This window comes from Ahaetulla prasina, chromosome 1, assembly GCF_028640845.1.
Source record: "Ahaetulla prasina isolate Xishuangbanna chromosome 1, ASM2864084v1, whole genome shotgun sequence".
NCBI classification, from domain to species: Eukaryota; Metazoa; Chordata; class Lepidosauria; order Squamata; family Colubridae; genus Ahaetulla; species Ahaetulla prasina.
This window is the reverse complement of record NC_080539.1, coordinates 13,606,426-14,044,359: the sequence shown is the minus strand read 5'-3', so window position 1 is coordinate 14,044,359 and position 437,934 is coordinate 13,606,426. Positions and strand designations below refer to the sequence as shown.

The following is a 437,934-nucleotide window of genomic DNA, read 5'->3' as shown; positions in this document are numbered from 1 at the left end:
AAAATCGCACAAACTGATTAAGCTATTTTTTTTAAAAAAACCACCATCCACTGAATATATATCACTTTTTCCTTCAAATAAAGGTCCTCCAGAGGTAATGTATGAATTTATATCTAAGCAGTACAGGTGGTCCCCCACTTAGACAGTGGGCACATAGACATAAACAACATCTACATACTGTTGAAAAGAGACAAGCAACAAGCCATAAAGGAAACAAAAGACCGGAATACCTCCTCGCCAGCAATTAACACCCAGATGAGCAGAGATTAACACCAAGATTAACATTAAACCAACAATCAAGCAGCAAACAATACAGGTAGTCATCGATTTTACGACCGCAATTGAGCCCAAAAATTTATGTTGCTAAGTGAAACATTTAAGTGAGTTTGTCCTGTTTTATGACTTTTCCTGCCACATTTGTTAAGTGAATCGCTGCAGTTGTTAAATTACTAACACAGTTGTTCAGTGAATCTTTTGCTTGCCAGAAGGTCACAAAAGGGGATCACATGACCCTGAGACACCGCGACCGTCGTAAATGTGAATCAGTTGTCAAGCATCCAAATGTAAATCACATGACCATGGGGATGCTGCATGGGTCATAGGTGTGAAAATCCCCTTTTTCAGTGCCATTGTAACATAACGCATCCCAGAGCAGAGGTCTCCAATCTTGGCTCCTTTAAGACTTGTGGACTTCAACTCCCAGAGTTCCTCAGCCAGCTTTGCTCTCTGAGGGACTCTGGGAGTTGAAGTCCACAAGTCTTAAAGGGACCAAGGTTGGAGACCCCTGCCCCAGAGGATCCCTTATTTCAACCCTGAGCTACAAATATTTGCCTCTAATGTAGCCTTACGTAAAGTTGAATTAGTTCGTCTAATCCTGTTTCCTGCTTGGTTTATCTGGGAGGGCTGGCATCAATCTTGCAAGTAGAAGCTTCCCGCTGACCACTTTTAACTGCCTGTTCCATTAGGGCAGGTCCTTTCTCAGTTTCTTTGTCACCATGAAGCGATTGCAGGTCTCCTTCTCTTTCCTCAAGACTCCTAATGCATTCCACAAATGCAGATGTTTGTGTATGCACTCGTGCTTATCCACCACTTTTTTTTTTAATTTGCATTTATATCCCGCCCTTCTTCGAAGACTCAGGGCGGCTTACACTATGTCAAGCAATAGTCTTCATTCTATTTGTATATTATATACAAAGTCAACTTATTGCCCCCAACAATCTGGGTCCTCATTTTACCTACCTTATAAAGGATGGAAGGCTGAGTCAACCTTGGGCCTGGTGGGACTTGAACCTGCCAACTTCCATGGCCTGATTCTGAATGGGCTGCGGCCCGGCACCAGGTCGCATACAGGGGTTGGGGAATCCCTGCCGCAAATTACCCACTCCCGTGCCATGTAGGCAGTGGTGAAATCCAAATTTTTTTACTACCGGTTCTGTGGCCGTGGCTTGTTGGCCGTGGCTTGGTGAGAGCGCAGCAAGGGAAGGATGCTGCAAAATCCCCATTCCCACCCACTCCAGGGGAAGGATGCTGCAAAATCCCCATTCCCACCCCACTCCAGGGGAAGGATTTATTTATTTATTTATTTATTTATTTGATTTTTATACCGCCCTTCTCCCGAAGGACTCAGGGCGGTGTACAGGCAGAATAAAACAAACAATACAAAATACAATTAAAATACAATTTAAAAAACTTATTTAAATTAGCCTGAAAATTTTAAAAAAGTTTTACACTAAAAAACCCATTTAAAATTAATAAAATTTGACATTTAAAATTCAATTCAAGCCAGCCCCGCGCGAATAAAAAGGTGTGTCTTCAGTTCGCGGCGGAAAGTCCGAAGGTCAGGTATTTGGCGTAAGCCTGGGGGAAGCTCGTTCCAGAGTGTGGGTGCTGCAAAATCCCCATTCCCACCCCACTCCAGGGGAAGGATGCTGCAAAATCCCCATTCCCACCCCACTCCAGAGGAAGGATACTACAAAATCCCCATTCCCGCCCCATTCCAGGGGAAGGATGCTGCAAATTCCCATTCCCGCCCCACTCCAGGAGAAGGATACTGCAAAATCCCCAATCCCACCTCACTCGGGGGCCAGCCAGAGGTGGTATTTGCCGGTTCGTCAAACTACTCAAAATTTCCGCTAACGCTTCTCCAGAACCTTCAAAACCTACTGGATTTCACCCCTGCATGTAGGGCTTTAAAGGTCAAGAATTGGACTTGGAAACAAATTGGTAACCAATGTAACTTACACAGCAGAGAAATAACCCGTACCGGAAGCACACACAACTGTTCGCACCGCTGCATTTTGTACCAACCGAAATTTCCAGATAGTCGGCAAGGGCAGCCCCATGTAGAACGTAATGCAATAGTCCAACGGGGAGGTAACCACAACGTGAGTGATCCTGATAGGATATTAATTTTAAAGAAAGAAAGGAGGGTTTTAAGAACCTGCCAAGTTTAAGGCTCCTATTTTCACCTCTTAAAATTCCCCTTCTCCCAAACTTTTAAAAACACTAAAACGGAAGGACATTTTCGACTCATAACAGTTCTGTGGTATTCATAGCCCACAGCTTATTATGATGTATCAGGGGTATCAAACTGGTGGCCCATGGGCTGAATGTGTCACACGCAGGCCACGCCAACCCCAGCTCCACGAAGGGGGGAAAAAAGTCACGAAATGTCACTTGAAAGCAGGTTTGACACCTGTGTGTTGTACGAACCAAACTCCCCTCGCTTTCCCTATCCTTAACATGACAGTCCTTTGTCACAATATACTTTTTACCGAATTAAACCATATCTACCCTTTTCCTCCACTTCTCCTCTTCTCAGCCCTCATCCTGGTCTCCCCAGTTTATCAATGTCATTCTTAAAATGGGGATATCTAGAAGCAGAGCCTTTTGAGATAATAGGACATTTTTGCCACCAGGCATCTGATGATCCGACTATGGAGAATACGGAAGGAAATGGCTCTATTTTCCCGGCTGAACCCCTGATTTATTGCCTGGCCTTTAACAAGCAGCCCCCATCTGCTCAGCTGTGGGATGAAGATAAGGATGTTTGAGTTGATACACCTACTGGCATTAGGGATGTTGGATAAAAAGTGCAGCCCGAAAGAGGGACTGTAACTCCAGGAAACGCAATTTTCTTCCCACTTCACACATCATTTCAGCTTATGCTGTGACAGCCTCTGTTTTAATATATCCCTCAGCTGAATGGACTGAAAACCAGGTTTGTGTAAGTGGTTAAGGCATCAGGCTAGGAACCAGGAGTCTGTGAGTTCTAGTCCCGCCTTAGGCATGAAGGCAGCTGACTGATTTTGGGCCAATCACCAGGAGATAGTCAGTTCTAGTCCCACTTTAGGCATGAAGGCAGGTGGGTGATTTTGAGCCAAACCAGGGGTGAAATCCAGCAGGTTCTGACAGGTTCTGGAAATTTTGAGCAGTTCGGAAAACCGGCAAATACCATCTCTGGCTGGCCCCAGAGTGGGGTGGGAATGGAGATTTTCCAATATCCTTTCCCCAGGAATGGGGAGGGAATGAAAATTTTCCAATATCCTTTCCCCAGGAGTGGGGTGGGAATGAGGATTTTGCAGTATCCTTCCCCTGCCATGCCCACCAAGCCACGCCCACCAAGCCACACCATGCCCATGAAGCCACACCCACAGAAATGATAGTAAAAAAAATTTGGATTTCACCACTGGGCCAATCACTAGGAGATTGTGGGTTCTAGTCCTGCCCTAGGCATGAAGGCAGCTGGGTGACTTTGGGCCAATCACCAGGAGATGGTGAGTTCTAGTCCCATTTTAGGCATCAAAGCTGGCTGGGCGATAGTTGTAAGTGTGAAGATGATCACAAATCACTTAGTGTTGTAACTTTGAATGGTCACTAAACGAATGGTTGTAAGTCAAGGGCCACCTCTACAAAGGAAACAAGGAGTCAGCAAAATGTTTATAATGTTCTTTGGCTATTTCAACTAATGAGTGCTGGCTATCATAGCGCAAAGGGAAATGATTGGAAAGGCGTGTCTAGCAATGGACTTCAGCTATTGGAAGACATGGCACTACTAGTCCCAGAAGCTAAATTATTACCTCCTTTCCTAATGCTGAAATCAATTCTACCCAAATAAATCTCAGCTTGTAAATGCCGTCTCCTTTTATGCTTTTAAAAATATGCATTATTACTCCCCATACAAATGCATAAGCAATCAATGATGGAAAAATAATAGCCGCGCAGAAGGAAAAGCGGAGAGAGAGAGAGAGAGAGCTGTGCAGATGCTGGAAGAATGCGAAACGGATCTGAAAGCAAATGATTTTGTTAAAGCAAATAACAGATGTGAGGTTGGGGAAGAGGTAGTTGGTAGCAGATGTGTTGCTTTTATTGCAGAAAAAAAAGATTTTAAAAAAAGCATGCGCCTTTGAAAACACTGACAAATTACTCTGCTTATCAGGTCTCCCTTACAATGATGCCACTGTATCATTTTGGTTTTATGCGTTTTCTTCATTCCATAATAATTTTTTGCGCAAAGAAAGAAATTAAAAAAAAAAAAAAGCAAAAAGGGAAGATTCGGGATCCCTCTCCCACAAAATACAGATCCTATTATATGAGGCATATTTCAGGCCTGATCCCTTCACACTTCAGAATAAAATGCTTCTCAACCTTCCACAGTTTTCCACTAGAAGGTGGAAATCTTGAGGACGGCGGGTGACAGGTGAGATGCAAGTAATGAACATTACAGGTAGTTCTCGACCTATCAGCTGCCACCTTATGCTTGCTTGTGCTTGACTGCTGTGTAGTGACAGATTGCCATGAACTGAGGAGAAGGGGAGTGAAAAGGGAATGCTTGGGGAGACGAAAGTAAATGCTGTGCTACCTCCAGATGCTGCCTTAAGGTCACCCAGCTGGAAGAAGGAAGGAGTTACATACCAACCTACGCTTGGACCGTCCTTTATGAAAGCATCTTGCCCGAACTTGATTGGTGATACTGAGTTGGGCAGAGAGAGACAATTAAGGAAAAATGTAAAGAGCAACTAAGATGATTAAAGGTATGGCTAGTCCAGAGAAAAGAAGGAATAGAGGGGCATGATAGCAGTATTCCAGTATTTGAGAGGTTGCCACAAAGAGGAGGGGGGGTCAATTTATTTTCCACCTGAGGGCAGGACAAGAAACAATGGATGGAAACTAATCAAGGAGAGAAGTAACCTGGAACTAAGGAGAAATTTCCTAACAGTGAGGACCATTAACCAGTGGAACAGCTTGCCTTCAGAAGTTGTGGGTGTTCCATCACTGGAAGTTTTTAAGAAGAGACCGGGTATAGGACAGGGGTGTCAAACTTGCATCGTCATGGTGCCGTCATGTGACATATTGGCACTTTCCCCCCCTTCGCTAAACCGGGCAGGGGCGGGGCACGCACATGACACATCCAATCCACGGACCATGAGTTTGACACCCCTGGTATAGCATCTCCTGCTTTTGCAGGGGGTTGGACTAGAAGACCTCCAAGGTCCCTTCCAGCTCTATTAGATAGATAGATAGATAGATAGATAGATAGATAGATAGATAGATAGATAGATAGATAGATAGATAGATAGATAGATAGAACAAACTTTTCCAGGCAGAGCACATTTAGGGACTGAAAGACAGCTGTGATAAAATGGCAGGAGCAGGAAATCTTTATTTTAGGGACTCTGAGTAGGGGTCAGTTTCCCCCTGAAGGAGGAAATCTGGTATATTTGGAGGCTCCTGTAGGACTTAAGGCTTCCGCTACCACAGCAGGAGGTCTGTAATGACAGTGATTCACACTCTAATCACCTCACAGATTATTAACATTCTTTATATGTGGCTGCCTTTGAAGAGAACTCAGGAGCTACAGTCCGGCCAGAATCTGATAGCTCATCTGTTTAGCCAGCAGGAGCAAATTTAGCAGTGTGACCTCAATGCTACAGTCTTTGTACTGGTTTGTTGTTGTTGTTAGCTGCAAAGTCGTGTCCAACCCATCACGACCCCATGGACAACTTCCTCCAGGTCTTCCTGTCCTCTACCATCCTCTGGAGTCCATTTAAGCTCACGCCAACTGCTTCAGTGACTCCATCCAGCCACCTCGTTCTCTGTCGTCTCCTTCTTCTTTTGCCCTCAGTCTTTCCCAGCATTAGGCTCTTCTCCAGGGAGTCCTTCCTTCTCATTAGGTGGCCAAAGTATTTGAGTTTCCTCTTCAGGATCTGGCCTTTTAAAGAGCAGTCAGGGTCGATCTCCTCTAGGACTAACCGGTTGGATCGCCTTGCAGTCCAAGGGACTCGCAGGAGTCTTCTCCAGCACCAGAGTTCAAAGGCTTCAATTCTTTGGCGCTCAGCCTTTCTTACGGTCTAACTTTCACAGCCATACATTGCAACTGGGGAAAACCATAGCCTTGACTATACGCACTTTTGTTGTCTCTGTTTTTTAGTAAGCTACCTAGATTTGCCATAGCTTTCCTCCAAAGGAGCAAGCGTCTTTTAATTTCTTGGCTGCAGGTCTTCTTTAGGGTTCAATTCCATAAATGGCTCAGCTCCCAATTTCTCACAGGGTTTCCTCCCCCACATTATAAGTTTCAATTTGCCCTGGGGTTCATCTAGTGTGGGTGGACAACTATGGCCCCCTTATGACCTGTTGACTTCAATATCACGGCTGGCTTAGGAATTCTGGGAGTTGAAGTCCACAGGTTGTAGGTGGGCTATGGTTCCAATCTTGTTCTGGGAAGAAGTTGTTCTGAGACCCAATAGCAGGGGTGAAATGCTCCCGGTTCAGACCGGATCACCCAATCTGGTAGTGATGGCGGTGGGTGGTTCAGAGAACCAGTAGCAAAAATCCCTGCCCCCACCTGCATGCCCAGCTGAGCCACGTGATCATCAGAGGTTTTTTTTTTTACTTTTAAAAGCATTTTTTCTTCGTCCGAAAAAATGCTTTTAAAAGTAAAAAAAAAAGCCTCTGATGATCGTGCAGCTCAGCTGGGATCGTCTGAACCTTTTAAAAGCATTTTTTCTCAACCTCTTCAGCTGAAGAGGTTGTAAAACATGCTTTTAAAGTGTTCCGCCGATCAGGCAACTCAGCTGGGATTGTCAGAACCCTTTAAAAGCATTTTTTCTACAACCTCTTTGGCTGAAGAGGCTGTAAAAATGCTTTTAAAAGGCTCCTCTGGCGATCCCAGCTGAGATGCCTGATCATCAGAGGCTTTTAAAAGCATTTTAAAAATGCTTTTAAAAGTAAAAAAGAAAAATTGGCCATGCCCACCAGTCATTACCCCCCCACCAAGCCACACCCACAGAACTGGTAGTAACAAATTTTACATTTCACCCCTGCCCAGTAGGTTAGACCAAACCAACTCAACAGGAAGGTTAAACCTACTTTTGTTGAGATTGGCTATAATGACAGAATCTTGCAACTCTGTGCTCGACCTCTTACATAGGTAGGCCTCAAGTTACAACTCTTTGTTTAATGGCTGCTCAAAGGTTACAGCGGCACTCAAAAAAGTGACTTAGGACCATATTTCATACTTACGACCATTGCAGCATCCCGTGATCGTGGGATCAAAATTCAGACACTTGGCAACTGGTTCATACTTACGACGGTCGCAGTGTTCCGGGGGTCGCATGTGATCCCCTTTTGTGATCTTCCGACGAGCGAAGTCAGATTCACTTAACAACCCTGTTACTAAATTAGCAACCGGAGTGATTCCCTTAAGAATTGTGGCAAGAAAGGTGTTCTGACCTAGGCTTCTTTAGAAAGTATACAGCACAAACTTAGTCCCGACAAACCTCTTTAATTCAAACGGTTGTGAATTATTGTCATTCCCAGTCTGAAAGGCTTGTCGAACAGTCTTATCAGGGGAGTGTTTACAAACACCCACCTTATCTCCCTTGGAATGCTGCCATCAAAGGAAGGTTAGAGCTTCAATCACCTCATCCTGACTGCCATATTGCCTTTTTTGACCTGACTCTGTAGCCACTCTCCCTAGGCCTCATATCAGAGACACTACTGTTCAAGAATTCACTTTTCTTATGTAGCCGTGGCACAGTGGTTAAAATGCAGTACTGCAGGCTATTTCTGCTGACTCCCGGCTGCCAGCAGTTCGGCAGTTCGATTCCTGACTGGCTCAAGGTTGACTCAGCCTTCCATCCTTCCGAGGTGGGTAAAATGAGGACCCAGATTGTTGGGGGCCGTAGGCTGAATCTGTAAACTGCTTAGAGAGGGCCGTAAAACACTGTGAAGCGGTATATAAATCTAAGTGCTATTGCTATTATGCGTAGGCAATCTGGCTATGACATCTGTCTCCTTATTTGCCTATTATATTTATACCCTAATTTTTCCCCAGGAGCTCAGAACAACAGATGTTTCTTTTTCACAGACATGAGAGACAGACTTGGTTCACACATTGCACTAAATCAGTGATCTCCAACCTTGGAAACTTGGAAACAAAGCTGGCTGAGGAATTCTGGGAGTTGAAGTCCACAAGTCTTAAAGTTACTAAGGTTGGAGACCCCTGCATTAAATCATGATTCATTTTGCCACTGAGTTACCCGCAAGACACGAAGCTGCAGTTTGCAAGTGAAGACTGTGGCAGGAGGAAACCAAAAAGCAAGAAATTTGCAGGACAATGTCACATTGACTCGTAGCCAGTCACTGTAATACATTTGGATTTCCCCCATTATTTATTTATTTATTTGTGTGAGTGAAGTGTGCAAAGCCACAAACCCATTGGCGCCTGCACGTTTATTCCGATGCTTTTATTTATTGCCCCAAAGAACTGTACTTCTTAGAAAAGTGGAACAGCCTTTGGTGATAACGGCAATCTAGCTGTCGCCACCCTTAGTATGTGGCAGATGGTTTTAGAGACAATCCTCAAGAGCCAGGATTATAAAGCAATTTCCAGCAACTTTAAAACAGGTCTCCATAATTGCCTTCTGAAGTTAACTCTTGTCCAGACAGGGAGGAGAAAGAACAAATGCTTCCATTGTTGGATGAACATGTAGGAAGCAAAGGAAGCAGCGGGAATGAGTACAAAGCTGGATTTGGAAGCCTTTTCCTTCTAGTGCTGCTGTGCTATCTTTCAATCGTTTAAATAAAGGGGAAAATTTCATCATTGTTTTGAAAAATTGTCCTGGAAGGAGGGAAACTGGGTCCTGTCGGTCCTGATAAATGGTTGACTGCAAAGAAGGAAAGAAGGAAGGAAGAAAAGGAAGGGAGGGAGGGAGGGAGGGAGGGAAGGAAGGAAGGAAGGAAGGAAGGAAGGAAGGAAGGAAGGAAGGAAGGAAGATAGACATAGGAAAAGGGTACAGTGAAAGGAAGGAAGGAAAGAAGGAAGGGAAGGAAAGGAAGGAAGGAAGGAAGAGGCATAGGAGAAGGATACAGAGAAAGGAAGGAAAGAATGAAGGAAGGAAGGGAAGAAAGGAAGGAAGGAAGATGGGCATTGGAGAAGGGTACAGTGAAAGGAAGGGAAGGAGGAAGAGAAGGAAGGAAAAGAAAGACGGAAGGAAGGAAGGCATAGGGCAGGGGTGTCAAACTCGTGACATCACAGCAGCGTCACGTGATGTATCGCAAGTTTACCCCCCCTTCGCTAAACCGGGCATGGATGTGGCCTGCGCGTGACGCATCCAGCCTGCAGGCCACACGTTTGACAGCCCTGGCATAGGGGAAGGGCACAGAGAAAGGAAGGGAAGGAGAAAGGGAGGAAGGCACAGAGGAAGGAAGGAAAGGGGGGAGGGAGGAAGAGAAGGAGAGAGGGAAGGAAAGGGGGGAAGGAAAGAAGGCGTAAGGGAAGGAAGGAAGTATATGGGGAAAAGGAAGGAAGAAAGGATGGCCAGGGAGGGAGGGACGGAGGGAGGAAGGAAAGGAAGGAAGGAAGGATATGGTGAAGAGGAAGGAAGAAATGATGGCCATAGAGAGAGAAAGGAAGGAAGGCACTCCATTTACATCAGGGGTGGGTTCTACTTACCTTCACTACCGGTTTGCATTGTGCCCGCGCACGTGTGCTCTCGCTCCGCAGAAGCTTCTGCGCATGCGCAGATCACTTTTGATGCCGTTCGGGTCAGTGGGCGGAGCCTCCCACCGGTTTTACTACCGGTTCTATAGAACCGGTCCGAACCGGGGGCAGCCCACCATCGATTTTACATGCCTTTTTCACCATTCTGAGGCATGGAGCCCATCCTTCAAGAAGAAGAATATCACATCAGTGCTATCAAGACAGATAACAAATCAAGGAAGACTTTTTGGCCATGATTATAGAGTCATAATTGGAAATACAGACTTTGAAAGTGCTGGTTTCCTTTCAATACATACTGTCAGCCTGGAATAACAACAAGGTACAGTATCTGGTGTTATTACAGGTACCGCTCAGTGCACCCCAGTCGGTTGAGGAAATCCGCGTGGCCTGGCTTTGCCAGTATGTGATAACGTCTGCCTTTTGATCTGATACAAAGCCTGCTTACCTGCTTACTCCGGAGAAAAATTGCAGGGCTATTGGCAGAGGTGGTGACACCGCTTCCAAATTCTTAGATTTCTATCAGTAACTTCATTTTCGTTAGGGCAAAGCCACTTCAGAAGTGAAGCGAATCAGGCATGTCAGAATATCTTCAACTGCAGGGAGACCTTGAACAAAAGCATGGGTTTGAGCCATACATTAAGGTTTCATTAATGCAATTCAATACTGGTTACTGATACCAACAGCAATATTGGTTACTGATACGAACCAATACTGGTTACTGATACCAACTTAGACTTACTGTACATACTGGTCCATCATGCTTTCCAGCACTCTCTGAGCTGTTTACAGTGTCAGCGTATTGCACACGCCCCCCCCCCAACAATCTGGCTCCTCATTTTATTCACCTCAGAAGGATGGAAGGCTGAGTCAACCTTGAGTCGTGTCAGGATCAAACTCCTAGCAGTGGGCAGAGTTAGACTGCAACAGCAATAGCACTTAGACTTATATACAGCTTCACAGTACTTTATAGCCCTCTCTAAGCAGTTTACAGAGTCAGCCTATTGACCCCAACAATCTGGGCCCTCATTTTACCCACCTCAAAAGGATGGAAGGTTGAGTCAACTTTGAGCCGGTCTGGATCGAACTCTTGGCTGTGGGCAGAGTTAGCCTGAAATAAATACTGCATTAGAACCACTGCGCCGCTAAAGCTCTTATAACGCAAGGACATATTTGTAACTCAGGTGAAACTGTAAGTTCCTTGGTATTCTTGCAGCTTGATAGTAATAATATAATAATAATAGCAGAGTTGGAAGGGACCTTGGAGGTCTTCTAGTCCAACTCCCTGCCCAGGCAGGAAACCCTACACCACTTCAGACAAATGGTTATCCAACATTTTCTTAAAAATTTCCAGTGTTGGAGCATTCACAACTTCTGCAGGCAAGAATTCTTGCAGACATTTTATTACTCAGCTAGTTGAGATCTTCAGTGTTAGAAGAGAGCTGGATTTGCTGTCCATTTATATAAAGTAGCTTGTCCTGGCAATGTTATTTTCTTCTTGGTTGTTATCTAGAGTCACTCTAAACCTTCCTAGAATCAAATGCTCAACTGATTAAACACCAACATCTTTTCAGACATTAATTGCCACCCACTTCTGCATTACTGCCAAGTAGAAAACATGGGTGTATCCTTGTAGACACCAGGAATTAAGCTCAATTCGAAGAAGATTCTCCTTTAAAAAAAAATAGATATTTTGCTTGAAAGAATGACTTAGGGATAGATAGATTGTCATAGAGAAGATCTATCTATGTGGTCAAAAATGATTTGATGGCACATCAATCAATCAATTTTGCTTGATACGGGGAAAAACTGCAGGACAGCATACGATGATAAACTGAAAATGAGTTTACAGTGTAATAGGGCTGCATGAATTGAAATACACTGCAGTTTGAAAATCATGGCACATTTAATAAAGAGTCAATTTTGTCTAGTGGTTAAGGCATCGGATTATAGAAACCAGATGATTGTGAGTTCTAGTTCCTCCTTAGTAATGAAAGCTGTTTGGATGACTTTGGGGCCAATCACCAGGAGACTGTGAGCTCTAGTCCTGGCTTGGTCATGAAAACCAGGTGTGTGGCTTTGAGTGAGTCACCAGGAGACTGTGAATTCTAGTCCCGTCTTAGACATGAAAGCCGGCTGGGTGACTGGGCCAGACAGCAGGAGACGGTGAGTTCTAGTCCCATTTTAGACATGAAAGACAGTTGGGTGCCTTTGGGCCAGTTACTTTCTCTCAGTCCAATGTGCCTCCCAAAGTTACTCTGAGAAAACTAGGAGGATGTCTTAGTTTATTATAAAAAATAATAATAAAGCTGGTATAAACAGTAAACAAAGTAATAGTTCAACTTTAGAATAGAATAGAATAGAATAGAATAGAATAGAATAGAATAGAATAGAATAGAATAGAATAGAATAGAATTTTTTATTGGCCAAGTGTGATTGGACACACAAGGAATTTGTCTTGGTGCATATGCTCTCAGTGTACATAAAAGAAAAGATACCTTCATCAAGGTACAACATTTACAATACAAATGATGGTCAATATATCAATATATTTATTCTGCTTTGGTTAGATTCCACCAAGAAGGATTCAACCAAACTGAAACAGATTGAGAGAAAGGTAATGAAGATGATCCAGGGATTAGAAATCAAGTCCTATGAAAAGTTAAAGGCAGTTTTGTTTTGTTTTTTTTCAAACTTGGCAACTTCAAAATCAGGGGACTTTAATTGCTAGAATTCTCCAGCCAGAAGAGTGAAAGGCCTGGAATTTGAAGAATTATTGGGAGGGGGTGTGGAGAATTGAGAATTGTTCTCTAACCCCCATCCCTCGCAATCTTAAAATCAAGTTATGGAAAGGCAGAACCAAGTTGGATCTTTGGTCCAAAGCTAGGAAAATGAATCTTTTTTCAGTGCTAGCTGGCAAAGGATGTGTTTTATAACACCTTCATCACACCTTTAAATCCCTCAAAAGCCAACTCATTCAAAAGAAGTTTGTGTTTTCCCAGGCAATCCGATGTGCAATTAACTGCTTCCTAAAATGTTCTATCGCTGCACTCCATAAACTTTGCAAACTGCAGAATTCCCATTGATCTTTCATTGCCTTCCAATTTCATTGCTCCCCTCCCCTCCCCTCCCCTCTCCCCTCCTCCCAATGGGATTTGCCACTGAGGTAAGAACTCCAGTTAATTGAATGGTACCACAATGTCAGGTTTTTATAGTATTTCCTTAAAATAGTTCCTCTCTCCCTTGAGAGCCATCAGTAGTTAGACCAAGAACCATCTTCTTCAATTTTCTGCAAAAAAAAACAAAACCCAAAATTTTATGATGTAGAAAGATGATAGATCCATCTATAAAAATAGAATAGAATTTTTTATTGGCCAAGTGTGATTGGACACACAAGGAATTTGTTTTGGTGCATATGCTCTCAATGTACATAAAAGAAAAGATACATTCATCAAGGTACAACATTTACAACACAAATGATGGTCAATATATCAATATATTTATTCTGCTTTGGTTAGATTCCATCAAGAAGGATTCAACCAAACTGAAACAGATTGAGAGAAAGGTAATGAAGATGATCCAGGGATTAGAAATCAAGTCCTATGAAAAGTTAAAGGCAGTTTTGTTTTGTTTTTTTTCAAACTTGGCAACTTCAAAATCAGGGGACTTTAATTGCTAGAATTCTCCAGCCAGAAGAGTGAAAGGCCTGGAATTTGAAGAATTATTGGGAGGGGGTGTGGAGAATTGAGAATTGTTCTCTAACCCCCATCCCTCGCAATCTTAAAATCAAGTTATGGAAAGGCAGAATCAAGTTGGATCTTTGGTCCAAAGCTAGGAAAATGAATCTTTTTTCAGTGCTAGCTGGCAAAGGATGTGTTTTATAACACCTTCATCACACCTTTAAATCCCTCAAAAGCCAACTCATTCAAAAGAAGGTTGTGTTTTCCCAGGCAATCCGATGTGCAATTAACCGCTTCCTAAAATGTTCTATCGCTGCACTCCATAAACTTTGCAAACTGCAGAATTCCCATTGATCTTTCATTGCCTTCCAATTTCATTGCTCCCCTCCCCTCCCCTCCCCTCTCCCCTCCTCCCAATGGGATTTGCCACTGAGGTAAGAACTCCAGTTAATTGAATGGTACCACAATGTCAGGTTTTTATAGTATTTCCTTAAAATAGTTCCTCTCTCCCTTGAGAGCCATCAGTAGTTAGACCAAGAACCATCTTCTTCAATTTTCTGCAAAAAAAAACAAAACCCAAAATTTTATGATGTAGAAAGATGATAGATCCATCTATAAAAATAGAATAGAATTTTTTATTGGGCAAGTGTGATTGGACACACAAGGAATTTGTCTTGGTGCATACGCTCTCAGTGTACATAAAAGAAAAGATATGTTCATCAAGAATTCTAAGATACAACACTTAATGATAGACATAGGGTACAAATAAGTAATTAGGAAACAATCAATTTCAATATAAACCATAAGGATACAAGCAACAAAGTTACAGTCATACAGTCATAAGTAGGAGGAGATGGGTGATGGGAACGATGAGAAGATTAATAGTAGTGCAAACTTAGTGAATAGTTTGACAGTGTTGAGGGAATTATTTGTTTAGCAGAGTGATGGTGTTTGGGAAGAAACTGTTCTTGTGTCTAGTTGTTCTGATGTGCAGTGCTCTATAGCATCGTTTTGAGGGTAGGAGTTGAAACAGTTTATGTCCAGGATGTGAGGGGTCTGTAAATATTTTCGCAGCCCTCTTTTTGACTCCTGCAGTATACAGGTCCTCAATGGAAGGCAGGTTGGTAGCAATTGTTTTTTCTGCAGTTCTAATTATCCTCTGAAGTCTGTGTCTGTCTTGTAGGGTTGCAGAACCAAACCAGACAGTTATAGAGGTGCAGATGACAGACTCAATAATTCCTCTGTAGAATGTTTGAATATCACTGTTTTCAGAGGCGAAAAATAATGTGTCTTGGCAAAAACTGAATTCATAGCAAGCAGAGTTCCTGATTTGAATCCTCTGAGTGAATGGAGTAATAACTTTGTCATTCTTATCAACTCAAAGTTAGGCATTGTATTTGCAGATCCATACGAGAAAGTAAAGTACTTTCTCTCCCTTTTCTAATCTCCGCAGCGGAATTTATGTTGACTCATTCAACCCAAACAAAACTCCATGGATTATTTCAACTCAAATAAAACGTTCACACATTATGCTAAGCCATGCTTTGAAAGGTTTGCAGAAGAAATCGTAGTTGAATTTCTTAAACAGCCTAACAGAGTTGGGAGAGGCTTCTAGTCCAACCCCCCACTCAGGCAGGAAACCCCATACCATTTCTGGCAAATTATTGTCCAATCTCTTCTTTAAAACTTCCAATGTTGGAGCATCCAGAACTTCTGGAGGCAAGCTGTTCCACTGGCTAATTATTATCACTGTCAGGAAATTTCTCCTTCGCTTTCGGTTGCTTCTCTCCTTGATTAGTTTCCTTCCATTGTTTCTTATCTTTTTTTTTTAATTTGCATTTATATCCCGCCCTTCTCCGACGACTCAGGGCGGCTTACACTGTGTTAACCAATAGTCTTCATCCATTTGTATATTATATACAAAGTCAACTTATTGCCCCCAACAATCTGGGTCCTCATTTTACCTACCTTATAAAGGATGGAAGGCTGAGTCAACCATGGGCCTGGTGGGACTTGAACTTGCAGTAACTGCAAGCAGCTGTGTTAATAACAGACAGACTTAGTCTGCTGAGCCACCAGAGGCCCCTTGTCTTGCCATCTTGTGCTTTGGAGAATGGATTGATCCCCTCTTCTTTGTGACAGCCCCTCAAATATTGGAACATTGCTATCATATCACCCCAGCAGCAGCGGGTTTCCAATATTCTTACCACCGGTTCGCCATGCGTGCGTGCCTTCCGTGCATGCACTTTGCTCGGCCGCGCACCTTCCGCGCATGGGCTCGGCCTCAAAAACGTGGCTAAATAGATGGCATTACGCCCGGGCGGGTAGGCGGGCGGGCCCACCAGTAGTTGCTGCTACCGTTTCGCTCGAACCGGTCCGAACCGGTGAAATACCACCTCTGCACCCCAGTCCTTTTTTTCATTAAACTACACTTACCCAATTCCAGCAACCATTTGTCATATGTTTTAGCCTTCAGTTTCCTCATCATCTTTGTTGCTCTTCTCTGCACTATTTCTAGAGCAGCGAAGGCTAACCTTTTTGCCGTCACGTGCCAAAAGCGTGGGGAGTGTGGGGGGGGCGCATGCGTGCGTGCCCACACCCCTAAGTCAATGCGCCCCACCCCCCATGTGTGAGCCCCCACACACACACTCCCACCGCTTTTGGCACACAATGGCACAGTGGGCCTGGTTGTTGTGGTCCGCCAGCAGCCTGCGGACCTGGCAAGCAGAGTCGGACAGTGAGGACGCTGGGGAGGACAATGGGCCAGTCCTGGAGTCAGGGGAAGGCCTGGACAAGGGCTCTGCATCGGAGGCAGAGATGGGGCCAGGGGCATCTAGGAGCGATGTGTGGACTCCAGAGCTTCCAGAGGTGGACAGCAGAGAGGCAGAGGAACAGGAGGAGCCTGTTCCTAGTGCACACATGCGCAGAGCTGCCAGAAGGCAAGAGCAGCTAAAGAAAAAAGGACGACTCGGGAGTAAGGCCAGAAGATGATGGGCCACTCCCATAAGGCTTAAAAGAGTAGCAACGAACCATTGGGTTCTTTGTAGGAAAGCAACCTTGATTTCTGTGCTTCTTGTCAGTGTCTCTTGAACTTTGTGAGGGGTTTTGCCAAGAAAAGCCTTTGGCAGGTTGCCAAAGACATCAAAGGTTGGCGATAAGGCCGACAGACTGGTTATTAAGAATTTTGTTTGAAGCTGAGAACGAATTACTTCTCAGCTGTTTTAATAAAATAAGTTTGCTGAGGACTGAATTGTGTTTAGCAATCACTACTTGGGCCTTGGTCACAACACTGGTAGGCCCATTTTTCGCCCTCCCCTGGCTTTAGAGGCTTTCTAGGAGCCTGGGGAGGGCTAAAATAGCCTTTCCCACCCCCCGGAGGCCTCCGGAGGCTGGAAACGGCTCGTTTCCTGACTTCTGGTGGGCCCGGAAGGTGCAAAAATCAGCTGGCCGGCGTGCACATGCATGCCAGAGCTGAGCTAGGGCAACGCTCGTGTGCCCACAGATACAGCTCCGGATGCCACCCATGGCATGCGTGTCATGGGTTCGCCATCATGGTTCTAGAGTCTCAACAACTTTTTTACCTCATGGCAAGAATAACAATGTTCTGCAGAGAAGCACTGATCCCCACAAAACCTGTTCCATGAACATCTTCCAAGAAGCAACAATCATTTTCGTGTGGTCATGGAAGCCATGGAGTTCCCTGTCCAAATAGGAATGCATAAATGAAAAACGGAAGTTTACCCATCACTCTGCAGACAATCACAATGGATTTCTTTTTTAAATCCTTTGACATTTTTTTTGGGGAAAAAAAAAAGTCCACACAAAAGGTCAGCTTTTACCTGAAAAGGCACTAAAAGGCTAGGACGACTCACACCCCGGGCAGCAATTCTTTATTCTCCTGCCGTCGGGAAGGAGGTATAGAGGCAGAGGCAGCCGCACAAATAGGCTGAAGAACAGTTTTTATCCATGGGCTGTCAGGCTCCTGAATGGAAAATAACTTTACAACAATCCAGTACAATTGAGTTGTGGGGCCGGCCCGATGTGCAATAAGTTCACATGGTGCAGTAGGATTGTGTGTTTGTTAGTAGGACTCACTGAATTAGGGTTTGTTTGTTTTTTTTGGTCTTTTACTGTCTTTCACTGTGAGTTGTATTGGGTTGGGGGATGCACGAAGGGAGGCTCAGCCGATCTCGTTGTACACATGTTGTACTCTGACAATGAAGGTTTGAATTGAATTGAGTCGTCTTTTCCTTCCATGCCTTTTTGTGAAACTACATTTTTTTTTGAAAAGTTTTTTATTTTTAAAACAAACATACATAAAAACATAACATCGTCTTCAATTAAAATTACAGACAGGGTGTCGGTTGTGTATTTTCACTACATTCATAGTTTACAGTTTATCTATTTTCACATTTTATCAATCTAGTACAGTGGTAGTCAACCTGGTCCCTACCGCCCACTAGTGGGCATTCCAGCTTTCATGGTGGGCGGTAGGGGTTTTGTCCAATACTGAAGCACTTTTCTTTTTTTTAATTTAATTGACTTTTTAAAAAAATTTCATAGCATTATTTAAAAACATTTTCATTAAGTTTTCATAAAATTCCCCGTGACAATTTAAATTTCTGAAAATATACTTGTTGTGTCCTCCCTCGCCGAGTGATGGCTTAATTAGCCAGCACTATCAGCTCTGGCAGCAGAATAGCCAGCGTCTGCCAAGAGCCCCCATTATCTTCCACGACGCTGGTGAGTCACTCAGAAACAAACTTCAGCTCTTAATCAGTGGATTTGCCTGTTACAAAGAGACAAGCAGCTCTCGCTGTCTTTTATATCCTGTGGGGTGTAGCTCCATGACTCAGCACTTCCTAGGTCTGCCCCACCCTTGCTTCTGTTGTTCCCGCCTCTCCTGCCTACGAAACCTAGGGTTCAACCAAGCCTGATTGCTATCAGCTGGATCTGCAGGCGTGGCTTGGGGGGAGAAAGAGTCAGGGGAAGGAGGCCTCGTTATCTCTTTCACCTGGCCTGCTTCTGGCTCCTGGAGCTGAGCCAGGGAAGCCGGTGCTCCCGAGGTAAGTCCTGATGGCCCTTCCTCCTCACTGTCCAAGTCACTTTCTGGCAGCAGGCCCAGCTCCAAGTCACTTTCTGGCAGAAGGCCCAGCTCGGGGAGCGCAGACACTATTTATTTATTTATTTATTTATTTATTTATTTATTTATTTATTTATTTATTTATTTATTTATTTATTTATTTATTTATTTATTTATTTATTTATTTATTTATTTATTTATTTATAGATACTATTTGTATCGCTCGCGCATAAGTTTAATTCACATTATGTAAGTGAAACTAAATGGCGCTATAGTGTGACTGCAAACAAAAGAGCCTCGTCCCAGAATAGCTCACACATCTCCCCCCATACCACCCAGCTGTAACAGACAAGCAGAGCTGGTAGCAGACAAGCAGAGCCAGCGCCCCCCCCCAACCCAATACACAATGCGTGAGAGGCATGTGCAGATGACGATACATGGCGCATTACTGTGGAACCGGTGGGCGGTTAGATAATTTTACTACTAACAGAGATACAAAAGTGGGCAGTAGATATAAAAAGGCTGACTACCCCTGATCTAGTATACATCCAAATATTTTTGTCCTCATTAATAATTTATTTAATTATGGGTATTTCTTCCCTCACTTCATCATCCTGAATAAAACCAATAATAATAATAATACATCTTTATATTATATTTTATATATTTCTACAATTCTTGTATTATAAAGATCTCTATCAAATTTCATTACCATATTTTTTTTATCTAACCATTGGTAAAATAAATCCCATAACTTGTAATATTGTTTATCTTCCTGTTCTCTAATTTCAAATGTCAATATGGGTGAAACTACATTTTCAGCGTTCACTTGAACCCGGGGCCAAATATCGAAAAAGATGAATATTGCATTGACTTCTTTTAACAAATCTCACCAAGGAAATGTGCCATGCAAGCTTATCTATCCCATTAATATTTCTAAGTGACGCATGAAATGTTTAGGTTATGATTAAAACATGTGGTATTTCAATATTTAGGGGCCGTGATAGCTCAGGCTGTTAAGAAGCCTGTTATTAGAACACAGCAGCCTGCAATTACTGCAGGTTCAAGCCCGGCCCAAGGTTGACTCAGCCTTCCATCCTTTATAAGGTAGGTAAAATGAGGACCCAGATTGTTGGGGGCAATAAGTTGACTTTGTATATAAATATACAAATAGAATGAGACTATTGCCTTATACACTGTAAGCCGCCCTGAGTCTTCGGAGAAGGGCGGGATATAAATGTAAACAAAATATATATATATATATTTGTCTTCTTTCTTTTAAAAACAGAGACACGGGTAATACACATTGAGCTCACTAAAAGCCAGAGACTGAATGACTGAAAAGTTGCGCTTGCTGAAAAAAGAGATCTGGAATGTATGAATAATGATTGTGCAAGAATATTGTATATCCAAACACAAGATGTTCTAAAATGTTCCAAACCAAGATGTGAATATATTTTGGAACATACCATTCTTATACTCCTAGTATTCATAGCACAGTCATAATCCAAGAAACATTGATAACTAACTACATTACAGGTAATAGCAATAGCAATAGTAATAGCCCTTGGACTTATTCCCAGTGCTTTAAAGCAGGGGTCCCCAACCTTTTGGACTTCAGGTTCCACTAAATTCATAATTTTAACTCCCAAGGACTACTAATATGAGCTGGCTAATGATGGGTGGGTGGGTGGGTGAGCTGGGTGGGTGTGGCTAGGTGGTCATGTGACTGGGTGGGCATGGCCAACTCGATGGCCAACTTGATGTCACTCATATCGAGGGGCACCTTGCCAATCTCTACTCACTCCTCTCCTCCTACCCACTCCTCGCCTCCCCATCCAGGCTCCTTAGGACCCCAACAGAAAGCAGTTGTTGGAGCTAAGCAGCCACCATGAGAAAGAGTTGGCAAAACAGCTGGCTCAGTTCAAATTGGATCTGACCAAGAAGGAAGCTAGCAGAAGCACCTCACTGAGGACAACGAACATAGGCTTCCAAGCAGAGGGAAGACCTGCAGGAGTGCAAGGCCAGGTACCGGCGCCTGGAGGCTCAGCGGTCTGAGATGGTCAGCCAGTTCCAGGCTATGATGCAGTCCCATTGGAACAAGGCCCTCCGGCTCTTCGCCACCAGTGGCACTTCCCTCCAGCCTTCGCCCAAAGCCCCACACCAGGAGGCTGAAGCAGACCCCAAGTCGGGATTTCTTCCCCCTTTCAACCTGCACAAAAAGACCCCAAAGGGGAAGACTCTCTGCAGCAACACAAATGTTCATTGCATGTGTCCGGCCCAGGGGCCGTAGTTTGAGGACCCCTGTAATATTTTAAAAATGCAAATATTTTTTCTGGGGACCACCAAAATTTTCTTGCGGACCACCAGTGGTCCACAGACCACCAGTTGGTGACCTCTGCTTTAAAGCCCTCTCTAAGCGGTTTACAGAGTCAGCCTATTGCCCCCAACAATCTAGGTTCTCATTTGACCTATCTCGGAAGGATGGAAGGCTGAATCAACCTTGAGCCTGCTGAGATTTGAACTCCCGAACTGCAGCTAGCAGTCAGCTGAAGTAGCCTCCAGTACTGCACTCTAACCACTGCGCCACCTCAACTCTTAATCCTGAACTTATGACCACAATTGAGCCTAAATTTTTGGTACTGAGACATTTATTAAGTGAATTATGTCCCACTTTCTGACCTTTCTTGCCACAGTTGTTAAGTGAATCACTGCAATTGTTAAGTTTAGTTATCTGGTTGTTCAGTGAATCCGGCCTGTCCCTTGACTTTGCTTGTCAGAAGATCTTCAAATATGATCACATGATCCAGGGGACACTGCAACCGTCATCAATATGAGTCGGTTAGCAATTATCTGAATTTTGATCACCTGACCATGGGGATGCTGCAACAGTCGTAAGTGTGAAAAATGGTCATAAGTCACATTTTTCAGTGCTGTTGTAACTTCAAATGGTCACTAAAAAAAACTATTGTAAGTTGAGGACTTACCTGTATCTGAGGAGGAGGGGAGGTTGGTTGTTCTTTGAACATAGAACATAGAATAGTAGGGTTGGATGGGACCTTGGAGGTCATCTAGTCCAACACTCAAGCAGAAGACCCTATACCATTCGTCTATCTGACCACAATTGAGCCCAAATTTTTGATACTTGTTGTGTCTCGCCCAATCTCACCACAGCCGGGGCCTGCTTATCTGCTTCCGAACACAGAAGAAGAAATACCTCCAGCCCCCAGCCCTGGCTCCATGCCCAGACAGGCCGAGGAAGAAGTGCCTCCAGCCCCCAGCTCTGGCTCCATGCCCAGGCAAACGGAGCAACTAGACCCCTCCCCCTCCTCCACAGCATGTGAGCCTGAGGAAGGTTTATTACCAACAGCTGCCGACTGGAGTGAACCTCGTGTCAGAAGACTTGATAGGCGGAGGCAACAGAAAGAAGGGAGGGGCAGGCCTGGATAAGTGCTGAGTCATGGAGCCACACCCCATGGCCTATATAAAGGATCTGCTTTCTGGCATTCTCTGAGTCAGGCAAAGTCGAACATATCTTGCTGAAGTCACTTTCTGGTCTCCTGCCTGCCTTGAGGACTTTGCTAGGATTTTGGCAGAGCTGCAGAGGCACGCCTGATTCAGATTTCCCTGACCCGGCCATCAATGGAGGAGTGGGACACGACAATACTAAGTGAGACATTTGTTAACTGAATTTTGTTCCACTTTATGACCTTTCTTGCCACAGTTGTTAAGTGAATCACTGCAGTTGTTAAGTTAGGAACACGGTTGTTAAGTGAATCTCGCTTCCCCATTGACGTTGCTTGTCAGAAGGTTGCAAAAGGTGGTCACATGACCCTAGGACACTGCAATCGTTATAAATGTGAGTCGGTTGCCTAGCATCTGAATTTTGATCATGTGACTGTGGGGAATGCTGCAGTGGTCGTCAGTGTGAAAAATGATAGCAAGTCCCTTTTTTCAGTGCTGTTGTAACTTCAAATGGTCACTAAATGAACTACCTGTAGGACTACCTGTAGTACCGGTAGATGAGCAACCACTTAAAAACTGATGAATGGTGTTAATAGAATAGAATAGAATTTTTATTGGCCAAGTGTGATTGGACACACAAGGAATTTGTCTTGGTGCATATGCTCTCAGTGTACATAAAAAAAAAGGGCACCAACATTGTGTCTGAGGTAATCCAGTACTGCTAAAAAGAAAAAGTACTGGAGAGAAGAGAAGTTTGAAGTTCCATCTTCCATTCCATCACAGATCATCTCAGATATCTCTCTAAGTCAGGGGTCTCCAACCTTGGGAACTTTAAGACTTGTGGACTTCAACTCCCAGAATTCTGGGAGTTGAAGTCCACAAGTCTTAAAGTTTCCAAGGTTGGATACCCCTAAATAACATCTACACACCCTTTTGCTGCTTTGCTACCAACAAGAAAAAAAAAATCAGACTAGAAGACCTCCAAGGTCCCTTCCAGCTCTATTCTATTCTAAATAAGAAGGTTTTGTTGACATGTATGGACCTAATAAGCGATCGAGTGAATGTGAGATGCTTCTATTGTTCTATTGTTCAAATAAAGCATTGAAACTCTGCTGATAGCTGGACATTCAGGCTTACAAGAGGAAAATTAAATAGTATGTAATCAGATAGGGATATGGTATCTCACTCAGATCTTTCCCAACAGAGCTCAGCACCCTGGCCAGCTCCCTGCCACTCAGACGGTATCTCAATGCAGAACTGAGGGTTTCTGAAGCTTTATATAAACAACCCAAAGCTACAATGTCATTTACTTCTTATCAATATATGGAAAAGGTAGAAAAACCATATAATCAGGTGTGAAATGTTACCGGTTCACTCCAGTTTGGGAGAACCGGTAGTGGTAAAAACTACCGGTTCGGGCGAACCGGTAGTAAAAAAAAAAAAGCTACCAGTTCAGGCGAACCGATAGTTATCTCCCAGTTCGGTTGAACAGGTAGTTTAAAAAGCTCCCGGTTTGGGCAAACCAATAGTTAGATACCGGTTCGGGCGAAAAAAGCTACCGGTTCCTCCAAACTGGCATTTCCAACGATCAGCTGTGCTGCGGGGTTTAGCTTAGTTAAGTTAAATCCTGCTTTCTAGCGAAACTAAATCTCGCGGCACAGCTGATTCTCCCTCCCTCGCTGTTCTACTTACCTTCCCAAGCCTCCTTTTGGCCCGTACTGCACATGCGCGTGTAAACAGTGCACAGTGCGCATGTGCAGCCAGCGAACCGGTAGCAAACCGATTCAGATTTCACCACTGCATATAATCAAGTTCAGAAGACCTGACCCTGGTTCATCTATAAGGCCGCTCAAGGAAGCGACTTGCAAGGAGCATAGAAAGAGAGGGGTTGCTTTAGCAGTGATTAGCTTCTATTTATACAAGTTTTCTTAATAAGTGGTTGCCATTGTCAATTTATAGTTTCTCTCCCAGAGTTTTTGCCGGGTTTCTAGTTCATTATTATATCCCCCCAAAAACAAAAAACCTTTGCCCATACTATCATTGTATCTTTCACCTGTTCATCTTCCAATTTTAGGCTTAATAAAAAGTTACATAATTTCTTAATTAGCAGTGATTAGCTTCTGAGCAACTTCACATATAGGAAAACTAGACCAATCAGGAACCAGAATAACAAAGAGCGGGAAGGGATCTTGGAGGTCTTCTAGTCTAATCGCCTGTGCAAGCTGGAAACCCTATACCCGTGATGGTGAACCTGTGGCACACACGCCACAGGTGACACGCGAAGCTATATCTGTGGGCACGCAAGTGTTGCCCTAGCTCAGCTCCAGCCGATTTTCGTGCCTTCTGGGCCCACCGGTAGTCGGGAAACAGGCCGTTTTGTCAGGTTCAGGCGAACCGGTAGTGGCGACTGCGGGAGGCTCTGCTCACCCACTCGGACATAATGTGCGAGCAACTGCGCATGCACGGAACGTACTCACATGTGTGAACCGGTAGGGAAGGTAAGTGAATCCCACCTCTGAGCAGTTAAAATGTAGATTTGCAGGCTGACTCTGCCCACTGTCAGGAGTTCGATCCTAACTGATTCAAGATTGACTCAGCCTTCCCTCCTTCCGAAGTCGATAAAACGAGGACCCAGATTGTTGGGAGCAATAGGCTGACTCTGTAAACTGCTTAGAGAGGGCTGTAAAGCCCAATGAAGTGGTATTTAAGTCTAAGGGCTATTGCTATTGCAGGCTAACTCTGCCAACTGCCAGGAGTTCGATCTTGACCAGCTCAAGGTTGACTCAGCCTTCTATCCTTCTAAGGTTGGTAAAATGAGGACCCAGATTGTTTGGGGCCAATATGCTGACTCTGCTAACCGCTTAGAGAGGGCCGTAAAGCGGTATATAAGTGCTCTTGCTCTCTAGAGCAACACGGTGAGACTAATTACAGAACTCTGGTTCATCCAATGTTGCCACCGTCTTGAAGGAGCTGTTCCTCAAAGGGTGGTGTCAGGCATGCTGACTGTGCTGTCTAATGTCATATGATCCCTCCCTCGGCACAGACACACACAAAAGACAGAATCTTGCAGACTCAGGATGGGTACGTCCCCTAGCAGGAAGCAGGGAGGTCAAGGCAACGACTGCACTTTATATGACATCGTTTCTTAGCAAGGATGCATATGTGTACAGAAAAAGAAAAGTAATTGATCGGGCTCCCAAAAGAAAGAAAGAAAGAGAAATCTAACTCAAGAGTCTCCTGTTACAGCTTCCTCGCTGGATGTAGTGGAAGCACTTTTCCCCAATGGAATAGCAGAGAGAGGGAAGGAGGGAGAGATAGAGAGGGAAGGAGGATGAAAGAGAGAGAAAGGGAGGGAGGGAGGGAGAGGGAGGGAGGGAGGGAGAGAAAGGGAGGGAGGGAGAGAGAGAGGGAGGAGAGAGAGAGAAAGAGGAGGGAGAGAGAGGGAGGGAGGAGAGAGAAGGAGAGGAGGAGAGAGAGGGAGGAGAGGAGAGAGAGAGAGGAGGGAGAGAGAGAGGAGGGAGGAGAGAGAGATAGGAGAGGGAGGGAGGAGAGAGAGAGGGAGGAAGAGAGGAAGAGAGAGAGAAAGAGGGAGGGAGGGAGGGAGAGAGAGAAAGAGGGAGGGAGGGAAGGAGAGAGAGAAGGAGAGGGAGGGAGGGATGGAAAGAGAGGGAGAGAGAGAAAGAGGGAGGGACGGAGAGAGAGAGAGAGAGAGAAAGAGAGAGAGGGAAGGAAGGACAGAGAGATATATCAATAGAATAGAATAGAATAGAATAGAATAGAATAGAATAGAATTTTTTATTGGCCAAGTGTGATTGGACACACAAGGAATTTGTCTTGGTGCATATGCTCTCAGTGTACATAAAAGAAAAGATACCTTCATCAAGGTACAACATTTACAACACAAATGATGGTCAATATATCAATATAAATCATAAGGATTACCAGCAACAAAGTTACAGTCGTACAGTCATAAGTGGAAAGAGATTGGTGATGGGAACGATGAGAAGATTAATAGTAGTGCAGATTTAGTAAATAGTTTGACAGTGTTGAGGGAATTAATTGTTTAGCAGAGTTATGGCCTTCGGGAAAAAACTGTTCTTGTGTCTAGTTGTTCTGGTGTGCAGTGCTCTATAGCGTCGTTTTGAGGGTAGGAATTGGAACAGTTTATGTCCTGGCTGTGAGGGATCTGTAAATATTTTCATGGCCCTCTTCTTGATTTGTGCAGCATACAGGTCCTCAATGGAAGGGAGGTTGGTAGCAATTATTTTTTCTGCAGTTCGAATTATCCTCTGAAGTCTGTGTCTTTCTTGTTGGGTTGCAGAACCGAACCAGATAGTTATAGAGGTGCAAATGACAGACTCAATAATTCCTCTGTAGAACTGAATCAGCAGCTTCTTGGGCAGTTTGAGCTTACTGAGTTGGCGCAGAAAGAAGATTCTTTGTTGTCCTTTTTTGATGATGTTTTTGATGTTAGCTGACCATTTTAGATCTTGCAATATGATAGAACCTAGAAATTTAAAGGTTTCTACTGTTGATACTGTGTTGTCTAGTATTGTGAGAGGTGGAAGTATGGAAGGATGGTGTCGTGTCCCCCTCCCCCTCCGACGACCGGGTTTGGGAAGTCTGTATCAAGCGTGGCCACGAAGCCTCTGCAGCTTTGCCAAATTCCTTTCAGATTTCTCAGGCAGGCAGGAATCCAAGGTGTGACTTCAGCGAACCAGATGAGACTTTGCTTGACTCAAGGAATGCCAAAAAGCAGATCCTTTATATAGGCCATGGGGTGTGGCTCCATGACTCAGCACTTATCCAGGCCTGCCCCTCCCTTCCTTCTGCTGACTTTGCCTCTCAATTCTCCAGAAGTGGGGATCCGTCCACTGTAAATTCCCTTCCTCCGGATCTGCTGCCGGCAATTCTAGCACGTGCCTGGCTTCGTGCTCATACGCTGTAGGAGTGAGGTTTGTTTGTTCATTCCTGACATTCTGTCCAGGCATGGTGCCAGGGCTGGGGGCTGGAGGCATGCCAGGCCGTTCCTCTTCATTATCCGACTCTGAATCTGATAGCAGGCCCGGCAGGAGGAGGGAGGGGCCCGGCTGAGGAGAGGAGGGCGGCGAGGCACAACAGGTGGAAGTATGGAAGTATGGCTTGCATTTGGAACAAAACTGGTTTTTCATAACGACATGTGCAATATGACGAGATCTGTAGAAAACCTTCAATATTCTTTCAGAATCGATTTTGTATTGCTTTGATTTTTCTACATCTGGCCCTCTCTCTGTCTTACAACGCGTTAGGAAAACATCCTTCATTGCAGACAATCAAGAAACTCCTGAACCTTCTTCTCCCTGGAGTATCTAGCAAGGTTCTGGCTAATATTTCTTCCCTCGAGAGTAAACAAAACCCACCCCGTACTTTAAAACCTCCCTGCCTCTCTTGAGAACATTATGAGAGATGCCTGCTTCAATAGCAAATGTTAGAAGAGATTAAAAAATAGGTAAAGTGGAGCCTTTCGTGGAAAAGCTTTGCGAATTTCCTGAAGGATTACCACAGGCTAAATAAACCTTGTCCTTCTGCTGGGGAGTCCATCCGAAAATGAGAAGCAAATTTAGTTCCGCCTTTCACATGGCAATTGGTCATCCTCTAAACCCGGGCTGCAAATGGACCATCTCCTCCCCAAACCAGAACACCGGAAATTCAAAGACAAGCTGGCTGGCGTGTGCATGCTTGTTTTTTGGCCATTTTTTGGGTCAAAAATGGCCAGAAAAACGGGCTGAAAATGGCCCCAAAAACGGCTGAAAATGGTCCAAGAAACTGCCTGAAAATGGCCTGAAAAGCAGCCTGAAACCCAAAGATCAGCTGGCTGGCATGCGCATGCCTGTTTATTGGCTGTTTTTGGGTCAAAAACAGCCTGAAAAACAGCCTGAAAATAGTTTGAAAATGGCCTGAAAAACAGCCTGAAATCAGCCTGGAAAATGGCCCCCAAAACAGCCTGAAAGCAGCCCAAAAAAGGCCTAAAACCATCCCCCAACACAGCCTGGTTCTGGGCCATTTTCAGGCCGTTTTCCAGTGCTCCAGCACCCACGAAGATCAGCTGGCTGGTGTGCTGGAAACCAGAAGAGCAGCTGGCGGCAGCACGCGTGCCCACAGAGTTGGCTTTGTGTGCCACCTCTGGCATGCGTGCCATAGGTTTGCCGTCACGGAGCTAGTGGATCTCTGGACAGCAAAAACATAGATGGCCATTAGATGGCAATAAAAAGTTAGCATCCTGTATCTCTTCCCTGTATCTCTAGTGGCCATCTGTGGGGGGGGGGCGGTTGCAGCAGAGAAGATAGGAAACAACTCACATTCCTTGCTTAAGTAATTGCGGGAGACCAGACCCCCGTCACCCATTCAAAAGAAGCCAACAAAGGCTGTTAAAGAACTCGTACTGTAGGAAAACGTTTTCTGAACGTTTCTCTGCCACCTTCGGCTTCCCTGCTGTTTGCATCCTGTAATTCTACAAGCCAGGAGGTTTGAAAGTGATTCAATTGCGCAGAATGGAAGAAAGGGGAGGGGGTGCCTGGGAGAAACTGGACTCACAAAAAAAAAAACCAGTACAGCTGCAAGAAACAAGAGCATCCTACCACAAGGGGTGTCACACCGTGATGTCCCTTACAGTATCAATTCAGCCTGGGACTGAATTAGCCGATTGACAGACTTGAGTGTCTGGATTAATTGGATAGGTCTGTCCTAAGCATCCCTGCCTGAATATCCTTATCAAGTTCCTGCTTGATTGTAGACAGCGGGGGACTCGGGTTGGGTTTTTTCCGACGCCTGCCTCTTTTCAAGGAAGAATCACAAGTTCTTTATCTATATGCTAATGCACTCCCAGCTTTCTGATGAGAGCATCATTATGCAGCCGTTGATTCCAAAAGTAGCACAATTAGCAGATTCCACTACCTCCCCCCTTCCTTCGCCTGCCCCCCCCCCACGCACGCACACCCCCTGCCCAATTTGTTCTCTATTGAGTTTTCCTTGGGAAGTTATTTGGCGCTCAGTGAAAAAACTGTTTAGGTCAGGGAGGAGGGAAGTCGTCTCCTTAGAAAATGACATGCCGACCGATTATTTTTGCATTTGGAATAGATGTCAGAATAACAAAGGGTTGGAAGGGAACTTGGAGGTCTTCTAGTCCAACCCCTTCCTCCGGCTGGAAACCCTTTATCCTTTCAGACCAGGGGTCTCCAACCTTGGCAACTTTAAGCCTAGAGGACTTCAACTCCCAGAATCCCCCAGCCAGCTTTGCTTCATCCTTTCAGACCAGGGGTCTCCAACTTTGGCAACTTTAAGCCTGGTAGACTTCAACTCCCAGAATTCCCCAGCCAGTTTTGCTGGCTGAGGAATTCTGGGAGTTGAAGTCCTCCAGGCTTAAAGTTGTCAAGGTTGAAGACCCCTGTTTCAGACAAATGGCTGTGCAGTCTCTTCAAACGTAGGATTCATCCAGTTTGTACCAGTGCTGGCGAACCGGTAGTGGCGATCGCGGGTGGGCCCGCCCCTGCCCTCCCACTCCGGCTCCAAGTTGTGCTATTTAGGCAAGTTTTCAAGGCCAGGTGCATACACAGAAGGTCCGCGAGCGAGCAAAGCACATCCACAGAAGACCGGGCGCAGGCGCGGACAGTGTGCTTGCGCGCAAAGCAAGCATGTGTGCGCATGGTGAATCAATGGTAAAGGTAAGTGAAACCCACCCCTGCATCTCTTCTTAAAAACCTCCAGTGATGGGGACACCCACAACTTCTGGAGGCAAGTTGCTCCACTGATGAATTGTTCTCACTATATAAGGAAATTTCTCCTTAGTTCTAGGTTGCTTCTCTCCTTGATTAGTTTCCATCCATTGTTTCTTGTCCTGCCTTTAGATGCTTTGGAGCAGGGGTCCTCAACCTTTCGGACCTCAGGGACCACTAAATTCATAATTTTAAATCCCGTGGACCACTAATATGATCTGCCTGATCACCGGCTGGGTGGGTGTGGCTAGGTGGTCATGTGACTGAGTGGGCCAACTCAATGTCACTCATGTCGAGTATTAGGGTAAGTCACTCGTATCAAGAGGCGCCTCACCAGCCTCTATTCGCCCCTCCCTCTCCTGCCCGCCCGGGCTCCTTAGGGCCCCAACAGGAAGCAGTTGTTGGAGCTAAGCAGCCGACCAGGAGAAAGAGTTGGCAAAACAGCTCAGTTCAAATTGGATCTGACCAAGAAGGAGGTTCAGCAGAAGGACCTCTCTGAGGACTACGAGCATAGGCTTTCCAAGCAGAGGAAAGACCTGCGGGAGTGCAAGGCCAGGTACCAGGGCCTGGAAGCTTAGAGGGCTGAGTTGGTCAGCCAGTTCCAGGCCATGATGCAGTCCCACTGGAACAAGACCCTCTGGCTCTTCGCCACCAGCAGCACTTCCCTCCAACCTTCGCCCAAAGCCCTGCACCAGGAGGCTGAAGCAGACCCCAAGTCGGAATTTCTGTCCCCCTCCGACCCGCACAAAAAGACCCAAAGGAGGAGACTCTCTGCAGCAACACAAATATTCATTGCACATATTCGGCCCAGGGACCGTAGTTTGAGGATCCCTGATTTAGTGCAAGATAGAAAATGCAAATAATTTTTCTGCAGACCACCAACATTTTGCTGCATTGGAGAATAGGTTGGGTCCCTCTTCTTTGTGGCAACCCCTTAAATACCGAAGCACTGCTATCATGTTACGCCTAATCCTTCTTTTCACTAGATTAGACAAACCTAATTCCTGCAACGGTTCTTCGGTAAGTTTTAGCCTCCAGCCCCCTAATCATCTCTGTTGCTCTTTTCAAGACTTTGTTGCCCATTTGTCAAGGCTGATGTTAGAAGTGACAGATTTAAGTAAAGATCCCTCCTCCCAATTATATTCCCCTTTACAACTGGGAGAAGGATATTGTAAAATCTTTATTCCCACCCCACTCCAACGGAAGGCTACTGCAAAATCCCCATTACCTCCCCACTCCAGGTGAAGGATACTGCAAAATCCCCTTTCCCTTCCCACTCTAGAGGAAGGATATTGCAAAATCTCCATTCCCACCCCAGTCTGGGGCCAGCTAGAGGTGCCGGTTCTCCGAACTACTCAAAATTTCCGCTACCGGTTCTCCATCATCACCTCTCAGAACCTGCGGGATTTCACCCCTGAATCCTTAGGTTTCCACTCCTAATTGGCCAGGCAAGCACAAGAACCCCAAAAGGGTTGTAGGAAGTTAGCCCCCACCCCTCTCCTAGCAAAATGAGAAATTTTAGGAAATATTAAAAGGGCAGAATATTTACCCTAAAAGGGAGGCAGAAACTCACCCCGCTCCCCACCTTTGTCCATGGGCCATTAAGGCCTTGGCCAGTCTATTCTATATAACAAAAATCTACCTCCTGTGGCAGAGCCATAGTAGGAATTGCCCTCACCCAAGATCCAACAACACGGTGGCTCAGGGGCTAGGACGTTGAGCTTGTCGATCAAAAGGTCGGCAGCTCAGCAGTTCGAATCCCTAGTGCCGCGTAACGGAGTGAGCTCCCATTACTTGTCCCAGCTTCTGCCAACCTAGCAGTTCGAAAGCACCTAAAAAATGCAAGTAGAAAAATAGGGACCACTTTTGGTGGGAAGGTAACAGTGTTGCGTGTGCCTTTGGCGTTGAGTCATGCCGGCCATATGACCATGGAGACGTCTTCGGACAGCACTGGCTCTTCGGCTTTGAAACGGAGATGAGCACTGCCCCCTAGAGTCGGGAACGACTAGCATGTATGTGCGAGGGGAACCTTTACCTTTACCTTTTAAGATCCAACAACGATAGGATTACCTCTCTCTACCCATCTAGCAACAGACCTTACCGCATGGCACCTGGGGAGACTGCATCACCCAGCAGGACTCAACCAAACATAGCACACAGGGCAGACTATGGAGTTTCCCCTTCCATGGCCCCATGGGAGTCTGACAACCAATCAGAACAGAAGCTCAAATTCAAAGCCCAACAGAGGGCATAAAACCCAGGCACTCTCAGCATCTCTACTCTTTTCTGCCCAGGATCTCAAGCCATGTGATCCTGTCCATCATTAAACCTTCTTTCCAAGCAACTTCCATGAATCCAGTGTCTTTTCCCCCCACTTGGAACTTGAACCCAGAAGGACATTTCTTCCAATAGGGTGTCTGGGATTTCCACTCGTTTTTTCTTACGCTTAAAAGGGACAATTACTTCTCTTTATTCACCAAAGCCAGCATGGTTCAGGTTTGTTGCTCATTAACCCACCAGGTTTGTATTAACTGCAGCAGCAGGTTCTCCATTAACTGCACAGCAGCGCTGGCTGTACCCGAATAGCTTTTGCTAGAGGATAAAAACTAGGTGCGGCAAGGCGCAAAAAAATTCCTGCCTAAACATATATGGAGAAAGGAGGAATGTTCAGCTACAAAGGACAAGCGTTCCTTTGGCATTCAGCTCCTGGCCTTCAGAAGCAAAAGGACAAGGGTGGGATTAAAAAATTTCAGCAACCGGTTCGCTGCCTGGTTGCTGGGTGGGTGTGGCCATGGGGCGTAGCCTACTCGACCTCCTACACCACCGGAGGGGCGGCATTTTCGCCCTCACCAGGCCCTGGAGGCTTTTCTCGAGCCTCCAGGAGGGCAAAAATAGCCTCTCCCGGGGGGGCTGGAGGCCGGAAATGGGCCTGTTTCCGGACTTCCAGTACTTCCGGTAGGCCTGTTTTTCACTGTCCCCAGACTCCAGAGGCTTTTCTGGAACCTCCAGGAGGGTGAAAATAGCCTCCCCGGGGCTCTGGAGGCCCTCTGGAGGCTGGAAATAAGCCCATTTCCAGACTTCTGGTACTTCCCGTAGGCCCATTTTTCATCCTCCCAGACCCTCCACACATGCCCTCCATTTACCTGGCATCCAAAACAGGCTGCATGGAGACTCCTGGGAAGGGCTGGGTGGGGTGGGTGAGGTCAGCCAGTCTTTGGAACAACCGGTTCGGCCAAACAGATTAATATTTACATCCGGTTCACTTTAACTGGCCCGAACTAGCTGAATCCCACTCCTGCAAAAGGATCACCAAGCAGCAGGGCACAGAAGGAGGCAACTAAAGGTGGTTTTCATATTTTTTCCCCCCTACAGGTAAGTCCTCGAGTTACAACTAGTCTGTTAGCGACTCTTTGAAGTTTCGCCAGATCCCAGATTTGAAGATAGTTATGACCCAGATTTGATGTTCCCATTGTAGGAAGCCTCCCCGCCTTCCCCAGATTAAAATATTCTTTATTCTTAATATTAAAAAGAGACAGGAGGGTAGAATATTTCCCCCAAAGGAGAAATGGAGAAAAATCTTAACAAAGGCAGGAAGCAGTACCAGTCTTCCTGCCATAGATGGAGGTTTTGTACCCATCCAGAAAGACTGGGCCAATTTCTTCATAAGCGAAGAGACTCCAAATTGGCAACACGCCAAAACTGGCAAGATTAGCTCAGACAAACACCTAGGATTTGCATTTCTCCTTTTGCCTATAGAGCCAGCCATGACCCCTGCATGACCCCGTAGGAATCTGGCAACAGCTATTAAAATATTAAAGGACACATTCTTTCACAGGACAGGCATGTCAATCACAAAGCTCCAAAGAATGTACAAAACAGGGGTCTCCAACCTTGGCAACTTTAAGACTTGTGGACTTCAACTCCCAGAATCTCTCAGCCAGCAAAGCTTCTAAACAAGTGCCACTGGCTTTTCTCTCATCAGTAAATCATCATGACTTGCCTTTAGTAGTGTAAATACAGGTAGTCCTTCACTTACAACAGTCCATTTAGTGACCATTTAAAGTTACATCAGTGAAAAAAGTGACTTATGACCATTTTTCATAGTTACAACTTTTTTAGCATCCTCATGGTCATGTAATCAAAATTCAGATGCTTGGCAACTGATTCATGTTTATGATGGTTGCAGTATCCCGGGGTCATGTGATCAGGGTTGGGCTGCTGGGGGTTGGCAGGGGTTCAGGAGAACCCCTAGCTAAGATTCTGTGCAGTTTGGAGAACTCCCAAATCCCACTCCTGGCTGGCCCTGCCCACCCCACCCCACCCCTCCCAGGAATCCCCACGCAGCCCATTTTGGATGCAGGTAAATGGAAGGTGTGCATGGAGACTCGGGGAGGGCGAAAAATGGGCCTACCGGAAGTTCGGGCTCATTTCTGGCCTCTAGAAGGCCTCCGGAACCTGGGGAGGCCTTTTTCGCCCTCCCAGAGGCTTGAGGAAAGCCTCCGGAGCCCAGGGAGGCCAAAAACGCCACCACCACCTCGCCATGGTGCAGGAAGCCAACTGGGTCATGCCCACCATGTCCACACCTACCCAGCAACCAGGCAGAGAATCTCTTGCTAAAATTTTTGAAGCTCACCCCTGCATATAATCATCTTTTGTGATCTTCCGACAAGCAAAGCCAATGGGGAAGGACAGATTCACTTAGCAATCGTATTACTAACTTAACAGCTGGAGTGATTGCTGTTGAGAGCTGAAGAAACCTCTTGGATGAGAAGTGAAATGTCTTCAAAGAAAAATAAAAAATCCAGTTACCTCTTGAAAAAGCACCTTTGGGACAACCATGACCTGGATGACTGAGGACCTCCAGAGAAAACTGCAGTGATTCACTTAACAACTGTGGCCAGAAAGGTCGTAAAATGGGGCAAAATTCATTTAACAAATGTCTCACTTAGCAACAGAAATGTTGGGCTCAATTGTGGTCGTAAGTCGAGGATTACCTGTATATAAACTAACACCCTCTTTACGAAAGTTTCATTCTCTAGGGATAATGAATTTCATTTTAATCCACTAGAGGGCGCACTGTCGCTGCCTTACGTCTCTTCGCTGGTTGCGGGCAATCTAGAGATAGAAAAAGATAACTTCCGGTTATAATAACTTCATTTGATTTTTTTTTTTAATTAAAAAGGTCCACAGCAACAAGTATAATATTGTTAACTATTCCTCTCCTCTTTTTCTTTCTGATTAATGTTTCCCAACCTCAGCCATTTCAAGATTTGCGGACTTCAATGGGGCATTCTGGGAATTGAAATTCACATAATGGCTAAAATTGGGAAACACTGTTTTAGACTCTGAGGATTGGTGGAAAAACCAGTGACTCTTCTTCCCCTTTTAAAATTATAATATGAACCTCTAGATATGAACTCTGCCCTTTGAAGATTGGTGGACTTCAACTCCCAGAATTCCCCAGCCAGCAACTTGCTCATATTTATAGCTCATGCTGGCTGGGGAATTCTGGGAGTTGAAGTCCACCACTCTTCAAGGGGCCAAGTTTGGACACCCTTGCTCTAGAGCAAGGGTCTCCAACCTTGGCAACTTTAAGACTTGTGGACTTCAACTTCCAGAATTCCTCAGCCAGCTTTGCTGCATAAAGAAATTATCCTGTAATTTACAACTTCTTCACTGCAAAAACATATGGACTACAAATCTTGATCAGGGCAAAGCAATAGATGCAATTTATATAGACTTCTGTAAAGCTTTTGACTCAGTGGCACATGACAAACTTCTAAAACTAAAATCCTACGGCATCTCCGGACCCCTCCATAATTGGATAACAGTGTTCCTGTCAAACAGACAACAGGTGGTCAAAATAGGCAATGCCCTATCAAATCCCGCTCCTGTCAATAGCGGTGTCCCCCAAGGCAGCGTTCTAGGACCAACACTCTTCATATTATACATTAACGACCTCTGTGACTGTATTATAAGTAATTGTGTTCTCTTCGCCGATGATGTTAAACTATTTAACACTACCAACAATGCGGTTACCCTCCAAAAAGACCTTGACTTTGTGTCGGAATGGTCAAAAATTTGGCAACTCCAAATTTCAACCAGCAAATGCTCTGTCTTACACATTGGAAAAAAGAATCAGAACACTAAATACAAGCTTGATGGACATTACCTTGTAGATGACCCTCATCCCGTTAAAGACCTTGGAGTTTTCATATCAAACGATCTAAGTGCCAAAGCCCACTGCAGCTACATCGCCAAAAAGGCTTTAAGAGTTGTAAACTTAATCTTGCGTAGCTTCTTCTCCAGAAAGATTACACTACTAACCAGAGCATACAAAACATTTGCTAGTCCAATTCTCAAATACAGCTCACCTGTCTGGAACCCACACCTCATTTCGGACATTAATACAATTGAGCGTGTCCAGAAATATTTTACAAGAAGAGTTCTCCACTCCTCTGATCACAATAAAGGAAATAAATAAAGGTTATTCTTTTATAAATTGTAACAAATGTAATACCAAAGTGTGAGACTATCTGTTTGCTGTTTTCTGACTATGCAAAGTGACTATAATTGGTAATGTAATCAATTGTGGAGACAATGTATTATGACTTGATAAGAGTTCCCCAGAGACAGAAACTTACACCTGAGCCAAAAATCCTATCAGGAGACAGGAACATCGGCCCAAGGTGAAAATTATAAGTAAATAAGAAAAGATATCAGAGAATGGACGGAAATTGCCAAGATGACCCTTAAAGGTGTAAAACAACTAAAAGGACAAAGTGGGTAAGGGGGGAATTTCTTAGGCGTGGCGTGCATTGTGTAGGAGTATAAAATGTGTAGCTTGAAAACTGCTTCTTGCGCTCTTTGAACTCAATCCAATTGGGAAGAGTCTAAGAGGCCGCGCTTGCAACCGCTTTTTTTATTTTATTTTATTTTCATATTTTTTTACAATAAATCTTTGATTTTGTTAATCAGACTTGTCTTGGAGTTGTGAATATCAAATTTGGGTTTTAAATCTCACAATCTTGGCGCCCAACGTGGGGCTCAAAGAATCTCTAGGGGATGCTGTTCTCAGTAAAATCCAGGAGCGCGCCAGTTGTTTTCAACTGCCTGGAGTTGCCTGAGATCTAGTTTCCCATTGCGGGTTCCGAGCCAAAATAAATTAACAACTCTGATTTACAAAATCAAAGAATAGGAAAGAGAAAGAAAGTCAACAACAGAGGTCCAGGACGACCAAGTAATCCTAGTGCACAGGTCCCAGGTAGGAAACTTTTGCCCCGAAGGAGGGAAACATGCAATTGTACCTGGGTGGTCAGGAGAGCGATTATGGGAGGTTTCTGCGATAATGGCTGTGTGTGTGTGTTGGACTGTGTTCTGGGAACACTGGTAAGTCCAGAGCGAGTGAGGACCTGAAAGGTTGCGTTTCCTTAACTCCCGCGAGGGGGAAGGCCAGCCTGAAGGGAAGCGAATTGGTGTTGTGGATTTTGAGTGGCCATAAGATCGAGAACCTCAGGGAACCATAGTCAGGAAAACTCTCAAGAGTCTAAGTAATTGTTGTTGTAAAAACAGTTGTTGTTGTTGTAAAGCAAATAATAAGAAAGTAACTGTAAAACTAACAAATAGGGAGGTAGAAATCCCTTCCAATAGTCTTTTAGGACAGCTGCTAAGGGAAATGTGCAAATTAGATAGAGAAGAGTCTGGATCTTTAAAGATAAGCCAGCGATTGCTGGGAGATCTAAGATAGATAGAGAATAGTCTGGATCTTTAAAAATAAGCCAGCGCTGGCTGGGAGATTCAAGCTAGAATCAGAAGGGACAGAACATCCTCAGGGCAAAAACAATTAGCAACAATCCAGTGCTTGAGGAGATAGAACAATGGATGTAACTTTGAGTAAAAGTGAGAAGTTCACTGAAACAATTAAGAAGAACCCCAAATTGTAAATAGTCCTTTAGGGAAAAATACTTAGAGGTTGGGGAAGCCCCTCCATACAGTAAGATGATTTAGAAGCTGGGGCTGACCAAAGAAGATATGGTTAGTTTATGTTTTATGTAATTTGACTTGAACAATTTGATGTGATTTCTGTTAAAAATTCTTAGATGTGCATGTAGAATTGAATGGGACTGAATTGATTGTGACATGTTTGGCTGGTCGGCAAATTAAGTAAACTAAGTAAATTAAGTAAGCTTGGGCTTGAAGTTGTGGGAAACTGGCAGTGGTTAGGGCCCAAAATCACATTTTTGATTAAAACCACTTCCTGAGTTTTCCCACTGCTTGAGGAACGAGCTACAGATTGACCTAGATGGAGGATGAAACCCTCTGATAATAGTACACAAAATTATTTAGCAAATGGAGCTCATTGGTTTGTGAAAAAGCTCCCTGAAATAATGGTAATGTTTGTTTTTCATGAAAGGGGATTTTTGCATGTGAAATTGGTTTACACAAGCAGTTTGATTGCAGTGCAAATGTGAGTATGTTGAGGGTAAAAGTTGGTGTGAATGTACTTTAATTCTCTTTAGTATAAAGAAACAGTAAGTTGCAAGGAAAAGAAATGAGAAAGATCCCATGGAAAATATGGGAAAAATGTGTGATTTACTAAAGCTAGAAAGAGAGGGAGAAACGGAGAAAATTATTTTGTTGAGAGACTGCTGAATGGAGGAAAGGGTGAGATTTCTGTGCAGTGTTTTAAAGATTTTTTCCTTTCGCTGGTTGTTACTTTTCTTTCTCTTACTCAAGGACCTTCTTGCCTTAGAGGTGAGAGAGAAGTAGGAAAGGGAGGGGGAGTGAGGGTTTTCTGGTCCTTTTAACCATTTTTTCTCTTACATCCCCCTCTGTTGAGCCTGTCTGCGAAAGGTGGGGCAAATGGGAGACCTGCTTGTGCAGCCTTGCCTCTCATTGTTTTGGTCTCTTTCATCTGCATATAAAAGCTATGCAGATATATTTTCTTTTTCTGCTCTGAATACAATTTTGATTTTATTTTCTTTTGGAAATTTTTGTTTAAAATGCTTAATTAAACCTATATATAAAAGAAATTATTTTGAAAGACTTTGCTTATATTTGCAAATGTTTTAACCTATTCAATGAGAATATGCTTTCATCTGAATGGAATCTGAATCTGACTCACATTTTACTTAAAACAGATAACAGATACTAAAGTTTGGCCCGAATATATTTCAGAGCATTGATCCAAAATACCTCGTTTAGATTTTGTGTTTTCTTTTTTAAAGCTGTTTTTTTTACTTCAAATGTCTGTGTGTGGGATACACTGATTTTGAATGCTTAGGTACTCCATTCTAAGGCATTATTTGTTAGCAGCATATAGTTGTTGCCCTTTTAGGAATTGTTTCAAACATGAGTTAGCAATTACAATATGTAGAAAGAAAGATAAAATACTTAGGATTTTACATTAATCAAAATACATTTGATTAATGTAAGAACTAAAATAACACCTGAAGGAGTTGAGGATTAGATCTTGAACATTATTTTGTTGGGGTAGTTGTATTATAGTCTAAGGTTAAATTTGGTTTAATGGATTTTCCCTTGGGAGAAAGAGCTAATTTGTTTATAGAGGGATCCTCCCGAGTGGGAGAAGGGGGACAAAAGTAATGGATATGCAATAGTAGAAGGGAGAGAGGATGTTTTGATGGAAGCCAGGAAGTTGGTCTGCATTGACATAGCTGACTTGGAAGCCAGGATGGCAGTGGTAGGAGGAATGTTATGAGAAGAAGGAGTTAGAGAAAGTAGGACTGGATGGAAGGCAGATGTTGAATAAGTCAATGTGATTTGTTTTTGGAAACTTATGGATGTTGTGGGTGGTACATGGTAGCAACGGTAAGGAAGTGGTAGAGGGAAATCTGAAACCCCAGCTAGCTATCACAGGGAACCTTCAGACAGGGAAGGAATAAAGGAATGCAAGGGTAGAATCAAGTGGATAATGGGAAGAAGACATGGTGGGGCAGGGAGAACAGAGTTTAAGACTGCCTGATCAGAAGAAGGGAGGCATAAGTGTACAATATGATGGTAGAAGATGAAAGTCAATAGTAGTGGTGTCAGGGGCGATTCCTTTTTGGATTCCACGGAGATCCCATAATAAATTTAGTAGTGGGACCTAAGGAAGAGGAAGTGGTGTTTTTAATTGATACCGGGGCAGTGTGCTTTGATATCAGTATTAACTGCAAAGATGAGATTAAGTGGACAAAGCATTAGAATACACAATTAGTGAAGGGAGTAGGAAAATCACTCCTGATAGAATAGAAGAGGTGGCATCTCAGCCTCTATCTAAAAACAAGCAAGAACTTAGGAAATTCTTAGGTTTGGTTGGATACTGCAGACTCTGGATTGATTGAGGGGTATGCTGATCTCACCAAATCCCGGTATGCAAAGTTAATGCAATCTGAACCTTGGAATTTGAAATGGGAGGGATACAAAAAAGAAAGCTTTGAAAATTTGAAACAAGCTTTAACCAAGGCTCTTGTATTAAGTTTACCAAATTTGGAAAAACCATTTCATATGTTTGTAAACACAGAGAATGGAATCGCACAAGGGGTGTTGGCTCAGGACTGGGCAGGACAAAAGAAGCCTGTGGCATTCTTGTCAAAAATAATGGATCCAATAATAAGGGGATGGCCAATATGTATTCAAGCAATTGCTGCTACCGCAATATTGGTCTAAGAAAGTAGGAAATTGACCTTTGGGAGAGCCCTCATTGTGAGCACCCCATCTAAAATATGATGCAGCAGACAGATTGGGTTTTAATTACAGATCACAATTTGAATCCAGCATAGTTCTTAGCCAACACCAGATCAATGGATCAGTATGGGTTAGAAAATTATTGTTCTGAAGTAATGAACTTACAAACTAAAATAAGGCCTGAATTGGAGGAAAAACCCCTGGAGAAAGGAGATAAACTGGCATACTAAAGAGATCCTGGAAGCAGGGGGTTTGCCTCAAAATTGGTCTGCTTAAACTTGTGAATTGTATGCACTAAATCAAACTCTTCTGTATTTTGGAGGAAAATTGGGACAATATACACAGATTCCAGATGTGCATTTGAGATAGTATATGCCTTTGGCCAAATATAATAATAATAATAATAAGGAAGTGGTTCCTCCCAGATGGGAGGCAAGTAATAAGTAAACCAATAGCACCAGAATAAATAGAAAAACTTCATGAAGGGACTCATTGAGAATTCAAGCTATTGGAGATGAACTTTTAAAATGCTATGGTTGTATTGGAATTTATCCTGTAGCAAAGTCAATTATAGACAAATATTTAATGTATTCAAGTGGATTTTACAGAATTACCAAAAGTGGGGAGAGTAAAATATTTATTGGTCATAGTGGACCACCTCACAGGATGGGTTGAAGATTTTCCCTGCAGTAATGCTACAGCAGCAGTGGTGTCAAGAGTTTTGTTACACTCAACCTAGAAAGAATATTGGATTATCACCATATGAATTGTTGTTTGGAGTAGCTTTCAATCCAGGAAGCATATGCATGGATTCCCTGAAAACCAGAGACAAAGTGTTGAAACAACATGTGCATAAACTGTCCAGATATTTTGATTTTCTTAGGAAAAAGGACTATTGGCTCGAACACCACCTTTGGAGTTTCCAGTCCACAAATTCCACCACAGTGATTGGGTGCTGATCTGGAGCTGGAAGGAGGAAAAGTTAACCCCGAAGTGGGAGGGACCATTCCAAGTACTACTCACTTCCGAAACTGCAGTCCAGACAGCCGAGAAGGGTTGGACTCACTACACTCGAGTGAAAGGACCCGTGCCAGCCCCAGAGAGGTGGGAGGTGGAGTCTCACCAAGGAGACCCACTCAAGACAAAGTTCAAAGGACTTAATGTACCAATAGTCAATCTTCTTGAAAGAAGGAGGGGTAATAGAGGCATAAGGATCAAAGCTTTGAAAATTTGAAGCAAGCTTTAACCAAGGCTCCTGTATTAAGTTTACCAAATTTGGAAAAACCATTTCATCTGTTTGTAAACACAGAGAATGGAATTGCACAAGGGTGTTGGCTCAGGACTGGGCAGGACAAAAGAAGCCTGTGGCATTCTTGTCAAAAATAATGGATCCAATAATAAGGGGATGGCCAATATGTATTCAAGCAATTGCTGCTACCGCAATATTGGTCTAAGAAAGTAGGAAATTGACCTTTGGGAGAGCCCTCATTGTGAGCACCCCATCTAAAATATGATGCAGCAGACAGATTGGGTTTTAATTACAGATCACAATTTGAATCCAGCATAGTTCTTAGCCAACACCAGATCAATGGATCAGTATGGGTTAGAAAATTATTGTTCTGAAGTAATGAACTTACAAACTAAAATAAGGCCTGAATTGGAGGAAAAACCCCTGGAGAAAGGAGATAAACTGGCATACTAAAGAGATCCTGGAAGCAGGGGGTTTGCCTCAAAATTGGTCTGCTTAAACTTGTGAATTGTATGCACTAAATCAAACTCTTATGTATTTTGGAGGAAAATTGGGACAATATACACAGATTCCAGATGTGCATTTGAGATAGTATATCTGGCCAAATATAATAATAATAATAATAATGGAAAGTGGTTCCTCCCAGATGGGAGGCAAGTAATAAGTAAACCAATAGCACCAGAATAAATAGAAAAACTTCATGAAGGGACTCATTGAGAATTCAAGCTATTGTAGATGAACTTTTAAAATGCTATGGTTGTATTGGAATTTATCCTGTAGCAAAGTCAATTATAGACAAATATTTAATGTATTCAAGTAGATTTTACAGAATTACCAAAAGTGGGGAGAGTAAAATATTTATTGGTCATAGTGGACCATCTCACAGGATGGGTTGAAGATTTTCCCTGCAGTAATGCTACAGCAGCAGTGGTGTCAAGAGTTTTGTTACACTCAACCTAGAAAGAATATTGTGTTATCACCATATGAATTGTTGTTTGAGTAGCTTTCAATCCAGGAAGCATATGCATGGATTCCCTGAAAACCAGAGACAAAGTGTTGAAACAACATGTGCATAAACTGTCCAGATATTTTGATTTTCTTAGGAAAAAGGACTATTGGCTCGAACACCACCTTTGGAGTTTCCAGTCCACAAATTCCACCACAGTGATTGGGTGCTGATCTGGAGCTGGAAGGAGGAAAAGTTAACCCCGAAGTGGGAGGGACCATTCCAAGTACTACTCACTTCCGAAACTGCAGTCCAGACAGCCGAGAAGGGTTGGACTCACTACACTCGAGTGAAAGGACCCGTGCCAGCCCCAGAGAGGTGGGAGGTGGAGTCTCACCAAGGAGACCCACTCAAGACAAAGTTCAAAGGACTTAATGTACCAATAGTCAATCTTCTTGAAAGAAGGAGGGGTAATAGAGGCATAAGGATCAAAACTTTGCAAATTTTTCTATCAAGAACTGTATTGTTGTTTATATTTCTGCCTCAACCAAAAGAAACAAAGAGTGAGAAAATCCACTATCTCCTGGATGTGCTGGTTTTGCAGGTGCCTTTGTGGGTGTTGTTGTTGTTCTCACTGTATTGATTGTGTTCTGTGTACAGGGTGTAAAATAGAGTGTGATATTAAGATCATAGTAGATGTATTGGCACATTACAAGGTGGTACGTGTGGGGAAGCCTTCTTATTATACTCTCAAAACCTGCCCAACCATTAGAGCCATGCGTAAAAATGACAAAGAGAGAGGGGAAGATTGAGAACACAATGATATACCACACTATGATTCCTGATTGTTTGCAAACTGACTTAACAGATTGCATACAAAATGAAATTTAATACAGAACAAGGAATCCAATATAAAGAATTTGGAATAGGAATAGACGGAACCGGAAAGGTTCCATGGGGGTGGCTAGTATTAAAAATAGAAACAACCAAGGTAAAATCAATACGCAAAAGTATCTTTTGGTCATATTACCAGGAATTTGAGAAATTAGAATTACCTGAATTTCCTAAGAAAGCAGTGAATATGTTTGTGCAACTGGCTGAAGAAATTGCTAAAACTTTAATCGTAAGTAATTGTTTTGTGTGTGGAGGAACAAATATGGGAGAACAATGGCCATGGGAAGCTCAAGAATTGAAACATGATATTGTGATAAATATGTGGAAAAATAAAACTCTCAATTTCACAAAAGGAAAAGAGGGGACCTGGGCATTAACTACGAATTTAGTAGGGAAAGTATGTTATGAAAGAAAAAGGAAAAATAGGAGAATAGCAGTAGGGGACATGATTTGCTTGACTGTATGGAGCAATAACAGTTGGTGGGGGGAAAGTGGAATATCAAAGGAGGAGATATTAAGTGAAATAACTGAGATGGCTTATTTAAAGGATCCTGAAAACGACACCCTGGACTGGGTAGTCCCGGAAGGTATGTATTGGATATGTGGAAAATATGCCTATGGGTATCTACCCAAGGGGTAGTACGAATCTTGCATCCTAGGAATAATAAAGCCAAGTTTTTTCTCCTCCCCATTGAACAGAAACAATTGCTGGGACTAACTGTGTATGATGATTTATCAGATAAAGTCCGAGCAAAAAGAGCCATACAACCAAGCGATATAAAAATCAGAAGTTGGAAGGGTGATGATTGGACTCCAGAGAGGATCATCCACTATTATGGACCTGCTAGATGGGTGGAAGATGGCACCTTAGGTACCAGAGAGCCCATTTAAACAGGGTAATTTGGCTGCAAGCAGTGCTCGAAGTAATTAATTTGAGTAATTGCTGCATTGAAATAGATGAGAGTGGAAAGGTAGTAAAGGAAATTACAGATAAGATTAGCTCATGTCCCAGTCCAAACCTGGAGAGGATTAACCTTAGATGGGGTAAATAACTGGTTCGGAGGATGGTTTGCAAATTGGAAAGAATTAGCAAAATTTGCAATATTAGGATTCTTGGCTATTATGTTTTTACCATGTTTGATTCCTCTCATACAAATGATGATAAAACTAATAATGAAAAGCATGACTTTAATAACAACTTCAATAGAAAGTGGAAGGAAAGAAACAATGTTAATAATGAAGGTAGGAAAACAGGGGTTGGGGAAAGAAGATTCAGAATATAAAAACTTGCTTCCACAGGAACCTAAAGAAAACATAGGGAGTTATGAATTATTAAAAGTATAAAAGAATAATTAAGGTAGAAGAGAAAAAGAATGGAATTAAAGGAAATAAATAAAGGTTATTCTTTTATAAATTGTAACAAATGTAATACCAAAGTATGAGACCATCTGTTTGCTGTTTTCTGACTATGCAAAGTGACTACAATTGGTAATGTAGTCAATTGTGGAGACAATGTATTATGACTTGATAAGAGTTCCCCAGAGACAGAAACTTACACCTGAGCCAAAAATCCTATCAGGAGACAGGAACATCGGCCCAAGGTGAAAATTATAAGTAAATAAGAAAAGATATCAGAGAATGGTCAAAATAGGCAATGCCCTATCAAATCCTGCTCCTCTCAATAGCGCTGTTCCCCAAGGCAGCGTTCTAGGACCGACGCTCTTCATATTATACATTAACGACCTCTGTGACCATATCATAAGTAATTGTGTTGGTAACACTACCAACAATGCGGCTCCCCTTCAAAAAGACCTTGACTTTGTGTCGGAAAAATTTGGCAACTCCAAATCTCAACCAGCAAATGCTCTGTCTTACACATTGGAAAAAAGAATCAGAACACTAAATACAAGCTTGATGGACATTACCTTGCAGATGACCCCCACCCCGTTAAAGACCTTGGAGTTTTCATATCAAATGATCTAAGTGCCAAAGCCCACTGCAACTACATCGCCAAAAAAGGTTTAAGAGTTGTAAACTTAATCTTGCGTAGCTTCTTCTCCAGAAAGATTACACTACTAACCAGAGGATACAAAACATTTGCTAGATCAATTCTCAAATACAGCTCGCCTGTCTGGAACCCACACTTCATTTCGGACATTAATACAATTAAGCGTGTCCAGAAATATTTTACAAGAAGAGTTCTCCACTCTTCTGATCACAACAAAATACCTTATGCCACCAGACTTGAAATCCTGGGTTTAGAAAATTTAGAATTCCGTCACCTTCGGCATGACCTGAGTATAACTCATAAAATCATCTGCTACAATGTCCTTCCTGTCGAAGACTACTTCAGCTTCAATTGCAACAATACATGAGCACACAATAGATTTAAACTTAATGTGAACCGTTCCAATCTTGATTGTAGAAAATACGACTTCAGTAACAGAGTTGTTAATGCCTGGAATGGACTACCTGACTCTGTGGTCTCTTCCCAAAATCCCCAAAGCTTTAACCAAAGACTATCTACTGTTGACCTCACCCCATTCCTAGGAGGTCTGTAAGGGGCGTGCATAAGAGCACCAACGTGCCTACCGTTCCTGTCCTAATGTTCCCTTTGAGTGTATCCAATTCATATAGTTATTACATACTTATACCTATATATACTGTTGTGTTTGACAAAGAAAGAAAGAAAGAAAGAAAGAAAGGAAGGAAGGAAGGAAGAAAGAAAGGAAGAAAGCTTTGCTGGCTGAGGAATTCTGGGAATTGAAGTCCACAAGTCTTAAAGTTGCCAAGGTTGGAGACCCCTGCTCTAGAGCAATCTTATTCAATCTTGACAACTTTAAGATGTGTGTGGACTTCAACTCCCAGAATTTCCCAGACAACATGGTGTGATGGAAAGGGGGGGTTTTCTCTACATTGTTTCTATCTCTATGTTATTCTTATCTCTATGTTGTCCAAAGACGACTTGCGGAGACCGGCTGGAAAGCCAGTATTGCGCATGCGTCCCAAGGAGGCTGGGTAAGAGAATTTGTAAAGGTTGCAACAAGGAGCTGTAATGCGCGGGGGTCGTTCGGGGAGCGGGCGTGGGGGCATAACTTGGGAAGGCTGCAGGAAGGTGCATGCTGGATGAAAGCAAAAAATTAAATTGTCATCCCAAATGCCCAGGAGACTGCCATGCAGTCCGGCCCTGCAGTCCTGCAAAAAGAGGCGCTTTTTATATAAGGGGGAATTCTGATTTAGTACATTTATATTGCTCAAGTTTTGCTGAGATTTTGTGGCTTCGCTCCTTCACATTACATGAAATTTTGCCAAGAGCTCGTGAAGATTAGGGGGAAAAAGAAATGCCAAAATCATAAGACTGGAGCAAAGAGGGTTTATATATTTAGATATAAATTTAACAGATTTATATATTTAACAGATATATCTATCTATCTTATCTATCTTTTCTTTTATGTACACTGAGAGCATATGCACCAAGACAAATTCCTTGTGTGTCCAATCACACTTGGCCAATAAAAAAAAATTCTATTCTATTCTATTCTATCTAAAGCAGGGGTCTCCAAACTTAGCAACTTTAAGCCTGGAGGACTTCAACTCCCAGGGGATTCTGGGAGTTGAAGTCCTCCAGGCTTAAAGTTGCCAAGGTTGGAGACACCCTGATCTAAAGGGTCTGCAAACTGGTATAGTACAGATAGTCCTTGACTTACAAGAGTTCGTTTACTGACCGTTCAAAGTTACAGCATCAGAGTTAGGACCATTTTTCACCCGGCCCTTGCAACATCCACATGGTCACCTGATTAAAATTCAGACTTTGGCAGTTGCCTCACAGTTATGACAGTGGCCGTGTCCCGGGGTCATGTGATCCCCTTTGGTGACCACCTGACAAGCAAAATCAACAGGGAAGCCAGATTCACTTAACAACCAGGGATTCACTTAGCAGCCGTGGCAAGAAAGGTCGTAAAATGGGGCAAAACTCACTTAACAAATGTCACGTAGCAACCGAAATTTTGGGGTCAATTGTAGTCATAAGTCAAAGACTACCTGTACTTTTCTCTACCTTAAAGAATAGATGTGGCACAGAGAAGGTTTCCACTTGTTTTTGAATTTTTTTTTTATAAACAAACAAACATACAGTACATAATCAGTCGTTCAGTGTATCATCTGAGTACGTCTTTTGTGTCTTCTTGTTCCTCCAATGTTAATCATTTCATAATATCATTTCATAGGGGACGTGGTGGCTCAGTGGATAAGACGGTGAGCTTGTTGATCGAAAGGTTTGGCAGTTCAGCGGTTCGAATCCCGAGTGCCATGTAACGGGGTGAGCTCCTGTTATTTGTCCCAGCTTCTGCCAACCTAGCAGTTCAAAAGCACATAAAAAATGCAAGTGGAAAAATAGGGACCACCTTTGGTGGGAAGGTAACAGCATTCCGTGTGCCTTTGGCATTTAGTCATGCCAGCCACATGACCACGGAGACCCCTTTGGACAGCACTGGTTCTTCGGCTTTGAAATGGAGATGAGCACCGTCCCCTAGAGTTGGGAATGACTAGCACATATGTGCAAGGGGAACCTTTACCTTTGCTAATATCATTTCATTTATTGTAATATTTCCCCCACATTTCTTGCTTTTACATTTATCAATCTTCTCTCTCCTCTTTCTTCTTCCCATGTTACATTACAACATTACCCTATATATATTTCTTCTCTAACCAATAGTAAAATTGTCCCCATATCTTAAAATATTCAGATACCTCTCTTTCTTTAAATCTCAAAGTCAATCTATTCATTTCTGCACAATCCAATATTTTCTTAATTAGTTCTCCCTCTGTAGGGATTTTCTCCGCTTTCCATCTTTGCTCAAATACCATCCTTGCTGCAGTTATTACATGTATAATCAAATATATATTTCTTCTCTAACCAATAGTAAAATTGTCCCCATATCTTAAAATATTCAGATACCTCTCTTTCTTCTTCCCATGTTACATTACAACATTACCCTATATATATTTCTTCTCTAACCAATGGTAAAATTGTCCCCATATCTTAAAATATTCAGATACCTCTCTTTCTTTAAATCTCAAAGTCAATCTATTCATTTCTGCACAATCCAATATTTTCTTAATTAGTTCTCCCTCTGTAGGGATTTTCTCCGCTTTCCATCTTTGCGCAAATACCATTCTTGCTGCAGTCATTACATGTATAATCAAATATATATTTTCTTTACTAAATTTCTCTGGCAGGATACCCAATAGGAACAGTGGAGAAGATTTCCAAGAGGTGGAAATGTTGCTACTTGTTTTAAAATCCAGAACTCCGTTTTAAGTAAAAATGTTCATCTCAGAAAAATAATTTGATATAAAACGTCCCACATTAGTATGAGAAGTCAAGTGTAGACAAGAAAGTACATATGTGGAACATATGCAAAGACAAATTCCTTGTGTGTCCAATCACACTTGGCCAATAAAATTCTATTCTATTCTATTCTAATGCCCGAAGTTACAATGGCACTAAAAATGGTGACTTGTGACCATTTTTCACATTTAACAGCAACTGCAGCATCCCCAAGGTCACGCAATCAAAATTCAGATGGTTGGTAACTGGCAGATATTTATGATGGTTGTATTGTCCTGGCATCAGGTGATCCAGGGGTGAAATCCAGCAGGTTCTGACAGGTTCTAGAGAACTGGTGGTAGAAATTTTGAGCAGTTCAGAGAACTGACAAACACCACCTCTGGCTGGCTCCAGAATGGGGTGGGAATGGAGATTTTACAATACCCTTCCTCCTGGAGTGAGGTGGGAAATGGGGATTTTGCAATATCATTCCTCCAGAGGTGGGAATGGGGATTTTGCAATATCCTTCCTCCAGGAGTGGGGTGGGAATGGGGATTTTGCAATATCCTTCCTCCAGGAGTGGGGTGGGAATGGGGATTTTGCAATATCCTTCCTCCAGGGGTGGGAATGGGGATTTTGCAATATCCTTCCTCCAGGAGTGGGGTGGGAATGGGGATTTTGCAATATCCTTCCCCTACCATGCCCACCAAGCCATGCCCACAGAACCGGAAGTAAAAAAAATTGGATTTCACCACTAATGTGATCCCCTTTTGCGACCTTCTGACAAGCAAAATCAGTAGGGAAGCCAGCTTCACTTAACAACTGTATTACTAACTTAACAACTGCAGTGATGCACTTAGCAACTGTGGCAAGAAAGGTCATAAAATGGGGCAAAACTCACTTAAGGGTTATCTTGTTTGGCAACAGAAATTTTGGGCTCAATCGTGGTCCTAAGTCTCAGTGGCTCAGACACGGAGCTTGTCGATCAGAAAGGTCGGCAGTTCGGCGGTTCGAATCCCTAGTACAGGTGTCCTGCGTGAGCAGGGGGTTGGACTAGATGACCTCCAAGGTCCCTTCCAACTCTGTTACTGTTACTGTTACTGTTACTGACTGCCTGTAAAGCTAATAGGAGCAAACAGGCTATTTTGGGAACTGCATTTCAGTCCTTGGTCTTCTCAAAATCTTTTTTTTTTAACGGTTCACTCTTCTTTAGCTAATTCCCCCAGGTACAGTAATTGTCTCCGTCTTTACATAAAGTTGCTTCCTACTCCTTTTTTTTAGCTCAGCCCAATGAGTCACATTCAAAAAAAGGGAGGCAGCCCACAGATCTGAGCTGTGGTTCCAAAGTGAGAAAAATGTGACATTTGCATGGCAAAATCGAGTTTTGTGCGTAGGATACATGAATTAGGTACTTAATCCTGCGGAATTGGGACTGGCAGCCAATCAGATGAAGAGCAGGGACCAAAAAAAACCCACAAACCATTCCAAGGTGGGTGTCGGTTCAGAGTTCCTTTAGAAAAATGGGTGGCTTTTATAGGTTTGCTTATTCAAGTGATAAGTAAGGGCGATATCGCCCACCCACAAAATACATCCATACGTCTGCTTTTGCACTCTAGATTAGGGGCGTGCATAAGAGCACAAACGTGCCTACCGATCCTGTCCTATTGTTTCCTTTCATTATATCCAATTAATATAGTTATTACGTAAGGTAAAGGTAAAGGTTTCCCTCACACATACGTGCTAGTTGTTCCTGACTCTAGGGGGCGGTGCTCATCTCCGTTTCAAAGCCGAAGAGCCAGCACTGTCCGAAGACGTCTCCGTGGTCATGTGGCCGGCATGACTCAATGCCAAAGGCGCATGGAACACTGCTACCTTCCCACCAAAGGTGGCCCCTATTTTTTCTACTTGCATTTTTACGTGCTTTCGAAACCGCTAGGTTGGCAGAAAGCTGGGGCAAGTAATGGGAGCTCACTCCGTTACACGGTAGCACTAGGGATTCGAACCACTGAACTGCCGACCTTTTGATCGACAAGCTCAACGTCCTAGCCTCTGAGCCCCTGAGCCACATACTTATGCTTATATATATGCTTATATATTATATAGTTACTTTCATGCTTATGCTTATATATACTGTTGTGACAAAATAAATAAAAAAATAAATAGATGTATTTGCTGCATGACTTTTAATACCGTTGGAAGAAATGTCCATCTGGGTTCAGTTCCAAGTGGGAAGAAAGATGCTGGAAACATGGAAGCTGTTTGGAAAGGTGATTTAATGGTGGGCAGGACCACGTGGTTTGAGGTCCTGGGCAATCGAGCACTTGGGAGAGAGAAGTGGGGGAGGGAGGGAGAGAGAAAGAAAGAGAGAGAGCCCCTCTCTTGGGCTTTGAACTTGCTTCCTGTTCCTGTGAAAGAAATGTATTCTGATTGGTTGTCAGATTCCCACGGGGCCATGCAGGCGTAACTTTGTAGGCTGTCTTGAGTCCCAGGCTTGGTTGAACCTTGCTGGGTGATGCAATCTTCCCAGGTGCCATGTGGTGAGTTCTGTTGCTTATACTTATATATATTATCTAATATGTACTCAAATAAATTAAATAAATAAAAATGAGCTCTTGATTTCAGCCACAACGTCAAGATATCCCTCGCCTGCCGATTCCATGATCTACACCAAGGGTTTCAAACCAGTGGTGAAATCCAAATTATTTTATTACCGGTTCTGTGGACGTGGCTTGGTGGGTGTGGTGTGACTTGGTGGGTGTGGCAAGGAAAGGATCCTGCAAAATCTCCATTTCCACCCCACTCCAGGGGAAGGATACTGCAAAATCTCCATTCCCACCCCACTTCAGGGGCAGGATACTGCAAAATCTCCATTCCCATCCCACTTCAGGGGAAGGATACTGCAAAATCTCCATTCACACCCCACTCCAGGGGAAGGATACTGCAAAATCTCCATTCCCACCCCACTCCAGGGGAAGGATCCTGCAAAATCTCCATTCCCACCCCACTCCAGGGGAAGGATCCTGCAAAATCTCCATTCCCACTCCAGGGGAAGGATACTGCAAAATCCCCATTCCCACCCCACTCCAGGGGAAGGATACTGCAAAATCTCCATTCCCACCCCACTCCAGGGGAAGGATACTGCAAAATCCCCATTGCCTCCCCACTCCAGGGGAAGGATACTGCAAAATCCCCATTCCCACCCCACTCCAGGGGAAGGATACTGCAAAATCCCCATTGCCTCCCCACTCCAGGGGAAGGATACTGCAAAATCCCCATTCCCACCCCACTCCAGGGGAAGGATACTGCAAAATCCCCATTTCCTCCCCACTCCTGGGGGGGAAGGATATTGCAAAATCTTCGTTCCCACCCCACTCTGGGGCCAGCCAGAGGTAGTATTTGCCGGTTCTCTGAACTACTCAAAATTTCCACTGCTGGTTCTCCAGAACCTGTCAGAATTTGCTGTATTTCACCCCTGGGTCAAACTCGATTTTATTGAGGACCACATCGCGGTTGTGTTCAACCTTGGAGGAGGGGGCAGGGGTGGGTGTGGCCACCTCGACGTCACTCGTGTGGGAGGTGCCTGTGGTGGCCCCAGTGCTCTACCATCGAAAATGGGCTCTCGAGCTACGTTTTCACTTGCAGAGGCACTGTTTTCCAGGGCAGCCTTGCGGATCAGATCTAAGCATCTCGCAGACTGGATCCGGCCCCCAGGCCTTGAGTTTGACAGCCCTGATCTACACCTTCTCTGTTGCAGGCATCAGGGTTACTTGAGCAATCTTAGAAGGTGATTGAGCTTCATCATGTTGTCTTCTTTCTTTCCATAGTTGATGGGTGGAGGATGGCTCCTCTCCCAGGGGCAGAATTGGTGAAGACCCCTCTATAGCTGTACCGATACCTGCTCCGTTGCTGCAGGGTCCTTCCTGAAAAAAACCTCCAGGATCATTACAAGCATACAATCCGACAGGTATGGAGAATGGCGTCCCCGTGGTTTTCCTTGGTGGCCTTTTCCTGAAGTTGATCTGGACCAGTCTTTCTCAATCTGAGTAACTTTAAGACCAGGGGTGAAATGCTCCCGGTTCGGACTGGATCGCTTGATCCAGTAGCGATGGCAGTGGGTGGTTCGGACAACCAGTAGCAAAAATCCCTGCCCCCACCTATGCCCAGCTGAGCTGCGCGATCATCAGAGGTGTTTTTTTTTACTTTTAAAAGCATTTTTTCTTCGGCCGAAAAAATGCTTTTAAAAGTAAAAAAAGAAAGCCTCTGATGATCGCGCGGCTCAACTGGGATTGTCAGAGCCTTTTAAAAGCATTTTTTCTACAACCTCTTTGGCCGAAGAGATTGTTTAAAAAAATGCTTTTAAAAGGCTCTGACGATCCCAGCTGAGTTGCCTGATTGTCGGAGGCTTTTTTTCTTTTAAAGGCAAAAAAAAAATGCTTTTAAAAGAAAACAAAAGCCTCTGACCATCAGGCAACTCAGCTGAGATCATCAGAGCCTTTTAAAAGTATTTTTAACAACCTCTTCGGCCGAAGAGGTTGTAGAAAAAATGCTTTTAAAAGTAAAAAAAAAAAAAAGAAGTTGGCCACGCCCACCCAGTCACATTAACCCCCCCATCAAGCCACGCCCACAGAACCGGTAGTAACAAATTTTACATTTCACCCCTGTTTAAGACCTTTGAACTTCAATTCCTAGAACCAGCATTCTGGGAGTTGAGGTCCACTGGTTTTAATGTTCCTGAGTAACACTATACCTTCTCATTGTAGAGAGATAGAAACTAGTTTAAATATAGTTTTAAATTGGGGTTTTAAATTGGGGCTTTTAAATGTGTTTTTTAATTGTATTTAAAATTTTAGGCCGTATATTGAATTAGTTTTTTATACTGTTTTTTAATTTATATTATATGTATTGTGGTTTTATTGGCTGTGAACCGCCCAAAGTCCTTCGGGAGAAGGGCGGTATACAAATTTAATAAATAAATAAATAAATAAATAAATAAATAAATAAATAAATAAATAATAAATAAATAAGATGGATCTTGGAAACATGCAGGGTGCTTTATGGCTACATAGAGCAGTGATGGTTAACCTTTTTGGTGCTGAGTGCCCAAAGTGCACATGCACGCACACATGCAAATGCACACCGTGTGCCCCAATCCCCAAAATGCAATGCAAGCGCTCCCTGTGCATGCGCCCTTCCCCCTGCACCCCATTTGGACTTCCAGGTTGGTGTAGGAGGCTTTCCAGGCCCAAAACGGGGCACCGGGGGGGGGACTCTCATGTGCCCCGTGCTGTTGTGTCCTCCTCGCCTCCATCTGAACAATGGCTTAATTAGCCGGCTCTTATCAGCTCTGGCAGCAAAAGAATCAGCGTCTGCCAAGAACCCTCGATAGCTGCCAAGACGCTGGTGAGTCACAACCTTCAGTTCTAGTCAATCCGTGGATTTGCCTGATACAAAGAGACACACCAGCTCTTGCTGCCTTTTATATCCTGTGGGGTGTGGCTCCATGACTCAGCACTTCCTAGGCCTGCCCCTCCCCTGTTTCTGTCGTTCCCTTCTCTCCTGCTTACGAAACCTGGGATTGAACCAAGCCTGATTGCTGTCAGCTGGGTCTGCAGGCGTGGCCTGGGGGGGGGAAGAGTCAGGAGAAGGAGGCCTCGTTAGCTCTTTCGCTTGGCCTGCTTCCGGCTCCTGGAGCTGATCCAGGGAGGCCGGTGCTTCTGAGGTAAGTCCTGACGGCCCTTCCCCCTCACTGTCCAAATCACTTTCTGGCAGCAGGCCTGGCTCTGAGTCACTTTCTGGCAGCAGGCCCGGCTCCAAGGCACTTTCGGGCATGGGGCCAGGTTCGGGGGCGGGAGCCACAACACATGCCCCGTTTTGGCTTCCAAGTTGGTGCGGGCAGAAAAAATGGAGGAAAGATCTAAGATGCGCTGGAGGGAACCTGCGGAGATTGGGGAAGGCCCCGTCCCCTGGACATGCACAGCAGAGACCTGAAGACCAGCTGGCCAGCGGGAGGTGTGCGTGCATGCGTGGTGGAGCTGGGCTGGGGTGACGGCTGGCATGCCCGCAGAGAAGGCTCTGCATGCCACCTGTGCATCACGGGCATAGAGGTTATCCAGGTTCCACTTTACTGTTGGTGGAGATCATGTGCCAGCAAAGAGCCCTCTGTCTCATTTGCAACCTGTTGCTGAGCAAGGCCAAAGTGAGGGCAAGCTGCTCTACCATGAAAGTGGGGTGTTCCTTCAAAAAACCGAGAAGAGGTAGAGTCGTTCCATTCTGATGCTATTTTGCATGGAGAAGTCATCTTTGGAGGGTCAACTTTCTCCAGTTGGATCTCACGCCTCATTCCAGCCCCTTCCACATCCCCTTATTGTTTACGTAAGGTTAGGCTTAGGGAAGGAAAACAAAAAACCCTCCCAGTTGCTATTTTGGTCATCAGAAATAATTTCTGTTGTCAAATGTCTTTCTTCCTTCCTCTTTGGGCCCTGATTACTCATAGTGTGGTTGTGTAGATTTTCACACGGCTGGATAAAAAGCACCAGCCGCTAATCTCTCTCACTCTCTCTCCCCTCCCTCTCCCTCCCTCCCGCTCCCTCCCTCCCTCCCCCTCCTCCCTCTTTCCCTCCCTCTCCCTACTCTTTCCTCTCCCTTTCCTCCCTCCTTCCCTCTCCTCCTCTCCCTCTTTCTGTCCCTCCTCCTCTCCCTCCCTCCTCCTCCTCTCCCTTTCTCCTCCTTCTCTCTCTCCCTCCCTCCTCTCCCTCCCTCCCTCTCCTCCTCTCCCTTTCCTCTCCCTTTCCCTCCTCTCCTCTCCCTCCCTCTCCCTCTTTCTGTCCCTCCCTCCTCTCCTCCCTCCTCTCCCTCTCTCCCTCCTTCTCCCTCTCTCTCCTCCTCTCCTCCTCCTCTCCTCTTCCCTCCCTCCTCTCCTTTCCCCTCTCCTCCCTCTTCCTCCCTCCCTCTCCCTCTCTCTGTCCCTCCTCTCTCTCCTCCCCTCATCCTCTCCCTTTCTCCCTCCTTCTCCCTCTCCTCCTCTCCTCCCTCCCTCCTCCCTCCCTCCTCTCCCTCTTTCCTTCCTCCTCTCCTCCTCTCCTCTCCCTTTCCCTCTCCTTCCCTCTCCTCCCTCCCTCTCCCCCTTTCTCTGTCCCTCCCTCCCTCTCTCTCCCTCTCCCTCCTTCTCCCTCTCTCTATCCCTCCCTCTCCCCTTCTCCCTCTCTCCCTCCTTCTCTCTCTCCCTCCCTCTCTCTCTCCCTCTCTAACTCTGTCTCCCTTCTGTGCCTCCCTCTCCCTCCCTTCCCCCCCTCTCTCACACACACACTTTCTCAGAAAGATCTGTGCATGGGCCTGTCCTATCAACTTCTTCGCTTCTCTAACAGCATCCAATAGCTCCCTATTGTTCCTCAGGATGATTCTTCTCGAGCTTGTTACTGATGCTCACAAGAGCAACGCAGTGGAACCAATGGTTTTTCAAAATTTATTCATGGTTTGGTGACATGAGTAGGCTCTGTGCAGCTTACAAAATCTAGGAAATATAATACGGATGGCTTAAAAAAAGACAAAAAGTCTAGAAAAAGCACCACACAGACCACTAGACCAAACATCTCTTAAGGGGGCCTTCACTGCTCTTGCCCAAGGCCTAGTGCAGGGGTATCCAACCTGGGCAGCTTTTAAGATTTGTGGGATGCAATTCCCTGAATTCTTCAGCCAGCTGTGGAATTCTGGGAATTGAAGTCCACAGGTCTAAAAGTTACCCCTGATCTAGAGGAAGAGCCAGACGTAGCTAGGGTGGGAGCTAAACAAATCTCATCTTGGTCCAGAGGACAGGTGCTACAATCAAGAAGGCTCCTTTTTGGAGAAACCTATCGATAACCACAGCAGCTTGCAGAGCAGAGCTGTTACTCAGGGGAGGGATTCAGAAATTTTAGCAAGTGGTTCTCTGCCCAGTTGCTGGGTGGGCATGGCCATGGTGGCCTACTCAGCCTCCTACACCACGGGGTGGGTGGGCTTTTCGCCCTCTCCAGACTCTGCAGGCTTTCCTTGAGCCTCTGGGAGGGCGGAAACAGCCTCCCACAAGTTCCAGAGGCCCTCCAGAGGCTGGAAATGGGCCTATTTCCGGACTTCTGGAACTTCCGTTAGGCCCGTTTTTCACCCTCCCAGAGACTCTGCACGGACCCTGCACTTACCTGGCATCCAAAACAGGCCATGTGGAGACTCCTGGGAGGGTGTGGGCGGGGTGAGCCAGTGCTTGCAACTACCAGTTCGGCGAACCAGATTAAAATTAACGTCTGGTTTTCCAGAACCGGCTGAATCCCACCCCTGGTGATACTTGTGTGTATTTTACCCTGTCCATTAATGCCCATGCTGCTGCCTTCTGGACCAAAAACAGCTTCCAAGCAGTCTCCAAAGTCAACTCTGTCTTGAATAGCATTTTTACCTCCCACCTTATGGACAGGAGGAAAGGAGAAAAAGAGGGATGTGTGCATAAGCTCTTAAGTTAGAGAATGGGGGCTTCCATGGGGGCTTCCTCCTCTTGCTGTTTTGCAACCTGCTGTCTATTCTCCAAGGGCCCTACCATCTTAAGGACTAAAAACTTTTTGCATCTCCCTTACGAGATAGTTGAAAATAAAATGAGGAGGACAACAAAGAATGTTCTTTCTGCGCCAACTCAGTAAGCTCAAACTGCCCAAGGAGCTGCTGATTCAGTTCTACAGAGGAATTATTGAGTCTGTCATTTGCACCTCTATAACTGTCTGGTTTGGTTCTGCAACCCAACAAGAAAAACACAGACTTCAGAGGATAATTAGAACTGCAGAAAAAATAATTGCTACCAACCTGCCTTCCATTGAGGACCTGTATACTGCACGAATCAAGAAGAGGGCCGTGAAAATATTTGCAGATCCCTCGCATCCTGGACATAAACTGTTTCAACTCCTACCCTCAAAACGACGCTATAGAGCACTGCACACCGGAACAACTAGACACAAGAACAGTTTTTTCCCGAAGGCCATCACTCTGCTAAACAAATAATTTCATCAACACTGTCAGACTATTTACTGAATCTGCACTACTATTAATCGTTTCATAGTTCCCATCACCAATCTCTTTCCATTTATGACTGTATGACTATAACTTGTTGCTGGCAATCCTTATGATTTATATTGATATATTGACCATCAATTGTGTTGTAAATGTTGTACCTTGATGAACGTATCTTTTCTTTTATGTACACTGAGAGCATATGCACCAAGACAAATTCCTTGTGTGTCCAATCACACTTGGCCAATAAAAATTCTATTCTATTCTAAATTGTTCTGGTTATTCCATCGTCTGTGGTGAAGTAGTGATCACTAGGACTCTGGCCCTTTAAAGAAAGGTTTTTAATTAATTAAATTTATATGCTGTCCATCTCACCAAGCTGTGTGGTGGCCAAGAGGTGGCGGTGTCGCCTCACAATCAGGAGGCTGTGAGTTTGATCCTAGGTAGCGGCAGATATTTCTCTCTCTGGGCCCAAAGAGAAACTATCTGCTGTGAACTTCACGTAGTTGCCAGGAAGGGCATCTACCCTGTAAACGCTCAGCTCCATTCAGTCACCCTGACTGCACCCCGATGCAAGGGATTAGAGGGTCATTAAAATATATATTTTAAAAAAAGAAATTTCCTGACAGTTAGAACAATTAATCAGTGGAACAATTTGCCTACAGAAGTTGCGAATGCTCCAACACTGGAAGTTTTTAAGAAGAGGTTGGATAACCATTTGTCTGAAGTGGGGTAGGGTTTCCTGCCTAAGCAGGGGGTTGGACTAGAAGACCTCCAAGGTCCCTTCCAACTTTGTTATTCTATATATGTTGTTCATGTCACCAATAAGCTTGCCCTCACTGTCTGAGGGGACGTGGTGGCTCAGGGGCTAGGACGTTGAGCTTGTCAATCGAAAGGTCGGCAGCTCAGCAGTTCGAATCCCTAGTGCTGCCGTGTAACGGGGTGAGCTCCCGTTACTTGTCCCAGCTTCTGCCAACCTAACAATTTCGAAAGCACGTAAAAATGCAAGTAGAAAAAATAGGGACCACCTTTGGTGGGAAGGTAACAGCGTTTCCGTGTGCCTTTGGCGTTGAGTCATGCCGGCCACATGACCACGGAGACGTCTTTGGACAGCGCTGGCTCTTTGGCTTTGAAACGGAGATGAGCACTGCCCCCTAGAGTCAGGAACGACTAGCACGCATGTGCGAGGGGAACCTTTACCTTTACCTTACACTGTCTGAATTGTCTGCGTATATATCCTTAACTGCTCCCATCACCAACTGTATGAGCCATTGCTGGCTGCTTTACTGACACGTGGCAAGGATAATTGATTTATATAATTGTCTATTTACAGAGTTTCAAAGTTCATGCCGATGAAGATAGTCCTGAGAGGATTAAGCAGATTATTGAAAGGGCAATCCAAGATGCTGACTGGGTGATGGACAAAGTAAGTGGTCTGCTCTGCATCCTATCATCTTTGCCAGATTAAATATTTGGCCTCGGTTCTGCATAAGGGAGGATTACCTGTATATACTCCACCCCATCTTTTCCCCTTCAAATCCAAATTGTTGCATTGTACCATTGAACAGTCTATATGAATATAACAGGTTTTACAACGAAGCTGTGGGATTGGTCTGGGTGGCTTTGTTTTAGTAAACATGCTGATATAATATGTCAGTTTGGCATTAACTAGGGCCTTTGTGGCTCAGACTGGTAAGACAGTCTGTTATTAACAGCAGCTGCTTGCAATTACTGCAGGTTCAAGCCCCACTAGGCCCAAGGTTGACTCAGCCTTCCATCCTTTATAAGGTAGGTAAAATGAGGACCCAGATTGTTGGGGGCAATAAGTTGACTTTGTATATAATATACAAATGGATGAAGACTATTGCTTGACATAGTGTAAGCTGCCCTGAGTCTTCGGAGAAGGGCGGGATATAAATGCAAATAAAAAAAAACCTTGGTTTTCGGGATCTTTTTGTGCCTAGCTTGTTGTGTAATGTAACCAAACTTGACTAATTGCAGTACTTGGTCTAAAGCAGGGGTCGCTAACCTTTCGGACCTCAAGGACCACTAAATTCATAATTTTAAATCCTGAGGACCACTAATATGAATTTTTTAAAAAGATAAAATAGTATTTAGTGCAATATAAAAATGCAAATAATTTTTCTGCGGACCACCAAAATTTTCTCGCGGACCAAATTTTCTTGGTGACCACTGGTCTAAAGACCACATGCTAGTTTGTCAGGTCTCATAGGAAACTGCTTTGTACCAGAATGATTTTTATATAAACTTAATAAAATATTACATAGAGAGAGGATAGATAAGATAGCAAGTTAGCTAGGTAAGATAAGCTAGTTAGATGTGTGTTTGTGTGTGAGAGAGGGGGAGAAAGCTTTGGGGTTGGTTTATTTATTAATATTTTATTTTTATTTTTTTTATTTGCATTTATATCCCGCCCTTCTCTGAAGACTCAGGGCGGCTTACACTATGTCAAGCAATAGTCTTCATCCATTTGTATATTATATTTTTTATTTTTATTTTATTTTTTTATTTACATTTATATCCCACCCTTCTCCGAAGACTCAGGGAGGCTTACAGTGTGTAAGGCAATAGTCTCATTCTATTTGTATATTTACAAAGTCAACTTATTGCCCCCCCAACAATCTGGGTCCTCATTTTACCTACCTTATAAAGGATGGAAGGCTGAGTCAACCTTGGGCCTGGTGGGACTTGAACCTGCAGTAATTGCAAGCAGCTGTGTTAATAACAGACTGTCTTAGCAGCCTGAGCCACCAGAGGCCCTATTGATTATGAACTCCAGAAGGTTGGGACAACTATGGCCTAGTAGTTGATTGAGAATCTCTGTAGACGTTGATTGTAAAGATTAACTATTAGTATTATTAATACACAGTACTAATTTTCTTTATCCATCTTTCGACTTTTCTTCCCTCTCTTCCTTCCACCCTTTCCCTTTTTAGTATAAGAAACCAAAGTAAAGGAGAAACAGTTGGTGGAGAAATGAAGATTGTTTCTTAAAGCGATTAGATTGAAGAAACCAGTTTGTGACAGTAGGCGGTTCATTGGAAGAGGAGAAATTCAATAAGGACTTCTTTGCTATTGAAGGTCGACTTTTAATAAATAAGGGATAAGCTGTCTAGAGCAACTGATGTTTAGTAACTGAATTTTCTGAGCTGAAATAACATGGTCTCTACAAGGCTTGGAGCAGGGGTCATCATGAAGTTGGGTTTCCACAAGAAGTATTCAGTGTTTCCACCGGATTTAGATCTATGGTCTGTTATTAATCATGGTTTATGTTGGTGGCATGTTGGCAGCATGCAGGAAAATGGATTAATTTTGGACCGAGGGCTGCTCTTACCCTGGAAGTGATATTAAAATCAAGTTTTGATTTGCCTCAACTGCTGCTGATTTCATTGCCTCGATACTCTGTGCCATACATTCATCCTTCCCATTCACTTCTGTAGAATAGCCAGTTTATTTTTCTTTTTTTTAAAAAATGTCAGAAATAAATTCTCGTTTTTCTTATTTTTGCGGGTGGAAAATGGTGTCTTGATGCTGAAAAGTGAAATGGATCCAAGAGGCTGTGTGTTCTAGTCCGCCTTAGACATGAAAGCCTACTGGGTGACTTTGGGCCAATCATTAGGACACTGTGAGAGTTCTAATCCCCCCTTAGGTGTGAAAGCTGATTGGGTGACTTTGGGCCAATCACCAGGATACCATGAGTTCTAATCCTGCCTTAGGCATTAAAGCCAGTTGGGTGAATTTGGGCTAATCACTTTCTCTCCCAGCCCAACTTCAACTCACAGGATTGTTGTTGTGGAGAAAATAAGAAGAGGAAGGAGTAATAAGTATGTTTGCCACTTTGAATTATTTATAAAAAATAATGAAGATGGGATAAAGAAAGGAAAGAAAAAAAAAGGAAAGGGAAAAGGGAAAAGAAAGAAAAGGAAAAGAAAAATTGAATGGAAAAGAAAAGAAGAAAAGCTGATATTCAGAAGTGGATGCTTCCTGGGTGACCTTCAGCTCCTTATTTCTTTCATTCCAGATGCCTCTGGGTAGGCATAGGTCAACCAAATTGGTTGCCACAAAGAAAACGGATTCAACCTATTTTCCAAAGCACCTGAAGTCAGGACAAGAAACAAGGCATGGGACAATTAACCAGTGGAACAGCTTGCCTTCAGAAATTGTGGGCACACTCAATCACTGGAGGTTTTTAAGAAGAGACTCGACAGTCACTTATCTGAAATAGTATAGATTCTCCTGCTTGAGCAGGGGGCTGGACTAGAAGACCTTCAAGGTTCTATTCTATTCTATTCTATTCTATTCTATTCTATTCTATTCTATTCCATTCCATTCCATTCCATTCCATTCCATTCCATATTCCATATTATTCTATTCTATTTCATATTCCATTCCATTCCATTCCATATTCCATATTCCATTCCATTCCATATTATTCTATTCTATTCTATTCTATTCTATTCTATGCTATGCTATGCTATGCCATGCCATGCCGTGCCATATGCCATATGCCATATTATTCTGTTCTATTCTATTCTATTCTATTCTATTCTATTCTATTCCATTCCATTCCATTCCATTCCATTCCATTCCATATTCCATATTATTCTATTCTATTTCATATTCCATTCCATTCCATATTCCATATTCCATTCCATTCCATATTATTCTATTCTATTCTATTCTATGCTATGCTATGCTATGCTATGCTATGCCATGCCATGCCATGCCATATGCCATATGCCATATTATTCTGTTCTATTCTATTCTATTCTATTCTATTCTATTCTATTCTATTCTATTCTATTCTATTCTATTCTATTCCATTCCATTCCATTCCATTCCATTCCATATTCCATATTATTCTATTCTATTTCATATTCCATTCCATTCCATTCCATATTCCATATTCCATTCCATTCCATATTATTCTATTCTATTCTATTCTATTCTATTCTATTCTATTCTATTCTATGCTATGCTATGCTATGCCATGCCATGCCATATGCCATATGCCATATTATTCTATTCTATTCTATTCTATTCTATTCTATTCTATTCTATTCTATTCTATTCCATTCCATTCCATTCCATTCCATATTCCATATTATTCTAGAGGGCCTCTGTGGCTCAGACTGCTAATGCAGTCTGTTATTAACAGCAGCTGCTTGCAATTACTGCAGGTTCAAGTCCCACCAGGCCCAAGGTTGACTCAGCCTTCCATCCTTTATAAGGTAGGTAAAATGAGGACCCAGATTGTTGGGGGCAATAAGTTGACTTTGTATATAAATATACAAATAGGATGAAGACTATTGCTTGACATAGTGTAAGCCGCCCTGAGTCTTCGGAGAAGGGCGGGATATAAATGCAAATAAAAAAAAATAAAAATTCTATTCTATTCTATTCTATTCCATTCCATTCCATTCCATTCCATTCCATTCCATTCCATTCCATTCCATTCCATTCCATATTATTCTATTCTATTCTAGCCTAGCCTAGCCTATTCTAATCAAGGAAAGGAGCAACCTAGAACTGAAGAGAAATTTCCTGACAGAACAACTTGCCTCCAGAAGTCCTGGGTACTGCAACACTGGAAGTTTTTAGGAAGACATTGGACAACCATTTTGAGATGGTATAGACTAGTTTGCTGCCTGAGCAGAGTGTTGGATTAGAAGACCTCCAAGGTCCCTTTTAACACTGTTATTCTGTTATCAGGGGGGATGCCTATCTCAGCCCCCTTGGCTTCCTGGAGAAAAGGTGGGATAAATAAAACAAATAATAATAAAACAAATCGCTGAAGGACCGAGTATGTTTTGCAGAAGTACCAGGAAACATTTTGCAACCAAGCTGCAGAGCAAAAGCAAGAATAAAGCAAGAAAAGGCAGCTTCATAGATGCACCATGTTGAATGTACGACTGGCGAGGTTGGGGCGCCCCTTTTCCTCAGCTCTGGCGAGGATGTGTTGTTTCCAGCAGATGTTGCCATTTAATTATATCTTGCAAGTCAACAGCACACAAGATTACAGGAAGCCGGAGAGGCCGAGCATATCTTGGATTTTCTGGAAGGGGAAAAAAGAGAATGTTGTTGATGAGTGAAGTCCAGGCAGATAAGGTTCCAAATTGGCTCATCTAGTGTGGCATTCTTTGTATGAGAAGCAGCTAAATTCTCTTTTTTCAGATGTCTGCTAACAGAACGGGGGCCAAGTTCTCCTCTTCTCCTCCCTTCATTTTCCATCCACATTCCTTTAGAACAGGGGTCTCCAACCTTGACAACTTTAAGACTTGTGGACTTCAACTCCCAGAATTCCTCAGCCAGTTTTCCTCACCAAATTTCTAAAAGAGCTATTGTGGCTGGGTGGGATTTTGACCACCAAACTCCACGCTCCAAGTCCAATTCATCGTGCATCGCGCTCACTCTCAGGAAGAGATAGGGGTGGTTTGAAGATGACGCCAAGTTTTCCCGTCCTCCAGAGATTGGGGGTGAGGAGAGGAGACACCTCATCCTGGGGCAAAGATGTGTGGATAAGCCCTGCCTGTGTAAACATATCTGACTCATGCGCTTCCCTCCTGACCTTACGCTGTTACGTCTGGCTTTAAATATAAATTATAAGGTTATCAGCAGAATGATGTAATTGTGGCCGGGCAGACATATGGTGGGGATGTTTGTTGCCTTTACGCTGGTAACTAAAAAATTACACTTGTGCCAGTTTTTTTAATACCAGACGACCAAATAAAGTATTGCCAACTTTGACAACTAGAACAGGGGTCTCCAACCTTGGCAACTTTAAGACTTGTGGACTTCAACTCCCAGAGTTCCTCAGCCAGCTTTGCTGAGTTGAAGTCCACATGTCTTAAAGTTGCCAAGGTTGGAGACCTCTGACCTAGAAAACCTTCATTGTCTTTCTTACCATAACTGGGTGAGAAATCATTACTATAGTGTCTTTTCCAACTGGATATTAACAGAGTTGGAAGGGACCTTGTAGGTTCATCTAGTCCAACCCCCCCCCGCCCAAGCAGGAGACCCTACACCATTTCTGACAAATGGCAGTCCAATCTAGTGAATGAATTTAGGAAGTAAGAATAGCAACAATAGCAAAAACAATAACCACTCCTGTTTTTCCTTATTTGCTTTTGGCAGGTGACCTTGTTCTGGGCTTAGAAGCTAAGCAGGAATAAATCTGTTTATTATTTGGATGGGAGGCTAGAAAGAAATCCCAGGGCTATAAAGGAAAGACAAAATAATGAAATGGTTAATTACTTCCATCTTGTGACTAAACTATAGGTTTTGATGCAACAACCACAATTGGGACCAGAACGTCATTGCTAACAACATTTTGTGGCTGTTAAGTGAGTCATGCCTGATGTTACAAACTTTTTGGCCATGATTGTTAAATTAAACATATTCGGCTTCCCCTATTGACTTTTCTTGTTGGAAAAACCCCTGGAGAGGGCACAAGTGGCGATCACATAATTTTGGGATGCTGCAACTGTCATAAATAAATTTTATTTATTTATTTATTTATTTATTTATCAAACTTCTATACCGCCCTTCTCCCGAAGGACTCAGGGCGGTGTACAGCCTTCATTTAAAACAATTAATATACATATTAAAATAACAATTAAAAAACTTATTCAATAAAAGGCCAAATTAAAACCGTCGATTGACCATAAAAATACCCAATAAAATTACCATTAAAAGTTTAAAATTTAAATTTAAAATTTAAAAATCAGGCCAGTCCCGCTTGTATAAATAAATAAGTTTTCAGTTCCCGGCGGAAGGTCCGAAGGTCAGGCAATTGGCGTAAACCGGGGGGAAGTTCGTTCCAGAGAGTAGGTGCTCCCACAGAGAAGGACCTTCCCCTGGGGGCCGCCAGCCGACACTGCTTGGCGGACGGCACCCTGAGAAGACCCTCTCTGTGAGAGCGTACGGGTCGGTGGGAGGCATGTGGAAACAGCAGGCGGTCCCGTAAGTACCCGGGCCCTAAGCCATGGAGCGCTTTGAAGGTGGTAACCAAAACCTTGAAGCGCACCCGGAAGACCACAGGTAGCCAGTGCAGACTGCGCAGGAGTGGTGTTACCCGGGAGCAACGCGGTGCTCCCTCAATCACCCGCGCAGCTGCATTCTGGACTAACTGCAGTCTCCGGGTACACTTCAGGGGTAGCCCCATGTAGAGAGCATTGCAATAATCCAGTCGAGAAGTGACGAGACCGTGAGTGACCGTGCATAAGGCATCCCGGTCAAGAAATGACGGCTGCCAAGTCCTGAATTTTGATCACGTAACTGTGGGAATGCTGCAACAGTCGTACGTGTGAGGACTGGTCATAAGTTTCTTCAGCACTGTCGTAACTTCAAAAGGTGGTTCAATGAATGGACCTGTATGCTGCCCTCCACTCTATGATGGCTTTCACTATTTTTATTGAGAAATGGAGATTTTTTAAATAGAGAATAATTTAATATAGACAATATTAATGCGGCACACGCACCCCCGGCCCATTTTTTGGGCCCAGGAGGCTGCAGGGAGGCCTATTAGGCCCAAAACAGGGGGCAAGGGATGAAGGGCGGTCGGATGCACATGCACACAGGGCAGGGGGAGCGGGGGAGTTGTGGGCTCATGCGCAGGGGAGCACATTGCATTATGGGTGCCGGCACACGTTTGCTTTCGGCACATAACGAGAAAAAGGTTAGCCATCACTAGAATAACAACAACAACAACAACAACAACAACAACAGAGTTGGAAGGGACCTTCTAGTCCAACCCCCTGCCCAGGCAGGAAAACCCTACACCATCTCAGACAGATGGTTATCCAACATCTTCTTAAAAATTTCCAGTGTTGGAGCATTCACAGCTTCTGCAGGCAAGTCGTTCCACTGATTAATTGTTCTAACTGTCAGGAAATTTCTCCATAGTTCTAGGTTGCTTCTCTCCTTGATCAGTTTTCACCCATTGCTTCTTGTTCTACCCTCAGGTACTTTGGAGAATAGCTTGACTCCGTCTTCTTTGTGGCAACCCCTGAGATATTGGAACACTGCTATCATGTCTCCCCTAGTCCTTCTTTTCATTAAACTAGGCATACCGAGTTCCTGCAACCCTTCTTCATATGTTTTAGCCTCCAGTCCCCTAATCATCTTTGTTGCTCTTCTCTGCACTCTTTCTAGAGTCTCAGCATCTTTTTTACATCACGGCAACCAAAACTGAATGCAGTATTCCAAGTGGAACACTTGGAATTAATCAGTGGAACAACTTGCCTGCAGAAGTTGTAAATGCTCCAACACTGGAAGTTTTTAAGAAAATGTTGGATAACCATTTGTCTGAAATGGTGTAGGATTTCCTGCCTGGGGAGGGGGTTGGACTAGAAGACCTCCAAGGTCCCTTCCAACTCTGTTATTATTATTATTTTTATTATTAATTATTATTATTATTTTTATTATTTTAATAATAAAAATTATTATTATTATTATATTAAGTGTGGCCTTACCAAGGCATTATAAAGTGGCACTAACACTTCACATGAGCTTGATTCTATCCCTCTGTTTATGCAGCCCAGAACTGTGTTGGCCTTTTTAGCAGCTGAATAGCTGAATAGGACAAGAACCCTTGAATTGAAGAAATGCACAGAAGGGGAGGAGCTCCACAAAAGTGGGGACCACTTAGGGTGGCATGATAGCTATCTTCCAGTACTTGAGGGCCTGCCACAAAGAAGAGGGGGGTCATCCTATTCTTCAAATCGCCTGAAGACAAGATGAGAAATAATGGATGGAAACTAATCAAGGAGAGAAGCAACTTAGTTCTAAGGAGAAATTTCCTGACAGTGAGAACCATTAATCAGTGGGATCAGAAGCTGTGGGTGCGCCATTGCTGGAGGTTTTTAAGAAGAGAACAGAGAACCTTTTGTCTGGAATATTGTAGGATCTCATGCTTGAACATGAAATAAGATAAGATGGGTGGGATGGGATAGGATAGGATAACAGATTAACAGAGTTGGAAGGGACCTTGTAGGCCATCCAGTCCAACCCGCTGCCCAAGCAGGAGACCCTACACTGTTTCTTACAAACGGCAGTCCAGTCTCTTCTTGAAAGCTTCCAGTGATGAAGCTCCCACAACTTCCAAAGACAAATTCTGTTCCGTTGGTTGATTGTTCTGTCAAAAAATTTCTACTTATTTCTAGGTTGAGTCTCTCCTTGACCAGTTTCCATCCATTATTCCTTGTCTGGCCTTTGGGTGCCTTAGAAAATAGCTTGACCCCTTTGTCTCTCTGGCAGCTCCTCAAATATTGGAACGCTGCTATCATGTCTCCCCTGGTCTTTCTTTTCACTAGACTAGCCAGGCCCAGTTCTGGTAACTGTTCTTCATATGTTTTAGCCTCCAGTCCCATAATCATCTTGGTTGCTCTTCTCTGCACTTTTTCTAGACTTTCAACATCTTTTTTATTGTGTGGTGACCAAAACTGGATGCAGTATTCTAGGTGTGGATAGGATTTGATAGAATAGAATAGAATATAATTTTTTATTGGCCCAGTGTGATTGGACGCACAAGGAATTTGTCTTCGTGCATACGCTCTCAGTGTACATAAAAGAAACAATCAATATAAATCGTAAGGATACAAGCAACAAAGTTATAATCATACAGTCACAAGTGGGAGGAGATGGGTGATAGGAACGATGAGAAGGTTAATAGTAACGCAGACTTAGTAACTAGTTTGACCGTGTTGAGGGAATTATTTGTTTAGCAGAGTGATGGCGTTTGGGAAAAAATTGTTCTTGTGTCTAGTTGTTCTGGTGTGCAGTGCTCTGTAGCATCGTTTTGAGGGTAGGAGTTGAAAAGTATATGTCCAGGATGTGAGGGATCTGTAAATATTTTCACAGCCCTCTTTTTGATTCATGCAGTATAGAGGTCCTCAATGGAAGGTAGGTAGGATAGGATGGGATGGGATGGGGTGGGATAAGATAGGATTATAGTCATTTTTCTACTGTGAGGACACTGGCACACATTAAAAATGCAATTCTGTGGCCTCAAAGAAAGCATATATCAACCTATACACATAAATAACACATATTAGACAAGGAGGCCTTCAAGGTCCCTTCCAATTCTGTTATTCTGAAGGAATTGGGAGTATTTCTGCTCTACAGCAAGGCATGGACTTTGTAGTTCAGGGAGTCTGTGTAGGCCCTATCCAGTTCTATCACTCCTATTCTTCTGGCCCTTAGAGACTTCAGAGAGGGTGTTTCTGAGATTAGGGATTAAAGAACCAATTTGAGAGTTAAACCTACACACATGTCTGCAGGGGTGGGGGGAGTGTGTTGTGAGGAAATGAATATTTCAAGAGAAAACTGAGGGTAACCTTGAGGCATTAATAAGACTGAAGCACAAATTAAAGAAAACAGAGCCGTATTGGCTTACAGGGCAAAGAAGAAGAATGAACGAATCAGTAGCAGATGGTGGAGGGAGATATTTTTGTTCTAGCGGCTCCTAACTCCTGGGAGCTTTTGATGGTGCAGGTGCATCATCTTTTCACAGCATCTCATTAAAAACCTGTGCGATACATAGATGAGGTGAACCTTTAACCCAATAAGAGGAAAGCTGGAAGACCGGCTGATAAAACCAAGCAGGCTGTGGGAGGGCCTTCGGGATTGCGGTATTTGTTAGAAATGTGACATTCAAGACTCCCCACTCCAGCCCTGCCCCGGGTGTAACTTCCTTTCCAAGGTCTGTGACTGAATGCCTTTTGTCTCCCATCAGCTTGCTGTGAAACCTCTTTGCAATGGTGCCCTTCTGCATTGCTTAAGCAATTTCAGTCAAAAGTAGATGAGCAGGTTGCTGGGTGAGGAGGGTTGGGGTGTGGAGACAGCTAATAAAGAGGCATCAAAACAATTCGACTTTTCATTACCATTGTGCTGCCCACACATGCCAGTTGGGTTCCCTCAATTGGGTTCCCTCAGAAACCCAACTGAGGGAACCCAACTGAGAAAACAAGCAAGACCATGTCCTGCTAATCCTTGGATGGGATTTATTTATTTTTATTTATTTTATTTGCATTTATATCCCGCCCTTCTCTGAAGACTCAGGGCGGCTTACACTATGTTAGCAATAGTCTTCATCCTATTTGTATATTTATATACAAAGTCAACTTATTGCCCCCAACAATCTGGCTCCTCATTTTACCTACCTTATAAAGGATGGAAGGCTGAGTTAACCATTAATAATAATAATAATACTGCATCCAGTTTTGGTCACCACACTATAAAAAAGATGTTGAGACTCTAGAAAGAATGCAGAGAAGAGCAACCAGGATGATTAAAGTTTAAATTTGTACCCTATGACTATCATTCAGTGTTGCAAGTGTTGTACCTTGATGAATGTATCTTTTCTTTTATGTACACTGAGAGCATATGCATCAAGACAAATTCCTTATGTGTCCAATCACACTTGGCCAATAAAATTCTATTCTGTTCTGTTCTGTTCTGTTCTGTTCTAATAGGGGACTGGAGACTTAAAACAATACAATGAATGTTCGCAGGAACTGGGCACGGCTAGTCTAGTGAAGAGAAGGACCAGGGGAGAAATGATAGCCGTCTTCCAATATTTGAGGGGCTTCCACAGAGAGGAAGGGGGTCAAGCTATTTTCCAAAGTACCTGAAGGACAGACAAGAATAATGGATGGAAACTGGCCAAGGAGAGATTCAACCTGGAAATAAGGAGAAATTTTCTGACAGTGATAACAATCAACCAATGGAACAGAAGTTGCTTTCGGAAGTTGTGGGAGCTTCGTCACTGGAGGCTTTCAAGAAGAGATTGGACTGCCATTTGTCAGAAATGGTGTAGGGTCTCCTGCTTGGGGTGGGGTGGGGTTGGACTAGATGACCTACAAAGTCCCTTCCAACTCTGTTAATCTAAAAAAAAATGATGATGATGTGTCATCAAGCTATTGCCGACTCTTGGCAGCCATGTAGATAGCAATAGCAGCAGCACTTATATACAGGTAATCCTCGACTTACGACCACAATTGAACCCAAAATTTCTGCTGTCAAGCGAGACATTTGTTAACTGAGTTTTGCCCCATTTTACGACCTTCCTTTTGCCACAACTGTTAAGTGAATCCCTGCAGTCGATAAGTTAGTAACCCGGTTGTTAAGGGAATCTGGCTTCCCCATTGACTTTGCTTGTGAGAAGTTCGCAAAAGGGAATCCCATGGCCTTGGGACACAGCAGCGGTCATAAGTATGAACCAGTTGCCAAGCATCTGAATTTTGATCACGTGATCATGGGGATGCTGCAAAGGTTGTAAGTGTGAAAAAGTCATTTATGTTGTTGTAATTTCAAACGGTAACTGAATAAACTATTGTAAGTCGAGGACTACCTGTATTAAAACTGTCTCCAGGGAGCTGGATCTTCGCACAATGTGTCCAAAATAGGATAAATTGAGCTGGAGCATCCGTATCTGGAGGGAGAACTCTAGGCTGATGAATTCAAAGCTCCATGGGTTTGTTTTCTTGTTGTCCATGGTATTCTCAGGAATCTTCTCCAACACCAAACTAGAAAAACATCAATACGCTTCCTATTGAGAGACCACCAAGAAATCTCAGGTCGGTAAGCTGGGCCTGGAAATTGAAAAAAACATCCAGTGAGAAAGTAAGATCATCCATATGTGCCTTGCAGGGAGGAGTTCTGAAAGCACCAGGAATCAAATGGGACAGTGACTTTACCTTACCCAAAACCATTACAAAGAGGAACCCATTATTATTGAGCCTCTACCTTCCAGGATGTATGTAGCAAAACCTCTGGCTCAATACAAGTAGTTCTCGATGTATGAAGCACAATTGAGCTCCAACTTCCTGTTCTTAAGGGAAAAATTAAGTGAATTTTGCCCCGTTTTGCGACCTTTCTTGCCACCGTTATTAAGTGAATCGCCGCCGTTGTTAAGTTAGTCACACGGTTGTTAAGTGAATCTGGCTTCCCCATTGACTATGCTTGTCTGAGGTCGTGAAAGGGAATCACATGACTCCAGGACACTCCAACTATATTAATAACAACAACAACAACAACAACAACAACAACAACAACAACAGAGTTGGAAGGGACCTTGGAGGCCTTCTAGTCCAACCCCCTACCCAGGCAGGAAACCCTACACCTCTTCAGACAAATGGTTATCCAACATTTTCTTAAACATTTCCAGTGTTGGAGCATTCACAACTTCTGGAGGCAAGCTGTTCCACTGATTCTAATTGTTCTAACTGTCAGGAAATTTCTCCTTAGTTCTAGATTGCTTCTCTCCTTGATTAGTTTCCACCCATTGCTTCTTGTTCTACCCTCAGGTACTTTGGAGAATAGCACCTGTTATAAATAGGAGCCAGTTGCCAAGTGTCCGAATTTTGATCGTATGACCATGGGGATACTGCAATGGTTGTAACCAAGGGTGGGCTGCTGGGGGTTCACAGGGATTCGGGAGAACATCTAGCTAAGATTCTGTGCAGTTCAGAGGACCCCCAAATCCCACTTCTGGCTGACTCCACCCAGTCCCTTCCACCCCCGTTTTGGATGCAGGTAAGTGCAGGGCACGCATGGAGGCTCAGGGAGGGTGAAAAATGGGCCTACTGGAAGTTTGGGAAGGTCCAGAGGGCCTCCGGAGCCTGGGGAGGCTGTTTTCACCCTCCCAGAGGCTCAAGGAAAGCCTCCGGAGCCTGGGGAGGGTAAAAAGCCCCGCCCTGCTGTGGTGCAGGAGGCCAAATGGCCACGCCCACCCAGCAACCGGGCAGAGAACCCCTTGCTAAAATTTTTGAAGCCCACCCCTGGTTGTAAGTGTGAAAAATGGTCATGTCACTTTTTTCAGTGCTATCCTAACTTTGAATGGTCACTAAATGAAGTGTTGTAGGCCCAGGACTATCTTTACATCTTCTCTGACCCCATCTGTCAGCTTCATTTCAATTTCAACTGCCTAGGAGGAAAACTTCTCCTTAAGTTACATTATTTTTTCTTTCTTTCTTTTTGAAAAAAAAAATAACATTCTGGAACCAGGAAGCAGCTGGTTAGGCATGTCGAGATACCCAGGTGCAAGTGTTATTATTATGTTGCAGTTGTCCATTGTGGATGTGTGTGTATTTGTATTTGTAAATACATGTGTGGTGGAAATTCTTTGCTATGATTAAGTGGCACTTATTCCCAAGTAGATAAACTGCTCTTAGTAATATATACATGCAGGAGACAGTGGTATAAAATGAAGTGTGAAACTATCTGGCTGTGACCTTGCACATTTGTGTGCGGTGTTGGCTGTGTTTCTGAGTTACAGGGAAAGTGGAGACGAACCTCCAGTGGGTTTTCCAAGCTGACTCAGAAGAGCAATCAGTATCCTTGCCAAAGAAACCGTTTTGACCATGAATTTTTGAAATCCATCTTGATGCCACCAAAGCTGTTACGAGAAGGTGTGTTCCTCTTTGTGGCTACCCTTTCATGCTGACGTGGAAGCGATCTGGGCAAATGAATGAATTCTTGGGAAACCCCGTTTTTAATCCTGAAAAGAAGCCCAGTTTTAGAAAATTTGAGGCAAATTGTCTGGAATTAGCAAACTGATGCAATGGTGGGTTTTTTGGTGTGTTTTTTTGGACAAATAATGTTATATGACAAATCTATGTGCAGTTGCTCTCTTGTTTCCATTCATTTAAAAAGAAGTATTATGATAGTGTGAGCCATCATTTACCTAGACCAATAAAGATTACCCAATAGATTTTTTTTTCTTAGTGACCAGGCGATAAACGCGTAACAAAATAGACAATGAAGATATTCAGAGATCTTTCCCCCCCATAATGTGGCTTTCTCATACATCTTCCCAGAAACATTGGCACAGAAAACTGAAATACATGATGGTGCTAACCTGGCATATTGTAAAAAAAAAAAAAAGGAACAACCATGATTGCATCCAAGTTTCTAGTCCTAAGGATGCAAATATATACCTGAAGCATAACTGGATGATCTTCTTTTCATGTAAATCCTTCCACCTCTGTTTACATAGGACCAGGGTGAAATCTACTTACCTTCCCTACCGGTTCAGAAGTGCGTGCATTGTGCGTGTGCGTCATGTGCAATTTTGGACCCTCTGTGCATGCGCAAAGCCTTCTGCGTATGAGCAGAGGGTAAAAAACAGATTACTCCCAGGTTTTAACCAATGACGTCCAGATGGGTGGGCGGAGCCTCGTGCTTCCGCTGCTACCAGTTCTCTGAACCACCTGCCGCCGCTACTAGTTCGCCCGAACCAGTGTTAATTGGTAGCATTTTATCCCTGCTCAGGACCATCAAAATAATTGATTATAACTATGTTTTTCTGCAACCAAAGTTCTCATAGCCCTTTACATTCAGCATGTAGTGCATCTGACATCCAGGAGGATCTCACGTATGTTCTCATGAAAAAAGAATTATGGAAGAAAAGGACACAGAACTTGGGTCACTTCGATATCCAAATACAGCTGCTGAAATTGATGCAATACCCTTGATTGTTCTTGATGTTCTGGTAGATTGCCCAAGTATAGGATGATTAAGAGCCATCTATGTTACAGCTACTTAAATCCTAAAATCTTTAGGTGCTTAGACATGTCTAGGAGCGACCTGATCCCAAGAGATCTTGTATTAGACATTGTAAGGAACTTCCTTTTTCCAGGTGTGATCCCAGGATCAATAGCTCTATATCACTTAATCCCCAATTCTTTTCACCTCGTTCTGTATAATTCTCTGCAATCTGTTCATCATTCCATCTTTTTGTATTATCTCACCCACAAACATACAAGATTTTCATCTTCATTCCCAGGATATCAATAAGCTGAATTTCTTCAGACTAAATTAATCATAAACAATCAACTTAGTTGGGATATAGGAAAACCAAGGAAAGATAGGAGATGTCTGAACACAGGTAATTCTCAACGTATGATAATTGATTTAACAAGTGTGCAAAGTTATGACAATATACTTCAAAAAATTATTTACGACTGGCCCGCAAATTTATGACTGTCATTGCATCCCCATGGTCATGTGATTTGGAATTGGATGGTGGGCAACCGGCATGTATTTAAATGATTGCAGCATCCCAATATCATGTGATTGCCATATGTCACTTTCCCTGGCGGCTTCTGAGAACCAACTATTTACTAAATCTGCACTACTATTAATCTTCTCATCGTTCCCATCACCCATCTCCTTCCACTTATGACTGTATGACTATAACTTTGTTGCTTGTATCCTTATGATTTATATTGATATTGGTTGTTTCCTGATTGCTTTATTGTACCCTATGACTATCATTAAGTGTTGTACCTTAGGATTCTTGATGAACGTATGCAAATACATAGCAAAAAAAGGCTCTAAGAGTTGTAAACCTAATCTTGCGTAGCTTCTTTTCCAAAAACACCACGCTACTAACCAGAGCATATAAAACATTTGCTAGACCAATTCTAGAATACAGCTCACCTGTTTGGAACCCTCACCATATCTCTGACATCAATACAATTGAACGTGTCCAGAAATATTTTACAAGAAGAGTTCTCCATTCCTCTGTAAACAACAAAATACCTTATTCCACTAGACTTGAAATCCTAGGCTTAGAAAACTTGGAACTCCGTCGCCTTCGACAAGACCTAAGTTTAACTCATAGAATCATCTATTGTAATGTCCTTCCTGTTAAAGACTACTTCAGCTTTAATTGCAATAATACAAGAGCAACCAATAGATTTAAACTTAATGTCAACCGCTTTAATCTAGATTGCAGAAAATATGACTTCTGTAACAGAATCATCAGTGTTTGGAATACTTTACCTGACTCTGTGGTCTCTTCCCATAATCCTAAAAGCTTTACCCTAAAACTTTCTACTATTGACCTCATCCCATTCCTAAGAGGACCATAAGGGGCGTGCATAAGCGCACAAACGTGCCTACTGTTCCTGTCCTATTGTTTTTCTTTTCTTCTTCATATATATATATATATATATATATATATATATTTGTTTTCTGAGGTTTTCACGGGTGTTTGTATGTAGAGATCTACATCTCTACATCTATATGTAACCAAAGATCTACATATATATATATATATATATATATATATATATATATATATATATATATATATATATATATATATATATCTTTAGTTATTGTTTTCTCCGTGTAAAATTGGAAGTGTCTTGGCGACGTTTGGCAAGTCTCATTCGTCATCTTCAGGCTTCAGCCGTGCTTCTGGGAGCAATGTGTGATCGCAGCTGTTTCTTCCTTTTAACTGCTGGTGGGGTTTGAACTGATTGGGTGGGAGCTTGGCTGTCCCCCATCCAATCAGAGCACAGCCAAGCTCCCACCCAATCAGTTCAAACCCCCACTAGCAGTTAAAAGGAAGAAACAGCTGCGATCACACATTGCTCCCAGAAGCACGAAGCTGAAGCCTGAAGATGACGAATGAGACTTCGTCGAAACGTCGCCAAGACACTTCCAATTTTACACGGGAGAAAACCCGAACAACCAAAGACCTATATACAAACACCCGTGAAAACCTCAGAAAACATATATATATATATGCTTATACTTCCTAATATTTACTCATATATATGTTTATATACCATATAACCTTTCTGTATGATACTTACATATATCGTTGTGACAAAATAAAATAAAAATAAATAAAACGTATCTTTTCTTTTATGTACACTGAGAGCGTATGCACCAAGACAAATTCCCTGTGTGTCCAATCATACTTGGTCAATAAAAAAAATTAAAATTCTATTCTATTCTATTCTATTCTATTCTATTCTATTCTATTCTATTCTATTCCAAAGTCAATGGGAGAAGTTAGATTTGCTTAATGACTGTGTGATTCATTTGCCAAAAAAGGTTGTAAAATTAGGCACAATTCAGTTTGTTGACCATATTGCTTAGGAATAAAACTTCTGGTCCCTATTGGAGTCATAAGGCGGGTAAGTCTAAGTGTTATTACTATTATTAAATCCTAAATTCTAGAAGCAACCTGATTGCAAGAGATCTCTCTTATTGTACATACCAAATTCCTGCAACCATTCTTCATATGCTTTAGCCTCCAGTCCCCTAATTATCTTTGTTGTTCTTCTCTGCATTCTTTCTAGAGTCTCAACATCTTTTTTATATCGTGGCGACGAAAACTGGATTCACTATTCCCAAGTGTGGCCTTATCAAGGCATGATAAAGTGGCACCAACACTTCACAAGATCCTGAAGTATTAGTTATTTGACACTTCCGACCTTCTTCCTCTGTCAGGAAAGCTAAAACTCTGACCCGGGATCACTGAAGGATGCTGAGAACCAAAGAGGCCTTCAAAAGAAATGGAAAAGGAAAAAAAAAAGTGTTATCTCACAACTTGAAGAAAACGCCAAAATATAACCAGTACAGAAATCAAGAGAAGGCAGAGCTATTCAACTCTTTTGCGGTTTAGCCTTCATGACAGAGTACACTGAGACCTTGATTCGGAGGGGACCTTGATGCAAGTGACTCTGCTGCAGATATTGAGCCAAATTTCAGTAGCGATTTCTCTCATTTGCGTCATGATTTGCATCATATGCATGTCATTATGCAAATAGCATCCTCTTGCCATCCGATTCATGATATGTGTCTAACGTTGCATAAATCACCTCCTTTGACGTGAATGCTGTCATTTGGGATGATGTCTTCCCTACAAAGGATGTGATTGCCAGAATAATGTACTTCATATTTCATGGACATTTGTGAATCAGGATCTACTTCCTCTGTCGATGAATCTGTTAAAACCAGGTTGCTCTCCACCAGGAAATTGTGAGGAAGCGGGATTGAACATGAAGACTGACAGAAATATCACCAGGAAATAACTATTTACTTTCCCTTATATGTTTATTGACAAATTAGTTACATTATGGTGTAGTCAGAAAGCTTCGTGGTATCTTTATCTTTGATAATATCGTAGAAAACCTGTAAAGTTTCCAATTATTGGAGAGCTATATAGCAGGGGTCTCCAACCTTAGTAACTTTAAGGTTTGTGGACTTCAACTCCCAGAGTTCCTCAGCCAGCTTTGCTCTGGGAGTTGAAGTCCACAACCCTTAAAGTTATTAAGGTTGGAGACCCCTGCTATAGAGCAGGTCATCCGTCTGGTATTGATATCCGGGTATATATTAAAAAGAGATGAATGTGCAAGCGACCATTCTGTGATCATCAGGCCTTCCATGGCAGCGAACTTGTGAGCAAGTCATCACCTACTCTCAACATTTACATTTTTGACAGGATAGTGAGGGTTTTTTATAAAAAAAAATATTTATTTATTAAACAAATTTATATCGCTGTCCAACTGATACATAGGTGACCTTGGATGGCTTACAATATTTTAAAATCACCACATTAAAAAAACCCCATACCCTCCTCCTCATAGTAGCAGCAACACAATTAAATCAATCACTATTCATGGACTCCAAGTCCATTGACAAAATCATTGTTTTAAGGCCTTTCAGAAAAGCAACAGTGTCAGGGCCAGCTATACCTTTTTATATTACAGGTCATTATTTTTAAATTTGTGACTAGACATAATGTCATGGAAATATTTATTTTTATGACAAAATGAGGCAGGCATGTTGGAGATGGGGTGGGGGTGGGAGTTGTGCCCACATTGGGAATTTTTTAAAGCAGGTTATGGGACTTTCCCAGGCAGCAAGTGGATTTGTATTTCCAGCTTCTTTTTCATGCAAACCCATGTCCCAATATTTTCCTGACTTATTCTCTTTATTTTTGGGTGAGGAATTTCCACGTTTTAGTGCTGTCCAGCATGTAGGCACCACCCTAACTAGACAGCAATTTTTTTAATCTGTTCAAATGTTTCATGGCTCATTAGTTTGCAGAATGAGGCAAGTGGCAAAAAAAAAAGAAGGATAAGAGTGAAATTATACCATTTCCAGCTTCTATTAAAAAATGAACACATGGCATTTTCAGGTCTTTTCCCGTGTAAGGTTGAGAGTATCTTGGTGACGTTTTGACGAGGTCTCACTCATCATCTTCAGGCTGGTGTCTTCAGCTTCGTGCTTCTCGAGCAAAGAGTGGTGGGAGCTGCCGTCTCTCCATAAATACTGGTGGGGTGGTGAGGAGTGTTGCTGTGAGCGGGTTGGTTGGCTCTGTGGTTGCATCCTGATTGGTAGATGGAGTCAGTGTTTGCAGATTGGTCGGCTGTTTCGTAGCATCCTGTATGGGTGTGGTCCTGGTCTTTTGTTCCTGAGCTTTGGTGTTGTGGCCTCTGGAATTCTGTGATGTGATGTCTTGAGCATCTGCTAACATTCGTTTAGTGACCATTTGAAGTTACAAAAGCACTGAAAAAGGTGACTTATGACTTACACTTACAGCAATTGCAGCATCAAAATTTGGGTACTTGGCAACTGGCATGTTTATATTTATATTTTATGTTTTATATCTAGGACAGTTGCTGCATCCCGAGGTTGTGTAATTACCTTTTGTAATCTTCCCAGCCAGTGTCTGACCAGCAAAGTCAATGGTGAAGTCAGATTTGCTTAAAGATGGCGTGATTCATTGAACAACTGCAGTCATTCACTTAACAACTGGCAAGAAAGGTTAGAAAAGGAGGCACAGCTCACTTAAGAACTGTCTTGCTTTGGGCTCCATTGTGGTTGTAAGTCGAGGACTACCTGTATCACTACTCACTACTCATAAAGGTAAAGGTAAAGGTTTTCCTTGCACATATGTGCTAGTCGTTCCTGACTCCAGGGGGCGATGCTCATCTCCATTTCAAAGCCGAAGAGCCAGCGCTGTCCGAAGACATCTCCGTGGTCATGTGGCCGGCATGATTAAATGCCAAAGTCGCACGGAGCGCTGCTACCTTCCCACCAAAGGTGGTCCCTATTTTTCTGTTTGCATTTTTTACGTGCTTTCGAACTGGTAGGTTGGCAGAAGCTGGGACAAGTAATGGGAGCTCACCCCATTACGCAGCACTCGGGATTCGAACCGCTGCACTGCCGACCTTTCGATTGAAGCTCAGCGTCTTAACCACTGAGTCACCATGTCCCCCTTCACTACTCATACATATAGATAAATTCTAAGTTGGATAAAAATAGAAGAAAAGGAAGTAGTGATGAGGGGGACAGGTCAAAAAAGCTGCTTGGCCCACGAACAGCTGAGACAGCCAGCCAGAAAGGCTCGGCCTGAGAGGAACGAATTGGAAAGCCTGAAGCACACTTAACTTTGACCCAGACTGAGTTTGAGACTGAGTCATGTGGAACAACCTTCCTCTTTATGTCAGGTTTTTTTTTAAAAAAAAGATAAAAATACGCGTTTAGCAAGAGCATGGAGGGGTTTTTTGGTTAGATAAAAGGATCTGAGGAAACAGAGACAAAGAGAAAGAGAAGTGAATCCATGGACAGCAATTGTATCCTGTTGAGAACTCTGCTCTAGAGGTGACAGCCTTGTCTGCAAGGAGAACTGAAGAAGCTTCTTGGATGAGGAGCGAAACTTCTTCAAGGAAAAACAAAGTCCAGTTGCCTTTTGAAAAAAGCACCTTCAGGACAACCATAACTTGGATGACTGAGAATATCTAGAGATCGGTCAATATTGAGTGACTGTTCGAAATTACAATGGCACTGAATAAAAGTAACTTATGACCGTTTTCCACACGACCATGGGTGGGCTTTAAAATTTTTAGCAAAGGGCTCTCTGCCCGGTTGGTGGGTGGGCATGGCCATGGTGGGTGTGGTTTAGTTGGCCTCCTGCACCACAGTGGAGTGGTGGGGGCATTTTTGCCCTCCCTGGGCTCTGGAGGTTTTCATTGAGCCTCTGGGAGGGCAAAAATGGCCTCCCCAGGCTCCGGAGGCCCGTTTCCGGCCTTCCTGAACTTCCAGTAGGCCTGTTTTGCAGCCTCCCCGAGCCTCCATGCGCGCCCTGCACTTACCTGCATCCAAAACGGGCCGCATGGGGACTCCTGGGAGGGGAGGGGTGGGTGAGGCCATCCAGGAGTGGGATTTGGGGGTTCTCCGAACTGCACAGAATCTTAGCTAGAGGGTCTCCCAGACCCCTGCGAACCCCCAGCTGCCCACCCCTGCTTACGACCGTTGCAGCATCTCTCTCATCACACTATGAAAATTCAGATGCTTGGCCATTGATTCATGTTTATGACGGTTGCAGTGTCCCAGGATCATGTGATCATCTTTTATGACCTCTTCCGATAAGCAAAGCCAATGGGGGAGCCAGATTGACTTAACAATCGTGTTACTAACGTCACAACTGCAGCACTGGCCGTTGAGAGCCGAAGAAGCTTCTTGGATGAGAAGCGAAAGGTCTTCAAAGAAAAAACAGAAAATCCAGTTGCCTCTTGGAGAAAAAAGCACTTTTGGGAAAGCCATGACCTGGATGACTGAGAATATCCAGAGGCAAGGAGACAAGAAGGGCAGAAGATCCTGGTTTCAATCCCAAGCAACTTCAAGACGTGTTAAAGAAGACCCTGTCGGAGGAAAAAAACCCACCATTCAGCTTGTCTCATGCCTGCTCTGGACAGATTTGGGGCTTACTCGTTTCTTTTTTCCCCACTCCATTTCAAGATTTATATGGTGTGGCAAGAGGCAAAACAGCACCCATGAGGAATGAAGTAACATTGAGAAATTGGCACTTTGCACACATAAATCTATTCCCAGTTTTGACTAGCAGCTTGCTTGGTTGTAGCAGCTTAAATCACAGCCTGACTCCGGCTATTAAACCAAAGTGGAAATTTTTATGGATTAGAGATTTGCCCCTCATTGTCCAAACGATCCTAGTTATTTCTTGTACTCTTGTCTGGTATGTGCAACATTATTCCAAGTAGAATAATAATTTATAGACCCCTTTTTAACTCACAACCACAACTGGGGCCAGAATTTCTGTTGCTAAGCAAGGCAGTTGTTCAGTGAACTGCACCTGGTTTAATAATAATAATAACAGAGTTGGAAGGGACCTTGGAGGCCTTCTAGTCCAACCCTCTGCCCAGGCAGGAAACCCTACACCACTTCATACAAATGGTTATCCAATATTTTCTTAAATTTTTCCAGTGTTGGAGCATTTACAACTTCTGCAGGCAAGTTGTTCCACTTATTAATTGTTCTGTCAGGAAATTTCTCCTTAGTTCTAAGTTGCTTCTCTCCTTGATTAGTTTCCACCCATTGCTTCTTGTTCTACCCTCAGGTGCTTTGGAGAATAGTTTAACTCCCTCTTCTTTGTGGCAACTCCTGAGATATTGGAACACAGCTATCATGTCCCCCCTAGTCCTTCTTTTTGTTAAACTAGACATACCGAATTCCTGCAACCGTTCTTCATACATTTTAGCCTCCAGTCCCCTAATCATCTTTATTGCTCTTCTCTGCACTCTTTCTAGAGTCTCAACATCTTTTTTACATCGTGGCGACCAAAACTGAATGTAACATTCCCAGTGTGGCCTCACCAAGGCATTATAAAGTAGTATTAACCCTTCACATGATCTTAATTCTATCCCTCTATGCAGCCCAGAACTGTGTTGGCATTTTTACGGTGGTTTTTTTTTGTGCTAAGTTGTTAAGCGAATCACTGCAGTTGTTAAGTGAATTATGTGGTTGTTAAATGAATCTGGCTTCCCCCCTCGACTTCGATTGTTGAAAGCTGGCTGGAAGGTCACAAACGACAACCCATGTGACCCTAGGACACTGCAGCTGTTGAAAACACTTGCTGGTTGCCAGGCACCCAAATTCTGATCACGTGTCCATGAGGCTGCTATGACACTTGTAAGTGTGAGAACCAGCTTACGCCACTTTTTTCAGTGCTGTTATAACTTTAAGCACTAGCACTAGCATAGTGATGGCTAACTTTTTCCAGACCGAGTACCCAAGGCGCATGCGCCCGCACCCAAACCACCAAAATACAATCAGTGTGCGGCCCCTGTACAGGCACCCTGCCTCCCCACACATGCACGTGTAGCCCCCTGCATGCGCCCGCCTCCGTGCATGTGCATGTGGCCTCCCCCGCCTTCATGGATGTGCGCATAGCCCCCACATGCACCCCACCCCCTGTGCATGCGCAGCAGAGACCCGAATACCAGCTGGCTGGCAGGAGGCGCATGGACATTGTTCTGTCCTCCCTTGCCTCCGTCCAAGCGATGGCTTAATTAGCCGGCACTATCAGCCCTGGCAGCAAAAGAGCAAGCGTATGCCAAGTGGCTCCGTTATCTCCCTCGATGCTGATAAGTCAAACAGTTAGTTCAGCAGTTAATTTGCCTGCTACGAAGAGACACAGCAGCTCTCGCTGCCTTTATATCCTGTGGGGTGTGGCTCCATGACTCAGCGCTTCCTAGGCCTGCCCCACCCCTGCTTCTGCCTACGAAACCTAGGGTCCAGCCAGGCCTGATTGCCATCAGCTGGTTCTGGAGGCGTGGCCTGGGGGGGGAAGAGTCAGGGGACGGAGGCCTCATTATCTCTTCCACCTGGCCTGCTTCTGGCTCCTGGAGCTGAGCCAGGGAAGCCGGTGCTCCCGAGGTAAGTCCTGACGGCCCTTCCCCCTCACTTTCCAAGTCACTTTCTGGCAAGAAGCCTGGCTCGGGGGGCACAGACACAACAGACATGTGCAGCAGACCTGAACTGGGGCGACAGCTTGCGTGCCATCACAGAGGGCTCTGCGTGCCACCTCTGGCACACGTGGCATAGGTTCGCCATCACGGCATTAGCACTTAGACTTATATACCGCTTCACAGTGCTTTACAGCCCTCTCTAAGCGGTTTACAGAGTCAGTATATCTCCCCCAACAACTTCTATTATTTATTTACCGGTATTTATTACATTTGTAACGTCCATCTTAAATCAAAGTCTAGGAGGCCTCTAAGTAACCAGTTTTACCAGTTTTGAATTTTTTTTATTTATTTTAAGCATAAAAAAAGAAAACTCATCAAATCAATTTCATTACAACGTGCTGCATGGGTGTTAACATATCTTCCTGTGCATTCACAGAATAAACATCTCTTTCATACATATATCTTATATTTATCATTACTGACATATCTTTCCATCTAACCAATTATAAAATAAATCCCATATTTTATAGTATTGCTCATCTTCTTGCTCTCTGATTTCAAATGTTAACTAACTCATCTCTGCACATTCCATCATTTTTCTAATTATTTCATCTTGCGAAGGTAATTTCTCATTTTTCCAATTTTTAGCAAACACAATCCTAGCTGCTGTAGTAATGTTCACAATCAAATATTTTATATCTCTGGTATATATCTTAGGTATAATTCCCAACAGAAAGACTTCTGGCTTAAAGTCAATATGCAGTTTTACCAGTTTTGTATACCAAGTAACCACTAAAACAGTTTAACCAAATAACCAGATAAACAGAATATCAAACAACCAGTAAGCCAATTTAACTTAGTTTATACCCTTGCATGGCGTTCAGCTCAGCCTAATTAGGCTTTGAATGGGAGACCACTAAGAAATCCCAGAGCTATGTCAAAGCATCACCTGGAAAGAAAAGAAAGAGCAATCACTTGCACACATTTGCCAAGCAATTGCATGTAAGGGTCCATGTAGTTAGAAATAGTTGCGCTTAGCCAGGTTATGTTTAATAAATTCACCAAAGAATGAAAAATGTTGATATCTGGAGAACTAGATGTGGTAGACCACTACATATATTTTGGCTAACAGATCTCAATGGAAGGTGATACAATAAAGGAAATGGAATGGTGTGTTAAATATGATTAGCAGGCATTCGGCAAGCTAAGCATAATTTTCAAGAACAGCCTCCCCCTATGCCTGAAGAGAAAAGTTTTCGATCAGTGTGTGCTACCTGCTCTAACATATGTTGGTGAAACATGGACACTAATCTCACAATCGATACATAAGCTAAGAGTGGCACAAAGAGCCATGGAAAGATACATGCTCGGCATTACAAGACAAGATAGAAAGGCCTGCAAATGGATTAGAGAACACACGAAAGTATACGATATCATCAAGAGAGTGAAAGAATGGAAATGGAAATGGGCTGGTCCCAAAGCAAGAAGAACTGATGGCAGGTGGACCAAGGCAGTCATAGAATGGATCCCACTTGATAAAAAGCATCCACGAAAGAGAACTAAAACAAGATGGATCGAAGATATCAGCAAGTTTGGTGGGCCCAATTAGCAAAGAAAAACTCAGGACTGTATTAGTTGGATTAATAGATTAACAGAGTTGTAAGGAACTGTCATGCCTTTGTCGGAGAAGGAGAAGAGAAACGGCTGACAGAGAGTGAGAGAGTGGATCCATTGGCTGTAGAAAAAACCGGGGAAGAGCAAAGTCAGGCTGGGCAGAGCAGGGGAGAGGTAGAACAAGGGAGATGGGGTTCAGATGAAGACCAAGGCCCACCCCCTCCTCATCCTAGGCAGCGCAGGGAGGAACAGAGAAGAGAGCAAAGTGGGTTGTGTGGCTTACAAGGGAGGAAAGGGACCTGATCCTCTTTACAAGGCACAGGTGTTGCTGAAGTTTAAAAGGAAAGGCAAATGGGAGGGGCATTTGTTGGGAACAAATGCTGAGTTTATCTGGTGTTTCTTTGAATCCAACTGGCTTGATTTATTGCCATGCTACTTTACTTGTGGAATTCCTTATTTTGCTTGCCCTACCGGATTAATTACCTTGTCTTGCCTTTGATTTTTTGTTAGAAGTTTTCTGCTTACAATGTTTGGGACTGAAGCATTGCTAGCCAAAGACTATTACAGGTTGGTGGAAGAGCTCTCTCCAGGCCGGAGAGTTGAAAGGGACATTGGGGGCACAGTTGGTGATAATAAAGAGACTCATATTGGTTCTCTGGCTGTGTTGCCTTTGTGTCATGCCCTGGGTCATCACAGGAACCTTGTAGGTCATTTAGTCCAACCCACCGCCCAAGCAGGAGACCCTACACCATTGAAAGAGGCCTTTATCCTGCAGTGGATAGACAGCTAAAATGATGATGATGATGATGATGAATTTGAAATCTCTGCCTTCATACAGCATCATAGAAATTAACAGAAATTAATCTAGATGTAAATGACAACACGGTGCAACCTTTAACGCACATGACTGTACTAAAGTCATCCAGGGTTTGATAATAAGCTAGCAATAGCTAGCAAATAGCTAGCAAAAGATCCTTTTTTGTTGGTCATTTTCAGATTAAGCAGATTTGCCTTTTGGAATGTATTTGCAGAATCTTAAATTTAAGATTAAGCTGCTGTTTAATTCATGCTTTAGTTTGGCTTTGGCCTGAACAAATGCACCCCTTTGAGACTGACGAAAAATTGAAAATTATCTGCTGCTGTGAGAGAGGGGTTGATTCCCCCCCCCCGATGCATTTTTAAAGTCGAATTCTGTCTTCACTCAGGGCAGTCCCATAAGGAAACAGTTGGAACAGCCGCTGGTTTGTCTCCTTTGGCTCCAAATGGCCTTTGGCTGAGTTGAAATTTAAAACTCTGGCTGGCTCTCATCTTAAATCTCATCTCTTCAGTTACTGTTAGATAGATTAGCTCAGTGTTTCTCAACCAGAGGGGGGTTTCAACAGGTTCTGACCAGTTCTGGAGAACCGGTAGCGGAAATTTTGAGTAGTTCGGAGAACCAGTAATAAAAATTCTGACTGGCCCCGCCCCCGTCTATTCTCTGCCTCCCAAGTCCCAGCTGATCGGGAGGAAATGGGAATTTGGCAGTATCTTTCCGCTGGATTGGGGAGGGAATGGAGATTTTACAGTATCCTTCCCCTGGATTGGGGAGGGAATGGGGATTTTACAAGTGGTCCACCAGCAGCCTGCAGACCTGGCAGCGGAGTCAGACAGTGAGGAGGCTGGGGAGGACAATGAGCCAGTCCTGGAGTCAGGGGAAGGCCCAGACAAGGGCTCTGCATCGGAGGCAGAGATGGGGCCAGGGCCATCTGGAAGTGATGCGCGGATTCTGGTGTTTCCAGAGGTAGACAGCAGAGAGGCAGAGGAACAGAAGGAGCCTGTTCCTAGTGCACGGATGCAAAGAGCTGCCAGAAGGCAAGAGCAGCTGAAGAAAAAAGGACAACTCGGGTGTAAGGCCAGAAGATGATGGGCCACTCCCATAAGGCTTAAAAGAGCAGCAACAAGCCGTTGGGTTCTTTGTAGGAAAGCAACCTTGATTTCCGTGCTTCTTGTCAGTGTCTCTTGAACTTTGTGGGGGTTTTGCCAAGAAAAGCCTTTGGCAGGTTGCCAAAGACATCAAAGGTTGGCAATAAGGCCGACGGACTGGTTATTAAGAATTTTGTTTTGGATGAAGCTGAGAATGAATTAATTCTCAGCTGTTTTAATAAAACAAGTTTGTTGAGGACTGAATTGTGTTTAGTAATCTCTACTTGGGCCTTGATCACAACAACAGTATCCTTCCCCTGCCATGCCCACCAAGGCATACCCACCAAGCCATTCCATGCCCACCAAGCCACGTCCACAGAACTGGTAGTAAAAATTTTTGAAACCCACCACTGTTTTCAACCTTGGCCACCTGAAGACATGTGGACTTCAGCCCCTTAAGGGCTGGATGGGAAGCAACGGGCTGAAACTGAACTCCAGCAAGACAGAATGGCTCTGGGTTTGGGGTTCTTTGGTCCATGGAGAATTGCCATCTTTGGTTTTGGATGGGGTAGCACTGGCCCAGACAGACCCAGTGAGTAATCTAGGGTTTTTCCTGGACTCATGACTCCTGCTCAAGGAGCAGGTGGCAATTGTGGCCAGGACAGCCTTTGCACAATTGCAGGTTGTACACCAGTTATGCCTTTTCCTGGACCAACAATCTCTGCTCACAGTCATTTGTGTCCTAGTTATCTCCCGTCTAGACTATTGCAACGCACTCTACACGGGGCTGCCCTTGAAAAGTATCTGGAAGCGCCAGTTGGTTCAAAACACAGCAGCCCACATGGTTTTGTGCAGGCACATGTGTCACCTCTCCAGCTGGAGCTGCATTGGCTGCCAATTTGCTTCCAGGTCCAGTTCAAGGTGCTGGTTGTCACTTTAAAGCCCTACATGGCTTGGGACCAGGTTATCTGAAGGACCGTCTCTCCCTGATTACATTTACTTGACCTACCAGAGCAAGGAGCCAGGGAATGTACTCATTCAATGTACTTACACTGAATGTACTCACTCAGGGAGTACTCATCTCAAATGATCTAAACCTCAAAGCTCACTGTAACAGCATTGCCAAAAAGGCATTAAGAATTGTTAACCTAATTTTGCAAAGCTTCTTCTCCGGTAACATTGTATTGCTAACTAGGGCATACAAAACCTTTGCCAGACCAATTCTCGAATACAGCTCGTCTGCCTGTATATCAGACATTGTTACGATTGAGGTATTTCACAAGAAGAGCACTTGGGCCCAGAGGTATTTCACAAGAAGAGCACTCCATTCTTTTACTCACAATAGAATCCCTTATGCCATCAGGCTTGAAATTTTGGGCTTGGACAATCGGGAACTCCGCGGCCTGCGGTCTGTTCTAAGTATAGTACACAAAATTGTCTGCTACAACATCTTACCTGTCAACAACTTCTTCAGCTTCAACCTCAATAATACACGGGCAAGCAATCGATACCAACTCAGGTAAACTGCTCCAAACTCGATTGCAGAAAATGCGACTTCAGCAACAGAGTGAGCAACGCCTGGAATGCTCTACCCGACTTTGTTGTGATCTCCTCCAATCCTCACAGCTTCAACCATAAACTCTCTACCGTGGACCTCACCCCATCCCTTAGAGGTCCATAAAGTGGGTGTGCATCAGCGCATCAGTGTGCCTACTGTCCCTGTCCTACTGTCCCCATTTATTTGTATTCATTTCCTTCGTTCATGTCCATGTTCATATTTATACCTGCTATCTTGTACATGTTTGACAAACTAATAAATAAATAAATAAATAAATAAATAAATAAATAAATAAATAAATATTGTGTGTCCCGTCTCCTACAGAGGTACAACTGGTAGAACCCGGAAGAAGGGCCTTCTCCATAGTAGCTCCCACCCTTTAGAATATCATCCCTTGCAGAAATTAGACTGGCCCCCACTTTGATCCCTTTTCACAAGATCCTGAAGATCTAGTTTTGCCAACAGGTCTGGGAAACCCAGAGTGGGATGGAGCTCATCAAGTGGCTCATTTGACTGATTGCTGTCACCAAGGGGATGGAGGGTTATTGCTTATATCAATGTATATTGGGTTTTTATTTTCATTTTTTGTAAGCTGCCCAGAGTCACTAAGTGTGAGTGGGTGGCCATATAAATTTTCTAAATAAATAAATAAACTCCCAGAATTCATGGCTTGCTGGGGAATTCTGGGAGTTGAAGTCCACATATTTCAAGTTATTAAGTTTGAAAAACACCGGAGAAGGTCTTATAGTGTGTTCCTCATTGCTCACTGTGTCTAATTGCAGAGTTATCTGGTGCTTATCAAGTGGCCCCTTCCTGCTTTTCAAAGAAAACAGGATATTTTTGTTCAGTCGCTAAGTCGTGCCTGACTTTCCCTGACCCCCTAAAACACAGTATGCCACCGTCCTCCATTGTGTCCCAGATTTCGCCCAAACCATGCCCACTGCATTGATGACACTTTCTATCCATCTCATCCTCTGCTGTCCTTTTGCCTTCCATCTTTCCCAACATCAGAATGGAATGGAATGGAATCGAATAGAATAGAATAGAATAGAATTTTTTATTGGCCAAGTGTGACTGGACACACAAGGAATTTGTCTTGGTGCATATGCTTTCAGTGTACATCAGGGTCTTTCCTAATGAGTCTTCTCTTCTCATTTGGTGGCCAAAGTATTTGAGTTTCAGCTTCAGGATCTGTCCTTCCAAAGAACAGTCAGAACTGATTTCCTTTAGGATTGAGTGATTGGATCTCCTTTCAGTGCAAGAGTCTTCTCCAGGACCACAATCAGGGGTGAAATGCTCCCGGTTCGGACCGGATCACTCAATCCGGTAGTGATGGCAGCGGGCGGTTCGGAGAACTGGTAGCAAAAATCCCTGCCCCCCCCCAATGCCTAGCTGAGCCGCGTGATCATCAGAGGTTGTTTTTTTTTACTTTTAAAAGCTTTTAAAAGTAAAAAAAAAGCCTCTGATGAACGAGCAGCTCAGCTGGGATCTTCATCTGAAGAGGTTGTAGAAAAAATGCTTTTAAAAAGTTCTGGCGATCAGGCAACTCAGTTGGGATCGTCAGAACCCTTTAAAAGCTATTTTTCCTCTGGCGATCCTAACTGAGTTGCCTGATCACCACAGGCTTTTAAAAGCATTTTTTTACAACCTCTTCGGCCAAAGAGGTTGTAGAAAAAATGCTTTTAAAAGTTTTTTTAAAAAAGTTGGCCACACCCGCCTAGTCACATTACCACCACCCCCACCAGCCACGCCCACAGAACCGGTAGTAACAAATTTTACATTTCATCCCTGACCACAATTCAAGAGCATCAGTTCTTCGATGCTCAGCCTTCCTTGTAGTCCAATTCTCACAGCCATATATCACTATTGGGAAAACCACCGCTTTGACTATATACAGACCAAACAGGAGATAAGAAGATTAAATAGACATTGAATGTCCAGGCACCTTGGCATGAAGGTGCAGCTCTGATGCAAAAGCAGTTCCATATTTCTCTGATTCTACGGTGCTACTACGTTACCTCTGCATGAGCCAAATTATTTCTGATTCAACTGTGGGAAATTTGAAAGCCCAGCTAAGTAAGCTTTTTCTGTTGCAATGTTTTGAAATGCTGAGTGTGTGGATAGTCTGGTTTCCCCTTTGTCAGGAACTCTTACCTCACCTCATCACCTTCCAGCTCCTGAACTCAAGACAACCATGACTCACTCATACAACCATCCTCACCTCAACTATACAGTCAACTTCAGTTTGAGAAAGCTTCTACATTAAGGTGCTCCCTCCAAAAATTTGAGCTGGCCAGTCCCTGCAGAGGGGAAGGGATAGAAATAGCTTCATAAATACAGGTAGTCCTTGACCTATGTTGCTTGGTGGAGGGGGGGTAATGTGACTGGGTGGGCATGGCCAACTTTTTTTTTTACTTTTAACAGCATTTTTTTCTACAACCTCTTCGGCCAAAGAGGTTGTAGAAAAAATGCTTTTAAAAGGCTCTGATGATCCCAGCTGAGCCGCGCGATCATCAGAGGTTTTTTTTTTTAACTTTTAAAAGCATTTTTTCAGCTGAAGAAAAAATGCTTTTAAAAGTAAAAAAAAAAACCTCTGATGATCATGCGACTCAGCTGGGCATGGGCAGGGGGAAGCCAGTGTTTTTTTGCTACTGGTTCTCCGAACCACCCGCCACCATCGCTACCGGATCGGGCGATCCGGTCTGAACCGACAGCATTTCACCCCTGATTTGTCCCCATTTTGTGATCTTTCTTGCCACATTTGTTAATCAGTGATTTGTTGAATCACTGCAGTTGTTGATTTGGTAACGTGGTTGTTAAGTGAAACTGGCTTCCCCATAGTCTTTGCTTATCAGAAGGTTGCAAGAGGAGATCATATAAAGAACGGTTGCTGGAACTGGGTATGTCTAGTTCAGTGGTGGGTTGCTACCGGTTCGCCCCAGATCGAGCGAACTGGTAGCTGAAGCAGGAGGCTCCGCCCACCCGCCCGGATGCTTCTGCACATGTGCAAGAGCTTCTGCGCATTAGTAGAAGCGGTGCACCCGTGCGCAAGTGTGTGCACGAGCAAACCAGTAGCAACCCACTACTGGTCTAATTTAATGAAAAGAAGGATTGCGGGGCTATGATAGCAGTGTTCCACTATCTCAGGAGCTGCCACAAAGAAGAGGGAGTCAAGCTATTCTCCACAGCAACTGAAAGCAGGACAAGAATCGGTGGAAACTAATCATGGGTGGAAACTAATCAAAGAGAGAAGCAACCTAGAACTAAGGAGAAATTTCCTGACAGTGAGAACAATTAATCAGTGGAAAATTAATCAGGGGCCGTGATAGCTCAGGCTGGTAAGAAGCCTGTTATTAGAACACAGCCTGCAATTACTGCAGGTTCAAGCCCGGCCCAAGGTTGACTCAGCCTTCCATCCTTTATAAGGTAGGTAAAATGAGGACCCAGATTGTTGGGGGGGCAATAAGTTGACTTTGTAAAAATATACAAATAGAATGAGACTATTGCCTTATACACTGTAAGCCGCCCTGAGTCTTCGGAGAAGGGTGGGATATAAATGTAAAAAAAAAAAAAAGTTGCTTCCAGAAGTTGTAAATGCTCCAATACTGGAAGTTTGAACCAATTGTCTGAAATGGTATAGGGTTCCCTGCCTGAGCAGGGGGTTGGACTAGAAGACCTCCAAGATCCCTTCCATCTTATTATGTTATTCATTCCATTCCATTCCATTATTTCCTATTCTATTCTATTCTATTCTATTCTATTCTATTCTATTCTATTCTATTCTATTCTATTCTAAATTTCTAATTCTCTTCTCTTCTAAATTTTGATCAGGTTACAATGGGAATGCTGCAATTGCAATTGCCTTGGTGTGATAAATGGCAATAAGTCATTGGTTTTCAGTGCCATTTTACCGACTTCAACGGTCACTAAATGAAAGGTTGTAACTCAAGGACTACCTGTACTTCCAGTCCTTGACTTATGATGGGTTGCTTAGTAACCATTTGAAGTTACAGCAGACCCCCCACCCCCACCCCACAGTAGAGGTCACGTTAGGGAAACAAAGCAAGCTGCTTAGTTGCTGGGTAATGCGCTGGAAACCCAGCGCCATTTCCCAAGTAGTCACAATTTAATGTGGCCCCTCGGAACATGGTGGCTGCTTCTAGGATTGTGCCGCATAGCCAAAAAACAAAGCAGCTGGCTTGGCTTTCCTAAGACAAACTCCGGAGGTCTTTGAAAAGTAAGTGTGTGATGGGTGAGGAGGCATGAGGAGGAAAAGGAGGGCCTCAAAGGATCGGAAGCAGAGCATAGGATGCCCCAGGGAGTAGCAAAGGCCTTGGGAGGCCCAGGACGAGGCCTGTGCTACACCTCTCAGGCAGTGGTGGGTTTCAAAAAAATTTATTACCGGTTCTGTGGGTGTGGCTTGGTGGGCGTGGCATGGCTTGATGGGTGTGGCATGGTGAGCGTGGCATGGGAAAGCTACTGTAAAATCTCCATTCCCACCCCACTCCAGGGGAAGGAGACTGTAAAATCTCATTTCCATCCCACTCCAGGGGAAGGCTACTGTAAAATCTCCATTCCCATCCCACTCCAGGGGAAGAAGACTCCCACTCCAGGGGAAGGAGACTGTAAAATCTCCATTCCCATCCCACTCCAGGGGAAGGAGACTGTAAAATCTCATTCCCATCCCACTCCAGGGGAAGGAGACTCCCACTCCAGGGGAAGGAGACTGTAAAATCTCCATTCCCATCCCACTCCAGGGGACGGCTACTGTGAAATCTCCATCCCCATCCCACTCCAGGGGAAGGAGACCATAAAATCTCCATTCCCATCCCACTCCAGGGGAAGGCTACTGTAAAATCTCCATTCCCATCCCACTCCAGGGGAAGGAGACTTCCACTCCAGGGGAAGGAGACTGTAAAATCTCCATTCCCATCCCACGGGAAGGCTACTGTAAAATCTCCATTCCCATCCCACTCCAGGGGAAGGCTACTGTAAAATCTCCATTCCCATCCCACTCCAGGGGAAGGTGATTGCAAAATCTCCATTCCCTCCTGATCAGCTGGGACTGGGGAGGCAGAGAATAGATGGGGACGGTGCAAGTCAGAGGTGGTATTTGCCGGTTATCCGAACTACTCAAAATTTTCACTACCGGTTCTCCAGAATTGATCAGAACCTGCTGAAACCCACCTCTGCTCTCAGGGCCTCCCATGGCAGCTCTGAGGTGCCCTGTGCTCCATTTAGTGGCTGGAGATCTTCAAAAGTTAAGTGCACGATGGGTAATGCAGGGTGAGGAAGAGGGTGTGGGACCTAGAGTGGTGGAAAGCAGCCCAAGGCCCGCAGGAAGCAGAGCACAGGGTGCTCCAGGGGCTGGGTGAAGCCCAGGGCATGACCTACACTAGGCCTCTCAGGTCTCCCCTGGGGTCCCTGAGTCACCCTGTTCTTCGTTTAATAGATCTTTGAAGGGTAAATGTGAAATGATGGACACTGAGTGAGTAGGAAAGTGTGGGGCCTGACTGGGTGGAAAGCAGACTCAAAGCCTGCAGGTCAGTGGTGGGTTTCACTAACCTTTGCTACTGGTTAACATGCGCCACGTCTGCACATGCGCAGTGAGTATTTGATGACGTCCGAGTGGGTGGGCGGAGCCTCCCACTGCTGCTGCTACCAGTTCGCTCAAACCGGGGCGAACCAGTAGTAACCCACCACTGCTGCAGGTACCTGGTGGGAAGTAATGCACAGGGTGCCTCAGGGTGGGGGAAGCCTTAGGTTGGAAGAAAAATCCAGTCCGGTTCCAATCCTGGAGAAAAACGCTGGAAATAAAATGGAGGCTGGCTACAAGGAAAGAAGGTCTCTGCTTTATTTGGTTCCCAGAAACTTCAGTGACAGCAGAAATGTTTCTGGGATGGCTGACAAAATGACTGGTTGAGTGGATGGATTTTTATAGGGTTCTGGGGTTTTGTGATTGAGATACTCCAGGGGGTTGTGCAATGTAGTGAGCCTTTTGTCTTTTGCTATTTCAATGATGATGGGTAAATCCTATTATGTCCTAAAGAGGGAATGTAAATTCTTAATCCCATCAGCTCCAACTTTCTGTGGGAACTGGGGCTGAAGGCATTTTGTTTATGAATAGGATAGCCCGGCTTTCTTAATAGGTGCAAAATATCCATCTTTAAAGACTTGAGGCTTCTGTTTGAGGCTACGGCAGAAAGACTAGGGCTGCGTTCTGCCTTTGTTAAAAATTTTCTCAATTTCTCCTTTGGGGAAATATAATGTTCTGCCTCTTTTGATTTTCCCCAAAATATTTCATTCTCTATGGGGAGGGGCTTCCCACATTTGGGAGGCCCATGGCAACACCTGTGCTAGGTCTCCTAGTTCCTCCCCTATCCTCTGCTTAATGACCTACAAGTTTGTTTAACAATTGCATCAAAAACAGCAAGGATAGAGGGTCACAAGTGAGGGATTTTTGTCACGTGGATGCTTCACTTAACAGCCAGCGCGACTTTTGACTATAACAGGGAGGTTCCATTACAGTCGTGAGTCCAGGACCACCTGTATTTGTTAGTTGCATCTTTGCTTACTTGATGTAGATTCTTTGCACTCTAGAAAAAAGGCAAGAATCTGCGAGAAGTCAAAATTGCCTAGACTGATCCCAGCTTCCCCCTGTTTTTGCCATTGCGGTCACCTATAGCTGGAGGTATGGAAAAAAAAGCTGGGCTGAGAAAATGTCAACATGTTATTTTTCAATGTTACAGCTCACAATGGCTTTTCGACAGCTTCTAATGCCGAGTTTGCAGCAGGATAGGTTCCTCTCGTACCATTAGATTTGTTGTGTCTTGCCCGCCCTCAGAGCAGCCGGGGCCTTCTTATCTGCTCCCGAACACGGAGGAATGTATGCCTCCCGGCCTCAGTCCTGGCTCCATGCCCAGACAAACTGCAGAAGAAGGAGCACCTCCCTGCCCCAGCCCTGACTCCATGCCCAGGCAAACGAAGCAGCTAGACCCCTCCCCCTCCTCCACAGCATGTGAGCCTGAGGAGGGTTTATTACCAACAGCTGATTGGAGTGACCCTCGCATCAGAAGATTGGATAGGCGGAGGCAACAGAAGGAAGGAAGGGGCAGGCCTTAATGAGTGCTGAGTCATGGAGCCACACCCCATGGCCTATATAAAGGATCTGCTTTCTGGCAGTCTCTGAGTCAGGCAAAAGTCGAACTTATCTTGCTGAAGTCACTTACTGGTCTCCTGCCTGCTCTGAGGACTTTGCTAGGACTTTGGGCAGAGTGCAGAGGCAAGCCTGATTCGGATTTCCCTGACCTGGCCGTCAGCGGAGGAGTGGGACACGACAAGATTGCTTTGCAAACATCCAACAAAGGCACACAGTATATCCTGAGAAAAACAGAAAGGAAGAGACTAAATTTCTGTTCCTTTTTTGTTTGGTTGTCATCACTGAGGTCAGCTAGGTCTGCAGCCTGCACGAAACTCCCAAACAGAAGTGACATGAGAGGGTGAGGATGGGAAACAATGAGGATACGGTACTAAACACTATAAAGTTCCAGAGTTTTTGCAAATCGATAGATTTTTAATTTGGGGTGGAATTGCATAATACAGAAACTTAATAACCAAAAGATTAGAAATAGATTTCAGAATAAATCAGTGCAATCAGTACAGGGAGTCCTCAACTTACGACCATTCCTTTAGCAACAGTTTGTCAGTTGACTGGGGAATTCAAGCAGTTGACTTGAGGTTGTCTGTTTCTTGTTTTGCAAATACTCAATTCCCATTTCCCCTTTTCTGGCATGTTTTCACTTTCTTATTTTTACTTATTTTTCCCACCCTGATGTTTGTGGGGCTAGGTTTTCATTCATTTGTTGTAGGAAGTTAGCACTCACTCCTCTCCTAGAAGAATGAAATATTTTAGAAAATATTAAAAAGGGCAGAAGATTATATTACCCTGGATAAGAAATGGAGAAACCTGTTTTAAAGAAAGCAGCTTCCTGCCTCCCCACCCCCCTTTGTCAATGGGTCAGAGACAGAAACTCACTCCCCCCCCACCTTTGTCAATGGGCAATTAAGGCTTCAGCCAAGCTCACTCAATCCCCCCCACCTTTGCAAATGGACCGTCATTTGCAACACAATAGGACTCATCTAGCAACAGAAACTCACCACATGGCAAGGCTCAAGCAAGCTTGAGAGACAACCTACAACCTTAGCTAAGACCCCTAGACCACCTGGGAGTTTGACAACAAATCAGGGTACATTTCTTATACAGGAACAGGAAACACCAAGGTGGGGCCCTACAGAGAGTATAAACTCAGGCGCTCAGCATCCCTTCTGCCCTTCGACCCTACTCCCCTCTTCTTCTCTTCTTCTCCTTTCCTCTCTGGTTCTTCACCCAACGCCTTGAACATGTGACCACCATTAAACCATCTTTCCAAGCAGTCTCCATGTTTCCAGTGTCTTTGTCCCCACTTGGAACTGAACCCAGATGGATATTTCTTCCAACATTGTTCATTCATTTTGGGATGGGCAGAAGATGGACTGATTCATTTCTCTCCTCAACCTGATTTCCCAGCAAATGACATAGGTCAGTTGAAAATTTCTGGGCAAGCGTCTTAATTCAGCTGAGAAACTGAAATTAATGGAAAACTTTCCTAGCGGGATCTGATTTGGGGCATCCCCTGATGTTTTGGATGTGCTTTCAGTAGCTCTTCTTCTCTAGGAATTATTAATTCCAAATTGTTTGTTGCAGTACAAATATTTTTTTTTTTTAAAAAAAAGTCATCAGCAGGCCTTTATCTCAAGGCTGTCTACTTAGCTGGGTGCTCCAATGCCATTTCTTTTTAAACATTTTAGAGCTGCCTTTGTTTTGCCATCTCAGAAAATGTGCAGATTCTTTGCAGGCAGCCTGTGGAAAACCACCTACATTTTAATTTGAAGAAACGAAAGAAAAATGCTGCTGAGTAAATTGGTGAAGTATGGAAAGCGATCAAACGATGAATCCATAAAAACAAGATTTTCCTTCCGAAGCTCTACAGATTTTCATGGAAGTAATTTCATAGAATTGGAGTTTTAGTCTGAAGCTTTTTTGGGGTGGGGAGGGGTGGGGAGGGGTAGCCCTTAAGCCATTTTGCTCCCTCAAATCCTCACTCAATTTCAGTTGCAGAATTGTGAAAATCAGAAGCATCTTTTCTAAGTTAGAAATGCAAACAGATGCAAGCCTCAAAATAAGTGTTAATTCAATTTCTTTTAAAAAAGCAAAAAGCGCTTGGTATCAGCTAGCAACTTTTCAGTTTTCTAATAAAATTCGTTAATCTGAAAAGGTGCTGGCAGATTCCTTCTAATTTTTTGGCTACCAAAAACGAACCTCATTCTCCTTAAGAATGTTAAATTTGATTTCAATCCAGATCTTGGGAGCAATTTACCGTGTTTCCCTGAAAATAAGACCCTGTCTTATATTTTTTTGAATCCTGAAATAAAGTGCTTGGCCTTATTGCTATGCACTCAAAAGCCCGATTGGGTTTATTATCAGGGGATGTCTTATTTTGGGGGAAACTGGGTGGTGGTGGTGGTAAGTAAGTAAGGGCCTCTGGTGGCGCAGACTGGTAAGACAGTCTGTTATCAACAGCAGCTGCTTGCAATTACTGCAGGTTCAAGTCCCACCAGGCCCAAGGTTGACTCAGCCTTCCATCCTTTATAAGGTAGGTAAAATGAGGACCCAGATTGTTGGGGGGCAATAAGTTGACTTTGTATATAATATACAAATGGATGAAGACTATTGCTTGACATAGTGTAAGCCTGAGTCTTCGGAGAAGGACGGGATATAAATGCAAATAAATAAAAATAAAAATAAATAAGTATGTAACTATGCAAGTGATTAAATTCAGGTTTAGCGGACCTTTGGATTGAATGGATAATCCTCATGAATGGTCCATTGAATTGAGATATTATTACATGATCATGAGATTTATTGGGGACCATTGTCAGGTGAGGGTGTAATGACACCAGTTTGTTAACACCCTCTGGTGTTCCTAAAGGTGCTTTCCAAAAGGCAACTGGACTTTTTTGGGTGTTTTTTTCCTTGAAAACGTTTTGCTCAGTGGGGGGATTCAAATTTTTTTACTACCGGTTCTGTGGGCCTAGGTTGGTGGGTGTGGCATGGCTTGGTGGGCGTGGCTTGGTGGGCATGGCAGGGGAAGGATACTGTAAAATCTCCATTCCCTCCCGATCAGCTGGGACTCGGGAGGCAGAGAATAGATGCCAGTCAGAGGTGGTATTTACCGGTTCTCCAAACTACTCAAAATTTCCACTACCGGTTCTCCAGAACTAGTTAGATCCTGCTGAATACCACCTCTGGTTTCGCTTCTCATCCAAGAGTCTTCTTCCAAACTCTGATGAGAAGCGAAACGTTTTCAAGGAAACGTTTCCTTGAAAGAAAGTCCAGTTGTCCTTTGGGACAATCGTGACCTGTTTGACTGAGAATCACCATAGAAACTCTCCGGTCTTATTCTCTGTTGAACTCTAGAAAGATGCCAATCTACACCAGCACTACCATCTGTTTTTCTTATTATTCTCCAGCTTTGCTTTATCTGAATAAACTCTTTGGATATTCATAAATTCATGTTCATAAAACCCTCTCAGAACGATCCACTTCCAGGTTTCTAGAACCAGGCAAATGCAAAAACAAATTAAAATTTCTCTTAAAACACCAAATGATCAGACAGAAAATCTGACAAAGCGCAGCCACTTTAAAAATCATCCCCTGACTGTTCTCTGGAAGTTTTTCCTCCATATCTGAGATGATCAGCGATATATAATTGTATGAAGATGCAACCCACTTGTCTAGCAGTCTCTGAAGTTGGACTTCCAAGCAGACGGTTGGAATTCTAACTTTAGTAACTTTTTTCTTGTTTTTTTTTAGCCTGCTAATTCATGACCTGCCTGAATTTGTATTGCGGCATCTTCATGAGACAGCTTGGATCCTTCCCCAAAAAGCCTCTGTGCCAATCAGTTTTGCTTCTCTTAGGATAAGGAATTGCAGCACAGGGTGGCCCCAAATCAAAAGGGAAAAGATCAGATATAATAATAATAATAATAACAACAACAACAACAACAACAGAGTTGGAAGGGACTGTTAGGTTCGGGAAGTAACGAGGCTGGAGACCAGGGTAGTGACAACAGCTCTTTAATATATGGTGAACCCAGCAACAGGCTGGGGGAAAAACCTCTCCTTTTATACAGTTCTGCTGGAGGCTTCGTCCAATCAGCAACGTGCTGATTCCCGCTCAAATATTTAAAGGCACAACTGTTAATACATAACAGGGACCTTGGAGGTCTTCTAGTCCAACCCCCTTCCCAGGCAGGAAACCCAACACCACTTCAGACAAATGGTTATCCAACATCTTCTTAAAAATTTCCAGTGTTGGAGCATTCACAACTTCTGGAGGCAAGTTGTTCCACTGATTAATTGTTCTAACTGTCAAGAAGTTTCTCCTTAGTTCTAAGCTGCTTCTCTCCTTGATTAGTTTCCACCCATTGCTTCTTGTCCTGCCCTCAGGTGCATTGGAGAATAGCTTGACCCCCTGTTCTTTGTGGCAACTCCTGAGATATTGGAACACTGCTATCATGTAGTCTTGTATCCAGTAGTCCTTCTTTTCATTAAAAGTTGTTCAACATGCTTAGGCAGGCAGGTTCAAAATCAGATTCTTTTATTTTGGTTTGGTCAGTTATTCGTTTCCTTAACTGATCTATGTGGCGCCGCCACATTCGGTTGTCTGGTAGCTCTACCACATACGATTTTGGCCCTGTTACTCTTGTTACTTGTCCTGCGAGCCAACTAGGGCCGTCCCCATAGTTTCGGCCCACACCCGTCGCCTATGCTCATTTCCTTGTTTTTCTAGCTCCCCTTGTAACCCTCGGGTGTGTAATGGGGTTCAAGCAGTCAAGTGGGCACCGGAGTTTTCGTCCCATTAGCAATTCGGCTGGGCTTTTCCCAGTGGCTGTGCTTGGGGTTCTATGCTGGACGGCTAGGAAAGTCTATTTTTGTTTGCCAGTCACCTGGCTTGAGCCTGGACAATGCCTCCTTAGCGCCCGGACGGAACGCCTGCAAGGCCATTCGGCGCAGGGTGGAAAGGTGCAGAGAGGGCATGTCGGATGCCTTCCTCTGCCAGGTACTCTTCAAACTGGGCTGCCGTGAATTGGGGCTCATTGTCGGACACCAGAGTGTCCGCAACCCGTGAGTTGCGAATAGGTGGCGCGGGGTTGCGATTACTGTTTCGCTGTGGTGGACTTCATAAGTATGATCTCTAACCATTTGGAAAATGCGCCCACCACCACTAGGAATGTTTGGCGTGAAAGGGCCAGCAAAGTCAATGTGGATTCTTGACCAAGGCCCTTGGGGCTTTTCCCATTCTCTGACTGGGGCTGTTGGGGTAGCGGTCTGGACTCTTGGCAAGCTTGGCATTTCCCTACCCTCTCAGCAATCTCTGCGTCCATGAGTGGCCACCATACATAGCTTCTAGCTAACCCTTCATCCTCACGATGCCTGGGTGACCTCGTGGAGGAGGTCCAATACCTGCCCCTTAACTTAACAGGAATTATTACACGATCACCCCATAACAGGCACCCCTTGAGCCGAGAGCTCATCACGCTTAACAAATTCTTTGAACCGTTCGCCGCGCAGCGGACCACCCTCTCTGTACCCAACCGAGTACAGTCCTTAACACAATGTCCCGGTATGATGCCCGAGCCACTTCCTTTGATGTGACTGGGCCAGAGTCCAACGAGTCAATAAGGAGGATGGGTGTCCCCGGAGTGGGGTCTTGATCGCCCTGGCAGTGGGCATCGGCTCAAAGCGCCTGCATGCCCCACTTCTTTTCCCGGTCGATGCTGCAGCTTGTATGAGTAAGCGGCTAAAAATATAGTCCATCGAGTCAAGCGTGGCGACAGTGCCACAGGCGTTGGCGATCGCCAGCCAGTATCCCAATAACGGTCTGTGGTCAGTCACGATTTCAAAATTCCGCCCAAAGACATACTCATGGAATTTTTGACCCTGATACAATGGCTAATGCTTCTTTGTCTAATTGGCTGTAGTTCCTCTCTGGGGAGGACATCGTTCTAGAGTAGAACGCTATAGGGGCTTCTGTGCCGTTTGGAAGTCTATGGCTGAGTACAGCCCCACCCCATAAGGGTGGCCATGAAACCAGCACTAGGGTAGTGAGTCGTGATATTGGATGAGCAGGCTATCACTTGAGAGCAGGTTCTTTACTGCTTCAAAAGCCCTATTTTCTGACTTTCCCAAGACCAAACAGTATTTTTCCCTAAGAGCCTATGCAGCGGTTCCATAGCAGTTGCTTTGTTCTTTAAAAGACCGCGTAAAATTAACCAATCCCAGGAATGCCTGCAGCTCTGCTTTGTTTTTGGGCGCTGGAGCCTTCCTAATTGCCTTAACCTTGCTCTCAGTAGGGTGAATTTTCTTGTCTATCCGTAGCCCAAGAAATCGACCGATTCGACCCCTATCTGACATTTATTTGTCTTGACTTTTAATCCGGCTGTCCGGAAAATGCTCAAGACCTTTCTTAACCGCTCCCCCAATTCCTCCATGTTTTCCCCTGAAATTAGGACATCATCGAAGTAGGGAACTACCCCTGGGAGGCCTTGCAGTAGTCGCTCCATCAGGTTTTGAACAGCCCTGGTGCCACACTAACCCCAAATTGCAATCGGTGCACTTGAATGCCCCTGTGCGTCACAATCGCTTGGGCTTCGCCAGCGGGCGCCTACTGGCAGTTGTTGGTAGGCTTGGGCCAAGTCTAACTTTGCAAAGACTTGCCCTTGCCCCAAGGAGTGCAATAAATGTTGCACTCTGGGAACCGGCGCTTTTCTGTAAGGCTTTGTTAAGCGCCGCCTTGTAGTCAGCGCAAATTCTAATTGACCCGTCCGATTTGATGGGGGTGACGATTGGCGTCTCCCACTTTGCGTGATCGACTGGCACCAAAACCCCCTGATTTATGAGCTTGTCCAGCTCCTTATCAATTTTTGGTTTTAGGGCAAAAGGGACTCTCCTCGCCTTAAGCCTAATGGGGGCTACCTGGGGGTCTAAGTTGAAGGAAATAGGGGTCCCCTTGTACTTGCCCAGGCAGTCCTTGAAGACATCTTCGAACTCGTTAAAGAGAATGTCTTTCAAATTGCAGTCACTTCTGTAGATGCCAGTCACTCCCATGCCCAGGGCACGAAACCAGTCTAGTCCCAACAGACTGGGCAGAGTTCCTTCGACGATCGTGATGGGCAGGGTCTTTTTGTGAGGGCCGTACTCGACTCGGACGGAGGTGGTCCCTCGAACAGGGATGCGATTCCCCTGGTAGTCGTGCACTCGTAGCCGCTGTGCTTGCAAATGGCGCTTCGCGACGGACGGCAGCGACTTCGCCAGGGTGTCCCAAGACATGATGGTGATCGCTGATCCCGTGTCTACTTCAAGCCTGCACCGTACTCCCTCGATCTTGGGCTTTGTAAAAATCTTCTTTTCCACTTTGGTTGAGGCGCGGCCTATAATGACAGTCGTTTGGTTAGACTGCGCCTTTCTTGTTTGAACCAATCGCGGGCCGCCTTTCCGGTTCCGCTTTGATTGGCCAAGGATAATTGGAAGCAGAGTCCAATAACCTCTGGAAAGTCACAGATTGTCTATTACTTCACATAGCATACAAGCATATCAGTGGTGAAATCCAATTTTTTTTACTACCGGTTCTGTGGGCATGGCTTGGTGGGTGTAGTGTGGCTTGGTGGGCGTGGCAGGGGAAGGATACTGCAAAATCTCCATTCCCACCCCACTCCAGGGAAGGAGATGTCTTATTTTGGGGGAAACAGGGTATAATATATATGAAGATATAACATTGAGAACTTGCAACATTCAATAATAAGTGAAAAGGGCTGTGTGGCTAAGCCAATAGTTTAAGCAGAGGTTGTTAAATTAGAGTTAAACCATTGCCCTCAGTGGTGGGTTTCAAAAATTTTTACTACCCGTTCTGTGGGTGTGGCTTGGTGGGTGTGGCATGACTTGGTGGATGTGGCTTGGTGTGCATGGCAGGGGAAGGATACTGCAAAATCCCAATTCCCTCGCCACTCTGGGGCCAGCCAGAGGTGGTATTTGCCGGTTCTCCGAACTGCTTAAAATTTCTGCTACCGGTTCTCCAGAACTGTCAGAACCTGCTGGATTTCACCCCTGAAGCATATGAACTATATGCTGTGTTTCCCCGAAAATAAGACCCTGTCTTATATTAGTTTTGAATCCTGAAATAAGCGCTTGGCCTTATTGCCATGCGCTCAAAAGCCCGTTTGGGGCAGGGGAAGGAGACTGTAAAATCTCCATTCCCATCCCACTCCAAGGAAGGATACTGTCAAATCTCCATTCCCATCCCACTCCAAGGAAGGATACTGTAAAATCTCCATTCCCATCCCACTCCAGGGAAGGAGACTGTAAAATCTCCATTCCGTCCCACTCTGGGGCCAGCCAGAGGTGGTATTTGCCGGTTCTCGAACTGCTTAAAATTTCTGCTACCGGTTCTGTGGGCATGGCTTGGTGGGTGTGGCATGACTTGGTGGATGTGGCTTGGTGGGTGTGGCATGACTTGGTGGATGTGGCTTGGTGGGTGTAGTGTGGCTTGGTGGGTGTGGCTTGGTGGGTGTGGCATGACTTGGTGGATGTGGCTTGGTGGGTGTGGCATGACTTGGTGGATGTGGCTTGGTGTGCATGGCAGGGGAAGGATACTGTCAAATCTCCATTCCCATCCCACTCCAAGGGAAGGATACTGTAAAATCTCCATTCCGTCCCCACTCTGGGGCCAGCCAGAGGTGGTATTTGCCGGTTCTCGAACTACTCAAAATTTCCGCTACCAGTTCTCCAGAACTGGTCAGAATTTGCTGAAACCCACCTCTGATTGCCCTTTTAAATATTAGATTCCATTACTCAACAGCTCTTGACCCGATTGGCCAAGGATAATTGGAAGCAGAGTCCAATAACCTCTGGAAAGTCACAGATTGTCTAGTCACATGTCAGAGTAACTGGTCACTATGGGATAACCAGACATACCATAGTTTGAGGGGAAGCAGTTTTGGGGACAGTGCGAGCTGCTCAGTCTTTCAGCAAAAGGACCACATTCTAAAAAGTGAATGAGGCCAGGAGACAAAGTAAGCAGAATTTTTTTTAAAAATGCTTTAAACTGAATTCAAAATGTCACTACAATTATACAAAATGTCAGTACAGTACTACAATTGTCACTACAAAATGTAGTACTACAGTACTACAATATGTCACTACAAAATGTCACTACAGTACTACAATTACAGTACTGCAATTATATTGAGAGATTTATTTTTCTTCTTTATGTTATTTGATGTTAAAAATTATTTTTTCATCATTACATCATTCTTCCTGTCTACAGGATTTGATTCGGAGGAAGAGAAAACTGAGCTAAGTCTTGGAAATTCCCTAGATAGTAAGTCCCACAAGATGCCGGTGAGTTTTAGAAAAAAAAATAAAAATAAACAAACAAACCTAAATATTCATGCTGGCTAGCGGGGCGACAACGCCAATAAAACTGTGTCGCTAAACATCCTGCACATTTGTGAGGAAAGCCAAAAATGACTCATCCATCCACTCTTAAAAGTAAGGGACTCCCCACCTATCTTTGCTTGCATTTAAAGAGAGTATAAAATGCAATTGTCTGTTTTATGGTCCAATGAGTGAATTCAGAGAGAGAGGAACCCTCTGGCTACAAAGATGGGTTAAAAAAAGAAAGAAAGAAAAAGCTCAAGGTAAGATCATTGTTGTTTTTTTCTCTTGCCAGCTGAAAAGGAATCTTTGCCTCTGAGGGGCAGCAGAGACTTCTCAAGTTGGGTCAGTATAGATATTTTGGCTGAGAGAAGAAATTGGCCAATATCGTCTCGGGCTAAAATGCAAGAGAAAGAAGTCTGATGCTTGCTTAAGAAACATGCAAATCCCTGGCAGAGTTTTTTGTCTGTTAGGTTTTGTATGGCACAGGTAACTCCAGCAAGATCTAGGAACTCAGCCAAGTAGATGGTTCGGCAGACTCCAAAGTAATTTTTAAAAAAAAAAAAAAATCTGATCCAGGGAGCAGCAGGAACTGATTCAAGAGCTCTGGATCTGAAATCTGCAACGGAGGAATTATGCTGAGGTGTGTGTCCCGCTGAGTTTCTCTGTCTGGTAAGTTCATGGGAAATCGCAACTTTCGTAGGACTTCCTTTGCTCTTGGCACCATCTTCAAATTGATTGGAATTTTGTACAAGTTGAGACTGTAGGTGATTTTAATGCATTGGGGTGGGGGAACGTCTTAGAAGTTGGTTTAAAAAGCAGCCCTTGGAGTAAGCTTTTTAAAGAAATGATTGCAACGCCTTTTACAAATTTAGAACGCCAGATTCTTTTGCACGAGTCCCTCAAAAAGTAATCTACTCCATTTCATCAAATGAAATAGAACAACGGCCATTATTTTGTGATTCATAAATATAGTGTGGCGTTTAATGTTATCTTTCAAGAAACACACGAATTTTAGATTCAGTCCTGCCCAAATCTATTTACTTCTGGACTAAAAACAACAACAACAACAACCAAAGGCTTGTAGATTGTATGTATTTATTTTATTTATAAAATTTATATAATGCCCATCTAATTATTTGGGATGAAGCTGGGAGGCTATAGGTTTGCATTATAATTCCACTGGATGCATTAACATATATAGATTAGTATGGGGTCCCTATGCTCATGGGGCCCATGGGCAAATGCTCATCAGGCCCGCGTGTTAAGACAGCCATGATTACTGGTGGTATTTAGGATGGGTATTTAATGCATTAAGACGGTGAGTCTCTGTTTAGATCTGTAGCCCTCTCTATTCAGGGAGGTTTATTCACTTATAAATATGAGACTTGGAATTGCAACTTAAATTTTGTCCATTAGTAGCAACATGGCTTAAATACGCTTCCTTGTGCTCTGATGGGTGTATGTACATATACATATAAACCACGGATCCTCTGTGATGTTTGGTTTAGAAAGATGGCTGAGTGATTTTGGAGTGTTGTTTCTCTCTTAGCCCAACCAACCTCACAGGGCTGTTGTGGGAAAAATAGGAGGAGGAAGGAATATTAGCTACGTTTGTTACCTTGAGTTATTGTGGGATAAAAATAAGATTAATATAGATACATAGATAAAAGACAGACAGATAACTTTGCCCATTTAATATTTGATTAAATATGACCTAATTATCATTAATGTCCATGCTGCGTCTTCCCCAGTTTTTATATGGCATAGCAAAATAATGGCGTTTCTACATTTTTCTACATGATTGGAAAGAAGCCAATCATGAAAATTTAACCCCATTTTGTAGAGAATGAGACCCAACTGTTTAAAGGCTAAAAGTACAGTCATGCCCCTTTGGGTTTATTTACCACACTTGTATGAGTTTCGTTAGTGCCCTAGATATGCCTGTGTGCTTTTTTTTGCACCTGTAGGGAATTGGTTTAGCATTATCTTCTTTAGGATTGGTTTTAGGTCAGCCTATTGCCTTGAGATTATTATTATTTTGTCTCCCAAACCAATTTAGCGTTTTGAGATCAACCAACATCACCTCTTTCGTCACCTCTCCCTATCTGTGTTGATCAGGAAGTAATAAGAAGGCTAGAATTAACAGAAGGATGCTTCTAATGAAAACAGGAAGGGACATTTTCTTAATGGGATCTGATTGTGAAAAACATAGGAAGAGCTTCTTGGCTAAGTTAAGCACAGTGCAGAATCTTTATTTAACCCTGTTTCCTTCCTGGAAATCAGCACCAAAGACTCTAGAGTCAAAATACCCTGTTTCCCCCAAAATAAGACATCCCCTGAAAATAAACCCAATCGGGTTTTTGAGCGCATGGCAATAAGGCCAAGCACTTATTTCAGGGTTCAAAAAAATATAAGACAGGGTCTTATTTTCAGGGAGACATGATAGTTCTGGAGAAGAGCAGGAGTGCTTTCTTGTGGGATATCTGTTTTCTACATACAGGTAGTCCTCGACTTATGACTGGTCGTTTAAGTGATCCAAGTTATGAGCTATCTGAAGAAAGGGAGTTACAGTTTGGTTCTGACGTTCCAATGATGGTGGGTCTTCCCTGAGGTCACGTGATCACACAACTGGGCACTTAGCAACATGGCTGCTGCAGCATTCTGCGATCATGTGACCACATATTATGATGGCTTTGCCAAATACTAGAAACCATGAATAGAGAACAATGGGTTTGCTTAATGACTGTGCCACTCATTTAATGACAGTAGCATTCATTTTATGATTGCGGAATTTGCTTAACGAGCAGGCTGCATTAGAATAGAATAGAATTCTTTATTGGTCAAGTGTGATTGGACACACAAGGAATTTGTCTTTAGTGCATATGCTCTAGTGTACATAAAAAGAGAAGATACATTCGTCAAGAATCATAAGGTACAACACTTAGTGATAGTCATAGGGAACAAATAAGCAATCAGGAAACAATCAATATCAATATAAATCGTAAGGATACAAGCAACAAAGTTACAGTCATGCAGTCATAAGTGGGAGGAAATGGGATAGGAACGGTGAGAAGATTAATAGTAATAGTAATGCAGACTTAGTGAATAGTTTGACAGTGTTGAGGGAATTATTTGTTTAGCAAAGTGATAGCATTCGGGAAAAACTTGTTCTTGTATCTAGTTGTTGTGGTGTGCAGTGCTCAAGAGCGTCATTTTGAGGGTAGGAGTTGAAACAGTTTATGTCCAGAATGCGAGGGATCTGTAAATATTTTCATAGCCCTCTTTTTGACTCGTGTAATATACAGATCCTCAATGGAAGGCAGGTTGGTAGTAATTATTTTTTCTGCAATTCTAATGATCCTCTGAAGTCTGTGTCTGTCTTGTTGGGTTGCAGAACCGAACCAGACAGTTATAGAGGTGCAGATGACAGTAATATGGTCATAAGTTGAGGACTACCTGTATTAATCTGAAAAACCTGGAAGCATTATATGGTTATTTTGAAGCAATTGAAGCAAGGGCCGCGTGTGACTCAGGCTGTAAGAAGCCTGTTATTAAACACAGCTGCCTGCAATTACTGCAGGTTCAAGCCCCACCAGGTCCAAGGTTGACTCAGCCTTCCATCCTTTATAAGGTAGGTAAAATGAGGACCCAGATTGTTGGGGGGCAATAAGTTGACTTTGTAAATATACAAATAGAATGAGACTATTGCCTTACACACTGTAAGCCGCCCTGAGTCTTCGGAGAAGGGCGGGATATAAATGTAAACAAACAAAAAAAAGGGACTTGTATACAGTTTGTGGCGGAACGTAACCACACAATTGAAGCCTTGCTTTCCTTTTGTGTGAAAGGTGGCCATCTTGATACCCGAACACCCCTGACCTTCCCTTGCTTTTAAAACAAAAATAATCTTAAACTCTCTTCATTTATTTATTTCCTTTGCAGAAACGGACTTTTTATCTTGCTTGGATTTGAACGGCACCCAAACCGCCTTGGTCTAGATTATGCAGAGAATGAGGTATCCTTGGGCGTTGCTTTGTGTGCCACCATCCAGTCACGCCGAGTTGTGGGAAGAGATGGATCTCAACAATAATATGGAAAAAGCAAACGAAAATGTCCACAGGTAAGGCTGCTTCATGTTTCTTCTTGGCTCAAAATCTGGAAATTACCTGAGAAATTACATTCTATCGGAAAACATTCTATCAAGAAAACTCTCTCTCTCTCCCTCCCTCCCTCCCTCTCTCTCTCTCTCTCTCTCTCTCTCTCTCTCACACACACACACACACACACACTACAATCTGTAACATCATGCAGCCATTTGGGAGGTGATATAGTAGTGAAGGCTGGGCTAGAAAATGGGAGACTGAGATGCCTAGTGCTCCTTTAGGCACAGAAACAAACTGCATGATGTTTGTGCCAGTCCGCATTTCTCAGCCCAACCTGCCTCATGGGGCTGTTGTAGTGTGGGGAAAGAGAAGAGGGCATTATGGATATTATAAATCTCATAAATGAAACCTGCCACCCTCATTTGTGCCATCACAAACCATAGTACAATAGTTGGATAACTCTAGAACAGCGGTGCTCAAACTTTCCGGCTCTGCAGACCGGCAGCAGAGATGGGGGGGGGGATGGTGTCGCACATGCGCCCACTGCTTACACAAATGGAATTTTGTGTGCTTGCTGGCTGCTTGTGCAGACTGGTTCCCAATGGACCACGGACTGGTATCAGTTCACAGACAGAGGATTGGGAACAGGGGTGGAATTCAATTTTTTTTACTACTGGTTCTGTGCGTGTGTCTTAGTGGGCGTAGCTTGGTGGGTGTGGCAGGGGAAGGATACTGCAAAATCTCCATTCCCACCCCACTCCAGGGGAAGGATATTGCAAGATCTGCGTTCCCATCCCACTCTGGGGCCAGCCAGAGGTGGTATTTGCCGGTTCTCTGAACTACTCAAAATTTCTGCTACCGGTTCTCCAGAACCTGTCAGAACCTGCTGAATGGCACCCCTGGTTGGGGAGCTCTTCTCTAGAAGATGCAGAAATCTATTTGTGTGGAGATGGCATCTTAAGTCTAGGAAAATCTCAGCCATGGTATTGAGGGGGAGCCTTGGGTCCATTCCTCTTTCTTAGTACAGCCTACTTCACAGGACCGTCATCCGAACAGAACAGCAAAAGGAAAGCTCAGCTGGGAACGCCTTAAAGGAAAGGTGGGAAAACATGATAAGTTTTTTTTTAAACCCTTTTCCCTTGCCCAGCATGGAAATGAAAAGGAAGGGAGACAAGTTCAAAAATCATCATTATTATTATATTCTACAGGAAAGCAATGAAATTCACAACTATTTTCTTAACAAGGGCGCATCTGGAATTCTTTGAAGTACCCACCCAGTTAATTCCCCAAAGCCATCCATTCTGTGAATTGCTTTCCCTGCCTTTGTTTTGTTCCTATAACCAACTTGCTCCCCATTGATCTATTGAGGCAGCTTGACGTGATTCTTTGTTTAGCTCAATGGGTGGTACCCTGGCTTGACACCCCCTCGACCCACCCCCAGCACCCCAGGAAGCCTCTCAGATTTATCAAAGCGATGGGACCATCACTAGTTCTTTCACACCTGCTTCTTCTCCCCTCTTTCTGTCTCCATCTCTCTGTCTCTGTCTCTCTCTCTCTCTCTGTGTGTGTGTGTGTGTGTGTCTGTCTCTCTCTGTTTCTGTCTTTGTCTCCGTCTCTCTGTCTCTGTTTCTGTCTCTGTCTCTCTCTGTCTCTCTGTGTGTGTCTGTCTCTCTCTGTCTCTCTCTCTCTCTCTGTCTCCATCTCTCTGTCTCTCTCTCTCTCTCTCTCTCTGTGTGTGTGTCTGTCTCTCTCTGTCTCTGTCTCTCTGTGTCTGTCTGTCTGTCTGTCTCTGTCTCTCTGTCTCTCTCTCTCTGTCTCTGTCACTCTGTGTCTATGTCTCTCTCTCTCTGCCTCCGTTTCTGCCTCCGTTTCTGCCTCTGTCTTTCTCTCTCTCTCTCTCTCTCTTTGTGTCTGTGTCTCTCTGTCTCTGTCTCTCTCTCTCCGGCTCTCTGTCTCTGTCTCTCTCTATGTGTCTGTCTCTCTCTGTCTCTGTCCCTCTGTGTCTGTCTGTCTGTCTGTCTCTGTCTCTGTCTCTCTGTCTCTCTCTCTCTCTGTGTCTCCGTCTCTCTCTCTCTCTGTGTCTCTGTCACTCTGTGTCTATCTCTCTCTCTCTGTCTCCGTCTCTGTATCTGTCTGTCTGTCTGTCTCTCTCTTTCTCTCTCTCTCTCTTCCTTGTCTCTCCCCCCCCCCCCCAGTGTTCAAGCAATTGTCCTGTTGGCTTAATTTTCTCAGGGGTTAGTTTTTCTTTCTGCTGGAAAGATATTAGAGAAAAAATACTTTCATCCTATCACCTTTATTTACAAGCAATTCTCGACTTATCACCATTTGTTTAGTAACCGTTTGAAGTTACAATGGCACTGAAAAAAAGTCATTTATGATGGGCCCTTGCACTTAAGGACTGTGGCAGCATCCCCATAGTCGTATAATTAAAATTTGGGCATTTAGCAACTGGCATGTAGTTATAATGGTTGCCCTGTCTTGGGATCACGTGCGACCTTTCCAGCCAACTTCCAATAAGAAAGGTCAGTAGGGGAAGTTGGATTCACTTTTACAATAGTGTGATTCACTTAACAACTTAACAACTATTGTGATTTGCTTAACAACCTTGGCAAAAAAAAGTCGTAAAATCAAGGACAATTCACTTAACAACCACCTTGCCTAGGAACAGAAATTCTAGTCCCAATTGTGGTCTTAAGACTATCTGTACTAATACACCAACATAGAAGTTCTCAGTTTTGCTTCATTATTTAAGGGCATCCATAGAAGGGAGTATGTCAAAAAAGTCAAGATGATGGCTACAACCATGCAGAGTGTCACCCTTTTTTGGCAAGCGTGGCATATGAACCACATAAAAAAAGAGGCAGGCTTTGAACCCACAGCCACAGCCACAGCGAGTTTTTAAATTATTCCCTGGATATTTAGAAATGATTCAGTTTTAATTGAAGTGTATTTTAATTAAGTGGCATCACCACATTGATACATTGCTAACCTTTTTTCTTACTCATATGTTGTATGTATGAGTGCGCACTGAAAGTACCTTTTTGGATTCCTAGGGTATCCTCCTATCTTATTCATACATGGACATTACAGTTGTTTATTTATTAATAGTTGCTCATCAGTGTTTTTTCCTGCTCTGGAAAATCTACTTTTTAATACATTAAACCAGGGGTCTTCAACCTTGGCAACTTTAAGACTTGTGGACTTCAACTTCAACTTCAATTCTGGGAGTTGAAGTCCACAAGTCTTAAAAGTTGCCAAGGTTGGAGACCCCTGCATTAAACAGTGATACCAAATATAATTTTTAATTTTTAAAAAAATCCTTAACAATGATGGTTGTTTTCAGGTGCAGTTTCCTCACACAATTTTTTTCCAACTTTACCTTTGCTTTTACAACTTTAAGAAAGCGTAAAAATAAATCTGGGGAGATATGACTTCAAATCTCCATCTTAGCCAGAAAATTATTTTGGTGTCCTTGGATCAGTCTCTTTCAGCCCTGCTTTATCTCTTTCTTTCTAGCAAGGATGGCAATGAAAAGGGTATAGCATAAAACTCAGCAATTGTTTTTTTATAGACCCCTCCCCCACACCTCTCTGGGACATTTATTACACATTATCTACATTTGTTTGGATATTTGGGATGCCACAGGAGCAGAGGTGGGTTCCACTTACCTTTACTACCGGTTTGCAACGGGAGCACGCATGCGCAGATTGTGAGTGATGACGTTGGGGCAAGTGGGCGGAGCCTCCCACCGCCATTACTACCGGTTTGCAAGAACCGGACTGAACCAGGAGCAATCCACCACTGTACAGGAGAATGGCTTCCAAAGAAGATAACATTACTAGTTGATATCCCTTTTTTTCTCAAAAAGAAAAAAAATGTTCCATCCAGGTCAGGGAAATCATATATGTCATCTTTGACTTACGACCACATCTGGGACTTGAACTTCTGTTTCTAAGTGAGATGGTTGTTAAGTGAGACATGTTCAATTTTATGATCTCTTTTTGCTGCAGTTGTTAAGCAAATCTGGCTTCATCTATTGACTTTGCTTGTCAGAAGATGACTTATGATGGGAAGGATACAAAAAGTGATCACATGGCAACTGTCCTAAATACACACCAGTTATCACTTGTCAGAATCTTGATCACATAAGTGTGGGGATGCTACAACAGTCATAAACTGTCATAACTATGAATGAAGTCAAGGATACCTGTCCAGCCATTCTTCTCTAATAGGGTCATCATAAAGGACAGGAGAAACAGACCAGTTTTTGGTTGCCTTAGAGCGCGATGACTCAATGGTCAAAGACATACCTTGTCAGTTGGAAAGTTGAGAGCCCAGGTTCGAGATCTGAATGTTGCGCAAAAACTCCTGTTCCTGCTCCAGCTCCTGCCCACACAGCAGTTCGAAAGTATGCAAATACAAGTAGATTAATAGGTACCACTTTGGTGGCAAGGTACAGCATTTGGTGCACTTTTAGTGTAAGAGCTGTGGTGGCACAGTAGTTAGAATGCAGTATTGCAGGCTAACTCTTCCCACAGCCAGATGTTCGATCCTGACTGTCTCAAGGTTGCCTCAGCCTTTCATCCTTCTGAGATCAGTGAAATGAGGACCCAGATTGTTGGGGGCAATAGGCTGACTTTGTAAACCTCTTAGACAGGGCTATATGGAGAAAATTCATAGCTGGCTGGAAAAGATAGCTAAACAGAATATAGATCCGAAACCAGAAATATATTTGTTGGGCATAATACTGGAGGGTTTTGATAACCCTATTTAGTTTTACATATAATAATTTTGATAACCATATTTAGTTTTATATATATTGACAGCAGCAAGGATTGTATTTGCTAAATACTGGAAAAATGAGAACACCCCATCAGATGAGGAAATAATTCAAAAATTTTTAGACTGTGCTGAAATATAATTGTATATTATAATTGTAATTGTATATAATATACAAATGGATGAAGACTATTGCTTAACACGGTGTAAGCCGCCCTGAGTCTTCGGAGAAGGGCGGGATATAAATTCAAATTTAAAAAAATTAAAAAATGGACAGACTTTAAAAACAAAAGATAAAGAAGACACAGAATATTATTTGATATTGAATAGATGTTATGAATAGTTAGAGACAAGAGGTATAAATTAGAGGAAGAAAGACTACGAATGTTTGTATTAACAATAGAGATAGTTTATAACTACAATCATCATAATTAATAAAAATGTAAAAAAGTCAACATAAAAAGAAACAGTTAAAATTATTTGGTTATATTATTACTCTTATTCTCAGTACATGTGTTATTATATTATTATTACTGTTCATGTGTTAATATTTACTACTATTTTCTATTTGGCCTTTTTTTAAATTTCTTGTAAATGGTATACCCTGACAACACACTGTATTCAAAAATGTTTCTGAATAAAATTATAAAAGAGAGAGAGAGAGAGAGAGAGAGAGGGTTATATGAAGCGTTATATAAGTCTATAGCCATGCTGGCCACATGACCATGGAAAATGTCTTAGGACCATGCTGGCTCCCTCAGCCAAGAAACTACGATGAGCACCACACCCAGCGGTGAAATCCATTTTTTTTAACTACCGGTTCTGTGGGCATGGTGTGGCAAGCGTGGCTTGGTGGGCGTGGCTTGGTGGGCGTGTCAGGGGAAGAATACTGCAAAATCTCCATTCCCACCCCACTCCTGGGGGAAGGATATGGCAAAAACTCCGTTCCCACCCCACTCTGGGGCCAGCCATAGGTGCTATTTGCCAGTTCTCCGAACAACTCAAAATTTCCGCTATCAGTTCTCCGAACTACTCAAAATTTCTGCTACCAGTTCTCCAGAACCTGTCGGAACCTGCTGGATTTCACCCCCCTGACCCACACCCTAAAGTCAGGCACAACAAAACAGAGAAACATTTACCTTTACCTTTTCTCTGGAAGTATGTGATCATATCCTCTTATTTAGCATAGACGGAATGGTTTACCGTCATGCACTTCCCTTACCTTCACAAAGGATTGTCATTTCTCTTTTCTTCTAGTGTGGCAAAGCAGGAAGGTGCTCTTGTTAAGAGTCTGAGCAGGAAACCCAATGGCATCACATTGCTCGAGAAGGCGAAAGAAGTGAGTCTGGTTTTTGGGGTCCCTCTATCCAAAGTTGAGACTGAAATACAGGGGATAAGCAAAGGTGGGGATTAGTTAACCCTCCAAGACGGGTCTCCAACCTTGGCAAGTTTAAGACTTGTGGACTTCAACTCCCAGAATTCCTCAGCCAGCAAAGCTTTGCTGGCTGAGGAATTCTGGGAGTTGAAGTCCACAAGTCTTAAACTTGCCAAGGTTGGAGACGCCTGCTCCAAGAGGCCGGGGATGGTTTTGCTTGTTTATTTATTCCTTTATTATTACATTTATTTGCCACTCATGTTGTGGTTCAAGGTAACTCTGAGCGACGTAAAATGGTCACCTTCATCTGGAGAGCAACATAATCCCAGCAGCCAGACTAAGATGTCGTTTGTTCCGTTTGGGCTTTAGTACATTTTATGAAACTAGCTTGAGTTGCAGTCATGTGACTGCAGGGAAGAAAGTGCTCCAGCTCTCCTTATGAACACATAAGCGCTGTCTCCGATGTATTTTTGGCCTCACCTGGCAAGACAAAGTTCCAAATAGCGCAGTCTTGGAACGTGCTGGAATTTCTAGCATGAATAAACTACGGAAACAGCAACATCTACGCTGGCTTGGGCATGTCGTGAGAATGGCTGATGGTCGGATTCCGAAAGATCTCCTGTATGGAGAATTAGTGCAGGGAAAGCACCTCAGAGGGAGACCACAGCTGCGATATAAGGATATCTGCAAGAGGGACCTAAAGGCTCTGCGAATGGACATTAACAACTGGGAAACCTTGACCTCCAATCGTTCAGCTTGGAGGCTAAAGACGCAGCATGGCCTTCTCCAATTCGAAGAGACATTTGTTCAGCAGGCTGAGGCAAAGAGGCAGTCCCGGAACCAGTGAATTCTGTGTGACAAAATAAATAAACAAAATAAAATAAATAAAATAAAATCTGGGGGCTGGGCAGGGGACAGAATGTATCTGCCCTCAGTGTAGAAGGGACTGGCATTCTCTAATTGGCCTTTTTAGTCACACTAGAAGCTGTTTTAGGATCTCTTTCCAGAGCACGATACCATAGTCTTTTGAGACTGAAGGATGCCAATGATGATGATGATGATGAGTTAAAATGGCAAGTTAAATGACAACTGTAAAATGACAATTGTGAGAGTGGGCCCAAACCTGTGTCCATAAAAACATGCATAATGAAGACGGTTACAAATCTAGTTGCTAAATCTGATTAGTTTTTTATTGTTTCCTATGTAGCATTAACTCCAGTTCACCTGGTAGTTTGCGTTCAGAATATTAAGCAAAAGCAGACAATGTATACACTAATCAGGTGACAGGTATTCGGGTTAAATGTTTTATGCTGAATTCAATGTCCTACTCAGCTCTGAAGTTTACTGGTGCCTCTGGCCCTTGAAGAAAGTACTTGTGAAAATAAAAATAAATAGTTCTATTGGATGGATGGATGGATGGATGGATGGATGGATGGATGGATGGATACATGGATGGATGGATACATGGATGGATGGAAGGATAGAGATAGATAGATAGATAGATAGATAGATGATAGATAGATAGATAGATAGATAGGTAGATAGACTGACAGACAGACAGACAGACCTGATTTTCAGAGGAAGACAGCAATCAAATCCAAATTAAATCTAATCAAATGCCTTGTTTCTGGTTTCTTTTCTACTCAGAAACTTCTCCAGAATAATACCATACAAACATCTAGATGCCCAAGGCATTTAAAAATTAAAAATTGGGAGACTGGAACAATCCTCCAAGATGCATTGCACCATGAGGCCAAAGAGGTAAGAGAAATGCTAAGATTTAGGTGTTTTTTCTAGCTCTCTAACAGATCACACACATGTTGAAGTGGCCATAGCAGATTTTCCTCTACTCAGAGAAAGCTGAAGAAGACTCTTTAAATAACTGAAGGATTGTTATCTGTCATTCCAAGTGGCGGCCATAACAGTTACTGTTAGAAGCTTAAAATTACCAGGAAGGTGTATCCTCATTAAAATTAGAAAAAAACTGTACTAATGAAAGAAATTGGCAGGGAAACAATTTGCCCAGGAATGTAGAGGCCTTCCTTTCACAATTCCTGCTTCAGCAGAGTTTGAGGAAGCATCTTTCAAGAATCAATTTGGATTCCTGTTCGGAACAAAAGTTGGATTGCTACCACTTCACTTTTGGGTTCTATCTGTAGGTTCTACCTAATAATTTTTTTAAAAATTATTAAATTCAAAAAGAAAATACAAAATAAATACATAAATACATACATAAAAAATAATTGCTACCAACCTGCCTTCCATTGAGGACCTGTATACTGCACGAATCAAGAAGAGGGCTGTGAAAATATTTACAGATCCCTCACATCCAGGACATAAACTGTTTCAACTCCTACCCTCAAAACGACGCTATAGAGCACTGCACACCAGAACAACTAGACACAAGAACAGTTTTTTCCTGAAGGCCATCACTCTGCTAAACAAATAATTCCCTCAACACTGTCAAACTATTTACTAAATCTGCGCTACTATTAATCTTCTCATTGTTCCCATCATCCATCTCCTCCCACTTATGACTGTATGACTGTAACTTTGTTGCTGGCAATCCTTATGATTTATATTGATATATTGACCATCAATTGTGTTGTAAATGTTGTACCTTGATGAACGTATCTTTTCTTTTATGTACACTGAGAGCATACGCACCAAGACAAATTCCTTGTGTGTCCAATTACACTTGGCCAATAAAAAAAAAATCTATTCTATAATACATACATACATACATACATACATACATACATACATACATACAAGAAAAAAACCCTAAAAACTAAACAGGGGCATGTATTCACATACATAGCTGTACAGTAAACATTTCAGTGAAAGGAAGCCATCATTTGTTACAGTCATCCATTAATTGAGAAATTGATTATGTGCCATCAAATTGTTTTCAGCTTCTAGCAACCACATAGGTAGATCTTCTCCAGGATGATCTATCTCCAACCTGGTCTTTCAGGTTTTCCAACAGTTCATCCATCTTGCTGCTGGTTGTCCTCTTCTTCTCATTCCTTCCCCCTTTCCCAGCAATACAGCCTTTTCCAGGAAGTTGGGTTTCTATATAATGTCTTTGAAATAGGATAATTTGAGCCTGGTCATTTGTACCTCAAGTGAAAACTCTGGATTGATTTGCTCAATGATCCATTGGTTGGTTTTCTTGGTTTGGGCATGTTTTTCTCAGGAGTACAATCATCCATAACTAATCCATATATTGATCTGAGATCCTGAGCAGATTTGTTTCCATACTGCACTTTCCATTGTAAGGGCAATGTTTCATTGAGGTGGGTATTAAACCAGTGGTGGGATTCAGCCAGTTCTGTCCGGTTTGGGCAAACCGGTAGTGGCGACTGAGGTAGGCCCCGCCCACCCATCCGGATGTAATTTCACCATGTTTTGGAGGCCATGTGGATTTGCAGAAGGCGTGCGCGTGAGCAGAGAGCATGCACGGAAGGATTAGCATGCATGCAAAGTGGTGTATGCACGTGAAGCAAGCGCGTGTGTACGCGCGTGTGTACTCACGGTTGCAAACTGGTAGGGACTCTAATCCCAACTCTGTTAATTAAACCACCCCAAAGGGTGAAACCTTGTACCTGTGCCTACCGCTGATTCTAGAAGTGTTTGCTAATCCATCTCTTTTACCTGTACATATTTTCCCCCCAGGTTCTTAACTGTCAGAACAAAGTTTGCCAGGGATCTCTCATGAATCCGAAAGGGTTAATCCGAGGTCCCCGAGAGGAACCCATCCCCAGAGACAAATTGCTACTCCAAGCAACTGAGTTTATCCACCTTTTCTACAACACGCTTCAAAAGTGAGTCAGGTTTTCCCCCACCCCCCCTTATTTTGAGCTTCTATCCTGTGATTCACTTCCTTTCTCGGCAATTTTGGAAGACGTTTTTAAAGACTCAGGCTGCGATTGGCATAATAGTGTTACTCTAATTGTAAGTGCCAACCGCGCAATAAACTGTCTTTGTGTTGTCTTAAGTCTGTAAGTGAAACAAAAAGGCAAGAGCAGGTAATCAAAGAAGGCATCTCTCTCAATGTCTAGTGTTGGAAGTAATGTCCATCTGGGTTCAGTTCCCTGTGGGGAGAAAGACAGTGGAAACATGGAGGCTATTTGGAAAGATGGTTTTTAATGGTGGACAGGAGGACTACATGGTTTTGAGGACCTGGGCAAAAAAGGTACGTGGGTGAGAGAGAGAGAGAGATTTATTCCCTCTGTTGGGCTTTGAATTTGAGCTTGTATTCTGATTGGTTGTCAGACTCCCAAGGGGCCATGCAGAGGTCTTAGCTAACTTTGTAGGCTGTCTGTGTCCCAGGCTTGGTTGAGCCTTGCTGGGTGATGTAATCTTCCCAGGTGCCATGCCAGGGGTGAAATGTAAAATTTGTTACTACTGGTTCTGTGGGCATGGCTTGGTGGTGGTGGGGTAATGTGATTGGGTGGACGAGGCCAATTTTTTTTTTGAACTTTTAAAAGCATTTTTTCTACAACCTCTTCGACCGAAGAGGTTGTAAAAAATGCTTTTAAAAGCCTCTGCTGATCAGGCAACTCAGCTGGGATCGCCAGAGGAAAAAGCAGTTTTTTTTACAGCCTCTTCAGCCAAAGAGGTTGTAGAGAAAATGTTTTTAAAGGCTTCTGATGATCCCAGCTGAGCTGCCTGATCGCCAGAACCCTTTAAAAGCATTTTTTTACAGACTCATCGGCCGAAGAGGTTGTAGAAAAAAATGCTTTGAAAAAGTTCTGACGATCCCAGCTGAGCTGCGCGATCATCAGAGGCTTTTTTTTTTTACTTTTAAAAGCATGTTTTCGGTCGAAGAAAAAATGCTTTTAAAAATAAAAAAAAAAACTCCGATGATTGTGCGGCTCAGCTGGGAAAGGGGGGGGGGCAGGGATTTTTGCTACCGATTCTCCGAACCACCCACCGCCATCACTACCGGATTGGGAAATCCGGTCCGAACCGGGAGCATTTCACCCCTGTGCCATTCGGTAAATTCTGTTGTTAGATGGGTAGAGAGATAATCCTATCTTTGTTGGAACTTGGGTGAGGGCAATTCCTACTATGGCTCTGCCTGCAGGGGGTTATTCTTGGTTATGTAGAATAGACTGGCCCAGGCCTTTCCATTGACAAAAGGGGAGAGGAGGGGGCTGAGTCTCTGCCTCCCTTTTAAGGGAAATATTCCACCCTTTTAATATTTCCTAAAATATCTCATTTTCCTAGGCGAGGGATGGGTGCTAACTTCCTACAGCAGAAAAGAACAAAGAAAAATTTAGAGAACATTTGCATTTGAACTCTGCTTTCAGACATCCAAGCTGCTTCACATACAATTTTTTTTATTTATTTGCATTTATATCCCGCCCTTCTCCGAAGACTCGGGGCGGCTTACACTATGTCAAGCAATAGTCTTCATCCATTTGTATATTATATACAAAGTCAATTTATTGCCTCCAACAATCTGGGTCCTCATTTTACCTACCTTATAAAGGATGGAAGGCTGAGTCAACCTTGGGCCTGGTGGGACTTGAACCTGCAGTAATTGCAAGCAGCTGCTGTTAATAACAGACTGTCTTAGCAGTCTGAGCCACCAGAGGCCTGCAACCAACATCAAAAACATTTTTTGTGGGGGGATCTGTGAGAGAGGAACTAATAACGGTGGTCTTTCTCTTCTGGCATTTTTGCCTAGATAATGCAAATTATATAACGATGCAACGATGCACACAATATTCCTGTATCAGGCATTTGTGGCAGGTGCAGGGACCCACACCTGCGTTCTCAGCTCTTGCATCCTTGGCGAGTCAGATAAAGGGACAACTTCACAGATAGGTAGCTCTGCCACCTGTTCCCCTTAGGCCATTCTTTCATGCATTCTGGAGCAGTCTCACACTCCTTTTGAAAGGGAGAAACCTGTCGTGTACAGAAAGTTTTGCCTCTCAGTGCTAGAGGCGAAGGGTGAAGAATGCACAGAAACGAATGCCTTGGGAGGCCTGACCTTTTTATCTCCAAACAGCTGCTGACAAGAGATTAGAAATATAATGGCTGAAAAACACAGTTTCTGAACTCCAAGGAGAAATCAAACGAGGGGGAGAGAGATGAAGAGAAGCTAATAGGATCTGGCAGGACAGATGGAGGCCTCAGTAGGCCATTTTTGGCCTACAGGACTGAAATTTGTTCAGGTAATTATTCATTTAGAACAGGGGTCTCCAACCTTAGCTCCTTTAAGACTTGTGGACTTCAAATCCCAGAGTTCCTCAGCCAGCTTTGCTGGCTGAGGAACTCTGGGAGTTGAAGTCCACAAGTCTTAAAGGGGCCAAGATTGGAGACCCTTGATTTAGAACATAACACTCTAAGCAGTGCCTTGCTGGACCAGACTCCTGGCCCATTTCATCCAGCAGTCTGTTGTCACAGTGGCCAACCAACTGGCCAAGGAAACCCATAGTCTCCCAGCCGATGGCCTGCAGAGATAGTGCCATGACCATCAAGGCTAAGATTGGTCCAATGGCTGCTTGCTTTACTATATATGCATTACGTGCAATGTAACAAAAGTCTATATTATTTAGCTTCTTGCAAAATCTAGGAAGAGACCGTAGATTGAGACCGTAGAGAGCAGAGGTGGGTTTCAGCAGGTTCTGACCAGTTCTGCAGAACCGGTAGTGGAAATTTTGAGTAGTTCGGAAAACCGGTAGTAAAAATTCTGACTGGCTCAGCGGCCCCACCTCCATCTATTCTCTGCCTTCCAAGTCCCAGCAGATGGGGAGGAAATGGGGATTTTGCAGTAACCTTCCCCTTGATTGGGGAGGGAATGGAGATTTTACAGTATCCTTCCCCTGGAGTGGGGTGGGAATGGAGATTTTACAGTATCCTTCCCCTGCCATGCCCACCAAGGCATGCCACGCCCAGCAAGCCACACCCATAGAACCAGTAGTAAAAAATTTTGAAACCCATCACTGGTAGAGAGCTAACAATTTTCATGCCAGCTGTGTTCATAGATCCAGTATGGCATAGCATAGTTTGCTTGGCTTTGGTTTGTGTGAACATAGCCATCAAGCGGGACTGGATTGAAATTTTATTGGGGTATTTATGTCTTAAGATTTTAAACTGTTTTAAAATTTCGGCCACATTATAATATTTCTTTTTAACTTCTTTTTAATGTTTATATATTGAATTTTTACTTGGCTGTACACCGCCCTGAGTCCTTCGGGAGAAGGGCGGTATAAAAATCGAAATAAATAAATAAATCTTGGTTCATTCTACACACCACAGTGAATGAAAGCAATGATTTACCGTATGATCCCAGGTTTTATATTTCTGCTAAGATGAGATTCGTCTTTCTTCAGTGTTTGTTGACTTCGGTCACTTTAAGTCATGTGGACTTCAACTCCCAGAATTCCCCAGCAAGGTAGCCTGGGTTGAAGTATATGCATGTTAAAATGGCTGAGGTTGGAAAACAACTGTCTTAAATCAAGGCATTTTTGTGCCTGTTTATGGCTGGCAAAAGAATATTTAACCATGTAACTGGAGAAGAAAAATGGAGCTGAAGTTTCCTAAATATGTGTGTGGTTTTTTTAGGTGCTGAGGGCAATGGTGGAACAATTATATAAATCAGGCAGGATTACTTGTCATTATGGTTCTCTCCTTGCACTGATTGTATGACATCCAAGTCGTTTTTGACTCCTAACAATTACAGAGATTCTGCTCCCACTCCTGGTTTGATTAGTTATGGCTTAGGCCAGGGGTCCCCAAACTTGGCAGCTTTAAGACTTGTGGACTTCAACTCCCAGAATTCTCCAGCCACCTATGCTTGAAGACCTCTGGCTTAGGCACAGAATATGAAGGCAGCTTCTTTGCTGTTTATTGTTTATTGGTTTATGGCTTTGCAGTTTGAGAAACTGTACTGTACTGATTATATCTGATTAAACAAACCTTGGAGTATTAAATGGTAGAAGCAAGTCATTAGGTGAAGGATCTCTACTATCTAGAAAGCTGTATTTTTAATGTTTGGAGCCAGAGTTTGCAGACAACTTCTAATCTTACAAGCAAACAATGATGTTATTGGCGCTGCAAGAAAAAAAACAAAGTCTTATTATTATGACTCCTGCAGCAATGTGTCAAGGTAATGAGGAATTTTAGAGGCTCTCTTCTCCTCCCAGGAGCACCATCAATTCAGGATCACTCGATAGCCATAGGAAAAAATGATGGTTTTCAACAGTCACCTGTTTCTTCTGTGCATCTCTTTGACTGGGAAATTCCTGAATCCTTTTGGAAATCTTTCTGAATTGTGTTGCTTACTGTCCTGTTCACCGCTGTTGCCATTTCCTTTATTTTCTCTGCAGGGCAGAAACGGAAGAGCACACAACACGGCTGGAAGCAGTGGCTCAGGAGATAGAAAGAACAGGAACGTATCAACTCACCAAAGAAGAGCTTATCTTTGCCACAAAGCAAGCCTGGAGAAATGCTCCGCGGTGCATCGGGAGAATCCAGTGGTCCAATTTACAGGTGATCCATTTGCTTTTGCTCTTCCAGACTTACCAGATTCTACTGAAAAAGCCAGGGTTCGGCTCATCCTATTCCATAGTGATAGGTAAAGGTTCCCCTCGCACATATGTGCGAGTTGTTCCTGACTCTAGGGGGCAGTGCTCATCTCAGTTTCAAAGCCGAAGAGCCAGCGCTGTCCGAAGACATCTCCGTGGTCATGTGGCCAGCATGGCTCAATGCCAAAGGCACACGAAACGCTGTTCCCTTCCCACCAAAGGTGGTCCCTATTTTTCTACTTGCCTTTTTTACGTGCTTTCAAACTGCTAGGTTGGCAGAAGCTGGGACAAGTAACGGGAGCTCACCCCTTTATAGATTTGAGCCCCTGAACTGCCGACCTTTCGATCGACAAGCTCAGCATTTTAGCCACTGAGCCACCGCAAAATACCCCCACAAAAATTATAAGACAAAGAATGGAACTCCGGCCCAGCATTCTAGGACTATGTAAAGATGCTCTGATGATGTCAGTGACTTCCCCTGGCAAGGTTAGAAATAGGAAAGAATTGGCACACATATTATTGGACTTTACAATCTTAGCAGAGATTTAAATTCTTGAATCTGCTTAACTGGATCCCCAATAAACTGCCTTTTGGAAGTTCAGAATGTGTAACCTGAAAAAACGCACGTTTCAGAGAACAATGAAAAAGATGAATGAGAATTGATATGTGAGATTGATACACTTCCTTTGATCTTCTAGGACAGGAGTGTCCAAACTTGGCAACTTTAAGACTTGTGGACTTGGCTGAGGAATTCTGGGAGTTGAAGTCCCCAAGTCTTAAAGTTGCCAAGTTTGGACACCCCTATTCTAGGATAATGCTTCTCAACAACTGTAAGGTGTGACTGGGGAATTCTGGGAGTAGACGTCCACATGGCTTAAAGTTGCTGAGGTTGAGAAATATTGTCCTAGAGCAGGGGTGTCAAACTCAAGGCCCGGGGCCTGGATCTGGCCCTCCCGAGCTCCATTTTTGCTGGCAGAGGGTTGCAGGAGACCATTGCCCGGAAGCTGGTTTTCGCTGGCAGAGTGCTCGGACCACCACAGGTGCCCCCGACATAAGTGATGTCGAGCTGGCCACGCCTCCCCCAAGGTCAAACACAACCCTGATGCCGTCCTCAATGAAATCAAGTTTGACACCCCTGTCCTAGAGAGAACTCTGATATAACTCACAGCAGTAGTGGGATTCAAGTAATTTAACAACCGGTTCTCTGTCCTAATGATTTCTTCCAACAACCAGTTTGACAAACTGCTGAGAAAGTTAACAACCGGTTCTCCGGAAGTGGTGCGAACTGGCTGAATCCCACCACTGACTTACAGGCCATGGGACATTGGAGGTCTCCAGGAAATCTATTTTAGTATGATGGATCTTCTCTTTATCAAAGTTGGAGCTACATGATCTATAAGTTCACAGTCCTTTCTGTGAGGTTATTATCTGCAAAACATGCTAAACTAACCAGTTTCTAAGATTCAAGTACGGATTAGGTTATCTAAGAGTTATTTAAGATTGCAAAAGTTATAGTTCTTGGATTGGGTTGGAAAGCGACCTTGGAAGCATATACTACTATTATTAAGTTTTCTCATTTGCCGATTAATGTCTTTTAGGTGTTTGATGCTCGCAGTTGCACTAACGCTAAAGAAATGTTTGAACATCTTTGTCGCCATTTGGAGTATGCTACAAATGGAGGGAACATAAGGTATGAGCCATTTTTTAAAGATATATATTCATCTGGATCTATAGAGTCACTGAGTAAGCTGTCATTCACTCCCACTCTCTTGAAACAGGTCCACCATCACTGTCTTCCCCCACAGGACTGATGGAAAGCACGACTTCCGAATATGGAACAATCAACTCATCCAGTATGCTGGCTACCAGATGCCAGATGGATCCATTGTGGGAGATCCAGCCAACGTGGAGTTTACACAAGTAGGTACAAAATAAATATCCAGAGTAGTGCATTTTTATTACTATTATTAATTTATTACGTTTATATTTTATTGATTTATGTATTTGTATCCCGCCTTTATTATTTTTATAAATAACTCAAGGTGGTGAACATACCCAACACAATTTCCTCCTCCTGTTCCTCTCCCACAGTAACAACCCTGAGGAATGGACTGGGCTGAGAGAAAGTGCCTGGCCCAAAATAACCCAGCTGGCTTTTCTGCTAAGATGGGAGTTGAAGGCATGGCCTCCTGCTTTCTACCCTGATGCTGTAACCACTAGACCAAACTGTCTCTATGCCGTCCATCTGCCTGGCAGCTTACACCACCTTAAAATCACAGTATAAAACAATGAGAACATTAAAACATAAAAAACATTCAGTGTTAGCCGGGGTGGATTCAACTTACCTTTATTACTGGTTTGCAACAGGACTGCATGCATGCGAGCAAACCGACCTTCTGCGCATGCGCAGATCACCCATGATGATGTTGGGGTGGGTGGGCAGAGCCTCCCGCCGGTTTTACTACTGGTTCTGTGGAACCGGACCGAACCGGGAGCAACCCACCAGCATTAAAACATTAAATGTTAACAAGAAATTAAATAAAAGGGATGAATAAATGACTGGGATGGAGGTAGGATCTATCTACTAGAATAGAATAGAATAGAATAGAATAGAATAGAATAGAATAGAATAGAATAGAATAGAATAGAATAGAATTTTATTGGCCAAGTGTGATTGGACACACAAGGAATTTGTCTTGGTGCATATGCTCTCAGTGTACATAAAAGAAAAGATACGTTCATCAAGGTACAACATTTACAACGCAATTGATGGTCAATATATCAATATAAATCATAAGGATTGCCAGCAACAAGTTATAGTCATACAGTCATAAATGGAAAGAGATTGGTGATGGGAACTATGAGAAGATTAATAGTAGTGCAGATTCAGTAAATAGTTTGACAGTGTTGAAGGAATTATTTGTTTAGCAGAGTGATGGCCTTCGGGGAAAAACTGTTCTTGTGTCTAGTTGTTCTGGTGTGCAGTGCTCTATAGCGCTATAGAGCTGAGGTGGTGCAGTGGTTAGAGTGCAGTACTGCAGGCTACTTCAGCTGACTGCTAGCTGCAGTTCGACAGTTCGAATCTGACCGGCTCAAGGTTGACTCAGCCTTCCATCCTTCCGAGGTGGGTAAAATGAGGACCCAGATTGTTGGGGGCAAGAGGCTGACTCTGTAAACTTCTTAGAGAGGGCTATAAAAGCACTATGAAGAGGTATATAAGACTAACTGCTATTGCTACTAACCACCTCCGAAGTGGAACATCCCCATCGAGACCCAAGGGCAGTTGTCAGGACCAGGTTTTGAGGCCCCTTCAGAAGAGCAAGATGGTAGGGGCTGATCTCACCCCAAGGGGCACGATGTTCCAAAGGGCAGGAGCCACAGCAGAAAAGGCTCTTCTCCTAGACCCCGCCCGCCTAAACTCCTAATATACCTCTTCTTCAGAAGTGAGTGGGCTGGGCCAGTCCCCTTGGATGAGACTGTTCCTCAGTTAATCTGGAACCAGGCCATAAAAGGCTTTGAAGATGATGATGACAACACAACTTGAATTGGACCCAAAAGCAAACCTGCAACCAGTACAGTTCCCACAGCAGTGGTGTTACCTGGGGTCACCCCCACAGGGATGTCTAAAGCTGTCTGTGCTGCTACATTCTGCATCCCTTATAGCCGTGATGGCGAACCTATGGCACGTGTGCCACAGGTGGCATGCAGAGCCATATCGGTGGGCACGTGAGTGTTGCCCTAGCTGAGCTCCAGCGCGCATGCGCATGCCGGCCAGCTGATTTTTGGGCCCACCGGAAGTCGGGAAACAGGCTGTTTCTGGCCTCCAGGGGGTCTCCAGGGATGGGGTAAGGAAGGATGTTTTTGCCCTCCCCAGGCTCCAAGAAAGTCTTTGGAGCCTGCGGAGGGCGAAAAACGGGCCTACCATGTCCACTGTGCCATTGCATGCCAAAAGCGGGGGGAGCACGGGGGCATTAAATTATGGGGGTGGGCACGCACGCAAGAGACCCCCCCCACGCTCCCCTCACTTTTGGCACGCGATGGCAAAAAGGTTAGCCATCACTGCCTTATAGAATGCATTGCAATAGTCCAAACACGAGATGATCAAGGCATTCCACCCAGGAGTGGGCTTCAAAAAATTTAGCAAGGTTTATCTGATTGCTGGGTAGGTGTGGCCATAGTGGGTGTGGCCCAGTCGGCCTCCTGAACCACTGTGGGGGGGGCATTTTTGCCCTCCCCGAGCTCCAGAGGCTTTCCTTGAGCCTCCAGGAGGGCGAAAACGGCCTTCCCCGGTTCCTGAGGCCCTCTGGAGGCCGGAAATGGGCCCGTTTCAGGCCTTCCCGAACTTCCGGTAGGCCCATTTTTCGCCCTCCCAGAACCTCCGCGCATGCCGTGCACTTACCTGCATCCAAAACAGGCCGCGTGGGGACTCTTAGAAGGGGCGGAGAGGGATGGGTAGGGCCAGCCAGGAGTGGGATTTGGGGGTTTTCCGAACTGTGCAGAATGTTAACTAGAGGTTCTCCCGAACCCCTGTGAACCCCCAGCAGGCCACCCCTGATTCCACTTTTACCAAAGCTGCATCCAGTTCCAGAACCCATAAGTCATGCTCTTTGGGCATTCAAGGAGTCGAATACTTTGTCTCCTCTCGAGAAAGAAAGAAAAAGAATCATCGCCCTTCTTTCTCTTCTCTCAGCTCTGCATCCAGCTTGGCTGGAGAGCCAAATATGGCTGCTTTGATGTGCTTCCACTGGTCCTGCAAGCCAATGGTCAAGACCCAGAATTATTTGAACTGCCGCCAGAGCTCATCCTGGAGGTGTCGATGGAGCATCCCACGTAAGCATCTTGGCTTCAGATGACAGAAGCCCAGACCTGTTTGTGATGGGTCAGGTGGAGGCCTCTTATCAAAGCAAGATTGTTTGCTGCGAGACCTTGGGACAGGTTGGCTTGGCTTTTGTTTGGTTAAATGATGTTGAACTTGCCCTTGGAGATAACAGGCAAGTAAAATTGAGCCGAAAGTAATGAAACGGCAAGAATGTTTAGTCCCGAAGCTTTGCAGCTTTTCTCATCTTGTGTTTAATCAAAATGAGTTTTTTCTCTCTCTCTTTCTTAATGATATAATTGGGGAAAGCTTTCAGCAGAGGCTAAGGCTGCTGTTACAAAACAAAGTCCAGACATAGTTAGCAGTTGCAGTCCAAATTTCCAGTTACTTGTGTTTTTCCCCTTCCAACAAAATAACTTAATGAGAAGTGGCTGTTGAGGAATTGAAGTGCAGCATGAATTTAACAATGAAAGAACCAATAGGTTATCCAGTCAAAATAATGTACGATGGATGGCTTGTTAATACAACTCTGTGTGATCCTTTCTGCAGATATGAATGGTTTAAAGACCTGGACTTGAAGTGGTATGCAGTTCCGGCTGTGTCTAATATGCTCCTTGAAGTTGGTGGGTTGGAATTTACAGCTTGTCCTTTTAATGGCTGGTACATGGGGACTGAGATTGGGGTACGGGACTTCTGTGATGTCCGGCGCTACAATATTCTTCAGGTAACCCTTTGTAAAGATTGGTTGGGTGGTTAAGGTGTGTTTCAGGTGGCCACAGACCAGGGGTGGGATTTAGCCGGTTCGGACTGGTTCAGGCGAACGGGATGCTAAATTTTACATCTGGTTCGCCGAACCGGTAGTTGCAAGGACTGGCTGGCCCCGCCCACCCCGTCCCATCCCTCCCAGAAGTCTCCACGCAGCCCGTTTTGGATGTCAGGTAAGTGCAGGGCCCATGCGGAGACTCTGGGAGAGCAAAAAACAGGCCTTTCGGAAGTCTGGAAATGGGCCGTTTTTGGCCTCCAGAGGGCCTCCAGAGCCCGGGGGAGGCCGTTTTTACCCTCCTGCAGTTTCGATGAAAGCCTCCGGAGCTTGGGGAGGGTGACAACGCTCGTCCCCGCCATGGTGCAGAAGGCCGAGCGGGCTACCCCCACCATGGCCACGCCCACCCAGCAACTAGGCACAGAACCGGTTGCTAAAATTTTTGAATCTCACCCCTGCCAAAGGCTGAAGACTCTTTTATTTCATCGAGCAGGACTAGCCTAATAGTTTTTAATAGTTTTAATTAGTTTTTTAATGGGTTTTAGCAAATTTTTATATTTTGGCCAATTGAAAATTAATTTTTTAAAAATTGCTCTTAACTTTTGTATTATTGCTTTTACTTGGCTGTAAACCGCCCTGAGTCCTTCTGGAGAAGGGCGGTATAAAAGTTGAAATAATAAAATGAATAAATAAATAAATCTGCAGAGGGTGGGCACAGATGATGAAAGCTGTATTTTATACCATTTCAATGAAGCTAGAATATGACACACTGTTTGTTGCCTGTTTTGTCTGCTTGATCCAGGAAGTGGGGAGAAGGATGGGCCTGGAAACAAACAAACTCTCTTCCCTGTGGAAAGACAAAGCTGTTATAGAGGTTAACGTTGCTGTGCTCCATAGTTTTCAGGTGAGTGGAAAATGGAGAGGCAAAAGGTTATGTGGTGCCTCGTCCGCTTTCCCCACAGCCGGGGCCTTCTTATCTGCTTCCGAATGCTGAGGAATGTCCTGGCATGCCTCCAGGCCCCAGCCCTGGCTCCATGCCCAGACAGGCTGAGGAAGAAGAAGCGCCTCCAGCCCCCAGCCCTGGCTCCATGCCCAAGCAAACGGAGCAATTAGACCCCTCCCCCTCCCCCACAGCATGTGAGCCTGAGGAAAGTCAATTACCAACAGCTGCAGACTGGAGTGACCCTCGTTTTAGGAGAATTGATAAGCGGCGTCAACAGAAGGAAGGGAGGGGCAGGCCTTAATTAGTGCTGAGTCATGGAGCCACACCCCATGGCCTATATAAAGGATCTGCTTTCTGGCATTCTCTGAGTCAGGCAAAGTCTACCTTATCTTGCTGAAATCACTTTCTGGTCTCCTGCCTGCCTTGAGAACTTTGCTAGGACTTTGGCAGAGCTGCAGAGGCACGCCTGATTTGGATTTCCCTGACCCGGCCGTCAGCGGAGGAGTGGGACACGACAGGTTGCTCTTCTCTATTTCTAGCCACTTTCTTTGCGGCGAGAAAGTCTGAAGTTCAGAACTGTTGTTGTTTTTTCAAAGAAGAAAGATGGAGATCTTTGCAAGCAACTAACCCAACCATTGATTGGATGAGTTGCTTCTATATCAGTTACCCATCATTCTGTTGCTAAGCAGGATAGTTGTCAAATGAATTTTGCCCCGTTTCATGAACTTTCTTGCCACTGTGGTTAACGGAATTGTTGCAGTTGAGTTACCAACACAGTTGTTAAGTGAATCAGGCTTCCCTGTCGACTCTGCTTGTCAGAAGGTCACACGATCTGGGAATATTGCAACTATCATGAGTACATACCAGTTGCCAAGTGCATGACAAATTTGGATTATGTGACCCCAGGAATGCTGCAATGGTGTGTGTGGAAGAAAAAAGTCGCTTTTTTTTCAGTGCCATTATATTTATTTATTTTTATTTATTTATTTTATTTTGTCACAACAATATATGTAGGTATCATACAAAAAGATTATATAGTAAATAAACACATATATGGGTAAATATAAGGAGGTATAAGCATATATATATATAGGAAGAAGAAAAGAAAAACAATAGGACAGGAACGGTAGGCACGTTTGTGCGCTTATGCACGCCCCTTATGGTCCTCTTAGGAATGGGGTGAGGTCAATAGTAGAAAGTTTTTGGATAAAACTTTTAGGATTATGGGAAGAGACCACAGAGTCAGGTAAAGTATTCCAAGCACTGATGATTCTGTTACAGAAGTCATATTTTCTGCAATCTAGATTAAAGCGGTTAACATTAAGTTTAAATCTATTAGTGCTCTAGTATTATTACAATTAAAGCTTCAAATGGTCACTAAACAAATGGTTGTAAATCCATTTGTTTAGTATATATATATATATATCACATATCTGACATCAGTACAATTGAGCAGATTCAGAAGTATTTCATGAGAAAAGTTTTGCACTCTTCGGTAGAAATAGAATTCTCTATGCTACTAGGTTCGAATTCAGTTTGGATGACTTAGAACTGCATCACTTGTGGTCAGACCTAGGCATTGCATACAAAATTATACTTAGCAATGCTTTACCTGTAAATGACTTTTTTTTTTGTTTTAGTCGCAATAATACTCGCACGAACAACCGCTTTAAACTCAATGCATATCGTTCTAAACTTGACTGCAAAAAAATACGATTTCTGTAATAGACTTGTCAAAGTCTGGAATGCCCTACCTGATCCAGTTGTCTCAGCTACAAATTTTCACAGTTTCAGTCACAATTTTTTTTTTAATTTACATTTATATCCCGCCCTTCTCCAAAGACTCAGGGCGGCTTACAGTGTATAAGGCAATAGTCTCATTCTATTTGTATATTTACAAAGTCAACTTATTGCCCCCCCAACAATCTGGGTCCTCATTTTACCTACCTTATAAAGGATGGAAGGCTGAATCAACCTTGGGCCGGGCTTGAACCTGCAGTAATTGCAGGCTGCTGTGTTCTAATAACAGGCTTCTTACAGCCTGAGCTATTACGGCTAAATTGACTTCCGTGGACCTTACTTCATACTTAAGTGGTCAGTAGAAGGGGCATGCATAAGTGCACTAACCTGCCTATTGTCCCTGTCATTGAATTTTTTTCTTTTATTCTTGTTCTCGTTTTTCACAAATTCTAATTAAGTAAGTAAGTAAGTAAGTAAGTCGAGGACTGCCTATAAGGCCATGGGCTTGTGCCTGAAATTCTTAACCAACCTGTACACTGGAGCCAAGTAAGTTTTGCATGTCTGTGACTCTTCTAGAAGCAAAGCATCACTATCATGGACCACCATTCTGCCGCGGAATCATTCATGAAATACATGCAGAATGAATACCGGATTCGTGGCGGGTGTCCGGCAGATTGGGTTTGGCTGGTTCCTCCCATCTCGGGTAGCATTACACCTCTCTTCCACCAGGAGATGTTGAATTACATTATCTCACCGTTCTATTATTATCAGGTGAGCTAAGTTCAATTCTGGGGATTGCGTGGTTCCTCTGAGCATCTTTCAATTCAAAATCAGTGATGGTTTTTTTTTTCCGTGAAACATTGCAAAACTGGCTTTTACAATTATTTTTATTTTTAATTTATGGATTAGATTTGTAGCTTATAAATAACTCAAGATGGCTAACATACCTAGCATTCCTTCCTCCTCTTAGTTTCCCCACAACAGCCCCATGAGATAGGTTGGGCTGAGAGAGAGTAACCTGCCCCAGTTGACTTTCATGCCTAAAGTGGGATTAGAACTCACAGTCTCCTGGTGATTGGCTAAAGTTACCCAGCCAGCTTTCATGCCTAAGGTGGAACTAGAACTCACAGTCTCCTGGTTTCTAGGCCAGAACCTTGACAACCATAAATTGGCTTCCATTATAGTGGAACGGATATATTAGGGATATATAGAATGGACGCGGTGGCTCAGTGGCTAGGACGCTGAGCTTGTCGATCAAAAGGTCGGCAATTCAGCGGTTCAAATCCCTAGTGCCACCTAATGGGGTGAGCTCCCATTACTTGTCCCAGCTTCTGCCAACCTAGTAGTTCGAAAGCACATAAAAAATGCAAGTAGAAAAAAATAGGGATCACCTTTGGTGGGAAGGTAACAGCGTTCCGTGTGCCTTTGGCATTTAATCATGCCGGCCACATGACCACGGAAACATCTTCAGACAGTGCTGACTCTTCAGCTTTGAAACGGAGATGAGCACCGCCCCCTAGAGTCGGGAACAACTAGCACATATGTGCGAGGGGAATCTTTACCTTTACCTTTATAGAATGGATGGATGGATGGATGGATGGAGTAATTTCCCCAGGTTCTAAGTATTATTCCCATGAAAATTGAGTCCAGACCACTGGTTTACCTCTGCCACCAGCTAATTCAAACTTAGTTCTGCCTTCCTGCCTTCTTTTATCCTTATCAAGATAATCAGGAGGTGCTGGATGGCCCTTTGCAAGGACATGCTGAGGAGTTTAGTGGTTATCTATATGATAAAATCGCTCAGCTCCGGGATGGTCTGGACCGTAATTGGGATGATCCAAGTGAGAGGGCGGAGTCGCGTCTTGTTGAGATTGTTTGGGATGAGTTTGATCCTGTGGCTCCTGAGGACGTGGACAGGTTGTTGGGGAGGCTTCACGCCACTACATGTTTACTGGACCCGTGCCCTTCCTGGTTGGTGCTGGCCACACAGGAGGTGACACGAGGCTGGCTCCAGGCTCAAGTTCAATCCCTCCAAGACGGAGTGGCTGTGGATGCCGGCACCCCAATACAGTCAGCTGCAGCCGCAGCTGACTGTTGGGGGCGAGTTATTGGCCCCAAGGGAAAGGGTGCGCAACTTGGGTGTTCTCCTGGATGAACGGCTGTCGTTTGAAGATCATTTGACGGCCGTCTCCAGGAGGGCCTTTCACCAGGTTCGCCTGGTTCACCAGTTGCGCCCCTTCCTTGATCGGGATGCCTTATGCACAGTCACTCATGCTCTGATTACCTCTCGCTTAGATTATTGCAATGCTCTCTACATGGGGCTTCAGTTAGTCCAGAATGCAGCTGCGCGGGTGATAGAGGGAGCTCCATGTAGCTCCCATGTAACACCACTCCTGCGCAGACTGCACTGGCTGCCTGTGGTCTTTCAGGTGCACTTTAAGGTTTTGGTTACTACCTTTAAAGCGCTCCATGGCATAGGGCCTGGGTACTTACGGGACTGCCTTCTGTTACCTCATGCCTCCCACCGACCCGTACGCTCACACAGAGAGGGACTTCTCAGGGTGCCGTCCGCTAAACAATGTCGGCTGGCAGCCCCCAGGGGAAGATCCTTCTCTGTGGGGGCTCCTATCCTCTGGAACGAACTTCCCCCTGGTTTACGCCAAATACCTGACCTTCGGACCTTTTGAATTGAAAACGTATTTATTTACTCGCGCGAGGCTGGCCTAAGTTTTAGTTATATTTTAAATTCTAAATTTTATATTTCTAAATTTTATATGAATTTTAATCGGGTTTTTAGATTTTTAAATGTTTTAAAGTTTCGGCCAACTATATAATAAGTTTTTTAATTTTGTTCTTAATTGTATATTGTTTGTGTTTTTATTCTGGCTGTACACCGCCCTGAGTCCTTCGGGAGAAGGGCGGTATAGAAATCTAATAAATAATAATAATAATAATAATCCCACATTTCATCTAGTTCTAAGCAGAAATTTAGAAAACATAATTTTGAGAAGCAAGGAATAGCTTATTCCTTATTAAGGGAGCATTAACATTATTAAGGGAGCAATTGTTTGTGATCAATGCAAAGTATAAATATATTATAACTAGGCTTGGCAATGATAAGGGCTATGGTGGCGCAGTGGTTAGAATGCAATACTGCAGGTTACTTTTGCGGACTGTTGGCTGCCTACATTTCAACAGTTCAATCCTGACTGGCTCAAGATTAATTCAGTCTTCCATCCTTCCGAGGTCGGTAAAATGAGGACCCAGTTTATTGGAGGCAATATGCTAACTCTGTAAACCACTTAGAGAGGGCTATAAAGCACTGTGAAGTGGTATATAAGTCTAAGTGCTATTGCTATTGCTATTTGTCAAGGAGTAATCCTCCTTGAAGTCATCCTTAACACATAGCAGTATTCAAGTATATCCCTATGTGAAGCTTCCTTGATTCCTAAAAGATTTCAGAATGGCCCAGAAGTTGACAAGGATCCATAGGAAGAAATACAATTCACCAGTGCTCCAAGTTCAATTTAGCAAGTGCAGAAATCCCGTTGTTTTCCACAACAAAGGGAATAAGGGATAGAAGCAGAATGTGGAAAGAGCCAGTGAAGGAAACGTGCAGGAGAAGTCATAGGTCTGTGGAATCAGTGATAGCTTTATAACTATAGAACTGCAGAAAAAAACAATTATTACCAACCTGCCGTCCATTGAGGACCTGTATACTGCACGAATCAAAAAGAGGGCTGTGAAAATAATTACAGACCCCTCACATCCTGGACATAAACTGTTTCAACTCCTACCCTCAAAACGACGCTATAGAGCACTGCACACCAGAACAACTAGACACAAGAACAGTTTCTTCCCAAACGCCATCACTCTGCTAAACAACTAATTCCCTCAACACTGTCAAACTACTGCCCTACTATTAATCTTTTCATCGTTCCCATCACCCATTTCCTTCCACTTATGACTGTAACTTTGTTGCTTTGTTGCTTACGATTTTTACTGATATTGATTGTTTCCTGATTGCTTATTTGTAGCCTATGACTATCATTAAGTGTTGTAAGCAGTGGTGGGATTCAGCCAGTTCGCACCACTTCGGGAGAACCGGTTATTAACTTTCTGAGCAGTTTGGTGAACTGGTTGTTTGGAAGAAATCATTAGGGCAGAGAACCGTTGTTAAATTATTTGAATCCCACCACTGGTTGTAAGTGTTGTACTTTGATGAAGGTATCTTTTCTTTTATGTACACTGAGAGCATATGCACCAAGACAAATTCCTTGTGTGTCCAATCACACTTGGCCAATAAAATTCTATAAGCAAAATTGGGTAACTGGCTTAAATCATGGTAATCTGACATTGAAATGTCCGACTTCTCCTATCCTTCCAGGTGGAGGCATGGAAAACACACGTCTGGAAAGATGAGAAACACAAGCCAAAGAAAAGAGAGATCAGATTCTGCATATGGGCCAAGTACGTTTCCACGATAGGTTATGATACCCGTCTGAAAATCTACTCTTGGACCTGGGTCAAAGAAAATGCTTTTCTTTGCAGGGCTGTGTTTTTTGCGTCCTCGTTGATGCGAAGAGCCATGGCGGTCAGGATCAAAGCAACGGTGCTCTATGCAACAGAGACAGGGAAGTCAGAGACGCTCGCTCGAAAGCTGGGGGATATGTTCAATTGCGCCTTCAGTACCAAGGTAAGTTGCTGGTGATCGACTGTGTCCTATAAATATTGTTTTACTTGTGAAGAAGAGCAATATGGGTAGTCCTTGACTGACAACCAGAGGTGGGTTTCAGCAGGTTCTGACCAGTTCTGGAGAACCGGTAGCGGAAATTTTGAGTAGTTCGGAGAACCGGTAGTAAAATTTTTGACTGGCCCCGCCCCCCATCTATTCTCTGCCTCCCAATTCCAATTAACGGGCCTCTGTGGCTCAGACTGGTAAGACAGTCTGTTATTAACAGCAGCTGCTTGCAATTACTGCAGGTTCAAGCCCCACCAGGCCCAAGGTTGACTCAGCCTTCCATCCTTTATAAGGTAGGTAAAATGAGGACCCAGATGGTTGGGGGCAATAAGTTGACTTTGTATATAATATACAAATGGATGAAGACTATTGCTTGACATAGTGTAAGCCGCCCTGAGTCTTCGGAGAAGGGCGGGATATAAATGCAAATTTTAAAAAAAAATTCCCAGCTGATCGGGAGAAGTCAGTTTCCACCCATTGCTTCTTGTTCGGCCCTCAGATGCTTTGGAGAACAGCCTGACTCCCTCTTCTTTGTGGCAATATCTCAGGGGTTGCCACAGAGAAGAGGGAGTCGGGCTGTTCTCCAAAGCACCTGAGGGTAGAACAAGAAGCAATGGGTGGAAACTAATCAAGGAGAGAAGCAACCTAGAACTAAGGAGAAATTTCCTGACAGTGTCGTGTCCCACTCCTCCGCTGACGGCCGGGTCAGGGAAATCCGAATCAGGCTTGCCTCTGCAGCTCTGCCCAAAGTCCTAGCAAAGTCCTCAGAGCAGGCAGGAGACCAGTAAGTGACTTCAGCAAGATAAGTTCGACTTTTGCCTGACTCAGAGACTGCCAGAAAGGAGATCCTTTATATAGGCCATGGGGTGTGGCTCCATGACTCAGCACTCATTAAGGCCTGCCCCTCCCTTCCTTCTGTTGCCTCCGCCTATCCAATCTTCTGATGCGAGGGTCACTCCAATCAGCTGTTGGTAATAAACCCTCCTCAGGCTCACATGCTGTGGAGGAGGGGGAGGGGTCTAGCTGCTCCGTTTGCCTGGGCATGGAGTCAGGGCTGGGGCCGGGAGGTGCTCCTTCTTCTGCAGTTTGTCTGGGCATGGAGCCAGGACTGGGGCCGGGAGGCATACATTCCTCCGTGTTCGGGAGCAGATAAGAAGGCCCCGGCTGCTCTGAGGGCGGGCAAGACACAACAGACAGTTAGAACAATTAATAAGTGGAACGACTTGCCTGCAGAAGTTGTGAATGCTCCAACACTGGACATTTTTAAGAAAATGTTGGATAACCATCTGACTGACTGACTGGGTTTCCTGCCTGGGCAGGGGGTTGGACTAGAAGGCCTCCAAGGTCCCTTCCAACTCTGTTGTTATATTATATTATATTAAAATGGGGATTTTTGCAGTAACTTTCCCCTGGAGTCGGGAGGGAATGGAGATTTTACAGTATCCTTCCCCTGCCACGCTATAACTTGTTGCTGGCAATCCTTATGATTTATATTAATATATTGACCATCAATTGTGTTGTAAATGTTGTACCTTGATGAACTATCTTTTCTTTTATGTACACTGAGAGCATATGCACCAAGACAAATTCCTTGTGTGTCCAATCACACTTGGCCAATAAAATTCTATTCTATATACTGCTTCACAGTGCTTTTACAGTCCTCTCTAAGCGATTTACAGAGTCAGCCTATTGCCCCCAACAATCTGGGTCCTCATTTTATCTACCTCGGAAGACTGGAAGGCTGAGTCAACCTTGAGCCTGGTGAGAGTCGAACTGCCAAATTGCAGGCAGCCGGCAGTCAGCAGAAGTAGCCTGCAGTACTGCACTCTAACCACTGCGCCACTGTGGCTCTCAGTGCATTGTCTCTGCCTCCCACTTATATAAAGCAGAGACAAGGTTGATGACGTAGACAAGGTAGCTATTAGGGAAGCTTGTCTTCCACAATGTATTGTGTTAGTACTAAAGCTTGGCTATGTTCTTAAGTAACCTGTGACCCCCCCCCCTTTTTTTTTTTTTGAATTTATATCCCGCCCTTCTCCAAAGATTCAGGGCGGCTTACACTGTGTTAAGCAATAGTCTTCATCCATTTGTATATTATATACAAAGTCAACTTTATTGCCCCCAACAATCTGGGTCCTCATTTTACCTACCTTATAAAGGATGGAAGGCTGAGTCAACCTTGGGCCTGATGGGACTAGAACCTGCAGTAATTGCAAGCAGCTGTGTTAATAACAGACAGACTTAGTCTGCTGAGCCACCAGAGGCCCTTGAGTTCACTTAGCAACTGACTATATGTTTTTCAGGTTCTGAAGAAAGATGGACAATGAATATTATTTTCTTCCCTCACTATGTTTTGTCCACTTCCATTTATCTTCCCCAGTCCCTGATAACATTTCTTTCTCCTTTTAGGTTACCTGTATGGGGGATTACAACCTAAGAGACCTTGAGAAGGAAACTCTACTTCTGGTGGTCACCAGCACTTTTGGAAATGGCGATGCACCAAGCAACGGCAAAGTAATACTTTTAATGCATGCTCTATAGTGATTTTCCACAATCAGTCAAACTATCCCTGCAATATATGTCTTTTTTTCTTTATTATAGACTCTGCAGAATGCCCTCTTGTCAATGAAACAACTGAGTAACAAATTCCGGTAATTATGTCCAGAATTTTGCTTATCCCAATTAACCAATTCCTATTCTTTATGGAACTGTTCTAAGTTGAGGACTGCCAGTATTCTCAATTCTATCAAGCAGCAGGCTTGTGAACTTTTCAATAGGTTGTTAACAGAGGTACTTCAACGGAGATAATCTCAGAAGGAAAAATGCCTGTTTTAAAATGAGATCTCCTCCAACACACACACTGCTTATGATTATATTTGTAAAAACCAGCATTAATGCAGCTTTTCTCTTCAAACAGGTATGCGGTCTTTGGCTTGGGTTCAAGCATGTATCCAGAATTCTGTGCCTTTGCCTGTCTTGTGCACCAAAAACTTGCACAGTTGGGGGCATTTCCAGTCAGCCCAATGGGTGAAGGAGATGAACTCAATGGGCAAGAAGAAGCTTTTCGGAACTGGGCCATTCTTACATTTCAGGTAGCTACAATAACACAATAAATTGATTGTTTCCTAGTATGATTCGATTGCTTATTTGTACCCTATGACTATCATTAAGTGTTGTACCTTATGATTCTTGATGAATGTATCTTTTCTTTTTATGTACATGAGAGCATATGCACCAGAGATAAATTCCTTGTGTGTCAAATCACACTTGGCCAATAAAGAATTCTATTCTATTCTATTCTATTCTATTCTATTCTATTCTATTCTATTCTATTCTATTCTATTCTATTCTATTCTATTCTATAACCTTGATGCCCAGTGAGTCTCTGAGTTTCCAATGTCTCTGCAGCGGATACCAGAATCCAGTGATTTAGTTCAGTATTTTTCAAACTTGGCAACTTTTAAGATGTGTGGACTTCAACTCCCAGAATTTCACAGCCAGGATGAGGAATTCTGGGAATTTAAGTCCACTCATCTAAAAGTTGCCAAATTTGCAAAACACGGCTTTAACTGATTTCCATGGGAGAAATGAGAGGTTTGAGGTTTGCCCCAGCCCAGAAACATTATTTATCCTGGGTGGAGAGAGCCTAGCAAGAGAGAATCTAAATGAGATAAATACAGTACAGAAAAAATAAATGACTTTTATAGAAAGGTAACCCTAGCCTTAGTATATGGCTAGGTATACTAACTATACCTTAGTTTTCATTTTGCAACCACAATTGGGATTGGCAACTGCAGTTAAGCAAGGAGGTTGCTAAGTGAAATCACAACTGCACTTAGGGTCTTCTTCAATTTTCCTTGGCTTTACAACCCGCAAAGGTTGTAAATGCAAAGATTGGTCTTAAAATTACTTTTTCATCACCTTCCTAAACCAGGCAGTCATTTAACAAAAATTACTTGTATGTGTTCAACGACTGCTGTTTTACTTCCTGTTTCTTCCTCTGGAAAGCCTGTGTGGAGTCTGCATTTACACCACATTGCCGGTTAGCCAGGCTATTGAATAACAGGCTCTTTTCTTGGTCTTTCTCCTCTCATTCCCAATGGTGTCCCCTAGTTATCCATTAAATTGCTCTAAGGCACAATGGGGCTAATCTCCTAATCCAGTTTTGCTTTCTAAAGAAGCAAATCATGTCACTTCCATGCATAATGGATGTTAATTACATTGAAAACGCTCACTTTCCTTCTCCATGCACATATTAGCCTTGGCCTCCCCAGAAGCAAGAAAGCGTCATTGTTTGCATGATCTTGGCAGTTGCCCGTGCTGTGAATTGAAACCGGCTTTTTAAACAAGCCACTTGACTGAAATTAATTTCATTTACTTTTAACCCCCTAACTGGAAGGTTCAAGATGACTAGCCCAGAGGCTCAAGATGATTACATAGAGTCCTCAATAACATCCATCTATTCTTTTTTTTAATATATATATATATTTGAGAAGACTGCCTGTGAAATTTTTGATATCCGTGGAAAGCACAAGATCCTGTTACCAAAAGAATATACATGTAAGGAAAGCTGGAACCCCAGGGATTTTAGGATTGTATATGACTCTCGGCCATTGGATTTAGAGAAAGGTATGGTCTCCTCTGATCCTTAAATGCCTTTATTTTTAATTGAATGTTGTTATCATCACTTTGATCCTTTTTAATAAGTATTTTTCAACCTTGGTGACTTTAAGATGTATGGATTTTATGCTGGCTGAGGAATTCTGAGAGCCCATACTTCTTAAAGTTGCCAAGGTTGGAAAACAGTGTTTTAACTCATGGAATATATCCTACTACTTACCGTATTTTTCAGAGTATAAGACGCACCTTTTTCCCCAAAAAAAGAGGGTGAAAATCTGGGTGCATGTTATACTCCGAATGTAGCCCTACCCAGCTTCTCAAACAGAGGTTTCAGAGGCTGAAAAAAGGATCAGAAATGAAGCTTCAGAAAAGAAGCCCCCAAATAGAGCTTCAGGAAAAAAAGCCTCCAAACAGAGCTTCAGAAAAGAAGCCCCCAAACAGAGCTTCAGAAGTTTTTTTTTCTGAAGCTCTGTTTTGGAGGCTTTCAGAGGCAGAAAAAAAGATTTTTCTGAAACAGAATTTCAAGTTTCAAAGTTCCATCAAAGTGCCAATTGTACGTTTCAAATTTTATGTTTTATTCCAAGCTCACAACAAAACATATTCCCCCATTTTGTGCCCATCCATTGGGTGACAATATACGGTAATTATAATTTCAATTATACCCTTGAAATCGTAACTGCCAAATCACATTTTTCAGTTCTATTCTCTATCTAATAACAGATGAGTTACCTATAAATTTTAATAAACTAAAATTGACATTTGCTTCTCTTCAATTAGTCAACTTGTATGTGTTAAAAACAACACAACAACCACAAAATACAGATTTTGGTTGTGCAGAAAAGGCAATCAAGTAGTCCTTGAATTACAAGTTATAACCTCTCCTCAAAATTACGACTGCAAACTCATACACAATCTCTCTCTCTCTCTCTCTCTCTCTCTCTCTCTCTCACATACACAGACACACCCTAGAGCCATATTATTCCATTTTGGGCACTTGGCAATTAGCTCACATTTATTTTTATTTTTTTTATTTACATTTATAAACCGCCCTTCTCCGAAGACTCAGGGCGGCTTACAGTGTATAAGGCAATAGTCTCATTCTATTTGTATATTTTTACAAAGTCAACTTATTGCCCCCCCAACAATCTGGGTCCTCATTTTACCTACCTTATAAAGGATGGAAGGCTGAGTCAACCTTGGGCCGGGCTTGAACCTGCAGTAATTGCAGGCTGCTGTGTTCTAATAACAGGCTTCTTACAGCCTGAGCTATCACGGCCCTTTATGACTGGTTGCAGCATCCTACGGTCACGCGAATGCAGTTTGCAATGCTTTTTTTGCCATTTTCCAGCCAAAAAAATGTCCATTCGATAAGCTAGATTCAGACCACACGATCCGCTTAACGACTGCAGCGACTGGCTTAACAATAACTGTAAAAGGGATTGTAAAATCAAGGCCGGTCGTTTAATGACGACTCAACTTACAACCGCAGCAGCTTACAACCAGAATGCCAGGCTCAATAGCGATTGTAACTCAAGGACCTCTGGTGGCTCAGCAGACTAAATCTGTCTGTTATTAACACAGCTGCTTGCAATGACTGCAAGTTCAAGTCCCACCAGGCCCAAGGTTGACTCAGTCTTCCATCCTTTATAAGGTAGGTAAAATGAGGACCCAGATTGTTGGGGCAATAAGTTGACTTTGTATATAATATACAAATGGATGAAGACTATTGCTTAACACAGTGTAAGCCGCCCTGAGTCTTCGGAGAAGGGCGGGATATAAATTCAAATAAAAAAAAAAAAGGACTGCCCATCTGTGACAGGAGGACAGCTGGGTGTGCAGATGGCACCTATCAAGAACACTTCAAAAACAGGTGCATCTTTCCCCCAGCTGCTCCAGCATCTTGGGGAAAATTGCACTGGGTTTAAGACAGAGGTTGGGTTCTACTTACCTTTACTACCGGTTCGCAATGGGATCGCGCAAGCGCCAAGCTTCTGCACATGCGCAGATGGTCTATGATGACATCTGGGTGGGTGGGCGGAGCCTGGCCTAGTTTTCCTACTAGTTCGCAAGAACCGGACCGAACCGGGGGCAACCCACCATTGGTTTAAGATGTCTTGGGATGCTTTTGAGACGTTATCTGTAATGGTCCAAATTTTTTTAGCTGTGACCAAAGACAGTTTATTTGTTTCTTTGTTTTCTCTGTAGCACTTGGTGATATTCATGGGAAAAATGTAGTTCCACTGACCCTCAAATTTCGGCAGAATCTTCAAAGTTCACAGTCCAGGTATTCTTTCCTGCTTGCCATACTCTCTATTTTTTTTTTTTTTTTGAACCCGTTAAACTTCTAACTGCACATAAAGTATGCATTCAAATTTGCAGAAAGATTTTATTTTTAACTTTGTGCCACATAAAGGTTGTATTAGCCAGTGTGTACTTAGATATGCATATTGACCAGCGTTGCCTAAACTTTTTCCATGTGATACAAACATACAGTTACATTTCAATAAAAGAATTACATACTACCGATAAATGGTTAAATAGAATTGTTCCAAAATAAAGCAGCGTTGAAAATCACTGAATTTTAGCTCAATATAAGGAAGAGAGAGACTTCTTTTTAAGGGCCAAAAGCTACATTCAGTTTTTAAAAGACCTGCCAAGAGTTTTATGTGTCAATAAATATGGGCTAAAAAAGAAGAAAAAATCATCCTTAATCTTCCCTTTTCTTGCTGGAAAAGGAATTAACATTTTTCAATCCCTTGGTGTTAGTCAATTATATCTTTAAATGTATACAAGTTTAAAATCCTTGTCTAAAGAGATTCTCAATCATCCAAGTCATGGTTGACCCAAAGGTGCTTTTTTCCTAAAGGTAACTGGACCTTCTTGGTTTTTTTCCTTTGAAAAAATGTTTTGCTTTTCATCCAAGAATTGAAAAAGTTTATGGGCCTCTGGTGGCTCAACAGACTAATGCAGTCTGTTATTAACACAGCTGCTTGCAATTACTGCAAGTTCAAGTCCCACCAGGCCCAAGGTTGACTCAGCCTTCCATCCTTTATAAGGTAGGTAAAATGAGGACCCAGATTGTTGGGGGGCAATAAAAGTTGACTTTGTATATAATATACAAATGGATGAAGACTAATGCTAACATAGTGTAAGCCGCCCTGAGTCTTCGGAGAAGGGCGGGATATAAATTCAAAATTTAAAAAAAATGTTTTTCAAAGGAAAAATACAAGAAAAAAAACAAGAAAATCCAGTCCTTGCTGTCTATCTCGGCTTATGTAGCTTAGAGAACCCTTCCCTCAACTAAAAATATAATGATCTGTATTGAAGTTCAAAAGTCTTCCCATAAATGGTGTCAAAAAAATCACACCGTAATGCTTCCCGCATGAAGTTTGAGAAGTATCCCGTCTTGTGATTTTAACAAGGAAATCCTGTGACGGTTGACTTAAAATGGGTTTGTGTTTCCCTTTCCTTTTCAGCCGCGTTACCATGCTAATTAAACTTTCCTGTGAAACCAATCAGGAAATCAACTATCTCCCAGGGGACCATCTTGGGATCTTCCCTACAAACCGAGAAGCTTTGGTTGATGGTATCATCTCCCGAGTAGCAGATGCTCCTCCGTTCAATGAAATCTTTAGACTGGAAACATGCCGCGATCGTAAGTTAGGAGTCCTCTTTCCAACTTTTTTTGCTATGGGAAACGTTAAGAAAACTAAGATCATCTCATCCGGCCCTCTCAATTCCTGGCAAATAGATGGGGAAGAAATGGAGGTAGTGACAGATTTTATTTTCCTGGGCTCCAAGATCATCGCAGATGGGGACTCCAGCAAGAAATTAAAAGACTCTTGCTCCTGGGGAGGAAAGCTATGGCAAATCTAGACAGCGTACTAAAAAGCAGAGACATCACCCTGCCAACAAAAGTGTGTATAGTCTACGCTATGATTTTCCCAATTGCAATGTATGCCTGTGAAAGTTGGACCATAAGAAAGGGTGAGTGCCAAAGAATTGAGACCTTTGAACTATGGTTCAAAGTCCTCAGTCCTAGAGGAGATCAACCCTGACTGCTCTCTAGAAGGCCAGATCCTGAAGATGAAACTCAAGTACTTTGACTCATTGGAGAAGAGCCTAATGCTGGGAACGATTAAGGGCAAAAGAAGAAGGGGACGACAGAGAACGAGGTGGCTGGGTGGAGTCACTGAAGCAGTAGGCGTGAGCTTAAATGGACTCCAGAGGATGATAGAGGACAGGAAGGCCTGGAGGAATGTTGTCCATTGGGTCGCAATGAGTTGGACACGACTTCGCAACTAACAACAACAAATGATACCTTTACAAGAAAGGGACAATGCATATCCAAATGAATTTGGAGTGAACAAGAAAGAAAAAGGATACCTCTGTTATCTTGGCATTCAGTTCTTTTCCAATTGGGCAAGAGTGGGTAGCATTTTAGCCTTTCACCTCCCAAAGGGACCTCATGGTGAAGGGATTTTTATCAGAAAAATCGTGTGTGGGGAATTTGGGACTTCTTTTGTTCCATTTGGGGTGTGGCATTTTTGTTAGCTATTTTTTCCCTGAGTAAAAGAGGTGTGTTAAGTCAATTGAGAGTTTAAAGCTCCTTGTTTTACTACTTTCACACACTCCAAAACGGAAAAGCCATTCATTCTAAATTGGGAGGCATGATTTAAAAGCTATGGGGATGAGGTATCCCCTGCAGGGATCATATTGACTTCAATTAGCAGTTCGGGCCAACAGGAAAGACCGTTTTGGAAGACAACTGGTCAGATGTATTTATTTTTGACTTTGATGAAGTCTCTCCCCAACTGATTTCCTCTGTTGACTCTCAGAATATATTCTCACCCATTTCCTCTTTCATTCCAGGTGGCTACTGGACTCCTTACAAAAAGTTTCCAGCATGTACACTGTACCAAGCTTTGATGCATTTCCTTGATGTCACCTCTCCTCCTTCCCAGCAGTTGCTAAGATCATTTTCCCAGCTGGCAGAAGATAAAAGTGAGAAGGAAAAGCTGCATCTCTTGTGTCATGTGAGTTTGGGACTAGATAAAGGCAGGGAGAGAAAATTTTGCTTATAGATCATGTCTCTGTTTCATCTGCTAGCAGCTGGCCAACCATCGTTGATCTTCAAAAGTTAGGCAGGGTTGGACTCGGTTCTAAGGCCAGTTTATAATTCCTTGGTAAGACCACACTTGGAATATTGCATCCAGTTTTGGTCACCACAATATAAAAAATATGTTCAAACTCTAGAAAGAATGCAGAGAAAAGCAATAAAAGCAAAAAACTGGAAATTTTAAAGAAAATGTTGGATAGCCATTTGTTTGAAATGGTGTAGGGTTTCCTGCCTGGGCAGGGGGTTGGACTGGAAGACCTCCAAGGTCCCTTCCAACTCTGTTATGATGTTATTATTAACAAAGATGATTAGGGAGCTGGAGGCTAAAACATACTAAGAACAGTTGCAGGAATTGGGAATGTCTGGTTTAATGAAAAGAAGGATTAGGGGTGACATGATAGCAGTGTTCCAATATCTCAGGGGCTGCCCCAAAGAAGAGGGAGTCAATCTATTCTCCAAAGCAACTGAGGGCAGGACAAGAAGCAATGGGTGGAAACTAATCAAGGAGAGAAGCAACTTAGAACGAAGGAGAAATTTCCTGATAATTAGAACAATCAGGGGAACGACTTGTCTCCAGAAGTTGTAAATGCTCCAACACTGAAAATGTTTAAAAAGAGAATGGACAACCATTTGTGTGAAATGGTGTATGGTTTCCTCAGTGGTGGAATTCATTTTTTTTTTACTACCGGTTCTGTGGGTATGGCGTGGTGGGTGTGGTGTGGCTTGGTGAGTGTGGCAGGGGAAGGATACTGCAAAATCTCCATTCCCTCCCCACTCCTGGGGGAAGGATATTGCAAAATCTCCATTCCCACCCCACTCTGGTGCCAGCCAGAGGTGGTATTTGCCGGTTCTCTGGACTACTCAAAGTTTCTGCTACTGGTTCTCCAGAATCTGCTGAATTTCACCCGTGGTTTTCCTGCATGAGCAGGAGGTTGATCTAGACCAGGGGTCTCCAACCTTGGTCCCTTTAAGACTTGTGGACTTCAACTCCCAGAGTCTCTGGGACTCTGGGAGTTGAAGTCCCCAGGTCTTAAAGGCACCAAGGTTGGAGACCCCTGGTCTAGAAGACCTCCAAGGTCCCTTCCAATTCTATTCTGTTAGTGCTTGGGTGGGAGACCATCAGGAGATTTCATGGCTGTAGACCATACTGGGAAGTTGAAAACATTCCAATAGCAGATCACTTATGTCCTGCTATTAAAAAGGCTACATCAACATGCCTGTATGGTAATCAAGCTCAATTCAACAGGATCTTTAATATAGCTACAATAGTGCAAGTCTGGTGAACTGATCAGGGATTGGTAACATAATCACTGTATTTAGGATAACACATTTCCATCTCTGGCTTTGAGTCAAATTTATGCCTATTGTTATTTCTATGTTCTTTTCCTGTTTAATAGCAACAGCACTCTTAGACTTATACAGTATACTGCTTCATAGTGCTTTACAGCCCTCTCTTCAACAGTTTACAGAATTAGCATATTGCCCCCAACAATCTTGTGTTATCTCTTGGAATTTTATAAGGTACCATTGTTTCTACAACAGGCTGCACCCCCATTTTGAAGGAGATATAAATAATATTATAATAATATTATAATAACAGAGTTGGAAGGGACCTTGGAGGTCTTCTAGTCCAACCCCCTACCCAGGCAGGAAACCCTACACCACTTCAGACAAATGATTATCCAACATCTTCTTAAAAATTTCCAGTGTTGGAGCATTCACAACTTCTGGAGGCATCTTGTTCCACTTATTAATTGTTCTAACTGTCAGGAAATTTCTCCTTAGTTCTAAGTTGCTTCTTTCCTTGTTTAGTTTCCACCCATTGCTTCTTGTTCTACCCTCTGGTACTTTAGAGAATAGTTTGACTCCCTCTTCTTTGTGGCAATCCCTGAGATATTGGAATATTACTATCATGTCTCCCCTAGTCCTTCTTTTCATTAAACTAGGCATGCCCAGTTCCTGCAACCGTTCTTCACTTGTTTTAGCCTCCAGTCCCCTCATCATCTTTGTTGCTCTTCTCTGCACTCTTTCTAGAGTCTCCACATCTTTTTTACATCGTGGCGACCAAAACTGAATGCAATATTTCAAGTGTGGCCTTACCAAGGCATTATAAAGTGGTATTAACATTTCACGTGATCTTGTCATCAAGATCAATCCATAAATAAACACCAAGTGTCTGAGTGTCTGTTTGTTTGTTTTCCACTGTAGAATTTGGAGGAATACAACAAGTGGAAATTTTACAACAGCCCTACTATTTTGGAAGTCCTGGAGGAATTCCCATCCATCAGGCTCTCAACAGCCTTCTTACTCTCTCAGCTGCCTTTACTCAAACCCAGATATTACTCCATCAGTTCTTCGCAGGATTGGGCGCCCCAGGAATTACATTTGACTGTGGCTGTAGTGACCTATAGATCTAGAAGTAAGTGGGCTTTCTGTTCTGAAACTTCATTTGGCCCCGTGTTTGCGGTGACCCTTCATCAAATGTGACAGCCGGTTTGGTCTAGTGGTTAAAGCACCAGGCTAGAAAGTAGGAGAGTGTGAGTTCTAGTCCCGCTTTAGGCATGAAAACCAGTTTGGGTGACTTTGGGCCAGTCATTCTTTCTCCACCCAGCCCACCTCACAGTGTTGTTGTTGTGGAGAAAAATAAGAGGAAGAAGGAGTATTAGCTATGGTCGCCACCTTGAGTTGTTTAAAAATAATAAAAAGCAGAATTACAAAAAATTGAACAGTAAATGCAGGTAGCCCTTGATTTACGACCACAATTGAGCCCAAAGTTTTTGTTGCTAAGCAAGGCAATTGTTAGATGAATTTTTTCCCCCATTTTACAACCTTTCTTGCCACAGTCGCTAAACGAATCACTGCAACTGTTAAGGTAGTAACCTGGTTGTTAAGTGAATCTTCCTTGTTGACTTTGTTTGTAAGAAGGTCGAAAAAGATGATCACGTGACCCTGGGAGACTGCAATCGTCATAAATATGGGTCATTTGCCAAGTGTCTGAATTTTAATCACGCAACCAATGGGGATGCTACAATAGTTGTAAGTGTGAAGAATGGTCATAAGTTACTTTTTTCAGTGGCATTGTAACTTTGAGTGGTCACTAAATGAACTGTTGTAAGTGGAGGACGACCTGTACAGTGATTTCTCAGGAGTCTTCTCCAACAGCAAAGTTCAAAAGCATTAATACTCTTCTTATCCTCTAACTCAGGGGTAGTCAACCTTTTTATACCTACCGCCCACTTTTGTATCTGTTAGTAGTAAAATTTTCTAACCGCCCACCGGTTCCACACTAATGTGCCATGTATCCTCATCTGCGCATGCCTCTCGCGCATCGTGGATTGGGTTTGGGGGGGGTGCCGGCTACCAGCTCTGCTTGTCTGTTACAAGTGGGTGGTGTGGGGGGAGATGCGTGAGCTATTCTGGGACGAGGCTCTTTTGTTTGCGGTCGAACGATAGCGCCATTTAGTTTCACTTACATAACGTGAACTAAACCTATGCACAGATGATACAAATAGTATATTTTCAGCAATTTAAATTGTCACGGGGAATTTTATGAAAACCTAATGAAAATATTTTTAAATAATGCTATGAAAATTTTTTAAAAAGTCAATTAAATTTAAAAAAATGAAAGTGCTTCAGTATCAGACACAACCCCTACTGCCCACCATGAAAGCTGGAACACCCACTAGTGGGCAGTAAGGACCAGGTTGACTACCACTGTTCTAACTGGAGCCTACTAAAATCACCCTACAGCAAAGTCTGTCTGCTCACCTTTCTTGTGATTTCAGCTAAACCTTCTCAAAATACTTCACCAAAACATCACGTGTGTGTTCTTTTTCTCTCCCTTTCTTCTCAGATGGAAAAGGTCCAGTGCACCATGGGATATGCAGTACTTGGTTGAACACAGTGGCCCCGAAAAAGACAATTCCCTGTTTTATTCGCAGGTACTATCACACCTGAAATGTATCTTGTAACAAAAACTTGAGTTCTAAAACTGAAAAAATACCCAAATGGTGTCATATGAAATGTAGGTTGATTCTGTTAGGAATGTAAAGCATATGGACTAATTTTTGGAAACCATATGGATTAATTTTTGGAAAGCATATGTACTAATTTCTAGAAAGCATATGGACTAATTTCTAGAAAGCATATGGACTAATTTCTAGAAAGCATATGGACTAATTTCTGGACTGTTCAAAGACCTGTAAATAGAAATTAAATAAACAAGGGGATGGGCTCTATCTTAGTCTTTTCTCTAAGTGAGAGCGAAAAGAAAAATAAAAGCAGGCAAACCAGGCCTAAACATTTCCAATTGGCATAGGTAGAATGTATCTCAATGTACAGCTAGACTTCCCTTATGAATTGCCCCATTTAGCACCCATTTAAAGTTACGATGGTATAAAAAAAACCCAACAACTTTGTCACCAATCCTTGCATTTATGACTGTCACATTGTTTCATGGTAACATGATCGCCATTTGCCTGCTTCCTAAGTGGCTTGTGACAAACAGAGTTAACGGAGAACACAGAAAGGAAAGTCACATTATGCTTTGCGAAGAAGTGTTAGAAGTCAGTTGTGAAGAAGTGTTAGAAGTCCGTTGCGATCATCTGAATTTCTGCTTAGGGACCACAAAGCTTAGCAATGGACTTGAATAGAATAGAATTTTTTAGAATAGAATTTTTATTGGCCAAGTGTGATTGGACACACAAGGAATTTGTCTTGGTGCATATGCTGTCAGTGTACATAAAAGAAAAGATACGTTCATCAAGGTACGTTCATCAATTGTGATTGCTAAGTGAGGACTCCCTATATCTATTTGAAATCTAAAGGAATTAAAGACCCATGATCTGTTGCAAAATAATCTGAGAAGTGTATTCATGGGAGAAGAGCAGTGGTGGATTGCTACCAGTTCGCCCTGGCTTGGGCAAACCGGTAGCAGCGACAGCGGGAGGCTCTGCCCACCTGCCCAGACATCTCTCCGCATGTGCAGAAACATCGCGCACGCATGTGAGCACCCCCACGCACCCACAAGCAAAACGGTAGCGACGTGATTTGAATCCCGCCACTGAAGAAGAGATATTTGCACTTCCTGCTTCTCTAGGAGTAAGATATTTGTTTGTTTCATTGTTATCTAGTGCTGCTGGATTCCAACTTCCAAAAGATCCAAGAAAACCGTGCATCCTGATTGGTCCTGGTACAGGAATTGCTCCTTTTAGAAGCTTCTGGCAACAACGACACTTTGACTTAGAAAAGAAAGGTGAAGAGGACTTTGCTTTACTTTCTGAGTGATCCGGTTGGACCAATCCACGTGCAATTGAAATAGGCAGGGAGGTTTAGAGGTTGGCATTATCTAACAATTAGCACTAGCAATAGCACTTGGGCTTCTACAACACTTCATAATGCTTTACACCACTCTCTAGGCCAGGGGTCTCCAATCTTGGCAACTTGAAGACTTGTGTTGTGTCTTGCCCGCTCTCACCGCAGCCGGGGCCTTCTTATCTGCTTCCGAACGCTGAGGAATGTCCTAGTATGCCTCCCGGCCCCAGCCCTGGCTCCATGCCCAGACAGGCTGAGGAGGAGGAAGCACCTCGCCCCAGCCCTGGCTCCATGCCCAGGCAAAGGGAGCAACTAGACCCCTCCCCCTCCCCCACAGCATGTGAGCCTGAGGGAGGTCAATTACCAACAGCTGCCGACTGGAGTGACCCTCGCTTCAGAAGAATTGATAGGCGGCGGCGTCACAAGGAAGGGAGGGGCAGGCCTGGATAAGTGCTGAGTCATGGAGCCACACCCCATGGCCTATATAAAAGATCTGCTTTCTGGCATTCTCTGAGTCAGGCAAAGTCGAACATATCTTGCTGAAGTCACTTTCTGGTCTCCTCCCTGCCTTGAGGACTTTGCTAGGACTTTGGCAGAGCTGCAGAGGCACGCCTGATTTGGATTTCCCTGACCCGGCCGTCAGCGGAGGAGTGGGACACGACAACTTGCGGACTTCAACTTCCAGAATACCTCAGCCAGCAAAGCTTCAACTCCCAATTCTGGGAGTTGAAGTCCGCAAGTCTTTAAGTTGCCAAGGTTGGAAACCCCTGCTCTAGGGAGTTTACAGAGTCAGCATCTTGCCTCCCAACAATCTGGGTCCTCATTTGACCAACCTCGGAAGGATGGAAGGCTGAGTCTTGAGCCAGTCCGGATCGAACTACTGGCAATCGGCAGCGTTAGCTTGCAATACCCCATTCTAACCACTGTGCCACCACAGCTCTAATTAGAAATTCGAAAGTCTAATTTTTTATTTGGGCTCATAGAATACAAGCCTTACTCTTTTGGAAAATTTGCTTAAACCTGTGAAGTAGATCTTGGAAAAGAGAACCTGTTAAGATAGGTCTAAAAATCAAACCCCAACTTAATCTGAGGCAGCCTTTGATGCTTCATGAGACTCATGCTCCCGTGTCCCACTCAGTGCTGCAACGCAATCATTAAATTGTGGTTTTGCAACATGGCTTTGTTCCCCTTTTGATGACACTGTGAGTTGCTTCTCTTCTTTCCAAATGTGATCATGTTGGGGCATTCAGGGGCCCTTCTGTTCGTTCTGTTGACTGGGACACTTTTTATTTATTTTATTTATTTATTGATCAATCATATATAAAGTAAACGTATAAACATAATTTGGATACATGAAAAGAGTAAGTAAAAAAAGGAATATTAGGACAGGGATGGTGTCCTGTCTCCTTCCCCCACCTCGGAGTAACGAGCTGGCCTTCAGCCAGTGGATTCACGGCTCTTATCAGTCCTGGCAGAGAAATAGCAGCTGCTTGCCAAAGTTCAAACGAATGGCTCGCTGAGTAAGACTTCAGCTCTCTTTGAAACGGTTCAGCTAATCTTTTGCTCCCCGTGGAGTGAGAGCAGTCCCAAAGCTCCTTATATATCCTGTGGGGTGGGGTTCCTGCCCCACCCTTCCCTTTGATGACGCCGCCTCTCTAATCTTCTGAAGCGCGGGTCGATCCAAGCTTGATTGTTATCAGCTGTGTCTGAAGGCGTAGCCTGAGGAAGAGAGGAATTAGGGGATGACAGCCTCATTACGTCCTCCGACTGGTCTGGTTCTGGCTCCTGGAACCGGGCCAAAGGCATCGGTGCTCCTGAGGTAAGCCTTACTGGCCCTTCCCCCTCACTCTCGGAGTCACTTTCGGGCATGAGCCAGGTTTGGGGGCTGGAGTCACAACAGTGGGTAAGCACGCTGGTGCGCTTATGCACGCCCCTTACTTAGGAATGGGGTGAGGTCAACAGTAGACAGTCTTAAGGTTAAAGTTTTGGGGGTTTGCGGATGAGACCACAGAGTCAGGTGGTGCATTCCAGGCATTGACCACTCTGTTACTGAAGTCATATTTTCTGCAATCGAGTTTGGAGCGGTTCACTTTAAGTTTGTATCTATTGTGTGCTTGTGTATTGTTGTGGTTGAAGCTGAAGGAGTCACTGACAGGTAGGACATTGTGGTAGATAATTTTATGCACTATGCCTAGGTCACTTAGGAGTCACTGGACTCCTTCTCCATATTCAGACCCAAAGAGTGTCTTGAGCTACCTAAGAAGCCCAATTGATTTTGGCCTTCTGGTTTTTAGGGATCCAAGGGAGAGGTCTGATCCTGCTGTTCGGCTGCCGTCACTCCAGTCTGGACCACCTCTACCGAGAAGAAATGGAGGAGATGCATCAGAAAGGGATTCTCCAAGAGGTCTACACGGCTTACTCCAGAGAGCCCGGGAATCCCAAAGTAAGCCTCCGTTGCATCTTGACTTTGATACTTTGCTCACCGCAGAGCACTAAATTGTATCTAGGAAGTCCTGGGTTCAAGTTCTAGTCCCACTGATTAAAAGGAGCAGGAACACAAAGATGGTAAGGAAGCAGGGTGGGCGAAAACAGTATAACACAGGTAGTCCTTGACTTACAACAGTCCGTTTTGTGACCATTCGTTACAACGGCACGAGTTGGTGGAATTGTTTTAGTATACAGGTAGTCCTCAACTTACAGCAGTTCATTTAATGACTGTTCAAAGTTACAACATCACTGGAAAAAAAAATGACTCACGGCCATTTTTCACACTTACGACCATTGCAGCATCCCTTTTGGTCAGTGATCAAAATTCAGATGCTTGTCAGCTGACTCACATTTATGACCGTTGCAGTGTCCCAGGGTCATGTGATCACCTTTTGTGAACTTCTGACACGCAAAGATCAACGGGGAAGCCTAATTCACTTAACAACTGTGTTACTAACTTAACAACTGCAGTGATTCACTTAACAAGAAGGGTCATAAAATAGGACAAAACTCACTTAACAAACATCTCACTTAGCAACAGATATATTGGGCTCAACTGTGGTCACAAGTTGAGGACTACTTGTATGTGATCATTATCTTCTCTGCCTAAGTAACCTCATCCTTGCAATTGCGTATGGCAGCAAAGCCTATAGTTGCTTGCAGGGATGAACTTACCTAGTTGGGTCAAGGAAAGTCTGCAAGCAAACATCCAACTTCCAAAAGCATCAAGAACTGCACAGTTCAACTCTGAGCTATAGATCAGCCTTGGCAACTTTAAGACTAGTGGACTCCGAGGAATTCTGGGAGTTGAAGTCCACAAGTCTTAAAGTTACTAAGGTTGGAGACCCCTGCTATAGATAGTCTCTTCTGGACATAAACTTTCAACTCCTACCCTCAAAACGACGCTATAGAGCACTGCACACCAGAACAACTAGACACAAGAACAGTTTTTTCCCGAAGGCCATCACTCTGCTAAACAAATAATTCCATCAACACTGTCAAACTATTTACTGAATCTGCACTACTATTAATTGTCTCATCGTTCCCATCACCCATCTCTTTCCACTTATGACTGTATGACTATAACTTGTTGCTGGCAATCCTTATGATTTATATTGATATATTGACCATCAATTGTGTTGTAAATGTTGTACCTTGATGAACGTATCTTTTCTTTTATGTACACTGAGAGCATATGCACCAAGACAAATTCCTTGTGTGTCCAATCACACTTGGCCAATAAAATTCTATTCTATTCTATTCTATTCTATTCTATTCTATTCTATTCTATTCTATTCTATTCTATTCTATTCTATTCTATTCTATTCTAATAGTATATACGTTATGGGTGCTGTGCTCTACAATACTGGGATTCTGCTAATTATTTGCCCCAGCTGTGGCATAGATTGTCCAACTACTGGGCGATAGACACCCTAGTGCCTTCAAAATGTTTTGAAGTATACTTCAATGTTCTCCTTCCCTCCTCTTCTTCCTTATTTTTAGAGTCTACGTTTGTCAGTCTTTTTAAAAAGAAGTATTCACTTGTAATTTGCTCTACTTTAAAAAGCTTTGTAGCCAGAGCATCCCAATTCCATGCTTCCAACAGATAAATGAATTTCATAATCCTGGCCACCAGCCTCACTGGGGAGGACTAATGGGAACCATAACCCAGAAACTTCTGGCAAGCACTAAACTAACGATCCAGTTTATGAAGCGATTAAATATTGCAGCTTTCTCAGAAAAAAATCTGAATGATATGCAAATGGTTCAGGTTTATGTGCAGGATCTCCTTCGGAAAGAATTAGAAGCAGAGGTATACAGGCTTCTCCATGAAGAAGGGGGACATCTGTATGTCTGCGGGGACATCCGCATGGCCAGCGAAGTGGCTAAGACCTTAAAGGAGATGTTTGCAAAGAAGCTGAGCTTGACTGAAGAGGAAGCAGAGGACTATTGTTTTCAGCTAAAGGTATGATGACCCATTTCCATTTGGTTGGCCGCCAAACTCAATCCTAAACCTAATCCGCCTTGTAAATATTGTCTTGTAAATCATCCCCCACTGGAAGTTCTCAACTCATGCCTTGTCATTTGAGGTCATCCAGGCTTCTGGCATTCCTCAACAGAAGAGGGCCGAGTTGATTTTTTGGTTGAATGACTTTAGGAATGATCTTCTAAGTGGGCAAGGAAAAGTCTTTGAGGGACACAAATACGGTGGGAAGTCGTAAGAAGTTGGCAATCTTTGATTTTTTAGATAGGCTTTCCAAGCTGAGACCCTAAAAACGAATTCTAATTTCCATCATCTCCCAAATTCTAGTTCAGCATACTGGATTAGGGGGTGGCTCAGCAGTTAAGGAGCTGGACTTGTCGACTGGAAAGCCGGTGGCCCGGGGTTTGAAACCTGAGCACTACACAATGGGCTGAATTCCCATCCTCGCCTCAGCTCCTGCCAACCGAGCTGTTCAAAAGCATGCAAATGCGAGTAGAAAAATAGGTACCTTTTTGGTGGGAAGTTAGCGCTCTGTGATGTCATGCTGGTCACATAACCGTGGAAAAGTCTTCAGACAGCACTGGCTCAATGACATTTAACTGAGTTTGCATTGGAGGGCTTCCCACAGTGAATGATCAAAATGAAAAAAAAGTAGCTGCAATCCAAGCCTTATCCTTTGTTACGTGCAGTCAGATTTTGACCCTCCCTATATATGATGCTGGTTTGAACAATTTCTGTTTTGAGTCCTTCCATCCAGGCCTCTATTTAAAATTCCACAGGAATTATACAAAAACAATTCCATCGAGTCTTAACTTTCCTTGTTGTGTTTTACAGAGGCAGAAACGATACAAAGAGGACATCTTTGGAGCAACGTTTCCAAAAGAGAACCAAAGAACCATGGAAGAAATAAAAACTGAAAGACCCATAAAAATCTTAGACTCTCAAGCCCAGTTAAAACTTTAACCGTAACTTCCTACACAGAGGCCTTCTTTAGCCTCAACGGGGGTCCCCAAATGTTGCTTTTACAGCAGTGTCTGCCAACGTGGACCAAATAAGCAGAATTTGCACCACAAAACCAAATTGTTTGGGTTTTGGATAAAACACACATACTGTACTATTTTATTTAATTCTATTTAATTCTTTTAGACTATGTCTATTTTATTGGAACTTTTGTAGTGATCAGTCTTTATTATATTATTATTATTATTATTATTATTATTATTATTATTTAAATTCCATTCTTGGACAAAGGGGGCAGCTTTTGTGGGCTGTTTTCACCCTGCTTTTGTGTGTTCAGAAGAGAAACGGCTAACCTCATATAAAACCAAAAACTGGAACTGCTTATAGGTGCTTGCACAGGGGCAACTGCGGGAGGATTTAAAAAAAAAAATCAAGATGACAGCAATAATCGTATGACTGCATACATATCACACATAAAAAGGGACCGGAATTAATTATGCCATTGCAGTTGCCATCTTGACTTTTCTTGACTTCCTCTGTGGATGTTCCTGGCCGTTCATAATATGTGCCTGAGGCATTGCTGTTGGAGGTCATGTTTTCCCAGCACACAACGTTACAAGGGAAGGAGTGTGATTTCTGGATTGTAGCTATGTTGCTAGGGTCCTTTTTCTTCCCGGGGCTGAGAGAGGGACTGGCTGAAGGGTCACCTCAGACAGGGCTAGAACTCAGTTGTTATCCGGTGCCTTAACCATTACACCAAGCTGGCTCTCAACACCACATCACCACCCGATTTCACATTCCAATAGCATCAACCCATTCCCAATATGTTACTACAGTATTTGCTGAAAACGAGTCTACTCTTTTGAGAACTTCAACATTGGCATTACAGCCACCTTTCAAACACAGGACCAGCATTTGTTGAGGCAGAATTGGTATTGATGATCCTATTCTTAAAGAAGACCGCTGTCCCAAAACGGTGGGTTATCGATTGTCCCACCTTGAATGCCCTTCAAGAGTCTGTCTTGTCGTCCTGAAGGAGCCGGTCTCGATCAGCACAGGGCAAATAAAATCAGATCATCTATTGACTTGAACATGGTTTTTTTTTTTGGTCTCACATCTTGGGGGAATGGGAAGGATCAATGTGAGGGAAAGAACTGTGCAACAGGACTTGAATAAAAACATTTGTGAGTTTCTCATTGGCACTGTTCCTTTTTCTGCTTGACTGTGTAAACTTTGAAGAAATAACTGTCCATCCTAGTCTAGCAGAATTCTCCATTCTCTGTAGTGTTCTGAGTGCTGCATCTGGTGTCAGAGCTAGAATGCCGAGGAATCAACTCCCAATTTTTAACTGATTCACATCTGGATAAATTTGTAGTTTCTCTTGACAAGATGGGTATCACACCTCCACACCCTGGGCTGTTCTTCGTGGACTAGCTTTTTCCATCTTCTTTTAAAGACCCCCATAATCCCTTGCGGGGTGGCGTCTTGGGCAACTGAATGGAGCTGAGGGTTTACTGGCCGGATGCCCTTCCTGTCGCCAATGTGGAGATTGTTTCAGCAGATATATTCTCATTGTGCCCAGAGAGAGAAATATCTGCCTCTATCTAGAATCCAACTCACAGCCTCCTGATTGTGAGGCGAGAGCTCCACCTCTAGGCCACCGTACCACTCTATTAAATACTCTGACATCAACCAAATAAACTGGGCACCATCTGTCAGCAATATTATTGGCACTTGTCCCGTTGAAAGTTCTTTTCCCACTTATTTAGCCCAAAGCAGCAAAAAGGAAGTATACAATCCTGAAATTTCCATTGTGTCTAATTCAGAATCAGAATGCCAGTTTATCACACTTGAATCAGCAAACAAAACTAGATATGAACAAAACTTGTTTATTCAAACAATCAGATTGGAAGGGGGGGGGAAAACAAACCTGAATTTATATGATTCTTAAACACTGAAAAGAGCATTTATTCAAACTTTTGGTAGTAAAACTCAACATTTTACATTTTACATCAATTGCACATCTATCCAGGGGTCAGATGAGCCACGGTGGCGCAGTGGTTAGAGTGCAGTACTGGAGTACAATCAATAGATTAGAAATGGGGAAATACATACTGAAGATAGTCGCAACCATCAAGGAAACTTAAACCATTCTGTCCGAAAACTTTCCTTTTCATCAGCAATACCTGCAACCCAGAGTTACAAATCAGGCAGGGTGCCAGAGCCCCTAGTGGAATTAAAATAGTTAAAATGCAACAATAACTATCAGCAGCCAACTTTTGTTCATTAAGTGAATCCCTTTAGCAAAGAGGTCATTTAAGCTCTCCAGAAAGTCGGTGGGCATATTTGGGCTACAAAATGCCGAGCTAAAGAGACAAATTAAGAAAATATATAGGGGACCCAGGTTCAAGTCTCTGCCCTCCCAAACTTTTTCAGGATCGCAATAAAATTAGTACATGCCACAGATATCTAAATAAACTTCAAGCCTGGTGCCATGTTACTAAGCCTTATTATCATGTGAGAAAACTAAAATGAATTGGAAGGAGGATCCACACCCCTACCTCCTTTTTTTAAAAAAAATCTTATTTTAAGTGAGTAATCATGTGCTTTGCCCACTCAGAAGCAACACAAGCGACTCCTGTCCCAAAGGTGCTTTTTTAAGAGGCAACTGGACTTTCTGGAAACCAAGAAAGTCCAGTTGCCTCTTGAAAAAAGTACCTTTGGAACAACCACGACCTGGATGACTGGAGAATCCCCATAGACAAGAGACTCCTGTGCTTAGTGAACTGACAAAGCAGCCTTTCCCACCCAGGAGAAGTAATCATTAGATCCATTGGCACCACTAAAAGATATCAACTGGTCTCACTCCCCTCACAAGATATCCTAAGGAAATCATCCAGATTTAAGGAAAGACTGTGTTGGAGGGAAGAGGGAAAGACGCAGCTTGAAAAAGATTTTTTTTCTAGGCAGCATTGCTTAACTCTATCAGGCAGGCAGCTTTCCAATCAGTGGGGGAGGGGGGGTGGAAACTTCCCGAAGTCTCCCTTTTTTGTAAAAAACAAAGAAGTCAAGTCTAGCCAGATCACTCTATTTAGAGAAGATTATGGATCCAGGGAAGAATGAGCCCCTCAATTGCCCCATCCAACCCTTAATTGGGGACGGAGGAGGCAAGGAAAGGCTGATAGAGGATTCAGCCATGTTGGAAGTACACCCCAAAAGGACAGTGCCAGGAACCACTTTTGTTGTTGTTGTTAGTTGCAAAGTCGTGTCCGATCCATCGCGACCCCATGGACAACATTCCTCCAGGCCTCCAGGAACCACTAAAGCAGTGTAAAAATCTTAAAACCCCTTTAAAAAAGTCAAGGCCTGAAGTAAAAGTACCAGCAAAGGAAAAAAAAAATTCCAGAGAAACTGCTCAGACTACAAGTCTGGGCGTACTGCCAAGCACCATTAACAGCTGTTACAATGGTAAGAAGGTTTAACCACAGAGGCAGTTTCTGAAAACTCTTAAACTGGGCAATAAAGATAAGCAGGATTAGGCTAGAGACAGCACACAGAGGCACACCAGAATGTCGCCTTCCTGACAGGATTAACCCCTTAAGGTGGGGGGAAACAAAAGACTGTTGGAAGGAGATTTCTTCCAACAGCTGGTTCACCAAACTGCTCAGAAAGTTAACTACCAGTTCTCACAAACTGGTGTGAACCAGCTGAATCCCACCACTGCATCTGTCCAAAAATAGAATAGAATAGAATAGAATGTTTTATTGGCCAAGTGTGATTGGACACACAAGGAATTTGTCTTGGTGCATATGCTCTCAGTGTACATAAAAGAAAAGATACGTTCATCAAGGTACAACATTTACAACACAAATGATGGTCAATATATCAATATAAATCATAAGGATTGCCAGCAACAAAGTTACAGTCATGCAGTCATAAGTGGAAAGAGATTGGTGATGGGAACGATGAGAAGATTAATAGTAGTGCAGATTTAGTAAATAGTTTGACAGTGTTGAGGGAATTATTTGTTTAGCAGAGTGATGGCCTTCGGGAAAACACTGTTCTTGTGTCTTGTTCTGATGTGCGGTGCTCTATAGCATCGTTTTGAGGGTAGGAGTTGAAACAGTTTATGTCCTGGATGTGAGAGATCTGTAAATGAACGTCTATTGACGACGTTAAGCCTGGATGTTGGTCAATGTTATGTCACCGCCCACTTCGAGCAAATTTATCTGATGCAGGTTATGTATGCGATGGTTGTAGTTAAACTGATGATGTCCATTCACAGCCACCTTGAAGCAGTGTGCTTCACACTGAATACAGATCTATAAAAAGAAAATGCACATTTGTGATCATCTTAATGAGACCCGATTATATAACCCAGATCTTTAAATTTTTATAACATCACAAATTATCCATTTCCCAGACAACAAAGCAGCACAGAAGCACCTGCAAGATTTGATGATGGCCCCAAAAGTCACTAAATGATGAGTATCCAGAACAACTAAAAGTAACTTTGATACAGATTTTAACTCAGTTCTGAGACTTTAACCTCATGCATGGATTGGTACTGCACCGCAAATTTGGATTTATCTTAGAATCGTATTTCAATTTTACAAATTTAAATCAGAATAAATGCTTAGTATGGTAATAAGGATGAAATGGATACATTGTATTATACTATATTATTTATACATTATATTATTAGTAACATAGCATAATGTATTATTTTATTTGGCGATTTATGTTGTGCTAACCATGGTTCTGATATTTTTTACTAGTTCAGATTTAACAGTGATTTTAGTTGGTGACTGAATTGTGAAATAGTGTTTTGTTTGTCCACTGTAAAAATAGTTGTAAAATCAGGTCTGGTAACCGGATGACTTGACTTACAACCACACCAGCTTATGACCAAAAATCGAGTCCTAATTTTCATTGTAAACAGTGCAGCTTTTAAAGGAGGATTGTTGTATAGGCGAACCAAGGCAGGGGTGAAATGCTCCCGGTTCTGACCAGATCTGGCGATCCAGTAGCAATCATGGCTGGTAGTTCGGTGATCCGGTAGTGATGTCCAGCTTCCCCCTTTGTCCAAGAATGGAATTTAAATAATAATAATATAATAAAGACTGAGCACTACAAAAATTCCAATAAAATGGACATAGTTAAAAGAATTAAATATAATTAAATAAATGACACCACCCTGGTGTCATTACTTCCTGGTTTTAACCAGGAAGTAATGTGTTTTTTCCCTCCTGCACATGTGCAGAAGGTTTTGTGCAGGTGCAGAAGGTTTTGTTTTTCACTCCTGAACCAAGGACCCTGAAGTTCATGTATTAGGCTAGCCTGATAAATGCAAATTTAAGTCAGTTCGCACAATCATCTGGCCCAGGTGGAGCAACCCAGGTGATGCTTTGACTTACGGTAAAGGGTTGGCCACGCAACAGAGGCATCCCACAGGGCAGGTGTCGCTCTGCTGAGCCCCAGCACATGTTGAACTTAGAGTTTCGAACAATCACGTTCTGATCAAATCGTGGGTTGAGATGGAAAGCAGTATCGTTCCCCACTTTCAGATTGATGTGGAACCTACATAAAAAGACCCAAATGTTGCACTGCACTATTAACAGGAAACTATCCACATCCTGAAACTACACAATGAACAGTCCAATTTCTGAAGATATTATATTGCTGATTCAAAAGCCATTATTAATCTCAAAAGTGTGTGAACCTGGTGAGCAAGAATCTTTTTGCCAAATAGATTCTTTTTTTTAAAGATTTCATCAAGAGATCTCCACTTCTAGAAAAAAGGGGTCACTTGATAGATGATAAATAGATATAGATAGGAGGGAGGGAGAGAGAGAGAGAGAGAGAGAGAGGGAGGGAGGGAGGGAGGGAGGGAGATGATACAGAAATGATATAGATGATAGATACAGATAGATTAAAAATAGATAGATAGTTCAGGGGTGCTATTCAGCAGGTTCAGGAGAACTGGTAGCAGAAATTTTGAGTAGTTCAGAGAACCAGCAAATACCACCTCTGGCTGGCTCCAGAGTGGGGTGGGAATGGACATTTTGCAATATCCTTACCCCAGGAGTGGGGAGGGAATGGGGATTTTGTAGTATCCTTCCCCTGCCACATCCACCAAGCCATACCACGCCCACCAAGCCACACACACAGAACTGGTAGTAAAAAAAATTTGAATTCCATCACTGAGATAGATAAATAGAGACAGATAAATAGATGATAGAAATAGATACATAGATAGAGATACTGTACATGATATAGAGATAATCACATCATACCCTATCATGCATGGAGGGTGACTAGTAATGATTTTTTCTTTTTATTTGCACTTGAAAAAAAAAATAAAAGTAGAGCAAAGTTCATTTTATCATATTTAGTACTTTTGGAATGAGTGTGTGCATGCCTGGGTGTGTATCCTTTCCACTCATTTTATTTCATAGGTCAAGGTAACAGACGTGAACCATGAACGCTGGTGACAGAGGTGTGTTCCTTCCGTCACTCCACTGGCTGGGCTTCCGGTTGGCCAACTTTTTTCCTGGAAGGAATATTTAAGAAGTATCGCCAACTTGCTCTAGGCACGCTGGTGTTCGTTTGCGGGAGCCCTTTATCACCTGTTGATGGAGCCTCGCTTTATTTTTTCCCCCCAAACACTTTTATTTACTTTTTGTGGCTAAAGATAAAATACAAAACACAGAAACACACGTGCATTAGACATTCGCCTCTAAGATGTTTTTTCAAAAGGCAACTGACTGTTTTTAACTGTGCAGCCCAAGACCATTCATTTGAAAGGAATTCTGAATAAATGAATCCGGAATAAAACTGTGTGGAAGGAAGTTTTAACAAAAATATTTCTTAGGGTTTACCTGTGAGCACAAGGGGACACAGAACCTGAGACGATTATTGATTTGGATGGGAAAAAGCCCCCACAGATGGTAGTTCGGTAAGGGAGAGACTGTGGAGAGAACACACACACACACAAACAATATTAGAATTAATCTGAAATTTTTCCCATTTTGCACCTTCAAGTTATCAATCAGAATTTAGCAAAGGCCGATTGGTGTATACAGGGGTTCAGTGGAGTGGGTCTGAAAAAAATCAAAATGTCTGAGGCCACCACATAATCAAATCCCTGCTCTTTTTAATGTGGATGCTCATTTACATAAAAAGAGGACTGAGCTTCTATTGACATGTTGACTGTTTTGATCTCCTCCTGGGGACATCTTGGATTATCCACCTAAGCATAGCTTTTTCCCCTGAGAAAGCACCAATGGTCCTTCCTGGTCATAGTTGTACACGTCCACTGATGGCCTTAGTCTCTGGCTAAGATTTTTTCCAAAGCACCAAGGCCGTACTGCGATTCACTGCTGACCTCTTAAGATTTTTTTTCAGAAAGTATTCTTGCCCAAGCCATTCAGATTTCCCACAATGCCCAAGGATCCTAGTTAAATCTGGTGCATTGTGGGAAATTCCAATGATGCTGAAGCCCAACCCCCAGCACTGATTCCTTCCTATTGCAGCTCTTATTAGAAAAGATACATCAGATTACTAAGGTTGGGTTCATTTTTATTAGATATTTTAGATTTATGCCCTCCTTATCTTCTGGAGCCTAACCCTAACCCTAATCACTATGAAACCATCTTTCCAAACAGCCACAGATACTAACAGATTAACAGAGTGTTGTGACTCTGTTGGAAGGGACCTTGCAGGTCGTCTAGTCCAACCCACTGCCGGAGCAGGAGACCCTACATCTGCCTCTACCTAGGATCAAACTCACAACTTCCTGATTGTGAGGCAAGAGCTCCACCTCTAGGCCACAGCAGCTGGGTCCTAATGGGCTTATGTTTCCAGTGTCTTTCTCCCCACTTGGAACTGAACCTAGATGGACATTTCTTCCAATATAACAGTGACACAATGGCTGGTTGAGCTTCTGAGAGAACAGCATGCCCAAAGACCCCCATGGTAGATGAGGGGCTTGAAGCTGACTGCAACACCTAACTCCCACCCACGTTTGCTCTCCCACATGCTCAATCCTTAAGACATGTTAACAACTCCTAGTTGTTGAGTTCTTATACCAGGCGCAGCCTATACTAAATCAATCACATTATGGCTGAATGCAATTGTCAGGACTGCCATCATTTTGTTGAGTTTCACTTTGGCTGTCAGCCTTGAGGGTGGTGGGGAGTCAAAGGGGAGGGGTTTGAATGCTTGAGGGAAAGTGAAAGTAATGAAGCCAACTACTCATCCCATCCAGAGACATCAACTCAAGGTCAAAACTCTGGGAATGGAATGCAATGAGTCACCAACCCACCTGCCATTGAAGCACCTGTTCCCAAAACTATTAGTTCAAATATGTTTGGACAATAAGGGACCAGGGGAGGAGAGGAATTGGATGGGGAAAGTTAACCAGGGGAATTTTGGCGTGCAAACTTTAGTTCTGGGTTTTGCTCATTGTAATCCACTTGGCTTTTAGTAACAGTATACCTTTCACTACAAACGGAGTCGAGGATCTTTCTTGACTAAAGGACCAAGTCAGAGCAGGTCTGACAGTGATGTTCTGATTCACATAATGTGCAAACATGGTGACTGGGTTCCCATGCTGAGCCAAAATTCCTATCCATGCTCCTTTGTGCCCATTTTAGAGGATTCCTATCTGAGTAATATCAGATCCCTAAATGTCTGGGACTTTGACTCTCATAATTAGGGTTGAAATCCTTCATAATTGATGGGCCAGAAAAAAAATGACATATTGCAAATATTGATAAAAGACTTACATAAATTTGTGGCTGAAAGCATTGTCCAATTGGATAGGCAATTGGCTATGAAGAAAAAAAAAATCAGGATTTTACATGAGCAGGTTTTTGATTTTTTTTTTTAAAAAAAGAATTCCAAATATACACATAAGCCAAACATTTATCAAAAAGCTTGGGAATCCAGCAATTCTTTAAAGCAGGTCTGATAGTAATTCCTACTCAGTAAGACACATTTTTAATCCTGGTTTCTCCTCTTCCTGCAAGACTTAATTGCTTTCTTATGCCAGCTACAAAATGTTTGCCATTTTAGTTACCCATAATGCCCTCTGACAACCTTACCTAGGAAATTTCGATAGCAGCTCACAATGGGTACTCCGGTTTCCCTAAAGCTCCAGAGCAGGGTTTGGCAACCTTAAACACTCAAAGAGCCATTTAGACCCGTTTCGCAAAGAAAAGAAAACACCGGGAGCCACAAAACCCTTCCCATGCTGGACGATTTCCTGAACGGTCACAAAACTAGCATACGTAGTTGAATTAAACATTCTGTTTTCTTCTGAAACTTTTCTTTTCTTGGATTTATCCATGGTTGGCCTACAGGGAGTCGAAAAGTTCAATAAATTGTGTGCTGGCAGGTGTCGCACGTTGGCAGTTGTGATGCATATTTTGAGCGACAGGGAGCTGCAGCAAAGGGATGAAAGAGCCACATCCGGCTCCAGAGCTGCAGGTTGCTGACCCCTGCCCCAGAGTAGGGCAACATCACTGCCAGGATGCAAGGACCAGGTCGAGCATGAGTAAAAATTTGCCAGCCAAGAGCTCTCTACAGCTGTTGTTCCTGTATTTCTCAACCTTGGCAACTTTTAAGATGTGTGCATTTTAATTCCCAAAATTATCCAGCAAGGAAGAAACTGACTCCATACATCTTAAAGTTACTACAGTTGAGAAACACTGAACAGTGGACACTGATGCTAGACTTGGTCTCAAATTCTTGGCAACTGTCTTCTAGCGTTTCCCAGCCACCAATTCCGCGTTATTTTGCATATTTCATTTATGTCACTGTTCATTTTAGTCAAATAGCTCTTGAAGGTATCACACCAGTTGAAAAACTTACCATACCTGCTTTAGCAGAGGCAAATTGGGAGACATTTGTAGGCATCTGGTACAATCCACAAAGACACCACATACATTATGATGTCATTGCACATCTTCCCTTTTGTGTCAACTGTGTGGTGATACCACACCAGGGGTGAAATGCTACCGGTTCGGACCGGTTTGCCCAAACCGGTAGTAAAAATTGCTACCGGTTTGGCCAAATCGGTAGTAAAAAAAATGCTACCAATTCGGGCGAACCAGTATTTCCAACGATCAGCTGTGCCATATGATTTATATTTGCTAGAAAGCAGTAAATCCTGCTTTCTAGCGAATCTAAATCGTGCGGCACAGCTGTTCCCTCCCCTTCGCTGTTATACTTACCTTTGCAGACTCAGAAAAGGCTTCTTAATCCTCCTTTTTCAGTGTTGCGCAGTAGCGCCTTTGGCGCACGCGGCGCATGCGAAGCAAACCGGTGGTGAAGCAAACCGGCAGCAGACTTCAGAACATTTCACCCCAGCACCACACCATGGGCTGCGATTCACCTTGCAACTCCCAGCTCTCTGAAGTGGAACCCAACTGTCATCTATCCCTGCCAATGTTTATGAATGGAATCTTCCCGTTCTCATCTCTCTGTATCTCAAAACATTGCTCAGTGTGGCAGAGTCCTAAACAGTAAAGACTGTTCTGCTCTCAGCCGAGTTTGTATATCTGTAGGCGATTATTGTTCTCTAAACATGTATTGAGCTCCATCTCGTGGCCAAAGATAAAATTGTTCATTGTTTAGAAAGTTGTTACTAATGTTGTGGCTCTACAGAATGCCCATCCTCACTCATTCTGTGGGGGGTGGGGAGGGGGCCTAGGTCCATCCTGAGAAGCCAGCCTCCATTTTCTAACATTCTGAGGAAGCAAAATCACCTGGAAGAATCCAGCCTAATCTGTGGCGCTTATTCACCGGAGGACAAAAATCCATCTCCCAGATACATATAGCATTGCTAGTGAAACGTGGACTTTATCCTAATTAATTAATTAATTGTTAATTGTTATGCTCATCAGCAACTCAATACTGTTTATTTTGTATTTGGGTTCTTACTGCATGTACTGGCTTGTGGGGCTGCCCTTGAGACACTCAAAGGACCGGGACCCAGCACCTCAGCCCTGGCCCAGGCCAACCAGATGCTAATCTATAACTCAATGGCAGCCATCTGGGCCAGAAGGCGGTCAGCCATAATCCTCAAGGTAGCCCTGGAGCTGGCAAGGAATTGCCGTGCTGCGTCAGCCCCGCCCTCTGGAATGAAGGAAGGAAAGAAGGAAGGAAGGAGAAGGGAATGAGAAGGAGAAAGGAGAGGGGAAAGAGGGAAGAAGGAAGGAATGAGATGGGAATAAGGAGAGAAGGAGAAAGGAAGGAAGGAAAGGAGGAGATGGGAATGAGAAGGAGGAAGGGGAAGGGAAGGGAAGGGAAGGGAAGGGAAGGGAAGGAAGGAAGGAAGGAAGGAAGGAAGGAAGGAGATGGGCATGAGAGAAGGAGAAAGGGAGGGAGGGAGGAAGGAAGGAAGGGAGGGAGGAGATGGGAATGAGAAGGAGGGAAGGGAAGGAAGGAAGGAAGGAAGGAAGGAAGGAGATGGGAATGAGAAGGAGAAAGGAGAAAGGAGAGGGGAAAGAGGGAAGGAAGGAAGGAAGGAAGGCGATGGGCATAAGGAGAGAAGGAGAAAGGGGAGGGGAGGCGAAAGGAAGGAGGGGAAGAGATGGGAATAAGAAGGAGAGTAGGAGGAAGGGGAGGGAGGAAGGAGGGAGGGAGATGGGAATGAGAGGGAGGGAGGAAAGATGGCCACACCCACCCGGCCCCCCAACGTCAACTACAACCCTGATGCTGCCCTCAGCTCCCGGTACAGTCAGCTGAGTCCTCGGCTGACTGTTGGGGGCGAGTCATTGGCCCTGATGGAAGGGGTGCGCAACTTGGGCGTCCTCCTGGATGAACGGCTGTCTTTTGAAGATCATTTGACGGCCGTCTCCAGGAGAGCTTTCTACCAGGTCCGCCTGGTGCGCCAGTTGCGCCCCTTTCTAGACCGGGATGCCCTATGCACGGTCACTCACGCCCTCGTGACGTCTCGCCTGGATTACTGCAATGCTCTCTACATGGGGCTCCCCTTGAAGGGCATCCGGAGGCTGCAGTTAGTTCAGAATGCGGCTGCGCGGGTTATAGAGGGAGCCCCTCGTGGCTCCTGTATGACACCAATCCTGCGCAGACTGCACTGGCTACCTGTGGCCTTCCAGGTGTGCTTCAAGGTTTTGGTAACCACCTTCAAAGCGCTCCATGGCATAGGGCCGGGTTATTTACGGGACCGCCTACTGCTACCGAATACCTCTCAGCGACCCGTGCGCTCTCACAGAGAGGGACTCCTCAGGGTGCCGTCAGCTAGGCAGTGTCGTCTGGCGACGCCCAGGGGAAGGGCCTTCTCTGTGGGGGCTCCCACCCTCTGGAACGAACTCCCCCCAGGACTCCGTCAACTTCCGGACCTCCGAACCTTCCGTCGCGAGCTCAAGACACATTTATTCATCTGTGCAGGACTGGCTTAGATTTTAAATTTATAGGGGTTTTTAAATTGGTTTTTTTAATATTCATATTTAGATCTTTTAATAATTGGGCATTAGAATAAGTTTTTTAATGATTATCTTAATTTGTATATAAATGTTTTTATGTGCCTGTGAACCGCCCTGAGTCCTTCGGGAGATAGGGCGGTATACAAATTTGAATAATAAATAAATAAATAAATAAATAAATAAATGAAATCAGGTTGGACACCCCTGACCTACAACGATCTCAGAACTACTTCAGGCCATTTAAATTTACCAGATTATTTCTAATTTTTTATTTGTTTGCTTGTTAGATTTATATCCCATCTTTCGTTTAGGAGCATTCCTTTCCCCAAACCCTCTACCACAACAACCCTGTGAGGTAGGTTGGTCTGACAAACAATAGGTGTTCCTATGTCATCCAGTTTGGAAACCGGGATTTCTTTAGTCTAACATCTTAATCACTTCACCACACTGGCTAAGGCTATTCCAACTAGAATATTTCTCTACTTCCTTCTGCATGGTCTAAGAACAGTTACAAACAGGGGAGAAAAAAAGGAAACATTTTCACAGGGGTTTTTTTTTTCTTAAGAAAAGGACCATATATCATACCTGTGAGGGTGTTGGGCAAATTGGTTTGCAACAAACTGGATGGGTCTGAATAAAAAACAGAAATCAAAGGAAATTGTATGAGCAAGTATCAGAATGAAGAGCTACTTTGAGGTCAGTGTTTGTCAACCTCAACAATTTTAAGATGTGTGGCCTTCAACCCCCAAAATTCCTCAGCCAGTGAAAAATGCTTCTTAGATGGTACAGGTAGTGTTGCTTAATGAGCGGTCATTTAGCGACTGTCCAGGATTATGACAACACCCCTCCCCAAAGGTATTTATAACCTGGTTTCTGACAGAGGAATACACAAACACCTCTAGTCACATGACCACATTTTGCACACTTGGCAATTTAATAAGCAGTCATTGAGCATGTTTGCAATTTATATATGCTGGTTTCTAGCCTTTTTGGTTGGTTTCTGCTAAAAACATACCCACGGGAGGGGACCCCCTTTATGACTGCAGCTCTAACTTTACAGTTGCTGTGTTTGCTTAGCAACTGTCACAAAAAAAGCTCATAAAATCAAGTCAGTCACGTGGATGCCTCAAGTTATGACAATCATGGCTTACAACAGATAGTTCTAGATTCCATTAGTCTATGGACTAAAGGACTAAAAATGTGGTGCTTTCTGACATTCTAATCACAACAATCTCGCTAAACTTCAAAAGATAGAGAGGTGTGATAGGTTCTCCAATGCCACTGGTCCTGTCAGAGCATCCAAAGGGATAAAAAAAAATCAAGATGGCGTCTAATGCCATGCAATCAAAGTTGTATCTCTGTTGAAGTGCATGATGTCTGTGACACACAGGAGAGATTGTTTATTTATTTATTTATTTATTTAAATTTTTATACCGCCCTTCTCCCGAAGGACTCAGGGCGGTGTACAGCCAAGGTTAAAAACAATTAAATATACAAAATTAAAATATCAATTAAAATACATATTCAATAATGGCCAAATTAAAACCGTCAAATTGACCCAGACTAAAATACCCCATATAAAATTACTAAAAATTAAAAATTTGAAAATTTAAAAATCAAGCCAGTCCCGCTTGGATAAATAAATAAGTTTTTAATTCACGGCGAAAGGTCCGAAGGTCAGATAGTTGGCGCAAACCGGGGGGAAGTTCGTTCCAGAGGGTAGGTGCTCCAACAGAGAAGCCCTTCCCCTGGGGGCCGCCAGCCGACATTGCTTGGCAGACGGCACCCTGAGAAGACCCTCTCTGTGAGAGCGTACGGGTCAGTGGGAGGCATAAGGTAACAGCAGGCGGTCCCGTAAGTACCCGGGCCCTAAGCCATGTTGTTGGCATTAGGCCACCACCTGGACTTTTTATTTTTTTATCTTTCCTCCATAACACCTGGGAAACTGCAGAAAATGTTTGCATTATTCAAAGACTGGAAGGTAAGAGGAAAGGCATATATTCATCCTGTCTAAATACTCCACGCATTTAATCTCAAGAAAAATAAGGGTACCCATTGGTTTATCAGAGAAGGCAGAAGAGGTGTTTTATAAATAAAATGAAATCAGTGGAATACCTACAATTGGACCTTGAAAACTGACTGAGTCCACATTTAGTTGTCCTGAAATTCCGATGGTATCTACTTGGGAAAGACAAACCTTGTGTTTGAATTCCAAATGCAGCTTTCCATCTACGTGAACCTGGCAGACACAGAAGGGAGCAACTTGTCATATTAAATCACAACAAGAACAACAAGAGAGAAGGAAATGTCTATGGAGATTCTCTTATCATCCAGCAATTATATACTGCCCCATGGTGCTTTAGAGCGCTTGCTGGGCAGTTTACAATGTCAGCATATTGCCCCCCACAATCTGGGTCCTCATTTACTGACCTCAGAAGGACGGAAGGCTGAATCAACACTGAGCTAGTTAGGATCAAACTGCAGACTGTGGGCAGAGTTAGCCTGCAATACTGCATTCTAACCTCTGCGCCACCAGGGCTCCAGGTCATGGTTGTCCCAAAGGTGCTTTTTCCAAAAGGCAACTGGACTTCTTTGTTTTTTCTTTGAAAATGTTTCACTTCTCATCCAAGAAGCTTCTTCAGTTCTGATCTGAAAGACTGAAGAAGCCTCTTGGATGAGAAGTGAAATGTTTTCAAAGAAAAAAAACCCCAGAAAGTCTACTTGCCTTTTGGAAAAAGCACCTTTTGGACAATAGAGAAGGAACCAAAACAATAGTTGAGTTCACCTAACAAGCTAACCCCAGTTAGCAGGTTATGAATACATCAAATTCAAACCTCCATTGTCAATGCACAACATGTGTACAATATTAGCTGACTCCCTTAGCGCTCCCCCACCAACACCAATACATCTCAATAACTCACAGTGGAAAAAAGAAAATCCCTAACCCAGTAAATCATACTAAGAAACACACAATCCTCTATACATATATGTGCGTAACATTACCTTATAATATATTGCACCAATATGAACATGTTGCACGTTGCGCTGGCCCTCAAGTCTATCATACTACATACTTATGATGTTATGTTGCATTCAGGAGTCTGACAGCCAGTGGTGGGTTGCTACCGGTTCTCCCCAGTTCTTGCGAGTAGTAGTTTGGAGTAGTTTGGAGAACTGGTAAATACCACCTCTGCCTGGCCCCACCCCCAATCTATTGCTGCCTCCCAACTCCCAGCTGATCGACTAGAAGGAAAAAATCAGGACTCACTTGACAAAGAAGAGGAAAAAAAAAACAAGACACCGTGTGTTGTGTCTTGCCCGCTCTCACCGCAGCCGGGGCCTTCTTATCTGCTTCCGAACACTGAGGAATGTCCTAGTATGCCTCCCGGCCCCAGCCCTGGCTCCATGCCCAGACAGGAGGAAGCACCTCCCGGCCCCAGCCCTGGCTCCATGCCCAGACAGGAGGAAGCACCTCCCGGCCCCAGCCCTGGCTCCATGCTCAGGCAAACGGAGCAACTAGACCCCTCCCCCTCCCCCACAGCATGTGAGCCTGAGGGAGGTCAATTACCAACAGCTGCCGACTGGAGTGACCTTCAGAAGAATTGATAGGTGGAGGCATCAGAAGGAAGGGAGGGGCAGGCCTGGATAAGTGCTGAGTCATGGAGCCACATCCCATGGCCTATGTAAAGGATCTGCTTTCTGGCATTCTCTGAGTCAGGCAAAGTTGAACATATCTTGCTGAAGTCACTTTCTGGTCTCCTGCCTGCCTTGAGGACTTTGCTAGGACTTTGGCAGAGCTGCAGAGGCACGCCTGATTCGGATTTCCCTGACCCGGTCGTCAGCGGAGGAGTGGGACACGACACCGTGGCTTTAAATTGAGAAGCCAAGAAGCCTCCCAACTGATCAGCTAGAATGAAAAAATCAGGACTCGCTTCTCAGCCAGGAGATCGCTTGGCAAAGAAGGGGGGGGAAAAGACGCTGTCGCTTTAAATTGACGCAGCTGCTGGAAGGAGATTTTTACTTGCAGGAGCAGTTCGTTTCTGGGTCATCTGAACAACAAACTGGGCAAGAGGAGGAATTCTTATGCGGTTCTATGTTTTTGAAGTTTTGAGGTTTGTGCAACATGGGCTTTGTGTTTCTAAAAAGGTTTGTGCATTGATGGGGCCCATTTTGCATTTGAGATAGCAGTTTTGCACTCAGCAAGGGATATTTTGAGACATGCTTTTCCATTGCTACAAGGTAAAAATCAATAACCAAACCAAGTGTATTTTTTAAAAAAGATGGTGATTATAACCCATGAAGAGCTGTTATCGTCTTTATACCACATAGGAAAAGATGCTCACAAGAAACTGGATCTCAAAAGGATGCCCTTTGCGGAAAACCGTATCATATTCCCTTTCTTCTTGCTGCCAGCCGCCCTTTGCGTATGAATTGCATACAATATAGTCTAATGCCATGCAACCACAATTGTGTCTCTGTTGAAGTGCATGGTGCCTGTGACACACATGAAGGATTGCTGGCCTTTTTTTAAAAGAAAACAACCGTATATCATACCTGTGAGGGTGCTGGGCAAATTGGTTTACAACAAACTGGATAGATCTGGATTAAAAAAAAACAGAAATTAAAGGAAATCAAAACGAAGAGCGACGTCTAGGTCAGTGTTTCTCGACGTAAACAATTTTAAGATGTGTGGCCTTCCACCCCCAGAATTCCTCAGCCTGTAAAAAACGCTTCTTAGATGGTACCGGTAGTGTTGCTTAATGAGCGGTCATTTAACGACACTCCAAGGTTATGACAACACCCAACCTCCCTGTAGGTATTTATAACCTGATTTCTGACAGGAATACACAAACACCTCTAGTCACATGACCACATTTTGGAAACTTGGCAACTGGTTCACTTTTCATCAGTGGCAATGTTCCATGATCACGTGACTCAGTGGTTGGGTTCTAACCGGTTTTACCACCAGTTCGCTTCGTGCACGCACTTTACACGCGATCACCACACACCTAATTGCTACGCTCGCACATGTGCCAAACTTAGGCTTTGCGCAAGCGCATTTAATAAAAATACAGCTGAGGCACGGTAATCTACTCTGCCGCGCCTTACAGCTCGGCTAAAAACAAAGGAATAAAGATATGTATAGTGTGGGGGTGGGCAGGAGGGCCCAACTGACAGACGGAGAGAACCGGTTAGCTCACACATCAAGATTTCCGCTACCGGCTTTCCCGAACTGGGGAGAACCGGTAGCAACCCACCACTGACGTGACTGCAATTTATATTTGCTGGTTTCCAGCCTTTTTGGCTGGTTTCTGCTAAAAACACACCCACGGGAGGGGACCCCCTTTATGATTGCAGCTTTGACTTTACAACTGCTGTGTTTGCTTAGCAATTGTCCCAAAAAAAGCTTGTAAAATCAAGTCAGTCACGTGGATGCCTCAAGTTATGATAATCATGACTTACAGACAGAAATTCTAAGCTCCATTACAGTCGTAAGTCAAGGACTACAGACTAAAGGATTAAAAACTTGGTTCTTTCTGACATCCTCTCACAACAATCTCGCTAAATTTCAAAAGATGGAAAGTGTGATAGGTTCGCCACCGCCACTGGTCCTGTCAGAGCACCCAACAGGGTCAAAAAAATCAAGATGGCGTCTAATGCCATGCAATCAAAGTTGTGTCCCTGTTGAAGTACATGATGTCTGTGATACAAATGAGGGATTGTTGGAATTTTTTAAAGAAAAGAACTGTATATCATACCTGTGGAGGTGTTGGGCAAATTGGTTTGCAACAAACTGGATGGGTCTGGATAAAAAACAGAAATCAAAGGAAAATGTATAAGTAAGTATCAAAACGAAGAGCGACGTCTAGGTCAGTGTTTCTCAATCTCAACCATTTTAAGATGGCCTTCAACCCCCAGAATTCCTCAGCCAGTAAAAAACACTTCTTAGATGGTACAGGACCCACTTTATGACTGCAGATTTGACGTTACAACTGCTCTGTTTGCTTAGCAACTGTCACAAAAAAAGCTCGTAAAATCAAGTCAGTCACGTGGATGCCTCAAAGTTATGACAATCATGACTTACAGACAAATTCTAGGCTCCATAACAGTCGTAAGTCAAGAACTACCTGATAATACAAAAATGTGGTTCTTTCTGACATCCTCTCACAACAAACAAACAAACTTCAAAAGATGGAGAGGTGTGATAGGTTCTCCACTGCCACTAGACCTGTCACAGCACCCAATGGAGACAAAAAAAATCAAGACGGCATCTAATGCCATGCAATCAAAGTTGTATCTCTGTTGAAATGCATAATGTCTGTGACACACAGGCCACCACCTGGAGTTTTTTTTTTAAACTTTCCCCCATATTACCTGGGAAACTGTCAGAAAATCTTTGCATTATTCAAAGACTGGAAGGAAAGAGGAAAGGCATATCCTGTCTAAGTACTCCACACATTTAATCCCAAGAAAAATAAGGGCACCCATTTTTGTTTATCAGAGAAGGCAGAAGAGGTGTTTTATAAATAAAATGAAATCAGTGGAATACCTACAATTGGACCTTGGAAGCTGACTGAGTCCACATATAGCTCTCCTGAAATTCCAATGTTATCTACTCGGGAAAGAGGGATCCTGTGTTTGAATTTCAAATATTTCTTTCCATCTACGTGAACCTGACAGACACAGAAGGGAGCAAGTTGTCATATTAAATCACAACAAGAGAGAAAGAAATGTCTGTGGAGAGTCTCTATCATCCAGCAATTATATACTGCCCCACGGTGCTTTAGAGCGCTTGCTGGGCAGTTTACAATGTCAGCATATTTATTATTTATTTATTTATTTAGATTTTTATACCGCCCTTCTCCCGAAGGACTCATATTCCCCCCCCCCCACAATCTGGGTCCTCATTTACTGACCTCAGAAGGACGGAAGGCTGAATCAATACTGGGCCAGTCAGGATCAAACTTCAGACTGTGGGTAGAATTAGCCTGCAATACTGCATTCTAACCTCTGCGCCACCAGGGCTCCAGGTCATGGTTGTCCCAAAGGTGCTTTTTCCAAAAGGCAACTGGACTTCTTTGTTTTTTCTTTGAAAATGTTTCACTTCTCATCCCAGAAGCTTCTTCAGTTCTGAACTGAAAGACTGAAGAAGCCTCTTTGATGAGAAATGAAATGTTTTCAAAGAAAAAAACCCTAGAAAGTCTACTTGCCTTTTGGAAAAAGCACCTTTCAGAAAACAGGGAAGGAGCCAAAATAATCGTTGAACCCAACCAACAAGCTAACCCATGAAGAGGACTTATCGTGTTCGTACCACATAGGAGGTGAGGTTGACAAGAAACCAGATCTCAAAAGGATGCCCTTTGCGGAAAACCATATCATGTTTTCTTTCTTTTTGCTGCCAGCAGCCCTTTTCATGGGAATTGCATACAATACAGTTCTGATCAAAACGGACGTTGAAATGGAAAGCCACATCCGATCTGGGCATTTGGCAATTGCCACACTGAAAGTCAACCCGGAATCTGCAAAGAGAACAAAAAAGAGAAATCATCTGAATGGGAACCATGTGGTATTGTTGTGAACCAGGCCCAAGTAGGTAGTAGTAGACGCAATCAGTTCAAAAACAAACAGACTTTATTAGAACAGCTGAGAATTAACTCATTCTCAGAATCGTCCAAACTAAATCAAAACAAATTCTTTGTAACACAATTCTTCTTATCACCAACCTTGGTCTAATTAGGCAAACTATAGAAAACTTTTCTTGGCAAAAGTTCAAAAGCAGAAGACGCCGACAAGAAATAAATGCAGGAAGACAAGGAGCAAGGCTATCAATGTTGTTTTCCGACAAAGAGCCCAAACGCCATTGCTGGTCTTTTAAGCCTTATTTTGTAAGGATTTTGTAGTATCCTTCCCCCGGAATGGGGTGGGAATGGAGACTTTGCAGTATCCTTCCCCTGCCACGCCCACCAAGCCACGCCCACAAAACCTGTAGTAAAAAAATTTGAATTCCACCACTGATTCAAAGCTGTAGAGATGATAGTAAATTTTAGGAAAATCCTGTTGTGGCCCTATGGGAGTCCGGTTCGGAGGAGGAGTTGGAAACGGGACCTTCCCACAGGGATGGCACACCTCTCCCTCAGCATGTTTGGAGAGGCCAGGGGCTGAGGGAGATGCTGCCACAGGCCCCTCAGGCATTGGGAGAGGTGGTCGACGATGGGGAGCTGCCTGGCTTCACCGACACGATGGAGGATCAGCTGCTGACAGGCAGCAGATCTCCCCTGATGAGGAACAGCTGCCTCCTCCACTCAATCCAAGGGCAAGGATAGCGGCGCGTAGGCAGACTTAGAGAAGGGCTGCTCGGCTGCTCAGGAGAGGGTCGCCCCACCCCTCCTGGAGAGCACCTGGAGTGGAGTGGCTAGGGGAGTCAGTCTTTGCCAGGATCAATTGTCTGTTTTCAATTACACTCCCCCCGGCTTTGACTCATGCCTTTTTGCCCTGCTTTGAGGATTGCCGTTAGTCTTGGCCTCGCCTTGTGGTCTTTTGCCCTTTGCTTTGCTTTACCTTCAGAAGTGCCTTCTGTTGTGCCTTTGCCTTGCACCTTGTCTTTGACCTAAGCACTGTGATTTGTTTTATGCCTGGACTTTGCCTTCTGGACTTTCCTGGTAATATGTGGCAGTGGTGGTATTCAATCGGTTCTATCCGGTTCGGGAGAACTGGTAGCAGCGGCTCTGGAGGCTCCGCCCACCCAGACATCATCACGTCCAGTTTTTGACACTGTGCATGTGCGCGAGCTCACATTTGCAAACCAGTAGCGAAGGTAAATGAATACCACCCTTGATATGTGGGCTGTTGTTTGGGGGACTGAAGGTGGCTGCCTTCAGGGGAGTAAGGGGTGGTGTTGTGTCTCGTCCGATCTCACCACAGCCGGGGCCTTCTTATCTGCTTCCGAACACGGAGGAATGTCCTAGTATGCCTCCCGGCCCCAGCCCTGGCTCCATGCCCAGACAGGCTGAAGAGGAGGAAGTATCTCCAGCCCCCAGCCCTGGCTCCATGCCCAGGCAAACGGAGCAACTAGACCCCTCCCCCTCCTCCACAGCATGTGAGCCTGAGGGAGGTCAATTGCCAACAGCTGCAGACTGGAGTGACCCTCTCGTCAGAAGACTTGATAGACGGAAGCAACAGAAAGAAGGGAGGGGCAGGCCTGGATAAGTGCTGAGTCATGGAGCCACACCCCATGGCCTATATAAAGGATCTGCTTTCTGGCATTCTCTGAGTCAGGCAAAGTCTAAACATATCTTGCTGAAGTCACTTTCTGGTCTCCTGCCTGCCCTGAGGACTTTGCTAGGACTTTGGCAGAGCTGCAGAGGCACGCCTGATTCGGATTTCCCTGACCCGGCCGTCAGCGGAGGAGTGGGACACGACAGGTGGAGCCTTACTAGTTGTTGGAGGGCCATTTGTTGAACACATCTTAAGAACAATGAAGTAACAACAACAAAATTAAGTAACTAATTCACTGCCTTAAGGCCTTAACATGCCCCTGGGATGTCAAACAATCCAGTAAGGCTGCATTACTATTATCCTTCTTATCTTTCTTATTACCTATTTCCTTAGCTTCTTATGACTGTTACTTTGTTGTTTGTATCTTATGATTTAAGTCTTAAAGGAACCAAGGTTGGAGACCCCTATTTTAGAGAGTTTATTAATGTTCCCCAGCAGTTCCCTTCACCCAGCCTCAGAACTGTCCCAATAAAGCCAGCCATAAGCAGGCCAAGATTAGTCTACAAGGCAATGGCCAATAATCCATAAAATAATAGAAAGTTGCTCCAAGTTTGTTTTTCTACCAAACAAACTTAAATCCATGAAGCAAAACTCAAAGTACATCCATTAGAGCTCATTTGGCAAGAGAAGTTCAGAGTCTCCAAGGCAGTAAGTCAAACAGGAAGCACAAACAAACACACAGCCATAAACCAAACACATTGTTTCCTGCAACGCCTCCCTCTGCTGCCGTGACAAATAGCTTTCTGGTGTAGCCCATCAAGACATCAAGAGTCATCTGGCAGATCTCCTTTGCTCTTGTCTTTTCTCTGCCCTTCGTACTCTCGGATCCACCACTCCTCGTCAGCCGGATCTCCAGCATGGGATTCTACTTTTATGCATGCTTGCTCTCAGCTGCCATAGTAACGGGGAGGGGGGCATGGCATTTGAGTTGGGGAAGTGAGCTGGTGAGATGAAGATCCATATGAACTAGAAGGAAGGTTTGTTCTCATGAATTACTACTCTGCTGAGTGGAGTTGTTCACACCCTGTTAAGGCCAACTGTCCTAAGACTCCAGATGAGTGAAATACCTGATGTTCTGTCCCCCTCCCCACTTCACAGAGAAGACGCAGAGACGCCTGTCCCACAGTCCTTTATATTTGCAACAGACCTGATTTTCGGTAGTGAAGGAAAGACTTGGCAGCTACAGTGCAAAGGCCTGCCAAGTTCTGAGTTCTTTATCTCTTACGGAGACAGAAGCCCACGTGTCCAAGATCCATTGCCAAGAGCTCACAGAAAGAAAGCCTTTGCACAGTCCAGGCCTTTAACTCCCAAACGAACGATCTGCAGTTCGCACTTGGTAGCTTTTTGTCTGTCACAAGGGCCAGATGGCAACTCCACCTGCTTTTATCCCCTCTGGGGTGTGGCTCAGTGACTCAGCAATCTCTGGGCCTGCCACACCTCTTCCTTTGCTGCGCACTCTTATCTTTTCGTCACTGCCGCGGGTCAATCCAAGATTGATCTTCCATAGCTATAACCTGAGGCGTTGCCAGGGAGGAGGAGGGTCCGGAGGAGGGAGGCCTTGTCAGTTCCTCCTCCTGGCCTACAGCTGGAACCTGGGGTGGTGCCAGAGAGGAGGGTCCGGGAGAGGGAGGCCTTGTCGGCTCCTCCCCATCACTCTCAGAGTCATCCTCCTCCATGAGAACAGGCTCGGGGGCCGGAGTCATAACACCTGACAATGAGCTTCACACAATAATATACTGGCTATTGATTGGACACTAAGCATGGGACCCTGGGGGGAGGGTTTGGGGGAAACTTTCAATCTGAAACTTTCGTGCCTTTTGAATCAGATCTTGCCTTGCTTTCGCTGCTATCATTTCAAACTCAGTAAAAGGATTCCTTTTCTATCACAAAGGAGTTGGGAGGTTTTCTTCCTTGGGTTTTGAACGGAGGCAGGCCTGACACTCCTCTCCTCTCACCTGCAAACTGTCCACAGCCAAAGCCCCCCATAAATCTCTTTCGGCAGGCAGTTCAGAGTCATTAATTAACCCATTTCCTGATGTGCCAGGAATGACTTCATCCTCCCTCCAGCCGACCTATAAGGAAGAGGAGTCAGAGGAGTTGTCCAAGGGAGACATCACAGGGTCACGGTTCCCCAACCCTCTTTTACAATATGAATGGGTTGGGAATGGGTTTGTTTAAGAAGTGTTTGTATCATAAAGCAACATGAGTGAAGATTCAAATTGACCAGCAATTTCTTTGTACTTGTTTGCAAAACTTCCGATCTGTTGGAAAAGCTTCATTTTGTTACAGAACTCACTCCCATCAATGGTAGACGATGGTTATACAATACGGACTGAAAAGGTCCACCTTGTTCAGAGATGGAACCTTCTTCTGGTTGCGTCTTCATTAGTTTCATGACTGTCTAGATATTTTGAAATTTTTTGGGGATTTTTTGGTGGCACTTCCCATACACCCCTTTTCTCCTCCACTTAAATGACTCACCTTCTGCAGGACTTCAAAACATTTCCGGTAACTAATACGGTCATCCCATCTTTCAGGCCACCACTAATTGGACCAATAAATGGAATAGTCTGACCAGAAAAGAGAAAAAAAATAGCCATTAAATGGAGAATTTGCTGCAGCTCAAAAATATTAATTCAACTGATTCATGAATAAATGCCTGGGAAATATAATAACATGTCTGCCTCCATCTTCCGCTGAAAGTGCTTTAAAACGCTTGAGAAAAATCTCAGAACTTTCAAGGTGTATGGACTTCAATTCCCAGCATTCCCCAAATCCACATGATAATAGTTTACCCAACCAAAAGCTCCTGACAACTGTTAAAACGTTATTTGTCAACCTTGGGCACTCTAAGATGTGCGGACTTCATCTCCCAGAATTCCCCAGAAAGAGAACTGTCTGAAGGATTCTGGGAGTTGAAGTCCACACCTCTTAAAGTGCCCAACCATTGAGACACACAACAATATACACAGAGAGTAATGATTGAACCCAGTGGTGGGATTCAAGTAATTTAACAACTGGTTCTCTGCCCTAATGATTTCTTCCAACAACCAGTTTGCCAAACTGCTCAGAAAGTTAACAACCGGCTCTCCCGAAGTGGTGCGAACTGGCTGAATCCCACCACTGACTGAACCTCAATCTTTACCCAGGCACATTTTAGCTTCATGTAGTATCTTAATTTATTTACTTTGTTTATATTTTTAATATATAACTTTGTGTTTGCGTTTATCTTTTTTGATTTTAAGCCATTCAGAGTTATCATGTGGTAAGATAGGCAGCCAATAAATTGTATATATAAATACATAAATCTCAGGCAAACTGCATAAACAAACAAACAGATAAAACAAACAAAACAAAGCAAGCAAACTGCACAAATAAACAGACGAAACAAACAGAGTTCCAGGATTCTTTCTTAGGCCTAATACTCTTCAACATCTTCATAAACAATTTAGATGAAGGCATATAAAGGAGATTTCAAATTTGAGGGAACAGCCTCAAGACCTTAAGGAAAGGAGAAGGGAGGGGAGGGGAGAGGACAGAAAAGAAAAGAAAAGAAAAGAAAAAAAAGGACAGGACAGGAAAGGAAAGGAAAGGAAAGGAAAAGAAAGGAAAGGAAAGGAAAGGAAAGGAAAGGATAATATTAAGTATATTGTCCCTTTATTATAACCATCTGATATAATGCCTAAAAAAATAATTCTGGTTTAAACTCTATATGTTGTGTGGCCATTTTTCCTAACCACATATGAATTTGTATCTAAAAATTCCTTGCTTTTATACAGGTCCACCACATGTGGTAATATGTGCCAGATAATGGTTTACATTTCCAACAGTTTGGGGACATATTGTTAAACATTTTGGCCAATCTGCAGCAGATGCCACCTATAGAACATTTTATAGAGATTTGGCCATTGTAAGTTTCTGATTTCTCTCCCAAAGCTTTTGCCATTTATCCAAATCTATATTATATCCAAAATTTTAGTCCATACTATCATCATCTCTTTAACGTGTTCTTCTTCCATTTTATAATTTAATAAATAATTGTGTAGTATCCTTATCAATTTGTCATCAGTCCCCACTAATATCTTGTCAAATGTTGTTAGTTCTCTATAAAAATCCCATGTTTTCACATCTTTCACATAACGTGATTGTATCTGCAGGTACGACCACCACTCTAATTCCACCCCTTGGTCTTTTAGTTCTAATCTGGTTTTCAATTCACCATTCTCATTTAATATATCCTTACAAGAAATGTTTCCATATTTATAAGATTTGGGTGTATCAATGCTTCTAAGGTGGAGAGCCAGATTGGTATTTCTCTATAGTTTTGTTGTTTAATTTTGTCCCACACTGATAATAGAATAGAATAGAATAGAATTTTTTATTGGCCAAGTGTGATTGGACACACAAGAAATTTGTCTTGGTGAATATGCTCTCAGTGTACATAAAAGAAAAGATATGTTCATCAAGAATTCTAACGTACAACACTTAATGACAGTCATAGGTTACAAATAAGCAATCAGGAACCAATCAATATCAATATAAGGATACAAACAACAAAGTTACAGTCATACAGTCATAAGTGGAAGGAGATGGGTGATGGGAATGATGAGAAGATTAATAGTAGTGCAGATTTAGTAAATAGTTTGACAGTGTTGAGGGAATTATTTGTTTAGCAGAGTGATGGCATTCGGGAAGAAACTGTTCTTGTGTCTAGTTGTTGTTACATTTCTTACATAATACCTTTGGAAATATTGATGTGCCGTGTTTCTCCTGTACCAAAGAAAAGCATGCCACCCTAGTTGAATTTATTTATTTATTTTATTTTGTCACAACATCATACAAAAAGATTATATAGTATATACACATATAAGCATATATAGGAAGAAGAAAAGAAAACAATAGGACAGGAACGGTAGGCACGTTTGTGCGCTTATGCACGCCCCTTATGGTCCTCTTAGGAATGGGGTGAGGTCAACAGTAGAAAGTTTTTGGTTAAAGTTTTTAGGATTATGGGAAGAGACCACAGAGTCAGGTAAAGTATTCCAAGCACTGATGATTCTGTTGCAGAAGTCATATTTTCTGCAATTTAGATTAAAGCGGTTTACATTAAGTTTAAATCTGTTGGTTGCCCTTGTATTATTGCAATTAAAGCTGAAGTAGTCTTTGACAGGAAGGACATTACAATAGATGATTCTGTGAGTTAAACTTAGGTCTTGTCGAAGGCGACGGAGTTCCAAGTTTTCTAAGCCTAGGATTTCAAGTCTGGTGGGATAAGGTATTTTGTTGTTTTCAGAGGAATGGAGAACTCTTCTTGTAAAATATTTCTGGACACGTTCAATTGTATTGATGTCAGAGATGTGGTGAGGGTTCCAAACAGGTGAGCTGTATTCTAGAATTGGTCTAGCAAATGTTTTATATGCTCTGGTTAGTAGTGTGGTGTTTTGGAAAAGAAGCTACATAAAATTAGGTTTACAACTCTTAGAGCTTTTTTGCTATGTAGTTGCAGTGGGCTTTGGCACTTAGATCATTTGACATGAAAACTCCAAGGTCTTTAACGGGATGGGGTCGTCTGTAAGGTAATGTCCATCTAGTATGTACTTAGTTTTAGGTTCTTTTTCCTATATGTAAGACTGAGCATTTGCTGGTTGAAATTTGGAGCTGCCAATTTTAGACCAAGCGGTTAGATGGTCAAGGTCGTTTTGAATGATAGAAGTGTTGTCTGTGGTGTTAAATAGTTTGACATCGTCAGCAAAGAGAACATAATTACTTGAGATATGGTCACAAAGATCATTAATGTATAGAATAAAGAGTGTTGGTCCAAGGGCGCTGCCTTGAGGGACGCCACTCTTGACAGGGACAGGATTTGATAAAGCATTGCCAATTTTGACCACTTGTTGTCTGTTAGACAGAAAAGCAGATATCCATTTGTGGAGGGGTCCTGAGATGCCATAGGATGTTAGTTTAAGGAGAAGTTTATCGTGTACTACTGAGTCAAAAGCTTTGCAGAAGTCTATGTAGATTGCATCTATTGATTTGCCTTGATCTAGATTTGAAGTCCATATGTTTTTGCAGTGGAGAAGTTGTAAGTTACATGATAACTTTTCCTGAAACCAAATTGTTTGTTGGAGAGTAGGTTGTTAGTTTCTAAGTGTGAGGTAATGGATTGGTTGATGATAGATTCCATGACTTTGCAGGTGACGCAGCAAAGGGAGATCGGTCTGTAGTTTTCGACTAAGCTGGGGTCTCCTTTTTTGAAGATGGGGATGACTGTGGCTAGTGACCAAAGTTTGGGAAGAGAACTGGTAGTGAAAGCTTTATCAAAGATAATACTTAGGGGTTCAGCTATATTAATGGAAAGTTTTTTTAAGAAATATGCACATAGTCCATCGGGTCCAATAGAAAGCGATGGTTTTAAGTTGTGAAGAGCTTTACCAACGTTGTCTTCTGTGAAATCTATATGAGTTAAATCATCATAGTCATTGCTGGTTCGTTTGTGGAATGTTGGATATGTGTTATCGGAGTTAACAAAAACTGAGCCAAAGAAAATGTTGAAGAGGTTTGCTTTGACTGTTTCGTCATTGCATTCTTTGTTGTTAGAATCTTTTAGTGGTGGGATGGATCTTGAGTCTTTAAGTTTATTGTTGACAAAATTATAAAAGGCACGATTGGAATTTGTGCGTAGAAGGTTCTCTTCTTGCTTGGTGTGGTAATTTGTGCATTCAGTTTTTATTTGGTTGCATATGTTTCTGTAGCGGTTTCTGAAGTTTGTAACATAGCCTTTTTTGTTTCTTTTCCAGAGGGATTTTTTTTTGATTGAAGCTTTTTTATTGATATGGGTAGTTTGTTTTTCTTGGACATGGTAGTCATTCGTGGTACATATAATTTAATGACTCTATTGATTTCAAGTAGGAAGACTCTATAGAGGTCATCAGCGGTTATGCAGGTTGCAAACAGATTTTGCCAGTTCAGAAATGATAGATCGTTGTTTATAAGGTCGTAATTGGCTTTCTTGAAGTTGTAGTTGGGAGTTCTGTTGTTATGACGATTTAAGTATGGACGTATATTGATACGAAAATCAATCATGCAGTGGTCACTGTTTGAAAAAGGTTCTTTAATTTGTAGTTCGTAAATTGAGTTTGGATTGTTGCAGAAGATGAGGTCAAGGCAGTTGTTGAGTCTTGTATTGTTAGTTACAAGTTGTTCAAGACCTAGGTTTGTAACAGCGTTGTATAGTGTAGTATGGATTGGGTCAGTTGAACATTCATTAGTTGTCCAGTTAATGAGAGGTAGATTTAAGTCACCCAGGAAGATGAGAGGGTATGGGCAAGAGGTAGCCCATGTTAGCATTGAGGTTAGCATATTTGTGTGGGTAGTGTCATAGTCGAGGGCTCTTTAGCATAGTAAGAATCGAAGAGTAGTGTTAAGGGATAGGTCGCATACTATAGTTTCAGGAAGAGAGAGTTTATGTGGTACTTGGATATTTTTTAGATTCAGTGTCTTTTTGTAAAAGATAGCCACTCCACCACCTCTTCGGTTTTCCCGATCTGATCGATAGACTTGATATTCTTTGTTCCAATAATAATACCCTTCTATTCCTCAAAGTTACCCACTCTTTCACCCATGTGAATGCAGCTGCTTGGTAATACAATTCCCAGTCAGGAAGACCAAAACCTCCTTTCCCTTTTGACTCTAGTTTCAGTTTCATTCTGGTTTTTTTTCCTTGCCAAATGAATTTCAACATTATTTTATTCAATTCTTCAAAATATTTTTTGTCTAGTTTTATTGGTATTGTTTGGAATAAAAAAAGTACCATGTTTCCCCGAAAATAAGACCCTGTCTTATATTTTTTTGAACTCCAAAATAAGCTCTTGGGCTTATTTTTGGGGAGGACTTATTATTTTGGGGTGCGTGGAACAAGATGGGGATCCTCTTGCCGTCTTACCTGATTTCCAGCTCTGCGTTTAAATATTTTCATGGAGGGCTTATTTTTGGGCGGAGGCTTATTTTAGCGCATGCACTCAAAAGCCCTATTGGCCTTATTATCAAAGGATGTCTTATTTTCAGGGAAACAGGGTATCTTTGGCAGTATGTTCATCTTTATTGAGGCTATTCTACCCATCATGGAAAGTTGCAAGCTTTTCCATCTCTCCATATCCAGTTTAATTTGATGCATTAATTTTGTATAGTTGTCCTCTTTGATTGTTATGCGTCTTACTGCTAGATAGATTCCTAAGCATTTCACTTTTTTCACTATCTGGATATTCATTTTCTTCATTAATTCATCCCTCTATTTATTTGGAAGATTTTTAACTATCATTTTGGTTTTTTTTCCTTATTTATTTTTAGTTCAGCCTCCTCTCCATATTCCACTAATTTCTCTGAGTCTGGGGCCTGATTCTAATGGTTCCTTTTTTCACTTTCACTTTGTTATTTTTATGCTGGAGGGGCTGGACAGGGAGCCTTTCCCTGTGCTTGGGAACAAATGATCCCCACTCAAGCATTTGATAATGAAACCGCTCCCCCCTTTCCCCCTCCCCTCCCCCCCAGCTTCACTCCTTCAGGCCTGCAGCTGCTGCTTTGCAAAAAAGCTGGGGAACACCCCCCCCCCGCATCTTTCCGGAAATGCCCACTGACAAATCTTTCCAGAAATAACCATGTTGTAACATTTAGGTCGGCAGCTCAGCGGTTCGAATCCCTAGTGCTGCCGTGTAACGAGGTGAGCTCCCGTTACTTGTCCCAGCTTCTGCCAACCTAGCAGTTTCGAAAGCACATAAAAATGCAAATAATAAAAATAGGGACCACCTTTGGTGGGAAGGTAACAGTGTTCCGTGTGCCTTTGGCGTTGAGTCATGCCGGCCACATGACCACGGAGACGTCTTCGGACAGCGCTGGCTCTTCGGCTTTGAAATGGAGATGAGCACCGCCCCCTAAAGTCGCCAACGACTAGCACATATGTGCAAGGGGAACCTTTACCTTTACCTTTAACATTTAGGTTGGAGGAATGGACAACAGGTCCTGTTGCTATGACAAGCTGACAGAATCCTGAAAGTCATATGATTGTGTGGTTTTAAAGTATATAATAAAATATTGAATAATGGGAGGTTGCCAATCAGCCTCAATCCATCCCTTTTGACTGCTTGTCTGATTGACCCTCATGCAATGTGATTAATATACAAATAGAATGAGACTATTGCCTTATACACTGTAAGCCGCCCTGAGTCTTCGGAGAAGGGCGGGATATAAATGTAAACAAAATATATATATATATATATATATAAGTGCCCTATGTTTGCTCTGCTTTAAATTCTAATAAACCTCTGACTCTTAAAGTGAGATTTTTGTGGTGTGTTGTCTGTTCAATTGTTATTAAGTGCAGCTATGCTCAATGATCTCTTTTTTCCGCTGACACTGTGTATTTTCACTTTTACTATTGGACATATATATTACACCTAGTTGTAAACTCGGAATAAGAATTATTTTCTTATATAATCCTAACCCTATTTTGATGTCCAATCTGGGTTTTTTTATCTGATGCTTCTATGCTTTTATTTTGATTAGGAGTAAGAAATTATTTTTACTACATATTTATATCTGTACTACAGAAAGTTCCAAATAAATCTATTTTGTCACTTTTTAACTTTTCCCTCTTTTTGATCCCCTGTCCTTCTATTTTTCTTATTTTGTATTTCAAGTATTTCATCTCTTTTTGAAACTTCACAAAGTCAATTTTTTAAAAAATAATTACCTTAAAAAAAACTGCTTGTGCAGTGTTTTGGATCAGACCTCCAAAAACTCTTCCAACTGTGTTATTCTGTTAAATAATGGGTGAACCTTATCCTAAAAAGCCACATAACCTGACCTTGGCTCAATCACAGTTATATCTATGTTGGAAGCGCACCAGGAGAACAGCCCGCTACAAGATACTGAATTATTTTATTTTTATTTTATTTATTTGTCAAACACAACAATATATATAAGTATAAGCATGAAATAACCATACAAATTGGATACAACCAAAGGGAACATTAGGACAGGAACGGTAGGCACACTGGTGCTCTTATGCACGTCCCTTAGGATTATAGAATTATAGGATGCCTGGCATCATAAAGTGAAGTGGGTAGATGGGAATCTCTTTCCATCCCGTCCCTTCCCTTCTTAAGTAAACCCAACTTACCGGTTTGTAATAAGGCGACTGCAAGGCCATATTCAGCAGCTGGCAGTGGAATCCGAGAAAGCAAAGGAAACTCTGGCAAGTTTGCCAAATTTGTTTGGCGATAGGACTCTTTTTCCTCCCACCGTAAGGGAACGAGATCCTCGCAGATGCGACTTCGCGCTTAAATAGAGCAGAGCCACGAAGAGGTGTGTATGTGTGTGTGTGTGTGTAAAAGAAAGGGGCGGAGTCTTCTGGAGATGAGTGCTGCTCCCTAAAAGGCCACCTTGGCTTGAATGTGAGGGGGTGGGATGCTGGTCAGGCGATCTGCTTGCCCCCCATTCCTTACGCCCCCTCGATTTTCCACCCACTCTCTGGTTTTCCCCTCTCACTCGTCACGGAGGTGGGTTGGAATATTGAAATTGAAATATTGCGGGGGTTCACAACACAGGGATGAACCTGCAGCTCATTGCTTTCCAAAGTCAGCCTATTTTGAGGGGAATCTCACAAGCCAGAACCTTCCAGTGTGATCAACACACCTTCCAGTGTGATCAAGACGACAATCTCCATAATCCTTAGCCATTTGTCCTGAATGGTATGAGGCAGGGGTCTCCAACCTTAGTAACTTTAAGACTTGTGGACTTCAACTCCCAGAATTTCTCAGCCAGCAAAGCTGGCTGAGGAATTCTGGGAGTTGAAGTCCACAAGTCTTAAAGTTTTTAAGGTTGGAGACCCCTGGTATAAGGTCTTCTGCTTGAGAGGGGGGTGGGCGGAGGTTGGGCTAGAAGACCTCCAAAGCCCCTTCCAATTCTCTTATTCTGCATTCTGCTTATGAGCTAAATCATCTGGTGATTTATGAGCTAAATCATCTGGTCCAAAGCACCTGAGGGCAGGTCAAGCAGAAATGGGTGGAAACCAATCAAGGAGAGAAGCAACTTAGAAATAAGGAGAAGTTTCCTGACAGTGAGAACAATCAATAAGTGGAACAACTTGCCTGCAGAAGTTGTGAATGCTCCAACACTGGAAATTTTTAAGAAAATGTTGGATAGCCATTTGTCTGAAATGGTGTAGAGTTTCCTGCCTGGGCAAAGGGTTGGACTTAGAAGACCTTCCAACTCTGTTATTATGTTATGTTATGGTGATACTTCAGCGAGGTCAGATATGACCAAATGAAAAGGAAAAAAAAATCAACTTGCAATCCCCACCCCTCTTGCTACACTCTAGTGCAGGGGTCTCCAACCTTGGCAACTTTAAGCCTGGCGGACTTCAACTCCCAGAATTCCCCAGCCAGCTTTTGCTTTTGCTGGCTGGGGAATTCTGGGAGTTGAAGTCCGCCAGGCTTAAAGTTGCCAAGGTTGGAGACCCCTGCTCTAGTGAAGCAAAGCAAGGAAATCTTTCAGCTGGAAGCAGCTTGCAAGGAGCAGTCACTGGGGTGGGGAAGTGAGGCAGTGACAGGGGTCAGTAGAACCGGGGAGCAAGTAAGCCCTCCTGCCCCCTTACCTACCATTAACCACACTTTCTGTTTCCGCAAGACCTTGGTGGATAATCTTTGGTTTATTTTCACTTATTTATTTTTACGCTGGAGGGGCTGGGCAGGGAGCCCCTTTCCTGTCTCTCTTACTTCCCTGTGTTTGGGACACGACTGATCACTGCTCAAGCATTTGATAATGAAACCGCTCCATACATCCCCCCTCCCCATTGCTCAGCTTCATTCCTCCATGCCTGCAGCTGTTGCTTTGCAAAAAAGCTGGGAATCCCCCCCCCCCCACCTTTCCAGAAATGCCCCACCGACGTATCTTCCCAGAAATGATCCAGTTGCATGGAAGGGAGAATAAGAATTAGCCCCATCAGCAAACCAGGGTGTTTGTTTCGTTTTTCTTCTGTCAATGTGATTGGATGTATTTAGTTAGCATTGGCATTTTCATAAATTGGACCTGTTGCTCATGATTTTTTTTCAAAAGTTTTGAACCCACTTTTATTACCTTTGTAAATAGCTCAAGGTGGCCAAAGTGGTCTAATAGTCCTTCCTCCTCTGATTTTGTTTTAAAAAAGCTGCCACGTTCTAAACCTTCATTAGCTACAAAATGCCAACTCAGAGCCTGGTCTAGCAAAGTTAGAACATCAAACACCAAACATAGAATAATAGGTTGGAAGAGATCTTGGAGGTCTTCTAATCAAGGGGTCCCCACCCCCCAGTCCACATGCATGCCAGAAACCTGCCAGAAAAGGGAACCTTTACCTTTATGAATGCTGCTGGTTTGAACAATTTGTGTTTTAATTGAGTCCTTCCATCCAGGCCTCTATTTAAAATTCCACAGGAATTATACTAAAACAATCCCACCGATTCTTAACTTTCTTTGTCTTGTTTTTACAGAGGCAGAAACGATACGAAGAGGACATATTTGGAGCAACGTTTCCAAAAGAGAACCAAAGAACCGTGGAAGAAATAAAAACTGAAAGACCCATAAAAATCTTAGACTCTGAAGCCCAGCTAAAACTTTATAACTGTAACTTCCTACACAGAGGCCTTCTTTAGCCTCAACGGGGATAAACAGAATTTGCACCGCAAAACCAAATGCATGTAGTTTGGGTTTTGGATAACACACCACATACTGTACTATTTTATTTAATTATATTTAATTCTTTTAGACTATGTCTATTTTATTGGAACTTTTGTAGTGATCAGTCTATTATATTATTATTATTATTTAAATTCCATTCTTGGACAAAGAGGGCAGCTTTTGTGGGCTAACCTCATTTAAATTCTCCATTCTCTGTAGTGTTCTGAGTTCTGCATCTGGTGTCAAAGCTAGAATGCCAGGAACCAACTCCCAGTTTTTAACTGAGTCACATCTGGATAAATTTGGAGCTTCTTTTGACAAGATGGGTATCACCTCCACACATTGGGCTTTTTTTTTTCATGGACTAGTTTTTTCCATCTCAGCAATTCACAAAGTTATTGGGCTGCAGTTCTTTGCTGTCAGGGGAGCACTTGACTATCTCCATCCATCCATCCAAATGTGTTATAGCTGCCCATACAGTCTTTGTAGAATAAGGAGTGACCTTCCTGAATCGTATTATGGCTCTCCCAATCACACAAGAATCGTTCTAGTTGCTTTCCCCAGGAGCTATCATGAATAGTGCATGGAGGTGGCTAGGCTAAGCTGCTGGTCTCACACGGAGGTCACATGGCAAAGAAGACACTTTATGGAAGTGTGTGATTTGGCACTTTGTGAGGAAGCAAAAGATCAAATGGCACAGAAATTCCCATTCTCTGTTCATTTGCTACCGTAATGAGGGCTGAGACGTTCGCTTCCACCTCTTCAAAACTACACAAAGACAAGACTATTATTTTGTAAGCTGTTTTTCAGCAAGCAAAGCGCTTTTTAAATACTCTGACATCACCCAAATGAACTGGGCACTTATCTGTCAGGAATATTATTGGCACTTGTCCCATTGAAATTCTTTTCCCATTTACTTAAATTCTAGAGTCCAAAGCAGCAAAAAGGAAGGATACAATCCTGACATTTCCATGGTGTCTAATTCGGAATCGGAATGTCAGTTTACCACACTTGAATCAGCAAACAAAACTAGATATGAACAAAACTAATTTTATTCGAACAATTAGATTGGAAGGAAAAAAACCTGAATTTCTATGGTTCTTAAAAACTGAAAAGAGCACTTTAGGCTCAACATTTCACATCAATTGCACATCCATCCAAAAATGGACAACTTTAAGCCTGGATGTTGGCCAACGTTATGTCACCATCCACTTCAAGCAGATTTATCTGAAGCAGGTTATGCATACGATGGTTGTATTCAAACTGATGTTGTCCGTTTACAGCCACCTTGAAGCAGTTTGCTTCACACTGAATCCAGATCTATAAAAAGAAAATGCACATTTGTGATCGCTTTAATGGGACCCGATAATATAACCCAGATCTTTACATTTTTATTTTGTTTATTAACATTACAAATTACCCATTTCCCAGAAAGCAAAGCAGCAAAGGTGTTTCACAGAAGCCCCTGCAAAATCCGATGATGGCGTCAAAGTCACTAAATGATCAGCATCCAGAAAAGCGCTTGCAAAATCTGATGATTTCAAAGTCACTAAATGATGGGTATCCAGAAAAATTAAAAGTAACTTTGATACAGATTTTAATTCAGTTCTGAGATTTTAACCTAGTACATGGAATGGTACTGAATCCCAAATTTGGATTTATCTTAGAATCATATTTCAATTTTACAAATTTAAATCCAAATAAATGCTTAGTAATAAGAATGAAATATATACATTGTATTATTATTATTTATACATTATATTATTAGTAATATAATAACAACAACAACAACAGAGTTGGAAGGGACCTTGAAGGCCTTCTAGTCCAACCCCCTGCCCAGGCAGGAAACTCTATACCATCTCAGACAAATTATTATCCAACATCTTCTTAAAAATTTCCAGTGTTGGGGCATTTACAACTTCTGCAGGCAAGTTGTTCCACTTATAAATTGTTCTAACTGTCAGGAAATTTCTCCTTAGTTCTAAGTTGCTTCTTTCCTTGATCAGTTTCCACCCATTGCTTCTTGTTCTACCCTCAGGTGCTTTGGAGAATAGTTTGACTCCCTCTTCTTTGTGGCAGCCCCTGAGATATTGGAACACTGCTATCATGTCTCCCCTAGTCCTTCTTTTCATTAAACTAGACATACCGAGTTCCTGCAACTGTTCTTCATATGTTTTAGCCTCCAGGCCCCTAATCATCTTCGCTGCTCTTCTCTACACTCTTTCTAGAGTCTCAGCCTCTTTTTTACATTGTGGTGACCAAAACTGAATGCAGTATTCCAACTGTGGCCTTACCAAGGCCTTATAAAGTGGTATTAACACTTCACGTGATCTTGATTCTATCCCTCTGTTTATGCAGCCCAGAACTGTGTTGGCTTTTTTTAGCAGTTGCTGCACACTGCTGGCTCATATCTTAACATAACATAACATAATAACAGAGTTGGAAGGGACCTTCGAGGTCTTCTAGTCCAACCCCCTGCCCAGGCAGGAAACCTAAATCTAAATGGTTGTCCACTAGGACTCCAAGATCCCTCTCACAGTTACTACTATTAAGCAAGGTACCACATATATGGTACCTGTGCATTTTGGTTTTTTTGCCTAAATGTAGAACCTTACTTTTTTCTCTGTTGAATTTCATTTTGTTAGATAGCGCCCAATGTTCAAGTCTGTCAAGATCTTTCTGTAATTTGAGCCTATCTTCTGGAGTGTTGGCTATTCCTGCCAGCTTGGTGTCATCTGCAAATTTGATGAGTTCCCCATCTATCCCGTCATCCAAGTCATTGATGAAGATGTTGAAGAGTACTGGGCCTAAAACAGAGCCTTGGGGTACTCCACTGCATACTTCCCTCCATGTGGATGTAGTTCCACATAATGTATTGTTTTATTTGGCAATTTATGTTGTGCTAACCATGGTTCTGATATTTATTACTAGTTCAGGCTTAACAGTGATTTTAGATGGTGCCTGAATTGTGAAACAGTGATTTGCTTTACGGTCACTGTAAAAATGGTTGTAAAACCAGGTCTGGTAGCTGGATGACTTGACTTACAACCGCACCAACTTATGACCAAAAATCCAGTCCTAATTTTGATTGTAAGCAGTGTAGCTTTTAAAGGAGTGTTACTGTATGGCCAAACCAAGGATCCTGAAATCCATACTAGCCTGGAGTATGGGTTTAAGGCTAGCCTGATAAATGCAAATTTAAGTCAGTTCAAATTTAAGTCTGGCCCAGGTGGAGCAACCAAACTGCTTTGACTTATAATTCTTACTATTCAAAAAGTGAATTCCGGGTGGCTCCACCTCTTCGCTGAGCCCCTAATTAAAGGGGCTCCGCACTGAACATCGTAAAAGCCAGGAAAAGCCGGCTTTAATCTTTTTCCCTGGATGAAAGGGGAAAGATAAGAGCAGCAGGAAATGTTGGTAGACCTCCCCAGAGGCTTTGTTTTAATTAAGCAGAGCCTCGAAGGGTCGACGGGTCCCATAAATATTCCTGCCCTCCGACTTCAGTGCGTGCCTGCAAAAGCAGGAAAAGAAGAAAGTGTCCATCTCTGCTAATTGTCTTATCTTTATGGATCTCTTTAAGCAGACGGAATGAGTGCCAGCGGACAATTATTGGATTGCAAGTATTTTTGATTTCCTGACTTCTACCTTTTAAAAAGAGAAACTTTTTTTCCTTTGTTTTAATTGACTCTTAAAGATGGCGCCTGAACGGGAGTGAAAGTGACGAATGGAATTTCAAACAGTCTGTGCAACTAAGAAGATAAGAAATGTTATGTGTGGATTTTAATGAAGTGAACTGAGCTCTCCTATACTTAAAGGGAAAGAGAAGTTTCTAGACTTATATTTTGTGAATTTTAAAACTGAAATGGCTACTAAACCACCTAAGACTGGGGGCAGAAGGGTTCTGAACCAGCTTTAGAAGATCTGATTAAAGAGCAAGGAAAGTGTCTGAAGAAAGGTTTAAGGAGATTATGGATAATAATGAGAAAATAAGAGAAGAAATAAAGAGAATAATAAAAAATAAGAGAAGATATCTTGATGGCTTTTCAAGGTTTGGCAAAAGACTGGAGGTGGTGGAGGAGGAGGTGCAAGAAATTGTTCAGTCAAATCAACAAATAGAAAATAGAATGGGGAATGCAAATCAAATTGGATAAAAATGAAGATCAAGTGGTGGTGATGCAGTATAGAATGATGGAAGGAGCTCTGAGAATTAGGGGTTTGAATGAGGAGAAAGGGGAAGATTTAAAAAAAATTTTATCAGAAGCTCTGGCTGAATTTATTGAACTTGATCCACAAGAGGTTGCTTATCAAATTGACAAAATTTATAGAGTTAATTCTTGGATTGCTAGGCAAAAGAAACTTCCTAGAGACATTGTGGTTTATTTTTTGAAAAGAACAGTGAGGAATCAAATTTTGCAAGTTGCTTTTCAGAAAAACTTGAAAATAGGGAACAGGAGTTGAAGGTCTTGAAAGAGATTCCTCCCAAGATGTTAAGGGATAGAAAGGACTTTACATTTTTCACACAAGAACTTAAGAAATACCAGATTCAATTTAGATGGGAGGTTCCAGTTGGCTTGACAGTGTATTATCAAGGAAGGAGATATCGTATTGACACAGTGCTTAAGGCCAAAGATTTTCTTTCTACAGTGCTGAAATTTGAAATAGAAATAATAGAAAAAAGAATTCAAGAGACTCAAATGGGTGTGGAAGCTGAGGTGATTCCAGTGATGTTACCATCAGAGGAACAACCACAAGAACAAAGATTGACGAGGGGAGCCCTTAAGCGTAAAGAAAAGGAGCAACAAACTCAAAGTAAAGTTCAGGATTCTGCTACAAAAGCGGTGGGAGGAGCACGGCCGAAGATACGGGAGGGCGATCTTCAGTTGATTGCTCAAAGGCTTCAGCAGCCCAGTAATGGCAAATAAAATCTTGACTTGGAATGTCAATGGTTTGAACTCAGCTAAGAAGAGAAGAAAAATATTTCATTATTTGAAACAATTTAAAATGATGTTATTTGCTTACAAGAAAGCATATTAAATTATCAGATCAAAAGTACCTAATAAACTCAAAGTTAGGTAAACATTTTGTTGCTTCAGCTTTGGAGAAAAAACATGGCATAGTGGTTTATTTGAGAAAAGATATACCAGCCAAGTTAATAGAGGCAGATATTCACGGAAGATATATTGCTATTGAACTTACAATAGAAACAAAAAGGACTCTCTTGCTTGGTATATATGCACCCAATCAGCAACAAGAAAAATTTTATAGAATGTTATATGATAAGTTGAATCTATGGGGTTATAAATCGTGCATTATATTGGGAGATTGGAATGGAGTAATAGATACGAAAGGACAAGAGAATTTCTTCCAAGAAGATACCTGCACATGCAAAGCTGCCTAAATCCTTTTTGATATGATAGAAGATTTTGAGTTAAGAGATGTATGGAGACTGCGAATTTGGAGGAAAGAGACTATACTTTTTCTCTGATAGGCATCAATCCTTCTCACGTATTGATTTTATTTTAATTTCTAATGATTTGCTTTTTAGGGTGAAGAAAACTAAGATATTTCCAAGATGTTTGTCTGATCATAGTCCTGTTTGGATGGAATTGCAATATGGAAAAGAGGGTAGAAGAACTTGGAGATTAAATGAAAATTTGTTTAGATATCAGGATAATGTAAATCAATGTAAAAAGCAGATGAAAGAATTTTTTGATTATAATTTGAATAATGAAACATCGATAGAAATGGTTTGGGACTCCAGTAAAGCTTTTATGAGAGGTGTATTAATATATCTTAATAATAGACAGAGAAATAAGCAACAAAGACAGCGTAGGTATTTAGAAGAGGAAATTTATAAGAAACAACAATTATTAATACATAATCCACATGATCAAAAACTTAAAGATGCAATAAAGTTACTACAGAATCAATTTAATATGATAATGGCTGATCAGGTGGCAACAAATATACAATATGCCAAACATAATACTTTTGTAATGCAAATAGACCTGGTAGGTGGTTAGCATACACTTTAAGGAAAAGACAAAAACAACGTACTATAGAAAAATAGAATATAAAGGTAAAGAGATATCAACAGGATAAAATTAAAAAGCTTTTTAGAATATTATACAAATTTATATCTTAAAGATAATATATTGAATAGGGATATTGATAATTATTTGAAGGAATATAAGGTTAAAAATTTAACTTTAGAACAAGCGGATGAACTGAATCGGCCTATAACCTCGGAAGAAATTATTTTGGTAATTAAACAATTAAAAATGGGAAAACTCCTGGTACGGATGGGCTCACAGTTAGTTATTATAGGAATTTACAGGATGAGATGTTAGGTCCACTTAAGGAATTATTTAATCAGATACAACTAGGAGAATTCCCCTCATGGAGAACCTCTTTTATTTCATTGATACCAAAGAGGAACAGGATTGTTCTAAACCTGGGAATTATAGGCCAATCTCACTTTTAAATAATGATTATAAGATTTTGTTAAAATAATAGCTAATAGATTAATGTTGATTCTGCAGCGAAGAATTCATAATGATCAATCTGGATTTATAAAAGGGAGACAGATGAGGAATAATGTTAGGCAGATTGTTAATTTACTGGAGTACTTAGAAAAGAAAAATTTTATTCCAGCAGCATTTATTTTCTCGATGCAGAGAAAGCTTTTGATCGATTGCATTGGGATTTTTTATTTAAATTAATAGAAAAGATGCAATTTGGAGATGGTTTTTTAAGAATAATTAGGGCAATTTATGGAGAGCAAACAGCACAGATTATAATCAATGGTAGCTTAACAGAACCTTTTAAGATTGCGAAAGGAACAAGACAGGGATGTCCTTTATCACCATTATTGTTTATTTTAACTCTAGAACCATTATTGGATAAAATACGAGAAGTAAAGGAGATAGAGGGAATTAGAGTTAGACAATATGAATATAAGTTAAGAGCTTTTGCAGATGATTTGGTGATTACTTTAACAAACCCTATAAATTCTAGTAAATCTTTGTTGGAAATAATTGATCAATATGGGAATGTCTCAGGGTTTAAGGTAAATCAGAAAAAGACAAAAGTGATAATAAAAAATATGGCCAGACAACAGAAAGAAAAACTAGAGGAAGTAACAGGATTTGAAATTGTAAAGAAGGTTAAGTACTTAGGGGTTTATATTACGTCGTCAAATGTGAAATTGTATAAGAATAACTATGAGGTTTTATGGCAAAAAGTTCAGAAGGAGTTGATTGTTTGGAAAAAATTGCAATTATCTTTGCTGGGGAGAATTGCTGCTATTAAAATGAATGTTTTACCTAGATTTTTATTCCTCTTTCAGATGATACCAATAATTAAGAAAGATAAGAATCTTGAGGAATGGCAGAAGGGAATTAACAAATTTATATGGGAAGGTAAAAAAGCTAGGGTTAAAATGAAAATAATTCAAGATTCTCGGGAAAGGGGAGGTTTAAAAATGCCTAATTTTAAATTATATTATGAAGCAGCTGCTCTCTCTGCAATAAGTGATTGGTTTAATTTAACAGAGGACAGAATTTTGAATATAGAAGGTTATGATTTGCTATATGGGTGGCATGCATATTTAATTTATGACAAAAAAGTGGATAAGGCCTTTAAAAATCATGTGCTAAGAAATGCCCTTCTGCGTGTTTGGAAAAAATACTCTTATAAACTAAATTATAAGGTTCCTATATGGGCAAGTCCTAGACATACAGTAGAAAATATAAACATAGAACAGAATCAGGAAATGATTACATATAAAGATCTTTTGTATACTGAAAGAGGTAATTTGCAGTTAAAATCTCTGCAAGTATTAAGAGAGGAAGGGAAAAATTATACTTGGTTTCAATATTTCCCTACGTGCTAGATGGAAGGGAGATCAGAAAATTGGTATAGAGCAGAACGAGGGAAATTTGGTAAAGCAAATTAGAAATCAGTCTCAGGAGCATATAAAGAGATTGTATAATGTGTTACTTGAAATAGATTCTGAAAGGGACTTGGTAAAGGACTGTATGATAAAGTGGGCACAAAATTTTCAGGAGCCAATATTATTGGAAACGTGGGAAAAAATTTGGGTTAGAAATGTTAAATTCACATGAGCACAGAATCTGAGGAAAATTTTTATAAAATGTTTTATAGATGGCATTTAGATCCTAAAAAATTATCGTGTATGTATCCAGAAATGCAAGCAAAATGTTGGAGATGTAATTGTGATGACGCTACATATTTTCACATTTGGTGGACTTGTAAGGACATAAAGGCCTTTTGGATAAAAATTTGGTGGATTTTACAAAATGTTTTGAAAAAGAAGATAAAGTTCCTGCCGCAATTTTTCTTGTTGGGAATTATTACGGATTGTACAGTAATTGAGACTAAATTGATTTTAAATCTAATAACTGCAGCAAGATTACTAATAGGACAATATTGGAAGAAAAAAGAAGTACCAACAATAGAAGAATGGATATTGAAAGTTGCCAATTTGGCTGAGATGGCGAAGATATCAGCCTTTTTGAAAGACAATACGCAAGAAAGATACTTAAAGGAATGGAAAAAATGGATTGACTATATTCAACGTAGATATCAGACTAAGAGTTATCAGACTTTTTGAATGATTATGATGTATTATTTTTTTTTTATTGAAAGAGTTTTAAAAAAACAAAAACATTTTCCCCCCTTTTTTCCCCCTCCCTCCCAAAAAAAAACAAAACACCCCTCCTCCCCACCCCGGCTTCCCGGGTCAATCACAAGGTAAAGTCCAGTCAAATAACCACATCCAAAGCTTTCCGTCTCCCAGCCCCCTCCCCATTACATAAAATAACTTTCTAATTATTCAAAGGCAATCTGATATTTCTTAATCTGATATCTGTTTTGTAGATAATCAATCCATTTTTTCCATTCAATTAAATATCTTTCCTGCGTATTGTCTTTTAAAAACGCTGAGATTTTAGCCATCTCAGCCAAATTAATAACTTTCAATATCCATTCTTCTATTGTAGGTATCTCTTCTTTCTTCCAGTATTGTCCAATCAACAGTCTTGCTGCTGTTATTAAATTCAAAATCAATTTAGTCTCAATCCCTGTACAATCCATTATAATTCCCAAAAGGAAAAATTGTGGCAGGAACTATGATGTATTATTTTTGATTGCTTTTGGGGGAAGTTAGGAATTGATGATTGTAGGGGTATAATTAAGTTGGGACGAAAACTTTTTAGCATATGTTTGTTTTATTTTTAACTATACCTTGTGCTCGTTCCGGGAAGTCGGGGGAGGGGTTGCGAAGGAGGGGGAGGAGGGGGGGAAAGGGGGGGAAAAATTTTTGTAAAACTTTTTGAATAAAAAAAAAAAAAAGTGAACTTCTACTTACGTGTGGAGGAAGCCTAAAAGGCCATTAACTTGGTTTAAACAAGGTTCCAATTGCCCCCCCTTAAAAATCAAATTGCCCCCCCTTTGGGCCCCACTCTGGGAACCACTGACTTACGGTAAAGGGTTGGCCACGCAACAGAGGCATCCCACAGGGCAGGTGTCGCTCCTCTGAGCCCCAGCGCATGTTGAGGTTAGAGTTTCGAACAATCACATTCTCATCAAACCGTGGGTTGAGATGGAAAGCAGTATCGTTCCCTGCTTTCAGATTGATGTGGAACCTATATAAAAAGACCCAAATGTTGCGCTGCACAATTAGCAGGAAACTATCCACATCCAGAAACTACACAATGAACAGTCCAATTTCTGAAGATATTATATTGCTGATTTGAAAGCCATTATTAATCTCAAAGGCAATTCCTGTGTGAACCTGGTGAGCAAGAATCTTTTTGCCAAATAGATTCTCTTTTTTTAGGACTTCATCAAGAGATCTCCACTTTTGGGAAAAAGGGGTCACTCAATAGATGATAGATAGATAGATAGTTAGATAGATAGATAGATAGATAGATAGATAGATAGATAGATAGATAGATAGATAGATAGATAGATAGATAGATAGATAGATATAGATAGATAGATAGAAAGATACTAGTAGATAGATACAGATACAGAGAGAGAGGGAGAGGGAGAGGGAGAGATTGATTGTCAGAGTCTGTAGCTATCCAGCCAGCACATAAGTACCGTATTTTTCAGAGTATAAGACGCACCGGAGAATAAGGCGCACCTTAGTTTTTTGGGAGGAAAATAAGAAAAAAGCTGATTGGCAGGTGGATTGGCCTCTTAGATCAGCTGTTCCCCGAGGTGAATTTTAGCAACAGGTTTGTTGGTTGTGAACTCTGCGCCTGGCTTTTTTCCCTGCCTCTGAAAGTTTTGAAGCTCTGTTTCAGAATAAACTTTTTTTTCCCTGCCTCTGAAAGCCTCTGAAACAGAGCTTCAGAAAAAAAGCCTCAGAAACTTTGTTTCAGAGGCTTTTTTTCTGAAACTCTGTTTCTGAGGCTTTTTTTCTGAAGCTTTGTTTCAGAGGTTTTTTCAGCCTCTGAAATCTCCGTTTGAGAGGATGGGCGGAGCTACATTCGGAGTATAAGACGCACCCCGATTTTCACCCTCTTTTTTTGTGGAAAAAGGTGCATCTTATACTCTGAAAAATACGGTAAATAATTCAGTAGGATTCATTTATAGAAGAAACTTCTTTATATAGAATAATATAAAACATGATGCATGTATACAATACCCATGCAGCACTTGGAACGTGGTAGAGAAGAAGAAATAGCAAGTACAATAAATAGAAGCAAGGACTCTCAGGCAAAGACAAACAAACTCTTATACACAGAACAGTTAAGCTAAGCCATAGATAGATAGATAGATAGATAGATAGATAGATAGATAGATAGATAGATAGATAGATAGATAGATAGATAGATAGATAGATAGATAGATGGATAAATAGGAGGGATGGAGGGATGGATAGATAGAAAGATGGAGGGATGGATATATAGGAGGGAGGGAGGGAGGGATATATAGGAGGGAGGGAGGGAGGGAGGGAGGAATGGATAAATAGATAGATAGATAGATAGATAGATAGATAGATAGATAGATAGATAGATAGATAGATAGATAGATAGATAGATAGATAGATGATAGAGGGAGGGAGGGATATATGGATGGATGGATACACAGAAAGACAGACATAGATGATAAGACAGAGAGACAGGCAGACAGGCAGGTAGATGATAGTACCCCGTCATGCACTTAAAAAAAATAAAAGTACAGCAAAGTTCACTTTATCACATTCAGTAGTTATGGAATGGGTATGTGCATGCCCGAGTGTCTGTTTTTTCCACTCATTTTATTTCATAGGACAAGATAACAGATCTGAACAATGAGCCTAAGTGACAGAGATGTGTTCATTCTGACACCTTCATTCTGTCACCCAACCGACTGTGCTTCCCGGTTGGCCAATGGAAGGAATATTTAAGAAGTATCACCAACTCACTCTAGGCACACTGATGTTCGTTTGCAGTATCCCTTTAACACCTGTTGATGGAGCCTCACTTTACATTCTGATAAATCTTACAAGCCGCCCAGAGCTATAGCGATGAGATGGGTGGGCACATACATTTAATAATAAATAAAATAAATGCAACAATAAATTACAGCCGGGTGGCATTTTGGATTGGAAGGGAAAAGGTGCTTCACAAGTCCCGTCAGCAACGTCTTAAAATTGCAGCATCTTTTCTAGAAGTCAGGCTCGATCCAGGGAAGGGAAAAATACATGTTGTTTCAGGAGTTACTGACAAGTGCAACATGAGCACCCTCGTGTGCTACAAAACACCATTTCCCCTTTGAATTCAAAGTCCTGCACAAATATATTAACTTTAGTCACTGCACCTATGTCACAACCAATTGGTTAGTCTTTAAGATGCCTCAAGAGTTTTTCTTACGCTGATGTACTTTATAGTAGGGGTCCCCAGCCTTGGCAACTTTAAGCCTGGTAGACTTCAACTCCCAGAATACCCCAGCCAGCTGCTGGGGTATTCTGGGAGTTGAAGTCTTCCAGGCTTAAAGTTGCCAAGGTTGGAGACCCCTGCTTTATAGACATTTCAGGTTTCTACAGGTAGTCCTCAACATATGACCACAATTGAGCCCAAGGTCTTTGTTGTTAAGTGGGAAATTTGTTAAGTGAGCTGGCCCCTTTTAATGACCTTTCTTAAGTGAATCACTGCAGTTGTTAAGTTAGTAGCATGATTGTTTAGTGAATCTGGCTTTGTCATTGACTTTGCTTATCAGAAGGTCGCAAAAGTGAATCGCATGACCCCAGGATGCTGCACTCGTCCTAAATATGAACCAGTTGCCAAGCCTCTGAATTTTGATCACATGACCGTGGGGATGCTGCAACGGTCGTAAGTGTGAAAAACGGTCATAAGTCACTTTTTTCAGTACTGTTGTAACTTTCAATGGTCACTAAAAAAAATTTTTTATTTGCATTTATATCCCGCCCTTCTCCGAAGACTCAGGGTGGCTTACACTATGTTAGCAATAGTCTTCATCCTATTTGTATATTTATATACAAAGTCAACTTATTGCCCCCAACAATCTGGGTCCTCATTTTACCTACCTTATAAAGGATGGAAGGCTGAGTCAACCTTGGGCCTGGTGGGACTAGAACCTGCAGCAATTGCAGGCAGCTGCTGTTAATAACAGACTGCATTAGCAGTCTGAGTCACAGAGGATAAATGAACTATTGTAAGTCGAGGACTACCTGTACAAGAATTCTGGTAGATGATACCACTTGCATTAGACCAGGGGTCTCCAACCTTGGCAACTTTAAGACTTGTGGACTTCAACTCCCAGAATTCCTCAGCCAGCCAGAGGAATACTGGGAGTTGAAGTTCACAAGTCTTGAAGTTGCCAAGGTTGGAGACCCCTGCATTAGACAATCGTCTCAAAGGTGTTTTTCCAAAAGGCAACTGGCTGCTTTTAACTGTACAACCCCAAATCATTCATTTGAAAGGGATTCAGAATAAATGAATCCGGAATGAAATTGTGCGGAAGTGTTGTGGCTCCAGCCCCCCCCGCCCCCCCGCCCCCTCCCGGGCCTGGCCCCCTGCCAGAAAGTGACTTGGAAAGTGAGGGGAAGGGCCATCAGGACTTACCTTTGGAGCACCGGCTCCTCTGGCTCAGCTCCAGGAGCCAGAGGCAGGCCAGGTGGAGGAGATAACGAGGCCTCCGTCCCCCGACTCTCCCCCCCCCAGGCCACGCCTCTAGACCTGGCTGATGGCAATCAGGCCTGGCTAGATCCCAGGTTTCGGAGATACGAGAGGCAGCTACAACAAAGGAAGGGGTGGGGCAGGCCTAGAGAGTGCTGAGTCATGGAGCCACATCCCACAGAGTATAAAAGCAGCCCTGGCTGCTCTTCTGCTCTGTGACGAGCAAAAATTGAGCTGAACTATTTGACTCGTGGAGAAGTGAGCTGAACTCTTTGACTCGTGGAGAATTAAGCTGAACATTCGGCCTGGATTGCTGACTTCCTGGTTGCCCGGCAACCCCAAGATAAGGGAGAATTTAACAGGCAGCTGCAGATTCCCTGCCAGGACTGATAGCAGCTGTGAACTCAATTACTGGCTTGTTTAGCCAGCTCGCGTGGCTGAGGCCGGGAGGGGACAGAACAGGAAGGAAGTTTTACCCACAATATTTCTTAGTCTTTACCTCTGAGCAGAAGGGGACACAGAGCCTGAGACTATTATTGATTTGGATGGGAAAAGACCCCCATAGATGGTAGCTCGGTAAGGGAGAGGCTGTGGAAAGAACACACACACAAACAATATTAGATTTAATCTGCCTTTCCCTCCCCCCCGTTTTGTACCTTCAAGTAATCAGTCAGAGATAGCAGTAGCACTTAGACTTATATACCATCGTGCTTTACAGCCCTCCCTAAGCAGATTACAGAGGCAGCCTACTGCCCTCAACAATCTGGGTCCTCATTTTACCGACTTCGGAAGGATGAAAGGCTGAGTCAACCTTGAGCCTGGGGAGAATCGAACAGCCAAACTGCAGGCAGCCGGCAGGCAGCAGAAGTCGCCTGCAGTATTGCATTCTAACCACTGTGCCATCACAGCTCATCAACAAAGGCCTATTGTATACAGAGGTTCAGTGGATTAAGTCTGAAAAAACTCACCATTATGTGATGCCACCACATAATCCCTGCTCTTTTTAATGTGGATGCTCATTCATATAAAAAGTACTGTGAGTTATACAGAGTATATAGGTCAATATATATTCTCCCCTTACTAGACAGATTGCCAGGGAGGACAGATGACCTCCAAGACTCAAACCCGGCTACCGCGTGTACCGTGGCAAAATTCTGTGTCGCTGCAATGTCCACAAGAAAAAAATGGGTTACAGAATTATAGATGTGCCAATTTCTTGGAGATATCTCTAACAATTTTTGGGAAAAATACATTTACTCACAGACTTATCGGCTCTCCACTTATGTAAATTAGGGAGTGACCCTAACGGTTTGAGATCATGTGTTTTTATAACAGGGATGTTATTTTTCCCGATTCATGTCAGTATTATTTTTAATTTATTATATGTCTATGGCTGGTCGATGACCGTGATAAAATTTATACTCTATTCTATTCATTCACATAAAAAGAGGACTGAGCTTCTATTGCCATGTTGACTGTTTTGATCTCCTCCTGGGGACATCTTGGATTATCCACCTAAGCGTAGCTTTTTCCCCTGAGAAAGTACCAATGGTCCTTCCTGGTCGTAGTTGTAAATGTCCACTATTGGCCTTAGCCTCTGGCATCATTCAGTTTTTTTCCAAAGTACCAGGGCCATACTGTCATTCACTGCTGACCTCTTAAGATTTTTTTTCAGAAGGTTTTCTGGCCCAAGCCATTCAGATGTCTCACAATGCCCAAGGAACCTAGTTCAATCTGGTGCACTGTGAGAAATTCCAATGATGCTCAAGACCAACCCCCAGCACTGATTCCTTCCTATTGCAGCTCTTATTAGAAAAAATACAACAGGTTACTAAGGTTGGGGTCATGCTGGTTCATTTGATTAGATATCTTAGATTTATGCCCTCCTTGTCTTCTGGAGCCTCAGGGGACATGTATAAAACTCCCTTCCTCCATTATCTTTGCATAACAATGACACAATGAGGCTGGTTGGGCTTCTGAGAGAACAGCATGCCCAAAGCTCCCCATGGTAGATGAAGGGCTTGAATGTATTTATTTTATTTATTTATTATTTAAATTTGTATACCGCCCTTCTCCCGAAGGACTCAGGGCGGTTCACAGCCAAGTAAAATGCACAATACATACAATTAAAATACTAATAAAAAACTTATTTAAATTGGCCATAATTAAAATTTGGAAGTAAAACCCATTTAAAAACCCATAACTTAAAAAACTAACCCAGTCCAGCGCAGATAAATAAGTAAGTTTTGAGCTCATGAAAGGTTCGGAGGTCCGGAAGTTGGCGAAGTCCTGGGGAGCTCGTTCCAGAGGCGGGGCCCCACAGAAGGCCCGTCCCTGGGTGTCGCCAGGCGACATTGTCGCGCCGGCGGCACCCTGAGAGTCCCTCTCTGTGAGGCGCACGGGTCGGTGAGAGGTATTTGGTAGCAGCAGGCGGTCCCGTAAGTAACCCGGCCCTATGCCATGGGCGCTTTAAAGGCGTTCACCAACACCTTGAGCGCACCGGAAGGCCACAGGTAGCCAGTGCAGCCTGCGCAGGATAGGTGTCACTCGGGAGCCACGAGGGCTCCCTCTATCACCAGCGCAGCTGCATTCTGGACCAACTGCAGCCTCGGATGCCCTTCAGGGGAGCCCCATGTAGAGAGCATTGCAGTAGTCCAGGCGAGGCGTCACAAGGCGTGGTGACTGTGCACAAGGCATCCCGGTCTAGAAAGGGGCGCAACTGGCGCACCAGGCGAACCTGGTGGAAAGCTCTCCTGGAGACGGCCGTCAAATGATCTTCAAAAGACAGCCGTGCATCCAGGAGAACGCCCAAATTACGCACCCTCTCCATCGGGGCCAATGACTCGCTCCCGACAGTCAGCCGCGGACTCAGCTGACTGTACCGGGATGCCGGCATCCACAGCCACTCCGTCTTGGAGGGATTGAGCTTGGGCCTGTTTCTCCCCATCCCGACCCCGACGGCTTCCAAACACCGGGGCAGCCCTTGATAGCTTCATTGGGGTGGCCCGGTGTGGAAAAGTACAGCTGGGTGTCATCAGCGTACAGCTGGTACCTCACACCAAAGCCACTGATGATCTCACCCAGCGGCTTCATATAGATGTTGAACAGAAGGGGCGAGAGAATCGACCCCTGCGGCACCCCACAAGGGAGGCGCGGCGGGTTGGCCTCTGCCCCCGTCAACACCGTCTGCGACCGGTCGAGAGATAGGAGGAGAACCACCGATAAGCGGTGCCTCCACTCCCAACCCCCAACGGGCGCAGCAGGATACCATGGTCGATGGTATCAAAAGCCGCTGAGAGGTCTAATAGGACCAGGGCAGAGGAATAACCCCTATCCCTGGCCCTCCAGAGATCATCCACCAACGCGACCAAAGCCGTCTCAGTGCTGTAACCGGGTCGGAAGCCGGACTGGAACGGGTCCAGATAGACAGTTTCCTCCAGGTGCAGGGGAAACTGATATGCCACCATACTCTCTACAACCTTCGCGCGAGCGGGTTGGAGACCGGACGATAATTACCTAAAACAGCGGGTCAGGAAGGCTTCTTGAGGAGGGGCCTCACCACCGCCTCTTTCAAGGCGGCCGGAAAGACTCCCTCCAACAAGGAAGCGCTCGTAATCCCCTGGAGCCAGCCTCGTGTCACCTCCTGAGTGGCCAGCACCAGCCAGGAGGGGCACGGGTCCAGTAAACACGTGGTGGCATTCAATCTACCCAGCAACCTGTCCATGTCCTCGGGAGTCACAGGGTCAAACTCATCCCACACAACGTGAGTGCAACACCTAATTGCCACCCACCTTTGCTCTCACACATGCTTAATCCTTAAAACATGTTATCCTAGTTGCTGAGTTCCCATATCAGGCACAGCCTACACTACATCAACAACATTATGGCTGAATGTGATTGTCAGGACTGCCATCATTTTCTTGTTTCACTTTCGCTGTCAGCCTTGGGGGGGGGGGAGTCAAAGGGAGGGGGTTGAATGCTTGGGGGAAAGTGAAAGTAATGAAGCCAACTACTCATCCTACTATCCAAGGACACCAATTCAAGGTCAAAACTCTAGGAATGGAATGCAATGACTCACCAACCCGCCTGCCGTTGAAGTGACTGTTCCCAAAACTATTTATTCAAATATATTTGGACAATAAGCATCCAAAAATTTTGCTACACTGTAATCCACTTGGCTTTTAGTAACAGTATACCTTTCACTACAAACGGAGTTGAGGGTCTTTCTTGACTAAAGGACCAAGTCAGAGCAGGTCTGACAGTGATGTTCTGATTCACATAATGTGCAAACATGGTAACTGGGTCCCCATGCTGAGCCAAAATGTCTACCCATGCTCCTTTGTGCCCATTTTAGAGGATTCTTATCCAAGTAGTATCAGATCCCTAAATGTCTGGGACTTTGACTCTCATAATTAGGGTTGAAAACCCTCATAATTGATGGATCAGAAAAAAATATTGATAATATGATAAAAGACTTACATAAAGTTGTGGCTGAAAGCATTGTCCAATGGGATAGGCACTTGACTATGAAGAAAAAAGAATAGCAATCAGGATTTTACTTGTAAACATTTTAATTTTTTTTAAAAAAATTCCAAATATACACATAAACCAAACATTTATCAAAAAAGTTGTCATTGCATATCTTCTCTTTTGTGTCAACTGTGCAGTGACACCACACCATGGGCTGCAATTCATCTTGCAACTCCCAGCTCTCTTAAGCAGAACCCAACTGTCATCTATCCTTGTCAATGTTTGTGAATGAAATCTTCCCGTTCCCATCTCTCTTGTTTCTCAAAACATCGCTCAGTGTGGCAGAATTCTAAACAGTAAAGACTGTTCTGCTTTCAGCAGAGTTTGTATATCTGTAGTCTATTATTGTTCTCTAAACATGTATTGAGCTCCATCTAGTGGCCAAAGATAAAAGCTTTTATTGCATAAAAAGTTGGTTTTAATAAGTGTTTTGGCCCTACAGAATGCCCATCTTCCCTCATTCTGGGGAAAAAAAAAACACACCCAAGTGGATCCTGAGAATCCAGACTCCATTTTCTAATATTCTGAGGATGCAAAATCACCTGGAAGAATCCAGGCTAATCTGTGGCGCATGTTCATCGGACAAAAATCCATGTCCCTTTGAAAAAGAAGATAAAATTTACCCCACAGTTGTTTTTATTGGGCATGATTACGGAATGTACGGTAATAGAGACTAAACTGATTTTAAATTTAATAACAGCCACAAGACTTTTGGTTGCACAATATTGGAAAAAGAAGATTTACCTACAATTGAAGAATGGACACTTAAAGTATTGAACTTAGCAGAAATGGCTAAAATTTCTGCGTATTTGAAAGATTATTCTCAAGAAAGATACATAATCGAATGGAGAAGTTGGATTGACTATATTCAAAATAAGTATCAGACTAAAAAATATCAAATAGCTTATGAATGAATCTAGGAATTGTATTATATTAATGTATTAGTTTAAATGGGAAAGGGGAGTTAAGGGTATAAAGGGAGAGGAGAGACAAAGGGTTATGGTTTTTGTTGTATCTTAGTTTATGATTGTTAGATTCTATACCCTGTATTTTGTTCTGGGAAGTCTCGGGGGGGGGGGAGGGAAGGGAAAGGGAGGGGGTGGTGGGAGGAGTGGGGGAATAATTGTTAAAAAAAATTGTTCTTGTTTTTCTTTTTTGTAAAACTTTTTCAATAAAAAAAAATCCATGTCCCATATACATATAGCATTGCTGATGGTGAAACTTGGATTTTATCTGTAATTTATCAAACCAGCAACTCAACCCTGTTTATTTTGTATCCGGGTTCTTACTGTATGTATTTCTATTTATCCCCCGTTTCACCATCCTGTTCCTTTAATAAAACGGCAAGATCTAGATAGATCAGGGGTGTCACACTCAAGGGCTTAGATCTGGCCCATGGGACCACCCTGAAAACAGCGAAGGACCAGCCCATGGTGCCTCTCTCTGGGAGTGGGTTGCAGGAGGCCGTCGCAGCCAAAACAGAGCTTGGGAGCCCGTTTTTGCTGGCAAAGGACCTGAGCCACCAAAGGCGCCCCCAACACGAGTGATGTTGAGCTGGCCACGCCCACCCCAGCCCCCTGAGGTCAAACACAATGCTTATGCAGCCCTCAATGAAATCGAGTTTTATACTTCTGACATAGATGGTATGGTTTACTGAATAGGTGTGGTGAATAGGATAGGTGTGATTAGGCAGGTGATACCGCCCTAATGGCAGAAAGTGAAGAGGAACTGAAGAGCCTCTTGATGCGGGTGAAGAAGGAGTGCAAAAGTTGCTTATTTATTTATTATTTGTATTTTTGACTTGAAACTCAACATTAAGAAAACTAAGATCATGGCATCTGGCCCTCTCAATTCCTGGCAAATAGATGGGGAAGAAATGGAGGCAGTGACAGATTTTATTTTCCTGGGCTCCAAGATCACTGGAGATGGGTACTGAAACCAAGAAATTAAAGACACTTGCTCCTTTGGAGGAAAGCTATGGCAAATCTAGACAGCGTACTAAAAAGCAGAAACATCACCCTGCCAACAAAAGTGCGTATAGTCAAGGCTATGGTTTTCCCAGTTGCAATGTATGGCTATGAAAGTTGGACCATAAGAAAGGCTGAATGCCAAAGAATTGAGGCCTTTGAACTCTGGTGCTGGAGAAGACTCCTGTGAGTCCCTTGGACTGCAAGGCGATCACACGGGTCAGTCCTAGAGGAGATCAACCCTGACTGCTCTTCAGAAGGCCAGATCCTGAAGATGAAACTGAAATACTTTGGCCACCTAATGAGAAGGAAGGACTCCCTGGAGAAGAGCCTAATGCTGGGAAAGATTGAGGGCAAAAAAAGAAAGGGACGACAGAGAACGAGGTGGCTGGATGGAGTCACTGAAGCAGTAGGCATGAGCTTAAATGGACTCCAGAGGATGGTAGAGGACAGGAAGGCCTGGAGGAACGTTGTCCATGGGGTCGCGATGGGTCGGACACGACTTCGCAACTAACAATAACAACCACCTACACACAAAGGTACAGGTAGTCCTTGACTTACGACCACAATTGAGCCCAGCATTTATGTTGATCAGTGAAAAATTCGTCAAGTGAGTTTTGCCCCATTTTACAACCTTCCTTATCCCAGTTGTTAAGTGAATCGCTGCTCGTGTTAAATTGGTAACATGGTTGTTAAGTGAATTTGGCTTCTCCATTAACTTTGCTAGTCAGAAGGTCGCAAAAGGGGATCACATGACCCCGGGACACTACAACCGTCATAAATGTGAGTCTCTTGTCAAGCATCCAAATTGTAAATCACGTGACCATGGGGATGCTGCAACGGTCATAAGTGTGAAAAACAGTCATACGTCACATTTTTCAGTGCCGTTGTAACTTTGAACGGTCACTAAATGAACCGTTGTAAACTGAGGACTACCTGTAAAGTGTAACGAGGACAGAACAAGGACCATACCACTTTGCCCTGCAGGAAAGGGGTGCAGTTACTGAATGTGACTTGGCTAAGCAAACACCAACACCAACAATAATAATACACATGAAGATCAATATCTAATGCAGGGGTGTCCAAACTTGGTCCCTTTAAGACTTGTGGACTTCAACTCCCAGAGTTCCTCAGCCAGCTTTGCTGGCTGAGGGACTCTGGGAGTTGAAGTCCACAAGTCTTAAAGGGACCAAGTTTGGACACCCCTGATCTAATGTCTGTCTTACAATATTATTTAACCTGCAGGATGAGTGATTAGATCTCTATAGAGACAGACCTCGACTTATGATCCTAACTGAATCCGCATACAGCAGGGGTATCAAACTCAAGGCCTGGGGGCCAGATCCAGCCTGCGGGGTGCTTAGATGTGGCCCATGGGGCTGCCCTGGAAACAGCAAAGGACCGGGCCGCAGTGCCTCTGCCACCGAAAACAGAGCTCAGGAGCCCATTTTCGCTGGCAGAGTGCTCGGGCCACCACAGGCGCCCACGACATGAGTGACGTCGAGCTGGCCATGCCCCCTGGCCACGCCCCCTCGCCCCCTCCCAAGGTTAAACCCAACCTTGATGCGGCTCTCAATGAAACCGAGTTTGACACCCCTGGCCTACAGCAAACGCAGCAAGCATTTTTTGCTAGAAACCGGAAGTTAACTCTAAGTTTCCTGCAAAAACATAAATTGTGGTTATATGATCAAGGATGCAAATGGTGGTAACTGTTATATATGTATGTGTGTGTGTGTGTGTGTATATGTATGTATGTGTATTTATATGTTTATGTATATATAAATAACAGGAGTGTATGTCATACCTGTGAATATGTTGGGAAAACTGGGTTGGAACAAACTGGATAGCTCTGGGGGGAAAAGAAGAGAAATCAAAGGAAATTGCATGAGCAAGGATCAGAACCGAATGCTACTTTTAGAGCACGGGTCTCCAACAAGCTGGCTGAGGAATTCTGGGAGTTGAAGTCCACAAGCCTTAAAGTTGCCAAGGTTGGAGACCCTTGCTCTAGATCCGTGTTTCTCCACTTCAGCAACTTTAAGATGTGTGGACTTCAACTCCCAGAATTCCTCAGGCAGTGAAAAAACGCTTCTTAGGTGGCACAGATAGTGTTACCTAATGAGCGGTCATTTAGCAATGCTCCAAAGTTACAACAAACACCTCCCCTTCTCCCCGAAGGTACTTATAACTCAATTTTTGACAGAGACATATACACACCTCTAGCCACATGACCTCATTTTGCACCCTTGGCAACTTTTCATCCATTGCCGTGTTCCATGGTCACGTGACTGGAATTTATTTATTTATTTATTTTTGGCTGGATTCTGCTAAAAACATGCCCATAAGAGTGGATTTGCTGCATTTTGCTTAACAAGTGTCACAAAAACGGTTTGTAAAATCAGGGCAGTCATGCGGGTGCCTCAACTTACGACGATCATGACTTAACGACAGAAGTTCTAGGCTCCATTACAGTTGTAAATCAAGGACTACCTGAAATTACACTACAAAAATGTGGCGCTTTCTGACATCCTCTCAGAACAATCTGACTAAACTTCAAAAGATGGAGAGGTGCGATGGGTGCTTCACGGCCGCTGATCCTGTCAGAGCTTCTCCACCACCCAAAAAAAATAAATAAAAATCAAAGATGGCAACTAATGCCATGCAATCAAAGTTGTGTCTCTGTTGAAGTGCATCATATTTGTGACACACATGAGGGATTGTTGGTATTAGGCCACCACCTGGACTTTATTTTGATCTTCCCGCCTCAAATCACTCGGGAAAATGTCAGAAAATCTTTGCATTATTCCAAGACCAGGAAGGAAAGAGGAAAGGCATATATTTATTCTGTCTAAATACTCCACACATTTAATTCCAAGAAAAATAAGGGTACCCATTTTTGTTTATCAGAGGGAGGCGGGAGAGGTGTTTTATAAATAAAATGAAATCAATGGAATACCTACCGCTGGACTTTGGAAGCTGATCGAAACAACATCTAGTTCTCCTGAAATTCCGATGGTATCTACCCGAGAAAGAGGGATCCTGTGTTTGAATTCCAAATATAGCTTTCCATCGACGAGAACCTGGCAGATACAGAAGGGAGCAACATGTCAAATCACAACAAGAACAACAACAGAAAAGGAAACGTCTGTGGAGATTCTCTATCATCCATATACTGCCCCATGATGCTTTATAGCAGGGGTCTCCAACCTTAGCAACTTTAAGACTTGTGGACTTCAACTTCCAGAATTCCTCAGCCAGTAAAGCTAGCTGAGGAATTCTGGGAGTTGAAGTCCACAAGTCTTAAAGTTGCCAAGGTTGGAGACTCCTGCTTTATAGCACTTGCTGGGTGATTTACGATGTCAGCTTATTGCCCCCAACAATCTGGGTCCTCATTTACTGACCTCAGAAAGATGGAAGGCTGAATCAACACTGAGCCAGTTAGGATCAAACTCCAGACTGTGGGCAGAGTTAGCCTGCAATACTGCATTCTAACCTCTGCGCCACCAGGATTCCAGGTCACGGTTGTCCCAAAGGTACTTTTTCCAAAGGCAGCTGGATTTCTTTGCTTTTTCTTTGAAAATGTTTCGTTTCTCATCCAAGAAGCTTCTTCAGTTCTGATCTGAAGAACTGAAGAAGCTTCTTGGATGAGGAGCAAAATGTTTTGAAAGAAAAAAAACCCAGGAAGTCCAGTTGTCTTATGAAGAAGCACCTTTGGGACAACAGAGAAGGAAGCAAAACAATGGTTGTACTCACCTAACCCCCAGTCGGTAGGCTATGAATAAGGCCAACTGGGAAGTTGCAAACCATGTTTTAGAAATAATAAGGACTAGATTCCCCAAAAGCACTTAAACCAAGTTGAGATTACTGGTGGTGCTTGACTTACAACCAAGCACTTAGTGACGGATCACTAAGCGAAGCTACAAGAGCCACTCCTCTCTCCCAATTGTGTTTTGGGAATGTGGCAATCAGTCGGCATTCACAGCCATTCACAGTTTCCCACTGTCATGGGACTGCAATTTACGACGGGTTTGTAGAAAATCAGCATTAACTCCCAATTTTCAGCAAAAATGGCCCATATCAAAAAAAAAAGGTTCACTTAATGAACCCTGCAAAAAAGGCAGCAAAAAAACCAGGTCTGATCATGTGGATGACCTACATTATGACGGTCACAACTGATTTTATTTATTTTTATTTATTTATTTATTCGATTTTTATACCGCCCTTCTCCCGAAAGACTCAGGGTGGTGTACAGCCAAAAATAAAAACAAACAATACAATATACAATTTAAAATACAAATTAAAAAACTTATTTTATAATTGGCCCAAAAAACTTTAAAATATATAAAACTAAAACCCCATTAAAATTAATAATAGATAATTTAAAATCAATAAAATTTAAGCCAGCCCCGCGCGAATAAAGAGATGTGTCTTCAGTTCGCGGCGGAAGGTCCGAAGGTCAAGTATTTGGCGTAAACATGGGGGAAGCTCGTTCCAGAGTGTGGGAGCCCCCACAGAGAAGGACCTTCCCCTGGGGGCCGCCAGCCGACATTGCTTGGCGGACGGCACCCTGAGAAGTCTCTCTCTGTGAGAGCGTACGGGTCGGTGGGAGGCATGTGGTAACAGCAGGCGGTCCCGTAAGTACCCAGGCCCTAAGCCATGGAGCGCTTTAAAGGTAGTAACCAAGACCTTAAAGTGCACTCGAAAGGCCACAGGTAGCCAGTGCAGTCTGCGCAGGAACGGTGTTATATGACCATAGTGGGCAGGCTCCATTGGGAGACTGTATGGAGCACCCAAAGTGGATAAGAGGCTTGATGAGTTGCTCTATGAAGGAGACGGTGTCTAAACTGATAAATAAAAATAAAGACAAGATCAAAAGAAAGTGTGGCCAAACTCCATCGATTTATATGTGTGTTGATGGGGCCCATTTTGCATTTGAGATAGCTGTTTTGCGCTCAGCAAGGGATGCTTTGAGACACATTTTGAAAAATGCTTTTCCATTGCTACAAACGTAAAAATCAAAAACCAAACCAAGTGTATTTTTAAAAAAGATGGTGATTATAACCCACGAAGAGATGTTATCGTCTTCGTACCACATAGGAGGATATGTTCACAAGAAACCGGATCTCAAAAGGATGCCCTTTCTGGAAAACCATCTCGTATTTTCTTTCTTCTTCCTGCCAGCCACCCTTTTCGTGTGAATTGCATACAGTACAGTTCTCATCAAAACGGACATTGAAATGGAAAGCGACATCCGATCTGGGCACTTGGGAATTGCCACACTGAAAGTCAACCTGGAATCTGCAAAAAAAAAAGAGAGAGAGAGAGAAATTTACAGATTAACAAGGTTGGAAGGGGCCTTTTATATCATCTAGTCCAACCCCACACACACCCCGCCTGTTGTGATTCGTCAGCAGCCTGTGGAGCTGGCAACGAAGTCGGACAGCGATGAGGCTGAGGAAGAACATGGGCCAGTCCTGGAGGCTGGGGAAGGCCTGGATGAGGGCTCTGTGAGGTGGGGCCAGGAGTGATGTGCAGACTCCGGAGCCTCCAGAGGCTGACAGTAGTGAGGCAGAGGAACAGGAGGAGCCTGTTCCTAATGCACACATGAGAGGAGCTGCCAGAAGGCAAGAGCAGCTACAGCAAAGAGGACAACTCAGGAGTAGGGCCAAGAGATGATTGGCCCCTCCCATAAGGCTTAAAAGACCAGCAACGTCATTTGGGCTCTTTGCTGGAAAACAACGTTGATAGCTTTGTCTTGTTGCATTTGTTTTGTATTGGCGTCTTCTGAACTTTTGCCAAGAAAGGCCTTTGACAGTTTGCCTAATTGGACCAAGGTTGGTGATAGGACTGAGGAATTGTGTTGGGAGGAATTTGCTTTAATTTGGTTGGACTACACTGAGAATGAGTTAATTCTCAGCCGTTCTAATAAAGTTTGTTTGTTTTTACACAGACTGAGTTTCCTACTACCTACTTGGGCCTGGGTCACAACACCGCCCATCTGGATGAGGACCATGGGGTATTAAGGTAAACTGAAGAATGATGGCCCTGAAAAACCACTTACAAACCTTGCCTTTTCTCTGCCCTGCATACTCTCGGATCTACCATGGAAGGCAGCTCCTCCGCCTCTTCACTGACCTGCAAACTGTCCCCAGCCGAAGCCCTCCATAAATCTCTTTCGGCTGGCAGTTCAGAGTCATTAATTAACCCACTTCCTGATGTACCAGGAATGAGCTCATCCTCCCTCGAGCCAACCTCGAGGGAGAAGACCCAGAGGAGTTGTCCAAGGGAGACATCACAGGGTTATGGTTCCCCGTGTTTTACAATATGAATGTGCCGGGAATGGGTTTGTTTAAGAAGTGTTTGTATCATATGGCAACAGGAGTGAAATTCAACCTGACCACCAATTTCTTTGTACTTATTTGCAAAACTTCAACAAAGATCAACAGATGCTGCTGCTAATATGACTCTGCACCACATCCTACAACATCTTGAATCGCCAAAGGCCTATGCAAGGGTCCTCTTTGTAGACTTCAGCTCAGCATTCAATGCCATCATTCCAGATATTCTTCTAACTAAGCTAAACCAGCTAGCGGTATAGGAACACACTCGTAAACAGATCATAAGCTTCCTAACAGACAGGAAGCAGCAGGTGAAGCTAGGCAAAGTCACATCACATACTTGCACAACCCTAGAAATGGTGGTAGATTTTAGAAGAAAACCTCTTATACTACAACCTCTTACAATACTAGACAACATAGTATCAACAGTAGAGACCTTTGAGTTTCTAGGTTCTACCATACCTCAAGACTTAAAATGGACACCTATCATCAAAAACATCATCAAAAAACCTCAATAAAGAATCTTCTTTCTGCGCCAACTCAGAAAGCTCAAACTGCCCAAGGAGCTGCTGATCCAGTTCTACAGAGGAATTATTGAGTCTGTCATCTGCACCTCTATAACTGTCTGGTTTGGTTCTGCAACCCAGCAAGACAGACACAGACTTCAGAGGATAATTAGAACTGCAGAAAAAACAATTGCTACCAACCTGCCTTCCATTGAGGACCTGTATATTGCAGAAGTCAAAAAGAGGGCTGTGAAAATATTTACAGACCCCTCACATCCTGGACATATTGTTTCAACTTCTATCCTCAAAACAATGCTATAGGGCAGGGGTAGTCAACCTTTTTATACCTACCGCCCACTTTTGTATCTCTGTTAGTAGTAAAATTTTCTAACTGCCCACAGGTTCCATAGTAATGGTGATTTATAAAGTGTATTATCATCTGCGCATGCCTCTCGCGCATTGTGGATTGGGTTTGGGGTGGCGCCGGCTACAGCTCTGCTTGTCTGTTACAGCTGGTGGTGTGGGGGGAGATGTGCGAACTATTCTGGGATGAGGTTCTTTTGTTTGCAGCCGCACTATAGCGCCATTTAGTTTCACTTATGTAACGTGAACTAAACTTATGCGCGGGCGATACAAATAGTATATTTTCAGAAATTTAAATTGTCACGGGGAATTTTATGAAAACCTAATGAAAATGTTTTTAAATAATGCTATGGAATTTTTTTAAATAGTCAATTAAATTTTAAAAAAAGGAAAGTGCTTCAGTATCAGACAAAACCCCTACCGCCCACCACGAAAGCTGGAACGCCCACTAGTGGGCAGTAGGGACCAGGTTGACTACCACTGCTATAGGGCACTGCACACCAGAACAACTAGACGAAAGGACAGTTTTTCCCCTGAATGCCGTCACTCTCCTTAACAACTACCGTAATTCCCACAACACTGTCAAATAATTTACTAAGACTGTATTACTATTATTCTTCTCTTCCTTACTAGTATCTATCTCTTCCCACTTATTACTATTACCGTGTTGCTTGTATCTTTCAATTTATATTGTTTTTATTTGTTTCCTAGTATGATTTAATAGCTAACCTTGACTATCACTAAGTGTTGTATCTTTTTATTCTTGATGAATTCTCCTTATGTACACTGAGAGCATATACACCAAAGACAAATTCCTTGTGTGTCTAATCACACTTGGCCAATAAAGAATTCTATTCTATTCTATTCTGTTTTGTTTCAGAACTCACTCCCATCCCAACAATCCCCAGGTGGTAAATGATCGTTATACAATATGAACTGAAAGGTTCAGAGATGGAACTTTCTTCTGGTTGCAGCTTCACTAATTTCATGACTGTCTAGATAGTTTGAAAAAACGTGGATTTTTTTTTGGGTGGAACTTCCTATATACTCTTTTCTCCCTGCACTTGAATGACTCACCTTCTGCAGTTCTTCAAAACACTTCCGGTGACTAATACGGTCATCCCATCTTTCAGGCCACCATAAATTGGACCACTAAAAGGAACAGTCTGACCAGACGTTAAAAGAAAAAAAAATAGCCATTAAATGGAGAATCTGCTGCAGCTCAAAGACATTAATTCAACTGGTTCATGAATAAATACCTGCGAAATATAATAACATGTCTGCCTCCATCCTCCCCCAAAAGCGCTTTAAAACACTTTTTCCTCAATCTCAGAACTTTCAAGATGTATGAACTTCAATTCCCAGCATTCCCCAGGCCCACCACCAGTAACAGTTTGCCCATCCAAAAGCTCCTGACAACTGTTAAACCAGTATTTGTCAACCTTGGGTACTCTAAGACAGGGGTCCCCAACCTTGGTCCCTTTAAGACTTGTGGACTTCAATTCCCAGAGTCCCTCAGCCAGCAAAGCTGGCTGAGGAACTCTGGGAGTTGAAGTCCACAAGTCTTAAAGGGACCAAGGTTGGAGACCCCTGCTCTAAGATGTCTGGACTTCATCTCCCAGAATTCCCCAGACAGAGAACTGCCTGAAGGATTCTGGGAGTTGAAGTCCAGACCTCTTAAAGTGCCCAACATTGAGACACACAGCAATATACAGAGATAGTAATGATTGAACCTCAATCTTTACCCAGTCATATTTTAGCTTCACCTTGCATCTTAATTTATTTACTTAATTTATTGTATTTAGTATATATCTTTGGGTGTACGTGTTTATCTTTTATGATTTTAAGCAGTGGTGGGATTCAAATAATTTAACCGGTTCTCTGTCCTAATGACTGCCTGGGTGGGTGTGGCAATGGTGGGCGTGGCCAGGGGGTGTGACAGGCAGCACTCGTCCTCCTGCATCCCCCTGGGAGCAGAAACGGGTTGCAGGGGGGGACACCGCCCCCCGTACCCCATTTTGGGCCTAGCAGGCTTCCCTGTAGCCTCCTGGGAGCAAAAAGCGGGCCACAGAGGGAAGGTGGCGCCACACCCGGCTTGTTTTGGGCCTAGTAGGCCTCCCTGCACTTACCTGGCAGCCAAAATGGAGCGCTTGAGGAATCCTGGAAGGGGAGGGGTGGGCCCAGCTGGCAATTTAACAATGGTTCGCTCAAACAAGCTGAATCCCATCACTGATTTTAAGCCCCCCCCCCCCCCCGAGTTACCTTGTGGTAAGATGGACGGTCAATAAATTTTATAAATAAATAAATACATAAATCTCAGGCACATTGGATAAACAAACAAACAGATAAAACAAAACAAAACAAAACCAGCAAACTTCACGAATAAACAGCCAAAACAAGCGAACAGAATCCCAGCATTCTTTCTTAGGCCTAGTACCCTTCAACATCTTCATCAACGATTTAGATGAGGGCATAAAAGGAAAACTCATCAAATATGGGGAAATAGCCTCAAGATCCAGAAAGATCTTGACAAGACTTGAACACTGGGCCCTATCCAATAAAATGCAATTCAGTGGTGAGAAAAATAAGGTTTTACACTTAGGCAAGAAAAACTGTATAGAATAGAATAGAAATAATAATAGAGTAGAGTAGGGTAGGGTAGGGTAGGATAGAGTAGAGTTAAGAACAGAGTGGAGTGTGGAGTGGAGTAAAAGGGAAGGGGAGAGGAGAGGAGGGGAGAGGAGAGGAATGGAGAGAAGAGAAGAGAAGAGAAGAGAAGAGAAGAGAAGAGAAGAGAAGAGAAGAGAAGAGAAGAGAAGAGAAGAGAAGAGAAGAGAATGTACCTGGCTCAACAGTAATAACTGTGAGAGAGATCTAGGAGTCCTAGTCGACAACCACTTGTCTTCTGTGGCTCAGACTGCTAAGACAATCTGTTATTAACACAGCTGCTTGCAATTACTGCAGGTTCTAGTCCCACCAGGCCCAAGGTTGACTCAGCCTTCCATCCTTTATAAGGTAGGTAAAATGAGGACACAGATTGTTGGGGGCAATAAATTGACTTTGTATATAAATATACAAATAGGATGAAGACTATTGCTAACATAGTGTAAGCCGCCCTGAGTCTTCAGAGAAGGGCGGGATATAAATGCAAAAAAACCCAAACCACTTAAGTATGAGCCTGCAGTGTGCTACAGTTTCCAAAAATATCAAGGCACTCCTAGACTGTGACAACAGTTGTATCAAGATCATATGAAGTGTTAGTACTGCTTTATACTGCTTTGGTAAGACCACACTTGGAATATTGCACCCAGTTTGGACGTAATGTAATGATATAATGATACTTATAATGATATTAAAAAGATGTTGGGACTCTAGAAAGAGTGCAGAGAAGAACAACAAACATGATAAGGGGACTGGAGGCTGAGACATATGAAGAACAGTTCCAGGAATTGGGTATGTCTAGTTTTAGGACTAGGAGGGTGACATGATACCACTGTTAGAATAGAATAGAACAAACAGAACAGAACAGAACAAAGTAGAGTAGAGTAGTGTAGAGTAGAATAGAGTAGAGTTCTTTATTGGCCAAGTGTGATTGGACACACAAGGAATTTGTCTTGGTGCATATGATGTCAGTGTACATAAAAGAAAAGATGTTCTAATATTTTAGGGGCTGCCACAAAGTAGAGGGAGTGTGTGTCAAACTATTCTCCAAAGCACCAGAAGGCAAGACAGGAAGTAACTTGTCAAAGAGGTTGAAAAACTTACCAAAGAGAGAAGCAACCTAGAACTAAGGAGAAATTTCCTGACACTGAGAACAATTAATCAGCTGAACGGTTTGCCTTTGGAAGTTGCGGGTGCTCTAACACCAGAGGTTTTTAAGAAGAGATTAGACAGCCATTTGTCCAGAATAGTATAAGGTTTTCTGCTCGAGGAGGGGTTGGGGGGTTGGGCTAGAAGACCTCTAAAGCCCCTTCCAATTCTCTTATTCTGTATTCTGCTTATGGGCGAAATCATCTGGTGATATTTCAGCGACGTCAGGTATGACCAAATTAAAAAAATAATCATCATCCACTTGCAATCCCTACCCCTCTCGTTACCCTCTAGAGCAGGGGTCTCCAACCTTGGTCCCTTTAAGACTGAGAGTTGAAGTCCACAAGACTCTGGGAGTTGAAGTCCACAAGTCTTAAAGGGACCAAGGTTGGAGACCCCTGCTCTAGTGAAGCAAAGCACGGATCAGCTGGAAGCAGCTTGCAACCTGCACTCACTGGGGATGGGGAGGTGGGGCAGTGACATGGGTCAGTAGAACGAGGAAGCAAGGGTCCTCCCGCCTCCTTACCTACCGTTAGCCACATGCTGTTTCTGCAAGCCCCCCACCGGAAGATAATCTCTGACTTATTTTCGCTTTCTTATTTTTAAGCTGGAGGTGCTGCACAGCATCCCCTTCCTGCGTCTCAACTTCGCTGTGCTTGGGACACAGCTGATTTTCGCTCCAGCACTTGATAATGGAGCAGCTCCACCCTTTCCCTCCCCTCCCCTCCCTCCTTCTCCAGCTTCACTCCTCCAGGCCTGCAGCTGCTGCTTTACAAAAAAGCTGGGAATCCACTCTCTCTCTTTCCAGGAATGCCCACGGACGAATCTTCTCAGAAATGATCCAGCAGCATGGAAGGGAGAATGAGAATTAGACCATCACGGCAACATTGGAGGACATTGGAGGTCTTCTAGTCCAACCCCCTGCTTAGGCAGAATACTCTACACCACTTCAGACAAATGGTTATCCAACAACTTCTTAAAAACGTCCAGTGTTGGGAGCATTCATAACTTCTGCAGGCAAGTCGTTTCACTGATTAATTGTTCTAACTAATTGTTCAGGAAATTTCTCCTTAGTTCTAGGTTGCTTCTCTCCTTGATTAGTTTCCACCCATTGCTTCTTGTCCTGCCTTCAGGTGCTTTGGAGAACAGCCCGACTCCCTCTTCTTTGTGGCAACCCCTGAGATATTGGAACACTGCTATCATGTCTCCCCTAGTCCTTCTTTTCATTAAACTAGACATACCCAGTTCCTGCAACCGTTCTTCATATGTTTTAGCCTCCAGTTCCCTAATCATCTTTGTTGCTCTTCTCTGCACTCTTTCTAGAGTCTTCACATCTTTTTTACATCCTGGTGACCAAAACTGAATGCAATATTCCAAGTGTGGCCTTACCAAGGTATTATAAAGTGGAATTAACATTTCACATGATCTTGATTCTATCCCTCTGTTTATGCAGCCTAGAACTCTGTTGGCTTTTTTTTCACCAGAGCAGTGCAAAAAAACCCACCAATGCTGTGGCGGTTTGATCTTGTCTGCAACTGTTATTGCATGGTTTAATTTCTGGTGGCCGCCCATCTCAAAACACAACTCTGGGTGGCTCTCAACAAAACTAAAACCCAGAACTAGAACCACCGTAAAAATGTTCAATCATAAAGTTATGCTTTAGAACCCACCCTTTTGTTCGTACTTCAAATGCTTCAATAAAGCAATTTTCGGAACATCATGGATACGAGTTGCATGTACACAGCTCTATTCAGGTGTTTGGTATAAAAATGTGTATGTTGTATGGCTGGAGTGGAAAAAGATGGCAGAAGCTGCCAGGAAGGCGACTGTGGCCTTCAATACCCAGAATTCCCCAGCCAGCCATTCCCTGACTGAGGAATTCCGGGAGTTGAAGTCCATACACCTCAATGTTGCTGAGCTTGAAAAACACTTGAGTTAGAAGCTGTAGGAAGTTAGCACCAGGGGTAAAATGCTCCCAGTTCAGACCAGATTGTGCGATCCGGTAGCAATAGGGAGAGTAGTTCGGGGAACCGGTAGCAAAAATCCCTCCCCCCCCCACTGCCCGCACTTCGCTGTTCTTCTTCTCTGTCCCTGAAGCTCTCGGTGCTGATATAGCTGCAAACGGCCTTAAATGACTGCTGCAGCGCTTTAAAGGGCCGCACTATAACTGATCAGCGCTGTAGGCGGCTAGTAAACCGGTGCCTCTATTTTTAAAGAAGGTAGACCGGTGCCTCTATTTTTAAAGAAGGTAGACAGGTGTGCTCCCAAGTTTTGTATACCTTATTATTTTTATTATTTATTATTATTGGCCATGCCCATTCAGTCACCTGACCACCAAGCCATGCCTACCAATTAAGCCACGCCCACAGAACCAGTAGGGAAAATTTTTAGATTTCACCCCTGGTTAGCACCCACCCCTCTCCTAGAAAAAGGAAATATTTTAGGAAATATTAAAAAGGCAGAATATTATATTTCCCTGGATGAGAAATGGAGAAACATGTTTTAAAGACAAAGCAGCTTCCTGCCTCCCTCCACCTTTGTCAATGGGCCAGAGGCAGAAACTCATTCCCCCCACCTTCCTCAATGGGCCATCATCTGCAACACAATAGAACCATCTAGCAACAGAAATTCTGCCACATGGTAAGACTCAAGCAAGCTTGAGAGACAACTTACAAAGTTAGCTAAGACCCCCTAGACCACCTGGGAGTTTGACAACCAATCAGGAAACATTTCTTGTACAGGAACAGGAAACAGCATCTTCCGGTCTCTTCTTTCCTCTCTTTGGTTCTTCACCCAACACCTTGAAGCATGTGAGCACCTTTTCTACTCAGGAACTCAAGCCATGTGATTCCTGTCCACCATTAAATCATCTTTCCAAGCAGTCTCCATGTTTCCAGTGTCTTTTTCCCCCCCACTTGGAATTAAACCCAGAAGGATATTTCTTCCAACAAAGCCTTAACCAAGATGCGATCTTGAGGGTAGATGGCACCTTCTCAGGAGTTCAGAAGAAACTGAGAAACACTGCTCTAACCTTAGCAGCAGCATTGTTTGATCTGTACATGTGTACCTTGAAGGAAACAGACCAACATTTTCATCCTTAAGCAAATAAGATAGCCACTGTATAGGAAGTCTGACAGGTCACTTTAATGACTTTAGGACAGACATTCAAAAGGGTATTTACAATGCAAATTCAAAGTTCTGAGTGATAGAGAGAGAGGAAGGGAGTGGGAGGGAGAAAGAGAAAGAGAAAGAGAAAGAGAAAGAGAAAGAGAAAGAGAGAGTGAGTGTCATAAGTTTACATTTTGCATGCTCAGCAACCAGCCCACAATTACAGTTGATGCTAGAATTTTATGTTGTTTGGCTTATTTTGTTGTTGTTGTTAGTTGCGAAGTTGTGTCCGACCCATCGCGACCCCATGGACCACGTTCCTCCAGGCCTTCCTGTACCATCCTCTGGAGTCCATTTAAGCTTACGCCTATTGCTTCAGTGACTCCATCCAGTCACCTCATTCTCTGTCGTCCCTTCTTTTGCCCTCAATCTTTCCCAGCATTAGGTTCTTCTCTAGGGAGTCCTTCCTTCTCATTAGGTGGCCAAAGTATTTGAGTTTCATCTTCAGGATCTGGCCTTCTAAAGAACAATTGGGGTTGATCTCCTCTAGGACTGACCGGTTGGATCGCCTTGCAGTCCAAGGGACTCACAGGAGTCTTCTCCAGCACCAGAGTTCAAAGGCCTCAATTCTTTGGCATTCAGCCTTTCTTATGGTCCAACTTTCACAGCCATACATTGCAACTGGGAAACCATAGCCTTGACTATACGCACTTTTGTTGGCAGGGTGATATCTCTGCTTTTTAGTACGCTGTCTAGATTTGCCATAGCTTTCCTCCCCAGGAGCAAGCGTCTTTTAATTTCTTGGCTGCAGTCCCCATCTGCAGTGATCTTGGAGCCCATTAGCTTATTTAGTATAGACATTTAATAAATTATTACTTTTATTTATGCAGCCATTAAAATTCATGTGTCGCTCTTCAGAAACAGACTTTTCATAATGTGCTGGATAGTTCCAACAAAGATTTGTTCAAAACAAGAAGAACAATTTTAGAACCAACGCTTTTTGTGAACCCAGGAAATGTGTTTCGGGGCACAATTTAATTTGTGTTACTCTATTGATAGTTCAGTATCATTTGGGTGATTGTTTTTACTACATTTCTTGAGTTTGAAAGTATTATTTTGGATTTCTTGCTTGGAAAAGATAAAAATGAAGCTTTGATTTTTTTGGATTTGATGATTAGATTTGTTATGATTTTAGAAATACCATATATTTTCACTTTTACTATTGAAAGTGAAAGTGTACTATTGAACACACACGCACACATTATTCTATTCTAATAAAAATTCTATTCTATTCTATTCTATAATGTGCGTGTGTGTGTGTGTGTGTGTGTGTATGTATGTATGTAGGTCTTGGCGTATTTGGGTCTTTTCCCATGTAAGGTTGAGAGTACACAGGAAAAGACCAGAATACGCCAAGACCTACATACCTATACCCATAAAAACCTACGAATATATATATACATACATACATATATGTATATATATAAACATAATATTTAGAATTTAGAATTTATTTATTGGCCAAGTGTGATTGGACACACAAGGAATTTGTCTTGGTGCATATGCTCTCAGTGTACATAAAAGAAAAGATACGTTCATCAAGGTACAACATTTACAACACAATTGATGATCAATAATCCTAACTCTGTTTTGAGGTCTAATCTGTTTTTTTGTTTGACGTTTTTGTGCTTTCATTTTGATTAGAAGTAAGCGATTATTTTTACTACAGATTTGTATCTGTACTGAACAAAGTCCCAAGTAAATCTCTCTATTTTGTTACTTTTTAACTTTTCCCCGTTTTTTTATCCCCTTGCCCTCCATTGTTCCTGTTTGGTTATTTTGTATTTCACTTCCCTTTGAAACGTAACACACTCGATTTAAATAAAATAAAATTAAATATCACGTAAAAAATAAACTAAAATAAATAAAAATAATCCGACAGGCGGCTGGATCAGAAGACCTCCAGGATCCCTTCCAATTCTGTTATTCTATTAAATAACGGATGAACCTTGTCCTAAAAAGCCATGTAAGATGACCTTGGCTCAGTCACGTTATGCCTATCTTGGAAGCGCACCAGGGGAACAGCCCGCCACAAGATCCTGAATTATAGGATGCCTGGCGTCGTAAAGTGAGGGAGGTGGGTGGGTGGGAATCCCTTTCCGTCCCTTCTTAGGCCAACCCAACTTACCGGTTTGTAATAAGGCGCCTGCAAGGCCATTTTCAGCAGCGGGCAGCGGAATCCGAGAAAGCAAAGGAAATTCCGGCAAGTTTGCCAAGTTTGGCGATAGGACTTTTTCCTCCCACGGTAAGGGAACGAGATCCTCGCAGATGCGGCGCCGCGCTCGAATGGAGCGAAGCGGAGGCGCGAAGCGGAGGTGGGGGGTAAAGGAAAGGGGCGGAACCTGCCTGGAAATCGGGGGTAGCGGTGACTGGGTGGATGGGTGGAGATAAGTCGGAGGTGGGGGGGGGTCAGTGCTGCTGCCTAAAAGCCCGAAAGTGGTTTGAATGTGACCGAGGGATGCAGCTTGTCACGCGATCTGCCTGCCTCCGTTCCCACGACCCCCTCGATTTTCCACCCGCTCTCTGGTGCTTCCCCATCGCTAGTCGCGGAGGTGGGTTGGAGGGAGCTGATGGGTCAATTTAAGGAAGAATTGCAACATGCCAATGGGGTAATAATACCCATGATCTTTTCTTTTATGTACACTGAGAGCATATTTATTTATTTATTTTTATTTGTCACAACAATATATGTAGGTATCATACAAAAAGATTATATAGTAAATAAACATATATATATATATGGGTAAATATAAGGAGGTATAAGCATATATATAGGAAGGAGAAAAAAAACAAGAAAAAAAACACAATAGGACAGGAAGGGTAGGCACGTTTGTGCGCTTATGCACGCCCCTTATGGTCCTCTTAGGAATGGGGTGAGGTCAATAGTAGAAAGTTTTTGGATAAAACTTTTAGGATTGTGGGAAGAGACAACAGAGTCAGGTAAAGTATTCCAAGCCCTGATGATTCTGTTACAGAAGTCATATTTTCTGCAATCTAGATTAAAGCGGTTGACATTAAGTTTAAATCTATTAGTTGCTCTAGTATTATTGCAATTAAAGCTGAAGTAGTCTTTAACCGGAAGGACATTACAATAGATGATTCTGTGAGTTAAGCTTAGGTCTTGTCGAACGCGATGGAGTTCCAAGTTTTCTAAGCCTAGGATTTCAAGTCTGGTGGGATAAGGTATTTTGTTGTTTTCAGAGGAATGGAGAACTCTTCTTGTAAAATATTTCTGGACACGTTCAATTGTATTGATGTCAGAGATGTGGTGAGGGTTCCAAACTGGCGAGCTGTATTCTAGAATTGGTCTTGCAAATGTTTTATATGCTCTGGTTAGTAGTGTGGTGTTTTTGGAAAAGAAGCTACGCAAAATTAGGTTTACAATTCTTAGAGCTTTTTTTGCTATGTAGTTGCAATGGGCTTTGGCACTTAGATCATTTGACATGAAAACTCCAAGGTCTTTGACGGGATGGGGGTCATCTGTAAGGTAATGTCCATCTACTATGTATTTAGTTTTTGGGGTTTTTTTCCCTATATGTAAGACTGAGCATTTGCTGGTTGAAATTTGGAGCTGCCAATTTTTAGACCAGGACAAATTCCTTGTGTGTCCAATCACACTTGGCCAATAAAAAATAATATTCTATTCTATTCTATTCTATTCTATTCTATTCTATTCTATTCTATTCTATTCTATTCTATGATCGGGGTCATGAGAGCACATCTGAAATACTGCGGGGGGTGGATGGGTTTCACACCACTGGTATGAACCTGCAGCTAGTTGCTTTCCAAATTTAGCCTGTTGAGTGAGGTGGTGGGGGATCTCGCAAGCCAGAACCTTCCAGTTATGATCAAAGGAGGCAGACTACAATCTCCATAATCCTTCGCCTGGGAAGATTGGTATGAAGCAACCATAACCCCTGAGACAGGCTTATCTCCCCTCCCCCCCACCCCGTTTGCAGTAGAAAGCCAGTGAGAAATATTTTACAACTAAGCACTTCAGCTACAGAGAAGTTCTTTCCAGCAATTACACAAGAGAGAGCAACCTCTTCCTGTAAAGTAAACTAAAGGTTTACATTAGTAAAGTAAAGTAAGGTTAACATTTGGCCGAAATGGGACACCAGTGCTGAGTAATCAAAATGAAACAAGCACATGACCCAAAGTTAAAAGTCTATTCTTCCCAAGACTGTTAATTGGACAATACTGGAAGAAAAAAGAAGTACCCACAATAGAAGAATGGATATTGAAAGTTTCTAATTTGGCTGAGATAGCTAAAATCTCAGCCTTCTTGAAAGACAGTACTCAAGAAAAATATCTAAATGAATGGAAGAATTGGATTGATTATATTCAAAATAGATATCAGATTAAGAAATTTCAGATTGCCTTTGAATGAAGGATGTTGTTTTTGATCTTAATGGAAGAAGTCAGGTTATGTGAAAGAGAAGGATTATAATTGTGTTAGATTTTAAAAATTTAATGTATAACTGTTTGTTTGTCGAACTATACCTTGTGTTTGTTCCAGGAAGTCAGGGGGGGAGGGGGGTTTTGGAGGGTGGGGGGAGGGAGGGGGAGGGGCAATGGGAGGGGAAAAAGTTAATTGTTTTTGTAAAACTTTTTCAATAAAAAAAGTCTATTCTTCCAAATGCAATCCTTTTTTAAATGATTATTAATTGTCCGTCTCTACCGTTTCAGATCCAGCAGCCGCTTAATAGTCTAAAAAAACTGGGAAAAAACTGGTTTTTTTGCTGGACTAAAAGAGAACTGTGCAGAAGTCGGTTTCAGCAGGTTCTGACCAGTTCTGGAGAACCGGTAGCGGAAATTTTGAGTAGTTTGGAGAATCAGTACTAAAAATTCTGACTAGCCCCATCTACTCTCTGCCTCCCAAGTCTCAGCTATTCCGTTGGAAATGGGGATTTTGTAATATCCTTCCCCTGGAGTGGGGTGGGAATGGAGATTTTACAGTATACTTCCACTGCCATGCCCACCAAGCCACGCCTCCCATACCATGCCATGCCCACTAAGCCACACCCACAGAACCGGTAGCAAAATTTTTGAAACCCACCACTGGAACTGTGTGCCCAGCATACTATATTGTTCAGAACAGATTTGGGCTAGATTCTTACAATAGTTTTGAAAGCAAAGCAGTGATATTTCAGCATCTTTTTTAAAAATTAGCTGGATCCCCAGAATTGCAATAGCGAGACCACCTCTTTAGAATAGAATAGAATAGAATAGAATAGAATAGAATAGAATAGAATAGAATAGAATAGAATTTTGTATTGGCTGAGTGTGATTGGTGCATATGCTCTCAGTGTACATAAAAGAAAAGATACGTTTAAGATGGCTACGGTTGGCTGGGGGCTACTGTAGCTATTGCCTACTTACCAGCAAAGCTAGGCACATCAAGGTTCCTACCAGCATTGGAGCCAGAATGTACCCAGAAAGGGAAGCCCGGACTTCAATGACTGGGGAAGAAGGGGCAGCAGGACATGTTACAGGTAGTCCTCAACTTACAACCATTTGTTTAGCAACAGTTACAATGGCACTGAAAAAAGTAACTCATGACTGGTCTTTGCACTTATGACTGCTGCAGCGTCCCCCACAGTCACGTGATCAAAAGTTGGGTGCGTGGCAACCGGCATGTATTTACAACAGTTGCACATCATGTGATTGCCAGTTATGACCTTCCCAGCCAGCTTCTGACCAACAATCAATGGGGGAAGCCAGATTCGCTTAATGATTGGCTGTTTCACTTAACAACATCTATATGAAGCCGCTGGGTGAGATCATCAGTGGCTTCGGTGTGAGGTACCAGCTGTACGCTGACGATACCCAGCTGTACTTTTCCACACCGGGCCACCCCAATGAAGCTATCGAAGTGCTGTCCCGGTGTTTGGAAGCCGTACGGGTCTGGATGGGGAGAAGCAGGCTCAAGCTCAATCCCTCCAAGACAGAGTGGCTGTGGATGCCGGCATCCCGGTACAGTCAGCTGAGTCCTCGGCTGACTGTTGGGGGCGAGTCATTGGCCCCGATGGAGAGGGTGCTCAACTTGGGCGTTCTCCTGGATGAACGGCTGTCTTTTGAAGACCATTTGACGGCCGTCTCCAGGAGAGCTTTCCACCAGGTTCGCCTGGTGTCCCAGTTGCGCCCCTTTCTAGACCGGGATGCCTTATGCACGGTCACTCACGCCCTCGTGACGTCTCGCCTGGATTACTGCAATGCTCTCTACATGGGGCTCCCCTTGAGGGGCATCCGGAGGCTTCAGTTAGTCCAGAATGCGGCTGCGCGGGTGATAGAGGAGCCTCGTGGCTCCCGTGTGACACCTATCCTGCGCAGACTGCACTGGCTACCTGTGGCCTTCCGGGTGCGCTTCAAGGTACTGGTGACACTCTTTAATGCGCTCCATGGCATAGGGCCGGGCTATTTACGGGGCCGCCTACTGCTACCAAATACCTCTCACCGACCCGTGCGCTCTCACAGGGAGGGACTCCTCAGGGTGCCGTCAGCTAGGCAGTGCCGTCTGGCGACACCCAGGGGAAGGGCCTTCTCTGTGGGGGCTCCCACCCTCTGGAACGAACTCCCTCCAGGACTTCGTCAACTTCCGGACCTCCGAACCTTTCGTCGCGAGCTTAAAACACACCTATTCATCTGCGCGGGACTGGATTAGATTTTTAAAAAATTGGTTTTAAGGGGTTTTTATTATTTATATTGTTTTAAAAATTAGGCTATAGAATAAGTTTTTTAATTGTTGTTTTTAATCTGTATTTATATGTGTTTTAACTGCCTGTGAACCGCCCTGAGTCCTTAGGGAGATAGGGCGGTATATAAATATAAATAAATAAAATAAAATAAAATAAACAAGAACGGGGATTTGCTTAACAGAATCCGGCATGACTCACTTAACAATTGCCTTGATTGTCCCAAAAGTGCTCTTCAGAACTGAAGAAGCTTCTTGGAGGAGAAGCTAAATGTCTTCAAGGAAACAACCGAGAAACTCCAGTTGCCTTTTGGAAAAGCACTATTAGGGGTAACCATGGACAATTAAGATTTTCAATAGACAGTGCTTGTACATCGAGAGCTACCTGTACATATAATTTCAGGTTGGAGGCAGGCTGGTAGTGCGATAACTTTACAAACTATCCACGCTGGCCTTCCGGACTTGGCCTACCCTTTGGCTTATATTTGTCACAAGTCCTTAGGCCAGTGTTTCTCAACCTTAGCTATGTATAACTTGTTGACCTTTTAAAATTCTCTCTTCCTCCTTCATTAGTTCTCTATTCCTGGAAGGCTCTTTCTTCATAGGTTAGAAATGCATTAATTTCTATCAGTTCTGGATCCAGATACTACCGTGCCAGATGCCAGATTCTTCGAGGAGGCTCTGAAGTTTTAAAGAGACAAATGGAAATCTTACGTGTAAAACCTACACTCTGCTTAACAACTAATTCCCACAACACTGACAAATAATTTACTAAGACCGTATTACTATTATTCTTCTCTTCATTATTCTTCTCTTCTTTAGTATCTGTCTCTTCCCACTATAACCATGCTCCCCATTTTGGCCCCCAGGTAAGTGCAGGAAGGCCTCCTAGGCCCAAAACGGGGCACGGAGGAAGCAGCGCCCACCTCCTGCAGCCCGTTTTTGCTCCCAGGAGGCTTCAGGGAGGCTTACTAGGCCCAAAACAGTGCGGGGGTGGTGGTGGAGGCTTCAAGGAGGACTACTTGGCGCAAAACAGGGCATGGGGAGGCAGCCATCATCCCCCCCCCGTAGCCCATTTTTGCCCCCAGGGGGTGCAGGAGGCCAAGTGCTGTCTGTCAGGCCCCCTGACCATGGCCACACCCACCCAGCCAGTCATTAGGGCAGAGAGGTAAAGGTAAAGGTAAAGGTTCCCCTTGCACATACGTGCTAGTCATTGCCGACTCTAGGGAACGTTGCTCATCTCTGTTTCAAAGCCGAAGAGCCAGCGCTGTCCGAAGACTTCTCCGTGGTCATGTGGCCGGCATGACTCAACGCCAAAGGCACACAGAACGCTGTTACCTTCCCGCCAAAGGTGGTCTCTATTTTTTCTACTTGCATTTTTACGTGCTTTCGAAACTGCTAGGTTGGCAGAAGCTGGGACAAGTAACGGGAGGTCACCCCGTTACACGGCAGCACTAGGGATTCTAACCGTTGAGCTGCCGACCTTTCGATCGACAAGCTCAACATCCTAGCCCCTGAGCCACTGCATCCCCTTTAGAGCAGAGAACAGGTTGTTAAATTATTTGAATCCCACAACTAATACAATGGTATCTAATAATGATATGTGTGTCAAAATAACTTCCACAGGATTGTATCATTTGTATCACGAGGTTGGCTGTGAAAATAGAAGTTGTGTTATTTCACCAGTGATAGCACAAAACACATGTCACTAGCCCTCTACGCCCCCTTTGGATCACTCCCCGCTCCCAAAGCTCTAAAAATTTAGAATTTTTGCAGAGGATAAGAAAAAGATAGCAGCTCCTTTTTTCAGGAATTGCTGAAAAAATCTAATGTTTTCTAGAGAATCCCCAACTCCCAAGTATAGTTATCCAAACACAAGTTATATTTTAGTTACAACCCCAAAGCCACATCAACAGTCAGCATTATTTTGGTTAAAAAATGTCATCACTTCAGGTGTTTCATCCAGAGCAAAATTTTATTCACTTAAAGAAACTCTAAAATATTTAGAATTTCATTAGCATAGAACGTTCTTTTACAGACTTTTTTCCCCCCTCTCAACAGCTGAAAAAAAACAATACAGAACTCTTTGTTAATACTAACCATTTTTAAATTAAATTAATAGCCATTTCAGAAGACAAACTTAGTTGATAGAAAGTATTTATATATTTATATATATATTTATATATAGGCGTGTGTATTCACTGTACAAAGTTTACATTTAGGAAAAAAAAAAGTAAATTTTCTCCAATATTACAGACTTAAAAGTTTACAGGGTTTAAATTGTGACTAGGGAAACTCCTGAATGTGCTTCCCTTTAAAAAGAACCCGAAAGACATAACCTCACAATCTCACAGTGCTAATTCATTTTCTTACAATCAGCATAAAAGGAGTAATGAACAAACGATAGCAGTTTTTTTTCTTGATTTGTTTTGTGTGTGTATGTGGGTTCCTTTTACCTTAGATGAGGGGGAAAACGTGAGTCATTCTCTTACTTGCTGGCAGATGCATCTGGATATATAACAAGGTAAACCAGGAGTCTCTAACCTTGGCAATTTTAAGCCTGGAGGATTTCAACTCCCAGAATTCCCTAGCCAGCAAAGCTTAAAGTTGCTAAGGTTGGAGACCCCTGGTGTAAACAGGAGGAGTTTTTAAGAGTAGAATTGTATTGAAAGTCGAGATTTCTGGGGGGGGGGGGGATCACACTTAATTTCGGCTGTCACATGAACCAGGACACAGGAATTCAGTGGAGCAAATAACCTTAACTTTATTGTTTCTTATAATAATTACAACTAGTATGAATTCTCTTCTGTATTTTATAATTTTCCTTCCTGGCATATTTAACAATAATAATTGTAATTTGCAGGCAACTTTTTAAGGAACTGGCAGGCAGAGACAGTCCGACAGAGATGTCTTGTAACCTCAGGTCAGTATTCCTTTACCTTGACAGCTTTAAGATTTGTGGATTTCAATTCCCAGAATTCCCATGGCTGGCTCGGGATTTCTGGGAGCTGAACGTCTTAAAGTTGCCAAGGTGTGGTGTTTTAATGTCAAAAGTGGACTAAGCCCATAATGTCACCAGTGAACCACTGATTCCCATTATCCAGACCACCACTCCAATTTTTATTCTCCATGTTTCAATGATCAGAAAGATAAAGAATGTTTATACCACTTATCTTCTGTTCTGCTTCTGAACGTTAAATCAAAAGGATATTTCAGAAACAAGGAGAAAGAAAATAAAACATTTCACCAACGACCTACGAGTTGGGTCCAGATTAATCTAACGGCAATAATATACTTAGTTTAATATTTATTTTGGTCATAAAAAGGGTAGTTCTGAATAAACAGGGCTTTCACATTCCTTCACCAGGGGGCAGGGGAAACATGAGTTCAGATCATGGTTAAGAATAGGATTGAAGCATGTTACTGCAAACCTGGATGAACAGATTGTCATCCCTCTTGTCAAGAGGCCAGGATGATGGGATCTAGAGTCTAACAATACAGAATCTAGATTCTAGAGCAGGGATCTCCAACCTTGGTCCCTTTAAGACTTGTGGACTTCAACTCCCAGAATCCCTCAGCCAGCAAAGCTGGCTGAGGAACTCTGGGAGTTGAAGTCCACAAATCTTTAAGGGACCTGTTCTAGAGGATACAGATTCCTCTATTCTGATTAAGTTGTCGTTACTTGGGAAAAGGTGGTAGCTGTGTAGAAGTGTGCAAGAACTACACCCATGCACACACAATCCCCATCCCATTCCTGCCCTCTCATAGATGAGAAACTCTGCTTCCCAATCTGCATCCGATAAGTGGTGATTTACAAAATCTGAAAAGAAATTTAGAATGCAGATCGCAAAGAAAGGGATTGGGTGGTTTAACACGATTCCGGAAATCGATAGTAAGCCCCTTTTAATTTGTTGTAAAATAAAAATAAAAATAAATGATTTGGAATGCCCCTGGTCACCAGCACCCAACACAGTCTGAGGGAATTCTTCTTCTTTACAAAGATAAAAGTTAAGATGGCGATTTTCAAAGGGACAGAGCCACAACCTATCTCAGGTTTCCAGGTAAGATGGTTTTATGGCATCTATTTTATTTCATGCTCTTTTTCCATTTGGCAGCTTCAGAGATGCACATACATGCTCAGAGGTCCTGTCTACCCAGCAGGATATTTATATTGCTTTCAAACTGCAGCCTGGCTGGGAAGAAAGGGGCCCACAATTTTCCAGGCCTTCCTCCAAATTGGAAGGCTCGTTGGAGGAGTGAAAGTGGGCCCTGCAGACAGCTTCGATCAGAGGTGGGGAACTATGGCCCTTTTATGACTTGTGGACTTCAACTCCCAGAATTCCTGAGCCGGCTGGCTTAGGAATTCTGGGAGTTGAAGTCCGCAAGCCATAAAAGGGGCCATAGTTCCCCACCCCGGCTTAGATGCTACCATGCTGCCCTCAAGACCTGTCAAAACCTTCCAACTGGCAAAGGGTCCGTTTTCAATGCAACATTCTAAACTTTTGCTTCTTGATCAACAAAACCCAGACTTGTAAACCGTATGGTTTAAATAGTGCCCGAATAATTTTGAAATAAGAAAAGTGCTTTGAGAAAATGCTTGGTGGTAGTAGTTGTTGTTGTTTTTTTAAAAAAAAGACACCTTTTTATCATGTTTATTATTAACCGTTAATCCACACAGAAAAAAAAGAGTCATCCAAATGTAAACATTTCAAAAAGGAAGCCTCTGACTTAAGCAAACACATCAAACATCCATATTGCTAGGGCCGCGTGGGCGGGCGGACTTGCCGTCTTCTCCTTCCGTAACTTTTGGGATTTTTCCATTTTAAGATCGCAGACAGGTTTTTCCCAGGTGTGTGAACGGCACAGAGAAAGAAAGAAAAAAAAAACCAGGAGCCAAGGATCATTAAAACACAGCAAGCTATATCTTTTGATTACTGGATTCCAGATCTCCCAGAGCAAATCGTTCAAACCGGATAACCATTTTGCTACTGTTAAGGCTGAAGAGGGAAAAGGAGGAGGAGGAGGAAGAGAATGGGGGGTGGGGGGTGGAAAGGAAAATTAAAACAGTTACATGTTAATTTCTACTATAAAATGAAATGCCAATGAACAAATTGATTCTAATTTCCAACACAGAAAGCAAGACATTGAGGTTCTCCCAGCGGTGAAATCCAGCAAGTTCTGACAGGTTCTGGCAAACCAGTAGCGGAAATTTTGAGCAGTTCAGAGAACCGGTAGCAGAAATTTTGAGTAGTTTGAAGAACCGGCAAATACCACCTCTGGCTGGCTCCAGAGTGAGGTGGGAATGGGGATTTTGCAGTATCCTTCCCCTGCCATGCCCACCAAACCACACCCCGCCCACCAAGCCACACCCACAGAACCGGTAGTAAAAAATTTTGGATTTCACCACTGGGCTCTCCTATATAAAATGTTTGTGCACTTCAAATATTTTGGAACAATTAGGGAGTTTCTCCCAGTACATTTTCTCATTAAAAAATAATTTTTTAGGCTAAGAGAACCTCATTCATATCCCTGTCCTATAAAAACAGGCCATTCTAGAGTATTTGTGAATCTTGGGGCACTTTTTGGTCTTGACAAAAGGGCTCGACCTTAATTGAGCCTCCCAATTAAACCATCACACATTGTGACAAGTCATAAAACAGGTCATCCACTGCTGCGATTTTATTACCTTTTGGGGGGGGGAGGTCGTTAAGCAACCACTGTGGTTGTAAAGTGAACTCTTTCCCAGGGACTGTTCTAAGTTAGGACAGACAGATTCACAGATCTGATGGCTGTCCCCCACCTGCCAGTCAGGTGATTGCATTTTGGTGTATTCAGTAACTGGCCCGCATCGATGGCCATTTGCAGCATGACCCATGAAGGAGAATATCTGTGGCTCAGGGTTGAAATGAGGGGTCCTTGGTGCTCTCTGAGCTTGCTTGTTTTCTGGCAGATGTTTCATTACCCGAACTAGGTAACATCAACTAGCACTGATGATCTATCTAGTTAGGGTAATGAAACGTCTGCCAGAAAACAAGCAAGCTCAGAGGGCTCCAAGGACCCCCTCAGTCACATAACTTACAACTTTTTTTGCTGGTTTTGGTTTTCGGGTTTCCAGCAAAAAGCCCCCATTGCGGACAATGGGTTCACTTAATACTTCACTTAATACAAATACTATAGTATTTGCTTAATGACTACAGAGTTCAGTTTACAACCATCACGCTCACTTAATGACCATGGCAAAAAAAAAAAAAGTTATACAATTGGGCTGGTTACGTGGGCGCCACAATTTCTGGCCATCATGTCATGTGATGGAAATTCCAGGCTGATTTACAATTGTAAAGTCAAGGACTAGCTGTACTATGAAAGGAAATAGTGCGGTGGATGTTATTTATCGGCCACATTTAAATATAAACCCAGAGAAAGATTTTGTATTTAGCTGGGTAAATTCTCTTCTGATGCTTTGCTCATTATTGTCTATGAAAAAACGCAGCCTGGGTATTTGGAAGGCTAAGTGGAATGAAACTTGGGACCTTCCTAGCTATCAGACTGTAGGCCTTTCCTTTTGAGATCCTTTACAGAAGAGAAGCTGGAATTGGAAAAGCCGGAGTTTCCCATGCTATAAGGCAGAGGTCTCCAACCTTGACAACTTTAAGACTTGTGGACTTCAACTCCCAGAGTTCCTCAGCCAGCTTTGCTGGCTGAGGAACTCTGGGAGTTGAAGTCCACAAGTCTTAAAGTTGCCAAGGTTGGAGAGCCCTGCTCTAAGTCATCGTATCATCAATTCAATTCCTTCTGCAGTTGTTTAGCCAAACGGGAATAATTAATCTCTCCACTGCTTCCTGCTATGAGATTTCCATCAAAGAAAAATGCCAATGGGTTGAAACGTTTGGAACCGGTGAAACCTTTAGGTTGTAATGATTTGTTGCTTATTTTAAAACAGACATAAGCGCATTTGGATAATTCGGGAGTTTCAGAATGAACTGAGGAGTCCTTGAGGTTCTCTGAATTTGCTTGTTAATTGCAGATCTTTCATAACCCGACTAGGTAACATCATCAGTGCTAGTGAATGTGAGGTTCGCTCCCTGTTCAGCCCTCAACAGACAGATAAAAATAAATCACATTTACACACCATTCAAGAAAGACCATTAAGAAAGACACAAAAAGACCAGTACAAATCCTCTCCAGCTATCAACACCCAGATAAGCAAGGATTAACACAACACAAGCAATCAAGCAAAAAACAATAGTCTGATCAAGGAACTACCAAGGAGAAACCCACACCTGCACTGGTAGGACAAGTAAATTGTACATAAAAAGGGACCAAGCCCCAACACTCACTAGCACTGATGATGTTACCTAGTCAGGTCACGAAATGTCTGCAAGCAAACAATCAAGCCCAGTGAGCACCAAGGACAATGCAAACATAAATAGGACTTAGACTGTAAATCAGTAAAACGACTTCATGTTCAAATTCCCCATTAAACTATTGTTCCCATTTCAGCCGGAACAGCCATTTAAAAATGTTCTTGCTTTTAATACAAATAATAATGTACAATCCTCTTTTCCCCTCCTTTCTCTTTCGTGCATGCACTAATGCTTCTTCCATTTATAGAAAGGCAGAATATACATTAAAGTGATCAACAGGAAAAGTATACAATATATTCTAAAAAGACAATGGAAGCGATGCCATCGCCTTTGAAACATGCAAAGATATTCCACTTTTGACACCATGAAAAATTAGCCAACTCAGCACTTGTTACAATGACTCATCAGTTCAGTTTTTGTGTGTGTGTGTGTGTGTGTAGTGTTTTTTTTAAAACACTCGGTCTTAATTCATCCCCTGGCTGGGTGGGATAAAAATTTATACATTTCTAATTAGCCCCACTGGAGCTGTTATGGAAGAATCAAGCCAAGTTTTTTTTTTTTTTTAATGTCTCTCTTGCTGGAAGTCAAATGCACACTACAGTTCAACGTGTCTTTATTTTAAAACTCGCCTACAAAAGACAAGCACACAATGCTGTTAGGTTGGGGTTTTTTTTGCATTTTGTGTTTGCTTACGCCTTGCAGACCAGGCTGGTGATAGGAGTACAGAGAGAGAGAGAGAGAGAGACAGAGAAAGCACTGGAAAGTGTGGAGGGGGGAGCGAGGAACCTGGCAAGTGAGTTGCTCCAAGGAGCAAAGGGTGGTGGTAGAGGAGTGGAAAACAATTCCTCTTAAGTTCAGTGTTAATAGAGAGGCAAAGAGTTCTTAACAGACAGGTCACTTCACATGAGCAGCCCACACCAAGAAAAGAGGCGAAACGGAAGAAGGAACCGTTAGCAGCATCGGGTGAAGGGCGGGCACTCAAGGGTTAAAAAATGGAAACGGTGCGGGCGCAAGGTCCGAGCTGCTGGGTGGATTAGTCACAAGTGCTCATGCAAGAGGAAATTCAGCTTATTGCGCCAGGAGCTACAACCTGTAAAAGAGAAAGTAGAAGGAAGACACACAAAAAGGGAAGAGAGTTAGTTCACAGTCAAAAAAAGGTTGGAAGGTCAGAAGCGGGGGGGGGGAAGAGATTTGTGTGTTTGGTCCTTCAGAGCTCATTTTCCTAACTGAACTCAATCCTCTTTGGCAGGGGTCTCCAACCTTGGCAACTTTAAGCCTGGCGGACTTCAACTCCCAGAATTCCCCAGCCAGCAAAGCTGGCTGGGAATTCTGGGAGTTAAAGTCCGCCAGGCTTAAAGTTGCCAAGGTTGGAGGCCCCTGGTCTATGGAGCTTCTCAATCATCCAGGTGATGCTTGTCCCAAAGGTGTTTTTTTCATGAGGCAACTGGACTTTCTGGTTTTTCTTTGAGGAGGTTTCGCTTCTCCTCCAAGAAGCTGAAGAAGCTCTGATTGATTCCCCACCATCCAGTCAGAGCTGAAGAAGCTTCTCGGAGGAGAAGCGAAACGTCTTCAAAGAAAAACCAGAAAGCCTAGTTGCCTCATGAAAAAAGCACTCTTGGGACAACTGAACTGATCATATTCTTACCACCGGTTCGTCGTGCGCGCGCATCTTCCGCACATGTGCCTGGCTTTCTGCACATGTGCTTTGCGCGCGCACCTTCCATGCATGTGCCCGGCCTCGAAAACGTGGCTAAATAGGACGTCTTTACTCCAGGGCAGGAAAGCAGGCCCACCCGGTATCTCTGCTACCGGTTCGCCTGAACCGGTATGAACCGGCTGAACACCATCTCTGGAATTGATCCCACAGAAATGGCGGCCTTGGATGGTCAGGGGGGGGTTATTTTTTTTTGCTCTGGGAAAGAACTCCAAGTACAAACCCTTTTGTACTTGACTAAGCTGAAAAAAGTTGAAAGTTAACGCCTTTTTTTCCCTCTGTCTCTTTGCCCAACACTTCTCTTTCTCCTTTTTTCTCCTTTCCGCCCCTCTCCTCTTATCTTTATGGTATTTTCCTTTTATCTTGTGAAATTATTACCTTTATGAAATTATTAATAAAATTCTTGGGGGAAAAAAGACCTTCTAGGTTTCTTCTGACATGATTAACATGATTAGATATGCCTAGTTTAATGAAAAGAAGGACTAGGGGAGACATGATAGCAGTGTTCCAATATCTCAGGGGTTGCCACAAAGAAAGAGGGAGTCAAGCTATTCTCCAAATCACCTGAGGCTAGAACAAAAAGCAATGGGTGGAAACTAATCAAGGAGAGAAGCAATGTAGAATTAAGGAGAAATTTCCTGACAGTTAGAACATTCAATAAGTGGAACAACTTGCCTGCAGAAGTTGTAAATGCTCCAATACTGGAAATTTTTAAGAAAATGTTGGATAACCATTTGTCTGAAATGGTGTAGGGTTTCCTGCCTGGGCAGGAGATTGGACTAGAAGACCTCCAAGGTCCCTTCCAACTCTGATATTATTATTATTACTATTACTATTACTATTACTATTACTATTACTACTATTACTATTATTACTATTATTACTATTACTATTACTATTATTACTATTATTACTATTATTACTATTATTACTATTATTATTATTATTATTATTATTATTATTATTATTATTATTATTATTATTATTATTATTATTATTATTATTATAGATCTCAGGATTCCATGAAAGATCCTGAAAATGAAAAGAGGACAGGTAGTCCTCGCCTTATGACCATAACTGAGTCCAGAATTACCATCATAAAACATGTCAGTCATTAAGTGGGTCACCACGTGACGGTGCATGATTTTTTGGCTTCTTCTTTTTTTGTGTGTGCTGTGATTGTTAAATGGATCGCCATTTGAGATGATGGGAAGTTCAGAAGCAAGAATAATGTTTCAATGGTGCAGGGAAGACTTTTTTTGGTGGGGGGGGGTGAGATGCATCTTTCTTTCTTTCTTTCTTTCTTTCTTTCTTTCTTTCTTTCTTTCTTTCTTTCTTTCTTTCTTTCTTTCTTTCTTTCTTTCGAAATGTTTCTCACATTTCATCAGATGCCACAATATTGGTTAGCATGGGAGTCTGCAAACTTAGCCCCTTTAAGACTTGTGGACTTCAACTCCCAGAGTTCCTCAGCCAGCTTGGCTCTGGGAGTTGAAGTCCACAAGTCTTAAAGGAGCCAAGTTTGCAGATTCCTGGGTTAGCAGCATGAGAAAAGGGGATTGCAGGTCGTTCTCAATTTACAGTCACAAGTTCTGGGACCAGAATTTCTATTGTTAAGCAAGGCGGTTGTTAAACGAGTCGCACCCGATTTTACAACTGTTTTTACCCTGACAAAATTCTGCAGTTGTTAAGTGAATCAGGCAGGCATTAAGCGAATCCAGCTTCCCCAATGGACGCTGCTTGTCAGAAGCTGGCTGGGAAGGTTGCAAATGGCGATCACAGGACCAGATTTTCAGTGCAACTTTGAGCAGTTATGGTGGTAAATCGAGGACTACCTGTAAGGCGGATACGGCTGCCTGTGTTTTGGCTAGGAGGGCTTCTGTCTAGGCTTCAGGGATGTCCACGGGGTGGTCTCAAAAGTCAAGATGGCAGACAAAGCTCTGGTTGTTTTATGTGCATTGTACATAAGCCTGTTAGGCAGTGATTCCTAATCTTTGCAACTTTACAATACATGGACTTCAGCTCCCAGAATTCTCTAGTCAGACAGCCTTCCTCTCTTCTTCCACTTCCTTCCTCCTTCCTTCCCTCTCTTTTTCTCTCTCTCCTTCCTTCCTTCTCTCTCTTTTTCTCTCTCTCTCCATCCTTCCTTCTATCTCTTTTTCTCCCTTTCCTTTCTTTTCCTTTCCTTTCCTTTCCTTCCTTCTCTCTTTTTCTCTCTCCTTCCTTCTCTCTCTCCTTTCCTTCCTTCTCTCTTTTTCTCTCTCTCCATCCTTCCTTCTCTCTCTCTCTTTTTCTCCCTCTTTCCTTCCTTCCTTCCTTCCTTCCTCCCTCCCTTCCTTCCTTCCTTCCCCCATGTTCTTCCTCCCTTTCTTTCTTCCTGCCTGCCTGTCAACCATTCAACCAGCTAGCTTCAGGTATTTAAAAAAATTACTTTTTAAACAGCACAAGACTCTTTGGAAAAAATCTGTCTTGGCAGAGTCATACTCTGAGAACAAATGAAAGTGGAAGAAAAAGTGTGGCGGGAGGAAAACAGTGGAGGCAAATTTAACGTTGGATGACATTATGATTTGTTTAAAGTTCCATTTTATTAAATAGCCACTATATTTAGGAAACACACACAAGCCTTCCCTATTTTTACGTTATAATAATTATGGAGGGGTCTATCCAGCCTGCTGCCCTGGGACCATGTCTCATTTGTTTGTCAACCAAAAGCCTAACAAAATGCAATTTATGGAAATAGGCAAGACAAGGAGAGAGAATACATACTCAGCTGATTTCCAGAAGTGTCCCGGGTGAGAAAGCCTCCGGTTAAGCTTTGGCAATTTTTCAAGCATTTCCATCAAGAGGGTGAAGCTGGGCCGCTCAGCCACGTCAAAAGCCCAACACGCTGAGAGGATTTCCTACAAGATGACAATCATCTTTGTTTTTGTTTTTTTTTAAAAATAGCCCCTTGGAAAAGAAAGCCATTTGATTATGAAGAGCCCAAATTGTACAAGGTTTAAAATGTAGCCTGGGTGAACTGCAAACTGCCCGAATAAATTGCGCTACAACATCTATAATCCTGCGTGGCAATGTAGTCCAAATGGTCAGTTTGAAGATGGCGACTTCTAAGAGCTGCTTTTAACCCCAGCTTGACTTGGAAGGAACTGTAAAGCCATAGGGTAGACCCAGTGGTGGGTTTCAAATTTTTTTACTACCGGTTCTTGTGGGTGTGGCTTGGTAGGAATCGTACGGCATGGCTTGGTGGGCGTGGCTTGGTGCGCATGGCAGGGGAAGGATACTGTAGAATCTCCATTCCCTCCCCAATCCAGGAGAAGGATATTGCAAAATCCCAATTTCCTCCCAATCAGCTGGGACTCGGGAGGCAGAGAATAGATGGGGGCGGGGCCAGTCACAATTTTTACTACTGGTTCTCAAGAACTACTCAAAATGTCCGCTATCGGTTCTTCAGAACTGGTCAGAACCTGCTGAAACCCACCTCTGGTTAGACTTTGAGATTTATAGATTGAATTTAGTTGCAGATCTCCAGCTCTGTCGTGCCTACTAATACAGGCATTACTTAAGAAGAGACTAGACAACCACTTGTCTGGAATGGTATAGGGCAGGGGTGTCAAACTCGATTTCATTGAGGGCCACATCCGTGTTCTGTTTGACCTTGAGGGACGGGTGGGTGTGGCTGGGGTGGGCGTGGCCAGCTTGACATCACTCGAGTTGGGGCACCCCTCCTGGGTTCTGTTTTTGGCTGCAAAGGCCTTCTGCAGTGTTCTGTCAGTGAAAACGGAGCTTGGGAGGGGTGCGAGTGACATTGAGCTGGCTGAGGCACTGTGGGCCAGTCCTTCGGTGTTTCCAATGTGGCCCCGTGGCTACCTAATCTAAGCACCCCGTGGGCCGGATCCGGCCTCCACGCCTTGAGTTTGACACACCCGGTATAGAGTTTTCTGCTTGAGCAGGGGGTTGGACTGGAAGACCTCCAAAAGGTCCCTTCCAACCAATTAGTTCTGTTATTAATTGGATACAGAAAACTGGGGCCCCAATTGGACAGGAATCAAGAATATTGTATCTTTTCTTGCATCTCCTGTATAATCTGTCATCTGCCGCAGGTGGTTAGTAAATTGACATGAGCCCACCAAGGGGAAGGCGAGGTTCAGGTATCAGGAAGGGGAAGTCACTATCCTGGGAAACTGGGTGGGAAGAAAAAGGAGAACCTATGGCTAGTCCTCAACTTATGGAGCCTGGCATTTTTGTTGTAAGTCATGATGGTTGTAAATTGAGGCACCTACGATGACTGATCTGAATTTCAGAGTGGTTGTTTTTTTTTGCAGCAGCAGCCATTGAGTACAGAAGTCATAAAACAAACACAATGATTAAGTGAACATGGCAGTCGTTGAGCAAGTCAATGCAGCCATTCTGGCAAAAAAAAAAAAAAAAGAGGTCTTAATCGCATCACATGACTGCAGAATACAGCAACTGGTCATAATGGCGAGCCAGTTGACAAGCACCTGAAATGTAAGTCAGGTGACTGTGGGGGAGGGCCACTGTTGGAACTCTGGAACTGAGTCATAAATACTTTGGGGGAGGGGTCTGTTGTAACTTCCACTGGTTGCTAAGTGACTGATCATTTAAGTGAGGACTACCTGTATTGCCAGGGGTCGGATTCAGTTGGTTCGGACCGGTTCGGGTGAACCGGATGCTAATTTTACTTCTGGTTCACTGAACTAGTAGTTGCAAGGACTGGTGGCCCTGCCCACCCCACCCCGCCCCTCCTAGGAGTCTCCAAATGGCCCATTTTGGAAGCCAGGTAAATCCACGTGGAGGGTCTGGGAGGGCAAAAAATGGGCCTCCAAGAAGTTCCAGAAGTCTGGAAATGGGCCCACTTCCGGCCTCTAGAGGGTCTCCAGAGCCTGGGGGGAGGCTGTTTTCGCCCTCCCGGAGGCTCGAAGAAAGCCTCTGGAGCCTGGTCAGGACGAAAATTCCCCCCCACCCCACCCCGTGGTGCAGGAGCCGAGTAGGCCACGCTAACCCTGGCCACGCCCACCCAGCAAACGGGGAGAGAACCGGTTGCTAAAATATTTGAATCCCACCCTTGTGTATTGCTAATTATTTTAAAGGGGATAGAATTCAATGTGTGCCACCTTGAGCTCTTAAATGAAAAGCGAGATGTAATCCAAATTAATAAAAAGTAGGCATATTGGATGCCCAAGGCTCCTGGGGGGATTGAGAACTTAAATTCAAGTCCTTTCTTATTCATGAGAAAAGGGCAGAATACATGAATGGGAAGCGTATCCTTCCTCTCTGTTGCCCCAGGCAGCACTTAGTTCCAAGATTCCTGGCTCCAACCCTGGGACTCCGTGGCATTGAGGTTTGGCCAGGAGGATAGAGGTCATATCTACTTACCCCGACTTCTTTCCCCAGGCTACTCGCTTGCAGGACGTGCTTCATTCCTTCACCGCTTCCGATCTGCCAAATCAAGGCCTCCGCTGGCTGGCTCTGAAAGGGCCATTCTCTGGCCTGGAGCTCGTACCACACGGTCCTGAGAAGCAAAGCAGTTCCAAGTTGAAGGTCTGCAATGTTGACAGTCATGTCACCAAATAGGCATTCATTCATTCATTCATTCACTCACACATTCATTCATTCGGGCTCTTTTAAAATCAGCCAGTGGAACAGATTGCCACATGAAGCAGCACATTCTAGCTGGAAGATGGGAGTGAACACTGTTTGCTACTTGAACTTCTGTATAAGAGGTGGGGTTTAAATAAATCAAATTCCAGGCCGACCCAGATGAATTTTATCTTTTTAAATTTTGAGGCTGACAGACTCCTGACTGTGATACAAGCTGTTGCAAAACACAGCTTTTCCACTGACGTTCCAATGTCCTGCTGGCTGGTGTTGTTGGGTGTTGCAAACCAAAACACCCCATTGGGAATAAACAATATTTGCAAAACTAGCTGGAGGCGAACTTCGAAGCTAGTATTGTGACAACATGCTCTTGGGCGTTTTCATAAAGTGGCTACCACTTACCACAAAACTTCCAGGAAACAAATACACCCCCGTTTAGCCTCTGAGCAAGTGAATTATCCAACATACTTAATTTTGTTCCTGAATTGATTTAGTATTCTAGGATTGCACATCCTGAACTATTAACTATATAGTGGCACCTTGGTACTCAACTGCTTTGAAACTCATTGAATTTGGTAAAAATTTTGTCCCAATACTCATCATTTGTTTGGTACTCAATGCACAAACTAGAACTTGTCAGTGTCGGCTGCCTTGCGATTCACTACATTATTCCTTATCAGAAAAATTTGTTTGGTACTCATCATTTGTGGTACTCATTGGGCCTCCCGGAACCAATTAACAATAAGTACTGAGTGAGCTACCACTGTAAACCCCATAGCCTCTAGATTATCGTAACACATTTTAACAAATAGGAAATGCACAAATGAAACTGCCAGGTATTTTCCACTCGCTTAATTAAGTAACTAGCTTAATTAAATAACAGTCTGGTTTGGTTCTGCAACCCAACAAGAAAGACACAGACTTCAGAGGATCATTAGAACTGCAGAAAAAATAATGGCTACCAACCTGCCTTCCATTGAGGACCTGTATACTGCACAAATCAAGAAGAGGGCCATGAAAATATTTACAGATCCCTCACATTCTGGACATAAACTGTTTCAACTCCTACCTTCAAAACAACGCTACAGAGCATTGCACACCGGACCAACTAGACATAAGAACAGTTTTTCCCCGAAGGCCATCACTCTGCTAAACAAATAATTCCCTCAACACTGTCAAACTATTTACTAAATCTACACTACTATTAATCTTCTCATCGTTTTCATCACCAATCTCTTTCCACTTATGACTGTAACTTTTTGTTGCTATCATTAAGGGTTAAATTGCAACCTATGACCATCATTTGTGTTGTAAATATTGTACCTTTGATGTATTTTTTTCTTCTTTTTTTTTTATGTACACTGAGAGCATGTGCACCAAAACAAATTCCTTGTGTGTCCAATCACATTTGGCCAATAAAATTCTATTCTATTCTAAGCGTGACACACAAACATAGTGCTGATATAAATCATATATGTTTGGGACAAAGCGTAATTGACATGTTTTTGACATATTGTTCTTGGAGTTTCCCAACATATAGACCACATATATTTTGCATCCTGATGCTTAAGCATTTGGCTTTTGAAATAGGCCCCTTCCAGTCTGGGGCCCATCTCAAAGTCTTCAGTTGTAAATCCACATGTAATTCAGCCAAGGGCCATAATAATGCTGAGAACTGTAGTACAGGCAGTCCTCAACTGGTGACCCCCAATGGAGCTGAAAACTTCTCTTCACTAAGTGAAAGAGTTATTAAGTGAGTTTTGCCCCATTTTACGACCTTTCTTGCCGCAGTTGTCAAGCAAATAACTGCAGTTGTTAAGTTAGTCACACGGTTGTTAAATGAATCTGCCTTCCCTGTTGACTACGCTAGTCAGAAGGTCGCAAAAAGTGATCACGTGACCCCAGGACACTACAACCGTCATATATATGAGTCATTTGCCAATAGTCTGAATTTTGATTATGTGACTATGGGGACTGCAATGGTCATAACTGTGAAAAGTCACTTTTTTCAGTTCTGTCGTAACTTTGAATGGTCACTAAAATGAGATGTCGTAAGTTGAGGACTATCTGTATAAGACATTAAGACAACTCTTAATTTCATAGTTAATAACGTAAGTCATTATTATTATATTATTAAGTTAATAATAACAGGTCGACAAAAAGGCCAAACAGTCTGAACATCTGGCTGACTGTGTGACAAACTATAAAAATGTTGTCGTGTCCCACTCCTCCGCTGACGGCCGGGTCCGGGAAATCCGAATCAGGCTTGCCTCTGCAGCTCTGCCCAAAGTCCTAGCAAAGTCCTCAGAGCAGGCAGGAGACCAGAAAGTGACTTCAGCAAGATAAGTTCGACTTTGCCTGACTCAAGAGACTGCCAGAAAGCAGATCCTTTAAATAGGCCATGGGGTGTGGCTCCATGACTCAGCACTCATTAAGGCCTGCCCCTCCCTTCCTTCTGTTGCCTCCGCCTATCCAATCGTCTGATGCGAGGGTCACTCCAATCAGCAGCTGTTGGAAGTAAACTTTCCTCAGGCTCACATGCTGTGGAGGAGGGGGAGGGGTCTAGCTGCTCCGTTTGCCTGGGCATGGAGCCAGGGCTGGGGCCGGGGGATGCTCCCTCCTCTGCAGCCTGCTTGGGCATGGAGCCATGGCTGGGACCGGGAGGTGCCCCCTCCTCTGCAGCTTGTCTGGGCATGGAGCCAGGACTGGGGCCGGGAGGCATACATTCCTCCGTGTTCGGGAGCAGATAAGCAGACCCCGGCAAACACAACAAATGTCAAAAAACTCTTAAGTTAGAGAAGATTTCTGTACAGGTAGTCCTCGACTTACGACCCCAATGGAGACCAAAATTTCTGTTAAGTGAAAAATTTGCTAAGTGAGTTTTGTCCCATTTTACGACTTCTCTTGCCACAGTTGTTAAGTAAATCACTGCAGTTGACAGGTTAGTAACCTCGTCGTTAAGTGAATCTGGCTTCCCCACTGACTTCGCTCATCAGGGTCGCAAAAGATGATCACGTGACCTTGGGACATAGCAACCGTCATAAACATGAACCATTTGCTAAGCATCTGAATTTTGATCACATGACCCTGGAGATGCTGCAAAGGTCATAACTATGAAAAAGGGACATAAGCAGGGGTGAAATGCTTCCGGTTTGGACCAGATCGCCCGATCCAGTAGCGATGGTGGTGGGTGGTTCGGAGAGCAAAAATCCCTGCCCCCCCCCATGCCCAGCTGAGCCACGCGATCATCAGAGGTTTGTTTTTTTTTTACTTTTAAAAGCATTTTTTCTTCGGCCAAAAAAATGCTTTTAAAAGTTAAAAAAAAAGCCTCGGATGATCGCACAGCTCAGCTGGGATCGTCAGAACCCTTTAAAAGCATTTTTTTACAACCTCTTCGGCTGAAGAAATTATTTAAAAAATGCTTTTGAAAGTAAAAAAAAAAAAGTAAGAAGTTGGCCATGCCCACCCAGTCACATTAACCCCCCACCAAGCCACGCCCACAGGACCGGTAGTAACAAATTTTACATTTCACCCCTGGTCATGAGTCACATTTTTCAGAGCCGTTGTAACTTTGAACAGTCCCTAAATGAACCATGTACTACCTGTACTATGATTGGGACTGTGGTTGGAGAGAAAAAACTATTTTTCTTTTCTTTTCTTTTCTTTTTTTTAAAAAAAGAGAGAGTTGAAGTTTTCCAGAACAGTAATTTTCAAACATCCTGACTTTTGAAATGTAATTAATTCTCACAAGACCTAAAACATAAAGATCAGGGAATGCAGGTTAACACTCACACCCACGTATGCAAATATTTCACTAGATTTTTGAAAACATGTTAGCACTTTTCTCAACCGTTTTCAGCGCTTAATTGCATCGCATATAACTGCTAAGCGAAAGTGAAAAACACAGCCAAACTGAAGCAGCCACAGCTTCCCCAAATTTCAGTCCCTCTGGGAACATGGGTTCTCGTATTTTGCACGCATTCTGTAATTTAGCTCATTTGAGCTACTTGGTTCAAAAAGTGTTGCCCTACGATGATGTACTATTTCACCCAGTTAAAGTCCTGACAATGAGAGTATTAGCAGTACATAGATTATTTGGGAGGAAAAAAAACTAGTCTTCTTGCTCGACAACAGCAATAACACTTAGACTTATATACCGCTTCATAGTGCTTTGCGACACTCTCTAAGGCAGGGCTGTCAAACTTCTGGTTGACAGGCCGGATGCGTTGCACGCTGGCCAAGCCCATGCCTGGTTTAGCGACCGGGGGAAAAAGTCCCCATATGTGACGATGTCATGACAACGTGAGTTTGACACCCTTGCTCTAAGCAGTTTACAGAGTCAGCATATTGCCACCAATAATCTGGGTCCTCATTTTATCAACCTTGGAAGGATGGAAGGCTGAGTCAACCTTGAGCTGCTTAGGATTGAACTGCTGGTAGAGGGCAGAGTTTTCCTGCAATACTGCATTTTAACTATTCCGCCCCCCTGGTGGCACAGTTTTTTTTGTTTTTTTGTTTTTATTTGAATTTATATCCCGCCCTTCTCCGAAGACTCAGGGCGGCTTACACTGTGTTAAGCAATAGTCTTCATCCATTTGTATATTATATACAAAGTCAACTTTTATTGCCCCCAACAATCTGGGTCCTCATTTTACCTACCTTATAAAGGATGGAAGGCTGAGTCAACCTTGGGCCTGGTGGGGCTTGAACTTGCAGTAATTGCAAGCAGCTGCTGTTAATAACAGACTGCATTAATCTGTTGAGCCACCAGAGGCCCAGTGATTAGAATTCATGATTGTGTACAACACAGTATGGTTTTTCCAATGCATGATATGGGGTGCCATCAAGGCACTTACTGTGTCTTTCTCAACATCCTTTAGTCAAGATTAAAAAAATGGGCTATATGGGGTTTTCAAGATTGTCTCCCATCCAGGCGCTAACCGCTTCCAGACCTGCTTAGCTTTCTCCAGATGTCTTTCTTTTTTTCCAGAAAGGCAGGATGACGTTGACAAGTAGCACCTGCTATGACCTTTCCTCATTCTTACCCAAAAGCATAGACATCCGCAGCTTTGGAGAAGGGCAGCTTATCTTCATCTTTTCCGGGAGCCATCTCACGCACAATCTCAGGAGCCAGGTAGCACAGCCAATCATGAGGCAGCTTCAGTTCATTTTCACGCCTGAGGTCAGAAAGGAGGAGATTAAAACAGGGCTGAGCTGCAGGTAGGGCTGGATGAATTCAGGCGGACCTGAACCAAATCAGCCGAGATTCTGATTCCCAAGTACGTAATTGCTCCACCAACAAATTATTCTTCTCAACAAATTTAAGAAAGCACGTTTTTTTTTAAAGGTGGGGGGGAAGCTTTGTAAAACTTTTTCAATAATAAAAAAAAAGAAAGCACGTTTTTTCCCCCCTTCTTAGCCATTTCTTTGGTATGCGAGAACTTGCTTTTTCACACAACTACACAATAAACAGTGTATTTGGAAAGTCCTTGAATACTTTCAAAAAAGATACAAATCTATCTGGGAAAGAGTTCATGTGAGCCGGAAATTCGTTACTTGTGGAATGTTATCTAGGACCAGCCTTTTCCACTGTTCAAGCTTCACATGCAGTTCATGTCTTTTACTGTTTGTTTGTTTGCTTACTGAAGTATTACATATACTGAATGTATGTATCATTTGTTTCTGTACCCTGTAAAACAGGGGTCCCCAACCTTTCGGACTTCAGGGACCACTAAATTCATAATTTTAAATCCCGCGGACCACTCATATGATCTGCCTAATGAGGGTGGGCGTGGCTAGGTGGGCATGGGACTGGGTGGGCATGTCACTCACGTTGAGGGGCGCCATGCAGGACTCTACATGCCCCTCTCCTCCCACCCATTCCTCACCTGCCCGCCCACCCGGGCTCCTTAGGGCCCCAACAGGAAGGAGTTGTTGAAGCTAAGCAGGCACCATGAGAAAGAGTTGGCAAAACAGCTGGCTCAGTTCAAATTGGATCTGGCCGAGAAGGAGGCTCAGCAGAAGCACCTCACTGAGGACTAGGAGCATAGGCTTTCCAAGCAGAGGGAAGACCTGCAGGAGTGCAAGGCCAGGTAATGGCACCTGGAGACTCAGCAGGCTGAGATGGTCAGCCAGTTCCAGGCCATGATGCACTCCCACTGGAACAAGGCCCTCAGGCTCTTCACCACCAGTGACGCTTCCCTCCAGCCTTCGCCCAAAGCACCAGGAGGCTGAAGCAGACCCCAAGTTAGAATTTCTGCCCTCCAACCTGCACAAAAAGACCCCAAAGGGGGAGACTTTCTGCAGCAACACAAACGTTCATTGCACGTATCCGTCCCTGGGGCCGTAGTTTGAGGACTCCTGATTTAATGCAATATTAAAAATGCAAAAAAAAAAATTCTGTGGACCACCAAAAATTTTTCGTGGACCACCAGTTGGTGACCGCTGCTGTAAAAAGACTTGACTCCCGCCCCCTTTAATAAATGTGTTTTGCTTTGCCTGAATGACTTGGGTGATTTGTATTTTCAGGTGGGCAAAGAAGCCCCTTTGCAAAAGTTAAAGTGTCTCTCTCTCTCTCTCTAATTCGGGGATCAAGTTCTTATCAAGCCAAACTCTGATGCCTGAGTTTGGAGGCAACAGCAGTAAACATTAACCCTGTGTAGCCTCTACCATCCCTGAAATATGGCTTTCTGGTTGAATTCCAAGTCTTAAAAAAAATTATTTGAAAGTTGCCAATTTGACTGAGATGGCAAAAATCTCAGCCTTTTTGAAAGACAATACACAAGAAAGATATTTAAACGAATGGAAAAAGTGGATTGACTATATTCAGAACAGATATCGGACTAAGAGTTATCAGACTGCCTTTGAATGATTAGGATGTATTTTTGATTGTTTTGGGGGAGGTTAGGATTTGATGAGAATTGTAGTAGTATAATAGATTTAGGAGGGGAAAATTTTTAGCATATGTTTGTTTTATTTTTAACTATACCTTGTGTTTGTTCCGGGAAGTTGGGGGGGGGGTTGTGAAGGGGGGGTGGGGGGAGGGGGAAAAAAACTTTGTAAAACTTTTTCAATAAAAAAAATAAAAAAATAAAATAAAAATATTTTGATAGTGAATTTAAGCCCTGCAAAGAAAATTAAGCATGTTCCACTTAAACTTATGCACTTTGACAGCAACTTTATATTTCTTTACTTGGATCTACAACTTGAAAGGCGTGAATCCCACTGAATTCAATGAGAGGGTTCAAAACAGGGGCTTCACAGTCTTTGTACTGATTCAGTGGCACTTCAGGCAATTGGTGCAAATTATGAGCCTCCAAGTGCAAAAGGCTGTTTTCGAGCAAAATAAGTGATAAAGAACAAGTATGTCTGCTTATTTCTTGGCAGTGAGCCCGGAAACCAACCAGTCTGGGACAAATGTGGTCATTGGCTTCCTAGAATTACTGCGTGGTTGTGGCAATCGGGTAAAAAGTCAAAAGCCAGTTAGCTGCATCTCATAAAAAATTATCATGTAACTTACAACTTCTTCACTGCAAAAACATATGGACCACAAATCTTGATCAAGGCAAAACAATAGATGCAATTTACATAGACTTCTGTAAAGCTTTTGACTCAGTGGTACATGACAAACTTCTCCTAAAACTAAAATCCTACGGCATCTCCGGACCCCTCCACAATTGGATATCAGCGTTCCTGTCAAACAGACAACAAGTGGTCAAAATAGGCAGTGCCCTATCAAATCCTGTTCCTGTCAATAGCGGCGTTCCCCAAGGCAGTGTTCTTGGACCAACACTCTTCATATTATACATTAATGATCTCTGTGACCATATTAAAAGTAATTGTGTTCTTTTCGCTGATGATGTCAAACTATTTAACACTACCAACAATACAGCTACCCTTCAAAAAGACCTTGACTTTGTGTCAGAATGGTCAAAAACTTGGCAACTCCAAATCTCAACCAGCAAATGCTCTGTCTTACACATTGGAAAAAAGAATCCAAACACTAAATACAAACTCGATGGACATTACCTTACAGATAACCCCCACCCTGTCAAAGACCTTGGAGTTTTCATATCCAATGATCTAAGTGCCAAAGCCCACTGCAACTACATCACAAAAAAGGCTTTAAGAGTTGTAAACCTAATCTTACATAGCTTCTTCTCCAGAAACACTACACTACTTACCAGAGCTTATAAAACATTTGCTAGACCAATTCTTAAATACAGCTCGCCTGTCTGGAACCCATACCACATTTCAGACATCAATACTATTGAACGTGTCCAGAAATATTTTACAAGAAGAGTTCTCCACTCCTCTGAATACAACAAAATATCTTATGCCACCAGACTTGAAATCTTGGGTTTAGAAAACTTAGAACTCTGCCGCCTTCGGCAGGACCTGTGTTTAACTCATAGAATCATCTATTGCAATGTCCTTCCTTTTAAAGACTACTTCAGCTTCAATCACAACAATACAAGAGCAAACAATAGTTTTAAACTTAATGTTAACCGCTTCAATCTTGATTGCAGAAAATATGACTTCTGTAACAGAGTTGTTAATGCTTGGAACACACTACCTGACTCTGTGGTCTCTTCTCAAAATCCCCAAAGCTTTAACCAAAAACTGTCTACTATTGACCTCACCCCATTCCGTAAGAGGCGTGCATAAGAGCACAAACGTGCCTACCGTTCCTGTCCTATTGTTTTCTTTCATTATATCCAATTAATATAGTTATTACATGCTTATGCTTATATATATATGCTTATATATTATATAGTTACTTTCATGCTTATGCTTATATATACTGTTATGACAAAATAAATAAATAAATAAATAAAAAGAAAGAAAACTTAAATATATGACTCGTTGCATGTTACACAAGTTTATCAGCATTTTATTTCTGTGGGAAAGAAACGGCTTTCCAGTAATGAAATAACCAAATACATCAAATAAATGAAATGTAAGAACAAGAATTTGTCATATTGTGACAAAAGTTTCCAACATAAGAACCAGGCTGTAGATTTGAAAACAGCAAAACTAAGATTTAAATCCAGGTGAATGAAAAAACCACGCCCACAGAACTGGTATTAAAAAATTTGAATCCCACCACTGCTTAAATCCAGGATATAAATTCCTTTCTGGGGGTCCATTGTAACTTTAAACAGTTCTTAAGCAACCAGTCAGGGATCACCTATACTTCTTTGGATGGATTCTGGATTCCAGAGCTAAATCAGAGGTGTAGATTTTGAACTTGACAGCTAAGAGAAACTAACCGGAACTACAATCATGGGAAACCTACCTTCCTTCTTGAACCACTCCAGAAATTCCAAACAGGCCAAAGTCGGTAATTACGACTTTTCCATTTTCATAGAAAATATTCTTGGATTTGAGATCTTTGTGCACGATCCCTTTTGCATGAAGGTACCCCATGCCCTAGGAGGAAAAAATAATCACATATATGTGTATGAATGGGAGAAAGAACGTTAAACAGAAAATATATATATCATTGTTTCTACCTTGCTTCAATGATAAACAGAAAAATGTATAATTATTTTGATCTTGCTTCAGTCTTCATTCAAAATCCACTCAATTGCCTGGTTTACATTCCCTAGGTGAGTTCTTTGTTATTTAGCAAATTGTGTGAAGTTAACCACTTTAAAACGCAGTTAATGGCTTTGTGTGTGAATTCAGTATTGTAATTAACTAAAAACATGGTTAAATGACAATAGTTTAGCACAGTGTGGCAACACCCAAACAATGATGCAATGGCTGATTGTTTTGAAAGGTCCCCAGCAGCAACAGACCTGTTATTCATGTTATTTTAAGACCTCGCCACAGCCAAGAATCATGAACGCATATCTAGGTTTGGGACCGATATGAATAAGTCTTATGGCTTGGATCAGAGTTATGTTTCTGCTGAGGACATTCAAGGGAGAGAAAGTAGCCTTAAATGAGGGTTTTCCAATCTTGAAGCCTTTTTAAGATGTGTGGACTTCAACTCCCAGAATATACCTGCCAGCACTGTATTCATTACACATCTTAAAATGGCTAAGGATGGGGAAAACTGCCTTGAACGAACACGGTGTGAAAGGAGAAAGCAATAGGAAAAATAATAAACTTTTTAATGTACCTAAATTTTAAAAAAAGAGATTCTTTTACAACGGGAGCCCAGGGCAGTGAAATTGCTCTCCTCCACCAGAATGAAGCGTAGGAAGGGCAGCTGCCTTTTTCAGAAGACATTCAGTACAAACCCCTCTGCAAATTTCTTCTTACCTTAATAATCTCCTGAGCTATCTGCCTGGTCTTGTTGATATCCAGAGGTATTTTGGGATCCCTGACTACTGAGTGAAGCGTTCTTCCTTTGCAGAAACTAAGGGACACAATTAGACAAATGCGTTAGAAACAAAGCCTAACAACAATTGGCATCTCTACTGTAGAAGCAGTATAGGTAGTTTTCGACTTGTGACCAAATCAGAACTGGAATTTCAGTCGCTAAGAGATATGATCTCTCTCTCTCTCTCTCCCTTCCTCCCTCTCCCTCTCCCTGAAGAAGAGATGCAAGAGGAGATACAGTATGATTGTGGACCCTATTTTCTGTATCAGGCTGGTTAAAAGCAGTTCTTAGAAGTTGCGATCTTCAAACTGACAGTTAGGACTACAGAACAGAACAGAACAGAATAACAGAGTTGGAAGGGACCTTGGAGATCTTGTAGTCCAACCCCTTGCTCAGGTAGGAAATCCTATACCATTTCAGTCAAAATGCTTGACCAATCTCTTCTTTAGAGCACCTACAATTTCTGGAGGCAAATCATTCCACTGATTAATGGTTCTCACTGTCAGGGAATTTCTCCTTAGTTCTAGGTTGCTTCTCTCCTTGGTTAGTTTCCACCCATTGCTTCTTCTCCTGCCTTCAGGTACCTTGGAGAATAGCTTGACTCCCTCTTCTTTGGGGCAGCCCCTGAGATGTTGGAACACTGCTATCATGTCTTCCCTAGTCCTTCTTTTCATTAACCTAGACGTACCCAGTTCCTGCAACTATTCTTTATGTTTTAGCCTCTGGCCCCCTAATCATCTTTGCTACTCTTCTCTGCACTCTAGAAAGAGTCTCAACAACATGGTTGTTTTACCATGATCTCTTTTACTAGGGTTGTTAAGAAAATCACATGTAGTTTAAGTGAATTACACAGCCGTTAAGTGAATGCAGCTTCCCCAGTTGATTTTGCTTGTGGAAAACTGGCTGGGAAGAGGGCAAATCACAATCAGTTGACTGCAAGATGCTGCAACTTGTTCTGTTCCCCTCGCCTCAATCGGAGCGATGACTTAATTAGCCGGCACTATCAGCTCTGGCAGTAAACTAGCAAGTGTATGCCAAGTGTCTCTGTTATCTCCCTTGATGCCGATGAGTCAACAAACAGTACTTCAGCTCTAGTCAAGCAGTTGATTTGCCTGCTACGAAGAGGCATAGCAGCCCTCGCTGCTTTTATATCCTGTGGGGTGTGGTTCCATGACTCAGCACTTCCTAGGCCTGCCCCACCCCTGCTTCTGTTGTTCCCGCCTCTCCTGCCTACGAAACCTAGGGTCCAACCAGGCCTGATTGCCATCAGCTGGGTATGGAGGCGTGGCCTGGGGGGGAAGAGTCAGGGGATGAAGGCCTCGTTATCTCCTCCACCTGGCCTGCCTCTGGCTCCTGGAGCTGAGCCAGGGAAGCCAGTGCTCTCGAGGTAAGTTCTGATGGCCCTTTCCCCTCACTTTCCAAGTCACTTTCTGGCAGGAGGCCCGGCTCGGGGGACGCAGACACAACACAACTATTGTAAATGCAAGCCAGTTGCCCAGTGCCCAAACTGGGATCATGGAACCATGAAGGTGATGCAAAGGTCATATGTTTGAGGATGGATCATAAGTCAGTTATTCTGAGGCCATCATAACCTGAAATCGCCATATTGTGAGGAATGGTCATAAGTTGAGGACTACCTCTTCATGTTAAGAGTGATGGATCCCAAGGAGGAAAAATGAGTGGGAGGACGGGGATGAGCAAGAAGCTACAAGTTGTCCTGGGGTTGTCTAGCTGCCCTTCTGCAGCTGGAACACAATCCAGGAGGAGATGTTTGAATTAAGGAGATGCTGACCGATGATATTTTTGGGCCCACACAAGCTCTGAATGACTTTTCCCCTTTTAATTTGGACCTCCACACAGCCCATTTCATACAATTCCAATATCCCTTCTTCACCCAGTCGCATTAAAGCTAGCCGTGTGTTCACCATGAAAACACAGTTTGCCCTCAAAACAGAAAACTAGCTCAACTTTGCCCCAGTGGTAGAATATGTCATGGATGATAATTCTCAAAAATTTTACATTTTAGCAAGATTTCAAAGCAGAATGCAGCCAAAATAAATGGTAGCTATTGCAACCACTCACTATAGAACCTTAAAAATATACAGATTAAAAGAAAATCTCCAGCTGGCTTTCAATAAATATTCAACATTGGCATCCCTGCAACACTTATTTTTTAAAAAATAGAAATTCCGTTATCATTAACCCATTTTTAAGTTCAACCCAATACCCAAAATACAAGCTGTTGTGTCTGATGAAAACAAACCAAGGTTAAGCTGAATTGATACATTAGGCACTGAAGCATACGGATAGTCCTTGACTAGTCATCACAACTGGGACCAGAATTTCCATTGGTAAGTAAGGTGGTTGTTAAGCAAGCCGCATCTGATTTTACTATCTTTTTTTGCCATGGTGCAACTGCAAACGACTGCGGTTGTTAAGTGAATCACGCAGTCATTAAGAAAAACTGGCTTCCCCCATTGAAGCTGCTTGTCTGAAGCCTACTGGGAAGGTCATGAATGTTATTTATTTATTTATTTGATTATTATTTGATTTCCACAGCCAGCAATTTCCGTCAATCATGAAATTCATTCATTCATTCATTCATTCATTCATGCATTCATTCAATTTCTACAGCCACCCATCTCAGTCAATCATGAAATTCATTCATTCATTCATTTTATTTCTACAGCTACCCATCTCAGTCAGTCATGAAATTCATTCATTCATTCATTCATTCATTCATTCATTCATTCTTTTGATTTCTACAGCAACCCATCTCAATCATGAAATTCATTCATTCATTCATTTTATTTCTACAGCCACCCATCTCAGTCAATCATGAAATTCATTCATTCATTCATTTGATTTCTACAGCTACCCATCTCAGTCAGTCATGAAATTCATTCATTCATTCATTCATTCATTCATTCATTCATTCTTTTGATTTCTACAGCAACCCATCTCAATCATTAAATTCATTCATTCATTCATTTTATTTCTACAGCCACCCATCTCAGTCAGTCATGAAATTCATTCATTCATTCTTTTGATTTCTACAGCAACCCATCTCAATTATTAAATTCATTCATTCATTCATTTTATTTCTACAGCCACCCATCTCATTCATTCATTCATTCGATTTCTACAGCCACCCATCTCGGTCAATCATGAAATCCATTCATTCATTCATTTATTTATTTATTCATTCATTTGATTTCTCCAGCCACCAATCTCATTCAATCACTCCAGGCAGCTTGCAATTCAGAAAAAATATATTACCATTACAAGGCTATCCTTTGATGCTCTTGTTATTTTGTAATTGTTGCTGGCCACACTAAGGCGTGACAAGGAGATGAGCAGCCATACAAATGGCCTGAGATTGACCAAGATGATGATCCTTACCTGGTAATGATTGCTAGATGAGGGGGGTTCATGCAAGCACCCATAAAAAGCACCACATTTTCATGCCTGGTTTGCCGATAGTTCATCACTTCCTTCTTGAAGAGCTTCAGGTGATCCTGGTTGTTCCCATCTATCTCCAGCAAACGGATGGCCACCTCTCCATGCCATCTCCCCCGGTACACCTTGCCCCACCGTCCTTGGCCAATAGGGTCTCCCAGTTCAATCTGCTCGAAGGGAATGTCCCATTCCTGCAAGTAGACGCTGGTTTGGCTAGCCTTGCGCGAGATCATCCCCCGCCATCGTGAACGCCGGGTTGGCAGGTCATCAATCTCATCTTCATCGTCCTCAGCTTCCATCTTATTTTGCTCTTGGTCGTCCGTGTGCTTGGGAAGAAAGGGGGAACAATCCAGGAGTGAAATGTAACATTTGTTACTACCGGTTCTGTGGGCGTGGCTTGGTGGAGGGAGGGTAATGTGACTGGGTGGGCGTGGCCAGCTTTTTTTTTTTTTTTTACTTTTAAAAGCATTTTTCTCCAACCTCTTTGGCCAAAGAGGTTGTAGAAAAAATGTTTTTAAAGAGTTCTGATGATCCCAGCTGAGCCATGCAATTATCAGAGGCCTTTTTTTTACTTTTAAAAGCATTTTTTTTGCCAAAGAAAAAATGCTTTTAAAAGTAAAAAAACAACAACCCCACCTCTGATGATTGCTTGGCTCAGCTGGGCATGAGCGTGTGGGGGGGGGGCAGGGATTTTTGCTACCGGTTCTCTGAACCACCCACCGCCATCGCTGCCGGATCGGGCGATCTGGTCCAAACCAGGAGCATTTCATCCCTGGAACAATCGCAATGAAGATGAACACCACAACACCCCTTGGAATCCCGCCCCATTTTCCCCAATGGAACCAACTGTGCAACTATCTGGGTTATTCTCTATCCCAGGGTTACTCAAGCTCAGCACCTATTAAGATATGTAGACTTCAACTCCCAGAATTCCCCAGGCCAGCGGTGAAATGTACTTACCTTTGCTACTGGTTTGGGAATGTGAGTGCGCGTGCCTCTTCTGCGCATGCGTAGAGCCTTCTGCGCATGCACAGAGAGTCAAAAACAGGATGTAATGACATCCGGGTGGGTGGGAGGAGCCTCCCGCCGCCGGTGCTACCGGTTTGCGCGAGCCAGATAGATCCGGCCGGATTTCACCGCTGCCCCAGGCTGAGAAACACTACTCTTCCCTATATGATTCTCTTATGTTCAGCTTTCATGGTTACCTACATATTCACTAAATGAGCTATAATCAATAAAGGAGATGATTTTAGGGGGCCTCTGTGGCTCAGACGCTAAGACAGTCTGTTATTAACACAGCTGCTTGCAATTACTGCAGGTTCTAGTCCCACCAGGCCCAAGGTTGACTCAGCCTTCCATCCTTTATAAGGTAGGTAAAATGAGGACCCAGATTGTTGGGGGGCAATAAGTTGACTTTGTATATAATATACAAATGGATGAAGACTATTGCTTGACATAGTGTAAGCCGCCCTGAGTCTTCGGAGAAGGGCGGGATATAAATGCAAATAAAAAAAAAAATTTGTAGCTCAGGGTTGAAGTGAGGGGTTCTGGGCGCTCTCTGAGCTTGACTGTTTTCTTGTATATGTTTCGTTGCCCAAACTAGGTAACGTTAAGAGTGCTAATAAGGGAACTTACCTCTGTGTCCCGTTCTTCAACTCCATCAGTCTCTAGGGGCACCTCAGCACTGCTGGAGAGAAGAAAAAGTAGAGAGAATGGGTGAACTGATCTTGCAAGTTAACCGCTTCCAGTCTAGACTGCAGGGAAGAGCATTGAAGGAAAGGTGGAATAAAGCGCATAACACAACAACACAGGATATGTAACACAATCTTGCAGCACAGGCATATGTTTGGTTTTTTTCTCTTGAGGGTGGGCCACTTTTCTCTTTCTTTCCTGCCCTCTCAGCAATTGTTACTAGGAAGAACCAATCATTCTGGCCGGAACATACTGCATGCAGAAATTAGGTTATAGTAAAGATATGACTTTTGATTAAATGGGGTTCCCCCACTATAAGCCATGACACCCTCTTTCCACAGGCTACCTTTCCTATCCAAGCAAGATAAGCTATTAAAGACATCTCACTAAAAGGATTTTGAGTAAGGTTGTCTCAGCACAGCTGGCTGTATCATCTGGCAAATCAGATACCCAGATCAAATATTTAAAAGAGACAAAAGAATGTTGTTGTTATATTTGCTGCTGACCACTAGGAGGCACCATACAACTGATTTTGTCCTTGCATTGGAATTTAAGAGCCCCCCCACTCTCTATATATAATGAATGAACATATACAGGTAGCTTTGGACCAGGGGTGAAATCTAAAAATTTTCCCTACCAGTTCTGTGGGCGTGGCTTAATTGGTGGGCGTGGCTTGGTGGTCAGATGACTGGGTGGGCGTGGCCAAAACAATAAATAATAAAAATAATAGATAAGGTATACAAAACAATAAGAGATACCAAAAACCAACTTTCACACTTTACACACACACAATACAACACAACTGACTCACACACAACGTAAAAGCTGTGGCCGCAGTGTGGCTCAGGCTGTAAGAAGCCTGTTATTAAAACACAGCTGCCTGCAATTACTGCAGGTTCTAGTCCCACCAGGTCCAAGGTTGACTCAGCCTTCCATCCTTTATAAGGTAGGTAAAATGAGGACCCAGATTGTTGGGGGGGCAATAAGTTGACTTTGTAAATATACAAATAGAATGAGACTATTGCCTTACACACTGTAAGCCGCCCTGAGTCTTCGGAGAAGGGCGGGATATAAATGTAAACAAACAAACAAAAAATTTGTAGCTCAGGGTTGAAGTGAGGGGTTCTGGGCGCTCTCTGAGCTTGACTGTTTTCTTGTATATGTTTCGTTGCCCAAACTAGGTAACGTTAAGAGTGCTAATAAGGGAACTTACCTCTGTGTCCCGTTCTTCAACTCCATCAGTCTCTAGGGGCACCTCAGCACTGCTGGAGAGAAGAAAAAGTAGAGAGAATGGGTGAACTGATCTTGCAAGTTAACCGCTTCCAGTCTAGACTGCAGGGAAGAGCATTGAAGGAAAGGTGGAATAAAGCGCATAACACAACAACACAGGATATGTAACACAATCTTGCAGCACAGGCATATGTTTGGTTTTTTTCTCTTGAGGGTGGGCCACTTTTCTCTTTCTTTCCTGCCCTCTCAGCAATTGTTACTAGGAAGAACCAATCATTCTGGCCGGAACATACTGCATGCAGAAATTAGGTTATAGTAAAGATATGACTTTTGATTAAATGGGGTTCCCCCACTATAAGCCATGACACCCTCTTTCCACAGGCTACCTTTCCTATCCAAGCAAGATAAGCTATTAAAGACATCTCACTAAAAGGATTTTGAGTAAGGTTGTCTCAGCACAGCTGGCTGTATCATCTGGCAAATCAGATACCCAGATCAAATATTTAAAAGAGACAAAAGAATGTTGTTGTTATATTTGCTGCTGACCACTAGGAGGCACCATACAACTGATTTTGTCCTTGCATTGGAATTTAAGAGCCCCCCCACTCTCTATATATAATGAATGAACATATACAGGTAGCTTTGGACCAGGGGTGAAATCTAAAAATTTTCCCTACCAGTTCTGTGGGCGTGGCTTAATTGGTGGGCGTGGCTTGGTGGTCAGATGACTGGGTGGGCGTGGCCAAAACAATAAATAATAAAAATAATAGATAAGGTATACAAAACAATAAGAGATACCAAAAACCAACTTTCACACTTTACACACACAATACAACACAACTGACTCACACACAACGTAAAAGCTGTGGCGCAGTGTGGCTCAGGCTGTAAGAAGCCTGTTATTAACACAGCTGCCTAAAATTACTGCAGGTTCTAGTCCCACCAGGTCCAAGGTTGACTCAGCCTTCCATCCTTTATAAGGTAGGTAAAATGAGGACCCAGATTGTTGGGGGCAATAAGTTGACTTTGTAAATATACAAATAGAATGAGACTATTGCCTTACACACTGTAAGCCGCCCTGAGTCTTCGGAAAAGGGCGGGATATAAATGCAAATTAAAAAAAAAATTTGTAGCTCAGGGTTGAAGTGAGGGGTTCTGGGCGCTCTCTGAGCTTGACTGTTTTCTTGTATATGTTTCGTTGCCCAAACTAGGTAACGTTAAGAGTGCTAATAAGGGAACTTACCTCTGTGTCCCGTTCTTCAACTCCATCAGTCTCTAGGGGCACCTCAGCACTGCTGGAGAGAAGAAAAAGTAGAGAGAATGGGTGAACTGATCTTGCAAGTTAACCGCTTCCAGTCTAGACTGCAGGGAAGAGCATTGAAGGAAAGGTGGAATAAAGCGCATAACACAACAACACAGGATATGTAACACAATCTTGCAGCACAGGCATATGTTTGGTTTTTTTCTCTTGAGGGTGGGCCACTTTTCTCTTTCTTTCCTGCCCTCTCAGCAATTGTTACTAGGAAGAACCAATCATTCTGGCCGGAACATACTGCATGCAGAAATTAGGTTATAGTAAAGATATGACTTTTGATTAAATGGGGTTCCCCCACTATAAGCCATGACACCCTCTTTCCACAGGCTACCTTTCCTATCCAAGCAAGATAAGCTATTAAAGACATCTCACTAAAAGGATTTTGAGTAAGGTTGTCTCAGCACAGCTGGCTGTATCATCTGGCAAATCAGATACCCAGATCAAATATTTAAAAGAGACAAAAGAATGTTGTTGTTATATTTGCTGCTGACCACTAGGAGGCACCATACAACTGATTTTGTCCTTGCATTGGAATTTAAGAGCCCCCCCACTCTCTATATATAATGAATGAACATATACAGGTAGCTTTGGACCAGGGGTGAAATCTAAAAATTTTCCCTACCAGTTCTGTGGGCGTGGCTTAATTGGTGGGCGTGGCTTGGTGGTCAGATGACTGGGTGGGCGTGGCCAAAACAATAAATAATAAAAATAATAGATAAGGTATACAAAACAATAAGAGATACCAAAAACCAACTTTCACACTTTACACACACACAATACAACACAACTGACTCACACACAACGTAAAAGCTGTGGCCGCAGTGTGGCTCAGGCTGTAAGAAGCCTGTTATTAAAACACAGCTGCCTGCAATTACTGCAGGTTCTAGTCCCACCAGGTCCAAGGTTGACTCAGCCTTCCATCCTTTATAAGGTAGGTAAAATGAGGACCCAGATTGTTGGGGGGGCAATAAGTTGACTTTGTAAATATACAAATAGAATGAGACTATTGCCTTACACACTGTAAGCCGCCCTGAGTCTTCGGAGAAGGGCGGGATATAAATGTAAACAAAAAAAAAAAAAGCAGCTGCGCTTCACCCAAAATGGCCCCTGCAACAAGCAGGAACCTCACACTTTCACACTTTACACACATACAACACAACTGACTCACACACACGCGCACACACACACACACAATGCCACATACAGCTTTGTGAGATTTTGTGTGTTTGCGTAGTTAGAGTGAAACACTACAGAAACACACCAAATCTCAGAAAGCTGCACAAATATTTTATTTTATTATTTTTATTTATTTTTTTAGATAAGCGGTCTCCAACCTTAGTAACTTAGATTGTGGACTTCAACTCCCAGAGTTCCTCATTCAGCAAAGCAGGAAGTCAAAGCAGGCTGTAATCAGTAGCTGAAGAAAAACGCATGCTGTGCCCGAAAGGAGCAGTAATTATAGGTAAGTGAGGAGGGGGAATTGGCTGGGCATGGGTGGGGGCTCTTGTAAGTGGGGGCTGTTAAAAAGTGAGTTTAAAAGCCTGTGAGGATCAGGAAACTCCTCTGGGATCGCCAGAGGAGGCTTTTAAAACCTCGGGTTTTTTTCTTTTTTTTTTCCCCTTCGGCTAAAGAGGGTTTTTTTAAAAAAACTTTTAAAGGGTTTTGATGATCTCTGCTCAGCCCCGCGATCATCAGAGGGTTTTGTTTTTTTTACTTTTCAAGGCATGTTTCAGCTGAAGAAAAACTGCTTTAAAAAGTAAAAAAAAAAAAACTCTGCTGATGGTGCGGCTCAGCAGAGGCAGGGGAGGCGGGGCCAGGGATTTTTGCTACCGGTCCTCCAAACCAGCACTACCGGATCGCGCGAGCCAGTCCGAACCGGGAGCATTTCACCCCTGCTTTGGACCTTTGACAGTATTTGAATTTTGCAATTACACTCATAAGTCACTTTTTTCAGTGCTGTTGTAATTTGGAACGGCTGCTAAATGAATGGTTGTAAATCAAACACTACCTGTAAAAGGAAATGCTGGAGATAAATAAAAATGGGCCGCGGTGTGGCTCAGGCTGTAAGAAGCCTGTTATTAAAACACAGCTGCCTGCAATTACTGCAGGTTCTAGTCCCACCAGGTCCAAGGTTGACTCAGCCTTCCATCCTTTATAAGGTAGGTAAAATGAGGACCCAGATTGTTGGGGGGGCAATAAGTTGACTTTGTAAATATACAAATAGAATGAGACTATTGCCTTATACACTGTAAGCCGCCCTGAGTCTTCGGAGAAGGGCGGGATATAAATGTAAATAAAATAAAATAAATAAATAAATAAAAAAGAGACTTACTTAGTACTTTCTGTAGTTTCAGCAGGCTGCGTTATTTGTGGAGTACCAGGAATTTCTAAAAGAAAGAAGAATAAATGGGTGAAAAAAGTCTGATGTGCACAATTCTCAAGTTCTCACTCTTTTTAGTAAGTTCAGTAACATACATCAAAGAAATATTTGGCGGTAAAGGTAAAGGTTCCCCTCGCACATATGTGCTAGTCCAGTGATGGCTAACCTTTTTGCCATTGCGTGCCAAAAGCGGGGGGAGCATGGAGGGGTTGCGCTCACGCGTGCCCACACCCATAATTCAATGTGCCCCGTGCACCCATGTATGCGTGCGCAACCCCCTTACAAGGCCCCTGCTTTTGGCATGCAATGGTACGGTGATCCCGGTAGATCTGTTTTTTGCCCTCCCCAGGCTGCAAAGCCTTTCTAGGAGCTTGGGGAGGGCAAAAATGGCCTTCCCCACTCCCTGGAGGCCCTCTGGAGGCCGGAAAGAGCCTGTTTCCTGACTTCCGGTAGGCCTGGAAGGCCTGAAAATCAGCTGGCCAGCGTGCACATGCACAACGGAGCTGAGATAGGGCAACACTTGTGTGCCGACCAATATGGCTCTGCGTGCCACCTGTGGCACCCATGCCATAGGTTTGCCATCACAGTGCTAGTCGTTTCCAACTCTAGGGGGCGGTGCTCATCTCCGTTTCAAAGCCGTAGAGCCACTGCTGTCCGAAGACGTCTCCGTGGTCATGTGGCCGGCATGACTAAACGCCAAAGGTGCACGGAACGCTGTTACCTTCCCACTAAAGGTGGTCCCTATTTTTCTACTTGCATTTTTTATGTGCTTTCGAACTGCTAGGTTGGCAGAAGCTGGGACAAGTAATGAAAGTTCACCCCGTTACATGGCAGCACTAGGGATTCGAACTGCTGAGCTGCCGACCTTTCGATCGACAAGCTCAGCGTCTTAGCCACTGAGCCACCCTTAGCTGTAGCTAACTAAAAAATCGAAAAGGATAATCCACCACGTCACAGGGCAAAAGCCTGCTTGAAGCTGGACTAGTTTTAGTTGGGGGAATCAGACATCCTCTATAAATTCCTATCTAGAAGCAATGAAATATTTAATAAAGGCAAGTAGTTGCAGCTCAGGGTTGAGATGAGGGGTCCTTGGTGTTCTCTGAGCCCTACTGTTTTCAGGCCAATGATCAAGAAGTAAACAATACCTCAATCAAGGAACTGCCAAATAAGCCAACAGTAAACAGCCCAACCAAAGAACCACCAAGACCATTCCCATCAACAAGCCTGAGATGAGAACACACCCCATTCCGTCGTAGCACTGATGATGTTACCTAGCTGGGTAATGAAACGTCCACAAGAAAACAACCAAGCTCAGAGAGCACCAAGGATCCCTCGATGATGGATTTATTTTCACTCTGGAAGGCAGGACACTTCCAAAATGGGATTTCCTCTACTGCATCAAAACGATGACCTCAAGCTGAAAAACCATCCATCTTGATGAGTGTCATTCACAGGAGGTGACAGGCAGAGTCAAAAAAAAAGACAATATGACAGTGTCCTTGAGATGTAAACCCTGCATGATCAAAAGGTGGGAGGGGGGGGGTTGCATTATGACACCACATCGGTCGTCTTGTCTTTCTGATACAATCCCACGGCTTCAACTGTTATTGGCATTAGCTTTTTATCGGCACTGTTCTCTCCAAGCTTGTTTCAATTTAGTTTCTGAACATTTCATTACCAGACTAGGTAACATCATCAGCAGGATTTTTTTGTCCTGTTCTCCTTAGTTTATAAACGCTTACTTTCATGTATATGTACCATATTTTTCAGAGTATTAGATGCACCTTTTTCCCCCCCACCTAAAAAAGAGGGTGAAAATCTGGGTGCATCTTATACTCCAAATGTAGCCCCACCCAGCTTCTCAAATGAAGGTTTCAGAGGCTGAAAAAAACATCAGAAAGGAAGCTTCATAAAAGAAGCCCCCCAAAAGAGTTTCAGAGCAGGGGTGAAATGCTCCCGGTTCGGACTGGCTCGCCCGATCCGGTAGCGATGGTGGCGGGTGGTTCGGAGAACCGGTAGCAAAATTCCCTGCCCCCCCATGCCCACCTAAGCCATGTGATCATCAGAGGTTGGGTTTTTTTTACTTTTAAAAGCATTTTTTCTTCCGCCGAAAAAATGCTTTTAAAAGTTAAAAAAAAAAGCCTCTGATGATCACACGGCTCAGCTGGGATTGTCAAGCCTTTTAAAAGCATTTTTTTTACAATCCCTTCGGCCGAAGAGGTTGTAAAAAATGCTTTTAAAAGGCTTGACGATCCCAGCTGAGTTGCCTGATCATCAGAGCCTTTTAAAAGCATTTTTTACAACCTCTTTGGCCCACCCAGTCATATTATCCCCCCACCAAGCCACGCCCACAGAACCGGTAGTAACAAATTTTACATTTCACTATTGCTTCAGAGGCTTTTTTTTCTGAAGCTGTTTTGGAGGCTTTCAGAGATGGAAAAAAGTTTTTTCTGAAACAGAGTTTCAGAAGTTTCAGAGGCAGAAAAAAAAGCAAGGCCCAGAGTTCACAACCAAGGAACCTGTTGCTAAAATTTACCTCTGGAACAGCTGATTGGGGGTATTCCCAGAGGCCACCTGCCAATCAGCTTTTTTCTTATTTTCCTCCCCAAAAACTAAGGTGCGTCTTATACTCCAGTGCACCTTATGGTCCAAAAAATACGGTATCTATGTGCCACTAAAACTCTCATCCCTGTAACCTTTAATTGGGAGAAACAGCGCAACTATTTTTGAACCAAGGTTACCTTAAACAGGTCAACTTACAGAACACGGGACCAAAATGTGGGTCTTATGGACTCCCATTGAACTGAAATTTGGCAGATTTTATAAAACACTTCATGACCATAAAATGGTTTATGACATAGTGCAAAATCACCTTTCCCGTGATGTTGATGCTCCTACATGGGCTATTTCTAAGGCAGGGACATCTCTGAATGTACCTCAACTTTTCCAGTGAAGGCAGCGTATTAGAAGCTCTGCCCCCGTGGAAGACCTTTGAGGAATGTGGTACGGAAACCTCTCTCTCATAGGTCACAGGCAGGGGTGGGCTTCTGGGGGTTCGGGCGATCTTCTAGCCAAGGATTGCTGGGGTTCGGCGAACCCGCAAATGCCACCCCTGGCTGGCCCCACCCGCCCCTCCCTGGAGTCTCCACATGGCCCGTTCATCATTCCAGGTAAGTGCAGGGGCTGCACAGAGGGTCTGGGATGGCAAAAAACAGGCCTATGGAGGTTCCGGAAGTCCGAAAACAGGCTTGTTTCCGGCCTCCAGAGGGCCTCCGGATCCTGAGGGAAGCTGTTTTTGCCCTCCCGGAGCCTCGAGGAAAGCCTCCAGAGCCTGGGCCCACCCGCCGTGGTGCAGGCGGCCGACTAGGCCACGCCCACTATGGCCACGCCCATCCAGTAATGGGGCAGCGTACCCGTTGCTAAAGGATCTGAAGCCCACCCCCTGATCACAGGTTGTCTTAATTGTTCATAAAAGGGGAAATATATTGAATTGATTTGTGCAGAGAAAAGTCAAAGATCATGTTTTATTATGTCGCAGTAAGAGATACCTATAAAACTTTTGATATAAAAGAACAGGGATTGGAACAAATGACATCACAAGAAAAACAAATGGTGTGTTTTCAGTAAGCAGGCGTGCCGTGTGAGTGCAGCATGGAGAAGAAAAATCGGTCTCTCTCTTTCCCTCTGTGCTTACAAAAATAAAAATAAATAAAAATTGCAGGAAAACCAAGTGATGTTTGAGCAGCTACATGTTAGAAGATAAACTTACCTGGAAAGATAAACTGTTGTCTATGCTGAATGTAGTGAGCAGCTGTTTAGTTTGGTTTGGTTTAGACAGAAAAGGAGAAGAAAGGGGAAGAGAAAAAGACAAAATAAAAGATCACAGTAGTTAAAAAGTTAGCACATGAGGCAATTAGTCTGTTTGTGTGTGTGTGTGTGTGTGTGTAGTAAATTAATCCCAGTTCAGAGTTAGTAAACTGTAAAAAAGCAACCAGCGAGAATGCTTCTGAGTGCAGGCAGTTAGAGAAGCATGCAGCCAGTTGGAAAATGCTTTTTATTTTATTTTATTTATGTATTATTTTATTTACTTTTATTGTTATTTTTTTATTACTTAGAAGAGACAGAAAAATAATCCTGTCTCTGGCGGAGAAAGAAGCCTAGGGGGAATTGCTTCAATTCAGAAACCGAGTTCCTTTTCCCTCCTTTTGATGCTGCTTGGAGGAAGTCCTCGATTTACAACTATTTGGTTAGTGACCATTTGAAGCTTTTTTTTTTTTTACATTTATATCCCGCCCTTCTCCGAAGACTCAGGGCGGCTTACAGTGTGTAAGGCAATAGTCTCATTCTATTTGTATATTTTACAAAGTCAACTTATTGCCCCCCCAACAATCTGGGTCCTCATTTTACCTACCTTATAAAGGATGGAAGGCTGAGTCAACCTTGGACCTGGTGGGACTAGAACCTGCAGTAATTGCAGGCTGCTGTGTTCTAATAACAGGCTCCTTACAGCCTGAGCTATTCCGGCCCTCTTGAAGCTTTTTACAATGGCAGTAAAAAAGGTGACTTACAACTGGGACTTGTACTTACAACCATTGCAGCAACTTCATGGTCACATAAGCAAAATTCAGATAATTAACAACTGGCTCATATTTATGACGGTTTCTGACCTTCCACGCGGAAGCCGGATTCACTTAGCAACCGTGCTACTAACTTAACAATGGCAATGAATCACTTAACAACCGTGGCAAGAAAAGTCGTAAAATGGAGCAAAATTCACTTAATTGTCTTGTTTAGCCACAGAAACTTTGGGCTCAGTTGTGGTCATCATTCGAGGACCACCTGTAATGTTTGCTTTTTCCAGACAGAGAACGACATGAGTACGTTTTAGCAAATACACAGATTCCCAGAGAATATATGGATAAAGAAATGTGTTACAGCAAAAAGTCTGATGAACAGATACCTGCCAAGGATATATGAACACTATTCTAGTCCACAAGTGTTTCAGCCTACGAATATTTTGAAATTGCCCGACTTCTCTGGGGAGGGGAACAGAGCAACCTTGAACTTTAAGTGATCTGCTACAGGCTCACTACAAAAATGCAGGCAAACAAAGAAGTAGGTTTGTGGTGAGATTTCTAATTGCAGACATTAAGTATCACAACGCTAAGTTGTTTTTGTTTTGACGATGCTAGGCAGTCTTGGAACAAGTTAGAGGAGGATCATTTATTTACGGGACCGCCTGCTGCCACCAATAGCCTCCCAGCGACCTGTGCGCTCCCATAGGGAGGGCCTCCTCAGGGTACCGTCAGTCAAACAATGTCGACCGGCAACGCCCAGGGGGAGGGCCTTCTCCGTGGGGGCTCCTGCCCTCTGGAATGAGCTGCCTCCTGGGATACGCCAACTCCCCGACCTCCGGACCTTCTGATGCGAGCTGAAGACCTTCTTGTTTCATCGCGCAGGGCTGGCCTAATGTATTTTAAATGTAGGTTTTATTATGGTTTTATTGTTGTTTTAATTGTTGCGGCCTAATTTGAATTTAGATTTTAAAATGCTTTTAATTTTTGTAACTCTATTTTTATTTGGCTGTAAACCGCTCTGAGTCCTTCGGGAGAAGGGCGGTATATAAATTGAATAAATAAATAAATTTATTTCAGGGGCGAAATCCAGCAGGTTCTAACAGGTTCTGCAGAAGCGGTAGCAGAAATTTTGAGCAGTTCGGAGAACCGGCAAATATTACCTCTGGCTGGGCCCAGAGTGGGGTGGTAATGGAGATTTTGCAATATCCTTTCCCCAGGAGTGGGGAAGGAATGGGGATTTTGTAGTGTTCTTTCCCTGCAACGCCCAACAAGCCATACCATGCCCATCAGGCCACGCCCACAGAACCGGTAGTAAAAAAATTTGGATTTCACCACTATCATCAAAATTGCTTTGGGTAGTGAGATGGGCAGCACATAAATTTAATAAATAGATGTGGGTTGGGCGGCTTTCTTGTTTTCATGTGAACATCACCCAGACAGCTCTTGTTAGTGGGTAACTGATAAATTAAAACAAGATGCCATGGCAAAGAAAAGCAAAAACAGGTTGCATCTTAACTTTACTGAGTTGATTTTTTTACATTTTTATTTCTTTGGCTGGGCAGACGACGCAGAAGGTAGTCTTTGGCAAACCTGGGTTGTTGTTTTTTGCTCTTCTGAAAACAACTTACCTGGGAAGTTGAACCGGCTGTCCCGCTGGCCCATAGGTGATGGATTTGGGGGAGGCGTCGCGCTGGGGGGGTTGGAAGACTGGAAGGGGGCTGGAGAAGATGGTGTGGAAGAGGTGGTAGAAGATGGGTTGCTACTGGAGTCGAGGTGATTGATTGCTGTGGGATGGTCCTGTGAGAGATCAAAGCAACACTGAAATCTTGGAAATGAGTGATTTTTGGGATGAGACAAAACACCATTCTTGGCTTTCCTTCCTTAGCCAGAAAGCTTTGTTTTAAGACTCTGAGTTCAAGCCGTAACTGTTTATGTCTGGCCAACCTCTCAAGCCAGGATGGTCAATTCATAAGTCACTTGCAGCCGTTTTAATCCCAAGATGGCTTTCCCTCTAGATCACAATGCTGCTAAAATCTGGCATCTAGATACAGGTACTTCTAAGCTTCCAACCATTCATTTAGCGACGGTTTGAAATTACAACGTCACTGATGAAAGCGGCTTGCAACCGATCCTGACAAGTGTTGCAGCATCCCCATGGTCACGTGTTCAAAAATTTGGGCGCTTGGCAACTGGCATGTATTTGCAATGGTTACAGCAGTTTGGAATCACGTGTTTGTCTGCAATCTTCCTAGCCAGCTTCTGACAAGCAAACTCAATGGGGATTAGTTTAATGAGCATGTGATTCACTTAACAAAGGCGGAGGTTTGCTTATCAACCTTGGCAAAAATGTCATAAAATTGAGTGTGACTTACTTAACTACCTTGCTTAGCAACAGAGGTTCTGATTCCAATTGTGGTCGTAAGACGAGGACTACCTATATTGGCTTCCAGTAGCACAGGTTTCATTAAAATGTGTTTGCTAAACACTGTGCTGGAATCCAACTGCAGGTGGTTTTAACTCTGGCCTCAACCCACATGGCTCTGTGCATGGTCTTTGTAAAAGTCAATACTATACCTTTTTAGCTTGGGCTTTTGGAAGAGTCCCAAACTGTGGTTCTGAAGGCCGGTCAACCGGATTATTGATATCGGAAGGGACACTCTCTGTTCTCCTTAACCGTGGTACTATTGAAGCAGAGAGAAGACAAAATCAGCATTTTACTCAGCCTTCTTAAAACTACAACAGCCACACTGAATTCAGGATTCAGAATAGCAGAGTTGGAAGGGACCTTGGAGATCTTCTAATCCAGGAGTCTCCAAACTTGGCAACTTTAAGACTTGTGGACTTCAACTCCCAGAATTCAAAGCTGGCTGAGGAATTCTGGGAGTTGGAAGTCCACAAGTCTTAAAGGGACCAAGGTTGGAGACCCCTGTTCTAGTCCAACCCTCTGCTCAAGGAGACCCTGTATCAGTGATGGCTAACCTTTTTGCTGTCACGTGCCAAAAGCGGGGGGAGGGGGATCGTGGGGTGTGTGTGTGTCAAACGTGCTCATGCCCACACCCATAATTCAATGCCGCCTGGATGCGTGCATGACCCCACCCCCCTGCGCCCCGTTTTGGGCCTAGCAGGCCTCCCTGAACCCTCCAGAGGCCAGAAACAGCCCATTTCCTGACTTCCAGTGGGCCAGGAAGGCCCGTTTTTCACCCTCCTCAGGTTCCAGAGGCTTTCTGGAAACCTGGGGAAGGCGGAAACTGCCTCCCCCATCCACCCTCTGGAGGCCCTCTGGAGCCTAGAAAGGCCCTCCACGCGAGGCCTGTACTTACCTGGCATCCAAAATGGGCCCCGTGGAGACTCCTGGGAAGGGAGGGGCAGTGTGGGAGGGGCCATCTGAAAATTAGCCGTTCAGCGCGCACATGAGCGCTGGACCTGAACTAGGGCAACGGCTCATGTGCCTGCAGATATGACTCTGTGTGCCACCTGTGGCACGCGTGCCATAAGTTTGCCATCACGGCCCTATATCATTCTGGATATAAGGCTGCCGGTCTCTTCAGTGATGGAGCACCTACAACTTCTGAAGGCAAACCATCCCAGTGGTTAATTGTGTAGCCAACTAGCCAGAGATAGACAGGAGTAATATGTTATGTCAAAGGCTCTCATTTAGTCGGAATAACAGAGTTGGAAGGAACTTTGGAGGTCTTCTAGTCCAGGGGTCTCCAACCTTGGCAATTTTAAGACATGTGGACCTTCAACTCTGGGAGTTGAAGTCCACAAGTCTTAAAGTTGCCAAGGTTGGAGACCCCTGTTCTAGTCCAGTCCCCTGCTCAAGCAGGAAACCCTATACCATTTCAGACAAATCATTGTCCAATTTCTTTTTAAAAGCTTCCAGTGATGGAGCACCCAAAACTTCTGGAGGCAAGTCATTCCAATGATTAATTGCCTTCACTTGTCAGGAAATTTCTCCTTAATTCCAGGTTGTTTCTCTCCTTCATTAGTTTCCATCCATTGCTTTTTGTCCTGCCTTTTGGTGCTTTAGAAAATAGGTTGATCCCCCTCTTCTTTGTGGCAGCCCCTCAAATATTGGAACACTGCATTCATGTTAGTGGTGGGTTGCCCCTGGTTTGGACCAGTTCACAAGAACCGGTAATAAAACCAGCGGGAGGTTCCCCGCACCAACTGGACGTCATTTGGAAGCTTCTGCGCATGCGCAGAAGCTCCCGTTGCAAACCAGTAATAAAGGTAAGTAGAACCCACCCCTGATTCATGTCTCCCCTGGTTCCTTCTTTTCACTAGACTGGACAAACCCAATTCCCGCAACCATTTTTCATGTTTTAGCCTCCAGCCCCCTAATCATCTCTGTTGCTCTTTTCTGCGCTCTTTCCAGAGTCTCTACATCTTTTTTTTATAATATGGTGACCCAAACTGGATATAACTGAACATAAAAACTGAACGTAAGCAGCAAGTAATCTGGTAAGAGGAAGAAAAGTTTAAAAAGAATATAAAGGCACTTACTAGGTAAGAAAGATATTCTACAGGGTGGAGCTTCTTTGGTGCATTTGTTATGACATTTTAATCTGCAAAAGGGAAAAGATATATTAGGCAATTGAAAATATTCCCACTGCTTTTCTCAGGAGAAAGCAGGAGGCATCGATCAGAGTGTGACGTTGGGATTGGAAAGACCAAATTCAGCCACAGAACGTGGCTACGAAGCTTTATGGGTGTCCAAGGTCCTGCAGCTGTGTTAGATTGAAATTCCCATTAACTACAACTAGCATTATCACAGATCATCCAATGACCCTGGCATTAAATGGAAATCGGAATATGTCTTTTTGCGAACATAAGACAGCATCCTAATCGTTACATCATGCTGGAGGGTTTGGGTTTTTTGAAGCCAGGGAAAATATAGCATCATATAATCTAATTCAGTGTTTTTCAAACTCAGTCAGCCTCATGCTGGCTGGAGAATTCTGGAAGTTGAAATCCATACATCGTACTGTAAACCTTGTTGCTTGTGTCCTTACGATTTATATTGATATTGTTTCCAGATTGCTTATTTGTACCCTATGACTAGCATTAAGTGTTGTACCTTATGATTCTTGATGAACGTATCTTTTCTTTTATGTACACTGAGAGCATATGCACCAAGACAAATTCTTTGTGTGTCCAATCACACTTGGCCAATAAAAAATTCTATCCTATTCTAAATAGCAATAGCACTTAGACTTATATATTACTTCATAGTGCTTTTCAGCCCTCTCTAAGCAATTTTACAGAATTAGCCTATTGCCCCCAAAAATCTGGGTCCTCCTTTTACCCACCTCTGAAAGATGGAAGGCTGAGTCAACCTTGAGCCGGTGAGATTTGAACTGCCAAACTGCAGCTAGCAGTCAGCTGAGGTAGCCTGCAGTAATGCACTCTAACCACTAGGCCACCTCGGCTCAGCATCTAAAGATGCTGAGGTTGAGAAACCCTGATCTAACTTATGTTCTAATTTTAAATGCTCTAGAGCAGGGGTCTCCAACCTTGGCAACTTTAAGACTTGTGGACTTCAACTCCCCGGAACTCTGGGAGTTGAAGTCCACAAATCTTAAAGTTGCCAAGGTTGGAGACCCCTGCTCTAGAGTTCTACTTCAACAATTCTGATTTACCTTCTTAACCTCACTTACAGTCTCTCCAGTATAACTCATCCAAGTCAATTTCTCAATAAAGCATCAAGCCTGTGAAGGGCAACTCACATGCATCGACTAAACCAGGGCCCCCCAACCTGTCGTGTCCCACTCCTCCGCTGACGGCCGGGTCAGGGAAATCCGAATCAGGCTTGCCTCTGCAGCTCTGCCCAAAGTCCTAGCAAAGTCCTCAGAGCAGGCAGGAGACCAGTAAGTGACTTCAGCAAGATAAGTTCGACTTTGCCTGACTCAGAGACTGCCAGAAAGCAGATCCTTTATATAGGCCATGGGGTGTGGCTCCATGACTCAGCACTCATTAAGGCCTGCCCCTCCCTTCCTTCTGTTGCCTCCGCCTATCCAATCTTCTGATGCGAGGGTCACTCCAATCAGCTGTTGGAAGTAAACTTTCCTCAGGCTCACATGCTGTGGAGGAGGGGGAGGGGTCTAGCTGCTCCGTTTGCCTGGGCATGGAGCCAGGGCTGGGGCCGGGGGATGCTCCCTCCTCTGCAGGCTGCTTGGGCATGGAGCCAGGGCTGGGACCGGGAGGTGCCCCCTCCTCTGCAGCTTGTCTGGGCATGGAGCCAGGACTGGGGCCGGGAGGCATACATTCCTCCGTGTTCGGGAGCAGATAAGCAGACCCTGGTTGCGGTGAGAGCGGACAAGACACAACACAACCTGTGGGCTGCAGCCGCTACAGAGCTGCGGTCTATTCACAATGGGCTCACCACCCCACTCATGCAAGCGTTGCAGGCACTCTCTATCCCACTCGTGCGAGCGTCACAGGCATTTGCGTGACTGTCGCAGGTGCTATCAGCCCCATTCGCGTGAGCACCAGTTACACACATGCACATACGCACACTGTGCCTGCCCCTCCCACAAAACCATCCCCTCTTTTCCGTCCCTAGACTCTGGGCTGCCAACCCAAAAAGGCTGGGAAACTCTGAACGAGACAGTGTTTCTCAACCATGGCCACATGAAGACATGTGGACTTCAACTCCCAGAATTCTCCAGCCAGCAATGGGGAATTCTGGGAATTGAAGTCCACACATTTCAGTTGCTAAGATTGAGAAACACTGTTTTAGAGAATCCAAATTTTAATTCCATATTGGAAAGTGTTGTATGGCTAATTGTTGATTTGCCATTTTTCTTTTTTTCCCCTGGACTAGATTGTTGAGAGTACTAAAGTCTTGGCACTTCTAAATTTTTCAAAGACCAGGATGATACAATTTTACAGTATCATTTATTTTCATATGTGGTGAATACTTGTGAGCGGAGTTCACTTCGCTTACAACCATTCACTTAGCGACCGTTTGAAGTGACAGCAGCACTGGAAAAAGTGACTTGCAACTGGTCCTTGCACTTACAACGGTTGCAACATCCCCACAGTCATTTTTTTTTTTTTTACATTTATATCCCGCCCTTCTCCGAAGACTCAGGGAGGCTTACAGTGTGTAAGGCAATAGTCTCATTCTATTTGTATATTTACAAAGTCAACTTATTGCCCCCCCAACAATCTGGGTCCTCATTTTACCTACCGTATAAAGGATGGAAGGCTGAGTCAACCTTGGGCCTGGTGGGACTAGAACCTGCAGTAATTGCAGGCAGCTGTGTTTTAATAACAGGCTTCTTACAGCCTGAGCCACACCGTGGCCCTGTCATGCAATCAGAATTTGGACACTTGGTAATTGGCATGCAGTTATGATGTTTGCAGTAACCTGGGGTCATGTGAATGCTATTTGCGACTTTTCCAGCTGGCTTCAGATAAGGAAAGTCAATGAGGGAAGCCCTAACAACCATCTTATTAACAACTGCAAGTGATTTGCTTAACAACCATGACAAAAAATGTCATAAAATTGGATGTGACTCCCTTAACAACTGCCTTGCTTAACATCAGAAATTATAGTCTCAATTGCTAGCCGTAACTACAGGTTCACCCGAACCAGTCCGAACCGGCTGAATCCCACCCCTGCTATATTCCCATTTTGCAATGTCTCTTTTACTTCCCTTGACCGCTCGGGGAAAGTTAGATAAAGGTAAACATTCCCCTCGCACATATGTGCTAGTCGTTCCCGACTCTAGGGGGCGGTGCTCATCTCTGTTTCAAAGCCGAAGAGCCAGCACTGTCCAAAAAATGTCTCCGTGGTCATGTGGCCGGCATGACTCAACGCCAAAGGCGCACGGAACGCTGTTCCCTTCCCACCAAAGGTGGTCCCTATTTTTCTACTTGCATTTTTTACATGCTTTCGAACTGCTAGGTTGGCAGAAGCTGGGACAAGTCACGGGAGCTCACCCCATTATGTGGCACTAGGGATTCAAACTGCTGAACTGCCGACCTTTCAATCGACAAGCTCAGCGTCTTAGCCACTGAGCCACCGTGGGGAAAGTTCCACAGGGTATTTTCAGCATCTCTTGCTTCTAACCGTTATTCTCATCCAATGATCTTATTCCCTGTTTGACCATTTTCTTTTAAGTTACTCGACAGGCACTTTCCATAGCAGAGACTGAATCTGAACTGATTAAACACTGTAGTCATACCGTGATTCATTCACTGTTGACTCTTTTCTGGCAAGAAAGACAAACATTATAATTACAGACTCCAGTCCTTTGCTCTTTCTATTCAAGGCAAAAAAAAAAAAGGGCTCTCCCTTAGCAAAATATAAACCTTTGACTAAAGAAGAAAAAAAATTGTTTGGGATTCTCCCCCAAACTCCCATTATCCTATACACTCAACAAGTGAGTGATCTTAGGAACCCGGCTGCTTTCTATTTTTCTTAGGATCTCTGCTTACTCAGCCGGAAGTAGTCATGTAATCAGTCACTGGGCAATCGGCAGTTTTTACACAGCAATCCTTGCAATCAGCAGTTCTTCAGGGAATGAGTTTTTCTACTGTGGAGCTGAGTGTGCAATCTTGTTCTGTTCTGTCCTGTCCTGTCCTGTCCTGTCCTGTCCTCTTCCCTTCCAACCCTCTCCTGTCCTCTCCTGTCCTCTCCTGTCCTCTCCTGTCCTCTCCTCTCCTCTCCTCCCCACCCCACCCCACCCCACCCCACCCCACCCCACCCCATCTATTCTATTCTATTCTATTCTATTCTATTCTATTCTATTCTATTCTATTCTATTCTATTCTATTCTATTCTATTCTATTCTATTCTATTCTATTCTATTCATTTCCCTTCTTCCTTTTCTGTTGAATTCCCCAGGTGAATCCCTGCTAGGGTTCTTTGTTTGCTTGTTGTATTTTTATAGACTATAACCAGAGATGGCATTCAGCCGGTTCGGACCGATTCGCCCGAATCAGTAGTGGAAATTACGGGTGGGCCTTCCCACACGCCCCTGTGCTATGTCATCCTATTTAGGCGTGTTTTTGAGGCCGGGCGCATGCACAGAAGACACACGGACGAGCAAAGCTGAGCACATGTACGGAAGGCGAACCGGACGCACACACGCACAGCAAACATAATGTGAAACCCCCTATCGACTATCATTTTCAACACAAGGGAAACACCGTTATCACTGGCTTACCTGCAGTGTTTACATTTTACTCCAAACATCATGCTTTTCTGACACACTTGGCACACCTGGGAGAGCCAGGATTTTGTAGAAAACCTGAATGAGAGGAAACAGAACACAGCTGTAAAAGAAGACACTGAATTAAGGAAAGCAGGTTGAGAAACACCGTTGGCGAAGCCTGCTAAGTTTTCTCCAGTATTGTTTTTCAGGTTGTTGCTGGAGAGAGAAAGAGAGGCTTAACAAAAGAATCCATTAAGAAAGGAAAAAGTAACTGTGAAATGCCTTAAAATCCAAATCTCAAAACACAAAACAAAGCAAAACAACCCAGAGCAGAATCCTTTACTATTTCAAAGCCCATGAATCTGAGTATTGAATTTTGGTAGAAAGCATCCAAAACTTTGCTTAGCACAGGAGCTGTTGACTGTCTTGTACTTTGGACTGCAGATAGTCCTGGACTTACAATAGTTCATTTAGCGTCCATGTGAAGTTACTGTGACACTGAAAAAAGTGACTGACAACCAATATTTGCACTTTTGACCACTGAAGCATCCTCACAGTCTCTTGGTCAAAACTTGGGTGCTTGGCAACCAGCCATTCGCTTAACAACCATGACCAAAATAAGTCATAAAATTGAGTACCATTCCCTTAGCAATCGCTGTACTTAGCGAAGGAAATGCCATTCCATGTTGTGGTTGTAAGTTGAGGACTACCTGTATAACTCTTAGAATTCCAGACAATTGCCCGTACCAGCTTGGGTAAATGAGGTTTGAAATATAACTCAAATCTGGACTGATTAATTCTACTTTTTTCCCGTCATCGCCCCCATAGCCAAATGAACAACGGAGGTGGGAAAATTAATGCCACCTAAGACAATGGTGCTTATACAGGTAGGTTTTCTTAGGGGGCTCTTGTCACTTCAAACTTGTCTTCCCACCACCACCACATTATGCAACTAAACTGGGAAATTATTCCAGCCCCACTCAGATCAGCCAAGGGCTTGCAACCTTTGACAGAAGCTGATTGGTACTTGCATGAAGGTTAGTATGAGACTGTCTGAAGGTTGAATCATTGCAACTTAGACTTTCTTTACGGTTAGTTTGAGAGGTACCCAGGCACCTTCCTTGGTCAGAGCAAGGCAGTTAGGCAGAGAGTGGTTGGAATGTGCCAACTCCTGCCACACAGTTGGTTCTCTGCCCGGTTGCTGGGTAGGCATGGCCATGGGGACGTGGCCTACTCAGCCTCCTGCACCGCAGTGGGGGTGGGGTTCGCCCTCCCCAGGCTCCGGAGGCTTTCTTCAAGCCTCCAGGGCGGTGAAAATGGATTCCCCCAGGTACCGCAGGTCCTCCGGAGGCTGGAAATGGTCTCGTTTCCGGACTTCTGGTAGGCCCATTGTTTGCCCTGCTGGAGCCTCCGTGCGTGCCTGGCACTTACCTGGCATCCAAAACGGACCCTGTGGAGACTCCGGGGAGGGGAGGGACGGGGTGGGTGGAGTCAGCCAGTCCTTGGAACAACCGGTTCGGCAAACTAGATTAATATTAACATCTGGTTTGCCCGAACCGGTTGAATCCCACTCCGGCTGCCACACCAACTTCAGGGGTTTCCTCCCCAAAGTATGTAACAGACCACTCTAACTTGGATGGTTAACTTGCAGACAACTCTACCCGGATAGCTGAGAACCTTCATCAACATTGGACTTTTTTTTTTATTTACATTTATATCTTGCCCTTCTCCGAAGACTCAGGGCGGCTTACAGTGTGTAAGGCAATAGTCTCATTCTATTTGTATATTTACAAAGTCAACTTATTGCCCCCCCAACAATCTGGGTCCTCATTTTACCTACCTTATAAAGGATGGAAGGCTGAGTCAACCTTGGACCTGGTGGGACTAGAACCTGCAGTAATTGCAGGCAGCTGTGTTTTAATAACAGGCTTCTTACAGCCTGAGCCACACCGTGGCGACTTGTGTGCTCAACCATCTGAAAAACTCACCTGTGTGTGACAGACAGGCCAATATCTCTTCGTACCGCTTGTGGCGATCCCTGGGGTAAGTCTAGGAAAATAAGATTTTTAAAAGTTGACGTATTAGTTGACTTAAATGCCTTTTATCAAATGGCCTGCAAGGCAACTTGCAGATTTAAGATTTGCTTAATGGACACACGCTTCAGTTCACAACTCCAATGGTCTGTTTAACAACCATGGGAAAAAAGCTCGTAAAATCAGGCATGAGTCACTTAACCACCTTGCTTAGCAATGGAAAATTCTGGTCCCAAATGCGGTCATAGGTTGAGGAGTACCTCTACTCGATGTCAATCAACTAACTTTCTACCAAAGAAGGGCAGTTTTTGTTAGCCTAAGGTTCACACCTAGCTTTCCACAGCACATGAAGAGCTGCATTCCAGAAGGGGATGCGGGCAGGATAGCAACAGCAATAGCACTTAGACTTACCATATTTTTCGGGGTATAAGACGCACCTTTTTACCCCCCAAAAGAGGGTGAAAATCTGGGTATGTCTTATACACCGAATGTAGCCCCCCCCACCTGCCGCCCCCCCCCACCCTTCGGAGGTTGTCGGCTTCTGTGCGTTGCACAGCCGCACATCCTCATGAAAAGGGTCTTGCATCTGCCGCGGTGCTTCAAAGGGCTGCACTTCAGCTGATCAGCACTGTAGGCGGCTAGTAGACCGGTGCCTCTATTTTCGAAGAAGGTAGATTGGTGCGCTCCCCAAAAAAGGCAACCAGTATGGCTCTGCTAGGCAGAATTCTTTTTTTCTTGTTTTCCTCTCCCAAAATTAAGGTGCATCTTATACTCCGGTGCGTCTTATACACTGAAAAATACGGTATATACCACCCGATAGTGGTTTACAGGGTCCTCTGGGCAAGAGGGAGCTGGAGATTTTAAGTAATGAAGTGGGTACCTTAAGCCTTTGCAAGATTTATAGCACTATTTTGTGCTGGGAAAAATTCTGGGAGTTGAAATCTTCCCATCTTAAACTTGACTGAGTTGAAGTACACTCCTATAAAGCTTCTAGCAGTTTTTTCCCCCCTTTTCCAACTCTAGGTGGCACCAAATTCTCATTTCTCAATGTCTTCTGGAACAGTATGTATATTTCTCAACAGAATTTTAAATTACTTTAAAAAAAATATATATTTTTTTTCCCAACAATGGTGGAGGGGATTGCCAGCCCAGTCAATTGCTGGGAATGTGAGAGTACCGAGCTCATTTTCCATAAATCCATGAGGTTATTCAAATAACAAACAAGTCCTTCCAGAAACAGAAGAAACTAGAGGTCACCTTAGATTAAAATAAAAATAACAGAATAACAAGAGTTGAAAGGGCTTTTGGAGGTCCTCTAATCCAACCCCCTTGTTCAAGCAGGAGACCCTGTACCATTCCAGACAAGGGGCTGTCCAGTCTCTTCTTCAAAACCTACAGTGATGCATAGTGGTTGGATTCAGCCGGTTCTGTCCGGTTTTGGGCGAATCGGCACTGGCGACTGCGGTAGGCCCGCCCACCCAGTCAGTCGTAATGTCATCCTATTTCGCCACGTTTTGGAGGCTGTGTGCATGTGCTGAAGGCACGCATGTGAGCAAAGAGCATGCGTGGAAGGCAGGTGCTCACATTTGTGAACCGGTAGGGAATCCCACCTCTGGTGATTGAGCACCCCAACTTCTGAAAGTAAGCCATTCCACTGGTTTATTGTTCTCACTGCCAGGAAGTTTCTCCTTATTTTTAGGTTGCTTCTCTCTTCAATTAGTTTCCATCCATTGCTTCTTGTCTTATCTTCTGATGCTCTGGAAAATAAGTTGACCCCTTCTTCTTTGGACATTGGAACACTGCTATCATGTCACTCCCTAGTCCTTCTTTTCTCTAGACTAAAGGTAAAGGTTCCCCTCGCACATACGTGCTAGTCGTTCCCAACTCTAGGGGGCGGTGCTCATCTCCGTTTCAAAGCCGAAGAGCCAGCACTGTCCGAAGACGTCTCCATGGTCATGTGGCCAGCATGACTCAACACCAAAGGTGCACGGAACGCTGTTACCTTCCCACCAAAGGTGGTCCCTATTTTTTCTCCTTGCATTTTTATGTGCTTTCGAAACTGCTAGGTTGGCAGAAGCTGGGACAAGTAACGGGAGCTCACCCCGTTACACAGCAGCACTAGGGGATTCGAACCGCTGAGCTGCCGACCTTTCGATCGACAAGCTCAGCGTCCTAGCCCCTGAGCCACCGTGTCCCTTTCTCTAGACTAGACTAGACATACCCAATTCCTGCAACTGTTCTTCATATGTTTTAACCTCCAGTCCCCTAATCATCTTTGTTGCTCTTCTCTGCACTCTTTCTAGAGTCTCAACATCTTTTTTATATTGTGGTGACCAAATGTATGGTTTTACCAAAGACCTGATTATACATGTAATCCTTGACTTACAATAGTTCGCTTAGTGACCGTTCAAAGTTACAACAGCAGAACAGAACAGAATAAAGTATTCTCAAATGAATGTAGATTTTTAGGTTTTAAATTTGCTAATGCAGGAACATGCAATGCATATATCTGAAAGCATAATTTTGTCACCTAAGGGCTAGATTGTTCTGCCCCATGTCATATAAATACAAGAAGGCTAATTCCATGTACATCTGTGGGTTGTGAGTTTACGATTTCGTGCTTCAGAGTTTTGAAACGCTTCATAATGAGATTGAGGTTTGGGTTAGCAGTGTTTTGGCAGTTGTGTCTGACAGCGATTATGTAGTAATGCTGTTTGGGTGGCTGAGGAAATGAAGGAACTATGCAAAGCAGTGTTGCTCAACCTTGGGAACTTTAAGATGTGGAGCTCAGTTCCCAGATTTCTCCAGCCAGCATGGCTGACTGGGGAATTCTGGGAGTTGAAATCCATTACCTTAACATTCCCAAGGTTGAGAAACACCGATATAAAGGAAGGAGAGCTGGGGGGGAAAAAAGAATTCAAATATTTGACAGTCCAGATGCAAAGCTGCTGAGCATCCAGGTTCTAACAGATTTAACAGATTAACAGAGTTGGAAGGGATCTTGTAGGTTATCTAGTCCAACCCCCCACCCAAGCAGGAGACCCTACACCATTTCTGACAAATGGCAGTCCAATCTCTTCTTAAAACCCCATGATGAAGCTCCCATAACTTCTGAAGACAAGCTGTTCCGTTGGTTGATTGTTCTGTCAGGAAATTTCTCCTTATTTCTAGGTTGAATCTCTCCTTGATCAGTTTCCATCCATTATTCCTTGTCTGGCCTTCAGGTGCCTTGGAAAATAACTTGACCCCTTCCTCCAGCCCCTCAAATACTGCTGAGATGTCTCCCCTGGTCCTTCTCTTCACCAGACTAGCCATGCCCAGTTCCTGCAACTGTTCTTCATATGTTTTAGTCTCCAGTCCCCTATTCATCTTGGCTGCTCTTCTCTGCACTCTTTCTAGAGTCTCAATGTCTTTTTTATAGTGTGGTGACCAAAACTTTTTTTTTTAATTTGAATTTATATCCCGCCCTTCTCCGGCTTACAATGTGTTAAGCAATAGTCTTCATCCATTTGTATATTATATACAAAGTCAACTTTATTGCCCCCAACAATCTGGGTCCTCATTTTACCTACCTTATAAAGGATGGAAGGCTGAGTCAACCTTGGGCCTGGTGGGACTTGAACTTGCAGTAATTGCAAGCAGCTGTGTTAATAACAGACAGACTTAGTCTGCTGAGCCACCAGAGGCCCTGGATGCAGTTTTCTAGGTGTGGTCTTACTCTCATAAAATTGGTTCCATCTTATGAGAGTTTTCCGCCTCCCCTCCCCCCGATTTCCCCCCTCTAATTGCACTGACATTCTGCTTTGCTGACAATTATAAGACTCCACCAGGTTAGGACAGTGGTAGTTTTATTGTCACAAAGCATCACATTTGTACATATATATGAGACGTTTGCCCAAACAGGCTTTCCCATCTGCCACAACAACACCAGCTGACAGGAGGTGCTATAGAGCTGGACTGATAGGAAGGTTAGAAAAAAATGATGTAAAACTTTTTTTGCTGGGATTCCTGTTTGAGAACTGTTATGTGCTGGTCTGTGCGGGTAGTCCTCAATTTATGGCCTGTTGCTTAGAGACTGTGGGTACTTACGACTTGGATTTGAAGTCCTGGCACTCACCCCCTGCGGCAATGTAAGTGCACATCAGATGCTCAACAACCGGGCCTCGTTTACAGCCATTTACAATATCCCATCGTCATGTTTTTGCATTGGTTTTGTTGAAAACTGGCATCTACGCTTGGTTTTCAGCAAAACTGCCCACATAGTGAGCCATTGGTTTGCTTAACAACTGAAGCATTCACTTAATGACCATTGCAAACAAGGTCATAAACATTTGTCACAAAACTGAGTTTTAAACAGCCTGGCATTATGCATGGGGTTGAACTAGGTCAGAGGTCTGCAGACTTGGCTCTTTTAAGCTTTGCTGGCTGAGGAACTCTGGGAGTTGAAGTCCACAAGTCTTAAAAGAGCCAAGTTTGCAGATTCCTGCCCTAGGTGACCTCTAACATAGCTTCCAATCCGATAATATAGGGCAGTGATGGCTACCCTTTTTGCCATTGCATGCCAAAAGTAGGGGGAGCACGGGGGGGATGTCGTGTGCGCCCATGCCCATACTCATAATTCAATGCACCCCACCCCCTCATGCACATGTGCGCACGACACTCCCCCCCCCCCATGCTCACTCCGCTTTTGGCACGCGATGGCACGATGGGCCCAATAGGTGAATTTTTTACTCTCCCCAGGCTCCAAAGGCTTTCTAGGAGTCTGGGGAGGGCGAAAACGGTCTTCCCTACCCCACCAGAGGCCCTCCGGAGGCTGGAAACAGCCTGTTTCCTGACTTCCGGTGGGCCCGGAAGGTCCGAAAATCAACTGGCCGGTGCGCGCATGCACGCTGCAGCTAGGACAATGCGTGCATGCCTACCGATATGACTCTGTGTGCCACCTGTGGCACTCATACCATAGTTCGCCATCACGGATATAGGGTTTCCTGCTTGAATAAGGGGTTGGACTAGAACAGGGGTCTCCAACCTTGGTCCCTTTAAGACTTGTGGACTTCAACTCCCAGAGTTCCTCAGCCAGCTTTGAATTCTGGGAGTTGAAGTCCACAAGTCTTAAAGTTGCCAAGGTTGGAGACCCCTGGACTAGAAGATCTCCAAGGTCCCTTCCAACTCTGCTATTCTGAATCCTGAATTCAGTGTGGCTGTTGTAGTTTTAAGAAGGCTGAGTAAAATGCTGATTTTGTCTTCTCTCTGCTTCGTTAGTACCACGATTAAGGAGAACAGAGAGTGTCCCTTCCGATATCAATAATCCGGTTGACCGGCCTTCAGAACCACAGTTTGGGACTCTTCCAAAAGCCCAAGCTAAAAAGGTATAGTATTGACTTTTACAAAGACCATGCACAGAGCCATGTGGGTTGAGGCCAGAGTTAAAACCACCTGCAGTTGGATTCCAGCACAGTGTTTAGCAAACACATTTTAATGAAACCTGTGCTACTGGAAGCCAATATAGGTAGTCCTCGTCTTACGACCACAATTGGAATCAGAACCTCCTCAGCCAGCTTTGAATTCTGGGAATTGAAGTCCACAAGTCTTAAAGGGACCAAGGTTGGAGACCCCTGGACTAGAAGACCTCCAAGGTTCTTTCTGACTTGATTTATTCTATGCTATGCTATGCTATGCCATTCCACTATGGGAACCCTAATCTGGCCTGGACTTTCTCTTGAAGACAGTAATTTCTTTGTGAGCATCGTTAGATTAAACAGGGATAGGGAGAAAGGGCGTTGATTTGAACTCTTGGCAAATCAAGTCCAACCCTGATCTTAACTAGAGGAATGCAAGAGAGGATGCAGCATGAAAAACAAGAAGCTAGTCTTCATGCATATACATGCAGTGCCCTCGGGTCTGATATTTTGGGAAAGCTACTGTAAGGCTACTGTTTTCAAATGTCTTCAGCTAGGATCCCTAAGTAGGCTGGTATGAATAACACAATTGGAAGGGAACTTGGAGGTCTTCCAATTCAATCCCCTGCTCTAGCATTTCAGACAAATTGTTGTCCAAACTCTTTTAGAAACCTCCAGTGTTGGAGCATTCACAACTTCTGGAGGCAAGCCATTCCATTGATTAATTGTTCTCTCTGTCAGGAAACTTCTCCTTGGTTCTAAGGTTGCTTCTTTCTTTGATCAGTTTCCACCCATTGCTTCTTGTTCTACCCTCAGGGGCTTTGGAGAATAGGTTGACTCCCTCTTCTTTGTGGCACCAGGAATTATTAGTCGTACATGCAGGCTACCTTCACACGAAAGACTAACTTTGGTTTAGCCACGGTTTATTAAATCAACCATAATGGGCAGGGTTCACTCCATATGCTAACTCATAAAACAGGTTTTAGAAAATATAATAGCCGCCTCAGACAGCATGCTATAATCTAAGCAAGCAAACTGTATTAAAGTGGCCTTAGTCTACCCTGTTTCCCCAAGAATGAGACATCCCCTGATAATAAGCCCAATTGCGCTTTTGAGCGCATGTGCGAAAATAAGCCTCCCCCTGAAAAGCCTCCCCCCCTTTTTTAATTTGCATTTATATCCCGCCCTTCTCCGAAGACTCAGGGCAGCTTACAATGTGTTAAGCAATAGTCTTCATCCATTTGTTTATTATATACAAAGTCAACTTTTATTGCTCCCAACAATCTGGGTCCTCATTTTACCTACCTTATAAAGAATGGAAGGCTGAGTCAACCTTGGGCCTGGTGGGACTTGAACTTGCAGTAATTGCAAGCAGCTGCTGTTAATAACAGACAGACTTAGTCTGCTGAGCCACCAGAGACCTCCCCGAAAATATTTAAGCGCATACGCAGCCAGTCCTCACCATTTCCTCTGGTTAGGGTTAGGGAGACAGAGCTGGAAATCAGGTAAGACGGCAGGAGGAGCCCCGTCTTGTTCCACACGCCTCAAAATAATAAGACCTCCCATGAAAATAAGGCTAAGCGCTTATTTTGGGGTTCAAAAAATAAGTAAAGGTAAAGGTTCCCCTCGCACATAAGTGCTAGTCGTTGCCGACTCTAGGGGGCGGTACTCATCTCTGTTTCAAAGCCGAAGAGCCAGCACTGTCCGAAGATGTCTCCATGGTCATGTGGCCGGCATGACTCAACGCCAAAGGCGCATGGAATGCTGTCACCTTCCCACCAAAGGTGGTCCCTATTTTTTCTACTTGCATTTTTATGTGCTTTCGAAACTGCTAGGTTGGCAGAAGCTGGGACAAGTAACGGGAGCTCACCCCGTTACACGGCAATACTAGGGATTCGAACCGCTGAGCTGCCGACCTTCCATCGACAAGCTCAATGTCCTAGCCCCTGAGCCACCGCATCCCTTCAAAAAAATAAGACAGGGTCTTATTTTCGGGAAAACACGGTATAAAGGTGGCCTTGGAGATGCTGCTGAACCACTATTTCCTTATTTTCTGGAAACAGAATTTTAGGAGAAAATTCCTAAAATCAAAACTGTTTGGTAGTTGATTAAGTACAGGTAGTTCTTGATTTACAACAGTTCGTTCAGTGACCGTTCAAAGTTACAACGGCCTGAATAAAGTGACTTTTGAATGTTTTTCAGCGTTACGACCTTTGCAGCATCTCAAGGGATCAAAATTCAGGTGCTTGGCAACTGGTTCATACTTACGACCATTGCAGCATCCCGGGACCATGTGATCACTTTTGGTGACCTTCTGACAAGCAAAGTCAATGGGGGAAGCCATATCCACTTAACAACCCCATTACTAAATTAGGAATTGCAGTGATTCACGTAACAACATGGCAAGAAAAGTCATAAAATGGGGGCAAAGCCCACGTAACCAATATCTCCCTTAGCAACAGGAATTTTCAGCTCCACTGTGGTCGTAAGTTGAGAACCACCTGCATTTAGAGTTGGATTCCAGTTAACTTTTCGTAAATGCCCACAGTATTTATAAAAATATCTAATAAAATGAAATTCAATGTAGAGAAAAGTAAAGTCCTACACTTAGGTAGGGAAAACCAAAAGCACACATATAGACTGGGGGAAACCAGGCTTAATAGCAGTGACTGTGAGAGGGATCTTGGAGCCTTAGTGGACAACCAGCTAAATATGAGCTAGCAGTGTGCAGCGTTAAAATTGCATTAACAGAGGGATACAATCAAGATCAAGTGAGATACTAATACCACTCTATAAAGCCCTAGTAAGACCACACCTAGAGTACTGCATCCAGTTTTGGTCAACGCACTATAAAAAGATGTGGAGACTCTAGAAAGAGTGCAGAGAAGAGCGACCAGGATGATTAGGGGACTGGAGGCTAAAACATATGAAGAACGGTTACAGGAACTGGGCATGGCTAGTCTAGTGAAGAGAAGGACCAGAGGAGACAGGATAGCAGTGTTCCAATATTTGAGGGGCTGCCCCAGAGAGGAGGGGGGTCAACCTATTTTCCGAAGCACCTGAAGGACAGACAAGGAATAATGGATGGAAACTGACGAAGGAGAGAGTCAACCTAGAAATGAGGAGGAACTTTCTGACAGTGAGAACAATCAACCAATGGAACAGAAGTTGCCTTCGGAAGTTGTAGGAGCTTCATCACTTGAGACTTTCAAGAAAAGATTGGACTGCCATTTGTCAGAAATGGTGTAGAATCTCCTGCTTTGGGGGGGGGGTTGGACTAGATGACCTCCAAGGCCCCTTCCAACTCTGTTAATCTGTTAAAAAGGAATTGCTAAAGATCACAGCACAAATACAAATAAAACCTTCTTGGCTACCAACCCACTGCACTATCCATGCCACGTGCAAAATGACTGTGCTCCCATCTATGAGACCGATCTGAAATTCTCGTCCTCTCGAAAACGCACTTTGAAAACAATTTCCCTTTTATCAGCTTGAAAGAGAACCCTTGGGGGAAAAAGAAGATGGAAGAGAATGCTCCATCTCCAATTTTAGCCAAGCTTGAGTAGATGATCATCTGCTAGGAACATTGTAACTGGGTCATTTAACGTAAAGCAGAGGTCTCCAACCTTCCCGGCTTTATGGACTGGTGGGGGCGGTGGGGGGCAAGAGGGGATGATTCCGTGTAAGCACAAATGGAGCATCGCGCACGAGCATGAATGCTCACTACTGGCATAAATAGAACTTCCTGCGCAAGCATAAGCCACTCGCCAGTCACACAAATGGAGCTTTTTTTTTTTTTTAATTTGAATTTATATCCCGCCCTTCTCTGAAGACTCAGGGCGGCTTACAGTGTATAAGGCAATAGTCTCATTCTATTTGTATATTTACAAAGTCAACTTATTGCCCCCCCAACAATCTGGGTCCTCATTTTACCTACCTTATAAAGGATGGAAGGCTGAGTCAACCTTGGGCCGGGCTTGAACCTGCAGTAATTGCAGGCTACTGTGTTCTAATAACAGGCTTCTTACAGCCTGAGCTACCATGGCCCTGAGTGAGCATGAGTGCATCACACAAATGGAACTGCACACACCACAGCCTGGTACCAGGCCGGGGCCCAGGGGCTGAGGACCCCCTGATGTAAAGGCTTCCTCCGCAACATTCAACTTATATGTTCTCTGAGCACCCTTCTATAATTCTGTGAGTGTAAGATTTTAGGTGAAGAAAGGGGGATCTGGGGCTGCCCCAGGGGTGGGCTTCAAAAATTTTAGCAAGGGGTTCTCTGCCCGATTTGCTGGGTGGACATGGCCATGGTGGGCGTGACCTAGTTGGCCTCCTGCACCATGGGGGACGGGGCGTTTTTGCCCTCCCTGGGCTCCGGAGGCTTTCCTCGAGCCTCCGGGAAGGCGAAAATGCCTCCCCAGGCTCCAGAGGTCCTCTGGAGGCCAAAAACGGGCCTGTTTCCAGCCTTCCCGAACTTCCGGTAGGGCTGTTTTTTGCCCTCCCGAACCTCCGCACACCCCTTGCACTTACCTGCATCCAAAACTGGCTGCGTGGGGACTCTTGGGAGAGGTGGGGCGGGGTGGACGGGGCTTGCCAGGAGTGGGATTTGGGGGTTCTCCAAACTGCACAGAATCTTAGCTATAGGTCTCCTGAACCCCTGAGAACCCCCAGCAGCGCCCCCCCTGGGCTGCCCCCCTGGATGGTTCTGGGCAGGGGTGAAATGCTCCCGGTTCGGCCTGGATCACTCGATCCAGTAGTGATGGAGACAGGTGGTTCGGAGAACCTGTAGCAAAAATCTCTGCCCCCCCACCGCATGCGCAGCTGAGCCGTGTGATCATCAGGGTTTTTTTTTTAAAAAAACTTTTGAAAGCATTTTTTCTTCGGCCGAAAAAAATGCTTTTAAAAGTAAAAAAAAAAAGCCTCTAATGATCGCGCAGCTCAGCTGGGATCGTCGGAGGCTTTTAAAAACATTTTTTTACAACCTCTTCAGCCGAAGAGGTTGACAAAAAATGCTTTTAAAAGTTAAAAAAAAAAAGTTGGCCACGCCCACCCAATCACATTAAAAAAAAACCCACCAAGTCACGCCCACAGAACCGGTAGTAACAAATTTTACATTTCACCCCTGGTTCTGGGTAGAAGAAAGTCAGCACAGAGAAGGTGCAGCTGTAGCTCATTTCAAGCATTCCACACTTTCAAGAGCCATTACAGGCCAGACAAGAAAACCGCAGCGAAATAGACCCATCCCAACTGCACAGAATGTTTCAGACCCCAAAGCGAAACATTTTCAATGAAAAAAGCCAAGAAAGTCTAATTGCCTTTTGGAAAAGCATCTTTGGATTCTCTGCGGTGGTGGGTTTCAAAATGTTTTACTACCGGTTCTGTGGGTGTGGCTTGGTGGGTGTGGCAGCGGAAGGATACTTGTAAAATCTCCATTCCCACCCCACTCCAGGGGAAGGATACTGCAAAATCCCTATTTCTTCCTGATCAGCTGGGACTCGGGAGGCAGAGGATAGATGGGGATGGGGCCAGTCAGAATTTTTACTACCGGTTCTCAAGAACTACTCAAAATGTCTGCTACCGGTTCTCCAGAACTGGTCAGAACTTGCTGAAACCCACCTCTGGTTCTCTGAGAAAACATCCATCAATGTCCCACTGTTTTCCCACATAAGCTGGTGATGTGGGGTGTTCTAATCCAACCCAGGATGAGAAAGACTGGTATAAAGAGCCTATCTAATAGACAGGACTATTTGTCCTAAAACAACTTTCCCAAATTTGGGAGCCCTCCAAATGAGTGGACTTCAATTCCCAGAATTCTCAGCAATGGTTACCATAGTTGAGGAATTGTGAGATTCGCTTAACAACCATATGATTCACTTAATAACCGCAGTCATTCGCTTAACACGGTGAAAAAACGTCATCAAATCAAGACATGACTCACTTAATCATCGCCTTGATTAGCGACCAAAGTTCTGGTCCCAATTGTGGTTATAAATTGAGTACCACTGTGTCTTTAAATAATTCTCTGAATGTTAATATACACATCTTCAAACAAATTTCTTGGCTAGATTAACCGAAATAAAACCCAGGTTAACAAAACACAAATTACCATGCTCCAGACTTGTCAAAGCAAATAAACCAAGGTATGATTTTATATTATGGCCTGGTTCACACAACATGCTAGATTCCCACAATACAATGCACCACAAAGAACCCAACGCCAGCTTGGAGACTCAAGTTTAAGCATGGGTATATGTTGATAATCACTGAAAGTATGAGAGAAGTCAGAATACAGGGATTCAAGAACTTTGGAGAAGTGCTACTTTGTCAGCTTCCTCTCTCTCCTCCCCTTAATTTTGTTTTTTAAAAAACTTTCATTAAAAAACAGTTGGTCCTACTATTCCGAAGTCAATTTTCTGAGGAGGAAGTCTTTTTCTGCGGCCTTTTCACCCCCTCTGGAGCAGGAATAAAGTTTGCCAAAATAAAGCATCTCTTACCAAATCTAAAAAAAAAGACACAAAAAAGAAAAGGAGAAAAAGTGAGTGGTAATCATATATCGATCATGTTTACATACAAAAATGACTTTAGAGTTGAGTCACACAATTGAATCATCCAATTCATCATTGCTGCCTGACGACAATTCTCTGCAAGATTTCACATGGAGGAGTTTTTGGCAGCTCCCAAGATGTTTAGGGTTGAATCTGAGATTGTTTGCATGTGAAGCAGAACCCGGCAAATTTCTAAGCTAGTTTTTCTCAACCTCGGCCGCTTGAAGATGTGCGGACTTCAACTCCCAGAATTGCTGGCTGTGGAATTCTGGGAGTTGAAGTCCGCACATCTTCAAGTGGCCGAGGTTGAGAAACACTGATCTAAGCAAAGCAATAAAAATGCAAAATATCAATGCTTCTTGTGCATATTTATCTAACCAATGGATTCTGAAGACAGGTAGTCCTTGATTTACGACAGTTTGTAGTTGCAGTGTTGCTGGGAAAAAAAGGACTTATGAACCGTCCTGGTAGAGGGGCCGCGGTGTGGCTCAGGCTGTAAGATAGCCTGTTATTAAACCCAGCTGCCTGCAATTACTGCAGGCTCGAATCCCACCAGGCCCAAGGTTGACTCAGCCTTCCATCCTTTATAAGGTAGGTAAAATGAGGACCCAGATTGTTGGGGGGGCAATAAGTTGACTTTGTATATAAATATACAAATAGGATGAGACTATTGCCTTACACAATGTAAGCCGCCCTGAGTCTTCGGAGAAGGGCGGGATATAAATGTAAATAAATAAATAAATAAATAAATAAATAAATAAATAAATAAATGAGGTTATGCGCAACCAGCTGAGCTCATGACTGAGAATCAGATGCTTGGCAACCAGCTTGCTTTCATGACAGTTACAGGATCCTGCGGTCACGTGATCGCAATTTGCAATTTTTCCTAGCCAGCAAAATTCAAGGGAGACGTCATCAGGGAAAGTCATAAATCATGATAATAGCATTTTAGTTTTATATTCTGTCCCGTAACGCTTTACAGCACTCTCTCTGGGTGGTTTACAATATCGAAGTGTTATTTGCATATTTGCCCCCAACAATCTGGGTTCTCATTTTACCGACCTCAGAAAGATGGAAGGATGAGTCAACCTTGAGCGCCGTCAAGATCGAACTCCAGGCTATGGTCAGAGTTTGCCTGCAATGCAGGTAATTCCCGACTTACACCCACAATTGAACTCAAAATTTATGTTGTTAAGTGAGAATTTGTTAAGTGTGTTTTGTCCCATTTTACGACATTTCTTGCCACAGTTGTTAAGTGAAGCATTGGAGTTGATAAGTTAGTAACCTGGTTGTTAAGTGAATCTGGTTTTCCCATTGACTTTGCTTGCCAGAAGGTCACAAAAGGGGATCACATGACCCCGGGACGCTGCAACGGTCATAAGTATGAACCAGTTGCCAAGCAACTGAATTTTGATCACATGATCATGGGGATGCTGCAAAGTTTGCACCTGTGAAAAATAGTCGTAAGTCGCTTTTTTTCAGTGCCGCTGTAACTTTGAATGGTCACTAAATGAACTGCTATAAGTTGAGGACAACTTTTACTGCATTTTAACCATGGAGCCACCAGGACTCTGTTGTGATAATGTGGTGCCTCACTTAACAACTACAGTGACTTGCTTAATGACTGTGGCAAAAGAAGTTGTAAAATCAGGTGTGGTCACCTGACGTTTCACTTAATGACTGTGCTGCTTAATTATGAATTTCCCAGTCCCAATTGGGGCTGCAAGTCAAGGAATACCTACCTACCTACAAGCTACTAACAAGGAATAGCTACCTACCTACAAGTTAATGAGCAGAATTAAAAGCTCTTCCAAATAACTTTCATCCTGTATTCTAATTACTATCAAGAGAAACAGTCTTAGCTCTACATTCTTGGCCTGATTCCAATCAGCTCCTGCCAGCCTACAGTGTAAAAACAACATATAATCCAAAATGCACAAAACAGTAGCAAGACAGCAAACCTAGCTAACATGACAAACACCTACAAGGGTATCTACAGGTAGTCCTTAATTAAGGACTATAATGGAGCTTGCCCATCAAGATCTTATGTTGTGAAGGTTGTAAGTGTGGACATTCACTGTTCTGATTTTACAACTTTTTTGTAGCAATCATTAAACAACCGCCACAGTTATGTGACTACTGTGGTTGTTAAGTAACCGCTGTGATCATTATTACAACTTTCGCTATTAGACACACCAAGACGCTTATGGGTTGAAAGGATTAGCTAGATATCACCGCTGCCCAGGGGATGCCTGAGAAGGTCCTTTCCTGTCCTTGGTTTTCCCACCAAGGTGGTACCTGTTCATCTACTTGCATTTGCATGGTTTCAAACTACAAATGAATGGCTTGCTTTGGGCTAGTTTTGTTGAAAACCTGAAATAACTGATGACAGTGACATGAGCAAGAGATGCAGCAAATGGCCATAAAAGCAGGCTGGGGGTGGGAGCAACCATTGGAACCGGGTAGTCAGTATTCCCAGGGATGTCCATTGTAATTTTGAATAGTCTAAGTAGCCAGTCGTAAGTCGAGGAGTAACTGTATTATCCTTGCTGAGAGAAGAACCAGATCTTTAAGATGTTGCAACTTTGTGGATTGGTCATAAATCCACTTTGTTCAGTGTCATTGTGACTTTCAACAGTTGAATGTGAAGGAGTGGTAAACCAAGGGCAGCTGGACATTTACTGTGTTTCCCCCGAAATAAGATGAAGTCTTATTTTCTCATTTATTTTCTTATTTTCTTTTGGGCCCCAAAATAAGCACTAGGGCTTATTTTTGGGAGGTGTCATATAAACCAGGGGTCTCCCACCTTGGTCCCTTTAAGACTTGTGGACTTCAACTCCCAGAGTTCCTCAGCCAGCAAAGCTGGCTGAGGAACTCTGGGAGTTGAAGTCCACAAGTCTTAAAGGGACCAAGCTTGGAGACCCCTGATATAAACCCTACTTAAGAGCCTGTGCAGCCGGCCGACTGCCCATTCCATCTGGTTGCTCGCAGTGCCATGAGGGAAGGCAGAGGCCTGGAGCTGCCCCACGCACCCCACGCTGGTTTACCTCAGGGCCCCCGCAGCCAGGCCATCCATACCCCGACACCTGCCTTGCCTCATGGCCATGACACCACACACTGCTCGGCCTCCTGTTCTGATGCGGACTCAAGCAAGCAGAAGAAGTCGGCCGGTGGCCATGGCGGCTCCTGCTGCACATGGCTGTTGTTGCTGCCACCACGAGACAGTTGTTGGGGCATGGATGGGCTGGCTGCAGGGGCCCTGAGGTAATCCGGTGCGTGGCATGTGGGGCAGCTCCCCTCCCCCGCCTCACCTCCTGGCTGTGGCACCACGAGCAACCAGACGGAATGGGTGGCCGGGCGGCTGCGCAGGCTCTTAAGTAGGGTTTATTTTGGGGGTAGGGCTTATAACAGGTGCACACGTAAAAATATGCTACGGCCTATTTTCGGGATAACATTAATGTATAAGAGTTTTGAGGGATTCAGAATCTCACCGGGGTTATCCATTCATGCTTGAAATACTTTGTTGTAGGAAATCACCAAAACAGGCTTGCAAAGCATTTGTGTCATTTCCACCCAGTATGTTTTCATTACCATGGTCTGAAACAGGCTTACAAATCATGGTTGGCTAACCATCATTGCCTATTTCTGTCACTGCCAAACAGCCGTTTTAAAAATTGGGGGTTAATTAACCCTTACAGGTAGTACTCAACTTTTGTTTAGTAACCGTTCAAAGTTACAACAGCACTGAAAAAGTGTGACTTATGACCGTTTTTCAAAGTTATGACCTTTGCGCCGTCCCCATGAACATGTGATCAGAATTCAGAGGCTTGATAATTGGTTCATACTTATGACCGTTACTGTGTCCAAAGGTCATATGATCACTTTTTGCGTCCTTCTGACAATTAAAGCCAAGATTCCCTTAACAACCATGTTACTAACTTAACAAATGCAATGATTCACTTAACAACTGTAGCAAGAAAAGTCGTAAAATGGGGCAAGCTCACTTAACAAATGTTTCATTTAGCAACGTAAATTTTGTGCTCCATTGTGGTCCTAACTTGAGGACTACCTGTACTTAATTTAAAAAAAAAAGAACTCAAACTCCCCTAAATCTTGACTCCATTCATTTGAATCATCATTCTGTCCATTGGGACCCTTATTCTCCCCAGAATACTACAGCATCCCTCAGTTTTAACACTCAGTCCAGTTCTGCCCACACATCCCCAGTGGGTCCCAAAGCACGTACCGTATTTTTCAGAGTATAAGATGCACCTTAGTTTTTGGGGAGGAAAATAAGAAAAAAGCTGATTGGCAGGTGAATCCGCCTCCTGGAATACCCCCAATCAGCTGTTCCCAGAGGTGAATTTTAGCAACAGGTTCCTTGGTTGTGAGCTCTGTGCCTTGCTTTTTTTCCTGCCTTTGAAACTTCTGAAACTCCATTTCAAAAAAAAAAAAATTCTGCCTCTGAAACAGCTTCAGAAAAAAACCTCTGAAGCTCTGTTTGGGGGCTTCTTTTCTGATGCTTTTTTTCTGATGCTTTTTTTCAGCCTCTGAAACCTCCTTTTGAGAAGCTGGGAAGGGCTACATTCAGAGTATAAGACGCACCCAGATTTTCACCTTCTTTTGGGGGGGAAAGGTGTGTCTTATACTCTGAAAAATACGGTATATTATTGGGAGTATGAACATGAGTTCGGTACAAATATTTTGACTGCAGAGGATTTCAATGTTAAACTGGCCTCTAGCTTCCATTCTTGTCTTCCAGATCTCTGGCTATGTTTAAACTGCATCTGTTTGAATATCAGGATGCCCGTAACTTTGAAAACTACACACTAAGAGGATGTGCATAAAAACCATTAACACAACACTGACTCAGATGCAGCAACTTGCAAAAAAACCCCAAAAAACTAGCTAATATTTCTCAACCTTGGCAACTTTAAGCTACATGAGATTCAACTCCAGCATATGTCTGGGGAATTCTGGGAGTTGAAGTCCATACAGCTTAAAGTTGCCAAGGTTGGGAATCACTGCTAAACAGGTAGTTCTCAATTTATGACCGGTGGCTTAATGACTCAACTGTCCACATTTACAATGGCCACAGAACGAGTGGTTTACAAATTGTAAAGCATCCCCTGGTATCGTAAATGGGCACATGGCCCCTCCGCTATGGTCACGTGATCACAATCGGGCACTTAGCAATTGGTCACTTTCACAACTAGTTGTGGCATTCTGTGGTCAGGTGATCATGATTCATGGTGTTAGTTTCCGGCAAAAACTCTCCATTCAAATGCATGGGATTCATACTTACAACTATGTGTTCACTTAACAACCACTGCAAAAAAGACCGTGAAACCACTTCTTCTATGTGGCTGCTTTGACTTACAACCATAACGACTTATGACCAGATTTCTGGTCCCAATTGCAATCATAAACCAAGGGTTACCTGTTAGTCGTTCAAGGTGGCTACCACTTCAAATAAAAACCACTTAATGATCCAATGAAAAACAATGAAAAAAATAATGCAATTCATGGAATAACAGCTGAACAAGAAGGTCTTGACACCTCTCCTGAGATTCAGAAGTGAATTTTTCCCGGGGTCAGGAGCAAACACAGAATGCCTTTAAATGTGCTATGCCAATGTTGGCAAATGCGCACGCACAGGGGAGTGCTGGAAACCAGAAAAGCAGTTCCCCAGTGCGCATGCGCAGGAGCGCCGAAAACCACAAAAGCAGTTCCCTGTCACGCATGTGAGCACGTTTCCAGCATGCAGATGGGTGCTGGTCACCTGGTCTTCCTGTTTCTGGCATGCATGCGTATGCAAAGACCAGCCGGCCGTCACGCATGCGCATGCCGGAACCAGAAGCTCAGCTTCCCGGTGCTCGCATGCATGCCAGGGAGCTACTCTTCCGGTTTCCGGCGCTCCCGTGCCTGCAAAGGCAACCAACCCGGAGGAGCAACAGGCGACGGCTGGCGTGCCAGGAGAGATGGCTCTGCATGCAACTTCTGGCACGCGGGCCATAGCTTCGCCCTCACGGTGCTATGCTATGCTAATATTGACAGCAAGGAAAGGAGAGGCAAGAAACAGAAGGACACTTACTTCATAGGAGGAACTTCATCTATCCGATTGCCGAGCTGGGATTCATGAGATTTGCTTCGTGTGAGGGTTGGGAAGTTGGGCAGCAGCTGGAAAACCTTTCGGCTGGGTGGCGGTGGAGTCCGTGGTGGCTTCCCTCTCTTGAGCTGAGGCGTGGTCGGTGGGGTAATGGCAGTACTGTGAGGAGTCCTGAGGTTCCGCCGCCCACAGTGAGTGGGGAAAGCAAAGGATTCCAAGAGGCTGTCGGCAAAGGTTGGGGGACCTTGACTCGTGGGCAAGTTGTCCGAAGAGGGGATGGTGGAGACCGAGACAGAACGAGGCTGTGGGCCATTGCCTTTCAAATGGGAAAGGTTGCCTTGTATCCATGTGAGTCCTGGAGGGCAGGGTGAAAGTTCAGAAGGGGGCATCAGACTGGTTTCTCGACAAACATCGGGTGGATTCCACACCAGATGGTCTTTGTACTCTCCGCCTGCATGGAGATATGAAGATACTGTTCAAAGAAAGCCATAACTGAAACAATGAGGAGTACGTGGGATGCAACAGACTAAGGGGGTGTTTTTGAACCTTGGTGACTTTGAGATTTGCGGAACCAGCATGATTGTGTGGAGAAGCATTGTGTAAGCATGCTGTCTCGGGGATTCTGAGAGGTGAGGTCCAGGCATCTTGAAGTTGTCATGGTTGACAAAATGAATGGACCCCACACGAAGTGTTAATACGCAAAAAAAGAGTACGAAGTGGTATTATAAAGTCATTTTATAATGACTTAGTAAGTCCAAACTTGGAATATTAGATCCAGTTTTAATCGCCCCGATATATTAAAAAGATGTTGAGACTCTAGAAAGAGTGCACAGAACAGCAGTAAAAATGATTAGGGGGGCTGGAGGCTGAAACAGATTGCAGGAATTGGATATGTCTAGCTTAATGAAAAGAAGGATTAGGCATGACATGATAGTAGTGTTCCAATATCTGAGGGGCTGCCACAAAGAAGAGGAGTTGAACTTATTGTCCAAAGCAGGGGTGTCAAACTGGAGGCTCGTGGGCAGTGGTGGGATTCAAATAATTTAACAACCGGTTCTCTGCCCTAATGACCACCTGGGTAGGCATAGCTTGGTGGTCAAGTGACTGTGTGGGCGTGGCCAACTCAACATCAGTAACGTCGATGGGCGCTTCGCCTTAGCTGTTACAATATAATAAAGGTTAACCAGAGAGGCAGTTTCTGTAAGCAGGGCAATAAAGATTAGGCTAGAAACACCACCAGAATGTTTCCTTCTTGCCTGCCTTACAGGATTAGCCCTGTAAAGTGGAAAAACACAAAATAATATTTCTTCCAACAACCGATTCTCCGAACTGCTTAGAAAGTTAACAACCGGTTCTCCCGAATAGCTGCGAAGCAGCTGAATCCCACCACTGCTCACGGGCCAGATGCATCACGCATAGGCCACATCCACCCCGGCTCCACAAAGGCAAAAAAAGGTCGCAATACATCACGTGATATCACATGACGCGATAGAGTTTGACACCCATGCTACAAAGCATCTGAAATTAGGACAAGAAGCAATGGATGGAAACTAATCAAGGAGAGAACCAACCGAGAACTAAGGAAAATTTCCTGAGAGAACAATTAATCCATGGAATTGTATAGAATTCTTGTACAGAATGTGAAGGAGGTCCCTTCCAAATCTGATATTCTGTTATTGAGAAACACTAGACCAAGGAGATGGATTTATTTTATTTATTTTTTGCTGGCAACTATAATTTCAAGCTAACAACACCTGCCTTGCTAAAGTTCCATGCTCTACTCTTTAGTTTCTCTTGTACAGACACTAGTGAGTCTCTGAAAGGGACTCTGAAGCACCAGAAGGCAAGACAAGAATCAATGGATGGAAACTACCAGTAATCAGGGAAAGAAACAACCTGGAATTGAGGAGAAACTTCCTAACAATGAGGACAATTAACCAGTGGAACAGCTTGCCTCCAGAAGTTGTGAGTGCTCCATCCCTGGAGGTTTTAAAGAAGAGATTGGACAGTCAATTGTCTGAAATGGTATAGGGCCGTGATGACGAACCTATGGCATGTGTGCCACAGGTGGCATGCAGAGCCACATCAATGGGCACGCGAGTATTGGCCTAGCTTAGCTCCGGTGCATATGTGCGTACCGGGCAGCTAATTTTTGGGCCTTCTGGGCCCACCAGAAGTTTGGAAACAGGCCGTTTCTGGCCTCCAGAGGGCTTCCGAGTGGGTGGGGAAGGCCCTCCCCAGACTCCAAGAAAGCCTCTAGAGCCTAGGGAGGGCGAAAAATGGGCCTATCGGGCTCACTCTGCCATCGCGTGCCAAAAATGGGGGGAGTGTTGGGGGGGGTCGCATGGGGACAAAATGCATTGAATTATGGGTGTGAGCACGCGCATGCACGACCTCCCCCATGCTCTCCCCGCTTTTGACATGCGACAGCAAAAAGGTTAGCCATCACTGGTATAGGATCTCTTGCTTGAACAGGGGGTTGGACTAGAAGACCTCCAAGGTCTCTTCCAGCTCTATTCTGATTCTGATTCAAAATGTGCAATGGGCTGTGAAAATAAAGAAGACAGAGGGAAAAGCCACAGTGTAGATAACATTCCGAGAAGAGATACCTCACAGTAGGAGCAGGGCGGAAACGGCGTTTCAGAAAGAAACACCCTAGTTCTCTGGAAAGGAGAGGCAAGAAGTATTTTCAGACTTGCACGATTCCGTTACTATAACCCAACAAGTGTTCCTACTCGTGGTTTCAATAGAAAAGAATATTTGTAGCTCAGGATTGAACTGTGGAGTCCTTGATGCACCTTGATGCAGTTCTTGATTGCTTGAAGACGTTACCCGACTAGGCAACACCCTAATACCGTGATGGCGAACCTATGGCACATGTGCCATAGGTCTCTCTGCCGGTACTCAAGCCCTCGGCGCAGCTGAGCTCTGCGCGCGCCTCCCGCTGACCACCTGATTTTCAGGTCTCTGCAGCGCTGTTGTTTAATCAAAATTGCAGTTAAAACACTATACAAGCCATCAAGAACAGGGGTCTCCAACCTTGGCAACTTGAAGACTTGTGGACTTCAACTCCCAGAGTTCCTGAGGAACTCTGGGAGTTGAAGTCCACAAGTCTTCAAGTTGCCAAGGTTGGAGACCCCTGATCAAGAATATAACTACAACAGGAACAGGAAGTGCCTCACAGGAGCAGATAGAGGTAAACCCTAGAGAGGCAGGAAATGCATCGCTGAACAATGGAGATGAATGCTAGAGAGGAATAAAGCTACATACAAAGGCGGACATAACACCTGTAACAGTGTAGGCATGCGGGGGGGGGGAGCAAGGGGAGCATGGACGGGGGTGCAGTGTGCCCCTCCCACGCCCCATTTTTGGTCTCAGGAGGCTTCAGGAAGGCCTGCTAGGCCCGAAACAGGGCGCGGGGAGGTCATGTGCACATGCGCGGGGGAGCACGCATAGGGGTGGCATGCGTATGCGCAGAAGGCGTGTCTTGCGTGCATTGAATTATGAGTGTGGACACACGCATAGGCGCTGTCATGCGTGCGTGCGTGCTTTCGGCATGCAAGGGCAAAAAGGTTAGCCATCACTGCCCTAATAGTTACTTAATAATACTTGCTTAATAATGCCCTAACTGGGTAATATCCTAACCAAGAAACTACCGAAATGAACAATTAAGTACAAAACAATACCTTAATTGAGAAACTACCAAGGAGAAAATCCACACTGGCAGGACAAGCAGCTGTATATAAACAGGGAGCAAACTCCACCCTCCCTCTGAATGATGACGTTACCTAGCTGGGTCATGAAATATCTGCACGCAAACAACCGAACTAGGAGAGCACCAAGGACTTCATGGACCTACACAGGACAGCTTTGTAAAATCAGTAAAATGACTTCATGTTTCAAGTCCCCATTAAACTGTTTCCCCCATTTTCAAGTGGGCACGGCTGGGGAATTCTGGGAGTTGAAGTCCACACATCTTGAAGTCACCCAGATTGAGAAATGCTGCTTTAAAGCAGGGGTCTCCAACCTTGGTCCCTTTAAGACTTATTTATTATTTATTTATTTATTTATTAAATTTTTATACTGCCCTTCTCCCGAAGGACTCAGGGCGGTGTACAGCCAGAGTAAAATACAAAATATATACAATTAAAACGGATTTAAAATATAAAATTACTAAATGGCTCAGAAATTAAAATGAATTTAAAATTTAAAATACTACTAAAACCCAATTTAAAATCAATCCATTTATGCCAGTCCCGCTTGGATGAATAAATATGTTTTTAGCTCACGACGGAAGGTCCGAAGATCAGGCACTTGACGTAGACCAGGTGTCGTGTCCCACTCCTCCGCTGACAGCTGGGTCAGGGAAATCCGAATCAGGCTTGCCTCTGCAGCTCTGCCCAAAGTCCTAGCAAAGTCCTCAGAGCAGGCAGGAGACCAGTAAGTGACTTCAGCAAGATAAGTTCGACTTTTGCCTGACTCAGAGACTGCCAGAAAGTAGATCCTTTATATAGGCCATGGGGTGTGGCTCCATGACTCAGCACTTATCCAGGCCTGCCCCTCCCTTCCCTCTGTTGCCTCCGCCTATCCAATCTTCTGATGCGAGGATTACTCCAATCAGCTGTTGGTAATAAACCCTCCTCAGGCTCACATGCTGTGGAGGAGGGGGAGGGGTCTAGCTGCTCCGTTTGCCTGGGCATGGAGTCAGGGCTGGGGCCGGGAGATTCTCCTTCTTCTGCAGTTTGTGTGGGCATGGAGCCAGGACTTGGGCCGGGAGGCATACATTCCTCAGTGTTCGGGAGCAGGTAAGAAGGCCTCGGCTGCTCTGAGGGCGGGCAAGACACAACACCAGGGGGGAGTTCGTTCCAGAGCGTCAATGCTCCCACAGAGAAGGCCCTACTCCTGGGGGCCGCCAGCCAACATTGTTTGGCGGACGGCACCCTGAGGAGACCCTCTCTATGAGAGCGTACGGGTCGGTGGGAGGCATAGGGTAGCAGCAGGCGGTCTCATAAGTACCCGGGTCCTAAGCCATGGAGCGCTTTAAAGGTGGTAACCAGAATCTTGAAGCGCACCCGAAAGACCACAGGAAGCCAGTGCAGACTGCGGAGCAGTGGTGTTACGTGGGAGCCACGAGCGGCTCCCATTACTACTCGCGCAGCCGCATTCTGGACTAACTGCAGCCTCCGGGTGCACCTAAAGGGCAGCCCCATGTAGAGAGCATTGCAGTAATCCAGCCGAGAGGTAACCAGAGCGTGAGTGACTGTGCATAAGCAAAGCTGGCTGAGGAACTCTGGGAGTTGATGTCTACAAGTCTTAAAGGGACCAAGGTTGGAGACCCCTGCTTTAAAGCATGCTGTAATAGCTGAAGGCATGAATAAAGTCTTAAAAACAAAAGTGGGAAATCTTTTGTTGTTTTGCCAAGAATCATATTCCTGGGGTTTAGGGTGGGGAATAGTCCAACTAGGGCTGCATGGGGTTTGTGAGAGATTCTGAACCCAAAGCATAAAGTAGGGGGGCAGGAAACCCAAAATTAAAAAAACAAAAACATTCGAAGTCTCAGTTCCCTTGAATTTAAATTAAATGTAGATAACTGGACTATTTTTCCAATTCATCAATTTTAATATATTCTCCTTTTCCCAGGTTAAACATTTTGATATAATATAACAACAGAGTTGGAAGGGACCTTGGAGGCCTTCTAGTCCAACCCCCTGCCCAGGCAGGAAACCCTACACTATCTCAGTCAGATGGCTATCCAACATTTTCTTAAAAATTTCCAGTGTTGGAGCATTCACAACTTCTGCAGGCAAGTCGTTCCACTGATTAATTGTTCTAACTGTCAGGAAATTTCTCCTTAGTTCTAAGTTGCTTCTTTCCTTGATCAGTTTCCACCCATTGCTTCTTGTTCTACCCTCAGGTGCTTTGGAGAACAGCCTGACTCCCTCTTCTTTGTGGCAACCCCTGAGATATTGGAACACTGCTATCATGTCTCCCCTAGTCCTTCTTTTCATTAAACTAGACATACCCAGTTCCTGCAACCGAGTTCCTACAATATGATATTAGGTTTGGAATTTGGGAGGTTGCTCCCAAGGTTTTCACGAGTTAACTTTAAAATCCCTTTCTCCTGGTTCTCAGCCCACCTTAACTCTTCCACCCACACCTTTCTAAGGTCTAACTTGCCCATGTGCCAAAAAAAACCCCAAAACCCAACAACCCCCAAAGCAAAACAGAATAACAGAATAAGAGTTGGAAGGGGCTTTGGAGGTCCAGCTCAGGCAGAAAATTCTATACCATTTCAGACAAATGGTTGTCCACGCTCTTCTTAAAAACCTCCAGTGTTGGAGCACCTCCCACTTCTGGAGGCAAGTTGGCAAGTCACAACTCCTCCCACGGTGCTTGCCTGCTCCCACTTTTCGCACTCCCCTCTTCTCTCTGGGTTAGCCCCTGTGGTGGAATTCAATTTTTTTTTTTACTACCGGTTCTGTAGACGTGGCTTGTTGGCCATGACAGGGGAAGGATACTTCAAAATCCCCATTCCCTCCCCAACTCCTGGGGGGAAGGATATTGCAAAATCTCCATTCCCACCCCACTCTGGGGCCAGCCAGAGGTGGTATTTGCTGGTTCTCCGAACTACTCAAAATTTTCCGCTAGCGGTTCTCCAGAACCTGTCAGAACCTGCTGAATAGCACCCCTGGTTAGCCCTCATCTCTCTGTGAACTCAAGGAAAGTGTCTTCCTTCCCAAATCTTTATTCTCTTCTCCTCCCCCCCTCCCACGCCCTCAAAAACCCCACGTGTCCAGGAGCCTTTGTTTTACCCATCCGCGTTGCTTTCCTCAAGCAGGTGAGGGCTCCGTTCAGCCGGGAACATTCTTCCGTGCTGGCCCCGTATCTCTTCATTGTGTCTTTGACTTTCAAGTCGTTCATCTCCAAGAAGGCATCGAGCGTTAGGTCCTCCGGAATCCTCTGCAGAAAAGAGAGATGGGGTTGGGTGGTGGTGGTGGGGAGATATTTTCAGAAAAGGGTCGTACTCGGCTTCCTTCTCCCCGACCCCTGGGAAAGTTTTCAGAGATTAAGTTGGGAGGGTTGCTCTTCGCAGTATTTGGGGAGTGAATGAGTCAACGCCTTTGTGGTGAAGCGATGATGAAGGATTTTGCCAGGGTCAAAATAAGAGACCTCCACACAATGCATTCAAAGCATTGCAGCAGCTGCTTTGGCTCGTAATCCTTCCTGCATTTCTCTCTCTCTCTCTCTCTCTCTCTCCTTCTCTCTCTCTCTTTAAAGCAAGAATAAAGGAAGAAGACATGGCTTTTACTGCTCAATGGCCCAGTCACTCCGGGCTTTTGGGCAATGACGAAGTAGAAGCGGGAAAGGCTGGCCCAGGTTCATGCACCATCAACCCTACGCTTCTCCCCCTTACAAGCAAAAGAGCGACATTGTGCGCTGACCTTTGCCGGAATCACAACGTTGCCAAAACTTTCCACCCAGCATCGCAAATAGCTAGACGAGCCTGTTACAGCCAGCTTGCAGGAGCACATGCCAACGCTTTAAAGAGGCTTGGGGCATGCCTGGCTGGATGGCACGGTAAGGGTGTTGTGCTCCAACGCAGCTGGAAGGAACAAAATTAGGGGAAACAGATTTCAATCGGCCCAATAAAGCTGGAGCGGGGAGGGAGGTTTCGGTAATCTAAGGCCGGAAACTGGGCTAGAGATTGATTTCCACCCTCCCGAAATCAGAATAATAATAATTGGAATATCTGCAGGAAATACCATTTGCCTGCAGTCAAGTACTGGGAGAGAACACAACATAGGCAGAGTAACAGAAAATATAGAAGCTTAAAATGCTTGGCGACTTTAGAATTCAAACACAGCTGCCACAGAAGACCCAGACTTAACAAGTATCAATAAGATTTTTTAAAAAATCTGGCTAATGGATGTTGTAATACCTGGAGTCCAGTGGTGGGTTTCAAATTTTTTTACTACCAGTTCTGTGGGTGTGGCTTGGTGGGCGTGGCAGGGGAAGGATATTGTAAAATCTCCATTCCTATCCCACTCCAGAGGAAGGATACTGCAAAATCTCCATTCCCTCCCCAATCCAGGGGAAGGTTACTGCAAATTCCCCATTTCCTCCCAATCAGCTGGGACTCAGGAGGCAGAGAACAGATGGAGATGGGGCCAGTCAGAATTTTTACTACCGGTTCTCCAAACTACTCAAAATTTCCTCTACTGGTTCTCTAGAACTGGTCAAAACCTGCTGAAACCCATCTCTGCTGGAGACATCAGAAAGCTAGTAATCATTCTAACAGGTGTCTTGGATGCAATTCGAAAACATCCGCAGCACCACTTGAATACCATCTGTATTGACAAAATCGCCCTCAATCAATTGCGAAAGGCAGCTTTACTTGGAACAGCTTACATCCTGTGACAATATATCTTAAACACCATCAAACGTCAACACCTGCCTATCTTGGGTCCTTGAGGAGGACTCAATAGGTAGACAAAAATGCCATATCGTCTAAACATTTGGCTGTATAACAAACCATAATTGTAGGGTAACCTATAGGTTAGATTCACAGTCAAAAACTAGGGGAAACATAACAATTCAAGTCCAAGGAGTAAGAATTATTGGTAGCATCTAAGGCAGTTCCAAGCAAGCTATTAAAAAATAAAAAATACAGCATACAGGTCAACAAATTTAAAATGTCCAAACATCAAGAGAATTCTATAGATATTGCTCCAAAAACTCCAATCATGATTAGTATAACAGCAAATTTCTTTTTCTGTAAGTATTTGACTTTGATTTGCAAGGCATGATATTTTATAAAAAAAATTGGATTGCTTTTCCTAAGCCTTAGCATCACTTGGTATAGTAACAATAAAACAAACTTTCTTGTTTTCAAAGACTGTTATATCAGAGATGTTAATAATTATGATCATTTACATAGGATCCTACTCCCAACTCTTAATACTAGAGGGTAACACGAAAACTAAAATAGATTTAATTGAAACTGGCTTTTAAACGTAATTCAGATCAATGCATTAATAAGATTACTCTCCGAAAGCAGGCAATTATTATTATTTAATAGTCTCTCCTCCGGCCCACTATAATTACAATTTCATAAGGGCCCTGGGAAGTCTTGAGGGCCTTCAGCTTCAGATGTAGCACTAAATGCCTACGGAGATTCTCAGTCATCCAAGTCATGGTTGTCCCAAAGGTACTTTTTCAAAAGGCAACTGGACTTCGTTTTTTCCTTGAAGACGTTTTGCTTCTCATCCAAGAAGCTTCCTCGAGTTTATTTATTTATTTATTTTACTTATTTATTTGTCACATAGTATATATAAGCATAAGCACAAGCACAAAATAATTATACAATATATAAGCATATATATGAGTATGAGTATGTAATAACTATATAATTGGATATAACGAAGGAAAACAATAGGGCAGGAACAGTAGGCACGTTTGTGCTCTTATGCACACCCCTTACAGACCTCTTAGGAATGGGGTGAGGTCAATGGTAGATAGTTTTTGGTTGAAGCTTTTGGGATTTTGGGAAGAGACCACAGAGTCAGGTAGTGTATTCCAAGCATTAACAACTCTGTTACTGAAGTCATATTTTCTGCAGTCAAGATTGGAGCGGTTAACATTAAGCTTAAATCTATTGTGTGCTCGTGTATTGTTGCAATTGAAGCTGAAGTAGTCTTTGACAGGAAGGACATTGTAATAGATGATTCTATGAGTTAAACTCAAGTCATGTCGAAGGTGGCGTAGTTCTCCAGAAAACTAAAGCAAAAACTAAAGAAAAACTAAAAAAAAAACTAAAACTAAACCTAAACAAAAACAAAAACTAACAAAAACTAAAGAAAGCAAAGCTGGCTGGGGAATTCTGGGAGTTGAAGTCCGCCAGGCTTAAAGTCGCCAAGGTTGGAGACCTCTGAACTAGAGAACCAATCTGTGAGAGGGAGAGAAGGTCTTTCCGTAGGCCAACTACCTAACCAACTAATAAGTTCAAAGTACCGAGGGGATTCAAACTGAGAGCATGCAGATTTGTGACTCCGTCTCACAAGCACGGAGCTTCATCAGCTGTCAAAACACAGGCTTTGCCTTAATACATGAAAGCCTATAGCGGGAGTCTAGAAAGGAAAAGGGCCGTGTGCAGCCCAAAAAGCATGCCAGGGGAGGTTAGATAACTGAGAGCAGGCCGAGATCCAAGTCACGAAGCCAAGGAGCTGCAGCGTGTGCTAGAAATCTGTTCTAACACCAGATGATGCAAGAACATGGCTTAATGTGTACTGTACTTTCAGAAAACAACAGCTTTTGGCTTCCAGAAAGGGGGAGGGATCCCCCTCCCCTTTTCTTTCCCCCTCTTCCCCTGAACAAAAAAAAAAGCAAGCCAGAAGGCATAGAATTACCCACCCTAAGCCACATCAATGCTCGAAAGCCGTGTTTCTCAACCCTAGCAACTTTTAAGATGTGTGGACTTCAATTCCCAGAATTCCCCAGCCAGCATTCTTGGTTGAGAAACGTTGGCTTATAAAGAGGGTGGGCTTCACGTAATTTAACAACCAATTCACCCAGAACTGAGCATGTGAGAGCGCGCACACGCTCACACACTACTTGTGCATGTGCCTTGCGCGAATGTGCACTGCGTCAAAACCACAACGATGGTATAGGATGGGAAAGCTTTGCTCGTGGGTGTGCCTTGCACATATGCGCACTGCATCAAAAACATGGTGATTGTATAAGATGGGATAGTGCCGGGACACCACTGGCCATAACTACTGGTTCAGTCCGAACCGGCTGAATCCCATCCCTGAGTTTATAGGCTGGAAGGATGATGATGATCATGACCAGTGAAGGTTACGACAGATCCCCCAACAGGTATTTACCATCTTATTCCAAGTTCTAATGGTCCCCTGATCACGTGACTGCATTTTGGGCACTTGGTATTTACAGATGTTTGCAGCATCCCGCCATCACATGACTGCGATTTATGACATTTTTGTCAAAAACTGTATGCATTTCCTTCTGGTTTTCAGCAAAAATATACCATAGCGAATAATTTGCTAAACACTTTGCTAAACAACCGCAGATTCATTGAACCACCATGGTGTTGTAAAATGACCACCATAAAGAAAAGAAAAAGGTCATAAAATCAGGTCAGTCACATAATGAACCTCTTTATAACCCTCGTGATTTAGGATTGTAATGATTAGGCTCCACTATGGTCCTAAATCGAGGACTACTGTACAGTAATGTGAAGTCAGGAAGAAACATAACTCAGGTTATCCCTCATCAAGCTTTGCATATTCTGTATCTTGGCTGGCTCGTTTAATGCTCAGCATAGGGCAATCGCTGAACATGGGTTACTTCAGTACTCAGATTAAGTATGTTGCTTGGAGGACAACAGACACAGGCCATTATTTGCATGAGGCATTGACTATCCTGGATAATTCAGAATAAGAGCTGGAAGGGACCTTGAAGGTCTTCTAGTCCAACCTGCTGCTCAAGCAGGAGACCCTGTACCATTTCAGATAAGTGACTGTCCAGTCTCTTCTTAAAAACCTCCAGTGATGAAGCACCCACACCTTGTGAAGGCAAGCTGTTCCACTGGTTAATTGTCCTCGCTGTTAGGAAGTTTCTCCTTAATTCCAGGCTGCTTCTCGCCTTAGTTTCCGCCCTGAGTTTCCATCCATTGTTTCTTGTCCTGCCCTCTGGTGCATTAGAAAATAAGTTGACCTCCATCTTCTTTGTGGCAGCCCCTCAAATAGTAGAATGTTGCTATCAGGTTGCCGCTAGTCCTGTAGAATGGAGCGGCACCGTCTTCCCACCAAACCAGAAGATGGCTTTCCCCCTCCCCCCTTTTCAACCTGATGCAATCGTGTGTAAGATATATCAGTTTCTAGATATCAAGGGCAAATTGCAAACACAGCTCTGAAGTGGTTTGAAAGTGGCACCTGAAAAGAGAGAAAAGCTTGCTTTGCCACGAGCACACATTTATCTAGGCCAGCACCAAACAGGCAGCACCCACAGAGAAAAAATGACATGCCTTTAAGAGGGATTAAAAGAATATTAAAAGGAGTGGCATGGTTACAATTTTATCACCAGAGCAAAGTATACCCTTGAAAGCTGGCTGGTAAATCCATGCACAGTGGAGTACTGAAAGGGACAGACTGAAAAAAGAAAAAAAAATAGATTGGAAGAATTGACAAAACAGTTTTATCTGCCTCTTCCATCAACATACACTTATTTATTTACCGGATGAAGCAGGTTGAGTTAAGAAATAGTAACTGGCCCAAACTCATTATTAGGGGTATCCAAAACATTTCACTACAAAAAACATTTAGAGTCCAGAAGTTTGTTAAAGTGCAAAGTGGGGTGTTTTGAGAAATTTTTGTCAGAGCTTTGAGCTAGACAAAAAGCGGCCTTAGGTTTGAAGTTTGTTGTGTTTGAAACATGTCACTTTGTGGTCTTAAACTCGAAACAGGTGGTTTTCTTTTATGAATTTGGGGTTACTGCCCATCATTTCCATGGCTGAAAGTAGATGTGACCTTGACTTTGCCTGCCCTAATACATCACTACGGGCTGCATACCACTGCAGAATAATATGCCCTATCACCCTATTCCTCTCCTTGGTGATCTCCAAAAGCTAAGCAGAAAAGAACCTGATAGTAGACCACCAAAACATCTCCAGGCACTTGGTCAATGTTTCTTAAACTTGGCAACTCTTAAGATATGTGAACATCAAATCCCAGAATTCCCATATATCAAAAGCACAGCAAATGGCTTCCATTTTATGGCCAAGAAAAGTGTATGGACAAGACCATGAAAACATCAGAAGCTAAGCTTAACTCAAAGGGGACTTGATAGATGACATCGGATGACAGTCACATCCATAAAACCACATGATTAGCTGTCAATCAAAAAAATTAAAAAGTGGCCTGAGGCTGGAAAAGTCATGGGTAAGGAGGCTGGGGGGAGGACGAGGAGGAGGAGGAGGAGGAGGAGGAGGAGGAGGAGGAGGAGAAGAAGAAGAGGAGGAGGAGGAGGAGACTGTGAAAAAAGGTCGCAAATCACTATCTTCAGTGCCATTGTAACTTTGATCACTAAATGAATTGTTGTTAAGTCGAGGACTACTTGTATTAAGTTTGTTTGCCACATGGAATTGTTTATAAAAACAATAAAAGCAGGATATAAATCAAATAAATAAAAAAATGGAGCGAGAAACTGCATCAGCAAACTAAAATCAGGGATTGAAAAAAATCCCTAAAATTGTTTTTAAAAATGCATAGGCAAGATTAAAAATAAAACACAATCACAGAAAAATATCAAAAATTATTTCGGGTAGGAGATTACCATCAAAGCAATCATTTCTTTTAGCCGGAGAACATGTTCCAATCTGCTCAATTGCCATTTTCCTGAAGTCCTGGACAATTCCTGCCTTTACCAGCTTAATTGTATGAGTTTTGCCGGAAAGAGGAGAAATGTAACGCAAACATCTGGAACATTCCAGTTCAAGGAACATTGATTAGTTTGTTCATTAACATAATTATGCATGCTGAAAAACTGGCAATCTCCGCATTTCATGTGCTATCTTCTCACATAATCGGTTGCCAGAACTGGATCCTGGAACATGTTGTTAATGCTTGCCAATGGGCTGGCTTGTACCCAGAATCTTAAAAAGATCTGCTGTCAGTTTGCAGAGGAGGTTGGGAGTACAAAAGCAGGGGTGGGTTGCTACCGGTTCACCCCAGTTCGGGTGAACCAGTAGCGGTGGCAGCAGGCTCGGCCCCCCCCTGCCCGCCGGACATCATCAAAAACACTCTGCGCCCGCACAGAAGATGCAAAGCAAAACCTCAGCCAACATTGCCAGCCCAGATCTAGGGATCTTGACAGTTTTCCTGGTGAAAATCTCCTTTCACTGTTGTTTGGTCTAACATCATGATTTAATAGGGATATACAGCATGGGTCATAATAATGAATTTTTGGGGGGGAGGAGGGGAGAGTAAAAAAAAGATTGATTGAACTGCTAGGCCGTGATGGCAAACCTATGGCACACATGTGTTGCCCTAGCTCAGCTCCAGCACGCATGTGTGTGCCAGCCAGCTCATTTTCAGGCCTTCCAGGCCCACCGGAAGTTGGGAAATGGGCTGTTTCTGGTCTCGGGAGGGCCTCCGGAGGTGGGGGGTAGGGGAAGGCTGTTTTTGCCCTCCCCAGGCTCCTAGAAAGCCTCTGGAGAATGGGAAGAGCGAAAAACCAGCCTTCTGGGCCCACCAGAAGTCGGGAAACGGGCCATTTCCGGCCTCTGGAGCAGGGGTCACCAACCTTTTGAACCTCAGGGACCATTAAATTCATAATTTTAAATCCCCCGGACCAATAACATGATCTGCCTAATGATTGGCTGGGTGGGCGTGGCTAGGTGGTCATGTGACTGGGTGGGCATGGCCAACTCGATGATAGTCATTAGCCAGTCTCTACTCACCCCCTCCAGCTACTCCTCGCCTACCCGCCCAAGCTCCTTAGGGCCCCAACAGGAAGCAGTTGTTGGAGCTAAGCAGCCACCATGAGTTGGCAAAACAGCTTCTCAGTTCAAATTGGATCTGACTGAGAAGGAGCCTCAGCAGAAGCACCTCACTGAGGACTAGGAGCATAGGCTTTCCAAGCAGAGGGAAAACCAGAGGGAGTGCAAGGCCAGGTACAGGCGCCTGGAGGCTCAGCGGTCTGAGATGGTCAGCCAGTTTCAGGCCCATGTTGCTGTCCCACTGGAACAAGGCCATCCGGTTCTTCGCCACCAGTGGCACTTCCCTCCAGCCTTCGCCCAAAGCCCTGCAACAGGAGGCTGAAGCAGCCCCCAAATCGGAATTTCTGCCCCCCTCCGACCCACACAAAAAGACCCCAAAGGTGGAGACTCTCTGCACCAGCACAAATGTTTATTGCACGTATCCGTCCCAGGGGCCTTAGTTTGAGGACCCCTGATTTAGTGCAATATTAAAAATGCAAATCATTTTTCTGCGAACTACGAAAATTTTCCTGCGGACCACCAGTGGTCCACGGACCACCGGTTGGGGACCGCTGCTCTGAAGGGCCTCCAGGGGGGTAGGGGAAGGCCGTTTTCACCCTCCCCAGGCTCCAAGAAAGCCTCTGGAGCCTGGGGAGAGCGAAAAACGGGCCCACTGGGCTCACCATGCCATCACATGTCCAAAATGAGGGGAGCGCAGGGGGTCACATGCGCATACGTGGGGGGGGCAGGGCACAGGGGCATTGAATTATGAGTGTGGGCACACGCATGCTCCCCCCCCCCGCTTTTGGCATGCGACAGCAAAAAGGTTAGCCATCACTGTGCTAGGACTTCTCAGCAACCCAGGAAGAGTCCAGTTCCTTAATCAACACTAGGCTGGATCCTTGCTGAGAAATGCATAAAGAATTTTGCAATTGCTGCTTAAGTATCAAAGGTCAGAATTCAGGCGAAGCAGAACCTCGGGACACCTGTCGGCCCAAGAGGAATGCATCCTTCTCAGACACACACACACACACACACACACACACACACACACACACACTATTCTAGCTCAAGCAAGCTATTATTAGCAAACCAGATCAGTGCCAACTTTGGGAGGTGCGTAGAAGCCTCGTTCTTATTAAGCCTTGTGCCTGGGCTTGGCTGCCCCAGCTAGTAACTGGGGGAAGCCCAGAGGTCTGAAAGCATCTCATACAAATACACTCCCTGAATCTAGAAAGCTAGCATATCAAGGACAGAGAGCAATTCTGGCAAAGACTTAATCCTTGGTTTTTACTTTGCTAAATTATTCCAAATGGAGGCTGATAGGGTTCGAAAACCTATATTGAGAACCCTGGTAAATTATGGAAGGAGAAAAATTCAAAAACCCTAAAATTCTTTTTAAATTTGGTGGCTCATTCAAATCAAAAGTTCCCCTCCTGTCCAAGCCATCCGAGTTTCATCACAGGAATTTTAGAACATCGGAAAGTAAGGGACAGATTTAAACACAGCCAATGTGATTATATTTAGATTTTTCCTAGTGACTTTAATTTGGCAAGCTGACAGGGGAATTCTGGGAACTGAAGTCCATACAGCTTAAAACTACCTAGACTGGCATAGGCACGTGGCCTGATGAATTTACCATGTAAGTGTAAAACTATAATGCTGAAGGAAAATCCCACACTGGGAATCATTAGCAATCGATCTATCAATATCAAATTGCCACTGTAAGACAGCACATCCATGTTTGGAAAGTTCTATAAAGTTTAACTCAATGTATCTCGAAAAGGATTTGGTGTGAGTTTTAGAAGAAAGAGAAATTGGGTAAGGACTTCAGCAAAAACTGCATTTCTATAATCTGAAGGATATTTTTAATATCCTTTAACTGGAATTCACAGTCTAGTTTCTAGCACCTGGGCTTTTTACAGTCCATTCTGGATACATTATCTTTATTTACTATTTTGGTTTACTTACTAGTTTGGTTCTGCAACCCAACAAGACAGATACAGTCTTCAGAGGATAATTAGAACTGCAGAAAAAAACAATGGCTACCAACTTGCCTTCCATTGAGGACCTGTATACTGCACGAATCAAAAAGAGGGCTGTGAAAATATTCACAGACCCCTCACATCCTGGACATAAACTGTTTCAACTCCTACCCTCAAAACTATAGAGTACTGCACATCAGAACAACTAGACACAAGAACAGTTTTTCCCTAAACCCCATCAACTCAGCTAAACAAATAACTCCCTCAACACTGTCAAACTATTTACTAAATCTGCCCTACTATTAATCTTCTCATCGTTCCTATCACCCATCTCCTTCCACTTATGACTGTAACTTTGTTGCTAGTATCCTTACGATTTATACTGATATTGTTTCCTGATTGCTTATTTGTAGCGTATGACTATCATTAAGTGTTGTATCATTAAGTGTTAATTTGTACCCTATGACTATCGTTAAGTGTTGTAAGTGTTGTACCTTGATGAAGGTATCTTTTCTTTTTTATGTACACTATGCACCAAGACAAATTCTTTGTGTGTCCAATCACACTTGGCCAATAAAATTCTATTCTATTCTCTTCTATTACTTAAAGGAGAGAATAGAAGAGACACTCATGAAATCTATGGATAACACAAAGCTCAAGGGTTTCCTAGCAGCTCCAAAACACAGCCACAAATTTCAAAATAATCTTGAGAGGCTTTGGGCCCTGTCCAACAAAACAAGATTCCGTGTTGAGAAATACAAGATCCTGCATTTAGGCAGGAAAAACCAGATGCACAGGTACAAGTTAGGCGGTAGCTAACTTAGAAAGAATCTGGGTATCTTGGTAGACCGCATGAGCCAGCAACGTGTTACAGCTGCCAAAAGAGCCAATGCAGTTTTGGACTAAGTCAACAGAGATATAATGTCAAGATCACAAGAAGTTTTAATTTCACTCTGTGCTGGAACACTGCCCAGTTGTGGTCATCAGTACAAAGAGGATGCTGAGGAACAGGAAATAGTGCAGACAAGAGTGAAAAAAGATTATAAGAGGCTAAGAGGTCAAATCCCACGAAGAGTTATTAAAGGTAAATAGAAGGTCAATGGGAGATATGGCAGCAATCTTCTAACCTTGAAAGGTGTCACAGGGAAGAGGGTGTGGACTTATTTTCTAGTGCTCCCAAGGATAAACCAGTGGGAAAACGTTTTTTAGAGAGAAAGAAAGAGAGAGCCAAACCATAAATAAAGAGGAATTTCCTGATTATGAGAGCTATTAAGGTGTGGAATAGTTTGTCTTTTAAAAAGTGTGTGTGTGCTCCATCACTTGAGGGTTTCAAACAAAGGTTAGAGAGCCGTTTGTCTGAAACATGTTTTTCAACCTCAGCCATTTTAATAGAATAGAATAGAATTCTTTATTGGCCAAGTGTGATTGGAAACAAAAGGAATTTGTCTTTGGTGCATATGCTCTCAGTGTACATAAAAGACAAGATACATTCATCAAGAATCATAAGATACAACACTTAATGATAGTCACAGGGTACAAATAAGCATAGGAAACAATCAATATAAATCGTAAGGATACAAGCAACAAAGTTACAGTCATGCAGTCGTTAAGTGGGAGGAGATGGGTGATAGGAACGATGAGATGACTAATAGTAATAGTAATGCAGACTTAGTGAATAGTTTGACAGTGTTGAGGGAATTATTTGTTTAGCAGAGTGATGGCATTCAGGAAAAAACTGTTCTTGTGTCTAGTTGTTCTTGTGTGCAGTGCTTTATGGTGTTGTTTTGAGGGTAGGAGTTGAAACAGTTTATGTCCAGGATGTGAGGGGTCTGTAAATATTTTCACAGTCCTCTTTTTGATTTGTGCAGTAAACAGGTCCTCAATGGAAGGCAGATTGTTAACCATTGTTTTTTCTGAAGTTCTAATTATTCTCTGAAGTCTGTGTCTGTCTTGTTGGGTTGCAGAACCAAACCAGACAGTTATAGAGGTGCAGATGACAGACTCAATAATTCCTCTGTAGAACTGGATCAGCAGCTCCTTGGGCAGTTTGAGCTTCCAGAGTTGGTGCAGAAAGAACATTCTTTGTTGTGTTTTTTTGATGACTTTTTTGTGTTCGGTGTCCATTTTAGGTCTTGAGATATGATAGAACCTAGAAATTTAAAGGTCTATACTGTTGATACTGTGTTGTCTAGTATTGTAAGAGGTGGAAGCATAGAAGGGTTTCTCCTAAAGTCTACCGCCATTTCTATGGTTTTGAGTGTGTTCAGTTCCAGATTGTTCTGGTCACACCACGAGGCTAGTTGTTAAACCTCCCGTCTCTATGCGGATTCATTGTTATCTCGAATGAGACCGATCACTGTTGTATCATCTGCAAACTTCAGTAGTTTAACAGATTTACTGTATATATACAGTATTTCAACTCCTAGAATTCCCCAGCCAGCACTGGTTGGGCCAATTCTGGAAGTTGAAGTTCACACAATTTAAAGTTGCTCAGATTGAGAAATACTGGGGAAGGATCCTCCCTGGGCAGCAGGATAGACTAGAAAACCATTAATGTCTTCTCCTAGATTCTGTTATCTTAACCACTATGCCAAATTGGCTTTAGGTAAGAAATGTTAACATTGTTCTTTAATCTATGCAGAACAATGAACATTAAAGTCTTGAGTTTGGTTTGTGTCTTTAAAATAAAATGTAAAATTGAGCTTGCTAATTTGGGAAATTCTGTGTAAATCACTACAAGTAATCCTCAATTTATGACCCTAATGGAGCTTGGCCATCACAGTTATATGTCATGATGGTCATAAATTGAGTCACTCAAATCATGAGTGAGTGTTTTGATGCACCCATTAAGTGAACACTGCAATAGTTAAGCAAAGCAATGTTTGCTATGGGCTAGTTTTGCCAAAAATTGTGAGTCAATGGCAGTTTTCAACAAAACTGTTATAATATGCGGCCATGTGACCGTGGTAGGCTGTGAGCAGCCATCAACCATTTTCAGTAAAGTTACATAAAGTTGTAACTTCAAACAGTCGCAAAGCAACCAGTCGTAACTTGGGGACTCTCTGTAATCAACAAAGATGGATTTGCCCAGCCAGCTAGGAAAAAATGGGACTGCTTGGTTTCTGCCATGGGATGCCAACACAGCCATTATCCACCCTTACAATTTCTTAGACTTGTGTTTGTAGAGCAGAGCCCGCTAGCACTGTAACTTCTCAAAAAGAAAGTTCAAAAGTACAAACCTATCTAAAAATGAAACTTTTTACTTGAAGTGGTTTGCCTACTTCAGAAATAAGACAGGATTGCTTGCAGTTGTCTGACTGTACAAGCAAAGTTATATAGCAAAGGTATATTCGGCATGATCTTAGTATAACACATAAAATCATCTGCTACAATGTCCTTCTTGTCAAAGACTACTTCAGCTTCAATCACAACAATACACGAGCGCACAATAGATTTAAACTTAATGTGAACCGCTCCAATCTTGATTGTAGAAAATATGATTTCAGTAACAGAGTTGTTAATGACTGGGATGTACTACCAGACTCTGTGGTCTCTTCCCAAAATCCCCAAAGCTTTAACCAAAGACTATCTACTATTGACCTCACCCCATTCCTAAAAAGGGGTGTGCATAAGAGCACCAGCGTGCCTACTGTTCCTGTCCTAATGTTCTCTTTGATTGTATCCAATTCGTATGGTTATTTCATGCTTATACTTATATATACTGTTGTGTTTGACAAACAAACAAACAAATAAATAAATAAGGTATCCCTAAGTCTCATATCCTAGGAGCGAACACCAGTACAGATCACATGTTGTGTGTAACACTAATGGATTGGTTCCCTTCTACCAACAGTTCAGAATTTACTGGCTAAAAAAAACAACTACTATGATATAAATCAATGTTTCTCAACTTTTCCCAAGCTTTGCTGGCTGGGGAATTCTGGGAATTGAAGTCCACACATCTTAAAGTCGCCATGGTTGAAAAACACTGATGTAAATAAAGCAAGAACTAAACCTCACTTCTCAAATTTAATAAGAAGGCAACTGGAAGGGAAATGAAATGAGATAAACATTTCCAAACCAATTTTGAACACTGAAGTCTAAAGCAGTTTATCGGAGAAGTGGGGGGTGGGGTTGAACAGGATGATTCTTCAATTACTATGAAATTGGAGCAGGGGGATAGAATCAAGATCATGTGAAGTGTTAATACTACTTTATAAAGCCTTGGTAAGGCCACACTTGGAATAGTGCCTCCAGTTTTAATCGCCCCAATGTAAACAAAGACGTGGAGATTCTAGAAAGAGTGCAGAGAAGCGCAACAAAGATGATTGAAGGACTGGAGGCTAAAACATACAAAGAACGGTTGCAAGAATTGCGTATGTCTAATTCAATGAAAAGAAGGACTAGGGTTGACCTGATAGCTGTGTTCCAATATCTCAAGGGTTGCCACAAAGAAGAGGCAGTCAAGCTATTCCCCAAAGCACCCGAAGGCAGGACAAGAAGCAATGGGTGGAAACTAATCAAGGACAGAAGCAACCTAGAAGTAAGGAGAAATTTCCTGGCCGTGAGAACACTTAATCAGTGGAATGACTTGCCTCCAGAAGTTGTACATGCTCCAACATTGGATTTTTTTTAAGAAGAGAGTAGACAAACATTTATCCGAAATGGCATAGGGTTTCCTTCCAGAGCAAAGGGTTGGACTAGCAGACTTCCAAGATCCCTTCCAAATCTGTTATTCTGTTAAATATTTTTGACACCTGTTGTTGTTAGTTGCAAAGTCGTGTCCGACCCATCGCGACCCCATGGACAACATTCCTCCAGGCCTTCCTGTCCTCTACCATCCTCTGGAGTCCATTTAAACTCATGCCGACTGCTTCAGTGACTCCATCCAGCCACCTCGTTCTCTGTCGTCCCCTTCTTCTTTTGCCCTCAATCTTTCCCAGCATTAGGCTCTTCTCCAGTGAGTCCTCATTAGATGGCCAAAGTATTTCAGTTTCATCTTCAGGATCTTGCCTTCTAAAGAGCAGTCAGGGTTGATCTCCTCTAGAACTGACTTGTTTGTTCGCCTTGCAGTCCAAGGGACTCGCAGGAGTCTTCTCCAGTAATTACACCTTTAATTCCCCCAAATTATTTCATTGCTCCAAGCCATTGCAATTTCCCCAATGAATCCAACTATCAAATACCAACAACAAAAGGGAAAAAATATAGAAGGGTTGACTTGCTCAAACATGCCTTGAAAGATAAGGAGACGTTTTAATGATTTGGAACGCATCCCAACACAAACACGAGCAGGTATACAAACACACAGAACAACAACCAACATATCCAGGGAAGGATTTGATGGGGCATAGCGAGATAAAAGAACCCACATTATTTTCCTGCATTACTTGCTTCCTTGCTCAATCTTGTTTTATTTAATCAAAAACTCAACAGAGGGTTTGCCAAGGATGGAGTTTCGGGTAAAGCTATGTTATAAAATAAGCAGCTCTGAAGGGAAAAAAGAAATCAGTTTTACCATCTAAAGAACTTCTCTCCACCCAATTCTTCAAGTCTAAAATTAGCTAATTGTGCCACTGAGTCTATAGTACTTGATTTGCTCCAAGGGTGTATTTAACACTTCACAAGTATGAATAACTCAGGAATAACTCGCTTAGAGGAAAAAAATATGCCCCTTTGCCAACTGATAAGCCCAGTTAGAGGACGGCAGGCTGATTACAAAACACTTAAGACTGGACCTATTAGTAGATGGTTTATTAGTGATTTATTTATTTTATTATTATTATTATTATTTTTATTTACATTTATATCCCGCCCTTCTCCGAAGACTCAGGGCGGCTTACATTGTCTAAGGCAATAGTCTCATTCTATTTGTATATTTATACAAAGTCAACTTATTGCCCCCACAACAATCTGGGTCCTCATTTTACCTACCTTATAAAAGATGGAAGGCTGAGTCAACCTTGGGCCTGGTGGGACTTGAACCTGCAGTAATTGCAAGCAGCTGTGTTTAATAACAGACTGTCTTACCAGTCTGAGCCACACCACGGCACTACCTATTTTTACAGGTAGTTCTCCAATTACCACCACAGTTGGGACCCTAGCTAAGCAAGGTACAGGTAGGCCTTGGCTTGCAACAGTTCATTTAGCGAACGTTCAAAGTTACAACAGCACTGGAAAAAATTACTTATGACCATTACTCACAGTTACCACCTTTGCAGCATCCCCGTGATCATGTGATCAAAATTCGGATGCTTGGCAACTGACTCATATTTATGACCATTGCTGTGTCCCGAGGTCATGTGATCCCCTTTTGCGACCTTCTGACAAGCAAAGTCAATGGGGACATCAGATTCACTCAACAACCGTGTTACTAATTTAACAATCGCAGCAATTCACTTAACAGCCCTGGCAAGAAAGGTTGTAAAATGGGGCAAAACTCACTTAATAAATCTCTCACTCAGCAACATACATTTTGGGCTCAACTCTGGTCGTTAAGTCGAGTACTCCTGTAGTTATTAAGTGAGTCGAGCCCGATTTTCTGACTTTTTTTTGCCATGGTTGTTGAGTGAATTTGTTAAGTGAAATATGAAGTCGCTAAATGAATCCAGATTCCCCATTGACTCTGCTTGTTGGTTGCGAAGTGCCCAAATTTTGATCATATGACCATGGGGAAGCCCCTTATGAGGACCAATTGTAAGTAATTTACCAATCGTACGTTTTCAATGCAGCTGTAACTTCTAATGTTTGCTGAACGAACGGTTGTAAGTCAAGGACTACCTATAATAGTAGATAATTTGTCAGTATTGTGAGATCATCAGGAGATTCCAAGCTATAAGCCAGACTGGAAAGTCACAACCCTATCCAAGAAGGAGTCAGTGTCAAGCACTCCTGTACTGCTGGATAAAAAAAATACCAATAGTCCTCAATTTATGACTGATCACTTAGCAACCATTTGAAGTTACGATGGATATCCCACATCTGCTTACAACCTGATTTTGAAGTAATGACAGGTGCATCCTCTCCCATGGTCACAAGATCACATTTTGGGTGCTCATCTTTATGGTCATTTAAAGCATCCCATGGTCACATAACACACATACTTTTTTTTTACTTTTTTTCCCTGGTTTCTGGTTTTTATTTTCAATTTTCCATTAAAAAAACGCCCATTACGTAAAACAGATTCACAACTGCTTAGCAACCACTCCCAAAAATAATGCCCCAAAATTTGGACCAGTCACACAGTGACCTGCTTAACAACCACAATGACTTGTCTGTAATTCCAGACACAATTAGGGTCGTAAGTTAAGGTCTGCCTATAGTTCCAAACACATGTATAACAATAGCAATAACGCTTAGACTTATATACCACTTCATAATGCTTTTACAGCCCTCTCTAAGCAGTTTACAGAATCAGCATATCTCCCCAATCTGCTCCTCGTTTTACCAGCCTCGGAAAGATGGAGGTCTGAGTCAACCTTGAGCCAGTCAGGATCAAACTCCTGGCAGTGGGCAGAGTTAGCCTTGACTTACAACTATTCATTTAGTGACCATTTAAATTTATAACAGCACTGAAAAGAGTGCCTTATGACCATTGCAGCATCCCAATGGTCACGTGATCAAAATTCAGATGCTTGGCAACTGGTTCATATTTATGATGGTTTTATGTTTTGTGTCCCCTGGGTCATGTGATCAACTTTTGCGATCTTCTGACAAGCAAAGTCAATGGGGAAGCCAGATTCACTTAACAACCGTGTTATTAATGTTCACATAACAACTGTGGCAAGAAAGAGGGTAAAATGGGGCAAAAGTCACTTAACAGCTGTCTTACTTAGCAACAGAAATTTTGGGCTCAAGTGTGGTGGTAAGTCGAGGACTACCTGTATTGCATTCTAACCACTTTGCAACCACAGGTTCAATATATGTATCGGGCCCTGTTAACAACTTGACTGAAGAAAAAGCCAGTTTTAACAGCCTTCCAAAAGGCCAGCAGGGATGGCCCATAACAGCCCTGTGAGGTAGACAAAACTGAGAGAGCGCAAGGTATTGCATCTGTGGGCCAGTTCCCTTTTATTTTGTCCCTCAAACAATCTTATGAAGTAAGATGACCTAAGAGAAACTGATGGATCCAAAAAAAAACCAAGAATGAGCTCTGCTTTTCTAAATTCTTGGAGATATGTATGTATGCATGTATGTATATAAAAACTAGCAGTTAGCTTGCAACTCATGTCTCCTGAAGAAAAGACAGCAAGGTTCCTCTGTGGTACTGAGAGGATTTCTATTAAGTTATTGCAATAAGATGAATTAAAACCCAGGTCCTAATCCCGCTATATAGGGTTTTAGTCAGACCCCATTTGGAACTTCTGGAGAACTTTAAAAAAGATACTATAAAATTGAGTCCAGAGACAGGCAATAAAATGGTTCAAGGTCTGAGGGACAAAACATATCAGGAGGAATTGGGGGAACTGAATATGTACAGCCTGGAGGATGATTGGACATTGGACTGGTTAGCCAACATCTTCTTAAAAACCTCCAGTGATGGAGCACCCACAACTTCAGAAGCAAGCTGTTCCACTGATTAATTGTTCTAATTGTCAAGAGTAGAGTAGAGTAGAGTAGAGTAGAGTAGAGTAGAGTAGAGTAGAGTTGAGCAGAGTAGAACAGAACAGAACAGAACAGAATAACAGAGTTGGAAGGGACCTTGGAGGTCTTCTAGTCCAACCCCCTGCTTAGGCAGGAAACCCTACACCACTTCAGACAAATGGTTATCCAACATCTTCTTAAAAACTTCCAGTGTTGGAGATTTCAAAACTTTTGGAGGCAAATTGTTCCACTGGTTAATTGTTCTATCAGGAAATTTCTCCTTAATTCTAGGTTGCTTCTCTCCTTGATTAGTTTCCACCCATTTCTTCTTGTTCTACCCTCAGGTGCTTTGGAGAATAGCTTGACTCCCTCTTCTTTGTGGCAACCCTGAGATATTGGAAGACTGCTATCATGTCACCCCTAGTTCTTCTTTTCATTACAAGACATACCTAATTCCTGCAACTGTTCTTCATTTGTTTTAGCCCCCTGTCCAGTGGTGGTTGCTACCAGTTCGGGCAAACCAGTAGCAGTGGCGGGAGGCTCCGCCCACCTGCCCGGACATCATCAAATACGCTCTGCGCATGCGCAGAAGCTTCTGAGCATGTGCAGAAATGGCATGCGAGCGAACTGGTAGCAAAAGTAAGTGAAACCCACCACTGCCCCAGTCCCCTAACAGCAATAGCGATAGCCCTCTTAGACTTATACACTGCTTCTCATCTTACTTCACAGAAATGACTTCACAGAAAGAGTAGCAGAAGGTTGGAACCAACTTTCCAGCAGAGGTAATGGGTCAATCAGTGGTGAAATCCAAATTTTTTTACTACCAGTTCTGTGGGCTTGGCTTGGTGGGCATGGCAGGGGAAGGATACTGCAAAATCTCCATTCCCACCCCACTCCAGGGGAAGAACCCCAGAGGTGGTATTAGCCGGTTCTCCGAACTGCTCAAAATTTCTGCTACCGGTTCTCCAGAGCCTGTCAGAACCTGCTGGATTTCACCCCTGGGGTCAATCATCAGTAAATCAGTTTAAACATACTAGAGATAAACCCATGGCCATCATCCAACAATTTTTTTAAAAAAGTAAAATAAAGAAATAGTTATAAAACGAACTCGAAGGGCAGACCCGATGAACCTCTAAGGTATCTGCTATCAGTTTTCTATGTTTCTATATTTCTGCCTTCTTGCTGCCAGCCCACCGCCTTCACTCTGCCCACAGAGAGCTGGACTGATAGATGGATGAACAGATTTTGGTAGTTTCACCTACCTCAAGAACCGCGACATCCGGGCAGAGGAGGTCTCTCACACTCCGCAGCAGGACGGGCTGCATGTCCTTTCTACTCTCAGGAACTTTCCCAGTGGCCCAGTTCCATAAACACTCCATTGTTCACACGGCAAATCTCTCCCCCGAACTAAAGGATCTGACAGCCAGTCATTAGCCTGGCTTTAAATATAGGCTTTCCAGATTTTAAATTGGAAAGAAAGGAAGAAAACCGAGGTAAGAAAGCAAGCCACTGTTTGAATAGGGCAGAGTTTTCCCAGCCCTGAAACCAGGAGCTGCTTGGAAAACATCGGCCTTGGAAAGACAAGCCGCTTTGGGATCTTGCGGAGTCAGCAGATATTTTAAATTGTAGTCAACGGGCTATTTATGAAAAAAAGGGGGGGAGGAGGGAAAGGGTCTCGGGGCTTTCCAACCTGTCTGGAAGATTTATTTTTGGAATTGGCTGAGCAGAAAGGGACACAAAACAGCATCCCAACGCTGGGAAAATATAAAGGCAGAGAAAACGAGGAAAAAGGGCTAAATGGTCTGTTTGGAGAAGCCACCGGGGTGGAGTTTGTATCTTCTGATATTGATCAGAGGAAAAGCAGGTCTGTTTGCACTTTTCCCAGCTGTTTCTTTGACGGTGATGTTTTTATTCGGTCTATCGAGTCTTCTAAGTCTCTCCGCATCTGTCAATCTTGTACTACTTCTCTGAGTTGATCTATTGCAGTGATTGCTAACCTTTTTGTCAGTGCGTGCTGAGAGTGTGTGACACACACCCGCAGCCCATGTTTTGTCCCAGGAGGCTGCAGGGTGGCCTGCTAGGCCCAAAATGGGTCGTGGGGAAACCGCCCCCCATGCACCCCACATGTGCGCGCGACCCCCCCAGAATGCACATCTCCCGACCTGCACCCCCTCTCCTGCGAGTGCATGGCAGAGATCCAAAAATCAGCTGGCCAGCGGGAGGCGCGCACACATATGGGGTGTAGCTGAGCTGGGCAACTGCTCGCGTGCCTGCAGAGAGGGCTCCGCGTGCCACCTATGGCGTGCCATAGGTTTGCCATCATAGATCTATTGCTTTGGTGGTAACCAGTGACCGTGTTCTTGGTCTCCTTTTACCACCTTATTCTTCCAAACATAATTGTTTTCTTCAGTGAATTCCCCCTCCCCCCCGCCTCACGTGACGTGCCCAAAGTAAGTGAGGCGCCCTTTCGCGATTTCGCCTTCTAGTGACATGTCTGGTCTTCTGAACCTGGTCTCAGGGATATTTGCAAAAGGGTCTGCGGGGCTAGTTAAAGAGCTTGGCGGTCCATAATAATCTGGGGTACAATATGCCTCAGCCTGTTATATCTCACTGTTCTTTGCTGGTATGGATGACAGGCAGTGGTGGGATTCAAATAATTTAACAACCGGTTCTCTGCCCTAATGCAGGGGTCTGCAAACTTGGCTCTTTTGAGACTTGTGGACTTCAGCTTTGCTAGCTGAGGAACTCTGGGAGTTGAAGTCCACAAGTCTTAAAAGAGCCAAGTTTGCAGACCCCTGCCCTAATGATTGACCTTGTAGGCGTGGCCATGGGAGTGAAAACCGGCCGCAGGGGGAAACATGCCACCACCACCCCGCGCCCCATAGCCTCCTGGGAGTGAAAATGAGCCACGGGGGCGGAGGGAGGAGCACGCACCCCTGTGCCCTATTTTGGGCCTAGCTAGGAGGCCTCCCTGCAGCCTCCTGGAAGTGAAAATGAGCCATGGGTGTGGAGGGGGGAGCGTGCACCCCTGTGCCCCATTTTGGGCCTAGCTAGGAGGCCTCCCTGAAGCCTCCTGGCAGCGAAAATGGGCCATTGGGGGGGGGGGGGAAACGCTGCACCCACCCATCCCCCGCACCCCATTTTGGGCCTAGGAAGCCTCCCTGCATTTACCTGGGAGCCCAAAATGGGGTGTGTAGGGACTCTTGGAAGGGGCGGGGCAGGAAGGAATAGGGCCAGTCAGCAATTTAACTACCAGTTTGCCCGAACTGGCTGAATCCCACCACTGATGATGGGAGTTGCAGTCTTGTTTCTCTGGAAGGCACCAGTTTATTGTGTCGGAATAAAACTGGGAAGATTTAATTCCCATTTCATTTTAAATGTCTCTAATCTCTCTCTCTGAATGCAAACAAAGAACCATGATCACTAGGTTCTGGCTCCAGACAGATGAGTGTTTCCTTTTCTTTTTTTTAAATAGCACAATACCAAGTCATTAATATGCTGCATATGATCATCCGACTCTTTTTCCAAATCCTTCATAACAAGCTTTACAAGGAATTGGATATTTTTTTTAAAAAGTTATATTTTTTTTACATTTTTGAACTACCCATCTCCCTCAAAGAGATACCATCCAGTGGAAGGGAGAAGGGAGAAACTGCTACAGGGTAGACATTCTGTGGATGAAAAATCAAGCTGAGTTGTTTCAAATATAAGAGGAATGCAAAAACATAGTAAACTTGACACTTGAAGAGATTAAAATGTTCATTCTTGAATTCTTCACTTAGCCAGATATCTATGGAGAATCTTTGAAAGAAAGCACCTTGGGTTAGCCAGATAGGAAGCTCTGCAGAAGGGGCTAGGATGATGACATTTTCTGCTTTAGTCCTAAGCCCGTGAAGGCGAACCTATGGCACTCGTGTCAGAAATGGCACGCAGAGCCCCCTCTGTGGGCACGCATGCTGTTGCCAGCTGCTCTTCTGGTTTACAGCGCCGGCCAGCTGGTCTTCATGGGCGCTGGAATGCCAGAAAATGGCCCAAAAATAGGCATGTGTGTGCCAGCCAGCTGATCTTCGGATTTCCGGTGCTCCGGCATGCGCAAAGACCAGCTGGTCGGCATGCATGCATGTGTAGGAAACCCAAAGACCAGTTGGCTGGCATGTGTATGCATGTGGGCACTCAGTACCAAAAAGGTTCGCCATCACTGTCCTAAGCAATTCAGGATTGAATTCTCCAACTGGTGAAGTGAAAGTAGATGAGTCTAGGCCAATGATGGCGAACCTTTTCGGCACCGAGTACCCAAAAGGGAGTGTGCACGTGAAAAGGGAGTGCGGCATCCCTTCCACTGGATGGTATCTCTTTGAGGGAGATGGGTAGTTCAAAAATGTAAAAAAAATATAACTTTTTAAAAAAAATCTCCAATTCCTTGTAAAGCTTGTTATGAAGGATTTGGAAAAAGAGTCGGATGATCATATGCAGCATATTAATGACTTGGTATTGTGCTATTTAAAAAAAAGAAAAGGAAACACTCATCTGTCTGGAGCCAGAACCTAGTGATCATGGTTCTTTGTTTGCATTCAGAGAGAGAGATTAGAGACATTTAAAAGTGCGGCGAAGAGAAGCTGCCAAGTGGGCATCTGCGTGCTGGGAAACAAAATTCCAGTTTCCAACACGCGCAGGCGCACCAGCCAGCTTGTCTCCCGGTTACCGGCATGCATGCGCCCACGATGATCACCTGGTCAGAGCGCATGCACACAACAGAAACCGGAAGACCAGTTCTTCTGGTTTCCGGCACTGCCGCACACACACAAAACCGCTGATTGTTGTGCGCGCATGCGCGCCAGAAACCCAGAAGAGGAACAAGCAACGCTGCATGTGCTAGCCGACAAGGCTCCGTGTGCCACTTTGGGCACACATGCCTTAGGTTCGCCATCATGGGTCTAGGCGATAGACCTGACCTTAAGAATGGATAGCAAGTTCAGATATCTTAAGAAGTTGGAGATAATCCTGATGAGTCAGTGACAACAGTAGATCAACCTGTGGTCATCAAGACCACCTTGGGACCAAAAGGATGAAGGTGGCTATATCCTTTGGACTCTCTTCAAGAAGGAAATGGTGGAAAGACGTAGAAGAGAAATCTGAACCATGGAAGCAGGAAGGTATTATCTAGAAACCTAGCATCTATCCCCCTTTCGATGCAGAAATGAAGATACTGAAGATTGTCCCAAGATGCAGACAGCAATCTCAAAGTTGCTGAAACAGAACTAACAAAATGAAATTCAATGTAGAGATGTAATGCCATGACCGAAGTCCTCTTGGAGGTCTGGGCTGCCTTTTATCAGAGCGTTTCCCAGGATTATTCCCAACAAATCAACCCTGAGTACTTAGTTGAGGTACAGAAGATCTTTCTGAGCCAACTCTGAAAGCTCAAACTGCCCAAGGAGCTGCTTGATCCAGTTCTACAAAGGAATTATTGAATCTGTCATCTGCACCTCCATAACTGTCTGGTTTAGTTCTGCAACCCAACAAGACAGACACAGACTTCAGAGGATCATTAGAACTGCAGAAAAAATCAGTGGTTACCAACCTGCCTTCCATTGAGGACCTGTATACTGCACGAATCAAAAAGAGGGCTGTGAAAATATTTACAGACCCCTCACATCCTGGATATAAACTGTTTCAACTCCTACCCTCAAAACGACTCTATAGAGCACTGCACACAAGAACAACTAGACACAAGGACAGTTTTTTTGTTTATCAGTTGGCTAAACAAATAATTCCCTCAACACTGTCAAACTATTTACTAAATCTGCTCTACTGTTAATCTTCTCATCGTTCCCATCACCCATCTCCTTCCACTTATGACTGTATGACTGTAACTTTGATGCTTGTATCCTTACGATTTATATTGATATTGATTGTTTCCTGATTGCTTTTTTGTAGCCTATGACTATCATTACGTGTTGTACCTTATGATTCTTGATGATCTTTTCTTTTATGTACACTGAGAGCATATGCACCAAGACAAATTCCTTGTGTGTCCAATCACAATTGGCCAATAAATTCTATTCTAGCTCAAATTATCCTACTTTGGACATATTATGTAAAGACCTAGCTCTCTGAAGAATACTTTAATAATGGGAAAGGTGGAAGGAAAAAGAACAGAATGACCAGGTTGAGGACTTGGTTACGGCACAATGAGTACACAATTAGAAGACTCGAAACATCAGGTTAGGGAATCATCAGAATGGAGGAAACCTTTCAACTAACAGACCTTGACATATGACAATAATGGAGCCAGCCCATTATGGATAGTGTGTCAAGAGGGTCATAAAATGGCTCCGTTACATGATTGACCTGATTTTACAATGTTTTTTTTTATGGCGGTTGTTAAGCCAAGGGTAAATGTGACCATGTTGCTGAGGACCCAAAGTTTGGTAACGTGACCACAGAGGAAGAAGCCCAACTGTTGGAAATTCAAATTTGGGTTGCAAATTTCCAAGTGGTTGTAAATTGAAGACAATCTCTTTGTGATCACTAAGAGTTGACCCCGATTTGATAGCATATAATCAATCCATCAGTAGAAAAGGGAACCTGTAAACGAAGACAGGTTTAATTTAATTTAATTTAATTTAAACAGAGCATACAAAACATTTGCTAGACCTATTCTTGAATACAACTCACTTGTCCGGAACCCATACCACATCTCTGACATTAATACAATTGAACGAGTCCAGAAATATTTTACAAGAAGAGTTCTCCGCTCCTCTGTAAACAACAAAATACCTTATACCACCAGACTTGAAATCCTGGGATTAGAAAACCTAGAACTCCGCTGACTCCGACAAGACCTGTGTTTAACACACAGAATCATCTATTGCAATGTCCTTCCTGTTAAAGACTTCTTCAGTTTCAATCGCAATAATACAAGAGCAAACAATAGATTCAAACTTAATGTCAACCGCTTCAATCTTGATTGCAGAAAATATGACTTCTGTAACAGAGTTGTTAATGCTTGGAATATACTACCTGACTCTGTGGTTTCTTCTCAAACTCCCAAAAGCTTTAACCAAAAACTGTCTACCATTGACCTCACCCCATTCCTAAAAGGACTATAAGTGGCATGCATAAGTGCACAAAAGTGCCTACCGTTCCTGTCCTCTTGTTTCCTTTCAATATATGTGCTTGTATATAATGTTTTGACAAAATAAAAAAAAAAGACGGATACAAGGGAATGGCCAGAAATTGTAGAGATTGTGTCAGAATGAACTGAGGCCCGTAAAAAACATCTCAACAACAACAAAAATTATCTGTTACAGAAAGAAAGGCAAAGAGGTTTAAGAAAGGGGTGCATTGGTAATGGATGACAGCAGGAAAGCAGAATGTGGTAGCTCATATTTTTAATTTTTTTCTCAGGAAAATTGAAACTGTGGCTGGCCATTGTTGTGTGACCAGTAGGAGGGAACTACAGCTCGGAACAGAACAAGAGAGCATAAAAAACCTCTTAGCTAATTTAAACAAATGCCCATATTGAGGGCCAGATGGTTACATCATAGTGTACTGAAGGAATTAGCAGACCCGCTAGCTGTAATCTTGGTGAACTGTTGAAATTTAGGGGGAGTGCAAACACATTAGCAGAAGGAGTCAGAAAGATCTAGACAGACTTCAACGAGGGGCTAAAAAGAATGAAATTACTAAAAGGAAATATAAAATTCTCCATCAGTGAAGAGAAGGGAAGGGTTACCCAGCTGCTTTCATGCCAAAAATAGGGTTAGAACCCACAGTCTCTTGGTTTCTGGACCAGTGGTTGGCCACCCCAGGGGTGCCCAACCGGTGGTGAAATCCAATTTTTTTTACTATCAGTTCTGTGGGTGTGGCTTGGTGGCATGGCAGGAGAAGGATACTGCAAAATCCCCATTCCCATCCCACCCCAGGGGGAAGGATGCTGCAAAATCCCCATTCCCACCCCACTCTGGGGGAAGGATACTGCAAAATCCCCATTCCTACCCCACTCTGGGGCCAGCCAGAGGTGGTAGTTGTCGGTTCTCCGAACTACTCAAAATTTCCGCTACTGATTTTCCAGAACCTGTCAGAACCTGCTGACTTTCACCCCTGTGCCAAACCCCCAGGTCACAGCCCACTATCGGGCCTTGAGCCGATTGGAACCAGGACACAGAAGTGGCAGGCGAGCATGTGTGCACATGCGCACATCCCCTCTTGCGCAAGCAGTGGGTGAGCTTGTGCGCGTGTGCTCCATTTGCCAACCACTGGCACAGAAACACTCCCCTCTCCAACCCCAACCCCTGCCGGTCCACAAAGGCAGAAAGGCTGTGGACCCGGACTAGACCAAACCAGCTAGTCTAAACTAAATTAGCAAATTAGTCACAGAAACACAGTAGAAAACTGACAGCCAGCTACAGCTATCAAAACACCTAGAGTTGCCTTTGGCGAGATGGGCAGCTACAGTATTGGCCAAAATTGTGGAAACCTTCTGGGAAAAGTGTATTTTTGAGGTTTGGATGGCTAATAAATAACACCACTTTTTTTTGGAGTAGTACCATAAAATTATATATCAATGGAAAGAAAATTTAGTCACGAATGTAATGCTTTTCAACCTTTGTTTGAGAGATAAAAGTGGCTTTTTTCGTGGAATTCTAGATTTTAGGCCAAATTCCTGCAGTCTGCACTGAATATGATTTCTTCTGTCACCACAATCTACCACAGTCTACCAATCACCAATTTTATGGCACTACTCCAAAACAAACTTAACCAAAGGTGGCATTTGTAAGTGTTGAAGAGGTATAAGGAGGCTCAATAACTACAAAACTACATTAGTAAAGGCAGGAAAAGGTGCACAGCAGCAAGTGATGATAGAAGAATTAAGAGACTGTGACTATGTGACAAAAGAAAATCATTCGGGTGTATACAAGATGAAATGGCGCAATGCAATGTGAAGTTGAGTGCAAGGACTGTTCGGCGCAGACTGCAGGAATTTGGCCTAAAACATAAAATTCCACGAAAAAAGCCACTTTTAGGTTGAAAAGCATTACTTGCGTGATTAAATTATCTTTCCACTGATATATAATTTTATGGTACTACTCCAAAAAAAAAAAAAGTGGTGTTATTAGCCATCAAACCTCAAAAATATACTTTTCCCCAAAGGTTTCCACAATTTTGGCCACTACTGTATATAAATTTGATTAATACATACATGATTAATACATCAAAGATTATTGCATACCAAAGGAGGTAACTTGTTTTCTGTTTTTCAGAGACTATGAATAAAATCTATACGGCATTAGGAGGAATTTCCTGATCGTAGGAGCTGTTAATGGCTGGATATATTGCCTCACGAAGTAGTATGTTCATTTAGCAGAAATCTTCAGAGCCTTGATCGGCATTGAAGGGAAGCTGGAGTAGATGACCTGTGATGTTGTTTCTAATGAAAATTAGTCTCCATGTGATTCGTTGCCAATTGTCACGTCTGTAAGTGACCCTACTGAAGATTTGGACACAAGTTCCTTGTTTGGCGCTTAAGATGTTGCGCAAAGCTAATCAACGATGTTTTTATTCAGCAAACCACAATTAATGAGCCATGGCTCAGCATGCTATGCAGTGGTGGGATTCAAATAATTCAACAACCAGTTCTCTGCCCTAATAACCGGCTGGGTGGGTGTGGCCATGGTGGGCGTGGCCAGGGAGTGGGACAGGAAGCACTTGTCCTCCTGCCCCCCCCCCTCGAGAGGAAAAACGGGCGACGGGGGGGACGTGTCACCACCACCTTGTGCCCCGTTTTTGGTCTAGTAGGCCTCGCTGCAGCCTCCTGGGAGCGAAAATGCACTTACCAAAATGGGGCATGTGGGGACTCCTGGAAGGGGCGGGATGGGGAGGGGTGGAGCAGGGCAGGGAGGGGCAGGGCCAGCCAACAATTTAACTACTTTGGTTTGCCCGAACCGGCTGAATCCAACCACTGATGCTATGTAAACTAAACCTAAATCTCACTGCCTAAAAAGAAATGGATTCTCTTAAAGATTTAAAGCGGCAATCCTGAGAAAGAAGGGCAAATGAAGATTTCTTAATATGCTGAAGCTGGCAAAAATTGTTTTTGGGCAAGGTATCCATCCTTGAGATACTAGAAGTGTGTCTAGCAGCATTTTCTGTGAAATATTGGTTTGGTGGGGTATGGCACATGTATATGTACTGTGCAATAGTCTTTGATTTATGACCATAATTGGGACCAGAACGTCTGTTGCTAAGTGGGGCGGTTGTTAGATGAGCCCAATTTTATGACCTAGTTTGCCACAGTTATTAAAAGAATCACACAGTCATTAAGTGAATCTGGCTTCCCATACACTGACTTTGATTTTTGGAAAGGTCACTTGTCTCGGTAGACATGAAGGACTAGAAACTTGCTCTTTTCTGCCAAACATAAAAGCAGACACTCACAAGTTAAATTCCCCAGCTATCAGCCACTTTTTTCTGTGCAATTGTTAAAATAAACACAGGATTAGATCGTAATAGTTCAGGAAAATGTGTCGCTAAACAAGTTTACTTTTTCCCCTGGTGGAAAGTGGAGCAGAGAAATTGGTTAGACGCGATAACATCTCATGCATTTTGCTGATGTGTGTCTTTACTTGAAAACCCAGGCAGAAGTCAACAAAATTGTGCAAAAGCTGTCAGACTTCATCCCACAAAAGGAAGGGCTGACATGAAATACAATGCAGGTTGATGAATAATATATCTTTCCTGCTGTGCTTTTCCAAATAACGGGAAACCTGGGATAAGCGGTTGGAAAAAAATACCTTGCAATGAATTCTTGTGTACGCTTTTCCAACACCCTTCTCATGCCAGCACCTTTCAAATCACTCAGAGAAACACACACACCCCGATACACATACACCACAAAGTTTCTTCTTTAGAAAGAAGTTATGGTGTAAAGAGAATAGAATAGAATTCTTTATCGGCCAAGTGTAATTGAACACACAAAGAATTTGTCTTTGGTGCATATGCTATCCGTGTACATAAAAATAAAATATATTCGTCAAGAATCATAAGATACAACACTTAGTGATAGTCATAGGATACTAATAAGCAATCATACTAGGAAGCAATAATAATAGTAAACATATTAGGAAACAATAAAAAGCCTTGTTGGAGGGAACACTTTAACAGCTGCCAGAAAATCATGTTGAGTTTTAGCGAGGTTTAAAAGCAAGCTCACTTTATGGACAACGAACTCTGGAGATTATGTGTTGAGGAAGAAAATATGTCACAAAAACAGACTGCCCAAAAAAAAACACCCCTCCCTACAAAAGGCACAAGAAGGCATAAGAAATCAGGGCATTATACATTATGAATATTTTTCTACTCAGATAGAAACATTACTGTTAGTCCTCAGCTTATAACCACTATTGGGGCCAGTATTTTTGCATTAACAGGGGGATAGAATTAAGATCACGTTTAGTGTTATTACCACTTTATAATGCCTTGGTAAGGCCACACTTGGAATATGCATCCAGTTTTGGTCATCACAATGTAAAAAAGATGTGGAGACTCTAGGAGTGCAGAGAAGACCAACAAAAATTATCAGGAGACTGGAGGCTCAAACATATGAGGAACAGTTGCAGGAACTGGGTATGTCTAGTTTAATGAAAAGAAGGATTAGGGATGACATGATAGCAGTGTTACAATATTTGAGGGGCTGCCACAAAGAGGAGGGAGTCAAGCTATTCTCCAAAGCACCTGAGGGCAGGGCAAGAAGCAATGGGTGGAAACTGATCAAGGAGAGAAGCAACCTAGAACTAAGGAGAAATTTCCTGAAAGTTAGAACAATTAATCATTGGAATGACTTGCCTCCAGAAGTTGTGAGCGCTCCAACACAGGAGGTTTCTAAGAAAAATTTGGACAACAATTTGTCTGAAATGGTATAGGTTTTCTGCTTAAGCAGGGAGTTGGACTAGACCAGTGCTTCTCAAATAGTGGGGCGCGCCCCCCAGGGGGGGCGCGAGGCTCCGTAAAGGGGGGCACGTTTGACCTCGGCAAACACTGTCATAACAAGCTAAGCCCCGTGTTTATGTCGTGCGGGGGGCGCGAAAAATGTTTTCTTCTTCCTAGGGGGGCATGACAGAAAATAATTGAGAAGCACTGGACTAGACCAAAGGTCTCCAACCTGGGCAACTTTCAGCCTGGCGGACTTCAACTCCCAGAATTCCCCAGCCAGCTTTGAACTACACAACCTCCAAGGTCCCTTCCAACTCTGTTATTCTATTATCCTATTATTCTATTATAAGGCAGTTGTTAAGTGAGCTGTGCTCAATTTTACAACCTTTTCCCCCCATGATTGTTAAGTGAATCACAGAGTCATGAAGTGAATCTGGCTTCCCCCATTGACTTTGCTCGCCAGAAGCTGGGTGGGAAGATTGAAAATAGTGATCATGTGATTCTGGGATGTTGCAACCGTCATGAATACATGCTGGTTGCCAAGTTCCCAAATTCTAAACACATGACCATGGGGGGGGTGGGGTGCTGTGCTGGTCCTAAGTGTGAGGACTAGTGCCCAATGGTTGGAAGTATGAGGACAAGGCATAAGTAACCTTTTTCAGTGCCATTGTAATTTCAAATAGCCACTAAATGAGTGGTTGTAAGTCGAGGACTACCTGTACGGCAAATGCCAACAAATCAAAGCTCTTAAAGAGAGAGTAATACTAAATAAAAAATAGGGAGGTCACCTTTACCATTAACCATGACAACTATTCAATTATACCCATGAAAAAAACATGGACTTTCTTCGCCTTACCTAAGGGAGAGGCAGACTCAAGGCCCGCGGGCCACATCCGGCCCACTGAGTGCTTAGATCTGGCCTGCGGGGCCCGTCTGGAGACAGCAAAGGACCAGCCTATGGTGCCTCTGCCAGCTAAAAGGGGCTCCCCATCTCTGTTTTCGGCTGGGACGGCCTCCTGCAACCCTCTGCCAAGTGAAAATGGAGCAGGGGTGAAATGCTCCCGGTTCAGAATGGATCACTTGATCCGGTAGCGATGGCGGCGGGTGATTCGGAGAACCGGTAGCAAAAATACCTGCCCCCCCGCCCATGCCCAGTTGAGGCGTGCAATCATCAGAGGTTATTTTTCTTTACTTTTAAAAGCATTTTTTTCTTCAGCTCAGCTGGGATCGTCAGAACTCTTTAAAAGCATTTTTTCTACAACCTCTTCAGCCAAAAAGGTTACAGAAAAAATGCTTTTAAAAGGCTCCTCTGGCGATCCCAGCTGAGTTGCCTGATCATCAGAGGCTTTTAAAAGCATTTTTTTACCACCTCTTCAGGCGAACAGGTTGTAGAAAAAATGCTTTTAAAAGTAAAAAAAGAAAAAAAAAGTTGGCCATGCCCACCCAATCACATTACCCCACCACCAAGCCACGCCCACAGAACCGGTAGTAACAAATTTTACATTTCACCCCTGAAATGGAGCTTTTTACTGGCAGAGGGTTGCAGGAGGCCATCCCAGCCGAAAACGGAGATCGGGAGCTCCTTTTTGCTGGCAAAGCGCTTGGGCCACCACAGGCACCCCGACACAAGTGACATCAAGCTGACCATTCCTACCCCGGCCCCCCAAGGTCAAACATAACACTGATGCAGCTGCCCTCAATGAAATCGAGTTTGACGTTACTGCCTTACCTGAATGACGTCCTTCCGCAGGTTAACAAGGTACAACCAGTCGCTGAGCCTGGGATAGCTGTTCAGCTCAACCGTCCTGTCATTTAAGGGGACGCTGAACTTGCACTGTAACTGGATACCAATATAGCGGACCAGTTTCACCTGTGGAAGGAGGGGAAAAAGATTAAAATGGCTGCAAGAAGTGAGTCAGAAACAGCCTTTCAGTGCTGCTCATTCTGTCAATGGTTAGGGATGCGTCAAGGTATATTCACCGTCCCTTTGCTTGGTGATCAATGCTCAGCCTCAGTATTCCACATGTGTAAAATGGGTATAATTGAATTTTGGGAAGCAGGAATGTAAGCGGTGTTACATCCCTTCTTGTCAAGAAAAAAAAAGAACATGTGATCTAGTCAGTTATTTTCCTTCAAAACTTTTTTTGCTTCCTCACCCTCAGCCTCCCATCCCCATTTTTTCTGTCTTAGCTTTTAAGAAAACACAATTTATCAGGCAGGGCCTTCTGACTACACACAGTTTCAACTCTGCAATGTGATCACTTGACTTAGGAGATGCTGCTAAGGAAAGCTGTATTTTTTCTGATAACAGGAAGGAAAATCAAACAAGGAAATTTTATCTTGGTTCAGAGTAAAATAATAATAAAACAAAATAAAATAATATATAAAATAAAATAATATAAAATGTAAAATAACTTCAGCAGGTAGCGGAGGGATTGAGAATTACCTGTAATGAGATTATTAGCCTCAATCCAATTTATGTCATAGGTCTCAATATTTCTATTATTCTTTTTACATGGAAACTTCTGTATTCACTGTCCCTTGCAACTTTCCTTAATGGAGGCAGTTAAAAGGTTTTTTAAAAAAATTAACATCAGGGGCAACCACAGGATGATTCAAAAAAATGAAGAGGTTAACTGAGAGCACACTGCTAAAGCTCCTCCCCCTTTAATGTATGAACAATTGAAAAGTGTGGACCACAATTGTTTGTGTGGTCACCGATGCCATTTTGACTTTTTGGAGCAGCCCTGTAGATACACCTGTCTAACCTGGTTTTTAAAATCAAAATTTCCCAAATGAATGCCTTTGTGTACAAAAATTTGCAGCCCAAATCTTTGCAGCCCACAAAAATCATAAAAGAAAATAAAGATAACTAAGGGAGGGAGGGAGGGAGGAAGGAAGGAAGGGGTAGATAATATGGCTTCCAATCTTCTTGACAGCGATTATAGTTACATTTCTCTCTCTCAAATTACATCTTAATTTCATTCCTTGCATAAGCTTTCTGATCTTTAAACTCATAAATCACAAGTTTGTTTTTGCCTTTTTTTCAGCAAAAAATCCATAAAGGGCCAACTCATAACTTTTTCTCATGGCTTTTTTCACTATGTCAGCTTAGGAAAAAAACAAGTTTCATAGTCATATCTAAAATCAAATACTCTTCCCCTGGGGCAATTAGAAAAAAAAAATCTGACATGACAAGCTACAAATATCTTCTTTGTTTGATAAATAACATGCTCAACCTTTCCTCTGCCTGTGGCCATGAAGTTTTTCCTGTGCTGTTTTTCCAGTAATTTCAGCAACGAAAGCACATGGCTGTCTAGGCCAGAATAAATGTGTCTGGCCTTAAGATATTATAAGGCCAATTTGTATTTTGAAGAAAAAAGTTTTAGTTGCCCTAATGGAAGTTTGTAAAAAAAAATATATGGAGAGACCTTCTCAGTTTTATCTAGTTTTCATGAACTAATTATTTTTTCTTCCTTTTAGTTTTCTACATAGGGTACCTCTTTCCCTATCCCTCCCAAATGAACTAGAGCCATGATGGCGAACCTACGGCACATGTGCCACAGATGGCACACGGAGCCATATTGATGGGCATGCGAGCGTTGCCTAGCTCAGCCTCCAGCACGAATGCACATGCTGGCCAGCTGATTTTCGAACCTTCCGGGCCCACCAGAAGTCGGGAAACAGGCTGTTTCCAGCCTCTGGAGGGCCTCCACGGGGGTGGGGAAGGCCCGTTTTTCGCTCTCCCAGCGCTCCAGAGGCTTTCTAGGAGCCTGGTGAGGGAGAAAACGGCCTTCCCCACCCCCACGGAGGCCCTCCGGAGGCCAGAAATGGCCCATTTGTTATCTTCCAGAGGGAGCATGGGGGGGGTGTCACACGCGCCTGCACAGGGGTGGGGCGCATTGAATTATGGGTTTGGCAGGGGTGAAGTGCTCCCGGTTTGGACCAGATCACCTGATCCGGTAGCAATGGCAGCGGATGGTTTGGAGAACAGGTAGGAAAAATCCCTAGCCCCCCCGCCCATGCTCACCCAATCGCCCGGTCGCCCGCTTGCTGCTTCTTTCCGGCTCGCTTGTTTCCTGGTTTCTAGGCCCAGCACCTTCACCACTACAGCAAACTGAACTAAATCTAGAAGGAAAGTCTGAGTGCTCGGGAGCTAAAACTGTTTAGGCAGTTCTTTCTCAGAGTAAAACTAAGATGGTAAAGAGACAGAGGCAAGATTTTATTTATCCTGGGTTTATGGGCAGGAGCTTTCAGGGGCTTCCTTTGTTTTTCCAACTCAGACAATTCAAGCGTGCTTTAGGGCCCACACTAAAATTTTCATTAATTTCCTGTCTCAAAAGTCTGAAAAACCACACACCAATTTTCAGTAAGTGAAACCACAAGCCTTTCCAGGTGATGGGGTGGGGGGGAAAAAGAGGTTGAGGGGCAGATGGTGTTCCAGGTTGCCCCTCCCTGATTTAGACTGTAAAATTTTAAGATGAAATTCTTTCTTTTGCAAAACTGTCGTGTTTTTGAGATGTTATCTGAGAACTGGGTAGGACTTGCTCATCCAAACAGTGACTCGCAGAGCTGGGAGAACAAGTAAATGACTGAGCAAGCTGACATTAAACCCCTATAGATTTTACCCAGAGTCAACTATGGGAAGAAGGGAAAGTTGCTTACACTTAGATGACGGCCACCTGTCAGTCCTTTGTGGTAGAACAAGCCAGGAAAGACACTCCATAAGATGGCTAGAAGTCTACTTTATTGACATAGGCTAAAGTAAGATCTTGAAAACCAGCGTGCACTTCCCCTTCCTTTTAAACCCAGGAAATTAAGACAGCATTCGTTTGAATTTCTTTTTAACATTTTCTTTGTTCCCCAGGCTTAGAACATGTTTTATAATTATCACCGCTTAGTTTCTCCAGCGTTCTCACTGTGGCTCTCAGAATTGGAAGGGACCTTGGAGGTCTTCGAGTCCAACCCCCTGTTCAAGCAGGAAAACTTATACCATTTCGGACACATTTCCAATCTCTTCTTAAAAACCTCCAGTGATGGAGCACCCACAACTTCTGGAGACAAGTCGTTTCACTGATTAATTGTTGTATCTATCACAAAATTTCTCCTTGGTTCTGTGTTGTTTCTCTTCTTGATTATTTTCCATCCATTGCCCTGCCTTCAGGTACTTTGGAGAACAGGTTGGGAAAAAAAAACCCTCTTCTTTACAGATATCGGAACACTGCTATCATGTCACACACACACACCCACTAGTCCTTCTTTTCATTTAACTAGACATACCCAATTTCTGCAACTGTTATTTATATGTTTTGGCTTCTAGTCCCCTAATCATCTTTGTTGCTCTTCTCTGCGCTTTCTCCACATTGTTGCCAACATATGTTGTTAAGACCTGGTGTGGATTGTTGTGTGTGTGTGTAAGCAAAGGCTTGGATCCTCCAAATTTCACTTCACATGGATCTTTTGAAGGTGTAGAAATGTATGCGGTGACTTTTGGCTACCCACATTCACTCTCACCTCTACCTCCCTTGACTTGAACTCAACAGGTGGAATGTAAATTTAACAAATAAATGGTGCTAGATGACCCATGACCCATTGGGACATCCTTTCAGAGAGATTTCCTTACCAGATTCCTCGATGCCTTCAACAATGGCAGAGATCCTAATATATACTGTCTTCACTGGATCCCACTTGGGATACTTTCAGAGATGTGTCTGCCTTGAAAACAGTTGAATTATATAGCCCATTCAGACATCAGCACAGGAAGTGTTTTATGACATTTTGTATTATGTCATAAAATGCTTTATGATCTTTTTTTTATGTCCTGAAATGTTTTGTCAAATTTTATAAATTTGCCAATTTCATGGGAGTTATGGGTCCCAGATTTTGGACACGTTCTGTAAGTTAGCCCATCTGAGATACCTTGGTTCAAAAATTGTTACCCTATGAGTTTTAGTAGTATATAGATGGTGGTGAAAGTATTGGATTAGGAGATAGGAAATAGGACTACGGAAATTTAGGTTTTAGTTCCCATCAGCCACAGAAGCTCCTTGGTGGAACTTGAAGGTTAACCATTGCATTAATAGTCTGAGTAGATGCTTTTGAAAATTACTCCAATATTGCAAGGCTGTAAAATGATTTTCTTCAAGCAGACATTGGTGCTACCCTTGTTTATTATTTTATATGTTCCTCAGGATTTTATTCAGCATTGAAGTGTGGGTTTTATGACATATAGATTTCTTTTATGATCTTATGTTTCTGTATATTGCCTGGAGACTGGTGATATAAAAGATATAAAAATAAATACTAATTAACATTTAAATTGAGCATGATTTTGTAAGGAATTTAAAGTTGATAAGTCAGAAAACTGATTTTTTAAATTTTATGAATTAAAATTTACAGAGACATTTACAGCGGCAAATTCAAAATTCAGTTGCATATTGGGGGAAAAAATCAAATCTACAAATATAAAATAGGACAACAGTGAATCTGTAAAAATGTATAACATTATAGTTGATAGCAGCTCCATTTGAGTGTTAAGAGAGCTAGTATTGAGTCAAAGGTGCTTTTTTCAAAAGGCAACTGGACTTTCTTTGTTTTTGCTTGAAGAAGTTTTGCTTCTCATTTCAGAGGCTTATTTAAGTGGAATATACATCTAATAAATAAATAGTAAGTAGTCAGGCTTCCCAAGAGAATTTGGAAGGCAAAAACATCCTATGTTAAGTCTTTGCCTGCCTCTGACACGAATATCCCCAATACGTTGCTTTTCATCACTTTCTGGTTAACATCCATACGAAGAATGCAAATGGCTTTTCTCAGAAATGGCTAAAGACAGTTTTTCCCCAGAACTGGCTATAGACAGTCTTTCCCCATCATCTAACACCTTTTACTACTTTCTAGGTTTCAGCATTTCCTTCCACGTTGGCTACCTTTTCCAGAGAAGCCACGGACCCATGGGTATTGAATCCTGCTTTTTAGTTAAAAAAAAATGATGAGAAATGGACACTCCTTGGCTTCATGTAGTATTTTATAATATTTTAATTAATCTCCTCAGGAACAAGTATCTGCAGAAAAAGGAAGGTTTTACCTAAAATTGAAAATAAAATCTTAAAAAATAAGATTTTACTTAAAATAAAAATAAAATCTTAAAAATAAGATTTTACTTAAAATAAAAAATAAAATCTTAAAATTAAGATTTTACTTAAAAGCCAGTGCAGTCCTAAGCTTCATTAACAGAGGGATAAAAACCAAGATCACATGAAATGTTAGTACTATTTTATAATGCCTTGGTAAGACTACAGTTGTGTCCAGTTTTGGTTGTCATGATGTAAAAAAGATGTGGAGACTCTACAAAGAGTGTAGAGAAGAGCAACAAAGATGATTAGGGGACTGAAGGCTAAAACATAGGAAGAACAGTTGCAGGAATTGGGTATTGCTACTTTACAGAAAAGAAGGACTAGGGGTGATATGATAGCAGTGTTCCAATATTTGAGGAGGGTTGCCACAAAGAATAGAGGGGTCAACCTCTTTTCCAATGCACCTGAAGGCAGCAGAACAAGAGGCAGTGGATGGAAACTAATCGAGAGAACCAACCTAGAACTAAAAAGTAATTTCCTGACAATTGGAACAACTTGCCTCCAGAAGCTGTGGGTGCTGATTGGACAACCATTTGTCTAGAACAGTATAGGATTTCCTGCTTGAGCAAGGGGTTGGACTAGAAGACCTCCAAGGTCCCTTCCAACTCCATTATTCTGATAAGATGGATGCTGAGCTTGTTGCAAGCCCTGAGCTACAGTCCCTGCTTGTTTTTTCATGAGTTCTTGTTATGAGAACACACAGGAAACTTACATTAAGTCCAACAAGCTGGCTATTTCTCTCATCTACCCAATTTGTCCAACCTAGCAACTTTCAAAGTGCCGACACAACAATTCCGACTATTACGCTGCTAAAATATCTGGAGTGTGCCCGACCAGATGGAAAATGTGATTTTCAAAGTGGGTTTTGCACAAGCCATAAAACTGATGAACTCAATTGTTTCTGTTGCTTCCTTGGGACTTAGAAGAGCCTGCGAATATCTTCAAGAGTCCTCACCTTTGTTTCTAAAGTCCGGATAGGAAGTGCACTCTAAAATAAGAAGAGTGAATTTAAATGCAAGAGCAGTGTGTGTGTGTGTGTGTGTGTGTGTGTGTTACAAAAAAAAAGACAAGAGAATGAAACTAGCACATCAATCCACATTATGTTTCATTTCCAAACTGAGCTGTGAAAGCTTCTCACAGTTCTCCATCCTACACCATATATGAACTTATAGTCCCATCCTCCCCATTGCTGTTTAGTGGTAAACGTGGAGGCTTAAGTAATTTTCCTGAGCAGGGGGTTGGACTAGAAGACCTCCAAGGTCCCTTCCAATTCTGTTATTCTGTTAAGTGATCCAGAGATAAAGACTTGCCGTCTTGCTCTAATTTCCTGCTTTGTTTAATACTATAGAGCAGTGATGGCTAACCATTTTTCCTTGGTTGTCAAAAACGTGCGCGCGTGTGCTATTGCGCACGCTCATGTGCCCACACCCATAATGCAATGTCCCTCCTGCCAAAACAGCACTGGGGGGGGCGGATCCTCATCTCCCAAAACGGATTGCCTCCCAAAACAGCTGGGAGGGGAGGGGAAAGCCTCCTAAAACGGCAGGGGGGGAAGCCTCCCAAAACAGCTGGGAGGGGGGGAAGCCTCCCAAAACAGCTGGGAGGGGGGGAAGCCTCCCAAAACTGCTGGGAGGGGAAAAAAAGCCTTGCCTTCCAAAACAGCGCTGGGAGGGGAATATCCGAAGATCTGGGAAAGCACAGGCAGCAGAAAGTGAAGAGAACTCTCCCGCTTGCGGGGCAGACCTGAAAATCAGCCGGCTGGTGGGAAACATGTGGGCATGGGCAGTGGAGCTGAGCTGGGTGACGGCTCGCGTGCCCGCAGAGAGGGCTCCGCGTGCCACCTGTGGCATGCGTGCCATAGGTTCGCCATCACAGCTATAGAGCAATGCTCCTCATCCTTGGCAACTTGAAGATAGGTGGACTTCAACTCCCAGAATCCCTTTACGTTGCCAAGAAACCCTGATGTAGAGTCTCTCTTCCATCAGTTCCAGGCACAACAGATTTTGTTTCCTTTCCCAGTTATAGTTCCATAACAAGATCTGGCCAAAGGTCAGCACCCAGACTCTACAGCAGGGGTGTCCAAACTTAGCAACTTTTAAGACTTGTGGACTTCAACTCCCAGAATTTCTCAGCCAGCAAAGCTTTGCTGGCTGAGGAATTCTGGGAGTTGAAGTCCACGAGTCTTAAAAGTTGCTAAGTTTGGAGACTCCTGCTCTACAGTATGGATCACAAACGTCCTGTTTAATTTTCTATCAATACCTGATAGAAAATCACATCATCCACATTGGACCAGTATAGGGATACAGAAGAAGTTGTTGTTGTTGTTGTTAGTTGCGAAGTCGTGTCCGACCCATCGCGACCCCATGGACAACATTCCTCCAGGCCTTCCTGTCCTCTACCGTCCCCTGGAGACCATTTAATCTCACACATACTGCTTCGGTGACTCCATCCAGCCACCTCGTTCTCTGTCGTCCCATTCTTCTTTTGCCCTCACTCTTTCCCAGCATTTGGCTCTTCTCCAGTGAGCCCTTCTTTCTCATTAGGTGGCCAAAGTATTTGAGTTTCCTCTTCAGGATCTGGCCTTCTAAAGAGCAGTCAGGGTTGATCTCCTCTAGAACTGACTTGTTTGTTCGCCTTGCAGTCCAAGGGACTCGCAGGAGTCTTCTCCAGCACCAGAGTTCAAAGGCCTCAATAGAAGAAGTAGCTATTAGCTAATCGCGGAAAACTGTTATAAACTAAACATTGGGATGGTTATATACGTAAGAGATGAACCTTTAGCCAAGCCCATCCTATCCCAGTTCAGAAGTCAACCTCAAACAGGATTTGAAAAAGGTTCTTGAGAATCTATCTTCTCTTCTGTATCCACTGAAATAAACAAGCAAATAAGGCAACTTCTCTTATCACTCTAGGTCCACCATCGGTATAGCCCTCCCTCCTTCCCTGGCACCTCTGTCTCCCTGAAGTTGATTGACACAAACAATCACATCACTTCATAAGCAACTCTCAACTTCAGCCTCTGAGTTACATAGCCCGGCTGGCTAAGGAATTCTGGGAGTTGTTTTTTTTTAAATTTACATTTATATCCCACCCTTCTCCGAAGACTCAGGGCGGCTTACAATGTATAAGGCAATAGTCTCATTCTACTTGTATATTTTTACAAAGTCAACTTATTGCCCCCCCAACAATCTGGGTCCTCATTTTACCTACCTTATAAAGGATGGAAGGCTGAGTCAACCTTGGGCCGGGCTTGAACCTGCAGTAATTGCAGGCTGCTGTGTTCTAATAACAGGCTTCTTACAGCCTGAGCTATCACGGCCCCTGATAGCTTGAAGTCCACACGGCTTAAAGTTGCCAACTTTCAGAAACATTGAGGTTACAGGTGGCTTCAGCTAGTATCCAGGTAGACAAGATTTTCAACTTTTCCATTTCAGAGACGCAGTGAAATCACTTTCGGCTGAAACCTGTTATCATACCATCATCGCCTTGCCTGCAATCTGCGATCTACATCGGTGAGCTTACGAGAAGAAGAGGGTCAGGGCCATGGACATCCATCCTCATGTAGATTTTGGGTTTCTCACAGTGGTGGAATTCAAATTTTTTTTACTACTGGTTCTGTGGGCGTGACTTGGTGGCCACGGCAGGGGAAGGATACTGCAAAATCTCCATTCTCACCCCACTCCAGAGGAAGGATACTGCAAAATCTCCATTCCCATCCCACTCCAGGGGAAGGATACTACAAAATTCCCATTCCATTCCCTTTCCTGAGGTAAGGGTTTTGCAAAATCTCCATTCCCACCCCACTCTGGGGCCAGCCAGAGATAGTATTTGCCAGTTCTCCGAACTACACAAAATTTCCGTTACCGGTTCTCCAGAACCTGTCAGAACCTGCTGAATTACACCCCTGGTTTCAGGGCAGTACTTTCATCAGTGTAATATTCCAAAGTATGCATTCCCAAGAACCCAATTCTGCTTTATTGGAAGAGGTCATCCGATCGTGCTTTGCACAAAGGAATAAAACTCTGCAATAAACAAGTACATACATTCGATTTTGCAGCTGCTAAGATTGTTGGACAAGCAGGAACAAAAACAGCCAGGGAAATGATTGAAGCCTGGGAAACAGGCCCCGCATCAGTCAACAGGAGTGCCGATTTACCCTCAGCTTTTCAAGTACTTAGGAGGCAGGGGCTTGGCAGCCAAGGATTCAATAACCAGCCATCAACACCCCAATCTACATCTAAAAAGCTACACACAACAGGCAACATATAAATATGTTTTATAAATATATAAAAACACACACAGAACAGCCTAAAGCACAGAGAGAAGTTCCCTGAGGATGAGTTCCAGCACGAGTCTGAAAGCTTGGAAAACAAAATCTCTAATCCCTATGACTGACCCAGACCGGATCCTGCAACGTTATCCTGGGAGATATCTATTCGCCTTCGTTCATGAATAAAACGTGGCTCCTTTTGTGACCCAATACAGGTAATCCTTGATTTATGACCACAAGTGGGGCCAGAATTTTCATTGCTAAGCAAGGGAACTGTTAAGTGAATTGCGCCTGGTTTCATGACCTTTTTTTGCCACGGTTGTTAGGCAAATCACTGCAGTTGTTAAGGGAATCACGTCGTTGTTAAGTAAATCCAGTTTCCCCCATTGACGCTACTTGTTGGCAGCCAGTTGTGAAGGTTGCAAATGGCGATCACATGACTCTAGGACACTGCAACCATCATAGAGGCCAGTCCCCAAGTTTTGATCACATGACTGTGGGACTGTTGCTACGCTTGTACGTGCAAGGAACGGTCATAAATCACTTTTTTCCTTGCTGTTATAACTTTGAATGATCGCTGACAAATGGTTGTATGTCAGGGTTTACATGTACAAGGGGTTCCATTTGACTAATAGCAGAAGCAACAGAATTAAAAGCACTTGTTTAAAGTAGGGGTCTCCAACCTTGGCAACTTTAAGGCTCTGCGTCGGAGGCAGAGGTGGGGCCAGGGCCATCGGGGAGTGAGGAACTGTGTTGGGAGGAATTTGCTTTAATTTAGTTGGACTGCGCCGAGAATGAATTAATTCTCAGCCGCTCTAATAAAGTATGTTCGTTTTTACACTGAGTGAGTTTCCTACTACCTACTTGGGCCTGGGTCACAGCAGAAACAGACCGTGAAGTAGGTGTGTGGGATCTCTGACAATGGTTCGAGCTCTAAGCACACAGCGCTTATAATCTTGGGCAACTCACATTTAGCAAACCAACTTCTAAACTAACTCCTAAACTACCGTCTCCCTGTTATTCTACAAGACGTTAGTGTGTTTTTGTGGGTTTTTCTGCATGGCCAGTCATGCTCTGGGACATTAACATCTTAATAGACAAGAAGGCCTTACGCAAAGACCTTTTGCATCAGTTACCCATTTAAGTTACAGGAAAGACTGGCTGTAAAGTAGGGGAAAGGGAAAGGCTATTTAGGCAGGGCTACGCAGGGCTATTCCTTTCCTGGGACACTGCAACGCTAGGAAACGCACTGAGACATTTATCAGATATATTTGTGGGCCCATCCCAGTTAAGTGTTAAGTGAATTAAGTGCCCCTCCCTTTGCATCGTTAGCCCAAACTGTCTACCAGCCGGATGAGGACTACAGGTAGCCCACAACGTTCAATAATTCATTTAGTGACCGTTCAAAGTTACAACGGCACTGAAAGGAAGTGCCTCATTTAGCAACAGTTGCTAGTTACAAAAAATGATGGAACAGTAATTTTATTCATTAGCCACCCATCTTACCACATGGTAACTCTGGGTAACACTGCAATCAGTCCTCGCATTGATGACCTTCACGGGTCTGGAAAGCTGAAGTAAGATTGTAAGTACCATTGTGGTTTTACTTAGTGATCACTTTGTTTAACAACCAAGTGGTCAGACCCGACTTTGGTCCATAAACAAGAAATACATCTATAGATTTTTATTATTTTCCTTTACTGCTTTTTTTATAGGTTTTTTCTATAAAGGATTGGGGAATGGTGGGGGGGGGCTTTCTACTCCATATTCATGTCTTTTTTCATGAAAATATGTTCTGTGCTCTTTACTTGAAAAAAATAAATGAATGTCATCTTTAACCTCTGGATCTCTCTGTTAAGAATTAAGATGAAAAGCATCGTTTGTAGGGGCCTCTGGACATTGCTCAACTACACCTCCTGTCAATTTTTTATTTATTTGTCTCCCACTTTTATTATCTTTAGAAATAATTCAAGGTGGCAAATATATCCGACACACTTTCTTCCTCCTATTCTCCTCACAACAACAACAACAACCCTGTAACCATGATACTGTACTGGATCAAGAATTATGAGAGATTCTTCTTTTTTAGTTGTAGTTTTTTACCCCCCATTTATAATTTTTATAAATGATTCACGGTAGCAAACATATTTAATCTCTTTCTATTTTGCCCGTAACAACTACCCTGTGAGGTAGGTTGATTGGCTCAAATTCACCCAGCTGCCTTTCATGCCTAAGGCGGGATTAGAACTCTCAGTCTCCTAGTGATTGGCCCAAAGTCACCCAGCTGGCTTTCATGCCTAAGGAGGGACTAGAACTCTCAGTCTGCTGGCGATTGGCCCAAAGTCACCCAGCAGAGGGAAAGAGGGAGGGAGAGAGGGAGGGAAGGAGAGAGAGAGAGGGAGGGAGGGAGGTGAAAGAAAGGAGGGAGGAAGAGAGAAAAAGAAAGAAAAGGAGGGAGGGAGGGGAAAGAAAGGAGGAAGAGAAAAATTAGGGAGAAGGAAAAGAAAGAAAAGACAAAAAAGAGGGAGGGAGAGAGAGAGAGAGAAAGAAACAAAGAAAGAAAAAAGAAAGGAAGGAAGGAAGGAAGGAAGAAAGAAAGAAAGAGGAAGTGAATAGGGTCACACATATACACACACCACAGAACCGCTCTAACCCTTAAAAAGCAGGCTAAAAAAACAAACCAATAAATTCCCATCTGTTTGTTTAGGTCAAACTACACAAAGAAAATCTTCCTGTGCCAAAAATTTCAAATAATAGCACATCTATAAACACAGAAGATTGAAAACATCTGTTGAAAATGTAGAAATACACAATGAAAGAGGCAGAGGTTTGTTCCTAATTGTCTCCATGGCACATTTCTTAATGGCAATTGTTTGATATATCAATTGCTTCGCTAGGTGAATAATTATATTTTCTCTGATGCATATTTTACCAGAAAGAAAATTAACTCCCAGACCAAAAGATTTTGCAAATAACACTTATTGAAATGTCAGAGCTCATTTTTGGAGGGTTAGGAGGAGGACAGATAAAATACAGTAGTTTAAACTAATACAATTGGCAGGGTAGAAAATTGAATTAGCTGGTAAGATTTTCATTCTACAGTGCTATGCATTGGCTCAATGTATACATTGCACCATGCTATGGTCTATTTAATCATGCTAAAGTTTTATTAAATAAAATTCAATTGGCTGAATTCCCACATCACTCTAATGTTTTTCAAACTTGGCAACTTTAAGGTGTGTGGACTCCAACTCCCAGATTTCCCCAGCTAGTATGCTCGGTAGGGATTTCTGGGAGTTGAAGTCCATACATCCTAAAGTTGTTTAGTATGAAAAACATTGCTCTGTATTATCAATTATAATATCAAGCCACAACAGGGTTTACACCCTAAACTAAGGCAAAGCCAGCCAAATGAAATTATTGCTTCATAAAGGTTTTTCAACCTTGGTGGGCTAGTCAGCCCATTTCAGATTAGGAAAAAGGTCTTAACAGACTTCACACCAAAACTCTGAATCAAGATCATGTAAAGTGTTTGTGCTACTTTATGATGCCTTGGTAAGATCACACTTGGAATTTTACATTATTTTGATCCCCATGATATAAAAATCATGTGGAGACCAGTGGTGGGTTTCAATTTTTTTTACTACTGGTTCTGTAGGCGTGGCTTGGTGTGCGTGGCATGGATTGGTAGGCGTGGCTTGGTGGGCGTGGCAGGAGAAGGATACTATAAAATCTTCATTCCCACCCCACTCCAGGGGAAGGATACTGTAAAATCTCCATTCCCTCCCCACTCCAGGGGAAGGATACTGCAAAATCCCCATTTCCTCCTAATCAGCTGGGACTTGGAAGGCAAAGAATAGATGGGGGCGGGGCCAGTCAGAATTTTTACTACCGGTTCTCCGAACTACTCAAAATTTCTGTTACAGAACCTGCTGAAACCCACCTCTAGTTGAGACTCTAGAAAGAGTGCAGAGAAGAGCAACAAAGATGATTAGGGGACTGGAGGCTAAAGATGGGAAGAATGGTTGCAGTAATTGGGCATGTCTAGTTTAATAAAAAAAAAAGGACCAGGGGTGTCATAAAAGCAGTGTTCTCAAAAAAAAAAAAGTGCTCAAAACGACGCTACAGAGCACTGCACACCAGAACAACTAGACACAAGAACAGTTTTTTCCCGAAGGCCATCAGTCTGCTAAACAAATAATTTCCTCAACACTGTCAAACTATTTACTGAATCCGCACTACTATTAATCTTCTCATCGTTCCCATCATCAATCTCTTTCCATTTATGACTGTATGACTATAACTTGTTGCTGGCAATCCTTATGATTTATATTGATACATTGACCATCAATTGTGTTGTAAATGTTGTACCTTGATGAAGGTATCTTTTCTTTTATGTACACTGAAAGCATATGCACCAAGACAAATTCCTTGTGTGTCCAATCACACTTGGCCAATAAAAATTCTATTCTATTCTATTCTATTCTATTCTATTCTATTCTATTCTATTCTAATATCTCAGGGGCTGCCACAAAGAAGAGGGAGTCAAGCTACTCTCCAAAGCACCTGAAGGCAGGACAAGAAGCAATGGATGGAAACTAATCAAGGAGAGAAGCAACCTAGAACCAAGGATAAATTTTCTGACAATTAGAACAATTAATCAGTGAAACGACTTGCCTCCAGAATTCTTGGGTGCTCCAACACTGAAGGTTGTCAAGAAGAGATTGTATGAAATGGTATAGGCTTTCCTGTTTGAACAGGGGTATTGGACTAGAAGACCCCCAAGCAATGGTGGGTTGCTTCCGGTTCGGTCCGGTTCTATAGAACCAATAGTAAAACCGGCTGATCTAAGCATGCAGGGGTGGATTCTATTTACCTTTACTACTGGTTCAGGTGCTCCCATTGTGAACCAGTAGTAAAAGCTAAGTAGAACCCACCCCTACCCCCAAGGTCCCTTCCAACTCTGTTATTCTCCCACAATTCTCTATGTAGCTTCTTTTGATCTAAAGCAGCGGTTCTCAACCTGTGGGTCGGGACCCCGTTGGGGGTCGAATGACGATTTGCCAGGGGTCACCTAAGACCATCGGAAATATGGGAAGTATACTTGCGAGTCGAAGAATCGTGCTCCAATGGTTGACTCCACAAGCCAGCTGTAGGCTCTTCAAATCGCTAGCCGAATTCGGCTTCAGGCGCGATGAATTAAAAAAGAGAGAAATCTTTGCTCTGATGTCTCCCTCTCAAGCCAGCTGCAATCACTCCCAATCGCTAGCCTAATCTGGCTTCAGGTGCGATAAACTTAATAGGGGAGGAGTCTCCGCTTTAATGCCTCCGTCCTCAAGGCAATCGCAAGCAGTTCAGATCGCTAGCCAATACGGCTTCAGGCGTGATAAATTCAAAAAACCAGTTTGCCGCTTTTTTCCCCCTTCTGCGGCTGCTGAGGCGCGCTGAGATCGGTTGGGGTCGCCACATTGTGGGGAATTGTATTAAAGGGGTCGCAGCACTATAAAGGTTGAGAACCACTGATCTAAAGGAACACTTGATGGCACAAGGTTTGTATCTGTAGCTTGTAGAACTCACACATTATTATAAACATAATAAATTAAGCATGATTTGGGGAAGAAATGGAGGCAGTGACAAATTTTATTTTCCTGGGCTCCAAGATCACTGCAGATTGCAGCCAAGAAATTAAAAGATGCTTGCTCCTGGGGAGGAAAACTATGGCAAATCTACACGGCATACTAAAAAGCAGAGACATCACCCTGCCAACAAAAGTGTTTATAGTCAAGGCTATGGTTTTCCCAGTTGCAATGTATGGCTGTGAAAATTGGACCATAAGAAAGGCTGAGTGCCAAAGAATTGAGGCCTTTGAACTCTGGTGCTGGAGAAGACTCCTGCGAGTCCCTTGGACTGCAAGGCGATCAAACCGGTCAGTCCTAGAGGAGATCAACCCTGACTGCTGTTTAGGAGGCCAGATCCTGAAGATGAAACTGAAATACTTTGGCCACCTAATGAGAAGGAAGGACTCCCTGGAGAAGAGCCTAATGCTGGGAAAGATTGAGGGCAAAAGAAGAAGGGGACGACAAAGAACGAGGTGGCTGGATGGAATCACTGAAGCAGTTGGCGTGAGCTTAAATGGTCTTCAGGGGATGGTAGAGGACAGGAAGGCCTGGAAGAGAGTTGTCCATGGGGTCGCGAAGGGTCGGACACAACTTCACAACTAACAACAACAAAAAATTATAGAACGTATATTCTTTTGTGCACTCTGATTCTGTAATCTATAATAAAGTTTGTTTCATTGATTAAAAATGGTTTCTGCAGGCAGCAAAATCCATTTCTCAGATGGCAAATGAGGTTGCTTCCCTTACCACCATCTTCCCAGGATTCTTTCAACCATCCTCAATTTGAGGATGAGGACCCAGATTGTTGGGGACAATATACTGACTCTGTAAACCGCTTGGAGAGGGCTGTAAAGCGCTGTGAAGCGGTATGTAAGTGCTGTTACTATTGCTATCCTCAGTTTCAACTTTGCGGAACTGGAGATGTCGCAAGTCCTAATTCAGCAAGATTCAAAAGGAAGATCCAAAACTTCCAGGTCAATTACAGCAGGTGAACTGCATCTCCAGCCCCCAAATTTCTCACTCTGTAGGTGAAATAAAGTGAAGATTTGCTTCTAAATAGGACTCACATTTTATACCTGGCAGTCTCTTATTTATTAGGTTTATATCCCACACAGCATGTCATCCTTGTTTGGTCCTTTTATCCTACAAAGACAATACAGGTAGACTTACAACAGTTCGTTTAGTGATCGTTCAAAGTTACAACGGCACTTAACGGCACTTAACTGAACAGCTGTGGCAAGAAAGCTAATATTAGGCTCAATTTGGACGTAAATCGAGGACTACCTGTACTGTTAGGAGCGACTGATCGTTGTCATCCAGCCAGCTTCTATGGCTAAAAGAGGACACAGCGTCCCAATGTCTAGTCTTAACTCCAACACCAAACTGGCACCAATTAAATTACAAGTAGTCCTCAATTTACAACCATTTGTTTACAACACTGAAAAAGTGATTTATGGGTGGTCTTCACACTTAAGTCAAAAGAGGGCTGTGAAAATATTTACAGATCCCTCACATTCTGGACATAAACTGTTTCAACTCCTACCCTCAAAACAATGCTATAGAACACTGCACACCAGAACAACTAGACACCACTGGGTGGTGGTGTGAGAGTGCGTGCAGATAGCGGTTTGTGTGTGTTTTCTTCTGGTAGATGGTGTGTCCTAGGGAGCCATTGGGTATCTTGTAGACTAAGACATCTAGGAAGATGTCTTAGTCTACAACCTAGGACACACCATCTACCAGAAGAAAACACACACAAACCGCTATCTCTGCCTCTCACCACCACCAACCTGAATCAACTCCGTAGCCAAGACACTCATCTCTAGAACAAAACGCTTAGCTGACGAACAACACCTAAAAACCGAACTACAGACTCTCACAAATGTACTAACATCCAATGGATTCCAGAGAAATAAGATTACCAAACTAATCCAAAAAGAACCCCCCACTAAAACCCAAGACAGAGAGCAAGAAAATGGCACAGCCCTCCTCCCATATATAAAAGGCACCACAGACAGAATCAGCAAGATCCTCCACAAACATAACATCAAGACAGCATTCTGCACAAACCAAAAAATATCCACCATCCTAAGAAACCCCAAAGACAAAATTGAGTTAGAAAATCAAGGAGTATATGAAATCCCATGCACCGCCTGCCCCACCACATACATTGGACAAACCAACAGAAGAATAAGTGCACGCATTGAAGAACACAAGAACTCATTCAAAAAGAGGAACCAACTTCTTCCCTGGTCCAACACTTTAAAGTCACAGGACACGATATTGACTTTAAAAGACCAGAACTATCGCCAAAACTGAACACTTTAACAACAGAATAATCAGAGAAGCCATCGAGATAGAAAACGCCCACACAGCATGAACAAACGAGATGATACCTCCGCCTACCAGCCATTTGAAACCTGCCCTTATTGACAAACGTGTCCTTAACACGAGGAATGACACCAGACCCACACTCACGAGGTCCACACAGGATGTCACCACCACACATCCACCCAGAAAGCAGACCCAAACCCACACTGATCAGGAAGCACGACCAAGGACCAGAAGCCAGATCGCAGCTGCAACATTAGCCATTTCAAACTCCTCCAATCCGTACATGCAGCAGACTGACACCCACTACGAAGATGTAGCACGACCACGAAGCCAAACAGCAGCAGTGCAGCTCACCAGCTCAAAACCCCCTGCAGCACAGCTTAGACTGCGCACAACCAAGCCCCCACCAACACAGGACACACCCCAGCCAATCAGAGCACAGAAAACCCCCATCCAATCAGAGCACAGCCAAGCTCCCACCCAATCAGTTCAAACCCCACTAGCAGTTAAAAGGAAGAAACAGCTGCGATCACACATTGCTCCCAGAAGCACAGCTGAAGCCTGAAGATGACGAATGAGACTTCGTCGAACGTCGCCAAGACACTTCCAATTTTACGCGGGAGAAAACCCGAATAACCAAAGATATATATATATATATATTTTATATATATGTATATATGTATATATATATATTTTATATATCTATCTATCTATCTATCTATCTATCTATCTATCTATCTATCTATCTATCTATCTATCTATCATAGATAAAGAACATGGTAGTTGTGTTCAACAAAAGGATAGTCTTATCCTAGCTAAGATAATTGCATAATACAGACTCGCTGCTTAAGGCAAAACTATGCAGTTTTATTTATGCTTATTCAAAACATTTCCAAGATAAACTTTCAAGGTTAGGAATTCTCCCCAAGCAACTCACAATAAAACTTCATGCTAAGAAAACCACGCAAAAGCACTCAGTATTGATAAAATCCCCCAGATGCCAAGAGTGAAAACTTTTCACCCAGTCAATACAGTACTAAGAAAAAAAAGTCAAGCCATAGATGCAGTTCAAACTAGACTTGATTTATACGGGACATTCCACTGAAAACAAATATTTTCAAGTTTTGTCTTTAGAAATTGAGCAAAAGAGCTACTGCAGAAAATATGTTCTGGATGGAAATGGATAGATATATTGTAGATACAGACAGACAGATGGATTAAAATGCAAATCAATTTATAATTTTTTTTTGAAATGCATTTTTCTGGATTTTTTTGTTTTTATTCTGCCTCTCACTCTTAAAATAAACCTACCATTAAAATTACAGACTGATCATTTCTTTGTCAGTGGGCAAACATTCAGCAGAGGAACAAATCCCCCCCCACTGCATATATCTCAACATTTGCCATATTAAAATTAAGATGTATTCATTGCTGCTACTATTTCTCTTCATCAATTTATACACACTTATATACACACACATTTATTTATTTATTTTTATTTATTTCGATTTTTATACCGCCCTTCTCCCAAAGGACTCAGAGCGGTGTACAGCCAAGTAAAAATACTATATAAACATTAAAAGAAATTAAAAAACATATTATAATGTGGCCGAAATAATTAAAACAATTTAAAATCTTAAAATATAAATAACCCCAATAAAATTTCAATCCAGTCCCGCTTGAATAAATAGGTGCGTTTTCAGCTCACGGCGAAAAGTCCGAAGATCAGGCACTTGACGTAAACCAGGGAGAAGTTCATTCCAAAGCGTGGGAGCTCCCACAGAGAAGGCCCTGCCCCTGGGGGCCGCCAGCCGACATTGCTTGGCAGACGGCACCCTGAGAAGGCCCTCTCTGTGTGAGCGTACGGGTCGGTGGGAGGCAAAAGGTAACAGCAGGCGGTCCCGTAAGTACCCGGGTCCTAAGCCATGGAGCGCTTTAAAGGTGGTAACCAGAATCTTGAAGCGCACCCGAAAGACCACAGGAAGCCAGTGCAAACTACGCAGGATTGGTGTTACATGGGAGCAACGAGTTGCTCCCACTATTACCCGCGCAGCTGCATTCTGGACTAACTGCAGCCTCCGGGTGCACATGCACACAAACACACACACTGGATGCTGTGATCCCCTTTTGCAACTTTCTGACAAGCAAAGTCAACGGGAAGCCAGATTCACTTAACAACTGTGTTACTAACATAACAGCTGCAATGATTCGCTTAACAACTCTGGCAAAAAAGGTCGTAAAATGGGGCAAAATTCACTTAACAATTGTCTCGCTTAGCCGCATAAATTTTGGGCTCAATTGTGGTTGTAAGCCAAGGACTAACTGTACACTGGACAACGGTGCACCCATGATCACTGCATAGGTAGTCCTCAACTTACAACCATTTTCGTTTAATACCTTTTCGAAGTTACAATGTCACTAAAAAAAGTGCGTTAGGGACGAGTCCTCGAACTTATGACTGTTGCAGCATCCCCGCGGTCAAGTGATCGCAACTCCCAGAATTCCCCAGCCAGCAGACATTTTAAACTTGTCAGGTTTGAAAAACACTGATCTAGCTATTCCATGCATCTGAGGAAATCAGCTGGCAGCTCACAAACCTTTTTCATAACAAGCGTATGAATGAAGAGTTTATGAACTCTTTTCATAACACTTGTTAGTCAGGAAAAGTCCTTCTAAGCTCCTGATTTTTCAGTGGATTAAAAGATAGTAAATAAGGCAATCCTTATGATTTATATTGATATATTGATCATCAATTGTGTTGTAAATGTTGTACCTTGATGAACGTATCTTTTCTTTTATGTACACTGAGAGCATATGCACTAAGACAAATTCCTTGTGTGTCCAATCACACTTGGCCAATAAAATTCTATTCTATTCTAAAGAGGCAATACACAAATAACGATATACAGAATGCATCAAAAAAGTCAGCCAGAATTAAACAGAACACGAAGTAGCCAAGTAGAGAAAAATATAATCCAAATGTTATAATACATAAATTAGAGCAGGGGTGTCAAACTTAATTTTATTGAGGGCCGCATCAGAGTTGTGTTTGACCTCGGCGCCCAGGGTGGGCGTGGCTAGGATGGGCGTGGTCAGCTTAATGTCACTCGTGTCAGGGGCACCTGTGGTGGCCTGAGCGCTCTGCCAGCAAAAATGGGCTCCTGAGATTGTTTTCAGCCATGACGGCCTCCTGCTGCCCTCTGCCAGTGAAAACGGGGTTCGGGGTAGGGGGGTGCTGCCCGAGACTGTCATGGCAGAAAACGAAGCCTAGGAGGGTCACACACGGCCCTCCCGAGCTCCGTTTTCACTGGCAGAGGCACCGTAGGCTGGTCCTTTGCTATTTGCTATTTCTAGCTCCATGGGTCAGATCTAAGCACCCTGTGAGCCGGTTCGGGGCCCTGGGCCTTGAGTTTGCCACCCTTTAATTAGAGCCTGGGGACACAGGTCTTTCTTTCACCCAGAACAACATAATCCACAGAAATACCAAACGGATCAATGAATTGGGGGGCAACGTAAATTTTCCAAAAGTATTTTGGAAAAACTTTTAAGTGCTCTCTGAGGACTGAGCAGACATTATGGTCACAGGGTGAATACTTCTCTCTTTTACGGGCAGGCCAACGACGAATTAAATAATGAATTTTTATTCCTTAGAATGGGTAAGGAAACGGAATACCCAGGAAGAGTGACTCACCTACCCTGAGAATTTGCATGCAGCACTCATTGGTTCCTGCCCCAATAGCGTTTGAGATTATTCAAGTCTTGCAACACAACCCTAAAACTACCCAGAAAAACCCAAAGTTGAGAAAAAACACACCATGTGTTGCCAGTGTTTGTAACTGTGGCAAAGTTGCACATTTTCCACTTGTAATAGGCACATAAAAAGAAGCCTATTCTTCTTTTTAAGAATTCTTAAATGCTTTAAAAAGTTCCACTTTGAGGGTTCAGGCTGACACAGGAGTTACGTAGAAAGGAAGGAATTATGACGCGACTTTTTTATAGCAAGAAAACAGCCGTTTCCTCATTTTGGTATTTGCCATTGTAGTGTATACAAATTCAGCTCTCTATAGTTTTAGGGTTTTGCTTCATTTATATTGAATACTCTACTGTATAGTGCAATATTAATACAATATCAGGGGTTTTCAATTCAATTGTGTAGAATGTGAAGCAGGGGTGAAATGCTCCTGGTTCGGACCGGATCATGTGATCCGGTAGTGATGGGGGCGGGTAGTTTGGAGAACTGGTAGCAAAAATCCCTGCCCCACCACCACCACTACCCACGCCTCGCTGTTCCTCTTCTCTGTCCCTGAAGCAATGATATAGCTGCAAACGGCCTTAAATAACTGCCGCGGTGCTTCAAAGGGACGCACTATAGCTGATCAGCGCTGTAGGTGGCTAGTAGACCGTTGCCTCTATTTTTAAAGAAGGTAGACTGGTGCGCTCCCAAGTTTTGTATACTTTATTATTTTTATTATTTATTATTATTGGCCATGCCCATTCAGTCACCTGACCACCAAGTCACGCCTACGGGTCACCTGACCAAGCCACGCCCACCAATTAAGCCACGCCCACAGAACCGGTAGGGAAAATTTTTAGATTTCAACCCGATGTGAAGGATGTGTGTTTTTGTTTTATTTATGTTTATGTACAATGTACACGGAAGATGGCATTTAATTTCGTTGTATGAGGTACAATGACAATAAATTGATTAAGTAATTTGGAATCATTCACTCCAATTCTCCTGTCAAATACAGAACAATATTGGGTTTTGGTTCCTCAGTTTGGTCCTTGCTACATTTGTAAAATACAGATAGTCCTCGGTTTATAACAGTTCACTTCGTGACTATTATGAAAAAAAATGACTTATGTTCGTTTTTCACACTTATGACCATTGCAGCATCTCCATGTCTACTTGATCAAAATTTAGCAACTGTCTCATATTTATGATGGTTGAAGTTGTAGGGTCATGTGATCCCCTTTTGCCACCTTCTGACAAGTAAAGTCAATAGGGAAGCCGGATTCACTTAACAACCGTGTTACTAGTTTAACAACTGTAATGATTCACTTAACAACTGTGGCAGGAAAGATCATATAATGGGGTAAAACTCACTTAACACATGTCAATTAACAACAGAAATTTTGGGCTCCACTGTGGTCGTAAGTTGAGGATTACCCTGTATGTAACATTCAAGTACTCCATCAAGAACAAATATATGCACGGCACCAGCCAACAAACCACTAATCCTACCACAAACATTTCATACACACATTAAGGGTGGGGGTGTTAACATGACCTTGTCTTATAGACCACACTTAGCAATCATAACTGGGACCAGCCACTTAGCCCCTAAGCGAAATATCACATAAATACAACTGACTTACAATTTTATTTCCAATTGGACAACAAACAAGTCACCTGCGTTGTTAAGCAAGACATCATGTAACTGCAAATTGCTATTTTACAGCCAGCTTCTCCACTGATTGTAATTGTCAGGAGTTGGCCGTGAAGCATGCAAATGGTGAGCAAGTGTCTGTGAGACATTGCAATGGTCATAAATGCGGGGACTGGTCATAAAAAGTACTTCTTCAGTGCCATCGTAACTTCAAACAGTTCCTAAATAGGCCTGTTGTTAAGCATTCATTTACATTCACAAATGCTTTATTTCCATCATCTACTGCAGGGGTGTCAAACTCAATTTCATTGAGGGCTGCATCAGGGTTGTGTTTGACCTCAGAAGGGGTGTGGCCAGGGGGCGTAGCCAAGGTGGGCATGGCCAGCTCATGTTGGGGGTGCCTGTGGTGGTCCTTGTGCTCTGCCAGTGAAAACGGGCTCCCAAGCTCCATTTTCAGCTGTGACAACCTCCTGCAACCCTCTGCCAGCAAAAACTGAACTCGGGGGGGGGGGCACCCATTGCCCTCGCAAGGTCCGTTTGTGGCTGTGACAGCCTCCTGCAGCCCTCCAGCTCTGTTGTTGCTGGCAGAGGCACTGCAGGCCAGTCTTTCGCTGTTTCCAGGGAGGCTCCCACGGGCCAGTTCTAAGCACCCCATGGGCCTTGAATTTGACACCTCTTCTGACCTAGGCTTCCCAAGAGCATGAAGCAGACTCCTTCTCCTGACAAAAAATCTTTTTTATTAAGTTACTGTGAGTTCTTCTCATTCACATCCAGCAAAGTCTTTCAAGGGAGAATTTACAGTCACAGATCTTATGTGACTTGGAGAGCTGCCAGGCCCATATCTTCAAAACTTGGCAAGGAGTCACAAACCAATTAAGAGAACTAATTGTCTCCTGCAACGTCCACTCCCCTTTCACTCCTCTTTTATTCCCTCTGGGAGGGGACATTCATTGTCCACCTGCGGCCTTACTCCTAAGTCGACCCTTGTCCTTTAGCTGTTCCCTTCATCTGGCAACTCTGCACAGGCACACACTGGGAACAGGCTCCATCTGTTTGTCTGCTTCACTGATGTCTGACTCCAAAGGTAGCTGATAACTGGTATACGGCTCTGGCCCTCTCTCTGCCTCCGACGCAGAGCCCTCATCAGAGCTTTCCCCAGACTCTAGGACTGGCCCATGTTCCTCCCCAACCTCCTCACTGTCCGAATCTGCTGTGGTGGGCCACAACAGACACCTTTGCTCTACTGCTATCACATTCAGGAGCCAAGCTTAAATTCTATATTTACACATTTAAAACAATGTTTAATACATGCTTATTAATGCTATTGAACACTTTTTCTAAATCAACAAATGTGCAAAACATTCCTACTTTTGTCTCAAATGCAACTGATACCTCCCGCTTTGTCTGGTACAATATCACCCTGTGCTGATTTTTAACATACATCCCTTTTTGATCACAATACCTTCGCAGGTGCACCTTTAACAAGGACACAGAAACATATCTATTTCTTTCTTGGATTTCATTTAGTAATTTCTTCTCTTTTTCAATTGCTCTTCTCACATTCCAAGATGCAACTGTTCATAATTACAATCAATACAGCCAGTCCTCGACTTACAACAGTTCGTTTAGTGACTGTTCAAGGTTACAACGGCACTGAAAAATGTGACTTATGACCATTTTTCACAGTTATTGACCTTTGCGGCTTACTCATGATCATGTGATCAAAATTCAGATACTTGGCACATTTCTTCAGATACTGGTTCACATTTATGACCGTTGCTGTGTCCCAAGAGCATGTTATCCCCTTTTGTGACCTTCTGACAAGCAAATGGAAAGGCCAGATTCACTTAACAGCCGGGCTACTAACTTATCAACTGCAGTGCTTCACTTAACAATGGTGGCAAGGAAGGTCGTAAAATGGGGCAAAACTCACTTAACAAATGTCTCACTTAACAATAGAAATTTTGGGCTCAATTGTGGTTGTAAGTGGAGGACTACCTGTACCAATGGATCCATAGAAACTGATTCCATATTCCACCATGTCTTTGGTCAATTTCAGCTTTTACATACAGTAAAATTTGTGGTAGAATCAGGGCCTAAAGGATTAAAGAGGTGTCCCAGCCTAGAATCCCCTCGCCCTGTGGAAGGAAACGACATAGGCTGTAGTGTAGGAGATGACCAGGCGGACCCCAAGGGAGGAGTCAAACGCGTCATAAGTCACGAGTCCCTGCACACCTGCAAGAGATCTAAGTCCAGCCCACCTTGAATGCCTCTCTTAACTGCTGCTCATTTCCCTTAACAGCCAGTTGGTCAGGTTCTTGTAGAGAGCTTCTTTTTCTTCTTCTTGTGCCATTATCCATCATCGGACGTTGGTGATCATGTTGGCAATCCTATTTTTGTCAACAGCCGCATGAAAAAGTGCTGCTGAGTTTTGTCCAAACTTCATAAAAACTTCCAGTGTTGGAGTCCTCACAACTTTTGGATGAAGTCATTCCACTGATTAATTGTTGTAATTGTCAGGAAATTTCTCCTGAGTTCTAGGGTGCTTCTCTCCTTGATTATTTCCATCCTTTGCTTCTTGTCCTGTCTTCAGATGCTTTGGAGAAGAGGTTGACTCCCCTCTTCTTTGTGGCAGTCCCTCAAATATTGGAACACTGCTGTCATGTCACCCCTGAGTCTTCTTTTCATTAAACTAGGCATACCCAATTGCAGTAACCGTTCTTTATATGTTTTAGCCTCCAGTCCCCTAATCATCTTTGTTGCTCTTCTCTGCACTTTTTCTAGAGTCTCAACATCTTTTTTACATTGCGGCGACTAAGACTGTCTTGGTGCTCTCTGAATTTGGTTGTTTGCACCACTCATATCTGGCACACTTTGAACAAAATTCAATTTATGGTATTTGTTCTATGCAAGAATATGTTCAAATATGTTCATTTCTTCTATGTAACCTAAGATCCCTAACTTTGCAAACCAAGATACTGTTGTCTGCCACACCATCAACCAGAAGCTAAATGTAATTAACTCACATAAACCAAGGAATTCCAGAAGTTTAATGCATCTGGAGTAAAATAGACTAGCAATGCTGAGCTGAGCACGCCTCTGAACCGAGAGATGCATTATCCAAAATAGCAATTGAGTTTTGAAAAGTGCGTCGGAGCGACAATATTTCAGGATCAAAAGGCACGTGCAAAGGTACACTCACCTTCCCATAGACGTATGCAAGATTCCTGCCAATGTTAATATTATTTATTGGCTATTTTTACCACCTCAGCAAGTGGCAGCACCTGATCTAGGCTTAGAAGCTAAGCAGGGTCAGGCCTGATCAGTATTCAGATGGGAGACCATTCCATGGGAACTGAAAATTAGACTGGAAAATCATCCTTTAAAAATATCCCAGCAATTAAAACTATTTCCGAGCCATTGCCAAGAAAATTATACGGGTATATTCATGAAGCTACCCGGGATCAAACCCTCAGAGAGTGTTGATTTTCCTTCCTTGCTCTTTATACAATAACTAAGCAAAACTCTCAGTACACAAGCTTGCCTTTGAAGGGGAAAACAAAACAAAACTGTGACGTCAAACCATCAAAAAAACAACACACACCGCAGGAGGGCAAAGTTTGCTGACATGATTTTATAACTAACTTTATAGATTTTTGTTTGCTGACCTGCTTTCTTCTAAGGAAAAAAATAAAACTACGCTAGGATTTATACATTTCAGGAGAGATGTTAAAATCCAATTCTTGATTTAAATCGCCTTCAGAACAGTAACAAGACTTCAAAACAAGAAGAAAGAAGAAAAGGCCCTATGAGAAACACAACAAATCTCCCCAAACAACGCCCCCCTCCCGCCCCGGACATGTGGATGCGAGTTTGGCTTTTTATATAAGGTTTTGATCTCAAATACGCTGTGTTCAAAACACGAGACCAGAAACCTCTGAACTTCAAAAGTTAAACACACTCGGTAACCAATGAGGTTAAGCCAACGCATCTCACAGCCTCAATTTTCCACTACTGAGAAAGCTCTCTCTTGTGTTTTTTCACACACACACACACACACACACACACACACACACACCGGGTTCAAGGATGGGCTTCAAAAATTTTAGCAAGGGGTTCTCTGCCTGGTTGCTGGGTGGGCGTGGCCATGGTGGGCGTGGCCTAGTTGGCCTCCTGCACCACAGCGGGGGGGGGAGCGTTTTTGCCCTCCCCAGGCTCCAGAGGCTTTCCTCAAGCCTCCGGGAGGGCAAAAACAGCCTCCCCCAGGCGCTGGAGGCCCTCTGGAGGCCAGAAACGGGCCCTCTGGAGGCCGGAAACGGGCCTTCCCGAACTTCTGGTAGGCCTGTTTTTCGCCCTCCCCAAGCCTCCGTGGGCGCCCTGCACTTACCTGCATCCAAAACAGGCCGCATGGAGATTCCTGGGAGGGGAGGGGTGGGGTGGGGTCAGCCAGGAGTGGGATTTGGGGGTTCTCCAAACTGCACAAAATCTTAGCTAGAGGTTCTCCCAAACCCCTGCGAACCCCCCAGCAGCCCACCCCTGGCTGGGTTTATCTGAGAAGCTTTAACCACTTTAGTGAACTTCTTAAGTGGCTGAATGCATTCAAGATACTAAATCTGTTTAGGATGAACTCTGGTTAGGTGTTTGGCGGCTTAGTCTTTTGGGCAAAGCTAGTCCAATCCGTTATTTTTTTCTTTTTAAGTACAGGTAGTCCTTGACATATAACAGTTCATGTAGTGACTGTTTGAAGTTACAACGGCACAGGAAAAAAGTGATTCATGACTGTTTTTCAGACTTACAGTCATGATAGCCTCCCCATGGTCACGTAATCCAAATTGGGATGCTTGGCAATTGGTTCTTATTTAGGACGGTTGCAATGTCCCGGGGTCATGTGATCACCTTTTGTGACTTTCTGACAAGCAGTCAATGGAAAAAAACCAGATTGACTTAACACCCATTTTACTAATTTAACAACCGCAGTGATTCACTTTACAATCGGGGCATGGAAGGTCATAAAATGGAGCAAAATTCACTTAACAAATGTCTCACTTAGCAATGGAAATGTTGGGCTCGATTGTGGTTGTAAATCGAGGACTACCTGTACTGTGTAAATCCAGAAAGTGGATGAACTCAGCCACTGCAATTAGTTAGCCATGCAGTAATCTTTTTCAAGGAAGATCCTAAGTCAATGAACAACAGAAATAATAAAACAAGATTTTTTTGAGACCCTCAGATTTTATTACCCAAACCACACGAACATTCCAGGTTTCTCCTATTCCTGCTGAATTATGACCATTTTAAACCGTACAAATCTGCATCAAACCTTTTTGATGGATTCGTGGATAGGGAATGGTGGTTACTATCTCAGCAATGCGGGATTTCAAGCTTCCAGGGTCATTTGGATGCCAGCTAGTCAGCTAAGAAGTATAACCACTAACTCCATTCCTTTCCCGTTCTCAGCATCCAAAAGTACAAGTAGTCCTTGCCTTATGGCCATAATAGAACCCCAACTTTCTGTTGTTAAGTGAGACAATTGTTAAGTGAGACATTTGTTAAGTCAGTTTTCCCCCATTTTTCAACCTTTCTTGCCACCGTTGTTAAGTGAATCACTGCAGTTGTTTAGCACAGTTGCTAAATGAATCTGGCTTCCCCATTGCCTTTACTTGTCAAAAGGGGAATATATGTATGACCCCGAGACACTGCAACTGTCATAAATATGAGTCAGTTGGCAAGTGTCCAGATGACCCTGGGGATGCTACAAGGGTCGTAGGTGTGAAAAATGATCATAAGTCACTTTTTTCAGTGCCGTTGTTAACTTCGAAATGTCACTAAACAAACTGTTATAAGTCAAGGACTATCAATACTGGAAAACGATATCCCGCTATTTTTTCTTTCCAACGAGAAAGGACCCAAATAGAGAAAGTGGCTCCTAAGCAAGTGATAACCCCAACGTTAAAACAGAGAGATTATTGTGTTTGAACAAGTAGCCTTTGCCTGTTCTTTGGGCTTTAAAGCATCAAGAAGGGTCAACAGTCCAGATGTGGGAGAGTTGGCTAGTAGGGAGGGACAGAGTAAATTCTATATTAGTGTTGCATCCTTAGCAGGCTTGGGGAGTTGAGCTATCTCACTGCAAAGCAGAGGACAATTTAAAAAAAACAACACTTGGCTATATGGGCAGTGGTGGGATTCAACCGGTTCGTACCACTTCAGTTGAACCGATTGTTAAATTGCTGGCTGGCCCCACCCCGCCGCTTCCAGAAGTCCCCATGCGCCCCGTTTTGGCTTCCAGGTAAGTGCAGAGAGGCCTACTAGGCCGAAAATGGGGCACCAGGGTGGGGGTGCAGTGCAGCCCCCCACCCTCCCATGGCCCATTTTTGCTCCCAGAAGGCTGCAGGGAGGCCTACTGGGTCCAAAACGGGGCATGGGGGAGTGTGGCGTGGCCCCCTGCAACCCGTTTTTGCTCCCAGGGGGTTGCAGGGAGGTCTAAAGGTAAAAGTAAAGGTTCCCCTCGCACATACATGCTAGTCGTTGCCGACTCTAGGGGGCGGTGCTCATCTCCGTTTCAAAACTGAAGAGCCAGCGCTGTCCAAAGACGTCTCCGTGGTCATGTGGCCACCATGACTCAACGCCAAAGGTGCACGGAACGCTGTTACCTTCCCACCAAAGGTGGTCCCTATTTTTTCTACTTGCATTTTTACGTGCTTTCGAAACTGCTAGGTTGGCAGAAGCTGGGACAAGTAACGGGAGCTCACCCCGTTACACGGCAGCACTAGGGATTTGAACTGCTGAGCTGCTGACCTTTCGGTCGACAAGCTCAACATCTTAGCCCCTGAGCCACCACATCCCAAAACAGAGCGCAGCCAGTTTTTGCTCCCAAGTGCTGCTTGTCACACCCCCTGACCACGCCCACCATGGCCACGCCCACAGCACTAGTCACAGTGGTGGGTTTCCCCCAGTTCGGACCGGTTCTATAGAACCAGTAGTAAAACTGTCAGGAGGCTCCGCCCACTGACCCAAATGCCATCAAAAGCGATCTGTGCATGCGCAGAAGCTTCTGCGCATGCACAGGAGAGCAAGCGTGTGAGCGGAGCGAACGTGCGCACAGGGGCACAATGCAAACTGTTAGTAAAGGTAAGTAGAACCCACCCCTGGCCAGTCATTAGGGTAGAGAACGGGTTGTTAAATTATTTGAATCTCACCACTGTGTAAGGGTATGTGGGAATGACCTTGGGGAGAAAAGGGAAGAGATGCAGAGAACAAAGGGTGCAGCCCCCAGCTGCATATAAGTGGCAGAGAAAGAAACTCAGAAAGGATCCTCCCTAACTTATCAGGCCATAAAAGGAGGCTAGCAGATCTGAACTTTCAGACTTGCAAGATTCTGTTAATGTGGCCTTACATAAAGTTGAATTTGCTCATCTGTCTGCTTCCTGTCTGGTCTACCTAGAAAGGCTGACAACGGGTTGCTAACCCACATTGATAAAGATATGAAATAGGACTAGAACTTGAGAGTCTAGCTTTCTACTTCGGTTCAGACTCAAAGGTCAACCCACCAACTTTGAACCAATCTTTGTCCAGCCGGGTTACTTACTGACATTTTAAAGTGAAATCTGGTTTTCCTGAAACCTTTGACTTAAGCAGATCATAAGTTTAGATAATTTTGGTTGGTCTTAAAACTGGATCAGACCTGATCAGTACTTGGATGGGGGCCATTAGGAAATCTCAGAGCTGATTTAAGACAGTGCCCATTTAAGACAGAAAAAAAAGGAAAATAAATGTCCCAGAAGAAACTACCATGTTTCCCCAAAAATAAGACCCTGTCTTATATATTTTTGAACCCCGAAATAAGCGCTTGGCCTTATTTTCGGGGACGTCTTATTATTTTGGGGTGCGTGGAGCAAGATGGGGCTCCTCTTGTAGTCTTACCTGATTTCCAGCTGTGCGTTTAAATATTTTTGAGGAACAATTAGAAAGAGACTTTATAGTACTGTTACTGTTTTTTCCCACACGTGCTTATGGCATCCCATGCCATAGGACTGCCCAATTTCTATTGTCTTCAGAAGTTGGCTAGCCTTCAAACCAAGGCTTGCACGCCACTTTTGAATAACGAAATTGGAAGGGACCTTGGAGGTCTTCTAGTCCAACTCCTTGCTCAAGCAGGACACCCTATACCAGCGGTTCTCAACCTGGGGGTCGCGACCCCGTTGGGAGTCGAATGACAATTTGCCAGGGGTCGCCTAAGACCATCGGAAATATGGGAAGTATACTTGCGAGTTGAAGAATCGCGCTCCAATGGTTGACTCCAAAGCAATCACTCCCAATCGCTAGCCTAATCTGGCTTCAGGCGCGATAAACTTAATAGGGGAGGAGTCTCCGCTTTAATGCCTCCGTCCTCAAGGCAATCGCAAGCAGTTCAGATCGCTAGCCAATACGGCTTCAGGCGCGATAAATTAAAAAAAACCAGTTTGCCGCTTTTCCCCCCCTTCTGTGGCTGCTGAGGCGCGCTGAGATCTCTACGAAAATAATTTTACGGTTGGGGTCGCCACATCGTGGAGAATTGTATTAAAGGGGTCACAGCACTATAAAAGTTGAGAACCACTGCCCTATACAATTCCAGACTAGTGGCTGTCCAGTCTCTTCTTGAAAACCTCCAGTGATTTTATTTATTTATTTATTTATTATTTACATTTTTATGCCAGCCTTCTCCGAGGACTCAGGGTACAGCAAGATAAAACATAAATACCCAAAAAATTTAAAATACAATATTCATTAAAAATCTAATTCGATATGCTGAATAATTAAAATAGATGTATAAAAATTGATGGAGCACCCACAGCTTCTGAAGGCAAGCCGTTGCACTGGTTAATTGTTCTCACTGTTAGGAAATTTCTCCTTAGTTCTAGGTTGCTTCTCTCCTTGATTAGTTTTCATCCATTGTTTCTTATCTTGCCTTCTTGTGCTTTGGAAAATAGGTTGAACCCCTGGTCTTTGTGGCAGCCCCTCAAATATTGGAACGCCGCTAACATATCACCAGAGGTGGGTTTCAGCAGGTTCTGACCAGTTCTGGAGAACCGGTAGCGGAAAGAAGGGGGAGAGCCTTCTCTGTGGGGGCACCTACCCTCTGGAATGAGCTTCCCCCAGGACTTTGACAACTTCCTGACCTCCAGACCTTTCGCCGCGAGCTGAAGACATATCTATTTTTCTGAGCAGGACTGGCTTAAATAGGGTTTTTAAATATGGATTTTATTGGGGTTTATTTTATATTTTGTATTGTATTTTAAATTTAGGCCATATTGAAAAAGTTTTTTAAAGAGTGTTTTTATTGTAATATATTGTATTTTTGTATTTCTGTATTTCTGTATTTATTTTTTGTTTGTTTAAAAATCAACAAAATATATATATATATTTTAAAAAATTGTCTCATAATTTCTAGCTCAGAATCCTGGGAATTGAAATCCAAGGAAGCTGGAGAGCCCCTGATTAAAAATGGCTCTGCTAGTAGGGGGAGGAGGGGTTTGGAGGGAGGGGAGGGATGGAGGGTAGGAGGGGAAAGGGGGGGTGAAAATTTTTGTAAAAACTTTTTCAATAAAAAAAATGGCTCTGCTCTAATACCATTTAATCACTTCAAAGTATGTGATCATCTGCTAAGCATGCCAACACCCCAGGACTGAATTTTATGGCAATCCTGCCCAGATGACTAAATCATGTTGGAAAATGTGGCATTTTGCTGGAAAATGGGAGACCTGTGAGAATTGTATGTCACCAGCAGGGAAAATACACACCTCTCCTCAATCTCATGTGGAACATTTATCATAGACAGCCATTGTAGCAAGCCCCACTCACTTTAACCCGAGTTTACTAAACCTGTCCAATGATGCAGAACACTGAGCCATCAACCAACCCGATAAGATAGTCTAATTTTATTTCCTTCTACTTTACAGGCCTTGGCCTTAGAACGCTGAATACATTTGTGAGGGTTTTTAATTGTAAAGTTCAAAACCACAGATAAATCTTTTTCAAACTGAACTCTTCTCCCAAGCAAAACCTACTGTGTATAACATGGCCTGTTGATTCGGGTTTTTCAGATTGTTTGAATCCAGCCAATGTGTTTATAAGCCATCATTCATAGTTTAAGCCCAGTGTTTCTCAACCTTGGCAACTTGAAGTTGTGTGGATTTCAACTCCCAGAATTCTCTAGCCAGGATTCTTTTAAGATTTACTTCAGCTGCCATGCTGGTTGAAGAATTCTGAGTTGAAGTTCACGCACCTTCAAGTTGCTGAGATCTATTCTACAAACAACAGCTTGAGCAGCAAGTGATCTAGCTGTGAATCCAGTAGTGATTTTTCCTGACCCTGAAGCATGCTTTCCTGTTAATAAGACTCCTTTGAACATAAATATACGTTTTAAGTTAATAAAGGGTTAGATAAAAGAAGCATTTTCTCGTACATAACTGAACCATTTACTGATGAAGATTTTCTGCTCTTAATGGAAAGTCTATTTTTTTTTAAAGAAAAACCATGCTCTATTTAGCACGGCTGAAGGAAAATGGAAAAAGTTTAATGAACTGCAGATGCAACAAAATAAAATCCATGAAAGCAAGAACAAAAACAGGAAAATGTGGGGGTTTTCCGTAGCTTTACACCCCCCCCTTATCACCCACAAAGAACAGCGGATGAAAACTCTGCCCACCCCCACCTCTTACTAAAGCCTCACATTCCTCTACATTTGTGCTCTCTCAGATGTGCCTTTTCCTGTTATTGAGTCTCACACAAGTTTTTTCGGCCCTGCACGCCATCCATCTCAAAATGGTTGGCAGGGGGATGAACGCACATTTAAAAACATTGGGAGCCTTTGGGAAAAAGACCTCCAGATCCGGGTGGCAAAAATCCCAAATTTTGCACTGCATCGGAACAGCTTTAAGTCCTTTCAAAAGGGCTGCAAAAAAAAAACAATGCAAAGAACTCTAAAGCCCATGCTGCCCGCCCTCATGAGATCACCTGGATTTTTGCTAGCCTGTTTGATGACTCCCTAAACAAAACTGATTCGCACCCATTAATTCAAGAAGGTTTGTTCCCCTCGGTGGACAGTGGATTCTAGGAGCTGCCGTCTTCGCTACCCTTGCCAGGGCACAGAAGCATAAAAATCAAACTTCTAAAGTGGAAAGGTGAGATTTTTCTCCCTCTGCTTCAACTTTTCTCGGAGAGAAAGCTGAGTGACTGTGCCACAATGAGAAGAAAATGCAGCTCCTGACACCGAAAGTCCAAAGCACACACACTGTAATGACTCAGAGGTTTACTCCCACAAGCTAAACCCTCTAAACTCAGCACAGGCTCCAACGTTCAAGAGGTTTCTGAACGTCGTACAATATCCTTTTTTTATTAAGAAGTAGATCTTTTTCTTTTGTCTGATCTAGCGGTCTCTCCAAGATGCTGGAGCAGCAGGAGTGGTGGGATCCCAGAGTCACGGGCACCTAAGATGGGAGAAAGCATGTTTTCACCAGTTCAGCTGTCTTACCTGGCACCAACCATCGCTTCTTCCAGCTGTAGTGCGTGGCTGCCCTTCCCCACCAGGAAGTCCACAGCTTGAGAGATTTACCTGGATGCCTGGCTCCAACTGTATAGCAGTTTATCAGAGGCAGGGCGGGCGTCTAGACCGGTCCAACCCTGTCGGCTGTGTGTCGTCACAGCCAAACCCCCCACCCTCCTCCTTCCTGTTCCCCCACTGCTACCGGATCAGCATGAAGTCAGTTAGCAGATCTCAGCCAGCTTTGTCAGCGGGGAGCCAAATTGTTCAACTCTTTGGGGAAAGAAGCAAGCCAGGCATCCTTCGATTGCAGGCTGCAGGCGGTGAAGCTCAAAGGATCCACCCATGTTTCTCTTTGCAAGGGGCAGGGAGAATTCACAGCCCACATGTCGTCATGCCAGCAAGGACTGCAGTGACAAACCCTTTGCATTTGGAAAGCAACTGGAACAGAAAGCTAGCCCTGATGTCTGACACCAGGAATTCAACTCTGCCCATAAAAAGGGATATTATAGTTTTCCAACAGAGAATGTTTTTTTGGAAGACAAAGAATAACTAAGCCGGCTTTGTGAGTAAGGCAGACAAAGGAAAATGTTAGGCTCTTAAAGGGTGCACAAGGATAGAAAAATACAGAAACACTTACAATGAGGAGTGTGGACTGTGAAGATGGTAGAAGTTGCTGAAATAGCTACATGGACCTTTCCTAAATCCATCAGGGAAGAAGCAATTCCGTAACTACTTTTATAAAAGTCAAAAAAACCTTTACAGTACAGGTACTCGATTTTGTTTAGTGACCGCTCAAAGTTACGACGACACTAAAAACAAAAGTAACTTATCATCAGTTTTCACGCTTACGACGATTGTAGCATCCCCATGTGATCAAAATTCAGACGCTTAGCAATTCTGATATTTATCATGTTTGCAGTGTCCTGGGGGCCATAAGGTTCCCCCCCCCTTTTGTGACTTTCTAACAAGCAAGGTTAATGGGGCAGCCAGATGCACCAAGACAAATTCCTTGTGTGTCCAATCACACATGGCCAATAAAGAATTCTATTCTATTCTATTTAACAACAGTTTGTCTAATTTAATAACAGCCGTGATTCACTGAACAACTGTGGCAAGAAGGCTCATGAAATGGGGCAAACTCGCTTAACAAATATTTCACTTAGCAATAGAAATTTTGGGCTCAGTTGCGGTCGTAAATCGAGGATTACCTGTATGGAGTTTTTGCTGAAAACAGAGAAAAATTAATTGGTGATTTGGGGCTTGCTGATTTTAAAAAATGTTGCTTTTTGGAAGAAGGGAACGTCTTAGATTAAAAGTTGCTTCGTTAGATCGTTTTGTCTCTTTCCCTTCATCTTCTAACTTTTTATAACTTTTTGTACTCTTTCCCTTAAATTTTTGTAATCTAATTCTGCATAAAATACTTTTTCAATAAAACTATGCGTACATTACACACACACACACACACACACATATATATATTTGTTTTCTGAGGTTTTTGCAGGTATTTGTATGTAGGTCTTTGGTTATTCGGGTTTTCTCCCACGTAAAATTGGAAGTGTCTTGGCGACATTTCGACGAAGTCCCATTCGTCATCTTCAGGCTGGTGTTTACAGCTTCGTGCTTCTAGGAGAAATGTGTGATCGCAGCTGTTTCTTCCTTTTAACTGCTAGCGGGGGTTTGAACTGATTGGTTGGGAGCTTGGCTGTGTTCTGATTGGGTGGAGGTGTGTTCTGATTGGGTGGGGGTTTGGCTGTGCTCTGATTGGATGGTGGGGTTGGCTGTGTTCTGATTGGCTGGGGGGGGTGTCCTGTTTTGGGGGGGCTTGGTTGTGCTCAGGTTAGTCTGAGTTGCAGGGGGATTTGAGTTGGTGAGCTGCATTGCTGCTGCTTGGCTCCGCGTTCGTGGCTGTGCCACATCTTCGTATCATATATATATGATATATATATATATATATGGTCTTTGGTTATTCGGGTTTTCTCCTGCGTAAAATTGGAAGTGTCTTGGCGACGTTTCGACGAAGTCTCATTCGTCATCTTCAGGCTTCAGCTTCGTGCTTCTGGGAGCACTGTGTGATTGCAGCTGTTTCTTTCTTTTTAACTGCTAGTGGGGGTTTGAACTGATTGGGTGGGACTTTGGCTGTGCTCTGATTGGATGGGGTTTTTTTTGTGCTCTGATTGGATGGGGGGGTGTCCTGTTTGGGTGAGGGCTTGGTTGTGCTCAGATTAGTCTGAGTTGCAGGGGCATTTGAGCTGGTGAGCTGCATTGCTGTTGTTTGGCTTCGTGTTTGTGGACGTGCTACATCTTCATAGTGGGTGTCTGTCTGCTGTATGTATGGATTGGAGGGGTTTGAAATGGCTAATGTTGCAGCTGCGGTCTGGCTTCTGGTCCTTGGTCGTGCTTCCTGATCAGTGTGGGTTTGGGTCTGCTTTCTGGGTGGATGTGTGGTGGTGACATCCTGTGTGGACCTCATGAGTGTGGGTCTGGTGTCATTCCTCGTGTTAGGGACTCGTTTGTCAATAAGGACGGGGTTCCAAATGGCTGGTAGACGGGCGGTATCATCTCGTTTGTTCATGCTGTGTGGGCGTTTTTCTATCTCAATGGCTTCTCTGATTATTCTGTTGCCCTAAGCTCTATGGCCTCCCCAAGATACACAAAGAAGGAACCCCACTCAAACCCATAGTCAGCTCCATAGGCTCACCTCTACAAAACCTAGCCAAATTTCTTGCCAAACAACTACAGCCCTATGCAGAATCCATCACCTCACATGTAAAAAACTCATTCCACTTCATAGAGATCATAAAGAAACAAAATTTACAGCCCAGCGACCTACTCGTGAGCTTTGATGTCATATCCCTATTCACCCAAGTGCCAATCAAAGAAGCCTTGACAAATATAAACAAATATAACCCCCCCAAGCACATCTTAGATCTGACCAACCACTGCCTATCCAACACATACTTCATCTATAATGGACAAAAATACAAACAAATAGAAGGAGCACCCATGGGATCACCCCTCTCACCTGTCATTGCCAACCTCTACATGGAACACTTTGAAACCCAAGCACTAGAAAAATCTGATCACAAACCCAAACTCTGGCTCAGATACGTAGACGACACCTTCATAATCTGGCCACATGGGAAAGAAAAACTTGACAACTTCCTCACACACCTCAATAGCCTACACCCCAAAATACAGTTCACCATGGAAACAGAAGTTAACAACCAACTTCCCTTCCTAGATGTCTTAGTCTACAAGAAACCCAATGGCTCCCTAGGACACACCATCTACCAGAAGAAAACACACACAAACCGCTATCTGCACGCACTCTCACACCACCACCCAGCACAGATCAACTCCGTAGCCAAGACACTCATCTCTAGAACAAAACGCTTAGCTGACGAACAACACCTAAAAACCGAACTACACACTCTCACAAACGTACTAACATCCAATGGATTCCAGAGAAATAAGATTACCAAACTAATCCAAAAAGAACCCCCCACTAAAATCCAAGACAGAGAACAAGAAAACGGCACAGCCCTCCTCCCATATATAAAAGGCACCACAGACAGAATCAGCAAGATCCTCCACAAACATAACATCAAGATAGCATTCTGCACAAACCAAAAAATATCCACCATCCTAAGAAACCCCAAAGACAAAATTGAGTTAGAAAATCAAGGAGTATATGAAATCCCATGCACCGCCTGCCCCACCACATACATTGGACAAACCAACAGAAGAATAAGTGCATGCATTGAAGAACACAAGAACTCAGTCAAAAAAGAGGAACCAACTTCTTCCCTGGTCCAACACCTTAAAGCCATAGGACATGATATTGACTTTAAAAAGACCAGAACTATCGCCAAAACTGAACATTTTAAAAACAGAATAATCAGAGAAGCCATCGAGATAGAAAAGCGCCCACACAGCATGAACAAACGAGATGATACCTCCTGTCTACCAGCCATTTGGAAACCCGCCCTTATTGACAAATGAGTCCCTAACACGAGGAATGACACCAGACCCACACTCATGAGGTCCACACAGGATGTCACCACCACACATCCATCCAGAAAGCAGACCCAAACCCACACTGATCAGGAAGCACGACCAAGGACCAGAAGCCAGACCGCAGCTGCAACATTAGCCATTTCAAACCCCTCCAATCCATACATACAGCAGACAGACACCCACTATGAAGATGTAGCACGACCACAAACACGAAGCCAAACAACAGCAATGCAGCTCACCAGCTCAAATGCCCCTGCAACTCAGACTAATCTGAGCACAACCAAGCCCTCATCCAAACAGGACACACCCCCATCCAATCAGAGCAGAAAAAAAACCCCATCCAATCAGAGCACAGCCAAAGTCCCATCCAATCAGTTCAAACCCCCACTAGCAGTTAAAAAGAAAGAAACAGCTGCAATCACAAAGTGCTCCCAGAAGCACGAAGCTGAAGCCTGAAGATGACGAATGAGACTTTGTCGAAACGTCGCCAAGACACTTCCAATTTTACGCGGGAGAAAACCCGAATAACCAAAGACCTACATACAAACACCCGCGAAAACCACAGAAAACATATATATATATATATATATGTCACACACTTACATATACATACACACACATCATGTATGCTTGTTTGTATATATGCTTGGATTCATCATGCATGTTTGTTTGTATGCTTGGATTTTAGGTGACAGATTTGAGAGATCTAGATTTGAGAGACCAGGGTCGCCATTCTGTGGATGAACTGTGGTCACATCACAGCATCAACATTGCCACAAACTAGTGAATTTTGGATGCTCAGGATCAAACTTTCTTTATGTGGTAGGTACCTCCTAGATTTGTGAGAGTTCAACTTCTAGAAGTGGCTAGGAATTCTTGAAGGTGGAGCCCAAGAGGCATTTCCCAATCATTCTTCTGCTTTCTGTCAAACTGCTATTCGTTTGCTTTTGGCTTAAGCATGAACCCAGTCATTTGTGATTTATTCAAGAATCATGACAAAATAAGCCCTAGCTAAGTCTAATACATGAACCAGGACACTGTTAAACCAATTCAGTCCAGAGGGAAGCTGTCAAAAACACTGCAGGTTGAAGTTAATACCAGTTCTTCAATATAAATGTACCGGTCACGCCCACTTTAATAGGGAAATGCTATCTTAGCTCTCCTCGGGAAGGTTCAAATGCTAAATTCTCCTATTTGGCAATTTTTTTTTATTTTAATTTTTTTTATATTTTTTTTATTGGCCAAGTGTGATTGGACACACAAGGAATTTGTCTTGGTGCATATGCTCTCAGTGTACATAAAAGAAAAGATACGTTCATCAAGGTACAACATTTACAACACAATTGATGATCAATATATCAATATAAATCATAAGGATTGCCAGCAACAAGTTATAGTCATACAGTCATAAGTGGAAAGAGATTGGTGATGGGAACTATGAAACGATTAATAGTAGTGCAGATTCAGTAAATAGTCTGACAGTGACTCATATTTATGACGGTTGCACTCTCCCGGGGCCACGTGATCCTCTTTTGCAACCTTCTGACAAGCAAAATCAACTGGAAATCCTGATTCACTTAACAACTCTGTGTTACTAATTTAACAACTGCAGTGTTTCGCTTAACAACGATGGCAAGAAAGTAGGGTAAAATGGGGCAAAACTCACTTAACATTGATCTCACTTAGCAACAGGAAGTTTAGGCTCAGTTGTGGTCATAAGTCGAGGACTACATGTCCTGCAAATTCCACTATTCTGACTTTATTTATCAAATTTGTATTATGCTAGAAATGTAACCTTTGCCAAATTACGTTTCTGCTCTAGTGTTTGGCCTAATTCAGCAATTTCCCTCCTCCCTCCCCCAAAAGAGTATTAAAGAAAGGCATTTTCTCTCCAGCCGCCAGACAGAATAATCCTGCCTTCTCTCAGCACACTTTCCGTAGAGGTAATTGCTCCCTTGTGTCGGTGCAGCAGTGAATAATTTATTGGCATCTCTTGGCTGACACTGATTGAAAGAAGAAAGACCATTTAATTAAAAGAGATGGAGGAGAGGGTAGATAAAATCCATTAAAAGGATGGATGGACAACCACAATCTGCCAGCCAAAGCACTTCCACATCTAGAAATGATAGACAAAGGCTGGAATCAAAAGTACCTTGCTATTTCTATCACTTAGATATTTTCTGTTCAAGCAAATACCAGAAACTAAGAGCCTGCCGGCCTGCCTGCCTGCCTGCCTGCCTTCTCTCCTTGCCCTCCCTCACCTTCTTTCCTTCTTCTCCCTCCATGCCCTCCCTCTCTTCTTCCTCCTTCCTTCCTTCCTCCCTGTTTTTCTTTTCCTTATGCCCTTCCTCCCTCCTTCCCTCCCTCCCTGACCTTCTTCTCCCTCCATGCTTTCCCTCTCTTTCTCCCTCCCTCCCTCCATGTTTTCCTTTCCTTCTATGCCTTCCTTCCTCCCTCCCTCTCTTCTCCCCCCTCCTTCCTTCCTTCCTTTTTTTCTTTTCCTTCTATACCCTCCCTCCCTCTGTCCCTGACCTTCTTTTTTTTTCTTCTTCTCCCTCGATGCCTTCCTCCTCCCTCCTCCCTCCTCTCTTCTCCCCTCCTTCCTTCCTTCCTTTTTCTTTTCCTTCTATACCCTCCCTCCCTCTGTCCCTGACCTTCTTTTCTTTCCTTCTTCTCCCTCGATGCCTTCCCTCCCTCCCTCCCTCCCTCCCTCTGTTTTTCCTTTCTTTCTATGCCTTCCTCCCTCCCTTTTAAAAAATGTACATATTGCCAATTTGCAAGAATGCCTACAATCCCTTTTTGTTCAATCACATTTTTCCCATGTTGCCACCCTGCCTTCTCAACGGACAAGAGAGCTGGCTGAACAGCAGATATTACCTTTTCCAGTTCTATAATAAAATTCTTAGGCATGCGTCCCTACATGAAATAAAGCAATAATGCCAGCTTGTGTGCTCAAGAAGGAGCAGGACACACCGCATTTACATCAAACCAACTTTTGCCAAAATCTTAGGCTGCTCTTGATCACCACAACTTGGAACCTCCCAGTGCCGAGCTCCACAAATTCATTCCTTTCTCTGCAAACAGATGTTTGGGATAAAGAAATTATCTTATCTGTGATTTATTAGCCAAGTCACAATTTTGAGAACGGTGAGGTCTTTTTATGAACACATCTAATCTCCTCAAGGCAACAGATGCAAGATCCTTGATTATCTCAAAGTAAAGACTCTGCTGAGTCAAGCTCAACTCTTCAGTTTTTGTGGTAACAATACCGAAGTGGATTTCCACAGACTTCTTACAGGATGAGGGTTTTTTGGTTTGTTTTTTTTTACTTCCTAGCTAGGTCCCAGAATGTCATGGAAGTATTGCCAGAGTATGTCAGAAGTTCTAAGCAAAGAGCTTTTATTTTTTGGGCAAATTCAGTAGTCCTAGGTCCAATAACTTTAAAAAACATCTAAATCCCTCTAGTACAGTGATGGCTAACTTTTTCCAGACCGAGTGTCCAAAGCGTGTGTCTGTGTGAATGCGTGCCCGAACCCCCAAAATGCAGTGTGTGTGCGGCCCCTCGCATGCACCCCGCCCCCCGCGCATGCACACATGGCCAGCTACATGCACCCCCAACACATGCGTGTGCACCTCCCCCTCATGTGCCCCACCCCTGCACATGCACGCGTGCCCCCCGCATACCCAGCGCGCATGCACAGCAGAGACCCGAAGATCAGCTGGCCAGTGGGAGGCGCGTGCGCATACGCCGCAGAGCTGAACTGGGGCGACAGCTCATGTGCCATCAGAGAGGGCGCTGCGTGCCACCTCTGGCAAGTGTGCCATAGGTTCTCCATCACGGTTCTAGTATGACTCCAAGAACTCTGATTGTTCAACAATCAAGATTGTTGTGATTGTTCAGAGCCGAGGTGGCGCAGTGGTTAGAGTGCAGTACTGCAAGCTACTTCATTTTATTTATTTATTTATTTATTTATTTATTTATTTATTTTATTTGATTTTTATACCGCCCTTCTCCCGAAGGACTCAGGGCGGTGTACAGGCATAATAAAACCGACAATACAATATATAAGTTTAAAATACGATTTAAAAAACTTATTTTAAATTAGCCCAATGATTAAAATTTCCCATACTAAAAACCCCGTTTAAAATAAATAAATTTAAACATTAAAATCCCAATTTAAGCCAGCCCAGCGGATAAAAGATGAGTCTTGAGTTCGCGACGAAATGTCCGAAGGTCGGGTATTTGGCGTAAACCGGGGAAGCTTCGTTCCAGAGTGTGGAGCCCCACAGAGAAGGCCCTTCCTGGGGCCGCCAGCCGACATTGTTTGGCGGACGGCACCCTGAAGTCCCTCTCTATGGGGCGTGCGGGTCGGTGGGAGGCGTGTGGTAACAGCAGGCGGTCCCGTAAGTACCCAGGTCCTAAGCCATGGGCGATTTAAAGGTCATAACCAACACCTTAAAGTGCACCCGGAAGGCCACAGGCAGCCAGTGCAGTCTGCGCAGGAGGCGGTGTTACATGGGAGCTACGCGTAGCTCCCTCTATAACCCGCGCAGCTGCATTCTGGACTAACTGAAGCCTCGGCGCACTTCAAGGGAGCCCCATGTAGAGAGCATTACAGTAATCAGCGAGAGGTAACGAGCGCATGAGTGACTGTGCATAAGGCATCCCGATCAAGGAAGGCGCAACTGCGAACCAGGCGAACCTGGTGGAAGGCCCTCCTGGAGCGGCCGTCAAATGGTCTTCAAGCGACAGCCGATCATCCAGGAGGACACCCAAGTTGCGCACCCTATCCTTTGGGGCCAGTAACTGCCTCCAACAGCCAGCGGCTGCAGCTGACTGAATCGTGCCGGCATCCACAGCCACTCCGTCTTGGAGGGATTAAGCTTGAGCCTGTTTCTCCCCATCCAGACCCGTACAGCTTCCAAACACCGGGACAGCACTTTGACAACTTCATTGGGGTGGTCCGGGGTGGAAAAGTACAGCTGGGTGTCGTCAGCGTACTGCTGGTATCTCACCCCGAAACCACTGATGATCTCACCCAACGGCTTCATGTAGATGTTGAACAGCAGGGGCGAGAGAATCGACCCCTGTGGGGCCCCACAAGTGAGGCCCCTCCCCGTCGACCTCTGTCCCCCTGTCAACACCGTCTGCGACCGGTCAGAGAGATAGGAGGAGAACCACCGATATCGGTGCCTCCACTCCCAATCCCTCCAACCGGCGCAGCAGGATACCATGATCGATGGTATCGAACGCCGCTGAGAGGTCTAATAGGACCAGGGCAGAGGAATATCCCCTGTCCCTGTCCCTCCAGAGATCATCCACCAATGCGACCAAAGCTGTCTCCGTGCTGTATCCGGGTCGGAAGCCGGACTGGAACGGGTCTAGATAGACATCTTCATCCAGGTGTTGGGGCAGCTGTTGCCACGGCACTCTCTACAACCTTCGCAACAAAGCGAAGGTTGGAGACTGACGATAATTACCCAAAATAACTGGGTCCAAAGAGGGCTTCTTAAGGAGGGGTCTCACCACCGCCTCTTTCAAGGCGGCAGGGAAGACCCCGTCCAACAAAGAAGCGTTGATAATCCTCTGGAGCCAGCCTTGTGTCACCGCCTGAGTGGCCAGTACCAGCCAGGAAGGACACGGGTCCAGTAAACATGTCGTGCCGTGAAGCCACCCCAACAACCTGTCCACGTCCTCGGGAGCCACAGGGTCAAACTCATCCCAAATGTGCTCGACAAGGCGTGCCTCCTCTCCCTCGCTTGGATCATCCCAAATTCGGTCCAGACCGTCCCTCAGCTGGCGATTTTATCGTATAGATAACCACTAAACTCCTCGGCTCGTCCCTGCAAGGGTCATCCGCACCTCCTGATGTAGGAGAGGCGGGTCACCAAACAGGGCGGCCGGGCGGTTATCTGCCGGCGCAATGAGGGTGGGCGTGGGCGCCTCGCTTCCCTCATTGCCACTAGGTAGGTCCTAGAATAGGTCCTAACTAGTGTCCGATCAACCGGGCGACTGGACCTCCAGGTGCTCTCTAGGCGTCTTCTCCGGCGTTTCATCTCCCTCAGCCCCTCGGAGAACCAAGGGGCCGGACGAGATCTACGCCGGGTCAGAGGCCGCAAAGCGCGACACGGTCCAGGGCCCCGGCGCGGCCGCTCGCAGGCCACGACCAGTTCCTCAGTCGTGCCGTGGGCCAGATCCTCAGGGAATGGCCCAAGCTCCGTCTGGAACCTCTCAGGGTCCATCAGGCGCCTGGGACGGAACCACCGTGTAGGTTCCGTCTCCCTGCGGTGGTGAATGGCGGTTCGGAAGTCTAGGCGAAGGAGAAAATGATCCGACCATGACATTGGTTCTGTTACTAAATCGTCTAATACCAGATCATTTAACCACTGTCCAGAGATATAAATCAGATCCAGCATGCCTCCCCCCATGTGCGTAGGGCCATCATTTACTCGAATCAGGTCCAAGGCCGTCATGGAAGCCTGGATGACAAGCCAACTGATGGCAAGTTGAAATCCCCCATGACTATAAGTCTGGGGGTCTCAACCGCCACAGCAGCCAGTACCTCCAACAGCTCGGGCAGGGCTGTGGTCACGCAGCAAGGAGCCAGGTACGCGATCAACAAGCCCAACTGATTCCTATGGCCCCACCTCACATAGAGGGATTCACAGCCGGCAATCTGAGGAACAGTGGCCTCCCTCGGCTCTAGATCTTCCTTAATAACAACCGCCACCCCCCCACCCCTACCTTGGGCCCTCGGCTGATGAAATGCTCGGAAACCTGGAGGGCACAACTCAACAAGGGGCACCCCCCCCTCCGGGCCCAACCAGGTCTCCGTAATGCCCATAAGGTCCACGGACTCCCCCTGAATAAGATCGCAGATCAGGGGAGCTTTATTTGACTGCTAGCTGTAGTTCAGCAGTTCAAATCTCACCAGGTTCAAGGTTGACTCAGCCTTCCATCCTTCCAAGGTGGGTAAAATGAGGACCCAGATTGTTGGGGGTTTAATATGCTGACTCTGTAAAAGCACTATGAAGCAGCATATAAGTCTAAGTCAGTGGTAGTCAACCTGGTCCCTACCGCTAACTAGTGGGTGTTCCAGCTTTCATGGTGGGCGGTAGGGGTTTTGTCTGATCCTGAAGCACTTTCCTTTTTTTTAATTTAATTGACTTTTTAAAAAAATGTCATAGCATTATTTAAAAACATCATCGAGGGGAAAACCCTGACTTGTAGATTTGCAAGATTTTTGTTATATTAATGCAATGCGAGCCGGTTTGATGTAGTGGTTAAAGCACCGGGCTAGATAACAGGAGGCCCTGAGTTCTAATCCTAGAAGGTAGAGCAATGAAGTCTTTGCTATATAGAGCAAGGGGAATATTCTTTTCATTTTTTTTTTATGACAGGAAAAGCAATCCTTTTGTTTAAACTTCCCTCCACACTGATAGACGCAGGCCCTTTTTTTTTTCATGCCGATCAATGATGTTATTATTTGTTTCTGTATTACCGTGATCCTATTATGTAATCTTTAATACCAAGGTAAATGGCTCCTGTCATCAGTTTGCAACCTCTAGATCAGCAGTCCCCAGCCTTTAAGGCTTGGTGGCCCAGCGAAGGGAGAAGAGGGGAACCGGGCCGCACGAGCGATGGGCTGGCCCTCTGCTCACGCAAGTTGAACTGCATGTGCGTGCAAGTACATGTCAGCCAGAGGTGGATTTCAGCAGGTTCTAACCAGTTCTGGAGAACTGGTAGCAGAATTTTTTTTTATTGAAAAAGTTTTACAAAAACAAGAAATTTTCTTTTTAACAATTATTCCCCCCTCCCCCCCTCCCTTCCCCTTCCCCTTCCCTCCTCCCTTCCCTCCCCCCCCTCGAGACTTCCCAGAACAAAATACAGGATATAAAATAACAATCATAAACTAAAATACAATAAAAACCATAACCCACAGTCTCTCCTCTCCCTTTGCACCCTTAACTCCCCTTTCCCATTTAAACGAATACATTAATATAATACAATTCCTAGATTCACTCATAAGCTATTTGATACTTTTCAGTCTGTTACTTATTTTGAATATAGTCAATCCAACTTCTCCATTACAATATGTATCTTTCTTGAGAATAGTCTTTCAAATACGCAGAAATTTTAGCCATTTCTGCTAAGTTCGATACTTTAAGTGTCCATTCTTCAATTGTAGGTAAATCTTCTTTCTTCCAATATTGCGCAACCAAGAGTCTTGCAGCTGTTATTAAATTTAAAATCAATTTAGTCTCTATTACTGTACATTCTATAATCATGCCCAATAAAAACAACTGTGGAGTAAATTTTATCTTCTTTTTCAAAATATTCTGCATAATCCACCAGATTTTTATCCTAAATGCTTTGATTTTCTTACAAGTCCACCATACATGATAATAAGTAGCATCCTCACAAAAGAACTGGTAGCAGAAATTTTGAGTAGTTCGGAGAACCGGCAGTAAAAATTCTGACTGCCCCTGCCCCCATCTATTCTCTGCCTCCCAAATCCCAGCTGATTGGGAGGAAATGGGGATTTTGCAGTATCCTTCTCCTGCCACGCCCACCAAGCCATACCCACCAAGCCACGCCCACAGAACCGGTAGTAAAAAATATTGAAACCCATCATTGGTGTCAGTCACACCGCTGACGCAAGTTGAGTTGCGTCCATGTGTGCCAGCCCACTGCTTGAGCAGCCCAGTTTCAAAGAGGCCACAGCCCGGGGGCTGGAGACCCCAGTATAAGGGTCTCCTACTCGAGCAGGGGGTTGGACTAGAAGACCTCCAAGGTCCCTGTCAACTCTGTTATGCTACGTTTTATAAATAGACTTCACAGGAGGCCAAGCAAACGTTCTGGGTTTCCCATTTTCCTAAGCACTTTCCACAGCTTGAAAAGGTCAACACACTCATAGGGCTTTCTATAATTAATGAAACACACGGTGACTTTATTTTTGGTATTTTTTTGGCCTTTCTCAACTATCCAGCATGCATCAGCAATAACGTTTCTGGTTCCTCAACCTTTTCTCAAGACAACGTGAACATCAGGCACTTCCCTTCCCATTTACGGGTCTTTAAGTTATACAAACAAAGTACACTCACCCTATATTCTTAATGAGAATTCCCTTCCACTCCTCATCATCCTTCTGCAAAACCAGGACTTGTTTTAGTGTCATCTAACCTCTAGTCTACACTTACGTTTGCCGGACACACCATCCCAAACGCCACAATCGGAGGCTATAATCAACAGGGCGGCTGCACAAGAAATCTCTCTAATGCTCAACATTCCCTTATGCAATCTCTATCAAAGGCTCTCCCTTAAGGATTTGCACGCCAAGAGCTCTGTATAAATTCATATTTTTACGCACATCAAAGCGTGCAATGAATAATACCTACCTTCCAGGGAATAATAATTTGCTGCCTACTGTATATTTTAAAAATCTATAATAAACTGGGCTTGTCAAAGACAGCACACAGCTCCACAGCCATCAATGCATAATAAAAATACCGTATGGGTGTTGGGCAATCTTTGACTTAACAACCATTCATCTATCAAACATTTGAAGTTGAAATGGCAATGGCAAAAGGACCTTACAACCGGTCCTCGTACTTATGACCATTACAGGATCCCCGTAGTCACGTGATCAAAATTTGGCAACTGGAATGCATTTACAACAATTGCAATTTCCTGGTATCATGTGATCATAAGCCCTTCTCAGTTGGCTTTCGATCACATGATTCAGTTAATGCAGTGATTCACTTAACAACTGTGGCACAAAAAGGTTGTAAAATTGGGTGAGATTCACTTAACAACCGCCTTGCTTAGGCACGGAAATTCTGCTCCCAACTGTGTTTATAAGTTGAGAACTTCCCCTATTGCATTCATGTGGGCTATGGGTCTCTTACTGGATTTAGGGGTCCCTCAAACATCTCTTCCCTTATATTTGGTTCTCTGAAATACTTACCATTATCTGATGTCATAGGAAATGAGTGCCTTGCACTAATTTGTGTAGAAGAAATACTACTCTTTGTGCCACTAATTCAGATTTCACATAGGTGGGGAAAAAAGCAAATCTATAAACATTGATTATACAGTATATATTGGAGTTTCCCAGGTACTTTCATGAACATTATGCTATAGCCGTGATGGCGAACCTATGGCAAGCGTGCCACAGATGGCAGGCGGAGCCATATCTGTGGGCACGCGAGCGTTGCCCTAGCTTGGCTCCAGCTGATTTTTGGGCCTTTCGGGACCACCAGAAGTCGGGAAACGGGCCATTTCTGGCCTCCTCAGGTTCCTAGAAAGCCTCTGGAGCCTGGGGAGAGCAAAAAACAGACCTACAGGGCCCACCGTGCCATCACGTGCGAAAAACAGGGGGAGTGCAGGGGGAAGTGCGCGCATGCATGGGGGGATGAGGCGCATTGAATTACGGGTGTGGGCAGGGGTGAGTTTCAAAAATTTATACTACCGGTTCTGTGAGTGTGCTTTGGTGGGCGTGGCATGGCTTCTGGTGGGGCCCCTCTGGTGGCTCAGACTGGTAAGACAGTCTGTTATTAACAGCAGCTGCTTGCAATTACTGCAGGTTCAAGTCCCACCAGGCCCAAGGTTGACTCAGCCTTCCATCCTTTATAAGGTAGGTAAAATGAGGACCCAGATTGTTGGGGGCAATGAAAGCTGACTTTGTATATAATATACAAATGGATGAAGACTATTGCCTGACATAGTGTAAGCCGCCCTGAGTCTTCGGAGAAGGGCGGGATATAAATGCTAATAAAAAAAAATTATACTACCGGTTCTGTGGGTGTGCTTTGGTGGGCGTGGCATGGCTTGGTAGACGTGGCCTGGTGGGCGTGGCAGGGGAAGGATACTGCAAAATCTCTATTCCCACCCCACTCCAGGGGAAGGATACTGCAAAATCCCCATTTCTTCCCAATCAGCTGGGACTTGGGAGACAGAGAATAGATGGGGGCAGGGCCAGTCAGAATTTTTACTCCTGGTTCTCAAACTACTCAAAATTTCTGCGACCGGTTCTCCAGAACCGGTCAGAATCTGCTGAAACCCACCTCTGGGTGTGGGCATGAACGCGCACAACCCCACCCCCCCATGCAACCTCACACAGTTTTGGCACCCGATGGCAAAAAGGTTAGCCATCATTGGCCTATAGGAAACATTTCCTTATTTAATGAAAGAGAGGAAAACATTGAATGAACTACGCAGTCTTATACATCTGGAAGGCAAATAAAGTGTTTTAGAGTGCATAAAGACAAGCCATCAGTCTGCTTTAAGCAGCTGCATCTTTTAAAATTGTTTTTGTTTTAATTTTTCTTTTTATGTTATTGTACTTCCATGGTTTAGTTGTATCGTTTTATTCCTTTGTTAATGTTATGTTTACATTTGTATCAGTTTTAAATTTTATTTCATGTTAACATTTTTATTTTATTTTATTTATTGCTTTATTGTTTTAAGCTACCCCCCCCAAAAAAAAATAACCCCAGGGGGAGATGGGTGGAAAATAAATAACAAAAATAAATCGTTTTCATTGTTTGCAATGTTTGCATTGTTGTATGGTTGCTTTATTTTCCGAGTGACTGTTTTTGGGGGGCGGGGGTATTATTTATGTTTTAATTGTACGCTGCCCAGAGTCATGCATGTGAAATGGGTGGCGATTTAAATTGAATAAATATAAATGAAATAAGTGAATAAACACTTTTATCAGGACTGCGCAGCCATCCTCTGCAGCTTGATATTTGGAACACAGACCCCCCCACCCCCCCCACAAAAAATATCTTTTCTCCTCTGAATTTCTGACTCTGAAATGCTTTGCCATTTCAGTACTTAAGAGAGCTGTGCAGAATTACCTTATTTTTCAGAGTATAAGAGGCACTTTTTTCCCTCCTAAAAGAGGCTGAAAATTTGGGTGCGTCTTATACTCCGAATGTAACCCTGTGCGCAGTGCCCAAAATGGCTACCCAGAACAGCTGCTGTCTTCTCTTATCCCGTCGGCGCTTGGCCTGCTTTAATCACTGGAGCTCCCTCCAAAGATCAGCTGTGCTTTAGAACAGGGGTCACCAACCTTGGTCCCTTTAAGACTTGTGGACTTCAACTCCCAGAGTCCCTCAGCCAGCAAAGCTGGCTGAGGAACTCTGGGAGTTGAAGTCCACAAGTCTTAAAGGGACCAAGGTTGGTGACCCCTGCTTTAGAAGCTGTTTTTTAGCCCCAACCAGCCCCAACCTCAAAACCAGCGAGCGAACTAATGTGCTGAAGCTGACCAGGCTAAGGACTAGCCACATCTGGCTATTATACTCTGGATTATACTCTGATTATACCTGGTAGGCAGAATTCCCCACCCCCTCACATTTTCCTCCCCAAAAACTTCTGTAACAGAATCATCAGTGCTTGGAATACTTTACCTGACTCTGTGGTCTCTTCCCATAATCCTAAAATCTTCAACCAAAAACTGTCTACTATTGACCTCACCCCATTCCTAAGGGGACCATAAGGGGCGTGCATAAGCGCACAAAACGTGCCTACCGTTCCTGTCCTATTGTTTTTCTTTTCTTCTTCCTATATACATATATGCTTATACCTCCTTATATTTACCCATATATGTGTTTATATATTATATAATCTTTTTGTATGATACCTACATATATTGTTATGACTAAATAAATAAATAAATAAATAAATAAATAAATAAATAAATAAATAAAAACTAAAGTGCATCTTATACTCTGAAAAATACGGTAATTTACTCATGACCCCTTGCTGTTTTCCACTTACAAAATTGCCACCCCAGGCTAGACTCAACATGCCCCCCACCCAAAGCAAAAAGTGCTTGTCTAATGCCACATTCAAAAACAGTGTCTTAAGAAGGTGTTCAGTGCCCCCACCGATTGCCAAGGCCCAGAGAGACACATGCAGCAGCCTTGTAAGGTTTTCGGCAAGGGAAAAAAAAAACACCTGTCAAGGATTGAGAAAGACAGCATGTCGCAAGCTAAGATGGCCCCATCATTTCCCTTTTGCCTGTAGCAATGTTGTGAAGACAGGGAAAGTACCCCAGAGATAGGGAAGGTGCTTAGTCACTGCAAAACCAACAGAGTTCTTGAAAGAGTGGAACGGGCTGATAAACCATCCTAACCAGAGCAATTCAGGAAAGTCATAAAATACAGGGAGTCCTCGATTTACAATAGTTCATTCAGTAACCGTTCGAACGGCACTGGAAAAGGGGAGTTATAACCATTTTGCACACTTACGACCATCCTAATTGCAGCATCCTAATGGTCTCGTGATCAAAATTCAGAGTCTGTGATGGTTTGATGGTGTGAAATGGAATATGTTTTATGTTACATTTTAGATTATGTTTGTTAGTTACAATACCCTGTATTCTGTTCTGGGAAGTCTTGGTGGGGGGGGGGAATGGGGGATGGGAAGGGGAAGATTACAAGTTGATTGATTGCCATTGTACAGAAATAAGGGTAGAATTAAACAAGTTGGAATGGTGTAAAGTCGGGGCTGCTCGGTAACCACTCCCGAAGGGAAAGGGTAAGGAAAGAGGAGTAAAGAAGGAAGAAAGTAGGTAGGTAGGTAGGTAGGTAGGTAGGTAGGTAGGTAGGAAAGAAGGGAGGGAGAAGAAAGGATAGGAGGAGAAGAAGGAGAAGAAGATAGAGGGTTAGAAAGGATGGTAGTGAGAAGTGGGAAAGAGGAGGGGAAGTAGGAAAGCGAGGAGAAGGATGGTGGGGCGAAGAAGGATGAGAAGGGTAGAAAGGATTAAGGGAGGGAGTGGCGGTCGAGTAGCCCGGATTGAGCATAATTTGAGTATAGGATCGATTGTTGTATAAGTGATTGTATTGTACACTGGTCAAATTGTGGGAATTATTATGGGGAAAAAAATAAAAAAAAATTTGCCCTAAAAAAAAAAAAATTCAGAGTCTTGGCAACTGACTCATATTTATGACCGTTGCGGTGTCCCGGGGTCATGTGATCCCCTTTTGCGACCTTCCGACGAGCAAAGTCAACGGGGAAGTCAGATTCACTTAACAGCCCTGTTACTACCTGAGCAACTGCAGTGAATCACTTTACAACTGTGGCAAGAAAGGTCGTAAAATGGGGCAACATTTACTGAACAAATGTCTCACTTAACAACAGAAATGTTGGTCTCAATTGTGGTCGTAAGCTGAGGATTACCTGCAGGGGTGGGCTTCAAAAATTTTACAAAGGGTTCTCTGCCCGGTTGCTCGGTGGGCGTGGCCATAGTGGTTGTGGCCTAGTCAGCCTCCTATACCATGGTGGGGAGGGGGCATTTTTGCCCTCCCCGGGCTCCAGAGGCTTTTCTCAAGCCTCCGGAAGGGTGAAAACGGCCTCCCCAGGCTCTGGTGGCCAGAAATGGGCCCATTTCCGGACTTCCCGAACATCCGGTAGGCCCGTTTTTCACCCTTCCCAAGCGTCCGCATGCACCCTGCACTTACCTGCATCCAAAACAGGCCACACAGGGACTCCTGGGAGGGGCAGGACAGGGTGGGCAGGGCCAGCCAGGAGTGAGATTTAGGGGTTCTCCGAACTGCACAGAATCTTAGCTAGAGTTCTCCCGAACCCCTGTGAACCTCCAGGAGCCCACCCCTGATTACTTGTATCAAAGGGTAGAAAGAGCAGGGAAGTAAAAGCCATCCCACAGCAGACAGATCTAGAACTGCAGAACTGTTAGGGGCCTCTGGTGGCTCAGACTGCTAAGACAGTCTGTTATTAACACAGCTGCTTGCAATTACTGCAGGTTCAAGTCCCACCAGGCCCAAGGTTGACTCAGCCTTCCATCCTTTATAAGGTAGGTAAAATGAGGACCCAGATTGTTGGGGGCAATAAAAAGTTGACTTTGTATATAATATACAAATGGATGAAGACTATTGCTTAACATAGTGTAAGCCGCCCTGAGTCTTCGGAGAAGGATGGGATATAAATGCAAATAAATAAATAAAAAAACTGCCCATCTTGGTTCCATCTTGGGGTGTTTTATCCCTTCTTCATGCAGGAAGAATAGCAGAACTGTAGCTCAGGTTTAAGAAGGGACCCCCTGACCCAAACACAAAAGTAATAATGGGCTTCCCAAAACTCAAGAACCAAAACTAATTTGTTTATTTAATACCCGCCACGATCCCAAGATTCTTTATGTTCCTATTTAGAATAGAACAGAATTCTTTATAGGCCAAGTGTGATTGGACACACAAAGAATTTGTCTCCGGTGCATAAGAACTCAGTGTATACACATGCAACAACGAAGGGATAGGTCATCTATTGTAATCACAGTTACAATCATTAATCCTAACCATTACAAGCAACCAGTGATAAATCACAAGATACCAATAGGGAAGATTGGGAAGATGAGAAAAGAAAGAGAAAGATAATAATAGCAATACAGCCTGCTACATGGGTAAATTTCTTAGGCCTAAGACAGTGCTGTGGGAATTTTCAACAGTGTAAAGGCACAGGGGACTGAGTTTCACTGTTTTGCAATGCAAAACAAAGCTAAGTTACTCTGCCAAAAAAAAAAAAAAATACACAAGAGGTTACATAACGCCCATAATCCTGAATCAATGTTAACCGATCACGATTGGTATGCTTTATAACATGAAAATGCTATCGTTCAGTAACTCACAGTGCATTCCACTATAGCTTAACATAATGTTCTGGTACACACCACCTTTTCAGTCAATGTATGGGTTTCTGACACTGATCCAGAAACGTCCCACGCACACTTTAGCTGAGTCTAGCTTGTTGCACAATTGACTTTGGGCCAACAAGTTTGTATCTGATACTTGACAGAATCAGAATAGAGCTGGAAGGGACCTGTCCTTTGATGAACATCTGGCGGCCGTCTCCAGGAGGGCCTTTTACCAAGTTCGCTTGGTCCGCCAGTTGCGTCCCTTCCTTGACCGGGATGCCTTATGCACGGTCACTCACGCTCTGGTTACATCTAGGTTGGATTACTGCAATGCTCTCTACATGGGGCTGCCCTTGAGGTGCACCCGGAGGCTACAGTTAGTCCAGAATGCGGCTGCGCGAGTAGTAATGGGAGCCGCTCGTGGCTCCCACGTAACACCACTACTCCGTAGCCTGCACTGGCTTCCTGTGGTTTTCCGGGTGCGCTTCAAGATTTTGGTTACCACCTTCAAAGCGCTCCATGGCTTAGGACCCGGGTACTTACGAGACCACCTGCTGTTACCCTATGCCTCCCACCGACCCGTACGCTCTCACAGAAAGGATCTCCTCAGGGTGCCGTCCGCCAAACAGTGTCGGCTGGCGGCCCCCAGGAGTAGGGCCTTCTCTGTGGGGGCATCGACGCTCTGGAACGAACTTCCCCCTGGCTTACGTCAAGTGCCTGATCTTCGGACCTTCTGTCGTGAGCTAAAAACACACTTATTCATTCAAGCGGGACTGGCATAATAGTGTTAAATTTTAATTCGGGGTTTTATTAATATTTCTAAAATTTTAAACTAAATTTTTAATTATCAGCCTTTTCTGTAATTTGCTATGTTTTAAATGTTTTTATTGTATATATTTCGTGTTTTATCATCGGCTGTACACCGCCCTGAGTCCTTCGGGAGAAGGGCGGTATAAAAATTTAATAAAATAAAATAAAAATAAATAAATACTAGCCCAACCCTCTGCTCAAGCAGGAGATCCTATACCTGTGATACCGAACCTATGGCGGAGCCATATCTGTGGGCACGCGAGTGTTACACTAGCTTGGCTCCAGCGCACATAAATGCACCAGCCAGCTGATTTTTGGGCCTTCTGGGCCCCACTGGAAGTTGGGAAACAGGCTGTTTCTGGCCTCCACAGGCTCCTAGTAAGCCTCTGGAGCCTGGGGAGGGCAAAAAACGGGCCTAACGGGCCCACCGTGCTATCACGTGCCAAAAGCAGGGGGCAGCGCGGGGGGGAGCGTGCGCATGCTTGGGGGATGAGGTGCATTGAATTATGGGTGTGGGCAGGCGGGCAGGCACATGTACGACCCCCTGCGCTCCCTCCGCTTTTGGTACTCAACGGCAAAAAGGTTAGCCATCCCTGTCCTCTACCATTTCAGACAAGTGACTGTGCAGTCTCTTCTTAAAAACCTCCCGTGATGAAGCACCCACAACTTCTGGAGGCCAGCTGTTCCACGGGTTAATTGTCCTCACTGTTAGGAAGTTTCTCCTTAATTCCAGGTTGCTTCTCTCCTTCATTTTTTGTCCTGTCCTTTGGTGCTTTGGAAAATAAATTGACTCCCACAAAGATTTTTCTCCAGGACAATCTGTGCAAATCCTGGTCCTTCAACTCTTCCAACTGTGAGCCAGTTGCCACTGTAACTCCACCCATTCACCTTCTCACTGGTTCGTCTTCTCTTTCCTTCCATCATTTCCAGCTGGGCTTTCACATAATATATCCAAAATATGGTAATAGGAACCTGATTGTTTGCACCTCAAGTGAGAACTCTGGGTTAATTTGTTCAATGATTCATCCGTTTGTTTTCTTAGCGGTCTACAGTATTCTCAGGAGTCCACCAACATCAAAAGCATCAATACACTCCCTTCTTCAAAGTCCAACTTTCCTTTCCACAAAGTATCACAGTAAATACTATGGCTTGCACAATTATGATCTTTGTAGGTCTAGATCAATGTTTCTCAATTTTGGAACCATTATGATGTGTGGACTTCAACTCTTAGAATTCTCTAGCCAGCCATGATGATTAGGGAACTCTGGGAGTTGAAGTCCGCACATCTTAAAGTTGCTAAGAGTGGAAAACACTGGTACAGACACACCACAGTACTTGAATCTCTTTTCCTAGGCCTTCATGGTATCTCTAAGTGTTGACATATTTTTGACAGCTTGTTCCTTTACTGTTGATGGTAAAGGGCAGAAACTATCTGCCATCTTCATTATCAATTCTAAGGCTGGTTGTTCTCCTTGCTATCATTATTTATTATTTATTTATTTTATTTTATTCGATTTTTAATCTCCCGAAAGACTCAGAGCGGTGTACAGCCATATAAAAAAATCCACACTATACACATTAAAACAAGATTAAAACAAACATATTACAAAGTGGCCAGAATTTAAAAGCAATTTAACAAACCTTAAAATATAAATTACCCCAATTAAAATTTAATAAAACCTTTAGGCCAGTCCCACTTGAATAAATAGGTGCGTTTTCAGCTCACGGCGAAAAGTCTGAAGATCAGGCACTTGACGTAAACCCGGGGGAAGTTCATTCCAAAGCATAGGAGCTCCAACAGAGAAGGCCCTACCCCTGGGGGCGGATGGCACCCTGAGAAGGCCCTCTCTGTGTGAGCGTACGGGTCGGTGGGAGGCATAGGGTAACAGCAGGCGGTCCCGTAAGTACCTGGGCCCTAAGCCATGGAGCGCTTTAAAGGTGGTAACCAAAATCTTAAAGCGCACCCGAAAGACCACAGGAAGCCAGTGCAAACTGCGCAGGATTGGTGTTACATGGGAGCAACGAGTAATTCCCCGGAGCCAGCCTCGTGTCACTTCCTGAGTAGCCAGCACCAGCCAGGAAGGACACGGGTCCAGTAAACATGTGGTTGCATGCAACCTCCCCAGCAACCTGTCCACGTCCTCGAGAGCCACAGACTCAAACTCATCCCAAACAACATCAACAAGACGTGCATCCGTCATCCCACTTGGATCATCGCAATTTTGGTCTAAGCTATCCCGAAGCTGAACGATTTTATCGTATAGATAACCGTTAAACTCCTCAGCACGTCCCTGCAAGGGGTCATCCCGCCCCTCCTGATGAACTAATGATGATTAGTTCAGTCTTCTTTTCTTTATATGTAATTTTGGTCCCGTTTTTTCAACTACATCCCTTGACTTTTATTAGTAGACCTTGCAAATCCTTTGTGCTTGTGGCTATTAGCTAAGTGTCATCAGCAGAGTGCAGATTGTCACACGCACACTCACCCATAAAATTGGAGAAGGCAAAGGTATCTAATTCACCCTTTGCTGTCATACAAGTTTTCTACTTACACAAAGGATTATTTGGGTGTGTATTTCTCTCTTTTCCTCAAATTATTCACTGTAGGCAGAGATTGGGAAACGTTTTCCTCTTGAGATCTGACTTGACTAGATGGGGATTACTCTAACAGGCATGGCCACAGGCAAAGATTGGGCAAAGTTAACAAAACTGAGTGTTGTCTATATTCAGGATGCGAGAGGGTGAACTACAACTGCATCCAGGCATTGACCTTCCCATAGTTGTGCAAGGCATCCTCTATCAGTTTTGTAGCTACAAGAATCTAACAGGACAAAGTGAAGTTCACAGACTGTAATAAACTGAAGTTTATTTAACCACAAATTACTGGATAAATTACAATTTCCTGAGGTCACAGTATAGCAAGTCATAAACCAAGGCTTTTGATCGATTATATACCAGAAAGGCCAACTCGCCATGGCCAACTCATTGCAGTTCAACTCACCACAGGACAACTCAATAATTCAATTTAATTATTTTAAATATTTTTAAAAATATTTTAAGTTTTGTCATTTCCATTTCATTTTGTCCTTCCTTTGGCATCCTTTCTTTAATTATTCTATTCCACCATTTTTTTGATATTAGTGTAACTCTTCTCCTGTAGGGAGTTGGCCATGGTGAACTGGCCTCAGCAAGTTGGCCATGGCAAGTTGAAGTCCGCCAGGCTTAAAGTTGCCAAGGTTGGAGACCCCTGGTCTATAGAATAGAATAGAATTAGATATTTTTTTTTATTGGCCAAGTGTGATTGGACACACAAGGAATTTGTCTTGGTGCATATGCTCTCAGCGTACATAAAAGAAAAGATACATTCATCAAGGTACAACATTTACAACACAATTGATGGTCAATATATCAATATAAATCATAAGGATTGCCAGCAACAAGTTATAGTCATACAGTCATAAGTAGAAGGAGATTGGTGATGGGAAATATGAGAAGATTAATAGTAGTGCAGATTCAGTAAATAGTTTGACAGTGTTGATGGAATTATTTGTTTAGCAGAGTGATGGCCTTCGGGGAAAAACTGTTCTTGTGTCTAGTTGTTCTGGTGTGCAGTGCTCTATAGCGTCGTTTTGAGGGTAGGAGTTGAAACAGTTTATGTCCAGGATGCGAGGGATCTGTAAATATTTTCACAGCCCTCTTCTTGATTCGTGCAGTATACAGGTCCTCAATGGAAGGCAGGTTGGTAGCAATTATTTTTCCTGCAGTTCTAATTATCCTCTGAAGTCTGTGTTTTTCTTGTTGGGTTGCAGAACCGAACCAGACAGTTATAGAGGTGCAAATGACAGACTCAATAATTCCTCTGTAGAACTGAATCAGCAGCTCCTTGGGCAGTTTAAGCTTACTGAGTTGGCGCAGAAAGAACATTCTTTGTTGTCCTTTTTTAATGATGTTTTTGATGTTAGCTGTCCATTTTAGATCTTGCGATATGACAGAACCTAGAAATTTAAAGGTTTCTACTGTTGATACTGTGTTGTGTAGTATTGTGAGAGGTGGAAGTATGGAAGGGTTTCTCATAAAGTCTACCACCATTTCTACGGTTTTGAGTGTGTTCAGTTCCAGATTGTTTTGGTTGCACCACAAGGCTAGTCGTTCGACCTCTCGTCTATATGCAGATTCGTCATTGTCTCAAATGAGACCAGTCACTGTTGTGTCATCTGCGAACTTCAGTAGCTTAACAGATGGATCATTGGAGATGCAGTCATTGGTATACAGAGAGAAGTGGGGAGAGCACACAGCCTTGGGGGGCCCCTGTGCTAATTGTACAGGTATTTGATGTGATCTTGCTTAGCTTCACCTGCTGCTTCCTGTTTGTTAGGAAGCTTGTGATCCTTATTATATAGACCCTTATATGTCATTACGTTGGTGTCAACTTTCATCAGTGACACAAACAGACAATCTCCATGATGATCTGTCCTTAACCTGATCCTTCAGTGATTCCAAAGTTACATCATGGCTCCTGTAATTGGTTCTCTCCACCTTCCTCTTCACTTTCCTTCCATCTTTCCCAGCCTTCTCCAGAACTCTTCGAACCTTCTCCAGGTTCTAAGAAGGTTCTTCTTTAGAACCTTCTCCAGAGAGCTAGGTCTTTGTATAATGCATCCAAAATAAGATAATATGAAATCTGATTATTTGTGTCTCAATGGAAATCTCTAGCTTGATTTGTTCAATGGTCCATTTGCTTGTTCACTTGGCTTTCTACAGGGAGTTCTTAGCTTATAACTGGTCATTTTACGACTGTCCAGAATACAACAGTTCAGAAGGGGTGTATCACAGCCCTTAATGCATTTCTGATCATCATAAAATGTTGTGTGTTGTCCCCCCCATCCACCTTCCCGCGGTCACACACTCACATTTCAGGCACTCGGCAACTGGCTTGCCTTTAACATCCAGTAGCAGAGTTCTGTGACCACGATAGTGATTGTCAACGTTTTTCTATGGTTTCTGGCAAAAAAGACACCCATTCAGACTGTGCCGTTTGCTTAAGTATTGCGTGATTCACTTAATGACCACAATGCTTCACTTAATGATCATTGCAAAAAAAATGTAAAATAAAAAATAAAAAAGGGACTTGTCCCATGGGTGCCTCAATTTACAACCACAGCGATTTACAATCAGATTTCCAGCCCCAGTTGTGATCGTACGTTGAGGACTACCTGTATCGTATTCTGAGGAATCTTCTCTACCACCAAACTTCAAAAGTATCAGTACTTCTCTTCTCTTCCTTCTTTAAAATCTAACTTTCACTTCCATAGAGCGTCAAGAGAGAAAACCATCTGCCTGCACAGTTCTGATCTTTGTGGCTACAGACACATCGCGGCATCCAAATATCTTTTCTAACGTGTTCATTGCTGCCCTATCAAACCTCAGCCTGGGGCTTATTTCTTGATTGCCGATTCCTGTTAATACAGTAGTCCTTGGTTAACTAGGATAATCGGGACTGGAATTTCCATAGCTAAGCACAATGTCCCATCGCTTCATGAAAGGCAGTCTTGGCACTCCCCATTGCTGCAATTAAGAATTGCAGGTTGTTAAGCGAAGCCCAGGTTAGCAAGTAGGTAAGGCTGCTGCTGGCAGGGGAGAGTGCGCACAGCACACAGGAGCATTGAGCAACGTGCAATCTTCTCTGTCGGCTTCCATGTTGGACGTTGATCACGGGAAGCCAGTAGGGAAGCTAAGAAATAACCGTCATTTTAACATAGGATGCTGCAACTGTCAGAGGTGTGCCTGGTTGCCAGGCAACCCAGAATCACAATTATATTACCTCACGGATGCTGTGACCACCAAAGCTTAAGAGTTCTAAATCTCCTTTTTCAGCTGTGTCGTAATTTCCGTTGCTGAATATATGGTTGGTAAAGTGAGGACTATCTATAACAGCGCTCCCCAACCTTTCTGGCTTTGTGGACCAGTGGGAGGGGAATGGTTCCGCAAGACTGGCCGGCAAGCAAGCACGCAGGCACAGGCAGCTCCATTTGCACAAGTGGTGGGCACTCGCACCAGTGGTGGGTTGCCCCCGGTCCGGACCGGTTCTATAGCACTGGTAGTAAAACTGGTGGGAGGCTCCGCCCACTGACCCGAACATCATCAAAAGTGATCTGCGCGCAGGCATGATACGAACAGGTAGTAAAGGTAAGTAGAACTCACCTCTGACTTGCACCCACCGCTTGCACAGGTGGAGCTGTGAGCACACATGCTGTTGTGCCTTGTCCTCCCTCCTCTCCTCAGCCGGGCCCCTCCCGTCTCCACCCGGGCCTGTTATCAGACTCCGAGTCTGATAATGAAGATGAACGGCCTGTCATGCCTCCAGCCCCCGGCCCTGACCCCATGCCCGGAGAGGATGTCAGGAGTGAACAGAGAAGCCTGATAAACTTCACTCCTACAGCGTGTGAGCAGGAAGCCAGCCACGTGCTGGAATTACTGACAGCAGATCCAGAGAATTCAAAGTGGGAGGATCCTCGCTTCTGGAGATCTGAGAGGCGATGCCAGCAGAAGGAAGGGAGAGGCAGGCCTGGATAAATGCTGAGTCATGGAGCCACACCCCACAACCTATATAAAGGACCTGCTTTTGGCATTCCAACCTTGAGTCAAGCAAAGTCTCATCTAGTTTGCTGCTATCGGACTCTATTGCTGGAGTCACAACTTGGACTCCTGCCTGCCCTGAGAAACCTCGAAGGAATTTGGCAAAGCTGCAGAAGCTTCGTTGCCACATTTGATACGGACTTCCTTGACCCGGTCGTTGGAGGGGAAGGGGGACACGACACATGCGTTCCCCCACCTCTTCCCCGGTCCAGTTCCGAATGGGCCACGGCCCAGTACTGAGCCGCAGCCAGTGGTGGGATTCAAATAATTTAACAACCGGTTCTCTGCCCTAAGGATTTCTTCCAACAACCAGTTTGCCAAATTGCTCACAAAATTAACAACCGGTTCTCTGCCCTAAGGATTTCTTCCAACAACCAGTTTGCCAAATTGCTCACAAAATTAACAACCGGTTCTCCTGAAATGGTGTGAACTGGCTGAATCCCCCACTGGCTGCAGCCCAGGAGTTGGGGGACCCCTGATCTATAAATCAATCCTAAAAGGCAGGAACCACTCATCCCCCTCAATATTTTCACTGTGCTTGTGGTCATTTGTTTGGGTTTTCTATTTAGTTTTATTTTTTTCCCCACTGTCCTCTTTCACTTTCATTGTTAGACTTTAACAAAGGAGAGCTACAACACACACAAAAATAAAACTTAATAAGTCCTGATTTGGTTTTAACCTGGAAACAAAGCACAAAGTTCAGAGATTCTGCCAAAGACCCCCCCCCAAAAAAAATGGAAATTGTATCTTTACTAAAGCTGTGATCGCAGGAGAGTTCACCTGAGCTGTTCAAGTACAGAAGAATAGAATAAGCTGGCATGTCAATGGAGCGTTTTTGATTTTTTTGATGTCTTTTACAAAACAATCCTTTACAAATAAAAAGTGCAACTGAAGCAAAATACTAACAGAAGGGTATTTGTAGCTCTGAGTTGAACTGTGAGGTCCTTGGTGCTCTCTGAATTTGGTTGTTTCCTTGCAGATGTTTCATTACCCATATAGGTAACATCATCAAGCAAACTCAGAGAGGACCAAAAGCCCCACTGAAGCAAAAAAACAAAACAAAAACCCCTTAAAAAACCTGATACGCATTAATGAGGATTTTTTTGTTGCTAGTTGCAAAGTTGTGTCCGACCCATCACGACCCCATGGACAATGTCCTCCAAGACTTCCTGTCCTCTACCATCCTCTGGAGTCCATTTAAGCTCATGCCGACTGCTTCAGTGACTCCATCCAGCCACCTCGTTCTCTGTCATCTCTTTCTTTTTTGCCCTCAATCTTTCCCAGCATTAGGCTCTTCTCCAGGGAGTCCTTCCTTCTCATTAGGTGGCCAAAGTATTTGAGTTTCATCTTCAGGATCTGGCCTTCTAAAGAGCAGTCAGGGTTGATCTCCTCTAGGACTGACCAGTTTGATTGCCTTGCAGTCCAAGGGACTCGCAGGAGTCTTCTCCAGCACCAGAGTTCAAAGGCCTCCATTCTTTGGCGCTCAACCTTTCTTATGGTCCAATTTTCACAGCCATACATTGCAACTGGGAACACCATAGCCTTGACTATAAACACTTTTGTTGGCAGGGTGATATTTCTGCTTTTTAGTATGCTGTGTAGATTTGCCGTAGCTTTCCTCCCCAGGAGCAAGTGTCTTTTATTTTCTTGGCTGCACTCCCCATCCACAGTGATCTTGGAGCCCAAGAAAATAAAATCTGTCACTACCTCCATTTCTTCCCCATCTATTTGCCAGGAATTGAGAGGGCCAGATGCCATGATCTTAGTTTTCTTAATGTTGAATTTTAAGCCAACTTTGGATCCCAATGCTTTGCATAGACACAATCCTGACTACAAATCCTGCAGAAAATTTGGGGGAATATCCTCTCTGCTAAGATCTTGGGCATTTATTAAGCCGGTGGTCTGCCTTAGAACAAAAATATTTCGCAATCCTGTAGTGTTATACAAGTAGTCCTTGACTTACAACCACAATTGAGCCCCAAAATTCTGTTGTTTGCTAAGAAAGTTTTTCCCTATTTTAGGACCTTCCTTACCATAGTTATTAAGTGAATCGCTGCAGTTGTTAAGTGAATCAGGCTTCCCCATTGAATTTGCTTGTCAGAAGGTGGTCAGAAAAGGTGATCGATCACATGACCCTGGGACACAGCAACGGTCATAAGAATGAACCAGTTGCCAAGCATCTGAATTTTGATCACATGATCATGGGGATGCTGCAAAGGTTGTAACTGTGAAAAAGGGTCATAAGTCACTTTTTTCAGTGCTGTTGTAACTTTGAACGGTCACTAAATGAACTGTTGTAAGTTGAAGACTACTTGCAATTATTGAACCCACTGGAAGTTGGGTTCAAACACCATTAACCAAAAAATCCAATTTTTATCTTAATTGACAGGCCAAAGTAGCAAAAACACACCCTAGCCCCGTTAAATTGTTCAGAAAGTGTTTAACCCAGGTAGTCCTCAACTTACAATCACAATGGGGGGGGTCAGAAAATTCGTCAAGTGGTGCAGTCACTAAATGAGGCACCATGGCCTGCTTGTACGACCTTTTTTGCCATAGTCATTAAGCAAAACATCACGTGACCAACATTCCCACCAGCTTCCTCATTGATTTTGCTCGTCAAAAGCCAGCGGGGAAGGTCTCTAATGGTGATCATGTCACTGCAAGACACCATGATTGTTGTAAATATGCAAACCATCTAAATCATAATCATATGAACAGAACAGAACAGAACAGAATAACAGAGTTAGAAGGGATCTTGGAGGTCTTCTAGTCAACCCCCTGCTCAGGCAGGAAACCCTATACCATTTCAGACAAATGGTTGTCCAGGCTCCTCCTAAAATCTTCCAATGTTGGAGCACCCACAATTTCTGGAGTGGAATTAATCATTCCATTAATTAATGGTTCTCACTGTCAGAAAACTTCTCCTTAGTTCTAGGTTGGTTCTCTCCTTGATATGACCGCAGGGACATTGCAATGGGCCGTAAGTGTGAGGATTGGTTGCGAGTCTCTCATTTCAGTACCATCGTAACTTTGAATGGTCACGAAGCAAATGGCTGCCAATTGAGCAATATCTGTATTCCACTCTCTGGATTCCTGAGGTAGTGTGAGATGAGGCTGAAGCTCCCATAGCCTAAAAATAAAGCAGCAAGCAGGCACACAGGACAACAAAAGCCAGGAATTTTGACAAAAAGATTATTTAAAACAGGGGTCTCCAATCTTGGCAACTTTAAGACTTGTGGACTTCAACTCCCAAGTCTTAAAGTTGCTAAGGTTGGAGATCCCTGATTTAAAAGATCCCTTAATGCGTTATTAAGGATTAAAGGCTAACTGTCCTCAGAAAACAAAGCAGGCCCTGTGCTCAATGTCGGTGAAAAACCCCGAACCCATCAACAGGCCCCGTGGCCCAAGAAAACAAGGGCTTTTGGAGAGGACCTGAAGCCCATCTACTCTTGGAGAGTCATTCAGGATCTGGCCTTGGAGACTTCTACCTCTGCAACTCAGTGTTTTTCCAAGTTGGCCATTTTAAGAGGTGTGGACTTCATCTCCCAGAATCCCTCAGCCAGCACGCTGTTCTAACTAGTGCCTAGCGGCCTATTTGAGGAGGCCACGGTGGCTGGGGAATTCTGGGAGTTGAAGTCCACACATGGCCAAGGTTGAAAAACCACGCATTTTACTTCCAGAGCGAAGCAACAGAGAGAAGCTGCTAAACCTCAGACAAAATCCATATGGGGCCATGTCACAAGAAAGGCAGATAACAGCTCTTGCCGAGCTGCTGCGCTTCACTCCACCCCAGCTGGCTCTTCTCATTTGCTTTGAAAAAAGAAGGGGAGAGACGGCAGGGTATTTTTAGCGGCCAAACCACAATAGAACAGTCACAAGTTCCCAGCAGCCTATTGGTAGAACTTTCTCCCTTCTCCTCAACACACGCGCGCACACACACACACACACACACACACACACACACACACACACACAAAAACCCAGAGTGTTCTGGTTTTATACACCGCCCAGCCTAGGAGGCTGGAAGGAAGGCAACCAACAAACAAACAGTTGCAGATATCTTCACACTATCTTTTCCCACTTTGTTTAGCAAAGTGCTGGATGGGAAACAGGAAAGTGCTGCAAAAGTGCAAGTAGAAGGTAACTGTAGGCAATGCCATGCTCCAACAGGGAAGGAAGGAAGGAAGGAAGAAAGGAAGGAAGGAAGGAGGAGGGAGGGGAGGAGGGAGGAAGGAAGGAAGGAAGAAAGGAAGGAGGAAGGAGGGAGGGAGGGAGGGGGAGGAGGGAAGGAGGAAGGAGGGAAGGAAGGAAGAAAGGAAGGAAGGAAGGAAGGAGGAGGGAGGAGGGAAGGAGGAAGGGGAAGGAAGGAAGGAAGGAGGAAGGGAGGGAGGGGGAGGGAGGGAAAAGGAAGGAAGAAGGAGGGAGGAAGGAAGAAAGGAAGGAGGAAGGGAGGGAGGAGGAAGGAAGGAAGGAAGGAAGGGAGAGGGAGGAGGGAAGGAGGAGGGAGGAAGGAAGGAAGGAGGGAGGGGAGGAGGGAAGGAGGAAGGGGAAGGAAGGAAGGAAGGAAGGGAGGGAGGGGAGGGAGGAAGGGAGGGAGGAAGGGAAAAGAAAGAGGAAGGAAGGGAGGGAGGAAGGAAGGAAGGAAGGAAGGGAGAGGAGGAGGGAAGGAGGAGGGAGGAAGGAAGGAGGAGGGGAGGAGGGAAGGAGGAAGGGGAAGGAAGGAAGGAAGGAAGGAGGAAGGGAGGGAGGGAGGGGGGAGGGAGGGAAGGAAGGAGGGAGGGAAGAAAGGAAGGAAGGAAGGGAGGGAGGGAGGGGGGAGGGAAGGGAGGGAGGGAGGGGCTGGAAGGGACCTCAGAGGTCTTCTAGTCCATCACCTTATACTACCCCAGTCAAATGGTTGTCCAGTCTATTTTTGAAAACTCCCAATGACGGAGCAATTGTTTCCCTATCAGACAATTTTTCCTTATTCTAGATTGGAGCTCTCCTTAACAAGCTCCCACGCCTTATTTCTTGTCCTACCCTCTAGTGCAGTGATGGCTAACCTTTTTGCCATCACGTGCCAAAAGTGTGGGGAGCGTGGTGGGGGTCATGCACGGGCGTGCCCACACCCATAATTCAGTGCTGCCCCACGCACATGCGCATGTGCCCCTGCCCCCACCGCTCTCTCTGCTTTTGGCATGCGACAGCAAAAAGGTTACCGGCAGGCCCCGTAGGCCCATTTTTTGCCTTCCCCAGGCTCCAGAAGCTTTCTTGGAGCCTGGGGAGGGCGAAAAAGGCCTCCCACCCCCAAGACCATTTGGAGGCCGGAAATGGGCCATTTCCAAACTTCCAGAGGGCCCAGAAGACCCAAAAACCAGCTGGCCAGCATGTGCATGAGCACTGGAACTGAGCTAGGACAACGCTTGCGTGCCCACAGATATGGCTCCACATGCCACCTGTGGCATGCGTGCCGTAGGTTCGCCATCAGGGCTGTCATTGGAGAAATACAATAAGTCAATCCCCTTTTCTGATTCAGCCCCTGAAGTATTGGAAGACAGTTAACATGGACGGACAGACGGACAGACAGGTCGATGGATGGAGAGATGGATGGATGGAACTCAGAGATGAAAAATTTCATTTTTCATCTAACATTGTCTTTCTAACAGCATCCTCAGCTGTTATTGTATTTCCCTCTGCAGAAACTGGAGACTCAGCGCCACACCTTACAGCAGGGGTCTCCGACCTTGGCCGCTTTAAGACTTGTGGACTTCAACTTCCAGAATTCCTCAGCCAGCAAAGCTGGCTGAGGAATTCTGGGAGTTGAAGTCCACAAGTCTTAAAGCGGCCAAGGTCGGAGACCCCTGCCTTACAACATCTTTCTTAAACGTTCTGCTTTTCAGCGATGCTGCACTGCAAGCATAAGAAATAAAATCCTACAAACCGCATTTCGCATTTTACTTTATTGCTTTTAAAAAAGGAAAGCCCCTCCTAAGTCAGCAATCCACATTGAGGCCACATGATTGAGGCGAGGCGTGGTGTACCAAATGCCAAAAGAGGTGCAGTTCTTTCTATACCGTAGCACTACCGGGCCCAAGTTTAAAAACTTCAAAAAACGATCAAGGCGGGCTTCAAAATAACCCCATTAAAGGTTTCTAGAACTGGAAGGGGGAGGGGGGTTTCCAAGAGCTTATTCGGCAGACACGATGGCTTAAAATAATAAGCCATGACCAGATTAGGTTTCATTCGTTGATAGTGAAGCAGAATTGCCAGGCATGCAAATGACATTCTTTCAGATCCACAGACGGGCTCGTTTGAGCTGAAGGATTATGCAAACTTTGTTGAAATAAACACAGGGTGGCTGGATTCCCATCTCTGAAAACATGCAGGGTAAGAGCTGGATGGATGGGAGACCTTCAGGAAATCCTACAGTTGAAAGCAAGATCTTTTTCTTTTAACTTATGTCTTGCTTGGTTGCAGAGGTTGCCTTTTTTACTTGTCTACAGTAATCCACAAAAACCACCAACGACTGATGCAATGGAGGGCTTATTCTACAATTTAACTTGTGGTCCCAAAGGCTGATACTGTTTGGGGCTGAGAGGGGGACTGGCCCAACATGACCGAATGGATTATCCTAGCTTAAGACCAAGGGTGAAATGCTCCCGGTTCGGACCGGACTGCCTGATCCGGTAACGATGACAGCAGGTTGTTCGGAGAACCGGTAGCAAAAATCCCTGCCCCCCCCCTTACCCCCCGCATGCACAGCTGAGCCGCGCGATCATCAGAGGTGTTTTTAACTTTTAAAATCATTTTTTCTTTGGCCGAAAAAATGCTTTTAAAAGTAAATTTAAAAAAAAGCCTCTGATGATCGCACAGCTCAGCTGCGATTGTAAGAACCTTTTCAAAGCATTTTTTCCATAACCTCTTCAGCCGAAGAGGCTGTTAAAAAAAAAAGCTTTTAAAAGGCTCCTCTGGCAATCCAGGCTGAGTTGCCTGATCATCAAAGGCTTTTAAAAGCATTTTTTCTACAACCTTTTTGGCTGAAGAGGTTGTAGAAAAAATGCTTTTAAAAGTAAAAAAAAAAAGTTGGCCACGCCCACCCAGTCATATTTCCCCCCCACCAAGCCACGCCCACAGGACCGGTAGTAACAAATTTTACATTTCACCCCTGCTTGAGACTGTACTCCTAGTCCAGTGATGGATTGCTGTCGTGTGCCAAAATCGGGGGGAGGGGTCATGCACATGTGTGCCCATGCCCATAATTCAATGCACCTGCGCATGCATGTGCGACCCCCCCCGTGCTTCCCCCGCTTTTGGCACGCGATGGCACAATGGGCCGGGTAGGCCCGTTTTTCGCCCTCCCGAGGCTCCTAGAAAGCCTCTGGAGCCTGGGGAGAGCAAAAAACGAGTCTTCCGGACCCACCGGAAGTTGGGAAATGGGCTGTTTCCTGCCTCCGGAGGGTCTCTGGGGGGGGTTAGGAAGGCTGTTTTTGCCCTCCCCAAGCTCCTAGAAAGGAAGGCCTGAAATCACCTGGCCAGCATGCACATGCATGCTGGAGCTGAGCTAGGGCAACGCTCGCGTGCCCCCAGATATGGCTCCGCCATAGGTTCACCATCACAGCCCTAGTCTATCACCTTCACCATTAAATTGCACTTGCTCTCAGCTGCAAATTAGCCTAGAAACCAAGAAAATATCCCAGAAAACTGCTCGTCACTTCTGTGTTTCTACCAAGAAAACTCCAGGGGCCTTTTCATCAGAAGACAACGAAGTTTATCTTTTATTTATATTCCAGGCATCAAGTCAAAACTGTACCCATGTTTTTGCAAGGCACAGTAGGTGGGAAAAGCAACATGAGCTGGGCTGGCTTTGTATGTAATATTTCAGGTATAATCAGTTGCCATCTGGCTAGTCTCTGTGCTCCGAAGACATACACATGAAATTCAAGTTATGGGAATTGAGAAGAATGGAGTTTTAAATTCTGTGAGCAGAAAAAACAACATCTCCTCAGAATTCATATCAAATCAAATCAAGCACGGAGACAACAAGTCTACACTCCTTTTCCTTTTTGAGGCCAGATGTGAGGTAATTGGCATACATATATTATCACATCCTTAAGGTATCTATTGTTTTGCATCTTTGCATCAGTCAGTCCCAATCCTCACCAAAACACACACACACACACACACAATTGGAAATATATTGCCTGAGCAGAAGAGAAGAGAATAACAGGGTTGGAAGGGACCTTCGAGATCTTCTAGTCCAACCCCCTGCTCAGGCAGGAAGCCCTATAGCATTTCAGACAAATGGTTATCCAATCTCTTTTTGAAAACCTCCAGTGTTGGAGCATCCACAACACCTGGAAGCAAGTTGTTCCACTAATTAATTGTTCCAACTGTCAGGAAATTTCTCCTTAGTTCCATGTTACTTCCATGTATCTAGCTCAGTGATTCCCAAACTGTGAGCCGCGGCTCCCCAGGGAGCCGCGCCACCGCCACAAGGGAGCCGCGAAGAAGCAGCGTCCGCTCCACACGCGGTGCCGCGAGATCCCAGACGCACAAAGCCAGACACGGCCGCAGCAACCGGGACTCGCACACCGCAACTCGGGACAACTCCAAAAGCCAAGGGACCCCCGCACAGCCGCACCCACACCCCCCGCGGGGCAGGCCACAGCAGGCAGGAAGACGGCAGACGCCGACGACGGACCAAAGGAGAAGCGCGAGCTCCGGCCCCGCCCGCCCGCCTGAACCACAGCGCCCGCCCAGACCCGCCGCCTGACGAAGCAATGGCGCACCTCCCCTCCAGTCTGCCCGCGACGCCACTGGCCTCCCAGACCACCCGACACGCTGCCCAACACGGCCGCGGCCACCACGCTCGACGGCATCGGGAAAGAGGGGCTGCGCAGAAAATAGCAAAACCACCCCGTTAGTTCCTCCCAGGTGAGCCAGGCTGGAGGCGAGAACAGCCACCTCCTCCACAAGGCGGAGACCCGAGGGAACAAGGGGATCGCGAGAGGCCAAACTCCGAGACCGAAGCAGGGACCCCCACGCCTGGGAAAGTTCCACAGAGGCCGCTCCCATCAAAGGAGACGGCGCGTCCATCAGCAAAACATGAGTATGCCAAACACTTTGTAGAAACAGACTTTTTGATTAAACTCACATACCTATGTGATATCTTTGAAAAGTTGAATGTGTTGAATCTCTCTTTACAAGGAGGCAATATGCACATTTTAAAGTTAACAGAAAAGATTTCAGCTTTCAGAAAAAAATTCAGAAAAAAAGACAAAAATTAAAAAAAAAATCGGATGTACCTATTAAGGGAGCCGCGGAAAAAATCCGAAGTGTTATGGGAGCCGCAAACCGAAAAAGATTGGGAACCTCTGATCTAGCTTCTATGTATCCAAATTTAATTTTGTAAATTGGCAATGTACAGGTTACACTTTCATCCACTTTGGTAGCCAAAGATACTTGATAAGAGTTTGAATCACCTTTCTTCTCATTCCCATATGGTTGCTCCTTCTCCTTCTCCTTCCCCTTCCCCTTCCCCTTCCCCTTCTCCTTCTCCTTCTCCTTCTTGGAACATGTGTGGACTTTCATCTCCCAGAATTCTCCAGCCAGTTATAACCTGTATGGTGGAATAATTCTGGGGGTTGAAGTCAACAGATCTGAGCCGTGGTGGCACAGTGGTTAGAATGCAGCATTGCAGGCTAATTCTGCTGACTGCCAGGAGTTCGATCCTGACCGGCTCAAGGTTGACTCAGCCTTTCATCTTCCCAAGGTTGGTAAAATGACAACCCAGATTGCTGGGGGCCATATGTGTAAACCGCTTAGAGGTTTATAAAGCATTATGAAGTGGTATATAAGTCTAAGCGCTATTGCTGTTGCTATCTTAACGTGGCCATGGTTGAGAAACACTGCTGTAGTCAATGCTTCTGGAAATCACTACTATTGTTAAAAAGCATATCAACTTCTGATTTCTGATCTTAAAAGCAGGCTGGCTGGGGAATTCTGGGAGTCCCCACATCTTCAAGTTGTGATGGTTGAGAGACACTGCTCTAGTGCAGAGGTCTCCAACCTTGGCAACTTTAAGACTTGTGGACTTCAACTCCCAGAGTTCCTCAGTCAGCTTTGTTGGCTGAGGAATTCTGGAAGTTGAAATCCACAAGTCTTAAAGATGCCAAGGTTGGAGACCCCTGCTCTAGTGTGCCCATAAGCACCTCTCTGGCCCCAAACCACTACAAATGTCCTGAAAGGTGCAGCTTCTATTATCACTTTTAAAGGTACTCCTCAACTTACAACAGTTTTCACACTTACGGCCATTGCAGCATCCCCATGGTCATATGATCAAAATTCAGATGCTTGGCAACTGATTCACATTTATGACAGTTGCGGTTTCCTGGGGGAGCTGTGATCCCCTTTTGCAACCTTCTGACATTCAGTCAATGGGGAAGCCAGATTGACTTAACGACCACGTTACTAACTTGTCAAATGCAATGATTCACTTAACAACCGTGGCAAGAAAAGTTGTAAAATGGGGCCATCTCACTTAACAACATACATTTTGGGCTCAATAGTGGTCGCAACTCGAGGACTAGCTGTATTCACCAGGCATCTCTGGGCCCACTTAGTCATTCTTAGAAAATAAAAACAGGGACTGCCTCTATTCCAGATTTTACTGAACTGTGTCTGCCCACCCAGAGGAAAAGACATAAACAGCGTGGGCATAGAAGAAACAGTTTTACAGTAATTAGGTCTCAAGCAACCACAATATCTTCCACACTACTCAATATTATAAATGTGTCCTCCGGTCAATTTAACCCCGTCAGGAAAATTAGACATTTAAAAAACAAACAAACCTATAAAGCTGTTTCCACCGGATAAAACCAACCCAAAAATATACTGGTGCAGCCCCAAACCAGGAGGGCCTTCAGGAGTGTTCGTTCCAGCGAAACCCTCCGTAACTCCAAACCACATCCTTCCTTCCTTTCTTTTATATCCAGCTCGCTGACAACTCCCAACCAAGTTTTAACAAGCTGTAAATTCAGTTCCCCATGCAGCTCTCAGCATCAGCCAATTCTGAGCTGATGGGTCCCCGGGGAGCTTTCTGAAGCCGCAAGGCTGTTTGTAGTAGTTAAATATGCACAGCAAATAGACCGAGTGGAAATACCCAGCAGGTGGAAAAGCAAAGGAGACCTAGGCGAACCGTAGGCTCGGCTCACCCAACAATAGGCAGCAATGCACTATTCAGCTACAACCCCGACACGGAACGTGATCCATTTTGTCCGAGGTCTGCACAAAAGACTGAAAGGAGGGGCAAGAATAGTCTCAGGACTAGTGGGACCATTATTCTCACCCCAGGCAGCCTTTGAAAAAAAAAAAGGAATTACGAAGACCAAATTTCTCCCGTTAAGCTAGAATTCGCCAGTCCTAACCCGACGGCTGGCAGATGAAAAGAAGAAGGAAAGCATCTTGTGTCACTCACTACCTGTGTTAACTAACTGTTTGGTGTGAAATCGTGTCGTGCTTAAACTACTATTTATTCATAAGCCCTAAATGTCTCTCATCTTACCTTCACCATTCGTGATTTTCCAAATGCCACCAGGTGCAAAAGACGAGCCTGAAGTAGGCAGTCCTCAGCTTACAACTATTTGTTTACTGACGGTTCAAAATTACACTGAAAAAAGGGACTTTCTGTGATCGTTTTTCCACACCTAGGACCTTTGTATAGCAGTCTCAGGGTCATGTGATCAACCTTGACAACTTGTATTTATGATGGTTGCAGGCAGTGGTGGGATCCTTCCGGTTTAACAACCGGTTCGGTGATCACGCGCCTTAGCAGTTCAACGAAAAATCACCTTCCACGTTAGAGCTAGGGGATTAAAACAGCTGAGGCACGGCCATCCGCTCTGCCACACTAATCAGCTGCAAAGTTAAAGGTAAGTAAAGGGCAGGGGCGGGCCCAGCAGATAGTCAGAGTTACCGGTTCACCCGAACCGGTCCAAACCTGTAGAATCCCATCCCTGGTTGCAGCGTCCTGGGGTCATGGGATCCCTTTTTGTGACCTTCTGACAAGCAAAGTCAATGGGGAAGCCAGATTCACTTAATAACCATGTTACTAACTCAACCACTGTAGTGAGTCACTTAACAACTGCGGCAGGAAAGATTGTAAAATGGGGGGAAAAACTCACTTAACAACTGTCTCTCCTAGCAATGGAAATTTTGGGCTCAACTGTGGTCATAAACCAAGCACTACCTGTATGGAGCAGGCTTATATGATTGAGTCTGCTATACAACTTCTGGGTACTGTACTTTGATTAGTTTAGGTCTGCTTTTTTTTTTTTTTTTTTTTGCTTGATGTATAGAGGTTTTACTCCTGTATATTGTTTTGGTTGCTTGTGGTTGGCTTCCCAGAATTCATATGTAGGTTGGATTACCATATATATTTTGTAAAACAAGTATAATAAAATAAATACCGTATTTTTCGGACTATAAGACACACCTGAGTATAAGATGCACCTAGATTTCAAAGAGGAAAACAATGCTTCCGCACATCCAGTTTTTGCCCATCCTAACCCTAACCCTAATCCCAGGAGCACTCTGCAGGCCTCCCAAATCCCAATTTTTGCAAAAAATGGGCCCTTTTTTGGCCTCCAGAACCCCCCATGCATCTTGTTTTTGCCCTCCCTGGTGCCCAGGAACACTCTGCAGGCCTCCCAATCCCTCTGTGCATCCTGTTTTTGGCAAAAATGGGATGCGGGGTGTGTGTGTGTGTGTGTGTGTGTGTGTGTGTGTTTTTCAGGAGGCCAAAAACAGGGCTGTATTCGGTCTATAAGACGCACCAACTTTTTCACCCACTTTTTTTGGGGGGGGGGGAGTGCATCTTTTAGTCTGAAAAATACGGGAGAAACCTCCCCTCCCCTCCTCGTCTCGTTTCCTTTTTTTCTTAAGACTAGACCCTCGAACATTTGATGAAGGGGACTATGAGTCCTTCCGCCACTATGCTTGGTTCCTAATTCCAAACCTTCAGAAAGAGTTTCACCTGGAAAAGCAAAGACGTTCTCCTGAAATTATCTAGGCACACTTGTAACTGAACAACCATAGGCATAAAGAAACAGCATCCAACCAGTAGCAGTTTGATTTGATTTTAGAACATCTAAGCAACCTCTTTCGGGCTGAGTCTGCAAACCCACCATGACGCCCACCATTTCTCTATTCATGTTATTAAAACAGCAGAGCATTCATAGCATGAAGCAATGGTTTCTTGGCATCTCTGGGACAGCCCGAGGAGTGAGGCAAGAATTCCCACCAACGGCAGAACAAACGGACGGTTAAACTTCACCAAGTTCCAGGCCTTCAATGTTTCTCCAGCTGAACTATAGCAAAGCCAGAAATATATCAGATGAGCTGCTGAATAGAGATGCGGGAATCACAGAGGCAAGGAGGAGCTGATCTAAGATAGTGCAAAGGCCCTTGTGATATATGCCACGCGACCCATGGAAGCCATGCAAGGATGCCTTGGTTAATCCTCAAGATGCTACGAAAGCAAGAATTAACAAAATGTTCTGTTCCGGAGTTAGAACATTCCAAAGAACTTTGGTACATTCCATTTTCACTCTAGACCACATCAGCTTAGTCATTCCAGAGATGATCCGGTGAATTTCAAAAGGAAAACTGCGGGAACAGAACATTTTGAACATCTTACTACGGGATTCTTCTTTATTAAGTAAGGACTTTGAGCAAGCGGTCACTGTTATGATCAGCCTGATAAACTACCCCTATGATGACATGAACAGTAATAAGTGGAGTGGAGTGGAGTGGAGTGGAGTGGAGTGGAGTAGGAGTAGAGTGGAGTGGAGTGGAGTGAAGTGAAGTGAAGTGAAGTGGAATGGAGTTAACTTTGTTATCACTTTAAATGTACATTAATCAGCATGCATTAAAATGAAATTTCATTGCATACAACTCTCAAAGGGTCACCACCCTCAATATATACTACATAAACATGACCACACAAAAAAAATCTTCTACTAGTGCCAGCTTTAGAAAAAGATCTATCATCTACAATTTACCACCACCTCTACGTGAGCAGGTTCTCCTGCTTTTCTCATTGTGTAGACCATGAGTGTCAAACTCGCGGCGTCATATTGCCGTCACATGACGTATTGCGACGTTTTCCCCCTTCGCGGAGCTGGGGTAGGCGTGGCCTGCACGTGACGCATCCGGCCCACATGCCGCCAGTTTGACACCCCTGGTGTAGAAAGAAGGTTGCAGCAGAACCTGCCTTCTGACCCTCTTCCCATCCTAAATTCACCACCCTATAAGGCCACCTCACCTGATCTCCTCAAAGGACTGGTTTTCACCTGGCTTCAGGTTTGACTTATTGGAGGCCTCCATTTTTCATCCTGTGGATTGCCAATATAATCCCGTTCATAAGCTCCTTCCCGTGTGGTCTGACTTTCCTCAACAGGAATCAAAGCACTTAAAGTTAAATTCAAGGCAGTAGCTAAGCAGCTAAATATTTATGGACAAATAATACTGGGCACAGCAAATACCTACTTCCTCCTACACTTGCCTACAAGCTCCCACCCCTTCCTTTCCTGGACATGCAATCCTGTTTATCAACAGGAGACCAATTTCACAGACACCTTAGCCAAGCACAGCCTTACACCAAATCAAAACTTTCAGCCTTAGTCTGTCTAATGACAGGGAAGGCTTCTTTGCAAGCTAATTTAGAAACAGCAGGTTGGTGGTCTGCTAAGCGATGTTTATCTGACTCAGGAGGTCCTCTCTAGTTTTAATTGAGGTTCAAGGAGATGGCCTACAATTTCACATGGCAGAGAAAGAAACTGGAGAAGCGCACAAGGACAGACTCCAGCTTGTATGCTAACCCCCAGTTAGCTGCTTCCTCCACAATTGATCAGGTTCATACAAAACACTGTTCATTTCAGGTGAACAAGGTGTTGACACACTGCATCTCTCTTTCACACATATTTCCCCCCCCCCTTCCCACTTTGGGCTTGTTATTGAAAGTAGTCTTTGACTTACAAACTGTTGTGACCCAGGCCCAAGTAGGTAGTAGGAAACTCAGTCAGTGTAAAAACAAACAAACTTTATTAGAACAGCTGAGAATTAACTTATTCTCAGCGTAGTCCAACTAAATTAAAGCAAATTCCTCCCAACCCAATTCCTCAGTCCTATCACCAACCTTGGTCCAATTAGGGAAACTGCCAGAGGCCTTTCTTGGCAAAAGTTCAGAAGACAACGATACGAAACAAATGCAACAAGATGAAGCTATCAACATTATTTTCCGGCAAAGAGCCCAAATGCCGTTGCTGGTCTTTTAAGCCTTATGGGAGGGGCCAATCATCTCTTGGCCCTGCTCCCGAGTCATCCTCTTTGCTTTAGCTGCTCTTGCCTTCTGGCAGCTCTTCTCATGCATGCATTAGCAACAGGCTCCTCCTGTTCCTCTGCCTCACTACTGTCAGCCTCTGGAGGCTCTGGAGTCCATACATCACTCCCCGATGGCTCTGGCCCCATCTCTGGCTCTGACGCAGAGCCCTCATCCGGGCCTTTCCCAGCTTCCAGGACTGGCCCATGTTATTCCTCAGCCTCATCGCTGTCTGACCTCGCAGGCTGCTGGCGGACCACAACACAAACACAACTGGAATCAGAATTTTCATTGCTAAGCAAGACGGTTGTTAAGCAAATCCTGCTCCGTTTTACCATGGTTTTTGCCACGGTTGTTAACTGAACAACTGCAGTTCTAAGTGAACCATGCAGTCATTGAATGGATCTGGGTTTCCCTCCTTGATTTTGCTTGTCAGAAGCCAGCTGGAAAGGTCATAAATGAAGATATTGCAACCATTGTTAATATATGCCGGGTGACTAAGCGCCAAAATTTTAACATTCTCCCATGCCATTACTGTAAGCCTTCCTAGGTGATTGTTTGGTGGACTGCTTTTGATTTAAGCCAATAGCATCTAGGACAGAGGTCTCCAACCTTGGTCACTTTAAGACTCGTTGACTTCAACTCCCAAAGCTGGCCAAGGTTGGAGACCCCTGATCTAGGATGAGAAAAGAGCATTCCCTTGCCCTTAAGAATACGTAAGAGCATTTACAACTACATCACCCCCCGCCCCCTTTTAAAGGCGATATGATCCAAATCTTTCTGGCAAGTTCTAGAAAAATATGTCATGAATTCTACAGGCCGCCCTAGCCATTTTATAAGCTATGATGCACCCTGAATCCTCAAGGGTCCAGAGGCAATAAACTACAGCTTTTCTACATCTTTGGAATGCAGTGTTTGCTTTCTTGTATTGGCAAATCAGATCCCCACCTCATTGCCTTTAATACACTGGTGTCAGAAGTGGGATGCTGACGGGAACTAGGTTAGTGGCTACCCACAAAGAGCAAGCAAGAGTGCAAAGTCTCACCAATTGTCTACATCTGCATGTACACGCCTTCCCCAGAGTGGTCTGACCCAGACATCCACTAACCAGAAGACAACCTGCTGCTGCTGCTGCTGTTGTTCCTCTTTATCATCATCATATTTAATCTTTCAAGGGTCCTCTGTTACTCAGATACCAGATCTGGAATGCAATTCTTTGGATGATCTCTAGATGGAAGCACAGAGGCACCCAAACAACTAGCTCTTGTACTGCCATCTGCTGGTCAGGTCTGAAGGTTCAGATCTGGTAAACCTTATTATGACCTCATCGGCTTTGTTTTCTTCTCCCCCTAGGCCCGTGATGGCGAACCTATGGCATGCTTGCCAGAGGTGGCACACAGCACCCTCTCTGGTGGCACACAAGGCGTCACCCCAGTTCAGCTCTGCTGCTCATGCGCGCGCACTTTCCACCAGCCAGCTGGTCTTTGGGTCTCTGCCGCACATGTGCGGGGGGGCGGTGTGAATGCAGGGGGGGGCAGGGGGGCAGGCACGTGCAGGGGGGCCACACGAGCATTGCATTTTGGGGGTTCGGGCACTTGCTTTGGGCACTCGGTCTGGAAAAGATTAGCCATCACTGTCCTTGGCAGATATGCACAATTCCAAGCAAAGCACTCCGTTACATGAACCATCGTTTTATGTTTTCTGAGAATTATCATAATGCTGATAGAGGGTCCAGAGAAAGTTGTGTAACCAAAGATTAGGTTGTGGCTGGGGCTGCACAGTCTGCTTTCTTCCCCCCACCCATGTGATTTTAGTAGAGACCACAAACGCATCAAAGACATTCTCACAGGCATTGTATTCTCTATCAGCTATAAAAGGAACAACATGAAAAAGTGGAAGGACTGGATAAGCCTTTCCACCAAAATTATCTCCCATATTTGTCGCATATTTGTAGGAGCCAGATGTTCTTGGAGAAATGCCAAGGTTGTTTGGTTTGGATGGTTTTGCTGGAAAGTGCAAGTACTGTAAAGAAGAAGAAGAAAAAAAGCTATCTTCCCACCAAATATTCCCAGTTGATAATTTTTTTCTATTTTTTTATTTTTTATTTGTCACAACATTATATATAAGCATAAGCATGAAATAACTATATGATATATAAGCATATATATAATCAAAAGTACTTAATAACTATATGAAATTGTATACAATCAAAGGGAACATTAGGACAGGAACGGTAGGCACGTTGGTGCTCTTATGCACAACCCTTACAGACCTCTTAGGAATGGGGTGAGGTCAATAGTACATAGTTTTTGGTTAAAGCTTTAATTTAATTTAATTTAATTTAATTTAATTTAATTTAATTTAAGACAAAATTCAGCAACAAGGCATCTGGGTCTATGGTCTGAAATATCTGAAATCAATGCACAAATTAAAATAGATTTTTGGGGGAAGAAGCCCCAAATTGTACGAGATTTCAGCATTTTTATACGAGATCAATTAATGAGTTAACATCTTGTGTGGCATCTTGAAACTTCAACCAATTGAGTAATTAAGCTTTTTCTTTTCCTAACTCTAACCCTAACCCTAACCCTGCCCCTCTTGCTACAACCTTGTTTCAAGTGATGAGAAGGGGAGGAAGATTATTCCAAGATTAGTCACCAGGTGTTGAAGAGCAGACAATCCAGTAAAACTCCAGGTGAGAAGGACAAAAGTATATTAGCTGGCACCTATTTTAAAGGATGGTGGTGAGTAAATTAAACTATTGTAAAACTGCAGTGAAGTGAAACTTCCGTTTACCAACCAAAACGTCTCATATCACAACCATTGATGTATCACAGGTAGGCACACCTTTCAAACACCTTTCAAGATACTAATAGAAGAGTTCAAGGTTAAACTGTAGGGATCCTTGGTGTTTTCTGCAGACCTTTCATTACCCAGCTAGCTAACATCATCAGTGCAACAGCACTAATATTATCTAGCTATGTAATAAAACATTTGCAAGAAAAACAACCAAGCTCCAAGAGCACCGAGGACCCCACTTTTCAAGATGCTACAACAAAGAAGATGGCATACATGGTTTCTTCAGACTTTTGACTGCATTCACATGACCAGTCATGGTCAGTTTTGATAGTTTGGGTCTCCACCTCACATCTCTTTGATTAAAAACTGACATCTGGTTTGGTTCTGCAACCCAACAAGACAGACACAGACTTCAGAGGATAATTAGAACTGCAGAAAAAACAATGGCTACCAACCTGCCTTCCATTGAGGACCTGTATACTGCATGAGCCAAAAAGAGGGCTGTGAAAATATTTACAGACCCTTCGCATCCTGGACATAAACTGTTTCAACTCCTACCCTCAAGATGACGCTACAGAGCACTGCACACCAGAACAACTAGACACAAGAACAGTTTCTTCCCGAACACCATCACTCTGCTAAACAAATAATTCCCTCAACACTGTCAAACTATTTACTAAATCTGCACTACTATTAATCTTCTCATTGTTCCCATCACCCATCTCCTCCCACTTATGACTGTAACTTTGTTGCTTGTATCCTTACGATTTATATTGATATTGATTGGTTCCTGATTGCTTATTTGTACCTTATGATTATCATTAAGTGCTGTACTTTAGAATTCTTGATGATCTTTTCTTTTATGGATACTGAGAGCATATGCAACAAGACAAATTCCTTGTGTGTCCAATCACACTTGGCCAATAAAAAATTCCATTCTATTCTATCTTTTGGGACCCAGGAAGTACACCTTCCCCATAAGAACATTTGCCCTGTGGAATGAGAATTCCCCACTCTTAAGATCCTTATCGCTCCTAGTCTGTTGACATTTCAGAGGGCCATAAACCTGGCTGTTTTCCCAGGATTTGGACTAGGGTAGAAAGACCCCGTTAGAGATTCTATGTGGTCTGATTGCTATTTTCTAACTTAGTTTGCAATTTCTTAAATTGCTTTCTTAACAGTATTCTTATTCCCTTGTGTTGTTGTTTTTTTGTGTGTGTATGTATTTTAGTTTGTGAGCAGACCAGATTGAGTAGGAATTAGGGCATCAAACATCAAATCAAATAGAAAAGACATAGTTATCTATGACTTTCTTAGCTAACTCAATTATCTGACTTTGCACAATGCATGGAAACATACACTGATCCCATGGACTCAGTTTGCACAACTTAAGAGTGATGTGCAATCACAGCTATTGCAAATCAACTCTCCTTATTCCTGGATATTGACCAAGTTGGCTGGGCATGACAAAAACGATCCACAAATGGTAGGTTACAAGGTGCCCATATTCAACTCTAACATAATCCACTGAATTTCGCCACCAAATATCTCCAATGGACTACCAATGACCTCATTTTCTTGTCTGCCATGGTTTCTTCCAATACAGACCAAGCACGTAATTACACAACGTCACAGGATAATGTAAGAACCAAGACTGGAAAGAGAGCCAGTATGGTGTAGTGGTGAAGATAATACGTTAGAACAGGGGTTACCAACCTTTCGAACCTCAGGGACCACTAAATTCATAATTTTAAATCCCACAGACCACTAATATGATCTGCCTAATGACCGGCTGGGTGGGCGTGGCTAGGTGGTCATGTGACTGGGTGGGCATGGCCAACTCAATGTCACTCGCGTCAAGGGGCACCTCGCCGGCTTCTACTCATCCCTCCCCTCCCAGCCACTCCTCGCCTGCCCACCCGGGCTCCTTAGGGTCCCAACAGGAAGAGTTGTTGGAGCTAAGCAGCCACCATGAGAAAGAGTTGGCAACACAGCTGGATCAGTTCAAATTGGATCTGATGGAGAAAGCTCAGCAGAAGCACCTCCCTGAGGACTAGAAGCATAGGCTTTCCAAGCAGAGGAAAGACCTGCGGGAGTGTAAGGGCAGGTACCGGCACATGGAGGCTCAGTGGGCTGAGATGGTCAGCCAGTTCCAGGCCATGAGGCATATGTAGTTGAATTAAATGTACTGTTTTCTTCTGAAACTTTTCTTTTCTTGGATTTATCCATGGTTGGCCTACCGGGGGTTGAAAAGCTTCATAAATTGTGTGCCGGCGGGTGTCGCACACTGTGATACATATTTTGAGTGACAGGGAGCTGCATCAGAGGGGTGAAAGAGCCACATGCGGTTCCAGAGCTGCAGGTTGCTGACCCCTGGGCTAGCCTCCCAAAAAATTTGGGGTTCCAACAGAGAAAAGCAGAACATATAGAAACCACCTATTTATAATCTAGCCCAGGGGTCTGCAAACTTGGTTCTTTTAAGACTTGTGGACTTCAACTCCCAGAGTTCCGCAGCCAGCAGAGCTGGCTGAGGAACTCTGGGAGTTGAAGTCCACAAGTCTTAAAAGAGCCAAGTTTGCAGACCCCTGATCTAGCTAATAAGGATGTTATCCCTACAGCAGGATTCCAAGGGCCAAAACAAGTGCCTAAACATCTTATGTTCAGATAGATATCAAACTTCAAACCAATTTGCAAACAGAACAGTCGTTCCGATTCTGGGATTCCTTGTTTTCCAGCCAAAATTTATCTTGACAGCACAACAGCCCAGCTTCCCATGATGTAATCTTTAGGAAAGGCTTTCAAATGAAAGCATCTCCGGCTTGCAGATCTCCAATTGAGAGGTCACCACCTCTCTGGGTCACTGATTCCACAGCCGACCTGCTTTAACAAAGACGAACATTTCCAAGGATGACACATGGTCTGTGCTGATAGTCCAGGATTGATAAATGAGAATGAAGAATGTTTGGGTTAGATAGCTTCTTATTACAATACCAAGCAGGATAACAATAGCAAGAAAGCAGGGAAGCAAAGCCTGCTGGTTGCCTTTCAGTTAGCAATAGCGTTTAGCAATATCGCTTAGACTTTAGAATAGAATAGAATAGAATAGAATAGAATAGAATAGAATAGAATAGAATAGAATAGAATATATATATATATATATATATATATATATATATATATATATATATATATATAGGTCTTTGGTTATTCGGGTTTCTCCGCGTAAAATTGGAAGTGTCTTGGCATTTTACGCGGAGAAAACCCGAATAACCAAAGACCTACATACAAACACCATGAAAACCTCAGAAAACATATATATATATATATATATATATATATATATATATATATATATATATATATATATATAATATATATATATATATATATAACAACAGAGTTGGAAGGGACCTTGGAGGCCTTCTAGTCCAACCCCCTGCCCAGGCAGGAAACCCTACACCATCTCAGTCAGGTGGTTATCCAACATTTTCTTAAAAATTTCCAGTGTTGGAGCATTCACAACTTCTGCAGGCGTTCCACTTATTAATTGTTCTAACTGTCAGGAAATTTCTCCTTAGTTCTAAGTTGCTTCTTTCCTTGATCAGAATAGAATAGAATTGAATAGAATAGAATAGAAAAGAAAATATGGAATGGAAAAGAATAGAATAGAATAGAGAAGAATAGAATATTGAGAATGGAATGGAACAAGAATTAGAAATAAGAATAGAATAGAATAGAGTAGAGTAGAATAGAATAGAATAGAATAGAATAGAATAGAATAGAATAGAATAGAATAGAATAGAAAATATGGAATGGAAAAGAATAGAGTAGAGTAGAGTAGAGTAGAGTAGAATAGAATATTGAGAATGGAATGGAATAAGAATTAAAAATAAGAAAGAATAGAATAGAATAGAATAGAATAGAATAGAATAGAATAGAATAGAATAGAATAGAATAGAATAGAATAGAATAGAAAAGAAAAGATGGAATGGAAAAGAATAGAACAGAATAGAGTAGAATAGAAAATATGGAATGGAATGGAATAGAATGGAATGGAATGGAATGGAATGGAATGGAATGGAATGGAATGGAATGGAATGGAATGGAATGGAATGGAATAAGAATTAGAAATAAGAATAGAATAGAAAATATGGAATGGAATAAGAATTAGAAATAAGAATAGAATAGAATAGAATAGAATAGAATAGAATAGAATAGAATAGACTTTTTTATTGGCCAAGTGTAATTGGACACACAAGGAATTTGACTTGTGGCATATGCTCTCAGTGTGCATAAAAGAAAAGATACCTTTCTCAAGGTACAACACTTACAACACTTAACGATAGTCATAGGCTACAAATTTAGCACTTAATGATACAACACTTAATGATAGTCATAGGCTACAAATAAGCAATCAGGAAACAATCAATATCAGAATAAATCGTAAGGATACAAGCAACAAAGTTGCAGTCATAAGTGGAAGGAGATGGGTCATGGGAACGATGAGAAGATTAATAGTAGTGCAGATTTAGTAAATAGTTTGACAGGGTTGAGGGAATTATTTGTTTAGCAGAGTGATGGCGTTCGGGAAAAAACTGTTCTTGTGTCTAGTTATTCTGGTGTGCAGTGCTCTATATTATATACCTATTATAATATATACCACTTCAATGCTTTCCAGCCTTCTCTAAGCAGTTTACAGAGTCAGCATATTTGCCCCCAGTAATCTGGGTCTTCATTTTACCCACCTCGGAAGGATGGAAAGCTAGGTCAACGTTGAGCCTGATGAGAATCGAACTGCCAAACTGCTGGCACTCAGCAGAAGTAGCTTGCAGTAATGCACCACAATGGCTCAGTTGCACAGGAAGTCCTCAATTTATGACCACAGTTGAGACCAGAATTCGCAATGGTCGTTCAGTGAATCACAAAATCATTAACATCTGGCTTCTTCAATTGACTTTGCTCGTCAAGAAGCCAGATGGGAAAGTCACAAATTTTGGGTACACGACCCTGGGATGCTGCAACAGCCATAAATGCATGCCAGTTGCAAAGCACCAAATTTTGATCACACGACCCCATGAATGTTGTGACAGTTGTTGAAATGTGAGGACCAGTCATTTTCTTCGGTGCCATAGTAACTTGGAACAATCACTAAATGAATGGTTATAAGTTGAGAACTACTGATCATGCCCATTGTCTTGTTTGGGCCAACACAACTCCAGGGTGGCATGTTGCCAACCTCTTGGAATGGTATACAAAATGATCACAACCAGGATCTAAACACTGAGATGGATAGATTCTAAGTCACAGATCCACACATTTATTCTCCATACATATCCTGGTCAAGCATTATCTACCAATCTCACATCACATCAAAATCAAGCCCCCATTTCCACCCAAAGCAAATAAACTCAATGAAAACCATGACATATCTGTAATATTTAATCCAGCCAATCACTAACCTGGACAGAACATCTTCTACTGACAATAAAGGATCACATTTACCGGATGGAAAAAAAACCCTGCTATTCTGGTAAAATGAGGCTCCTGCCTACTTTGGGTGCTATCTAACAAAATGAAATTCAACGGAGAAAAAAGTAAGGTTCCACATTTAGGCAAGAAAAACCAAATGCACAGGTACCGTATATGTGGTACCTTGCTCAATAGTAGTAACTGTGAGAGGGATCTTGGAGTCCTAGTGGACAACCATTTAGATATGAGCCAGCAGTGTGCAGCAGCTGTCAAAAAAGCCAACACAGTTCTGGGCTGCATAAACAGAGGGATAGAATCAAGATCACGTGAAGTGTTAATACCACTTTATTTATTTATTTATTTAATTTATATACCGCCCTTCTCCCGAAGGACTCAGGGCGGTTTACAGCCAGGGTAAAAGCACAACTCAGAAAAGTTAAAAAAATATTTAAAAACTACTTAAATTAAAGGCTGAAGGAATATAAGACTTTATAAGGCCTTGCTAAGGAAGGCCACACTTGGAAGCCTGCATCCAGTTTCGGTTGCCACGATGTAAAAAAGATGTGGAGACTCTAGAAAGAGTGCAGAGAAGAGCAAGAAAGATGATTAGGGGAATGGAGGCTAAAACATGTGAAGAACGGTTGCAGGAACTGGGCATGCCTAGTTTAATGAAAAGAAGGACTAGGGGAGACATGATAGCAGTCTTCCAATATCTCAGGGGCTGCCACAAAGAAGAGGGAGTCAAGCTATTCTCCAAAGCATCTGGGGCAGAACAAGAAGCAATGGGTGGAAACTAATCAAGGAGAGAAGCAACCTAGAACTAAGAAGAAATTTCCTAATAGCTAGAACAATGACTCAGTGGAACAACTTGTCTCCAGAAGTTTTGAATGCTCCAACACTGGAAGTTTTTAAGAAGAGATTGGACAACCATTTGTCTGAAATGGTATATAGGGTTTCCTGCCTGAGCAAGGGGGTTGGACTAGAAGACCTCTAAGGTTCCTTCCAACACTGTAATTCTATTATAATCTACTCTTTCTACATTTTTGCTTGTAAGCCCTTAATACTAGGAGAATACAGAGGAGGATTTAATACGGAAATGAACCCTTCCCTATTGTCTGAGCAGCTGGAGTTGAAGAGTGTCCATCAATTAAGGAAACCATGATGGAGAGTTTGCACCACCACCCAAACCTCTTGCCTGTCTATCCCTCCAACTTTTTTTCTTGGAGGACCCGGACAGGTAAGACTTAGATGCTGTCCCATTGCTGACCTGCTGCTTATGTTTCCACAGTAGGCTTACCCTGCTATTGACCTGGTTAAGCATGCCAGGCTAATCCAGGCTGGGGGAGGGGGAAGGGGGAAAGAGAGGGGGGAAGGGGGTATGGCAAGTTCAGAAGTGTGAACACCAGGAAACGCTAATTGGATAATTTGCAAAACTGAGGCGACCCTCTTGAATAAAGCTTTTTGCAGAAAATTGTCTGGTTTGCTTTGAGGGTATGAACAAAAATTCAATTTAACACAAGCTTCTTGCACTCCATTCATTTATTTAAGAGCAGTTAATATCCTTTTACCTTTGGGCATTTGGAAGTGAGGGCTTGGAATGTTTTACAACATGATGATCTTAACACCCAAATCAAAAATAACACCTGCTGTTTTTCATGGATAAAACAGGCAGAAGGATACAATTATCCGCAAAAATACAAAAGAACTTCACTCCAGTTGATCACTCTGTAGAGTAGTTGTCTTGACACCCATGTGAAAATCTTTCCTTCTTTCAGGATTTTCTTACTATTTTCTATTTAAGCCCATAACCTTGGTTATATCCTAGTAGGCTCGTATCTGTGTATCAACCAAGTCCAACCCTACTCTTAACTTCTTAAGCCCTAACATTTTAACCCTACTGTAACAGGTTCTATGCAGACAGACAGGGAGAAGACTACCGGAGTTCATCTATGAATGCCAACTAACAGCCAGAAGACAGGACGAAAACTCCTTAATTGCAGAACACAACTGTGAGCATCCTAGACCAGGGATCTCCAACCTTGGCAACTTTATGACTTGTGGACTTCAACTCCCAGAATTCCTCAGCCAGCACATATGCTGGCTGAGGAATTCTGGGACTTGAAGTCCACAAGTCATAAAGTTGTCAAGGTTGGAGACCCCTATCCTAGACCAAGCTAAATCCAAAAACTCTAATTTGTGGAAGTCTCAGACAAATCAGCCATTAATAGGCACATCAGACAACCTATATTTACACGTTATTCAAGAAAGACAATAAAAAAAACTAAAAAGGAAATAAAATGACCAAAACACCCTCTGGCCAGCAATCAACACCCAAATAAACTGGGATTAACACCAAGATTAAGATCCACAATCAAGCAGTAAACAATGCCCCAATCAAGGAACTACCGAGACAAACAAACTACCAAGAAGAAAAACGACGCCTACAATGACAGGGCAAGTCATCATACATAAAGACAGAACAAACTCCACTCCTTTCTAGCACTGAAGATGTTACCTAGTTGGGTTATGAAATGTCTGCAACCAAGCCAAGAAAGCACCACGGACCCCCACTTAATTTTTTTTCCCCTGAGATCAGCCAAAGTATGGTCACTCAACCCACTTTTCTGAGTTTGAACATCCCACAATACAAGTAGTCCTCGATTTACAACAATTTGCTCAGTGACCAACGGCGCTGAAAAAAATGACTTATGACCATTTTTCACACTTATGACCATTGCTGCATCCCCACGGTCATGTGATTTCCATTCGGATGTTTGACAACCGATTCACATTTATGATCGCAGTCTCTCTGGATCATGTGATCTCGTTTTGGGACCTTCTCGCAAGCAAAGTCAATGAGGAAATCCGAATTCACTGAACAACCGTGTTGCTAATTTAAGAACTGCAGTGATTCTCTTAACCAATGTGGCAAGAAAAATCGTAAAAACTCCCTTAACAAATTTCTCCCCTAGCAACATAAATTTTGGGCTCGATTGTGGTCGTTAAGTAGAGGACTACCTCTACCACAAATCACCAACATCGGCTGGGTTCACATGTTAAAATATAGTTGCTTGGTTTGGTTTAGCATGTTATGCAAAGGGAGAGAACACTAACAGAAACAGGAGCTAATTTTCTTCATCCCTCTCCACCTCTAACAAATAAATGCACCCCAAGTTGCCGGAATGCATATCCTGTCTCAGTAAAAGCCACCAAGGGGAGTCGAAAATATCCAAGCAGGAAGAGGGTCAAAGAAATCAGCCCTCCCTTAAAACAAAAATTTATTGTTGCAGGAAGATAGTCACTTATCTCCACCCCTACCATTCAAAAAGAGAGCATTTCCTTTCCTTGACACTCCATTATATACACATTCCTTTTTTTTTTCTTCCCCAAGAAAATATGCATTTATAAAAATAAGCCAGTTTAGGAAAGATTGGCAAAAAGCCATCTGGATCCTTCTCTTGGGAGTTTCTTTTATTATCAAGTGTTTTCTGTTGTTTAGGCTGCTCGATCCGTTGCTTGGAGGAATTTATTTTCAGGCAAAATAAGAAAGGTGGCTCTGTCTATAAACCAACATGCTTCAATAAAAGGCAACACACACTGAAAAAAGAGGTACGATTTTGGGGAGGGGGGGGATAAAGCTGTGTACTGCAAGGAGACTCACCTTTCTACAACAGGTGGGATAAGAAGACTGAAGGGAAAACAATTGTCCAGCATTTATAATTTCCGGGTGGGCGGGAGGGAATGATTGACTGGATGATGGTAATATAAATTAACTCATCCATACAGAAAAAGATGGGTGCATCCAATGGGTAGTTAGGATAGAAGAGGCCTGGATGAGGCTTAGCGTTTGGACCGAAGTCAGATCCCTGGTTCAGTGTGTGTCTTGTGAACTCAGCACATTGGGTGAATTCAGTTAACCACAGTTAAGCCAACCAAGGATTATATTACGCCTGGTCAAAGCAGCCAAAGAGAATAAAGATCAGCCCGCAATATTATAGTTCACTCGCACCAATGTAAGGTCGCTTCAAACGGGGCAGTTACTGATGAGTCAATAGCTCCCCTTCCCAGGAAAGTGATGTATAAATAATGTTGGGGAAAGGAGTATAATTAAGATACAACCTTCCAGCGAGATCCAAACGCGCTCCTAAACATTACTGTCCTGCGCCTTTTCGATTCATTAAGGACAAAACCCAAGAAGGATCCTTTTTTCCCCTTTCACCTCCATGAGTGGCAAGAAACCACCCATTGTCTCTCTTTGGATTATCCACCGAAGGCACCGTCTTCCAAAAATGGGTTTATCGAAGAGTTCTTTTGAGGATGGGGGGGGGGCTATCTAGTGAAGTAGCTATAGGACTCCCACAATCAAGACTTCAACTCCCAGAATTCCCCAGCCAGCAAAGCTTAAGTAAACAGCAAAACTTAAGTAGCCATAGGACTCTACAATCTCAGGGGTTTCCAACCTTGGCCACTTTAAGCCTGGCGGACTTCAACTCCCAGAATTCCCCAGCCCAGGCTTAAAGTGGCCAAGGCTGGAAACACCTGCTATAGATAACTCCCCCCTCAAAAAATAAAAACACCTCTTCAATAAACTGGTTGGGGAATTCTGGGAATTGAAGTCCGCCAGGCTTAAAGCGACCAAGGTTGGAGACCCCTGGTATAGATAACTCCCCGCTCAAAAAAAAACAAAAAACATCTCTTCACTAACCTGGCTGGGGAATTTTGGGAGTTGAAGTCTACCAGACTTAAAGAGGCCAAGGTTGGAAACCCCTGCTATAGATAACTCCCCCCTCAAAAACAACAACAACAACAACACCTCTTCAATAAATTGGCTGGGGAATTTTAGGAGTTGAAGTCTATGAGGCTTAAAGTGGCCAAGGTTGGAGACCCCTGGTATAGATAACTCCCCCCTCAAATAAAAAAAAAACCCTATTCAATAAACTGGCTGGGGAATTCTGGGAATTGAAGTCCGCCAGGCTTAAAGTGGCCAAGGTTGGAGACCCTGCTATAGATAACTCCCCCCTCAAAAAAAAAACCCTCTTCAATAAACCCATTTTTGGGAGACGGTGGCTGTCGAGGAAGGCAGGTGAAAGTTTACCCCCACCCGCCGCGCATCTCTTCCCGCGTCTGGAAAAACCTCCTCGGGGAAGGAAGCCTGAGGGGGGGATCGATACCCACCGATCCCCCCCCCACCCAAAAAAATCTGCCCCCTCGTCCCCAATACTCCCAAAAGCAGGCAAAGCGAGCTGCCAAACCCCGAAGACCCTCCAGAGGGCAGCCAGGAGGGGAAAAGCCAGAGAGGCTTCTGCTCGCGCGCCCTGGGTGGCTGGTGGGGGGGATCTTTGCAAGGGAGACTCTCGGCTTCGGGGGGCTGGGGTGGGCGGGTGGGTGGTAGATAGGTAAGGCGGAGGGGCGCCTACCTCCAGGGTGCGGATCTCCTGCTGCGTGAGGTCGTTGGAAGCGGCGCACTTAGTGCGGAGCCCCTGCAAGCTGGAGAGCGAGATGTCGATCAGGTCCTGAAGCTGCCCGCATTGCTGAAGAGCGTAGCCGGCTCGGCCCAGCCCGGTTGGCCGGGATCGGCGGCAGCCACCGCCGACACCACCACCACCGCCGCCGCCGCCTCCTCCTCCTCTTCCTCCAGCTGCTGCCCCGCCGCCGCCGCCGCCGCCTTCCTTCCTCTCGACCATCTTCTGGGCACCTCCACGCGCGACCGTGGCTCTATCCATGTCTCGGCATCAGGGCGGCTGCTGCGAGAGGGCTGCCCTGCGCCGGAGCGAGCGAGGGAGGGAGCGAGGGAGGGCGGGCGGACGGACGGACGGGCAGGAGGGAGGGAAGGGCTCCGGCCCGGCTCCGGCTGCCCCCTTCGGAGTCCGAGGGAAAGGAGGATCGGGGCTGTGGAGCTTTTTTGCAGCGCCGCTGCCGCTTCTTTTATTGCATCGGCCCGCTTTGTCCGTGCCCGGGGAAGATGCCCCTTCGGATAGATCGGGGCATCCGCGGGGAAAGGAACGGAGGAGGAGGAGGAGGAGGAGGGCACCGCTTGCACATCGCCCCCGCGGAGTCCTCCTCACACGTCTTTCCAAAGCAAGGAAAGGAAAGGATTTATTTGGGGGGTGGGTTTTTGTTGTTGTTGGGGAGGGGGTGTCTAAGGACAGCGCCCCCCCAAAAAAATAAAATAAAAAATTGTTCAGCCGCCGCCGCTGCAAACTCGCCCCGTCTGGCTTGCTTTCTCTCCTCAAGGCTTCTAATTTTTTTTCTTCTTCCCTAAATTATTTAAATAAATATATAAATAAATCACTCTATCAGCTGGCGCCAGGTCAAGGCCGAATGGGATGCTGGAAGTTGTAGTTTTCATGGGAGGGAGGAGGAAGAGCTAGGCCCCGCCCCTCTCCCTCCCTCCCTCTCTCTGTCTCTCTCTCCCTGTCTCTCTATCTCTCCTCCTCCTCCTCCTCCTCCTCCTTCTCCCCCCCACCCCCTGTGAGTCTGCAAACCCAAAATAGCCCACAGCTTTGCCAGCCTGCCCAGCAGAGACGTAATAATAAAAGGCCCGTTAGATAGGGGTAAGGGAAGTGGGGGCATCGGAAATGGTTTTGGAGGAAGAAAAGTGAGGTCGTAAATCGGATCCAATGGTGGGTCAAGAGTTGGAGGGAGGAGGATTTTGCCCCACCCCCACCCCCAAAGTCCTGGAAGCTTCTTTTTGGTCGTCCCCTTCCTGCCAGCTTAGTCTACCTTACACAAGTGCTGTTGTGGAGGGAGAAAATTAAGTTTTGGATAGCGCTTAAGTTATTAAGGTAAACTAAAGGTAAAGGTTCCCCTCGCACATAACGTGCTAGTCGTTGCCGACTCTAGGGGGCGGTGCTCATCTCCGTTTCAAAGCCGAAGAGCCAGCGCTGTCCAAAGACGTCTCTGTGGTCATGTGGCCGGCATGACTCAACGCCAAAGGCGCACGGAACACTGTTACCTTCCCACCAAAGGTGGTCCCTTATTTTTTCTACTTGCATTTTTACGTGCTTTCGAAACTGCTAGGTTGGCCGAAGCTGGGACAAGTAACGGGAGCTCACCCCATTACACGGCAGCACTAGGGATTCGAACCGCCGAGCTGCTGACCTTTCGATTGACAAGCTCAACATCCTAGCTCCTGAACCACCACTCACATACCTAAATTGTTAGAACAAATGCAGGGGGGGTGGGTGGAGACTCCTGGACTAGAAGACCTCCAAGGTCCCTTCCAACTCTATTCTATTCTAAAGCTGGTGGGCTGAAGCCAACCATGCTTTCGCAGCCGAGGAAAAGCTTAAATGTCAAGCTAGCCTTTTTGTTCATTCAACCTTGGCAACTTTAAGCCTTGTGGACTTCAATTCCCAGAATTCTCCAGACAGCCTGGCTGGCTGGAGAATTCTGGGAATTGAAGTCCATAAGTCTTGCAAGTTAGGCTGGCTGAGGAACTCGGAATTGAAGTCCACAAGTCTTAAAGTCGCCAAGGTTGGAGACCTCTATTCTAGTCCAGCTTCCTGCTCAAGAAGGAGGACCTATACCAATTCTAGGTGAGCCTCTTCCATTCATTCTACTTTTCTAGCTTCACATGACACGTTGAATCATGAACTCGGATGTCTAGCTTGGCTCCTTAATTTATGGTTCAATTGTCTAGTGCAGGGGTCTCCCACCTTGGCAACTTTAAGACTTTGGACTTCAGTTCCCAGCTTTCCTCAGCCAGCAAAGCTGGCTGAGGGATTCTGGGAGTTGAAATCCACAAGTCTTAAAGTTGCTAAGGCTGGAGACCCCTGGTTTGGTGCAATCCCTGATCCTCTGGTCCATTCAGCAAACCATGGTTTAATTAACCATAGGTCAATGTCTTTGGTTTGGGTTTTTTTATATATCTGTAGCCAGATTTTCTTCCTGGAGGTCAGAGTAGCTTGCAAAAGAAGGTTTCTTTCATTTTATCTGGTAATGTGTTGTTGGAACACCCTCTTTCTCACAGTTTTCTGGGGCCCACCCATGATTTCCTCAGCTGCTTTCCACAAAACTGTAACTAGGCACATGAGCTGGGTTTACACAACTCAGGCTAGGCTCAAAGGTGGTTGGCAAATGTGTGACTCAGTGTGCGAGGGAAATATCGCTCGTATGATTGATTTATACTTCACCGTGTTATGCAAATCCAGGAAACAGACTTGTCAGAAGCTAGCAGACCTCGACTTGCAACCACAATTGAGCCCAAAATGTATGTTGCTAAGCGAGACATTTGTTAAGCAACTTTTGCCTTTTTTTACAGCCTTTCTTGCCACAGTTGTTAAGTGAATCACTGCAGTTATTAAAGTTAGTAACTCGGCTGTTAAGTGAATCTGGCTTCCCTATCGATTTGCTCATCAGAAAGTTGCAAAACCTGATCGCCTGATTTCGGGACACAGCAACTGACATGAATCAGTTATGATCATAAGTAACTTTTTTCAGTGATGTTTTTAACTTTGAATGGTCACTAAGTGAAACTGTTGTAAGTTGAGGACTACGTGTAGTAGCTCACATGACAGGAATCGGATAATCAGGGTGATGTGGCATGCAAAGCCTTCGTACATGAAAATAAAATAAGTACAGATAGCCCAAAACTTCTGTAGCTGAGGTAATTGCCATGTGAGTTTTGCCTCCGTCGTAAGTGTGAAAAACAATCATAGTCACCTTTTTCAGTGCTGTTTTAAACGGTTACTAATTGAACGGCTGTTTTGTTTCTGCATGGCATCCATGCCTTCCGTTCAAAGAGGACCCTTCCTCATCTCATTATGGTTTGCTATATATTGTGGTGGGCTTCGTGCCATATTCAGTCATTTCTAACGCTTTGTTCTCTGTTAATACTCCACAAGGGGAATTTCTACAGCTTTCCGTAGTTAAAGGCAGTGTTTCTCAACCGCGACATCTTTCAGGTGCATGGCAGGGGTGAAATCCAGCAGGTTCTGAAGAACTGGTAGCGGAAATTTTGAGTGGGATGGAAATGGAGATTTTGCAGTATCTTTCCCCTGCCATCCCCACCAAGCCACGCCCACAGAACTGATAGTAAAAAAAATTGAATTTCACCACTGGTGCATGGACTTCGATTCCCAGAATTCCCCAGGCTGGCAGATTCTGGGAATCAAAGCTTATGCATCTTAAAAGTGCCATGGTTGAGAAAGACTGGTTAGGTCTAAATGTGGCCCTGGATTCCTTATCCAGACCATAATGTCCTCTACCTGGGGTCTTGCCGAAATATTATTCAATGTGCAATTTGCAAACGGTGGAATGCTTCCATCAGCCCTGCACGGTAGGCAAGATTAGGGACCAAGTCAAGAGTTGCTAGGAGTCACGAATGCGATTTAGGGAAACTTCGGATGTTGTAGTAGCAGAATCTTTAAAGCCTATTATAAGCACTTCTCTATTTCAACACGTACCAAATACAATCAAGCCAAAGTTGTTTTGAGGTTCTTATTCTTTACCGGGAATCAATCATATGTTTTGAAATGGCTAAGCATTCCTCTTTGTCTTCTCTGAGTTAAAACATATTTCATCATAGCATGGTTGAAACATGATTAGCTCCTTTGTGCTTTCGGGTATCATCATCAAACCACTTCTGCTTGATATTTGTCTGTTTAGTACATAAAACTGTTTGGTACCTGAAGAAGGTGGGGAGAGGTGGCGCCTGTGATTGTGTAATTGAAATCTAGTCCCAAATGTACTTTGCACACCCCAATTCATATAAAAGTGGGGGGGGGAGGGCAGGGCACAAATTGCTCAGTTACATCCATTGTCTCAGGGATGAAATCCAGCAGGTTCTGACAGGTTCTGGCGAACTGGTAGCGGAAATTTTGAACAGTTCAGAGAACCGGTAGCGGAAATTTTGAGAAGTTTGGAGAACAGGCAAATACCACCTCTGGCTGGCCCCAGAGTGGGGTGGGAATGGAGATTTTGCAGTATCCTTATCCCTGGAGTGGGGTGGGAATGGAGATTTTGCAGGATCCTTCCCCTGACACGCCCACCAAGCCATGCCCACAGAACCGGTATTAAAAAAATGGATTTCACCACTGCATTGTCTGAATTTTTGATCTGTAGACCTCCCTACAGGAAAAACCCATATAGATAATACAAGAGAACAAGTCAGTTGTGCTTCACACTGAGCTGTACGGATTCCTCTATTGCCTTTTAGTTTATTTATCTGGAACTGAAATCATAATATTTAAAAAACAGTCATTAAATGTGATCTGTTTGAACACATGCAGCTGTAACATTGTTTTGGGAAGCTGTAGAGCACCAGGATTTCAAGAGCTGGGTTGTTAATTGCTTTCAAAGAAAGATCAACGTCTCTTTTCTTAAATTCACATTTTTCTTTGAAAAACTGCCTCCCACGTGCTCACTTAAGGAACCTTTTTCTCAGCTCTGTGGCTGCCTCACATTACAATAAGCCCATGTTGCCTGTCTGCAGATCTGACTGCAATTATTTTAAGAAAGGCTTCTTATTTTTGGACTTTTTGAATAGCAGTTCCTAATCAATGCCATTCATCTTGGCAACTGCATATTTGTTCTGCAAGCAAATCCCACAGATTGAAGCTGACGTCCAAGGAAGAATCTTAGCGGGAGGAAATAAACTTTCTGGCCAGGTTCATTCAGCAAAGTTGAGCCATTGGTGGCTTAATAATAATTTACTGAAGGTGGGCAGGATCACACCAAACACTAAACCTGTGATGGCGAACCTATGGCACATGTGGCTGGAAGTGGAACCATCTCTCCGGGCACACCAGCCATCACCCATTGCTTTTCTGGGTTCCGGCCAGCTGGTCTTCACATGCGCATGCGCATGCGCACGCGCACCAGAAACTGGAAGACCATGTGACCGGTGTGCATGCGCACGCCGGAAACTGGAAGCTCAGCTTCCCAGCGCACACATGCGTGCCAGGGAACTGCTTCTGGTTTCCCGCGCTCCCACGCGTACACACCAAGAGCTGCTCTTCTGGTTTCCAGTGCTCCCTAGCGCGTGCACGCTCCCGTTTCAGCACTTGGTGCCGAAAGGTTCGCCAATACTGCACTAAACTATGTATGATGGTTCATAAATCTGCCAAGCCCACTAAGTCAGGGGTGTCAAACTCACATGATGTATCACATGATGTATCGTGACTTTTTCCCCCTTCGCTAAACTGGTGGGTGGGTGGGCGTGGCCAATATGTGGCGCATCTGGCCCAAGGGCTGCGAGTTTGACACCCCTGCCCTAGGTCAGGGATCTGTAAACTTGGCTCTTTTAAGATGTGTGGACTTCAACTTCCAGAGTTGGCTGAGGAAAGCTGGCTGAGGAACTCTGGGAGTTGAAGTCCACACGTCTTAAAACAGCCGAGTTTGCAGACCCCTGACCTAGGTAGACCAGATCAGGAAATCAGCTCGACAAAAAGGCTAAAGCTACTTTTGTTGAGATTGGCTATAAGAGTCTTTCAGAACTGAGAGAGTTCAATCAATCAGTTAGGGAGGCATCTATCTGAGTCCCTTCCAAATATTATCTGGATGTTCTGGGTTCAAAATGCTTTGGCTCCCTTTGTCAAGGCATCTTATTTTGCACAAAGAACCTACGAACTAAACCCAACTAATTAAAGAGTAAAAGCAGTAAAGAAGGGGGGGGAAAAGGAAACATGTAAAGAGAAATAAAACGAAGAAGCTTCGGCTTTCCCGTGCAGCAAATACAAGCGCAATTACAAAATTACCTTTTACTCTTTGATTACAGGAAAAAGCCCACTCTTTTCTATTATCTACTTTTGTTTTTAATCATCCAAACCACAAATCCTAACTGCATTTTCCCCCACTGTGTGCGAAAAGCCTGCAAGGGGTTTCCAAACAGTCATAAATGTGGCTTCTGCATATATGTCCAACTCATCTTTCTTGTTCTCTACAAGTTACTGCGACCTTATGATAAAAATAATGTTAATATTCATAATTTTGGTTTTTTACTCTAGTCTCCTTCTTTGTCTACTTCTCCCTACCTAAATTGTGTAGTTTACATTATTCCTCCCCTAGAGGGCACTAGGGAGGAGCTAATCTAAGACTTTTGCTCAAATTGCATTTGTTTTAGACTCCAGGTTTTATTTATTTATTTATTTAATTTTGTCATAACAGTATACATAAACATTATCATAAGTAAAAACATATCATGAATATATATATATATATATATATATATATATATATATATATATATATATATATATATATATATATATATATATATATATATATATATATATATATATATATATATATATATATATATATACACGTAGGTCTTTGGTTATTGGGGTTTTCTCCCGCGTAAAATTGGAAGTGACTTGGCGACGTTTCGTGAAGTCTCATTCGTCATCTTCAGGCTTCAGCTTCGTGCTTCTGGGAGCAATGTGTGATCACAGCTGTTTCTTCCTTTTAACTGCTAGTGGGGGTTTGAACTGATTGGGTGGGAGCTTGGCTGTGCTCTGATTGGATGGAGGTTTTTTTGTGCTCTGATTGGCT

The 437,934-nt window shown here is 43.6% G+C and overlaps 5 protein-coding genes across 7 annotated transcripts; 2 read left to right on the top strand and 3 right to left on the bottom strand.

The window, feature by feature from the left end:
• The first annotated feature begins 51,394 nt into the window (after positions 1-51,394).
• LYRM9 (LYR motif containing 9) lies at positions 51,395-61,505 on the top strand. The gene is given in 4 exon segments (XM_058164252.1): positions 51,395-51,623; positions 52,911-53,050; positions 59,444-59,536; positions 61,068-61,505. Coding segments are annotated over 4 exon segments (276 nt in total). The 5' UTR covers positions 51,395-51,598; the 3' UTR covers positions 61,086-61,505.
• Positions 61,506-105,659: 44,154 nt separating this feature from the next.
• On the top strand, positions 105,660-158,695 carry NOS2 (nitric oxide synthase 2). The gene is made up of 27 exons (XM_058164275.1): positions 105,660-105,928; positions 109,202-109,379; positions 115,399-115,480; positions 117,164-117,277; positions 119,195-119,343; positions 123,862-124,024; positions 125,658-125,749; positions 125,838-125,979; positions 128,750-128,889; positions 129,425-129,599; positions 130,438-130,539; positions 132,895-133,089; positions 136,706-136,788; positions 136,870-137,014; positions 139,469-139,573; positions 139,661-139,710; positions 139,977-140,151; positions 141,556-141,688; positions 143,885-143,963; positions 145,156-145,334; positions 146,552-146,715; positions 149,007-149,217; positions 150,652-150,739; positions 151,931-152,052; positions 154,406-154,554; positions 156,370-156,564; positions 157,417-158,695. The coding sequence occupies exons 2-27, from the start codon at positions 109,261-109,263 to the stop codon at positions 157,543-157,545; spliced, it is 3,480 nt and encodes a 1,159-aa protein (XP_058020258.1). The 5' UTR covers positions 105,660-105,928; positions 109,202-109,260; the 3' UTR covers positions 157,546-158,695.
• A 2,646-nt stretch (positions 158,696-161,341) lies between these two features.
• On the bottom strand, positions 161,342-189,510 carry LOC131188738 (galectin-9B-like). The gene is made up of 12 exons (XM_058164243.1): positions 189,448-189,510; positions 181,755-181,843; positions 177,310-177,517; positions 176,552-176,671; positions 175,757-175,801; positions 174,552-174,596; positions 172,117-172,236; positions 170,583-170,627; positions 166,332-166,376; positions 164,424-164,512; positions 162,960-163,122; positions 161,342-161,864 (listed from the first exon to the last, which is right to left on the bottom strand). Exons 1-12 carry the CDS (start codon positions 189,475-189,477, stop codon positions 161,718-161,720), a joined length of 1,146 nt encoding a protein of 381 aa, XP_058020226.1. The 5' UTR covers positions 189,478-189,510; the 3' UTR covers positions 161,342-161,717.
• A 3,508-nt stretch (positions 189,511-193,018) lies between these two features.
• On the bottom strand, positions 193,019-228,216 carry LOC131188739 (galectin-9B-like). Of its 3 annotated transcripts, none has more exons than XM_058164246.1 (9): positions 227,946-228,216; positions 219,917-220,005; positions 216,723-216,930; positions 214,593-214,712; positions 213,440-213,484; positions 209,618-209,662; positions 205,638-205,726; positions 201,490-201,652; positions 193,019-193,304 (listed from the first exon to the last, which is right to left on the bottom strand). In XM_058164246.1, exons 1-9 carry the CDS (start codon positions 227,973-227,975, stop codon positions 193,158-193,160), a joined length of 936 nt encoding a protein of 311 aa, XP_058020229.1. In that variant the 5' UTR covers positions 227,976-228,216; the 3' UTR covers positions 193,019-193,157. The 3 variants fall into 3 exon arrangements, with proteins under 3 accessions (XP_058020229.1, XP_058020227.1, XP_058020228.1); XM_058164244.1 differs by lacking the exon at positions 227,946-228,216 and adding an exon at positions 223,180-223,233; XM_058164245.1 differs by lacking the exon at positions 213,440-213,484 and having other exon boundaries at positions 227,946-228,166.
• A 6,239-nt stretch (positions 228,217-234,455) lies between these two features.
• On the bottom strand, positions 234,456-431,657 carry KSR1 (kinase suppressor of ras 1). The gene is made up of 20 exons (XM_058164242.1): positions 430,857-431,657; positions 340,161-340,301; positions 308,251-308,398; positions 301,424-301,889; positions 295,279-295,283; positions 283,344-283,404; positions 281,368-281,451; positions 276,695-276,756; positions 274,763-274,869; positions 273,817-273,985; positions 271,381-271,422; positions 267,564-267,618; positions 263,900-263,951; positions 260,938-261,320; positions 257,475-257,571; positions 256,501-256,634; positions 252,248-252,379; positions 246,981-247,116; positions 244,353-244,486; positions 234,456-237,508 (listed from the first exon to the last, which is right to left on the bottom strand). The coding sequence occupies exons 1-20, from the start codon at positions 431,160-431,162 to the stop codon at positions 237,430-237,432; spliced, it is 2,793 nt and encodes a 930-aa protein (XP_058020225.1). The 5' UTR covers positions 431,163-431,657; the 3' UTR covers positions 234,456-237,429.
• Between the last annotated feature and the right edge of the window lie 6,277 nt (positions 431,658-437,934).

Coding starts and splice junctions, on each gene's coding strand:
- LOC131188739 (XM_058164246.1), bottom strand. CDS start 227,975: ATGGCCTTGCAGGCGCCTTATTACAAACCG. Junction 205,727..209,617: donor GCTTTCAGCCACAACTTTAT/GTAAGTCTTTTA, acceptor TTCTTTCCACAG/CCTCTCCCTTACCGAGCTAC. Junction 193,305..201,489: donor TGCGTGGCCAACCCTTTACC/GTAAGTCAGTGG, acceptor TTCTTTTTATAG/ATCTGGATTCAGTGTGAAGC.
- NOS2 (XM_058164275.1), top strand. CDS start 109,261: ATGCAGAGAATGAGGTATCCTTGGGCGTTGCTTTGTGTGCCACCATCC. Junction 124,025..125,657: donor TCCAGTGGTCCAATTTACAG/GTGATCCATTTG, acceptor AATGTCTTTTAG/GTGTTTGATGCTCGCAGTTG. Junction 137,015..139,468: donor ATTGCGCCTTCAGTACCAAG/GTAAGTTGCTGG, acceptor TTCTCCTTTTAG/GTTACCTGTATGGGGGATTA.
- KSR1 (XM_058164242.1), bottom strand. CDS start 431,162: ATGGATAGAGCCACGGTCGCGCGTGGAGGTGCCCAGAAGATGGTCGAG. Junction 274,870..276,694: donor TAGAATATCTTTCTTACCTA/GTAAGTGCCTTT, acceptor CTGCTTCAATAG/TACCACGGTTAAGGAGAACA. Junction 256,635..257,474: donor TAGCTCAGGAGATTATTAAG/GTAAGAAGAAAT, acceptor TTTTCCTCCTAG/GGCATGGGGTACCTTCATGC.
- LOC131188738 (XM_058164243.1), bottom strand. CDS start 189,477: ATGGCCTTGCAGTCGCCTTATTACAAACCG. Junction 164,513..166,331: donor GCTTTCAGCCACAAATTTAT/GTAAGTCTTTTA, acceptor TTCTCTCCACAG/TCTCTCCCTTACCGAACTAC. Junction 161,865..162,959: donor TGCGTGGCCAACCCTTTACC/GTAAGTCAAAGC, acceptor TTCTTTTTATAG/ATCTGTATTCAGTGTGAAGC.